Consider the following 543,531-nt stretch of genomic DNA (forward strand, 5'->3'; position numbering starts at 1 on the left):
CTTTCCACTTCCCATTATGCCACCAAATATTGGAAGGACTGGGAGGTGGACCATATTTTGTTTGGTCGCAGAGCATAGAAAGGAGATTATCAGTACAAGTTTCAGAGAGGCAAACTCTAATCTCAGAGCCTGAAAATGACTTCTTATCATTGGAGCCTACTCAAAATAAAACGGGGTGATCTCGCTAGGTAGTGAGTTCCCCCATCACTGGAGGTGACCAAACGCAGGCTGGACAACCAAGTGTCAAAGAAGCTATTTCTCCTGGTCCCAGGGACTTTGGTTGGGAGACGGGAGGGTTTGGAATAGAAATAACTGTTTTCAACTGCTACTCCTGAGATAATGTCAGAATCACCTGGAAAGCTTTTTAAAACAAGGATTCCTGGGTCTCCCTGCAGAGATTCTGATCCATTACATCTGGAAAGGACACAGGGTGTACGTTTTGGAAGAATCTTTGGAGACCTGGGATGTGTGCCAGGGTTAAGAGCCGCTGGACTGGATGATGGTTCATCCCACCTGTGGGGACAGAGCCCCAGAGAGCAGTTTCCAGGCTCTCGGCCTCACATGGAGGGGTGCTGTCTCGGGTAGTAGATGGCTGTCAGCTGTGGCTAGTTGGCTGTCAGCTGTAACCATTGAGCCATTGGCCACTAATATAACTGCCGTGGCTGCGTTGGGGAGCGGAGTCGAGGAAACTTGAGAGTGGGAGTTGAGGAGAGTCAGTCGGTTGGCAGAAAAGCGGGCAGCAGGTTGCACGTCATGTGACTCCAGCCTCCAGTGAGACTATAGTGGTATGACCTCCCTGCCTATGGCTCCGTGGGTGTTCCTTTTTGGCCTCACCGTGTCCTGTGTTCTTACGTGGGGAGTGGTTGCTGAGACCCCGCAGGCCGCCCTGCATGACACCACCAGATCTCTTTGATTTAATTACAGCTCCTTTATTGAAGGGACAAGGTGTGCACTGAAATGGGCTCTACCAATATATTCTACCAATTGTGAGAGCTCCTGGAAATTGCTGCTGCCTTACCATCAGCACTTTGGATGAGGTGCATTGCTGGTAGGAGCCACTTGAGGGGTTTCCTTGAATTTGGTGCCTCTGCAACTGCTCAGCGACCATGTCTCAATGTGCTTTCAATCAGCCATCCCTAAATTGCTATCCTGTTGCTTTAATCCAACGATGGAGAAGCCAGTAATGAGTCCAGCCTGATGAGAGACTCAGATAGGAACATTCTTTTCTTTCCCTGGTGAGACTTCATTCCCAAGCAAGACCCAGCTGGAGCTCTGAATTATCACGATCTTGTTTGCAGCTATGGCTTACCAGTGGCTGGGCAGTTGCAGCATGTGGCAAAGGGTGCTTGTGGGACAGACCCCTCGTGCAGGCTTGCTGACCTGTTCTCTTTTTTTGGCCAATTTTCTGGATTCTCTGTACACCTCTTTGTCATATTTTTTCTGGACATTTAAGACTCAGATATGTGATCTGCTAGCTCCTCTGTTATTTGTAACTCTCAAATCCTGGCATAACGTCATGAGCAAAAAATCCTGGTTAGGAATATTGCAAAAAAACACACAAAAAAACCACAAACAAAAAACCACACCTCTCTGATGTGACCAATCCCACAGTAGCAACTATGGCTTAGACAGCATTTGAAGTCTCTTCTAGAGTCTCCTGGGGCCTCTTTTGTTGTATCAAAAGGGCAAAAGGATAAGTCAGCTCCTCCAGGATTCTTAACTTATTTCAGGAGCCTCAATAACTTACATCTGAGCTTGAGGCCGTTTCCATGTAATTGTGTCCTGGCCAGGACCTCACTCTCTCCAGGTCTAGGTCTGGGTTCAACAGAGGTCCTTTAATTGAGACAAAAGGAAAGGCAGGTTCAAGTCTAAGACCAACTTGGTTTGAAGCAATCATGGCCTTGAAGAATGCAAAATTCTGTGTGGAAGAGATGCTCAGGTGAATTATACCTTGTGACTCGAGAGCCAATGCATTTTCCACTTGAACCATTTCTTACACAGATCGTTCTGAAGTATGCTTCATACACTGTTATGTGGGAAACTCAACCTATTTTCAATGGCTAACCCGCCATTATGATATCCATTATTATAATGACAAGTTGAACAAGTGTTGAAGGGTTGACCCTTACACAAAATAGCCCCAGATCTTCAATTTTTAAAAACTAAGCTGTGTTGTTTTTTCTCATTCTAAAATGATACAGTCTTAACATTTTTTTGGAAGTTAGTCACTTTTTGAGAGTTTTTACTATCTCCTTCCAGACTATTCAGCTATTTGTTACTTTTTGCCCCATTTGATTCACTTCTAGCAGTTTCACTTTGGTTTGTTATCTTTGATCTAGATTTAGGCTGGGAAACCACACAATCAAACTCATTATAATTGTGTGTGAACACTTTATAAGCGTTTCAGGATAAACACTTAGCTGATCAATATCACTATTAAGACAGAACTTTCTTGTGGATGATGGAAGAAGCTTCGCTTGTGGAATCAGATAGGCCCAAGTATAAATTGCCTCTCTGATTCTTGCTGATATTGGGAGCTTCAACAAATGGCCTTATCGTCCTCAGCTTCAGTTTCTCAAGGTAAAATCAAAATACTAACACCCAACTGGCATGGCTGTTTGAGGTTTAGGAGAAATAAGAAGAGAGACACCCATGGGAGTGTTTGGCTCACCACGGTGCCTCAGTGCACACGAGTTCCTCCTCTCCTGCATCACTTCCGTGCATCATGCTATTATGGAAGGAGAATGCCCTCTACAACAGTGGTTCTCAAATTTGAACTTGCATCAGAATCTCTTAGAGGGCTTACTCAAATAGATTGCTGGGCCCTGCCCCCAGAATTTCTGATTCAGTAGGAATAGGCCAGGACCCAAGAATTTGCATTTGGAAGAAATGTCCAGAGATGTTGGTGATGCTGACCCTGCCGGGCTGGGGACCATACATTGAAAACCTAGACATGGTCTAGGAGATAGACTTTGGTTCATATGCTGCTTGGCCACTCAGCTATTGTGTTAATTTGGGTTTCTTATCTGAGCCATGATTTCCTAGCACTTAATAGGTCTAAGTGACTTAGAACTTAATAGGTCTTCATAAACCTCGTTTTCCCCCTTACGAGGCAGGGTCCCTTCCTATTCAGCTTAAGGACTTTTAGTGTCCCAAGGAACTATAGCAACTAGATGATTTTGCCCCTAAAATTATGTACATTTCATCTAAGATGCTTTACAAAGAGGACATCTGTCATTTACTCAGCAGAAGCAACAATAGACTCTGTAATAGGTAGTTAAACATTGGTCCTATAGAGGTAGTTCAGCAGATCAATTTCATTAACTTCCCATCTGTTTATCTTTTAGGGAAATGCTGGATTGATTAAAAAATATTTCCCCCTGCAGACCAGACAGCGTTTTATAGGTGAGCCCATATAAGTCAATGAGTATTTTCTCCATTGGGTGTATGTGGGCGGTGGGTTGGGGGCAGCTATCTAAAGTCACATATAAACGTATGTGTACTCATAAATTGCAAAGCAGATCCAACTTTATTTGGATATATTCTGTTCAAATGATACACTGTCCAGTAAAAAAATCATGTTTTTCTGCTGTGAAATTGGTTTGCTGGTATTCTGCCAAATGGAAGCCTTATCATAGTAAATACCTCAACGTTAATTATTCATTTCTATTTGCTTGAAGAAATAGTCGTATGTGACATATGTATGTTCATACATTTCCTTGTTGCAGCAACATGAGCTAAATCAGTCACTTTCACACATAAATGCAACTCCAAGAGTTATAGCTAACTTGTGTTCACTATACCATTCACACATTTTCCATTCAGTGGGAGAAAGTGTAGTGTTTGTGTAATGGGGAAGGATTTTTGGAGCAAAAAATGAGGATCTTTCCAGTGTTCTTTCGAGTAAAAGGGGAAAAAAAGCACAGGCTACCATCTGCTATTACTGATATATTGAAACATCTCTAGCTACAGAGAGTCATCAAAGTATAACTGGTTTGCCAAATTCGTCTACTGAATCTATGTAATCAAAATGAGGCTTCAAGTCTTTTCAGCTCATCTTCCATTCACTGTGGCATACATTAGGGTCCACTCCGCCATCTGGTGTTCATGGAGGGAAACGTCCACTGTGACAAACGTTAACTAGCCAGTGTTTATCTCATACATTATTCTACTTTACTGGTGGCTGTGAAATCGTTACAATCTCATTGAAAGGCAATTCCAGAATCTCTGCCAAATTCCCAAAGAAGGCAATTTGAGAATATAAAAGTTTAAAACACACGCAAGTCTAGTGATTCCCCTTTTATGAATTCATCTTATGGATATGTTTATACACATGCACAACGTAATGGTACCTGAGAATATTCCAGTAAATAGTGAATAAGTGAAAACAAGATAAATATCCATCGCTAGGGTACCAGTCAACTACATTATAATACGCCCATACAATGCTACGTGTATACTAGGAAGCTATTTAAAAAACAAGGCAAGTCCATGCCTGCAGATATGGGATAATTACCGAGATGTATTGCTTAGTGAAATAAACATGACATAGAACACTGTGTATGCTGTGCTGATATTGGGGTAAATAGAATAACAGAATAAATAAATTGCGTAGACTCTCTCTAGAAGGATACCAAGAAAGTGGTAACAGCGATTGACTTTGAGGAATACCAAGGTGGTCCAGGATGAGACAAGAACTTCTCACTATTCACATTTTGTACTGTAGGAATAATTTTTATGATATGGATGTAGCTTTTAATAACTACCCAACAGTCGTTTAGCCTTCACTGGGAAAAGATGAACAGCCGAACTTCTCATACAGTTTCCTACCATGTGAAAAATCTACATGTACAATGGAGGACAGAGATGATGCTTGTTCAAGTCCCTTTTCCTTCTTTTTCACCTTTTCCCGTTTTCTGCCCACCTCCAACCTGGAGAAGGAATGGGGACAGTTTGGAGCGACACAGGGCTGGACCAGAGAGGCCAGACTGCACCAGGAGCTGACTGTGCTAACGTGAATTAAGACTTTGGAGGACTTGGAGGTCCTTTCATTGCAGTGTCCTCAGGCTTGGGGACTTTGTCTTCTAGGAGGGTCTATGTGACAGTGGAAGCCAAGGCATCTTGTTTGAAAACAGCAGCCCCAGATGGTTTCTATGAAAGTAATCTACTCTGTCCTGTCCCTGGTGTCACACTGGCAGGAAGGACGCATTGGAGTGACAGGGTCCAGGACACGCTACCCCAAAATACAGTCTCTTGACATATTGACTATTTTAAGCTGAAGGAATCTGACAAACAGCTTGTGCTGAAGGACTTTCTGACCTTCCCCCAAAACAGGTCATGAGACGCTCATGTGAGAAATGCCTTCCATATACCCTAAGGAGAACAGTCTCCTTACCTCTAAGACAGGACGGCCACCAGAGGAATCTGAAGGAACAGCGTCTGCTAAGCTTTCCCCAGTTTATGACACTTACCTCGTGTCCTTTTAGTCCTATCACATTTTCCCATGACTTTCCACTCTTCATCAAACCCAGCGTAAAAAAATGATCTGGTTTAACCACTTCTGTGGGTCTTCATTTCCTTATGAAGGTCTTCCTGTCACGTGCAGCCTAAATAGATTTGTCTGTTTGCCTCTAGTTAATCTCTCTTTTGTTGTAGGAACTCCAGCTGAGAGGAGTAGAAGGAAAAGATATTTTTCTCTAACCTGCAGTAGCAAGCCAGCCAGTGCAAATCCCACATTGAGACTTTGCAACTAAAATGTATGTATATTCCAAGATAAAATATTGTTCCTCCTATTGCCGTTGCTCTAATCTAGTTTTGGTCATAGTCTCTTGCTCAAATAACATGAAATGAGGGCATGAGATTTTTATGTTTATTAAAAAATGAGTTTGTTAAGTACATCTCAGGGACCAAGATGTATGGAAGAAAAGGGTTAAGAGGTATGTGATTTCTTCCTCTATTTATAGCCATGTGAAGCCCCATCTCACTGCTAGAAGAAAATATGCATTAATAATGAAGTGCACTGGTTTGTTTGACAAATGAGTTTGAAAGAAGTTAAGACACACTGTTCAATGGCAATCCTGATCTTTTAGCTCTGGCTTAGCACACAGCTTCAAGAGAAGTGACAAGAAGATAAAATTTGCCTTGGTGACCATTTATTCATGGTTCCCATTTCTGCCCTCTCTCTGCTTGGGACGGTCACACTTGCTTGTACTCCACACTCCGTTTTCTACTAGCTGCCACTCAGGCCTACTTACTTCCTTTCAAGATTCTTCCATGTTTCAACCAAAATGCTTATTTCTTGAATTCTACTCTACACACACACACACACACACACACTCTGATTAAATTAATTTTGTTACAATATGGATGAGGCTTAACTTTTTCAGGAAACATTTGCATTTTCCAAAGAGGCTTATTTCCAGAAGCAAATCTCAAGTTGGCGAGTGTTGCCAGGGAAATGGCTTTGAGCAATGTTACTTCTCTTCTTCTCTCATCAGTCAGCCCACAGCTATTTATAGAGCATTGACTGTGTGTCAGGCACTGTTCTAGGTGCTGAGGATGCAATAGGTAAAGACAGAGTCAACCCTCGAGAGGTTTGCACTCCAAGTGGGAAAGCAGACAATGAATACTAAGCGAATGAAGAAAGGTAACTTCAGGTGCTGATAAGGGTGAGGGAGGGGGTACAGTAGGGCAGTGCTGTGTGGAGTGAAGTCGGACAGGGTGATGTTTTAGCCAAGTTTGTAGAAGGCAGAAGCCCCAAGTGGTCAGAGGGAGGGCAAAGCAAATATCTGGGAGAAGAGGTTTCCAGGCAGAGAGAACAACGGCAAGGACTTTGGCGTGTGTCAGGGAGAGAAAGAAAACCGTGGATTTAAATACCATCTATAATCTCCCAGATTCATTTCTCCAGCCTGGACTTATCTCTTTGATCCCAGATTCTTATGTTCAATTTGGATCCAGTTAGGTATCCCAAATTTATCAGGTTAAAAACTGAACTTTCAGTTCTATGAACCAACCTCAAATTCAACCCCTGCCTGGTCTCCCCATCTTAGTAAATGGCATCTCGAGTGCTTCAATTGCTGAAGCCTAAAATTCAAGTCTTCTCTATTTTCAGGAATCTCACATCACATTCATCAGCCAATCACAATGACTCTTCCTAATGAAACTGAATCTCATCACTGTTGACCACTTCCATTACTACCAACATGGACTGTTACAACTGCCTCAGCAGTAGTTAGGGTGTTGGCTAAGGTGCTGTAGCAAAAACATTATCCTAGCTAAGATGATGAACTGAAAAATTATGGTAGTCCAAATAAGATAGAGGTAGAAGGCCCTATGATGTCAGGTGGTTCAGGAAGCCAGATTCTATCTTGTGCCTACAGCATTCCCTAAGGTATTATTCTTTCCTTCATTTTTGAAGCAGGCTCCTTCTATCCTATCCCACTGCAAAGGCCGGGAAAACGAGTGAGAGACAGAGTGTGTGTAGGTAAAGGGCAGCTTCCTATTTTAGGATACATGCTGGAACATATCAGTTCCACTCACATCCCATTGGTCAGGACGTGATCACATGGCCATGTCTAGCTGCAAGGGAATCTAGGAAATGTACCATCCACCTGGGCAGCTGTGGGCTCTGATAAAACTTGGGGATGTTCTTACACTAAAATAAATACGGGAGAAACTAGCAGTCTCTGCATCTACTTCTGTGGTGGTCAGAGATGCACCACTAAATTCCTCCTTCAGGGAATCACTTGCTGCCCATGTTGTGAGGAGCGTGGGCAGCACACAGCTCCTGCTGTCCGTTCCTTTGGGGTCTGCATCAGTTGCAGGGAGCTGCCTTGTCTGTGGTCACGCCCTACCTTGGCAGCCTGTATCCAGTGACTGAGCAAGAAGAAGACAGAAAGGCCTAGCCACTTCAGGACACTCTGACAGGCAATACTTGCTCCAGAGATCTCCACTGAGTTGCCCAAAGCTTGCCAGGTTTGCATGTCAGCACAACTTCTTTCTCTGCCAAATTGCTTCCTCCCCTGCCTTCACAAGTGTTGGTTTCTAACAAACCCCTTACACTCCAAATTCTGACTCAGCGACTGCTTCTAGAAAGTCCAACCTATTGATCTCCCTGATTCGGCCTGTGTTTACCTACAGACTATTCCCCACAAAGCCACCAAAAGAGTCCTTTTGAAATATTCGAATTATGTCACTTTCCTCTGAACCTTTTGGGATTTCCTATATCATATTGTTCAGTGAAATTCACATCTTGGCTATGGCCAACATGGCTCCAAATATCTGCTCCCCTCACCTAACTATCCCTTCTCTGCGTCATCTCTGACCTCACTCATTCCTTGCTCATTTCCCTCCAGCCTCACCGGCCTCTTCCTTGGACCCGCCCATCACCTTCCAAACCTGGAGCTTTGTCCTTGTTGCTTTCTCAGGGATCCACAGGGCTCACTCCTTCTCTTCCTTCAGGTCTCTGGTCTAACTTCACTTCTTCAGAGAAGCCGGCCCTGATTGCCCTACTTAAAATAGTGCTTCCTTCCACTACTTCTATTCCCTTGACCATGTTTATTTTTCCTCATAACACATACCACTTGACACCTCATCTATTTGTTCATTATCATTATTTTCTGGTTTTTCGTTTCCCACTAGAATATCATCAACTTCAGGACAAAGATTTTTGTCTGCTTTGTTTGTTCACAGCTCTTCTGGTACACAATCATCCTTACAGAATAGTCATGGAATCAATAACTAAAAGGACAAAAAGCTGGAAAGGAGAGAATGCCAAGGATACAGGTCGGCAGGAGTCAGATCATGGAAAGCCAGGGTGAGGAACATGGTGAGGAGTTTGCATTTTGTTCTAATTTTAATGGGCAGCCACGGAGTGTCTAAGCGGGAGAGTGGCCTTATCTATTCTTTGGGGTGTTCAGTTGAACTCCAAAGGCCCAGAACCTCAATGTTACCAATGTTAGGAGGTTCACCACTTCTTGAAGAAACCCATTTCATTGCTGAAACTCTTTATGAAACATTTCCTTCGTACATCGAATCCTTCTTCCCTGTAAGTGCTACTCGTTAATCCAAGTTCTGCCTATAGAAACAACTCAGAATAAGTTTAAAATTTCTTCCACATGATGGTTCTTGAAATATTTGGAGACAGTTTTCTTCCTCCCCTCCCCCCCTTTTTTGTGCCTTTTTTTCCTTGTTTTATTTTTTAAAAAAATTTCGGAGGCAGTGTTCTATGTCTTCTCCTCTCTAAGGTAAACATCTATGATTCTTTGAATTCTTATCCTATTACACAACTTTCAGACTTTCCATTGTCTTTCTGAGAGTTCTGGCTTTTCAAGGTGCTCCTTCAGAACTGCCAAACTTTGGTCTGGCCGGCACAATATGAACCAGCAATTGTATCCAAGGCTGGATTGTCTATGACCTTGAACACAATCTAATTCCATTACACTTCAGCCATGTCACTACTGGCTCAGGCTCCACTTGTGGTCAACAGAAACATCTGGAACTTCTTCAAGCTAAAACTGCTCCATCCCCTACTTAATCAACCTATATGTTTACATTGACCTTGTGAAATTTATCGTGTGGTTACTGGCTGACGTATTGAACTTTTCGTGATCAACTCTGCATTCTCTCAGCTGGGCAACATCTGAAAATTGGTAGAAGATTTTTTTTTATTCTTCATCCAATTAGGTGAAAGTATTGAATAGAGTAGGACTGGGGACAGAATTCTATAGTTTTCTTCTTGAAAGATTTTCTAAATTATCAGCTTTTCAAATAATGGATTGAGTGGATAGAGGAATGCATTGTTATACATATGTAGTACCGTGTTTCCCCGAAAATAAGACCTAATGGAAAGTAAGCCCTAGCATGATTTTTCAGGATGACATCCCCTGACCATAAGCCCTAGTGCATCTTTTGGAGCAAAAATTAATATTCGTGTTGTGGGGAACACAACATGAATATCTTGCTAGATAAATACCAAGATTTTGGAGCAGGGAAATGAAGGGAGAGATGCTATATTCAAGAAAATTAATGTGAGAACATGTAGAAACAAAGGGAAAGTCATAAATAGCTTTGACAGTGTAAATAATCAGTTGGGTCTGTTTTTCCCTAGGAGACAAGGGAAATCGTCTGTAAAGGTCCTTGATGTATTTACGTACTCATACAATGAAATGCTTTAAGACTGTTTTTTAAAATCCATGATCTTCTTGAAGCATCCATATAACTCAACATTCTTGAGTGTCTGTACTGATTTAAATTCAAAGATTTAAATTTAAAACAAAAAAGCAATAGATCCTATTTATCAGAGACATGTTTATCCAGAGACTTAAAAGTAGAGAATCATTCTCCAAGCCCTCCTTTCCTTTCATATAATCTAGACCTATTAGAGCTGATGAAACCCTGTGGGGATTGGTCGTTTCACATGATAACTGCTGAGCAGAACTTCTCATGTACAGTTTGTACAAGCAGCTGTGAAGTCAACTCATAGTCCTGCAGTCCAATCCACATGTCCAATCTCACTCCCAAGGACACCATCAAAAGATAAGTCATCAAATGCTTGGCTAAAATGGAAACACATGTTACAGTGAAAGCATTTCTCCTTATCTACTCACCTAATAACTATATCAAAGGCAGAATTGGGCATAATTTGTTGTAACCTGTTCGAAGAGATCCCATGTTGTCTTTTAGAGATCAACTCACATTCGTCCAAGTGCACATAAGCCATCTTTTTAACAAGTGACACCACTAGGCTGTCGGTTTCTGTTACACTTAACTGATGCTTGGTTTTTATAATCTGCTTTTCTCCTGTGTTCAGGCATATCTCTTGTGTACCACTTTAAAAATTCATTTTTCTCCCACTGTAAAGTGACACAAACACATTACAAACAATTTGGAAATAGAGGAAACAAGAAAAAAGAATTTCAAACTGAAACACTCTTAATATGTTGATGCATTAATTTCTGGCATTTTTCTGTTTACATTCTTCATAATGTCACAGTGTTATACATGTGGTTTTTTTTTTAAATGTTCATGTTATTAGATTGTCTTCCTTACCATCCTATATTGGAAAGATTGATGACAGTGATGTTAAAATCACAATTGCAAGTTCTTGCAATGTGGGATGTATTTTCCTGGGTTGATAGCCTCCCAGATGCATTTTGGACAGCTAGTTGCTTATGTTATTTTATAGGGGAGGTTCAATTCCCTCTTCATGACATCCATTTTACCTTTTTCAATGTGAGATAAACCGTAAGAAATGCTAGATAAACCGTAAGAAATGCTAGATAAACCGTAAGAAAACTAGAATTTAAATGATTAGGCTCTGTCTTTGTCCGTTGTTAACATTATGTTTAGAACATTGAAACATTGTATAGTGGGAGCATAAATTGGGCTGACTTTTCTGAATGGTGGCTAAACAATATGTGTCAAGATCCTTAAAAATGTTTTGCCCTTTGTCCAAGTAATTCCACATCTAGAAATAAGCTCATAAGGAAATAATTTATTTGAAGTATTTGTAAAAGGACCTTAACTGTGGCGTTATTCATAATGGTGATAGATACCACCTAAATGTCCAAAAGTAGGGAGACGCTTAAAATCTAGATGACTAAAGATTATATAGTCACTTTAAAAAAGCATGCATTTAAAAAAATAAACAATGATCTGGAAAAGTGCTTATGATATAAAAATAAAGGAGGAAATTATATGCTGAATATCATCCTGATTTTGATTTTGATATATAAAAATGCCAAAAAAATAACTCTACGTGGTGAAAGTATAGGGTTTTTTTTATTTGTTTCATGGATTTGTTTTCCAGCTTGATTAGAAGGATATGTACTTCTATAATGAGTAAAATAAACATATAATTCCCATGTGTATGAACCATCTTCCTAAGGATGTAGAACACCTCCTCTTCCTTTTATTACTCTGACCCCCCACTCTTTGTTGTCTTTACATCTTTAAAACTCTATCTTACCCTGGAATTAGTTTAGTTAGCTGAGTTCCTGACATTTTGCATACATGGTTTATACTGCATTTGAATTCATTCCATGTAACATTCCCCTTCCTCCATCCTTTTTTTTTTCTCCTCCCTAACATCGTCTTTTTACATCTGAGCTCATCAGAGACTTCTTGGGGAGTCGCATTAGTTTCTCTGGCTGCCTCTTCATTTCCTTCTACATCAGATCATTAGTGAGCATATTTTCAGCATTTTATTCTCAGGCCCTCATCCGTGAAGCCTGATTCCCTTTTAGCATCTCTTCATGAGATCATATCAATCTTTTCTTTGGATTTCTTACCATGTTTTTCTAAATAGTATGCGACACGTGTATTATTTCCCAGTGTTCTGTTCTTCGTGCTCCAAAGTGGCAAGGCCTTTTTGTCCCAAACTTGACCTAACTGGGAACTTCATGTGAAGCAGGCAAAGTGAGGGAGTTGGGACCTGACAGCAGACCCACACGTCAGGACTGAACGGAGGGCTGAGGAGATGGAGCCGGCTGAGGGGCTGACTCTGGAAGCACTGGGTGGGGTTTCTGGTGACCAGTAGGTGTTACTTGGGTGACACAACAACTCTTAGGGGAAACATCTGTAGTATAATCTACACGAAGATGAGATCCTGGAGCAGGAGAGTCCTGGGATTGTGCTGCCAGTGGGGAACTGAGGCCAGGGAAGCAGCTCCAGAGAAGGCTCGTTTAATTACATACCTACTTTTGTGTTTGTAGATTTCCATACAGGAAATCATATTCCCCCCCCCCACCAAATGCGGAAATAGATGTCCTGTCTTGTCTACTGGAAAGATTTTTTTTTAATGAGCAAAAGCAAAATAAAAATCTGACGTTAAAAAAAAAAGGAAGAAAGTAAAATACCCATATTCTACCACCTAGAGGTAAGTACCACTAACAGTCTGTGGAAGTATAGGGGCTGGAGCTCTTTTTTCTTGTCTTTTGTTCTCTTGTGTTTTCTAGTCATGAGCGCCAATTCACCGAATCACATTGAAATCTATTAGATTGTCTGGTTTTGGGTAGGAATTTCTAGTACTTTGGTGTGAGACAGCTGAGTCATTGATGTGAATTCTAAGAATGTCAGTGAGAGCTAAATTTTATCAAGGACTCAGGATAAGACGGGCACTCTGCATATATTCTAATTTAATCCTGACAACAAGCGTTTGAAGCTGGCTTTATTTTCACCCCATTTTAGAGATGAAAACTCGACTGGAGAATGTTACTTGCTCACGATGTCACAGCTAGTAAGAGGCAGAGTCAAGATTCAAAGTCAAGTGTGCTATGACTAAAACCTGTGGTGTCAACCAGGACACCTCACTGTTCCACTCTCTCCGTGGTGGTGGGACTGTCCTCCTTCTCCGGTGGAGTCATCCTCTGAAGAACCAGATACTATGCTCCTGTTTTCTATTTGGTTCACATTTTTCTCCATAGATTCTACACCACAACTACGGCACTTTTCTCCTTATCCAGCTTAAAACCTGCCTATCTGAGTTGGTCAGTCTGCCCAGCAAAATCCCCTCCAGTTCCTGAGTTATATCACTAGCCCTTTGTACGATTCCATTCTTCTGACATCTCAGGCCATGACTTGGGAAATAAAATCCTTTTCCCCCAAGACATGGTCCAGGAGAAAAGTGCACGTTCCACGCATCATGGCCAGGTAGACACATGGCCAATTCCCTACTGCTCATTTCATAACAACATATCCCTCTCACTAACACCACAGAATGCAAGGTGAGGAAGGTGAGAATGGAAGATGAGCGCACAGTGTGGGATCTACTGAAGTTTTTCTTGTTTTCAATCCATTTCTCTCCCCGCAATACCTTCTCACCCCCAATCTGTGTTCTACGCTGCTGTCAATACTCCTTCCAAAAAACAAACCTGATTTTGTTCCTCCCTTTCACTGCCTTCAGGATGAGTTCAAACTCCTAAGCACGGCAAATAAGCACTTTGGTCGTCTAGGTCCTCCCTCTTCTCTGGGCTTCTTTCCCACTATTCCTCACCTGAAGTATTGTCTCAGCCACATGCAACTGTTTTGAGCCATTGGGAACACATCGCGCTGTTTTACGTCTCCTTTGCTTACACAACGACCCGGAATAGCCTCATCTGACCGTAGCACCCGCACCCAACCTCCCTCCCTCTGAACCACTAAACTCAAGGTTCTCTAAGACATAATCCAAATGAGATAACCTCTGTGAAGTTTCCACAAATGTTTCTGAGGAGAATAAACACCTCACACTTGCTTCTTTAACTTCATTTGTCACATTATATTTCAGTCTTAGTAAACTGTGAACTCCTCACAGGTAATAGTCAAGGCTTGTTTACTTCTGAAATTCTAATCTCAGCTACAAAGTACAGCTCGCTAAGAGCTTAGTCAATGTAAAAGAATGAATGAGTTCATGGAACCCAGGAGGGAACTCATAAGAGATCAAGGAGTCATGCAATACAGAAAGTACGGAAAGTAGTCTCACTTTGGCAAGATAGAAAATATATGTGGTGGAACTCTATCAGTTGAACTTGACCTAGGTAAACATTGACATGCTGCATCAGTGAGTTTTAACCCTCACTACAATCATAATTACCTGGGCACTTCAAAAATTTCCAATGCCTTGGCCTTACCCCCAGAAATTCTGCTTCAATTTTTCTATTTTGGATAAAACAATCTGGGAGAGTATAATGTGCAGCCAAGGTTAATAATAACTGCTCTAGATAAATAGAAATTGCAGTACATAGAGATATTAGTTTTTTTCTAGGTAAAAGCTATTTACATGTAGGGGATCCTAGAATTTACGCAAAGGTGTTTCAGTGTTGGCTTAGGTTGACTATACATTTCTAGATTCATTTAAACATGCCCATTAAGCCCTGTGACTTGTTCCCTCATTGCCTCTGTAAATGTGTGCATAGTTCCTGATGGATTTTGCTATCAGAGGAGGAAAAGCACTTGCGTTTTTCCACTGGGAGCTTGTTGGTGGATTTTGGCTAGAATCCCAACCCAGAAAGAGACAACATTGAAAGTATTTTAAAAAAAAATCTGAGCTGTTGCTAAATGTTTAATGTTATGGTCAAAGTCTCTGCTGGTAAAGTAAATAAGAAAGTTTTTGAACATGTGATGCAATATGATTTCAGGAATACAAAACCTTGGACTCTGAGTCTAGGTTTCTATAGTTTAATTTAGAAATTAAAGTGGGAAAAGATATAAATTCATTAAAAGTTTTAAGTACAAGGTCCTATGTTTCATGTAAAACAAATGTTGTTATGTATTCAACTTAAGTCTCTATGAGCCTATGTGTTGCTGTTCATGGTTAATGAAACATAATATACTAAGTGTAACATTAAAACCAAGAGTTGGCTAATCTTTAGTGGTGAGTATAAACCCTATCAATACAAAACAGCTATTTGATTTGCCAAAATTCCTTGGATTTTTTCCTTAATGGTTTTTCCATTTGCTCGGCCAAATTAAACGTCAATGGTAAGTTTAAATGTGTCTTTAAAATGTCATTTAATGTCAATTATCAGTTGGCTCCTTAGTTATTATCATAAGTTAGTTATTGGAAAATGAGTTGAACTATACAGATAGGGCCAACCGCAGATCAATCACATGGTATTAAAGTGACACGAAACAATAAATCACAGACTGGAAGGTGAACAGCTGCATCTCATCTTAAGCCTCATCATAAAGGTTTTTCATTAGACCCATGTGTGTTTTTAGAAGAGTTCTATGGTCGGAACTTCTTATAATTCTCAGACACATTCAAGAGGCAAAGTGCTCAGGACTAATAATACTTGTCATTTATTAATTGTGCACTTTACCATCTATTATCTTAGTATTTCATGATGCACAAGGGAAAATTTTGCTAGCCCAAAAAAAACAACCCCCAGGCCCCAAACACTCATGATTCTCCCTAAGAGCTGTCAAACTAAGTCTGATTTAGTTGTTTCTTTGTTTTCCTGTTACTTTGTCTTTGCATCATTTTCCAAGAGTTCAGTATTCAGTAGCTGGTAAATAGGAGCTGGGTGTCAATAATTCAATATACAGAGGGTACCAAAAAAGTGTGTATCCATTTTAAGAAAGGAAAACTATATTAAAATTGTAATACTCAATATATACCAATAACAAAAGATGAATGCAAGTCACATATGACTTCTGCAATGACAAGAGGTGCTCAAAGTGGTTCCCATCAGCGTCCAGACACTTCTGATTACGGCAAACTACTGCTTGAGCAACGTTGACCAAAGTGTCCACTTGTATACATTTTTTTTGGCATATATATATATATATATATATATATATATATATATACACACACACACACACACACACACACACACACACACATATATATATATATATATATATATATATATATATATATATATATATAAACTTAAAATTGGTAAAACTTTATCCATTACATTGACTTGTAGGGGTGATGCAAATAAAAGTTCAGACCTCATCTGGTCCAGTTTAAGAACAATATCTCAGTAAGAGTACTCTCAAGGAAGCCACAGAAAAGGTGCACATTCTTGTTTTGTTGTTGTTATATTTTCAAAGAATTTCAAATTTCAAACATACCTAAAATGTCCAAGAACAGAATAAAAACCTTCTACATACTTTTTACCCAGAGACCCCATTCCAGTTTCCCCAAATATCCTCTCTGGCTCTTACAGCAAAAGGATCACTTGGTCCATCCACTTACCGCGCTGCCTACGCTCCCTTGGGCTTCCTTTGCCTTTCTGAAGATTGCAGGGTAGTCATTTTGCACAGTGTCCTTCAACTTGGGTGTGTGCAATACTTCCTCATGACACAACCCAGATTATTATGTTTTGGGCAGGAATATCTCAGAGGGGATGCTATGTTCTTCTCATTGCATCCCGTTGAGGGGGGGGACACATGTCAATTTGTCCCATTAATGGTGGTATTAATTTTGATTATTTGATTAAGATGGTGTCTGCCAAGTTCTTCCACTAGAAATTTCCTTTTTTCCCCTTTGTAATAAATAATTGTTTTATGTGGAAACACTTTAAAGGCCATATGATCATCTCATTTCTTATCCCACTTATCTCACATCTCCTAGTTTTAGCATCCATTCCAGTATTTCTTGCCAGAATGTTTCTATGATGATTTCCAAATTGCAATTTTCTGATTCCAATATTCCTCCTGTATTAATTAATTGGCAATTCTACTTAAAGGAATAACTTTCTTATCTTCCTATATATTTGTTTTTTTAAACGTGATTTTATTTATTTTTTAATTAAATTTATTGGGGTGACAATGGTTAGTAAAATTATATTAGGTTTCAAGTATACAATTCTGTAATATGTCATCTATATATCATATTGTGTGATCACCACCCAGAGTCAGTGCTCCTTCCATCACCATATATTTGACCCCTTTTAACCTCTTCTACCACCCTCCCCCCACCCTCTGGTAACCACTACATATTGTCTGTGTCTATGAGTTTTTGTTTCTTTGTCTTATTCCTTTGTTGTTTCAGTTTTATATCCCACATGTCAGTGAAGTCATATGGTTCTTGACTTTTTCTGTCTGACTTATTTCGCTTTGTATAATAATCTCAAGATCCATCCATGTAGTCGCAAAGGGCAATATTGCATCTTTTCTCATGGCAGAGTTGTATTCCACTGTGTATATGCGTATAGACCACATCTTTATCCAATAGTCTATTGAAGGACATTTTGTTTTTTTCCATCATGTCTTGGCCACCATAAATAAAGCTGCAATTAACATCGGAGTTCATATGACTTTATGGGTAAATGTTTTCAGATTTTTGGAGTATATACCCAGGAGAGGGATTACTTGGTCATATGGTAATTCTATTCTTAATTTTTTGAGGAACCTCCACACTGCCTTCCATAATGACTGCACCAGTCTGCACTCCCACCAACAGTGTATGAGGGTTCCTTTTTCTCCACAGCCTCTCCGACACATGTTATTATTTGTCTTGTTGATGATAGCCATTCTGACTGGGGTGAGGTGATATCTCATGGTGGTTTTTATTTGTATTTCTCTGATGATTAGTGATATAAATATTTGTTAATGTGTTTATTGCTCTGAATGTGAACTCACTGATTCCTGTATTAGTCAATGGATTATAACACGTTACTGTCATTACTTACTTTGGCACTCACATTCTCCCATGTTTGACTAGTGAGAGCCCCTTCAAATGACTTCTGGGTCCTTTTAACATGTTCTCCATCATTCTCTGAGCATTATCTGAGTTGTGCTTCACAACATGTTGTTCCAGGCTTACCTTGCACTTCCCTGCCCCTGGAATCAGCCAATTTTCCGAGGAGCCTTGGTGTCTTTCAGTGGAGAGTTGTATTTAGAAACCAAGATCTACTAGGTGTATTGCCACTCCTAGGCTATCTTAGGAATTATATGTACATACAGGCACACGTGCATACATAGGCACACTTTTGTATCTATAATTTTTTCTGTACCTATCTCTATCTGTAAAAAATGTATAGTGATACCTCCAGTTCCAATCAACACCACGATGTTCATTCTAGCTTTCCTTCTTCCCATTGCTACTTCTCTTCATCAGTAAGAATCCTGACTTTCATGATCATAAATGTATTTTCTTATTTTTGCTGAATCCCTTGTATGTAGTCAATCCTGTGACAGCACCGGGCTGCTATTCTCATAAGGGTCACCATGACTGCCCCACTCAGGTCTACTCCATGACTTTTGGACAGAATTAGAAAGGAAGGAAGGAAGAAAGGAAGGAAGGAAGGAAGGAATTGATTTTAAATTGAGGTATAATTAGCATATAATAAAATGCGCAGATCTTAAATGTTTGGTTGGATAAGTTTGGACAATTGCATGTCCCCAAGGAACAACCACCTAAAATAAAATATAGACTATTTTCTCCCCACCCCCAGAATATTCCTTCAGGTGAGGCAGTACATCCATCAGCAAGCATCATGAAAAAACCCTTCTCCCTATCGTACTCCTGTCAATGTCTATCACTCATTTTGCAGCTGCTGTCAAAATGTTCTCAATCTCAGACTTCTCAAAGTTTCTTTTCCTGATGCCCAGCCTGCTTGGTTTCACTCTGTCTTGCTCCATCCACCCAGAGCTTTATTATATAGGACACCTCAGCCTTTCTTCACTAGTGTCTCTCTTCTCCACAGTAAAGCCAAGCCTGGGAGCAATCTAGCAAACAAGAATCCTTCCCCTTCTCTCTCTCTCTCTCTCTCTCTCTCTCTCTCTCTCATTGTGATTTAATCACAAAAGGGGAAGGGCCACCATTATTTTATATTAATGGCAGTACATTTTCTTCTTATCATGCAACACAATGTTCATTAGAAGCACAGTTTAAGAACCAGTGCCTGATAAGAACATTTCTTAAACTGATGTTGTCTCAAGGAACTTTAGACCTGTGGCTACAAACCAAGACCACCCCAATGAGAACAAGCAAAGCCTGTTTATTTAGATATTTCTATAGCAAGGGAGGCAGCCATCATCATTTGTGTTTGGTAGAGAGTGAAAGTCAGTTAGAGGAGTGGGAAAACTTATCAGTGGACAAAAGGGGAAAGTTTCACGTATGCCCTGGTTGGAGCTTGTTGGTATTGGGAAGTGGGAGGTGGACAAACTAGAAGTCTGGCATCCTATGTGATTGGTTAGAAGAACATATTTGGCTTTTTCTGGTTGGTCCTAAGTTGGGCCGATTGCTACAGAGATTGTGATGTGTCTTCTGGGACTGGTTGCTGCAGCGATATGGATCAGAGTTCTATTTTTATATATTCTCTGGTCATTGTCCATTTGTATACTCAGTTCCTTAGAGCAAAAGAAGTTTAGGATAACTATAAATCATGAAGGGTCCCCTCTGAACCTTCTCAAGCAACATCCTCGCATTGGCCATTCTCTCCTCCTACTCAACTCCTTTTGTTCTTTGAGTCCCCATCAACTTTCCAGTTCCTAAAACAGGACTAGAAATCTGGCTAGACAGATCTAAGAAGTATTAAGAATGGATGAGAAGGATTTTGTGTTGATTTGATATGCGCAGATTGAGGATTCAAGGATAACTCTAAGGTCGTAACTGGAGCTACCGGGAGGATCTTGTTACTAACTGCAGGTAAAAGAGGAGTTGGAAGAACAATCACCATGTGAGACGAAAGGATAAGCTCAGTTTTTCAGCATTTTAGTTTAGATGCCTCTGTGAAGAGTCATACATCTGGGAGCTGGAATATCATTCTAGAGTTATAGAGACTGAAACCCAGAAAGTAAGAGATGCTCCTAAGTTTATATGCCAGGGTGGTGGGTGAAGCAGGCACGTCCGTCTTTTGGGGATCCAACCACTAGGTACATCAAACAAAGGATGGAGAAAGAGAGGTCTAAACTGGAGACCCGGCAATCTGGGAATCATCAGGATTCCATCAGAGACAATAATGAACTGTTTTGTGCCTTTAACATAAATGTTATGAAGACAGAAACTGTCTCCCAAAGATTTCGCAAGAGATTCGCAGAAGTGAAAGTAAATGGTTAAAGAATGTAGGCCTCAGCGTTCCTTTCAAATCATGATACTTCATCTTCTGTTTACAGAGATAAAAGTACACAAAAAATGGTTAATGTTTAAGCACTTTTAGAGTTGCATCTCTCTCTTTGGTAGAGGAAAGCCACTTTGGCAGTGCCAGTCAGAATCATCCACAATGATTTCTCCAGGGCTCATCTTCTTCTTGAGTTTTCTCTGCCATGTCGCTATTGCTGGACGGAGTGAGTATTCTTCACTTTTGCAAAAATAATTGATATATCTGACCCCCTGCTACATGCCAGGAACCACTAATGATAACTTAAATTCTCTTTAGGGTGGATGCTGGAGAGGCTAGATTGATACCTGTTCTTTAATATTGCAATGCTTAAAGCTCCTCCCTAAGATAGTCAGCCAGGTTAAGCCTCAGTGTGCTGACCTCTAAAATGGAGATAACAATAGTACCCTTCAATGGGTTGTTGAGGCGATTAGGTGACATATGGCATGTCTGAAGTATCTGGCACAGGACTTGGTAGAATTATTATTGGCAGCAATGAGTAGTTTTTATTTCCATATTAGCTGAGCTTAAAAATGAAAATATAGATTTCTTAACCAACTGCTTTGTGCTCTATTTCAGCCTGTCCGAAGCCAAATGATTTACCGTTTGCCACAGTTGTTCCCTTAAAATCATCCTACGAACCAGGGGAGCAGATAGTGTACTCCTGCCTTCCAGGCTATGTGTCCCGGGGAGGGATGAGACGGTTTACCTGCCCTCTCTCAGGATTTTGGCCCATCAACACGCTGAAATGTATACGTAAGTCAGTACCTTCTCGCATATTCTCTCCCCCTCATTTGGATTCTGGACCTGCTCTGGGGGCAGAAGGCCTGCAGAGCTACAGAGTGGAGGGCTATGAAGAAATAAGAGGGTCTGGAGCTCCATGAGAGAAAAGACTAAGGGCAGTAGATGCTATTTAGAGAAGAGGAGATGAGCTTAGCCTGGGAGTAGGGGAGAAGTAAAAAAGAGACCTGGGATGACAAAAGCAAACGGAAATACTGTGGAAGTGAAAAGAGAAGTGCAGATACTCTGAAATTGAAACAGATGCCAAAGAGACATTTGAAAAAATAAAACATGCGGAATCACCATATCTTTGGACTTTGCCTCAAAATGAGAGCAGATTTAATAGGTATTAAAATCACAATAAATTTCATCTAAATTGTGTATGTATTACATGTTATATTTTTAATAAAATATAGATATATTATATTAATAATATAATATAAATTACATACATATATCTCATTATTGATTTATGGTAGATGACTATTATACTTTTGTTCATTCCTCAGAGCGTGGCTCTATGATATCATGCTGGCATTATTTTTTACAATATTGAGTAATCAACCAGACAGAATTTCTAGCAACTTTATGTAGAAGTTAAGCACTGAAAATAACTATATGAACCTATCTGGAATCTGGTTGTTTTGGTCATATGGACATGACTTTTGTGAAAATTACATACTTTCACACAAGTGATTTTAATATACTTTTTGATTCAAAAAGATCAACCATAATTTTTAATGAAAAACCACTATCACATCATTAGGGAATTTTTTTCTTTAAATCAGCCATAACTCTGGAACACTAACAATTTAATTTTTCAAGTTATTTTCAATATTTTTGTGTTGTAGCAGAGAGCAGATACCGTAGTGTATTTTTCTATTTTCATCAGCCTATCAAAAACAGTGACTATGTGTCTACCGTCTTCATAATCATTATTTTATTGGCTGCATTATAGCTCAGCTGTTGATTTACCATCATTCATTAAAATAACTCCCTGATAGTGAACATTTAGACTGTTCGATTCTTGTTATTAGAGGTAGCAGTGTAATGAATACCGTAGTGCATACATCATTTGACTTAGTATAGTTATTTGCTCAGAATAGTTACCTGGAGAGTTAATCAGATCGAAGGATCGAAATGAGTTTATATATTTTTATTTTAATAGGAAATTCTATATTCTATAAATAGATATTTACCTTTCTATCTTTAAATCACAGCCAGAGTATGTCCTTTTGCTGGAATCTTAGAAAACGGAGCTGTCCGCTATACAACCTTTGAATATCCAAACACAATCAGCTTTTCGTGTAAAACCGGGTAAGGACTTCCAGATGGCTGAGTGGATGCAGCACATTTCTATGCCCTTAAACTAAACATCAAGACTGGCCCATATTTTCTTTCTAGCCTTTAGGCTGGACTTGCTGAATACAAATCACTGAATACAAATACACAGTGGTGTTGAGGTGGGGTGAGGAGTGGAGAATATGACAACTGGTGAAATATATCTAATTTTTCTGCTCCTGATTAGTTACTTATCTGAGGAGGGACATTGAAATTATGGAAACTGGATGAATACTTCCTTATAACCCCTGGGCCAAATCTTGGTATGAGGCTTAAAATGTTTTAGGACTTGGATTTGGGCTTTAGTTATGAGGCTAATTTGATGGATTGACCTGGTAGTCTCTAGAAGACAATTCTATGGAGAAGGTTAGGAGTGTGATGATGTAATTCTCACCTAATGCAGTACAACATCCCCAGGAAGAAAGCACTTATGGTTGGTAATATAGCTCGTCTGTTTTATGAGCAAAGACACCACCGGTGACATTGGTGATAGCATGTTGGCTGTCCATTAGAGCAAAATTTTACTGACGATCCTTGTTTGGGATTGGAGATTAAAAGATACTCTGTGTGAAAAAGAAATGCAGCTCTTTCATCTGAAACACTTATTTACTGGTGGGTCTGATGACGAATGATATTGAAAACCTTGGTTTTAAGGACAGAATGTTACGTTTTTCCATGGAAATAGACTGCATTGTTTTTTGTTTGTTTGTTTCCCAAATTTGTTTAAATTTTTCATTACAGTGGCTATACAATGTTATATTAGTTTTAGGTGTGCAGCATAGTGATTAGACATTTATATAACTTACGAAGTGATCCCCCCAACGATAGACTACATTGTTTTTACACACTCATGTCAGTATGGTCTCAGGAAATAGATAGTAGAGATTACTCAGTTTGATTTACTTTTGTGGTCCTGAAAAAGAAATGGTTCTTTGCTTTACGTAAGAAGCAGTCAATTTAGCCAGCTGGTTAGAGATGCGGGATTTGGGGTTTGGCTTCTACACCTACCACTTATAGAACCCTCTCATTCTTTAGCAAATCACCTGCAACATTAGGCTGGGAGACTTCATGAGCCCTAACTGAGTGTTAGGCGGCTCAGGAAAACAGCATTATAAAATGGGAAAGAAGTCAATAATTTAATCTAAAGCAATGTACAGGGGAGAAGACATTTGAGACGCTCTTGATGGATTATTTTCCTGGTGGATGGATTAAGTTTTCCTTTTGCAGGTTTTATCTGGATGGAACTGATTCTGCTAAATGCACTGAGGAAGGCAAATGGAGCCCGGATCTTCCTGTCTGTGCTCGTGAGTCTGTGGGTCGCAGTTATGGGGAAGGTGACCAGTTGGTTAGCCTGGGACTTTCCTGGTTTTAACACTAGTTCCATACCCCGGAAGCCCTTCAGTCTCAGTTCCATGAGAAGGTTGGTCTCCCTTATGGAGAATTTTCATCCTGATAATATCTTACTCTTGGAGGATGAAACAACCACTGTGGAGTGACAGAAAGGAAGCATTCTACTCATGAACGCATTTTGTATCCTCTACCTGATGGAGCCAGTGATTTCTGGGTTTATTAATTCCAACCCTCTCACAGTGTTTTGGCAGGGGCTTGGATATGTGTGACGTTGGTCTACCAGGGACTGCCACCATTTGACTAGAAGAACTTCTGGGAACAGTGGGACCTTCTTCCCACTGTGGAACCTCATTCATTTATTCACTCATTCATGTATTCGGTAAATAGGTAGTGAGGGCCTAATATGCGCCATATCCTGTTCTCAGCACTGAGTCTACAAAGCTCAGGGAGACGAGCTCTGCCCTCAGCAAGTAAGTCTAATGATGAAGGAGACAAAAGATGTCACCTTCACGGTAAACTGTGAGCCCATCGAAGGGCCCTGCGTCCTAAAAGCTGATGGAGTTTCCTCCAAAGGCACTGGTGATTTATTCAGGGGACGTGCAATTAAACAGTCAGGGTAAGTTCTGGGCTTTGCTTATATAGGGAGGGACACTTTTACATTCCGTAGCTTGTGATTTATGTAAGTCTAGTCTTTGATCAGGACGCCCAGGCATTACAATAACAGTTACGGATTTTTAACATTTCAGTGAGATCTGTCCTGGCAAAGCAAATAGAAACATAAAGCAATTTCAAATAAACACTAGGTGAAGAAAACCTGAACTACCAAAAAAATTTTTGAGGGATACATTGAGTTTTTTACTTAGCAGTGGGAATCACCATGGTTCCTATAAATCGTTTCCCTTTTCAGGCAGATTTATATCTATTGTATAGTCACTTTTTTCTTTTTAGTTACAAGCAGATAGACGACTTTAGCTTCAATCTGATCCATAATAAATGAATACTTCCCATACTTTAATGTACATATGAATCACCTGGACAGCTTGTTAAAATGTGGATTCTGATTTGTGGACCTGGTGTGGGGCTGAGCTTCTGCGTTTCTAACAGGCTCCAAGGCAATGCTCTCATTTCTGGTCCAGGGATCACACTTTGAGTAGCAAGACCCTCAATAATTCAAGTTAAATCACATTTTCGTTTGCACTAACTTCCATTATGTTAGTGTAACTTTTCCTGGACTTGTTGAAACTCCCTATTAGTCAGGTCAGGAAGACAACCTATACCATTTCTCTGTTTAAAGCTCCTTGGATAAGCTCCATACATACAGAGTGCAAATGTAGGAGGTATTTAATAGGAACAAACAAACCTGAACTAGATGTCAGAAACTCAGATGTGGAACTCAGATGTCACAAATGACTTTATACCAAGTTGGCGTCATCAGCAATAATTACCAGATGATCCCTTAGCAATATCGTCCACCAATTCTGACTTCTAGAAACATCTTCCAAGGTAGCATTTGGATCAACATTTTAATGGAAATCTAATCATTGTGTTATTGTAAAAGGCAAAATAGCAGTGGTAAGATTTAACTTTACTTCATTTTTCAGTTTTTTTACTGGCTCAGACATTTGATTTTTAAACCATATTTTCTTATTTGGCTTCTACAATTGACTGTTTTTAACCCAGACAGTCAATCGCATTTTGCATTTTCTCAAGTTAATTTTCAGGTATTTTTTTTCCTTTCTGGAAAGAGGATACGTATTTAAAAGACTCAATTATTTTCATAAAACTGACAGTTCTTTCTTTTTCCAGCTGTAACCTGCCCTCCACCATCCATACCTAAGTTTGCAGAACTCAGAGTTTATAAGCCACAGGCTGGGAACAACTCCCTCTATGGAGAAAATGTAGTCCTTAAATGCTTGCCACAATATGCCATGTTTGGAAATGATACCATTACATGCACAGAGCATGGAAATTGGACTGAATTACCAGAATGCAGGGGTAAGTATAATAATAAGGAAAAATAATTATGATAGTGCAATTCTCATTTTGAAAACGATTGAAAATTCCGATATTACAGATATCTATTGAATGATTTAAAACAAGCGTTTCGGTTTTTTTTGTTTTGTTTTGTTTTGTTTTGTTTTTCATATGGGGAAACTATCAGTAATAATACCTAGCACTTTTGGGGGTATTTAACTCTGGGCCAGGCACTAGTCTCCTGCTATATATGTGTCACCTCATTTAATTCTCCCAAGCCCTAAGCAGTAGGTACTTTTGCTTAACACTTCACCTAGATGTATCGACTATCAACATGTTGTGACATTTGCATTCTCCCCACACCCTCTCTCCAGATACTTTTTCCCTAAACCATCTGAAAATAAGGTGTACGCATCGTGACACTTACCCATTGTACTTCAGCACAAATGTCCTATGAACAAAGGACATTCTCCTATATTATCACTGTACTGAAGACGTTTAGCATGTTTTGAATTACTAACAATAATAATTTAAACAATTATAATACAAGCAATTAAAAACATGTATTTAATATGCAAATTTTTCCAATTAACCCAGGAGTATCCTTTATACATGTGTTTTATGTGAGATCTAATCAACAATCACACATTCTGTTTAGTTGTCATGGCTCTTTAGTCTCCTTTAATTAAGAATGATCCCCTGTCTTTTTAGTTGTCTTTCAGTGACATTTTTGAAGAGTACAGGCTAGTTGTCTTGTGGAATGTTCCATAATCTGAATTTGGTTACTTCTTTACTCATGATTAGATTCAAGCTATATAATTTTGTTGAGAATACATGCCATCACCTGAGGAGGCACATGATACCAGTCCACTACTGGTCATGCTTAGTTTGATCCCTTGGTCAGGTGGGGTGTGACAGATCCTTTCTTAGTAAAGGACCTCTTTCTCTTTGGAATTAGTGAGCAACCTGTGGGTGATACCTGGCGATTGTGTGAATATCCAGTCTCTAGCAGTCATTTTACCATCTGCTGGCAATCCTTGACTCAGCCAATTACAACACTGGTGGCTGCAAAATGATGACTGTCTAATTCTATCTTTTCTTCTATATTTATTAGCTGACATTCTTCTACAGAGAAGAGCTTTTCTTCCATGGACAGTTTCTTTTCATATTAATATAGACTCATAGATTTCATTGAATATGTGGAGGAGTCAAAATTGAGTCAAGTAATCCAACTCTGGAACTTGTCCTCTTTATAAAATTATTTAAAAATATTTTTTTTACTGTTCAATTACAGTTGATATTGAATATTATATTAGTTACAGGTATACAGGATAGTGGTTAGACATTTATATAACTTACGAAGTGATCCCCCCAATAAGTCTAGTACCCACCTGACACCCTACATAATTGTTACAATATTATTGACTATATTCCCTATGCTGTACGTCACATCCTTGTGACTGTTTTTAATAACTGCCAATGTGTGCATCTTAATCACCTCACCATTTTCACTCCCAAACACCCTTCTCATCTGAAAACCATCAATTTGTTCTTAGTATCTATGAGTTCGTTTCTGGTTCGTTTGTTCATTTAGTTTGTTTTTTAGATCCCACATATTAAGTGTAATCATATAGTATTTGTCTGACATTTCACTAAGCATAATTGAAGTCTGTCCTCAAACTACCTCATTAAACTACTTCCTAAGAGCTCTGTGCTCCTGGCTCCAGCTCTGCATCTTGTACCAGAGTAAATAAGGATATGGGTTTGGGACCTTACTGTTGAGGATCTTAAATTAAGAAGGCCAGGAAGCAGCATCATGTTTCTCCTTCATAGTTCATGGTGGCTTCTTGTATAATCTGAAAACAATCATAAGAATTAGACTTAACATTAAACAGCCAAATAATGGTGTGCTAATGTGCATGGAAGAAGTCTTTGTGTTTTAATTTCATGGTTTGTTGATTAAAAGAGACAGACTTTTATTTTTCTTCTTTCAAACCCACCATCTTAGATTTCATGGAGATGAAATTTGCCATAAGTATTACCTTATGATTATGTGAAAGCCCAAAGGACTTGGGAACTTGTTAATTTACTTTCAGAGTGGTATTGTTTCTTTTTTAATATCCAGAGGTCCCATGAGTATAAGAGAAGGGGCACAGAATTAAGCACCTACAAAGGTACCAAAAAATTGCATTCCAATTGCAGAAACACCAAGTGATTCAGTGGTGTAAGGGAGACTAGAATGTAACTATTTCATAACTACTGGACAACACCACTATTTATACTATGTCTTATTGAATAATTTTTTTAGAAGTAAAATGCCCTTTCCCATCAAGACCAGAAAATGGATTTGTGAACTATCCTGCAAAAGAAGTACTTTATTACAAGGATAAAGCTACATACGGCTGCCATGATACATTTGTCTTGGATGGCCCAGAAGAAGTAGAATGTAATAAATTTGGACTTTGGTCTGCACAGCCAAGTTGTAAAGGTATGAACTATGGGTGAGGTCTTAAAATGACTCTGAATTTATCCAGTGGATCACCTTTACTTGCCATTTTCTTGTTCCCATCATTTCCCACTTGTTGCTCAGCCTTGCTTCACTGCTATTGGCATGTGAAAGACTTTAGGACTCATGTGTGCATGGGGAAGCTTCATGCTTAGCAAGCTTGTTTGAAATTAAACTGTATGAAATAAACAGGTCCTTTGTAAGCATTGATAATATGGCTGACGATTCTGTGGGCTTCCTAGAATTGCTTTTTAAATCTTTGCCTGTGAGCATCTGTTTCTGCTTCATTCTAGTCAAGACTCTTCTCACTGTTGTAAAAACCAAACACATATTCAAGCTATAAAGAGTTCAAAGAGATGGGGCTTACATGAAAGGGCAGTCTCTGGTAGAAGTTCTTTTACACTGAAGCCTAAAATCGGATGCTTCCGCTCTGACCTTCTTATGTGGCTACTGTAGGGGAAGAAAAGGCTGTCTTGGAATCCATGACTAATGGTTCTCTTGATAAAGAACTGCTATTAGCAATGATACTGATGGTACTCACTATATACAGTCTTGGAATCTTCGTGTCTTGAGCAATTTGTTTCAAGTGCCCTCATCCACTGGTTCAAATGCTACAGTCTCTGTAAGAAAGACTAGCCATTCTCCTAAGTCTTGACTACAAATATTATCTCTTTCAGCATCTTGCAAAGTTCCTGTTAAAAAAGCTACGGTGCTATATGAAGGAGAGAGAGTAAAATTCCAAGACAAATTTAAGAATGGAATGCTGCATGGTCAAAAAGTTTCTTTCTTCTGCAAAAATAAAGAAAAGAAGTGTAGCTATACAGAGGATGCTCAGTGCTTAGATGGCACCTTTGAAGTCCCCAAATGCTTCAAGGGTAAGTTAAACACTGCAACTTTTAGCTAGGACTTCCATTTGCCCTTCACCTTGATCAGTACTTTACTTATATAATGACTATGAGAAGCCATGTCAGTTTGGCCACTGGACTCTTAAAAAGAGGAGGCAGGAGGAATCACGAGATGAAGCAGTAAGCTGCAGTTTCTCCACTTGCATAAACATTTTCTTTCTCAATTTTTTCCCTTAAAACTCAGGGTTGTGGTTTTATTGATGAGTGTGGAGGTGAAGTATGCCATCTTGTATAATTCCAAATTAAGCTTGAATAATAATAATAATAATAATAATAATAATAATAATAATAAATGGAATGTTGAATAGTGATCATATTTACCACCTCTTGGTCCCAAATTATAAAGAATTCACCCCAAATTACAAAGTAGCTCATGGCAATAATAATTGGTTTATAGATCATCTAACATTTTTTTTTCTTCCTTTAAGCAATTACCAGAATTTGAAAAGTATCCTCTAGAGCAAAATATTCATTAGAGCAAAATATTTTAAGGAAGATGATCACGTTTGTGTGAGATAAAGAAGTTTACAATGGCCAGTGTTTACAGCTGCCAGCCTTTCAAGGTTTCATGTGTAGGGTGTAAATATCTTTGTTGATATGAAGGAAGTGCCGGCAGAAACTGAAACTGTTGTTGGCTCTAGGTTTGGAAATGCTCCAAGAATGTTGACAGCCTTATGCCAGCTGATGAGGACAGAGTTGGGAGCAGATGTAGAGAGGGGTCTGAGAAGTGGCCAGCCAGTGAGAGAGAGGGGATGATAACTTGTAAATAATAGCTATCTCATCGGTTTGATTATTAGAAATATTACATATGACATGGAGTAAGTGCTCAACCAATGACAGTTGCTACCATTATAATTACAAAAAGTTTAAAATGCACTGCATAAATTGTTATTGTTATCTCACCAGCACAGCCCTGGTGACATGTTAAATACCAATATTGACAAAGCACCATAAGCCTAGTACAAATCAGTAGAAAAAGTATTAGAAGAGGATAATTAAAAGAAAACCAAATGGAGCTTTGTTGACATATTTCTTCAGGCTAGTCTCCCTCGCAGTCTTCAGACAGATGTCATGCTGTTAGTGCAATGGGGAATAAATAAAGTGCTGATACAGTTATTTATTTTTTTAAATCTTGCTTGTCAGAGCTATATAGAACCTTCTATTTTCTCTCTTGGAAATGAGTGCCTTATTATATCCCTGATGCTTTTGTGTGTCATGTAAACCTCACACTAAATGGTTTCATTCATATAATTTGTATTTGTAGATTTAAATATATTTGATTCATCTTAGCTATTTCACAAATTTAAGAAATCATTGTTTCTCTTAGAATGTTTATCTTTTTCTCCCCAAACAGAACACAGTTCTTTGGCTTTCTGGAAAACTGATGCATCAGATGTAAAGCCATGTGAGGCTGATGTTCAGATTCAAAAGTAAATGTCATACTTGTATCTGTGTTTGTCCAAAGAACCTAATGGAAATGGAAAAATAAAGTGACTGAATTTATGCCTCAGCCATTGCAGTGTTACCCTTCATTGTGGCTTACTCTTAGTTATATTATATGATGTTTCAAATACCCCAGTATTTGAAACATCATCGTTTCATGGTTGTGAAGTGGAAAGTGTAAGCAATTACCTGGGTAACTCAGTTCTCCTCTCCTTAATTCTGCTCTCAAATGCTTTCACCTAAAATGACTGCAATGCAGTGTTTTTCATATTATAGTCCACAGACCCCCAAATCAGTAACACCTGGTACTTACTACAAAGAAAAAAATGCTAATTTCAAAGGATGGCCCAAAAATCTGCGTTTATGACAAAGTCCCCAGATAATTCTTTATATTCTCAAATTCAGAATCATGGCCATGAAGGAATAAGCATGAACTTCCAGGTCAATAGAACTGAATACGAACCCTTGATGTTTTGTTTACAAAATGCCTAAAAATATCTTCACTTACCCACTAAAATTCCTTGCTATGTCATGACATCGGTCCTTTGTTTATATTTAATCCCCTTGCCCTTTTCTCCTTTTGTGGTACATGCTCACAAAACCCACCCCAGGCTCTGGTGGCCTTCCCTACGCTTGTTCATAGCAGCGGAATATTGCTGGAAAAAAGAGAAAAGCTCACAATCATGATAATAGGTCCCACTTTCAATTCATGGACACAAACCCTATATAAGCCCTCAGTTCTGCCTGGAAATCGTACCGTATTTCTCTTGTGTGTTCACTCTCCTACTCGGCAAGATAGCTGTTTCTTTGCTCAACCCTCCTCAAGCCACCTTCCGTCTCTTCACTCTCAACTGAGACCCTGCTCCTTATTTCACTGGGAAAATAGAAAACACCTTTTTTTTTTTTTTTTATCTTCCCATTACCAAATGCATCACTTATCAGCATCTCTGTACCGGGTACTCTGCCCTCCAACTTGTTATGATGGACGAACTCGGAGGTCCCATCTCTTTCTCCCCCCACCCTCTCTCTGTGTATTGGGGGTTGGGTTTGAAGAAGGTGTGATGTCTCCTCTCTCTAAACCCAAGGCCCTATTTCAGGATTTTGCTGAACAAAAGAGCCATCTACTCTGGATTTCCGCCCTTAGCACCAAGTTTTAGAACCACTGTTTTCTTTAACTTGTCACATATTCATTTTACAATTATCCTCCCGCTCATCCCACCTAAGAGCTCTAGGAATGGAAAGAGAGCAGTAAAGGTTTATAGCATCTCTCTCTGCCCCATACATAGTTGCTGGGTTTGCTCCAGAAAAGGAGATAATGTATTTTTCTATTATCCTTCTTTTGTTGCAAAGCCCTTCATAATTAATTTTATGGTATCAAAATTTAAATATATATATATTTTACATATATATATAAATATACATGTATGGGCAAATATATCTATATATATATATATATATATGGGCAAATTTTTAAATTGCTCACTTTGTCTCAGCTCCCTTGGGAGGGAATCGACAGGGCTGGTCACAGGTAGAGCGGTGAGGGTACCTAATGAAGATTTCCTTTAGCTTCTGATGGGTGTTTATTGGCAGCCTCTCAGTCCAGAGCTTCAAGGGCTTTTGCTCAACCTCTGAGGCACTGCCTATTGAAGCTCACACAAGGCTTCCCCCTTCTTTCACAATTGTTATTAGCTACTTGGAGCAACTAAGATATATCAACCCAGGATTTCTGAACTCCTAGAACCCAGCTCACATCCAATGAAGGAACATACGTTATGCTTTTTTTTTTTAAATTTATCTATTTATTACCTGTGACCTATTTTAGGCGTATAACCAGTAGGGCATGGGATCAGTCAGAATGGATTGCCATCCTGGACTGCAGTTAGGGAGTGGGGGTCAGGGCTGAAATTGCCTGATATACAGGCATCACCCTTTTGTTGCTAGACTGTGGGAAAGCGGGGGAGGGGCCCTTATGGGAAGACCTGGTGGCCTCTGGTGGTTGGAACTCAGAGCACTTGGGCAACAGCTATTTACCAACTGGTATAAAAGCTTTTCAATCTTTTAACGTACTGTCTGCCTTGTCATGACTGCTTTCAAGAATTTGGGACAACTTAATGTTGAAAGGATATAAACAACATAAAAATAAATCATGCACACCAAAACAAAACAAAACACACAGATTTTGTATTTTTTTGTTATAACATTTTAAGGCAAATTTTTAGAACAGTTTTAGATTTACAACAAAATTAAGAGGAAGGTGCAGAGATTTCATGTGTGAGTATACCCCCTGCCCACACACATGCATAGCCTGCCCCATTATCAATGTCGCTTATCAGGGTGGCATATTTTTTTACCAAAGATGAACCTACATGGACACATCATAATCACCCAAAATCCATAGTTTACCTTATGGTTCATTCTTGGTGTTTTACATTCTATGGATTTGGACAAATGTATAATGATATATGAGTACTGTGTTTCCCTGAAAAGTCAGACCTAACCGGGAAATAAGCCCTAGCATGATTTTTCAGGATGACATCCCCTGAGTGTTAGCCCTAATGCATCTTTTGGAGCAAAACTTGATATAAAACTCGGTCTTATTTTTGGGGAAACATGGTATATCCATTATATTATATAGAATATTTTCATTGCCTTAAAAGTCCTCTGTGCTCTGCCTGTCCTTACACCCCTGCCTCCACGACTACTGATCTTTTTATTGTCTCCATAGATTTGCCTTTTCCAGAATGTTATATAGTCATATAGAAATGTCATATAGAAATCCAGAATGTCATATAGAAATCGTACAGCATGCAACATTCTCAGATTAGCGTCCTTCCTCGGTAATAAACCTTCAAGTTTCCTCCATGTTTTCTCACGGTTTGATAGTTCATCTCTTAGTGAAGAATAATGTTCCATTGTCTGGATGTACCAGTGTATTCCTTACCCTTTTATCTACTGAAGGACACCTTGGTTGCTTCAAACTTTGGCAGTTATGAAGAAAGCTGCTATCAACATCCATGTGCAGAGTTTCGTGTGAACGTAAGTTTTCATCTCATTTGAATATTACCAAGAAGTGCAATTGCTGGATTGCATGGGAAGAGTAGGTTTTTTTGTTTGTTTTTATTGAGATATAATTGACATATAGCATTGCATTAGTTTCAGGTGTACAACATAATGATTCGAGATATGCATATATTGCAAAACGATCACCACAATAAGTCTAGTTAACATCCATCACCACACATAGTTGCACAATTTTTTTCTTGTGATGAGAACTTTTAAGATTTACTCTTTTAGCAACGTTCCAATATACAATACAGTATTATGAATTATAGTCACCATGCCAGGACTTATTTATTTTATAACTGGAAGTTTGTATCTTTTGACCATTTTCACCCATTTCACCCAGAGTAGGTTTAGTTTTGTAAGAAACCACCAAATTCTTCCAAAGTGGCTGTACCATTTTGAATTCCCACCGGCAATGAATGAGAAATATTTTGCTCCATATCCTTGCCAGATTTGTTGTCAGCGTTCTGGTTTGTGGCCATTCTAATGGGTGTATAGTAGTATCTTATTGTTTTAATTTGAATTTCCCTGATGACATGTGATATGGAACATCTTTTCATGTGCTTATTTGCCATCTAGGTATCTTTTTTGATGAGGTGTCTGTTCAGATCTTTGGCCTATTTTAAAAATCAGGTTGCTTACACCTGAAATCTATGTAATTTTACTAACAATTTTCACCCCAATAAATTTAATAATAAAAAAAATCAGGTTGCTTACTTACTTCCTTATTGTTAAGTTTTAGGAGTTCTTTGTATATTTTGAATAGCAGTCCTTTATCAGGTATGTCTTTTGCAAATATATTCTCCCAGTCTGTGGCTTGTCTTCTCATTCTTTTTGATACTGTCTTTTGCAGAGAAGAAGTTTTTAATTTGAATGAGGTCTAGCTTATCAATGATTTCTTTCATGGATCTTGTGTTTGGTGTTGTATCTAAAAAGGCTTTGCCATATTCAAGATCATCTAGATTTCCTCCTATGTTATCTTCTAGGAGTTTTATAGTTTCGTGTTTTACATTTAGGTCTATGATCCATTTTAAGTTAACATTTTGTGAAGAGTGTAAGGTCTGTGTCTAGATTCTTTTTGTTTGTTTGTTTTTGCATGTGGGATGTTCAGTTGTCCCACCACCATTTATTGAAAAAGACAATCTGTTTCATTACATTACTTTTGCTCCTTTATCAAAGATCAGTTGACTATATTTACAGGAGTCTATTTCTGGGTTTTCTATTCTGCTCCATTGGTCTATTTGTTGTTTTGCCAACACCACACCATCTTGATTACTGTAGCTTTATGTCTGTTGTTTGGAAATATTAGATGTTCACAATGCTAGAAGCTCCCAAGCCAACACTCCTATTTTAAACTTACAGTCCCTCTCTGCCATCCCCCTGCTTCACCCTACCTATTCCGCAAAGAAGCTTCTGGAATATGGAAAATTTGTTGAAGATGTCTTTTTGTACCATTTTGTTCATTGGAAGACATATCTCACTGCTGGATAGGCTTGGATCTATGAAAAACTAATCAGAGTAGACTTTAGAGCTTAGGCCATAGTACTGATTCCTCTAATTTACTAATTTTCACAGAAAGACAAATCTGCTATTTTTGCAATCTGAAGAGGCCGTTTGGATTAGAGGAGCCCATCAGTAGAAACTACCCAGTGGCAACCCCACTGTTTAATGATTATGTGGTCCATTTAGTCCCATAAGTAGACTCTCTTTTCCAAATGTTTTCTTCTTAAATGCTTAGATCACCAGGTTGCCTGTCATCAAAATTCAGCTAAACCCTCCCTAGCCACAGCGTGCGGCCATCTCCCCTGCGAGCTGATAGTCCAGAAAGCCCTACCTTCCTTTTCTCACAGGCAGCTCACTGAAGAAAGACTGAAAACTGTAACCACAGGTTGCTGATTATCGTCCTATATTTTAGCACGGCTGAATTTCATCTTCCCAGCTTATGTTATGTTACTTAACTAGCACCCCAGTGAGCCCTATAAGCTGCATATGTCCAGTGAGACCTTTTTCCAAGACAAGCAGGATCCCGAATGTGCTTTCTTCTCTTGGATTATGGCAGGATGGGTTTCTAAACACAAAGGTGTCCATGTTTTAACTTGTCGCTCATGCTATAACATACTTCTGCAAGAAGTTCATCGTACAGAAAGCGACTTCTGTCATTTGTAAGACATTGACCTATCTTCTAATATATGGGGTTCTCATTTCTGAACCCCCAACTCAATAATAAATATTCATCAGTGAAATTCCCACCGACCAGCCTGAAGATTATTTCCCACCTTCATCCCTAAATAAAATATTAAAAAGATAAAATAAAGAAAAAAAAGGAAAGAAAACAGCTTGGGATATATGCATATGTGTATATGTCTATGTGTGTGTGTGTGTGTGGTTGGTGTGCATATGTGTGTGTTTATCCCTCGTGTGTTTATGTGAGTGCACATGTTGTTTGTGTGTATGAGCTCTTTATGTGCGTGAATGTATGGTGTGCGTGTGTGTGTGTGTGTGTGTGTGTGTGTGTGTGTGTGGCGTAACTAGTTCTTTGTGTGCTAATGCTGCCTCCTAGTGGCATCTATTACTCATAAAACAATTGGAAATGAAAAGAAGACGATATTGAAGTTTCCATCATGTCAAGAACCAGGTAAAATTTTCCATATACACGTAGGAGCTCACCTTCGTTAATTCTATCTTCCCAATCATGCCATAAGAAAGGTAAACAAACCAAAGCTCAGGGAAATTATGTAACTTGGTTTACCTGGGTCACAAAGCTAATCAGTGACAGGACCAGATGTCTAAACTTCAGAACTATGTCTTTTCTGTCATTCTTAGACTGTTAAGCTATGAATTTTCCCAGTGGCTTCCTGAAAATAACTGAACTCTAATGTTGGAATTTTACAGCCTAGGGAGGGGTGCTGAAACAGGCTGGTGGAGAGATTTTTGTATAACTGAGCTTATGAAGTGCCCTCGTAGATGGTTGTCAATTTATATGGACATTGGCTAGGGCGATTATGTATATTATTGAAGCAGAGGGAGAGTTTATCTCTGTTAATAGCCTTGAGCATGGATTACCCAAGAAGGCAGGATAGAGTAAGCCACAGAGTAGGGGTGGAACAGCGAATGCAGCTTAGTTCTGGCTTAGGGGAGGAATCCAGAACCTTGTGCTAAGGGCAGTAACTCTCTTTTTTTTTTTCGGTAGTAAAGAAAAGAAAATGTGTCTCATAATTCTCAGTTTCTACTTTCTTTATACTACATCTATTTGTTGCAGAGTTCATACTTTGTGACCTGTAACTAGGAAGTTCAGAATCATTTCCTATCCAATTTAAGGGATTTACTGGCTGCAGGATTATTCTGATATTTATCTCTAATGTGTTTACATAATAATAATCATTCTTGGTATTTATAAATTGTTTTCCATTTAGATTGCGAAGAGTCATTCATGTATTTCATTCTAATGGTACAGAGTATGTTAATGCAAAATGGTGACTCACTAAAATTTGATTATTTAGAACATCAGCTTATGCATTAGTACTGTGTACAGAGCCATTGCTAGTTTTAAAACAATACATAAAAATATGCAAGATATATACACATAGTCAAATTCCAGAAAAATAGATGGAAGGCTAAAGAGAGAGTTTGCAGAAGAATAAAAGGATAGGACTAATAGAAATATTTAGATATTTCAACTTTTCTAACAGTGGAAAATGCAAATTAAAAAAAGATACTATTTTTATACATACAATCAGCACAGATTAGAAAAATTGTTGATGTGTGACAGCCACTCTTAGGGACTGTTGAGTGGAATTGCAAATTTGCAAAACACTTCTAGAAAGCAATTGAACAGTACTGATTAAAAGCCTTATTATTATTATTTTACCCTTAGAAATATCTTTATGGAGATAGCTGAAAATCCAACCATGATATATATAAAAATATATTTATTTTAATATTATTTATAAGAGCCCAAAATTACCAATAACTTACATATCCAATTACAAGAGAATAATTAAGTAACTTATGTTGTATTCAAATGCTAGCATAAGTAGACATTAAAATGATTTACATATAATCTTATATGGAAATATGTATTTATATGTCATCTTATAAGTGAATATATATATTTTACATATTTTACTATATATAAGTATATGTGATTTGAGAAAATATATACAATTGTTAATAGTAGTTATTCCTTAATGGTAAGATTACACATAATTTTTATTTTATTCTTTAAAACTTTCATTGTTTTCCAATTTCTCTATAATAGTATTAAAACTTTCATAATCTGGAAGAAAAGACAATTCAAAAATCTGTCCAGAAAGAAAAATTTCGTTTCTCTTTATAGTTAACTTTTGATTATTTTTGAATAATTATAATGAGTGAAAATAATTGCCTGATAACCTACCACAGTGATCCAAAGTCACCAACATTTGTTCTTGTGTCTTGTACTTACATTTTTGTGTATTATTCACAATCATTCAAATTACTAAACAAAATCACATTGTTCAAACCTTAACTCTACAAATGTTTTAGAGGAGAAAAGTATAGAGAATTTCATAATTTTGTAAGTCAGTGTTTTCCAAAATAATGCTATTTTTGGAGCGATTTGAGGATATTTAAGAAGTAAAATTGACAGGACTTAACCCATTTTTAATTCTTTCACCTAAACAATCAGTGTTCATATTTGATTCATAGTCGTACAAGTTTTTTCCTTTCTGTGTGTGTATGGCAAATATGTAAAATGGTATAATGATTTATAAACTGTTTTGTAACTCACTTTGTGTATTAGTATAGACATACATTTTATACATGGTATTGATCTTCATGGCAATTAAGGTGTCTAAAGAATGCCTGTAGAAAATATGTAAGTTTTATATGTATATAATTTAAAATTAAGAGAAGTAAGTTACTGTGTCAGATTTACATTTGACTTTATAAAACAGAAAACTCAAATAACAGTGGCTTAAAACAAAATGGAGGTAACCTCGAGTTCTCCAGCTATAGTTACTGTACTTTTACAGAGCAGGAGTTTAAATTATAGAGATCATCTGATTTAATACTTATAACAAAGTACAGGCCTAGTTCAAATTATGTATGAATAATATGTATTTTTATAATTAGTAAAAGGTCATATTTTCCATGTTTTATACAGGGAATAATTGAATTCACATTGTTCACTATTATCTTGACTAATTCTTAATTTTAAGTTTATATCTTGAAAATAAGCAGATTCCTTTCAACATGAGAAGTATAGCATAATTAGTTTCCCATACAGGAAAGAAAACAATTTACTTTTTAGAATCATGTTTATATTATCATTATCAATTATGTTACCATTTGATTTTTAAAAATTGAGGCAAAATGTTATTTGTTTTTTAAACACACCTTCTACTTTCACTTAAGTCATTCGTAGCTGATAGGAAATAATTTCAAAGGAAATAAGGTTTCAATTTCAATACCTTTTAAAATTAAAAGATAAAACAACATTCAGTATACATTACCAATATATATTTTCGTGACTGACTTTATAATCAAATTAGACCAGTCAGATTCACTTTCCTAAAAAGAAATTTGGATACAGAAAAGTTCATCTTTAACTTCTTGAATGGAAGCTTTGCAAACTAGGGAGCTATGGGGTGGCCATATTCCGCCCAGGTGCTCAGAAAAGCACAATAGAACCATCTGCATTCATTCTTTAATTCAATAAACATTTATGGATTGTCTCTATGTGCTAGCTATTCTGCAAGGTGCTGGGTCTGCAATGGTGAACCTAACAAATATGGTCCCTGTCCTATGGAGCCCACGGATATTAAAAAAAGAGATTGCTATTAGTTAACTTTTGAGTACACATTTTGATAAATACAACGAAGAAAAAGAACAGAGGGCTTTGAAAGAGAATAAGGGGTGGTTTGTGACTTAGTGAAGGCCTCTGTGAGGAAGTGACATTTAAGCTGAGGTGAAGAGCAGGATGTCAGAGCACCCTAATAGAGGAAACATTCCCTTAAGATATCTACACATACTAGGTGTTCAATAAATATATATTCATCTGACAAATTATTATCCTTTATAAAATAACTAGACATAGAAGTCATATTACTTGGTTATCATAAATGTTTGGCCATAAAACTTTTATGTGAAACTGTTTTTCAGGCCACACAGGCTCGGGGCTATACTACAACAGATGCGAAAAAGTATGTATCTGGCTTTTACCCTTGAGGTGCCTGATTGGACTCAGATTACAGTAATTTCTTCCCAAGCATATCTGGAGGTCCCCAGAGTGGGTCTCATGTGTGCTCTGTACTTATTAAACTATTATATGGTGTGCATCATTTATTTTTCCCCAAGTGTTTGTAGCTGTGAGGATGTTATTATTTTTATTCTCATTTCTTGCCTCTGATGCTTGATTAAGGCATTCCAGCTGCTGTTATTTTTTACTCTAGTGTTTCCCCGAAAATAAGACCTAACTGGAAAATAAGCCCTAGCATGATTTTTCAGGAGGACATCCCCTGAACATAAGCCCTAATGCGTCTTTTGGAGCAAAACTTAATATAAGACCCGGTCTTATTTTCGGGGAAACATGGTAATGCCTGCCCCTGATGTTGCTGGAGCCCAGTGTTGAGGGCAATGATGTCTGAAATTATGTATACAAATGCTGTTTATATGGCTTCTGTTCTCAATGTTTATATGGACAGAAAATCCACAGAGCAGTTCTTAACCTAGGCTCCATGGATGGACTTTAGACACTATATATATATATATATTTAATGAAAAAGTGACAATCTGCTAGTTCTTGAAAGTGGAAAGGGAGATTTTTCTCACGTTTTCACTTTCACCTGATTAGAGAAAATATTTTAAGAAATGTACTTAATTTTTTTTTTAACTTTTTAACTTTGTTATATTTTCTCTGCTGCAATTATTTCCTCTCCGATGAACTTGACTTTGTTGCATTCTTTTCTTTTGATCCCTATTTTTCGTCTTCCACTTTTCTGCTCACGTTAATTGAGACATCATTTGTCAAACATTTCATGTTCTTCCAGCAATGTGGTTATATACATTTTGAACCTTTTCATTGAGTGGTCAAATTCCTGCAATTGCATGTGTGGGTTTTCCCTGATTCTCAGTGCAAATGATCTGTACCATTCTTTAACTATAAACACGTTCAAATATGCTTTCTTAAAAGCATTCTTAGAAGCATTTCACACCTTTTCTTTCCCTTAGCCCTCACGATTTGTCACTGAAACAATGAAGAACTGTTGGTTTATACTTCCAGTGGGATGGGTTTGAAAAAATACCTTGGAAAGATTATGACTTCCCTCTGGAAGCTTGAAAGGAGCTAGTTACAAGTGAGTGAATCTTCTATTTTCTTTATGGAAAATTGAAAAGATGCTTCAAGCTGTGCTTGTGTTAGATTTGGCATCACACTTAGTGTATTGCAAAGACACTGCAGAAAGAATCCTGCTGTGAAATTAGATGAAAAACAGTGGTAAACTGAATTTCATTTAAGTGTTTTTACAATTTAAATGTTTCTGCCTGTGTATTTAAAAAAACATAGTTCTGAGTTCTTCCAGAAACGTGATAGAAGACCAAAGAAGACTGCAATATAGCCATGCAGATGTGGAGACTCTTCTGAGATGGTTGAGACTTCCTGGGCGCAGCAAAATTACATTTTCCACTAGATCTTGCTATTCTACACAAAACTGGTAAACACGAAGACTTTTTATTTAAATTGCAGCATGTTCAGAATTTGGGGTCAGTTTTTTCAGACCTCAGTTCTGATGTAAAAAAAAAAAAAAAAAAGTAATGCTCATTTTCTCTGCTTAACCCCTCATTCGCCCCCTCGGTTGTGAGAAAGACACCAGACAGTTAAATTCTCATTTTAGACTCATTCAACTCCGAAATCTGTCTAAATGATGGCCACACCCTTCTGTGAACATCCTCCAGTAATCCCATTGTCTTTGCTCTTTGCTTGTTCTTCCTCCACAGCCCCTAAAGTGTTCACAAGCTACTCTCCACGCGGAATGCTCGAGAGCAGCAATCTTGATACATATCATAGGTCTGATTTTCCTGCAATCCTTGGTTGGCCTGACACAGGCCTAGGAGAAGCCAGGCTGGAAGGCGAGCCTGGAGCCCGCGGCGCGGACCCTACCGTCGCCATGGCAACGGTGTCACGCACGCGCCGGAGCTAGACCGGCGGGGAAACGCGATCACGGAAGTCCCCGCCTCTGACTTGAGGGCTGCAACAGCTGTAGCTCCAACCGTTGTCATGACAACGGCGCGGCGCGCTGGACGCGGCCTGAGGGGTGGGGAAGGGGGCGGGGAATGCGGGCGCGGAAATCCCCGCCCCCAGGCTCCTAGGCGGCGGCGGCGACGGCGGCGGCAGGCGAGGATTTGAAACCGTTTGGCGGCGGCGGCGGCAGCGGCGGCGCAAGGTTCTTGTTTTTCGGAATTTACTTCTCCGCCCCTATCCCCGGGTTCTCGGGTGGAATTTTGTGTGGGGTGGAGGTCGCCCCGCCCGTGCCGGCTCATTCCGGGAGGGGCGTCGCCCCGCAGGCCCCGGGCCAGTTCTCAAGGCCTGAGGGGCGCGCGCCGCGCTTGGGGGTCTCGGGGCAGACCGCTGTGAGTTCACTTGCGGAGTGGAATCCAGCTCTGGCTCGGATCGGGCAAGTTCTGAGTCAAGTGTGGTAAACGGTCCACTTGAGGAGGTCCAGGCGTCGGACCGGAGGCTTTGCCGCCTGTGAGAGGAAATCTGAGGAAATCTGTGTGCCGGACAATGTGGGGAAGCGGCCTCGGCCTGGCGGGCCTCGCAGGCCGCCGCCCCGCGCCGGCTGCGACCTCTCCCCGCTCTGGCCGGGACGTGCCTTCTGGACGCCGCACGCCCGAGTTGTCAGTTTCCTCCGCAAACAGGATCAGCCCCTCGGGATTTAGGGCAGAAGCGGGGTGCCGGTTCCTTTGTGGGAACAGACCTCATCACCGTCCGCTGGGGGAGCCCCCGTCCTCGCATCGCGGGGTGCTGGGAGCCACGGGGTGTCTGAGTTTGTCTTTTAACGTGTTCAAGAGAGCGACTTAATACGAAGCGCTCTTCCTCTGATCATCGTGCGGCCACTTTTATTACTTGTCCTTCATATTTAAAGATGAGTGAAAATAACACAGAAAAAGCAAATGGAATGACACGTGCCTGTTCATAGTGGTGCGGCGGAGTGGGGCGGACGGTAACCTGTGCACAGTGTTCTGGCCCGGCTGTCACTCTCCGTGGGGCCACAGGTCAGTTACTTACCCCCCCCCCCCCCGCCGCCCCGCCAAGCCTCAGTTTCCTCCTCTGTGAAATGGCCACGAAACAGGGTCTGTCTCCTGCAGCGATGACGGGGATCCGTTTGTAAAGCACACAGCGTGCCCCGGGCACCGTCAGGGACTAGGCTCGGTCAGCGCCCTGGGAACTGTCCGCACGTGCCGATGTGTAAGCCAGGTAAACGTGCACCTGGAGAACCTTGTGAGGTACCGAAGTACATATTCCAAGTTTTCTTTGACGAACCACCATGTATTTACAATATGGTTTCATTGCACAAAATTGGTTTCCCACGGCTTTCAGGCATATGTTTACTGTTTTGCAGGGGCGTTATCTATGTGAGGAGTATTTTTTTTTTTTAATAGGACTTTATTGGGGAACAGTGTGTACTTCCAGGATTTTCTCCAAGTCAAGTTGTCCTTTCAATCTTAGTTGTGGAGGGTGCTGTTCAGCTTCAAGTTGTTGTCTTCGTTGTGGAGGGCACAGCCCACCATCTCTTGGTGGGAGTCGAACCTGCACCTTGTGGTTCAGACCCCAGGGTCTAACCAACTGAGCCACCTGTCCGCCCTGTAAGGTGTTTTCTTTGTTCAGCAGTGTGGCTGCCTTTTCCCCAAGGTTTTTCAGTATTTGTGACTTGCTTATGCTGTGTCAAGTCCTATGGCAGCTGAGCACCATAAGTAGGTCTTAGCCCATTTTGTGGATGTCTGCATAGAAACACGTTTAAAAAAGGACAGTGCCAGTGAGTTAAATATAAGACATGATCCAAATGTAGATTTTAGCTTTATATAAGCAAGAGTCACCCCATTTACTTTTTTGTTTTTGCTTTTGAAGTTAATTTATGTGACTAGTAGGCACACTGTAAGTACTTTCAGCCTAAGTCAAATATATACCTTTACTTATTTTTCAATTTAATAATTTAAATCTGCAATTCTAATAAATAGTAATAAAACTTTGATTAGCTGGAACTAAGTAGATATAATTTATTTATAAGATGTAATTTGTGTAGCAAGAATTCCTTGAAGGTTTGAAATGGTAACTTATTCATAATTGTTTTTTGGCTTTTTGCATTTCATTATTTTGTGGAAGAATAAACAAGGGATAAGGAGAAGCAGATTTTTAGCCTTTACCAAATATCACATTGATTATTGTGTGTTTTTTTAAAATGTATACTCCAGTATTGCATGTTTCTATAGCAATTCAGATTGCCTTTCTACTTTTCAAAATACTTTGTTATTAGTTGGAGATATTGCTGATTTATAGGCAAATGGACAAGTGATCAGATATAATGTATCTGAGAGCTAGGGATTTCAGAAATTAATCTGAGCTTTGTGCTTAATGTCATGACTTTGGGTGAGTCTTTTAACTGAATTTTAGCTTCCTTTAGCATTAAACACTATCATCTCCTACCTGTGTCAAAGGAATTATTGAGTCATTATTAGTGATTAGTAGGAATCTTTTTTGCTTTAGCCCTAGCTATGGGTGCTCTCAGGTAAATGTTTGAGTTCATGGGCAGGGTACTGTACACTTCTGTGTCAGAGCTGTGCTTAAAATTCTGTGTTTATGAGTTTCCATTTGTTTGCTCACCCATTTGAATAGTTGCTTTTCAGCTTTATGATCTAGCATGCAGAGTGGTATCATAGTCTTCTGTTATCAAATACACGCTGATGAAGTTATGGAGGAATGCAATTAGTTATTGCAGGAATGCCAAACAAAATCAAACAAACAAAGCCAAGCCAACTAACCAATCAGAAAAAGCATTTAAGTAAAATTTATCTTAACCAGGTCTTGAATTTGCAGATGTGTTTCTTCTGTAACGCAGAAGGGTGATCAGTTTAGGTACATAGATCAAAGGGGATATAATATTTCTTTTCTAGAAGACCTATTTGGTGTTCAGAACAGGATTTTAAACAACAAACAGACAAATGACTAGTCATGTAAAAGTGGGACATTAATCCCGTCATTAGCATTTATTTACATATCAGTTCTTGAGCTTCTCATATATACCACGCATGTGTTGGGTACCTAATAAGATGTGTAAGTCATGGTTCCCTCCTTCCAGGAGCACTCGTAGACGGTAGAAGACATGTGAATAATCACAGATGTGTAAAAAAAAATAGTGTGAAAAATGGTGCTACACAGATGTGAGCAGTGTACACTGAAAATGGAGCAACAATGAGTCTAGGAGAAGCGGGGCGAGCTTTACTCAGAAGGGACGTTTGAGCTGCATTTGCCTGACTCCAGACAGAGGCAATAGCCTGTGAAAAGGCTGTGGAATCATATGAGGACTTGGAGTGTTTGAAGAATGACGAGGAGTCATTGGTGGTGAAGTGGTCATAGTTGGGTTGGTGTAGTTTGGCAGAGTGTGTGCCTAGGGAGGGGTGAGAGATGGGCTCAAAAGGCAACGGCACTTGTGGGCCTTGCTTTGGGTTCAGATAGCATCCTGTTGCAGCAGGCAGTCAGGAGAGGGTTTTAAGTAGGGAGTGATAGGCTTAGCTTTGTACTCAAGGCACTTACTCCAGTGCCAGTGAGGACTAAAGAAGGCTGTTACCGTAGTGTATGGAAGTAGTCTGAGGGGCTTTCTCTGAGACAGTGGCAGCGAGAATAGAGATACAGGCTTGAGATATTTCGGAGTATTTGTTGATATATTGGTTTATGGGGGTTTAGAAAATGGGAACAGTGGAGGGGAAGGGGTCAGTGGGATGGAAAGTTTGACATAGTGAGGACGTAGTTGATAGATGATGGAGATACTGGCATTAGGAGGAGAGTTCATGCTTCTGATACTGAAACAAGGGAGGTAAGGGTGTGTTCTCTAAGAGCAAAGTTGAGAAGCGGAGGGAAGAGCATTTTGGAACGTTGCTGTCTGACTATTGGTTTTTCCATGAAGCAGGAGAGGAGATTGTTAAAATGGAGAGTGAAGGGAGGCAGGAGCACTTTCAGGGGCGTTCAGATGTCCAGGAAAAGTTTAAAGGCTGCTTTGCGGAGTAGGAAATAGTAAGATTCCTGAGGATTCAGGTAAGTTTGGAAGCCATCTGACTACAAGGCACTGCCATTTTTCTCCAGCAAACGCTTAACTGGGGAATGATGGAGGGTGTCAAGGGATCGCAGTGTTGCGAGTGTAAAGTGAAGGTTGAGTGGAGAAAGAAGGAGAGAGTGTAAGAGGGTAAGAGGCTGTGATCAGACAGAAGGGGTTTGGGGGGTGGCGGTGACGAGCACAGAGAGTGAGAGGCATTTATTGTCAGACAGTGGGAGCCTCAGAAGGGGAGCCTTTGAGGTTGAAGAGCAGTGATTGGAAAGCCATATGGATCTCAGCAACCATTTTCCTTCCTGGGCAAGGTTCTGGGGAGAGACTGAACGACTCCAGAGAGCACATGCGGTACCTGGGAGAGGCCTAGAAACCTTGGTTCACTTCTAGACTGTGAGGGCAGTCCGGTCAGCCAGGGAAGGTTAGGGTTTACAGAGACAGCAGACAACCTTCTGTGCAAAGGCCGTTGACAATGAAATGGAAGATACGCTGGTAAATATTAAAAGCTCCTTTAGCAGAGGAAGGGCAGTCTAGGGAGCAAGATGGCCTATGAGGCAGAACAGAGCTTTTTTCCAAATATGCAATTTGTATATTGAATAAATGACAAATTGAGGGCCTTACACAATGGGGAGGTTTTCCACGTCGCTACCAAGACACGTATTTCATAACTTAAAGGAACTGTTGAGTGTGGGTATATTTGTAACGGAAGGAATTTTGTCAAAACCTATGTTTCTGATGTTTGGGATTCACCCCCTTTATATTGTGTTTTTCTTGTTAGTTAGGGAGAAATACAAGGACCAATATTTTAAGTTTTTTGTGGGAAATTAAAAAGTTTAACTTTGCATGGAGTTAAAATCACTATCTTGCTACAGTTCTGGGAGTTTTTACACATGCATAGAATAGGGTCTTATAACCTCCTCCACAGACAATATGCAGAACAGTTCTAACACCCCAAATAATTTCCTTGTGCACCTCCTAGTATTCACATCTACCCCCACTGCTAACCGCTGTGAGCCAGTAATCTGTTTCCTATGCTCATATTTTTCTGTCTTTTCTAGAATGTCATACAGATGGATTCATACAGTATGTAGCCTTTTGAGAATGACTTCTTTTTTACCAAGCATAATAAGTTTGAAGTTTGTTCATGTTGTTATGTGTGTTGGTGGTTCATTCTTTTCTGTTGCTGAGTACTGTTTCATTGTGTGTTTATACTACAGTTTGTTTATCCATTCTCGGGTGAGGGACATTTGGGTTGTTTCCAGCATTTAGTAATTACAGAAGAAAAAAGCTGCTATAAATATTACATTCAGATCTTTGTGTAAATGTAGATTTTGTTTCACTTGGATGAATACCCAAGAGTGGGATTTCTGGGTTACGTGGTAAGAGTATGTTTAACTGTGTAAGAAACTGCTAACCTATTTTCCAGAGTGGTTGCACCATTTTACATTCCTGCCTGCAGTGCATGGGAGTTGCTGTTGTTCTGTGTTCTCACCTGCACTTGATATTGTTTGCATTTTTTATTTTAGATATCCTTCTAAGTGTGTAGTGATATCTCCTTGTGGTTTTAATTTGCATTTCCCCAATGACTAATAATGTTGAGCATCTTCTCATGTGCTTATCTGTCACCTGTAAATCTTTGGTAAAGGCATTAATTTTTTTGCTGATTATTTTTATTGGGTTGTTTTCTTACAGTTTTGAGAGTTCTCTCTATGTTTTTGATATAAGTCTTTTGTGAAATATATGATGCACATATATTTTCTTAGAGTCTGTAGCTTTTATTTTCAGTCCCTTAACAGAGTCCTTTGCTAAGCAAAAGTTTTTTATTTTGGTAAAGTGTAATGTATCAATTTTTTCTTATATGGGTAGTACTTTTTGTATTGTATCTAATAAATCTTTGTCTTTTCCAAGGTCGTCAAAATTGTTTTCTGTTTTCTTCTAAGAGTTTTATAGTTTTACATTTTACACTTAGTTCTGTGATTTATTTTGAGTTAATTTTTGTATACAGTATGAAGTTTAGGTGGAGGTTTGTTTAATTTTTTTTTTTTCATCTGGATGTCCAGTTATTACAGTATACTTTGCTGTAAAAACTGTCATTTTCCATGAATTGCACCTTTGTCGAAAATCAGTTGTCCATATTTGTGTTGGCCAATTTCTGGACTCTCTAGTCTTTCCATTGGTCTATGTGTTTTATCCTTTCACCAATACTGCATTATCTTGACTACTAGAGCTTTTTGGTGATCTTAAAATTGGGTAATGAGTCTTCTAACTTTGTTCTTCTTTTTCAGAATTGTTTTTGCTATTCTAGTTCCTTTAACTTTCTAAAATATAAATTTTCTGTATTTGTATATAAATATATACATTTATAAATATATAAATATACATTTTGTATATATAAAATATACAAAAACTTTGTATACAAATATATACACGAAGAGTACTGGTGGGGTTTTGATTGGAATTGCATGAAATCTATAGATCAATTTGGGGACAATTGATATTTAATGCTAATGAGTTTTCTATGATTTCTTTCATTAGAGTTTTTTAGTTTTCAGCATACAGATCCTTAATATTTTAATTTTAAATCTTTTACAGACTGCATTATGGAAATGGGAAGTGAAGAAGAAAAATGGGAGAAACTGGATGCGGAATTTGATCACTTTGTGGTAGATATGAAGCCCTTTGTTTTAAAATTACCCCATAGGTCAGGTAAGATTATGTTTGAAAATAGATTCTTAAGATTAATTTTTTTCTTTATATTATTTCATCAAACGAATGAACTATCAAAATGGAAATAAAGCTGAATTCCTTTAATACCAATTTTTCATCTTAACCTGATGTAGGCTTGTTCACTTTGAGCTTTTCGAGGGTAAATAGAAATTTAGTGATAATGTCCTACTAAACTGTGGAAGGATCTTATTGTGATACCACTTCTCATACGTCATGAGCTTAAAGCACATCGCTCTCTAACGTTAGCTACGATTCTTTCTGCCCGCATCTTTTCCCCACTACCATGGAAATATTTCCTCTTTCAGGAGCCTACTGTCCACCTGCTCTGATCCTTTTGTTTATCAAAGTGGAACAGAATCTATTGGTCTTGTATGCTTATTGGTTGGCTGAATAAAATCAAGTGAGGATGAATTTTTGTTGCTATCTTGTCTCCAATTCCTGGCCTATTACCTCTGATTATGGAAAAAGAGTCTTTGTCTCAAGTCAAATAATTTTCAAATAAGTTAAGGCATAGGGAGCAATTGGAACGAGTTTAGTGCCACCAAAGATTCTCTGAGTCATACTAGACATAAGACTGGCTGTAAAGGTAAATCTGATTTGGTAGCTTTTGAGTGAAACGTTTGGAGTGGAGCCAACACACTGACTTTTACCCTGTCCAAGTTTCCTATTTCCTTGAGGTGTCTGAGTGAACTCTCTATTCAAAATGAGGAACCAACTCAATATCAGATATTTATTCCAGTGAGCTGCGTTGGGAGAAGGGAGTGTAGTGTATGTCCCAGGCCTGCTACCTTTCCCAGCCCAGAGTGGCTTGGCACGGTCTTCCCACCACTCCTCTTCCTGTGATGTCCTCTTGCCTCATCAGACTGTAACGTTTCTTCCTCTGCTATTCTTCAAAATGATTATTTCAGATCCTGTAGCTCATTCATGATTTTTTGATTTAGTATTTAATGATATTTCTATATTGTATCAGTCATGTTTTGATATTAACTTCCTTTTTTTCTTTTTGTTTTAGATCTGCTGATTAGGAAAAATATTTATTAAAATCTCACATTATAAATGCATTTCGAATCAAACTATCCTCATATTTCATCTTCTTTTAAAATGGATTTTAGGCACATAGAATTTGATTAGTTATAAGCTTTGTTTCATGACTCATTGTCCTTGTACATCCCTGACCCCCTTTTATTAATTTTCAGTGACTGCTTGGGAGCTCACACCCCAATCAAGAACCTGAGCATTCATAACAACTTATTATACATCTTCTTATAGCTAGATACTACTTTTGAGAATAGTTTTTTTCCCCCCATCATTTTAAGTAGAGCAATGAATTCTTTTTATTACACAAGTTGTACTGAATTCTGGCCATTCCAAAATTATATAGATTTCAGTTTGCTGCCCAGCATATAGAAAGTACGTAGTTTGAAAACTGTTTGCTTAGGTTTATTAGTTTCATGTTTGTATTTTCTTTTTGCTCAAAGTATACCCAATGTTTCATGATGTTTGCTCTTTGATTATGTCATTTTCAAAGTTAAAATACAAACATTTTTTCGAGGCTAGTTCACATACCTATAGTGATAAATCTGGGGTGAGCAAAGTGGTAAATTGGCCCCAGCGATTTTTGTAGGTAAAACAATAAATGAATATGACCATTAGGAACTAAGAGATTAAAGCAGGCTTATGATTTGTGTTAGATATATAATCCTCAAATTGAGTTAGACTGATAAAAGATTAGTGTCAAAATAGTTTTCATGAGGCCAAAAACAATTCTGTGTCATGGCAAGATAAGATAGTCAATAAGTTATTATATGTGGATTAAACTGTGCTGTATTTTTTAGGTTGTTTTTAAAGGGATAATTATTTTATGAAATTACATATAAATTTTTCCTCAATCATTTTTAGAGAGATTAAAAGAAAACCCTAAATAAATCAACTACAAATCCCTGAAAATTATCAGCTTTAATAAATAAAACATTTGAGATTTAATTTTAGATTAAGTTTAAAATGCTTAACTAAGACTGCATTTTATCCCTCTTAGTTGGAATAATGAGAATTACAGAAAGATGTTTTCAACACGACTGAAATTATTTTAGAGATGTTTTTATAGCAAGCTTTATCTCAGAAATTTGACATTTATCCAGAGATTTTATTTCTAAGAAAATACTTCTTTGCATTTATCTTGCCTGATCACTAATTAACTGATAAACTCTAGACAGAAGTTGGCAAGCTGTACCCTCTGGGCCAAATCCAGCTTGCACCTTTTTGGTAGTTTTATGAGAAAACAGCCATGCCCATTTGTTTACATTTGGTGTGTGGTGACTTGGTGTAACGGTGGCAGAGTTGAGTTGTTGTGCCAGAGATCATATGACCTGCAGAGCCTAAAATGTTTACTGTGTGGCCCTTTTTGTCTAGATCCCTACTCTAGACAAAAGCAGATTTTCATAGGTCTTTAATGTTTACTTGCTGAGAAATCAAGTCTCTAACAGTTCTTATATGTTTTTAGAACGGCAGAGGTGTGCACTTTGGATTAAAAAACTGTGTGAGCCTTCAGGAACAGGTGCAGGATTAATGGGCAGGAAGAATCGGAACCTGTATGCAAAACTGTTACTGCACATGCTTAAGCGAGGAGTGATTGAAGGCCCCTTTATACACCGACCCGAACCAGGGACACTAAGAACTCTACCATCCTACATGGTAGGTGTTATTGACCAAAGGATGGGTTAGTTCAGTTTCTTTAAAAGTGTCAATTCATCATCCCTTTTAGGAATGGTCATATTAGTAAGTTACAAGTTCTAGACAATATATTTGTTTAATGTGGTTTTTTTTCTCTCTGATTCAAATTTTTCTACCTTGAATGGAAATCAGAATAAGATATTGACCTGTGTGATTTAGTCATCACACAGTATTCTACGATATTTCTAAACAACTTAAAGTGAATTTTTAAAGATTGAGTCTTAATTATTCACTAATTTTCACTGTTTATAATAATAATATTTTATATATGTCAATAAATTCATAAAAGAGTTATTAAACCCTTTCATATTTAAACATTTATGAGAGGTTGGTTTGAGTGTCTTCTAACGTTCCTTTCTACTGTAATAAAATGACAACAGTAAGTGGAAGTTTAGGAGTGATTGCCCATACTTCATTTAATTCCGTTTTCAAAATCAGGTTTGTTACAAAAGCAGTTATAATTATGCTTGGTTGATGAATTGTCACTGCCTTGGTCCTTGTCACCATGAAATATGTCTTGGTTTATGTGGTGTTTGAGTACTTGAGAAATCTGACTGGAATCCTAGGTATTGATACTTGCTATCAGAATGTCTGTGTATTTTTCAAAAATGAACTGCAAAAAATCTTCTTATGTATTTTAAGATTTTTCTGTATTTTAGCCGTTAACTTAAACTAAAATTCATTCAGGAGACATGCTGCACAACTAGACTATAACTTCTATTACCCATGTCAGAATGCCACAAGTTTTAATACTGTTACCAACTGTATGTTAAAGAAGAGCCATACATTTTGCTTAAAATTGATAGTAGTTACTTGACTTGATACTTGATTAAACATTGGAGTGACTTTGTCATTTAAAAAGGAATTGCTTTACATGTCTGATCTGGGATAGACGGCCATGTGTCACCCCGTGCTGGAGAACAATCCCTTGAAGATTTGTGTGTAGGATTTGGGAGAATTGTTGCAGGAGTATCCAATTAATGCAGAATTTTCTTCAGAAATGTGTCGTGAAGCCTGACTCCCTTGCAGAGAAATAAAAGGGCCAATGTCAGTCTTTTTAATGACTAAAGATGGAACATTTTCTGAAACACATTTAGATGTTAAGATATGAGTATATTGTATTATGTTTTCCCATTCACACTCAATTTTATAGAATCACAGGAAAGGGCTTTGTTTTACAAATAATAATAATGAGAAGGCCTAAAGACCTGCCTTGGATTTTTCAGCCAGTTTGTGGTGTGGCCTGAACTAAAGCCTAGGTCTGTTGTTTCCACCTTATCAGAGGATTCCTAATTTTTATTTCAGATTTTCATTGATTGTGGTTTCTCTGTCCACTGATTGTTTTTTTTTATTATGACGGAGTGGTTAATCTTAAAATACAGAGTAGTTAATGATCACAGAAAGGAATAAGAGAGCACATGATTTAAAAAGAACTTTCCATTTATCTTTTCATAAAGCTAATGTTCCTTTTTAATACAAATAATTACCAGATTTATCTTTTATGTAACTTTGTTTATCAGATTTCTTATACAGCAGAGCACAACTAAAATGTAATATGTTGTTCCTTTTATGTGTTTTAATATTTCATAATTCATTGTACATTTAATACACTTTAAAAAATATTTCTACGTAATTGAATTTAAGTTGAATATTTGAAAGGTTGTTACTAAACTTGACACTTGATAGAGAGCTTAACTAATTATTTCATTATAGTACATTTTGAAAGAATAATTTTTCTAATTTTTAAAAATCAGTCCATCTATTTTGACGAACCAAATCCAGCACGAGCAAAAGTTTCAAGCCCAGAAGGATTACCAGACTGGGTAATGGGTGAGCTCGGGACAAGTGAACACAAATTAAATGAATCATGGAAACTTTCTTCTGGAGACAATGACTCTTTGGTCCAGTCACCAACTGATGCGCACAGGTATGCTATCAAAATAGGATTTCAAATGTGTTTCATCGGAGCTTGTCTTTGAAACTGATTTATACATTTCATTTTCCCTTGTTGTTTTTTATTTATGATAAGTAGATGGTTTACTTTATATTTGTTGTTAAAGTTTAGGGCTGTGAAACGATGTTAGGTGGCTAAAACGAGTTTTAGTTTTTCATTTACTGTATATAATATATAACATATATTATATATATATAACATATAATATATATATGTAAAAACAGATATCCAAAAAGTGGCTAAAAATGTAACATAATTATACATATACGTATATACTATTGCTTGGAAAGTGGAGCCTAAGAATCTAAAGAACACAGTTCTCTGTTTTTCTTTATGACAAACATGAATTAAGAACATTATCAATGGCTTAACAAAATATAATATCCTTTATCCATCTTGAAACTTATGCTTGAATATCTGTCTTTTATCCCTCATTGAACAATATTTGTTTTGATTTAATAAAGTAAACATTAACCTCATTAAGCTGTGTTTTCTTAGTAGAGTACTACGCTTAAGTAGTATTTTTAGTGTAAATAAAAATAAACTTCTGAGTTTTTGAAATACACAAAAAGATGATTATTGTTGTAGTATAGCTTTTGGTCTTTAGTAGGGATAGATTTGAATTGGATGTTTGTCAAATTTTGAGTTTTACCTTTGGCATTGTTACCTGAAATGTTAAAATGTTGGGCAGCGTCATTTGACATGTATTATGTTTCGGATTTCACGCCTCACCATTCTCTGGGTAATTTTCATATTTCGAATTTGATTTGGTTACCAGTATACTCTTTCTTTTCTACTATATGTTTTTGGTTTATTCCTTAACCCGATATAGAAATGTTATTAGTAATTTGAAATGTCTTCATAGTTGATGTAGTTTGGTTATATGTTTTTCAGACTTCAGGTATTATGGTGGAAAAGAACAGATGAACACAAAGCAAGAGATCCAGTCCATATGAAATTGTTTTTATTAGAAAGGGGAAACAAATTAAAATGGAGAGGCAAAACGGGAAGAGGTGATATAATTCAAGACATTCAGAATAGTAAAAAGAAATGAATTGATGAGTCAGTAGGAGGTGGTGTAAAATAACTTATTTTCTCTTTCATAGGTGATTTAAAAGTAGAAGAGACATAATTGTGGAATTTTTGTTAGCTTTATAAGCAGATAAATGGAAGTGTAAAGAGATTGTGGTCTGCATGCAAAGAAAAATACAGTCCTTGGTTTAACTGCAAAATCTATCAGGTGTTTTGCCAAAACATTTGTTGGGTGTCCAGCTAAATGCTGGGCTCCTTTCTGAGGGTGATGAATCTGGAGTTTACAGTGCAAAGGTGAACTAAAGTAGTTTCCTGTGTCTTGGAACTTAGACCAGAGGTTGAAAATTGCTGATCTTCCTGGACTGGATGGATCATGTGTATAGATTTTTGTTTAGCTTACATAATGTCTTTAAAGATTTTTGAATGAGTTGTCAAAATTAACAACTAGAGAATTTCATATGAAAACTTAATTTCTGGCTTATTTTCAAAAGTGGAGACCTAGCAATCTTTCCAGAAGACAGCCATAGGTTGGAGCTAAGTTAGTTACCCGCTTAATGCGCCATGCCTTCCCTATTCCCTGCTCATCCTGACAGTGAGTTTGTGGTCAATTGCATCTATTATTGAGTGTTTTTTGTTGTTGTTTTTTTAAATAGGGTTAAGAGGAGATGAAGTATTTGTTCTTCCATTTTTATATTCTGTCAAAAGTAGAAAGAAGAAAGAAATGAAGGGGGATCCTATGGTTCAGGAGAGGAGAGGAGAGACTATATCTTTGTAGACGTGAGGAATATCCCTGTATCTGGCAGCATAATCACTCATTTGTTACTTGGTTAAGTCTTGTAGACATTTGACGTGTAACCATTGTTTTAAGTGAATAGGGAAGAGAGATAAGACAAGTACGGATAATTTCCATAAAGCAGTTATGTGTAGTTGTGGAAGTATTCACAAAGATTGAGGTGTGTGTAAGAGTGGGATTCAGGATACGAAATAGGCGAGATCTTCAGGGAGTCCATGTGAATGGGCATTTTCTTCCTCATAACAGAGGATAAACTTTGAGAAAACACAGAATATTCTTCAAGTATTAGTGATTTTTCTGGAAAATGGAACCATAGTAAAATCTCCACAAGTTTAACCAGTAACTTATTTCTCTTTGTTGCTCAGCTATAATAAGATGATATTTTTAATGCAAATTACTTGAGTATGAGGCATTATTTATCAGTTATATAATAAGTAATTAACAGGAAAAGCAGGCAGTCCTTTGGTCCTCGTCATTCTTCAGATCTCTCAACTTCATACAAGCCTTTCCTGACAGCCCAGGTCTGTTTGGGTGACCCTGTTATTTATACCAACGTTACTCTTGGTTACACTGGTCACATGTGCAAAGGTTCTGTTTCTGTCCTCTTTGCTAGATTGTAAACTTCATGAACAGGAGCTGTTTCTCCTCTTTGCATTGTATTTCCAGTGCCTAGCACTGCGCAGGAAGCTTAGGAACTCCATAAGCATTTCTATTTGGTGAGTGCATGCGTGATTGAAGGCCTGGGTTGTGTTAGGTACTGCCACACATTTAATTTAACCACATGCAAAACCATTTGCGATAGGTATATTGTGGCAGAGGGAGTGGCCCACAAGGATTGCTTGAAAACTTTTAGAAAAAGTGGAGGGAAGGATAAATTATAGAATAAGTTAGGAGAAGCATGGATATAGGATATAGAGATGCCCTTCACACACCGTGAGGAATATAAAGATGATGAAGGAGCTGGAAAAGACATAAATATCTTTCTGGTGAAGTGTAGGAATATCAGTAAGGCTTACGATTAGGGCTTACGATTACGAAACAGTACAGTGTACCTTTCCTTACAGGTTTCTCAATTTGATTTAAAATTTTAATCTGCATGTACATTAATCAACAGATATGTGAAATTTTATATACATGGAGGCATTTAGAAACTGAAACTAACATTTACTTTAGCTAAAGGCAATAACACTGATTTTAATGCCAAATACATGATTTGTGAGTTCAGAACAGAAGTGATGAAGTCTAATGATGGTCTGTCTTCCTATTTCCAACATTGCTCCTTTCCTCGGACTGGTCATACTGTGCTAATGAAAAAGTTAGTATCTGCTAGTGTTGACCTAATACAGTTCTGCAAGAAATTGTTTTAAAAAGTTTAAGAGGCTTATAATACTTGACACATGTATATTTTTATAGTGAATAATTTATTGTTACTTAGAACTGAAGTTTAATGCTGCCTCATAAATTTTACAACCACTTCAACTTGTCCTTTGAAAAACCCCTTTAATCTTAAAAGATTTTCCCCCTTAGTGTTTCTTTTTTGATCACTTTATAAAATCCTGCTTTACTTAGACCTTTTTGTATGTGAAGTATTTCTAATGGCATTTTAGATTATGCCGTTTGTGTCCTAGCCTTTTTATATTATTAAAGATGCAGAGTCCTTTTGAAGCCTCTGTGTGAGGACTCCCTATTCAGTAGAGATGGCACCTTTCCTTTGCCTTTATTCTTCCTGTGGGGAGGGTATGGTATGTAGCCTGGTTCTAAATACCTTAGAAGTATTATGAGGCTACATCCTGTTAGGGTTATTATCATGCTTTCCTTTTCCCACCAAATACACCTTCTACTCTAGTAAACTGAGCGTTTCACGTCAGCTTCAACGTGTAGCTGGTTCTGTTCTAGTTCTATTCTTTGCTTTCCTTTTTCGTATTTCTTGGTTTAAGTTTATGTTATTAGCATGTTTTCTTTTAGAAAAACCACTTTCCAAATTCATTGCTATTTCAGAGATCTATTGTTCCTTTTTTACGTGAAAGATCTGCTTATTTTCTAAACAATGAAATATTTGAGTTATATTTGAGATTGGAGCATCGTTTTACAAAATGTGAAATGTTTCTAATGAGATCATAGACTTAGCTCTCATCCTGTACAGTTTGGTTAATTTCATTTAGCTCTATAACCATTTAACTCTATAACCACATCTGTTTATATCACTTCTTGGTCATCTTTCAGAAGCATACCATTGAGATCTGGTAAAGACCTTAGTTGTCTCTGTGGGAGGTAGACTTTCAGTGGCCCCGTAATCCTCCTCTGGGTGTTCATCTTGTATAATCCCTTCCTCTGGAGTATGTAGGACCTGTGACTTGCTTCTGGCTGGTAGGATATGGCGGTGGTGCTGGGATATCACTTCCATGATTACATTACGGCGTACAAGACTGTCCTGCGAGCTGACTGGTTCTAGTGTCTTGCCGTTATTTCCTTGCTGGCTTCAAAGAAGTGAGCTGCCATGAATGCTAAGCCATAAGGAACTGAAGGCTGCTGACAACCATGTGAGCAGGGAAAGCGGATCCTTCCCTAGTTCACCCTCCAGATGAAAACCCAGCTCTGGTCAAACCATGACTGCACCTTGTGTGGCCCTAAGCAGAGGACCCAGCTCTGCTGTGCCTGTACTTCCGACCCGCAGAAACGCTGAGAAGATACATGTGTGTTGTTTAAAGCTGTTCAGTTTGTGGTAATTTTCTGTGTAGCAATACATGACTAATACAGTTTTTATTCTCGTTTTAGAAAAGTGTGCAATCTATGTGTAATACATGCTTGTCATAAAACCTCAGTGTAGAACTATGTAGAGTGAAAACTAAGTCCTCCTCTGCATGTTCTCCTTATTCCACTTTCCTCACGAGAGGGAATAGTCGTCAATAATTTGGTATGTATTGTTCTACAACAGACACCCCCCACACCTCCGCATATGTAATTAAAAATTTGTAAATTGGCTTATACTATATGTACTGTTCTGAGACTTGCTCTGTTGTCGCTTAACTGTGTCTTAAACCTGTGTCATGTAGTCTGTGTCATCTTTTTAATTGCAGGTAATAACCCATAGTGTGGATTTACTGTAATTCAACCTGTCTGTTGCTTTCAGTTCTTTATTGTTATAAAGAATCTTAGTTAACATTTTAGTACATATAGCATTATGCACCTGCATATGTTTTGGGTCATTATTGATTCCCAGAAAAGGAATTGCTGTTTCAGTAGCTAGACACATTGACGAATTTAGTACATGAACTATTGGGATTATTAGTAGGTTCAACATCTTGTGCAGTGGTAACAGAAGTCTATATGGGCTAGTATGGAGGGATCGCTAAGATACTGTATATAAAGTTCGGAAGAACATAAAAGTACAGTCAGCTTCCATTTGTGTGTGAGCGTGTGTATTTTAAAGAGGCCATGTGGATACACGATGTGGACATGTACATATTTCTGGGTTCCACATACAAACCTGTTTTACCTTTAGGGATTGGGACTAACCTGGTGTGGAAAGTTAAAAACTTTTTTATACATGTATCTATGTTATTTGTAATAATCACACACTTATTTTTTGATAGATACGGTCAATTTGCCCTTCAGAACACCATCCTGTTAAAATGTGTAGGCCTATACATCGTTAAAATTAGTGATTTATGTACATTAATAAATTTAACCATATGTAACACATATACATAAACATAAGAATGAAAATATCCCAATACTCTATTTGTGTATTCCACTGTGTTTCTAATTTACTAAAACAGAAACCAATCACTGCAAGTTGTACCATTTATGGAGCACCTACTATATGCTAGATGCTATTCTAGAAATCTTTTATAAGTTATCTGATAACATTGTTGCAATTCTGTGAGGTTGACATGATTGCTCTTTGTATTTATAGATGAGGTAACAGGTTCCGTAAGGTCAAGCAGCTGTCCTGGTGATGGGCCCAGGTCTTTATGGTTTCAGACCCCATGTTCTTTCCAGTGTACCACGTAGGCAAGAGTGCTTTATGTAGCAAATATGGAAATTTTCCTTTCATCCGTTTTCCCCTACTTGAGCTGCATCAGCAATCCAGGGTGACTCTGCCTTTGTTCTTGGTTATTTCTAGGTTGAACTGAAATGAGGCGTTTGCCTTTGTTCAGATTTCACTTCTGACACTGGGCAATCATGTGTCCTCAGGCAAGTCACGTAATTTCCCTAAACCCCAGTTTCATCTTTTGTAAAATGGAGATACAGTCTTGTGAGAGTGTTAGCTGTTGTTCCACCATCAGCAGTGGTATGGTGATTGTTATTTAATAGTGCACGCAGGGGTTTGCCTGGTAGAATGTTTGACCATTCTTTTGCTTCTCTAATTATATAATCCTCCCAAGGGGCATTATCTTAAAATCCATTGGCTGTTAATTATTTTGAGTTCTAGAAATCATTTTGTGTTGCTGAGAAAAATAAATTAATGTCTATGCAGAAAGTTCTGATTATAAGTCTGAATCCTGAACACTCTCAGAATAACGAGTGGTTATAGTATGATTTAAAAGAGGCTCTGAAGGAATCTTTATTTAGATAACTTAGCAAGTCCCTTTTTCCAGGACAGAAGGAAGACACTGTGGCTGGCCCTTTTTTTTGCGTTTTGCCACATCATGTATTAGAAGCTGCCTAAGTAATATTTAGACTTCAGTTCATGTCATCTCTATATATTCTTTTTGTGCATTTTCCCAAGGACAGAGCACAAAAATACTGGGTTGTATTCTTGTCTTACAATTCTGTGAAAAATGTTTTGAAGCTTCTTTTTAATGGCTTGTAATTATTTTTATGACGTTTCAGTGAAGTATGGTGTGGTTTGGTAGCTTATCACCAAAGTGCAGTTAAGTTTTGGGATATGGAAAGATGAAAAGAATGATTTTGTAGCACTTATTATTTTTTACTGGAAAATTTGGTTGAGTGGGTGAAGAGGAGTAAAGTTGAATCAACCCTGACCTTTAAACACTACTTTGCAGTGGATGATACACGTTAATTCTGCTTATATTAGAGGACTTTACTGATGAGGAAGGCATTAGTTTGGATTTCTTTAGATGCCATTTTATAGAATTCATCCAGATTACTTAAAAACTCTAGGAGTGTGCAAACAGAATTATTATTTATTTTATATTACTCTTACTATATTAGATTTAGGTTAACTTTATATAAATTAAAGCTTTATCTTTTAATTTATGTTGTGTCCTCTAAACAATAAATGTGTTCACACCTATACAAAAGGACTTGGAGAATAATGATCCTGTTTTAAATGATTACAGAGGACTATAATTTTCCCATCTTACTTTAATGAGATCTTTCCATGAGTTATTTGATGCTAAGATTTTAGTTTGGAATGAAGCACCTAATTATAGCCCTGCCCTTATGGAAAATATGATTTGCTTTACAGTGATCCTCTTTATGATGTGGTTTTCCAGGAATGCCTTGCAGCAAAAAGCTGGGACTGCGTGTGTCCTTTAAAAATGTCTCCCAGTACATGCAGCTTTTCATTTGCTTGTCCAGTTTACTACCTTGGCCAGCAGATGGTGCCCAAGTATAATGAAAATGTACTTGTGATTGAGTATGTGGATCTGTGTGAAAAACATTTTTCACTTTAAGAATATTGATTAAAATTTTTAGTCTAGATATTCAAAAACTACAATAGAAACTTTTTACCTTGTTAAACTCCATTTGTATATGTAAGTGACACTAACACTATAAATAGCTCCTGTTCGCTCCTAAGTTGTTGGGTAACTTTATGGGGAAGCCTATCAATACCTCTTCTTCCTAGGGATTCTTTGTGTCCTTTGGCATCAATGACTATGGTCAGGATTACACATGGTAAAATAACCTTAATATTATTTGCAAAAAGTACATTCACTTTATTAAGAATAGCCCTATTGTTTGGGCAAAGATATATTCTACAGCAGCGTTATCCAATAGAACTTTCTGCAATGGTGGAAATGTTCTATAGCTGTGCTGTCCACTATGGTAGCTAGTACTGACATATGAGTATTGAGCACTTAAAATGTGGCTAGGGTGACTGAGGAACTGAATTTTAAATTTGAATTAATTTAAATTGCTGTATGCGAGTAGCGGTTCCCTTATTGGGCTTTTTCAAGACCTGGGTCGTCTGTTGGGCCATTGGGAAACCTGACCTAGGAGACGAAGAGCTGCTGGCCAGCTGGGGAAGTGGCCTGGGGATAGGGACTATGAGTTGGGTATTGTGCTCATAAACTGTCTCTGCTCCAGGGGAGACCTTTATTCTGTGCTCTCACTGGGTGATCGTGATCGTCCATGGTCAACTTCTAGTTGCTTTTCTACTGGTCAGGCTCAGGTTTCAGAAGCGTGCTCTCTAGCAAATCTTTACAAAAGAAAAAATAATCATTTTCATGATTGTGTTTGGGTAGAACACTTAATATGGTATAAATCTGATTAATTTGCTATTTTTGATTCAGTGGACACTTGTTAGGTAGATACTTAACCTTGAGCTCTAGAAATAAGACTAACCAAGGAATGAAAACTATTTCTTGAGGTATCAATAAAACATAACCTTTCACACACTCATAAAACACTTAGCTACTAGTTAATTTTCAACATTAAATGCTAATTAAATATCGTTCTTAGGTATTTACCCAGGAAAGGCCAAGTGGCAACAAATTGTAACTGAGACGGAATAGCTTTGAAAACAATGGCCTGGCATTTCTTTTAAGCTTTTTTTCCCCCGGTGACTCATATTTTTGACAAATTTAGTCACTTTTTCTTTCTTAAAGGTTTTTTAATGTGTGTGGCTTTGTAATAGCATCCTTTTATGTCACAAGCAAGTTGTTTTTGGTGAAATTTCTATTGTTCTTTTAATAAACAAAAAGGGATGACAGTAAGCTTATAAGTATATTGCAAAATTTAATTTTAAGGGAATCAAAGTACTCTCTAAGTGTTGTACTATTAAACCAGAGATATATTAATAAACGTTGATTTAAATGTGTGACTTCTAAAGATAGTTTTTATTATTATTTTTTTAATCTTTAAAATCAAATGTGTTAAAGTAGGAAATGGGAAAAATATGCAGTCCTAAGATGTTTATGAATCTCTGGTCATAGTTTAGTTTTGTCAAACTTCTCATTTTTTGAAATTTAGGTTTTTTTTATTCTTAATAAAGATCCCTTTGAAAAATTAAAATCAATATGTTGTGGATCATTGGAAGTTATTTTCATTTTCTTTTTAGTTTTATTTGATACTTTACAGCATTATTCTTTGTTGCTATTTATTTTTATGTTTCATTGATATTTAGCAATACCTTAAGGAGACTATCCTGCACTTGGTATAACAGTATTACATGCTGCTCAGAGGAATGCAAAGACGTGAAATATAAAGTTCTCATTTTAGTTGTCTAATAATTTCTAATGCAGTAGTTATATTTCTCTTACAGTGTTTTACACCTGTAAAACATAGCACACGTAAAAAAGTGTATGAAAATGCACAGGTACAGTTTAAGGAACAATTACATACATCCCTGTACTCTTAACCCAGGCAAGACTTAGCATATTACAACACTCCAGGAGAGCTTTGATGTTCTGTTGGCTTCACTTCCCTTTTCCTGAGAGGATGCTTGTTCTGTATTCTGTGTTAATCATTTCTTTGCTGCTTCTTTTTTTTTTTTTAACTTTATATAAGTGGAATCATATCATATACATTATTTTGATACTTGCTTCTTTCATATTTTTCAGATTCATCCATGTTGATAAATGTAGCTATAGTTCATTGTTTTGTGGTAAAAATTTAAAATCAGTGTATAATGTACATACATCAAGAAATGCAAATCTTAAGTGTGAAGCTTGAAAATATAGGGGAAAAGGTTCAAGGGAATAGATTTGGCAATAATTCACTGGATATGACAACAACAGCACAGACAACAAAAGAAAAAATAGATAAATTGGACTACATCAAAATTAAAAACCTTTTTCATCGAAGGGCACAAAAAGGCAACCCATGGAATGGGATAAAATATTTGCAAATCATATCTGAGTAAGAGTTATTAATATCCAGAATATACCACGTTTTCCCAAAAATAAGACCTAGTGGACCATCAGCTCTAATGCATCTTTTGGAGCAAAAATTAATATAAGACTGGGTATTATATTACATTATATTATATTACATTATATTATATAAGACTTGGTCTTATATTAAAAGAAGGCCAGATATTATATTATATTATATTATATTATATTATATTATATTACATTACATTACATTACATTACATTACATTACATTACATTACATTACATTACATTACATTACATTACATTATATTATAAAGACCCAGTCTTATAGTAAAATAAGACTGGGTCTTATATTAATTTTTGCTCCAAAGACGCATTAGAGCTGATGATCCGGCTAGGTCTTATTTTTGGGGAAACACGGTATAAAGAATCCTCCAATTCAACAACAAAAACAAATAACCCAATCAAAAAATAGACAAAGAACTTGAATAGATGTTTCTTCAAAGAAGATATACAAGTAGCCAATAAGCACATGAAAAGATGCTAAACATCACTAATCATTCTGGAAATGCAGCTCAGAACCATAATGAGATACTACCTTACACCTATTAGGATGGTCACTGTTAAAAAAAACAAAGCAAGTGGTGGCAAGGATGTGGAAAAATTGGAACTCTTGTGCACCATTGGTGGGAATGTAAATGGTATCGCTGCTAAGGAAAATAGTATTACAGTACCTCAAAAAAATAAAATAAATAAAATAGAATTACCAAATAACCTAGCAATTCCACTTCTGGGTATCCAAAAGAATTGAGACTCAAACAGATATTTGTACTCCCATGTACATAACATCATTATTCTCAATAGCCAAAAGATGAAAGCATCCAAAATGTCCATCAATAGATGAATGACCTAACACAATGTGGTATATACATATAATGGAATATTATTGAATCTTAAAAAGGAAGGAAATTCTGACACATACAACCTTGAAGATACTATGCTAAGGGAAATAAGCCAGCCACAAAAAGACAAATACTGTATTACTGCACTTATACGACATACCTAGAGTAGTCAGATTCATAGAAAGAAGAATGGTGGTTCCCAGTGTCTGGGAGGAGAGAGGAATGGGGAATTAATTGTTTAAGGGGTACAGAGTTTTAGTTTCGGAAGATGGAAAAGTTCTAGAGATAGATGGTGGTGATGGTTGCACAACACTGTGAATGTACTTACAACCACTGACCTGTACATTAAAAATGGTTAAGATGGTAAATTTTATGTGTATTTTGCCAAAACTAAAAATAAAAAAAAAAAAATAGGAGAAGGAAAACACAAATCAGCAATATCAGGAATGAATGAAAGAGGAGGCTCCACACAAATCCTACAGACATTAAGAATATAACGAGAATATTATAAATGACTTTATACCAATGAAAACTTTGAAGAAATAGACACATTTTTTGAAAGACACAAAAAACAATACTGATTCAAGGAAAAATGGGAAATCTAAGTGACCCTATACCTACCAAAGAAATTTAATTTGTAATTAACCACCTTCTCACAAATAAATCTCCAAGCCCAGATGGCTTTCTTGGTGAATTCTATTATGCTTTTATGGAAGAAAAATTATATCCTACATGAATTTTTTCCATGAAATAGAAAAATCAGGGAATGCGTCCCAACTCATTTTGTTAAGTCAGTATTTCATTGTTTCCAAAAGAAGACAAAACATTACAAGAACATAAAACTATGTACCAACATTCCCTCATGAACATAGGTTTAAAAATTCATAATTAGCATACTGTATTCAGAAAATATAAAAAGGATATTATGAATAAATGGGCTTATTCTGGGAATAAGAGGTTTGCTGGCACTTGAAATCTATGTATTTCATTATATAAATAGTTTAAGAACAAAGAAATCATGTGATCATCTCAATATATGCAGAAAAAGCTTTTAACAAACTGCAACATCCACCCATGATAAAAACTGTCAGCAAATTAGGAGTAGAAGGAAACGTCCTCAGCCCTATTTAAGTTATTCATGAAGAAACTAAAGCAATTACAAAAAAAAAAGAAAGAAAGAGGAATTAGCATTCCTGAGTTTTAGAATGAAAGCTGTAGTAATAAAGATAGCACTGTTAGTGAAAGGATAGATAGATAGACCTATGAAATAGAATAGAAATTCGAGAAATAGGTCTCCACATATATGGTCAATTGATTTTCCACAAAGATGGCAATGGAATTAAATGAGGAAAGGAAGGTCTTTTCATCAAATTTTGTTGGGAAAACTGGATATCCACACGTGGGAAAAAATGAAATGGGTTGTAGGCCTAAATGGAAATGCTAAGAACTATAGAACTTCCAGAAGAAGACAGAAAAATCTTTGTGACCTTGGAGGAGGCAAAGATTTCTAACATAGGATATAAAAAAACACAAACGATCAAGGGAAAAAACCTATAAACTGGACTCTCAAAATGAAAACTTTTATCTTTGAAAGACACCATTTGAAAAATTACTTGGCAAGGCAGAGAATGGGAGAACATATTCTAAATACATGTATCTGACAAAGGACTTGTGTCTAGAATATGTGAAGAACTCTTACAGCTCAAGAAAATGTAGGCAACAACCCAATTAATATGCAAGAGATTTTATGGACATTTTACAAAAGAAAATACATAAGTGGCTATTATACACATTGAAAAGATGGTCAACATCATTCTTTATTAGGGAAATGCAAATTATAAAGCATAATGCGATACCACTACACACCCATTAAAATAGCTAAAATGATAAAGACGGAGAAGACCAACAGGGTGACAATATGATGAAACCGGAAGTCTACAGTGTTGATGGGAATATAAAATGGCACAACCACTTTGAAAAACAGTTTGCCAATTTCTTACAAAGTTTAAGACAACTTACCATATAATCCCATGATTCTGATTATTTGTAGGTGTTTAGTTGAGAAATGAAAATGTATGTCCACATAAATATTGGAATTTGAATGTTCATAGGAGATTTAGTCATAATAGCCCAAATGGGGAGATCATCTAAATGTCCAGCATATGACTAAAAAAGCAAATCATGGTTCATCCATATAAGGAATCCTACTAGCAATAAAAAGGAATGAACTTGGGATGTGTGCAACATGGCTAAATCTCAGAAACATTTCCCTCAGTTAAAGAAGCCAGACATAAAAATGCACAAACTGTTTGATTCCATATATTTGAGATTCTACGAAATCAGGTTGCTTGGATTTGCAGGAGGGAGTAGATTCATTCCAGGAGAACTCAAGAGAACTTTTGGGTGGGATGGAAAGAATCTATATCTTTAATGTGATGGTTACACAGGTATATGCATTTGTCAAAACTCGTGAAACTGCATTTTAAAGGGGTGGCAGTTTTATTGTAAATAAATTATATCTCAGTAAACTTAATAAAAGTCATATCCAGGTGTAGCTGAGGCCTCCTTGGTATGGCTTCTCCCAATTTAAACCTGTAAATTAAAGGAGTAAGTTATCTGACCCCTCCCCCCACACACACACACGCACACGCACACACACAGAGCCAACACACACTGGTGAAAGAGGGATTGGAGAACTTCCATTCAAAATCAGGGAAAATGGGAGACACATAGCAATGACAATTTGATAGCAATTCTGAAATCTAGCCAGGTATCTAATCCGTTGCCTGTTTCTTGGTCAGGGCTTAGTGCTGCTTCCTGGAAGTGTTCAGGGCTCTGGGCCTTTCCCTTTGGGTTATCTTTTAGCAAAGAAATGATTTGTTTTAAGCTGAGTAGTTTTCTCAGCCTGCTTCCTGTTTGTAGGAATCTGGGGACTCAAATACCTCTTTTCATTTTGAACCCTCTGTCCCTTTCACTGGAAGCGAGTCTGATTCCTTGCTTTTGAGGCTATGTTTGTGTCCTTTGCCTTTTCCCTCTGTGTACAGTTTCTTATAAGCCACAGCTTTCAGAAATGATCACCAGATTCCTCTCAAGAGCAAGGAACTCCGTCCCTGCCTCTGGTTTCTTGGTGAGTTTGACTCAGTGCCTTTACTTTGGGGAACTTTGATTCCCTCCTACTTCTCCACAGTCACACTTCCTGCCATCTCCCAGAGCCTGGCAGACCTTCAGTTTTCGTCCTTTTCATGACATTGCATGTTTGTTCTAGCTAAAAGTGGGGCCATCAGTTATTCTTCTAGGCGCTTCTCTGATGCAGTCTTAACTACCATTGTCACTACTGTATCTTTAATTGTTATTTCCCAAGTTCCTGTTTTGTTTACTCCTGGAATTCATATTTCGGTGTTAGAGATTTTGAATCTATCTTCCTTATCTCTTGCATTTTCATTTATCATATTCACCCCTTTATTTTTTCCTTTGTGTTCTTAGAATACTTCTTGCACTAGTTTTCTAATTCGCTGATTTGATTTTACACTGTTCTCTTCCATTATGGATTTAAAATTTGGTAATCATGGTTTTCATTTATAAGCACATTTTTATGATCAGATTGTTCATTTCCTCTTTACATCTGAAATGTTCACTGGAATCACATTAAAAACACAAATTAAAAATACATTTTGGAAGTTTCCTTCCTTTTTTTAAGTTTCTTTTGCAGGAAGACGTTTGATTGGTCTTTAGGCTTTTAAATCTTATCATATGTGTCATTGCTTATCTCTTTATCTTTACAGGGACAAGTCTATGTTTCTCTAGTATTTGGAATCAACAGAGATGCTGAGAGAACGGTTCTGGATTCCTGTTGAAATATTTTAGCATTAGAAATATTTTAGCATTAGGAAAAAGTAAAAGGGAAAAAAATCTGTATTTCCTATAGTTTTACTCCTTCAGAGGGGTAAAAAGGCATTTGCATGTCAGGGAATTTTATAATGTGCTGAAGCTTTTCTTTCTGTGTTAGTTTTGGCGCCGTGAAATTAATGGAGCCACAGTCCTTCTCTTCTGATTGGCCCAAGTACCATGATCCTGAGCCCACTGGAATCACATCCCCTGTGTAATTGTAGGCTGTCTACACGCCCCACGACTTGCCCTTCTGTGCAGCAGGCAGCCTGTTACTCTTCATAAGAACGCTCACGATGTTGAGCTTTGCCTTCTACCCTCTGTCTCACTGTTCACCCTGACCTCCAGCCCCATCACTGTGACTTTGAGCTGTCTTGGAACCTACGTAGACTTCCAGTTAATTGTATTTTCAGCTGGAGATGGTTTCAGTGGCAAGAAATGAAACTTCTGCGCCTAATGTCCTGTGTTTCTTGGGCAGGCCAGATTTTAGCAACGATACCGACCTTCTTTAGTTGGCTCAACTGCCTTCACGGGAAGCTGGCTTCAGCAATGCCTGAGCTTTACATAGCCTACATTGGAGCATGTTCTAGGGGCAACCTAATGAATTCAGTTTGGGACATGTTGAGTTGGAGGTAGGGCTATGCAACTTGTATTTGAGGCCAAAAGAGCAATTTGCGCTGGAGATGTGGGTTTGGTAATCGAAGCTTTTCTTTATTATTTGAAAAACTAATCGTATATTGAATTGTCTAGGGAAAGCATGTGATAAAGAAATAACTACGGTCAGACACAGAACCCTGGGATTATAGAATGTATGGGCTGGGCAGAGAAAGAAGAACGAGTGAAGGTTACTGTGAAGGAGATTTCTGAAGGATCAAATGAGAACCAAGGAAGATGGTTCTACAGAACTAATGAATGTGGCATCTTTAAAAACTGTCCCTAATGTAGCGAGATCAACTAGGGAGAGGACAGATGACAGCTCATTTGCTTGAGCAACTAGAAGAATATTGATGACTTTACTTACAGCACTTTCAAGAAGTCAGATTGTAGTTGACTGAAAAATATATGGCAGGTTGGGACATGGATCCAGTAACTTATTTTGAAATTTTATTGTGATGGGAAAGAGGTAGATTGGTACAGAGGACAGCTGCAAGTGTTGTTTTATGTATGCACCCTGTGTGATAAATCAATAAATGTTTCAGTCCTCTTTTTTATTAATATTTTCTATGAGAAGAATTACTTTTAATATTTAAGCATTTTTAAATTTTTAAGTATAGCTCCTTTTATGATTGTTTAATCTATTCTTAAAGAACAGGCCACTGCTTAGTATGACATATCAGGTTGCCTCTTCCCACATTCTGAGTTTTAAATGCTTATATCAGCTCTAGCATATTGACAGATGAGTTTATTCCCAAAATATTACTTTGTCTATTTTTCTCATTTGTTTTTAAGTATTTGGCTATCTGGGATATTGAGTAGCGGTATAAAAAAATCAATTGCTCTCTTTAAAACAGCTTTTCCAGAGCTTCTAAATTATTTAGTAGCGAGTCTATCAGTGTTACTACCAAAAACATTCATTTTAATCTTATCTTTTTGAATTACTATTTTGTCTTTTGGGAATACTTAGTACGGCTCACAATTTGTGAAGGAAATCCTAACATGGCTTGTGGTTGAAAGTTAGTGACTTTAATTCATTACATAATGGTAAGTTTCCATTTCATGTATCTTGAAGCAGCTGTTCAGAAAATAGATGTTTGTACTCTTGGAACATTCATTGAAGTAACGAATCAAAATACATGAGATACTCCAGGTTAAGGTAGAATATTGAGAATGGTATTTTTATACTGTGTTATATTGGAGAAAAATCTTTTTGTTCAAATTCATTTGGAAGCTTAAACTATTTTCACACTTATGTTGTACTTATCACATTTTAACCTGAATTAATATGGCACATTGTAAAATTTAATACTGATTTATCTGTGGTTTCTTACAAGGTTTTAAATTCATTTAAACTTTCAGCTACATGAAAGTTTTGTTTTTTTATATATTTTAAGGCTTCATCTTGATGTGGAACATGAATCCAACAAAATGTGCTAACATGTTAAAACAATTATCTTCTCTGAGATTATATGCTTCATTTTTTTTTCTTCTCTTCCTACATGTGGCAAAAGGGGAAAGGAGGAGAAAAGATTTAAATACATGTAGTTTATTGTAGTTCCACTTACAAAAAGCATTTGTTTGTAAGCAAGTATGTGGCATGTAGGTGACATTTTATCTATAATTTAAATGAAGTAAAATGTGAAAAATACAAGTTGTTATTATTTAGATGTTTTCTTTACTATTGAAGCATCATTGTTACTATAAATAATGATCTCATTTCCAAAAGAAAAAAATTGATAATCCTAGATTTGAACACCCTTGTGTCCTCCAAATTCCCCAAATTCTGATTGTTACTATTTTGGTCTGTTAGCAGGGAACAATACACTGCGAAGCTCCAAATGAGATCACATTCAATGAGTCCAACCTACAGAGAAGATGGACAAAATATTACCCCAAAGAGTTGTGTAAGACCAGATTCTACTTTTGTTTGTTTGTTGTTTTAAAATAATTTCACAAATTTTTAGTTTCATATTGTCAAAGTTTCAATGATTATTTAAAAGCACTGAATAAAGTCTGGAACTGTTGGTAAACATTCCGATGTCAAGGGAATGGTGTATTTGGTATATTCCACAGTGTTCTTTCTGCTTTCTCAATAAGTTGGAGGCATCCTGTTAATCAGCCTATTATTTTTGCTGTGCATCGGAGAATAACTTTGGAAAGCTCTGTTTTTTAGTTATTTTTTCCTTTTTTCTTTAGCTCAGTATATGCATAAAAATGATGAGACACCCAGTTGCCATAAATGTAACAAATTGGGATTAACTTGTAATGAAATCGGGAGCACTGCCCTTCTGATGAAAGTGAACTATATCTTGAAATATGAAGACCTCTCACAGCTAATTGCTTTACCATAGACTTGGGTCGAACAAGGTGCCAGTGAGCATTCCAGCTAGTTTTGTAAAGGAAAAGACTGCCTGCCTCCTAAGAAGGTCTTTGTAGCGTAACTCTGGCTTGTCTTGGGTGACAAGACTTTAGTTACAGGGGGTCATGTGATGCGTGACTGTTTAGCCCATATTGTTCTAGCCATAACTCCTTGCATTTTCCCCAGTTAGTTCGGAACTTTGAAAATATTTTAATATAAAGGATAGAACATTTTGAATATTTGTGGATTTGTTATCAACCATTACATTTACTCAAAATAAACAGGGCAAGTACATTTTCTTAAGATGTTCTTATTCACACACACACAGAAAAAAACCCCACAAAAAAACAGAGGACCAACATAGAAGCAATAGTGAATTTTAATATAGTATATGTAATAAACATTTTGTTCAATATAAATTTGGAGACTCAATAAAATATGAAGAATATTTTAGTGTGGTTTTCATCACTTCAGATAATTTAAATGGCCATAGGTAAATGGATTCATTTGTTAGTAATGAGGTTTTCTAAATGTGTGAAAATCCTGTACCAACAAACTCAATTTCAAAATAAAATATTTTTGGCTCTACTCTAGAATATACATTATTATTTTACACAGACTTACTGTCCTAAGTTTTTAGAGCTTTCAGATCATTGTTCATTTCTGAGCACAGATCTTAGTTTGTCCTCAGTTAATTATAATTTTAATCTGGTTTGATAAATGTGTAATATAATAAATTATCTGGGAGGGGAAAGCGTGGAATTTTAAATTTTTTTTAAAGTAAAGAATCACCATAATTGTGTTTTCATGATGTGAATTCAAAGCTTCTTTCTCTTTATATTCAGTGTATGAATGAGAATTAATTTAAGAACAAAGAGCTTCTCGGACATCAACACAAACTTTCCTGTTAACTAATTTTAATGGGAGTAAATAATTCATCTTTTAAAGTGTTCTCCCACCCCCCTTTTAAAACTACTGTGGTATACCACAATTAAAACTTTTTGTAAAAGAACTTAAAGAGAAGAGTCTGGATTAATTTTTAAAATATTCTTTTGATGTGTTTTTTTTTGAGGTCTTGTTACTGTGTGAATATATTGTGAAGGCATCTCATAGCCCTAAGCAGTTATAATAAACAGTCATTACTTAGAATTGAGAACTAGCTCAGTTGTAACATAATCCTTTCCTCTGAGGGCGATATAGCATTACCAAAAAAGCACACAAAACTGTCATTACTCTGAATGACATATATTGTGTCCATCTTTTCCTTTCCTTTCTTCCTTTCTTTTTTCTCTTTTCCTCCCTCTTCTCTCCTCTCTCCCCTTCCCTACCTCCCCTTCTTCCTTCTCTCTTTTTTCCCTCCTTCCTTTTGTCTTTTTTTCTCTTCCCTTCTTTCTTCCCTCCATCCCTTCTTCCTTTTCTCTTTTGTATTTCAGGAAGTTCATTTGAAAAAATCTACTGATTCTTTGGATGACAGCGACATCGAAGCCCGCCTTAATAGTTGGAATCTTGGGGTAAAAACAGTATTTGTTTTATGTATGTATATTGATGTGTCAGAATCGTATTGTATTTGGAAAACATCTGAACTAATTTAATTCTATTCGGTGAATATTATTGGATGTTAGACATTTAGTATTGTAGTAGCACTGAGAAGACTTTGAGTATAGGAAAGAGAAATAACATCCCAAAGAAGCATAACACAGCCCCTGCCCTCGGCAAGCTGCCTTGGTTTTGGTGAAATAAGAGATATACACATAGTTAAATAATAATTTAAGATGGTATTTGATGAAATACCAAAATGAGTTAGATAGAAAGAATACTGAGGTGGAGGGGAGGAGAAAGGAGGGAGGAGTTGGAGAACAACCCAAGTTGTTCATTTGGGTTAAACAAAATCTCAGGGAGACTTCGGAGGAGCCGCCATCATGGACAACAGCTTTCAGGTACAAGGGCTGGTGGGCGTGAGTTACTTGGACAGGTGACGAGGAGGGGAGCTAGGAATTCACGGCAGAAACAGGCGTGAAGAAAGGTGTGATCCAAGTCAGCTGTCATGACTGGATCTTTGGGGTGTATGTAGGGGATTAGAGGGCAGTTGTCAGGCTGAATCGTATGGGAGCCTTGAATGCTAAACTGAGAAGTTTAGCTTTTAGTTTTTAGGCAACAGTGAGGCCTGGAGCTTTATTTTTTCCCTCTACGTTATACTTGATATACCTGCTGTTTAAATGCTTTGAAGACATGAAAAGGGGTTTAACACAACTTTTATCACACTTTGTTATTATAAAAATAATTTGTAATTTGAATATTTGAAAAATAAAGAAAATCTGAGGAATAAACTGTTTTAAAATTGTAATACTGAGAGTTGTGTTAACATTTTGTTATACGCATTTTTCCCTCCTTTGTTTTCTGTGTGTCCTTATAAAATTAAAAGTCAAACAAAATTGGGGTCCTATTTAAATACTAATTTATTATGTGCTATTTTAAATTTGGTTTAAGTTTATAATAGTTGTATAAACATGAATCTTAATGGTAGCAATTTTTCTTTTGGAGGCATGTTCCCGTAATTTATTTAAGCATTCTGCTATTTTTGAACATTTAGGTTGCTCCCAGTTTGTTGCTAATATAAGTAGTACTGCAATAAAATTTCTTAGAAGAGTCTCTTGATACATATTTAGTTGCTTTCTTAGGTCTAGAAGGTGTGCATACCAATTTACGTTCCAACCAGCAGTATGAGGGATTGTCTCACTTCTTCACTGACATTGGGGATTGTTATTTTAACAAACCCTTCCTACTAGTAATGGTCTCTAGTGAATGCAGTGCTTTAGGAAAATTGACTTGGTGGCATTATGAAAGTTATATTGGGTGGGAGTGAAACTAGAGCAAGGGAACCAATCATCTTTTAGGTGTTTGTAGTGGCCTCCACATCGGTATGATTTCTGTGAATATGCAAATGGTAGGAAGGAAACACATTGCAGAGTGAAGAATGCTTAGTGACAGATGGGGAGGCCGAACAGAAGGGCACCTAAAGGTTTGCTTCTGGGAAATGAGAATGTTGGCTCTCTGTCAGTTAACTGATTGCCCGATGGGGGAATCCATTTTAGGGGGTAAAAGTTTTACTTTAGCCTGGTGGAGTTTGAAGAGATGGTAAGAGTAATTGGGGAGTTGAAGGATTGGAGCTTCATGAGACTCAAGGGCTGGAGTCCTACTGCATAGTCTGGTAGTTACATCCAGAGCCTGGACCAGCTCGAGACTTTCAGAGAGTTCAGAGCGAGGAGGGCTGGGTGGACATCACAAACTGAGGACACCTGGGCTCGTGCAATGGCCATGATTTGAAGGTAGGGCAATGGTAAGAATTTAAAGCAATGTGAACCTCTTGGTCATTTTGGGAGTGTGTCAGTGAAAGAGAAGAGAGAAATGGAATTGATCATGAGAGGGGAATAGTAAGTCGAAAGGAAAACATTTTCTTATTTGAAGGTGTTGGGGAAGTTGCCTAAGTTACCAGCGTGGGAGAAAAACACAGGAAATCCTTCAAAAAGACAAATTCTTTTTGCCAGAAAGCAGTATCAAAGTGAAAAACAAAATTCTGGGCTATCCTTTTAAACTTCTCTTAGCCATTTGAAACTTCTGATGTCCATTTCTTAGCACATAGAGTACTTTTCATGACTATTTCACTGTTCAGAGGATTAAATTTTTCATTCATATAATAAAATAAAACACCTAAAATAGTTGGAGGTAATGCCTTAAAACGAGGCCTGCCTACAGTTTTGTTTCACATTTTTATTGTTCATAGAATGTACTAACAGCGTAAAATATATGTCTTGCATTTTTACATATTTATAACATATATGCATTAATTATGCTGAACTATATCTCTTGAGCACAGTAGAGTAATTGAAGTATCCAGTGTATTAAAAAGCTTAGATTTTGCTTTGATTTTAGTTTGTATGCAGATGTACCATGGACCTATTTTACTTTCTTCCTCTGAATGACCAGTCAATAGCTGGTTAATTTTTGTGCTCTGTACTAATTTTTATATGGCTGGCATGTCTGCCCACACCTTCATTCGGATGCATTAGATATTCTGGAACTTGAATTTTCCAACTTTTGTTAAAAAATACATTTCCTGCCCCCCCCAAATATTTCCTTTCTTTTTTCCAGAGTGTGTTCACAGTTTTTTCTAAAAATACTTAATTCAAGTAGAGATTTACTTACCAAACCTATCAATCAAATTTTCCTCCTGTATTATTTTTTCTTTTCCCTTTAACCTTTTTAACCTTTAGTTTTGGGGGTGCTTTCTTGCTTTGTTAATAAATTTTATGTGCATTTTGTGCATAACTCTCTTTATATAAATCTTTTTTCCTTTTTTCTGAGGATGGGGGTGAGGGGTCAGGGGAAAGCCTTTCTTGGGCCTTCCAGCCCGGTCACCTGTCAGTTCCCACCCTGGTCCCACGTGCTGACTGCAGAGCCTCACCCCCACCAGGAGCAAATAACAGTGAGGACTCTGAGTAGATCCCTTAGGTTCCTGGAAGCAGAGTCCGAAAGAACAGCATCCGGGTGTGGGAGAGCTCTCAGGACAGGACTTGGGGCGAAGGAGCGGGTGCAGTCAGCCTGAGTGAGTCTTCTCCTGATCCCTTGGGGAGCTTCAGAGGGTGAACAGCACCCCAGAGTCAGTGGGCCCCACCTGGACATCAGGACCCATCAGGGAGGTCAGGACCCAGGTAACCTCCCCACTGAAGGCAAGAGGGCACCTGCAAGCCATTAAGCAGCTGGGGATGCTCTGCTCTCCTGTGAGGACTGTGGGAAGCCTGGCTGTTCTACTCACTGTGGTCTGTCTGCTCACTGTGGCCTCCTGAGAAAGGTTCTCACCCATCACCCAGGGGCAGCTATCACTCGAGTGGAGCAGGCGTATGAGGAAGTTCAGGTGAGACAAGCTGTTGCAGCAGATGAGCTGCCCAAGCTGCGGACCCGTAGAAATGCGAGCTAAATCAAATGGTTGTAGTTTGAAGCCGTGAAGGTTTGGGGTGGTTTGTGATGCAGCAAAACGCTAATTGATTCAGTAGATACTGCCAAACAATTTTCTAAAGTGATTGTGCCAATTTGTGTCCTCATCAGCAGTGTGTGCCAGTTCCTGTTCCTCTACTTTCTCTTCAGTATTTGGTATTGTCAGTTAATTGTTTTTAATTTAAAAATGTAGCCATTAAAATGTACCTAAGCCACACACACACAAAAAAAAAAAAAAAAAAAAATGTAGCCATTCCTGAGAGTGGTTAGTGACGTTGCTTTGTGCGGTTATAGCATGTGTTTTCCTGATGACTAATAAAGTTACCTGCTTTTTGATATGCTTATTGACAGTTGGGGTAGCCTCTCAGAATGAAGAGCTATTAGGTTGGAGCAAAAGTAATTGCGGTTTTTGCAATTATTTTTAACCTTTTAAACCACATTTACCTTTGCACCAACCTAATACTTAAGGTTTTGCCAATTTTTCTGTTGGGTTGTCAGCGTTTTTCTGACTGAAATGTAAGAGCTTTGTAGCTATTTTGGTCAAGTCCTCTTGGAATATAGTGCTATAAATATTTTCTTCTACTTTGTTGCTTTCCTTTATTCTCTTGTTGGTGACTTTGATGAATAGAAATTTAAAATTTTAATGCATTCACTTTCTCATTTTTTTCACTTTATATTTAGTGCTATTTTTGTGTCCTGTTTAAGAACTTTGACTAAGGTCCTAAAGATGTGCTCCTATGTTTTCTTCTAGCAGTTCTATTATTTCACTTTTTCTACTTAGACCCACATACCATCTGGAGGTGGTGTGGTATATGTTGTAAGATATGGGGTTAAGATTTGTTTTTGTCCCATGTACTCGTATATCCAGGTAACATTCCCATTTGTTGAAAATACTATTCTTTTCCTACTGCAATACATTTTTATTTGTCTCAAATCAATTGACAGTACATGTTTGTTTCCATTCTGTTCCTCTGGCTTATTTGTTGAAATGTTGTGAGTAAACCAATGAATGAGCCTCCATTTGTAGTATTATTTCTGTGGAAAAACATTTTTCAAATTCTAAAATATTGACTTTAAAACATTATTTTAGAGCATAATTGATTTAACCTTGAGGACTGAACTTATTTTATGCTATAGAGAAAGTTTTGGCAGTTTCTCTGATGCTATGACTTAAAAATATTTAGTTGTGTTGCTAGTAATATATTGCATAATCATGTCCTTTCCTCAAAGACAGCTAAAATATCAGATAAAATGTCTTTCTATTTTTCTGGAACCAGAGACCATCTCTATTTGATCAACATTAGTCTATAAGAGGATATTTGGTGAGTTTGAACAAATCCTGAGTAATTTGAAGAAACAAACTGACAGAACCCTTTGTAACCAAACAAACAAATCTGCTAAAGCACTAAACAAAATAAAATGTCAAAAGCCAGTTTTTAATCGAGAGCATTCAGATGTCTGTATTTATGTCTAGTTTAAATTATTATATATTTTATTACTATGATTGTACTTGCTTCTTAAACACTAAATTGTTCAGTTATGTGATTTATTCATGTTATTGGAGCTTAATTATTTTTGGCTTTGTTTTCTGTATATTTTGTTAGACTTTAATGTTTTACATAAGACCTTTTTATTTTCCATTTTGGACATTCTTTATTGTGGTATTCTTTTTTGAGGTATTACGAGAGAACAAGAAGTTTGCTAAAAGAGGCATGAAAAAAGTAAATGTTAAGACTGTTTACAGATTGTTTCAAGTCCATGTTACTTGTGGGTTACAAAGTGGGAACATTTAACTTCAAAGCACATCTGGCTGTTGTTATGAAATCAGAAAATAGATTGCTTATTTCCCCCAAGTAGACTCAAGAACATGCTTTACTATGAATAATTTTCCTTACATATTAAGAGTGGTTACAAGACGAAGGCAATATATGAATAACTCAATAAATGAGTAACAACAGAAGATTTATGCTTGTTTATAGTGTTCACTGTTGCTTTTAAATATTAGAATAGACTTTTTGTTTTTTTTGTCTACTTGAGGAAGGACATTTATGATAACAGAATGACTCCTTAACTTCTGTGTTTAATGGCTTTTAAAGATAAAGAGGGTGAAAGAGGAGTTACTTTTGTATCATCAAAAGGCTACATTGTAATGAACTAAACCGATATTTTGTACCCTGTTTATAAATGTAGAGCTGGGTAAAAATAAGACGCAAATGGTTTTCTTGGCTTTTGGTTTTAAATTTTAAGCTTAATTAGAGCTCGAGCATCTTTGAGAATTCTCTGTTTCCTTCTCCCTTTATTTTCCCCCTTATATTTAATTTTGTTTCGTAAATTAGGGTTTTATGTATTTTCAGATTTGCATGTATGTTTGAAGAACTTACTTTCTATGCTCGTTTTCTCCATTCAAAAATAGAGAATGGTTATTTACTTTTCTTATATATGCCTTCAGACAATAAATATTTATTGAGTGCAGTTTGCTGCCTGCTGGAAATTTGCTGCCTCTATTTTTCAAAAAGCTGTGTATATATAGTACAGTGTTATTTGCTAAAGAACATGCCTCTTACTCTGGTGTGATATTAAGTGGATTTTGTTATTATTAATATTTTCCGTAGTAAATGTACTAATTCATACACCCACCAATATTGCTCCACATCTGGAACACTTTTATTGTCAAATTTTTATTGTATGCCAATCTTGTGGCTGTAAAATGCTATCTCACTGTGGTATTACTTCACATTTTTTTATTTCTAAACAGATCAAGCAGATTTTCATATGTTTATTAGAAATTCAAATTTCTTCATCAGTGAGATGTGTCTCACGTTTTTCCCATATTTTTCAAATGGGTTGTTGTTGTTTTTGATATTTAAAGGCCTTCTTTACACATTTTAGAGACTAATCATTTATGCAAACATCTCCCAATTTATGGTTTGTCTTTTTAGTTTATTTGTGGTATCTTTTTTTGGAGAGAAGTTCTTAAAGTGCTCAAATTTATTAATTTCTTTTTGTTTATGCTTTTTAAATGTTTCTTGTTTAAGAAATCATCTCTACTCCAAGGCCATAAAGTCATTCTTCTAAATTGTCTTCTGGAAGTTTTTATAATTCTGCTTTTAATGATAAGTATTGAATCCATTGGGAATTTATTATATATATGGTGCAAGGAAGGGATCTGATATTATTTTCTTCCACAGATTGAACACATTCTTATTTCTCAATAATTTGCAATGCTAGCTCTTTCATGAATCATATATATTTGAGTTTCTGGTACTTTCTAGTTTGTTCTATTGACTTATCTTCATTACTGTAGTTTTATTATGTCTCTGTAAGTCACCCCACCTTGAGTTTTTTCTTCAGAAATTGTGTATTTATTTATAATGAACTTGGTTTTCCAAAAACCCTATTGAGATTTTGATTTGGATAAATTTAGTTGGAGAATTGACATTTTTACAATATTGAGACTATCCAAAAACATGGTTTCACTTTCTATTTCAGTCTTAATGTGTTTCAAAAAAGCTTAACTATTTTCTGCATAGAGGGCTTATGTATATTTTCTTAGGTTTATTTTTAGGAATTATATATATATATATGTGTGTGTGTGTGTGTGTGTGTGTGTGTGTGTGTATATATATATATATATATATATATATATATATATATAATTATATATTATATGTTTAGAAACTATATATACCAGGGGTGCCAAAAAAATGTATACAAGTGGGCACTTTTGTCAACGTTGCTCAAACAGTAGTTCTCCGTGATCAGAAGTGTCTGGATGCTGATGGTAACCACTTTGAGCACCTCTTGTAATTGCAGAAGTCAAAAGTGACTCTATTCATCTTTTGTTGTCGGTATATATTGAGCATTACAATTTTAATACAGTTTTCCTTTCTTAAAATGAGTATACATTTTTTTGGCACTTGTGTGTGTGTGTGTATATATATATATATATATATATATATATATATATATATATACATATGTGTGTGTATATATATATACACACACGCATATATATATCTTCATAAAATCATCGTTTTTTTCTGAATGATTTTTGCTAATTTACAGAAATAGTTTACTTTTACACATTGATTGGGCATCTGGGAACATTGCCAAGATCTTATTTGGGCAGCTCCTGTTTAACATCTTTCTACTTTTTTGACTTTATTTGTACCGCTCTTTATATATATATTTAAAAGTTATATTTGAATACATAATGTCCTAGCAGTGGTAGAATATAAATACCATCCAATACTGACCTGCAGAGAGTGGCCTGCACTGAGCGGGTGCGGACAATCCTGATGAATCAGACTGCTAGAGGGCGCGGAGTCAGAAGTCAAAACCTGTATTACTGTACAGGTTTTGATTTTTGTTTTCTATTTTTATAGTAAATTTTTATGGATTATTTTTTCTTTGTTCATGATTAATTGTGTTGGATTTTTCTGAACAAGCAATAGCCAGTGCCTGTATGGGAGAGGTGGTTTGGGTAGCTTCCTTTGTTTCTTACCATGTTTCCCTGAAAATAAGACCTAGCCGGACAATCAGCTCTAATGCGTCTTTTGGAGCAAAAATTAATATAAGACCTGGTCTGATTTTAATATAAGAGCAGGTCTTATATTATATAATGTAGTATAATACCCAGTCTTATTTTACTATAAGACCAGGTATAATATAATATAATATAATTAATATAATATAATATAATATAATATATAATACCGGGTCTTATATTAATTTTCAGATTGTTTAACAAATGGCACCTTTTGTGGTTGTCATTTTGGCCTCTCATTTTCAGAGTCTTTGATTCTGTCTTGTTTCTGTAGGACCCTATTCTCCAGTTCCTTTTTTCTTTCCCTTCATCATGGACAGCCTTCCTTCCAAGGCGCCTCTCTCTGCCACAGAAGTGGTTCCTTCCTAAGACTTTTTCTGGTTCTTCACACTTAACCATGCCCTTCTTTTGGCTTCCCTGTTCTAGCACTTTGATCCATTAGGTTTTATCGTACTACCACTTAAGGTAAGCCACTCTCCTTCTACAGGTCACTCTTTGATGACACTTCTGTTCTCCCACCACTAGGACCCTGAAGTACTAGGATCCTTTTTTTCCATTCTGTGACTGGTTTGTTTTAGGAGGTAGTTCTACAGATGTGATTTTTCTTTGGCCACTTACGTGTTGCTAGAGGGTTTCAGTGATCTCTTTCTGTTATGAAGTCGGCATGGGTGATGGATATGTTTCTTTGCTCTCTTTGTTGATTTGTATGGGTTTTGAAGGATGGGGAGAGAAATTTAAACCCAGGCAACTGCCTGGGTTTATGGGGACTAGTCCCCAGGTGAAAGAAAATTATCTTGTAAATTTCTCCTAATCTAGGTGCTAAAACACTCTTCAGAATCTATCTGTTGCTATAGAGGGTTTTAATTTTTTAAACTTGAATGAGTTCTATTTTTAATTGTATTTCCTCTATGTTATTTGATTAATTGACTCTTTATTCATCTTTAACTTTATTTTCAAATTGGGTATGGATTGTTTATCTTCCGTAATTATTAACTATAATAAATCTTTTGAGTTTTTTGAAAACACAATGGGGTTTTGGAGGAATGGAGCCCAATAACGTGTATTTGAAAAAGATAGTCAGTTGTTTGTATGGTGTACGTCAGGGTCTGAGCCACTGTCCTCTGCTGGAGTTATGGGTAGTCTTATATTTATATTCTTGTATATTTTGAGATTATCCATGTAGTAAATTGTAAGTTTAGTATGTCGAGATATTAGAATGCCATGATAATTCTTTTTTATTATCAGATCATCTGTGAATGAAATAGTTGGGATAACAATCAGTGTTTCTCGTTTATTATACAGTATATTAATTTAATAAATATTTTGTTGAAAGTCTACTATGGGTTAGGTATTGTGCCAGGTACCAGGAATACAAACTTGGGAAGTCCCTGTGTTTGCACTCATTGCTGCTTAAAGACAGATGTGGAGACTTACTGATAAACACTTAAAGTATAAGAGCTATGAGAGACACAGGATACTTTAGGAGCTGATAAGAGGGTGGGATCAGGTCCAGTTTTTCCCGCCCTCCTCCCTCCCTCGCTCCCTCCATTTCTTCTTTCCTCCTCCCTCCCTCCCTCTCTCCCTTCCTTCACCCTTTCACTTTTCCTCCCCCTCCCTTCCTAATGGATATTTGTTGGGCACCCACTACCTGCCAGGCCCTGTGGTGGATGCTAGGAGATAGATGGGTTACAACAGAGTCGTAGTTTGTGTTTAGAGTCCTTACTCTTTTCCAGAAGGTACATGTTAGATCATAAAAGGGAACGGATCCCCACGGTACTACCGGATAGTAGGAACTTAACTAAATTTCCTGGGGAAGATGATTCTTGAACTGAGAGTCTTGAATAAGTTAACCACAAGAAGATGTTAGGAGAATGATTTCACAGGTTGCAAAGACTCAGATATAGGAGAGTGTCATGCTTTCAAGGTGAAACAAGTTGTTTGGTGTCCTTGAAATATGGGGCATGTTGGCGAATAGTTGAGCCTGAGAGGTAAATACAGGAGGAGTTCCAAAGGAATTTTGTATTCCAGTTGCTATTGTAAGGTATCTTGAAGGATTCATACATCAAATCTGCCTAGGAGTACAGTGATGAAAGTGAGACTTGGAAGATGAATAGTTGTGTGCTCATGGGGGATGACGGGCTGGACACAGTCATGCACAGAGGTAGAGAGGCGTAAGAAGACCTGTCCTGTCCTGGTGATGGAGGTCATCCTGGGAGTATGAACCTGAGGGGAGGCGTAATGGGGATGAGCCTGGGCAAGAGAGGCTGGGAGCGGATCACGAAGGCACATTTGTGTATGCAAAGGCGTTTAGGATTTATATTTCACTTGTTAGTAGGCCACTGAAATGTATTACACAATGCGTAGTTTCTAAAAAAAAAAAGCAACTACTAAGCCGTATAGAAAACATATTTATATAGCAGCTTAATTCTATATTCATCAAATAATAATTAAAAGTCAAAAATTATTAAGACCTCATTTTACTTTTAAATTTTCAGATAGAAAATCCTCGGTACCTGAGACAGAAGCCTATTCCCGTTTCTCTGGTAGGTAAGAATTCCATTGGACTTTTCCTGTGGACAGATATTTTTAAATAAAATAATCTTATAAGTGATTTGCAGAAAGTAATGCAGGTCCACATTATGAAGCTTAATAGTCTTATTAATCCTATCACTTGGATGTGAAAAAATCATTTTTTTTCTCTCCAATGTTGGTATTATTTTGGCATGAACTTCGGGCAATTTAGAAGTTTACTTTTCAGTTAAGTGTAAACTGGGCCTGAAAAAGTGTTGGATAACTCTTACTCATTCAACAGATGACTCCGAAATTCAGCCTGAGAAAATCCAGCAGTTTCCATGAGGATCACTTACTCTCTCGAATGCATGAGAAAGAGGTAGGATTGAGATATTTCTGTTGTATCTAATTATTAACACTATTTTGATATTTTGTGTAATCTGAGTTTTCAGGTCCTACTTAGAATAATGATGCATGGTAGGAAGAGGGTGTCTTTGCTACAAATATAAAGTGATGGTACAGGGTAGGCAGGGTTTGTCTTTCTATGTTTTTAATGCCCGACTTGTATGTTGTGCGTCCCAGCTCTCTGCCTACTGCGCAGGGTGTGCTGAGAGACTATTTCCTGACTTGCTGACTTCCTATCAATTCGTGATTCTCAGGGGCTAGGGGAAATGGCAGTTTTTAGAAGCAGTATCTTTGACCTCAGTGAAATCTGTCCTCCCTTTATTGCAACTTACTTGCTATGTATCCTTCTAGTTTCATTATTCTTACTATTTTTATTATTTGACCTGCTAAATTAAGCTATACTATAGCTGATATATGAATTAATATGCTAACTCTCTTTGGTCTTTTGAAAGTAGAATTATTAAAAAGGCACTATTGTTTATTGGGTAAGCATGGGCTTTGGAGTCAAGAATACATGGATTTAAATTCTGTTCCTTAGCTGTGTGAAAATAGGCAGGTACTTATCCTCTCTGAGCCTATTTCCTCATCCAATGAGGGAGACATCTGCTTTACAGCACTAATATGAAACTTATGTAGCCTGTATGTACCTATATGCTTCACGTATAGTAGTCATTGAACAAAGCCTAATTTGCTATATTATTTTTTTTCTTAAAAATTTAATTCTGGGAAACTTAAAAGTCATTATTATTATTTTTATTTTTGCTTGTGATGCCAATGAAACACTTTGACCATCTGTGTGGTATGACAGAACGTTATTAGATGAGGAACCTGAAAAACTGTGTCCTTAACCTGCTGTTACCATTCTCTAGTCATATGACCCAGGGAAGTTAAGAATACCAGTTTAGTTTTTATTTAAAGAGAGGATAATTATTGACCTCACAGGGTTGTTACCCAAATCAAATAAGAATAATGAAATAGATGTAACTTGTAAATTGTAATACACTCTTTAAATGTACAAATGTGAACAATGTTATTGGATGAATGCTTCTAATACATTTATTTAAATAATTTTATCTTTCATGCTTCTAAGAATTTCTAAAATTTAATTTCACTGTGGTTATTTTCAACGTAATGGTTTTCTTACCATCATATTTATAAAATATTGCAAAAGACATTGATATTTTTCCTTAGCTATTCCAAACAATATCTTGAGTATGTAAATTTATTTTTGTTGATAATGGAGGAGGTGGGCTATTTTGTCTTTGAAATTTCCATCTGGTAGAATTATTGCTGCTGGTCTCAGTAGTATTCTGCCTCTCGTTTCGTAGCTCCAATTTAAGGCATGCAGTATTTTTTTTCCTTAGTGCAATAGTACAATCCTAGTATTAAAAAAATAAACAAACAAACAAAAAACTGTTGAAATAAAAAGAAATTAGATTTTTAAAAACTCTTGAGGATAATACTGTTTTGAGGATAGTACTTGTTATATTCAGATGTACTGTCTTTTGAGCTTTTGTTATGAATATCTTTCTTTTTAAAAATTGTCATTAATTATTTTTACAAGTCATACCAAGTTTTATCCAGCTATTTTTTTCTTTTACTTTTGCTTTGTACTATTTCTTACTGTTGAGGCTGCTTACCATAGAGTAATTGAAATAATTGAAAGGAAGTGGTGGCTTTTGGAAATTTTTTTGGTCTTTCATGAAATAATATCTTTATGACGACAACTTAGGTGAGGGGTGAACAAACCAGTGCTACCCACATATGTGTTGAAAGATAAATGTTTACAGTTATCATGTATTGCATCAGAGATTCATTTTTAAATGTGTGTGGCTTTATTTTTCCACACTCTTATGTTTTTGTTTTTCTTTTTGGCATGCTGTAAAAATATTTTGGCATCATTCAGAAGTTTGCATGTAAACATCAACTTACTCCATATCTTAAAATATATTCAGTATATATTTTGGCTAAAATAACCCTTTATGCCATTACATAGTCATATCTGACTTATTTGAAACAAAATTTTCTTTTTTTTTAAATTAAATTTTATGAGGCTGACAATTGATAGCAAAGTTACATACATTTAAGGTGTATACTTCTGTAATACATCATCTATATATCATATTAAGGAAAAAAATTTTTTTTATCGTAAAATATTTGAAAGTATATGCTGAGTTGCCCCAATGTGAGAACTATCTTTGTTTCATCTTTCTTTTAAAGCAGTATTTGTAATTGTAAAATAATTTATTTAGATTTCTATTGAAGAAATTTTGGAAATTCTAGATGTATGTAAAGAAGGAAATAAAATCACCTATAAAATAAAAACCTAGAAATAAAAACAATGATAAATGTCATTGTATTATCTTTTAGTCTTTTCATTGTGTCCTATAAACATATTTTCCTTAGAAAAGTAAGATGATATTGTACATATTGTTTTGTATATCTTGAGTATTTTTCATACTTTTAAGTATTGTTCCTGAGCATCTATTTTTAATGGCTATATTATATTTCATATTATGGAGATATCCCCAGTTAATTTTTTTAATTAAAGTTTATTTGGGTGGCAATTGTTAGTAAAGTTACTTAGGTCTCAGGTGTGATTCTGTAATACGTCACCTATATGTCACATTGTGTGTTCACCACGCAGAGTCAGTTCTCCTTCTATCACCATAGATTTTGATCCCTTTTACCCTCATCTCCCACCCTTCTGCCCCTTTACCCTCTGGTAACCACTAAACTATTAATCCCTATTGTTGGGTATTGAGATTGCTTATAATTTTCACTAGTGTAAATAATTCTGGGAAGAATATCCTTATATCTCTATCTTTATATGCCTCTCTAAGTATTTCTTTAGGGTAATGAATTTTATCTTACCTGATAAAATTGAAAGGATGAATTTTATAAGTTTTGTATCATAAACAATTTAACTTCTAGAATAAAAACTAATACTTGGAAGCCTATTGAAAATTGTATGTTACTAGGAGGTACAAGTCAAGAATTTATTATGTGCAAAAATAAGAATGAAAATAAAAAAGCAAAGGTCATCAAGAGACATTTAAAGGCAGAGGCAAGTTGCAGTTTAGGTTGCCTTCAAAAATACAGAAATACTGTTTATATTTTTAATACAGAACAAATATTTTTCTTAAAAATTTCTTAAGTTTTAGAACAAAATTTAAAAATATTTCATTTTTAAATATTAAATACTAATTATATTGCTTTATTATTTTTGTCTCTTTTCCAGAGATATTTTTCTAACTTGGATTTTTTCCCCTAAATTTAAATGCATAATTATGTTGTGATCGGCATCGTTATTCTTTAGAAGGATAATCTTATGTCTACTTGCCTATGTAACTTTTATTGAACATTTACTTTTGGACATGAGCATAAATGCTTTTCTGTTTTGAAATTTAGTAGACTCTTGTCTACATAAAATAACCCTGATGTGTATTGTACGTGTTGTCATTTAAAAACATTTTGTTGTTGCTGGGTGGTGTTTTAAAAATAATAAATAGCATTATTTCAAGTGAGTTAATGATATTTAAATTGAAATGTTGAATATTAAATTAAATATTTAACTTCCATTTTCTCAACCTGAAAATTTAATGTGTACTCTCTTTAAAAATTTTTAGGAATATTGCATTTTTTAAATAAAATGAGATCATAGATCATACACTATCTACTGTTTGATTTTTTAATTTAAATGTATATTCTGATGATTTTTCTATATCAGAAATATGGCTTCATTCTTTTAAATAGTTGCTTTGTATTTCATTTTATTGATATACACATTTTATTAATACAGTGTCTTATTGAAGGATACAGGTTGTGTAGAGTACTTTGCTATAACAAAGTGTTTCAACAACATCCCCGTGTATATCTTTGTGAATTATAGGTTGATTATTATATGATACATTCTTTGACGTGTAATTGTTCAGTCACAAGTTTGCACATTTAAATTTTTGATTGACATTGACAGGTTGCCCTTAAAATAAGGGCCTGTATGTCTAGGAATGCAAGCATGGGAGAGAACGGGAAGTGATAGGTAATGGGTATGAAAGTTCCTGTTTCGAGTGATAAAAATGTTCTACAATTAGATTGTGTGATAGTTGCATAATTCTCTGATTAACTAAAAACCATTGAATTGTATACTTTAAATGGGTGAATATTATGGTATGTGAATTATCTATATCTCATTAAAGCTATTAAAAAAGGTTATGTCTATTTGTACTTACACCAATATAGTACGAGAAAGCCTGTTTTCCCGTTTCAGTAACACTGAATTATAAACATGTTTGATTATCTGAGAGAAGAAAAATAGCATCTTGTTTTGATATATATATTTCCTTTATTATAAGTTAGAATGAACATCTTTTTGTCTGTTTATTTTTACTTTCACTTTGTGAGCTGTCTTACAGTTTTTCATATTTCCATATTTCCATTGTCTTCATTGTGATTCCTAAGAGCAATTTATATGTGGGGGAATTCCCATCTTTGTAATATATCTTGTAAGTATTTTTCTTTATATGTCATTTGATTTATTTCTGTCTTTTTTTTAATGTACAGAAATATTCTTTTAAATAGTTGGATTTATTAATCTTTTTTCTGCGGCTTCTGGTTTTTGTATCATACTTAGAAAAGCGTTTCCTATCCCAAGATTATGAAAAAAATGAACTCAAATTTTTGTCTCTTTGAAAATCTTACTTTTATATTTAAATTTTAGATTCATTTCAGAGGTTTTTGCTGTGAGTAGTGATAGTAATCTAGGTTACTCAATTCTTAATGTTATAAAATAAAAATTAAGAATTTTGGAGGTTGCAATGCTTAAGTTAAAGAATACAGTAAGTATGGAGAGAACTGAGTGATAAGAAATTTTATACAGATTACAGAGTTCATCTGTCATTAAAGAGTGAAGGATTTAATTCTGTTGAAATTTTAGAGTCCTAAAATATTTAATTGACTTTTAGAAATCAAACTTTATCAAACACAACTACCATTTTAAATTCATAATTGTGTGGAAAATATGTAGATGTTAAATGGATAATATTGGCAGTATTATTTTATAAGAGTTAAAGAATTGTAGTAGTTTTATTTTGGTAGCAAAAACTACATCTATAAAATATTTTAAGATGTTCTTTAGACTTTCAGTTTATTTTGGGCTTTGTGGGAAAACATATGTTCCGTGACAGTGATCCTTTATTTTAACTTCAGCCTATGATTCCCAAACAGACTTGGACTTGTTTGTCTTTGTAATTGCTAGCACATTTCCTGTGATATCCGCATCACAGTGTTGTGTGACAGTGAGCACCATCAAGCAGTGGGTGTTTGTTGTTGTTGTTTTTCTTAATATCCTTAAAAAGATTTTTGGCATAGATTAAGACATTTGGAAAACTGTTGTCACTGAAAATGAAGGAAGAGACAACACAGTGAAGGGAGCTTAATTTTCAGAGCAACCGTCCGTTTTCAGAGAGCAGATGGTAGAAAATGCTCTTTCGTGAAATAAAATGGAAAATTTCCGGTGAACCTCACCTCCACCCCATTGAATGCTTCCACTATTGCCTAAAAAGGGATGTTGCTTCTTTCTTACAGTTAATACCAATTAGGCTTTTTTTTTTTTTCCATAGTGAATCTGCTAGTTAAAGGTAGAATTTAAATAAATCCAAGATCATGAAATCCAGTCATCGATATATGGCAAGAATGAAAGAACTGATATTTTAAAACATTTCTTATGAAGATAGCATTCGGGTACACACAGTCCCAGAAAATAGCATAAATAATTATTTCAAGGAATACCATTGTAAACAACACCCAGACAAGCATTAGTTCGTTGCCAACATCCCAGAAGCTGCTACCTGGCCCTTCCCAGTCAAAGCCTCTTCAATCTTCCTAGAAAGAACTACTATCCTGATTTTTCTGAGGATCATTTCCCTCCTTTGTTTTTAAAATTGATTTACCACCAATGTTTGCATCCTTAAAAATGAAAATATTTTTATTTTAGTAGATTTTGAACTTCATATAAATAGAACTGAACTTTATATATTCTTTTGTGTCTTGCTTCTAATAGTTTGTTGGTGGCATTCATCCTTGATATGCCATATAGTTATAGTAGGTTCATCTGCATTACTTTCTATTAAATGAATCTGCCATAATTTTGTACCATTTTGTGGATGAATCTATTCTAATTTTCAGCTTTTACAAACAATAATCCTATGAAAAATGTTATACATGTATCCCGACACACATGTGCAAGAGTGCTCTAGGGTAGTAGTTCCCAAAGTGTGGCCCGTGAACCCCACGATCCCCAAGACTCTTTCATGAGGTCTATGAGGTCAAAATTATTTTTGTAATAATATTTAAATGTTATTATTTTTTACTGTATTGACATTTACATTGATGTTGCAGACACAATGCTGAGAAAACTATATCTTGGCCCAAATCAAGGCAGTGGCACTAAATTGTACTGGCAGTCATTATGTTCTTTACTGCCACACGCTCGCTGGGGAAAAACTACCAGTTTTACTTTAGAACGTCCTTGGTGAAGTAAGCAGTAGAATTACTAATTTTATTAAATCTTTCACCTCAAATATGCATCATTTTGATATCTGAGTGATGAGCTGGAACTCGGCACAAAGAACTTATGCTGACTATCGAAGTATGATGGCTGCCTAGAGTAAAAACACTTGTGTGATTCGTTCAGTTATGAACTGCAATTGCTGCTGTTTTTGTGGAGTCCCGTTTTTATTTGAAAGAATGACCGACTGATAAATTACAGTTATTCAGACTTGGATATTTGGCAGACATTTTGTGAACAATGAACAAAATGCAAAACAACCGATAATGTTTGTTGCTAAAGATAAAATTTGACCTCTTAATTAAAATTAGAATTTTGGAAAACTTGTATCAGTCACTGTGAGCTTGAGAGCTTTCTAATACTAAGACTTTTCTGATGAGATCAGTGGTGATATTAACCAATGTGAAGTTTTGATATTGTGCAATGAAATTTCCAGTGTTTGAAAAGCCACATAATTCATTGAACTGATATTTTCCAAATGAGTAATGCATGATGTCATAAAATCATGCCTGGGTAAAAGATCCGTTCCAAGTTCAAGACAGACCAACAGAACTTAATGGTGACAGAGTACGAAATGTTTCAGATTCCACAATGAAAGCAATTTAAAAACTCTAGCACTTGTGAGTGCTGTTTTACTTAAGAAGAATATCTATAATTATTCTTAAAAAGTACTAAAATACTCTTTCCCTTTACAACTACATATTTGTATAAGGAAACATTTAAGGAAGAACTAATTCCAATATTACAGATTCTTTGAGATAGTAAAGGAAAAGATAACGCTTTTCAACTCATTTTATGGGAGAGATCCTGACACCAAAACCAAAAGAACATTGCAAGAAAAAAAAGTTAAATCCCAGTAAAAATAGAAATTTTATAACAAAGTTTATTATCAATATATTGAGAGAAGACTTTATTTAATACGTGATGCTTGTGTAACCTTTCATTTATCTGGAAGAAAATAAAATTAGGTCTTCATCCTCTAAAAACAAAACAAACAAAAACAAATTCTGGGTGTACTGAAAACTTAACCTACAAATACTCAATCAAAAAGTTTCAAAACAACACAAAAATCTTGCAAAAAAAATAATCTAGGAATTGGATGATCTTTCTAACCCTCAAACCCAGAAACTAGAAATGGTAGAAATATTTAACTTAAGTGCAATAAAAGATTTTGTATGGTAAAATATATAACAAACAAGGTCAATAGAAAAATAATAGATTTAGGGGAAATATTTGGACAGACTGTGTGTTAATATGTGTAGCATACCAGGAGTTATTACTGATTGACAGACAAAACACAAATCAAATTGTGAAAGGGTATTTCACAGAAAAACTATTCATATGGCCCAAAAACTTGTGAAAAGGGTCTAAGATACAATAGTTTTCAAGGAAATGCAAATTAAAGTAGTAATGAGATATCTGCTTTTCTGGTGGAAATGTGAATCTACCTTTAATAGAGGGCAAAAATCTATTAAGATATATCCACCATTGACTCTCCTGCATGTCTTCTGATAATCTATCCATAGAAATCAAAGCTCTAGTGTGTAGGGTACATGTATGAGAATGTTTTGGGAGGTCTATTTGTAGTGGGAAAGCACTGAAAATAAAGTGAATGTTCGTTAAGAGGAATATTGAATACGTTTTTTCCTCATTACACTTATAATAAAAAAAAAATCACGTATTGCCAAGGGTATAGTGGTTTGAAGAAGAGAATTTATTTAGCTCTTATATAACAACGCAGGGTGTGTAGAGAATGCTCTGCTCAGTGATATCATTGGGGACCCAGGCTAGTGGGGAAGCCCAACCATCAGCATCTGGCTTCAGTTCCTGGGTCTGAGGTGTCAGTTGCTCTCCAGTACCTTACCTTTAAATGCCATCCTTCAGGAAGAAAGAGAGCATGGAGAGATAGCCGCTTCATTTTTAAAGATGTCCGATCAAAGTTGCCGAAATCATTTCTGTCCTATTATCCCTCTTGACCATAACTAGTCACATGATCACATACAGACTCATATGATACAGCCACGTGGCCTGCCCATATTTAGTGGTGGTCATGGGGCCCCAAAGAAAGAGGAGGGAAATAAATATGTGGGGACACTAGCAGTGTGCCACAAAACTCCATACTGATGTAGGCATTCTTGCTCATATTTGTATATGATTCTGTGAGCATGGCAGAAGATATGAAAACATACTCATTTGTTATTATGGAATACCCCTGTAGGTCTTGATGTGGGAAGAAATGGGGAAGAGAGGGAAAGATTTAAATAAAAAAGGAAATGAATAGCAACAAGTGCAGAGAAACTAAACAAAATACATAAAAACTCAGTAATAATCTAATTATGTTTATAGTTCATATAAATTATGTTTGCATATGATATATAATAAAATTTAACAATGAGAAAAAATACCAGCATGCACTATGTATGTTTAAATATCACTTCTTCTCTTAATGTGATGAGTTCTGAGGAGACTAGAAATTATTGTTTAGGAAAATTTCGTACTTCTCTAAGCCCCAGGGATAAGATAATAAGAGAGATGCCTTGGTTTTTTTTTGCTGCTATGTTTATAAATAAGCACAATGAATAGCAGTTGGCATTATGAAATATTACAAATTAACTTTTTGAGAATAGGATACACTGGAGACATTAATCAGGAAGAATCTTAATTACTAACATATGATTTTTCTCTGACTGGTAACTAACAGAATTCTCTGAAAAGATGTTTATAACAGTTAGGTATCTGAGTAAGTTGAGTGATGATTATTTTATGAATCACTTCTTCTGCAATTTGCCGTGATGGTTGTTGAGATGTAGAAAAAGTCGTTAAGAAAATACATCGTTCAGTTGTATTGCTGATAATGCTTTGGAAATTGCTAGACAGTACAGATGGTTGACATCAGTAATGTTTTTGACCTTTTATGCCGTACAGTTTAATTGCTACATGGTTACAGTAAATAAAGGCAAACAAAAAAGTTTCAGTAAAATTACAATGCCTACATTTAATACTTTATCAAAAACTTAAAATTTGTAGTTATTTGATGTAGTTAACCTACATCAAAATATTGCTTTTTTTGTAGAATTTGTTCCTTTGGACATGATAGAGGTAGTTAATCAATATTAAAGTTTTGAAATACCATTAGAAGGAGTTCCTTGATATTTTAAAATGTGTAGATGATACCTAAGTAACTTTAACAGATTTTTTTTCTTACAAACACATTAATGGTTTTTATGCTATTGTTTTCTGGTATTCTGCTAATTTCAGTATCAAATGTTAAACAATTTACACATGCAAAACTGGTAATAGTAAGAAGTAGCATTTTGAATAAGAAATCTGCTCTTCTGTAGCAGTGACTGTTGAATACCTGAATGAATAGATTGGTAAGTGTTCCTTTAAAAACAAACAAACAACCCTTAATTTAAAGTTTATGCATATTCAGTTGAGTAAATGCCATTGGTAAGCGTCCTAAAATTTAACTAGTTATCCTGCAAGTAGGGTATTTTTAAACCCAAGGAAATTCTTTTATACTAACTGAGCACATTCATCAGATTTATTCATTTGGTCGGAATGTCCAACCTCAGAATTATTCTTTGAAGGGAATACTTCAGAGAAGATGGGGCCCAGTGGACTTTGTAAATAAAATTTCTGAAGGTCTTTCTAAGTAGAAATTTCAGAAATTCTCTTTAAAATAGCTTGCGGGAATGCCCCCTAGAAAGTGAAGCTATCCAATTTCAGTTCTTTGCTTTAGCAGTAGGTTATCCTTAGAATGGCTTGTCATACATGCCTTTTATTCCTGTGGAGTCGGCTCACTCTCTTGATGGCTGTCTACTTCTTTTTCTAGAAGTGGGTGGTTTAGCCCTGGGGTGGTTTAAGTAATTGTCTGAGTATATCTTCTGGTCATATTGCCTAGGGACTTGGTCAAATGAGGTAAGACTTTCCTCTTTCCATTGATCCCAACTGATTCTCACCATAAAATGTTTTTGATGGGGGCAAATGGCCTAGAGGGGTATTTCAGTTAGAAAACTAAACCTCTTTAACGTTAAAAGATTGATAGAGAAGAACAAGTTGAACAATGGTGATTTTAGAAATGGAATTAGAGAGTATTCGCTTTCCTTATGCACTGCTCTAAGAAGGCTTCTCTGCTCATAGCCTTAGTGGCTCCCTCTGCCTTAGCCGGACATGGAAGGTTCCATAATTTAGACTCAGTTATTCATTTGTCTGGATTCTAAAATTTAATTTTAACATACATGTACATGTGTACATATGTATAGTACTAAGGGAATACAAATGTGATTCCAAATTTAATTATTTTATTCAGTAAACATTATGAGAAAGTCCCTTAAAACTTATATTTCAGTTCCAGGAAAGAAGGAAAGAAAGTAGAGTGCAAACCAATTCTAGGGCGATATTGAATAAGTGTTATGAGGTCTATTGAAAAAGGAAAAACTGCATTTGTCTGGGAAGCTTGAGGGAGATGTCATGGAAGTGACATTTGAACCCAAGATTGAATCATATGTGAGATTTGAATAGGCAGAGAAGACATGGAAGGGGTCGGAAACCAGAGTATGTGTTTAGCTGGAGCTCGTAGGCCACTTGGCTGGTGTCTAAGAAAAGAAATGTGAGAGAGTGTGGTAAATTCAGAAATGTAGGTGGCTGCCAAGCCAAGGCCCAGGAAGCGACTGAAGTTTGACCAGAGGGTGACATTTTCACAGCTGTGCTCTAGAAACGCAAATGGACAGTAGTGTCTCATGTGGATTAGTAGGGAGGACGACGAGAGGGGAGTCATTAGGGAAGAGGCTGTGGAACAGCTACGGGAAGGTGAGTGAGGACCTCTGCTAGGCTGGTTCTGGTGGGCCTGAGACAAGGCACTGCACACTGGGTGGAATTGGTGGCTCACTGGGTGTTGAGGGTAAGGAGTCACACATAAGGGACTTCCTGGTATATTGTAGGCACTGTTATTTTACTGATTGTTGAATTGAATGTACAAGAGGAACATCCAGCTGGAGCTGTGTAGCAGGCGGTTGGAACGTAGGAAGGACATGAGGTCTGCGTTGGAGAATTCAGATTTGTCTCCATGGGAGATTAGAGTTAAATCCAGATAAAACCACCAAAGGCAGATGTTTGCACATAGTGGAGGTGACGGGGAGAATGCCACCTTTAGAGAGTAGAAGAAGAACTGGACAATGCAAAGGAGAGAGAGAAACATTCCTGAGAGGGAGAGGAGGACCCGAGGAGCACATGGTCACGGAAGCCAGGGAGAGAGAGAGACAATGATCACAGTGCAAAATGCTGAAGACGAGAGGATGAGGTTTGCAAATCTGTGGAAAGCCAAACTCTTCCAAATCGTGGGGTCACATCTACAAACTCAGTCTCCTCGGAGGACCTTGCTTTTAAGCTTTGGTGGGCAGGTTTAGGGTAGGCCTACCGTGTGGCCTTTACGGTAGTTTATCTGGATGCCAGGTATTCACAAGTTGTTAGAAGGTGCCTCCACTCTTGCTGCTGAGCCTTCAGTATCTCCCAGCGCTGTTTAATCTGTCGTGTCGGTTAGATTTTCTACCTTGTAGCAGCCATGCTTTGTTATTCACCCAGTGCACCAAATGCACACACATCCCAGCCCATGGTCAAGGATGGGAGGGGATCCTGCTGCGCAGTGCCCACCTCCCTAATGCCCTATACTTAAGATGCCAGCTTCTTCAACTGCCCTGAACTCTTACCTTCACCTTCTCAGTCCAGTAGGGCTGCAGGGATGTATCTGGACTCGGTTGTTCCCGTGCAGAGCTGGAACAATAGTGGGGCTCAGCTCATGGGGATGACAGTACTGATTGCCTGTTTCCTAATACATGAGAACAGTTACCTCCTATGTTTTATCCTCTTTCATGGTTGTGAACAGTGGGAGGTGAGTTCCAGACTGGTTACTCCATTATAACCTGAAGTGGATCTCCATGCTTTTTAAGTTTGAAATCAATAGTGCATGTTCTGAGCTCAGTTCAAGAAAACTTTATGTTGTGTGGAGTCAGTTAGTTGGAGGTCAAACAAATTAGAAGTGTTATAGTCTTAATTTCAGCCTTTTGTATTAAAACTAAGTTAAGCCAGGCTGTTTACTGTCTTTTGCATATAAATATATGTATGTGTATTAGATGCATAGATATGTATACATATATTTATATCTATATCCTTTATCCTGCATTGTCTTTATATGCTATACTACTAAGGTTCTTTCTACATTCTAATCGTGATGATGTATCGTGAGTACAGGGCAGAAATGGAGGGCTATTCTGTGGTGTCAGGTAAGCATTTACAGAGAAGAAATACTACTGTTTTTTTAAAAGGATGGCAGTAGAGAAACTTTCTTTTTAATTCTACACTTATAACTTGGTGTTCACTATCATCACCAAGTTATCAAACCTTATATTAACAATATTGGGACAAACCAACCTCCTCCTAATGAGATGGAATGAAAAAGGACACAACATGACTTTCGTGTCATTCTTGCCCAAATCTAATAAGTCTAATCATGAGGAAACATCAGACAAATCCCAACTGAGGGATATTTGATAACTGGCCGTACTCTTCAAAAATGTCAAGGTCAAGAAACACAAAGAAAGGCTGTTCCAGATTAAAGGGGATCTAGTTGATACGACAACTGAAGGCAGTGCGTGATCCTGAGTTGGAGCCTGGACTGGGGGAAAAAATAGCTGTAAATGCCATTGTTGCAATAATTGATAAAACTTGACTATAGACAGTGCATTAGATAATATTACTGTGTTAATATTACATTTCCTGGTTTTGATAACTTCTCTGGTTATGAAAGACGGTGTCTTTGTTTTAAGGAAATATACACTAAAGTGTTTAGGGATAAAGGGGCATGCTGTCTCTAACTTCCTCAAAAATAGTTTGTAAAATAGTTTATACATATAGACATGTATTTACAGCTGTAAAATGATAAAGCACAGGACGTAGGTAAAATGTGAACAAATGGTGAATCTGGGTAAAGGACATATGGGAGCTTCTTGTGCTATTATTGCAACTTTTCTTTCAGTTTAATATTATACCAAAGTAAAATGTTATACCAGCACAATAGAATTTAGATAAATCTCTTTCGTTGCAAGAACAGAGATCCATCAAGCTAACTAAAATCAAAAGGAATGAAGAAATCCTTTTGAATTCAAGTACGCCTAGTGTCTTGGAGACTTGGAGCCTGAGTTTGCTTATTTCATATTTCAGGTGCCATGTGGTTTCTAGACTTTGCTCTGTTTGTGAATGTGCTTTGCTTTTGTCAGTAGACTGGATTCATATGCTTTCTCTTGGTTGCTGCCCTTCTAGAGCTTGGGTTTGTTCCCCAAGGTAGCTAAGTTGCTACCTTCATTCAGATTCTCTTTCTCAAGAATAATCTGAATGATTATTCTGTAGCTAATGGATTACTTAAGCATGTGTCTGGTGTTCATTCCCAACCTAGTCAACCAAGATTGAGGTGGAGAAGGTGGGAGGTGGTGGCTTGGGTTGTAGCAACAGTTATGTGGTTTAGGGCTGACCCTCAGAAGCTGAGGGTGTAACAAGCTCTTTAGAAGGTATTATGGACCGGTAAGGTAATAAATTATGTATCCCATATTTTCGCAGTTTTGTCATGTTAATTTTTAAGTTTGATTCCTATCAATAGATACCCAAAATGCTTCTGTTAAGGATCTTCACATGGCCTTAGGTCACCCAGCCCCTTTCAGCTAAAATGAGGAAGAAGTATCACCCGATTTAGAGGCAAGGGAATAGAAATATTCAGAATTTTTTCCTTTTGCCTAATAAATGGATGGCTGCCTCTCTGTCCACCACTCATAATATTTAAAAATCATGAATTTGTGTTGTGTTAACTTTTGTTTGTAAAGTTTTTACATTTCATTTTGATATGTTGATTTGATCATGCATGTTTATCTGAAGTTCAAATTCATTGTTTATTTGAAACTGTAATTGAAAAAATATAAAGTATATTTTAAAAATTTTCAAGAAAATGTCTTGACAGTATATTTTTAATATTTTAAAAGAAAATTTTCCTGAAGGTTGTAGGCTAATATTTTTGTATACCTACTTTGTGCCAAACATTGTACTGAAAATAGTTACTTAAATGATACCATTGACTGTAAGTTTCACAGTTCATTGAGGTAAGGATAATTATCTTTAATTGGCAGAAGAAGAAATAGAATCTCAAGATGTTAACTTGCCCAAAATCACAACAGTTAATACATAGGGATTAGAATTAGAGTTAGAAATGAGGCTTGTAGATCCCAACGTAAGGCATAGCTGGAGTCAGGTAGGCAAGGACTTTTACATTTGAGATAACCAATTTTATGTTGTTCTTAAAACCTGGCACTATTATTCTTTTAATTCTAAGATGCACTTATTGCTATCAACAAATTTTGGCTACATTTTTGCTGGCTTTGCTCAGAACACTGGTACATTAGATATTGGTGTGAGGATAGAAGTTATTTCAATGCTCAAAAGGAGACAGTCACTACCTTGAGGGAGTTGGGGGTCTATGACTCCAGGACAGAGAACTGGAAAATCTGTTAAGAGAGATGGCATTTATCAGTAATATGCCATATTTATAGATATTCATTCTCAAACTATCACATAGGTTAAAAGAGTATTTTTAAAGAACCATATAGATGTGCGAAAAGAAAAAAGTAAGAAGATTGAATAGAGACTTACTCAAATAGAAAATATAAACAAATGCTAAAATACTGAGTAGATTTAGCAAAATAGCACTTTACAATGACTTTTTTGCGGGGGCTGGGATAATTGATAAATTTGCATTTAGTACTATCAGTTTTACCTATCAAGTGAAATTTATTTGGAAGATTTTTATCTTGGAAGTAATCAAAGAACATAACCAACATATTGGTATATATATGTGATTTCTAGGCCTTTGGCTATAGAGTAAAAGGGGAAAATGATAGTCTGTTTTGTATAGTGAATCATTTTAATTTAATTATGTATTTTTGTCAAAGGGAAAAGTAAATTATTAACACCTTTAAAATATTTTCCTTCCAGTTGGACATGAAAACAAAAGTGATAGAAGCTAAATGTCACGAAGAGAAGCTTAAACTTCAACAGAAACACGATGCTGATGTGCAGAAGGTAGGATATATACCATTTATTCTTTTATTAATGTTGCGTACTTGAAAAAGTCTAGGTCTTGTTATACATGTTATTTGTGAAATTATTATAGTCTATGTTATAATAGTGATTCCCTAAGTTAATACCCCAGCGAAAGTTGATCTTTAAACTTTATTTGCTAAACATACATGTTTATGTAAATCCTTACAGTTTACATTACCTTTTAGTTCTTCATCTATTCTTTGAAGGATGACCTGATAGTCTTTTATCTGTTATCTTTCATAAAAGCTGAAATAAGATGGCAACTATAAATACTAGAGTTTGTTTTGGCCTTATATTTTTTCCATTTTCTGACGATTAAAATTTTTCTTTTTTTTTTTTTTAAAAGAACTCTTGGACTTAGTTCTGTTTGGTGTAGACTGCATGCTACCACTGACAACGTAGGCTTTTTAAATTATCTCATTGATATTTATGCTTTCCAATGTTTCAGCCGGTATTTTTCAATAAAATTAAGTTTTCTTCTTAATGGGCACAACAGAAATCATCATTTGTGGTTATTCTACATGGAATTAATACTATATTTTAGTAATGATTTAAGAAAATTAGGTAATTTTCTTAAATCATTACTACATGATTTAGGAAAAATATATATATTATACTTATATAAAATAAATATATTATATATTTCTTAATGATTTAGGAAATATATATATATATTATATACATCCGTAAACTTAACATTTATTGTTTCAAAATTAAGCTGATAATTCTGCTTCACAAGACTAAGTGACACGAATGGAGGCAGGGAGTTGAGGCCACAGCATCACGTATCTGAGCTTTCTTAAATATTAAAATATATTAATATTTAGTCAGGTGCATATTTGGCTCATCTTCTTTCAAAGCAACGAGAAGGATACCACTGATTGAAAATTAGAATGAGAAAAAATATTTAATCCTTTTCTTTCTCTTTTCCTCTTTCCCATTCAAATTTTAAAGGCACATATTACTTTCTGCTCTTATTGGAATTTTACCTTAGTTTAAATTGGTTAGATAAAAACAGTTCTCTATCATAAATATGTTAGAGATTCAGTAATAAAATTTCAATATAACATATGTCCAAATGAAATAGAATCTATTGATGTATAAGATAAATGAATATAAAAGTATATTTGGAAAAATCATGGTAATAGGTTTTGAAATAGGCTTCTTGATTTGTCTGTTACAAAGATCTATTCTAGGAAAAACATTTAATAATGAAATCCTTTCCAGGAATTTTTCTTCTTAAATAAATTCTGCATGAAAAAATGAGGCAATGCAACTAGTTTGAAATGCCAGGTAAAATATAAATAAAATATTTGACCTTATGTCATATTTGGAAAGTATACAGTGGTACCTCGGTTTTTGAACATAATCCGTTCTGGAAGACTGTTTGAGTTCTGAAACGTTCGAAAACCGAGGCATAGTTTCCCCATAGCAAGTAATGCAAGATGGATTAATCCGTTCCAGACCTTTAAAATCAACCCCTAAAACTGCAAATGTAGCATGAATTTTACTATCTTACGATACCATAGATCCATAAAATTTACGGTGTTCATAAACTGAAATGTTCGTCAATGGAGACGTTCGAAAACCGAGGTACCACTGTGTTCATCATTTTGTTGTTTGTGTGGCATTTTCTATGTGTCAGGAATTGGGGAGGACAAAATTCAGCGTTTTATCAATTTGTCTGTATTAGTTTCCTTTTTTTTCTTTCTTATGGGTGTTAGGATCAAACTAACTCCCTTTCCTATTTACCAATCGTTCTTACAGGTGGGACTAAAACAATGAAAAATAAAGTAAAATGCTGATAATAAAAGCACTAAGAAATAGTTTAACTAGACACTGGTGAATAATTTTTTTAGCTGACTTTGGGTGTATAAGAAATACACCTCAACCGTAAGAAAAGTGGCTATTCCTACTCTTATCTCAATTTGGTTTTCTTTTTTTCTACTTGGTTAGCACATTTTTTTCGGTTTGCTAACTTTCCTACATTTTGGTTATTTCTCTAGTTTTTTGTTTGTTTGTTTTTGAGTGTAGATGTATTTAGAGTATATAATGATCATAGTTAAATTTTATTAAATGATTAATTTGAAAACTTCTGACACAATATAAATATTTTTTTAAAAAGACACATTTATTCAGTGTCATGATCAGATAATATTTAGCAATCAACAGTAGGGGTGCAAAAAAAAAACACACCAAAAAACCTACATTAAGACCCTTTGTTGGAATGCTTTACACTTTCCACAGAACAGAAACTAAAATAACCTGTTATACAATTACAGTCACAAATACAGTCCTCGAGTTTTTTGCCCATACATCTGTGTATTGTCTAAAACATGTCTTCTTTGTAGCAGCTAGGCCCTGCCACCACTGTGCTTGGCTGAACTCACAAATCTGTTGCAACCTGTAGCTTCCCTGTCACTTCTCTGGCTCTCCTCTCGTGCTAAGCTTTGTTTCCTGGCAGTAATTAATACCTTCTGCAGCTGCCAGAGCTACTGCTGCTGCTGGAATCGCCATAGCCACCTTGGTTTTGTGGTTTGGCAAAGTATTGGCCTCTACCGCCATAGGGACCAGAGCTTCTGCCTCCTAAGTTTCCTTCTTTCGGGGTCCAAAATTTGAAGATTGATTGTTGTAATTGCCAAAATTGTTGTAACTTCCACCACCTCCAAAATTGCTCCATCATTACCAAATCCATTATCGCCGTCTGTACTGTCACCATACCCTCCCCCATCACGCCTGCCACCAAAGCCACCTTGACCACTAAAGTTTCCTCCATGACCAAAGTTGTCGTTCCCACCAAAACCACCTCCTTGACCCCCACCGAAGTTTCCAGAACCACTTCGACCTCTTTGGCTGGATGAAGCACTAGCCATCTCTTGCATAGACAGGGCTTTCCTTACGTCACAGTCATGGCCATTCACACGATGGTATTTCTGAATGACAATCTTGTCTACAGGATCATGGTCATCAAAGCAAAGCCTTCCTTCTTGCTACCACCTCGGTCAGTCATGATTTCAATCACTTCAGTTTTCCCACACTGTTCAGAATAATCTCTTAGGTGATGTTCTTCAGTGTCATCTTTAATACCATCAACCAAAATCTTTTTCACAGTTAAGTGGGCAGCAGGCTTTGAGAATCTTCTCTCGAGACAGCCCTCTTTGGTCCCACAGCTCTTCTACCCATCTTCTGTGGCCTTGCCTTCATGGCTGCACCCACCCACTTCACAGTAGCACTCGTGACAAACCCAAAGCCTCTGGAGTGTGGTGTTTGGATCTCTCCTTACCACAGTCTTTGAGGTTCCCCGTTGCTCAGAATGGCTCCTCAGATTCTCATCGGTTGTTTCAAAGCTCTGACCTCCAATGCGGAGCTTCTGCTGCTGTTTGGGCTCTTTCGCAGACTCTGACTTAGACATAACCACTGCAGGAGGGGAGACTGTAACAGTGCTCACTCGGCAGCATCCACTGACAGGAAGAAAGCTGACACAGTATAAATTCATGATGTAAAATATTCATGCAACTTTGACATATTGTGAAATGATTTTTCTGATTCACAGTAGCAGAGCTAGATATAAAAGAAGCTTATTACATCTCATCTTCCCATGTATCTGGGAATTCTTGTTATTGTGCATGAAAATAATGGAAGGACACTAGTGGGAGGATTCAGAGATATGCTCATCTGAAGATGTTCTATTCCAGTGGGGAGGTGAATTGTACTGTCCCAACATGTCAAATTTTGATGACTTCTCTCTGCTACTTTATGACAGTTTAATCTCTGAGTTATATTTTAGAGAATCACCTAATTGATTATTTATAGTCTCCTTAGAGATTGATACATGAAAATCCAAAGCAGATAATGTATCTCTTTCAGTAATCAATTATTCTAGCATATTTACTATTTTCTCAATGCACTAAAATATAATTTTTACATCTTTTATGGGATTAGCTGAGCTGGACTTGCAAAAAATACTGTGGTTATTTAAAAATTATGAGTTCTATATGTAAAACAACATAGTATACTAAACGATTTTAAATTCATTTGCAGATTTTAGAAAGAAAGAATAATGAAATAGAAGAATTGAAAACTTTATACAAAAAGAAACAAAACGAAACGGAGGAGACTATTAGAAAACTTGAAATGAAAGGTGATGTTATATTGTTACATAAATCTTTTAATAATTTTTCCATTTTATTTTAGTGGTTATATAAAGTAAAATTTTCTTTCTGACCTTTTGTAGTGTGAGATGGGAATGTTTATGTGGGTTTCCATCAGTGGATGTGTTTCTGTGCGCTTTTATATGAATGGGGAAAAACTGTGTGTGTGTGTGTGTGTGTGTGTGTGTGTGTGTGTGTGTGTGGTGGCGGCGGTGGCAGCAGTGGTGTTTGGTTTGGTTAAGGAGTTAGAAGAGTCTGTCACTGTTATTCTCTCTTCTTAACTCCGCCTCCTTATTGGGCTGCCATGGGTCAGTCATAGAGTTAGAATTTACTGGCTTTCACAAAGAAGTCTAGGGAAATTACTTCTTGTGATCTAATAAAATTCATTATATTATCTACTTTATGCCGGATAGTATATGCTAGTATTGTGGTTGACAGAAATACAGTGTATTTAAATGTACTTTTTAAATACATTTAAAAAGTATTCCCCACTTACACTTTTATTAAAAAGGAAAAGAAAACATATGATCAAGTGTTAAATTGACTATGATTGTAGGCCAAAATATCTAAATGCAACAGGCAGCCATTAGAGGGTATTGAAAATGTTTTTGGAGAAAAGAACTTTTAAAAGTTTTTAGATACTACAATAGGAATACTCGTATTGGTAAGTTTGGGGAAGGATGCTGCAAAACCATTTAGCTAGAGTAGATATCCTTTACATTAAAAGATATTAAAAAAGATAAGTGACTGAGTATGACTTAAGCATGACTGTGAAATTCAGATTTAGATGTTTCAAGTTTATCCCGTAGATGCTGGAAAGTCAGATTTTTGAGAGGTGAGTTTTAGGGCCTCAAGTTTCAAGAGTAGCCTTGTAACTAATGGTGGGTGTGCCATCATGGTGAGGCCAATTCCCGGTCTGTTGTAACAGTCAGAGGTAGAATAGCGTGGGAGAGAACATCCCCCTCACTAGGAAACACAGGCTCAAATCCCAGCCCTGCTAGTCAGTGTCTGCCATATGATGTCAGGAAGTCTCTGTGCCTTGGGTTACTCATGATAAAATGGTGAGGATGGAATAAATAATACATAAAGTCCCTTCCAACTCAAAGAGTTCATGTTTCCATGCTTCTGTAATTTTACATGTAAGATGATAAGGACCCAGGATATCTGAATGATGGCAGTGGGAGTGGTGAGAATGGAACTGAAGAAGACATTTTGAAGGATTTGGTGAATGATAAGATCTCGGCGACGAGTGAGAGGAAAGGGGAGAGAAGGTTTTCATTTAGGGGTTTCCCCATAGACCTTACAGGCTCGCTCACAAGTCACCCGGCCTTGGTGTATCTGAGGAAATGGTAATGCTCTTGAAACTCAGGATGCCAGTTACATATATAAATTAACTAATGAAATCGCTATTTTTAGGTTTATTTCCAGTCTTAAATGTTGGTTAGAAATTTGATCCGATTCTTTCTCCAAATATCAGTGGCTACAAAAATATTTTAAATTTATTTCTAGGTTTTTGTTTCTTATCCTGATTTAAGCCAGGCAATTTAAATATGCTAAAGGTTTTAAAATAGTATTTCTTAAGGTTTTTTGAGTTGCAAACAGATCTTAGTTTAATTTTGGAATTGTTGAAGTAAAATGTTACAAAGACTCATATTAGGTTAACTTGGATTCTTCTCCTTTTCCCCTCTTTTGTTTCATAGTTGAGATATAAGAGTGAAAGAAATGTCTATGTAAATGTTTATGAAAAATATGCTATCTTTTTTGAGGTATAATTGACAGCCATGTTAGTTTCGGATGTACAACACAGTGATTCAATACTTGTATATATTGTGAAATGATCACCACAATAAGGCCAGTTAACATCTATCACCATACATAGCTATAGAATTAAATTTTGCTACCTTGTAGTAAGTGAATAAGAACATATTCAGTAAGCTAAAAAAATTATTACATTCGAGCAAACATACAACTAGATTTATTTTACCATCTGGATGACATGAATATATTAAACAAATTTTCACTTAAATCAGTGACAGTTTAAGCATTTAAAAAAAGGTGGAAATGTAAAAAAGTGATTTATGAGGGAAATATTTCATATAATTTAAAGCATGTTTTGTTTTAGTAACATAAACCTTGGCAATGATTTTAAAGTACGTAGGATCAATGATATGTTGAAATGATAGGTTCCTTTATCTATTTGTTCAGTATATATCTTTTTGAGCACTTTCCTGTGTGGCACTGTTATGCTCTGTAGATACAAAGTTGAAATATCTTTCTCCTCAGGAAATAGGCAAGTAAGCCATTATAACACATAACGTAATAAGTGCCTTAATGGAGAAATATATGAGGATCCTTAGGAATACAGAAGAGTTTCTTTCTGCCCCTATAAGAGGAGGAATCTGATTGGTGAATGGCTCATAAAGCAGGTGACACTTGAATTGAGACTAAGAATGAGTAGGGATTTTCAACAGGGGAGGGAAGGGCACTCAGGTAGATTAATGATCATATGTATGCTGTAACATAAGAAAGAATACGGCCTCAGGAATCTGCAGGTAGGTTGGTGTGCTTACAAGTTACAAATATGACACTGGCAAAGATAAGGCCAGAAAGCAGCTGGATCACGAGGATCTATTTTCTATGTTAGAAGTTTTAAAATTGTCTAGGGCGTGAGTAATGGTGGATTCAACCACGGCTGTGGTGGTAGAAATGGAGAAAAAGAGGAAAGAATAAGGTATTTTAGAAGAGAGAATTGAGAAGACTTGGTGAAGAATGGAATGATCTCCTCACTGGTACTCTATGTATTTTTTATCTTCAGACTCTTATGTGGTAGCTAGAATTGGTTTAACTGTGTTTTTCATAATTTTTGACAGTTCAGACCCTTATACGTGACTGTCAAGTTATCAGAGAGACTAAAGAAAACCAGATTGCAGAGCTGAAAAAGATATGCGAACAAAGTGCAGAATCTCTGAATAATGATTGGGAAAAAAAGGTAGGCTACATAAAATAAAACAGTAATAAAAAATATAAAGGTTTATGCTTCTAAGTAACATGGTAATTATAAAAATAATGAATGTTTACAGAATATACAGAAAAGTATGAACAAAGAAAATAAAGTAACTTGTAATTCCAGACCAACTACCTAGAAATAGCTATTATTCATGTTTTGGTATATTTTCTTCTATAAGCATAATTTAGGTTTATAAAATAGCTTGCATTTAGGAAATTTACTTTTGACTAATATTTAAATTCAATTAGTGTTCTGAATTTTTTTTTTTTTTGTCACAGCCAATAGATTTTTTTTTTTTCACATACAAGTCCTAAGCCAATAGATTTTTAAGCAAAGTATGTGGGGAAATAACAGTAGGATAATTTTTAGAAATTGAACTTTTAAAATTTTGGAGTTAGGCCATTAGATCATTTCTTTCCTGAAATTTCAGAAAATACAGTATTTATAGTATAACCTTGTTTTTGACATAAACAAAATAAGTAGTGGATGGGTTATCCTTGGAGGAGCATTTAATTTAATTAAGAAAGATATTTTCTTATAATTTAATAGCGCCAAGAGTCATGTAATAAAAATACTCATTACGCAGGAGTCTCACATAGTCACATAGTACTTTCACTTAGGAGCCCTTAGCCATTAGTTCAAATTACAATATGTATTTCAAAGAAATATGTTATTTCTTTTGAAGTAATGTATCATAAAGATCTTCACTTAACTCATACTGATATTCTTTCAATTAGTCTGGGTTTGAAATATTTTACTGAAAGTTACAAATGCCTTCCCAAGCAGACACTGTTGGTCCGAAATGTGTTGGTGATGACAGCTTCAGGACCAGTCTGGGAAGGTCCCTGCAGACATATTAAGATGGGTAAAGTTAGCTCTTTTCTAGTTTTATTTTGTTATTTGATGTGGTTTTTCTCTTTCTCACATTTGATTTTATATTTTCTAGAAATTTGGCTGTTTTGGGTGCTTGCTGCAGGTATATTGTGTACACAGCAGGCCCCCTTCCTGTCTTTGAATTCCCTAGTTCTTCATTTCCCAGTTTAAGTTGTCAAGTATCTGAAGAGAAAGGTCTTCTGCCTTCTGCCATGTACAGGGGTACATTTTATTCTTTTAGCTGCACTAGTAAATCTTTCTTAGAGTTTTCTTACAGTTACACAATAATTAGTGGGTGTGAAAACACTGCAAGCATGATTGAAGTTCGTTTTTGTGAAATACAATTGCATGGAAATTTTGGCAGAAATGTAAACCAGGTGTAAATAGGATAGGTATCAAAAATTAATAAGCAGATGATAGATTTACTTCGTGATGTATGCAGTCATTCCTTCAAAAATTATTAGATATGTATACGGACAGTTTGACATGGTGTGGTGTGTGTGTGTGTGTGTGTGTGTGTGTGTGTGTGTGTGTGTGTACTCCCTAGTAGAAATTTCCATCCTACATAGCTCACTTTAAGTCCCAGTTATTCAACTACCTATTTAAGATCTCTCCTTGATCTAAATTTCATCATTCTTCCTAAACTCCATCTTTTCTCTTTGTTGCTGAAACAGTCACGTCCTAAGGTTATTCCCTTTTTCCTGTCTTCCCTGTGGTATTGCCATCTACCCAGCTGCTCACTCTTCTCTTGTGCTCACATCCTACATTTAATCACTTGCCAAGTTCTGTTTGTTCTATTTGTCTTTAATTCATTTGAATTTCCAGAGACTCTCGCCTCTTGCCTAGTTGTGCTGGATCTGGACTCTGCCCCTCTTGGGTCCATGCCCCACACTGACGATCTGTCCAAAGCACACATCTGGTTTACCTCACCACTGTGTTTAAATCGCCGCAGTGGTTCCCGATTGCCCTGAGGGTTTACAAGCCTCCTCATGATTAAGACTGGTAATCTTGCAAGCCTCACCTTTTGTCCCAATGCTACTCCCTTTCTTAATACTTTTGTACTAGCTGTCCAAAACTTTTCCCAGCTATCTGATGACTATACCATGCTGTTGCTAATCTGAGGGAGTTTTTAAAAAATTAAGTTATGATTCATACACCATAAAATCCACCCTCTTAAAGTGTACGATTCAGTGGTTTTCAGTATATCCGCAAAGTTGTAGAGCCATCACCACTATATAATTTCTGGGACATTTCTGTCACCCCAGAAAGAAACCTTGTATCCATTAGCAATCACTTAGCATTTCCCCTTCCTCCAGCCTCTTGTAACCGCTGATCCACTTTCTGTCTCTCTAGTTTTGCCTATAGAATCATGCAGTATATGGCATTTTGTGACTGACTTCTTTCACTAACTATGAAGTTGTTAAGTTTCATCCGTGTTTTAGCCTGAATCAGTAGTTCAATCAGTATTATGGCCGAATGATATTTCATTGTATGAATACATTTTGTTTATCCATTCCTCAGTTGATGGACATTTGAGTTGATTCCACTTTTTGGATATCATGAATAATGTAGTGATGAAAATTTCTGTACAAGGCTTTGTGTGGACATATTTTTTTATTTCTCTAGGCTATTTTATAGGAGAAAACACTGTGTGTTTTCCTTTACTCACACACTCATTAGTATTTCTGACATCAGATGTGTGGGTTTTGCACACATCAAGCAATTCTCTTTGACACAAGCTGGATGTCCTATAATTCAATTAAATTTTAACATTATGTATTTACCTAGACTTAGTGTCAGATCCCACAGATTAAGGGCTCCATCTCATGAGACTGCCCCCACATCAGAGGCCAATTGAAAGTCCCTGTACTTCTGTCCAAGTGGCTATAAATAGTAATTCCCATGAACCCCTCCTTGGGTTCTATGGTTTGCTGGAATTGCTCACAGAATTTAGGGCAACACTTACTGATGTTCACCACTTTATTATAAAGGATGTAATAAAAGACACAGATGAAAAGGTACACAGATCAAGCGATGTAGGAAGGGGCACAGAGCTTCCATGCCGTCTCCTGGCACACCACTCTCCCAGCACCTCCATATGTTCACCAGCCCAGAAGCTCTCCAAGCCCCGTATTTTTGTGATTTCAATAAGGTTCCATTACATAGGCATGATCTATCATAAACTTAATCTTCAGCCCCTCACCTCTCCCAGAGAATGAGCGATGGGGCTGAAAGTTTCAAGCTTCTAATCCTGGCTGGTCTTTCTGGCGACCAGCCCTCATCCAGGAACTCACCAACAGTTGCTTCATTAGAACAAAAGACACTCCTGTCACCCAGGAAATTCCAAGGGATTTGGGAGTCCTGTGTCAGAAACCAGGGTCAAAGACCAAATATTAGAACAAAATATGCTCGTAGTGCTCCTATCACCTAGGAAATTATGAGGGTTTTAGTAGCTCTGTGCCAGGAATTGGGCAGAGAACCACACATACATGGTTTATTATTTCACAGGTGTATGCCTAGGAGTGGGGTTTCTGAGTTAAATGGTAATTCTGTGTTTATCATTTCAAGGAACTGCCCAACTGTTTTCCAAAGTGGCTGCACCATTAATTCTTACAATACTTTTATAATAATTTTCCTTCTGTTTGGACCGATTCCTAGTTCCTCTTGGGCTCCTCTGGCATGAGGCAACTACATGGTTCCAAGTCGAAGCTAAAGACCAATATGGAGGATACTGGGAAGGCCTTTTGCATTCCCTGTATCCGTCACCAAACCCTGGCTAAAAAAATCTCTGTGGGACTTTATAGAGCCCCTCATTATCAGGGCCATGATAGCCTTCATATAACTTAATAAACCCTAGCAACATTTGTGCTTTATAGCAATCTTAAGAATATTTGCTGCAAGAACAGTTTATCCCTCTGAAATGCTTGCTCTTTAAAGCCTCCCCAGACCGAGACCATTAATGTCTACCATGCACCTGGGACATGCTAGGTATTAATACAATTTGTTGGATGAATATATAAATATTGTCATCTCCAGTCAGATTATTAGACTAGACACACCTGTATAATCCTCAAATGAATCAGCCAAGTTATAGTATACTTGGTTTGGCCAGTGTCACTTTTACCCTTGTAGTCTCAACTGTAAATTCCCAGGATGAGTTTTAAATGACTCAGACTTCCTTAGAGACACCCCTCCAACATCAGCAGTCACTTTATAAAGCAATTGTGGGGTACACCTGAGAAACCACTAAGTATTCATGGACTACTAAATACAGTAGGTCTTTGCCATTCAGTAGGCATAGGTCAAAGGACCTTTGGGAGAACACAAACATGAAGAAACCACTGCAATACAAATATAACCACAAAATTCTACCTGACATATTTAGATCCCTTTAGCAGAGTTACTATGCATGTCGGTTGACAGCTATGAAGCAGCACTGAAAAGTAGGTGCTCTGGGCTTGGCTACATTTATGTACCAGCTAAGTGACTGACTTTTGAATACTAGACATAACACTGGTTTACAATGTGTACTTTGGCAAAAATACAAACACAACATAGCAGGGATTTGGGGGGGACCACATACAAGTACTCAAAACCGCATATGTTACATTTGTGAAACCCAAGGGTCTTCTGTGTAGCTATTACTGAGCCATCCTCACTCTTCCTGTTCTGCTCCACACTAGACGAAAAGTTCTTAGGCCGCTTACAATAATTAGCATAACGATTGCCTGCATTCTGCCTCTAGTTTCCACCACCTCTCAGGGTTTTTCCCTGCACCTTCAGTACCTTCCTAGTCAAATAAGAGTCTATGCATGTCATACGCTTGTTCTCTCTCTCCTGTTCATGAGTGGGAAATCAAATACATCTTCTAGACTGTTTTGGACTCCTGTCCTCCCCATCTATCGAGTGAACCTGGGTTGGATGTACAGATAGGATTTAGACTCAGAATCCCACTCCCCGGCAGATAAGGGAAGGCGTGCTCACAAGGTCAGGAGCACAGATTTGCAACTCCCTTTGGAAGCTGTCCATTGAACCTTGTTTTGTTTTTACCTTAGTTACACAGATAGAGCATAATCTTTAAAAAGAAAGACCTGCATATATGAGGACAAATAGTATACAGTTCTTCTTAGAGAATTCTTTCTGTGTTTGATTTATAAATGACATCTTTTTTTTTTATTATTAAATTTATTGGGGTGACAATTGTTAGTAAAATTACATAGATTTCAGGTGTACAATTCTGTAAAATGACATCTTTTATGTCTACTTTTGTGTAGATTATGAGAATGGGTAAAAATACTTGTTGGGGGGTAGGATGAAGGAGAAAGAATTTTTAACATCACTCTTGTTCAAAATTTCATGCAAATAATACGACAATACAGATAGTGAGATAATATTTCTAACCAACAACTATATTATAAAGCTTTTTATTTTCTGATTTCAGGCTAATACTAGTGTTGTTTAGCTGAGACATTGTATTATCTGTCTGATTTATTTACTATTTCTACCCGAGGTGGATAATTTCCTTTAATATTTGTTTACCCATTAACAGTTTTCAATACAGGAAAGTAAAGAAAAAAAATAGTTTCTTAATCATGTTCTTTATACGATATCTTTACTTTGAATGTTTATTTATGAATTTTATATCTTTTATTGTTCAAGTCAGCGTCTAAATAAATATAGGAAAACACTTTTTCTGAATTGCAAAATAGCCTATTTTATAATAGTAATGAAAGAATCAATTCTTGATTTCATTGTGTAGCTCCACAATGCTGTAGCAGAAATGGAAAAGGAAAAGTTTGATCTTCAAAAGCGGCACACTGAAAATATTCAGGAATTGCTGGAGGATACAAATGTACGTCTGAATAAAATGGAAGGTGAATACATGGCACAGACACAGTCCACAGTAAGTCTTTTTCTTTCTTTTCTTGCCATTTTTAGAAGCTACCCTCTCAATCTCCATGTCCCCGTGCTTCTCTGATGTGTGCAGTGCATAAATGTGATGTAGAATTGAAAGAAATCGCTTTACTTCCCACCTGATACAGATTTATATGTGACAATGGACAGTCTCTTGAAGTAGCTGTGGGATTTCACTCTGGACTGTTTGATGCCAATTTTTTTTTTTAACTCCCAGAAGCCTTTACAAATCTTTCTTCTTGTTTTTTCACTGACTTTCAGTCTAGAGATAATTTATTTTCTTTCTTCCTGTTTGTTTGTTTCATTCTTTTTAATTGAAGACTTGATTGTTTTTCTGAAAATATTTAACACTAGCATGAAGGAAATCAAATGGGAGAAAGGAGTAGTGTGACCACCCTAACTCACGTGTTCTTAGTAGATTCATGTTGACTGAAGGACCAGACACAGGTATCACAGGGGTAAACCCTGGAAGTTCCCTTCCTGTGAGGACACAGGAGGAGACAGCACAGCACACTGCGGAGAGACCAGGAACTTGCCCGAAGATGGAGGATCCCCTAAGGCACCTCCTCAGAGAGCTCCTAGTTGCAGAGGACAGGCCTGAGGGAGTGAATGTCTTCAGCTTTTTAGAAGCTCAGCTGACTTCTGAAAATACATAAGCCTGGAACCAGGAGGCAGTGGGCCTGTGGACCAGCGCTGTTCACATCTGAAGCAGGCGCAGCTCGTCAGACACGATGACCTCATAGAATGGTAGGGCCTTGCATCCGAGGCATGGAGTCAGTCGTCATTTACCACTCAGCCCACCCAGCCCAGTCTGGCCTGGTCCAAGAACCTCCTTGAATTTAAAGCTGTGGAATTTGAACAAGAATCATCCATCCAGGCATATCTGAGAGACACCTAGATCAGTGTCATGCAGGGTGTCATGCGCGGTCTCTGGTCCCGCTCCCCGCAAAAGAACACAGGATATGGTGAGGCCAAAAAGGAACACCCACGGAGCCATAGATAGAGCAGTCATACCACTGTATTCTCGCTGGTGGCATCCGCCTCTCTGCAATCCGCAACCCAAATCCGCCCTTGCTAGCCCCCATTTTCTGCTAGTGTAGCCACAGCAGTTATATTAGTGGCCAATGGCTCACTGGTTACAGCTGACGGCCAACTAGCCACAGCTGATGGCCATCCAATCACAGTTGATGGCCATTTACTACCTGAGTGAGCACCTTTCCACGTGAGGCCGAGAGCCTGGAAACTGCACTCCTGGCTCTGTCCCCACAACCAGATTTCTGGTCTATCTCACAGGGTTAAAAAAAATGGGAAGCAAGATCCACAGTGATTTGTATCTGTTTGGTTCTATGTGGAGGACAAACTGTAGGGGGGAGGAGTGGGAGCAGGGAGACCAATCAGAAGGCTGCTGTAGTAGGTCAGGCAGGAGAGCTGGGCGGCCTGGATGTGGGTATCAGTCCAGAGGTGAGAACTGGCAATTCAGTGAGACAGAGAAGGCTGAAGGTAGTATCAGGTTTACAGGGGAAATATATCAATAATTTATTTTCTAGATAATAGCATAATGATACTCAAAGTCATGAACAAAACCGAAATTTATATGGGAAATAATTTTTTGTCATCTCAACATCTGATATTTTCGCAAATGTGAATTGAATATATTAAGTAATTTTAAAGTTGAAATTTGTGAAACATTGATTGCCTAAAATGTTTAATGCATTGTTATGTATTATTAATTAAATGTTATGAAGAGAGCAATGTCTTTCACAGTGGAATCTTTAATTTTTATAAATTTGGGATGTAAAGAAAAGTGATACTTTGGAGCCAAGAGGTCACTGTCAGAAAAACTTCATTCTATTTTTAATGAAAGTTGAATTTCAAAATTAGCATTCAGACCTTGTCATTAGATAACAGTAAATATAAAGAAAAATGGACAGAGTCTGTCACCAAGATTGAATTTAAGAATCATCAAAACTAGACAGATCTTGCTGAGCAGCTCCTGACTTAATAATTAAACAAGGTAGAGTTCAAGGCAAGGCTTAAGATGAAAGACGAGACTGTCACTGAGAATTACTTTGCCTGTTGTGTTGTTCTTTCAGGCTTTTCCCTTCTTTTGTTGAATCTTGTTTCAGTGCCATTTGTTGTAAGCAGATACTGGTACAGATGATTAGATTGGTATCTTTTGGTAATGGCAGGGATTTTCTTGTGTGAAACTCATAGTTAAAACATGTAAACACTGGATTTTAAAAACAATGTTAGAACTTATAAATATGAAAATTATAGAAAATTATTAGATGCTTGGGGGAAGTAAAGGCTGTAAAATATAGGGCTCTATCCATATCAGGGTCTAGATACACTAAAGTCTGTGGATGGCTTTATTGAAATTTTAGGCTTTATTAGTGGGGTTCTTTGTGGTTTTCTGTACCATGGATCCTGCTGGCAATTTTGTGAAGTCTATGCAGTCCTCAGATAATGTTTTTAAATTTAATATAATATCTAAAATTACAAAGAAAAGAAATTTTATTGGTTAAACTTGTCAAAACATTAATAAATCAAAGTCCTGATAAAGGAATATATATGTTTCTAAATGAATGCAATAAATATCAAAATTTAGCAGTGGGCCTAATAACTAATGTAATTTATGAATAATGATGAGAGTAAACAATATTTAGTGATTATGGAACACCATAAATGGGCTATAAAAATAGCTGTGATTTCTGTTAGTCATGGTTTTTGCTAATCCTACCTTGGTTTGTTGTTCATAATTGAAAGGAAATGCTGGAAGTCAGGGGAGTAAAAATAAAGAGAGCTCTTGTTTTCCATTCAAACTCCCTGACACTCTGAATTCTATTCATGGACCTGTATTGAGGTGAAGAGCCCCAATTTTAATGAGTATCGAAAAGCCTTAGGTGCCTGAAATACTTTGTTAGCTGTTATTAACTATAACTGTAAGTAGTGGCGTGCAATAATCCATAAAGCAGCTTAGTTACTCGCTGAGATAGCTAGGATTTGTCATGTTATAGTTGCCACTAGCGTTTCTTCTGCCAAACTCACGATTATAAAGAAGCAACTCCCAAATAGCACCAGTTCATCATTTTGAATGAGATGACCATTTGAAAAAAGAGACTTTATTCTTTAAAATAGTTTTAGATTTGCAGAAAGTTTGAAAAGATAGTACAGAGAATTCCCATATACTTCACACCCAATTTCCCCTCTCAGAAACGTCTTGCATTATTTCTGTATACTTGTTACAATAGATGCATGAAGATTGAGACATGATTATTAATTGAAGTCCATAGTTTATTCAGCTTCCTTTAGTTTTTACCGAGTGTCTTTTCTCCTTTTTTCTCCAGGATCTCGTCCGGGATACAACATTACATTTAGTTGTCGTGTGTCCTTAGGCTCGTCTTGGATGTCACAGTTTCTCAGATTTCCCTTGTTTTTCATGACCTTGACAGTTTTGAAGGATTCTGGCCAGGCCTGTTGTAGAAGTCTCCTCTATTAGATTTTGTCTCATGTTTTTCTCACGATTAGACTGGGGTTAAGGCAGTCAGATCACAAAAGGAAAGTGCTATTCTCATCACATCACATCAACAGTACAAACTACTAATGACTCAACACTGTTGATATTAACCTTGATCACCTGACTGAAGTAGTATGTGTGTTAGCTTTTCCACAGTAAAGTTACTCCCCACTTTCCCCTGTCCCCTCTGGAAGAAAGTTACAGCTCATGCTTAAGAAGTGGGGAGTTACACTTTCCATGAGTGAGGGTGGAGTTCCTACTTATATTGTTTGGAGGTTTTCTACATGGGAGATTTGCCTCTTCTCCCTCGTTTAGTAATTTATTCAATCATTTATTTATATCAGTATGGACACATGGATATTTTTTATTTTATACTCTGGGTTATAATCCAATACTACTTTATTTTGCTGCTCAGATTGTTTTCGCTTTGGCTATTGGGAGCTTTTTCAGTGGGCTCCTGTACGCCTTTGACATACCCCCCCAGCAATGTGGATTATATGGAGAACGATATTAGAAACCAAGGTCTGTGTGCTAGGTGTGTATGCTCATTACTGCTGGTGTGTCACTTCTTTTATGCCTTCTCACCTGACAAAGCAGGGGCGTACATTTGTATTATAACGTGTGTATATATGCATAGCTATAAACATTTCTATATGTAACCATCTGTGTCTATATTAAGCTAAACATAATTTCTTACTGAACTCTAATCCATTGCTGCATGGATTATTCTAGCCGCTTTCCCTTGCGTATCTGTAAATTCTCAATCCAACAGTGGAAACTTGGCTTCCATCATCTTCCATCCACTTACTTAATTGTTCAATACCAGTATCCATGTATACCTGTATCGTAGTTGTTAACGCACACCTCCATGGGAACCAACTTTGTCAACTAGAGGACAGTGTTTAGGTGCAGTTCCTTTTGCCTTTCGTCTTAGAGATTCCACTCATTTCAAAATTGCATAGGTCATCACATTCCTCCCCACCCCCACTCCACCACCCCATCCCCTCAATAAGATTTTATCATGTATTTGTAATATAAATAGATTTTCTTGTCACAGTCTGCATTTCTTGCTGGGATTCCCCCCAACTTCTAAATGATTTTTTTTAATTTGCATAAAATTAGGTTCATTCTTCGTGTTTTAAAATTCCATGGGTTTTGACAAATGCATCTTGTCCTGTAATCCATCCTTATAGTATCACACCTAGTGTTTTCAATGTCCTAAAAATCACCCGAGTTTCACCCTGTTTATCCCCTGCCCCTCTCCCTAAAATTCCTGGCGACCACTGATCTTTTGTACTAACTGTACAGTTTTAGCTTTTCCAAAATATATATTTGGAATCATACAGTATGTAGCCTTTTCAGACTGGCTTCTTTCATTAAGCAATTATACATTTAAGGTTTCCCCATGTCTCCTGTGGCTTGCTGACTCATTTGTTTTTTATTGCTGAATAATATTCAACTATATAGATGTGCCATAGTTTGTTTATCCATTTACCTTCTGAAGAAGTACGTCTTGATTGTGTCCAGTTTTTGCAGTTATGAATAAAGCTGTTATAAACATTCACTTGTAGGTTTTTGCAGGGACATAGTTTCAAATCAGTTATGATTTAGCAATTTCACTGCAGGAAGTACAACCAAAAGAAATAAGTGCATACATGTACTATAAAACATGTATTAAAATGTTCGTAGCGACATTATTTTTAACATCTAAACATGGAAAACAACCCGTCAGTAAAATGGACAAATTATTTTAGGTATAGTGAATTTCACAGACATATAATATACATGACAAAGCTGGATCCCAAAGAGTAAATCTCTATGATTTCATTTATAGAAATTCAAAGGCAAAGGCAAATTTATAGAAAATTAACAAAAGGCAAAGTTAATTTTTTGTGATAGAAGTGCCAGTAGTGGCTACTTTGTGTAGAGGATGACTTCAGAGGAGCTGGTAATGTTTACAGATTGTAGTGACTTGTGGGTGTTTTCAATTTGTAAAAAATTATCAGAATATATACTCTGTTTCCCCAAAAATAAGACCTAGCTGGACAATCCACTCTAATGTATCTTTTCAAGCAAAAATTGATACAAGACCCAGTATTATATTATACTATATTGTATTATATGATTATATAAGACCGGGTCTTATATGATAGTAAAATAAGACTGGGTCTTATATTTTGCTCCAAAAGGTGCATTAGAGCTTATGGTCCGGCTAGGTCTTAGTTTTGGGGAAACACGGTACCTAAGATTTGTGCATCTTTTTGTATATATATTTCAAAAAGTTTATGAAATAAAATATATTGTTCCTTTTGCCATAGGGGTTAAACTTTGGATTCCAAATTGTTGCCGAATACTCACTCTTCCTAATTTTTGACTCCTAGAGAATTTCAAACAAAGTTTGTATGTAAAACTCCTACATTTCTCATTCGGTGTGTTGGTTGTATAATTGAAGGCCCATTGCATAGTTTACAGTTTCCCAATACTTTGCTTGTTGAAAAGCAGGTCTATATTTCCTACCAAAATAAAATCCTTTACTAAACTTTCTCTTAATTCCCAGTGTGCCAGTTCTCTTGGCATATTAGATTTAGCACCTGGAAGATTTATGACTTTTGCTCCTTCTCATCTCCTTCATTTAGTATTTTCCTTAATCATACACTTCTCTGAAAATTTTCTTGGACCTACTCTCTTCCCTTCTGTTTCCACAGCTACCACTTGAGTTCAGGCCATTGTTGCCTCATTCTGGGCTCTTCCAGTAACCTGCCAGTTGCTCTCTCTGTCTCCTCTTGTTCCGTATCTCACAAATATAATTGGTCCCATTTTCCCCTGATCAAAACTTGAATTATTAATCCAATGCCTATTATAACTACTGCTTACACCCCATGTCCCCTCAAGAACTCCGGTCTCGTCTTCCGAGCGCTGCCTCTAAGTTCCCGATGTGGGAAGACAGTGTGTGCCCCCGAGGTAATCTGTTTGTGATAAACTGTACAGTTACTTGTTCCTTCCTTGGTGCTGTTGCTACATACCCCTGAACTCCCTCCCCTTCTACACTGTCTGTTACAGCCTGAAAATGTGATTCTCTATCTTTTTTTCCTGAAAAACTTTTTACCTCATTTTGAGACCTCCACTATTTTGTTTCCCCTCAGTTCTTTGTATTCCATTAAAAAAATATTATTCTGGCCAAATATTGTTGTTGTCCTTTAGGTATTTTGTGTACGCCTATGTCTTTAGGTTTTCCTTTGATGTTAGAAATTTTAAATTTCTTTTTTTTTTTTTTTGGCGTTTTTTAAATTAAAGTTTATTGGGGTGACAATTGTTAGTGAAGTTACATAAGTTTCAGGTGTACAATTCTGTATTACATCATCTATATATCACACTGTGTGTTTACCACCCAGAGTCAGTTCTCCTTCCATCACCATGTTTGATCCCTTTTACCCTCATCTACCCCTCCCCTCCCCCCTTACCCTCTGGCAACCACTAAACTATTGTCCATGAGTTTTTGTTTCTTCATTTGTTTGTCTTGTTCCTTTGTTGTTTTCAGTTTTATGCACTTCTTTTGTACACCTTATGCCTACTTTATTTTGTGTAAGACACAATGAGGATTAAGAAAATACTTTAAAAATGAATAATAAAAATAAAATAATAATAAGATAAGTAAATAATAAAATGAATAATGTCATCATATTTGCTTCTTGAATCAGAAAGTTGTATCAGATATATAAAAGTGTCCGTTTGATAAATATAGATCTTAATGCAGAGGCCCGTTGATGTGATGATATACATTAATCGATTTTCAAATGTTGAACCAGCTTTGTATACTGGGGGAGTGGGGCTGTTCTTTTTATTTCTGTTATTGATGAAGTAATTGGGAGTCTACTCTTCATACTTGTATGATACTAGAGTAAGAATTGTTATTAAAAGGTGAAATAATCTTGTTGAATTAGAAAAATCATCCCCTGATAACATTCAGGATGGACAGTTTAATTTGTTTAAATGAGAGAAAGACTATGTATTAATATTGTTGCATGAGATGATTTAATCGTTAGTCACCATCATAGTGCTGATTTTATAAAAAAACAAAACAAGGAAAAGATTAAAGTTATTCAATGCAGTTTGAAATGCAAGAGCTAGAAGGTAATCATATACTATCCCAGTCACATTGCTACTACCTATTAGAGAGAGAGAGAGAGAGAGAGAGAGAGAGAGAGAGAGAGAGAGAGAGATTTTGAGATTTTGTTTTTAGAGCATTCAAGTTTTACATTTTAAAACTGATGTCTTAAGTTTGTCATATTTTAAAATGATAACTTTTGATTTAATTTAAGCTAATTATGGTATATATTTAAGAAATAATTGGGTAATGAGCCGTCTTTATTTTAATAGGATATTTAGGAGACATTTTGTGGTAATAGGTTATTTCTACAGCTCTGTTTCCCTAGCAGATTATATATTATGTTCACAAGTCTCATTTCTCTTGTAATGAATGTTCTTAGTAAAGGGCCTGAGAAATGAATAGACTTTCAATATCCTGCCCTTTATTATCATAAATTATCCTAGCAAAACATTACAACCTGACAATTACAGAATTTAAAAAAAATCTTACTTTGGGTAGAGTTACCAACAACAATAATAATTTGGGAGGCAAAGAAAGAGACCTCAAGTATTCCAGTGTTACATTTTAGCTTTCTTATATAAACCTTGTTTCAAAATGATATGTCTGCCTGAGGTATTTGAGCAGATTCATTCTATGTTAATCCCATGAGCAGAAGATCATAGCCTTGGAGGCAATATAATGAAGTGGAGCAGGCTTGGGGTCAGTGACATCTTAGATCGAATTCTGTGGTGGCTGTTATCTTCTTCATTGAAAAATGTTGGTTGTCCATGAAGTTTTGGGTGTTTAAGTACAGAAGAATTTTACATATGTTCTCATTTAATTTGGTAAATTATTATAGCCATTGTTTTTGACATTCAAGATATTTTCTGTTATAGATTCTTTTGTGGTTTTGATTTATTGAATCTCTTAAAATTTTGATGTTTATTCCTTCATTTATATAACTAATAAAAATTTTTAGGGAGTAGGGCTGTCTTAATCTCCATACTGAACCTCTAGCTAGCTCACGCTTGAATTAATACCTGTGTTGTACTTTTGTTGACTTGGTTACTATTTCCCTAATCATAGGATCTTCCAGTTTAGATTTCTCTATCTGGTCCACTGAGGTATCAAGGGAAACTGTATAAAATAAATGCCTTTTACAAATTTTAGAAATTCATATATGTTCATTTTATCCTCTCATCTCCATTACTTACTAATTTATTTACCCTTTCAAAATAAATTGGGTTAATCTGTCAAAACCTTTTGTTAATGATGATTCTAATTGATCATGTTTGCTAATAATCCTTTTAACAATTCATTTGAGAACTATGGTAATTATTATCATCAAACTGGCTAGTCTTTGTCCAGTGAAATCTGCCTTCTTTCTCTTTTTGTAAATTAAAATTTTGTGTATTTTGAGACATTGGAATATTTCCAGTGATCAGTGACTGGTTCCTAAATGACTGGTTCAGTGATTTTATTGGCAAGTATTTTCAGTATAATTTATAGGATAATTGACTTGTGTGTGGTTAGGTATGGTCTTTTCAAATGCCAGGACCTCTCTATTTCTCTGCTTCCATCACCTCACTACAAGATCCTTCTGACTTATAGGCACCGGGTTTTCCTCATCCCCATGTGAATATGATGGTCCTCTTTTACAGTAGAAAGCATTCTTTTTTTTTTTTAAAGGATAATTTAGAGATTGGTTTAATTTTTATTACTATGGTTTATGATGTATTTGTTTTTTATATTCTCATCTCTAATACAGTATATATATATGTATATTTTTCAGGCTACTTAGTGATACTGAGTGTTACAAAGTCAGTCAGAGGCTATTTTAACCATGACCTATTCTTTTAGAACAAGATGGTCAAAGAACTGGAGTCCCGTGTCCAACAGCTGACTGGAGAAGCAGAGAACAGTAATTTACAGAAGCAGAAATTAATGCAAGAAAAATTGGAACTTGAGAGATGTTACCAGATAACGTGTAGTGAATTACAAGAAGTAAAGGCAAGGTATTGTCTGAAGTCAGATATCACTCAGGTGTGGCTATAGAATACTGATATTAACTCTGTAAAATATCTGCCAACATTAATCACACCTTGTGCATTAATTAACCTTGGGAGGCTTCCAACATAAATACTGCCATTTGTTTATTTTTTAAATCCCATTTAAAAGAAGTACAATATTTTTTAAAAAGTTGATAAAAATGTAGATGCTTATTTGATATATTGAAAGATAATGCATTTGGATTTAGTTGACAAAAAAATTCCATTCTAAGGATTGATTCTAAATATACTGGACATATAGTTTATTCTCTTACTATGCTTTTAGGCGCAACACACTACAGAAAGAGAAAGATCGTCTTATAAATGATTATGAGCAAAACATGAAACTGCTACAAACCAAATATGATGCTGATATGAACCTTCTGAAACAGGAACATGCTCTTTCAGCTTCTAAGGTATATGCTGGTAGATATGTCCATACAAAGCAGTTATTTACTTTACTCAGCTTATAGCCATGGAGACCCATGTAGAAGCTATTTAGCATCGGCAATTAGTGTTTCCTTTGCTTTATCCTTCAAATAACTGAAATCATTTTATTGGCATTTAAAATACTTAAAGTGATAAATGTCTAATATAAAGCATAACATAAATATTTAATTAACTGAATTCTGCAATAATAAGTTAACCCTTTTAAGTACCACAGTTTTTAAAGGAGGAAACATAAAAATCTGAAATGTTCACTTGTGTTAATAATACATTTTTAGTGTAACTATACACACTATTATTATTATTATTATTATTTTGAAATCTTGGTTATGTTTTAGTTTTCCTATAGCTGTATACACATATGTGAGCCTGTAGACACTCCACTGGTACCCACACACTTTGTGTCTGAGGATTGACATTTTCTGCAAAGAGAATTCTATAGCTACTATTCTAAGGTGGTCAATTACGTGATATTTCATGAATTAAACATTCCAGTGGATTTGGTTTTAAAATTAAAATTTAAAAATCTTTTTGTAAACTTACTATTTTTACATTAGTATTATATTTACATAACTTTAAATATTGTACAGAATTTCATTTATATTTTTACTTTGAAAGATTGTTTTACTTAAAAAAAATTTTTTTTCCCATTCAGATTACAGATCTTTTTAATTTTGATTGAACCTTAAGGGGGAAAAAAGGTAAACTTATTCAACCAGAAGTTGTAGGATGGTACAAAAATCAATATTCTGTTTTTTTATTATTATTCTTAATATCCTTCTAGGCATCTGGTATGATGAAAGAATTAGAACAGAATATCTCTGAATTAAAACAACAATTACAGGAATCAGAACTGCAAAGAAAGCAACAACTAAATGTGAGTCTTGTATTTTTACACAGAACAATGGCTAAAACTCACCTTTCCTTTTCTTGATTTATATGTACAAATAAGAGTTAAAAAAAACCCTTAGAAATGTAAGTAGCCATTTCTGATTCTTTTATTGCATTGTATCATTTTTCATCATATTTACTTTGCTTCTTTTAATGAAAGTAGATTCTAATGAGATACAGAAAATAAATACTAATTTAAATTTTAATAATTTCTTTTTTGAGATTAATTTTAAAAATAAACCTTATTTAAATATATTATTTTATTTTTAATTAATTTTAGACATATAATTGACATACTATCCTATTCAGATGTACATCATAGTGATTTGATATATATATATACACACACACACACACACACACACACACACACATTAGGAAATGATCCCTACAGTAAGTCTAGTTACCATCTGTTGCCAACCATACAAAGTTATTACAATATTATTGAACATATTCCCTATGCTGTACATTATATCATCCCCATTACTTATTTATTTTATAACTAGAAGTTTGTAGTACCTCCTAATCTCCTTCATCTATTTCACCCACCCTCAACTTCTTCCCCCTCTGGTAACCGCCAATTTATTTTCCGTATCTGAGTCTTTCTGTTTTGTTTTCTTTGTTTATTTGTTTTGTTTTTTAGATTCTGCATATCAGTGAAATCAGATGGTATTTGTCTTTCTCTGACCAACTTCACTTAGCATAGTACCCTGTAGGTGCTAAGAATAATTTCTCCCTTTAAATTATCTGCCAGTCTTCATAATTTCTCTCTCTCTCTCTCTCTCTCTCTCTCTCTCACATCTTTCAGCTCTCTCCTTTTCCCTCATGGTCAAAAAGTACCACAGACGGGTATTTGATACAACTTCAAGTTCATTATTTCCATATTGATTCAGTTGGTCATTTTTAAGTAATCTCCTAATCCTAAGGGTCAGAAAGTTTCTCTTCACTGTAAAGTACCTACTTTTGAGAGTAGTAACATCTTCATATAACTAAGGTTTTATGGCTTCTAAAATAAAGCTAATTATGTTTCTATTTGTAGAGGTTGGGTGCTCTTACTAGTATGCAAAACTTAAAGTTTGTCGTCAAGTAGATTGATTTATTTCATTTGATTACTAATGTATTGACTCTAGTAGCAATTTTACGTGTAACAAAAATAAATATTTATCATTCACAGGATCAAGAAAGTAAGTTTCAAATGGAGAAAAGTCATTTAAAACGCACCTATGAAAAAAAGGTAATATATTTTGTGGGACTCTATAATACATTTTAAATAGCAAATGAGGCAGTTAAGAATGAGTATTGATTCTTATAAAACCATGCATTCTAGCCATTAAAGAATAATTTATTTTTAAGTTTATTTCAGCTAACCACTAATCAAATTTTGCTTTTTTATTTTTATATTTATAAACAGCTTCTTCAGTTCTATTTTTAATTATATCAACATTAAAACACCACTCGTATGTTATGTTTAATGAGCAAAGAGTATATATGTTAACCTCTTATAATAACACTATCAAATTCTTTCTACCAGTTTAAAAACATGATACAATTGATGGAAGTTATTTTGTATTCTGTTGTATCATGTGTGTAATAAGAACTCTAAATATTTAACCAAGAAGATAAAACAATGAAAGAGTTGTCTACTAAAAAATTGATTAATAATTGTTTCTTGTCACTTAGAATAGTGAATATTTCTACTGACATAAGCTGGTATTCCTGTTCTCAGTAATAACTGGGGGTTCATGGACACACTGTTAACACCACCTCCTCTGGCTGTACTTTTTAGATCATTGTTCATTCTTTGGGCAGATATCTGTGATCAAGTGCAGCATTCTATACGTTTGTAACGTGTAAACTTCAGTTTTGAATTTCTTGTTTGCTATATAACATAGAAAGTAAAAGAGTAGTTGAAATAACAGATTTTTGTTGCTTCTTTTGTAATTACTTCCTATTCTAACATTTGCCAAATTAATCCATTTGTAAAATATACACATAACAAAAAATGCAAAAAAGGTTAACACTTCAACTAATTACAAATACATGCAAACTGAAATGAAACAGGTTTTATAGCACAAAATTCTTAAAAAACTATAATCACATCTTATCTATCCATTGAGTCCCTCAGCAGATATTCGTTAAATGCTTTCATGGGGCAAAGTACCATACTAGGTACTGGGATTGGGGAGAGGGGAGAGGATGAATTAGACATGGTAGATTCTGCTCTCCAGGATTTAGTATCTAGGAAGTAGAATGTTTCTGTCATTTGGAAAAGTGAGTATTTCTACTGACATGTGTTGATCTGAATATGTACTCTTTAAAATTACAATAAATTTTCTTGTTGCTAAAGCTTATTTTTTGTTTTTGCTGCAATTTGAATACAGCTCAATGCAAGATTTTAAATATATGTTGTCTACAAAATGATATCTGAACAAGAGAGGGAAATGTTGCTCTTACTAAGCTAAAGAATTTTTCTCAGTTTCTACTGTTGAGCCAAGTAGCTTCATAAATATTTTATTTACCAAAAGAAGACCAGGCATTATGAGAAGCCTCGCTGCCCACCGTATAAGGGAGCCACATCCTCTGGGTGTACTTTTTAGTCCATTGTTCATTCTTTGGGCAGATAGCTGGCTTCCCGTCCATTAAGGAACACCTTCCTGGCCTCCCGCTCCCGGCCTTACGCGCTGAGGTCAGCCGTCTTCCTGAGCGATGATATCTGCGTACCTGTGAGACAGAGAGGGCTGGTAGCAGGGGAAAGGCATGCACTAGCTATTTTCAAAAGAATGTATTCCTAGTCCAAACTTCTTTAAGTCTTGCTGAGGACTGTTAGAGACAGTGATAGAGCTGGAAAGACAGTCTTTCTCCTTTTCTTGTTGTCTGTCTTACTCACTAGGTGAACTAAGGTTTGTGCATCAGCCCTTCTGCCTGAGGACACACACAAGACAAAGTGCTAGAGCTCAGTTCATCCTTATCCAGTAACCTTCCAGCCGTTCCTATTTTGTTTCACTTCAGGGAACTGACCTACCTCCTTTCTGTTAGGCGTCCTGACTACAGCTTTTCCCTTTCCATGAGGTATCAATTGGCCTAGCTTTTAATAATTTAACTAGTTAAAGTGTGTTAATTGTTTTCAGTGTAAATAAGACACGTTTAAAACAATAGCAACCTTTAAAAGAAAAATAAGCATATTTGTTCATATTGCATATGTTCTAGCATTATTTATATTGGAAGAAAGTGTTGCTCAGCATGTCTCTTTTGTTTTACAATTAATTCCATAATCTCCCCCTTTTAAATTGACATCTGTTCTTCTTTCTTTATTAAACCTGCTGTGATCTCAGTCCTTGAAGATTTGATGCCTTGTACCCCCCTCAGGGAATACCCTTTTTGACTGCTCAAAGAGCTGACATAAGTCTTCCATAGCCCTGGACTGTGTAACTGGATAGTGAAATGGGATGTGTAGGGCTTTTGTTTGTCAGGCAGCATTACAGGTGTGCACATTCAATAACTTTGGGTATAAAACTTAGTTCTGAATATCTGTTCAGGAGGAGGAAATACCATCTGAATGACATTATTTCCTCATGCCAATAAGCAAGCAGCATGAGAGAGTCTAACTTGTCTTTGAGGTAAGAGAAACAGCATCAGATGCTGTCCTAATTTAAGCACACACATTATCTAATGGTCTTTATTGATCTCTAGTGGCTATTGCCCGCTCTTAAGATCTTTGAACATCAAACAAATAATAGGTAGTAAAACTAAATGTCATTGTTTGATGAAGTGTCCTAATCTGTTAAATCAGGAAATGGTTAGGCTAAATGATTTTACTAGCAAGGAAACACCTGCCTCCTACAAATATAACCTATTGCTTGTTTTCCAAACAGGCACCAGAGAGTAAAAGATGGAGGTGTTTACCCAAAGAAGTCCATGAGACAGATGTTAAACATGTATATTCAAAGACGTGCTAGAATTGAAATATCTACTTATAATAATTCTCATGTAACTGACAAATGAGATAATAAAGTGTGATGGAGGTCAAAACCACTGAAAATAGTTATTCCAGTGCTTAGCATTCATATATAATTCTTTTAATTAGGTTGACAACAATTGAAAATTTCCACAGCTTATGTATATTGTATTGTGTTTTCCAACTACCACTGGTGTGATTTTCTTTAGGAGGGCACATGCCTTGAGTGAAGTTTTAAAAACTGAATGTGTGCAGTGAAATGATTTGTGCAAGTCCTGCATTCAGGTCCCCCATTTTTTCCTACTCAAAAGTTGAGGTTAGAGCACTAAGACACAGAGTAGAGTTACCCAGCCAGTTGTGGGGCGTCAGCTCTTTGCTATGCCATATCTGCCACAGTTATCTGTTTCCTTAAATATCGCAGAATCCCTTCCTTATTTATGCAGGTACTCTTTTCTCGATTACTTAAATTCTTAGGATGAAAGGGAGTAAAATATACATTTAGTAATGTTCAATGATGGTGCATATAACTACTTGAATCTTACATTTAAAACTTATCTTTGACTCTGTTTTTTCCCCATTATTCATATTTGTTACTTAAATTATTAAAATTTAGTTTTGGTATTAACAATATATAGTGGGGAAAGAAAATTAGTTCAAGCCTCATTCCCCACTGCCATTAGAACATTAAAAAGGAAAGGTTGACAATAGCATTGTTTCTATTACCCACAACAATCTGAAATATAGGCAAAAACTAGAAATACAATCCAAAGGCGCTTATGTATACAATACAAATATGTTCAATTAAGAACAAACACACAAACAAATCCATAACAGTATTTACTGACTATTCTAGTGTGGTCAGGTACTGTGTTGGATGCTGAGGGTATAAAAATAAATGAGAAACTGCTTCGAGCTTTAAGGACCCCCAGCTCCAAAGTCTGTGCATTGACACATGCATAACTCAGAGGGAGGTCTCATTCTCCGCTCAGACAGTCCCATTACTGCATTAGAAATGGCCCTAATAGTTTTAGAAGCATAAATTATTAGCTTGAAGTGCTTGAGTAAGCACACTGACCAAGCATCAGCAAGTGGCAGCTGAAAACTTGACAGAGGTTAAGAGTGAATCGTGAGTGATACACAGCACTTAACAAAACTCGACATTCTTAGCAATTTTCAGAAAGGGCAAACAGTCCATCTAAGGGAATTACTGTATTATGGCATACTGTGATTTTGGATGTTCATAATGACCTTGAGTTTTCAAGAAAATGTTTGTGAATAGAGTATTTACTGTAAGAAGGTAATTTTGTTAATTTTTAAACAGTTGTTGAGCGTTTATTATGTCACCAATACTGTTCTAAGAGCTTTCCATGGAGTAAGTTATTAACTCAGCCCCAGGTTTTTGATGTGCTCACTCTTCACGCCATTTTTTGGAGGAGACAGCTGAGGCACTAAGTGTTAATGCAGTCTGACTCCGGAACTTACACTCATAAACGCCATGTAATTTTTGATAGGTTTTTCTCAAAAAATGGCTAATTTTTTGAAGTTTTTACTTAAAGGGGTAAATCTCAATTATGCTTTCATGCAGAGAGTTCTGAGTCCCAGAAAAAAAAAGAAATTGAGCAGGAAATACAGGGGAAACCCCTGGTCGCACAGCACTTTGGAGGCAGGGTCCCAGTATGTAAAATACTGTGGACTCGTGAGTCACTCTGATAGTGACTCCTTGTTCGTTTTCCATGTATGTAATGTATTGACGACCGGAGAAGTCGGCCGTGGGTGTGGAGAAAAACGCCTCCTCAGTAGAAATCCCCAAACCCTCCTGGGGATTTCCTGGGAATTGAATTTTAGCAGCAGCTCTGGGGAGGAGACCACACTGGAAGACATGTAATAGAAGCAAGGTTATGCCCCCTGGATCTTTTGCCAAGCACCAAATCCAAACAGATAATACGCTGTCCAAGAATGAGCAGGAGAAAATAAGCACATGGGTCTGTGGAAAAATGATGAAGTGCAAAGGAATGAGAGCACTATAGAGAAGACTCAGAGAAAGGAGTTTCTTCTAAAAAGGTATTATTCCCAAAGAAAACATCAAGAAACTTATCATTAACGTACCAGAAAATATTATGTCTATGAAAGAGGAACCGATATCATAAGGAAAGAAGGATGAAGTGAAAATGGAGGTAATTGGCCTAGGAGGATTGTAAGGAACCTGAAATGCACTAGCAGATTTAAAATCCACGTAGAAGCTGGTTAGGAGTCGAACAGATGTTGTAAAGAATTAAATCAGGTGAAGAATTAAATCAGTGATATGAAGGACAAACGGTTACCTTTTGGACTGCAAAAGACAAGGGCAAAGAATAAAAACAATTGAGAAGGAGATAGATATTAAGGCAGGAAATAGAAACCCAGTGTGCAACAATTGAAATTCCTGAAGGGGGGACCCAGAGTAAATTAATGCAAAAATAATTAAACGATATGAGAAAACTTTTCTATAGGTCTGTGTGTGCAAATTTTAGAAGATCCACCCTGTATCAGATAAAAATCCATAAAAAGAGATTTAGCAACATTTGGTTTGCAATACAAAGAAAATGGTCTTATCCACTCCAGGGTGAGAGGAAAGCAAAGTCAGAGGTGACTTTAGACTTCATAGTTCAGATCTGAACGTCATAGAACAATACAGTCACATATGATCTATTTTTAGTCCACATGTTATGACTCAAGAATCATACACACATTTTTCTTTGTGTGTGAAGGCAGCAGAATGACATTCTTGGATCTGCAAGTCTTCAGGGATATATCACTCAGACTGTCTTTTTGAAAGCAAAGTTACTGGATGTACTTGACTAAACCTAAGGATAAGCAAAAAACCAAATCAAAACAAAACAACAAAAATACCCAAGAATAATGAAGGAGTTGTGGTGAATGCCCAAGTTAACCAAACCAGTGATGACTGTAAATGTTTATGGTGCACATGATATAAAACAATGCACATGTCAGAAAAAAATTCTTAGAGAGAGAGAGGCGATGTAAAGTTAAAACTGTTCAAAACAACTATGTGGACCAACTACATGTAAAGTAAAGTAAATGTAGTGGCAAAAATTTGCAAGACAAGTTAGTTGCTCTTTCTCTTCCTAATAAGGTGGGTATTTCTGAGGCATTTTATTTTACTATTTAAATATGGGAGAGGGGTTCCTGTCTCCTAATTCTTCTGATAGTCCACCCTCCCCAGCATCCTGTATGTTTCTCTTTGTTTCTCATTTTTTTTCTTCCACTTTGGTGCTCGCCATCATATCAGCCAGAAACCTTTTAACATTCTCATGGAAAATTTCCTCTCTACTCTCACTCCTTTCAATTTACATGCGGACATTTCATCTATCTATCTATCTATCTATCTGTCTATCTGTCTATCTGTCTATCTGTCTATCTGTCTATCTGTCTATCTGTCTATCTGTCTATCTGTCTATCTATCTATCGTATTGTATTTTTATTTTTTTGAAACACCAGGGGAAAAATACAAAAGAATTATAAAAGAAAAAGGTCAAAGAACATAGGTGTTTTTAATTAACAAAGTCTCCATCCAAACTAACGTAAATAGCTAACTACAAGTATTTTTGGCTAGCACCCATGCAGTGTTTGAAAAGGTTTGTGTTGCATGCATGTGCGTGTGTGTGTGTGTGTGTGTGTTTTGTTGGTTTTGTTCTTGTCATCCCTCTCCCATCCCCCGTACCCAACAGTTGCACTTTCAGCCTCACCTGGGTTGCCAGCAGGTGTGTAGCTGGTATCCCCACCCCACGGAGTAACTTCAGTCTTCGTACCTACCAGTTGGTGCTGCACCCTCAGTTGCCGTGTATGGGGAACCATGACTGCTTGTTTTGATCCTCCTTTACCCTCCAGTTGGACCAGTTTCCTTTTCCTATTTTTGGATCCATATAAAGTCCACATTGGGTGTGCTTACCTGTATTTGCATATGAATAGTTTTCTGTGAAGCAAAATTTTTATTTGTTGTTATTATTCATGCTGCGGTCCTGCCTACTCAAAGGATGCCATGTTTAGTTCAGGAAGCAGATACTCATGGTGGCAGTGGAGGGTCCTCCCAAACTTAGTAAATGTTTATAGGAATCATTCCCAACAGTGGAAGAGAGAAGACTATTTCATCATAACCTGTATGTGTTCGGGAATATAGACACATTATTTATTGTATTTTTCCAAATCTCATGAGATTCCTTTTTGGCTAAAATGTAATTTTTTTCAAAAATTTAAAAGTGATTGATCCCTTTTTGAATTTTTTACTTATCAGTTTACTTTACAGGGGATCCACAGGCAAGGAGATTTAAACAGTTCTTAACTTTGACCAGAAAATTGGTATTGCAAGTATAGTACTGAAATAAGTATATGGTAAATGATGATGGTTAACTAAGTCTCTGTCTTGAAATATATATATATCTGTATATATATATATATATATATATATATAATTTTATATTAAAATGACTTGAAATTGCTGTTTCATTGTTTGTGTTTCTCTTTTGAGTTTTAAACGTTACTTATCTTCTAGTAAATATTACATGTTTTGTCATGGCAGGTTCATGAATTGCAGAGTGAACTTGATAAAGAAAAAGAAGATGCTCAAAAGAAAATCCACAAATTTGAGGAAGCTTTAAAGTGAGTACAATTGTAATACACTTAATTTAAAAAACACTTTTGTTCTTAATTGTGAGCCAAATTAAGTAGCTAGAACCTAAGCATCATATTTTAATTATAGCTTTGCTGTGGTTTAGTTTGAGTCAGTTTTCCATCATGAATCTCTATTTTCAGCATTTTATTACCAGCCAGTACATTTTTTTAAAAAAGGAAAAATTGGTTCAGCTGTTTTTAAGTGATAGGAATGTAAGAAAATAGGACTTCAAAGTTTCAGATGCTGTCTTCTTCTTAAATGAAAACATTTTTTTTAAATGGTAAGATTTAGGTCTTAGAACATTTAGAAATTCCTCTGTAGATTTTTTTTGAGAAATGTGGGTAATGACATGTTCCAGTTATATTTGAAAATGGACTACTATACAGGCATTGTTTAAGCGAGGTGTTGTCTCATGGTGTCATACTTAAACATACACGTTAAAGTGTTAGATTTTATTTGTCTTCTTCATTCATTTACTAAGTTGATTAGGCCCTACTTATTACTCAGTTTTATCTTACAATTTTTAGGTAGAAAACATTGGTTTAGTCAATAAGTACTGAGTTCCCACCAGGTGTCAGGCAATGTGTATGTAGTCCCTTTCCAGAGGACCTTATCGTTTGGATGGAAAAATATTCAAGCACTTTGGCAATTACACTACAGAGTGATAAGAACTTTAATGGCAGAAAGGTCAACAGGGTACCTGACCCAAGAACGTTATTTAAGAAGGGAACCTTAGAGAGCTCAGTGTATCTAGCCAACTCCCAGAGATTCAGCTAATTCCATTTTCCTTGCTTCCCAAAACCTACAAACAAGAATACGTTACAGGAAGGCCTAAGAAGAACACACAGGATCAAACAAACTTAGTATCAGATCCTATCTGGGAAGATTTCATAATCATTCCCTGTCCCTCACTTCTTCTTAGTAAAATGTGTTGGCTGAATTGCTGAATAGAACATCGTGAAATAATGTATGTCCTATGGCATCACGGTCTCTCAAGTTTTTATCTACGCAAGGACTTACTGCTTATTTGTTCACATTATCACATGTGAATTAGATGGAATCAGAAGACAGCTATAATATTCGTTAGACACTATGTCAAATAACTCCAACTTGAATAATGACAAGTTGCATTCTTGCTTTATGTATGCGATGCCCTCCCTTTATTCCTTATTAATTTGCTTTTCCTTTCTAAAATGTTAATTAACAACTTTCTTTATCTAATCAATTTACTGAACTTTTGTTTCTCTTTTGTTCTACTTTGTCTCTGTTCTTTTGTAATTTCTTTATACTTTTTTCATTGGTTTGTTGATTTGCACTTTATATCACTAAAGGAAGAGTAATCCTTTAAATAACAGTGAATCAACAAATATTTGTTGAGTACCTACTATATATATATATTTCTACTATATATATATATATATATATATATTATAGTGTCATACTAAAAGAAATAGAAGGCTTAGAAGATATAGCTGAAGACATAATGCTGTTCTTAAAGATTTTATAGTTCAGATTAGACATTTGAAGTATTTCAAGTAGTAGATATTAAGTACTGGGAATCAGAAAGATTTTTTTCAGTGCGATATTGGAGTTTATTCTTCTAATGGTCACTGATAGATGATGAAAGAACCTTGAAACCACTGTAGTTTTCTACATACAACATAAGCACTAACTGAGCCAAGTAACACTCTCTAAGGGTTTAAAAGTCTTTACCAAAATATCAAGTTTTACTTGGAGTTATAAAAGCTATTTTAGATTTTAATAAAGTTCCCCTATAGGTCTGTTTCTCCCATTCCCTGTGTAGATGATGTCTTCATTTTGACTAAATGTCTGTATGATCCTAATAATATATAGCACCTGGTAGCGCAAGAGTCATCTGGTCTGAAAGCAGAGTAAGTTATTGTGCGGTCTGAACGTCCAAGTGAACAGCACAAGCTGGCTATTTTCCCAAAGGAAAATATTCTTGGGTATGTATTTGGGGGCGGGGGATGCTACTGCTTTTGAATCTAAGAATAGAGTTAGACTAAGTTGGTCCAAAGATAATCCCATTCTTCTAAAAGACAGCTATATGATATAGAAATTTGCCTTGATTTACATTTTTTTTTCTTGAATATGTATATACACAAAGGTGAAAAATCTCACTTTTAGACTATGGTGGTATTCATTTATTTAATCATTCTTTCATTCACTCCATAAGAGCTTATTTCTTCTCTGTGTGTTGAATCTGTAGTACAGGATACCAGACCATATAGCATTTGTCTTTCTCTGTCTGAATTACTTCACCTAGCATAATGCTCTCAAGGTCCGTTGATGTCGTCACAAATGGCAGCTTTCCTCATTTTTTATGGCTGAATAATATTCCATTATATATATGCATGCCACAACATTCATCCATTAATGGACTCTTAGGTTACTTCCATGTCTTTGCTGTTGTAAATAATGCTGCTGTGAGCATAGGTGTGTGGATATCATTTTGAGTTAGTGTTTTTGTTTCTTTGGATTATGTTCCCAGAAGTAGAATTGCTAGATCACCATATCATATCATGTCATGTCATATCATATCATATAATATCATGTCATCTATTTTTAATTTTTTGAGGATCCTTCATACTGTTTTCCATAGTTCAGACATTGTTTCATTAAATAAGCTTCCTACTCCCTTCTCCCTGTCTTTTCCTTCTGAAATGGCAATAATTCATTGTATGCCTTTTCTTGATCCTGCAACATATCAGGCCAAATGCTAGCAGACTCTTTCTTGTTTTAACAAAAGTGGTGCTAAAGCTCAAGTTTGTGGTCTCTCCCCAGCCCTCAGATTTGGGCTGCTTTCTGCACGTTCTCACTAGCCATCTGCTAATAGTCACTCTCACAGCTGCCATTGGGAGCGCACACAGGGAGCCGACTACAGGGAGGGGGGTATGTGGGTAAGGTGCACAGAGTGCTGGGGTGGCTGTGGGCCTGGGGGGGTCTGTGGGTAGGGCATTCCCAGCGGCTCCTGGGCAGGCCTCTTGATGGAGTCCACAATGCAGTTGGTAGGATCTGTGTCCCCTTAAAGCCCTCTTGAGACTCCTGTGTGCCATCCCTGTAGCCTCTTCCCACCCCCTCATCATGCAGCTCAAGTTTCAGTGGTCTGGATAGGGCAAGAGAGAAATGAGCTTCTTTTGCTCGACATTTAGGTTTGTGAGATATATTGTTACATATCATTATAGTTTATTCTCATTATAGTTTATTCATTCTCATTTGTTGAATAGTATTTCAAAGTGAACATATCACAGTGTGTTTATCCATCCTACTGTCAGTATCCATTTGGGCATTTTCTAGTTTTGCATTATTATTAATAGTGCTGTGATGAACATTCTTATTATGTTTCTTTTGGCAAACACATACACATTTCTGTTAGCTATGTACCTCCATTCAATTTTTAATTTGTACTAAGTGAGACACATGTGGGAAAGATAAGCCTTTAGACTGCTCAGTGGCATTATCAGAGAACCAGTTGAGGTGAGTGGGGATTCAAGTTGGTTAGGGACCAAAGAGAAGAAATATTACAGGCCTTTCCTCACTTTTACTCCACCCTGGTATGATTTTGAACCTCTAGTTCTGAGAACACAGTCATTATATCAACTTCATTTGTTTAGGAGGAGTTAAGACGTAAGTGATATGATTCATGGACCTTCTAGTTGGTGAATGGGTGATTATAAACAAATTGAGCAGGTATTCCAAATAAGGAAAAAGTGTCAAAATTTCTTAAGGGCTTATTTTTACCATATTCTTGAAATTTTTATTTTGCTCCACCAATAACGATTTCTGTTATTAGTAACTATTTTCTTATGTGTAATCATATTTTCATATACCATGGACTTTACAAATACAATTTCACTTGCCTATAGAATTATCAGAAAAAAATTCTTGATGTTTTCTAAGTAATTCAGAATGTCCTTGAATTATATTTTTATTTAACCTGTTTTGAAAATAACTCTTATGCTAGTGACATTCAGCAAATGTTCACCATCTGGTTTATTGAAAGTCATTCTATAAAATTATTTATTTATACAACAATTAGCAGCACCTTGTCTTTGCCCACTTTATAGTTTTGTTTAAAGTGAGGGAATTTATAAAATAGTTAGGGGTGTTATTTTTCCAACAAAGTGACATACAGCTTTTAAAACAGGTTTGTTTTTTTTTGTCCTCGATATACGTAATATTTGTAATCTCCCATTACAGTGGAAAACAGATTATTTACCCCTGAAGTTATATTTTTAAATAGTTATATTTTTAAACACGAGTGGAAAAGCTTTCCTATAAGGTTCTTTTAAATCTCCTTCATTTATCTTTGGTGGCTTGTTTGCTGTTATAAATCAACATTTATAATATTAGTGGGAAAGGATTCATCTTCAAATAAGAATGCCTTAGAGTAAAGATAATAAAACTGCAAAGTTACAGTGACAGTGTTTTGTACTTTCATTTGCTAGAAACTAATCTTAAAAGAAGACTTAAATGGAATACTGAAAAATCTTGTGATTATTCAAAGGCATGGATTACATTCTGATTAGGTTTGTTTTTTAATGGAACATTGCTTACTGCAAAAATTTGGATGAAGTTGCATTAAAAGCAGATGACCTTTCAGTGTACCCAGGAGCTTGAATTTTGAATTTTGGTAGAAAGGGTGAGCCAGGTTAAATCAGTCTTCTGTAGGAATTTTAAAGTGTTGCTAAATACTATAATTCTAAATTTAGTTTTATATAGTGAGGAACTGTGGCCTGGCCATTTTGTTTGTAAGATTGGTGAAAATATCTCCAGGAATTAATGGTGATGTATACTTTAAAATGGGGGGAAAAGTGCACTAAAGGCTATCTAGAAAGATGCTAAAAGGAAGCCTGGAAACTTGAATAGTTAATCTCAATATTTTTGTTCCTGATAAGTGAGTGAAAACATTTTTACAGAAATTTTATTTTGTTTAGAAAACAGATTTGTACTTTTAAAAAGTTTTCTTGGAAAATTAATTACAAAAGCTATTCTACTACACTATAAAAGTAGCCTATAATTTATAATACTTATTTAAAAATATGTGGTGTTGGCTTTAACTAAGAATGTAATGAGTTTAAAGATTAATTGAGTTTGTAAATTTTCAGTATATTTTTTCTGTTTCTATTGTTACAAAAGTTAAGAGCAGATACAATTTATAATGTAGTATTCCATCAAAGATGGCAGATAGTCATATCTGCTTATAATGTTCCCTCTAACAACCGAGATGCTGTGCAGAGTTGGGGAGCAAGAAGAAATTATTTGACATATATGGAATCAGTTTAGAGTTTATGTAACTAGGATTAGATTAATTATATCAAAGTAGGATTAAATATAAGCAGAAATTGATAGATTATATTATAGTTGAGTTATTAAGAAAATGTATTATTTGTCACTGCCATTTAAGTTCTAGGCTAATCTAACAGAGGAATGCTTTTTCTCTGCTATTTAGTAGAGGGTTTATGTTAAAATGAACCTATCCAGGGGTCTTTGGAGGGTGAATTCTGGATACTGACATTGTTCAGTGCGAAAACTTTTCAAAGTATGTATTCTTTAGCTTTATTTTTGTTATAAAACTAGTACATATTTGCCGTAGAAAATTGGAAAATCACAGAACACAAAATTACAATAGCTTTTGGTCACATTTAAATAGAGCTATTTACTGTTATGTCATTTTAGTTACTCTGAATACATACTAAGTCTTGAGCTGTTGTAGAGTGAGGGCATCCCCTCTCACACTCTTCTTTTTTTCCCTCACACTCTATTTTTTCTCACCTTACGTTTTTTAAATGTATTTTTATAGTTTCAGGTGTACAAAATACTCTAATAGTTAGACATTTATACCCCTCACAAAGTGATAATGCCCCCCCCCCTCAATCTACTACCCCTCTGAAAATACTACAAGCAACTATACACCAACAAATTAGACAATCTGGAAGAAATGGATAAATTTCTAGAAGCATACAATCTTCCAAGGCTGAATCAAGAAGAAACAGAAAATCTGAACAGACTGATTACTACCAATGAAATTGAATAAGTAATCAACAGCTCGCAACAAACAAAAGCTCTGGACCAGATGGCTTCACAGGTGAATTTTACCAAACATTCAAAAAAGAATTATCACCTATTCTCCTCAAACTATTCAAAAAAAATCCAGAAAGAGGGAAGGCTCTCAAGTTCACTTTACGAGGCCACTATCTCCCTGATCCCCAAATCAAAGACATTACAAACAAACAAACAAACAAACAAAAACTATAGGCTGATATCCCTGAAGAACATAGATGCAAAAGTCCTCAACAAAATATTAGCAAACCGCATTCAGCAATATGTTAAAAAGATCATACACCACGACCAAGTGGGATTCATTTTTCGTATGCAAGGTTGGTTCAATATCTGCAAATCAATTAATGTCATACAACACATTAACAAAATGAAGAATAAAAATCATACGGTCATATCAATAGATGCAGAAAAAGCATTTGACAAAATCCAGCATCCATTTATTATAAAAACTTTGAGCAACGTGGGAATAGAGGGATCATATTTCAACATAATAAAGGCCATATATGATAAACCCACAGTTACCATCATACTCAATGGGGAAAAAGTAAAAGCATTCCCCCTAAGATCAGGAACAAGACAAGGTTGCCCCCTTCCACCACTTTTATTCAACATAGTACTGGAAGTTTTAGCCACAGCAATCAGACAAGAAAAAGAAATAAAAGGCATCCAAATTGGAAAGGAAGAAGTAAAATTGTCATTATATGCAGATGACATGATACTATATAGAGAGAATCCCAAAGACCACCAAAAAGCTATTAGAACTGATAAATAAATTTAGTAAAGTAGCAGGATACAAAATTAATATTCAGAAATCAGTTGCATTTGTATACACCAATAACAAACTAGCAGAAGTAGAAATTAGGAAGACAGTTCCATTTACTATTGCTTCAAAAACAATAAAATACATAGGAATACATTTAACCAAGGAAGTAAAAGACCTGTAGTCAGAAAACTATATGACATTGAAGAGAGAAATTAAAGAAGATACAAATAAATGGAAACATATACCATGCTCATGGATAAGAAGAATTACTATATAGTTAAGATGTCCATACTGCCTAAGGCAATATATAGATTCAACACAATCCCTATCAAATTACCAATGACATTTTTCACAGAACTAGAACATATAATCCTAAAATTTATATGGAACCATAAAAGACCCCGAATAGCCACGGCAATCTTGAGAAATAAGAACAAAGTGGGAGGTATCATGCTACCTGACATCAAATCATACTACAAAACTATAGTAATTAAAACAGCATGGTATTGGCATAAAAACAGACACATAGATCAATGGAACAGAATAGAGAGCCCAGAAATAAATTCATGCCTATCTGGTCATTTAATCTATGACAATGGAGGCAAGAATTTACATTGGAATAAAGACAGTCTATTTAATAAATGGTGCTGGGAAAACTGGACAGATACATGCAAAAAAGTGAAGCTGATCCACCTTTTTACACCATATACACGAGTAAGTTCAAAATGGATTAAAGACTTAAATGTAAGACCTGAAACCTCACACTCTGTTCTTTATTTCCAAATTTTTCTTAGCTATTCTTAGCCATTTGTTCTTTTTCAAATTTAGAATGAGGTTTTACTAAAGCTTCGTTGGGATTTTTTTTTTGTTATATTTGCATTATTTGTATAGATTAAGTAGAATTAAAAATTTTTACTGTATCAGTTTCTCTCTTCCATAAATAATTCTCCATTAATTTGTCTATTTAATGTCTTGTAATAAATGTTTACAATTGCATTTTCAAACTGATGGATCCAGCTGAACAGAAATACTTTGTTTTTCTAGCAACTGTGCTGTATTTCTTTTCAAAGTTTGCCTGTAAATTATCTTGGATCTGCTGTGTGGATATTAACAATTAAATAATCAGTAAATAATTTATTTGTTTCCTTTTCAATTTTTGTTTTCTCCATCACCAACCTCACCTTTCTGCACTGGCTAGGATTTCCGGTAAAATATTGAATATCATGGTGAGTGTGGGGATGGATCCTTATGCAAAAGGAATACTTTAACCACAATGTGTAATTTTTGGTTGAAGGTTTTTGATAGGCACCTTATGCCCATTGGCTTCTACCCAGACCCAAGTGATGTGTAGGAGTTAATCAGCTAGTTTCTGGATTGTTTTTAGAGTTGATTACTGCAAGTACACATTCAGTGTGTCTGTGGGTGGAGGGGCCTCCTGTGAGTCTCCACCTTGGTCTACCCCCTCTAATTTGGAGTTCTTTTTCCTGAAACTCTTTCGTTTCTATGCTTCCATGGTACCAGGACCTTCCGACAGTTTTCTGCCTAACCGGATGCTCCTTTTCAATCTCCTTTGACCTGAGTCGTCCTTTTCTATCAGGGTTCCATGTTTCAGAGTTCCCCAGGCTCGATCCTTCACCATTTTTTTTCTTCTGTATTTACACTTGTTAAGTGATCGCATCAAGCTCTTTAGCTTCAAGTACCATATATTTAGTAACTTACATATCTTTACCTCTGCCCTAATATCTGCCTGTTACACTCCAGAATCATTTATTCAACTTTGTTACTGAATTATTTGTTTTACATTGTTTAGTGTTCTCTTTCCATATCCTTTCTTGTCTCTTTTAGCATTTGTTCATATTTCTAATTTTCTTTCTTTTCATCTGTGTTTTTTTATCCTCTGAGTATATGTTTAAGATGGCTTATACCATCACTGATTTTCTGCACTTGCATTTCTGCTCTTTTCCACATCCATTATGAATTTTTATTCTGCTCTAAGTTTTGTTTTTATCCTTTCTTAAGCTTAATCACTCCTCATTTTAATCTTATTGTATTCTTTTTATCTTAGGTAATTCTTAAGACTTTACCCCCTATTTCTTAGAGACTGTATTCCATCATTTAGATACCTCACAGTTTTCCCGGTGTTTTCCTCTGGTTATTATATTAGATCATTTTAATAGTAGGTTTTTCTTCTGTGTATCTTGAATGTTTCTTTTTCCTGGTTTCTATTCCCAGGTTTTGCAATAACTTTTAGACTTCAGTTGCTACTTTTCTACCTTGTTACTCAATCTTGAACAAAATAAAATTTTGTACAGTTTTGATGTTGTATTTATTTAACAAACACTTATTGAACTTCTACTGTGTGTGCACTCTTGTAGATACCATCTGACATTAGTGAACTATGTATTTTGGGTATGGATTGTCCTGTCTCTGCTCCATGTGGACTTGTAGAATGTTTATATTCTTTTGAAGACCTGCAGCTGGATAGAAACATTATATGTCACCTGCCAGTGAAGTTCCAAGTTTCTAGGAAAACATCACCTATAGAAACTCTGCTTTACTGATGAGATACTTTTTCATAACCTATATGGTGAATCTCTGTTTTTCTAAATGAATGTGAATCCTATATTGCTCAGTATATTTTAAGCTTAAGTGTCTTCCTATATTTTTTATCCATCTATATTACTTCAGCTGTGGCAGTGCGGCTCCCTCTATATAGTACCCTACTGTTAGCACTTTACTCTCCTTTACTCTCAATCCAGATGTTCTCTGGGACTTACAGGCTCTGAATGGATCTGTATAAAACATCAACAGATTTTATTCTGTGTTTCCTGGTATGTGGAAGAATCCCAGCTATCAAAATTTTTTTATTGTTTTAGACACAGAATCTTTGACCTGAGGGAAGAAGGAGGTGTTTTTCTACCTCCTTTTTCTCAGGTTCTATTTCCTGAGAACAAATTGCACCTGATGTCAGGTGGACCTGTGTGTGTGTGTGTGTGTGTGTGTGTGTGTGTGTGTGTGTGTATTCAGTTCACTTCTATTTGCTTTGTATTTTTGGAGGTTCCTCCCAGGTTTTTTCCATTGTGTTGTATTGTTTGTTTATCTCAGTTCTTGTTATTATTGGGATTTCCCCCCATCACATCATTTATTTCTTCATTCTCTTTCTAGGCATTTTTAGTGAGCACTTGAGAGAGCCTATTCAGAAGATACTAGCCAGGTGTCATTTTTTATATGAAGATAGAACTGTTCTTAACTTATTTTTTTGATAGAATTCTTTTTGAAATGTAATATGTACACTCCCATCCTTTCTATCACTGCATAATGAAAATAATTTATGATAAGTCAGTGTCATTTTTGGAATCAATCATCATGATTTGCTGTAGATTCGATTATAAATTAGTATATGTGACTAAAATCTAAATACATGGTAACCTTCCCATGACATTGAAACTTGATTTGAAAAATGTCCTTGATCTCAGCTTGCTTTGTGGTCTTTTGCCTCTTTTTCAGGAGAATAGTGAGTCTTGTGGAGCTGTGTGACCTCCTGAGCCGTGTAACACTGATAAGTTTCTGCAAAATTAATAAGTGAATCAAAGACTGACTCAGATCTCCCCAATTTTTTTAACTCCAGAAAATCATCATATTCTCTGTTGCCATGAGTGTTCTTTGATTTTTCACACCATTGATATATGCTTTATTAATATAGTAGACCATAGCCAACTCCTTATGAGCTTTTATCTCTATTTTTTTTTTAATTCCTGACACTATTTGTTCATGGACGATCTAGGGAAGCCCTGGTCATCACTTTGTCCTCACCTCCTCCTCCTCTCCAGTCACCTGTCACTAATCATATGTAACGTTGTTGCTATTTCTATTCTTTCCACTCCAAAGCAAAATACTGTTTCTAATTTTATTAATGTCATTGTTTTAAATCCTTACTTTGTTGTATTCTGTTAACTTACAAGGTGTGTCCCTCATACCAACCTTTCCACCAATTCTTCACTTCCAATTATTGCATGTTTCTCCGTTGTGCAGTCTGATTCAAGACCCCTTGTTGTCCTCAACTGCACTGGTCCTTTTAACATTTAGACAAAAGTAGGTATCCATCTTAAAAAAACCTTTCTCAACCTCAACCCTTCCCCCCAACCTTCATCCGGGATCTTTCTCCCTCTGTGCTTTTATGCTCAGATTTCTTTAGTTATTTTACTTACTGCCTTCATTTCCTCATCTACCATTTCCATTTTCAGCCCAATCCAGTCTGGGTTTTTTCCTTATATTATCAAAACTTCTTCCAAGGTCACAGTGACCTCCAGTCTGTGTTTTGTTCAATCTCTCTTCCATACAACAGTCTCTTCTTCAGTTTTTGTGACACACATTCTCCTGATTTCCTTCATTCCACTCAATCTTCTTTGTATGTTCATTCTATTCTCGACTCATTTTTGAGTCTCTCCTTAGACAATCGAATCCAAGACCATAGCTTTAGAAACAGTTCTTCAATACCATCCTTATAAATGTGATTTACAAATGTATATCTTTGTCTCAAATCATTTATTTCCTTAATTTTCTTTATAGCACTTATTACTATATTTTAGTATTTTTATTTCTTTTCCACTTTTTAAATTCAGTTTCTCTTGATTCCTAGGATGTCGTGTAAGCCATTTCTTTCTCTTTCTCTTTTCTCCTACATGCTGCTCTTATCTTTGCTGCCTTTGTGCTTTTTCTCTTGCCCGTTTGATGTTCTCCTTTTTAAGTTCCTGTTTTCCACTAGCTGTTACAAATTCCTGGGCTGGAGGTTGAGTCATTCTGCACATGTGTTCAATTTGGCCTTCAAAATATTTTGAAAATTTTGAATTATTTATTAACATTCTAAAATCAGGAGATTTCACATGAAATTTAGATATCTAGTTTTTTCTTGAAACATGCCATATCTGGCAACACCAAGCCATCTTTTCTCGTGGCAGCAAGTAGCTGGAGCTGACGGGACAGTGCTTGGATTAAGTCATACAGGAAGTCACAGCACTTCTCAAAGATTCATTGTCATCAAGACCACATTTTGTGTTCTCAGTGCAATTAAATTAGTAATAAATAACAAGCAGTCACTTTGTTTTGAAGCCCTCATGTTGGGAAACTTAAAATTGTACTTTTAAACAACTTAGGGTTAAAAAGTTAATCATAATAAAAATTTCCAAATATTTAAAACTGAATGATAATAAAAGTATTACTCATCAAATGTTATGAAGTATCTCTAATCTAGTATCTAGACTGAAGTGAGCTAAGCCTTTATCTCAAGAAGCTAGATAAAGACAACAAAGTAAATATGAATAAAATATACGAAATAAAGCTAAGAGCAGAAATCGGTGAAATTGGAAACACAACGCAGAACATCACCAACACCAGCTTTGAAGAAAAGTTAATAAATTATACAGGTCTCAGACTGGCCAAAAAAAGAAGAGAAAAGACTAAAAGGAAAAAAAAATTAAACAACATTAAAAAATAAATAAAATAAAAACCAAACCAGGAACATACCTACATGCAGAGCATGTTGTTTTTGGCTCACTCTTCTCGTTTTTGTTACCTGGTCCCTGTAGGCCTTTTAAGTTGGATGCTGCTCCACAGTTTCAGTTGCTGTCTTTTTTTTTTTTTTTAATTGAGATGAAATTCACAAAACATAAAGTTAACCATTTTAAAGTGAACAACTCAGTGGCATTTAGTCCATTCATAGTGTTGTGCAATTGCCACCTCTGTCTAATTCTACAGCATTCTCATCACCCCCGAATAAAACTCTGTACTCATTAAACAAGTTTGTTCCCCACCCACTCCCAGAACCTCTGCTTTCTGTCTCTGTGGATTTACCTATTCTGGATGTTTCACATAAATGGACTCATACAATATGTGACATTTTATGCCTGCCTCCTTTCACTTAGCATCATGTTTTCCACATTCACACACATTGTAGCGTGTATCACTATTTCATTCCTTTTTATGGCTGAATAATATTTCATTGTGTGTCTGTATCATATCATATCTTTTTTTTTTTTTTTTGGTCCATTCAACTGTCAATGGGAATTTGGGTTTCAAGCTTTAAGCTTTTGTAAATAGTGCTGCTATGAACATTCACATACAAGTATTCAAGTACGTGTTTTCAGTTCTTTGGGTGGTATATACCTAGAGGTGGGGTTGCTGGGAAAGCTATTGGGTCTTGTATTTGGCCTCTGTTATTGGTCTTCAAAATGATACTCTGGGAGGTGGCATACATCTTTCCCTTTTACATTAGTTGCAGCTGCTGCTATGTAGCCCACGAAAGGAGAATAGTCATTGAGAATTATGTGAAGGACTTCTAGGCATTTGGTAAGACTATTCTTTTCTATTGTAGTACTCTATCCCAGAATTCAAACTATTGATTAATGTATTGTTTGATAACTGTAAAATTATTACTAATAGAGTTGGGTGTTATGTGGTATTGCTGTCAAGCAGTTAAATTGGGTAAGTTGTCCTTCCCTACTTTGGGGATGTTTTGCCTGTATCTCCTTTGCTAGGCCTCATAAATGCATTTTCCTCTGCTCATCCATGCTGAAAGTACACTGACAGATTTTTACTGTCTATATCCATCAGTGTATAATCATCGTCATAAAAAGAATGAATTGAAAAAACCACCACCTTATGCCTAGAGAGTTGGCAATAGAATTGTTAGGTTATTACACCTGCTGGCCATTGGGCAGTCTGTGAGTGTGGTCCCCTGTTGCTGTAGCAGCTCATTTCTGCTGTAATTTTAATATATTACTATATTTTTTGCAAATCAGAAAAATAGTGCCAATGCTAGTGATAAGAAATCAGCTCTTACAAACAAAACATAATTGCGAGAAGGTAGAAATCATTGGCCATGTTAAAAGCAGTGCTTCTTTAATCTCAAATTAATTTCACATTGGACTTATGCCTGTGTGTTAAAGTATAAAGGAAAAACAGCAAAATTAAATAACACATCTGAAATACTAGAAAAGCATCCTTAATGATGGTAACTCTCACAGTTATAGCTAATAGTTGGCTGTTAGCTATCAGATCCTTTGGTTTCTTCACAGGACTCAGAAAATAAGTTTCATCAGTAATAAATTTGTATAGTCTAACTCTCAATCTGGTATTAATTTTAGAAGTAAATCTCTTACTGATGGTGTCCCCAAGGTATATTCTGAACACAATGACTTATAAACCTAACATATTTATTCTTAGATATAGTAAAAGTCACCTAGGAAGTTGGAAGAGGTGAACATTAGATGTAGAGGTGGAGAGTGTAGAGTGTACGTGGAGAAACCTGAGAACGTGAGCCCAGCTGGGGCAGAAAGGACAGGAGACTGGTGGTCCCGATTGAGGAGGACCCCTAATCTCCCAGAGGTGGACAGAAGGATGCACTTCTCACAGGGAACGGGAGGGAATGGCTGAAGAATTGGTAGCAGAGTGGCATGTGATGAAAGTGACATTGGAGGAAGCCTTACTTTCCTGAATATTTCTCTGCGATAAACTAGGTTTTGAAGGAATGACAGAAAATGAGCTGGTGGAGAAGAGAGAATTTCCCTGCCACAAGGAATAAAATGTTTCAGGGACATGAACTTGGTAACATGTTGATGTCCAAGCATGAGGTTAGCAGTAAAGCAAACAGACCTGATTTTCTGGAAGAAAGGTTTTGTCAGAGTATAATAACTAATAGATAAGCAAATGTCAAACATTTCCGTCCTTAAGAAAACATGCTTTTATTTCCTTACTGAGTTTCCTTTATTTTCCACTAAATTGTAGTCCCTGGATGGAGTTCGATGTGAAATTTAACAGGGGAATTTCACAGTTGGTGACTGTTAAAATTCGAATCCTCTAATTTTTTATTATTGATGTAAAATTTATTCATTTTAGGTGTGGAATACAGAAATGTCGAGGAACTTGGAAGAAACTGTCAGTAATTTGAACCATATATCTCTATTCTTAGTGAAAAAATGAAAACACCCCAAAGGAGGTTTTATGTGGAGTAAACTAGGTCTGGAAATGGTCTATATTGAAAGACCTAATGGCCTTTTGATGTCTGATTCTTTGATTTGGCTTTTACTTTTTAAAGGGGTGCTATGTGATTATAATTAGAAACATTTCAGGTTCTTTACTTGGCAAGTTGATTGTTCCTTAGCTTGCTCCATTGTAACTAATCATGTAGTTTTGAATGGCAGTAGTTTGAAATTATTACCAAGGAGATTCACCTTGTTTAGTAGAGAAAGTTCCAGATCATCATGAAAGCTTTATCACACCCCTAATGTGTAGTCCTTCATTTTGCAGGTTGTGGCTATGATGTGAATATACTGTCATTACATATTCAAGTTGCTTCAATTTAATAATTTTCTAAGTAATTAAAAGGAATATAATAGTTTGCTTTTCTTGCAACTGGTACCATTATATTTGAAGTTGGAAATTATGGATAAATTACTAGAAGGCACTGCTAAATTTTACATTGCTTTGTTTAAGATTTTTTAAAGTTTTGTTTAAAAAAACTATTTAGTTTTGTATTGATAGGAATAGTTGTGTGATTGAGAAAAGTTATCCCTATACTTTGGAAAGTGCCTAAAACCTCTGAATATAATTTTCTTCTGAAAAAGAGCTTTCTTAAGTATCAATGGTGGTGGTGGGGACCCATCTGTTCTCTTTTCTGCAGTCTGCTTGAGCATCTGAAACCATTTTAGATGGAGAGCAGTCAAAGTTTCCAGTTTATTGTAAGCATTCCTTAGCCCCAGTGAGCATACTGACATAACCTTCCAGGAAGCACAATCGAAAGCTTGAAGAGAGGACCGAAATATGTGGTGACCTTGTTTCAAATTGAAAAGGAAATTTCTATTCTATTATTTATTTGTGGCCATGTCTTCATAGAACTCTGCATTTCTTCTCACGAGAACACACTGCTTTAAATGACTGACAGTATAATATGATGGTCAAGAGACGTCTTATTGACCAAAGCATTTGTGACACCAGTCACACAATAGGTTTAATTTGTAACATGAGAATTTTAGGCTTATTAGGTGCTTTCTTCAGGAATTCAGTTTGAAAAACCCATTTTTTTTTAGCAGTTTATGTATTTAGGTTCTTGAGGTTTACTACAATCAAAATTTACTTTAGCAATGAATGTGGTGAAATAAGTGTAATTTTGGTGGGGAATTGATAAAGTAATAAAATATAGCAATTCTTTATTTAATGTTTTATAGTTAACAAAATGATTTTAATATATTCTCTTAATTTATCTTCAAAAGAATCTTATGTGGTTTGTTATATGTATTTTAAAAGGGGAAACATAAATGTCCCCTCTGTCAAAATTATCACCAATTCTTACTAACAAAGTCTGAATTAGTATGAGAATGGCATACTTCTATAGATCCCTTAGAAATTTTAAGGACAATCATTCATGAAAATAAAATTAATGATACTGCTTTATTAAGAATACCTAAGATTTATTCAATAAGAGCAAATTCTTCATGTACACTTATGTAAACGCAGAAAAAAATTAACATTTTTCATTTCAGAGAGATTACAGACCAATAAATATCCCCCTCTTTCCCTCTCAAATTCAGAACTAATTTGAAAAAATAGAAGACTCAGGTAGACGGAATTGTGGTGTAGGTGTGTGGCCAACACAAGGCTTGGGAAGCCTGCGTTGGGTTAAATGTACTCACCTGGTCACAGTCAGAACTGCCAACAGGAGCCTGTACAAAGCAGAGGACAGCATCCTGGAGAGAGCAAGGGGGCTGAAGGGGGCATTCACCATGGTGTCTCCCAAAGCCAGCCATTGTGCGCGGGTGTGGTAGAGAGCAGGACACAAACTGGCAGAAGTTGTCCTGTTGAAAGAGTTGAAGTGTAAGCTTACTTCATGGCCAAGTTGGGTGGGAGGAGAGCAAAGCCTGTTCAGCCTGCAAGTGCACGTTTAACAAAGGGTCGCATTTTGTAATGTTTACTTCAGGTCCTTTTTTGTTTGAAGGAAAAAAAAAGGTATAGATCTGGGTTTTCTCTCTCCATCTCCGGAGATAATCACATCTTTCTGGTCCGCATTTTAGGCTTTTACCATGTCTTTTCAAGGCTGTGTTCCTCCCTTGAAAAGGTACTACCTGGTTTTCTTTAGGATGAGTTCTCTTTGAGAATTGTCTGTCCCCTACGCAAATAGACTTGGGATACTCAAAACTGAGCAGTTTATCACACAGACGAGGACACACATGAATCCCACATCTAAAATGACAGATTAGTCCCAAATTAGGACTCTCACTGTATGTACTTTCAGTAAAACCGCCTAATTCCAAAAAGATTTCAGTTGCTTTCGTTATTCTAACTTACGTAGCCTACAAATTTTTATACTGTGTTTCCCCAAAAATAAGACCTAGTTGGACCATCAGCTCTAATGCGTCTTTTGGAGCACAAATAATTAACATAAGACCTGGTCTTATTTTAATATAAGGCTGGGTCTAATATATAATATAATCTAATATAATATAACGTAACGTAACGTAACGTAACGTAACGTAACATAACATAACATAACATAACATAACATAACATAACATAACATAACATAACGTAACGTAACATAACATAACATAACATAACACCGGGTCTTATATATTAATATTTGCTCTAAAAGACGCATTAGAGCTGATGGTCCGTGTAGGTCCTGTTTTTGGGGAAACACGGTATGTAGTGTTTTCTTTGTGGTCCAGTAACAAGTGTACCAGTTCATGATTTTCAGGATGATTTCTTATTAGACACTTAGAAATTACCTAAAGGTGTGTTTCCTTTCCAGAATATTTGCTTTTAGTCCCTCTCATCTAGCAGCAATAGGAAACAGGTGAATGTGTACATGTGTACATGCATATACGTGTGTGCATATATACGTATATGTACTTGTGTTCTTGTACGCTTACACACATCTATCTCTGTTCTATATCTGGCTAAATATATAAATATCATGAATTCATACTAATTCCAGTTCCACTCAAATGCCACAGGGGTTCCCACCCCCACCCCCCGTTTATTCCCTCTTTCCTTATTTGTTATTCTCTTCTCTGACAGTGAGGAACTTGGCTTCCATTATATGTTTAGTTATTTGCTCAAAGCAGGAAATGGTTTTTGAATCGATAAACCATAACTCTGTGAAAAAGTAACATAATACTAGAGATTAATACTTCTTTGAGTTCTTTTTGTCTTTAACCTGAGAGCATATGATCCGAATATTGTGTTCAAAAATTAATTTGGTTATTTCTCACTCCCCTTCAGTGTGATTATGTTATTAACCATTTGCAGTGCTGTTAGATTTTTTTTCTGTTGGATTTTGTTTTAGAATTTCCTGACCCCCATCCCTGTTTGTTTTATTCTTTAGTTTTTGAATAAATGGAACATGAACATAGTTTCAAAAATTAGACTTGTACTAAAAGGTATATTCAGAGAAGTCTTGCCTCACTGCCATTCCTGTGGTCCTTTCTTGTGCATTCCTCGTCTCGCCCGTAGACATGTGCTCCCATCAGTCTCTGGCTCATCCTTTTTTGTTTGTTTTTGCACAAATGAACAGATGGATGTGTATGTCTCATTAGTTTCTTTCTTACACTTTGCTTTTTTCATTTATTATAAACTGGAAGTCATCATTCTATTTGCATCACCATAGCCTGCTAGCATGTGGATGAATCACAGTTTATGTCCTACCTATGGGCTTCTGGGTTGTTGAATTAGCATTTGCAATTACAAATGATACAGTAATGAATAACCTCGTAGATATGTATTTGTGTATTTTTTGAAATATATATTCAGGGTAACTTTGTAGGCGTGGGAATGCTGGGTCAAAAGATAAACATACATGCATTTTGGTTATATATTATCAAATTCCCCTCCGTGAAGGTTGTACTGATTGAATTTCTACTGGCTACATATTAGAATGACTTTTGACCCCCCGGCCTCCCAAGTAGAATGTGTTTAAAAATGTTTTGTAAACCTGATAGGTAATAAATAGTAGCTCAGTATAGTTTTCATTTGTAGTTGTCTTACAATAAGTAAGAGTAAACATGTTTTCATATACGGAGGGTCATTTTAAGAGCTTAATTGAATTATAATCGAAATACAGTTAATTTCACATAGTTAAAGTGTACCCTTTCACGTTCTGACATATGTATACACTTGTGAAACTACAAACAAAAAAAGATGTCTATGTGAATATACATTTATTCCCAAAAGTTTCCCCATGACCCTGCATAACATCTCTTAACCCTTCTGCCTTCTCCATGTTCAGTCAACCACTAATCTCCTTTCTGTCCCTATATTTTAATTTCTAGAATTTTATATAAATGGAAGCATATACTATGTATACTTTTTGGTTTCACTTTTTTTCCTTGGTGTAATGTTTTTGAGATTCCATGTTGTCCCATTTATCAGTAGTTCGTTCCTTTTTATTTTTGAGTAATATTCCGTTGTATCGACATACCCTAATTTGTTGATCCATATATCTGTAGATGGACATTTGGACTGTTTTCAGTTTTGAGGTCTTGTAGGTAAAGCTTCTGTGAACACCAGTGCCCAAGTCTTTGGGTGGACATTTGCTTTTTGTTCTCTTGGATAAAAACCTAAAACTCAAGTGTCTAGATCGTATGGTAGGTGTATGTTTAACTCTTTAACAAACTGCCAAACAATTCTCCAAAGTGGTTGTGCTATTTACATTCCCACCACCAGTATATATGAGTTCTAGTTCCTCCACTTCCTTGCCAAAAATTGATGTGGTCAGTGTTTTCATTTTCACAATTGTAGCAGGTATGTACAAGTATCTTACTCTGGTTTTAATTTGCATTTCCTTAGTGACTAATGTTGAAAAACCTTTCGTTTTCGTTTTTTGCCATAAATATACCTATTTTGGCGAATGTTCAGATCTTTAGCCTACTTTTAACTGGATTGATTGTTATTATTATTACTTTTTAAGATTTTATTGTGGAAGGGGAACAGGACTTTATTGGGGAACAGTGTGTACTTCCAGGACTTTTTTCCAAGTCAAGTTGTTGTCCTTTCAGTCTTAGTTGTGGAGGGTGCTGTCAGCTTCAAGTTGTTGTCCTTTCAGTCTTAGTTGTGGAGGGCGCAGCTCAGCTCCAGGTCCAGTTGCCCGTTGCTAGTTGCAGGGGGTGCAGCCCACCATCCCTTGCAGGAGTCAAACCGGCAACCTTGTGAGAGCCCACTGGCCCATGTGGGAATCGAACCGGCAGCCTTCGGAGTTAGGAGCATGGAGCTCTAACCGCCTGAGCCACAGGGCCGGCCTGGTTGTTATTATTAAGTTTTGAGAATTCTTTGTATATATTGGATGTAAGTCCTTTAACAAAAGATAGATGATTTGCAAGTATTTTCTCCCAGGGTGTGGTTTTCCTTTTCATTCTTTTAATGGTTTCTTTCAAAGAGCAGGTGTTTTTAATTTTAATGGAAGTTCAACTTATTTATTTGTTCTTTTATGAATTGTGCTTCTGGTGTTTTATCTAAGAAATCTTTCCCTAACCCCGGGTCACAAAGGTTTTCTTCTGGAAGTTTTATAGTTTTAGGTTTTAGGTTTAGAACTATGATCCATTTTTAAGTTATTTTTGTATATCCTAGGAAGTATGGGTTGAAATTCTTATTTCTCTTCTTTTCATAACATTGTTTTCTTGTCCTTTTAATACATATAGAATTTGTAGTGACGTAACCTCTGTCATTTGCAATATTGTTAATTTTGTTGTCTGTCTTTCCCTATCGGTTGTCTACAGGTTTATCAATTTTATCGATCTCAAAGAACCAGCTTTTGGTGTCATTGATTTTTGTGTAGTGTTTTCTGCTCCTACTGTATTGTTTAATTTTCTGATTTTTATTATTTCCATTCTTCTACTTATTTTGTAATTTGTTTCTTCTACTTACGTAATTTGCTCTTTTTCTAGTTTATTAAGGTGAAAGCTGATGCCATTGATTCGAAATCTGTGTATTATTTTGTAACTAGGTGTTTAATTCTATCAGTTTCACCTAAGTACAGCTTTAACAGCATCTCTATAATTTTGGTGTTTCATATTCATTTTAATTAAGTTCAAAATACTTTCTAACTTCTCATTTTATTTTGCATTTGACACATGGGTCAGATAGGATAATATTGTTTAGTTTCCAGTTATTTGCGGGGTTCCCAGATATCTGAATTTTATAGATTTTTAATTTAATTCCATTGTGATCAGAAACTATACGTTACATAATTTGGATCCTTTTAAATATAGAGAATTTAAATATGAGAATTGTTTTATGTTTCAGTATATAGTGTTTTGCTAAGTGTTTTGTGCACTCTTAAAATTTACATGTATTCTACGTGGCTGAGTGGAATGTTAGAAGTGTCGCTTAGGCCGTGGTGGTTGATAGTGTTATTCAAATCCTGTTTATCCTTGTCTGTCTGCTTGCCCTGTCAGTTATTGATAGAAAGTGATATTGAGAGCTCAGATTGTGATTGTACATGTGTTTAGCTTTACTTCTTGTATTTAGAATATCTGTGTCCTATTGATAAATTGAGTACTTAATTATTAAGTAATGACCTTTATTGTTGGCAATATTCTTTGCTCTGAAATCTTCTTGGGCTGACTATTGATACAGCCATTCCAGCTTCCTTTTGATTAGTATTCGTATGGTATATCTTTTAAAATACTTTTAGTTTTACTTTATTGGCCACTTTAAGTTGTCTTTCTTACTGGCAGCATGGAGTTAGCTCTTGCTTTTTCAATCAGTTCGACAATCACTACCTTTTATGTGGATATTTAGACCATTTACATTTAATGTGACTAATGATATGGTTAATTTTAAATCCAGCATCTTACTATTTGTTTCTATTTGTCCTGTCTGTCCATTGTTTGCCTTATTATTTTTTCTGCCTTTGTTTTCCTTGATCAAATATTTTTTATGAATTCTTTGATCACTTGTATTGCCCTTTTATCTATAACTAATGGCTTTGTTATTTTAGTGACTGCTTTAGAGTTTAGAGTATGCACTTTAAAACTCTGACAATATAACCCTCAAATGATATTACGCTAGTTCATGTACAAGGTTGGACAATTAAGTTTGCAACCGCATCCTAGAAAAAGTGCTACAGACCTCACTGCTGAATATCACTATGGTCACCTTTGAAGGACTCCCCTTGGGAAGCTATGCACCAACACCAGTGCCTAGTCCACCCTTCAAAGCAATTTTGGAACTCTTTTTCTGGAATGGCCAGTCAGAGCTGTTGTAGTATTACACTTGAGGTCCTGAATATCATCAACATGTCTTCCTTTCAATATTTCCTTTATCTTTGGGTAAAGAAAGAAGTCATTGGGGGCTGATCAGGTGAGTAGGGAGGGTGTTCCAATACAGTTATTTGTTTACTGGCTAAAAACTCCATCACAGACAGTGCCGTGTAAGCTGGTGCATTGTCGTGATGCAAGAGCCATGAATTGCTGGCGAAAAGTTCAGATCGTCTAACTTTTTCACACGGCCTTTTCGGCACTTCCAAATAGTAAACTTAATTAACTGTTTGCCTAGTTGGTAAAAATACATAATGAATTATCCCTATGATATCAAAAAGGGTTAGCAACGTTGTTGCAACAAGTTCGTGAAGTTGTTAGACTTCATTTCTTTACAGATGTAAAGAAATAGCATGATATAATGAAACAACTTTGTATTTTGGTGTCAGATGGGCTGGTTTAATTTCTCCTTCTACCATTTATTAGAGTGGTGCAAAAATAATTGCGGTGTAAAACTGCAAAAATAAAAAATAAAAATTGCAAAAACCGCAATTACTTTTGCACCAACCTATACTATGTAAACTTGGGCAAATCACTTAACTCTTCTAAACTTCATTGTTTTATTTGTGAAAAAAATATAAATAACTTTTTATAGTTATAAAAAATGAAATAATATATGAACAGCTTACACTCTAATAAGCATTGTAAGCAGTCAATAAATATTCACTCTACTTCATTTGCAAAGACATTTAAAAATGATGGTTACACTATAAATGTTAGAGTTTGTAACAACATCATTCACTAAAAGTACTGGAAAACATCTATCATGACTTTAAAATATATTTTACATAATTTAGGAATCATTTATCATAAGCAGAAAAACTCTCAATGATAAGTATTGCATTTATACTTGGTAAATAAAATTTGATCTACTCTGCATAGTGATGAATGTGAGAATATTTTCCAGCTACTTTGAAATATTGAACTGCCCAGGGACAAGGCATGGATGATCTTTTGAAGGAAATAAATATTTCAGCTTCACATTTCAGCCTTTTTTCTTTTTTCCTTTGATCTGGCTTTGGTTTGCTTATCATTCTGCTTGAATGACTTCACACTGCCTCTTTCCTTTCCCTGCTAACAAGACGTGGTCCTGCACCTATTTCAAAATATTTAGGCTTTGTCCTTTTATTGAATGAATATGTATTTTCTTATTTTTTTACTGATATCTCCTGCCTCTAAAACAAGATATATTGGTGGGTATGTATGTAGCTTTGCATAAATGATGTACAATTTATATATGGAGCTTTTAATCAGAACTTTGTTAAACATAGAAAATGTAAAAGGTAACATTAGATTTTGGATTTATATTGAAATTTAAAGATTTTAAAGGAATTTTTCTTCACTATGCACTATAGCTGTTTTATCTTTGAGGATCATTTTCTCAAGGTTTTCTTATTTTACCGTAAAAATTTCAATTGCTTTTCTATTTGCTGAGGTAGAGTTCTTTTCATTTATTTATGAACCCATCTTATAGGTAGAAGTTAGTTTAGCACCAAATTATTATGTAAAACTTAAAACTGTTTAAATATTTCATTACATTTACCTATATTGCTTTATTTTATACTTTACACACTAATCTTCTGGTCTTCTGAGCGTGGTCTTATACAGACTCTCACTGCCTCTTTCTATTTATATTTTCCTATAGCACTTGGAATTTGTCACAAAATATATATATATAATGTTACGCTACTATTTGATTTTTTCCTTGCTTTCTTCTCTTTCGCCTTAACCAGATTGTGGTTTCTTCCAGATAAGAACTGTTTCTTTTAAGTTTTCTGCAATCTTTGACCAAGTGGATCTCAGACTTTCCTGCCAGGATCCTTGTCTCAGCTTCTAGAAAATGACTAAGTAACTAAAAGGTTGATGCCAGTATCAGTTCTTTTGAACCATAGTACAAATCCAGTTGACTTCAAAGGATTTATGGTCCTCCTAGCCGAAATCCATATCTTCTTAAGAGATTTTTTAATAGTTGAGGAGAATTCCTCATTCTTACTCATAACTAACATGCTTCAGGCAGTCATGGTCCTTTAAGACTGGATTTTGATCGTGGGGCACGGCTCTCTGGGCAAGCCTAAATCTTTGACAATGAAAGGTCCTTGTCTGAAGAGTTCCATAGGACTTTTTTCTGCTAGTAGCTGGTTTAGCATTGGATCACCATCGTTTCATTGAGCTTTATTGCGTGTTTGCCTGTGGTTGTGTCAGTGCTTTCCTGTTTGAGCTGGGTGTATGTTCCTCTGGTTCTGACACTGAGAACTGTTGGCTTTCTTTGTTCTGCCTTTACTGTTGTTGTATGTGAGTCCACTCACCCCTGAGGGCCTTCTGAGAAAGTCGTTGTGATTCACCACAGTGGGTAGAGATTCCTGAGATAGAGCTCTGCTTCCTGCAGGCCTGTCTCTTTATTAAATGGAGTAGAATGAAATCTCTCTGAACCTTCTCCTTCTGTTTGTTAAGACTCTATGTTCAAACTTTGTTCTCATATTTAGTATTCATCTTTACGTTTTTCCTTTACTTGATGGGGGTCCTCTTAGAAGGACAATTTACTTATATAGCTTTGTTCCTTAGTATAAGTTAGTGGCTAAAATATACTGCGTCTTAACCAGTGTTTGAGGAACGAGTCAATGAAAGGTTGAATGACTGTTGTAAGCTCAAAGCATTGTTCTGTTAGTAAGAAGAATGGAGAAAATCTTTCAGGTTTCCTATGCTATTTTAAAAATAGTTTAGTTATTTGTCGTTAGAAACAGTCTTTTTTATCATCCAGTATATTACAAAAAATGTATTTATATTTGGCGTTTTAGGCGTCAGTGGTTATATGATTATCTTATATGCTGCCCACGCCGTGACCCAGGATGGCACTTTGTCCTGATACACTGTTTTGAATTGGACCAGCACCAAGAACATGCACATGCTGTTTCAAAATGCTGATACACGTCTTTGATAGAGCTGTGCAGACATGTTTGGCAGTATCATTTCCTTATAAGTTCTTGAAACTTTCCCCTCAAAAGCCATTTTCCTCCAGCGTCATTACATCTCTAGGCTCCGTAAAGTGTTTAACAGCACCTCCTTCCTCATGATCCATCACACAGTCCTTTTCTGTGTTGTTGGCTTCTACTCTTGTGAACTTACCTTAGAAAAACAAAAGGTTTCTTTGGTCACATCTTTCTTTCGTAAGACTTAACTGTCGTTGATCTCCAGAAATTTTGGTTCATAACTGTACTGAGTCTTTGCACTGAAACAAACTTAGAGTTAGCTCTTGGGGCGGATGCATCTTAGCTAAGGGTGAGGTCTGGAAGTAAGTAACCAGTCTTTGGGTGGCTTCACCCAGGGCCCTTCCTCATTCAAATTTGCCACTGTTAAATGCAGATGTTCCCTTTGGGGAGAAATAATTTGGTTTTTCAGGTTGTCTTTTAAACCTGTTGACATTCCTTACAGGGAGTCAAGTAACTGAGCAAACACAAAAACTTTAAATGCTTAAAGACCATGACAAAATTTAACCTATCAATTTTTTCTTTGCCTGGTTTAACTTAAAAGTTTGTCCGTTCCCAACTTTAAAAAAAAATCCATGTAGCATTGTTAAGACAGGTATAAATATTATATATCAAGTATCTTAGACAACCCTTTATATGTTCTAAGTTTTGAATATATACTAGTATTTTTAGTTGTAATAGTTTTCTACCACTGCTATAAAAAATTACCACAAACATAGTGTCTTAAAACAATTCAAATTTGTTATCATACAGTTTTGGAGATAAGTCCAAAATGAGACTTAGGGCCTAAAATCAATGTGCTGTCAGAACTGGTTCCTTTGGGAAGCTCCAGGGAGCAATCTGTTCCTTGCTTTGTCCGTCTTCCAGAAGCTGTTTCATTCCAAGGCTTGTAGCCCTGCATCATATTGTCTGTCCTCCGCCGCTTCCTGTCGGGTTGCCTTATCTCTGCTTGGACCTGCTTGCTTCCCTTTTATAAAGACCCGTGATCACATTTGAGGCCTACTCAGGTAATGCAGGATGATGTCTCTCTCAGATCTTCCCCTTAATGACACCCACAAAGTCCCTTTTGCTAAATAAGGTGGCGAATCTATAGGTTCTAGGGATTAGGATATGAATATCTTTGGAGAACCGTTATTCACCTACCACGTTAGTACTGTTTCAGACTTAATCAGCTGATAATCCTCTGTAGGATACTAGAGTTGGTATCACTGATAGAAGAAATGACTTTGATCTTCCTCTGACAATGTATCTACCATTGTTTCCCACCCTTACCCCTTACAGCTAATAATGAAGTAAGACAAGGAGGCTAATTTCCCCAGACATGATAAGATGCGGATGCATCTTAGGGAGTAATGGAGTCACGTTTCCTCTTAAGTGGGTCCCCCCCCCCCCGCCAATGTTATTGTGGTATAATTGACATATAACATTGTGAAGTTTAAGTTGTGTAATGTAATGAATTGATATATATATATATATATACACAACATATATATATATATATATATGTATTGCAAAATGATTAACACCATAAGGTTGGTTAACATCCATCACCTCACATTTTTCCTTTTTAGAAGCATTCTTCTGCCAGCTGGGCATAAAACCTGTGCATCACCTTTTAAAAATTGTTTTATTATGTTGTGTCTGATACATACAAAGAAAATACGTCAAATAATATTTAAGCACTAAGGCGTACAAACAACAGGAGCTTCATGACTTAACTGACCACCCAAGTTAAGAATTAGAACATTATTGAAATTGTTGCCTCTACCTGTATGTTCCTTCCTTTCCTATACTACTGGCATCCCTGTCCCAAAGGCAACCATGCCCTTAATTGTGTGTTGACACTTACCTAACACTATTTCACTATAGCTTTATCATATATACTTGTAATTATAATTTTTGTATGTGATGAAAATTTTAAAGATTTTTAGCAACTTTCAAATACACAGTATAGTATTGTTAACTATACTGTGCGTTAATTACATCCTCAGAATTTACTCATCTTATAACTGGAAGTTTGTACCCTTTGAACACCTTCACCCATTTCCTCTACCCCCTTCCCACACCCCCACCCTCAGCAACAACCAATCTGTTTTCTGAGTTTGAGTTTTTTAGATTCCACCAATAAGTGAGATCATACAGTATTTGCCTTTCTCTCTCTGATTTATTTTACTTAGCTTAAGTAAAATAAGGTCCATCTATATTGTTGCAAATGACAAGATTTCCTTCTTTATTGCTGAATAATATTCCATTGTATATATATAATTATATACACCACATTTTCTTTATCCATTTGTTTGTTGATGGACACTTAGGTTGTTTTCATGTTTTAGCTATTGTAACTAATGCTGCAGTAAACATGGGGGGAGGTGCAGGTATCTCTTCAACATAGTTATTTCATTACCTTTGGACATATATCCAGCAGTAGAATTACTAGAAAATATGGTAGTTCCATTTTGAATTTTTTGAGGAACCTTCATACTGTTTTCCATAGTGGCTGCACCAATTTACATTTCCATCAACAGTGTGCAGTTCTCTTTTCTCCACATCCTTGACAGCACTTGTTATCTTGTCTTTTTTATTATAGCCATTCTAATAAGTTTGAGGTGATACCTCATTATAGTTTTGGTATACATTTCCCTGATAAAAACAAAACAAAGCAAACAACACTGGTTATTATCTCTCTTTTGATGATAGCCTGACTAGGTTGTGTAATGGTATCTCATTGTGGTCTTGATTTGCATTTTCTTGACCACTAATGAGACTGAGTGGCCTTTCATGTGCTTATTGGTCTATTTTCTTCTTGGAGAAATGTCTATTCAGATTCTTCACCTATTTTTAAATTGTGTTCTTTATCTTTTTATTATTGGTTTGTAAGAGTTCTTTATATATTCTTGATACAAGTCTCTTTTCAGATATATGGTTTGCTAATATTTTCTCCCATTCTCTGGGTTTTCTTTTCACTTTTTGATAATATCCCCAGCAGCACAATTTGATGAAGTCCGTTTATCTATACTTCATTTTCTCATTTCTGCTTTTGGTGTTATATATAAGAAGGCTTTGCTTAGTTCTGGGTCACAAAGATTTACTGTTACGTTTTCTGCTAAGAGTTTTATATTTTTAGCTTTAAATTTAGGTCTGTAGCCCATCTTGAGTTGATTTTTGTGTATTGTAAGGAAGGAATCCAACTTTATTCTTTTGCATATGGATATCCAGTCATCCCAGCACCATTTGTTGTAAAAACTATTCCTTCCCCATTGAATTGTCTTGGCACCCTTGCTGAAAAATCCACTGATTATCGATGTAAGGGTTTATTTCTGGAATCTTAATCCTATTTCGTTGATTTCTATGTCCGTCCTTATGCCAATAGCACACTGTTTTTATTACCTAACTTTGTAATAAGTTTTGAAGTAAGGAAATATGAATCCTCCAACTTTGTTCTTCTTTTTCAAGGTGGTTTTGCCAAGTCTGGGTCCCTTGCGTTTACATATGAATTTTAGGGTCAGCTTGTCAATTTGTTCAAAACGCCACCTGAGATTTTGACAGAGAATGTGTTGAGTCTGTGGATCCATTTGAGGAGTGTTATCATTTTTCCAGTATTAAGACCAATACTAATTTGCATCTTACTGTGTGGATAGTAGATGTCCATAGTGTTTACCATTGTTTAACAAGAATTTATTAGAGGTCACCAGTCTTGACAGCCACGTGAAGAAGAGGCGAAATAATTTATTCACTTACCGTGCTTAGTGAAAAGTTTTATCTTTAGTCCCTTTTAGGTCATAGCTGTAGCTGACAGTTTTTGACCAAGTCACTCTGATCAGTTGAAGTGCCAGTCAGCAGCCATGAACATAGATGATACAGCTGCTTAAAAGTCTGTTTTCCAGCTCAGCTGGGAAGGGAATGGAGACTCTTCTAGCTGTTTTTCAGACTTGTTTGAAGTTTTTGTTTTGTTTTGTTTTTCTTGGAGTTTCCAGTGGAGATGCCAAGCTGGCAGCAAATGAAATATACTGTAATGTGAAGCCTTATAAATATATGTTGGATCTCTGCCATCATTATCAAAAGTGCTGGTACAAAAATGTGCAAAGGGAAGATTTTCAAATTAAGGTTGGCCTGTACATATAAATGTTAGCTTGTAAAGCTCAAGAAATACTAAATTGTGCTCCATTAGTCCCCTACATTTTATTGCCTTTTTGAAATGATCGTGTACTTCAGAACATCCTTTAATCTGAGCTGGCTTGTGGTTGTATAAGAAGGCAGCTTCTTTTTCCTTTGTGCTTTATGTACTCAGATGAGGAAAATTTACTGCATTTTATAAATAAATCAGAGCTGAAAAGCAAATCTTCTTCCCACCTTTTTATCTTCATGGAGGCCCAGCTTTAAGGCATTTGAGTGATGCATTTATACTCGGCCCCACAACTAGTTCCACTGAAAAAAATAACCTTCAAAGTCACGTTTCTTACAGGGCACACTATTCAAAATCATAAAAAGGAATACTGTGCTTATGATAGCAAGGAGCAGATTTTTCTCTTTTTCGAACTCTGAAAGGCTTTACTTGTGTTTCAGTACTTTGATAGAAATGAAAATAGATCCCTCATTAAAATGAATATCACCTCTATTTAAATTAAAATGGATATTTTAATTATAGTAAGACAGAAGATCCCTAAACATTAGGGGACCTCCATGTTTGTGTCATGGTTTAACTGGACAAGAACGTCAGTTTCCGTTAAGTAAGGCCTTCTTTAACATGGAGCTTTACTACTGAATTAGCTCAGCAGGTGTAGTGGGACTAAAAACTGGTGGGAGACTTCACCCATTGTCCTGTGCTTGCTATTGTATAAGACAATATTTTCTATTTGTAAATCAGGATAGAAATTATCAATGAAAAGCCATGCGCCTCATTGCACAAGGTTTTATTTTAACAGTAGTTTTCATATGGTCTGTAATATACACCTGATTATGGCTAAAGCTTATGACTTTGATTTATGTGGTCATAAGGTAGGCATAAAGTAAATGACCTAAGTAAACGAAGGGAAGAGTGAGATGACAGAGAAAATATTTATCCTATTACATTGAAAGAGTTCAAATAGCTCATGTGAATTATTGAGATAAAAAATGTAAAATAACCCACTTTTAATATTCATAGAACAAAGTTGATATTTCAGCCACAAGTCATGTATGTTTATAAAATGTGTTAGCAAAATTTTGTTTTGGCTAATTGATGGTACATAATTTAAAATTATGTGATATATAAAATTTGAAAGTTTAAAAATATTGTTCAGTGTACTTTTTTTCCTATTTGGAGACAGACCAAGCAAGCAAAAGTAAACTTTTAAAAAATTGAAATCCCATTGGTGAAATAGTTTTCCCAAGTGCTTTTAGGAGGGCTTCAACAATGAAAGAATAACACAGGATGAACTAGTCTCTGCAGTAGGCAGAGAAGTAGCTCTTGCACTGTCTGAACCCAACCCCGGCAATGGGAACATTATTTATTCATCAAACACAGTAGCCTTTCCCTCTGTCCTGGTCTCAGAATCCTTTTACTAGAGAATTCTAGGCTGTCCCGGCTAGTCATTTGGGTTCATCACACCAGAGCAAATGTCCATCACACACTTGTGACAGCTGTCCATCACGTTTGCCAACCTAGGTGTAGGCCATGGTACCCAATATAATTTATATGAATTTATGTTGTTGTTATATGCTATTTTAATATTCAAATATCTGAGTATTCAAACAAAATAATCAATGTTTGTCTCAGGGAAACCTGACATACAACTCAAGGCTTCTTGCTTCTTGAGCAGAATAATGTAAGAAGGGTAAAAATGCACCAGACCAAATGAACATTCTCTGTTGCCATCAGAGTGCTCAGTCTTTTATGTAATGATGTCCCTTGAATCAGTCTACAGTATGACATGCACTTATTAATCACCATTGTCTGTCTGTGAACTACTATTAACATCAAGTGGCAAAAAAGCATCACTAAAGACATGAAAGACATTTTATTTTAACAACATGTAAGAGAAATGGAAGACAGCAAGATATTCAGTTTCCTGTTAAATAGTGAACTAAAGTGAACAACTTAAAGAAAATCTTTAAAAAAGTTTCAGAAGCCTATGCCACCTTGTCATAAAATGCAGCAACTGGGAGCTCTACCTGGCATGCAGGGTGACCTGAGATGGCTTTGTTCTCAGGGGCCTTGCACACCTTGGGGCACAGTATTTAACCCTGTAGGCCATTAAAATGGTGGCCACAACTGTGAAACAGGTACGTAGAAGAAAAGGGATTTCAGTGGAAAAACTGCTTAGTGTATCACAGAGATGTATTGATTATTGTCATCTATAGGTAGAAGGATGTGTGGGTGGATATGAAGAGATAAATAGACACGTGATACTTACAATGAAAAATGAAGGAAAGATGGACACAGAGTATGTTCTTCCAAACCACACACAGAGAGCTGTTTGTTTGCAAATACTCCATGTCCAAACACAGGGGGTGGGGACTCTAATCTATATACGCGTTGTTACATTTTGTTACAAAGGGGCAGGACAGTCCTGCTGACATGGAAACTAAGTGACACTTGTTATCTTTTTGCCATGCAAGCTTTGAGAAAAGTTTCCAGTTGGGGGGGGAGGGGAGTTTGGCATTTTGATATTTTGTATTACATCTATTGGAAAGCCTAGAAATTACTAAGTGTCTCAAGGGATTTTAAACTAAAGTCTGAGTAACTCCTAAGAGATCAAAATGCTTTTGTCCACATCTTAAAAGGCAGTGGCATCAGTTGTTTGGGAAATGTCTTTCCCCCTCATTATGATGTTTCTCTGAAATTTGATTTGTGTGAGTTAAATTATGCTATTCCTTAGCATTCTTCAGTATTATAGTTAATAAGATAATATTTTATATATGTATAAACTTTCCCATTTGGGAAGGTGAGCCAAGTCAATCTTACTTACGATGTCCCCATCTATTTGGGCTGCTATACCAAAATACCACAGTTCAGGTAGCTTATAAATAACAGAAATTTATTTCTCACAGTCCTGGAGTCTGGGAAGTTCAAGATCGAGACACGGGCATGTCACGTGCTGATCAGGCCCATTTCCTGGTTCATAGCTAGCACCTTCTTGCTGTGCCCTCACATACTAAAAGGGGCAAAGGATGTCTCTGGAGCCTCTTTTATAAGGGTAGTAATCTCATTCTGGGGGACACATTCACACCATAGATTATGGCACCTAGAAAATCAGGAAATCAGCGTAGCAGAGTAGCCAACACATGAGCTCTCCAAGCAGGCAGCCAGGACTGGAATCCTGGCTTGACCTGTTCCTAGAGGTGTCGCCTGGGACATATGCTCTAAGCCCTAGTTTCCTGTTCTGCAGAAGTAGGGACATAATCATACTCTTATACAAGTTTATGTGAGGATAAATGAGAGAGGACATATAAAATGTTTTGCACAGTGCCCATACCTAGCCAGAACTAAGTATTAGCCATTAACTTTCTTGGATTTGTAACCTAAAACCTTTATTTTGTTTCTCCTATCAACATGCGAAGGTATCGCTTGTTCTGTTGGACCCTTTTGACTATTATTATTTTAGTTCAAGGTATGACGAACTGAGATGGTCATCATTTCTTTTAGGCAAGTCTACTAGAGGGCCGTAGAATGATTCCAGGCCATCGTGTTGCCTGCCCTGTTGCACCTACCACCCTGCTACACATGCATATTATAGAGATTTCTGTGGATACATTGTTTTTTTTAATTGAGATATAATTCACATACTACAAACTTTATCCTTTTAAAGTATACAATTTAGTAGATTTTAGTATATTCACAGTTATGTGCAACTATCTAATTCCAGAACATTTTCATCACCAAAAAACCCACAAAAGCAACCCCCCAGAAAAATCATATGCATTAGCAATCATTCTCTATTCCCCCTCCCCTCAGGCCCTGGCAACCACTAACCTACTTTCTGTCTCTATGGATTTATCTATTCTGGAGATTTCTCATAAACAGAATCATACAATATGTGACCTCTTGCGACTGGCTTCTTTCACTTAGCACAACGTTTCTGTTTCATGCATGTTGTAGCATGCATCAGAGCTGCATTCCTTTTTAAGGCTGAATAATATTCCACTGTGTAGAAATACCACGTTTTACTTATCCATTCATCAGTTGATGGAGATGCATACTTTTTTTTTTAATTAAAGTTTATTGGGGTGACAATTGTTAGTAAAGTTACATAGGTTTCAGGTGTACAATTCTGTAATACATCATCTATATATATCACATTGTGTGTTCACCACCCAGAGTCAGTTCTTTCCATCATCATATGTTTGATCCCCTTTACCCTCATCTACCATCCCCATCCCCCCTTACCCTCTGGTAACCACTAAACTATTGTCTGTGTCTATGAGTTTTTGTTTCTTCATTTGTGTGTCTTGTTCTTTTGTTGTTTTCAGTTTTATTTACCACACATCAGTGAAATCATATGGTTCTTGACTTTTTCTGTCTGACTTATTTTGCTGAGCATAATAATTTCAAGATCCATCCACGTTGTCACAAATGGCACTATTTCATCTTTTCTTATGGCAGAATAGTATTCCATTGTGTATATATGCCACGTCTTCTTTATCCATTCATCTACTGAAGGACACTTTGATTGTTTCCATGTCTTGAACAGTTTTGTTTTTAGGGAAATCTTTGAAAGTAGTTGTGCATCCGAACACATATTGTATGTCTGTAGCCTCTTTCTCCTGGGACAAATTATGTTATTATCAACATTTTAAAGAGAAGTTTTACAGAATTTGGATCAAAAAATTGAAATCTGAATTTTATTTTGGAGAAGATTAAATATTGTTCTTTCATTCAAGCCTAGTGCTTTGATATTTTAACTCTGAAGCTTTTCTGAACTTCTCTAGGGAGAAAGAGGAACAGCTAAGTCGTGTGACTGAAGTTCAGAGGTTGCAGGCCCAGCAGGCGGATGCTGCCCTGGAAGAGTTTAAGCGGCAGGTGGAGCTGAACTCAGAGAAAGTCTACGCCGAAATGAAAGAGCAGGTGAGGAGGCCACCATACCATCCTTTCTGAAAGTCACTCTCAGCAGTAAGGTACAGTCTGATCTTAAATATGACAGAAAAGTATTTACTTAAAAAAAAAAAAGTCTTACCAAATTAGCCATACACTTGGGTCAGGAATTCAGAACGAGAAAAGGCTGTTATCCCTGGCAGAGGAGGGCACTCAGCTCCATCAGAGTCTCAACGGAAGAGATGGCCCCTCGTGGCCAAGAACAAGGGCCCTGGTGGCCAGGGGTCAGCTGGCAGGCTCCCACTGCCCCCCCCCCCCCCCCCATAGAGCAGGGCGTGTGAAGGGAAAGGCCAGGAGCCGTGGTCCCTGCAGAGCTGGCTCCGTGCTCGTCCTGCTCGCTGGCCGGGCACCGATCAGCAGCGCCTGGTGGCAGCGAGTGGAGGGAGGCGGGTGGACAGCCACCTGCAGCGATGCAGACAAGATGGGTCCTCTTTCCTCCTTCAGGATTCCTTGATTCAGCCTTAAATTAATGCCGGAATCATCACTGTAAAGTTGCATCTACAAATATAGTAATCAGCCTGAGCATGGATCAGCCTACAGGTAAAATCCCACAACCACTCCCGGTCGGGAGAGCAAGGATTCACATTCACCATGTCTGTGTTTGTTCGTGTTCCATAAATAGTGTTTTATTGATCAGTCACAGCAAATTATTTGCAACCGGCAGGTCAGGAAGACAGAGGCTGTCTCCCGTTCTTGTACAAGTTAAGTGGTATGGCTTTTAGTTTCAAGGGAAAATAGAAAATTTGTAAAAGAATAAAGGGAACAAGCACCAAGGTACCCATCATGAAGAATCAACAATTGTTAGCACTGTTTACTTAAACTAAAACATTACAGATGACATTTTAATTTGCTTTGTTATTCATGTCTAATCACATTACTCTCTCCTCTCCACTTCTGAGAAAAACCACTATAACTAATTTAATGTGTATTATTTCAGTCTGTTTTTTTTATTTTCTATACATATATCATGTTGATGTATGTTATATGCATTTTTATGCTTCCATTTTTTTTTAAAGTTAAATAAGTACTACAGATTTTATGTATTAGTCTTGTTTTTTCTTTTATATTTAATTTGATGTATCTGTGTCCTATCTGTGTTGATTTAGTATAATCCTTTTAATACTGAATGTATTTTTATCATATGAATGTACCATTTTTTTAATCAGCTCTTCTATTCAAGGGTATTTAGTTTATTTTCAAGTTTTCTTAATTATAAAGAATGGTTCAGTACTTGTTTGTGATTTCATATTTAGCTGGAGTCCCAAGCACACACTGGGTCGCAGAAACCTTCCTCTGAAAGTTTTAAGGCTGAGCCCTGTGGTTTACTAGCTTGGAACTGTGTCATGATTCAGATTTCCATTCATACTGAATCGTGTGAATTTGTGTCCTGAGATCAGAGTCTGAGATACCATTCTCTTTTTTCGCCATTCACTGCGTAGGGCAAAAGCTAGATTACTGCTGGGAGTTTGTGCTGGAAGGTGACTTTCAATCCCTGCTACATGGATGTGTGTGTGTCTCTTCCCAGCTCCTTCCTATAATATGATCAGAGCCCAGGCCCTAGAATGGGATGTGCAATGGAGCTGCACAGGGAACTGGCTGATCGGCTTAACATTTAAAGGGACTCAGAAAATATTGATGGAGGGGACCCTGGCAAGAAGTTTGAAGTATACAGTTAAAAAGGCTAAAAAATGAGGCGTTTGAAAGTGCTAAGGCTCAGGCACCCATGGCTCAGTAAATGCACCTCTTGGCGCGGATGATGCGATATTAACAGATCACAGAATTCATGGGTAAGGAAGGAGAAAAAACAACAATGTGACTTGTGAAAACATTCAGTAGGACAAGAAAAAGACATTTGTATCCAGCAGTCACAGAGGAAAGCGTACTTCTGACAGTGACCTACTCTATAATTCAGAAAAAAAAAAAAAAAAAAATCAGAAAAATAGTACCTTTATAAGAAGACATGATCTATAGGAAAGGGCCATATATTAAGTAAAATAAATGGATATATTCTGGAAAAAGAACTGAACCTCAACTAGAGGTAAGAATAAAATGAAAATCCTACAAGTTTCTTGGCAGGATGCAACTGGCAAAAAAAAAAAAATTAGAAAAGTACTGGAGTAAGCCTTCAGAATATTGAAGGATAAAGGGTATGACCCAACTTCATACATAACCGAGGAGTTTTTCACTTGCAAAATCAACAGAAACCCGTCTTCTTAGTAAGCGCTCACATAATGTTTACCACTTATTTATTTTCTGGAATAAAATTATATGAGCATATCAGTCAATCCAGAGATGAAGCAAAAGACATCCCATCCAAGGGGAAACCATCATATTAAAGGATGTTGAGAACAATGGAATCCAACAAAGAAGAAGCAAATTGAACTGTTACAAATCTGTTATAAGACAGATGCTGATGTTTATTGACTCTTGCAAAAGAGGGTATATAAAGTAGAAAACATGAATTTAATAACAACTTAAATTTTAATCCGTAGAATATATTAACAAAGATCAAGAAGTAAGTGGATAGTGAGAGAGTGCGAAGAGCACAGTGTGCTAAAACTCTGCCAGGAAAGAATTGAGACTCAAAAGATTCTCAAAATTAGGGAAATCTAGTTTAAAATAACTTTGAAATATATAAACATAGGCATTAATAAAATTAACAAGATGTTACATTCTTACAAAACTCTTGAGAAGATAACAGCAAAACTTGAGAGGAGATATTGCCAAAGGAACAAAAGCAGAAACAACAAAATGTCCAAAATAAGACAGAGTATATAATGGTCATAATAAATATTAATAGGTCAATTTTTTCTGGTAAGAAAGGTATAGATTAGCTGACATAAATCCATGTATATGCTATTTTAAAAAGGCACAACTAAAAGTTACTCAAAAATTGTATTAAAAACATGATGAAAATATATCGCTTGTATTCAGATGAAAATCATGTAATACTATCACACAAATTAACATCAATACAGGTCAATAAACTGGACAAAAGATATATTTTTACTTGCTAAAGGCAAGAGTACTTAATCAAATATGAAAACATATTAGGACTACATGAAGAAATTGATATAAATAGCCCTGGTGTGCTTTAGTATATTTTCTCCATTGTTGACAGATCAGACGGGCAAAAAAACAAACAAATAGGAGTTCTAAATAACAGTTTATAAAATGGCTATATTTCTACTTTCTACCCTTTAAATACAACACATTAAATTTCTACTCCCATAGAACAGTTATAAATCTCAGGAGACACTAAGGAAACAAACACCCAGTATATTTCTAAAATTTGACAGAGAGCACATATTTTTTACCACAATGCAGTAAAACCAGAAATTAAAAATCAATTAAAGTTGATACATTAGATTTCACCAAAATTAAAAACTTTTGCTCTTTCAAAAACACCATTGAAAAACAACAAAAGGACGTAGGGCAAGCAAGCCAAAAAAAAAAAAAAAAAAGAGAGAGAGAGAGAGAAAAGATTCACAAATATTTCTGAGAATTTGTGTCTAAAATATAAAAGAAATCTTACAACTCAGTAATAAGAAGACAAATAGCCCAGTTAAAAATGGGCGGCATATCTGGACACTTCACAGAAGATACACGAATGACTAATAAGCACAAAAAAAGATGCTCAATATCATTATTCATCAGGGATGGGCGAATTAAAACCAAAATTAAATGCTACTACATACTACATGCTCATTCGAATGGTTAAAATTGTAAAGATTGGTTGACAATGCCAAGTGTTAATGAAGATGTGGTCAAATGGAGCTCTTATAACCCGCTGGTGGGAGAGCTGCCAGTTTCTTAAAAAGTTAAACATACAATGACCATATGTCAGCCATTCCATTCCTGTGTGTTTAACCAAAATAAATGAAGACATATCCAGACAAAGTCTTGTACACATATGTTGACAGCAACTTTATTCACAAAGCCCAAAACTTGAATCATCCAAATAGTCCTCAAAAATTGAAAGGGCAATCAAAATGTAGTACAGTTGACCCTCGAACCACGTGGGGATTAGGGGCGCCCACCCTTCCCACAGTCAAAAATCTACATAAAACTTTTGACTCCTCCAAAACTTAAATTGTCCCTCGGTATCTGTAGGGGATTGGTTTCAGGACTCCCTGCAGATACCAAAATCTGCAGATGCTCAAGTGCCCCTTGATTAAACGGCATAGATGATGCATACAGCCGGCCCTCCACACCCATGGGCTCCCAACCACAGATCAAAAACAATACAGGTATTTACTGACAAAAAATCCACATATAAGTGGACCTGCACAGTTCAAACTCATGTTGTCCAGGTCAACTGTATGTACAATGGAATACTACTTAGCAATAAAAACTAAAGAACTACTGATACCCCCAAAACATGGAAGAGTCTCAAAATCCCGCTGAAAGAAGCTGAAAACAAGAGTGCAGTATGTTCTGTACTCTCTTGAGTAATGTTAGAATCCCCTACATAATGTTGAGTTTTTTGTTTTAGCAGATGGTCAACCCAGTTCATTTCAGAGCATAAGTCCTATCTCATCTTCTGTGGTTGGGTTCCAGTTCCAGTTAAGTTCCAAAGCCTTTGCTCTGCTGTTTTGGGTGTTTGTATTGTGCCACTCAGGAGTGAGTCTGAGACTTGGGTGGTGATTTAAATCACTCCACCCAGTGATTGCAGGCATTCATATAACAGTCTCCAGGACAGACCATATCCTGGACCACAAAACAATTTTCAGTACATTTTAAAGGGATTAAAATCATACAATGGTAATAAATTAGAAATGTACAACAATAAGAAATCTGGGAAATCCCCACATATTTTGAAATTAAATAACACACAGATAACTCTTGGATCAAAGAAGATATTATATGGAAAATTTGAAAATATTTTGAATTGAATTAAAACAAAAATATGACATGTCAATATTTATGGAATGCAGCTAAAGCAGTACTTAGAGAAACGTTTATAACTTTAAACATCTATATCCAGAAAGAAAGTTCTCAAATCAGTATCCTAAACTTCATCTTAAGAAACCAGGAAAAGAAAAGCCAGCAGAAGAAAGGAAATAATATTGTTATGTTTGCAGAAAGCAAATAAGTAGAAAACACAAAAATAGAGACAATCGCTGAAGGCAAAAGTTGGTTCTTTGAAAAGATATACAAAATTAACAAATTTTTAGCTTGACTGATTAAAAAAAAGTGAGAAGAGAAAAATTATCAAAGTTAGAAATGAAAGAGAAGAGGACATCATTGATCCTACAGAAAATGAAAGAATTATAAGATGATTTTTAAGAACTTTATCCCAACAAATTATACAACTTAGGTGTAATGGACAAATTCCTAGAAAGATGCAAATTACTAAAACTGTCTCAAGAAGAGATTTAAAAAAAAATCTGAATTGCCCTATAATAAAGATATTTAATTAGCAAATAAAATTTTCTCACAAAGAAAAGCCTAGAACCAGATGGCTTCACTGGGAAAGTCCCTCAAATATTAAAGAAAAATTAAGTTTAGTTTTTAGAAAACTCAGAAGATTAAAGGTGAAGAAACACTTTCCAGTTCATTCTATAAGGCCAGTATTTCTCTAACAGCAAAGCCAAAGACACTGCAAGAATACTACAGAGTGACATCTGTCATCTAGACACAAAAACTCCTAATGAAATTTTGGTAAACTGAATCCAGTAACATATAAAAATGATTATACACCATGACCAAGTGGGGTTTATCCCCAGGAATCCAAGGTTGTTGCAACATTTGAAAATCAATTAATATCCTACAACGTATTAATAAAGGACAAACCCACATGATCATCTTACTACAGACATAAAAAGCATTTGAAAAAGTTCAACATCATTCATGGTTAAAAAAATCTTGGTAAATTAGGACTAGAAGTGAACTTACTCAACATTAGCTAAAAGGACATCTATGAAAACTTTACAGCTAATATACTTAATGTTGAAACACTTAATGCTTTTCCTCCTACGAACAAGGAAAAGATGATGTGTGTTCAAGGATGTTTATTGTGGTGTTATTAATAGTGAAAAATTAGAAAATATATGTCAAAAAAGTTGGAGCGAACATACAAGTTAATAAAACAATTTTTTAAGATAAAAAAAAAGTCTCAGAGTTGTGTGGCAGAACTGAAAGCCCTGGAGATAATGTTATCTCAAAAACCATTAAATTAAGAACTCTACCCAGCCACAAAATTAGACTGCTATAAAATAAGGAAAGCCAGGGATGAAAGATAGTATCTGTGGCATTGATTCTGGAACCATCCTTTAATTGATCCACCCTCATATCTTTGTTCAGTTATGTGCCTGGTTCATAGTCTGTCTGCTATCTTCATTTACCAATCCTGCCAGACCCTTTGGACTCTCCGCTTCTTGACTTGGAGACTTCATGTATTTTTGGTATTCTAGGATCCTACTAGGTATCATATCTCGATGGACTGGTTAAATGATCCAGTGAAAAATCCTACTTGGTGCATGCCTCTGGGGTTCCCCTTTCTCCCCCCACAAGCCCTACCCTTGGGTCCTGTCTCTGTGAGCAGTCCTCACCAGACCTGATTGAGGCTGGATTCAGGCTCCTTGAAAAGCAATAGTGATGGCAACCGATGAGCAGGAAATTCTTTCGATTGTCTCCTGTTGAAGAAGTGCACTTCAGTGGTTTCCATCGTAAATAGCTTTACCAAGTGCAGTTGAGTTTCCGAAATAGAGAAAGAACCTTTGCTGTGAGTGTAATAATAAGGAGCCCCATTTATAATGCACTTCTTATAGTTAGACTCATTCACAAATCCAGTAATTTTTACCGGGCAAGTTTTAACTAACAATGAATAAAATATATATGTCAAAACATGATAAATTAGAAGTTTCTATTCCGGATTAAAAAGTGTGAAGATATAACTTAAATTCTAAAAGAAAATCGATCAGCAGATTCATTATTTAAAGAATCACGATGTTTTCAAGTTTTTCCATAGTCTATATTATTAACAGTCTTCCTTTTCTGTTGTTTTGAACTGCTCTTTTCTCTTTTTACTAAAATCTTTTGTGTAAAAGCCAGCAGAGCTCAGGGCATCTTTTTCCATTTGGAAACTGCTGCAGACATCAGACAATGGGATTTGAATTAAAAAATAAAAGCTTTGAGTTTGTTTTTGAAAGTGAATTGCTGTTTCAGAAATGAGGCCTATGAGAGAAAATGGAGCAGACTTAAACTCTTAAAATATTGCTTCACAGTTTCTTTCACTTTGAAGAACTTTTTTTTACCTCCTTTAAGATTGCTTAAATAATCTCATTTTTACTCCAATGGTGAAATCCACTATACGTGTTAACTGTCAGCAATCAGTTGTGTAAAATATACATATTTTAATTGTGAAAATTTAATACTCTGTTAGAATTATTTCTGTATATATGTATATATTCATATTTTAAAAAGGAATAGTGTTTTATGCTTACCTATTCACTGTGAAACAAACATGACTGAAAAAGACAGCTGTTTTTTGAAGTATTGGCAGCAATTCTAAAGTGAAACTTTTTAATCTTGTAAACTGACTACGTGAATTTCAGCTAACTAACTAGTTTCTCCTGGGGCTCCCACGAGCCTCTTGACTTTTGTAGTTAATTTTTCTCCTCTTGAAAATACATCCTCATTAAATGGTATTTGCTCCCAAATACCTGGCTTAAAATTCTGTTCCTTTTCCTTTACAGTCATCGGCTACATGTCATTAACGTACTTGGAAAACCCACTGGTTTGCCATGAAAACATTCTAAAGCACTGCTGTTGATTAGTTAGGTTTCTTGTGGCTCCTAGTAATACAATTGAAACTGGTTAGCAGTTTCTTTCATTCTTAGAGATGATACGTTTAGTTCATCATCCCCTTGTTGCTAATGAATTAATGAAAAAAATTAACAAGTTACAAGGAAAGAAGAATGCCATCTGGATATATTTGTGCTATTAAGTGTAGATGGATAACAAACAGACTTAAAGAAGGAAAGATTCATCATATAAGCCATTTGTTGTGACTTATATACCTCTGACCTCTTGTCTTTTAAGGGTTATGCTGGCTCATGTAATTTTAAGTAAGTGTTTTAGACCAGTTTGTAGAAAATGAAAGATTCAATATAAATAGAAGCGTTTTCTCTTAGTTATTTTTTGATGATACTGGAGAAATCTCTCTACCCTTTTAACATTTGGAATTTTATCTCTAAATGAGATTAGGTAGCAGAGGTGAAATTCCAGAATTATATTTACCGTGTTTCCCCGAAAATAAGACCCAGCTGGAAAATCAGCTCTAATGCCTCTTTTGGAGCAAAAGTTAATATAAGACCAGGTCTATAATATAATAATATAAGGTAAGATATGGTATGATCTGGTATGATCTGATATGATACTGGGTCTTATATTAATTTTTGCTCCAAAAGACACATTAGAACTGATTGTCTGGCTAGGTCTTATTTTTGGGGAAACATGGTAAATGTTTCAATAGAGGCTATTGTGATAATTAAGCAATTCCAAATGACAGCATGCGAAGAATATGTGTGTTTGGCTTTGAAAAACAAAATTAAACAAACCAAGAAATGAATAATTAAAAAATCTTACAGTGTGAGGGATATAAATGATAAACGTCTAAGTTTTGCTTTGTCTTGTGCACCTGAAACTAATAAAATAAAATAAAAAAATAAAAAAAATAAAGACTAAAAAAAAATCTTAACTTTTATCCTTAAATGCTTAATAGAATAGCAAGTGAAACTTTTTTCCTAATAATATTCATCAGTAACAAATCTCTTCTGCAGAAGAAAAATAAGCCAAAAATATCTATGAGAACATTGAACCAGAAAATATGTCATTCTTTCTGTATTTTGCTGATTTGAATGGTTATCAATTGTGAAAATAGCAACATTATTACTTTTTAATACCTCAGTTGTTTTCATGACCTACTGGACAAGGATTCTACAGACTTGATTTCTTCTTCCATTTATTTATAAAATATTTATGAATAGTTGCTCTATACCAGCCATTGTAGATTCTGGGGATTTAGATCTTAAGACGTATTTGTGGTTTGTGTGATAGACAAATTGAAGTATATGATTATAATAGGTGGTATAACTAGTGGAATAAATACGCATTAAGAGATGACAGAGGAGGGACAGCTAAGGTATCCCAGTGAGTTATGCATTTATTTGCAATTATGGCTTCTTTGTATAAGTATGAATTTCTCAAATGTTGACTTGTTGAAATGTTATTGGTAATGAATTTAGCAAGGTCAGTAAACATTAGATTAGATATACCATTCATTTTTATTTCGATATATCAGTAACCAACGAATAGAAAATAAACTTTGAAAAAGATGTCACCGTACCAGAAAGCGTCACTTACCTAAGAATAAATCTAACAAGAGATGTGTAAGCCCTCTGTTTTGGAAACTAAAAAATAGTTTTGAGAGAAACCAAGGAAGACCTAAATAAATTGAAGCATGTATCATGTGTATGGATTCGAAGACTCAATATTATAAAAATGTCACTCCCCAAATTAATCTATAGAATTAACACAATTCTAAAAATCAGAATGTTAGCAGTGCTTTGGGGAGAAAGGGCGGGAAACTGACAAGCTGATTCTAAAATGTATATGAAAATACAGAGGGCTGAGAATAGCTATGGCAATCTGGGAGAAGAACATGACTGGAGAACTTACACTACCAGATACTGAAACTAATATTAAGCCATAGTAATTAATGCAGTGTGGGTCTAGCATAGGATGACCAATGTTACAGAGAAAAGAGACCAAAAATAGACTCACATATTTGATCAACCTCATTCCTGTCAAAGGAAGTATTGCAATGCACCCGGGAAAGGATGACCATTTTAATAAATGCTGCTGTGTCAATGGGATAGCCATATGGAAAAAAAAAAAAAGAATCTTGCACCTTATCTTACCCCATTCACAAAATAAATTCTAGGATTGTAGATATACAATAAAAGGTAAAACAATAAAACTTTTACAAGAAAATGTAAAAAATTTTGATAGTTGGAAATACTAGACAAAAATTTTCTAAATAGCAAACAATAGGCATAAAAAATATTGTTAAATTTAACTTCATTAAAATGAAAAAAACACACACAACCTTCTGTTTAATCAAAAGGCAACCTCAGAGTGAGATAACACATTTGCAATTCAGATATTGATCAAAAAATTCACATCCAGAATAGTTAAAGAACTGCTATAAATCAATAAGAAAAGGACTGACATCTTGTCTGTCATATCAATGAATGATAATCTCTCACAAAAGAACTATAGAGAATATTTAGCCAAGCATAGACATAATTATCTGCCTACTTCTGTTTATCTCCCTGTCCTATCTTATCTATCTCTATATATTTGAAAATATTTGAAAGACAATTTCTTATAGTTTATCTAAATATGTATTAAATGCAACAAAGTATATTTTGAATTGTATGTTTCTCAACAATTGTATGCTTATATAATACGAATTGTACATGTCAAATTACTCAGAATATAATATTAATAACACAAGAGTACTTTACTAGAACAAGAGCAATAACTTACTATGACCATATTTGACAGAAACTGCCAGATGTTGGTCAAATGTTCATTTCTACTTTCTTACTAATAGAGCCCTATTTTATTTAGGGCAACATTAGGCCCCGGTTTAAAGCTGCAGTCTCTTACCTTGCAGATGGAGCTTGCTTTTTAATGTAGTTCCAGTGAATGAGATCCAAACAGCATAATTCATTTGCTATTGACAAGAACTTGCAGGAAAGCTCCTTAAAAGGGTATTTGAGTCAGCTAATATGGACCCCTGACCCTTATCCCTTTACCCTTCACCCTTTGCCCTTCCCTTCCCTTCCCAGATGTTTAGAGCTGCAGAAGCCATTTTGCAACCATTATGGGAAGGTTAAATTGCAGAGACCTTAACCCTGACATCTTTGAACTGCCAATATAGCAGCCTATTTCTGGACTTTTTGTTACATGAGGAAAACATAAAGGGTCTATGTTGTTTAAGCTGGGGATACTTGTGTTTTCTCTTACATGTAGCTAAAGTAATGCCCGAGGCACCATATAAGGAAAATTCAGCACCTTTTTAAAAATTTTTTTTAACCTCTCTTTCATATTGCTTTAAATACTAACTATTCACAGAAATGCATACAAGTCCTCTTCTGCTCCTAATTTGACCACCAAGTTTCACTGTTACATTTTTTTTTTTTTTTTTGGAAGCGAGAGCTACACAATTAAGGAGTGTTTACAAAAAAACAAAAAACTTGAAGTTGAATGGAATATGGAATTATGTATGATGAAGCAGAATCTTCTGTATCTATGGCAACTGGGAACTAATTCCGTGTTTCTGTACAAACTATTTTACAAGACATTTTTATTTTCTATTTTTTTTTTGTTAAATTGTGGAAGGAGAATGGAGTGGAGTCTTGCATTTTCTGTCAGTATAATAATGTATTTCATTATCTTAAAATACCAGTTATTATTTACGTATTTCATTATCTTAAAATACCAGTTATTGTTTACTTTAAATTTTTCTTGATGTTTTGATGTAAAACGTCTTTTCGTGTGCTTTAAATTGTGTTCTCTTTTGATTATCGGTGATTATCGAAGATAATTCTATTTTTTGATAGAAGATATTCTATTTTTATAAACTTTGAGTATAAAGCTCTTAATTTTTATTTTAAATATTCTAGTATTGAAATATTTAAGTAATTATTATTTATTTTGAATATTCAATCTGTGCTGAAGTAAAATAAGAACCAAAAATCAATTTCACATGAAGATCTCGCTTAAAAGTACTAAATAAAGCAGTTCTTTCCTTCTTGGCTTATCTTCTCTCTTTTTTTCCCCCTTTTGCTTTTGCCTGCCCTTCCATTCATCCTTAAGAATTAATTGCATATTTATTCTGCATATCAAGGCAATTAGTAATTCAGAAACAAAAGAAAGAATTATGTCCTAGCTCCTTTTATTTGGGAGCTCATGATCTAGATGAATAGACAAAACTCAAATATTTAAAGCACTTCCATACTATAGAGAAAAGCACAATGTGCTAGAAAAATAGAGATGTTAATTCTAGAGCATAGAGAGAAGGGGGACATTTCTGTCAGTTGCGTTTAAAGAACACCTCAGCAAGGAGAGGAGACTCAAGTCAACCTTGAAGACTGACTGGATGGGGAAAAACATGAAGGGGCTTTCCTGATAGTGTGACAAGCCAAAAGCTGAAGAATCCAGGATAACCATGGCTTGCTTGGGAAAGGCCAATGATATTGGGGTGTAGGGAGTGTAGATAGTGGGGAACCAATTAAGGAGCCTCCTGCTTGAGGTTTCATGGGAAGAGCGTTGAAGGAGAGAGAGCCTTGAGACCCACATCTTGAGTTAGAGACAAAAGAAAGCAAGTGGCACAGTGTGAGGGATATAAACGATAAACGTCTAAGTTTTGCTTTGTCTTGTGCACCTGAAACTAATAAAAGAAAGAAAGAAAGAAAGAAAGAAAGAAAGAAAGAAAGAAAGAAAGAAAGAAAGAAAGAAAGAAAGAAAGAAAGAAAGAAAGAAAGAAAGAAAGAAAACAAGTGGGCTTGGCTGTGCTTCCTTTAATGATTTTTTAGTACATTTATTCTTGACCACAATACTGATTACCTTTGGACCAATAATCTTCGAACTCTGATCACTAGATTTGGAAGCTGATGACAGTATTAACAGGGTGGCGATCATTGGTATTTACAAAGAAATACTTGGGTGCTAAATATAATGCCATAATCCGGATACTCCAAACGTGCATGTAAGAACCACCAACTGAAAGGTGGTGTGCGATAGCGGTATTGGGGGGTAATGTGCATCTTGTTCTCATCCAGTGGAACTGGCTGCTTTTCACTGAACATCTTCACTCCTAGAACCTTAAAGTTTAATCACGCCGAATAAACACATTTGAAGGGTTGTTTTGTTTTGTTTTGCTTTGTTTTTTAGTATAACGTGAGAAATTGTGAAGGAGCACTTTCATGGTTCATTTCCCCTAATGTTCATCTTTTATCTGATCTTAGCACTTACCAAAAGGTAACCTGAAAGAGGGTATTGTGTACAAGTTGAAAAAAAGAAATATCTCAACATATCAGTGACAGAATAATAAACACTAGAAAGTAGCCAGTGATAGTATGGTTATCACATTAACTGACAATTGCCTCAGAAAAAATATTTCCCAAAATTCAGCCAGGGGTAGAAATACCAATGAAATACAGTACAACTTGGAATAAAAGGTGCCATTTTCATGTTACTGATATGGAGAGATTTTTCATTACTATAAGTAAGAATATCTCTTCTTGTCACTTAAAAAGAGCTTCCGATAAGAACAGGGGCAATAACATGCTATCTAATTTTCTTTTCTTTTTATTGAAGTATAAAGCAGTATTTATTAATACAAATAAAAATCTATAGAAGAAATCACTTACTTCCACCATCCTAATACATTTTTTTCATAGTTTATTGTTTTACCTTAGATTCATACTATTTTATTTATTTTGTATGTGTTACAAAGAATCTGGCACAATTAAATATTGAAAGTTATTCATTCAGCAAATTGCAAATCAGGTTCGGTATATGGTATCTTTTGAAAAATTTTTCATTTGACTAGTATTTATTGAGTCTTTGAATGTGCCAGGCAGTGTGCTAAATGGTTGCGTCAACATGGAGTTACATTCCAATGGGGGTGACAGACATTAAAAATGCCCCTAATGAATAAGTTACTTGTATAGCATGCCTGAAGGTGATATGTCCTATGGTAAAAAGGAACCATAAAGCAAGGAAAGAGAGACTGGGAGGACTGGGGTTGGGCTGCAATTTAAAAAAGGAGGTTCAGGGAGGTCTTGGTACCAAGGTAACACTTAAACAAAACTTAAGACTTTGAGAAAGAAGCCATGTGACTATCTGGGGTGGGAGGAGCTTTTGGACCTACAGATGACTGACATCTCCTTGAATAAATATTTGGATGTTCAAAATTATATTTCCATTACAACGTTTTTATAACATTAGAATTTAGTCGGTTATATACTAATTTTTAATTTCTCTGACTAAAACTGTTAAAATATACCAAAATAAACTGGTACATCTTTTATTATCTTACCATCCTTAAATTCATCATTATGATTGGTGAGGTGTTTAAAATTAGTCATTTTAGTGAATGGACAAACAACAAACACATGGAATATAATTTTTGTCTAAAAATTTAATATTTGATTTTGTAATTTTATAGATGGAAAAAGTGGAAGCAGATCTCACAAGATCCAAGTCTCTTCGTGAGAAGCAATCAAAGGAGTATTTATGGCAGCTGGAGGATGTCAAACAACGATACGAACAGCAGGTTGGTCTTTCATTTTGGTGATGCCGTTTAATGTTCTAATGCATGTATAATCTCCCTTCTAAATATCTCTTTGTATCACAAAATCTCTGCACAAGGAAAATATTACTCCGAACGTTATTACCAATATATTTGAAATATTTAAAATAATAGTTGTTGCAATAAAATCCAGAAACAGAATTTTAATTCTCCACTGAAGTGTATTCTGATAGTTAATCTGAATGTGTAATTGAAACATTTATTAGGATTCTTGAGTTCCATTCCTGTCAGAGCACCTGTGTGACTTATTTATTTAAGAAATAGTTTGGGGTACTGGCTACGTACCAGGTACTATTACCAACACTGGGCAGAGCCATAAGCACGACCAGCAAGACTCCTTTTCTCAGGGCGTTACATTTTGGTGGGCACCCAGCCCTTAAATTAAAAATGAAATAACTGCAAAGAGTGATTTGCAAAGAAGAAAAGAGGGTAAGTACATAGCCCTTGCTGGGTGGAGGGTGGGAAGGGGATTACAGCAGGGAGGGGTGGTCAAGGGAGCCCTCGCGCTGAGAATCCTGAAAACCAGAAGGGCCAGCCATGAGGTAGGTCTCTGGAGAAGTAATATTCCAGATTGGGGGAAAGAGCAAATTCGGAGATGCTGAGATGAGAGCAAGCTGGGAGTGTTTGAGAACAAAAAACGACAACAAAGGTCTGTTGAGCAGGAGTGTAGAGAAGAAGGTTCCAGCTGTAGGAGACGAGGAGGGAGAGTGGGGCTAGGACTAGGACGTATGGGGCAGCAAAGGAGTTTGAATTTTGTTCTCAGTACCCTGCCACTATTTATTAATAAAAAGCTTTTACTTTTGTCTTCGAAAAATGTCTTCCTGCTGATTCTTAGCATGTTTAAGGTGGCTACTGATTTTCACTTGAATGTCTAATCTGCTTGCCTTGTTTCCTTAACATCTGGAGAAATGTATCTTAGTAACTCAGTTAAGAAAATTTTTTCTAAAGACAGTATTTGAACCTTTTCATTCTAGAAACCTGAAAAATTTTTTTCATTATTATATTTTTTCATCCCTTATTAAGTGGATCCTACATCAAAAACTAATTAATCTGTTGTAATTACTGAATTTTATTCCCTCTCCTAAGTGATAGCAATTAGTGGCTCACTTGAGTTCCATTAAAAGAAGTCTGATCTGACATGTGACCTTAAGGTTGTGTTGTTGATGTTGTTGTTTTAATTTTAAATGTGGGCATAAATACCTGAGTTATTGTACAGGGATAGCGTAAAGGCAGAGTAGTTAGGAAGACAAAAGGTGATGACCCTTCTTTAATATTTTCATTATCTGGATTGTCCTTCAAAAGAGGGAAACATGTAAGTAATGAGTTGAGTAAACAACCACGTAGAAATATCTTCAGCCTTGGTGTTTATGAAGGCCCGGCACCATTTTTACGTGTTTTATATGAGTTCAGCCACTTCCCATCTTACACCCGTCTTGTGAAACAGGTACCATTATTTATTACCCCTAGGTTTTAGTCGTAGACACTGAAGCACATCTGGTTAAATAACTGGCCCGAGGCCCACACAGTTAGTAGGTGATAGAATCAGAACCTTAACCTGAGCCATGAACTTAATCTCCACTCTAAAAGGACTCCCCTTGGAGTTCCAAGGTGCAGGCACGGGACCTGCGAGTAGATGGTACTGTGAGGAGTATTTTGAGTGGTTTCAAAGTAGTTCCTCCCTAAAGAAGTATTCAAATGTGCAGTGGTCTGAATCGTGAGAAAGGAAGTTCCCACTTGAGTGTGTCCAGGACGCTGTGCTCCCGCTAAGGTCCCTTTCAAACCCAGTGTTCTGTGGCTTTCCGTTCCTTTGCCTGATCAGCCCCCACAACCCCTCTGTGTGTCTCGTAACAGATGTGGACCGCTCTGTTCCACCACTGACTCGTTTACTTACCTACCTGTCTAGCTGGATTTCCTGACTTCAGGGCGCCCTCCTACCTTCTCAGTTGCCTTCTGCACTTGCATTCAAGTGCGAGTGTGACAACTTTTCTATTATCTTGTCTTACTTTTCTCTAAAAATATAAAATCTCTGACTTTAAAATCGTAAAGGGTTAGAGCATTTCACACTGGAAGGCTATTTAGATGCTAATCACCCAGGCTTCTCAAACTGGCAGTGGGTGACCCGTCGGGAGGTGAGCCAGTGCCTGGGTACTTGTGAAGCTGCCTGCATGTTTCCCGGAGTGTGGGGTTCACATGCTTATTTGTGGGAAAGCAAAGTAGTTTTACTACTGAGGCAACACTCATTTTAAAACAAACATAGACTTTCCTGTTGTGTAAAATGCAAAGTTGTCATGAATTTTTAAGATAAAATAGGACATTTCAAAGAAACTTCCAGCTTGCAGAGGCTGCTTCAGGCTATGCCCTCAGATCCCCCGGGGGGTACTATTCATTTTCACTGCTGCTGGGGATACTTTGGTGGAAAAGTTTTAGAGGCACTTATCTGGTCTAATCCTCACATTTTGTAGTGAGGAAATTGACATCCAGAGGAAATGAATGACTTGTGCCTTCTGGGCCTCAGTTTCCTTATTCCGTTTTAATTTTTGAGCCCCACCCACATGGAAAGCATCATGCCAGGAACTGTAACGAAATGAAAAAAGCAAAGTGGTACTTTAAAGTATTTTAGCCCAAATGCAGGCATAAAGTTTACAGATATGGGGAGAAAAACATAAAACATCAAACACATGGGATAAACACTCACAGAAATATCCTGTAAAGCCCAAGCTTTCATCAAGATTTCCTGTTTCTTTCCTGTATAACCCATTGGAACAAAAAGACAATTCTAATTGTCTTTTCACAAACCTCATTCAAGTTGGAAACAAACAACAAACCAGGCATGCTAGGATTTCCTGAACATGGAGAGTTTTCTTGGCAATTCCATCATGTCATTCTTTAATCTTATATTTTATATTTTTTCTTTTCACTACAAAGCCTTTAAAGGGAAATGTAGTTCAACAGATAAACAAGTGTCAAATTCTTCAGAATGAATAAATACTTATTGTTGATTATAAAAAACACTGAAGGGCCAATCCCTTACATGTTACCATTATTTTAAAAGTAAGATATTTTGGTAGCAAAGACAGTAGTAAAGATAAGACAGGAATTATACAAAATAAGCAAGTGGGAAATTTTAAGATCAGTTGAAATATTTTAAAAAACAGAATGTAATTCTCAACTTTTCCTCTGTAAATAGTTTTTAGTTATCTAGCTTTTTTTTTTTTTGTAAAATAGCCTAAAAACATAGATCTCTTTTAAATTAGACTATTTAGTCTACACTGGAAAAGGAAATAGTAGAAAGCAAGAGACAGAGGAAACAGAAGGAAAATATTCACTAGTCCAGCTTCCCAGGACGGTGGAGGTGTGTGGGCAGACCCCAAGCACAGGTAGAGGTGTTCGCTTTGGAGGGGAGGGGCAGGCCTGGTGAGAAGAGGAGGGGTGGACAGATGCACAGAAGTTTGTGGATCTGTAGCAGTAAAATGAGGACATACTGGAGGATTTTCTTTGTGAGATAGGAGGCAAGATCATTGCTGAGCCTGGAGGAATTACATGGACAGGAGAGCTGATGGAAATGGGAATTTTTGCAGTCATTTTCGTGTTGGCATCCCGGATCTGACTAGAAAAAGTTGGTAAAATTTCTTTTTGGTTTTGAGGTCTAAGATGAGGTTAATGGCCATGAATTTGTGGATCCCCCTAAAGGGGTGGGGGTATCTTCATGTGGTTTATTGATTTCTACATCTAGTACGTTCCTGTTGTTCTCTTGTCTTCTGCTTGCTCTCCTTATTATACTCCTTTTCGTCTTTGGCTTGGCGTTCCTTTTCTCGTTTGTAATAAATAATTTGGGGGCCTCAACTACACATCAGCCTCTCTGCTCCTCAGTGGTGATCAAGAGAAATGCACTTTCTGATCTAATGATGCTACAAGTCTTTCAAATTCTTTCTTTCTATAACGAGCTAATGCATGGAATGCAGCCGTGCTCTAAGGCACAGCTTGGTCCTACAGGCAACAGGTACAGTGACAGATCCCTGGCCCGTTAGACCACCAGAATGAGAGACCCAGGCTATGCAGCTGTGGTGCTTGGGGTCCAGACCAAGTGTTGGGAGCCTGGGTTCATAGAAGGAGCATTGATAATTAGTGAAAGGTTGTTGTTGTTGTTTTCTTTTTTGGCTTGGCACTTTCCTCATTTGTGTTAAAACAAATGGCACCATTATCCAGAGTGGGAATTAAGAGAGCAAAGATGAATGCAGTTCTTTTCAGTAGCTATAGTTTAAGTGTATATTACATGTTTTGTTTTAGGGATGCTTCATTTTGAGAATGTTTCCTAGATAGTGATAAGGCTAACTGATGATTCCCATTCTCTAGATACCTTAAAATTTTTAAATCAAAGCAATGTCTTTCCAGCCATTCATTATTTAACATGTTTATTGAGCAACTCCTTTGTGCTAAATGCTGTTCCAGATGCTTAGGATATGGCAATGAACAAAATAGTCTCTGCACTTATGGCGGAGGAGACAACACCCCCACGTACACATGCTCACTCTCAAAATAAAATGTAAGGTGCTGACAATTGCTATGAAGTAAAGCAAGATAAGGTGTTTGTGAGTGAAGCAGCTATTTTATATATGGTTGTTATGAGTAAAAGATACTATTTTAGATAAGGTTGTCAGTGAAGGACTCTAAAGAAGTGATATTTGAATTAAAACCTGAATCAAGTGAAGGAGGAAACCATACAAAAACCTGAGGTGAGAAAAGAATATTTCAGATAGAGGGAGTGGGTTGGGAAGTGGCTGGAATGGAGCGAACTAGGTAGGAGCCGAGCTTAAGCCGCAGGCCAATCATGTCAGCTTCTATAGACTCTGCTGCGGAGTTTTGATTTTATTCTGAGTGTGATGAGCAGTGAGTGGAGCATTTGAGTAAGAACTGGTTTATGCTTTACAAAGATCTGTCTAGCTGCTGAGTGAACTCTGATTGTCGTGGAGGCAGAAGAAGCAGGGAGGCGGGTTAGGCTTCGACTGCAGTAGTCTGGCCAGAGAGACTGTGGCTTGGACTCGGGTGGGTAGGGGTGATGGCAAGGGGTCAGCTTTGGGATGTATTTTGCAGGCAGGCCTCGTTAATGGAGGTGAAGTGGAGTGTGAGGGAAAGAGGGAACTTACAGGTTTTCCAGCTGAGCAACCAGGTGAATGGTGATGACAGACACTAACGGGTGAGTAGAGCAAACAAAAGGGAGTCCCCGTACTGAGCCCAGGGGCACACCGACCATTAGAGAAGGGGAAGAGGTTGAGGAAGCAGCAAAACAAACTGAGAAGGAGCAGTCCGTGAGGTAGGAGGAGAAACTACGGAGGTGTTATTTCCCATGAGCCATGGGCAGCAGGTGTCTCAGGAAAGAGGAAATACGCAATTGTTGTTTCAGGTGTTTCCAAGACGGGAGTTCGGTGGAGGCTTAAGAGCTGCGATTGGATTTGGCAAAAAGGTCTTTAGCTGCCTGCTCAAGACCAGTTTCAGTAAAAAGTGGGAACCAAAGCCTGAATGGCATGGGTGGAGAGAGAATGGGACATGAACAACAATTCTGAGGAATTTTGAAGGGAAGGGGAGCAGAGAAATGGGGTGGTAGCTAGAGGGATATGTATCAAGGGACTTTTAAAGAATGAAATATAGTAAAAACATGTTTGTTGATGAGAATGATCTAATGGAGAAGAAAATGTTGATGATGCAGAGAGTGATGGGATAATTGAGACCATCATGCTTCACTTGGCAAGAGGGCACAGAATCCAGCGCACAGGGGAACGATGTACCTTAGATAGCAGCAAGGCCAGCCATCTGTTTAAGCCGCAGGAAAGAAAGAGACTGTGCAGGGAGGGAAGCCAACCTGGTGATACGATGAAGTAGTTCTCTTCTGACTGCTTCAGGTTCTATTTAGTGATTGCCCCTGAATGCCCCGTGTTCCATTCACAATAAAGAGTAATTGTCAAGCAGTGCAGCAGGTGAGGTGGGAAAAGTAGAAAGTAAAGCCATAGCCCAGTATTGGAATTTATAAACGAGTCGATTTGTTTCTCCTCCTCCATTTCACACTAGCTGGGTAACTTGGATGATTTTTATATTTCATAGTCATTCAAAAGCAGTGATGTGCCAGATTAACACAAACTGAATGTGTTTTCGAGGAAACAGACATAAGGTAAAATAAATTAAAATATACAGTTAAGACATGTTTTCCTCCAAAATGTTGAACTCTGTCTAAGAGGGTGTATTCTTAGTTAATGAATTTTCTCAATTTGAGTGCTGTGAGTTGACCATCATTAAACCGTGAGGAAAAATCTTCTTGAAGCATTTGACTGTGTGAACCCTTCCTGGGTTTTAATTGAGATCTGGCAGATAAAAACACAGAAAATGTAGCAAATTTTCCAAAAAGTTTTCAAAGCTCATGGTAATTATTGTCACTCATCACCAACAGGTGCAGGGTAAGTATTTTGAAGTGTTAAATGGGAAAGAAACCCACAGAGAATGGCACTTGCTTTCAGCACATCATCGTTTGTCAGCTTTCCTTTGTAATCACTGTTGGGCTTACTCAGCCTTCCACCCTCACTCAGTTTGTCCTGAGCTTCAGGCGCTTGAGCAGGCCTTTGTCCCGGATGTTGGTGGTTGACCAGAGAGGAAACGGAATGAAGAGCAGAATATGCTGGCAGACCCTTGTTCTATCTCTACTGGCAGTTAGTACAGTAATATTAAGCTTTTAAATAAAGAGAACTTGTGTGACTAAATTGAATGGTTGATTGACAGGTTTCATGGCTGGCTCTTTTTGTTGCCACAAATATCTAATCCTGGAGCCACATGGCCACCCACAAATGACAAATTCTATTTCTGCTCTTGACACACTGCCAACTTTTTACCTTTATTTTGTGTGCCTCTTTCTATTAAGATAGTCAGAAATTCAGACCACATTATGGTATTTTCTGTGCTAAAATGTATTTCTCTTCTGATTCCAAAGGCTCAGAGCAGATTGTCTATATATGTCCTTAAGTGTATCTTTAAAGGAGATTTTATCGCTCATGTAATGCAATGTCCAGAAGCACATTTTATGTCATAGAGCTGCCATTAAAAGAAAAAGATTCCAACATTGTTTTAGTAAGGACACAACACCAAATCTAGTGAAATGGTGCTAACTTTGCGATAGACTCTGTCCCACAGGAACTAAATTCTGGAACTGTAGAGACTTTGGTAACTTACTTTGACATTTCAAATATGCTGTTTTGAAAATGCGTATGGGAAACTGCTCAGAGACCTAACCTAAGGATGCTAAGTCTCTGCCTCTTAAATGGAGAAAACCAGGGCATGAGGCACTTGTTTTTTAGTGTGGCTCTTAATGCCACGAGTCTTATCAACTATATAAAAGTTGCAGCAAATTTCACAACCAAGAAGCAAATGTTTTCACAGGGAGGAATGGCTAGCACTTTAGCCAAGTGCCCTTGAACTATTTATTATTAGTCTGATGTATATAACTTTAAAAATGTAGCATGTTTACAGTAGTTTGTGATTTTACTAGGAAGTGGTCTTCTCTCCTATTCCAGTTATCTCAATCCAAGATGGACATGCCAGAACTGCCTCGGTGTAGTACTAAGGAAGAAGTCAAAAGTCTCAGGAAAATGAGACTATTAGAATGATTTTGTTACTTTAGACCAGATAACCTATCCCATGGGAGGGCCTAGAAGATACCACCTTCACGAAGGTGCTGAGGAATGCACTGAGGGTAGAGACACCAAGCATGGAGCAGCTCTTTGGTGGCTTCCTTTGTATGCCTGTGTTGACAGTAGGAAGTGCTGCTGTGGAACTGGGCCGTCTCCTATCAACAGGATGGGAGGGTTCCAAAATGGCAGACAATAGATGGGGCACCAAAATGCCAGATGAAAGGTAGACGTACTTACTGTAATGGGCGGCAAGGTTAGCAGGGTGTCTTGCTCCTAAGGGATCTGTGGTGATAGTGAATACAACATGGTGGTCTGACAGATAAGTGAGACAGAGACCAATGCGAGTATTACTTGTACAACATCAAGAAAATAGTTAAGAGCTGGGAAGTGAACTTTTGATAATTCGCCACTTCAGTGGAACACCATGGTCTTTCATCAGGTTTCCAGATCTAAGTTCACATTTAATAGACCCAGAACCCATGTGTTTGAAGGGAGACCATGACCCTTGATAAAGTCTCTTGCAACGCTATGACAAGTAAATATTCCCCCAAAGCGAGCTTTTGCTATTCGACATAGTAACTGCACACAATGAAGAAAGCAAAAATTCTGCTAAAATCTTATCCGTTAGGAATGACTATTGTTAATCTTATATGAGCATCATTCCAGAAATTTCTATGAGTGATAGATAAATAAAAGGGTAAGTAGATGTATAGACAAAAGCCATTGTTTGGAAGCAGGATCATGCTATATGTGCCACTTTTATTAGCTTATTTCATTTTATGTGAAATTCATTGAAATAAAGAACGAAGGGAAACTGAAGGAATTCCTGAAGTTTAGAAAATGTTTCTTTTCCATATGAGAGATGATTTCTTAGAACAGTAAGAAATAAAGATTAAAAATACATTGAGGTTAGAGTCATTTTTAAATTTTATGGTTCCATTTTGAGAGCATTAATTTACTCTTTACTATAAAAAAAATTAAATTAACATGTTTACACTTCCTTCTACCCATCCCTACCACTCTATTTTGCCAATTATATTATTATTTATACTTTGGAGGTTTGTAGCATTCATATTTTGTTCCATAACCATATTATAGAAGTTAGTTTTTTTTATCTAACTCAGTTATATGTTCACCACCAGGAGTTAGAGCACAACTCCATATCTGAGCCCTTTACTTTGATTCATCTGTTGACTACTGATATCATCATTAAATAGCTTTTTAAAGGGTACATAGTTGTACTCACTGCATTTTTACATGCTTGAGAATCACTATATGTGTATGTACCCTTATTTTTGAAGGATAGTTTAGCTGGGCATAATATACTCTGGTCACCCTTTCTTTCCCTAAAGATTTGGGTACATTGTTGCACTGTCTTTTGGCAACTAAATGTTGCTCTTAGTACAGCTTCTTTAGTCATCTCTCTTGGTTGCCTGAATTTCATCCTCAAGGATTTTTGTTTTCAGGAGTAGTTTGAGTTCTATAGTCTTTGAGTTTTTCCATGTTTTAGTTTAGTTATAGTATGCTTGAGGCAGTCTTTTCTCAATCTGAATCAGTTTTTCTTGGTATACAGTGCACTATTTTTGATATATAAATTCATCTCTTCATTTATTTCAGGGACAGTTTCTGATGCCATATCTGTGTATACATGGATTTTCTTTTTGTGTTTTCTCTCTACATAATCTTCTCTTTGCCTCCTTCATGGGTCTTTACTATGATTATCTCAGGTCTTGTCTATGTGAGTGATTCAATTTTCAGCCATGTTTATTCAGCTCATTGTTGTTTCTACTTTAAAATTAATTTTGTGGTGGAGTTATTTTGAGCTTTAGTTTTGTTATTTTATCTTCATGTCTTTGAGTTCTCTTTCATTGCACTCATGTTCTTAAATTCTCCTATCACTCTTATTGTGTCTGATTTTTAAGTTATGTTTTCCTCCCCTTCAGAATGATGGTCTTTCTTCCTTTCTTTCTTCCTTTCTTTCTTCTTTCCTTCCCCCTTTTTTGCTCAGATCATTTTTATTTCCCTGATATAAATTTACAGTTGTCCAGACACTTTTTTCTTTAATCTTGCTTGAGTTTAATGTGAACAGCTCTATCCAAATCTACTACTTGATCTGGTATAATATGTGTGAATTCTTTTTTGCTCCTTTTCTTTCTTTATTTTCAGCCTGTTTTCCTCTGAGTTTGAGTTTGAGGGGATGGGTATTTTGTTGCATTTACTTTGCTATTGCTTAAGATTATGATAAGGATGGAGGAGGAGAACTTAGTTGGAGCTCTGAGCAACTTTTGTTAGAGAAACTGATGTCTGCTCTTTTAACATTTTATTAATGTTCTACATCAGGGTTTGCTCTCTTTTTGAGAGTTTTTTTTCCCTCCTTTTTTTTATGGGAGCTTTGAAGCCCATGATTCTATCAGGAAGAATCAGCCCCAGTTTTTCACTTTTATTCATCTCTTTCCAACTGCCATTTCTATCCCATATATTTACCCTCTTATTCCCTACCTGGGCAGAACAGGGGAAAACAAATGCTTGATCTTCAGTCTATTTCTCTCCAAAGCAGGGAATACTCCCCAGCATAATTTCAACTCAGCAGTTACACCTCTGGGAGGTGGGGACATGATAGTATATCTCATCAAGCCATGTAGGAATCTTCTCTTTCTTTCTTTGACTACACCTTTTGAAATTTAAGGCCAAGATGGTATTTCTTTCTCCTTGTTTGCTGCCCATGAATGTTCTCTTGTTTTGTTTTTAACATTTGTTTTTGTTCTTTTCACAATTTTCAGCTTCCTCTGCTATTTTTACCCAGGAATTCCATTGCCAGGTGTGTTTAGTATGAGGCATAGGTTGCCTTGGAATACAGTTATTCCCTTATTGTTAAAACCAGTCCAGCAGCAGCTGAATGACTGTCAGGGTGTTATAGGGAAGATTCCTGGATTAAGATTAATGTTATACAATGCAGCCTCTACATCACTCCAAACTGTTCAACTTTCTTATTTGTATTCACTGGGGCTTTTTATCCATTATACCAAGACTTGTAGATTAGAGATTTTATAATTTGATTACATTTGGAGTTGTTTTAGTATTTGCACCATAATTCCTCCTTTCTAATGTGTTGGGTGCATTCTAGCACTTCTATAAATTATGTTTCTGGTTTTGGAATTACTGACATTGAGTGTATTATTGGGATATGTCGGTCTTCTCTCTGTTGTATACTGAGAAGTAATGATTTATTCCATCCCCTTTGTCTTTTTCTTTATAAGATTATTAAAAGGTGTTCAGGCCATATTTGCTAGCACTAATCTCACTGTAAAACTGTTACCAGGATTTAAAATGTATATATTCCAAGACCCCCAGAGACTTGGATACCTAGCAGTTCCCCCTTGGTCTTTCTCAGGGCCTGGAATGAGCTCTTGCCCTTGAGTACTTCCATGAAGTATCAGTTAGAATAAAAACATCATCATCATCTGACTGAAATGATTTAGTCTGTGATAGAGGGCTGTGCTTTCAGAGATTTCAGAACTTCGAAACTTGACTGTTGGACTTCATGTTCAGAGTATGTTGATGGGTAGTGTAGTAGATGCAGCAGGACACTTGTCTATCTCTTGTTTTGACCTACAAAAATAACAGTTGCATGTGAATCAACCTAGTAGTTTTTAGGGACTAAAGCTGTTTTCTCACCTAAACCCCAACCACCAACCGAGCCATCAAGCTCAGTATCTCAAGGGACTGCCAAATGCTACCAGATTCTCTTGCCAAATGCAAGAGAAGGTTAATCACTTTCTTTGTCCCTGGAAGACATGCCAATCTGCTTCAGTACCTGTGAGTGGACACTATAAGTATAGTTACCTGGCCCACAGCTCACTGCTTTGGATTAGGGAACTTGAAGCTTTCGCTCCTATATTACAGGGCTCTCTTTAGCCAGCCTTCATGAAGCAGGTTCCTTGGTGGTGGTACATCCTATTTCCCCTGCAGCGTATGTTATAGGTTCTGGATCACCTTGACTTAGCGACCCCACTGACCACTCAACGTTCCTCCCAGTGAATGCACTCTACTTTTACATCCTTCACATTCTCCACGATTTACCGCCTCTGGTCACCATGAACTCCATTAGAATTTATTGTTGGTTAACCAAAATGTCTAGTAGTCTAAGGTAAGGAGGATATGCTACCTTTGAGATGTTCCCACAAGTGAAGGACCAAACTGGAAAATCCAAAGAACTCTTTTAACATTTACTTACATGAAAGGGGCTAGAAACCAATAAAACCTTGAATTTAAACATAGATCCACCTTGATGATGGCCTTTGTGGTTATAAATATAATCTTCAAGATATTTCCAGGACATTATGGTTTTTCTTCTGGACTCTACCATTTATCAGGAGAAGGCATACCTGCCAGAAGATGCTGATAGTGAGGAAACCTAGGCAAAGACCAGAAATGGCTCATAACATCTTGAAGTCAGCCAAGGAGTGTTGGTCTGAGCAAACAAGCCTGAGCTATTTCACCTTGAAAGGCTTCAGCGTCCTTGAGATATGTTCATTAATTATCATCACTGTGCAACAGGCCCTGACAGAAAACTAATAATTTATGAATATCAATGTTTAGGCTTGAAATTCTATTATCTATTTGATTTGTTCCTGATTTTCAAAAAATGGATAAACTGAAATTTGTGCATGGGCAGGACCATTGATCAGTCTTTCAGAACTCTCCAGATGAGTCAGAGCACGTTGCTGTGGAAGTGCGTTATTCATAGAGCCAAGAGCGAGGTGGCACCATCAATAACCATCTCATGGCGACATCTGTTCACGCATCTTTTCTTGGGGAAAATCTGTAATGCTCCCTCAGTTTTAGGCCAGCTGGTTACTTTTTCCTCGACTTTTATAAAATAGTTTGCTTTTTATCAATTTTCAATCACATCCATTCTCCCAGTTTTTCAGAGGCTTTTGAGAAGATTTCAGTAAAACTTTCCATCTCTTTCTCTTTCCTTTCAGTGTATAAAATACTTAAATGGTTTTAAGTAAAATTTATGATTTTGTTATAATGATGCTTGCTATCATAACACGCTGAGTAGAAATAATAATGTGTCCTAGAACTGAAAGTATTCTAACTCAATAATTCATACACTGGCTGCCTGAAAAAAAAAATGCAGTAATAGCAATAAAATTTAAAAGTTTCTCCTTTGTTGGGATTAACATTGTAGTTGTGTGAACCACAGAATAATAAAACATGCACATTTATTTTAAATAATTAAAGAAAAATTTTCTTCCCTTTTATACACTTACACACTTGGTATAGCATATAAGGAGAACATTTTTATGTTATTTTTTTTCTGTATATTGCCAATAGTGGAATAATGTGGAAAAAAGATTCCTAAAATTTAAATAAACATAAATTCACTAGAATGTCTCTTTATCCTCAGATGCAAAATAAATTTTTCCATATTATTTTATACATTATTTTGTTCTGATATATGTATATATTCGAGAGTTAGTATACTTTTCTCTAAATAGTGTAATGAATTTATGAGTGGTCAGAAATTCATTGTTGATTTCCCAATTCTCTAAGAAAAATCACAATAAGAAAAGATTTTGAAACCTGTGTTTAAAAGCAAATCTAATTTGTGTTTTGATTCTTAATTTGCAAGTTGAGGATGAGAATTTTAAATCTCAAAAGACAATGACTTCTGAAATTTAATGCAGCATGTGTGCCTGGAGAAATGAATGCTATAGCTTTAAGATAAGGTAGACTGGTGATTCATTACACGAAACAAGATCGATGTGGAGGAGGCTCCTACTGTTAGCTTTTTTGAAGATGGATTCTCACGCCGAAAATAACACAACATATTCTAGATAACAGCAGTTTTTTCCCCTGAAATCCACCAAAACTGAAGAAAAATCCAAGTGACTGTTCTTAGCAGCTGTGTGGCCTGGAGTTCACTGGGGAAGCTGGCTTCCTGCAGTCCCCTATTCATCACCTGCTTCAAAGACAGCCTGGCTGGCTATAGTTTGCAGGCCAGGTAGGGTGCCATTGTGCACAGTCTGGGAGGATTAGTATCAAAGCTGCGGCAACCAGGCCCTTGGTCTCCGGCTGCCATTCAGTCTTGCAGGGAGAGGCTAAGACTGGCCAAGGTCACAGTCTCCAGTGTGGAGTGGACTGGGAAAGGATCCTAAGAATAGAATGCTTTTTATGAAATCATGGCGCAAGCTTGCAGCACAGCAGGTGCCCTTCTGGAACACATAACATCTGTTTATGTTGGTATACCGTAGCTGACAATGAGATAATAGAGCTTTGAAATTTATCATTTTATTTTTAAAAAGACAACTACATATACAATAATCCAGATGCGTATTTAGCTCCGATCTGTTATTTGAAAATCATAAAGAAAACTGACCGATGTAATTGCTGCTTTTACGTGTATATATTTAAGCAAAAGCAAAGCGTACTGATTATTAACCATTTGTAACCATTGCTGATCAGTAATACCCGACTTCTTGGGGAGGAAATACCTGGCATTCAACATAATTTTTTTTCAATGTTCAGGCATTTGTGTCAACAGATTTTAGGATTTACTGAATATGCCCAACTGTCTTGACTATTAGATTTGGATCCCCCACCCCACCCCCCAAGTGAGAGTATTCAAGGGTGAGGTAATAATGACGCAAAAATAAAAATTTTAACTTGGACAAATTAGAGAAAAATTAAGCTGTCCATGAGTTGTCATGACGACAAGGATGTTCTGTTGATGAACTGTCCTCCTCATTGTCCAATCAGATAGTAGAGCTGAAGCTGGAGCATGAACAGGAGAAGACGCACCTATTACAGCAGCATAACGCAGAGAAGGATAGCCTAGTCCGAGACCATGAACGGGAAATGGAAAACCTGGAAAAACAGCTTCGCGCTGCCAATATGGAGCACGAAAATCAAATTCAAGAGTTCAAGAAACGAGATTCACAGGTAATTATCAATAATATTTGATAAAACGGGTATCTATTTTTAAAAAGTCATCAGCGTTTAATGTTTTCTTATTATTCTTGTTGATGCACGCTGTTTGATCATTTGCAAAACTGACATATAAATGTGATTTTTTTGTATTCTTCCTTCTATCCCCCCCCCCCCCCCCCGTTTTAGGGATGAATCAGGCTTTAACTACAGAAACCACAGGTAGCCAGATTAAAAATCCCATGGCGCGCTATAACTTGGCCCCTTTTTTTATAATCTTGTCTCAGTTCCTTTCATGATGGATTTTTTTAAGGTATCTGCCCCTTACCCCTCCCCTAAGCCTTAGCAAATCCCTATGAAATATATCAGCCTCACTCCTTGCTTTTTGTTTTAATCTCTGCAGGTAATCAAGCAGCTGTTTTAATATTTGCTTTTCCTTCCTAGTGTTGCTTTTTTTCATTAGATTCTATATTTGATTAGATCACTCAGATGGTAATTGATAAAAATGACTCCAGCGAAAGGCTATTTCCCATCAGGTCTGTTGCTTTTTCCTACATGCACATACACATGCCTCCTAGACTCCATCTCTGTAGTCCCTGTTGGAAGCCATTTGGCAGAATAACCCCCAGCTGTGGTAGCATTTGACTCTTCAAACTTATGGATGAAATGTGCACTGTCAGCATGGAAAATTATCTTTATAAATTTCAGATGAAAAAAATCTTAGTGAGCCTGTATCTTTGTAGTACAATACATTCTTTAGGGTATATATAATCAAAGGCCTTTAGTGTATCCTCTTGAAGAGATTGCTGTGAAATGTTATTAAAGAAAAATTGAAGAGCAATTGATAACAATAAAAAGATAATTTTCTTTGCTGATGAAACCATATCATATACCAGGTCTAAATACCTCTTTTCCCATTGAAATCTAACCATTTTATCCACACCTCACATAAGCTTCTTCCTATTTATCCTTCCTCCCCAGATAAGATAATTTTTAAACAATGAAATAAACCTCCTACTTGTTATAATATGTGTTTGAACAATTTTGTAATTATCTCTACATAAAAATACTGCTGATTAAATAGATGTTAATTTCTTGCGTGGAGGGTGGGAGGCGGTAAAGCAAAGAATAGATGTTATTGGTTATTTTTCATTTGACCTTGAGTCTTTGACTTTTGAATAATGACTGGGCAATATAAATATACTCAGCACAGGTTGTTGTTTTTTGTCGATAACCTAAGTTTGTATAGGAAAATCATTTGTAATCTGTTTCATGGGGGATTGCTAACTAAAAAGGTAGTCATTGTAGTATAGACATAGTACTGGAATAGTGAAGTGCTTCCTGTTCAGTCAACGTGTGTTATATTTTTGCCCCCAGCCTCATTAGAGCCTTTGTAAAATATACGGTGATCTTTCGATTGTTAGCCATACAATTTCTTAAGAATATTTTAAAACTCACATTCTCCTTCAAAGATGATGCTAAGCCTTACCATTGTCTTCTATGATAAGATATGTGGTTCTGAGTCAGTGTAGGGTCTGTTTGCCTAGTAGAACTGAATAATTGATACAATAAAATACATTAATTTATAAAGCTTATTACTATTTTGGTACTGTTGTGGAGAGCAGACACAAGTGGAGTCCAAATTTAGAGGAAATCTTTGTGATTTCTGTATATGTCGTATCTGCCATATATAGGGTGCGGTTCATCCAATGATAACAAAAGGGAAATTTTTGAATTATTACGTACAATTAAGCCACAGGGAGAGTATAGTAAGGCTATTAATTGAATGTCTTCTAATTGAAATATTAAGTATGAGGACCATATGACTTTTTCAAAGGACAGCAACATAGGATTATATTTCTTATATTTTGTGCCTTTCTTGAAACAATTGGAATTGCTGTCATGGGAATACTAATAAGCAATGGAAACAGGCTAAAGGCATTCTTGATCAAAATGAAAATGACTTTCTGTATGAGCTCTACTAAGTTAATTTTAGAGAATCTGTATTTTAAAACTTTATCAGTAAGTTATATTTTTAAAAATCTTATCATATATACAAAAATGCTAATAATTTGTGTTTATTTGTGGTTATTGATTGAGAATATTATTTCAAAGTTTCCTTCAGGTAAGTCCTAAATTTTCCAAATTATCTTTTCATGAATGTGTTCTAAATAATCTAATACATAATGCCTTTTAAGTCCTGAGTTCCATTCACAGATTTAAAAAAATATAAAGTAAGCATATATACTTTTAAAAATAGAAGTTTCTTTCAAATCACTGTTTTGTGGTATGATGCAGAACACAAGTATCTTAAATATTGGATTGCATAGTTTTTTTTATTTTGGTTTCAGAGAGGTTTGATTTTCAATTCATGTTTGGTTGCTCTGGTTTAGCAATGGTGGCCATTTTGTAAAAAGGACTATTTGAAATATTTAACCAAAGAGGATCAGTGAAATATTTTGGATACTATGTCTTTGTTTGCTGCTTTTCCTCCATCATATTCTTGAATGCAGACAGTATACTAAAAATCTACTTTTGGCCGCTTCCAAATATGTAATATATTGCTTATTGATATTATAAAGTATAGCTCCCTACCATAAAGTGAATCATATATTAACTAGGAAGTCCTTGTTAGTGAATATGCTATATAATTATTACAGGTTAGTTAGTATTCAGGTAATTTCAGTTTTACAAAGAAATGATAAGCTACAATAATGCAGGTAAGGACAATTGACCATTTCTTTCATTTTAGTTGGTGCATTTTGCTATTCTATGCATTTATAATATTTCTGTCTTAATACCTTGACTTTCAGTGGTAGGATATTTTATGCTGTGATTTGCTAAAATGCACATGCCATTTACCACCCTCATACAAGATGTTTAATCTGGTATCTACTTCAGGTCATAATGTTTAGGGAAAAGCATCCAGATCAGCAGCTATCAAGACATATAGAATTCACAACCTCATTGTCAAATATTGCTCATTTTTCAGATTCCTCTTATTGAAATTATTTTAGAGGAGGATTTGATTGATTTAATCATGTTTTTTAATACAAAGAAAATTTATATTTTCATTATGATTATTCTAGGAAAGCTTCTTCTAACATGGTAGTTCTACATGTAATTCTTGGTTTGCCTTTGAACTGCAGTGTAGTAAAAGAATTTCTACAATTTATCCCTTTGAATTAGAAATAAAATAGAACATAGGTTCCTTGATCCCTTAGTTGTTCTTTTAGGACCCTGAACCACTTAGAGATTGCTTGACCATGTATGTTTGTTGCCAAAGTGAGTGGTGTGTGTGAATACTGTAGGACTATTTACAGAGAATCTTTGTGATCTGCCCCAGACGGGGTGTCTCCATGTTAGGACAGCTGTCTACGTGACCTGTTGAGGTACAAGCAAATTGAGGAGTCAGGGTACCTAGGAGTACAGCAGCTACTGTGAACCACCATCAGTATAATGCAAATTAGATACAACAGACTTGAAGGTTATCAGTGATGCCTGAAAATACATGAAACTTCATTTGTAGTAAAACAGGTGTTTCCTAATATTGGCATCTCAGTGCCTTTATTGATTCCCTAAACTGAGAATCATGAATGATTTTTGTATAATAAATGGGCAGATCATCTTGATTTTAACTTATTAATTCACAGTAAGAGGCTGCACCTTTTTTTCCTCTTGTCTATTTTAAAAAAAAAGTATTCCAAACAGATATTTGTGATAAAATAATTTTTATTTAATTTTTTAATATTAAATTATATCTCAACATTATTTTCCATGAATTTGGGGATCTGGCCACAAGATAAAAATCTCTATTTATATGAACTGAGTGGTGTGTGTGTGTGTGTATGTGTGTGTATATGTGCAGTGGATTAAGCACTGACTATCATTCTTCAAAGATTGTTTAAGGACAAATTTAACAATATGTATGTTCTGAACGCTACTGTTAAACCTATACATGGTATTTCAGCTTTTTTGGGGGGTAGCATTTTTCTATTGAAAACACTTGATATTAATTTCTTCATATTCCAACTACTTTCAAAAAGGATTTGAGGCAGAATTTTACAATAAACACATGGTTCAACAGATAAGATATAATTGAAAATAACAACTAAGCAATAAATGATATTAACCACATCAGAAAATCGATATTTAAAAAAAAATCCTTGAGTTAAGTACAAATTTTGGCTCTGAGCTTGCCTAGAAGCCATGGCAAAGAGGGAAACAGGATGAAATGTGTAATTCTAATTATCTAATGAAAAAAACTATACCAGTTCATATATTTTTTTTCTAATTTTGAGAGAAATTTATGACATGGGACTTAATATAAAGGACACTGACCAATATAACTGATGATGTTATCTATATGTTAAAACATTTGGAAATAAAATCTGATGGGAAAACCTTAGATTCTTTAACTACTTTCACAAAATGTAGTTAGCAGATTTCATTTTAATTTATTGAGAATTCCATTCTCAAAATCAACAAACACAGCTGCTTTGAGAGATCCAATTTTGTATACATTATGAATCAAAAGAAAGCTTAAGTCATGAGCTTAGCAAATTCTAGTACTATCATTGTATGTCTGTCCCAGAAACCCTTACAAAATGTCTTTAGGAAATAAAAATTAGGCACGTGGCTAAGATTGTAAATAGTTAATGCCTTGATGTTAATTTCCAAGTGTGTTATTACTCTCTCTTTCTCATATGTGATTCAGTTGTCCTCAGAATTTACACTATGGAAAATTATAAGAAATAATAAAATCAACTGGTAATTTGGTCCAGGAATATAGGATATTTGTGCCTGTACTAAAATGTTTCACATCCTACCTACGTAACCTAAATAGTATTTCACCATCATTATTTTTTCACTAGTATCATTAGCTTGGTTTTGAGGTAGTACATAATTTTATTTCTTTGGGTCAAACTGGACTGACTGGTTAGATAAAGCAAACTCTGTAAATTAGAGTTCCCCCCAGAGTAATGAGGCGGTTGCTGTTAATGTAACCGCTTCATGTTCCCTCTTTTCCCCAGTGACACACCCAGTCACATCAGAGTGGTTGCCTGGTCTTCCAGCTGTGTACACACAGCACTTTGATACTCATCCCCTGATACACCGCATTATTTGTATTAGAGGAAAGGGCAGTGGAATTAAGTGGGGTTTATAAGTATTAAGAAGGTTTTGTTGCAAGGTGCATAATGCTTAATGTCAGATATTAGAAGAGTTCGTGGGAAAATATTTTTAACAATTAACTTTTTTATTTCACAAAAAGAAAATAAGACGTTTTCAGTGGAGTGGTGGTAAAACCTTGATTACAATTTTTAATTTAGTTTTTAGATGAAGTTTCATAATATTATCTAAGCACTGTATTTAAGATAGCCCAAGAACTTGCTGTGTACATTAAAATATAAATAGAGGTTTTCTTTACTAAGCCCCTTTTAAAAGCCTGTGAGGAAAATATTGTTTCTCTGACATCAAAAGCATAGGTTATACAGAATTTTCCAAATAGGACCAAAGTCCTCCTCATATTGATGGCAAGATCTCATTTTATTAGTATCCAATAGTGGTGTGCCTAAAATTATTATGTATGAATTTAATAGTATATATTGTTATATATATTACTATGTATAAGAATACTATTTCTTAGGCACTTAATTAGGAGAACATATAGGAAGATGCCCTTTCAAATAAAGTACTTTTTTTGTAGGTCACTAGTTTTCTTTTTCCATTATAATTCTAAAATTCTGTAATTATTTTCATCTTATAAGCACAAGAGTAGCATATATACCCATAATTAAACTACTATAAATAATTCAACTTGGTCTTCATTGTGGAGAAAATAATATTAAGTTTAAAAAACAAAAACCAGGCTGAGACGAGGAAATTGATTTCTCTAAGAATGATCCATTTGTAGAAGTATTACACAGTGTATCTTCAGCACTGTGCATATTTTTTAAATGTGGCAGTTGCCATGGAAACCACATTCTATGGCATGTAGTCCACTTTTAGATAAAGAATATTCGTTTTAAAGACAAACCTTCCAAATAATAACATATAAAGTATTCCTTTTGAATTAGCAACTTCACATCAATTAATAATGATTATTTTAAAAAATCTGTCTCTTATTCTCATTTAATAGATGGTTCTTGATGAAGTAAAATTCTGTACTAGAAATATTTAAAATAGAGAGTATAATGTGGTACCTCTGCAGTGGGGAAAATTTAGGGAGATTGCAAGGGGACACAGATCTGTGTGTACAGTGTGTCCTGCCAGACAAGAAGCTTTTAGTCCTACCAAGTGTCTAAGTGTCCAGGAATAATAGAGTCAGATTAAGTAATCTGAAGAGATGACCACATCCAATTATTTTCAGTTTGCAGATAAAGAACCTGTGGTTCAAGGACATTATAGTGCCCAAGGTCATAGAACTGGCAAACCAGGGCTTCGTAATCTTAATTCAGTGCTCTTTCTTTATCTCACGGCCTCTTCCGAGAAAGATTTCAGATTTTTGGAAAGACCTGGACGTGCAAAAAAGGAACAGGGTTATATGTGAGTCTTTGCCTAGCATGGGACAGACACACTGGTACTCTTTGTTCCCCAGGAGATTCTCATCGCAGTTTGCATTTCTTTCAGTGATTTGCCATACTTAACGTTGCTGCAGTCATACTTCAATCATGCTGCTTGGATTTCAGTTTTAGTAAGCAGTGCCTCCTAGAACAACACTGAATTTTTATGCTTGCGAGTGTTTAACAGCAGCAACAACTATTTATTATATGCTTCCCATATGCCAAGCTGTCTGCTGGGTCCTTTATGTTGCATTAGCTCATTCAGCACCTCTAGTACCCTTAGTACCCTGTAAGGATTAAATTTCCCATTTGGAAACTCTGTTTTGACCTTATGTGGGTCAGAAAATGACCATGTGTATTTCCAATTTATTGATGAGAAAAGATTCAGAAAGCTTAAGTAAATTGCCCAAGGTTACCTAACTAGTTGTGAGTGTAGCAGAGATTCCTGCCCCACACACCTGCTTATATCTGAGCTCGTTGTCTCTGAATTTCATTTATTCGGCATAAATTCCATTATATTTTCAATTTTGGGTTGTTAATACATTGCTAGATTTAAAATACTGATACCCATAACTCAGACTATGTACATCCAAATCAGGGTTCAGCCCGTAGTTTCAATCTGTCTCCGAAGCCACCAGCCATGGTTATGTCTCTATTCTGAGACAAATTCAACTCTGAAGAGACATGCATTTCTTAGTATTTTATTTGGGATAGAATTCCTTCCCACAAATTTCAGAATTTGTAAAATGAAAAAACGAATATGTTTTTTAGTTGGGCTCCCTTTAGGTTCTCACATTATTACTGAAATAAGGAGATATGCCCAGAGTAACAATCGGTCAGAGGGGCACACCAATCTCTGTAAAAATTGCTTAGGAATTTGCATTTAGTGTTGGTGAAAATAGTGTGTTGTGAGTGGTTTATTATAGGTGAATGTTACGTTCAGATGCTAATTGGGACTATTACGTGTAAGCTGTTCATTTTATGGAATGAATCTGTAAATCTTAAAGCCTTCAATCTTAGTATTTTTTCTCTGAAGGAACCCTTGTCAGGATCCTATTACATGACAGATAGTCAAAACCTTTTAGAAGTGAGGTCAAGTTCAAACCTGGAGACTCTCTCAACAGAAATACAAGGAATAATTAGACAACATGTTTCTTTTAGAATCCTCAAAAGCAATTTATGTTGATACAGTTTGGGCTTAATTCTAAAGTTATTTTGGTCAAAATGAAAAGTTTTCAGAAGAATTCATTTTCTATGTAAAATATCCCAGAAATAAACACACCATTATTCCACATGCTGAATATCATTTCCATTGATATAAGGTAAAATACCTTCAGTTATTTTCAGCATATTGCTCTTTTCCTCTTCACCTCGGCCTCAATGTAATTACTAAGAATGTTGGCAGAAATTATCTTTGAGGAACTATTGGGTGAATAACTCTTCCTTGATGTCTTAGAAAAGTCATTTTTGGATTTCTGACTCAGTCAGTTCTCTAAGAGGCATCCTGATGTCTTGATTTGTATATTTGAGGTCATTTTTGTGATAGAGAGTTGAAGCCAAAGTGCAAGAAATGATTGGCTAAATGATGATGTCATCTCATGTTCAAAGAGCAGGCAAATTGAACCTTATTACACTGTCATTTTGTCTTCCGTTCAGGACTAATTGGAATCATGCCTAGTTGCATGATACGAAAGATATTTAACACCTGAGCAGTTTTTCATGACAAAAATGACAGCAATTGATGTCAGGGAGACCTCAAACTCCTGTTTGAGGAAGAGAGCAAGGCATTACATGAAAATAATAGTCCGTTTGCAAACTTCTTTAATATTTGTGTAAAAAAAATATTTTTAAAATACTGTCATTAGGGGGAAACGTTTCAATAATAAGAATTGGCCTGAGACCTAAAGCACTGAAATTGGTGGATTTCTGTGAAACTTGAGATAATGTTTTTCAATTGAAACAAATATTAAGATTCAGTGAAAATTATTTTTCTACCCTTGGTTTAACAATTGTTTTAAATTGTTACCTGAACTCTCAAGTACTTTTGTATATTTGCATACTGGGCGGTTGGTGAAAGATCACAAGAAATCAGAAAGAAACAATACACAATTATGTTTGAAAATGTGTTATTTTTTTCAGTTCATTTTGATTTGTTTTGTTTAGATATGAAGTCAAGGCCTGGACTTACTAGTAATATTTGAAAATGAGTCGATGAGTTCATTCCTCAGAGAATGTAGTTTCCTGAAGTGTGTGTCCCGGATCTGGAGGTCTCTTCCTTTGTTAGGGGGCGGTTGCAATGCAGCATTTGACTTGAGGTGTGTGTGTATGTCCCCCACTGTCACTGCCATCACTCTGTGCTCTAGAGGAGCTTTCAGTGAACATGGCACCGACGGTCCAGCCAGGCCTAGTCCTATCTCAAAACAAGGGAATTTCCCAGTGGGAGGACTTGAAAGTTGCAGGTCTTTAAAAAGGTTAAAAGTAAACTGGTGATTCATTCAAGTTTGCTCTTTCAGTCAGTATTTATTAAAGAAACGAACCCCAGATCCCTAGGGTCAAGTGGGACCTTATTTATTTTGTTATTTGCAAAGATGTCATTTAATGTACAAAATGCATGTGTTCACCAAATGTTTCCTGAAAAGCTAATTTTTTGTAATGTAAACGTTATCCTCGCCTGTTGGGCAACTTTTATAATAGCTCTGGATAAAGTGATGTTGGCATCTGCAGCCAGAGAAGTGGAGTGTGAGGGCTGCAAACTTTTTGTTCTTCGCTTATTCAAATACTACTGCCAAAGCTGTCATTAGACAAAAGCCATGAGTTCAAGGGTACGATGTGTTCCTGCTCCCCCATCAAGGTCAGTCCTGATGTGCAGATGCTAATTCAGGCTTTGGGAATCCTGGGAAAATGCACTCTTGTGCTTCTGCCTCTCTAGCCATTTCTAGGATACGCAGGAAACTTCACAAGCTATTGCCATAAAGTTGGTTGTTTCTTAAAAAAAAAAAAAAATCATTCAATTCAGAAATAAGGATAGCAGAATAAATCGCATGAAAATCATAATTATTGTTATCTATTCTGATTTGCTCTTTGAAATCTCATGGATCCCTACTGATATTGACAAAACGGAATTCTGTGACTTTTGTATTTTTATGATTGTGATTCTTCGAAAAATATATTACATAAATCAAATTTGTTTCCACATAAGTTTTCCTATCTGTACAAATTAGGCAGAGTTATGTATATGGACTTTTCTTATGACATAGACTTTATTCAACTTGATTTGTTTATTCGGTAGAGACTTTCTGAGTGCCAGACCCTGTGGCGGGGGTGCACATCTTTAGGGGGTGCTTTTCACACCCTGATGTGTGTGCATGTGGCCCCAGAGTTGTATAGGGCATGGCGTTTATGGCCCTAAGTGGGTTCCTGCTCTGGGTACAGCAAAGAACAAGCTAGATCCGTGCTCTGCTCTAAAGGGACTTCCACTTGAGTTAGAGGAAGGCAGGCGATCTCACACACACACACACACACACACACACACACACACACACACATGCTCACACAGGGCAGGCGATCTCATACGCACACACACCCACACACACTCACAAGGAATGTATCACATTGTAATAACTGGTAGGTGGAAAATTAAAACGGAGAGAGATGATACAGTGACCGAGAGATTATGCTAGCCAGCCATCAGAGAAGGCCTCTCCACGGAAGAGCTATCTAAGCTAAGATCTGATTGATGAGAAGCCAGACTGAGGGAACAACTGCTGCAGAGGCCCTGTGTGTGCAACAACTGGGAAAAGAGGCCTGTGTGGCACGAGCCTGGCAGGTACCGGGCACGGCAGGGCCTTTAAGGAATTTGGGTTTAATTGTAAATGTGCTCGGAAGACAGAGGCTTTTAAGCAGTAAGGTGACATCATCTGATTCATGGGTTTAAAAGGTCACTGTGGCTGTTGTGGACAGTGCTGGGTGTCTGTATGACATAGGTCTTTGAGGCAGTAAGACTTGCTCCTGGGTTAGGTATGGGGAGTGCGGGGGAAAAGAATCCTTTAGAGTTTGGGTTTGAGCAACTAGATAGATGGTGCATTAAATATGAGGTGGTTAGGAGAGAATAAAAGCAAAACCAGAAGTTGCCAAGCTAAGTTTTAAGCTACATCTTAAGCATCCAGATGGAGATGTGCCAGACAGGGAGTGGGAGATGCAGGTTGAGATTCCAGAAATATGAATTTGGACGTCCTTGGCATACACATAGTAAGGAAAGTCTGGGTGCAGTTACCCGGATGCAATTACCAATTTCTTAACGAATGTGAAGACAGAGATGCTGGTTCATGGTCAGTCTCTACCGCTTCCTGGCTCTATAACCTGAGTAACCCACTTCATGCCTCCGATCTTCATTTTCCACATCTGTAAACTCAGTCATCCATTTAGTATCATCTGTTGAGCTCCCGCTATGCGCCAGACACTACACTAGACCTTGGAATATTAAAAAAGGAACAGTCCCTGACCTGCAGCTTGTGTGGTGAAACAGGCATGGTGCATCTGTCATAAAAGGTGGGTAATAAGATTCCTACAGATAGGAGCAGATAGGAGCACAGAATGCCTTCCTTTAACATAGACAAAGGTGACATCTTACCACACATCAAAGGCTGCACAGAAAGGAAACATAGTAACAGTTAGCCCTGGTCAGAAGGACAAGCTGCCCTGATTCTCAGGTCACCTTTTGCTGATTATACCACCTGATTTGTGTGACTATTCAATCAGGCCCTTTAAGATACTTTCTTTACCATTCTTTGGTGTGGAGGGAGTTTAATGGCCTCCCATCCCCTCTCTACTCTCTGGAAACTTTGTCTACATGCCTGCCTTTCCCGCCATATGTGTAAGGAACTGGTAATAATACCAGCATGGAAACGGACAGTTACATTCTGTGGCTTCCTCTAGCAGGCCCAGTCTTTAGGCCTTCCAGAATTCCAGACACACACGCACACACACACACACACACACAATAAAGTGATAAAGGTGCTTTGATTCCAGGTAAAGAAGATGTGGCAGCCATGTATGTGGTGTGGGCACATAGGGTCTGGGCAGGTGATCAGAAAAGCGGCATTAATAGAGATATCATATGCATTGAGTTTTAAAAATGAGTAGAACTTTGCTCTGCAAATTAGAATAGTAAGCATTCTGAACAGAAGGAGTAGCACGATCGATACCGGGAGAACACCATATCACGTTGAGAAGTCTGGACTGGATCTCCTTGAACCTGGTCTCCCCTCTGGGGTTTCTACTGCCTACACGTGCTGCCATTTCTGTCTCGTCCACTTCTCCACATCAGTGTCTTACTTGTGACACTTCCTACTCCTTCTGGTTGTTATTTAGAACAGTGTTCTGCCAAGTATGCTCATTAGGATATAGGAACCACAACAACAAAACACAGAACTTCTATGTATGGGTATTTGTATTTAATTTTTCAAAAATACCTATTTTGTATTAATATAGTAGTATTGTTACAGATTTATACATGCACACACTGGGCTGCTTGCCCCACATTTTTATGATAGGAGTGTCTATAAAAAAGTTTGGAGATCATAACTGTAAGCAGTCAGGAGTCACTGAGGAATTTTAAGCAGAGGATTAAGAATTGGAAGACAGATCGGAGGCTGGTGATTGGTTAGGAGCCGTTCCAGTGAGAGATGATCAAGGGCTTAGTTAAGGCACCAACAATGAGGAAAGGTGGTGTGACAGCGAGGGAGACAGAGGAGACCCAGAGTCGAGTGTGGATGTGCCACAGGACATTTAGGTGTCAGTGTCACTTAGGCAAGTGGAAATATAGGACTAGAGTTCAAAAGAGAGCTCTTCTTTGGCAATAAAGATTTGAGAGTCACCTGCCTGGAGGGTAACGGATCCTAAGGAGGGGGAATAGAAAGGGAACAGATGACACTCCTTGCCTAAAGGAAGATGGAGGAAATGGAGCTGGACAATAAGACTGAGAAAGTGGGTCAAGAGTGGTAGGAAGGGAACCAAGAGAAAGTGGTATTTCGGGAGGGGAGGGAGGACAGCAATAATACCTAACTCCTGGATTGTTGTGAGAAATTGACATGTTAGTTTGTTTATGTCAATACATGAACTGTGGCCAGGCAACATAAACAGACACGCGCACCAAAGAACAACAGTCTGCAGCAGGACGTAGACTTTGCGGTCAGGGAGCCCATTTCCGAGATGGAAAATGCGAGGCCCAGATGAATGAAGCAACTCAGGCACTTAGTGGCAGAGTCAGGCGTGATTTGCAGGCAACACTGAACCAGGCTTCCATGGTGATGTGGGGAGGACCAACTACAAGCCTCGCCCAGCGCCGTCAGTCCCACTGCCACTCCTGGGAGCAGTGAGGGTTCAGGTCCCCAGAGAGCCGGGGTACAGAAAGGTTTAATAGCTCCCCTAGAGAAGCAGTGGTCCACTGTCAGGGTCACCCAAGGAGGCAAAAGGACCAGGTTTTGCCTGGGCCTACGTAAGAGCCAAGCGTTTGAGGATGTGAGATCAGAGGGAGAGCATACGTAGCCTGCCTGCCCTCAGTCAACTGGGGATAAGGGGATCAGCTGCTCTGAAACTCCCCTCAAGTGCTCGGATTCTCGGACTGAGTCACTTGGCTGTGAGGAAGCTCCCGCCCCAGAATAGTCTACCACCACGGCGGGGTGACCAGTTACCTGGCTTGAAATATCTCTAAGGAGAGTTTGGGCTGGCTAGCCTCCTCTCTCTTGCTGGCCCTTTTCTTTATCTAATGCGTCTGCCTTGACTAGGTTGCTCATTCTTCCACTTCAAAATTCAAAAGAAATATATACAGTACAGTAGAATGAATTGTTGAATGGGTAATTCATGAAACTTGTAAAATTTAAATGAAGAAAAATATAAGGTAAAAGGCACAAATGATTTCTCTTAAGGTAGAACTACTCATCCATCCCCAAGGATTCCTTCATTTATCTCTGTTCGTTCTTCCTTTATTGAATACCTTCCTAACAGTCCCGGTGCTCAGAAGAGGTCTGCAGAAACTCCTAAGACAGAGCCTGCCCCTGGGAGAGTTCCCAGTCTCCCCAGGCCATTCAGCAAGTCCACAAAGATTCACACATGACACCATTGCTGTTACCTGGTCCTGTGCCCTGCATCCCCAGTCAGAAGGCTGCCTATGCCTGAAGGACCAGGCAAGTCTTCACATAAGGGAAGGGCTGAGCAGCACTGAGGGAGAGAGGAAAATAACTGCCATAGCCACCACACTGTAAAATTGTTTCTGATTAAATTGCTCTCATCACGCTGACATCCATTACCCTGAAGAAATGGGAGTTTTGATGGGTGGAAAGAGTATTAAAGGAGAAGGAAGAGGAATATTGCAGGAAGAGAACTTCCTGGGGGGGGTGCCATACGGGAGTTGCAGTCAGGAGACTCCGACATCGGGAGTAGAGGGAGGGGGTGAGCAAACGTGTTAGGAAGTGCAGACAGGAGGCAGGGTGCTCACGGCAGCCTTCACCTGCTTCAGCGTTGTGCCTGGGGTTAGTAAGGACCAAACTGTCTTCACCTGGAGACACTAGAGGAAACATTCCTCCCTTAGGGAAATGGACCCCAAGATGCCCGTCCTCATAGAAAACCTGGGGGGCAGGTCAGCTTCTTTAGGGTGAGGCTGGAGGCCACTCTCTCTGGGTCGGGGGCACTGCTTACACCTACCCTCTACTTCCCCAATGTTACTTCCTGTCCTGCACCCCACTCCCTGCCCTAGGACCCCATCCGCTGAGCTGCCTTTGTGTGTGTCCTGGCGGAGTGGCACACAGATGTGTGCATAAGGGTTTGACCAGTCGTGGCCATGCAAGATTGCAGCCTAAGGAAGGGGGCGGTACTTACAAGCTATTGGACTGGAATCTGTATCATTACACCTATTGGGCTGGAACTGTGGGAAATGTCAACATCATTTTCATTCAAGTGGGATTTTGTTGTCTATAGAAATATAAACATTTTCAACCAGAAATGACCTAGTTTCATTTTTGTATTTGTTTTGAGAGAGGGAACTGAGCACACTGTTATCTGATAGACACTTTTTCATGTGCTTTCTGGGAGGAAGTAGGTGTTATCTCAGCTTTTACAGAAGGGAAGACAAACCCAGGCTGTACAGCTCTTAAGTGAGACAGCTAGGATTTGAACCCCAGTCTGTCCGACTTCAAAGCCTGTGAACTCTCTCTCCCCTGCTCCTCCTCGTGATATATATTACAGGCAGACCCATGGTGGGAAAGCCTTTTTTTTTTTTTTTTTTTTTTTTGCTACTACTCACTAGTGACTTGTGGTTAACATTCATGAGTAGTAAGAGGGTAGTTTCACAGAACAAATCAAATTGACATGTCAGAACTATTTAGAAGGGCAAATAGTTTGGGGACTCTCTCAGTCCCTCCCCCAAATCCTAACAAAGTGTCCCCCAGCATTTTACACATGACATTACAGCTCTTTTCTTTTTGAGTCGGCATTAATGTCAAACTGTAGTTATGGCTGCAGCTTTTTTTCCCCTAAGCAACCCCTTCTCTTCTGAAACCCTGTGGCAACCCATGGTTGTTTAGATTGAGCTCCAGAATGTTTTTAAACATTAATTTGGTTTGACATGGTTTGGTGCTCAAATTAATTATTCAGGCACATATTGTTCCCTGTACATGAAAAGAATGAAACTGTAGTGAATCCCATTCTAACTACCACATGTGAATCACAATGTTACTAGCAATCAGACTATTAAAGAACAAAAGCTGGCAACATATAGTAACTCTGAATTTGGCCAGTCCCACATAATTAGCATAAATATGTGAAGCAATCAGAACAGTTCGGGACTTCCTAGGAAAGTGTCCCTATTCTTATCTAGTTCTGAAAGAATGTGGAATAAACTCTTCATTTAGCCAAGTACAAAAATATGTCTGCTATGCAGTTATAATCATGTGTCATTAATCAGAAAATACTGCAGAAACTCTGACAAATTAAAAACACAAGGATGTGTCTGCAAGGGTTTTTTGAGCCATTAAAAAGCTGCTTCACCTCTCAGGCAAGCTCTTTCATGGCAACTTCTTGCTCAGTGTACAGACATCTTCAAAGGCTCTGACATCTGTCGGCCTTTGAACTACCATTAAAAAATATTATCCCATTTCCATTCTTTTATGCCCATTTTTTTAATTATAGCCCTTCTTTCAAGTTGGGAACATGGTTGGTTTAAATGATGCTGTCCTTTCGTTTTCAGCCACCCAGCTGCGGTTTGAATAAATTGATGTAGAATCAAAGGCGGGACTTTAAAGGAAAAAGGTTTGATGGACTTGGACTCCGAACCAGATGAGGTTTTATGATGAAAAGGGTTTAATCCCAGCACAGGCATTGCTTCTATCAGTTGAGCAGTACAAAGCAATTCATATATATAGGTTCACGCGAAATGATCTATTTTTTTTTTAACAGCACAGATCTCTTCAGGACTTGCAAATGTGGCATTAGCTAATATTCAGAGAGCTGATTTCCTTTCATCCACCAGAAGCTTATGATTATAGTACAGTTCTCGAATTGGAAATGAGAGCTGCAACACAGATTTAAAGCTGTGCTGTCTGATTTGTATTCAATATACACGTCACTGCGAGACAGGCTAGTCTGGGCCAAGCTGGTTCAATACAAGCAAAAAACAGTTTCATCATCTGAGGTTCTTAGTCAGAATATCACCAGCTAATTAAGACAGCAGTCTCATGACTATTAGCGAGGTGTTTGGTTGATTGGTATCTCTTAAAACTTGACAAGAAGGATTTGAGAATGCATCCTCTCCTTTATGACACATGCTTCTTGCAGCGTTAACGTATTCGAGTGCATGGCAGGGTAATGTGGTGTAATCAGATCACTCCAACCACTTTTGCAGAAAGGGAAAACAACCATTTTTAAACAATTACTTATTTTGCATGAAAATATTTCCCCTCATCCGATTATTGATCTGGAAAGAATCATGTATGAAAGCAGAGTTCCATCTTGTCTCTCTGCTCAATGTACTATTGAATGATAAATACTTAGCCTGAGCTAAGTAGTTAAGTAACTAGATAAGTAGTCGGATAAGTAGTTGAGGGTATTTACAAACCTAGAACATCGATCCGAGTCCACTCCAAAGTGAAACACGGTTCCTTTTTATTTTTCTAATACTAATTCAGGATAAACAGTACTTTCAGTCCATTAGAAAAGTTTCTTAGGATAACGTGCACTTGCTGTACGTTAGAAATTTGCTATTGCTCAGAATAAAACAAATCGTTCTTCCGTTTACTTGGAAGTTTTGGTGCCATCTAATTGTACAGACTTGATCATTCTGCTCCACTTTTTTTCATCCTCTTCAAATAGAATTTCTATTTTAAGCTATCAGTTAATATCCAGAATTCAGAAGAAATTCTGAATATGTATAGTTTTAAGTTAGCAAAATGGATGTAAGAGGAGCAATATTTTGATATTTCCTTTACTACACTTTACGGTCTACCTTATGTTCTAGAATGTTGTTGTTTTTTCTTTCTCTTTTCTCCTTAGAAGAAAACACGGAATAAAACACTTTCATAAAGGATTTACCAGGAAATGTATTTCGCCTAGTCCTTATATATGCTTTTTGTAGATTCGTAAGAGTTTACTGAGTTACTTGAAAACAGTTGGATTTCTCTCATTGTTTCTCACCCTGGAATCCTATTTTAGCTTCTCCCTTTTGTATTATACTCTGATCAGCCCATCTTTCACTGCTTTTAACCGTGTAGTTAGGTTTGTATCACTGAATGCATCTTTCGCTCTATCCGACTGACTTCTGTCTGCATCTTCCCTGTGAATCCCAGTTTTCCTCCTGCTTCTCCCACTCGCCCTAGTTTCTTTTTTCTCCACTAGCTCCTCTACCTTTATGCTGAATATTGGAGTCTGCCCCGCCCTTTTCTTTATTCTCTTTATTCTTCTGTTACGTCATCATCTACATGTCAGTGGCCTTAAATAACAACTATATGCTAAGAACCTCAAGCTCCCCATCTCTCATCTGAGAGCTGAACTCAAATATCCAGCTATCCCTTGGCATTTTCTCTTAGCTTCACATGTCCACAATGAGATCTCCATGCGCCATCGTCTCTGTGTCTATAAAGAGCGTTATCATGCGTTCCATGCTCAAGCCAGAACTTGGAAGTCATTCTTGAATGGCGTCCCTTTCTCTTCATCCATCCGTAAACACTATTCAGTACCCCAAATAGGTCTCGAATCCATTCACTTCCATGCACTGCCCTAGTCCCGGCCTCCACCATCTCTCCCCGAGACCTGCAGAGTAGTCTCCTAACTGATAGTCTCGCTTCCTCTCTTATTCTTCTCAGCAGCCATATTGATCTGTTTCAAAATGTATATTGAATTAAAAAACTCCCCTGCTTAAAGTACACCAGCTTGTACTTAGAGTAAAATCTAAACTTGTTAGCACGGCCTGGAATACCCAGCATGGTCTGGCCCTGTTGTTATCTTCCCAACGTCTTCTCCAGCGGTTCTCCTCTCGCTGCCTATACTTGACTCACACCGGTCTCTCTTTAGTTGCTAGAATATACCATACTCTTGATGCCTTCAAACGTTGGCCCTTGTTGTTCATTGGAACTGGAAGGCTTTCACTCTTTGTGTGACTGGCTTCTTCCCATTCTTTAAGTCTTAGCCTAGCTGTTAACTCCGCAAATAGGACTTCCCTAGTACCTCTCTCTGAAAAGGGCTTCCCCTGCAGTTCTCTGTGAAGAGGCAAAAATGAGTAAGACGTACTTATTCATAAAGGTAAAAGACAAAGGAACATAAATAGAAGATAATGTGCTAAGTAAGTGCAGTGTTAGAGACATAACGAGGCATTCCACATCATTAAGAAGGAGACCTAAGCCGTCCTGGGAGAGGGCACCGGGCAGGGCAGTTCCCTCTTTCAGCAGAGCGTGCTCCTTGGGCACTGCTCTTGTGGCATTTTCTCCCAACTGAAGAGCATATTACTGTTTCTTTAATATGTTTTCAGTAAATAAAAAATATTTTATCTCCACATAGTTTCTCCCTGCAGAGGCTACCATGTCCATAAGAAGCAGCAAGATAATCAACAAAAGTCCCTCTTTTAGTTCTTTGTTGAAAGCTGCCATAATCAGCCAAGGAGTGAATTATGCTACTGATTCTGTGGTGTTGAAACAACATTCCTACAGAGTTTAATGTTCCTCTCCATAATTTATGTTAAAATCTTCAAAGAGGGGGTCAGTGTAGAGAATGTCTTTAATTGTGTTGTCTTCTGTTGGCAATCATTGAGATTGGTATGGTTTTATCTGAGAGACTTTCTAGGTGCTTTGGTACATAAACTGAATTCTGTGTAGAAATCCTACTTGCATACCACTGAAGTGTTGCCACCACAGGGACAAATGTGGTAACTGTGTCGTGATGGACTGCGGTACCACAGAGCCATCGCCTGTTCTTTTTATCCATGTCCAATGAGTATGATGTTATAATTAAGGATAGTTAGCTGGCAAAGGGTACATAGTCTGAGATCATCTTCAAGAACTTCTTTAGCTTTTTTCCAGGCAGTAAATTCACTTTTAAGGAGTAAAATAATAAAATGGTTGTTTGAAGCTATGTCTGATGGCCAACAGGTAAACACACACATGCACATGTGCACATGTGTACACACACACACACACACTTTTTTCTGCTTTGCCTCTGAAGTTAATGCGTGAACTTGGCTGCGTCTGTTCTCGTAAAATAGCACAAAGGGAAAAACTTCGTCAGTTATAATAAAGAAGCATTTCTCTGTGCTACAGAGAGCCTTTGACTTCCTATTCCTATTTTTTTCCCCATAATCATAAACGTTCTCAAATGAGATCAAGAGTGTGGAATTAATAAATACTGTTTCTTTATTAGGCAAAGACTCTGAGGGGGAACAATCAGGTGACTTTGTCTCTTGAATAAGGAAAGTTAAGCTCTTTAACCAGAAGTGAGCATTGTCCACATGTCTTGTGCGCGTTGCGGTGAGAGGTAGGAAAGTCCCACCCTCAGCCCTCCATACCTCAGAATTACAAGGTGGTTAACTGCCTCTATCAAGCTTGTTCTAATTATAAATCGAAGACCTCAGAAAGCCTTCGTGATTCTTACTTTTTTCTCAAATTTTCATTTTGTCTTTTCACTTGGTGCTTTTGCAAATTTCCTTCCCTTTATGCTCACGAATCATATTTTTAATCTCTTAGAGATCTTTTTGTACTTTTTCTATTTATTTTTCTGAGCATCTTGTTTTCATTTTATAGATGTAATAAATTTTCCTCTCTGCAAGTTTATGAATTAGAAAGTTTTTTAGTAACATTCTCTGAATTATCTCTTTCCATCAGGGTTGGTTTTTCTGTCTATATTTGTGTTTGTGTTTTATATTTATTTCTCTTAGTTTTCTCATGTTTGATGATTCTTGCTTTCCATTCATATTTACAATAGATGAATGGTGTATTCGTTTCATGGCTCTTGTAACAAGTGAGCACGAACTTTGTGGCTTAACGGAACAGAAATTTACTATCTTACAGTTCTGAAGGTGAAATATCCAAAATCACTCATACAATACTACAATCAAATTGTCAACAGGGATGGCTCCTTCTGGAGGCTCCAGGGAAGAATGTGTTTCCTTGTCTTTTTCAGTTTCTAGAGGCTGCCTACATTCTTCCTGCGCATGGCCCTGCCACCACATCGCCTTTTCTCTTCCATTGTCACAGTGCCTTCACTTTAGCTCTGACCCCCCACCCTCCCTCTTACAAAGGACCCTTGTGATTATGCTGGGCCACATGGACACCCCAGGACCATCGTGGATCTCAGGATCTTTAATCACAGATGCAAAGTCCCTTCTACCAGGTAAAGTAACACAGTCACAGGTTCGAAGGATTACTATGTGGACATCTTTGGGTATCATTCCACCTACCACAGACAGGATTGCAAGGTAGCTGATGTGTTGTATAGATAGAGTTCTTTCCCACCCACCTCCATATGTCTCTCCCTAAATGGGAAATCAGAGTGAGTTGTGGGATGAGGTGTGACATTTAGTGGAAAGAGGTATTAGAATCTAGGCCTTTTAAATTCTGAAATTCCTCATTTATTCTGGGGTTGCAGACTCCATACTAGAAGCCATAGGTTTCTCTATATTGTTCATTCAATTTTTGTTTTTTAGGGAACAGCCTTCTGGTTTTCACCTAGATTGCCTACAGTCTGCAGGTTGGGGTGGAGCCCACGTCTCCTGTACACAGGCCTTCAGGAGCTTGTTTTCATGTTCACCTCCCACTGGTGTCTTTTCCATGTTTGTAGTACATGAGCCCAGAGCCTCTCGTGAGGGTTATGATAGATAGATGGAACCCTGCCTCTGCTGATGCCTCCCCGTTAGCTGTGACTGGCATGGCCTGTTTCCTCCCTCAGGACCTCAGCACAGTCCTGTTTACTTTCTGTCCTCCAGAAAGTTACTGCAAGCTCTTCTCAGTTAATGGATGCCCCCCAAATATGCCTGTTCTCCTTCTCCTTGTTTCTAGGACTGGCTTCATTTTGTACAGCAATAGTTTTATTTTACTCAAGGTCACTTATTAACAGTTCACCAAATTGGTTAAAGGTCATTAAAAGCAGAATTCTTAATACATCATGATAGTCACTTAAACATGTAAAAATATTTGCGCGTATAATGACTAAAATACTGCATTCAAGGAATGAATATTGGTTAAAACTCTTGGCTAATTTATATTTTGTATCACATCAAATAATTCGATGCATATTAATTTTTAAACTAATGGTCATTGACATTGACTGGAATGAAGGGTAACTAGACATGTTAACAGAAATCCCGCCTGCCACTTCCATTGCGATTTTACGTTACAAAGCCCATGGGGAGGCGTGTCATTGTGCATGATATTGTCGTGCTTTGGGTCATTTTGAAAACAGAGCCTGATACAAGAATTAGCAGACAGGTAATTTATTGGGGAGGGGATTCCAGAAATCGGAAGGGAAGAGATGGGGATAGTGGAAAAGCACGTGAAGGGTGCTTTATTCATCACGTTGCTACTGAGAGCACAGGAGACTCCATTCCACTGAGGACCCTGGGTGATCTGTGAGAACACACCACGGACTTGTCCCACTGAAGAATGGGAGTGTGGAGCATTTATCCATGGAATTCTGGATCCTTTTGATTGGCAGTGCCCCTACAGGGCACCTGCTCCTGCACTTCCTGGCCTCACCTGCGCCTCCTGCCTGCTCCTGCTCTTGCTGGCTGTACCTGCACGTGGGCTCTGTGGCCTTCCCTGACTTTGGAGTAAGCGCAAGGTGGAAAACTAAGTCACACCGTAGCCCACCTGAGGTAGAATCCGGTATGAGTTGCCGGCCTCAGCGGGGCTGCAGTCTGGCGGGTCAAAGAGATGTAGCCCAGGATACCTGAAGCATCGAACATTGAATGGAACAGGGAAAGGGGAACAGAAATATAAATGCATCTTTCTTTACACAGTACAGTCTTCCCTACTCTGCACTAACAGCATTGAAACAACTTTCACAGATTTGAATCATGTTTATTTGAAACACACCCATAGAAGCCCAAAATAAGTGGAATAATCAGACCACCTGAGTTTACTTCCTGTCCCTCACCAGACCCTTAAGATAATAACCAAGGTCATAAAACTCCCACAACAAAGAGAACACAAAGGTGGCCGCCAGCAGACAGGAGACTTAGACACATCTCTGGAAGCAGTGCTGAGATAGCCAGCATCTGGCTGCACGTGATGAATAGTACAGCCTGTGAAAGAGCCTGTCTCCCCGATAAAACCCAAGAGAGGCCCGGAGCTCAGAGGTGCCAGGAAGGAAGGGTAGCAGCAGGGAGATGTGAAGTTAAAGCAGGATTCATTGAAAGCCAATATACAGAATCAGGCAATTCATCTCTACCATGAGCCCAGAAGCTAGGCGTTTTTCCCAGACTGAGGGAAGTTAGTGAACTGTCTGGGAAGAGTGCAAGGAAGCTAGCATGGGAAATGACGCCTTGGAGCAAAGCCTTCTGCTTTGTAGCGTTTAGGGATCTGTAGCATAACATCTTCATCTCCTTTACTCACCCTCAAGCACAGTGACCCCCTTAACTCACAAACACCAGCCCCACACACATACAGAGCTTCCATTCTGCATGTAACTCCTGGATCTTGAATATACGAACAGACAACCTTGGATCATCCGACATTCGAGTTAGACCTCAGAGGCATGAAAGAGAAAGACTAAACAAACAGATGATTCCAGAGGAACTTCAGGGAACAAAAAGTAAATTTAAGGAAAGCAAACTGAAATACCAAATATGGTCTTATTTTACTAAAAGAACGGGCTGCTATGGAATAATTTAACAATCAAAGGAATAAGAAAGAGCTCTGAAAACTAAAAATTATTTCAAATGTTTGTCAAAACTAATGTCAAGAAAATCTACACTAGAGAACAAAAAGCAGAGACAAAAATATGAATATAAAATATACTTTTAAAAGGTGAGACCTAGATGATTAAGCCAGGATGCTCAATCTTTAACTGATGTTCAAGAAACAGAACATAGAGTGGAGGAATTATCATCGGTGTAATAATAGTAGTGAAGTTCACAGAGCGGAAGGATGTGTCTTCAGATTGAGAAGGCTAATAGGTACCAGCATAATGAATGAAAAAGACCTATAGCTGCACATATCACTGTTAAATCTCAGAACAGAGGAATAACAGAGAGATCCTAAAACCTTCCAGAGAAAAATCAGTTCCCCTACCAAGAACAAGATTGGCATCATATTTCCAGTAATAAATGGTAAAATGTAATAATGCTTTCATTAGAACTATGAAAGGGAAAAAAATTTTTTTCAAACCAGGTTTCTATACATAAGTCAATGTTCAATCAATCATGAGGTTGGCGAAAGACACTGCAAACATGCAAGGATTCGGAAAATTTATTTCCTGCATTTCTCCGGAAGTTGCTTGTAGATGTTCTCCCATAAACTAAAGGACTAAATATAAAAGAGAAACACAAAGGACTCAAGGAACAATGGATCCAGACAGGAGAGGAGAAGAGGGGAGTCCCAGAGAGTGTATGCACAATGAGTCTAGAAAACATCCAGTCCATATCAGAACAGATGTGGAGTGAGGGGAAGAAGAATCTAGATACTGTCCATGAGAATTCTTAATAATGTTAGGAGGGAGTAACAGCAGAAAAATACAAGGGAGAAAAAAAAGTTAATTAGAAGCCTTGGGAAGGTGGGGAGGAAAAACTGCCAGAAGCAAAATGTAGTTATATACATATTATCTGGTTGTGTTTTGAACAATAATTAGACTCTAGTATTAAATTTCACCTTTTGAAATCAACTTATATATAAAGCATAGAAAATGTATTCATAGTTACAGATACAACATAAATGTTACCAACCTTAACAAAAGTACAGATAGCAAGTGAAAACTCAGAGACTTGAGGTTGTGAGAATGATTAGGCTAGGTGAACATTAGGGGATACTAGTCGTCATCAAATTAAGTGGGGAATTAAAAGAGACCGTCCATAATTGCTGGAAGAAAACAGTTTATTTTATTGAAAGCTGTATTTTTAATTTTGGGGGAACCGCCATACTGTCTTCTATAGTGGCTGTCTCAATATACATGCCCACCAAAAGGGCAAGAGGACTTCCTTTCCTCCACATAAAAAAATAAATAAAAATAAAACTACCATATGATCCATCAATTCCATTCCTGGCTATATAGTTGAAGGAAATGAAATCACCATCCTGAAGAGATATCTGTACCTCGAAATTCATTGCAGTATTATTTACAATAGCCAGGACGTGGAAACTACCTAAGTGTCCATCAATGGAAGAGTGGATTAAGAAAATGTGTTATATATACAAAATGGAATACTACTCAGCCTTAAAAAAGAAGGAAATCCTGCCATTTACAACGTGGATGGACTTTGAGGGCATTATGCTAAGTGAAATAAGTCAGACAGAGAAATACAAGCACCATATGATCTCACTTATATGTAGAATCTTAAAAGCCAAACTCATAAAAGCAGAGAACAGATTGGTGTTTGCCACAGACGGGGGACTGGGGCTGGGGGAATTGGGTGAAGATGGTCAAAAGATATAAATTTCCACTTATAATAAGTTCTGGTGATGTGATATATATAGTATGATGACCATAGTTATCAATATTGTATTGTATATTTGAAAGTTGGTTGCTAAGAAAGTAAATCTTATAAGTTTTCATCATGAGAATGTTGTAACTGTGTGGTGATAGGTCTTAACTTATTATGGTGATCATTTTGCAATATATACACATATTAAATTACGTTATACACCTTAAACTTATACGATGTCATATATTAATTCTCAATAAAACTGGAAAAAAGTTATAAAGGTGACCAATAAAGGAACTAAAAATGGTGAAGGGAGTATAGAAGAAGTGATGTGGATGGTTTAAGGAAGGTAAATCTTTACCTGTCATAGCAGGAAATAAATGAGTAGTGAATAAATTAATAACTTATTGAATATATAATGGCAGGAAAGTCATTATCAGCAGAGCTGAAAACACAACAGAAAGAGTTAAATGTGTCTACCTCTGGGGAATGGATTCAATATGGGAAGTCAAACAGTAAAATTTTCATTAAGAGCATTTTTATACCATTTGATTGTTTGATTATGTGTACTTTAAAATTTTAAATGCTTGAGAAAATTTTATAAAGAAAATTTTTGTCAATGCAATGGCCTAATTTATTTTTTCTATTTTCATCTACTCTAGTCTTTGTTTTCTGAGGTGTTCCACAGAAGTAGATTCAGGAATAGGTTGGACAAATTCCTGACTAGTAAATTCATAATGCCTTTTTTTCAGAGAAATTTGGAGATATTCAGAAGACATTTTCAACTTGTATCTGTTATTTTGGAATTCAATTGTCTGGCATCCTGTAAAACATCTTATGGTACTCTCATTTACTGTGTCCTTATGAGAATGGTCAATAAGCTATTTCTGTCATTGGTGCAACAAAGCGGTATACAGAGGGTGCCAAATAAATGTATATACATTTTAAGAAAGTAAAAAAACTGTCTTAAAATTGTAATACTCAATATATACCGATAACAAAAGATGAATACAAGTCATGTGTATATATTTGTTTGGCACCCCTGGTGTATGCCATTAGAATTAGGAATACAAGGGTAAGGATCAATTGAAGTACCTATTGGGATGAATAACTTCAGATCATATAGGGACCCTTATATATGCTCCACAGTGGTGGTCATAGTTGCTTTAAATAAGAGTGACACGTTTCTCTGTTGCCAAAGTGAGTAACAGAACACAAGCATAGTGTCGTCAATATGGAGAGTACATTAGACAGCCCCCGAGGTCCAGTGGCCAATGTCATATTGAGTTGAAGATATAAAACCTAAATGGAAGGAGAACTTAGAAGAAGAATGCTCTGAGAAATAGAAACCACACGAAAAATATTGGTGGAAACAGAAGCCTGACTGAGGCAAGACTTCCCTAGTGCATCTTGAACATCTTATTGAAGTGTAATTTCACGATGCAATCAAATTAAGCGTGAGAAGCAAAGTATCAGACTTTAATAAAATGATATTATTTCCGATAGGTAATTTACCGATACATGGGAAATCACTCCGCGTGGAAGAATCTAACACGTGCTTTTTTTCTACTCATGTTATTGTAGATTTCTTTAGCATTGACACGTTAATTGAATAGTTTTTATTGAGCTGGCAACTCTTTGTAAAATAAAAGGAATAATGATTGTGAAAGATCTTAGTTAAACTTTTAAGAAAGTGCTTCAGTCACTTGGGACTAAACATCCTGCGCAAAATTTTTGTGAATTCTCTCTAGGACAAGGGGCTTTAGTTAAAGCCCTGTACTGTCTCAGAGAGCAGATGAGGGCGTCAGAGGGCCTTGGAGCCAATCCCAAGGGCTGCTTGCAAGACTTGTGAATTCAAAAAATACCTTCCTGCAATCTTTCAGAGACCCGTGTTATTATTTGTTATGAAAATACCTTCATTTTTATGATGAGGATTGCAAATAAGTCTGTGAAGCTGCTTGTAAAATTTTGAAGTATATGGAACACGTGCACATACACAATGGTTTTCTAAATTGTAGAATTGAAATTTAGGGGATTACTAAAGTGATGTGGTTTGTATTATGCATAACATTTTCGTTAGAAGCACCCACTTTATTATATACATTCAACTGTAATCATACAGAACTGGTGAAAAAACCTCTTTCCTTATGACCTTTGAAATGGTTATAGGGAATATACCCACATTCAAGGCATCTCTTACTGAAAAAAAAAAAAACACAGTAAACACAAACAAAAAACGCTTTATATAATTTTCTGCTAATAAAAGTAATATGTATGTTCTGATGTTTTTGATCCCAGTCTTAGTTAAGTGTCTGCCTCCTTATTGGCTATTTTGCTTTGGAACTGCATAGACTAAAACTGAAGTCATAAATAGAGTTCTGTATCCATAGCAACATGTCTTTTTGTTTCAACACTTTGCAGGTATTTATTTCCATTCAAATACTTTCTTAGGGTTTGCTGGTTTCTTTGGGGGCAGGTGTACAAGGCTCACTAAATAGTCTGAGAATCAATCTAGTAATCTCAGTACTCTAGGCCATGGTAGAAGGAGAGATCAGAATGCTAGATAGCTAGCCATTCAAGTGGACTGTTACATTATTAGGAGGGTGAGAAGTTCAAGTAGGTCAGTTTTAGGATAATGAAGTCAGATCAAGAGGCCAGAAAAAAGGATTTCGTGAGTCCAGGTAGTTGAATCAAGAGATAAAAAGGATGTAATTACATAAAGTCAAGAATCTAATCACAACACCAGATTTCAGGTACAGGTAGTAACCTTAATTTTTGGAACACGCATAGTAGGATCAGGAATGCAAACCCCAGATTATGAAGCAAATAAGTATCAGAGATTGAAGGTAACCAAAAGGTTCAGTCGGGCCGGTGACCAGAGTTCATGGCTATGAGCCTATCTTGGAGGCAAGATCTATTTGGGTGGGAGCCGTCGTGCATGTGCCCTTCCTTAGCAGGGAATGAATGACCCGGTGAGTGAGTGGGCAAGTGCAAGCTTGCATTTGAGGTTACAGGGGAGAGAGAGGGTGAAAGGAGTTTCTGAACCTTTTAGGTTAACAAAAAGGAAAATAATTTTGTATATCCTCTCATATACTGTTAGGTGACTCTGTTCAGTACACTTAGTTAAGTACAGCAGGCAGCTAGTCGGCTACCAGTTAACCAGGCATTGGCAACTTGGTAAATACTGACTAGCGGAAGTAAGTCATCGGTAGTTACATGGACAGAGCTTTTTAATCTCAGAGTAGTTTCAAAGAGCCCTCTCTGCATTAGGTTGTGTGGACCTTTTTTGTTAACAAAACTGTCCATCTTAAAATGTAGTTGATGTTTTTTAGTATTTAGTGAACAAAATGTTTTTTGGTTCATCACTAAATTTACTTATAGCATCTTTCTATGGGTTTTGAAAAATGTGTTGATATTCATGATCTTGATGTAGGTAGCTTTTGTTCCTTAGTTTGTTTTTAAAGTATTATAATTAGGATCAGTGTGCCTGTAACTGTTTGAATATCTAAGGTGCATAACTTTGCTTAGATTTCATAACTGTCTAGTTTCACCAGATGCAAGAATATAACGTTGAACAGAGTTTAACGTTACATTTTGTAAGCTGAATCCTTAAAAATGGTAGTCTAACTCTTCCTATAAATTAATTTAAAACCTTTTTTATATTATATCATTGTGATTAATCATGTTTCTAATATCTGTACACCAGTTATAGAATGATTTATATCTTTTGAATAAAGACTTGAAGATAGTTAATAGTATCTTTTTTACACTCTTATAGAGTCTTAGCTAAAATACCCCCACAGAATGTTAATATAATTGAAAGTAATTTTAAAGTGAAAGGGCTAAATTATTTTTAAAATTACCAATTATATGTTTATAAGAAGAGGTAAATAATATCACCATGGATTTAGTTAGTGCGTTTTTTCTATTTGCATTGGCTTTATCCACAAAATATCTTTTGATATTAGGTGAAATCATTTTATGAATAGAGAAATAAAATCAGCAAGTAGCAGATCATGTACAAAAATACAAGCTATTACAGTAAAGTAAGTTATTGTTGCACAGTCTCATGAGATTGCGGTGTTGATGTCAGAATCCTCCCGATGCATCACAGGATCCTTCCTTCTCTCTCTGTACCCTACACGTAATACAAGGTGTTCTGACACCTAAGATACGTTGGGGGCGCCCACCTGGACAGTAAAGCTGACCTTTGAGGCCAAGTTGACTGGGAAGGATACTGTGCTACCATGCTGAAGATATTCACCACCAATGCCTTAATCACTGTAGAATGAATTTCCTTTATTAGTCTGGATACTTGAGCTTCTTTCAGAATTCTTACTAGATCCCTCAAGAATCACACTATGCAATTAGTGAAAGGAATATTAAACTAGATCTCCTCACTTATAATCTGGTACTTGGGAAAAAAGATGGAAATAATAACTTTTAAGGTTTATTCCTTTAGATAAGATTATTGACTTATGTGTTTTTATTACACACTTAAATTACAAATGTGATCCTGGTATTTACATGATACTGACTTAAAACAACATACCATGAGATCCTTCTGTATTAGCTTTGGCCTATGTTTAAAGAATTAGTTGCATGAATGCACATAAGGCACAAAAAAAGTACACATAATAGGAAGGAAATGCTGTTAGAAGTACTAATAAGGGAGGATGTGCCATGTCCATTCTGATGGAAGCCGTCATTGAGTCACCTTCAACTTTCAGAGGGGGCAGGGCTTTCCTCCCTTTCATCAGCTCATTGTTAAAAAGTCAGCTATGTGTGCCTCAGAGTGTTCCAGATTTTCTTACATTTAATTAACCAGCCCAATCTTCTGAATACCCTGCTTTAGTAAAGTCATATGATTGTTAGCACAATAATTAGTGTTTTCTGAATGGCACCAGTGTAACATTGGGCTATTGTGACCTTAGCGTGTACAGAATGTTTGGATAGAGTGGCTAATACAGAACTGGCAGAAAACCTAGGTCAAAACTGAGCTTTTTTGGAAAAGAGAAGTATAGTAAGTGAAGAGAGTGTTGAAAATCTGCTTTCCAATTACCTGAGTCATTCTTTGTAGAAGAAGGTTTCTAGTGAAGATGAATTCAGCCTGAATTTTATTCTTCTTCCAAGGCCAACTGGGTTACCTGTCACTCCTGGAAACACTGTCAAGAAAATAGCTTTCAGTGTTTCTAGACACTGCAAATAACATTTTCGAACATGCAGTCCTGTTCGTCAGCCCTGCTGTTGCACCAGTGAGCTGTGGACAATATGTCTGTGTTGGCTTTTTAATACTTACATTTTGCATTCTCAAGATAAAACTATTAAAAGTGCTATTTGAAGCTAGAGTCTTTTAGTGTCATTATTCTCAAGTGGAGTATTTCCACTTTCATGATTCCATGTGAATCTAGAAAATATATACGTAGTTATATTTTATGCCTCCGTTAATTATTTGTATAGTTTAATCTATAAAATACATGCTCATGCGTAGTCATTTTAAGTGTGGTAGACATTCATTTGCAAATTTCCAAAATTGGTCAGTGTGTTATGAATCTTCATTTTTCCCTTTTAATTGTAACAATCTAAAAGCAAATTGCTTTGTGTTTTTAGTCTTTTTCCTCAAGAACTACTTTCAATTAGATGACTTGGGTGGTTCTTCTAGAATAAAACTAGAAATTTCAACATCACTGATGAATTTTTAGCAGTATTGTCATTGCAGACAAAAAAAACCAAATGCAGCCATAATGTTTGCCAGTTCATGTGCCTCATTACATGTTCTACTTTTTTTTCCTCCAGATAGGCATGTAAATTAATGAGTGCTTTTCTTTTGTACTTTCTCCCTATTTTTCTTAATTCTCTGCCTAAGTACTCTCTTCTTTTGCAAGTAAAAATATTTTTTTCTTTCTAGATCTCAGTCCTTCGTAGTGCATTCCAAAACTGAATATTAATTGTTCTAACATTTTTAACCAAACTAAAGTTTTTCTTGCCTTTCCTACATGTTAAACTCTGTCCTCTCTTTCATCATACAATTTAATTGTATCATTGCGATCACATTTAATTTTGTGTATTGAATTCCTTCCAGAGTTAAGCTATTCTTTTGGAATTTGGGGGAATTTAAGTCCTTTTCTCATCTTTACAAGTTGTGGAGGAAGTATTTTCACTGAAACACAAGGCGGGCTCCTGATTTTGTTTTTAATTACTAGGTCTAATAACTGTAGAACAAGAATTGGAAAACACGAATGTATAATACTTTAAATATACTCATACCAAACATGCAGATAAGATCTCAGAGAAAAGTTTGACTTGCTATTATAAGGTAAATCCACTGGCTCTTAGTTCTAAATATCTCTCAGTCAGTTAAGGGGTTTTAAAAAATATTTTCCATTGGGTAGAACACAGGCATTATGAGTCAAGAAAGTTCTATCTGCAGCTTAGATGCAGCGGGTTAAAAATAGAAACTGTGCTGCCCTCAGAATCTTAAGAACTGGTTTCTTCTCCTGACTTTTATGTGACTTTACCTGCATCAGTTAATAAGTCTCTTTTTTACTTTTACAACTACCTGTCTTTCCTGTGGCATATGGGGACACACTTTAAAAGCTTTAGCCCTATAAAAATACTATAAAAGTATAAATTTTTATTCAAAAACGCAGCAAAATATTACCTTACATTTAAAATAATTCTATAACACTTGGCTTAACTTGAAATCATTAATTTACAAAATATGTTAAAAGGTATATATTATATGTTGTAGGATATAATTATATAGTAACTAGGCTTTTTTAACTATTTAGATAAATTTCATAGATCTTATGTAAGAGAGTTTTATGCATGATATAAGTTTAATCTCTATAAAGTAAATTGATACGTTAAACCTTTTCAAAACATTATTTCTTATTTACCCAACAGTATTTTTGTAATATATGCTACAATTGGCTCTTTAATATACAGAGGGTGCCAAAAAAATGTATACACTTTTTAAGAAGGGAAAGAAATATTAAAATTGTAATAATATATACCAATAACAAAAAATGAATACAAGTCACATTTGACTTCTGCAATTACAAGAGGTGCTCAAAGTGGTTACCATCAGCGTCTAGACACTTCTGATTAAGGCGAACTACTGCTTGAGCAACGTTGACCAAAGTGTCCACTTGTATACATTTTTTTGATACCCCCGGTATATGCTGTTCTTCTTTGACATCTGAATATCCACTTACACATCAATCCTATGTATTTAATAAAATATCAAATATTCACATTTCATTCAATGTCTTCCTTTCACTAAAAAATAAAATAAAATGAGACATTGTATTTTGGTAGAGTGAAAGTTCCAGAAGAATAAGAAGTTTTGAAGTTTGCTTCAAAAATGACATTGACGTAAGAAGTGCTCAACAACCAAATACAACAGAAAGAATATTGTTTATCTATTTAAAAATGTATGACATATAGCTAATGCTAAAAATATGTAATAATATAAACTAATAGCAAACATCACATACTTGGGTTATATATTATAACTTACAAAAGTCTGTAACTTCACACCTAGTTATCAGGGATTTTTTCCCCTCAAAATTATTTTAAAAACCAGCCATAAGTTAAGTTTTTCTCTTTTCTTTCATGAGCTGGCAGCTACCAACACTGAAATTTATCTCCCAATATTTTTGCTTTACAAAGATCTCAGTAAAGTTTTAGAGAAATATTTAGGGAAATTGAAGACAAATTTTGGATGTTCAGATGAAACATTTAAAATAGAAATATATAGTAATAAATAAAGCTGCATTATTATATAATAAACTCTTACTTACTTAGAATCTAGAGCAACAGAAAGAGGTAAGGAGAATTTAAATGTATATGCTCCATAAAAGTAAATAACAGACAGCAAGGATATTTATTTCCCAAAATTACTTGTAGGGTATCCATCTGGTCACTATAGATTAGCCCCAACCCCTTAAACCTTATACATTTCTATTATTATACAATGATACTTGATGTTTACAATAATGACCTTGAATTATTTTATGGTGCTGAAATATTTTCAAAATCTTCAAAGAAAGATTAAAGTATTGTAAGTATATATGCGGCAACTTGCCCTTCTCAGTACAGTACATTCATTTCTTGCTGTATGTGATACTTACAATGAATTAATTGCACTTATATGCAAGCCATGCAGACCAACTGCCCTAGTCCTTCCTTGTAGGACATAAAATGCAAGCACCAAGTGAATAAAAGATGAAGAAAATACCTAGGAAGGCTCCTTAACTGCATGGGTATGTAGGGGTACTTGGACCTTTTCTACATGATGTAACCAGCCAAGAAATTAGATGATCATTTCTTCAAATCTTTATCCACGTGTGAAGTTTTCATTCCTGTGGCATTTAAGTGTAACATCCTTAAAATTATAAAGATGCACAGAGTGTTTTACTGCCCTTCCCTTACCCAACAGAGATTAGCAGGCATACCTCCACCCTTCTACTCTACGCTGACCCATAATTCATTTTATAAAAAAGGAGGTATGTTTGAATTCAGTGACATCTTGCTCTTGAAGTCTATATGAAGAAGCAGGTACAATATCTGACCACAGGTTATCCACTTCCATGCTTTTGTCCTTCATAATTCTAACCTATATGACCAACCAAAGAATGTCTAAGGAAGGCGGGAGAATGGTATCAGCGCCTCTGTTCTTAGGTTCCTTGCCCGTTCTCTGTGGGAGGACATTTCCAGTGAGGAGGGGGTCAGGAGCTTGGACTGCTGCTCCTGAAATGCCATTCCAAACAATTTCCTATGAGGATTCTTCCTCCTCGGTAGACTTCTTGGATAAATGAGAACACGACTCTTCAGAAATGGACGCTATAGATTTGTTAATATAGACCATCCAGCTCCTTACAATATGATTCGGTGAAATAGTGGGTGTTTAGATGGATGGATATACTGATGGACAGACACATCAACGACTGACATAGCTGACCAGAGAGTTGTGAACTACCAAGGATCAAAAGTCTTGAAAGACCTGAGACCTATGGCAAAGCAAGAGTTCACCAGGAGGTACCGCGCTGTGAACACTGCCTAAGACAGGTCCAAATTCCAGCCTGCTGATGCCGCCTTTCTACCACTTTGTTTCTTTTTAATCCTGTATCCATAATGTCTGTCCCTTCTACTGCCTGAGCCATGGTATTCAATACACACCAGTTGTCTTGCTTCAGAACAGAACTGATTGATGTTTAGTTATTGTATTTAATTTGTTAGTAACACACTAATCATGTCATTATTTCTGGTACATTTTTCTTTGGGAGACAAAAGCAATGTTTTGTTACAAGGTTAAACTCTCTTTTATGCTTGAGATCCTATGGGAGTTTTTTACAACCAAAGAGAAAATTCTATTGCATGTGATATTTATAAATAATGTTAGAAGAGTAAAAGACCATAAAGTTTAAATGATGCGTTTTCTTTGCATCTGTAAGCTTAAATCCAACTATGTATTTATCATGTCCAGCATAATGAAAATAGAGAAATTGCTTTAATCAGTTTTATATGACTTAAAAGAATAAGGTTGGTGGCCTAATATTAACCATAAGTCATTAAAATGTGTTCTAGAACTGTTAATGCTGTTCTAAAGAAAATATATCATTTTAAATTAACTTTTTTACATGATACTCAAAAGTATAGAATAGTGAAGCAATGTAGTTTTCAAAGACATAATTGAAATTGAAGGTCCTTTATGAAATATCCATAATAAAAGGAAAATTTGTCATAGGATGTTTGCATTTCCATAATAAATAGAAAGACTTTATTAAAAATGATTACTGTATTCAAATTTAATAAATTTTTCCTTTCTGGAAGCATTCTTCTGCCAGCTGGGCATAAAACCTGTGCATCACCTTTTAAAAATTGTTTTATTATGTGTGTCTGATACATACAAAGAAAATACGTCAAATAATATTTAAGCACTAAGGCGTACAAACAGAAGGCGCTTCACGACTTAACTGACCACCCAAGTTAAGAATTAGAGCGTTATTGAAATCGTTGCCTCTACCTGTATGTTCCTTCCTTTCCTATACTACTGGCATCCCTGTCCCAAAGGCAACCATGCCCTTAATTGTGTGTTGACACTTACCTAACACTTTTTCAGTATAGCTTTATCACATATATGTCTCTAAATAGCATAGTGTTTACTTTTGCTTGATTTTGAACTTTATAGAAATGGTTACATACTGTAGGTAATCTGCATTTGCATTTTTCACTCAATATTTTATTTCTGATTCATCCATTGTCCTGTGTGCAGCTCTGGTGTGTTCACTTGGCTGGATACAATATCCTGTTGCATGACGAGAAGTCAATTGTTATGAATATTTGGGCCATCTCTAGTTATGCAGTTTTTAAAATGCTGCTATGCACATTCTTGGATGTTTGCCTGGTGCACATGAGTAAGTTTCTCTATAAAATGTTGGGACATAGCTTATGAAAATGTTCAACTTTTCCAGGTAGTGTCAGATTAATTTACAATGGGGTTTTACCATTGTGCATTCATATCAGCAGTGTGTAAGAGTGCCAGTGATACACACCCTTGCCAGCATTTGTTACTGTCAGACTTCTTATGTTTTGCAAACATAGTGATTGCATTTTCTGATGATTAATGAGGTTGGGCACCTTTTCGTATGTTTACCATTAAAATTTTGCCTTTTATGAAATGCTTGGTCATGCCTTTTCCTCATTTTTCTTTTGGGTTGTTTGTCTTTATCAGTATACTTTAGAAATTCTGGAGACTATTCTTTTGTTAATTACATATGCTGCAAATCTCCCTTCCAGGTTTTCTTTTTTATTATCTTTATTGTGTCTTTTGATGAACGAACGTTCTTAATCATATTGTAGTCTAATTAATCAGTCTTTTCAAGTTAGTGCCCTTTGAGTGATGTTGATGAAATATTTTCTTACCTGGAAGTCAAAAGGCCATCCCCATATTTTTAAAAATGTTGTCTTTCACATTTGGTCTCTAATCCACCAAGCATTGATTTAAAAAAAAAAAAATTAGCTTTTTGAGATGTACTATCCATATCACACAACTCACCCATGTAAAATTCAGTGGGTTTTAGTATATTCATAGAGCTATGCAGCTTATCGCTCCAATCGATTTTAGAACGTTTTATCACCACCTGTCAAAAAACTCATACCTATTAACTGTTACTCCCCATTCTCCCTCACCTCCCAGTGGTATAGTCCTAGGCAACCACTAATCCAAATTCTATCTCTCTAGATTTGCCTATTCTGGTTATTTCTTATGAATGAATCATACAATATGTGGTCTTTTGTGACCGGCTTCCTTCATTCAGTGTGTTTTCAAGGTTCATTCAGGTTATAGCATGTATTAGTTCTCCATTCCTTTTTATTACTGAATAATATTCCATTGTTTGTGTATACTATCTTTTATTTGTCCATTCATCAGTTGATGGACATTTTGATTGTTTCTGCTTTTGGGCTATTATGAATAATGCTGCTGTGAACATTCATATGTAAGTTTTTGTGCAGAGGTATGCTTTATTTCTTGGAGAGAATTGATTCTTGTTATTGTATAATGTAGGGATCCGATTTCATTGTTTCCCATATGAATGAATAGTTTTTACATTGGTTCATCATTTACCCACTAAACTATGATGCCAGCTAGGTCCAATGTGAGTCTGTTTCTAGGCTCTCCGTTATGTTCCATTAGTCAAGTTTTTCTATTCTCTATGATATTACACCGTGTTAATTTCAGTGACATTATTTTAGGTCCTGATGTTGGTATGGAATGTCACACCACCTGTCTCTCCTTTGACTGTCATGGTGCTGTGTTCATCTCTGTACATTTTAAATTCAGCTTGTCAAGTTTCTTGAAAGCTTTTGTTGAAATTTTAATTGAGCTTGCATTGATTGATGCTGTAGATCAATTTGGGGAGAACTAATGGAGAGACTTTCCATCACCATGATGTATCGCTGTTATTTAGATCTTTAATGTCTTTCAGAAAGGCTTATAATTAGTTTTGCACATCTTTTGGTAGACATTTCGGAGAATCTTGTGTTTGTCATAGTTGTAAATGGTGTTGTGAATAGCTTTTTGCTGGTGTATAAAAATTACAAATGATTTTTTAACATTAATCTTTTATTCAGACACCTTTCTAAACTCTCTTATTATTTCTAATAATTTGTACATTCATTTCACATTTTCTGTATAGACAATCATAACATCCATGATTAAAGACAGTTTGTTTTTATTTTTTAGTTTTGGTCAGAACAGTTATGAATACAAGTTCTGGTAGTAGGCATTTTTTTCTTCTTCCTGATTTTAAAAGGGCTATTTTAAAACTTCATGCTCCAGAATGAATAAAATTTGCTTAGTTTTTTGTTAAATATCTTTTATCTGGTTAAGAATGGTCTCTTCTATTTCTATTTTGCTAAGAGTTTCTGTCATGGAATTTTATAGACTGTTTTTCTGTGTATTGAGATAATCATAAGTTCTTTTTATTTTACTACTATAATGGAGTAAACAATATTATAAGTTATTTTATAACATTACACCAACATTATTTCTTTGCCAATTGAATCCAATCACTGGATTCAACTTGCCAATAATTATTGAGACTGACCTGAAATTTTTCTTTTTTGAAATATTTTTTAATTGATGTGCTAGCCTCATACATTGAGTTGCTAAATAATCCTTCTTTTTCTATCCTCTGAAAGAATTAGTATCAGAGTGAGTTATTTGTTTCTTAAATATTTGAGGGAACTGGCCAGTAAAGCCATCTGGGCTTCATATTTCATTTCTGGAAATATTTTTGACTGCTATTTAAATTTCTCTAATGGTTATAGGATGACTCATATTTTCCCTTTTTTTCTAGTCAGTTTTGGTAAATTTTTATAGCTTAGAGATTTTTCCTTTTCATTTAAATTTGATATTTATTGGCATTTATAGATTTTTATAAATGTTAGACTGCCCTTGTATTCTTTGCAAGTTAGTGATTACGTATTTTATTTTTATACTTTACTGGACTTGGTTTGCTAATAATTTACTTGGGATTTTTATGTCTGTGTTCATGAGTGAGTTGGTCTATAATTTTTATTTCTCTTCCTATTCCTGTCATCCTTTAGTATCACTATCATAACTTCTGAAAGAGTTTGAGTGTGTTTATCTTTGTCTATTCTTCTGAAAAGTTTGTAAAATACTGGAATGATCTATTTCTTGAGAAGTTTGTTTTAGAAATCACCTGTAAAATTATCTGAGCTTAGTGTTTACTTTGTGGAAATATTTTTAACTATTCTTTCAATTACTTCAATTAGTTTGTTTAATTGTTCTATTTCTTAATTTTGCATTTTATGTTTTCCTAGGAATCTGTTTCACCTAGGGTCTTCAATTATTGGCATAATATTTTTATGGTATTATCTTTGTAACCTGTGATGGATCTGTAGCACGTCCTTTTAAAAATATTTTATTTTAATTTATTTTAGTTATTCTCTAGTTTTTCTAGATAATATTGCCACAACTTTATTTTCATGCTATATATTATTTATTTGTGCTTTCTTGTTTCCTTCATCAATCTTACTAGAAATTGTTCTATGTTAACAATTTCTTAAGTTGGTTGCCTACTTCATTAATAATTAGCCTTTTAAAAATACATAAATAGCATGTTAAAGCTACACATTTGCTTTGGCTTCATCCTTCAGGATTTGATGAGTAATATTTTCATTATCAATCATTTCCAAGAATTTTTATTTAAATGTAATGAATTTATTTTTGATTAGAAAATATGTTAACATCAATCAGAATTTAAAAGTCACTGAAGTATATACAGGAAAATGTCTTCCACTGTGGTGAGACAAACAAAAGTCATTTTTCTGAGTTGCTGCTTACGCATTTCATAGTATGATAACTCTACTCACACACAGAGTCTGAGTTATGCCTGTGTTTAGATAAGGGCTTGAGTTTAGGATTCCCTCCATAAGGACCTGCTTGGCTTTTCCTAAGTCTTCTTTTAACCATTTAGAGTTAAGCCCGTGAAAAGTTAGTGACATTAGTTTATACCTAATATCCTTTTTCTGTTCCAAGATCCCATCCAGAATATCATACCACATTTAGTTGTTATATGTCCTTAGTGCCCTCTTCGTTGTGATTGTTTGTCAGATTTTCCTTATTTTTGATGACCTTGACAGTTTTGAGCAATACCCCTTAGGAATTTGTAAAATGCCCTTCTATTGTAATTGGGAATTCTTCAACAAGGAAGATTTGTTCTCTTCTCCCCCATTTATTAATTTATTCAATAATTGATATCAGTTTGTACTCACGGATATTTTTTTTATTCTTTGGTATATAGTCCAATACTTATTTCTAAAATTGTTCCAGCTTCAGCCATCAGGAGCTCTTTCAGTTGGCCCCTTGTCCTTTTGATATACCTTCTCTCTCAACGGGCACTTCTTTACTTCTAGCACAGCAAGATGGTCCAGGCTCATCTTAGGTATTTCCCAGAATCAGTCACTTGTCCAAGAACCACTTGTTCCTTTTATTGGAGAATATACTAGAAACCAAAATCTGGGCACTTGGTGTCCTTGCTGCTGCTGGGATGTCATTTCCTGAATATATCTTTTTTCCCCCACTTTGTCAACTTTTAAGTTTTTCTCTTTGTCTTTTGTGTTCTGCCATTTCATTACCTAGTATTTAGATGTGGATTTCTTTTCTTTCTTTCTTTTACTTTCCTTCTGTCTCCCTTTCCTTTACTTTTTTGTTTTTTATTTTATTTTTTCATCCTGCTTGATAACTGTTGTGCTCACTATTTCTGTAGATTCTTTCTTTTCCTCAGTTCTGGAAAATTCTTGGTCATTGTCTTTTCTTATCTTCCATATCTTCCCTTTTCTCTCCTCTCCTCGGCAACTATAGACATACATTAAATCTTATTTTACCTTCCATGGCTTTAAATATCTCACTTACAGTTTTTATCCTCTGATATTATTGTGCTGCATCATGGGTAATTTATTAATGTCTCTCTTCTGTTTCACCACTTTTTGCTTCTGTTTAAGCTGCCTTAACTCATTTATCTTTTATACAAAAATTTTATTGTTGGAAATTATTCTTTCTCAAATCTGGAATTTTTTCTTAATCTTTACTGATTTATTCATTTCATAATTCATCCTTTGTTTCTTTAAATATTTAATACATGTTTATTTTATATCTGATAATTCCCATATTTGAAGTGCTTGCGAGTGGGAGTCTGTGTGGAAGCTTACCAATGGTGGGTTTTTCTGAACTGTGTAATTCTTTAATATGAGCTCATTTTTAATTTATTTTAATTTATGGAAAAGTTGGAAACATTGAACTGAAGCTTTTCTCCAGAGGGAATTTATTTCAGCTTCAGATGGGAGTTGATAACACTACTGACCTGGAACAACTGTAGTCCTATTCCGGGCTCTCTGACTTACTCCATGGTGTCATGTTCAGCTCCGGGATTCCTTTCACCTGAAGTTGCAATGCTGATAAAGACATTTTCCCCAAAGATACTTTGTCTTTTGAGGGTGCTTACTGCTCATTATATTGTTTTCAGCACATGCAGGTTTAGATATGTGATTTGTTTTGTTTTTCCCAGTGGAATGTTGTCTTACTTCCTATGAGCAAAGAAAGAGAAAAAATTGTATGTTATACAGGATCTAGTTATTTCATTGCATGAGAGTCTCCAGATTAATCTTTCTTAGTATAAACCCAGTGGTATTTGTTAGCCCACTATCCCCACATACCTCTCTCCAGCAGCCAATTTTGGTATCTTCACTGGTTCTCTCGTGATTTGAAATCCAAACTCTGTAGTTTAACATTCAGAATTCCTCAATATCTGTACCACGTCTCTCTTTTCTGAGTTTCCCTTATTCCTCTTTAATGCTATTTTTCTTCTTCCATGTGGCTCATTGTTTCTACCTGAAATGTCCTATATATTTTTCCCTGTCCCCAGATGGTACCCGTTTATCTCTTAAGGTCCATCTCAGATACATTCTGTTTTATTCAGATTTCCAGAATCCTTCCTAGCTTAAAGTAACTGCACCCTTTTCTGAACTCTTATGGCATTTTGTCTTCTCTTATTGCGTGTGTGTGTGTGTGTGTGTGTGTGTGTGTGTGTGTACATGTATATGTAGCATATGTTTTATAGTCTAAACGCTCTTAAGAAAATGTTTTTCTGAGAGTCACTCATCATGGTAGCTTCCACATCACAGATTCTAATAAATAGTGAATTACATGTAGTTATAAATTAAAGAGCTGGAGGGGAGAGTCTGGAAGCGTGAATGCCCAAATTCTGATAAATCTGCCTTTGCTTTTTTCAACTCCTCATCCCAGAAAGGTGTTTGCTTACCTTGGCAGGACCCAACTCATAGCAACACCATGTTGGGTTCTTGGTCCTAACATGGCAGAGGGACAGATAAGATTGTCCCCTGGCAACCAAAGAAAGAGGCAAGTGCAAAAAGTAAAGCATTCTTGCAACCCCTCTCACAGCAGTTTCCTGGGTTTCTCCCCAGGCTGCAACCTCTTCCCTTCAACACACGTGTAGTCTCCAGTTCAAGCCAACCTTTATTCTTCCTCCCCAGGAGTGTCTCTGGGTTTGTTTCTGTTATCGTTTTTATTGCTGTCATTATTAATATCTCCGATTCATGCCTGGTTTCTCCAGGGTTGATTTTGAGAAAAAAGTCAGCAGCCCATCCTAGTCTACCATCTTGATATCACTGAGTGTTTTTTATAGGCTCACACAAGCAATATATAGATGATGTATTGTAGAAATTTATACATGAATCCTATATAATTTTACTAACCAATGTCACCCCAATAAATTTAATAAAAATTTTAAAATAAATAAATAAAATAGAAGAATGTTTTGACCTCTAGAAACCTAACTGCTGTCACTGCCTAAGTCTATCTACCCTTAGAAAATTTCTCATCTATTTCAGAACATGATTAAATTGACCATTTCTTCCCTTATGCCAAGTATTGAGTTCAAAGGGGAAGAATCATAAAACAAGGAGTAGAATGCAAGTGACTTGGTTTTCAGAGTAATTGGTCTATAGCTGTATATCAGTATACAGATACCAATATATCTGTTAATATTTTTCACTATAGATTTGTGAGAATCAGCCTTTTATATAAAGCCTTCTTGCACCCTCCCCTGCGACTATTTTAAATCAGCTTTTACAAAAAGGGAGGATAAAGATGGAGCACCCTATCACCTCCAGTCTTCAGGGCTTGTAGTTGTGATTATCAAGCTTTTTCTTCTCCTCCAACATAAATGTGTTTGACCAGCCATCGGTAATTCATGTCTCTTCCAATCTAGTGGCGAGAGGGAGCAGGCTCAATATTTGAACTAGGGTGTACCGACCACAATCCAAAATAAGGGTACACCTTGTATACTAATAATAGCTATCATATTGAGTTGTTGCAAAGATTATATAAAGTAATCTACATAAGATGCCTTGTGCAAAGTAAGTACTCAAAATGCTAACAATTATTATTTATCGTGTAAAAATTGTTAATATTTCAAATAGAATGAGTACAGGATTTTTATTGAAAATGAGGTGATCTCCTGTTGTAGGTGTTTTGATTATTAAAGCAACTTCTCATCATTAAGTTTTGCATTTTTGTTGTAACTTTGCCATTACTGTCGCTTTTGGATTTTCCGGTTTCCAGTTCGGGAAATATTGGTTTATGCAGTGCTTGTTGAAAGTACATCATGCAAAGACAGTTATCATGTTTCAGAAAATGTTGTATTCATAACTAATGCATTGACAATAACCATAATCGTAGGTTCCCTTAGCTTGAACTAACTATTCATCTGGTAGCATGACAGACTAGATTCCTGATCAACTTTCCCTCAGAAAATAGCTAAAAAGGCTACATAAATCTTTTTTTTAAAGAGCAGTGTTAGCACTAAAAGAAAATATAGTGTATCACTTCTAAATCAGAAAGGAGAAGAAAGTTGAAGAAGGAAAAAAAATTCTTTAGAATAAAAGATAAAAATGAGAGAAAAACAAAATATACAAAAGATAGGGCAGATAGCACAAAATAAGGAAAAAATAAAGTCAAATATGTTAGCATATATACAAGTATTGACTAAATTGGACTAAATGCTACATTTAAAAGATAATAGTTGGTTAGATTTTAAAAAGAAAATTCAAAATATATATGTTATTTATAAAATAGATATCTAAAACTTGAGGATGCAGGAAGATCCATGTCCTAAACTAATTGGTGTCCCCCCCAAATTTCATATCCACTCAGAACCTGTGAATGTGACCTTATTTGGAAGAAGGGTCTTTGTAGATGTAATCAAGTTAAAATAAGGTCATGCTGATTAGGGTGGGCCCTGAATATAAGATGAGCAGTGTCCTTATAAGAAGAGGGAAATTTGGACACAAACACACAAAGAAAGCCACTTGAAGATGGAAGCAGAGGTTAGAGTGATGTATCAGCACCCCAAGGAATGCCAGGGATTGCCAGCAAATGCCAGACACTAAGAGAAAGGCATGGACCAGATTCTCCCTCAGAGCCTCCAGAGCGGCCCTCCCTGCCAACACCTTCATTTTTAACTGTAGCCTTGGAGCTGTGAGACAATGAATGTCTGTTATCTTAAGTCACCCAATTGTGGTACTTTGTTACGGTAGCCCTAGAAAACTAATATATCCCTATATGTTTGGGAATAAAAAGGCATGCTTCTAAATGATTCATAAGTCAAAGATAAAATAATAATGGAAGTTTGAAAACTGTTTTTTACTAAATGATAATGAAAATACCATATATCTAAACCTAAGAGGTTAAACTTAAGCAATAGTTAGTTAAAGGGGTATTTATGGTCTTCAGTTTATAAATCAGAAAGGAAGCATGGATAAAAATAAATGAGCTAAATATCCAAAATAAGAAATTAGCAGAAGGGATTTGAAATTAGAGGAAGGGAAGAACGTAGAATGAAAGACAAAAAATATCAGAGCAGAAATCAATGAAATAAAAACAAAAAGTGCACTACTAAGTACTAGACGAATCCCAGGAACATAATATTGAATACTTGAAGAAGCAGGTTGCACAATAATACATGCAATATTCCTTTTACATAGATATTTGAAACAAGTAAAACTAAATACGTTGTATACGGTAAAATACTACGCCTGAGCTAGAATGCAAATGGCATGGGACTGGAGAATGAGAGAAAGAAGGAAAAGAGGAAGGAAGGAAGAAAGGAAGTGGACATTTTTACATGTTTGCTAGTCTTTTACAACTTGCCTATTCATAGTCTGCCCATTTTTCCATTTTTCAAAACAAGGTGATTGCTGATATGGAGGCCCAGGTTCACAAGCTGAGAGAGGAGCTGATTAATGTGAACTCGCAGAGGAAGCAGCAGCTGGTGGAGCTCGGTCTTCTGCGTGAAGAGGAGAAGCAAAGGGCTGCGAGGGACCACGAGACGGCCGTCAGCAAACTGAGGGCTGAATCAGAGAAGATGAAAATAGAGCTGAAAAAGACTCATGCTGCCGAGACAGAGATGACGTTGGAAAAGGTAAGCAATCCAGCTGGATATTTTTGTAGACAATTGAAACCCACGTTTGAAATCCATTGCCACCATTATATTTAATCTCTAAAAGGTAGTGGATATAGAATTATGCTTCATAGTTATAAACTATTCAAACAAGCAACTTCAGTATCTTGCTGTATGTGTAGGCACCATTAACATAATATCGTTGCCTAACTTTTCCCTTGACTTTTCGTGGAAGAGATTTATAGAATATCCCATTCTATAGTAATTAAATACACATTGTGGTAAAACAGTTTTGTAATATTGTCAAATATTATACTGATTAGGCATACTTGGGCTGCAGCCCTGAATTTCCTTAAGTTAAAACTACACTTCAGATCATTTCTCAATGTCTAGTAATCATTTCTAGATTTTACAGTTTTTTTATAGCACTGTAATGTAAATGATGACATATTTTACCAGATTGATTCTTCAGATAAAGAAAATTTTCTGTAGAATTTTACATTTTTGAAATAAATGTCAATATGATGTTTGCACATCTTGGGTGGACCTATATTCCAGGAACAATCTCAAATATTCTTTTTTTGATGTTCTGGAAACCTATAAATATTTCAGTTAGGTAGTGAACGTGAACTGCTGTTAATCGTAATAAATGTAAATTGTCCCTTGAGTTTCTTGAGACCAGTCTGTACCTTTGGATCAAGAAACTTGAAAAGCGTAATTTAAGAATCTTCTAGTTCTGTTTAACTTTTCCCCCTCTTCTTCTTCTTCTTTACATCATGTTAAACCTTTATAGAGCAACCATGCACCACCATTCTAGACACTAGTCCATTCATTTTCCATGGGTCAGATCCTCAGGTGCTCACTTTAGGTTAATGGTACCTAACTTTATCTGAGAGTCAGATTTCAGCCCCTTGGCAGCATAGCTGTGAACCCAGAAATAAATTGGAAAAGGGGCTCTAAAACGGGAGGGAGCCTGGCTTCTTGGAGGAACAACAAGGAGGCCAGCTGGAAATGATGATCAAGAAGGAGGAGAAAGAGGTGATGAGGTCAGGGAAGAAGTCTCAGAGGTGGACCATGTCCCCCTTTCACTCTTCGTGAGTGGAGGGGGCTTGCCACGTTTTGAACAGAGGCATGACCTGATCTGACTCACGTTTGAATAGGACCGCTCTGTTAGTCCTGAGAATAGACTGAACTAAGGGCAAAGGAGGAAGGAGGGAGACTAGTTTAAACATTATTGCAAGAATGTAGACAAGAGATGATAGAGGCTTGGGCCCTGGGCTGTAACAATGAAGGTATAAAAACTGATCAGATTCGGGTGACGTTCTAAAGGTAAAGCTGACAGGATTTCCTGTTGGTTCAGATATGGGGAGAGGGAGAGAGGAAGAGGAAAGGAGGGGGAGAGGCAGAGGGAGAAAGAGAGAGAGAGAGACTGCGTGAGCAGTCAAGAGTGATTCCAAGGTAACCTGCTGGAGCCAGTGGACAAATGGTGTTACCCTTTGCTGAAAGGAAGAAGATGGCAGGGCCATTCAGGACATGTTCCAGTTGAGATTCCCTTCATACGTGCAAATGACGATGTTTGTGATAATGCCATCAACACAGTCCAAAATGATAATGTTTTATGCTACCACATAGTTTCGGGAATTAGGGAAATTTCCCAATATGGAGTCATTTGAGCCCTCTCACAACAGCAAATAAAAGAGAGACTGACGGAGAGGGCAAGTGGTGTTCCACTGACCTTTTCTGGTAACTCTTACACCATGGCTTCCTTCATCTCTGCCACCAGTTCAAAGTATTTCTATGTAAATGTTCTCAAATGGCACAACAGTGCAGCTCAATTTAAGAATTGGACATACCAAAGCTAAACTTATAAAGCATACACTTTCAGCCTTGATTTTCTTGCATTATATATTCACATTTTAAATGTTCCTTTTTAAAAGATGAAATTTTTCAGGTATATGTTTCTACGTGTTACTAATTAACAGTTTATAGATAGCAAAACAATAGTATTAGAAATCGTGGGTAATCCATTTGGCAAACATTTCTAGGAGAGTTTCGATATCCCACAAAGGCGTTACCCCAGGCACTGTAGGGATACACCGAAAAAAGGGGAAAAAGAGGTACTGCCCTTAGGGAGATTCTGAAAAATAGCAACTTCAAGACACACACACACACACACACACACACACACACACACGTAATGCAAGGTAGAGTATGAACTGGGGGGAAATTATTTTCTGTCAAGGCAATCAGGGAAGATTAACTATGGAGATGTCACTTGAACTAGACATAAGTAGTATGTAGGATACGCAAGGTGGCATTCTAAGTCACAGGAATAACAACAGCAAGAGCAAACAAAGCCAGGTTAATCCAGGAGCGTGCTCAGTGATCAGGCTGAAAGGCAACTAGGGATCCCTGAAGGTCTCCAACGCTGTGATGAGTGTTTTAATTTCATTGGGTGAATAGGGAGAAGCTCCTGAAGACTTTTAAGCAATGGAGTGTCAAGAGTCACGTGATTATTAGGAAAATCTTTGTCAGTGTTGGCAAGATGCCATAGCAGTAGAAGTAGTTGGTGGGGACTGGATTAATCCAGGCGAGAGGTCCCTGGGGGCACATTAGAGGTGCATGCAGGTAGTGAGAATATAGCAGTGACAGTGGGCCAGCAGAGACATGCTCGAGAATCATTTCAGAGATGTCATTGATTGGATGTGTTAAGTATAACTCAACCTTTAATAGATTGGGAATGAAAGAGAAGTTTTTAGCTTGGGGAGGAAAAAGATGAATTCAGTTCAGTTATGAACATGTTGAGTTTGAAGGGCCATCGCTACACCCAGCTGCAACTTTCACTTGCTACCGAAGGAACATTTGTAGATAATCGTAAGGGAAGGCAGGACTAGAGAAAACAGCTGTAGGAATCACCTACAGAGAGGGCCTGTCCAAGAGGGGAATGCAGAAAGGAAACAAATAGCCGTGAAGGAAGAACTTCTGTTAGAAGGTGGAGGTTGAGGTCGGGGAGGAAACAGTCAAAGAAGGGTCATCAAGGTAAGAGGAATGCATTTTCATGGAAATAAAGGAAGAGAATATTTAGAAAGGATTGTCAAGAATGTGACAGAAAATCAGGAGGAATGAGGGTGGAAGAAAGAGGGTGGAGAAGGTCACGGGATTGGAAACTGAGAAGTCAGTGATGATCTTGGACAGAGCACTGGAAATGACAGCATGGACAGAAACATGGCGGCAAAAGATCTGTGAGAGAGTAGTGAGGAAGTGGGGATTAGTGAATACTCTATGGTCTTGGAAAATCTGATACTAAAAGGAAAATGTATTATAGTTCGCAAGAGCAGCTGGAGTTAAGGAGAATATAATTTTAGGCTGAAAATGTCTTGAAATACATGAGAAGGGACTGGTGGAGAGGAAGAGCTTAATGATACAAAGAACTATCGATAACTGATGGCTTGTGATCTAAGAGATGAGGGTGTGAATGTAATTACCAGCACGGGCCCACCCTCTCCCCTTGGCTACAAGGACCCAGCCTCATAAGACAGGTCTGTTCCTGGGACGTGCTTTGTTCTCTCCTGCCTCCAGGTCTTTGCACCTGCCACCCCGCTGCCTGGAATGTTCTTCCCGGTGCTTTTCTTACCCCCATCCTCCTCCTCACCACTCTGCACGCCTCAGAATCCTTTCCTCACCTCTCTATCTGAAGTCTTGCCTACCTCCACCATCCTACCTTTTCCCATTGTCTTCGTAGCTCATCTCACTATCTGAAATCATCTTTTCATTTTGCCCCCTGTTTACTTCTGTTTACCCCCATTAGAATGTAAGCTCCATTAGCAGGACCTTGTCTATCGTGTTCGTTTCTGTGCTGCTAGTGTCTAGAAAACTCGGCCCATGGTAGGTGCTCACTGAGTTTTTACGAAGCAAATGAATGACAGGCGCCATGACTCTTGAGGATTGAAGAAAAGAGAGCTGGTAATGGTACAAAGGAGTTCTGTGACAAGAAAAGCTTGTATCTGATATCATCTGTATTCTTAGTAAAGAATCCCAGTAGTCTGCTCAGAGTGGGGAGTTTCCAGAGTGGAACAGCCAGGCTTCAGCCTGAGCAGATGGCTGGACTGCAGCTGAAAGGAAGAGGAATTTGCTCAGGTAGAACTGGAGTTCTGCAGGTAGAGGAGGGAGCATGTGTGTGAGCCTGGGAGAATGGGGTGCTCCGGAACAGAACTGAGCACGAGTGATACAAGAAGGTAGGAATGGGGTTTTAGCATAATGACTGTAACTGACATAGAGAGAGGTGCCCGAGACGCTAATCAGAATGCAGGGACTCGCTGGCAGAGGCAGAGTCTGGGCAGTGGGGCAAGAGCGCTGCCTGGACTGGTTGTTTACAGCCAGGAGTTTGGTTTTTGTTGAGTTGGGGCAATGAACCAACCTCCAAGTCCATATGATAAAATTACAAGTGCTGGGCTCTTGAGATGAGAGTAATTTATATATCTGATTGATAAATGTTTTTATTTAACCAGTAGAAGGAGTTCAGCAGTTTCCAAATGCAGTGAAGACCAGGACCGGGGGTTCCCTGAAAGCAGTCCAGGATCACATGTGGTGCCTGGTACAAAGGAAGTGTTAAAAAATGTTCAGTGAGTGAACAAAAGAGTGATGAGGAACTGGGAAATTCAGGATAGCCTCTATGAATGGTAACAGCAATAAATGAAAAATTGTTATTGATTTATCTAAAATTGATTTCAACCCATTATCAATACTATTGGTAGGATAAGATATTTTTATATTCAAATACTCATTTGTTTTTTGATGTTGTAATTTCCTCCACATTACTTAATACGTATTAAATACATAGCATAAATCTTTTTTTCAGACATGGTTTTAATTTTTGGTACACAAATTAGTAGACATTTGAGTTCTTACTGTAAGTTTGAATTAATACTAAAATAACCTGGTAGGTAATTCCATTGCTAGACTATTCTGTCTTGTGCATGTTACTTTGAATTCTTCTTATTGTATCTTATAAAAGGTTTAATGTTGCATCATGTTTAAATGAATCTGAAAGTGAAAATATTCGTTAGTAGTTTAAAATCTAGTCAGAATTGAGGGGTTTAGAAATTAATTTTCTATTAGTAGTATCAAATTGAGGTTCAGGGATCAAATATATGGTGATGGAAGGAGAACTGACTTTGGGTGGTGAACACACAATGGGATTTATAGATGATGTAATACAGAATTGCACACCTGAAATCTATGTAATTTTACTAACAATTGTCACCCCAATAAATTTTTAAAAATTGAGGTTCAAAGAGGAGAGGAAAATAACACCAGAAAAATGCATAATCTAAATGTAACATTCGCTGTGGGTTTGTGCTGTCTCAGTAGTACTTACAATGTCATGGTTACAAAATAATTCCTAAGTTCAGATCCTCTACCTAGCTCCTGTCAGCGGCGATTTACACCTAGATGTTATTTTCCATGGCTTTGGGTTAAGAGAAACATGCAATACCTCCACAAGGTCAAAATTCTTGAAATAGAGAATCCAAGAGAATAAATGATGGACATTTGCAAAGTGAAAACTGCTTTTCTAGTCTTTTAAAATCTTTTCAAACCAAATTGAAAGTCCATAAAATATGGAACTTTGAAAAATTGAAGAACACTACTAAGTGATGGTAGTGAGTAATTTTCAGAAGACTCATGAAAACTTTGGTATTTAAAATTTGCCATTGTTTAAGAAATCTATTCAGCTATTATTTAAAATAACTTATCTTGAAACAGAAGATATTTTAGAAAATATGGAAAATAGAGAAGAGTATAAAATTCCGTTACTTTCCGAGATAACCAATAGTAATTTAACGTGTATGTAAAACAACCATGTTACCTGACTGAGATCATACTAAATGAAGAGTTGTGTCTTCTGCTTTTAAAAAACTTATGCTAAGAATATTCCAGTGTGATTTGAAATTCTTTGAATAATATTATAGTTTCCATTGTTTCATGATTCCATTTTATGGATGGAACATAATTTATTGTGGTTTTCTTTTATTTTTAAGCATTTTTAAGAGTGAAGTTGAACATTTATAATAGATTTGTTATTCACATTTCATTTTCTGAGAATTGCCTGTTCATATTCTTTGTCAGTTTCTCTTCTCTTAGTACCCCAAAGTTCTTCTCATCGCCTTATATAAATTCATTTTATATGTAGAATGATAAAACGCTTATCTTTGTGGCAAATAGTTTGGCATTTGCCTTTTCATTTTATCATAGTATTTTATGATACACACACAAAAATTTGTTTGTATTTAGTGTAATCTGTCCATTGTTTCCTTTGTGAATTCTTTATTATAAGTAGTAATTTTAAGCTTCATGATTTGATATTTAAAAACATACGAACACATCAAACATTTTCTACACTGTACTTGACTGAGTAAAAAGCTCTTATGAAATTGACATAGCATTTACCAGCTTGGGTTTCTGGTCTCTAATTTTAATGGTATCTGAAGGATTATACTGGAATTCTGCCAGCCTGAAGTCATTAAAAGGCTTTGAGCAACAATTCAGCATCTTTTTTAAATTTAAGAAAAGCTCCATATGGCATAATTATTCAAAGCTAAGGTCATAGAAACTACTTAAACCTTTGAAATTTATAATTAAAGGATTAATATTAACTTATGAAGACATCGTCATTTTGGCTTAAAATGGATTTTTAAACTCTATTCTGTTCTTTTTACTTTGATCTTTTCCCTGACTTTTTCCTTTGCTAAAAATATGAAATTTTGTATCCTTAAATTTTAAAATTCAATGTTATGCTCAAACAGTTTAGATCTATACAAATTGACTGACAGACAACATTCAGTATGGTTTTTACCACATTCCTCCTATGTCATGAACTTCAAATTTTTATTTTCCTCTGGGTGTATAAGCCACAGTTTGATGAAATGGCCTATAATCATATCTCCAAACATAACAATAAATTAATTTACAACAGGAAAAACGTGCACAAATGACAACTTAGAAAACTTTGGGTGTGCACATAATTTGAAGGGGATGAACTAGCGTTCACTTTATTAAGGTTTAGAATTTTTCAAGTATCTCCAAATGACCTCAGTTGTAAAACTGTTTGAATGGTGAAAGAAGGTATGTCTTATCTTATATGAAAGCTAAGACTTCTTTTGGTCACTTTGACAATATATGCAAGTCAATCCAAACCAAATATTTTCATTAAATTAGTCTGTGTATCTCCTATGTAACAGGAGGAATTGTGTGTTCCTTAGAGACTCAGTTTCACATTAATCCCAGCTCCTCCTTTTCCTGATCGTGACGTGAGACACCTATTTCGCAGTGATTTCATTATGTAAATACTGAAATAATGTCTGGGGTGTTTGTTGATTAAGCAAAGAGAGCAGAGTGTCTATCATCATTCATGCTTGAATATTTACATTGTCAAGGTTTTACCTGAGTGGGGCTCAGTGCCAAGGTGGAGTCCGAGAGAGACAGTGGATGGAAATGCTCTGCCCCCTGCGGAGTGGCTTTCACTGGTTCCAGAGACTGTTTCTCACTGTTTCTCCTAGTGTCTCTGCTGCATGCTAACAGTCTGGGAGGGCGAATCAATAGCTTAACTTCAAAGTCTAGCGTTCCTAGACTAGAGAACTATTGTACTTGGAGAAAATTAAAAGGCAGTATATTTTATGTTTAGATTATTCCAAAATAAAATTTAGAATCATAAATGAATCATTGCTTATTTTTAAAGGAAACGTATAAAGTTTACAAGATCAATCCTCCCTTGTCATCCTCTAGCCTAACTTTCTAATGTTCTAATCACACCATTGTAAACACAAGTCCTGCCATTCACCAGAAGTTGTTGGTTTTATCCTTTTGGTCTTTCTTAAGTGGAAACATTTCTATCTAGAATAAAGGAAAAAAATTCTCTCAGGTCAGTGCAACAAAAGATAGTAATTTGGCTTCAAAAGTTATTGAAAATGGAACAGTTTGTTTGCCATCTTCAGAAATTGGTATTCAAATGGAGAGAATTGGGAGCAAGTAAAATAAGCAGGTATTTGTTCCAAAAGCATTTGTGTGTGCGTGTGAGTGTGTGTGTGTGTGTGTGTCCTTTGAATCCTTCAGCTTTGTAGCCAAATTTGTAAGAGTCTTACTGGACAGTGTATCTTTTTTTCGTAAGACTGAAAAAAATAAGATGAAAAAGAATATATGTATTTTAGTGTATTTTCATCCGTGCTGAAATGATTACAAGTGAGAACAGAAATAATAATTCGCACTATCTTGCTAGATTGCTATAACTAGGGTGCCTGTACACCCTGATCTGCCCAGGAATGTCCCAGTATCCTGTATGGTTTAGTGTTTCCTCCACCCTCTTTCACTCTTAAACATGTGCCAGCACAATACAGTGAATAAATAATATCGGGAAGTTTATTTCTCTCTCACATAGTGGCCCAGAGGTTTTAGTGTGGCCCAGGCATGGGAGCAAATGGCTCTGTTCCACGAGGGCATTTAGGAACCCAGGCTGGCTGGTAGGATGCCTCTGTCGTCTTCAACATGGAGCCTCTGTCTCGGCATGAAAGGCTGCTGTCCCAGTTGTAAGCTGAACAGTGATATGCAAAGGTCACCATCTAGTTAGAGTGTATCCCACCCTAAGCCCTACGGGTCTTCAACCTGCTGCCCTTTTTTTGCCCCTGAGAGACCAGAGTCGCAAAGTAAAGGACATGCGGGCCCTTGAGCCCTGGCATTACACTTGCTGACATCAGAAACTGAGCAGTGTGATTGTGATGTCACCAGCCCCTGCTCACCCCTGCCTGGGAGGTTGGAGGGTTCTCATACCCTCTCCCCTGGCCCAAGTCATCTTTCTGTCGGGGCAGGGAAGCCGCGCCCTCAGTAGCATCAGAGAGAAGCTTTGTCTTGCTGCAGCCTGCTCTCAGGCTCACGTCTTTGCTTCGGGGGGCTTCATGGGGCCAGAGGACACGTGGGCCTCTCTGACTCTAGACCGCTCGTCTCCCAAGGAAAGCCTAGCCCCAGCTCTGATAGGAATGAAAGGAAAAAATGGTACTGACCCCGAGATAGAGCTGCCTGGTAGTCTGAGGCCCCTGAGAGACACGGGACCCTCTAGCCTCACGGAGAAGAAGGTAAGGGAAAGACACCCTCTGTGTTCCTCTGACGGGGATCTTTCTAAGAAACAAATCTCATTGCTGGGCTGGATTAGGCACTGACAATATAAAAACAGCCTCTTCCCTCAAAGAGATTTATTTTAATGGGTCGGGGATCATGGAACAAACAAACCTATGATTACATTGAAATGAAATTAGAGCCATGCCCTGGGAAACACCCAGGAAGGTGTCTGGAAGTCTGTGGGGCAGGAGTAGAATCAGGCAGAACCTTCTGGACAAGATAGGTGGTAAGCTAATAGCATTTCCCTCCCCTGCTTAAAAACTTTAGAGGCACCATTGCCTAAAACAAAGTGAAGTTGCCGCAGCTCTTTAGCTCTGTGGCCAAGGATTTGCACAATCCCATTTTTCCTCTTCTACCTTTCCTTTTGGTTTTTTTTTTCTTATTTATTTTAATAATTTTGTAGTGTACAGTTCATTGGCATTAAGTACATTTAAATTGTTGTGCAACCATCACCACCATCCATCTCCAGAACTACTTTTATCTTGCAAAACCTAAACTGTATCCATTCCACACTAACTCCCTATTTCCCTCTCCTCCCAGCCCCTGGCAACCACCATTCCATGTTCTATCTCTATGTACTTGACTGCTCTGTGTATTTGACGTGAATCATCTGAGGGAAATCAAGTAATATTTGTCTTTTTGTGACTGGTCTATTTCACTTAGCATAATGTCTTCAAGGTTTATCTGTGTTGTAGCAGGTGTCAGAAGTTACTTTTTTTTTTTTTAAAGCTGGATAATATTTCATTGTATGTGTACATTTTGTTTATTCATCCCATCAGTGAACAGTTGGGTTGCTTCCACCTTTGGACTATTTTAAATAATGCTGCTTTGAATATGAGTGTACACTATCTGTTTGAGTTCCTGCTTTCAATTCTTTTGGGTATATACCCAGAAGTGGAATTGCTGGGTCACATGGTAGATTCTATTTTCACTTTTGTGAGGAACACGCTCTATTGTTTTCCATGCTGCGGCACCATCTACATTTACCAACAATGCACAAGGGTTCCGATTTCCCCACATCCTCACCATCACTTGTTTTCAGTGTGTTTGTTTTGTTTTTCTGATAGCCATCATAATGAGTAGGAAATGGTATCTTCTTCTACCTTTCTTAAGTGTCTCCCCCCGCCACAAATACAGTCTGTGTTGTGCTCATTCCTGGTGACCCCCTTTTCCACGTCTAGGCTGTAGACATTTTCCCTTCGTGGCTCCACACTTGGTTTTCTCTCTGCTTGGAAGACCTGGAGAACTCATCCTCCTCACTCAAAACTATTACCTGGCTCTTTCTTTCTTCTTCCTACGCCAACTCCGGAGAAAGCATGCTCTTTCCTGTACTCTTATAACTCTTCATTCATTCTTCTCTTTTTAAAACATTTTTTTATCCAGATATAAGTTACATACAGATTACATATAATTCTGTAAATTTTGACAAACTAGCATCACAGTCAAGATAAAGAAGTGTTCCACTACCTCAACTATCCCTCCAGACCCTTTGTTGTAAACCCCGTTTCCTTCCCCTTGCTCCAACTCCTGGTAACCACACAGCTATTTTCTGTGACTAGATTTTCCTTTTCTGGAATATATACTAAATGAATCATTCAGTATATTGCCGTTGAGCATAATGCATTTGAGATTCATCCATGTTGGTGTGTGTATCCGTAGTCTGTGCTTTCTTACAGCTAATACTATTTCATTGCACGAATGTACCAAAGTTTATCCATTCTGCAGTTGGAAATTTGGGGGCTGTTAAACATTCATATAAAGGTTTTGTATCAACACACATTTTTTATTTCACTTGGGTAAATAACAAGGAGTAGGATTGCTGAATTGTATGTTAAATATATTTTTTGACTTTATTAGAAATTGCCAAACTGTTTTTCCAAAGTGGCTGTATCGTTTAACATTCCCATCAGAAATGTGTGAGTTTCAGTTGCTCTGCATCCTCATCAGCACTTGATATTGTCAAGTTTACAATATATTTTTGCCATCCTAATAGGTGTATCTTGTTGCATGTGCATTTCTCTAATAGCTAATAATGTGGAGCATCTTTTCATATGTGTATTTGTCATCTGAATATCTTCCTTGGCAAAGTGTCTATTGAAATGTTTTTCTAATTTCATACTCCACTGTTTATTTTCTTGTTATTGAATTTTGAGAGTTCTTTACATATTCTGGGTATAAGTCCTTTATAAGATACATGATTTACAAACACTTTACAGTCAGTGGCTCAACTTTTCATTCTTTTAGCAGTATCTTTCAAAGAGCAGAGGTTCTTAATTTTTATGAAGTCACATTTATCAATTTGTTCTTTTATAGATCATGCTTTTGGTGTCACATCTAAGAAATCTTTGCCCAATTTAAGGTCACAAAGATTTTCTTCTGTTTTCCTTTAGAAGTTTTATAGTTTTACATTTTATAATTAGGTCTGTGGTCCTTTTTGAGTCAATTTTTTGTGAATGGTGCAAGGTATAGATTAAGATTCAGTTGTTTTAGCACAATTTGTTGAAAAGACTATTCTTTCTCAAAAGAATTGCCTTGCAGCTTTGTTGACAATCGTATGTGTGTGCTTTGGAACTGAACTCTTTATCATGTTGTTCCACTGTTATATATGGCTGCCCTTTTCCAATACCACACAGGTAGTATGAGTTGTCCAACTTTGTTCTTCCTTTTCAAAATTGTTTTGCCTGTTGTAGTTCCTTTGCCTTTCTTAGAATCAGCATAACGTAGTCTACACAAAATTCTGCTAAGATATGTATTTTTTTAAATGTGTTTAATCTATTTCCCAGTTTGGAGAGAATTGAAATCTTGATGATATTGAGTCTTTCAACCCATGAACATAGAATATGTTGCCATTTATTTAGGTTTTCTTTAAATTCTTTCATCAGTGTTTATAGTTCTCAGCACATAAATGTTGCATTTATTTTTGTTAGAGTCACACCTAAACAGCTCATGTTTTTAACTTCAGTTCCCAATTGTTTGTTGCTAATATATAGAAGCACAATAGATTTTTTTGATATTGGTCTTGTATCCTGTGACCTTTCTAAACTCACTTATTAGTTCTTGTCACTTTTTTTGTAGATTCTTTGGGATTTATACATGATCATATAAGCACCTGTTACCATGTTTTCCCGAAAATAAAACTTAGCCGGACAATCAGCTCTAATGCGTCTTTTGGAGCAAAAATTAATGTAAGTAAAATTATAGTAAAATAAGACTGGGTCTTATGTAATGTAATATAATATATAATATAATTAATATAATACCGGGTATAATATAACGTAGTATAATATAATGTAATTTATAATATGATACTGGTTCTTATATTAATTTTTGCTCCAAAAGACGCATTTGAGCCGATTGTCCAGCTGGGTCTTATTTTCAGGGAAACACGGTATTTAATAGTTTTCCCTATGAGGGATGAATTTTATTTTAATAAAGCAGCATATATCAACATACATTATTTCTTACAGTAGTGTATTTTATTACCAGACTGGTGAATTTTGGAAAATGACTTCTCAAAATAAACCTAACATATGAAGAGTCAAATGATATCATAGCAACCAGAGAAAATGCATACAGGATATGGAAGCAGGAACATTTGTAATTCTCAGTTTATTTAGGTGTGTCTTATGACATATATATGATTTTTAAAAATAATAAAGTACACAAACATATGATAGACAAAGTGGTAGATAGTTTTAAATACCTCTTTTTAAGATACAAGTTATTCTTATCCTTGACTCTCCATAGTAATCATTCTTTTTAAAAATCAAAATGATTTTTAAATGTTTTAAAATAATATAGTTTATGCATATTTTCTAAATATTGCATTGAATCAAGAGCCTCTACTACTTCAATATTTCAAAATTTTTGCAAGTACAATAATGAGATCAGACCCAAAATACATTTCTCCTGCACACATGTTAAAAATTTGGTGAGAAAAAGAACCATTGTTGTCATTCGCAGTGAATGAATGACCTTTTTTAAAAAAAAACAATATACTTTGATAGTTGAGAAGTTTGTTTAAAGTATCGGAATCCCCAAATTGTGTAGAAAAATCTCTTTAACTCCCATGTTTTAAATTGTATTCCTCTCTTAAAATTTTTATTTCTTATAATTCATTACATTTTTAGAGTATATTTTGAACTTTATATTCTGATTCATAACTCTCTCTCTCTCGCTCTCCCCCACCCCATATATATAAACACATAATGCCTGAAATATATGCCCCAAAATGTTATTAATATGCAATATATCCACAATTTAGAGTACACTAATAAATTTTAATAATAGTGCAGGCTCTATCATTGTACTTATGGTTAAAACACCAGTTAAGCAGCCAGGTATAGAGTATTGTATAATATTTTTTGTATTTTTTAGAATGTATTATAAATTATTATTGAAAAAAAGAAAAGCTTCATTTTTAAGTGTCTGCAGATGTGAATTTTGGCGAACAAAACTGTTTTTAATATTCATCTATGGTATTTTCTTGGCAAAGAAAATGGACATTTGTTCCCACTGCGTGAATTTAGCAGATCAGTAGACTCTAAGGAGGCAACCCTGGGTCATGGAAAATATCTCATAAAACATCACTGTCTTTGACTCTTATTTGTGACAGTTGCTTATGTTATTATACATTTCATATTATTATTGAACAAGGAATTTTAACACATTTTACATGAACATTTAAAGAGTTCTAATTGAGGCCTATATTTCTATTAATTATTGCATTTTTAATATGGCATATGGTGTTTATTTAACCCAGACTATTAAATTAAAGGAAGCATCATACATTTTAGGGACTTCTTGAGAATAAGAAATTATTAGAGTCACCCTACCTAGATCATAACTAATCATTTATTTAGTTCTGTATTTGGTGTCTAATACCACAAAGAATAAATGAGTGATGTGAACGTCCAAATCTCCAGCTTCCTTAATAATCTGTGGGTGAAGGAGGCAACATATATGTAAGAAGCATTTACTGTAAACTTAACTCAGTGCTCATCACAACATGGAATGTAACTTTGTCCCTGCTTTCTGGAAGCTTTTGTTATTGCAGTGATAATGAGAAATACCAGCATAAAAGAACTTCTAAAACTATATAACTACGAATAATAAAATTCTAGATTAGGGTACAATGCTGGGGAAATCTGAGACGGTCTGTAGTAATCACAGGCTGTTTCATGGAGGAGGTGGTCCTTGAAGTACAATATTTGAATTGGCACTAGATATGAAGAGTTTTCTGAGGTGGTTTGAGAGAATAAAATGGGAAACTAAGAGCTTAGGACAAAATGGAAGAATATCAAACAGTAAAAATGAAAATCCTAATTACAAAAAGTGTAGAAGGTGACTTTTTAAAACTTTCTATTTTTAAACGTTTTGTTTACACTCACAGAAAAAATTTCAAAATAATTCAGAGAATTTCCATACATCTTTCACCCAGCTTCCCCCATGTCAGCGTCTTAGCTATCCATAGGACAGTCGTTGAAACCATGAAATTAATGTTGGTAAAATGTTTTACATTTACATTGGTAAATAACTACAGACCTTATTTAAATTTCACCAGTTTTTCCACTCATCTTTTGCTGTTGTTCCAGGATCCAATCCAGGATCTCGCATTGCATTTAATTGTCAAGTCTTTTTAGTCTCCTTCAATATGTGCCAGTTTCTCAGTCTGTCCTATCTTTCATGACCTTGACACTTTTGAATAGTACTAGTTATTTTGTTAAATGTTTCTCACGTTGGGTTTGTCTAACATTTTTTCATGGTTCAATTAAAGTTATACATTTTCTGGCAAGGATGCTATAGAAATGATACTGTGCCTTTCTCAAGTGCGTTATATCCAGGGATGTGTGATAACGAAATATCTCATTACTGGTGACATTAACATTGATCACTTGCAGAAGGTGGTATCTGCCAGGTTCCTCTGCTGTAATGGTTTTCTCTCCTTGCAGTGTGTAAAATATCTCGACGAAATGTTTTGAGACTATGCAAATATCCTGTTTCTCCCCAGGCTTTCATCCATTGATTTTACCACCCATTGATGAATCTTGCCTATAAAATTATTACTATTATTATTAGTATTATTTTACTTACAATTCCTTTGAAGTTTTGGCATTTTCTGTCTTTAAGTTATGCCGAGGGTGTTAATTTTTCATTTTTATTTTTTCATATCTGTAGGGGACAACGTATTGGAAGTCAAAGGTGACTCTTTAAACACAAGTTTTTTTTACAATAAAGAATCAAACTTAGGGGAGAAGTAAGAGAAAAAAATAAGATGAAGCTAGAGTAAAGTTTGTAGGGGGAAAAAAAGAAAGCATGCTAGGAGGGTTTGTCTACCTCCCAGAGAAGGGACTTCAGTTTAACTCTGTATTTTCCAGGAGCAAATGTAAAGAGCGTATCACAGTTACTCGTAGATCACGATTCAGTGCAATAAAACTTTTAAAGTCATTACTTCAAATTCCTGGAGTTGAAATCTTCAGAGAAAATTTACTAGGCGTTCTCACGAAGAAGACAGAATGTAATATGGTTAACATCTTCAATAACATTGTCATGGAGCATAACATTTTTATAAGGTATTTTCTTGTAATGGAGGCATAGGTTTTTTGTTGTTGTTTTTTTACTTGAACTTCGTAAAAATCAAATGACTATTAAAGTGAGATGTAATGTAGTAGAAGTCGACCTTCACTCCAGAAGTCCTTAAGAACTCACAAACTATTATAAGCTTTGTAGAATTATTTGGGGATTGAAAAAAATTAATGACCAGACACTATTTACTTTAACAAAAAGTGAATCTCTGCTATTTGAATGTTACTGTGCTAAATAATCAAAACCTTATTATGATAGTATTTTCTCTGGAGTAGAAATCATTTGGTATCAAACCATCTGAAGAAGAGTAAATAGAGAGGTCCCAAAATAACTTTGCTATAAGATAGTCTCCAAATATTAACTTTGAGGAGAAAGTTAACAAAATTGAGGTTTGCCAAGATTCGCCTTGTTTGTTGTAATTCTTGTGAGAGTTCCTACTTCAGTTTTGCTTCTGATGATAATTTTATCCACTGGAACTGAATACTAAGCATGGTAGAAGAATAGTAAGGAATTTAAAATGCATTCACATCCTGCTTAGGTTATATCTTGTTAATTTTCTGTTTCTGAAGAGCTAAAAGTATTTAAGATTCTGACATCTTAAAATATGTGACTTGATCTGCAATGAAGGCTTTGCTATTGTTAACATAAAGCTTTCAAAATCTTTTCACAATATTTAAATGAGTGGCTGTCTAGGTGAGGTATGCAAAGTAAGTGCATTTGCACATTTAGAACCACTTTTAGTGAAAGCAAACTAAATGTGTAATACTTCTTTCACTGGACAGCACATTAGTCTCTGAATCTCTGGATTACTGTGCGAACTGGTACGTCACTAGTTTAATGCAGTTGAACTTCGTATTCAAGTTACGCATTTATTGAGAACCTACAGTGTGAGCTAGGGAATATGTTAAGTATGGAAGATACAAAGAAGAAAAGTTATTACTATTGACAGAACATAAAGGATCAAAATATATTTTAACATGGATTTTTAACAATTACAAATTAGTTTATATCCCATAAAATGTAGCTGAGAATAACATAGTCCCGATATAGTATCATCTGAAATTAGAAAAGAACTCACCCATGGTAGGTGGCTACATTTGGCAGGGTCTGTACAATTTGCAATTACCTGTATTTACTAGGTGATAAGCTGAAAATAAAATATTATGAAAGTTTCCAGTCAGTGTGATATTTTGGCATGACTCTTAACTGCCCTGTACCATCTTTTTAAAATGTGCCTTATATGGCCAATGAATTGGTCAGTATTTGAATCAAAAATACAGATGTGAAGATTTATGTTTGTTTTGTGAATGCTTTGTGATACCTCAGCATAGAACCAAGTCAAAAATGTCCAGTGTTATAAACTCAATCTTTACAATTCAGAAACTAGAAATAGCAGTTTTTGATAGACAATTCTCAGGGAAATCTTAGATTTTTAACAATCACATGAGCAGGGACTTACATCAGCATGAAAGTCTGATTTTTGCTCAGATCTTTAAAGAAGGAAAGAAGGAAGTTATTTAGGAAATCATTTTGTAATCCTTTTGGTTAAATAGCAATTGGTTATTTCAGCCTTACATATCTTCACATCAAGTATTTCAGCCACTGTTTCATCATATTTTTTTTAAGAGATTACATTTTTTTTTTTTAAATTCGGGAATATTGGGGAACAGTATGTTTCTCCAGGATCCATCAGCTCCAAGTCATTGTCCTAAATCTAGTTGTGGAGAGCGCAGCTCACTGGCCCATGTGGGAATTGAACTGGCAACCCTGTTGTTCAGAGTTCGCACTCTAACCAACTGAGCCATCTGGCTGCCTCTCCCCTTCCCCTGCTTTTGTCGTATTTTCAGTTAGGTAACATTTTGGTTTTGTTCTTATAATTTAGGTGGTTTTATTAACCACCTAATTAAATGAAGAGCATTTGTTAATGTTCTGAATATTCATATTTATATTTATTATTAATTAATATGTAAAATTCCCTTTAAAATATTTGTTTGTAAAATAGCCTTTACATTATATCCAAAATTATTTTATATGTATTTACATATATATAAAATTACCACTTATATTTTCTGTTAACACACAAAATATTTTAAATTAGGTAAGACAAAAAACATAGGCCAGGTAACATTTTATTTTTTGCTTTCACAAAGACTTCTTTGGCAATCTCTGTATGCAAGTAACTATGCTAGCATTCTCTGGAAGAAAGAATTGTAAACAACTGCTTCCACAATTTCTTTATGGAATTATCCTAGGAATATTTAATGAATGGATAAACAAGTACATTTTAAACCAGATGACTACACTGGTGAATTCTATCAAACATTTAGGGGAGAAATAATATCAATTCAATACATATTCTAAGTATTTAGAAGAGGAAAAATGCTTTCCTCTTCTGGACAAAGATATATAAAAAAAGAAACTAGACTACAGACACAAAAAAAAATCCTTAACCAAATATTAACTAATCAAATTCGACAATGCATGAAAAGGATAACACGTCATGATCAAGTAGGCTTTATCCCAGCAATGCAAAGTTTGTTCAGCATTCAAAATTCAATCAATGTAATTCATATTAAAAGACTGAAAAAGAAGCATCATGATGTCATTACAGTAGATGCAGAAAAAGCTTTGGACAAAGTGTAACACCCATCCATGATAGTAAAGAGCAAATACCAGAAAAGGGGGAATCTCTTTAATAAGAATGAACATGAGACACACACACAGGGAGAGACGCGAGTTCTAGCCCGGCCTCCTCTGGCCAGAACCAGCTAAGCAGCCCTGCACCAGTGACCTCTCTGAATGTAGTTCCGTCCTTTCACTTCCATGGCTACTGTCTTGTCAAGCGTCAACTTTTCATCCTTTCTCTTTTCTGTTATGAGAAATGGGCACCTTTGGTGTGGATAAAGATATTTATTATCTGAGTTTCCCTTCTCATTTGCACCCCAACAATTTGATTAGGAAATAGAAGATTTTTTAATAGAACTATTCTTGTTAAAAGTTGACATTGTTAATGGCATGAAGTATAGTAACTGTCTTCTCTGTATTTTTATGTCAGGAACCACAGATCCTCTATGTTGCATTTCCTTGGGTTCAAATAAATTCTTGAAAATAAGTGATACAAGTTAAAACAACTGACAAACATATATAGTATGGACCTATGGAACAGATACTGATCGTGTGTCTACCATGTGCCGGGCATTTTCACATACCTATTCTTCCCTTAGAGTAGCTGCAGATACTGAGGCTCAGGGGAATTAAACAGCTTGCTCAGAGGTACACAGCTACAAGTTGTAGAACCAAGATTCTGATTCCAGTGTATCTTTCTCCAACTGTCTGCTGGGAATTGTTTGCTTCCCATGCCATTAACCGGCTCATCCAGCATCTGTTGGCTCAATAGATCACCATGAGCAAAAGATAAAAGATGCCCCTGCGTCACAAGGTAATTGGTTTTATGAACCAATTCATGCCGATTGCCCACATTCCTCCTTCCCAACTAGACTCTGACCTGGGTTCCTAACTCCTCATTTCCCACACCTTTTGTTCACAAGTCTCCTTTACCTGTGTTTCTTATTTCTGCCTCGATTGGTCTCCTTGAATGTTTGGTATTTCAGCTCTTATTTGATCACTTTGGACTTGATCTGAGAGCCACCCAAGTTCATGGAATCCTCGTAATATACCTTTTCTAGCAGGATTATTGGTCAGTACCCTGGACAAACACTAGACCATTTCCTGGTATTTCTGTGTAGGGTAACCAGAAGAGAAAGCCTTCTGGAGTGTCCTGGGTTCTGTAGCATCAGAGGAAGTGTTCTCCCGTGCATTATCTTATTATTTGAAATTTATGTTCTGGATTTTGGCTTTGTGCTTTGATTGGCACTATAGATTTTTACTTTTATATGATTTTTTTTGTTCAATAGTAGCTTTAGAAGAGCAATGTCTGTTTTTGCTTTCAATCTTAAATTTTTTAAAATAAGCTTTTATCCTATAGAAATTCTAAACCTTTATACATGTATTTGTTAAATTGACATGTATTTGTTGTACTGACATCTGTAGAAATTTCTGTCTGTTTAAAGAGCAGTGCTTGAAAGTCACTTTGACTTTTGAAAGCCACCAGATTGCCTTATCATTGTCTTTGAGAGATTAGGGATGCTTGTTTAGAAGGTTGCCTTTTTCCTAAATAAAACTGGGGTTTTGTTGTTCTACTGTAATATTTCATTTTAATCTAATTGGTCTCTTGTGGAGATAATACATAACAGGGACCAAAAATTGTTCAATAAAAAACCTTCAGTTATAAATGGGTTGGCCATTGTTTGATAGGTTTAGATGTCCTTGCCAGCTGCATTAGACTGTTGCTTCTGAAAGATGTGGAAGAATTTTCTTTGGGGTCTTAGTGTCTGTGTTGGAACAAGAGTATTACGCAATTCTATTCCTTCCTTAACTATGAATCATCTACCAGGTAAAAAAACCATTTTTCCCTTTAAATATCCTGGAAAACAAGAAAATGATATCAAGGGGAGAGTAAGATGTTTTTCAGGAAGAAAAAAAGGTGCTTTTTAATACATGTGATTATGATTGGGGGAAAAAAGCAATGAAAAATTATATATTAATGGAAAGAAAACAAGAATAATTTTACATATATTTTGTTAGTGAAGTGCCACTTGGTAGAAATGCCACATGAGGTATTTTGTTATTGCAAAAATGCATGGCTCTTCGTTTAGGTTTTGGACATTGATAAAGTTGAAAAAAAATTAACTTTAATTAAATAAAACTTTTCTCATGAAACTTAGGTATTGCTGGAAACACTATCTCCATCGTGTGACTTGACGTTCATGGCTGCACTTTGTATGTGTTTGAACTGGTACAGCAGGAGCAGAGCATGTCCTAACCCAGATCACAACTGTGCATAGCAAAGATGGCATCCAGTGGGTTGACCCACTGATGAGAATCATTACAACCCATTAGCCTCTTGGTTATTTGAGCTCGTCACTCTCCTCAGCCACCTGCTCATAGTTCTTGCTAATCCAATAACTATACCACCTTCAAAATCTTGGTCTCAGGCTTTCCATTCTCTCTTCCTCTTTCCAGCCCCCATCTTTCTAACTCACTTAGCTTAGCCTCCTTACTCAAAGAACTTTTCCCCCGTGGGGACTTCCAGTCCGTTAACCTCACCATATTTCACTTTCCAACATCCTCCTTATGTCTTCATTGCCCAGCCTAGATTTCCTGGTCTATCAGTGTAGTCACCTCTTAGAACTATGCCTCCACTCCCTTGCCCCTTTCCTCCGCCTTGCTCGCGGGCACAGCCCCAACCCTGGTTAAACCAGATACTCATGCACCTTACTCTGATATCTAAACAGCTGAACGTGGTTCAGGAGGAGAGATCCTTATGCTAATTGGTCTCACTTAAACTTACGCCAAAAAGCTTAAGTGGGCCCTCACTACTGCAGTAGTTCATTCGTTTTTCCACTAAGAACATTTCATTACCTCTTTTTCTTCTGAAACCTCCAACACTGCCGTTTCATTCCTGACTCTCAGATGATGATCTCTATTTCACTGGAAAAGTAGAAGCCCCAGAAGAGGACCACGTTCTCAGCCTCTCCATATCCACCCTCCACCTGCGTTGGTTTGCACGTACTCCGCCTTCCCTCCTGTAAGAGTGGACGGATGCCTCACTTAAGGAAATGAGTGCCTCTGGCTAAGGCCTTCCTCACCCCTACTAAAGGACCTTTCTCCTTTAATTATCCATCCTTTCTCTTATATCAACACTGTTCCCTCTACTGTACTATTTCCAAAATCATAAAAACATGCTATAATGTTTTAAAGAATTCTTTGATCACTCATGCCAAATTATGTGGAGTTATACTGTGGTAACAAATTGACCTCAAAATCTCAGTGGCTTAACAAAGGTTTACCGTTAAGTTAAACCATATGTAAGTGTTATTTTTTAAGGTCTAAACTGGTTATTTATCAATAATTTCATGTGAGTAACTAATTCTTTCCCGGAGTATAAATCCAGTATTGTTCGACAGGAAGACTCCACGATCCCCATCTCCATTGACCTCTCAGCAGTTCTGACACCATTGATCGCTCCCTCTTTGATGGACTTTACTCACATTATCAGTTGGGAGGAACATCACACTCTCCAAACGTTTCTCCTAATTGCCTAGCTCCTCCTGCTCTGCCTCCTTCCCTGTCCCCACCTTATCTTCACACCTCTTAATGTTTCTTTACTCCGTCCCTAACTGATCTTGTCCAGCCCCACAGCTTTAAATGCCATTTCTACACTGACAACTTCCAGCCTGGATCTCTTATCCTAGTTTCTCCCCCAAACTCAGACTTGTGTATCCAACCCCTCCCCTAGCATCTGCTCTGACACCCTAACAGAAAGCTCACACTTACCATTTCTGAGACAGAATTCTTGATTCTCCCCCAGTCTTCTGCAAGTCAGTCAGCCAGACTCAGAGTCATCCTGGACTCATTTCCTTCTGTCAACCCCGTCTTCCTATTAGAAAGTCCTACTGAGTGTTTCAGACTAGATCCCACATCAGACCACTTCTCATTAGGCCTGCCATCACCACACTAGTCTAAAGCGCCAGCAGCTCTTGACTGGCATGTCACAGGAGCTCCCACCTGGACTCCCTGTTTTCACGCTTGCTCTAAGTCTTTCCTCCACAATATTCCCCTGCTCAGATGCCTCCAGTGGCTTCTCATTACTATTAGAACAAATGGAAACTCAACTCTGCTATGTGATCTCGCCCCCACTCACCTCTCCAACTTATCACCTACACCTTTTCCCCACGACTACACAGATCTGGCATGTGGCTTTGTTGCCATTTATAAATATGCCAAGCTTTTTCCTACCTAAGGCCTTTATTATTTTTTTTATTAATTTCAGGTATAAAAAACAATGTAATAGTTAGACATTTACACCCCTCACAAAGTGATAAACTCCCTCCCCTAATCTACTATCCCTCTGACATCATATATAGCTGCTACAATTCCATTGACTCTATTCCCTAAGTTGTACTCCACATCCTGTGACTATATAATATATATGTGTGTATATTATATATACATATATACTTTTTACATATACATATACATATATATTTTAAAATGTATATATATTTTACCCACAATATTGCCTCGGGAATATGAAAGACAATTTAGGGAATATAATCAATAATGTTCTAAAGATTTTGTGGGGTGTCAAATGCACACTTGTCTTATTAGGGAGACCACTTCATGGACATTGTGTATGTCTGACCACCGTGCTGTACACCTGAAGCTGAAGCTGAATAATATTGTATGTCAACTATAATTAAATATATAGTCAGTACCTAAGGCCTTCTAACTTACTTTTCCCCTTTGTCTGGATGTTTCCCTCAGATCTCAGATCTCACGACCAGCTGGTCCCTGCTTAAATGTTAGAGTTCCTTATCACTTTCTATCATTGGTACCCTACCTTTTTTCTCCACCCTACTTCTCACTTATGATGTATTGTTATTAATTTACTTATTTATTATTCATTATTGTTTCTCCTATGCCTAGAACAGTGTGCCTGGCATGTAGTAGGCATCTAATAAAAATATGAGGCATTGATAGATGAATGGATGGATCTTTATTGTTTTTTCAACTATAATGCCTCAATTAGACTGAAAAGTTTTCAAAAGAATAATTCTTGGGCCTTTATTTCACCAACCAGTAAAATCGACATAGACACTGAAAACAGAATGGAACAAAACCAACATTTTTTTCTGCTTTTGTATCAAATATGATTTGAATGTATCCGTAATGCAGCTTAAATTATGAAAATAATATAAATTATGAAAATAACATAGAACTGGAAAACGTATGAAGCAAGACAACTGAAGTGATAAATGGAATGAAGCAGCTTCCATGTGAAGATTTTTAAAGGTTTTCATTTTACACAGAAGATTGAGAGATTCTATGATCAGATTCTCTAGTACCAAGATTGGGTTAATTCTGATTATTTTTTCAATAAGGTACTTGTTTAGAAGAATTTCAAAGAGATAATTTCAAGACAAACACAATGAAGTACAAGAATGCCTCATTTATGAGATATTGTCCAGGAATATAATGTTCCACGTGTCAGTTTCCAAATAACTATGTATGTAATGCCCATGTATGTGTCAAAACTTCGACTTTGAAAGTTGTTTCTCTAACATATTCCCGTCCTTTTTTAAACTAAAAAATTCTGAAGACGTCAACAACCCTTCCTGACAACTCAAGAGTTGTCACTGAACGTTTGGTGCCACTCACAAAAGATTCCCTATAATAAATGTGCCCTATACTATCATTCTGCTTCTCTCTCCTTCTTATAGTTCTTCTGACTCCTCCCTCTTCTGTCACTTATCACCTTATTCTGATGGCAACTGCCTTCAATTGATTTTTTACACCCAATAGCATGATCAAGGGCCTCAAGGCAGCTCCTTAGTATTACACACGACTGTTGCTAGTAACACACACGACCTCTGGGCAAGGGAGGTGTTATGGTAGCAGTGCAAATAGCAAAGTAACAGCAAATACATTAAAATGATGGTGTTGATGAGGACGGTCATGACCCCTGCTGCTCCATAGAGATTATTTGTATGGTATATGTCCTTGGCTAGATGCACTGTAGACCTGACCTGGGATGGTAGTATTTAATATTTTTCTGTTAATACGTATTGAATGTAGAATTCATATTTAGGATGACCATAGCTACAAGTGCCACTGCGTGTTTCTGCAGTATAATTCTTACCACCCCATCTACTCTCAAAAGTTACCCAATTTTGACACATTATACGTTTATCCTTATATACAGTGCATTTAAAATAATTCACAATGTACTGTGGGGTTTTTTTTCTTTCTTTTTTTTTTTTTGTTTTTGTTTTTGTCTTTGTTTTTTTATTCAACCCAGAAGGTAGCTGCCTGAAATTGGGAAATAAAACTCAGATACAGGATTATTTATGATGACATCAAAAATTTACTTAATGAAAAATGATGCTGAATTTATTAGGCAAAAAGAAATGAAATGTGAATTAAGGAATTTTTTCTGATGTTTAGCTGTAAACTATATATCTTTTGTACAGGAAATTTTGGCACTTTATATAGTACTCCCAACATATGTGTTGAGTGAATAGTCATATTTACTCTCTTACATTTGAAGTGAAAAATGTCTAAAATTTCTCTTTTAAAAAAACTTATTGATTTAGAATACAGAGCAATGTCATGAGCATAGGTTGTACATCTAATTTTAATAATACGGAGAAAATTTCTTTTACTATTTGTGAGTCAAAATACAAAGCTTTTCTTGTGTTTACTTAAATTAACATTTCTTTTGGCTTAGGTAAACCAGGGGAAAAAAAAACATTTTTAGAAATTATAAGTAATTAATCCCAACTCTCCTAAAACATGCTGAGAAGTTTTTGAAAGGTAGAAAATTCTTTTGGATGAGGTTTCGTTTAATGTTTTAACATTTCTTTTATCTGTGTTAAGTAAGCATCTGTTCTAAAGAAGTATAATCTCAAAATATTAACAGCCAGCAGCCATTAGCTTGAGGTTAAACATGTGTTAAAAACAGAATTTCTGTCATTGTGGATTTGTCTGCATCTAGGATATATATTTAATATATGGTGGCTTTTCAGATGCAGGAGTGGGGGTAGGAGAAATGGGTGGGTGAACTGTTTTGTTTTTCAGTTTAAATAAATTGAAAAAAACTTGAACCAAAAAAACCATAAATATAAACTATTTTTAAATTTATTAAGTATCGCTAAATGTTAGAATGGTTCTCTTTGACTACGGCCACATTTATCTGCTCTGCTCTTCTGGTTCATTCTCTATAGTCTCAGGGGAGTCACCTTCCTAGTGATATCTCTACTCACTCCAGTCCCCGCTCCCAGACCTCTAATGCATCCCACTGCACCCAGAATAAAATCCACATTCTTTGGCCTGAGATTCCTTAGTTTGGCCCAAACCCTAATTTTTAGCTCTGAACTCTGAGTCGAGTGGGAGACAAGCAATAAAGTAGTTATAACCAATAATGAGGTGTGTCTGGGTGAAGCGGATAAATTAGTGTATTGGAAGCTGTATTGGGAGTATTACAACCTTTTCTTCTAAGCTCTCAAGAACAAAGTGTTTCCTATTGGTGGATATTCCTAAGGATTTCAGTTGGCAGCCACAGATTTTATTTCAAGTGTGGGGAAATAAAACAAACTACATTTTAAGGAAATGGTGCATAGAAAACATTTTCTCTTTATTTCACCTCAAAACACAAGAGAAGAAACAGTATAGAATTAAATACTACATTCTTATGTTTAAACTTTGTAAACCTAGTAGAGAAGAACAACTCTTTTTAGTCTGTTTTGAGTTTAAAAATGTGTATTATACCTCTGACCAATCAAGGAAATTTTAAAATTTAGTGTCTTCCTGTTTGGCTAGTAAATTATTTAGTTCACATTGTTTTGGGATTTTTTGTTTTTGTTTTTGTCTTTTGTACTTAAATATTTTGAAGGCTGTTGACATTTAAAAAGATTAAGAGCCCACTAAAGCATCCTAGAACAAAGTCTGGTTCATGATACATTTGCATATATTTTTATTTGGCCTTTGTTTGGGGGTGAATTGAAAACCATCATCATGTTGTTCATCACAAAAGCACTTCAAGGATTTTAGCAGCTTTAGATTCTAAAGTGATTAACTATATAACCTTTCTGAACAAGAGACAGTAAAAATTCTCGGAAGTTTTTTCCAGTTTCTGTTCTGAGATAACAGTACTAGAGATGAGTGCTTGTGACAAATGACAGGTATTAAGCATGAAAAGAGGCTGGTTTAGAATGTGAGCAAGGTTATGTGCAAACCTAAATGTAAGTTAATAATCGATAGTACATAGAGTAACAGAGAATGCCCTTTAAAACCTAGGACTACCATGGATTTGGTCTGTGTGGGTCCGGGGCACCAGCAATATTCAGTTTCTGAACTTGCAAAGAGGGGCTCAGATTGTGATCCATGGAGGATTCAACAAGTTCAGTGCATCGAATGGATGGCATCACAAGAAGTTCTTGAATACTCTCGGAAGTCAGCTGGCCAGCCAAGCCTTTCCCAGCAACACACTAACCCAGATAAGAATTTCATTCAAATGTCTATAGGAAGATATTGAGTTTTAAATTTTTAATAGAAGTTATGCATTTATAGTTTGTCTTTTATACCAAATATCCTGGAGAGGTGATTTTCAATTGTTGGGGGTCATAGGCTGACAACTACCTAAAGATCCAAGGGGTAAGGGTCTGGGGGTATTTTGTTGAGAACCACAGTGCTGGCAAATTGGTGAGAATTCAGAGGGAGCCTGGAGCTCTGCAACCCCAGCAGACCACATTGCTGAGGCTCCCCGCTCACACACCAGCCAGTCATCTCCACAGGTGCCAGACAAGTGAGCTGTAAGCATCTCCCACTTTGGCCAGGATGGTGACTGAGACAGCGACATTAAGTACCTATATCGTTTTACACGTTTCTGCTTTAATTGGCATTTTCATCTATATAAGATTTGGGGTTTTTTTAATATAATTGACATATAATATTATATGAGTTTCAGATGTCCAAAATGCAGTTATTCAATATCTATATACCTTACAAAGTGATCACAATAAGTCTAGTAACCATCTGTCTTGGGGAGTTTTTAAGTACAGTTTAGTATATGATTTCTGTGTTGAAGAAATTGAAATATTAATGTTCCTAAAGTATTGTTGGCTGGTTTTTAACAGAATAATAAATGTGCGCAAAATAAGAAGACCTTAGAATTGGTATATTATCCTTCTTCCAAGAGTTCCCGGGACATTCTCTCAGTGCAGTTCAGCAGGCAGCAGTGGCCGCTTTTGCACAAAGCACTGTGCTAATGTCTATAAAGGGGATTTCAACACAAGTCCTGTTCTGAGGACTCATAGTCTGGCAAAGGAAGACAGACACATACACGTACCTCTGCTGCAAGGCAAACTTGTACAGTTGCCATCCTGGAGGCACATGGTGCTTTTGTAACCCAGGGGAGAAGCAGAATTAACGATTCTCAGGGTAGGGATCTGGGAAAGCTTTTTGGAAGAGATGTGATTTTAATGGGTTCTTCTAGAGTGTGTGGGGAAATTGGCAAAGGCTTTCTAACTGGTGGGAGCAGCTTGAAAAAAGGACTGTTTTGAGGTGCAGGACATGTGTAGAGGGTGGATACAGTGTGGCAAACTCCAAAGGGAATGGGTAAGGGCTAATGACCAAGGTGTGAAGAGCATTGAATGCCTCACCCAGTTAGTTGTTTGGACCCTTATTACTTGTGCGTTATGAGCCATTGAAGGTTTTTGTGTAGAATAAAATGATAGCTTTTTAAGGAGAAAATTCTGATACAGCACTTATGGGGAACCAGAGGTGGTCTGGGCTTTTGGAATCCAAATCTCTGCCGCACAGCCTGCTAATTTTGAACAAGGTGCTTACTCTCTGCGCCTCAGGTTGTATTTGTAAAATAGCACCCTAATACCTCTCTTGCAGTTTTAAGTGAGGTCATTCTGTAAAGCGCTGGGCACATAGTAAGAATTCATTAAACAGTAACTATTCCTTTGAGACCGAGGAACCAACTCTTAGGGATCTGAGCAGTGTAGAGAGACATCAGTGGTGTCCTTACAGGCCACAGAGTGACACTGGTCTAGCTGCAGACCCAGCTCCCGTTCTTAGCTCTGTGATGGGGACAGCTTACCAAGTGACAGTGTCTTCATGTAGAGAACAAGGATGGAAATCTCTGCATCCTAGCTTATATGTTGATTGAATGGGAGAACGTGTATAAAGGGTGTTACATGCCCAGTGCTTAGGAAGGGTGGAATTTTTGCTGAAAACCTTACTCTTGTAATACTTGTAATACATCAGTGAACAAAACAGATGAAAGTCCCTATGTAGATCTCACATTGAAATCGTTTCTATTGTTATTGTTGAAAAGGAACACTGACTAAAGATGACTACAGTTGTCTTGGGAAGTGACACGGAAGTTGGGAGCTGGGGCAGTGGAAGTCAAGTGGGGATGGAGGTATAAGCCACAAGTAGGATACCTGACTGGGTGTTGGTAGAAAGGGGCGCCTCAAAGAGGATATCCAAGGTCATCGTACCATCACGGAAAAGCATATTTGACCATTCGTTTTGTCCCATCAAGAGTGGTGCTTTCGCATAACCATTGTACCAAGCTTTGGTAAATAAGGATATAGGCCAAACTGAAGGAATAAGAGAAACATAATGAAGTTAAAAGGATTATTGACCAAAAGTCAAAGATTAGGTTTCCCAACAGAACATTTCCAGGAATATACAAATGGCATTTTTCCATAGAACAATTGTTAGAACTTAAGAATATATTAACAAACCTAGCGGATAGAGATTTGTTTCAATTTTACATCCAGTTTCCATGCATGATGAACTAAGTCAGAAGGAAGAAATGGAAGTAAATGTGTCTGGGTTTCCAAATATTTAGCAAATCACATTTAGATGAGCTTGCCAACTGTTGCTCAATGACAAAAATAAAAAAGGAGAAAATGAATATATGAGGTGGAGTATAAGTTTTTGCAAGAGTTGAGAAACATTTTTTAAAACCACATAGGGTGGAAAATTGATATGATAAAGCTAAAAATTGTATTTTTTCTCACTGTTTGGTTACAAAACACATAAAATAGATCATCAATATCAGTTGCTGTCAGCAACACCAAACCATCCTGCAGGATTTAAAAGTATAGGACAAACTGGCAACAGGAGTTAAAGGATTTTCAGAGGATTTTCTAAGTTCTGAGTGAGCATCAGACTCACTTGGGGAGACTGTTGAAAAGGGAAATGTAAGGTACCCACCACAGACCTGCTGACTAGGAATCTCTGGAGGTGGAGGAATTCTGATGCGCTGATTTGGAAGGTTTGGAAGCCACTGATCTGAAGTTGGGTTTCAAGAAACACATTTATATTAATTTGCAATCGTATCGTCTACTTGAAGTTTAGAAATCAGCTTTTCAAGGAGTGACAATGGATATAATTTGTGCCCTATACAAGGCAGTTGGGTGATCTAAGTGCTGACCTTTCCATCCACAAGGCCTGGATATACAGGTGGGGTGTGGGTGGAGGCCGTCTCTGCCGAAAACCCATTCAGTTTTCATTCTTGCTCGTAATAGAACACGCAGGTCAGTGTTGTTTTTATCTGTGTGCTCTCTAGAATTAGATTGAATTTAAGCACTTTCTTCTATTGGCTTTGTGTATTTTACATCAACCAGACATTAACTCACGCTTACATTAAGAAAACTACTAAATTCCTGAGGCAGTCTCAAGGATCTTGGACATTTTAGGGTGAAAGAGATCTAAATGCCATCTAGTCTGACATTTCCTGCCCTGGATGCAGGTTCATGTTTGGGGAGAGGAAATTTCAGAGAAATTCAGCGCTAGCAACTCTAAAGTGAGTTCTTGATTTCACCTGATTTTGATAATTTTATATATATATCATATAATTATCAAAACATATATATAATATATATATATAAATAAAAGGCATAATTAGCTAATCTAGCTTTTTCTATAGCATAACCAAATATAAATGTACCTTTTTAGAGTCTCCTAGATTTCCATGTTTTGTTTCTTCACTTATATCAAATTAAATGGAGAAATTTAGTCCTTTGAGAAAGGAACATTACCATGTGACTAGTCCCACACTGTTTTAATGAGAACAAAAGCAAAATGTTCCATAATTACTTGCTTGTAGCTACCAAGCACATTTAAGGAATAAAAATAAAAAATACATGAGAAAAAAAAGAATTGTTTTGAAGTTCTTATGATCAGCTTATATAGGTTTCATTGTAAAGTGATACTAAAGAGCCCCCATTATGATCTGTATATTTTAGTGCCAGAAGGTATTTTTCTTACGCTCAATTATTAACTTCTGTCAGCTGCTGGGCTGTCATATAGAGATATAGTAAATCACATTATATTTTGTCATGGATTACACGGAGCAATAAATTTGGGAATAAAGATCAAAGTAGTTCCACAATCACATCTGAGTGTAGGAGGGATGTTTAACTTGTAGAAAACTAATTTAGGTGAAGCTGCTGCAGTTCTTGTGTGAATTTGAAGTGAATTTGGATATTTGGTTGAAAATGATTGAGGATCAAATCCTAAAATGACTTTCCATTTTTGTATTTAATTCAGAGAAGTTAATTCTAACACCTAGCTGCATGACTTGAATTAGATAAATAATTACTTTCTGAAAGTAATGGACTCAGTGAAAATTCTATTTATGTATTTTAATTACTTTCATGATTAAACAGTATATTCCATTTTATATTTATTCGGTGTTTGGGGGGACCTCATAATTAGGTAAAAATTCTTGTAGTAATACTTACTGACCCCTTGGAGCTGTTTGCTTTTTACTACGTTTAAACCCATTAAAAGTAAGCCAGCTTAAGATCACTAAGCAACCTTGATTATTTAGATCTTGGTGGTTATTATCTTTGCTCTGTGTTACCATAGAAACCCTTTTGGGGGTTTTCAAAGTTGATGATATTCATTTATTTAAAACAGCCAATCTCAACTTGGGCACTTTTCACAGAAAAATCACAGTAGAAATGAGATAATATAGCAGAAGTGTAAGCAGAAATTATGTGTTTTAGAAATTATTGTTCTAATACTTTTATGTAGGAAAGTGCCCTTAGTCATGTCCTCAGTTAGCTAGAGCAGTGGTTGTTCCCAAGTTGGGCTGATTATCAAAGAAACAGAGAGCTTTTAATACAGATTTATGGGAACAAGATCCTGGCAGTTCTGACTCAGTAAGTTTAGAATCTCAAAGAACATTTTTGTCCTTTCTCTCTGGTGTCATTTCTCCTACTTTCTTATTTTGTCATAATCCTGTTCGGGGAAATAGTTTTCAATGTCATAGCTTCTTAACAGACATTTAGGCTTTGTAAAATTATTTCTCAAGATTTTGGTTCCCTGTTTTATTTTTAGTCTCCTATTGTCATCCTTTTATTGATTTTTTTTTTCCCTCTAGTGAAATCTAGAAGATTTCCACTAATGCTATAGCAAACTGATCTGACATCAGACAGAAACAAAGCACCCCCCAAAAAGTCATATGACGTTGAAGACCTACCCATTCCAAATGGGATCAGAGCAACATGCAATGGGGTATAGGTATGAGGGCCTATGGTGCCAATTTTGGTCTGAAAGGAAATTAAAGGCCAGTTGGTGAGTGCCACGCACGAGGTATATTCCCCAGGAAAGTGTTAGACTAAGATGGGACATTTAGTAGTGATGCTGCAAAGGTCTCGGTAGAAGAAACTGAGTCAGCCGAAAACTCAGCGTCTGTAATGGGAGCAGAGGGGACAAACACCCTTCAACCGAAGATCATGGAGATTGCATTTGTAGGCCCCCAGCTGTTCTCACAGGCTTTTTCTTGTGTCCTCTGATAATGCTGCAAGGCCTCCTAAATCCAGGTCACCCAGATGGGAGCCACTAGTTTAGAGCCTCACCATGAAAAAAACAAAAGCAAGTAGAGCTTTCAGGGAATGACCTGAGCCCTGTGTTTACTGTAGTTCACAGGAGCAGCGCACTGGAGAGGGTAAGACTGCAGAGAGAAAGGTTCAGGATTCTGTCCCTGCTGCTCCAGCCTTCTCGGGCACTTCCACTGAGCCTAGTCACTGAAGCAAAGTGATGTGTCATATTTACATTTTACATAGAACACAGGTGAAAGGTGGTGGGTGGGTATACCGGGTGTGCCCAAAAAATGTATACACATGACTTGTATTCGTCTTTTGTTATCCGTATATATTGAGTATTACAATTTTAATACAGTTTTTTCCTTTCTTAAAATGTGTGTACATTTTTTTGGCATCGTCTGTATATCTCACAGCAAAAATTTAAATTAAATTAAATTAAATTAATAGAATAAGACAACCGATTAGAAGGCTATTGTAAAAATTCAAGAGAGTCGGGGCCGGCCCCCATGGCTCAGGCAGTTGGAGCTCCATGCTCCTAACTCCGAAGGCTGCCGGTTCAATTCCCATATGGGCCAGTGGGCTCTCAACCACAAGGTTGCCGGTTCAACTCCTCGAGTCCCACAAGGGATGGTGGGCTGCGCCCCCTGCAACTAAGATTGAACATGGCACCTTGAGCTGAGCTGCGCCCTACACAACTAAGACTGAAAGGACAACAACTTGACTTGGAAAAAAGGCCTGGAAGTACACAGTGTTCCCCAATAAAAGTCCTGTTCCCCTTCCCCCGCCCCCCCAAAAAAAAACTCTTATATACTGTGGTGATAACATAAAATGTTTGCTGCACTGTCCTGTAAAGTTGAACGTTTGATTTATGAACCATCAATTCAGCTCCTTAGCATATGCCTAGAAACTCACGAATATGCACCAGAAGACATGTACAGGAATGTTCACAGCAGCATGGCCCATGGAAGAAAACACTTAAAAAGTTGAAATACCCATTAACAGAAGAATGAATAATTTTGATCTGTTCTCACAATTGAATATTATGAAGCAATGAAACTGAAGGAACTACATCTTAAAATGAAAATATCATGAGCAACTCTTAGAACAATGTTGTGTGAGAAACAACACATTTCAGGAAACAACATAGAGCGTGATTACGTTTGTACAAGGCTAAAAAATAGTAAACCTAAATAATCTGTTAAAGGTCCTTACACATATGGTCATTTTTTAAGCAGGGAAATAAAATTCAAGATAGTGATTAATTTGCATTAGTGATGGGGATGGAGTGGGGTGGGGGGAAGCGCTGGCATTTACAATGCTAGATGATATTAAGTTGTATGGTCGTTTTAGGAGGGTTCTTTATCGTGTTTTATAAACACACAGAATGTGTCCTTCTGTATGTGTCAGTTATATAATTTAGACATTTACAAATAAAAATTATTAGCAAAGGCAAAAGCAGCAGAGCACCCCTGTCTTGGAGACATGTCAGGAAGAAAATTGCTCCCCCAGGGAAGAATCTGAGGCAAATAGTTATTTTCAAAGTGGAAGAATGAAAAAGAACGAATAACTCGAGTTGACTGCAAAAGATGGATTTTGATAGGTAGCTTTTCTAGTAGCCAGCTGTAGTAAAGTAACGTCTGTCTTGTTTCCACTTATCCATCAAAAAGTAGAGCCATGCCAGACACCAACATTGCTCAGCCAGTTCACCTCCAAGATCTCAGTCTATCAAGTTCTCTCTTTTTCTTTTTTCATCACTCTTGCCTTACCTTTTATTTTCCCTGTTCCCTCCCTCCTGAAGAACCTGGTCCTCATTCCAGTGCTTACTCACCACTCTCTGATCTCTTGCCATCTTGAACTTCCACCATTCCTACATTGCTAAACCTCAGTGCTGTTTAATCTTGATTGTCCACTTTCTCTGCACATTACAAAGTCATGCCCAGGAGAGTGAAAAAATTTGCCCGTGGTCACACCACACAGGTTTAACTTCCAAGCTCATGCTCTTGGCCACCATACTTTACTGCTTACCATTTGGCTGTCGTCGTTGCAATAGCCAATCAAAGCAATTTGAGTTCATGCAAAAGATGTTTGGAGTTGGTTTGAGGGTCTGGGCAATGGGACATTCACCAGCACAGCAACAAAATCATTATAACTGAAGACCTTATGTGTGCAGACTGAATGTGGGCTAGAGCATGTTTATACTCATATAGGCTTCACACTGTCTGTCAAACATTTCGAATATTAGTGTTCAATGAATTGGCATGGTAATTGTATCTCAATATGGATGATCCTGAAAAACTAGATTATCTCTAGGCCATTTTTAATTAGGAAGACCTAATGACTACATCTTAAAAATGTCCTCTCAGTACCTATTCTAAACTTCCGAATTATCCACTAGGGGAAATAAAACTTTTGTCAAGTATTGAGATTAATGCTTTATATTGAACCACCTACAAATCTAACATAGCAACTTTTATAATACATTATTTCATTACGTTTTTTCTTATACAAATGAGCCAAAAAATAGAAAATTTTCAAAAATAAATGAAATATTAATGTGATTCATGAGGATGCCAAATGAGGACATCTAACTCCTAAATTCAAAGCTTATTTGAAATAATTTATTACTTGACCAATAATTCTATTAGCTGCATTTGATCATTGGACAATGACAACATTTTTTGATGTCTGAAGTCACGTATTTGGAATGGATCTTCTGGCTGCTTCCTAGAAGCACTATACCAACAAATGTGCTACTCATATGTAAATATATTAAGTATATTTGAAATGTATATTATGTATGTTAAAATTTGTTAAATGCAGTAGTCATTTTCCTTTAACATTTGTCAAATCGTGCAACATTAGATTTTGGTGAAAAGCATAATAGTAGCAAAGACATAAAATATTATAGAAGGTAAAGATTCTTAAAAAAAATTAATTGACCCCATTTACATTTGGTCTTTGATGATAAATTCTTTTGCACATCAGAGAATAGTTGCTTCTTCCCTGAAGCAAACTGAAGTTTTTTTTCCTCCCTCATTCTCTTAGTTTGTATTTCTGCCCAAGTAATAAATGAGTTTCAGTTTCTGTGGCCTTTGCTTCAGAGAGCTTCTCTGAGGGTGAGCTTTTGAAATATGATTAGATCTTAATTCTTTAACTAGTTCCATAAGCTTGTTTCACAGTTTGCTTTCTAATTCAGTGAGTGGGGTGGAAATTCTTGTAAATCTTATGTGATCATTTATGGGTGTTGGCCATGTAAATATATATGTCGCAATGGTGAGAAAATTAGCCCTTGTGAATTACAGTAAGAGCAGAAAATCAACTGTCCTGTCTTGTTTTTTAGGTTATCTGCCATTATGCATTAGTTTAGTCTACAGTATTGGCCATAGCTATTAACTCTGTGTGGACAGAAAATATATCCAATATTGATTCAGCATATTCAAAAATAGGGCCAAATTCAGGAATATGGGCGCTTTTCCTAAGAATGGATCCACCAATATTTACTGAGTAGATACTCAATAAATGGTGACATTGATAATGATCCTACAGCCCTTTTCCTAAACTGTCCAGTTTTTTCCTTCTTTAATAAAGGATGTGGTTCTCCATAGGATTTTTACAAAATAAATAGTGACAAAAAAACAAAACATTTGGAAGTTCCTAATTATTAGATTCTTGTCTGGGTAAAGCCACTATATAAAATGATTCAATCGATTTTCCAGAAATGAATTAAAACTGAAGAGTCACTAAATTTGGAGCACTGACATTTACAGATGTTTTGTTGTTTACACTAGTTTGCCATTTTCTCAAGTTGGGATTTTTTTTTCTTTTCGCTTTCAAGATTTTGTTTATTTGAGTTCAAGTTGGGATTTATATATAATGATGGAAAAGAAGGAGTCTTTAATTTAAGTACCCTTCCTTGTAATGATTGTATGAAATTGAAAACTTATCCTTGACACAGAGTAAGGTTCAAAAGTCTTAGGATGCAACACAAGGAACTTCTTATTCATATCTGTATCCTCACCGGGCGCATAAAGCTAGGATCTGAGCCAAGTACCACCAATGTCTCACCCTCACCCTTAATAGCGACATACCAGCAAAGATCATAAATTCAGATGTGCTTATTTCACTCTAATCTCAATTTCTGTTTTGAGTCACCATTTGGCTGCATGACAGAAATTTGATACTTGTTCCCAGTCCCTCAGACCTTGGTATCTCTCCCATTTACTCCCAGGACACCGTAAGCCCGAGGGCTTTATCATGTGGAGATGAGGCACGGGATCCTGTGTCCTGGCCATCACCTATCCACCCAGCATGCACTGAGGCATCTGTTGTCCACACCGATCTTTGGCAGTCCCCTGCTCCCACCTGTGGGTACAGGCTGCTCTGCTCGTAGACTAGCCCGGCTTGTACCTGTATGGGGTTTCTGTGCTTTCCCCAGCCCTCAGGTGTGTCCCAGAACAGGGCAAGAAACAGGGCGTTTTCTCAGAGTCAGACTTGCAGGTAAACATTTTCCTCTTCACTTCAGACTATGTCTCATTCTCCCAACCTGAAAAATTGTTTCTAATCTAGAGCTGGGGAGAAAGTGGGGGAAGCAGGCAGAATAAAACCCACTTAGACATTAATTTTTATGCCCTGAATCCCATCAGCCCAGATTATAGTCAAAAGCCAAAAATGACCTCCTTTGTTTTCTCTATCCTTTTGCTGTGTCATCCTTCCTGTGAGGGACTGAGGGTAGAATGCCAAACAGGGAAGGGTTGATGAGAGGACGAAAATACCAGTTTTAAGACTTCAGAAATACTCTGATACATGCAAATATATTACTGCACATAAAAATCACTAAAACGTCGACATTGTTACTCTGGGTGATAGATTACAGGAAATATTTTATCTGTATATATCTCTTTTTCTACACTAAGCATGTATATAATTTTTAAAAACAGTTTTATTGAGGTATAATTTACATACCATAAAATTCTTCTAAGAGTGAGGTTTAATGAGTTTTTAATAAATTTACAGACTTGTACAACCATCACCACACCCTGTATTTACTTTTACAATAAAAAATATTGAATGTTATAAAAATGGCCTGTTATTACAGCAATAGGGTCACTGATGAGTTGAATGGAGGGAACAGGTCAAATTCAGGTCATAAGTAAAGAATGGGTAGTCACCAAGCTGCTCAGTAAATATTTCTGGAACTAATGCATAAATGAAAATGGAGGCAGAAGGTAAAGATTACCTTTCCAAGAAATGTGGTTGTGAAGAAAGGAAAGCATGGTGCCTCGAATATACCATGTTCCTTCAAGATTTGTACACGTTACTTCTTTCACCTGGAATTTTCTTCTTTCTTTTTCAGTTAGTTGATCCCTATTCATTCCTACCTGATAAGCTTGAGTAAGTCTTTTAACCTTTCTGACTCTCAGTTTCACCATTTATGAACGAGGATAATAACCATGCCTATCTCACGGAGTTTTTTAAGAGGGTTAGATATGTGTAAAGCACATAAAGAATATGTGTCAGGAGAGTCAGAGCAAAATAAATATTAGTTATTTTGTTGCTATCATCATGATCATCGTCGTCATTATCCTTTAATATTCATCTCCGTACAAAAGCCTCTGAGGTGAGGTATCTCGTAGGTTTTCCCTAATAACACCCTGTGCGTGGCTTTCCTGACACTTAGGCTGTATCTTATGTAGTCACTTATCTGTCTCCTCCCCAACTGCATTAAATCTTTACCTCTGTAAACAGACAGTGCCCAGCATGGAGGAGGCACGGCTGTGTGTGTGTGTGTGTGTGTGTGTGTAAAAACTAGCCTTTTTGTAATTACATGGGAAGGAGTCAGTGGAGGAGAAAATATTGGCAATGTGAAAGGGAGACTGGGGAGAAATAATGGTGTAAGACTTTCGATGGTGTTAAGAGATAGAATCCATGTTTTGGTGGAGGAACTTCTCTCCTTTAACCGGTTATCGTGAGGTATTTTCTGGAAGACTTTCTGTGGAGTTGATATTATTTCTTCCTTACATATTTGATAGAATTCACTAGTGAAATCACTTGGGCTTGAATATAGAGGGGTGTGTGTGTGTGTGTGTGTGTGTGTGTGTGTGTGTATTTAATACATACAAGGATATAAAACTCTGAGCTTTCTATTTCTTCTTGAGTTAGGCTTGGTAATTTGTATCATTTAAAAGATGTATGCATTTTGTCTAAATTATCAAAAAATATTTGGCAATTCATTGTTCATAATATTTCCTTATTGTCCTATTAATGTTTGTAGGATCTGATAGTGAGGTGCCCTCGCTCTCATTCCTGGTATTGGTCATTTACATCTTCTCTCTGTTGTTTCTTACCAGAGCTTTATCAATCTTATTGATCTCTTCTCAAAGAACCAGTTTTTGGTTTCATTGATTTTCTCTCTTTTCCTGTTTCCTATTCCATTGATTTCCACTGTTACATATATTATTTTCTCCTGCTTACTGTTTTAAACATTTGCTGTTCTTTTTCAAGCTTCTTCAGGGGAAGCTTATATCACTTATTTTAGATCTTCCTTCTTTGCTAATAAAATAATTCAAAGCTAAAATTTTTCCACTAAGCACTGAGTTAACTGCATTCCACCAACACAATGCTTCAATTTTCATTAATTTTAAAATACTTTCTAATAGCCCTTGTGAATTCTTCTCTGGTTCATGGAAATTAGGTGCATATTTTTTTATTTTCTGAATATTTGGGGATTATCAGACACATTTCTATTATGGATTTCTAATTTAATTTTAGTGTGGTCAGAGAATATACTCTGTATGATTTCAATTCTTTTTTTAAAATTTAGTGATATTGTTGTATGGTCCAGAATATTCTCTCTTGATTAATGGTCAAGTTGGTTGACAGCATTTTTCAGATCATCTGTATTCTTATTACTTTTATATCTATTCTTTCTATCAATTCCTGAGAGAGAAAGGGTTGAAATCTCCTTTATTATAACTTGCAGATTTGCCTCTTTTTCCTTTCAGTTCTATCACTCTTTGCCTCATGTGTTTTAAAACTCATTAAATTAGATAATACACGTTAGGATAGTTATATCATTTTTATGAATTAAATTATTTATCATTATGCTATATCCTTCTTTTTTCTGCTAAGCTACTTTGTTCTCAAATCTACTTTGATGTTAACATAGTGTTGTTGTCACTGATCTTTTCCTCTGTAGCGCTTAACCCCATCCAGTGAAATTTTTCTTTCAGATAATATATTATTATGTTCTACACTATTTAGTTGTGTTTTTTTAATATCTTTCATTTCTGTCCTCACTATGTTCATGTTTTTGTTTAAATATTTGGGTTCACCATCTCTGTCATTTCTGGTTCTAACACTTTTGACTGATTTTTGTCCTGCTTATCGTTCACATATTCCTGCTTTTTCTCATGTCTAGTTATCTTTAATTAGATGTTGGACATTATAAAATTTGCGTTGTTGAATGCTGTATTTTCTCCACTTATTTTTAAAAACATTGGACTTGCTTTAGGAAGCAGTTAAGTTACTTGTAGATGACCAATTTTATCCATTTGAAGCTTGTTTTCAAACTTTGTTAGAGTAGATTTAAAATTGTCTTTACTCTTAAGGCGAGTCTAACTCCATAACTAAAGTGTGACCTTCCTGGATGTTCTATGAGGATTTCATTTTGACTATTCAGAATTCAAATATCTCTCAGCCTTGTGTAAGCTTTGGGAATTGTTTGTCTGAAAACTCATCAGTCAATTTTCACTTGGTCTTGTAGAACTTAACCCTATACGTGCATAAGTAAGTATCAGCAACAGACCCAAGGGAACCCATGTTGATATCTGGACTTCCATATACTCCCTCCCGTCTAGTGCTCTTCCCCCCACAAATTCCAGAGGCCTCAGCCTTCCCAGACTCCAGTCTTCATCTCCTCAATTCACAGTATTGCCATGGTTGCTTGAATTCCCTTTCGCTATGTTCAGGCCCAAAATGTGTCTCCAGGAAGAAGGAGTGGTTGTAGGACTTACCTTATTTTCCCCTTCTTTCCATAGATTGACAATCCTGTTCTTCTTGTTTCCCAGCATCCTAAAACAGTGTTTCTTATATCTTGTCCAGTTTTCCAACTGTTTACTATAGCAGATTAAGGATGGTCTCTGTTGCTCCATCATGGCCCAAGTGGAAATCGTGAATTTTATTCATGCTCCACAAATTCGTACCTTTATTATGAGGTAAACTATCAATATTTTCAAGTTTGAAAGTTCAGTAACTATTTTAAATTAAATATAAATATTTCTCAAGAATTTTCAGAATATTTTTGTTGTAGGGTAGTACACAGCTATGTATTAACATCTGGCACCAGCTGACCATCCCTGTATTCACAGTGTTTGAGGAAGCTTCAAGTGGATTCCTACAAAGCTTTTGGGAAGAAAAGACTGCATAATAATTTGAGGTTTATGCTATGTTGCAAGAATCTTGGAAGTATCCTTTCTTTATCCTAAAAACAAATATTTTATTCAGGAACTTATGCTATTATATTTTAAAGAAATTTATCCGTATAAGATCTGGGCTTGCCCTAAATGTAAGTGTTCTAGAGGAGTCTCCTGCTTTTCTTCCCTCCAAATCACTTTCCTGGAAAAAATGAATGAATTTTCACTATTAGTGATAGGAAATGGAAAATAAAGGAAGGAATGAAGGACTTTTTTGAATTAAGATATAATGCAAAGTACCCTGGGTGGCGTATTGAGATGATTAACAACCATTGACACCTTTGTAAACATTTGTTGGTTTGTTCCTTTCCAATAGGGTTTTAAACCCAAGGTTTTGATAGGAATTACATGGAGAACGTGGACCAACACAACACAGTGGGCTCTTTAACAGGGAAGAGTGACCTGAGGAAGAGGCTCTAGAAAAGCAGAGGGGAACTGAGTGCTTGGTGAGGGTGGAGGGCATGGCCAAGCATAAGTGGGAACAGTGAGAAAGAGCCAGAGATTAAAACAACAGCAACAGCAAAAAAGAACAACTTGCTCACTTCAAAAATTGTGATTTTTTTTTTTCTCATCTGTTATTCTACATCTGTTTAGGCCATGCTGCAAATGATTGTTTAAAAATTGTATTTCTCTACAGTAATGACAGCTATGAAAATAAGACGTGGATTCAAATAACTCACCCTAACTTAATTTTATGTTTGGAAATGAAATGTACAGTCAGTACCATCCTGAGAATAAAATTATTCAAAAAATGTTTTGGGGACAGTTTGCATAATAAATTAGCTATAAATTTTCAACCATGCTAAACCAGAGCCTTATAGATTTATCTGAGAAATTCAGAAATGCAGGCAGCTGTGACTTAGGTTCAAATACATAGTAAAAACCTTGAAGGTTGTTATTAACTGTATTTCTTCCATGACTCTCATTATTCTCCAGAGTATTGATTCTGCTCCTTTTAGCTATTACAAGTTCTAGAGGCTTTCATATATCACCAACTGGTCTCTCGTTAAATTCAATATTGGTAATTTCAAGTGGACTCGACTGCCTCCTGGAGACGTGGGACTCATACTGCGTTTTCCAGCCCACTTTCCTAGATGACTATTCCTATCCTTTCCTCACACCTCAAACCTCCCACAATCTTTCCTACCACCCTCACTCTTGCTTCTCCGATGAATCATTCCTGCTACTTCCGGAGCAGATGGGATTAATCAGAAGTTTCCACCACTGTTGCTGAGGGTGATTTACCTGCATCTTCCAGCAAAGGCCATCTCCTCCCCTTATGCTCTAGATCCCACCCGCTGTCCTTCACTAAGGGACACAGCTCCAGGAAATCTCTGGCATCTTCTCTTCTTCCCTCTGTGCTGCCAGATCTTTCCCATCAGCCTACACACATGCTCTTAGTTCTCTCATCTTACAAAAAACACAACAAACAAATCGGCTCTTTCTTTACCCACTTCCATGCAGCTTCCAGCCCATTTCTGTCCTTCCCTTTGTAACAAAGCTCTGAACAATCTGTTTGTATCTGCTCCAATTCCTCTCCTCACTCTCGAGCTCCCTCTAATCTAGCTTTCATCCTTGCCACTCCACCAAAATTGCTTTTATCCGAATCAGCAATGTCCTCCACATGTTTAAGCCATGTGGTCATTTCTCAGTCCTCACTTTACATGACCTTTCTGTAGCATTTGACACAGTTGTAGGAGTTGAATAGTCTTTGAAACACTTTCTTTACTTGGCTTCAAGGTTCCATATTATCCTGATTTCTTATCTCTCTGGGCATCGTTTGCTTTCCTCCTCATCTTCAGCCGCCTGACATTTGCAGGCCCAGGGCTCAGTATGCTTAGACTTCTTCTCTTTTTATAGACACTTGATGCCTTGAGTTCTCATCCAGTAGCATAATTCTATATGCCATTTAGATACTGGTCTGAATTTATGCTTCTAACCTAGACCAGTCCCCTGATTCAAATATCTAAATATGCATTTCAACACCAGATGTCCAGCAGACATCTCCAAGCTGAGGGTGTCCAAAACTCAAAACTGAGCTTGATTTTGATCTTCCCCCCCTCCCGCCCCCACCTCCATAGTTCTTCTGATGTGAGGTAATGATGACAACTCCATCCTTCTAGTTGGTTGGGGCAAAAATCTTGAAGTCATACTTGACTCCTTTCTTTTTATCACACAGTGTATCCAACTGGTTCTACTTTCAAATCTTAACTACTTCTCACCACCTCCTCTGTTACCATCCTGGATTATTTGTGATAGACTCTCAACTGGCTTCTCTGCTTATTCTTGCCCCTAAACAAGAGCTAGACTGATCGTATGAATGCTTACATTAAATCATGTCACTCCTGTATTGAAAACTCTTCAGGACCCTTCATCACTCATATTAAAAACCACATTCCTCACAATTGTGACAATACCATGCAGGATCTGGCCGCTCGTTCTGCCTCAGACCTCACCTCGTCCAAGGGGGACGTTGTTCACTGGTCTCTAAAGTTCACCATGGCTCCCTCATCCCCTACAGGCCTTTGTTCACATAGTATCCTCAGTGAGGCCTTCCCTAACTTCCACATTTTAAAAATTGTAAATCACCCCCTGCGTTTCATCACTTCTCATCTCTCTTTCCTGCTTTATGCTCTTGTACCACCTAACACATGATACGTAATTTGGTTTACTCTCTGGGATGGAAGTCCCATAAAGGTAGGGGGAGACTTGCATCTGTTTTGTTCACTGCTCTAGTGCCGATGGCCTGCAGTGGATGAATGAATTGGATAGTTAGCTGTAAAGGAACTTATCTGAGTGGGGGGTTCTGGGCTGGCTGGCCACAGGCTCATGAGCGTGCCTGCAGCTGACGCACAGGCTGTCCTGCACTAACCGGCATCTCGGACTCCAGCTTTTCTAGGGAAAATTAACTTTCTGACATGATCATTTTTACATTTCCTAGTGAGTAAATATTTTTAAAACACAACAGTGCATGGCACATGGTAAGAGCTCTGTAAGTGTTTATTAGATGGGCAACAAATACTTTATCAAGCATTTTGTGATCTAAAAAAAATATTGGCAGAATGTGAATCAAAACAGATAAACCTCAAGAGGTTCAAAGTGGCCTCAATTCTATACTGGACAGTGACTTTATTAATTGTAGAGCTAGAACATGGTCTGATGGCTTACTAGAAAACATAACAGTAGTCACGTGCCCTTTGTATTCTCGAAGAAACAAAACTACCCAGTGTACTCAATGGGATTATAGATGCAGAGAGATTCATGGTGTAAACTCTAAAGAACTGCTTTCTGAACTTAAGTCCATAAAAAACATGACTGTTGTCGTAAACAGCTCGGGTTTTATAACGAAGCACCGTAAACTGGGTGTCTTACCAAGAACAGAAATTTCTTTCTGAGTGTTCTGGGGGCTGGAAGTCTGAGATTAGGGTGCCAGTATGGTCGGGTTCTGCCGTGTGGGGAGAGCCGCTTCCACATGGCAGACTGCAGGCCCCCCATTGTATCCTCGTGTGGCAGAAAGATCGCTAGGGCTCTGGCCTCTTCTCCTAAGGGTACTAATCCCATTCATGAGGGCTTCACCCCCCTGACCGAGTTACCGCCCAAAGACCTCACCTCCAAGGACCACACATTGGGATTAGGGTTTCAACATATGAATTTATTCCCTATCCACCCCTGCCCCCAACCCTGATTTGCTCTGTGGAGAGATGGAATTAGGGGGATCCAGGTACAGCTGAGTGCAGCGGGTCTGTGCAAGAGTCAACATCCTGAGCACCTGTTTGCCCTTCTGCAAACACTGGCAGCCACATCTGTGCTGCCAGTCAGTAGGTTACGTGGAGGGTGCAACTCTGGGCAAAATGGTCCAAGAAGAATGTTTAGTCAGACACTGGCATGGGAAAGTCCAGGTCCCTTTGTGACGCCCATTGATGAGATCTACCTATCCCTGAGCCTGCCCATTTTAGAGGGCCTGACTTTAAATAAGAAAGAACACCAAAGATCACCAGACAATTGAGGAAAGCATCTCAAGTGAAAAGCAGAGACCAAACCAGGCTGACAAAGCAAATAAATAAAAGGAACTCAGAAAAAACAGACACTCTAGAGATCAGACACAAAATGTAAGTGTGTGTGTGTGTGTGTGTGCACACTAGAGACCTATACATGTATATAGGTATATGTGAACTTAATAACCTCAGGAGAAATAGGGACTATATGAACAGTCATTATGCAATATGCTTTCTCTGGTAAAGCACCCATGCTCTACTGTTCAGGATTGAGTCCTAGCTCCATCACTTCCTAACTGTGTAATGCTGGGCAAGTTACTTAACCTCTCTGTGCCTCAATTTCCTCATCTGTAAAAAGGAGGGTAGTGATACTATTCAGAGAACAACAACAACAACAAAAAAACTCTTGGAAATTACAAATAGTATGGCAGAATTTTTTTTACATCCAATAGAAAGTTTAAAATTGAAAGTTGAGACAACTCTACAAAAAATAAAAAAGGCAAAGAAATGGAAATTAGAAGCAATAAGAAAGAGAGATGATAAACCTGAGAGGTCCAAGAATTAGAACTGCAGAGTGACGGCAGAGAGACAGACACCCAGGGAAAAGAGAGGAAATGACGAAAGTAATGACTAAAGCCTCCTCTAGAGAGGAAGAACACAGCTGGGATTGAAAGGCCTCCTTAGTGCCTGGACAATGGCGGGGAAAGGCCCAGTCTAGGGCATGTCACTGTGACACTTCCAAACGCTACAGACAAAGGGACTATCCCAAAGGCTTCCAGAGAATGGGAAAGCAGGTCACATACAAAGGATCGGAACTTGAGTGGCGAAGGATAAGTTTAAGGAATGTGGGCTTATTCTGGCAAGGCCACCCTACTTCCAGGACATAAAAATCGTTTGATTTAGATATATTTGTCACTTCCAAAAATAGTTCTGGTGTGTTAGGCAGAGTGGGGGCTCAGCTCTCCTCAGTGAATCCAAAATCCCCTATGTGCCTCTCTCCAGGAGAATCTATTTCTTTTCTCCTTAAATTAAGGGAAAGAGTATTACATTTTCCTCCTCCTCCAATTTCTCTCCACCTCTTCCTTTTCCTTTTTCTTCTTTCTTTCCTCTCCCTTTCCCCATTTTTACTTTCTGAGCCTTCACACTTTTGCTGTGTCTATTTCTGTTATCTCCTCTCCTTCTCCCTTTCTCTTTCCACAGAAGTCTGTGTTTGTCTAATAATTGGCAGGAGAGATCTTTTTTTTCCTTTTTCTTTTTGCTTTTTAAGTGATGAATAGTTGGCGTTAGATCAAAGACAAGCCCTGTGGTTTTCTGGCTGCTCCAGAAGGGCGGTGCAGCTGGCAGCCGTCCCAGCTGCCTGGTGATAGGCATGTGGAAGAGATACCAAGCTCACAGGTCACTGTGTGTGTGTGTTCATGTACGTGTGTTTTTCAGGCCAACAGCAGGCTGAAGCAGATTGAGAAGGAATATACCCAGAAGCTTGCCAAATCTTCTCAGGTAAGAACGTGAAAAGAAGTGAAACCAAAACAAACAAAAAAGAAACCTACATAAAAGCATTTGTACTTTAGATTTAAACTTATTCTCTTCAGTTTCTCGTGGATTAGTATCACATTTTGATAGGTATATGGATAAATAATATATGCTTTTAATATTTATTTATTTAAAAATTTTTAATTAAGCATATTGAACCATTTGAGAACACACACACACACACGCACGCACAATCAGATGTCGTAAAACTAGCCTGTGCAACTTGAACAAGCTGAAACACATTTCACAAGGGCAGGAGACACACACACCTCCATTTGTGATGTAAGCAGTCTGATACCATCTGTGCTTCTTTGCAATATTCCATTTTGCTGCACTTTCTAAAGACTGCTTAACAACAAAATTTAAAATAACAAATATTCTGCGTTAAATTAGCCATTCAACTGTGGACTTCTTTGGGGAAAAAGAAGAATTACAAGTGCCTACGCCCATATCTCGCTGTATGTTGTTACTATAATAGTTTTAGGATAAAAAAGACCAATAATTGAATGCTTGTTTCTCCCTGACATGAAGCTTAGTGTGCTTTTTCTGCACACGTTGTTATAATGACACCCCATGGTATCATTTAGGGAATCCCAAGCATTCCTTAGTTGTATGAGTAATTCTAAATAAACAAATACTAATTTTCATTTTACAGAGGGATAGCTTAAGCCATTTAATTTAATGGACATCATAACTAATGACTGTTAAAATCAGCTTTTCTTAATGTTTTTACATGTACATGTGCTATGTGGTACAAAACAGAAATTTACGTACCATTTTATGAGTTACCACACGGTGGAAGTAACAGCAACACAACAAAACAATAATAAAGTCAAGAATTTTATGGGGCACTAACCATATTGACTCATTCAGTCTTCATTCTCAACAACTCTGGAGTTAGGAACTATGATTGGCCCCATTTTTCCAATTGAGAAAATGAAGACTCAGAAAAGTGAGGTCACACAAATTAGCAAATAACTAAGCTGGGACCCAACCTGGATCTGACTTGGGAATAGAAGCTCTTAACCTTGCTATCCCAAGCCTGGCCCAGTTCCTCACATTTTCAATATGGCAGAACTTTGGTCGGAATAATCACGAAATGTCTCTGATTCTACAGTTATTTCTAAAACGTGCGTATGTTATATAATCCACATCCCATTAGGAAAGCAAAAAGTCTTTGAGTGAAGAGTCATGTGTTTATTTAAAAGATGATTGTCTTGACTGCCATTATTGCAGGACTTCCTTAAGGAAACAACATGGGAAATATCCTTTTTAATCCACTGAGAAAGATTCTTATAATCAAAAGAAATCTTATTACTCCAAAAGTTAAAGTTTAAACTAAGACATGGAAAATCCTCAGCTGGCATACTCTTTCATTTTGCTTATTTTGCTTTATGTTAAGTGGGGGAGGCAGACCGAAAGTGAGATATAAGATAACTAACAAAAAAATGCTTAAATAATGAGAGTGTAAACAGGAGTATTTAAGTTTATCTAAAGGAATGTATGAAGAAGCCTGATTAGTTCATATTAGAGCAAATTAAATCTAAGTTAGTGTGGAAGAAAGCCTAAGCTTTGGAGTCCAGCCGACATGAATTTGAATACCAGCCCTACCACTTACATGACCTTGAGCAAGTTACCTGCCTGCTCTGGAATTCAATTTCCTCATTTGTAAAATGGGGGAGTAAGACTTACTTCATAGGATAGTTTTAAGTATTAAGTAGCACAATGCCAAAAAAGTGCTTAGTACAGAGCAAAGCACCTAGCAAAGCATTTAATGATTGTTAGCTCTTTTAATAGTAGTATTAAAACTGCAACAGAGAAAGGAAAGGAGGGAGTGAGGAATAAAAAAGGCATGGAAAGAGCAAGAAATTATTTATTTTTAACTTTTTATTGTTGGGTATTTAAGAATTGATAAAAATCTCCCTCCAAAATTTGGAGAGGCAAAGGGTTGCTAAATATTTTCACAAGTAAAAACATGAAGAAGGAGGAGGAAGAGGAGAAGGAGGAAAAACCAATTAGTAACAACTAGTATCATGTACTATAACCATCATTTCATAAGTGAAAGGACAGTGCAACACCAAAAAAGAAACAAAAATCTTAGAAAGGGTATAATGACATCATAAAACATAATCCATCCTTCTCGTAAATGGCAGGATGACAGCCTCACATTGATAATGTTTTGTTTGCTCATCTTTAAATACGAGAAACAGTGGTTGACAATCAAGTCAGTTCAGAGAAATACAGTATTTAAAAATGAACATTATAAAACAGAACGGTGAATTGACGTTTTCTGTTGTCCAGTGATAGTTTCCTGGCACCTCTAACTCATAGCTAAGCTGAAGAGAATGCCAGAAGCAAAGTTGCTTAACTGTTTGTTAGGTTTTTAAAAATCTCTCTCTAAAAAAAAGTAATAAGGTAAATGCATTACTAATGAATGCATTGGTACCCAGATCATCCGGTTAAATTTGGAAAATATTTTAAATATTTTTTTCCCTTAAAGGGAGTTACTTAATCTTTAAGATTTAATCAAGCTTTTAGGACCTAATAATAGACCATGTACACAGTCCGTTGTCATACCCAGGACTGTGCCCCTCGTGGGATTCTCACGTTCCTCACGATGGCATGTTTGCATCATCTCTGGGCACACTCCCAAATAGCATCCTATCAGAATCACATATTTATTCTTCTTATCTTAATATTACATATTAACCTTGCCTTTCAGTTTTAATGCGGTTTTCTCCCACTCACCTGACTCACTTGGTGGCCATTTGTCTAAGTACAGGTAGTTGTGGAGAATACTGAAGCTGGAATGCCAGCAGTGCCCACCCACTGCCAGGGCCGCCTCCCCACGCCCTCTCCCGCAGACCTGACACCTGCCCCCCAGCCTTCATGTCACGCTCCAGAGTGGCCACCCAGAATGCAAACGGTGCCGAGGAGCCACTCTTCCACTGATTTTATGAGGCAGTGTTCACACACCTTCCCAAGTATGCCCTGTCTATTGTATTTTAAAGAAGAGCTTTATAAAAATCTCAAACTGTACTATGACCTGAAAAACAATAGAATGAGTTAAAGATGAAATCTTAACTTGTATTTAGAATCCTGTTACGTTTAAGATTTACTGAGATCACTAACATTTATGCAAAGTCTTAATTACTTCACAATAATTAGTATCGATTATAGTTTTCATGAGTTAGGTTGCTTACAGCATCAGCTCCAAATTGCTCTCCTTTTCCTTCCCAAAATATTAATTTTTAATATTCATATGGAAATGTTCTAATGCAGTTCTTTCTCTGAAGCTAATACAGGGTAAACATTTTGTTGAATGGTGGTATTTTGTCTTATGGTTTTTAATTATGATTCAATGAAAACTTGTGGGGTTTGATTATCATTGTGTAGGCTAGTTTTCATTTCTCTCAGAAACTTTTTACATTATTATTCTATGAAAAGGCTGGATTATCTCCATATAATATTTCAGGTATTTTTTTTTAGTGTATTATGATTATAGTTCCACTACTTAAATATTTATTGAGTCCTAGTTATGTGTGCTGAGCTAAGATGAAATTATTGTTTTATACTCCATATCTGCAGCCTAGTTTTGTTCCTTACCTAAAGCACATCAATCTAGTTAGTATGATTAGTTTTCAACCTTAAAGTAAATCTCAAATCTGTTTTTAAAAATTATCCGTATTTTAGCCATTTCTCTCTCCATCAGAGAGAGACCCTGTCTATCTACCAGTTTATCTATTTATCTATTCAAGGTGTCTCACCTTAGTGTTTTGACACCCTCCCTATATCGTCTTTATAAGTTTTCAAAATAACTTCTCATAGAGATGCTCATTATTTCCCCCAAAGAATCTCATTATCCCCCCGAAGAACGTAATGTGTCATTTTCCACCCAAAAGCAAGGATGCTGTCCTCAGAACATCCTGGACTTTGCTGTAGTTTCTTCAAAAACCCGCATTGGTTTCTTTTTGATGTACTATTGTCATAAATCTTCTGAAAATGAGAGATCCCTGTTTCATGTCCTCGTGGTCATTTGAAGAACCTCAAAATATTTTTATCTCCAGTCAGTTATAAAGCTAATCTAAATCTTACTATTATTTATTTATTTATTTATTTATTTATTTATTTATTTTTATACAAAGTGATTTTTTTTTTTACTTTTATTTCTTTTTAAGTGTGTTTTTCCAGGACCCATCAGCTCCAAGTCAAGTAGTTGTTTCAATCTAGTTGTGGAGGGCACGGCTCACACTGGCCCATGTGGGGATCGAACCTGCAACCCTGGTGTTAAGAGCATCGTGCTCTAACCAACTGAGCTAACCCGGCTGCCCCATAAATCTTACTATCTTTTAAAGAAACAAAATCACTTTGTACTTTAAAAATGTATTGCATGGTTGTGGTGGTGGATATATAAATCTATACATGTGATAAAATTGCAGAGAACTAACACACACACACACACACACACACACACACAGAGAACACATTATAGAATTAAACTTACCACTTCTACAAAACTGTAATTTAATCAACTTGAACACTGCAATAGTCATTAAAAGAGTAAGTTATTTTTACTATTTGGCTCCGTGTTCTTATAAAATACCAATCTTAAGTTTCATGTTGAGCCAAGGAAATCTGGCTCTTTCTTATCTCTGGCTCCTCTTGCTCTGTGACTGTGAGTGAGTTGATTATTCTGTGCCTCGGATTTTGACACTTACTATAAGAATTTAACCTTCCCTATTTCCTATAAGTGCTGTGAGGATTAATGGAATTGATGCTAGATTGGAAACATTTAATCAAAATTCAAAAAACAGATGACAACGTCTTCATTCTCAGTAAATGAATTCCTCTACCCATAGAAGAAAGTTCAAGTTTGCATTTAAAAATATTAACTTACTGCTATTAAGTATTTTTGTCTTTATTTCTCAGTTGTATTAATATTTGATTATTTACAAATCTAAATGTGAAACTTTGTTACAGCATGTTTGCTCACTTCTAAAAGCATAAATACTCCATATTTTATTGTAAATATGTTATTATTTATGTCACTAGCAACAACTAATATTTTTCCAGGACTTAGCTTTTGGGAGACTCCAGGAAGTTTCTATTTATTTCCTTATAGTGCTGTAATTTAGTTTTGCTCACCTCTAAATACAGTGGTTGTCATCAAATAATAGTTGGAAAAACTAAGCTCGGAAACGATAACTTGTCCAATGTTTCTCACCAACCACCATCATCCCGTAGAACAAAAAGAATTAGATTCCAACCAAAGACTCAGGTTCTTTCTTTTATTAGAAGAAACAACCATTTCCTGCTGTTAAAAAGTCACCACTATTGAATTTGAAAGGAAGTGGATACATCCAAACCAGAGCAAAAGCAAGGCTGTTAGTAAGCCCAGTAAATTCAAAGGTCCTTCATCAGATGATTGGGGAACTGGGTGGGAACCAAGTTATGGAGAGAACTGATTCTGAAATATAGAGACGATGACAGGAACCTCTGAAATTACACTTTTTGGACCCAAATAACTTTCATGGATAGATATCACTTAGGAAGAAAGCAACCTATTTGGAACTATGTCAGAATAAACTCTTCATTGTCAAACCTTGTTTAAATGAAAAACAAAGTAGACTAGTTAGAGACACCGATTAGTGCAGCAATTCATCTGGCTGTGGATTCAAATCCTACCTGTCTCCTTGGTGGGATGTCATCTTCAACAGCGTAAAATGTGGGACCTCTTTCTATGCCTCTGTTTCTCCATTCATAAAAGAGAGGTGACAATAATGTTTGTCTCCCAGTAGTAAATGACATAGGAACTTAAAGTGCTTAGCCCAATGCACAAAAATTAGTGAATACTCAAGAATCACTGTGTAGAATTAGGTAACTATGAAGAATGAACTCTGTTATTTTCTTTGCTTATTACAGTGCAAAGTATTATGAAAGGCAAAAGAGCTTTTTTCATTCTAATAAGTCTATTTCTCAGTAAAATAAAATCTGACGTGTTTCATATTTTTGAGATCACAGATGTTCTTCTGATGAGTAAATATTGTGGAATGTTATAGTGGAAATGTCTTCCAAATATATTTGGTTCAGCAATTCTTCACCACTCACAGTTTTATTACAGTCTTTTATTGTGTGGAATTTCATGCATTAGAGTGTGTGATATGTTAATTGAAAATGTTTAGTTTGTTGAATAGAGTTTTGCCAAATCCATTCTTTTGTTAAGCATAAATACATATAAAATAGATGCCTCTCACTGAAGAATGTGAAGTTATAGCATGCTGTTTTCATTTTAGATCATAGCAGAACTTCAGACAACCATTTCCTCTCTGAAAGAGGAAAACAGCCAGCAGCGGCGTGCTGCAGAAAGGCGGCTGCAGGATGTTATACAGAAGTTTGAAGATGAGAAACAGCAGCTGATTAGAGATAATGACCGAGCAATCAAGGTAATCTGAAGACTTCAGTAACCAGTGGTACCAGCTGCTTTAATGTAATTAAAAGGAGGGCCAAAATCCCAGCAGTGGGCAGATGAATGCAGGTATTTGGCTTGTTCACACAGCCTGCAGTAATTCCATTCACCGGACTCTACCTTTGATGTATCCAGTGACTCAGGCTGATTTCCCTCTCAGAGATCACATGCCAGCATAAAAAGTCATTTTTGGCAAGCCTAGTCCATTCACGTTGAACAAATATTTGAAAAATACCCTGTCCTCTCTCTTGAGAACCACTTTGGAACTGTCTCTTGAAATTAGAATGACTGCTCTAGCCCAGGACTGCTGGTTAATAACTTCAGAAGTCAGCTTCCAATTTACATTCTCGTCTTTGCCCACATCCTTTCATTATGTATTCGCATAATGAGAAATAACCTGTTTGAGGTTAGGAATGCCAGCCATTTGATGTGCTTTGACATAATACAGGGTAGATGAGTTGCTGCTGAGAACCTCGGTTGTTTCCAAATGGCTTCAGAGAATCACACCTTTAACAGCAACAGAAAATTCCCTGGACTCTGATTCTTTAGGTGATAGGCAGTTAGATCTCAAAGTGGTTTTTTTCTTGGCTTCCTAGCAGCGAATATTATTGTAAGTGTCTACACCATGCTGTGTTTAATCTGTGAGGATAAGCATCTGGAAACCTTTATAAATAAGATTTAAAAGAGAACAAAAAAAAGTTTTAAAGAATTCCCAGCAAAAGATTATTTTTCAGTGATTTTACTGTGTTATAACAATGCTTAAAGCATTTAGAGTAATCATACAAAGCAAAGAAAAATAAAAGAAACATTTGTGTTTTATCACTGACCTTTTCTGCCAAACCCCTCCATCATTCTCTTCTATAGCCCATTATAGGCCATCCCAGTAATTTCGGGGAAAGTTAGTATTAACGTAAGTGACTTTTACATGTACCCTTGAAGCCTGGATAACACTGAATAGAATAAAAAACCTTAAGATATGGACAACACCTAGGGAGGCCGTTATAGGCAGCCTCCTCACTTTAGAGGAGAGGACTTACTTTGTTATTAATGAGATTTTTGCTATATATTTCCATCCGTGAGCTTCCTCCCCCCCCCATATTCAATGTGAGACAAAAAAAGATGCTTCCTTTTCATATTTTGGTAATTTAGAGAAATCTTTGAAGCTCTTTTCATGTATAAATGCACAGGAAGTACTCATCGATCTATATAACTGTTTTGCTTTGCATGAACTGAGTTGAATACTTTAAATTCTTTTCGTTCTATAAAACTTTCATTTTAAGTGAATTTCTTTTCCAGTGATGTCCAAATACCAAGTGGTAGGTAATTTCCAAATTTTAAATAAATAATTGAATCCCAATAGAAGCAAAAAGGAAAAACGTAAATTCATAACCACATAGTTTCTTGTATTGTTTCTTAAAGAGTAAAAAAATCTTGAAAGAAGTATAATGAATGTAACTGCCTATTTTTAATTATTTATTTTTGCGGTTTTAATCCATTTACCTGTTGAAAGGGAAAACCATTCTGATCCTAATTTCCAACAAAGTAATTTCCACCAAATAATAGAAGCTGAATTTAAAAGATGGCAGTATGTGTGTGTTTGTGTATAAACATACATATAAAATATATTCCAACATATAATATATATATTTATGACCTCCAAAACATAGGTACCACAGGGACCTGAAAATAATTAAAATTATAATGTAGACAAGCTATAGTTCAGTTTGCTTAACTCACTTAGATTATGTATGAAGTGAATGGTATTTTTTGATTTTTACTAACTGATAATTAATTCATTAGCACTCATTGCCTTCTTTTTTTTCAGGTTATGTCACACACACACACAAAAAATAGATATAATAGCTGATATTTATTCACCATGTATTATGTACCAGGCTCTCTGCCAAAGTCTCATCCATCTCGTGTTCCATTACGGCATTCAAGCCTTACAGTGATCTGTCTGAGGACCTATCATCCCCATCTTACAAATGGGAAAACTGAGGCTCTGAGGTTAAAAGACTAGCCCAAGGTCACGCTGCGAAACGACCGGCAGAGCCATGTCCCAGTCACAGGCTTTTTGCCTTGAAAGCCTCAGCTATTAACTCTTACACCTGATACCTCAGTCTCTACGTTCCGTGTATGAAAGTGAGTCAGTGACCAAGTGCAAAAGTGAGCCTGGATGTCCTCTCTCATGTTCTGTCGGCCTGATCATAATAGCACTTTTGCAACAGTTGTTTGAAATGGAGGTTCTAATTATATTGGAGCATTTTAAACATACAGATACATAGATAGACATACACAGAGAGAGACACACAGTCACTGTGAGACTTGTATGTGGTTTTCTGAAGCCAAATACGTTTGTCTGCATATATATTAAAATAAGCTCGGATGTACCTAATATTTTGAAACATTAAATATTACTGTATTTAAATACTAGTTGTAAATAGTTCTATAAAAAGAGTGTGCATTCCTAACTGTGAAAGGTACTTGACGCCACTTTCTGAGTTGATGAGGACCTGAGCTCTCAAGCTGGGGATGGAGAATGGGGATGAAAGCAAACCTAGTATTCACTCTGCCAGAGCTTGCAGTGTTTCCGTGGATACATAGGGCTTTCCTTAAAGTAATTCTTTTTTTTTTTTAATTAAATTTATTGAGGTGACAATTGTTAGTAAAATTACATAGATTTCAGGTGTACAATTCTGTATTACATCATCTATAAATCCCATTGTGTGTTCATCACCCAGAGTCAGTTCTCCTTCCATCACCATATATTCGATCCCCCTTACCCTCATCTCCCACCACCCACCCCCCACCCCCCTTACCCTCTGGCAACCACCAAACCAGGTTGATGTGGGAAGTAATCTACTAATCCACTCACTCACAGGGCCACCAGTCTGGCGTAGTATAACTTGATAAAACATTTCTGGAGGATAATTTGGCTATATCCATTGCTACTAAATGGCCTGAAAGCCGTGCCTAGCCCTTGACTCATTTCCAGAACTTGCCCTGAGGCAGCAATGAAAGAGTTGCACTGAGCTTTAGCCAAACAGATGTTCATTCCAGCACTCATTCATTTATCCAATACGTATTTCTTGAGCTCTTATCGTGCTTGGCTGCCACAATACCAGCATTTTCTATCTCCTTTCTATACTTTATTTTTAGCACATAAACTAAAAACTATGCAATATTGAAAATGATTTTGGAGAAGGAGATAGTTAAGGATATTGAAAATGTTCACAAGATAGTTTTCAATGAAAATGCAGTTCACAGAACATTTTGTACATATGAGGTCATTTTTGCAAATAAAAGTACCTATAAAGAGAAAAATGACTGGAACCGTATCAAAATTTTACTGGTGGATACCTCTGAGTGGTGGAATTTGTGGTAACTTTATTCTTTTATCTTAGCTCTATATTTTAAATTATAACATCACTTTTACAATAAGAAACAATAAACGTTGTTTGGTAAAAAGGGAGGAGCCACCAGCCAAAGGAATCCAGTGGACATTAAGAGAAAGGCAGTTAGTTGCAAGGCCAATAAGCAGGCAGGATCCTTGCTAAGAAATGAGGAAGTGCGATCTTTCACAGAACAGAGTTCCTGGAGTGTGAGAGAGTTATCAAAACAAATGCATTCTTCTGAGTGGATCTTTTATGCTGTCATATATAGCCTATCTTAAAGAGTTGAGAGGGGGGGAAAAATCCTCTTTATCACTTACTTACTGCTTTAGTTTATTCCTTACCTTCCAAGTCAAGCTTCTAAAAAGAGCTGTCTTTGCTGCATAACAAACCACTCCAAAACGTGGTGGTTTAAAGCAATAACCATGTTATGTGCCCATACTTCTTTGTATCAGAAATGCAGGCAGGGATGGGCTGGGTGGTTCTGCTCAATGTGTAGCGTTGGCTGGAGCCGCTCATGGGGTGATATTCAGCAGGAAGCGTGGCTGGGGCTGCAACATCCAAGATGGTCCCGGGCCCTCTGCATGTGACCTCGCTCTCTGGGTGGTCAGACTTTTTCCATGGAAGCTGGCGCCTAAGAGGGAGTGTTCCAAGAGGTGAAGGCAGACCTGCACGGCACTTAAGGCTACCATAGGCGGATTCACAGTGGCACTTCCAGCACATTCTATTGGTCAAGACAAGTCCCAGGGCCAGCCCAGAACCACAGGGAGGGAAACAGCCATCACCTCTCAGTGGCAGAGGTTATGAGGCCATCTTCAATCCACCACAGTTGGTTATGCTAAATGTCCCGTTTTCATCTCCCATTCATTCCTTACCTGTACAAAATAGTACAAAGAAGAAAATACATCTATATTCCTACCACTCAGGATCAACATCGTTAATTAACATTGTGGCATATTTACAGACATCTTTTTTTTTAAAGAAAATCTTCTCTGTTGTTTTTGTAAAAATGGATTATAGCATATGCTCATCAATAATTTAAAATGCGGGGGGGGGGTAAAAATACTTAAAGTCACCCCAAATCCCATCACCCAGAAATCCCTATCACAGCATTAGGGTGAACAGCATTTCAGATATAAGGGAAAAAGAGAAGGAAAGCCAGATAGACTTACAAAAAGGGATAAAACTTTAGAGTCTGTATTTTTATTTAGTGTAGAAAAAAATCATTTAAGTTAATTTTGCTTAAATTCAACAGATGAAAGAAACTAGAGTGAAACAGAAAGAACTGTTGAACTTTTGGACAGAATTTGATTTTTGGCTGAACAATGAGTACATTAATATGCTCGTACTTGAGCCCATCACCCCTCCTTACCACCTTCTGCCTGGGGTATTATTATTATTTTTACACTGTCCAGGTTTATGATATTTATAATTTGTCTTTCACCATAACCTTTACTTTTCACTCATGCTGTCTCTAGTGGATGTTGCGCGTACTGTATCAACTTCATTCCCAAACTTTTTACTCTGATTCGGTTCTTCATTGGCTGGGTTTCATGGGAAAGCAGTTTCTTCAAGATTCATGGTACTGTCATCCCTGAGTTTTTTCTTGTCTAACAATTTCTGCCAATTAACCTTTATGTTTGAATGACATATTAGAGGGGAACAGTGTTCTTCTTCACATGTGTTTCCGTGAGAACTGTACACATTGCTCATCTAGCATTTAATGTTGGGGGGGTTGGGGGAGCAAGACTAACTTGTCCCCTGTGTAGATGCTTTGCTTCTTCTGAGGGATTCCTGAAGAAAGTTTTTGTCATGTAAGTTTAATAGATGAACCGAGATAAGTTCAGTTATTAACCAGGATACCTCTAAATGTTAGACATAAATAGCAAATGTTTCTGAAACTTAGTGATTCTCTCCTCTCTTTAAGCAAAATTGATGTGTGGTGTGTCCGCATTTTCTCTAACCTGAGGGAAGGGGAGGAAGAGCTGGAGTAGAGACGTGTGCAGCCTGGTTGGGCCGGCTGTTCTCCCTTCATTCCAGGGTTCTCACTATGTAAACGCAAGAGGTCATTCATATCCATCCCTCTGGGCTTTGAACTATCCCGATTTGGTGTGTATTTCTGACGTGCTGGCACCCTCACATCCCTCAGAGACAGATAGCCCTGCTATTTACCTGTTTCTCCACCACATCCATTTCTACTTCTCTCAATCGGAAGAGGAAAAAGATGAGGCTACTCACAGTTTTCTTCTCTCCAAATTGCGTGATATTAATGAAGATTCTCAGGATTTTGATAACAAAATGATGATTCGGGGACATTGGCAGATTTTGAAGTTGAGTCACTGTGCAACTCTCTAGTGCGCTCCAGAATCATGTTTCTTTCCTTGAGCACAGGACTTTGAGGGTTTATTTGGCTTTTTTTTTTTTTTTTTGTATTATGTCTACCATTACATATACCATTAGTGCACTTTTGCTAGTTTCTATTGTCATTTACTCACTTCGTTTGGTGCCAGAAGAAGGAAATTCAGTCTACCATCTAACTTTAGAAGTCTGTTTGACTCCTTATAACATTTAGCAAGGAACCTATGTTAGTCAACTATTGCCACAATAATGCTACATAAGAAACGATCCCCAAACTCAGTGACTTATAGTAACAAACATTTATTTTTCTCGCAACATGTCTATAGATCACCGGCGTAGCTCAGATGCAGGCTGTAGATTGGCTGGGTTTGACTCCAGGTTGTAGATTGGGTTCAGGCCTGACTCCACATGTCTGCACAGTCTCCTTGGACTAATAGCTGTCTGGGGTGCCCTCCTCGTGGTGGATTACAGGATTGCAAACGGATTGGTAGGAAAACAATCTCTGCGGCCTCAGCCTCATCCCCATTCACCTCAGTGGGCAGGGAAATGATAGACCCACTCTACGGAGAGACCATGCACATCTAGGAGCAATGACTTAATCCGCCGTATCGTCCCTAAACACTCCCCACCCCCCTGCAGCACTTACCCGGTTCATCCACCATTCTGAACCCTCTTCATCATCCCCATGCCCTGTCTCCTCTTCCCAACACCGGCATTACTCAAGACCCCTTCTGTTTTCTCTATTTGCGCTGTCCCTAGACGATCCCCCCCTTCATGAAAGTATCCACGCAAATGAAGTTTGAATGTCCACCTCCACCCAGACATTTCTTCTGAGCTCTCAACCCACGTTTCTAATTACTATTACACATTTTCACTTGGACAGCCCATAAGCTGCTCAAACAAGACATACCGTCAGCTGAATTTATCGTCCTCCCACCCTTGTTTTACTCCCAACCTCTTCTTCTTGTATTGATTATCTGAATTCAAGCACCATCGTCACCCACCCAGTCACTCCAGTTGGATTCTGGAAGTCCCCTTGAACGAATTCTTCCCCTCCCTCGTCTCTCTTAGGTCAATCCCTAGAAATAATGCCGGAATATCTCCAAACTCACACCCCATTCTCCAGTCACTAGTTCCTACCTTCTTAGTCAGACTTCCATCATCTTCGACCTCGCCCATTACGATCCTCCCTGGGTAGAATCACTGCCCTAGCTCAATACTCTTAAATCTGTCCCTCGCACCGTTGATAAAGTGACCTTTCTAAAATACAGAGCATGTGGTTTGCTACTTAAAATCCACCAGTCGCTTTCCATTGGCTGCAGGCTAAAGTCACCCTTCCCAGCATGGCATATGAAACACTTCATGATCTAAACCAGCGGTTATCAAGGTGGTGTCCTCAGACTGGTGTGGGTCTCTGAGACCTTTCAGGTGTCAAACCTATTTTCATAATCACATGAAGATGTCACTTGCCTTTTTCACGGTGTTCACATTTGCACTGATGAAAAGCAGCGGTGGGTAAAACTGCTGGTGTCTTTGCGTACAACAAGCCATTGACACTGAACTCTGCCAGTCGTCATTGTTTTCTTCACCACCACAATACTCGTAGTCATGCTTCTAGAAAAGGAAGCAATCTCAACCCTGGAGAACACATCTTTTTAATATAATAAGAAGTCCACATAAAGCACTTCTGCATGCTGAAGTAGGATGGTTGTCTCAAGGAAAAGCGGTTCAGCGTTTGTTTGAGTCTGATCTGATCTCAAGTCACTTGGAAAGAATGATTGACAGGCAAGCTATACTTATTCAGATTTGAGATTCTAGCAAAAGTTTTCTTAAAAATGAAGGAAGTGAGCCTGACATGTCAAGGACAACTAACTATAACGATAAAATCGGAGCTTTTAAGCAAAAATTAGAAATTTGGAAAACTTGTACCCTCATTGTAAACTTGACAGCGTCTCAAAACTTAGATTTTTCTGATAAGATCAGTGGTATGACTAAGGATGTGAATGAGAGGAAAGGGGGAAGGAGATAATGAAATGTATCAACATTTGGAAGATTAAATAACTCACTGAACCACTGTTTTCCAAATGTCGGATACCTGATGTTACAAAACCATGCATGGGTAAGTGTCCATTCAAAGTACAAGAGACCAATAGATTTTACTGTAACCGCATACAGAGTTCACTGATAGAGTTTCAGATTCTACGTTGCAACTAGCTTTTAAGAAGCTATAGTTTGTCAAGTTTTAATGTAGTCACAAGGAATATTGACAACTATCTGAAAAGGGTACAAATATCCCTCTCTCTTCCAGTAACTTATTATATCTGTGTGAGACTAGTCTTCCTACACTTCGGCCCAACCAACATGTTGCAAGACATTGAATGCACAAGCAGATAGGAGAATTCACCCACCTTCTGTTAAGCCAGGCATTAGAAAGATGTGCAAGAATATAAAACAGCCACTCCTCTCACTAATTTTTTTTGCTTTGAAAAATAATTATTTTGTATTAAAAAATAGGATATCTATGTTCACACATAATGGTTTGACTACTGTTATTTTTAAATGAATTCATAAACACATGTTTTAATATTCCTGAGTTTTAATTTCTAATATGGTAGATATCAATAGATACATAATCCAGATAACCAAAACCTCTTTGGGGTTCTTTATTTTTTAAGAGTGTAAAGGGGTCCAGACACTAAAGCCTTTGAGAACCGCTGGCCTACACCTTGCCATTCTCTCTCCCTCATCGACGGTCAGTCCTCGACCGCCGTGCCGTGCTCTCTGTGACCCCAGGAACTCTGAGGAAAGTCTTTCCCTCAAGGTGTAAATGTCATCTCTTCTGTGAAGTGTCAGAACAAGAGGCTTGTACCCGCTGTGTTCATTCCTGTGGTGAAGTTTTCACTGCACTTTACTGCTGGTCCGCAACCCCTTACCCAAAACCTTGGGGGTGGGGTGTGTGCTGCACCTCAGAATCTGCAGATTCTAGGAAGGTGATATGGTACCTACACCTCATCCCCCAGGACGTGTGGGACAACACCCTGTACCCACACATACAAACACACGGGGAAACGCATGAATATCCCCAATAAGGGGAACAGGTGGAGACTACACACCCTTGCATCATCAGTCAGGTTTTGTTGTCTCGCAAGTTAACCACAACCTCTCAGAAATAATTCGCAGTTTTCAGAGGATCTTTGGACATCAGGATTGCAGATAGGAGATTGTGAACTGTGTTTTGATTAACCAACAAGTTCTCTTTCTCGCCAACTAGATTCTAAGCTTCTTAAAAGCAAGCATTTACCACAATGTTTGGTTCAATGGAAGGGCTAGAAATATGCTGAATAAATAAATAAATGATGTTCCCTCATAAATCAAGGCTCTGAAAACTAATAATGTCACTTTATTATTTTACTGATGGCAGCAAGCTTGTAAATATTTTGTGATGCTATAAGCAGATATGCGAAAATAACTTAGGTCTTGTGGTAACAGTGATATATTTTGCCTGATTAGGCAGCTTCTAATAAAATACCCTACACCTTGTATAAATTATCTGAGGCCATAATTTGTATGCTCCAGGGAAAGGCCCCTGAAAGGCTGTACACTGAAGCCAAGTTATCTAAACGTTAGTTAGCACTCTCTTCTCAACTCACAGAAGTTCACTGGGGGAAACTGTTAGAAATACTTCTATAGAAAGACTGTGGAACATTCTCCTGCCATCACTGCACCACCAGGGCTAAGCCCTTTCTTTGAAGCTAGTGTATTGAAAGTTCCTCGCTGTGAAGCCAGATGTCCAAGCAGAGATTTCATATCAAGGAGAAACGCTGTAAAATTTTTGCTTGCAGGCATAGAAAAGAGGTTTGAAAGCATTGATGCTTCTCTCCCTTGGCCACTGACTGGAGTTCACGAGAAAAGGTCGGCTGCCAGTAGGACATCTAGAAATCTGGTCTGTGTTACCAGAAGGGCTTGAGGGGGGAAAAAAGAATATTTCATAAGATTGGGCAATTCTCACTGCTAAAAGCTTACAGGAATCCATTTTCCAAAGAATAAAATTACAAACCTCATTGTGGGGTTTTAGTAGCATTGAGAAACAGAAGGAAATCTCAGTGCCAAGCATCAAATGGCTTTGTTTGGGACCTGTTCATTATTTAATTCTTGTCTCCCCTGCATGCACATCCTAAGGGCGCAGAGGGAAGTGGCATTTTCTTTGTGCCCTCCTGAATTAGAATTAATAATGCTAAGAATAGAAATGTATTTTCCATCCCACCCAAGAAGGCTTCCCTGTTCACTCAGAAAGGAAGACAGCCATTCAGTCACAGTCACATAAAGCATAAGTGCCATTTTTCAGGAAGAATGCTCTGGAAGATAAGCGTGGGTACTCTGTGGCAGTGAATTATGACCTTGCTTCCTAGAGCAAGGAGAAGCAAAAACAATAAGTGAGCAGAGAAGAAATGAACAGAGTATTTTACCCCTTACCTTTCCTCCAATTCTGCTCTCTAGAAAATTTTTCTTTTATTTAAAGACTAGTTGAAGGTTATTTGTTCAGTGGACAAAATCCCTCAAGCACTAAGAAAACTATTTTTAGCTCCCGACACCCTGCCTTGTATATACCAGGGAATCACTAGGGTTTGATGAGTGGATGTATGAATGACTAAAAGCGTCATTGAAAGAGTATAGGTGAAAACAGATTCTCTTTCACCAATGGCTAGCTAAATCTTACTCTTTGGAAGTCACAAATGACTATATGTGGTTAATTTTATTATTGCATGGTTCAAAATATGAATTGCTTTGGTTAATCAAATATTGGAACAAACAGACACCATTTAGTTTTCTTGGTATTTAGAAAAATTAACAAATAACTATTTGGAAGTATTTTAATCTTTAATAATTCCGAACTAATTATAATAATTAAAATGATCAGAAACTACTTCAAAGTCAGTGTGATGAACACAATGAGCACTGAAATATACAATTGTTTTTAGGCCTCAACAGCCAAAATGACTGAATGCGTACTGTGTCTGAATGATTCACTTGTGCACGTACACGTAATTATATATATATTTACATACACGTGCATATTCAGAAGCACTTGATTATATAGAATCCTAATTTTTAGAAGACTTGATAATGATTTAATACATTCATTATATTAAATAATCTTGTGATGTCTTGATTTAATTGGCTGTTTGCCCATTCTCGAGCAGAAGCTGGGTTTCTGTTCTGTTTCTGCTGACTCTTAACCCACCTCTCCTTCTCTCTCTCACCATTTATCAACGTTGAGGTTCATGCCGCTTCTACTTAACTATCATGATATGATCTCTTGCCTCTCATGATTTGGTCCTAAAGAATGGAACGTCCTGCTCTTCTCTCCCTGTACTCCACCCCCCAGTTTTAGCATCGGTGGCTGCAACACCCAGTTGTTGTGTTGGTGCCAGCTTGTAATGGCTTGAGTGAGCCGACTGCTGCATTGTCAGCCATTCTGCCAGCTGGAACACACGCACCATGGAAATTACTGCACATTGCTACAAGTATCTTTTGAGAGGCAGTTATTAAACATTTACCAGCAGCATACCACTGCTATGACAGTTTCCTTGATGAGACTGACCTCCCGCTCTAATGCCTGTGGTCATGGTGATGCTCAGCCCTGGCCACATGGAGGGTGTGAACGGGCAGTTGGGGCGAGGGCATTCCACTGTCCCCCTTGCTGCTCTTTCTGGCTACCAACCAATGGCTTGCTCTGCTTTTTCTGGTGTGTATATGATTCAGCTTTTCCAAATATGCCCTTAAAGGCCCTTTCCTAATTTCAATATAATACAGAAAGTTTACAAAGTAAACATTTCTCTAAATAACAGTGTTGTTTCCCCACTTCTAATCATTCCCTAACTCCATGAAACATTTGACTATATTGACCAACAATTTTCCTTCTAGAATGAGCTTTTTCTATCAAGGGCTGGCTAGTAAATGTGTTAGGCTTTGCGGGGCACAGGGTCCATGTCCCAGTCGCTCATGGCATGAATGGCCTTAGACAATATATCAACAAGTGGGCATGTCTGTGTTCCAATAAAACTTTATTTACAAAAACAAGCTGGCTTCCAAATTTGGCCTGCTGGCCATAGTTTGCTAACCCCCGCTCTAGAAACTCACTCTTCTCTTGGTTTATATGATACGTCTTTTACTTGTCTCCTTTGCTGGTAGCTCTTCCTCCTCATGGGTGAACCTCAGGTCGGTGTCCTGGGCCTTCCTCCTCCTTTCCCTTCCACGCTGAGCTCATCTCCGCTGTGACTTCAGCTGTCACTTCTCTAGAGAGGACTCCCAGAAGCCTCAGCCTAATTCCTGGTGGGTCCTCCGTCTCACACGGCCTGTAAATCGTCTTCTCTTGTAGGATGCACTATTTCAAACTCAGTAACTATGGCATTGAATTATCGTCTTCCCTTCCAAATTGGCTCTTCTTTCTAGTCTGTCAGGGTTACCCCAGCCATTCTGTTTCCTGTTAGAAACTTTGGGCTCATCTCTGTCCTTTCTTTCCTTTATCCCAGTTTATCTCAAGTCCACCAGAGCCCTAGAATGCATTTCTTATTCCTCTGATATGACCCTATTCAGAGCCCTTTTCAACTTGCAATTGATTTAAAACAGCCTCCTCTCAGCTGATGGCCCTGCCAAAAGTCTCTGAGCTCCAGTGCAGTATGAAGAACTCTGCCAGAAAGATCTGAAATCACTGACTGATTCCCCTGCCTTAGAAAGAATGCTTAGAAATCAGTAGGAAAAGACTAACAAGCCAGTGGGAAAAAAGAGCAAAGGATATGAACACAGAATTCACAGACAAAAAGTAATACCCAGCAAACATGTAAAAAATATGCTTATTTCTCATTGCCAAATAAAGAAATGTAGATCAAAACTATGAAATTTTGAAGGGCCTGGCTGCCACCTGATGGGCATAAATCTTGAAGTTGAAAAACTACCGAATGATAGTTTTTGCCGGGGTCATAAATCAGTGCAGCCGCTTTGGAGGGCGTGGGGCAAGGGGGGGGCGTGAGGGGGGGTATCTACTGCCATTTTAAGTGCACATCACTTTTGGTCCAGCATTTCCACTAATAGGAATTGACGCCATGGATATACTTGCAAGGATATACAATATCTTTGTCGCGTTATTTGAGCAAAACGCTAGGGAAGAAAATAAATCATGGTACATTCAGACAATGGAATGTTAGAAGGGCATTTTAGAAGAACGAAGTAGATCTCTATGAAAATGAGACAAGATTGCCAATATGTAGTAAGTGAAAAGAAGGCAAAATGGCATACATTTCAAAATGCCTGTAAAACAAATACATCATGGGGATGTAATGTACAGCACAGGGAATGTTAGTCAATAATATTGTGATAACGTGGTACAGTGTCAGATGGTTGCTGGACTTAGGGTGATCACTTCTTTAGGTATGGAAGTATTGGATAACTATTTTATATGCCTGGAACTAATATTGTACATTTGCTGTATTTTAATAAAAATATTTTTAAAAATTTATGTAGGAGGAAAAACACAAAATTTAAAAATACATGGTTATAAATAGCAAAAAAAATATAGTCATGGGGATATAAAGTATAGCTTAAAGTATATTCAATAATATTATAACTACGGATGGTGCCAAAGAAATGTATTCACATCTCCCCCAACCCCCCCGCCAGTAACAAATGTACAAATGTGTTTCTTTCTGCATTCTTTTTTTTTTTTTTTAAGATTTTTTTTCGGGGGGGGGGAGGGGAACAGGACTTTATTGGGGAACAGTGTGTACTTCCAGGACTTTTTTTCCAAATCAAGTTGTCCTTTCAATCTTAGTTGTGGAGGGTGCCGTTCAGCTTCAAGTTGTTGTCCTTTCAGTCTTAGTTGTGGAGGGCGCATCTCAGCTCCAGGTCCAGTTGCCATTGCTAGTTGCAGGGGGCACAGCCCACCATCCCCTGTGGGACTTGAACTGGCAACCTTGTAGTTGAGAGCCCACTGGCCCATGAGGGAATCGAACCGGCAGCCTTCGGAGTTAGGAGCACAGAGCTCCAACCACCTGAGCCACCGGGCCAGCCCACATTCTTTTTTTTAATTTATTTTTATTAGGGAATATTGGGGAGCAGTGTGTTTCTCCAGGGCCCATCAGCTCCAAGCCGTTGTCCTTCAATCTAGTTGTGGAGGGCACAGCTCAGCTCCAAATCCAGTGGCTGTTTTCAATCTTTAGTTGCAGTGGGCACAGCCCACCATCCCATGCGGGAATCGCACCGGCAACCCTGTTGTTCAGAGCTTGTGCTCTAACCAACTGAGCCATCCAGCTGCCCCTTGTATACACATTTTAAGAAAGGAAAAACCTGTATTAAAATTATGCTGATGGTAACCACTTTGAGCACCTCTTGTAATTGCAGAAGTCAAACGTGACATGTATTCATCTTTTGTTTTCAGTATAGATTATTACAATTTTAACACAGTTTTTTCCTTTCTTAAAATGTGTATGCATTTTTTGGCACCCTCTATATGTATGGTGTCAGGTGGTTACTAGATTTATCGGGACAATCACTTCGTAAGTTATATAAATAGCTAATCCCTGTTTTATACACTTGAAACTAATATATCATGTGTCAACTATAATTGAAAAATTAAAATTATTTAAAAAATAAATAATTAAAAATAAAAATTGCCTGAATGGCTGAATGGGTCTCAAAATGGATAGCTGGTTATTTGGGGGGAGTAGGCCTTTTTTGTTTTTTCATTTTATACCTTGTGATCATGTTTTCATTCTCACAATATCACATTGCCAAATTGAATTTAGAGCGTTGCTTGTCTCGTCACGATCAAACCCTTGTGCCTGGCTGTCAGAACCCATCCAGGTTTTGCCGTGTTCCTCACACCGCGCGCGCACCGTGTTCTACTCAGGCCGGTCTGCCCACGTCCCCCGCGGGTACTGCGGGCGCCTCCATCCTGCCCTCCCTCACGCTGTGTTCCTTCCTCCTCGCCACAGCCTCTTCACCCCTTCGCTTGTCAGGTATTAGCAAGACCAGTTCGAGGTCCTGCCTCCCTCCTCTGTGAGGATCTGTGACTGCCGCAGTCCCTGGGGACCTCATTCTGTCATGAAGTTTTATGATGAATGCTTCGTGGTTGTCTTTGGTTGTCTTCTTGTTTCGCAGCTCATACTGCTGGTTTCTGCATAGCGCCCACGGTGTTAGGCACCCAAAATTAAATACTTCGGTGATGGTAAAAAATATAATCTCTATTCCTTAAACGCAAGGTTTTATGCCTGTGCCTGTTTTTTGCTGTTGGTGTTAAGGCAGCTTTAAGCACATCAACACCAACCTTGCAGTTGAAAGAAGTAGGGACCCCCACACATCCACACACATCCCCCAAATATCTGTAGTGGAACATCTAAGCCTTTGGGTTAGCAAACTCCTCTTTTAAGATGTGGACATCTTGATGTGTTAAGTTAGTATTATACTACTTGACGTAATTCACACTCTAATGTGAAATTGTCATTCAGAGACTTTCTTCCTAAGCAGTCCATGAGCTCATCTCACTGGCAGGGCTAGGAAGTGGTGTCTGGACACGGAAGGAGGAGAGGAGAGCGAGAGGGTAATTTAGGAACCTGAGGAATGCAGCTCAAAGATAGGGGTGCGGGGGGTGCACCTTGAGGGCAGCGAGAGAGGCCACAGTGGAAAAGAGGAAGGACCCAGACGGGGTGGGAGGAAGGACCCCTGGGGCAGGGCGGCCTGTTGGTGGACGGTTTCGGGTGCTCTTTGCTACTACAGAATCTAACACCCGACATCGTAAGTATTCTGACTATATTTGATACGATCCTGTGTTTACATGTACAGGTTGAGATGTGGGCATATTTTTTGAAAGGAAATGGAATGTATGAATGTGTGCGTGTGTATGTACTTTTCAAAAGAAGATAGACTGCATATACATATGTATATACATAATGTATATTTTCCAAAACTTATTATACATTCTTAGTGAGTGAAAAAGTGAAGCTACGAATAAGCAGTTGTATTATCATAACTGATTCTGCATAAATGTGCCTTATAAATCATGGAAAAGTTTTAAGATGGGCCTAGCTCATTGTGCGTTTACATAGTGTTATTTTTAGGGGATTTGTTGCATAAGGAAATATAATGAGAGAGTCAATTTATACAGTTTTGCCCAATTTCTAAGGAACTAAATCAAAATCAATAAATTAATAAACACAAACTTGGTTTCATAGATGAATTGTGTTTTCCAAATGTATATAATTGGAAAAAAATAACGTGATGCTGTCATGCCATCAGAAAAGACCCAAATGTTATTTCCAGGGTTGTCAGCGGGAGGCTATTGCTATCATAGCAGCAGTAGCAGCAGCTGAAACTAAAGATTTGAAGCAAAAGAGATCTGGGGTGGTTGGTGGGTTACAGGAATGCTTTAATGTTGGAAAGACAGAGGAAAAAGTGGAATTAAAAACAAAGAAACAGCCCCTATTTCTTTCAAGAGAGGCAGAACCATTTGCTTTTATGTCTCTGTCACTTGCTCCAGGATTCTTCATAAAGCCCTCTAACCACCTAAATAAATATTCATGTGGCTGCTCAACATCTCATTAATAAAACAAGATTTGGTGGTAAAATATTTCAGAGTAACATATGATTTGCATCTCACCCTTGTTTAACTTTAAATCTCAAGCAATTAATAAATTAGACTCAAGAGCTTTTTAAGAAGTAACATCTTACATGCACCACAAATTGCATTATTTTTATGTGTAAATAATGATGAAAGGAGAGATTGTTCCTTTGATGTCTATAAACTACACTGTAAAATATGCAGAAAACATTCTTGAGTTCAGTTGGAGCCAAAACAAATAGACTAGTTCATAAAACAAAGCAGCAGCATTCTTAGAAACAAGCGTGATTTTTTTCTTTTCTTCCCGATTGCTCTTTTTCATCTTCTATTCTTGCCCTTCCTAGTGGCAGATTCATCCCAAATTCAAAAGCGGTGCTAGCCTGCGTTTCCTCATCCAGAGAACTAGGTTCTTCTCAGGTGCCTGCCAATGAACTTGTCTTCCTGTACAGACCAGACCTCAATTGGACTGCCAGTCTTTGTCCAGTGATTCATTTTGGTCAGTCGTATTTCACTGTTGCTTAAAAACTATTTCAAATGTTAGCAAATATTGGCATTCACCAGAAAGATATATTTCCTCTCTATTTTCCAAGCTGGCTTATCTAATTTCATTTTGTTTTTAAATATAATAGTAGTGGCAGGTCCTTCTTTACAAAGTCTCTGAGTTTGGCCTCGTTTGTTCTTTGGTATAGGTAATAAACAGTACCACGTTGTAAGTTCATGTCCACCATGGAAAGGATGTAGAAACAATTTGGGCTCCTGTTAGAATATAGAACAAGTGCGTTATTAACATCACAAGGTGGTTTGTGTTCAACATCTGACTGCGCATGCATTCTTCTTGAAACACACTGTGTAGAATTACAGTACATACTAGGTGGATATGCTTATCAGGGGAGTCCAAAGATGGATGCTTGATCTAAAATCCCTCTCAACCTGGACAGTGGACATGCTTCCACGTGATCAACTTTGCTGTGGCCCCTATTTCAGCCTTGCCAACAGGTCTACCACCTTACTCATACTTTCTGGCGGATGCGTTTTCATTAAAACTGGTCCTGAGCTCTGATCACTTCAAATAACAGCGGGACGTATCAGATCCTGTGTCACATTTCTTCCACCTGGGTTTTGATTCTGATTTCTCTTCTTGATGGGCAGTTTGCCACTCGAGCTCACCATCTTTCTGTTCTCAAACATCATGTTCTCGTCCATCCGTCCTTTATTCTTACCAAAGTTTAATGAGAAGAGTGTAAAATAGAGTGGATTCATGTGACTCTCAGTTTACACCAGCTGAAATCATAGTGCCATGTTATTTCATTAATTAATAGAATCTAAGAGCTGAGAAGAGTCTTAGAGAATTGGGCCCACTGGCCTCCCATTCTCCCCATCGTTTACCCCCATTTCACAGATTCAAATCTCGAGCCCACCAGAGGTGAACTGCCCGGTCCTTTCCATGTAGCTAGCAATTGGCAGCACCACGCCTGGAACCCAAGACGTCCAAGCCTGGCCTTTCCCTCACACTCCATGTATTCAAATACACATGAAAATGGAAACACTATGTTTACTTCAAAATAGATGTGAGCTACCACAATCTTCTATGGTTCCTTGTCACTCAAGCAGAACTTCCCTTGGCTTTAGAGAGGACCTCAGCAAAGCCATTTCTCATGTGGACTTTTAAGCAATGTTCCCTTCGGTAGTTGGCTTTGTTGCTTGCTGTGATTTATTATTATTATCATCACTAGTTGTCCTTGGAAACAAAATGTTCAAGGCCAAGTTAGAAAAGAGGTCGTGATTTGAAAAGCAACTTTCTGAACACTTTGCCTAATTTAAAGAGCAGTCCAGAGGAAGGAAATGTTATTGGTCAATAGTGATTTCTTGCAGCCTCATCGATATGGGGCTTCAGCAGATACTTACACCAAGATTGATTTGTGAGAAGGCTGAAGGATTTGTTTTCCAAGAGGAAACTAATTATTTTGAGAATGCATTTAGTTCAGATGGCTCTATTTCTATGATGTCAGATGATCAATGCAAAACTCGAGGGGGTCAATACAGCAGTGTTCTTTATTTTTGGAAAGACACTAGCACAGTGGAATGAATAGATGGAAGGCTGTATTGTTTTGAGTAATTTTTCAACCTTTGTCAAATGATGCAGTGTTATAAGAAACCCAATTTTTTTAATGTTGCCACTGTTCCATTTTTCTAAGGCTCAAAGTGTCCTCTTATGTTATCTTCCGTGTACTGTGTGAAAGTGAGGTATGCACTTAATAACGTGGATTCTAGAGTCAGAGGGCCCGGATTCAAGTCCTGGCACTGCCATTTAGAAACCCTGGGACCTCAAACAAGTTATTTAACCCCTCTGTGCCTCAGTGTCCTCATTTCAAAAAAGGAAAGTAGTAACAAAACTTACAGGTATTGCTGTGAGACTTAATGAATTAGTGCTTGAAACATATTTGGAGTATCTTCTGCTTCAGCCCTTCATATACATAATTGTTCAATTATTTTTAAAAGACCTTATCCAACAAGAGTTGAGATACGTACAAACATAAACCATATTAAATAAACCTCTCGATCTCATTCTCCTTCTAAGTACGGTCCATATTCCATTCCTACTCATTTCTTATTACTTTACAGTCTGACTGCCTTTCCTGTCAGAAACGCCACAGAAACCGCCCTTTGGGTTGCCAGTGGCATCGTGGTTGCTAAATCCGCCGGACACTCCATCTTTATCTGCTTGACTCCCCTGCAGCGTCTGACTCAGTGGAAGGCAGCTCCGTCCTAGTCATGTTTCTGGACCCCTCTGTGTGTTTCTTGCCCTCAAACCCTGTTGCTCCTCAGAGGGGCTGTGCCAGGCTTCCTTTTCTCATCAGCCTTGATGAGCTCACATAGGCAATCTCATCCACTACCACCTAGATTTTGACAACTGGCAACTTTCTATCTGTACCCCAGATCTCCCAGATCTTACTGCATTTTACATTTTTCTGGAAGCTTCCCAGATATCTACACAGATTTCAACATGCCCTCCAGAAGCCTGAACCTCACCATGTCCTAAACTGAAATTAGTGTCTTACCATCTTACACCTGCTTCTGCTCCTGGATTCCCAAATGCAGTCAATGGCCCTCTTCACCCACCCATAACCCTGGGCCTCATCCTTGCTTTCCTTCTCTGTGTTGTCTGCCCAGAGAGCCAGTTGCATAGTTCTGATCTTCACTTGGCTCACCCTCTTCTTACATCCTTAAGGCCCTTCCCCTAGTGTGGGACACACCAGCTCTCTCTTGATTCTGAACAGGCTCCCGCCCCCAGGCTTGCCCCACTCTAATCCCTTCTCTGCACCACACCCAGAGTGACCTTTACCTCATGGGGTTCCCAGGGGCCTGAGGATGCAGGCCAGATGCTCTAACAGGGCTCACACATCTCCGTGACCGCCCAGCCAGTCTCAGCCATCGCCCGTCACTCCCCTCCTTGCAGCCCACACTCCCACCATTACTCGACTTTTAACTCCTCGCCTTTGACAAGCTTACTCTCATCTTCAGCTTTTGCCCCATTCCCCTGTTCAGCTCCTACTGCCTACAGGTCTCAACTTAGGTGTGTCTGTCCCTAGAAAGACCTTCTTGGTCATTCCAGTCTCCCAAGACTGGCTTACATTCCATCCTTTATGCCCTTCTGTGCCCTCTGACTCTCCACTGCAGTCCCCACACATGTAACAAAGGGATTGCTGTTAACTTCCCTGCTCCTCCTACTGGTCCCCAAGTTCTGTGAGAACAAACCACTCACTGCAGGTCCCAGAACCCAGCCCACTGCCTGAGACATTGTGACCACTCAGCGTTCATCGGCTCGCAGGTGTGCACTGCCAAAGAAACCCAGGACTAGTGGCCACCTTTGTGCAGACTGTATAAAACAATAAAAATAGTTCCTTTTAGAAAGCACTTTCTTTTTTAAAATGATGTGGCAACACATACAGACAAAACAAGCAATTTAACTCCCTTAGCCTCCAAAATTCCTTATACTCTCCATGACGTGTTTTGGGGTGAGTCCTCAGACTTAAGTCCCCCCTCCCCTTTTCTTTCCTTTTCTCTCTACATCTCTCTGTGGCAAATAATTAATAGCATTTCTCTGAATTTTTCATGTGGAAAGACGAGAACATTTTTAGGGCTAAGAGAACAATCATACTTACAGGCTTTGTCCCAAAATAAGAACATTTTCTGGTCTGTCCTCTCTCAGTTGTCAATCCCTAAACGATCTAGAACTCTGAAAAGTTGGACTTCACCCTTCCTTTCTCCTTATGAAGTTTATCCAAGTGTTTGTTTCATCATATTCGGGTTAGATTATTCATGACACAAAAAATTCTTTTATTTTATCAATAAACACAAATGAATATGTCCCAAAAACGTAAACTAAATCCTCCCCCCAAAACATTCAATAACATTTACTCTAAGTACATGTTTAACTACTAGTGAAATGGACATTAAAATAAGGGCTTCGTGAAAAGAGGCTGTCTTCCTAATGAGATGAGTTGAAGGAGACAACATTGCAAAAATTTAATCACTGATTATAGTCTATGGAAAAATAGTAAATATTTGATTGAAATTAGAGAAGTAAATGAAACTTCCTGTTAAGATATAGCAAAAATCACCTTTATATCCAGTGCATTGGTTAGTCAAGTATGGAGTTTAAGAGATGAGTCAAATCTTACATGAATAGAAAAAAGTTGTCATAAAAATAATATTTACAAGCCAAAAAAAAAATTTTTTATTTTATTTTATTTTTTGGCACCCTTTGGTTTTTAGAGTGAGATTGCTGCAAATGCCTGCAATGTCTGCCAACCTAAGAGCCTGTCAGTGGATAAGACAGAGCAAATGGTTTTCATGCTTTTATTTCTCTTACTCTTCCTGGCCAAGAAGTCAGGGACCCTTTGAAACATTTTCTCCTTCAGCCACCCATGCCTTCACTGGGACAAATTCTCTAGCTGCTTGTTTTCCAAGAAATAATGTGCAGGAAAATTAAAACTTGAAAGCTGGGAGAGTCTGTAAAAAAGAATTTGTGAAAAAAAATTTTTTTTCAAAGCAGTGCTTTGTATTGATTATATAGCATCTATAAATTATACTTCTTATGCTGGGGGACACTGAATGAGGATATGTACTTTCAAATACCTGCCTTTATGTTAAGCCCTGGAGCCAGGAGGAAGAGCCGAGTTTCAAAAGCCAGAGAGGAAAAACTGCTAATCAAAAAAAAAGATAAAAATTAAAAATGGTGGTCAAAATACAGCATTTCTGAAAACCATCAAATAAGTTTCAAAACCTTATTTTTGTTCTATTTCTGGTGTCTTTCTGGAGTTCTTTCTCTTCTGGGACTAGCCTGTTTTCCTATCTGTGAGGTCATTATAGTTTAAAGAGTATAAGAATGAGCTGTATGTATGCTGCCCATCCAGCCACTTGCCGGAGGCACATTACATCCTTTCAAAGACTGTTTCCAGGGACAAGGTGAGCTTCTAAATTCATAGCAAGAACTTTTAAGTGTGATGCAGTAAGAAGTCCTAAGATATACATATTTATTTTGCTGAGGAAATTATATTTCCCAATGAGAGCCAAGTCAGAAAGGTTAGTAGCATTTTTCTGGGAATTAAATAAAATGGACCATGTGAATATAAATGTTATTGTAGCTGAGAATGTCTTCAGGCTTGAATTATTTGCACCATTGTTTAGAGACTCCTGGCTTCAGTAGGTATAAAATACAGTTTTTATTTAAAAGTTATAGCAATAAGAAATAATTTCTAGAACCTAGGCCTGCAGTCATAGCATGACTCCGTCTCCATGTCCTGTAACTTAACCCATCACGTTCCCAGCAAGACAGTCAGAATCCAACCGTCCCTAAACTGTCCCTTTATAGCATTTTGTCCTTTCATTGTTTTCCTCCTCCTAGCTTCATAACCCCCTCTCTCATTTCCACAATTACCACCTATTTTGAACTGATTATACTACAAGACTATTTTGTCAGAAAAGATGTGTTCCTTGCATCCCAAATGGAAACTCGGAGCACATTTTCGAACAGAAACATTGTCATAAATGGTGGATGGATCTCACAGTACAATTAGCACAATTATTTCACACACGTAACGGTTAAATAATCTTTTTCAGGTTCAGTTCTTCTCCCAGAAACAAACTTTGACTTGACTGACTAGTCTCCCCCACTCTGACTACTTTCTCCCTCAACCACTTACAACCACCAAATTCTTACATGAGTGGGATTATGCCTGTTCCCTCGGCTTTCTCACCATGCATTCATTCCTTGTTCTTTGCTTTATACCCAGTGCCCAGTTCAGCATTTGGCAAATAGTAAGCACTCAGTAATTTTTGTTGAATGAAAAAATGAATTTGGCATTACATCTACGAACATTCTCAGAAATGACCAACTTCTTCCTACTTATTTTTAGTATTAGCAACAGTAGCAGTAGTAATATTGGTAGTAATTGTTGTTACTGTGGTGGCAATTATGTTGATGTGATGGTAAGGGTGATACCGGTCATGAATCTCCCCCAATTCCCCTGAACGGCGTTCAGGTCTGTTCACCATCTCCCTGAAGTCCTCCCCTTGCTTGACTCCCCAGACTCCACACTCTACTTATAATGCCTTCTGTGGTCACTGGCTCTTCTTTTCTCTTCAGGGGCCCTAATTATAAATCCTGCATCAACGCTGTATGACTTTTTGTCTCTATTCTTTCTCCCTCAGCAAACTCTTCACTCCTATGATTTCAACTCTGATTATTCTACAGAAGAATCACAACTTTGAACCCCCAACCTTAGTTTCCCCCCAAGTTCCAGACTGAATAGACACCACTATGGATGATCTCTTGGCATCTAGAACTCAACATATTTCCTCCCCATTCTTACTACTTGTGACTTAAATTATACTGAGATCCTCAGCTGCCTTTTTCCCTTTCTTGCTTCCTTGTTTCTTCCTGCAGAGAGTCAGTTTTTTCTGTAACTTATATTAACCCTTTTTTTTCTGTTATCGTTACTTTAATCCAATTTATGCTGATTACCTCTCTCGTAGACTCTTCCTGAGTCTCCTTTCTCCCTCTCCTCCAACTCCTTTATGTATCTCCAGAGCGGATAAATCAGCTGTGTATCTAAACAGACCTAACCATGTCATCGCTCCCCTACTTAAAAGCTTGCAATTATTCCCCTCTGCCCAGTGAAACATAAAACAAATAGCTCAACTAACCTATCTACTACCCTTCATCTTCTACTGCTCCCTACAACATGCACCCTAAGCATTAATTAACCAGAGTGGATTATTTTAATTGCCTAAATATACCCACTGTTTCCTCGTATATAAATCTTTGATGATGTCATTCACTTTGCCAAGTCAGAATATGGGGTTGCTTGAGTTAAGATTTCAGACGTGCACCAATTCTAAATAATAAGAGAATACATATGACACAGCAGTGGAATGGGTTGCCAAAATGGAGGTAAAGTGAAGGCGTTCAGAGAAGAGGAAATGAAGGAACCAAGAGGACAACTAGGGACGCAGGTGGCTGATCAACGAAGACACTGAGGGCAAATAATTGTGGAAGGTGGGAAAGGTAGAAGGCTTGGACGGGATCATATTCTGAATCCACAGAGAAAGGGACAAGAGGAAGCTGACAGATGTATATGCCATTAGATAATGTCTATCTTCATGGAAATGGCTAATAATTATCAAGTCAGTGGTAAAAATGTTGACATTATATAAACCAAAAAGAAAGAATATAAAATATCTGGTTTGTCGACTTTTTTACATTTTGATCGGTTGGGTTATCACAACCCAAAGTAAATTAGATATAGTAATCAGAATTACCAAACAAACAAACAAACAAAAGACCTACATTGTGCGCAGGAATACATGTATATGTATATACCGTACATTTATTTAGAGAGAGAGGAGGAGAGATTATGTTTGGAGCTCAAAGGGACATATATTCTCTTGGGAAACATCACATCCTTTTTGAAGAGGAGAAGGTAGAGGATGCTTGCATAATTTAGGCAAGGAACATAGTCCGGGTTTAGAGAACTGACATTCAAAGATTCCTTTAGAAGGGCAGCCAAGAAGCTGGCATACACAAATGAAGAGTGGACAAAATTAGAGAGACGGGGTAGTTTAAGTGTTCTTCAGCTCCTTGGAGAAGAACTTATGGAAGAAAGAAAGTAGATTGACTAGACATGGGAAGAAAGGTTAGTTATTAAAGAATTTGAGGGATAGAAATTGACTATTTTCATAAATTTTTCCACTTCCCGAATGTGTTTTGTAGAAACCAATGTGTATCACAATTTGGGATAGCTCTTAAAATAACTTCTAAATTGTTCTTTAGATGGTATAGTTTTTCCTCAAATGGTTATAGTTAGATTTTCTTATATGTTTGTTTCTAAGTTAATATAATTCATATTCTTTGCGGATTTGGACTTGTCATGCCCCAAAATAAAAACAGCAATTTCAGCAAGGCTATGTAATAATTTTAATTATATCAATAGGTTCTAATTGTATGCATACCTGGTAACACCCTAGATCACTAGCTAGAAAGCCATACCCTGCTCACATCTTACATTATGCATTTCCGTAAAGCAACCAGAATACTCAGTTGCCATGTACCATCTGCCTACCTTACTATGAAGCTCAGAAACCAGAAAAACACACAGGAAAAAGAATGATTGATGTACAGCAACCATAGTGTGGCGTAGGTTGTCAGTGTACTATTCTTAGAATACTTTGGAAGTGTTTCCCATTTATTTTGTGCCTTGAGTCTGCTTTTCATAGTCTAAATGCCCAGTGTTCAGCATTAGCTAAATCAGCTCGGCACAGGTGACTTCTGACATGAACACGAGCTTCATTATAGCTCTGTGCTGCCAATAGCACAGCTCCGAGCCCCCACCAGTCCTTGCCTTCGAATGTCACCCACTGCACCCACCTACACAAAGGACAGACTTGCTCACATCTTCTCACCAAAAGGGCAAATTAGAGCAGGGCCCAGACAGCTCTAACCCAGCTTACTTTCTAGTACTATTTTGGTCACTATTTACATTTGTTGGTGAGAAAGCAGGCTTTTTTTGTTGCTAAAAACCCTTTTGAAGGGTTTCATGGCACAGCAGAAATTACATGTTTGTCTGGGCTTTGCCAGTTGGATGGAAGAGGGCGGTAACGACCCAGTGGGGATGGTGAGGCGGGTAACCCTGTCCTGTTCTGTTTTATTTATGCATTTTTACTGCACCATGTTTCAGAAGGCTTTGGAGCTACTCCTGCCTGAGATGTAACCAATATTAGACATAATTTTCTCCAGGCTACTGTCCACCTGACATACAAATACAGAATACCTCCGTCTCCTCTGAGACTTAAAAGAAGTGGGTCAAGAAGTATTTCTTTTTTATCCTAATATTCATCGTTCATGCCCTGACTTCTCTCACAGCATCTCAGGAATTGTTCCATTGAGCATAGTGGGCTGTTGATACCGTCAAATGAGCACAGGGTGGGAGGATAGGGCAAGAAAGTAGGAGCACTGATAACGTGTCCGGTTTTGTTGCCTAAGCCTGAGACACGTGTTACTGGTGTCTAGGAAGTGACTGTGGGTCCCTTCCTGAGCTCGGGCATTGCACACACATTCTTCTCCCCTTCACTAAAGTAACTATAAACTCAGGCTCCATCTAAGGCCACAGTGCTCTGACCCCACCTTCCCTCTCAGGGCTGCCTTCCTGTCACGTATGCTAGGAGCTTCTCCTATAGACCGCATGTGCTTTACTAAGTACACCCCCATGTTTCTCTTATTTACCTTTGCAAATGCTAGTTTTTGGCAGACAGTTCCTTCCCCTTCCCCACCTTCTGCCTGTCAAAATTGTAGCAACTGTGCAGGATTTTTCCCAAATGCCACTACCTTCCTGAAGACTTTCCTGAACAACTAGTGTTTTTCCCCCAGTGTTTCCCCTGCTCTCCCCCACCCCCAATTTCATTTTATTGTCTATGGGCTTTTTTCAGTTTATTATGAAAACTTTCAGACATAGCAAAGCAGAGAGTTTATAGTACTCTGAACTCCTATGTACTCTTCACCCAGCTTCGGCTGTTGTCCAGATTCCGACACATGCATGTCATCTTGTTTCCCTTTTTCCTGTGCTGAAGTATTTACCCCGTGTATTCCAGAATGCCTCTCAGAAAAAGTGCACATTATGTCACAGAGTCACAGTGCTAATGTCATACCTAAGAAAATTCAGTTCTCTCTTAGTATCATCTACTATCTGTTTCACAAAATACCATTTTACTGTGGATTTGTCTGAATCAGGATCCAAGCAAGATCCAAGAATTACATTTGGTTGTTATATACATTATGTCTTTTTCAATCTTAAGCAGACCCTGCCTCTTTATTCCGTCCTGTAGACTTCTTGCAAAAACCCAGTCATTTGTCCTGTGGAATGTCCCACATTCTCTGTTTATCTGCTTGCCTCCTCCTGGTGTCATTGAACTTCTTCCTCTGTCCTTCCCTTTTTCTTTTGTTCTCTCAATTGGACACTTAAGAAAAAAAGCTCTCCTGCTTTTTGTCCTTATCAGTACTTTCTGTGATAGTGTAAGCTCCTGAAAAGGTCAGCGCATCTTACCCAACTTTTTGTTTCCCATACGATGTCTATCACATTGTATGGACTTAAAAAATATTATCCAATTGAATTATCTATAAAGAGTTTTGATTCCTCTTGTGAAAATGTGAACTGGAGGTATTCTCAATGTGAAGAAATTTATATTAGGAATTAAGTTGCCAGAGAAATCTCAAATTGGTCATTATTTGCTAGTTTGCACTGAAAGAATTACAGCTTGGCTTAAAGTGGCATATTCTTATATCTGAAGATTCAAGCATTACAAAACACTTAAATTTCTAAATCCCCTACATTGTCTCTACGTCCATAGAGAAGTGACTTCAGAAATCAACTGTGTTGTGCATTCAGCATGAAATCTAGGTCACTAATCATTGTTCTGATGAGAATTTCATTTTGCTTAGTAGTTCGGAAATCAAACCGAAAGTCTGACTGCAAACGCAGTATCACGTGTCCGCTGTATTGTTGATAACTAACTGCAATCCAAGCTTTAATAACTAAAAGGGAGTGGAAGAAACTTCAAAAGGTTGCATGATAAATGTTTTTGACAATGTGTCAGCTGAACATTAAACAGAATCTTGGTAAATCCTCTCATTCTAAGTGGTTTAAACGGAAAGTTTTAAACTTCTTCCTTCATAAGTATTGGCTCCAGATATCACAGTCTCCTAAGGTTAAAAAGAAAAGAAAAAACACTTTATGTGGCAGATATAATTTCCATCCCCTATGTGAACACGGAGGTGCCGGAAAAAGACTCACCCACCGCCCTCGACCTCCACACCTCGGACATTTTCTCTTTCATCATGTAGGAATGTGCCAACTCCCCTCCTGCCATTTTCCAGATTGTCTCATAATGAGAATACTCTTGGTACTGGGTGGCTTAAAACAACAGAGAGCTATTGTCTCATCGTTCTGGAGGCCAGAAATCTGAAATCAAGGTGTCAGCAGGGCTGTGCTTCCTCTGAAGACTCGCGAGAAAACTCTTTCCTTGCCTCTGTTAGCTTCTGTGTTTTCCAGCAAGTTTTGGTGCTCCCTGGCCTTGAAATGTATCACTCTCTGCCTTTGTCATCACATGGGCAACCTCTTCCTGGGTGTCCCTTCTCTTCTTATAATGTTCCCTTCTGTCACATTGGATTAAAGGTCCGCTCTACTCCAGGATGGCCTCATCTTAACTGATGACATCTGCAGTGACCCTATTTCTGAATAAGGTCACGTTCTGAGGTACTAGGGGTTAGGGCTTCAACATGTCTTTTTGGAGACTGTACTTCAACCCACAACACTGTGTGACTCCCTTCTTTTTGAACCATATTCTAATGGACAGGCCATTGGCGTCATTGTTACTATGAAATCTGTGACACAAAGAAACTTATTTTTCCTCTTGCTTTTCATACATTATAATGCATGAAATTAAAGACTACATATCTTTTTTTAATTAAAGTTTATTGGGGTGACAATGGTTAGTAAAGTTACATAGGTTCCGTAAAGACCACTTATCTTAAAACCAAACCAAAGTCATTTGGGGTCCCCGGAGGCTTTTGTAGGAAGGCAGCATTCACATAGGCAGAGGGATGCGTTCAGATAAGATGAAGAAAAGAACAAAGGCCACGAGCAGTGCAGAGATGAGCCTCATGGAGGTGGAGAGGCACAAAAGGCAGGTGTTCAGGCAGCACCTCTCCCTCCAGGGCCAAGCTGACCTGGGACCATTTCCTGCCTTCGGGACTTTCCAGCTGGGCAGCCTTGGGCAACCTCTCGGAGCCTTAGCTGCTTCCTGTAAGGCAGGAGTTCTATCTCAAAGGGTTATTGTGAAAGGAAGTCGAGTATTTAAAGCCCCTATCACGGTGCTTGACACGTAAGAAGTAATATCTTAACTCTGAGTGAGTTTGTGGAGCACAGTGAGAAAGATTATGAAGCGATTCAGAACCAGGTGAAGGAATTTTAACCTTAATGAGGTAAGAGATGGTCAAGCACTTGTGTTTTCAGAGATGGAGAATGGCATAAAAAGATAAGTCTTTGAGAAAAAAATTGTCTTCAGTGGTATGCAGGATGACACAATGGGAAAAGTATGGAATCCCGGTGTGCAAAAATGAAGACCTCGGTAAGAGTCATTTCAAATAGAAATTGAAGAAGGGATTCGGGCAACTAAGAGTGAGAACTGAAGGAGACAGGACTCACAGAGGCCTGAGATTTAAACCTAGGTGACTAAAAGAATGGCTGTGTCACCAATCAGCAGGACAGTTGGGAGGGAAGCTGGTCGAAGGGGGAAATCATGAGTTTGGTCTTGAGCTTGATAAGTTTGCGATGACCGTGAGGCAGCTATGGACGCACATAAGAGAAACAGTTGGAGACGACAGGTTAGAGGACTTGAGAGGTGATGGGTGTGAAGATGAGCTTTAGGAAATCAGCAGCAGGAAACTTCTAGTTGGAACTAGTGTTTCAAGCCCATGGGGCAGGGAAAGCTGAGGGTCATGATAATGCTTCAAACTCAATGGCTCTAAAACCAAACTCGTGATCTTCCTGCCCCCAAACTGTTTGTTCTTCCTCTCTCTCTCTTTTGGCGCCATAGTCGAATGGTGAAGCCATTGGGATTATAGTACCGCTGAATCTGTCACACAGACACTCATTTTTCTTCTCTTCCTTTCCATATATTTTGATTCTGTTGTGTTCCCTGCCTCAGTTAATGGCAGCACCCAGCCACCTACGCTGGGAGCCACATCGTCATTCTGTAGACCTGCTCTCTGTCACCTGGCACACTAATTCTGTCACCAAGCCCCGCAGTCCTGCCTTCTGGCGCTGCTGCCATCCCCGCATGGGCACCCCAGGCCCATCACTCCCCGCCGCCGCTAATCCAAGCCAGGCTCATGTCCCCCGGGATATTGCGGTGGCCTCCTAATGGTCTGCCTGCTATGACAGAGTGAATTCCTAAGGCAGATTGTCCTGCATGATTTATGTTACACGGACTCTAAAACTGTGGGGGATTTTAATTATTATTTTTAGTTTTTAGAATGTCCAAACCATGTCTCACTTACTGGAAATTTAATGTGTTTTGCCTCATTCTGGATTCCCAACCTGTGGCAAAATGCTTGTGCCTGCCTTTGCACAAATGATTCTGAGGCACACGGCACAATTTCCAGGGCCTGGTTTTCTGGCATGCGTGGGGAGAGCAGACTGTGACTAGATCCAACACCCCCCCATTCTGTCCCAGAGATGCGCCCCAGAGATGCACTGCGTGTCTTGCCAAGACTCTTTGATCGCCTTCAGCGGGCCTTACGGCCACCCCTGTCTACATGGCCACCTGACTATTCTCCCACAGTATCCGTCCGGTCAGCTTAGGCCTTCTGTGCTTCTCCACTCTCCTCCTGGCCCACAAGGCCCTTCCAAACAGCCGCAGGCGGCCTTGCGTGGCGCAGTGCGCATCGTCTGCGTGCCGCCCTCCTGTGCAGCCAACGACCCTACTGGTTCGTGTGCTCATGCCTTTCCCTCCAGATAGAGTCTGCGGGGACCCGTCTTCTCTCCCCGGCAAACATTCTCCAGTCACACATTTCCTCCTTAATCAAGTCTTCTCGCTCCAGCCCTTCCCCAGCACATGTTGCTTTCTTCCTGTGTTCAGGCCCAATGCTTGTGAAGACTTCTCTTCAGCACTGTTTCCGTGGCGTTATAATTATCCCTTTGTAAGTTTGGCACACACATTAGATTGGATGCTTTCTGAGGGTGCTTTTTGGCACAGTGCCTAGTACATGATGTATGGTAAGATTACAGAAATACTTTTATTAATTTATGGAATTGATTTAAGTAATTATCCAAAGGAGACAATGCTTAGAGAGACAGGTAGAGAGATAAGAACCTAGTGTGGGAAATATCCACAATTAAAAGGAAGAGGATGAGTAAGAAGCCTGTGGGAAAAGGAGGACAACCAGGATTCTGTGGTGTCCAAGGAAGATGTCTCTGGAAGGAGCGGGTGCAGTGCTCAGTGAGAGGTCAAGGAGAACAAAGACGTGGGAAAGGCCATTGGCTTGTCAATGGAAGGATGATTGCTTACTTCACAGGGCACTTTAATAAGGTGTTGGGAGCCACAATCAGGTTACAGATGAGGAAGGAATTGGGATGGGGGAGAAATATGGGTAATGTAGTGAAACACTTGGGAAATGTGGTCGTTATCATCGAATGAAGGAAAGTCAGGGCTTAAGGGACCATAACGGTGTCTTCCCAATTCAACATATACTTTCCCATACGACATATGTAAAGCAAGGGGACCAGTCTCTAGAAAAGACAAGCGCCTCTGCTGAGAGGAGCTCAGCAGAAAGGGAGAGATCAACAGCTGTGACCAGCTCCTTAGAATCTGAACAGAGATGGAAATGAGGACATTGAGAGAGGGAGTAGTTTGAGGGAGGGAAAAAAGAAAATCTGGAGACATTTTAGTAGGAATACCCCAACTGTTTTAAATAAAATCCAACTTGATCTTTATATAATTGGTTAATGTCACCAGTAAATATTACTTTCATAGTGTCAACACTTTACTAAGCATTTCAGAGATCACTTTAAAAATATGGGGTTGGGGGTGTTACCCTTGTGAAGCTCATAGTCTAAAATGAGAAAATAGTCAGATAAATTCATAATACAAAGAGGTATGTAAATCCGTTATCATATGGGGACATTATGACTTGCTGAGAATTTTGAGTTTTCTGCAATCTCGATTTGAAATGTTTCATGGAAGAAATGAATCTTGACTTCAGTTTTAATGGAGGAGAAATTCACAGTTTGTTGGAGGGCAATTGGAATGATGCTGCAGGCCGAAGCCATCACATGTGTGAATAATTAGCTGTGTAAGAAAATCAAAATTTAAAGGAATGACTTATGGGTGCTCCTCCTCCTTCCCTGGGCTTGCGCAGAAGCGGGGTGGTTGGTGAGGCTTTAACAGTTTACACTCTGTTCCAGAGACTGAGCTCCAGGGTGAGTGGTTATCACACTGGCCAAATGAGGAAATTCCTCTGTGATCCCGAAAAATCCTAGCTGTGGTTCTTGAACTTGATCCTAGATTTCTACCACCCGAGATAAGAACATGTTCACAAGTGAAGCTGTCTGGATGACGGAGGGGGAAATGTGCTTTGCATTTCCTGAGTAGAAATTATAACGGCTACTTTAAGAAGAGATGTGGGTAATGTCCGGATGGTCTTTTGTGTGACGAGAGAAACATTAATGAGGTGCATTAGGAGATTCCAGCTTCCTCAGATCATCCAAGTCTTGGGATAACACGATTTCTTTTCCTGGAACCTCTGTTAAGACCAGGAAACATTAACTTTTTTAAAAGTGCATTTTTAGGACTTTTAACGGAAGTTATTTAGGAATTTTAAAGGATTGAAAGTAAGTGAGAGAAAAGAGAGAAAAAGTGAAAACTTTCTCATTGTTTCACAAAACCACGACTCTTTTTATATTGGGTACAGTGTTTCTGTCTTTTATGTTGAATCAGTAGCCGAATAAGGACTGGAGCAATAGGTCATAGTATCAGAGTGCAGTTTCTCAGACATGTGGTTTGTTGCAACAGCTAGAAAGTTTCCACCTGAAAGGAATTTTGCTTTATGTGAAGAGTAACATATGTATTGGGTTAAAACCCCCAAAGAGCTCCTTTTATTCATACCAGCATCACAAGACACTGAATTATGAGGGTTAGAAAAAAAAAAAGGGTGCTTGCTTGGAATGTGAAAAAAAATTAAAAACCTGAATGTAAGTCATAAAGAAAAGAAATTATACTATTGGGTTTTAAATACATTAGTGGCTTCTGCAGTAACTGTGGTTCTGATTTTCTTTAGATCTATAGTATGAACCATTCTCCGTTACTGTACAATCACAAATAAAACTTTTTTATGGTTTGTTATTCATCCTGGGGAGGTCTGAATGAAGCAATCACTTTACAAGAAATCTTGACTGGCATTTCAGTTGAAGAAGACTTGTTCCTTTTGTTAGTAGATTTAGCTACTTACAAAACTAAAAATAAAACAGGAGCTAGAGTGGCCTCTGTAAATAGCTAGTGAGACCACCCAGTAAAAATGTCACTCTCCACCATTGTGTCATCTTCCTTAGCCCCAGATTTATATCTCCTCATCTGATGCTTGGTCTTGTCGCTGTATCCCAGAACCCCAGTTGTTTAAGATGTGATTTTTTTTTTTTTAAAGTTCTCATAAAAATAGTGAGATTTTACTGCTTTTATTTAATTTTCCCTTAACTTTCAGTTAAAAGTAGTAGAAGAAAATATTTGCTGTTTCTGTGTCAATTTACATGTCAAAGAAAACCTACTCGTCATGAAATATTGTCAGTACTATTTGTAAACTGAATTGAAGGAATGCTACTTACACAAATGTGAGCATGCTTAAAAAGGCAATTAAGGTTTAAATGAGAGGCATCCTTGTTTCCCATTTATATCGCATTTCCCCGAAAATAAGACCTGACAGGAAAATAAGCCCTAACATGATTTTTCTGGGTGACATTCCCTGAATGTAAGTAAGCCCTAATGTATCTTTTGGAGCAAAAATTAATATAAGACCTGGTCTTATTTTGGGGGAAACATGGTACATATTGTCTCTTCACCATAGTCCCAGATCAGGCGTCATTTCTGTTTCATGGGCAAACCAATCAGTGGAAGATGGTTCATATCAAGATTTTATAATCTTAACAGATATTTATTTACACACAACCTTTTCAATCATGTTACGTGTTTTAAATGAAAAACAGACCATAACCGTTAAAAAATAAACCTGGTATTTTACTGTATGTAAATTATATAAATTTACAATATTAATAAAAATATAAATAAGCCTCCCCTTTCCAGTTATCTTCTCCTTAGGTCCTAACATGAACATTCCACTCGTGGCCTCCTTCACTTTATGTCCAAAATATACATGGGGAAATCCTTCCACATCCCTCCTACCCACTGAGTGATGAATGAATCATCTGTTTTCTCTGAAGTAAGATAGTAAATTCAAGCCTCTTGAAAGGAAGGATATGGTGACTTCATGTTTTTGAAGTCGGAAAAGCTTTAAAAACATTTTTTTTTTTTTTACGTTTTATTATGGAAAGTTTCAAACACACAAAAGTAAGGAGATGAGTACGCAGAACTCCCATCAACCCATCACCCAGCTTCCCCAATTTTCAGCAGTTTGTTACGGTGACTTCTTTTGGGGAGCATCTTTCGTACAAATATTCTGCTTTTTTTTTTTTTTGGTCTTGTTAAACTCCTTAGCTCCACAGAGCTTGCTGCTACCAAGGCCCCTTGTGCATTTCATCCAGCAGAGGCTCATCTCTTGTTCCATAATCACAGGGTGACTTTGAGAATCGCAGTTTTAGATTTGTATAGGGCAAAACTTTTAATGCACAATCTTTGTGCTTACATACGCCTTAATGTAGTCCCTTCAAATACATGAACAGTATAATATTCAAGTTCTCACTTCCCAGAGAACGCCATGCGACCAAACAAGGAATGGTCCATTTGTCCTTTGCCCTCGATGTATGGTAGGCCCAGAAAAATGGGCCCATAGGCATCAAAAAGTGATGGTTTGTGAAAAGTCTAGACTTGGCAACACAGAACGAGGCAGACTGTCTGTGAAAAACGCATTAAATTTCATGTCAGTGAGAACTGGTTTGAAAACTCTTCAAAAGTGGGAGGGCCCGATTCTCCAGTCGGAGTAACATAAAATATGTAAGACAATGGGCCTCTGCAGTTCGCTCTGCTGACATGTTTCCAGAGCAAGTGATTCAGGACAAGGGTGCCTGGTACACTGCTGATTCTGTGTTGACGTGCAAGTGGATTTTCCCAAATTTCTCACAGCTGAGGTTTTGGTAAAGGTGGAAGAGTAGGGGCAGTTGGTTGGCTCAGTGGTTAGAGCGCAGTGCTTATAACACCAAGGTCGCCGGTTCGATACCCACATTGGCCCATGAGCTGTGCTCTCCACAACTAGATTGAAAACAACGACTTGACTTGGGGCTGATGGGTCCTGTTGCGGAAAATGTACCATTCCCCAATATTCCGCAATAAAAATTTTAAAAAAAGAAAGGTGGGAGAGTAGGCAGTTTGAGATTATGTCTCTGGTAAGAACCTGGAGTACAGCTATTCTGGGTTCTGAGCTGAAAACAAATTTTTGTGCTCAGACGGCCTATTGGGAAGGGGCAGTGAGGTCATAGCTCCCACTTGCCAGAATGGACACCCACCCCCCACCTCCTATACATGGAGCTGGCCGAGATGTTGGCCAAAGGCGAGGTCAGAAATTTCTAGGAAGACTTCTGGTCATACTAAAACCCTAAGTCCAAAAGCCTCTCTGTCATCTGCTTTGTACACTGGGAACATTTTGATTACGTCTTTTTATCATTATGGCACGGTACTTCCCCCTTCCAATGATGTTTTCCTTTATTAAATAACTTTTTAACCATTTTATAATTGAAATGAACCTTTGTTTCATTTATTCATTATTAGAAGTCATGTATCTGCCATCATTTCATGTTTGTTTAATTGATTCACAAGTACATGAGAAACTGGTTTTTAATAAGACTTCACATAATTCCTAGTGCATGGTTTTACAGGTTGAGTAGCTTGTTTGAATCATGTTTATAAATTTTATGAGCATAGCATTGACTGTAGTACACATTTTTTCCTCAGATCAACAGAAAAGCTCTCGTATTGTCACAGGTGCCATTCAGTGAGTGCATTAGTTTACCAGGGCTTCTCCTCACCCTGAAAAATCCATTGACATATAAAATCTTTTACACTTTAATTTGTTCCAAGCATTTTCATATTTCAAACAAACCAATCAAATTATCCTATAACCTGCTCCTTTTAAAGAGGGTAGGATAGCCTCATTGTTTTCGTAAAGCTTGTTATGTCATTGACATTTTGCTTCCGGAAAGTGTCAGCCTTTGTTCCCTGCCCACACGGTGCACCCCGAAAGTGGGCGCATTGTAGCTTCCTGCAGCAAGCTGACTTACGTGGCTTTTAAAGGCAGGTTTAATTGGAAGAAAAGAACCGCCTCTTCAGTAGTGATGCAAGTTAACACAGCAGAGCTAAGAGGCAAGGAATAATTTTGCGGAATAAACAGTTTAACTGTTCCAGTTGGGTTTGGGGTTGTTGTTTTTTTGGAGTTTTTGACCCAGTGTTGGACATTTTGTTCTTAATTATCTTGGGCTTTTCTCAGGAATAAACTGAACATTGTGATTTGTGTGCATGTCAGACTTGAAGGTTTTTGAATAAAGAAGCCACGACTTAAAAGAAAGTCCCTGCTTGTACTTATTAATTGTGGTCATTTTCACATAGTCCTTATGTCAAGTTCTGAGGTTGGAGCTCTAATGGTCTAATAAATTTTTAGAATATGAGACCAGGAACAGCTGCCAATATAAACTGTCATTTTCTTTTCATCTAGTACATATTAACTTTTTTGAAAGTGGAATATTATTTGGTTTCTCTTCAATTTTTTAAGCTGATTTTTAATAGGTAATAAAAGTAGTTTCTAGACATACTGCTTTCTCTGATTAACCTTAGAAAGATCATGTTTGTTAAACTATGAGCAAATTTGAAAAGTGGTACTTTTTTGAAAAGCAAATGTACTTTCACTTCTATTTTGATAATACTGATAAAACATGGTAGGCGTAATAGTTTCCTCACCATGTGAAGTACAGAGAAAGGATCAGCTCTCATTTTGTCACCTGTCCTCTTAGAGACTCTGTTAACTAGAGTCCTGTAACACTAACTTCTCCTCAGACACCTCCTGCCCCTCTGAGTTCTCACCAGCCTACTTGGCCATGTCCCCTCTGCCCGCTCTGAAGTGTGGGTGTCCCCTAAAGGGCAGGTTGCAGAACCTCGTCTTTGTATTTACTTCCCCAAAGAAGTGTAGCTGCCTGTACCTCTGGGGGAGACCCCTCTCCACCTGTTCAGCCCCACCTTCCCAGCATGACTGGTCCTCTTGGAAAGCCCACTAGCACCTTCAATTTGTCAAAAACCAAACTTCCCCCACTGCTCTGACTTGCGCCTAGTCACTCCATCAATTCATGGTGTCACTGTTGTCAGGTCATTCCGTGTCAGAGCTTTGTGCTGTCTTTCAGTCCCTCTTCTGGCTCTGGTCATGCTGAGCCATGGGAAGCCTCACTGTCTGGCTGGTATCCTCATCGCTATTCTCAATAACAACGGGAGCGGTCGACTGAGTGGATTTTATTTTTACCCCCCACTGCAATCCTGTGCAGCAGGTGTTATTTCATCTGTGGTAGAGAGGACATATTATAATTGTGGCTCTGGGGTGAAACAGCTTGCTCAGGTGCACGTGGCCAGTGGTAGGGCACTGGACTGGAATTTTAACACACTACCTACAAATTCCGCACGTCTGTGCGACTTCACGCCACCTCTCTCCCTCTGTACCTATTTTCTCTTCTCTTTGCCTGGAAGCTGCCCCGCTTGCTCTGCTCAATGGCGTAAGCTCCCTGACCTATCCTGAGAGCTAACGATGGACTCCTCTGGGCTTTACATCTGGTGTTTAAGAGAATTTATTTCCATGTCTGTATGAGACAGAGAGCAGCTGAAGCTCTGGGCTCTCTCCCCTTCGTGTCTGCAAGGCCAGTGCCAGGCCAACTCAGTGCCTGGCACACACTTGACACTGAATTCATGTTTGTAGAAGGAACTCATAAATATTTGAAGTATATTCCCTGAGGAAATGTACTTCAATCGTCAGGGCTTCCAACTGTCTTTAATACAGCACATTAAACTAAAGGTTATTATGTTTCTCGAAATATAGAAAATACAAATATATCTTCCAAATATCTCTATCTATACACCCATATTACATATGTACATATATGATATTATAATAATATATTATCTGGTTTCTGCCACAATAAATAAAAAACCACTCCCTTGATTTTTTTTTTTTTAGTATTTATTTTTATTTCAGAGAAGAAAAAAAAGGAGACATGCATCTCCTTTGTTTTAACCAAAAATTGTTCCATATCTCCTGCCTCGTTTTCCTCCTGCCTTCCACCAGCAGTCTCTTTTTCACAGCAACCAAAGCAGCATCTGCCAACAACCCTCCGGTAGCTTCCCACCTCCCTCTAAATAAAACCCACAGTTCTTAACTGTCCTCTGAGGCTTCAACGTGACCCACTGTGACTTCACCTGTTAGGTCCTCTGAGCTCACTCTCCACACTGGTCTTTGTGGCTGCCTCCTACATGCCACCTTCTTGGGCCATTTATTTAAAACTGCAACCTGTCTCCCCACACCCCCCCCCCCCACCAAATATCCTCCTTCCCTGCTTTATTTTTCTTCTGCACTTACCATTGACATATGTTATGCTGATTGTTTGCTTATTGTCTGCCCCCCATATATAATATAAGCTTCATGAAAGCAGGGACTATTTTTGTCTGTTTTCTTTCACTGCTCTTTCGAACCATAATAGGTTCTTGACATATAGCAGAAACTCAGTAGTCTTGATTGAGTGAATTTCATTTTGAGAATTTGTCTGCCATCTTTGCAGTTATCATCTCCTGTGTTCTGCTCACTGTAACTTTCCATGTATTATCAGTATATTGGATTGCTTATGGATCCTGTTTCTTTTCTCGTTCACCTCTTTATTTAAAATAGTAATTGATACAATGGTAATTATTGATCTTTGTGGTTTGTAAGTTCCCCATATTAATCTGAATTCTATTTCCAACAGCTGCTTGGCAACTGAGAGTTCATCCCTGTACACTTCCTACAAGTTCCTCAAATTCTGCACTAGCCTCAATGACTTAGTAGAGAAATTCCTTCAAGGTTACTATAAGTTATTCAAATTGCCATAGTATAATTTTGAAAAATGTCGTATTGGTCCAATATTACAATTCCTACCTGTCACAACATTTTTCAGAGTGTAAGTGTATCTTGCAGGTATACTGACAGAGCTATTTTAATTAGAAACAGCTTTGTGCTTTATTGCATCCTTGCGGTTCTATGCTGGGAATATAAGAGACATTTTTATAAAATAAATTGACACCTGCTAATGTGTCTGTTTTATAAGTTTGGAATTTTATTATACTAGTTAATCCCAAAGTATAAAACAGCTGGGCCTGACATTTAAAATCTGGTTTTGTTTTTCTGAACTCTTCAGAACAATAGTAGCAGGCTTAAAGATCTTAGGCCTTTTTAATGCCAGTTCAGGTGATAAAACTTTTTTCCAAGGGTGCTAATTTTTAATGTTTATGTATTTATCTTACTCTGTTTCAGGCTTTACAAGATGAACTGGAAAACCGCTCTAATCAAGTGCGATGTGCAGAGAAAAAACTACAGCACAAGGAATTGGAGTCACAAGAACAGGTACTCCCCTCTCCCGCTTGGCTGGTTTGTTTACTTTCTCCAAGTCAAGGACCTTATGTATTTCCTGTTTCCACTGGGACGCTTTGGCTGCAAGTAACAGAAAACTCCAGTCCTAGTTGGCATAAACAACAAAGGGGTTTATTACCTCACAAAACCAGAAGTCTGTAGGTAGGGCAGACTCTGGGCAGAGAGCCTGGGGGCCCTGGCTTGCTTCTCTGACATTCTTGTGGCTCTTCCTCCTCTGTTGACTTCATCCTGAAAGCAATTCCAAGATGGCTACAGCAGTTCCAGGCACCTCATGCAGACCTAGCAATATCCAGAGGCAGAAAGGGACTGTCTGCTTCTGGGGTCCCCTTCTAAAGAGTAAGGAGACCTTTCCCAACCACACACACACACACACACACACACACACACACACACCCCTCCCTTCACATCTCATTGGCCAGAACAGGTCACATGCTCAGCCTGGCATGTCCAATTCTTGGCAAGAGAACTGAGGACACCAAATCCAGCCTAGACCAATAAGGATCTACATGCTGGCAATGGAATCAGGAGGGGAAGGCTAACCTGCCCAAGGAAGACAGGAAATGGATGTGGGTACGCAGCCAACAGTGTCTGTGATGTCATCATATTAAAATAAATGGGCAGTATTGTACTTAGAGATATAAATCATATTCTCTTTTGAATTTTAATTTCCCTTCTTTCTTTCCATTATGTTAATAAATCTAATATAACCAGAATAATCTGGCTATGACCATAGCTAATGATCTATTTCATTTTCAAATGAAAGGGTTATTTTCATTCAGTTATTCTAGTTGCAGTGAATTATTCTTTGTGGTAATTTTGACGATTTAAACTAGAAAGTCAACAATGCATCAATAAAGATCACAAGTCTCAACGAAACCTTTTATAAATGCATTTTCCCCAGCTATTGGGTACAGTGTCGCTAACATTCTTCTGAGTGCCACCAATCTTTATGCACAGAACCTGCCATGGGTATTGAAGACGTTTATACTTTGGTTGTCTCATAGTAAATTCAGTACAGGAATGATAGGTTAGGTCATTTTGACCTTGTGGGAAGAGTAAACACTGAGGTAAGGTTATTAGGGAAACTTTTTTTCATTTCTAGAGATGTTTACAAATAGCATCATGAGGTAGGGGACTGCACAAAACGGCAGATGTAACATGTAATCGATGCTGAGTATTAATATTTGCTGAATCGATTTGACCTCTTATAATTCCTTCCTACTCTCTTATACCCTGCATAATATACATGTCATGTATATATGTATATATGTGTATATATGTATATGTCATATATACACATATATGTGATACGCATAAATATGTATGTATGTATGTATATTGTACAGGGTCTGTGTTGTACAGTCAATAACAGGATCACAAAATAAGATAATACTAGCATGAAAAAATTAGTAATAAAAAATAACTACATTTCATCAAAGGCCTACAAAGTGACAGACACTGTACAAGAAAGAGACACATGTTCGTTCATTTGTCCTGGTAATAAGCATAGAAGGCCAGCATTGTCATCCCCATTTCACAGATGAAACCCAGAAAGGTTGAGTACCTCATCCAAGGTCATAGAACTAGTAAATAGTACAGGTGGATTCAAACCCAGGCTTATCTGAATTCCAAACCTGTGCTCCTTTTATGACAGTTTTTAAGTTACAATATTCCTAGTTCATAAAAAATAAGCTGCAAAAAGAAAAAAAAATTAAAAATAAGTAAATAAAATAAGCTGCATAGCAGGGACAGGGAAACTCGGTTTATTAAGGATGGCAGGCAAACAAACACACTGTTCCAGACACCTGGTACAGTAGCATTCACTTCCATGGGCAGAGAACAACAAAGAACAAAGGAAACAAAAGCATAACAGATGTGACCACAGAGGAAGACCCGTCCTTAGATGGCAGCGTGGTGTTCAGTGGGTTCAGCATAGGTTTAGTTGTCACTGCAGGTCAGCTGGATAGATCCACCTTCTGTCCAGGACGCTTGGAACTAAAAGAAGACAAGCTTCCTAAGAGCGGAAAATGGTGCTCCTTGGAGGATTGGAGCTTCTCCACTTTGTGATAAAATATGACTTAAGGTAAACCTTTGTTGACATCACTCTGATTCATGGCAAAACTTCACACAGACAATTCCATAATCTATTGAGAGTAGGGAAATTAAGAAATCCCCGATGAGCAATAGGAAGGCTTCAGGAAGCACGTTCAGTCTTTTTTTTATTGACTTCTTTTTGATCATCCAAGTTGCTTTACATCTTTGTAGTGACAATAGCTTTTTAGACGATTTCTTACACTAATTCCTGATATCTTCTATTAGGCTACAAGTTTTCCAAAGAAATGTCAGGGAATACCCCTGAGTAAAGCTGAATATTTCATAATCTTTACAACTATGAAATGTTGGGTTCTTTCCACGAGATCCACGAGGGTGTAGCTAGAAAAAAATGCCAATTGTTTCAACAAAACTGAAGAGCAAATAATGGGCACTTAATAAATACTATTCATCTATATTTAATTTCATTTAACTTTTGTTTTTCTCTAAATTTGACCTATGGCCCCCTTTCAATTTGTGGCACTAATAGAAGTAGTCAAAAGTAATTAGAAGTATTGTCAGGTCCTGTCACAAGTATTGTCACATACAGGGTCCGCTTATATGTGAGTTTACTTAGAATATTTAAAATCTTGAAATTGTTGTGTATGATTTTCTTTTTTGCATCTGTCAAAGCAACTGCAGTAACAGTAGCCAGCCTGACATCAGCCAATCACACAACTGACATGGGTGCAAAACAGCTTATCGAAACTTCCTTCTTTTTCTTTTCAACCAAATAGTATTATCCCAGTACTAGTTGCATAAAAGATTAAAATTGAAACTGGCAGAATTACAAAGGACAATTTCCTGGGCTTCTTTTTTTAACTTGCTTGCTTAAAAAAAGCAAAAGCTTAAACTGTTTCTGTTTTTCATTTCAGAAAAATTCCTGTGTTTTGATTCTATAAAAACAAAAAAATGAATGAGGCATTTTAAAAGTTGTGTTTTCAATTAAAAACAAAAAGCTGCTTCTCATCAGGTCTTGATGGGTGGCATCCTTGCTGCCCACCCCTTGCCTCAGTGCCACCAACTCTCCCCTCTCACTCCTCATGCCCAGGGGAGGCTCGTTCCTCAGAGTTACAAAGAGTTCACGTACTCCGGGTGCAGATTCAAGGTAACCCAAATAACATTAGAAAATACTAATTTTCTATCTAAGTCAGGCTTACAGGAAGAAACATGATCTTTCCTATAAGCTATAAATAGTAATTAAAAATCACCCTTCTTTTTATCCTTCCCAGGAGTTAATAATTTCTAATTCCAGATAACATCTGAGCAAGAATCCCATACTGGCAGCAAAGGAGAGGCGATCAGAGGTCTGTTCACACTTTCTCCTTGTGGAGGAAACTGAATCATCAGGAAAGGCGGGAGTGGCCGACCCAGGGTAGGATGGCCCTCCCTGAGTCATCAGGCTAGATCATAGTGGCAAAACCAGGGTAGGACAGCCCTACCTGCGTGGTACGTGGGTGGCTCCCTCCCAGGGTATCATTTGCCATTAGAGTGAAGACTATGTAAAATGGATATATGTTGTGTATTGATCAGGTTCAGGGATGTGTCGAACTAAATCTTATTTTCAGGGGCAAGCAATTTCACTATTCACAATGAGATAAGTAATATGCTGGCCCTTGCTTAGATAATTCAATCTGATAAATTATAGAAAAGAGAGGGAAGGAAAGAAATAGTTTAAAATTTTACTTGGTCTTCTTAACACTGTACAAAGCATACATTTGTCACAAAGGCACCAAACAATGACAGTTTTTAACTTAATATAATGTAGATAATGGTATACATGTAACAGACCCCCTTGGTTGGAACTGGGTATCTTAAGTTTTGAAAGTATTAATAGCTTTGATGACATTGGTCACCCAATTTCCCAGAAGGTTATTTTAAGTAAATTACTGAGAAAACGCAACACTTCAGAGATCTCCTAATAAATAACACACAGTGCTGTGCATTTCTCAGCAGGGTTATACTTTTGTTACTCAACCTTCCTTTCTTTTGACAGGCATATTGTGCTAGACGCTGATAGGTGCTAGAAGAAACAGATGAGTAAGTTGTAGAGGAGCTTACAGCCTAGTAGAGCAGAGATATGTATAAAATGACTCCAAGCATGGAATTTAATCTTTTTTTTTTATTAAAGTTTATTGGGATGACAATGGTTAGTAAAGTTACATAGGTTTCCGGTGTGTAATGCATCATCAGGCATGGAATTTAAATGAGGGTCTTTTTCGTCTAAGTAGCTTAGCGGCTCAGAATCACAAGATGTGGAAAGAACACATGTCCACATCCACTGCTTATCTTGATACCAACAAACCTATAGAACCACCCCATGGGGAAGACAGGGGAGGACCTTTCGCTGGTAAACGTTCAGGGCCCACCACCCCAGCCAGGGCTGGAGCTCGCTGACACAGTTGTTTCCAGAGCCTGCAGCCCTCCAGGGTACCAGGTCCTGGGGGGGGTCAGAAGAGGGGGCAGTGCCTCTCTGCCAGCACCTGGGCTCCCACCTCATCTCGTTGCCTGGGGCTGTCCCTGGCGGCCTCTCTGATGTGGGGGCCAGTGTTTTTGAGTAGACAGCGGCTTTAGTTTTGAGTCTTATCTGGTGTGTCCTGGCATTAAAGGTCCGGACTGTACAGGCACAAATACCCCACAAATTGTCTTAAAATACATAGCAAAATACCCGTCCTACTTAAAACATTTCAATCACAGCTTTGCAGCAACTGACTTTATACTTAAGTCCTAGACACATCAATGAATTTAGGAGTCTAGTGGGCGAAGACAGTCTCAGTGGTGATTGTGTGTACTTGAGGAGGGAGCAGAAGCTGTCCCAGAGACCCTACCAAGACACAAGGGAGGGGACACAGGAGGCATCAAGGACAGTATGATCTAGTGGGGACACACTGCTGCTTCTAGGGCCACCTGCGTCACCACTAGACACGTGGTCTTGGGTAAGGCATTTAACCTCTCCGGATGCCAAGCTCCTGAGACGTCAGTGATAAAACCTTCCCACAGGGTTGATGCGAACATCAAAACAAGACCGTGTGTGTGAGCTGCTTCAAACACTGTAAAACACAATACAGATGCGATGTGTGTGGGTCTGCTTCTTCACGGAGAAGGGACCCTGTGAGCTCGGTGCCAATAGGAAGGAAGGACATTGGAACAGAATGAGGGCAGACATGAGGCTAAGACCAGAGAGCTAGCTTCATCCATTTCATCCAGTAAAAAGAGAAACGAACAAGCCGTTGCTACTCTACTCCTTACCAAGCACTGTGCTTGGCCACTGCGGCCAACCCTGGATGCAGTGCTGAGGAATTCAGTCGTTGGTCAGAAAACCAGTCAGCATCGAGGATTTGTTTTCTTTGACTGGGTTTTACATGGTTGCGTTACATGTAAGAAAGATTAATTTGGCAGCAGAAGGTAAGATGAACAAGAGATGAAAAGAGACAAATTCAGAGGTTATAGCACTAAAATGCACATCAGTAGTCAGGAGAAGTCAGGAGGGCTTGAGCTGGGTGCAGGCACCCCTCCTTTATGGCGCTTTGCTTTATTGCACTTCACAGGTGTTGCATTTTTCACCAAGTGAAGGCAAGACCCTCCACCAGTGAAAAGATTACGTCTCGCTTTATTGTGACACTCGCTTTATTGCGGTGGTCTGGAACCGAGCCCCCCATCTCTCGGAGGTCTGCCTGTATCATCAGAGGGAGTAGAAAGAAAGGAATAGATGTGATGACTCACTTCAAATTCACAGAACACAAAGACGTGGAGGGCAAAAGAAAGGATGTGTCAAAAATAACACCACAGTTTTGAATTGATAAGCTGGTGAACAGTTGGCAATGATAGTATTATTTTTTAGATGTTGAATCTGAGATGCTAGCCCCAGGACATTCATTTGGAGACATGTAGTTGAAGATCTGAATCTAGAACTAAAGAAAGAACCCTAGAAATGTAAACATGTCTGAATCATCTTGATGGGGGAATATCCAAAATCCACAGGTGTGGATGACATTGACGAGGACGAGCAGAGAGAGAAAGAGGGCTATGGGTGGGACCATGTTCAAGGGCAGAGAAAGTAGGGAGGACACTACGAAGAGGACTGAAAAGGAATGAAGGGTCAGAGAGATACAGCAGAGCCACAAGAATTTAATGCCATGATACCCAAAGAGAGTTCCCTGCTAGATTGGGAGCTCCTTGAGGACGAGGACCGTATCTGTCATCTTTGTGGCATCCACCGGCACTTGCTGTGGAATGGAACTGCTCTGTAAAGACTCTGCTGCCCTGTGTCTTCACAGGACCTTTCCCATGTCCCATCCTTTACATGTCCCTCTTTCACCTGTGCTCCCGGAGCACGTCTGTGACCCCATGAGAAGCTTTCCATCAGACTCCCGCAGGCGATGGATGCTCTCTGAGGATGGGCTCCTGAGCTGCGACTGTCACATTTGTCCTCCTAGCTCAGCATTTAGCCTAGTGTGTGACCCATGAGTTACTCTGTGAATTCATGGAAGGAAGAAAGGAAGGAGAGAGGGAAGGCGACAAAGAGAGGAGGAACAGGGGAGGGAGGGCTGACTGCGTCTCCTGCTGCAGGGAGTTCAGGGAGGAAGAGTTCCAAGGGCCACCAAACTCGGGGGGACCCCAGATCCTTCATGTCGCTGCTCCTAAATGTAGTCTACGTAGCCTTCTTCTAAATGTATTCTTGATTAGACTTTTGTTAAATATTGTAGATGTTCTTTTATAATGTTCATCTGGGGTGAGTAGGATCACTAGGCCTTCTCATGGCTTCTCTGTGGCCCTCAGCTATTCCTCAGACATCACAGCACCAAAAGCCTTCATACCCCAGGGAGACCAAGGGAAGCCTCAGAGCCAGCACCTTCTCCATGCAGCCCACCTTTCCTCTTATTCTCCCCCTCAGTAGTTTTTTTCAGCTTTATGGAGTATAATTGACAAATAAAATTGTGTGCGTTGAACACGTACAACATGATGATTTGCTATACATTGTGAGATGATTGCCGCAATTAAGTTAATTAACACAAGCATCACCTCACATAATTACTTTTCTTGTGTGTGGTGAGAATACTTACAATCTACTCTCCTAGCAAGTTTCAAGTAGACAATACAGTGTTATTAACTACAGTCACCGTGCTGTACGTTCACTCCCTGGAACTATCTATCATATAACCGAAACTTCGTTCGTACACTTTGACCAACATCTCCACGCTCCAGCCCTTGGCAACCACCACTCTCTGTTTCTGTGACTTCCACTTTTTTCTTTCTTTTTCTTAATTCCACAGATGAGTGAGATGCTCTTTCTCTGTCTGGCTCATTTCTCTTCACATCATGTCCTCCAGGTTCATCCATGTTGTCACAAATGCCATCCGGCCCCCCCTTTTGCTGGTCTCGAAAACGGGGCAGATTTTCCTCCCAGATCTCTTCCACAAGATGCCCTCAGAAGGCCAAAGCAGGCAGGGTACCAGCAAAGTCCTTTCCATTCCCTACAGATAAACTTAGCATTCTGCTGCTTCTTTCCCAGCTTCCTTCATTTAAGAATAGAATGTGGTCCCTTTGGTGTCAGTAGCTTTTGGGTAATGTTAGACATCTCTGGAAATACCTTAGTTCCTTCTGCCTCTTATACCACTATGACTGTTATCAGTTTATTGCCTCCCACAAATGCCTCGTGACATATCTGGGAGGAACACAGATTTGAGGAGAACCAACATCAACATAGTTCAAGCTTTCGTTGGATTGCACTGCTTATCTTTAAACCACCTCACTCATCATCAAGAGTAACCAACAAATCTATGCTCACAGGCAGTCTTACAGAGGAAGATGCCATGTAGACAGAAAATCAATTAAGCAATAATCGTGACAGTTGTTGAAAGGAAGAATTGGTCTTTTACAGATTTCCAAGCCTTTAATTTCCATTTTCCATAATGGATTTTAAAACTTCACAGCCTTAGCAGTGAAATCTATTTAAAAGTACTAACAGCTCAAAACTATGTTTTATCCCCAAGCACATTATGAAAACAGGAACAATAATTGCAACAGAAATATAATTCAAAGACTTTTATTGACTTTTCATGTTTAATGGTTATTATTCTGGCTTGTTTCAAGTAATTTTAATGACCACAGTTTATTTACAAAATTCAGACTAATTCTTTTGTTCCCGTGCCAACAAAATACATTTGTTCCCAGACAGCTGGTATGATGCATCATTCTAAAATCTGAGTTGTTAGAAGGGATCCAACCACATTTAATTTTGGCCACATCTTATTGTCAATGATAGTTGGAATACTCGCCTGTTTTCTGAAAAACACTTGACGCACAGTGTCAGGGACATGAGTATTTTCATTAAAATATACATCTCATCAAAATGTTCCATGTAAATCAGTTATTCTAGTAGATTTTAGTGGCAAAGCAAGTTAAACATTTGTACCCAAAACCACCACTAAAAACTGTACACATGATCGCAAGGCCATTTTGAAGGCTAACGGAAAGCAGCTCTTCGGGGGTGAGTGTGCCCTGTGTCTCACCGTTGCAGGTCGCATGGAGGCTTTCTTGCGATTCTCTTTGTTTTTAACTTCAGGGGCTTGTTGTGTTGGGGGAGGAGGCGAGAGGCACATCCCCAAAGCGCCTGCCGCATGTTTTTAATCCTGCACTTTGCTGACATATCAAATCCAAGTGTCAGCAAAGCACCCACTGCGTCACTGCAGCTGTTTTTCCATAAAACATTTTCTGCATTGTTGAAGTGGCTCTTCGTCCCGGCAGTGAACATTGGGGGACGATGAAGATGGGGCGAGGGCCACTGGAGGGCTCTGAGGGGCTGCGGGGTTCAGAGCCTGGCAGCGCCAGCCTCGGGCCTGAGCTCATCGCTCACTCCTAGGATGAAGTAATGTGATGATACATTCGCACTTCTTTGGGTTTGATTTATTTTTTTTTGATAGTGTTGGCTTTAGTTTTCGTCTTTTTAAAAATTATTTTTTAATCCAAATATGATTTAATCCAAATGATTTATTCCAGATCAGTAAACTATGGAGGCATTTAAAAAAAAAAAGGCAGGAACAAAAGCTTAAAACCAAGTTGTGTTTTATACCACATTGTATAGTAAGTGGACCAGAAGAATTACCAAGTACTAACCTGACTAACCAAATGTACTCTCCCAGGAAGATAAAAAGGCTTGCTTTTCTGGCAGCTACTAAGCACACTGAAATCATGGAATTCAGTCAACAGCTGGAAAGAGGAAGGAAAAGAAGAGATAAACAGAGACGGTCAAAGAGGGTGGGGGTGAGTCAGCATGGTGACCAGGGAGAAATGTTTGATGACTCCTTATTGTGCGTGTCACGTTCAGAAAAGAGTATCAAATATTCTGAGATGCCTCGTACTTGCAATTCCTTTCTACTGTAGTCCAGCCAGAAAAGATCTCCTTTTCCCATCGAAAAGGGGCTATTTTGAGATAGAAGCAATTGAAATTGTTTATTGTCAAACAATGACAGAGCAGAGGTATTTTAGAAGCACCAGATGTCTTATCAGTTTAAATTAGAAATGAGAAAAGAAAGGTGATTTTCTTTTAATACAAAGGAAAATTCAGAAGTTTAAAAGACCATTTGAATGTACTTTCCATATAGATAACTTTTTGGATTTCTCTACAGAATTAGAGGACACAGTCCCAGTTGGAAAAAATATTATTATAAAATGCTCAAGTGCAAAGAATGAGTTTTTGAATCACATGGGAAAATTAGAACTAGTGAAATCTATAGCATTGGCATTATTAAAATTGTGCGAAATATGAGGCCTGTTTTGTGTCAGACAAACTAATTCCTACTCAGCTCGCTGCATGTGGACATGACATGGAAGCTTTCACTCTGGGAACGTCTATTATTATAACAGAGGAAAACAGATCATTTCACGATCCATGTTCGGTTTTGTATGTGAAATTTACACCCAGGTTTATTCAAAAGGAGTGAGGAGAAGCAGGAGTAGAGAGCACTCTGCCCGGAGATTTTCTCATTTTTGATTATTAAGGAGTAAGGGAGGACTTTGCAGCATGTTGGGTTGGCCTTGACAAACTTATGTGGAGGGCTCTCCCTGCTCAATCAAGTAGGAAGCAAGGCATGGTGGGAAGGAAAGGGCAGCAGATGTCAGCAGCAGAAAGATGTCAGTGGGGCCGGCCCGGTGGCTCAGGCAGTTAGAGCTCCATGCTCCTAACTCCAAATGCTGCCGGTTCGATTCCCACATGGGCCAGTGGGCTCTCAACCACAAGGTTGCCAGTTCAATTCCTCAAGTCCCGCAAGGAATGGTGGGCAGCGCCCCCTGCAACTATGATTGAACACGGCACCTTGAGCTGAGCTGCTGCTGAGCTCCCAGATGGCTCAGTTGGTTGGAGCGCGTCCTCTCCAACCACAAGGTTGCCGGTTCGACTCCCGCAAGGGATGGTGGGCTGTGCCCCCTGCAACTAGAAAACGGCAACTGGACCTGGAGCTGAGCTGCGCCCTCCACAACTAAGATTGAAAGGACAACAACTTGACTTGGAAAAAAGGCCTAGAAGTACACACTGTTCCCCAGTAAAGTCCTGTTCCCCTTCCCCAATAAAATCTTTAAAAAAAAAGAAAAGAAAGAAAGAGAGATGTCAGTGACCTGACAGGTGGCGCGGCAGGCCTGGCACCCCCTGTAGCACCAGAGCAGCAATTCATTTTGTTTTTCTACCCTTCATCTTTAACGTATTCGAATCAATGCCTTTGCAGAAAGAGTGGGGGGAAGTTGGGAAACTGGACTGAATGATCCTAAATGCTTCATTTAGCCCATAAGATTGGGAGGTTTGGCTTGATGTGATAGACAGAGGAAGGTAAATAAGATGGTAAATCTGAGCATGCCATGGTAACTAAATGACAGCTCAGAGTGACCGCTTCCTAAACTCGTAAGTGACACTTTCAACATATCAATTCCATTCACCAAACATTTACGGAGCACCTACTATATATCAGGTCCTTTATTGGCTCTGATCTACATCAGTGAACAAACCAAAAGTAAAAAAATCCTTACCCTTGTGAAGGTTACATTTTATTGATAGGTAATTCATAGCCTCTTGCATTTCTATATACATTTTATACTTCACTTGTCTATTTCTAATAATTCAGCCCATGAACATAGTATATCCTTCTGTTTGTTTAAACATTCTTTAATTTTTCTGTTATATTTTTGTCATTTTATGTGAAGATGTCTTGCACATCTTATGTTAGATTTATTTTTTTAATGGCACTTTTTTATTATTATTCGGGAATATTGGGGAACAGTGTGTTTCTCCAGGGCCTGTCAGCTCCAAGTCAAGTCACTGTCCTTCAATCTAGTTGTGGAGGGCACAGCTCAGCTCCAAGTCCAGTTGCCGTTTTCAATCTTTAGTTGCAGGGGACACAGCCCACCATCCCATGTGGGAATTGAACCGGCAACATTGTTGTTGAGAACTCGCACTCTAACCAACTGAGCCATCCGACGGCCCAGAGTTATTCTTATGTATTGACATATTACGATGCTATTTTAATGGTATTATTTTAAATTTTTCATTTTCTCAGCTTGTTGCTAACGTGTAGAAATACAGTTGACTTTTGTACAGATTCCCTTTATCACATTAATTAAGGAAGTTTCTTTCTATTCTCACCAAGAGTCTTTTTTTCTTTTTTAAATCATAAATGGATGTTCAATTTTCTTAAATGCCATTTTTCCATCTTTTGAGAGAATCATATGAATTCTGTCCTTTATTCTGCTAATGAAGTGAACTTCATTGATTGATTTTGTAACATTAAATCAACATTGTATTTCTGGAATAAACCGCTTTTGATCATGATGGTTTATCCCTTTTTACCTTTTGCTGGATTTTGGTTTACTAATACTTTGTGTAGGATTTTTACATCTGTGTTTATGAGTGAGATTGGCCTATAATTTTCTTTTATTGTAAATGTTATCACTAAATTTTGTTATCAAAGTTTGTAGGCCTCATAGAAAAAAACTAGAATTTTCCTCTTTATATGTTTTCTGGAGCAGTTTGTGTAATGTTGATATTATTTCATTCTCAAATATTTGGTAGAAGAGGCCATCTGGGTCTGGAGGTTTTTTTTGTTGGAAGATTTTCAATTAAAAGATATACTTTCTTTAGTGGTTATGGTGTTCAGATTTTCTATTTTCTCTCTCTCTCCTCTTTTTGGGGCTATAATGATATGTATATTAGGCCTCCTAACTCTGTTCCCTATCTTCTGTATTTATTTATTTTTTAACCAACTTCTAGTTCACTATTCTCTCCCTAGCTGTGTCTAATCTGCTATTTAACCCATTCTTAGTTTTGCTTATTTTTGTTTCCAGAGCTGGATTTTCTACTTAACTCATTTTTAGTTTCCTATTCTGTGCCAAGGTTCATAATCTTGTTTTGTTGTTGAACATATTTATCTTGGTTTTTTTTCAAAATCTAGTTCTGATAACTATTATCTAGAGTTCACATGGATCTTGTTTCCTTGTCTTTTGTTTCTCTTAGCTTTGGTTTTATTAATTTGCTTTCTTGTGAACCTGGCTATTTTTGATTAAGTACCAGATATTTTCTATGGAACTTTATAGAAATAATTTGAGACCTAGGATGACATTCATTTTTTTCCAGGGAGGATTTACATTTGCTTCTAGGTGGGCAGGCAGTGGCACTTCCATCTTGAATGACCTTGATCCATTTTCAGGGACTGAGATGATTTGAAGTTAGACTTTGGTTCTAGAGCCGGCTAGTCTGTTTCCAATTCACTTCTCCTTGTAGGGTCTAGCCCTTTGGGATCCACCCAAAGCATGGGATTTTACCAGACACTCCCCTTTCACGAGCCCTAGACTGCAATTTGTGTATCCATGGCTTTTTGTGTGTGTGTGTGTGAGGCTGTTAAAAGATCTGTTCAGTTTCTCAGCCTCTCACCAACTACTCTAGAATTGGCAGAAACCACAGTGTAAAAATGTCCCCAAGTGCCAGACTTACAAGCTCTCTTGATTTCTATCATCTCCAGCATCTTAGCCCCATAGTTCTTCTCTGACTTGTTCCCTACTTTGAAGCAGACTTGCGAGAGAATTATCTAAACTTCTCTTACTAGAAGTGGAAATCCAGTATTTGCATTCCTGTGAATTGTTTGATCACATTCATCGCTAATTTTTTCTATTGATTTTTTTCTAATTTGATCTGTAGAAATGTATTTTCTTACCTATTCTGTTCATTATTGGTTTGTTAGTCAAATAAGTTGCAAATACTTTCTCCCCGTTGCATATCTTTTAACTTCTAGATTCAATATTTTAAACTTTTGAGCGTTATCTTCCACTGTTTTTCCTTTATGGTTTCTCAGCTTGCTGAGGAATGTCCTCCCTACCCAGGATTATAAAATATATTCTCTTTTATTTCTTTCTAGTACTTTTAAGAGTTGTGTTGTACATATTCACCCTTTAATCCATCTCACATTTATTATTTTATACTGTGTAGGACAAAGATTGCAGTAGACAGACTGTCCCCCCCCCACCACCACCAAGGATGCCCATTCTCTAATTCCTGGAATCTACATTACGTGGCAAAGGAGACTTTGCACGTGTAATTAAAGTTACTAATCAATGACCTTAAAATAGGGACGTTGTCTCAGATTAGCGGAATAGTGAGCCCAATCTAAACACATGGCCACTTAAGGGCAGAGAACTTTCTCTGGCTGGAGGTAGAATAGATGTGGCAGAAGGGAAGGGGTCAGAAAGAATCTCAGTCTGAGCATTAGTCAGTGCACCGTCGCTGGTTTAAAGTTGGAGGGGACAATATGAGGAGGATTGCAGGAGGCCTTCGGGGGCTGAGAGTCACCCCGCTCCAGGCAGGAGATCAATGGGCACATCAGTCCTACAGCTGCAAGGAACTGAATTCTGCCCACAGCCTGAAGAAGCGCAGAATCAAATGCTCCCCCAGAACCTCCAGATAAGAGTCTCGGCAGCCAACGCCTTGATTTTGGCCTTGTGATACCAGAGCAGAGGAACCCACTGAGCTCCCTCAGGCTTCTGACCTATAGAACCATGAGATAATAAACAGTGGTGTTTCAAGCTGCTAAATTTATGGTAATTTGTTACCACCACAACAGAAAACTACATTATTAATTCTACTTCCAAAGAGATTGCCAGTTATTGATACCATTTGCCTGAGGTAGTCTTCCCCCGTTTATTTGAAATGCTACCTTCATTAAAAGTCACAATTTTCATGTGTACATAAATCTGTGCGGGACTTTGTGTTCTTTCCTATTCATCCATTTCTTGTGCCAACATGGGTCATATGTTATGTTATTTAAGAGCATGAACTCTAGAGGTATGGTGCCTGGGTTCACATCCCAGCTCTGCTACTTCCACGTACTTGCTATGGGACTTTGAGCAAGTTACTTTACTTTTTGCCTCAGTTTCCCTATCTTGAAAATGGGTCAATAATATTATACACCTCATAAAACTATGGTGAGGATTGACAGTTATTATAAGTCAATACCTTCAGAAGAGTTTGTAGTATTAATACTTGGTAAATATTATCTGTAGGCTCCCCTCTTCATCTCTTTTTTTAAGAATTGTCTTAGTTATTCTTAAGCATTTTTACTTTCATATGAATCTTAGAATAATCTTACCAACTTCCATTTTTACAAATCTCATTGATTGGTTGGAATTGTACTTAATTTATGAATTGGTCTGGGAAGAATTAACATCCTTTTAATACTGAGTCTTCCCATTCAGGAACTTTGAATCTCTTTGCATTTTGTTAGGTCTTCTTTTGTGTCTTTCAGAACAGTTGAAATTTATCTTTTTGTAGGTATTGTACATTTCTTATTAAATTTGTTTTCAGGTATATTGTGGCATTTTTTTCCTTTTATGGATTTTCTCTGTATATTCTCTAAACAGTTCTTGCTGACATTTAGGAAAGTATTCATTTTTTTTTGTTTATATATATCCAACCAACCAGAACTATTATCAATATTAATTCTAATGATTTTTCAGTTGATTTCTTAAATTTTTCTAAGTAGGCAATTATATCATTCCTAGAGGTAATTTATGTGTCTTCCATCCCTGTTGGTTTGTGTTATTGCACAGCCTAGGCCTTTAGCTCAATATTGAGGAGTAACAATGGTAAAATGTGTCTTTGTCTTTTACTCATCTTTAATGGGAATGCTTCTCGTGTTTCACTCAAGCGTTTTGGTTTCTGATAGCTATTATTTGTTGGGTTTAGATCCATCACCTTCATTATAATCACTTTTGTACATGTTTTATCATTCCCACTAGACTAGGGCTCTTTTGAGGGCAGAAGATATGTTACAGTAGGAACACACACACGTAAACACACACACACGTTGTGTGTATAATATATATATCTGCCCCATAGTCAACTTACCCCACAAAGAGATAGAGTCTGTCTGAATTGGTACAGGGAATTTATAACAGTTAGAGACACAAAAGAAAGCGTTAGAGTCCTCTTACCCGTGCAAGATAGAAGCATCGCTCCCTTCCAACTTGGCCTCTCATCAGCCACAAATTAACTTCCTGGCCCACTTATGTTATACCATCGTGGGGTCACTTAGACTCTGCGCAGGAGCCTCATCTCAAAGGAGTGGAATCCCCCCTATTTAGGGGAGTCAGAGGGTACTCCTCCCCTTCCCACATATGCCTACTCCCCCCAACACCCCCTCTGGAGCTCTTCGACTGTGGTCAGGGGATCTCTTTTCTGTGACATCATCCTGTGGTCTGACCTTCAGATTCCTGGCCCACTGACTTCTGTTTTCTCTTTTGCCACCTGTTTATAGTATTTCCTCTTTGACCAGCTGCATGTGTTTGTTTTACCTGCCCCCTACACAGCCACACGACCTCAGCAGATATCTGAGAAATGCGTTTCCCTTTAGAAATAGTAGTAGACATTTCTTTATATATTTATGTACCAATATATTTTATCTATTATGTTCATATTTTTATCTATTTCTTGCAATAGTAAGTTATTTCTTTGAGGACAGCGATAGGGGTTGACTCCCTATCATTGACATTGACCTTAATCTTGGTCCCTCCCTGACCCTGGCATCCACACAGTGCTTTGCACAGATGGACATTTACCGGCTTGATCGGTGGACATAGGAACAGTCCAGTCCATAAGTGTTGGGACTCTGAGTTGGCTGATGATCAGATTTCTAATTCTAAAATAGTGTCCAGTTAGTTTTCATTAACCTTTAAAACTGCTAAATTTTTACTCATGCATATACTAACCGTTTTAGTGAAGTTGGCCAAAAATGTATTGCAGCACATATGAAAATGCCGTTGCGTAATTGTTGCCGGTTCCACTTCTGTGGCATTCAGGAGCATGTCAGTCTAGAGGAAGGTGAGGTGAACGTGAAGAACGCATGATGGGTTTTCAAGTTGGCACATTTGTTATTTTGTTTTTAAGCTGATGTCGAATAGTTATAAAAGTGTTTGCGTTTGTATACACAAAGAGGTTGCCAGCAAATAGAGAGCTTCCTGAGAATTTAATTTAAGAGGGTTTTTTAAGTTCTGAGTTGTAACAATATACAGAAATTAACAGGATCCGAACAGTGAGCTGAAATCCTGCCTTTTAGGAAATCCTGGCCACGATATCTATGCAACAATATTAGAGTATAATTGGAGCATAGTTTGAAAATGACAGAACACCAAAGTTTTAGACCCTCTTAAGCATCGACAAACCTCAAAGAAGATATGCCTCACTGTGGGAGAAACAAGTTATTTTTAACAGGAGAAGGCTCTTATTCACTCAGCAGACATTTACGGTACACCTACTGTGTGCCGGGCACCATTAGCCCTGGAGAATCAGATGGGTGACGTAACCTTTCTCTGGAGGGGCTCCTAGCCTAGTGGGTCATGTGACCCTGTTGTTCTTCTCCTTTTTAGATCCCACCTTTACAGTCTCTTTTATTGATCGACATCTGGTCTTTGGCATTTCCCCCTATCCTAAGTAACCTCTGTCTTCTGGTCTCGCTTTCCTACTTCTTCCAGCTGTACATTCTCTCTTCTTCGGTGATATCTACTCATTGGCTTCCGCTCTCATTTGTTGCTGTGATTCCCACATTTCTATTCTGAGGTCATGACCCTTTCTCAGACTCAAGTTCTGTGTTAGTGTCTGTGTGGTGACAGATGGATATCAGTCTGGCACGTCCTTGCTGCTAAATCTAGATTTTATAGTTGATTGAGCAGCTGGGTTTCCATATCAGAACAGCTTTGAAAGGGAAGAGAAATGAATCATTAATAACAGGCAATAGTAATAGAGTTCATCTTACTATCAGGCAGAATCAAACTGGCATGTGATTTCAGTGAAGAGAGAAGGCTCAGCGGCCCCTCTCCTAATATGTTCCCCCTACCTCATTGCTGAAAACTGAAATTATGGGGCCAGAGCAGGGGGGCGGGGCGGTAGATTTCAGGTATCAGGGACCAAAACTTTATTTTTCAATTAGAGACTATTTCGTGCAAGTGACCCTTCATACTGTTCACCCATCAGAGTGTTTACCAAAAGGGGGGAGTTCCGCTAGGTGAAAGTGCTGAGAAATGTGAAAATACTGGGCTCCAGAACAGAGTGAGGAGGAGGGCAAGATTCTGGGGGCTGGGGTCGGGGCAGGGGGTGTGGAGAGGACGGAGAAAGAAGAGACCAGGAGAGAAGCATCATGGGGCAGTTTGCCCAGTGCCGGCCCGCTAGTCAAACAGCCTTCCCAACCGGTCCTTGGCTAGAGGGTGGTACCCACTCCCACCCCGAGTCAGTAGTGCTGAACTGAGAGAACAGAGACCATTCAGCATTAACAAAACACGAGAGGAAGGAAACCCTTCTTCCATCCCAGGGAAGGAGGAGGAGGCCCAGCTTTGTGTTGTTGTCAGAGCGGCTTTGATTCCTTTTCAGCTTGTGTAATCCCAGGAATGTTGCTCACCAAAGCCACATATAGTCAGGTGGTTTTCAAGTTTTCTCTGCCCTTGTGGTTATGAATTATACAGACTTTTAGTCTTAACTACAAACAGAGGATTTTCCAGGTGGGGGAGCGGAGCTGTGAAAAGAAAAATGCTGAAATACAAGTCACTGGGGTAATAAGCGCTCTTGGATGTGGGTAGAAAGTTCCTGACTTAGAGCCCAGGGCTCACCGTGTATATTGAACAGCTCAGCAAACCTGGCAGGCCCTGGGGGTTCATCCAAGAACGAGGCGTAGATGTTTTTGATATGTGAATTGTTTACAAGCTACAAACAAAAAATAAAAGCTGTCACCAACTTCTAGTTTTTTGGAATGGAGTGACCCCCCGATCAGATTTAAATCCTAATGGTAGGGCCCTGGCCTCGGCCCCACTGAGGGGCCAGAGGAGCTGCTTCCCTGGGGATGAGAGACGCTGGCGACTGTCACAGCCAGGCCAGGGTGGGTCCTCTGATGGCTGCACAGCTGGGGATTGTGTTCCATGGTCCTTCAAGTGACGTTTGTCCTCAGTGTACAAATATTACTAACCGATCTCAATGCTGGTTCCATTTTTGTCTAACTAAATGTGTGAAATTTAAAATATACTTATATCTAAAATCAATTACCACCTTTAACTACTGCTGCTAATGTTTAGTCTCTGTGAGACTCCCCTAAACACTTTTTTTTTTTTTTTTTTTGCATGAGAGGAGGAATGTTTTTAAGATGCTTATCCTTAATGTAATAAATTACGGAGGTACAAAAGAAAGGATTATAGTATTTTGGAGTTTCGGGAAATTTTTTTATTGTTTTTCTCTGCTTTATTGAGTTGGTTTGGGGGGGTTGTCTGTTTTTTGTTTTCAGGGTTTGTTTTGTTTTGTTTCATTTTGCTTTCTAGTACATCAGAGTGGGACCACAGTTTCAGTCAATCCTATAACATATATCGACTCAAAAAATATCCCTTTCTTCCCCTACCCCATTACCCTGAAGTTGTGATGACTCTCTATAATTCACTGGGCTTCTACATTTGGTTCCCTGGACATTTTCCCAAGCTTGTTCAACCATTAGCCTTCTGGACTTCTGGGTTTAAGTACTGTCAGATCAGATTTAAATCATGTGTTAAGGCTTGGTGGGTCCATCATTGTCCTCAATTTAAGAAGCATTATAGAGGTCACGACATTGCTACAAAGAAGGTGGCACTAATCCCTCACTTTATAAAAGGGAACGCTGTGGTATGCATTACACCAAGGCACCAGCCCCACCAGCCCCACCAGCCCCACCAGCCCCACCAGCCCAGAGCTCTGAGCGCCAGCCATGTCCTCATTTCCTCCGCTCGCACTGTGGACTTCCAGGGACGAGTAGTACAAAACCAGATGTAAACTATTTTTCAAATACTCCTCTGACTTAGCATTAAATTTCCCTTAGACCAGATGCCAGTGTTTAAATAATATCCTGAAGGATCCAAAGAGAAGGAATTACTCATCGTGTTTCATTCATATAAAATCTGAAATAAAGGGGGGAAAAGTACAAAGAAACCCAACTACCTTAAATATGCCTGGCCAGACTAAAATAATTGAAGAGAATATTGCCTCACTTGGTGAAAGTCAGAAGAGAAGGGTGCTTTTTCTTTAATTACCAATTGAACATCCCATTATTTATCAGTGCTTTTCAGTAAAAACAAAGGCAAACCATTCCAATTTCTCTGGCAAAGCAGTTTGGTTATATTTTCAGATTGGGCAACACTTGCTTTCAAGTGTCTCCGTCCTTTAATCACTTCCATTTACTTGTTTTATTGATTTATACCTTGCTCTCTGCAATTAGTGCTTTGATGGCCTGCGTCAATTAAGATGTACAGCAAATAACTAAACCCTTCGTCTTTGAATCGAGTTATTTTCTGTGGTGCTCCCTAGGTATTACCAACAGTGTCACCGAGCACACACGCCACTGGGTCCTCACCCCAGGGCCACTCATTGGCAGATCATCAGCAACACTGGCTGCTAGGTGTGTAGGTCTCTCGTACGATAGAGGTTGTGTGGAAAGGGCCCCCACACAATGTAAAACAGAGGCCAGTAAAAGGTTTCCTAGCAGTGGAGAAGGTCCACTGAGGTTAAATAGCATAAATTTGTAGTTGACCCTGTCTGAGTTGTGTGTGTGTGTGTGTGTGTGTGTGTGTGTGTGTGTTGTTTACTTTCTGCAGCAGCAGAGGATAGCAGGTGCTGGGGAGAACCTAGGGCTGGGGTCTGGCCCAGAGGACCCAGCACTATAAGATGTTAGTGTATCAAGTCTAGGTTGAGTCAGCAAGAGAGCTCATGAGGGCACTAACCCATTCATTTGAAAGTAGGGAGGCTTCGAGTGACCAGATTTGTAGTGCAGATCACAGAGAGGAGGGCGCAAGGTCGGGGGAGACGGGGGAGTTGGTTTGGAGGCTGGGGCACATGTCAGTGCTGAGCGATCCAGTCCTGTCACTGGGCTGTGGCAGCTTAACTAGTGGCCGTCATTACATCGCTGGCTGATTGGATGCATCCAGCACGCCGGGTGCAGAGTCACCGCCCTCGGCAGAGACTCTCAGCCCCCGTCAAATAATCCATTAGAAATAACTGGTTGAAACTCACACTGGTTTAAGCAATAAGTATTTTTTGGTTCATGTAACTGAGCAGTAGTGTGTGCTTCAAGGGATGCTTAATCCAGTTACTCAGATTATGTGACCAGAAGTCAGTCGTTCTCCTCCCGGGTAGTAGCTCTGTTTCCTTGTTGTTGGCTCCATCCCCTACAAGTTGTCCTCCTCGTGGATGCAAGAGGCTGCTAGCAGGTCCGGGGCCTGTGCTTCCACGCTCAGTCAGCAGAAAAGAGAACGTTTCTGTCCATAACAGCTCCTGCAGAAGTCCTGGGCTCCTATTTCCTTAGCCCTGAACTCTAATTCTAGCAGGAACCTTGAGCAGTAGGCAGGGGAGAAGGCAGTTCATGCATAGAAACTGGGTTAGTGAGGCAAACCGTCCCCTGGGCCCTGAGGCCACTAGATACTGGCTCTGCAATAGCAAGAGAAACCCAACCATCTCCAGCTGCAGGGCCTCGGATGCTAAAATTCCTCCGGTCCTTAACTCTATTGTCTCATCAGCTTGTTAGGGCTGGGCTTGCAAATATACAGAAGACAGTGTGACACAAGCAGAGTGGGGATGAAAAAAGTCTACAGTGTGGAATGGCCGTCATTAAAATTGAGGTGGTACTATGAGCTAAATGTTTGTGTGCCCTCAGAGTTCCTATGTTGAAGCCCTAAGCCCCAGTGTGATGATACCTGGAAATGGGGACTTTCAGGGGTTAATTAGGTCATGGGGTAGCCCCTCATGATGGGATTTGTGCTTTTATAAGAAGAGATCTTGCACTGTCTTCACCACGTGAGGACACAGTAAGAAGGTGGCTGGCTGCAGGTCAGGAAGAAGGCTCTCCCCAGAACCTGACCTGCTGTCACCCTGATCTTGGACTTCCAGCCTCCAGAACTGTGAGAAATAAATGTCTGTTGTGTAAGCCCCCCAGTCTATGAATTCTGCTAGAGCAGCCCGAACTAAGACAGGTGGGAGCCAAGAAGCCAAAGGTATCAAGATACGAATCCGTGAGGACATCGAGTCCTGACCGTGTTAGCAGGATAAGAGGACGACTCTGCTAGAAACCTTGACCTTATCTTGGACTCTGCCCTCTCCATCAGTCACACTTACAACCATCCATCACCAAGTCATGTTACTTCTACCTCCAGAATGTCATTTCAGTTCTATTCATCTCCATCCTCCCCACTCTCATCTTTGTTTGACTTCTAAGCATCTTGTCTTCAGAAGAAATGGCCTCTTTCTTGCTGGTCTACCTGCCTCTCCTCCCTGAGTAACCTTCCTTCGGTGCCACTGTCATCATGTTTACTCTGCTTAAAGAAACGACTAGATCCCACTCACTGCCACACTTCTGCAGTTCTCTATAGTCTGGGTTAATTGACTGTCCAGTATCATTTCTAAGCATTCCTCCGCATCTCCAGTCAGGCTCTCAGCTGCGTGGGCTCTCAGCGTCCATACCAGCCACCCTCATTTTTGCTTTGGCTCATGCTTTTTTCCTCCCCTTGGCATGTCCAAGCACCAGATTTCTGTCCAGCCAGTGGCTGCTCACCTTTGGGAGCATAGCTCAACACCTACCTTCTCCCTCAGACCTTCCCAAACCCATGCCAAAAAGATCTTTTTCTTCCCAAAAATTTCTGTTATACTCAGTTTCCCCATAGCTGGATATATATGGTGTTTGTGGGCTAATTTTGTTTCCCAACAGAATTGTAAACTCCTTGACAACAGGGTTTAATTCTTCCTTTGTGTTCCCCACGGCACATAGAGTAGTGCTGGTAAGCTGTTAGGGGTTCAGCATTGATGAGGAGAGGTGAAGGGGGAAATGCTGGTGCAAAATGCACGTGGCCCGTTCTGGGCATGCTGGGGACTGAGGCTACTTCACTAATCCTAGCAGTTTCCTACCTAACCCCCCTACCTAGCTCCACCATCCCAGTGGCTTGGAATAGTTTAAATCAAGAAGTAAAGGTTGCTCCAGAAACCCTGAGATGGTAGTTGAGAAGTCCTGAATGCCTAAGACTAACCCCCCTGCGATACCGTGCACTTAATCCTTAGGCAGTCACACTGGCCACCCTACTTGCTCATGTTTACCACATGTGGTCCAGAAACACAGTTGTGCTACACCATGGGTAGATTAAATTTTAAATCTCAGATGAATTTTCTCAGAGTTCCCATTCCATCAAACATTTGTTTTGCCTTCAGGGACATTTAAAGTATATATTAACCTAATTTCACAATACCACAACACTTATATTTCCAAGATCACTGGACATGACAAAGGTCACATAAGCCACTTTTAGTACAGGGACGTGGACTCTCCTGAGTATTTAAAATCTCCCTAAGGCCAGGAGGAAGCAAGATGAATTTTCTCAAAACTGGAAAAAAATATTAGCATAATGCAAGATAAAATAACATCCTTATCCCAGAAATCTTAGACTCTCTGCTGCCAACGTCAGTTTCAAATACATAAGCAAGCTAAAGAGAGGGAATGAAATTGCTATGGAGTTCCTATGTTCCCACTCGGGCACTGTATCTACACAGAAAGATCCTTCTGTGAGCAGCCTCCAATGGTTCTTAGAAATCAAGCAAAAACAAACCCTCTAGAATTCTATCTGAATAAGAAAAGACACCCTGTCTGTTTGTTTTCACTTGTAAATGAGGTGGTTGAAATTTTCACCATAATGTTTTACCTTGAGGGCCAGTAAATATGAGAAATGACATTAGTTGCACTAACAGCACACAATGTTCTGACTTTAAGTTGTGAATTTTCTCTGTCACTGAAGTAAAGAAAACAGCTGTCCTGAAGAGGATCCCGCAGCCCTCAGCCACCCTTTTTTCTTGGTCCTTTTACTCTCTACCAGGAATTCTTTGCGGACATCATCAGAATATGTTTCTAGATTTCAGTACATTTTTAATATTAAAGAAATGTCTCCAACTGAAAGAACAAAATATTTCTGCTCTTTACTTGACCTTTGTTGGTTTGATGTGTTTCAAGAAAGATCTGGGCAACAGTTTTATAAAAAACACACTGAGACATTCCTGGAAGAGCACACTAGTGAAAATAGTAATGAAAAAAGATTGGAAGAGGAAGCCTTTTGCTCAATCAAACATAACCATTGCCCTCCCCACACACTTTCTTAGGGTGGTGTTGATTTTGCCTAAGTTACGAACAAAGATACTTTAACCTTTTCTCACAGAAATTTTACTTTCACATATGTCTAAGTGGAGCAACCCAAGTTAGTATTTGTATGACCCATTTATCTGATTTGTGAAAGTAGAAACCCATCCTCTCTTAAAAGACGGGAAGTAAGCCGCTCCCTGTCCCCATTTCTCCATCTGACCCAGACCAGGTATAGCCCTGGTTAAGTGAGCCCGGAGTTACTCGGTCGGTATGGCCTGCTTCACGCAAACTCCAGCCTACTTAAGAAGGCGGCGGAAATGCCTGTATGTTGGCAAAAACAATGCATGTAGTGTTTTCAAACTTCAAATACATAATGAGGTAGTCCTACTTTTAAAAAGTATTGATCTCTAGTACAACACAGAACCTACCCTCAGGGAACCCACAGTCCAATAGGAGAAAGCAGTGTGTAAATCAATAATTATAATATTGTGCAATAATGAAGTAAAAGCAGAGGCTTTGAGGTAAGGAAGACCTAGACGTGGGTCTTAGCTCAGCTACTAATTATCTGTGTGACTGTGGAGAAGATGGGAACCTCAGCAGGCCTGTTCCTTCATATGTAAATAGCCATAAAAGTACCACACGGATTGGTGGGGAGATTAAAGGAAATATAATACATGCAGAAGGGGGCAATATGGTGCCTAATACATAGGAAACATTCAGTCCACGATGACTCTTATCCTAGCAATCATAACTGTTAGAAGCGCAAGACCCTGAGGCATCTTAGAGGAGAGAATGGTTGCCTTGATGAAGGCTGCAGAAAGCGTTCCTGGTCAGGGTCCTACATGAGAACAGTGAGTGGTGTTCCGGTTGGTCGGGAGGAGGGAAGGGCATCGAAGGGGCACAGAACACCATGTGCAAAGGCAGGAGACACAAACGCCATGGGATTGGGGGCGTGGAATGAGTCATTACTGGAGCACCAGGTGTCCTGGAAGGTTAAGATAAGATCAGATAAGAAGGTTCTTAGATAATCTGTGCCTAAGAGGTTGTCTTTAATCTATAGGCAAGGGGGGGGAAATCATTGAAGTGTTTTTACGATGGGGGTGTGGGAGGCAAGATGATCAGATCTGTATTTTAGAGAAATGGGCAACAGTGGAGAGAATCAGGTGAAGAACACACTCGAAGCAGGACAGCAACGGTAGGTTTGTTTTCCTGTTTTAGAAGTTAGGATGTATTAGTGTCAGAAACCTTGAGTTTTCCCCTTTGTCTTCAGAGTAAAGCATGACCTTCAACATCCTAACCTCATGGTTTCCACCTGTCTCACTTGTCCCCTGCCCACCACACGACCTCCATTCACACCTGACCACTGGATAGTCCCTAAGCTTCCCACACACGTTCACCTATATGCTTCCTGCTCTCCCTTCGGCCAGCAATTTCTTCTCCCTCTTATCCATCTAGAAAGTTCCTACTCATTCTGCAACAACCAAACCGAATCTCATCGCTTCTATAAAGATTTCCATTTTTCCACTTAGATGTTATCAGTCTCTCCTATTCCCATCCTTGGCCTATTGTACTTCAGTTATGTATTTGTGTAGCTCTTTTTCACATGTCTCATGCACAAAGTGTAAGCTCTCAAGGACAAAAGCCGTTTCACACTCACTTTGCTAGTCCCCCCAGCCCTAGGCAGAGTAATCGCCCCTGAACCTTGGCTGCATACGGATTCTGAACATTGTCATTCAGAAAGCCTAATGAAGTCTTTTGATAACTTCACGTTCCCCAACTTTTAAGCGGATAAAAATTCCTTTTATCTCTGCTGTGTAAAGGTGCACAACTCATGAATTTAGTCAGTGACCGTTTACAATGGTGTTTTGCAATCTTCTGCTCTGAGGTTGTGGGGTCCCTGCTCCCATTAGTTGGGAGGTAAGGGGATTCATGCACAAAATCCTCATTAGTGTTAATTGAGCTGCCTGAGTAAATCCCGGGTGCCCCAGTAAGACAATGGCTGCCTTTGTGCTCCTATTTTGTGTTGTGTATAGGATGCCATATCTGGCAAGAAATGCCTGCTCACACATAAGGAGATAATTGGCACTTTGAGGGAAAGATTTAACTTATTTATAATTGTTGAGTTTAAATATGCAGAAAAGAAAGAGCAGTCGTAGCTTGCCTCTCTTGAAAAATGCTCTCAAACCAGGTCAAAAATCTCTGACTAAATCAGGTGTTTTAAACGATATTCAACTGAAGGTTAGACATGGCCCCTTCTATTGTAATTTTTGCTTCAAAATAGGAAATAGCATATTTACCAACAAACTAATTCCGCCTCAAACTCTCCTGATTCATAGCATCGCTGCTCACAAAACTCACATGACTCATGTGCCACGTAGATGGCTCAATCTCACGCGTGGTGATGCCAAGGAGACAAACGAAGGCGGTGCTATCACCTTCCCTGGCTTCTCTGTAGCCTCTGACACCTACCTGCTCTCCTTCCCTGTGAAACCCAAGGCCCTGCGCCCACGATCCTGACTTCCACCCCACCGCCCTGGCCATTCCTGATCTTGCCCTGGCTCTGCTCCCTCTCTCATGTCCTAAATGTTGGGGCCCTTTGTGGATCTTTGCTCCTGGGAAATTCCTATTCTCTCCTTCCCCCGTCAGAGAGCTCTTCCAGTCCCAGGGCGTCAGCTTCCTCTTCTGGCACATGATTCTCAGGTCTCCAGTCCTGGCTTTTCTCTGAAACTCCATGCCTGTATTTCCTCAAGAATGTCTCCTTGGCACCTCAAAGCAAGTCGCTGCAAACCCAAATCGCATCTTTTCTCACAGCCACACACGGGCCAACTCCCTCTGCCCATTGCCTTCTCTCTACAGTAAAGTCACGTTTCCTCAACACACGACTGAAGGTATAAATTCGCCTTTAACCTGTCTCTCACTTTTATGTGTTACAAGCCAGTTGTCAGCTTCTGCTCTATGACCGTCCCATAGCTGTCACCTTAGAACAAGAGCTCCTCACTCTCCTCAGTCACTCCAGCCACTCCCACTGTCCCCCACATCCCAAGCTAACTCCTCTCCTCAGATTTCTTTATAATATTTCCAAGTTAATCCTTGCCCCTCCTCCATCTCCCAGAGCGTATGGTCACAGTACAGGTTTAGATGTCAGGTTTCAGTCCTGGTTCTAGCAGTGACTTATGTGAGCCTGTTTCCTCATGTATCTATCTCCCAAATTCTACCTAGGGATTAAACAGCGTCTTCACAGCATGTGGAAGGTCATATATCAATTCCGTAATACCGTGCCTGCCATAGATCAGGTGTTCATAAGTGTTGGTTTCTCTGTACTTTCTCTATTTTCCTACTACATTAAATCAAAACTTGTCAGCAGGTCTTTTACTGCCCTCCATAATTTCAAGGTCCCACCCACCTATTCAACCATAGATTTATTTAGTCATTAACTCATTAAGACAATATTTACTGGACATTTACTGTGTGCCAAGTGTTCCAGCCGTACTTCATTGTACAAAGAGGAAATATCCAATGGACTCCAAAACCCCCCACCAGCCTTACTGAATACCACCACTGCTACGTAAGTCTTCTTGCGTCTTTATTAACAAAGTCAGTTAAAAGCCTCAAGAGTCTTTTTCCCCCTTGGTTGGGGTTTTGGTCCTCCGTTGGCTGACACTACCTTTTCAGGAAGTCGAAAACAAGGGCTGATCCACTCTCTTTCTGAAAGGAACGTCAGGCACTGCAAACCAAGGTGGAAATCACCCGGTGCCGCCCCCACGTGTCTTCTCCAAACTCTTTCCGAGATTCAAGTGGACAAGTTTCCCTCTGCCTCAGATAAAGTTATTTGGCCCTCCAAATGTCCAATTTTTCAGCCTGTCCCTCCCAGACGTCCCCAGTCAGCCTTTCTCATTCTCTGCCCCTAGAATTGCTGCATGGGTTATAACCCTGTAAGACTCACACCAGGCTTTCTTTGAAGGAAGGGGGAGTGTTCATCGTATAATATCAATGTAAGTGAAAAAAATATTAGGAATCGTATTAGTAGGAAGAAAAACATTAGAAATAGCAACCAAAAGTTTATATTCTAGTGAGAAATGAGCTGGCATTTAATTTCAGGGAAAACAGAGAAGCATGAGTCATTTAATATCACAACCCTATAAATAAAGTCAGATAGTGAGTTAAGGCAAAGCAGCATAGAGCAGGGAACAGAGCATGGATGAAACAGACTCCCCTCCCTCAGGGTAAATCTCGGAGATCACTTTTGATCTCAGCAGCCTTGTAGGCCCTGGTGTTTGCCTCCGACTTTCTCAGCTTTGAAGCTGGCCTCCTTATTAATAGCCACCGTGATGACAGAATCTGCTCTTTGTGTGTCGGGAAAGGTTCTGTGATTAGTTTACTCTAGATATTCTGAAGATCCTGTCATCTTAAGACAAAGACCGACTTAACACCACACTCCTGTGCTCTGAGGTTTTGATTCATTCATTCACTCAGCAAATATTTATTGAGTTGTGACCATATGCCAGACCCTGTGCGAAAGTCTGGGGCTGCAGCAGTCGGCAGAGCAAACACACTCACTACCTCGTGGACCTCCATCCAGTGCAGGGCTCAGCCAGCTTTCTGTAAAGGGCTGGATAGCCAATGTTTTAGGCCACGAGGGCCATAGGCTCTCTGTCAAGACCACTCAGCTCTGCTGTTGTCATGCTGAAGCAGCCACAGATGATGTGTAAACAAATGAGCATGGCTGTGTTCCAATAAAACTTTATTTACAGAAGGAGGCAATGGGCCAGATTTGATCAGCAGGCCAAAATTTTCTGATCACTGTTCTAACAGATGCAACTCATCAACACAAGTTAATATGTTGTGTATTCTATGTTTTTCAGTTAGGACTCTCTTAGTTATGACAGAAAATCCAACCCAAACTGAAACATCTAAGGAACAGGGCTAACCTCAGGTGCGGTTTTTCTTCTCTCTAGTTTTCAGGTCTTTTTCTTCAGGAGTGACTTCACTCTCAGTCCAGCTCTCACTCCATGTTAGCAAGATGGCTATCACAACCCCAGAATGACACACACCCCCAAAGTGAAGTCCAGGGGATGAGAGTCTGTGTCCCATGACTCTCGGTGACTCCGGTTACCTAGATTTGGATCACATACATAGGCCCCAAACAGTCACGGCATGGGTGAATATGATTGGCTGGACCTCGTCACGTGCTCCAGCCCTGGGCCTGTGGGTGGGACAGAATGGAGGAAGGGTGGATTTGAGTTACTAGAAGACTCTCGAATGAATGCTGGAGGGAAACTTCACAATTATCCACTACATATATCTTGTGAATTTTAAATGAGTACCTATGAAGGCCACATTTGTTTATAGGAGCTCTATAACATGGTTTCAGCTTTTTCATCTCCAGCAGGAGGCAAAGCATACAGCTTATATGCCAAATGCTGTCCAAAATTTTAGTATTTATTCACACATGTTTATTTCACGTCACAACCTCAACCTTCTTTAAATCGTTAATTCATGAACAGATTTGCGCGGTGTGGGGACAGAGCCATGAGTGCAGTTTCCAGGCTCTCGGCCTCACGTGGAAAGGTGCTGGCTCAGGTAGTAAATGGCCATCAACTGTGATTGCATGGCCATCAGCTGTGGCTAGTTGGCCGTCAGCTATAACCAGTGAGCCATTGGCCACTAATATAACTGCTGTGGCTATGCTAGCAGCAAATGGGGGCTGGCAAGAGCGGATTGCAGAGAGGTGGATGCCGCCAGCGAGACCATAGTGGTATGACTCCCCTACCTATGTCTCCGTGGGTGTTCCTTTTTGGCCTCACCATATCCTGCGTTCTTATGTGGGGAGTAGGACCAGAGACCCCGCCTGCCGCCCCACACGACAAATGGCGCAGCGAGCAGGGTGCCCCGCATGACACGCAATTTATTTGTAATGTTCTGGCCTTTGACTGTCTTACCCAATTCCCACATTTTCTGTGTGTGTTAGTCCTTATGAGTAGACTTACCAGACCCACCTCTGCTATTTGGTGTCAGGATTCTTTTGAACTATCTGAAGCTGCACCTAGAGCATCTAAACCTATTAAAGTGCTAGGTTCAAATCATTCTCTTTATCGTCAGGCCACCATTTTCTCCACAGTACCGCAAAACTGTTCCTCCTTCCTGAAATCCTAACCCTTTCCAGATACTAGTTCATGTTTCCCTTCCATGATAGAGGTCAACCAGTGCTTCATTAGTGAGCCACCCCCTTTCCTGGGAGGCCCAGGCCCACCGAGCAGCAGGCTTTCAATTCCTCGGAGTGGGAACTGGTCCTATGAGCTGCAACCTGAGTTTGAGGAGACACCAGTTGAAATATAGAACCATAAAACAAAACCATCTTGGAGAAAGTGGGGGCAATGTCCATTTTAAAGGTTAAGAGAATTGTGGTTACTTTTACATTTTCACTTTATAATTTAGAGCCAAGTACACAAGCAATGCTACAGAGCACCTTTCTTAAAACGGATCTCTTGCCAGTTGCTGTGGCAACACAATACCTTAACCCTACTAAAAAATGAAATTTCTTAGAAGGCAGTGCGTTTTTTCTCAGCTGCACTCGAGTATTTTTTTGCACCATCTTTTTCTGTGTCTTATTCTTCAAAGCACACTGGAATCCAAAATCAAACCTATAAGCTCTCTATATATAGACTCACTCCCCTCAAAAGCCCATGAAAAACCTCTTTGTTGCACAAAGGACCCGTCACTCAGAAACATCCTCCACGTTTCTGTTTGTGTTACATCAGATCACGCCCAGCATCTTCCCTCCCTCCCTGTGTCCCGGCCCTGCCCACCTGCTTTCAGAAGCCGGGTGTCTTTTTTATGCTCTCACTCACCACAAACCCCCTCCTGCAGTGCCTCCCCACGCTCACCCTCCTCCAGAGTATATACTGTGCTCCAAAGCTACTTGTCTCTCCCTCTTCTCCTACCCCTATAGTCACCAACCAATCAAGCTCAGTTTGCTTTATGACCTTCAGCTTGGCCAGGTGTCAGAAGGCCAGGGTTCTGAGTAAACTAATCCACAGTGAGTGAAAGCATCTGATAATCTCCTTTCACCCTCCCATGTATTTCTAACTGGTAGGAATCCAGGCTGGATGGAGAGGGAGTTTTAAGCTGAGTTGCTTCCCTTAAAATCCTTCAGCATGGAGCAGTGATTCCCCGCCTGTGAGCCAGAGCTGTTGGCAAGGGTCTGAGCAAATCCTTACCCACACCAACCATTGTCAGTTGCTGGATATATAATACGGCTCAAAAACAGGTACTACTGTTTTTCAATGTATGTAGATTGTTTTAATTATAAAATATAAATTCATTTAAAATCGACTCTGAATTCATAGAAGCTCTGTGTCATTATGTCCTTAATCAGTGGATACTAAAAAATACAAAAAGAGGTGTAAATGGAGCCCTCAAATTAATTATAAATATATGTAAATAATTTGCTATAAGGATTCATAGTATTTGCAAATAATTAGAAAGCAAAAAGTCTAATAATAGAGGATTGGCTAAATTAAATATGTAATTCATTATATATAATATGTAATGAAATATATACATGTAATCTCCATTATATGATGTAATGATAACTAGCATTTACTAAGAGCCACTTGTACAAATTCTGCATGTATTAAATCATCTAATACAACCTAGAGAAGTTATGATTCCCATTTTCCTGAGGCACAGAGAAGTTAACCTTCCTAGGGCCCACAGTTTAGGGGCACAACCCAGATTTAGCTCCAGATATTCCTGCTCCAGTGTCTGGGCTCTTAACCCCCCACTTTACTATAGTAAGTTAAAAAGCAGGTTACAATACAGTCTGTGCTTTTGTACAAGATGGCTCTATGAGGTCATGTTATGAGGCACCCTTCTGCTCAAAACACTCAACAGTGATTGGTAAAATATAAGAGGGAAAAAGTAAAAGGAAGTATTTGGTATCAAAAGCAAGATGAACATCTGTGTGGCCCAGAAACAGAACGGAACCCCAGAGTGGTGAGTGAGGCTGAAACTCCAAGTATGGGGTCTGAGTCCAACAGCAGGCAGAGGCAGCTGGGAGGAAAGACCCAGGGGTAACAGGGACTGAAAGTACACACAGGGCTCCTTGACAGGTGAGTGACAAGAAACTGGGTCACAGATTGAAAGCAAAGGCTGGTGTGAGGCCCCATTCCTGAGGGGAAACTGAGGAAAGCTATTGCCTACGACTTCCAGGGCTGTGGCCTATCTAACTGGGGAAGGCAGTTGCTCCAGACACAGCCTCCTCACCAGGGCCGACAATCACCCCAGAGGAGGGCCTTCCAGGATCCAAAGGTCCAGGTGGAGACAGTGGGAAAACCCCACGGGACAAGAAAGAATCAAAGAAAAGTGAAAAAGGCCCTATGTGAGAAAAGGCATCCAGGCATTTGGTGAATGAACTGAAAGAAAGCTAACGTGTCTGGTGTCTCGGATGTGAGGGCAGCTCTCAGGGATGACAGGAGAGTGAGAGGCAGAGAGTGGCCACACTCTGCAGGACCGTGTCGGCCACATAAAGGATTTTGATTTTAAAGGTTAAGCAAATTCCATTCAAAAACAAAACCAACAAGCCAATATGGCACGAGTCCAGGTGCAAGATGCAGATATGGGACTGGGACGGTCCCAGTGGCTAAGCAGAAAAGTGGAGCAATATTTAGGAGATAACATCAATAGAATTCTTTTTTTTTTTTTTTTATGTCCCAATTACAGTTGACATTCGGTATTATTTTATATTAGTTTCAGGTATACAGCATAGTGGTCAGACATTTATATAATGTATGAAGTACCCCCAATTAGTCTAGTACCCACCTGGCACCAATATCAACAGAATTCTTACTTAGTTCCTTTTTCATCTTTTTAACTGACCCCCGAAATGCTTGGTTGGACTTTGTAAGGTAATATTAGGCAATACTATCGCTTTCCTCAACTGCTTCACTCTTACCTTAAAATGCAATAATAAATGACTATTCATGTCATTTTAAAAAACATGTGAAAAAAACAACCACAGTATTTATCAGTGACAACTCGGTATGTGGCCTCCCCTTTTCTCACCTCTTCAAAAGTGAATTCAGTGTTGGGTGCATTGAAGCTTACAATAAAATAACTTGTGCTTGATGTACCGGCCCTAAGTTGTTTATACAAAGCTGTTCATCTTACTTACTGTTTTATTATACAACAGGAGGTTGACATAGTTTTGACATATTGACATGACTAATTGATAGAGTATTTTTCAAATAAAAATACCACTAAATATGTTTGAGTTCTCCCTTCATATTTTTTATGAAATTACAGATTTCCAAGGTTCACTTTTTTCTATGTCATTTTTTTATCTCCTGAGTCCCTCTTGGTTCAAGTCAACTACATATTCTATATACTTTGTAGATGCTCACTTATGCAAATGAATATTTATCTGATTACCCGGGATATAAGTTTTACTTAATTGTCATGCTGAACTCCAGTTATGGGTGTTCTCGGTCTTCATACCCCATTTTAAAAATTAAAGGAAATATTGTCAGTGCTCTGCCTCGGAGGGAAAGGTGGGCAGTCCGTTGCCATGGTGCATAGCACAGCTATCTTTGGTCACATAGGTACCATGTTATACATATACCATTTCCACTCAGCTTACAGGGGTCTTATTATATTACAGAAATGTCATTGTTTGTCATGGTGTCCTGGTTTTCCTCATTTTTCTTGCTAACGGTAAGAAGATGAAGGAAAATAGAGAGAGAGAAGTAACCATTGTGGAGAGAGGGAGGTTTATGTCTATTTGGTGCGATGTGGTTCAGGAATGTGGGAGAGCAGACAATTATACACAGTGCTCTCTGAGGGCAGTGGGAGTGCTGAGGTAGGATGGAAATGAGCCGCGACAGTCCTGGAAATTCCTCTCCAGAAGTACTCAAATGAGGACAGCCTTTGAATTCTTCTGCATTTGATAAACATCACTCACTAGTATAATCAGACACTGTAATGAAAATTAGTATTCAAATCTAATAATAAAATTGATTTACATGTAAAAATTTTGATCTCCCTTAGTAAAAGGAATTGAATGTCCATCAAACTCTTTGCTCAAATCAATTCATATGTGGGAAAGCAGGAAGAAAAGAGAGTGGCATATTTAGCAGTTAATAGTTTGTGATTAGTCTATAGATAAATGTTGTCACTCCCTCATTATTTCTCCTCAAATACATCCTGGGTCAGAGTTGCGGATAGAAAAATGGTAGCAGAGTCAAAAGTGATATAAAGGAATATAAGGTAACTCTTCCTCTTTCTCATTTTCCATGTGACAAACTTAGATATATTCTTCACTGGCTGGACTTTAAAATATATGCTTATGTGGAACTTTTATTTTAGGTCAGTATGTGCATTGCCCTTGTATAGATTCTTTTAAATAGTCTTATCAAATCTTTTATAAATTAAAATTTTAAACCAGTGGGAAAATATGGGGAACCAATTGTTGTTGTCCTTGTTATTATTATCGTTATAAAAAAAAATAAAACAAATACTAGATATCTGGAAGGAAGTAATAGTGCATCCTATCTCCCTTCCCCAGCCCCTGTTATAGTTGGGAAAGCACCGGTGTAGTGGATGAAACTGCGCTAACTGGTTGTGTCTGAATTCCTTTTCCTTTTGGGGTGGAAGAAACATTTCAGCATCTGGAAAGATTATTTGAGAAACTGCAGAGTATAGTGGCTAAGACTATGTGCTTGAGAGTCAGACAACGTGAGTTCAGATCATGACTTACCTCTCTGTGTTCACCTCACGGGGGTGTCAGAGGACTAAACACTTATTACAGCACTTAGAATTGTATCTGGTACATAGAAAGTATTCAATAAATGTTTGCTCTTACAAATTAGTAGTAACCTCTTACAAATTAGAGTAAACCAGATTGGTTCAAGTTTTCTATGACTTTATTAAAGTAACAGGATTCTGCTGTTTAACAATTTTTAAATTCAGGATGTGGGTTAAGGATTCAGAGTGGTAATATTTTCCCAACTGATAGTCTCACTCATAGGTGAGGTAATTTCAGATTTTCCAAGGGTTCACTCATTTCAAGTTCACTCAGATTCACCAAAATCACAAAAACAAGGAAGAAAGGAGGAGACAGGAAGTAGAAATGCCTGGATCCTCAATAAAAGCTGGAAAATATAGCATTCTGAATTTAAAAAGTGATGGAAGGAATAGTGGTGATCAAAAAGCAACCTTGCACACACATAATTTTCTGCTCTCTGTGGCCCAGCCTCCAATAGAGGAAGACCATCAAATGTGAAAAGTGAAGTGGGGGCAAGAGTCAAGAAAAATTATGAGCATTAACCAAAGGGCTTAAATTCTTGGTCTTGACCTGTAAAAGTACTGAAAAACTGAGGGGAGATAAGCCCCAACAGCAAACGAAATAATAGATTTGGTCAAAGGGTGTTGAAGACAACAAAACCAAATCATAGCTGTGGTCTGCCACCCAGCTTACTCTCCCTACCTCAACATTCAGCAAAATAGTTGGTTCCATTCAAAAATGAGGTTTAATTTTCTTAAAGAGAAAGGAACTCACATAAGATTCTTGCTAGACTGAGAAAGAAGGAATGTGAGCCAAAAGCAAATAAAGAATGTAGAGCAAATGGGAAATTACCCAAGAAACAGAGGGAAGGTTCAGACAAATTATAGTTTTTTATATTATAACAAATAGTTCTTCACAATGTCAAAGCATTTACAAAAATATTCATGTATCTCTCTGTCAAGAAAAAAGCTGGGGGAGACAGAAGAAGAAAAAAGAAGAGATATGTGTTTAAAGATTATGTAAGTCAACAGACAGAGGTGAACAGTGATCTCTCAGATCTTAGGAAAAAATTGTAAACAAAAATCAAAAGATTACAGAGATTGAAACCATATTAGAAGAAACAAAAATAGAAAAAAATCACAACTGAAACTATCCAAGGAAATATGGTAATCAGGAAATCTCATAAAATGAAAGTATAAAATAATAAGTAAAACAATAGAGAAAATTATAATTATGGACAACTATCAAAGAAGAGCCTACACATGCCAAATCTATGTTCCTGAAGTAAAAAACAAAGAGAAATAAATTCATATATAATATGAACACATATACCAATAGACTACAAATAATCCTTCTAACAGAAGAAACTTTTCTTCAAAGAATTGAATTTAAAGATAGAAAGGGCACATACAATTTCTCAGAAAAATTCATATCAAAACATCCCAGTGAAACTACTGAATCAAGGAAAAAGAAAATCAGATGCACATCCAAGCAGAGAAAGAAAGTCACACTCAACATGGAAAAAAATTTAACCTAGCTTCAGACTTCACCATAGCTATATGAAATACCAGAAGACATTGAAACAAATGCCTCAAGTATTGATAGAAAGACAGTGGGACTGAAGCATTTTTATACCCAGCCAAGTTGTCTTTCAAATGTGCAGGCCAAGTGGGCAAACATTCTAAACAAACAAGGTTACACGAAATAGAGAAAACATGAGAACTTTTTTAAAAGAGATGTAGCTCAAAATTTCAGAGCCAGTGTTGAGTGATAGAAAAATATAGTAGTCAATATAGTAGCCTGTGAACCCTCAATAAATACTGCCCTTAAGGGCTGATTTACAAACCATGTGTTTTGCTTTTCACTTGCCTTCCATTGAGTCAGCTGACAGATATAATTATGGGACTTAAGTCTAAGAAGAAAAATTGGGAAAAATCAAATAGTGCATCAGTGGGAGAGATTATTTTTCATTTTTTCTGTTTTTAGGTATAAATCACAAGATTCTAATGTACCTAAAAAAAAGAAAAGAAAAACTTTGCCATAAAATGAAAAATTAAATTGTAGAACATTTGCCCTGGGATTTTAGTAGGTAATAAAATGAACTATTTGAACACATTTCTTCCTTAATTCAGCTTAATATAAGAAAGGTTGGGAATTAAAGGCTAGTAATTTTAAATTATCCTCAGTAAATCCATAGACTTGTCTGACTGAACTCAGTTGCACATATTTTCATAGTATATTATCTTATTTCTAGATGTGTTCACTCTAACATGAGAGTTTGTATATTCCCATTTCTAATACACTTAGAAATTTAAAACATACTTTTTTCCTACAACAATCATGTTCCCTCCGTATTTCTAAAAACCCTTTTATGGCTGAGATTGATTAAAAGCAATAGATCGGACCCAGAATAGCAAAAACCATTTTGAAAAATAAGAATAAATTTGGAGGATTCACACACTTCCCAATTTCAAAACTTACTACAAAGCTATAATAATCAAGGCAGTGTGACATGGGCAAAAAAAAAAAAAAAAAAAAAATAGACATATAGATCAATGGAATAGAATTGAAAGTCCAGAAAAAGAACACAAAAACCTTACATTTTTTAGTCAACTGATTTCCAAGACAATTCAATGAGAGAAAGGTAAAATGTTGCTGTGATAAGTGGATGATAATCCACCAGCAAATGACTGAAGTTGGTGTCCTTCCTCACATGTTATACACAAGTTAACTCAAAATGGATCATAGACCTAAATATAAAAGCTGAAACTATAAAACTCTTAGAAGAAAGCTCTAAGAAGAAATCCTCTTAGAAGAAGGAGTAAATCTTTGGGCCTGGGCTAGGTAAGAGTTTTTTTTAGCTGTGACACCAAAAACACAAGCAGCAGAAGAAATAAACAGGTGAATTGCATTTCATCAGAATTTAAGACTTTGTACTTCAAAAGGCACCATTCAGAAACTGAAAAGGGAGACCACTGGAATAGGAGAAAATATTTGCAAATCATTTGTCTAAGAAACGATAAAAAAAAAACCCATATTTTTTCTGGAAAAGCTCGATTAGGGAAGGATATCTTTGTGCCATGAACAGTGCTTATCACATAATAGGTGCTCAGTAAGTTTATTCACGACTAAAACAAATGATGTTGTCTGATGATACTCACATTAGCTATGCATAATGTGTAAGATGAAACAGGGAGCTAATTTTAGCCGTTCCTTTCATATTTCCCTCCGTAAAAAGCCTCTTATCTGACAATGAAATGTTCAATGGATCGATCCTTATTCTACTGTAGGCTATTGCTTCTGCAGGCTAAGAAGTTGTGCTGGGCTCGGTCCTACCCAAAAATAAGTGCGGCAGGAGAGCTGTAACTTGGAAAGGGTTAAGTGATCTTTATTTACATGAAAAGCTCTCTTCGAGGTGTGGTTTACCCATTAACTTTGTAGGCCAGCTTCCATAGGGTCATCAGCTATGGAGGACCTGGCACCTTCAGAAGAATTTTTTTTTTTTTAAGAAAGAAAGAAAGGAAGGAAGAAATCTGATATCCACCTGCAGGTTTTCTGTTATCATTCATATCATTTCACTGTAATAAAAGCCACTTCAGCCTCCTCGAACTGGATGTTGACCCAGAAAGAGAGTGCTGCCAGCTGCGTTAGGGCCTCAGAATTGGCAGCTGCACGGAGGAGTCACAGGCCATATAGTGAGCAAATTTAGTTTGAAAGCACAGGTGCCTGTGTTTTTTGAAAATTGTTGGAATTCCAGTTGCAAAGCACGGTGGGGGAAGGGAAGTTGAATCAGTGTAATCCTTACATCTGTCAAAATTATCAATTGTCCCTTTGAGCAATTGGATAAGACTAAGACCACCATGGTGATATTACAAATAAGCAAAACCGTGGGGACCACTTGGATACGTACCCATTTAGAAAGACTCTGCTTTCCTCCCTTGCAAGCACATTTTCTATTCTGCCAGCTGTACTCTCTTGCATAACTATGTTTCAGAATCAACCGTTGCCATGGTTTCAGTTCAGACCAAAGAGGCAAGAGTAAACAATTCTGAAATGATCAAATACCACTGACTCTTGATTATATCAAGCGATGGTATATGTTATCCCAAAACCATTTCTATTTGGTTGTATAAGGTGCTTTTGAATTTATACCTGATATAGATATATTTAATAGTAATAGAAATTTATGCTTCAAAATAATCAAACCACGTTGCAAAGGTCTGCTTTAAGAGAATATGCTAAGCCACCTAGTTTCCTCCACCTCACAGCCTCAAGAGTGGGGGTCATGGGGTGGTACCTGCTATGAGCTCTGCACTAGGCAATTTCTATTAGTCATTTCATGTCATCCTCATAACCTTGGGAAGTAACTGCCATTAACCCCATTTCGCAGATGAGGCAACAAGAGCTTAAGTAACTTGTCTAGAGCCACAAAGGCCAAGCCAGGAATTGAACCCAGCTTGGCCTAACTCCAGACAAACTCAGGCTTTTTCCACTACAAAATATTGTCTCTCCAACCTCAGGGAATCCCCAGGAAGAACTGAGGTTTGCAGAGGCAATAATTTTCTTTCCATTCACTCATTGATTCATTAAGCAGCTAGTGGAGACCAGCTCAATGCCCAGCCCTGTAAAAGAAATTGGGGATTCAGAGATGAGTGAACATCATCCTGCCCCCAAGGAGCTCTCAGGTTTGGGGGAGAGATATGAAAACAATCACAAGGCCATGTGAGAAGTGCTGAGGATGCAGTCAGTGCAGGAGTACAGAGGAGGGCGCTGTGACTGCCTAGGCTGGGAGCTGTGAGCAGCTGGGGAGGAGTCCAAGAACTCAATAGATGAGGTGACATTTGAACCGAATAGTGGACGATAAATAGGAGATTGCCAACCATTCCAAAAAGAGAAACGACCTGTGCCAAAAGGCAAAAGAGTATGAAACACAAGGTGGTGATGCTGCAAAGGTGTGAGGAAAGGTGAACCCGCAAAGCGAGGCTGGGGCCAGATCACAATGGCTCAGCAGTAAGGAGTTTGCGCTTGATTCTGTGCTCCCTGATGGGTTTTCAATAGGGATGCTGTGTGACCGCATGTAAAAATCAGCATCGACATTCAACAAATCCTCTGAGTTTTATCTAGGGAACCGTCTGAATTTAAATAAAGTCCTACCATACTATTTGCACATTATTACCACCGAAGCCACTGTCACCTCTTCTCATACACAGTGTCTTTTCTAGGTTAATTTTCTGCAAAAGAGAGCGTCCATCCTTCAAGAAGAGCTGACCACTTACCAAGGCAGAAGGTACTGCCCTGGATCAGTATGTCTTCTGCTTAGTTTGTGTTGTTTTACACCTGTGAGGCTCCTGGCTGACGTAAAGTCTTTATTAAAATTCTTAAATACAATATCAGTTTTTTGTAGAGGCTTATTTTTAGTAAATAGCCTGTCTTTGAGAAGTCACCCGCCCCTCTTTTAATCACAGTGCTTAGTCAGTATGATCAGAATGAGATGAGAGAATCCACAGGCGCCTGGCAAGTCCAGGCCTCACCTGCACAGTCACGACAAGATATTGTCTTGAAGCCCAATTGCAGGATTAAGGAGACAGTGTCTTCCTTTTAAGATAGTGAAATGATGCAATTCTTAATATGGTAGCCCACATCTTCAAAGTCCTGAATCCCTTGGAGGTTTGGAACTGTTACAGATGTTCTACAGACCCAAATAGATAAATGGCTCAGGGATGTCACAACACTTGCTGTGACTTCAATGCCCCGTGTGTACTTCTCAGGGGTGCACGGGATCGGTTTTGTCAAAGGTTCCCAGAGACACTGCAGACGTAGATTATGTTTGCCTGCTCTAATTCACTCCAGCTTCCTTTCAGTGCAGTGAAAGACCGGACCACTTATTTGGCATTAAATTAAAAGTAAAGACCCTGTGAATCATGCACTTTTCAAAAGAGTCTGTTGTTTCATTAGATAAGATTTGATCCCTTGTAGGCATAAATGGTGAAATTTTGATATCAAATATTCTTTTCTAACCTCTATCCAACTCCTCTTGAATTAAAACATATTTTATAATTGACATTCCCATTAAACCTAGAGAAAGTCAAAGTCATAACTGAGATTTTTTATTTTCAGGTAACTGCATGAGGACTTTCCCAAGTAACACAGGACAGGGTGATGGAGTCAGCTATCGGAGCACGGTGGACTTCTTCCAGCAGGTTTGAAGATTTAGATAAAGTAAACTGTGAGATCAATGGCATTTTTTGATACTTAAATGTAATTAAGGTCATAAAAACATTCATCACTCATACACTAATGGGGTGGTTTTATTTGTGTCTGCCTAAGTTATTTTTTTAACATTCCTTTATTTCAGATTTCCATAATTTGGAAATAGTTTTTATTTGCATCTGAGTGTGTACTAAGAATTCCTTATATTAGGAAATGATTTCTTGCAATATTCCTGGGTAATGCTTTTGTATAGAATTTTACCAGTTGCTCAAAATTTTACCACATGATCAAAATCACATTTGTAGTATCATATCAGATTTTTTAACATGTTTACATTGTTTTCGTGTTCATATTCATATTTTATTAAAGTGTTATTTTGTACTTGTCAATTTTCTACTTTTGTTGCAAGTCATTTGCTAACGTAAATATGACATATGCATGGTATTTTTCCCTAAAAAGGGCGGACAATCTCAAGTTATACTACGGGGAAAATTACCTATGTCATGTCAAAGATCAAATTCATAACTAGTGCATTTATTTAGAGTAAAAATCACTGGGTCATCTGATATCAGTCCACGTACTTGTCTTGTTGGTATCTAATCTGATCCTGGGACTCCAGAGGCAGAATAGTATAAGAATTATATGTAGCAGCTATGGTTTTATTGTTACTTTCTTGATCTCTCTTTTTATGATTGCTTGTTTTAATTATAATATCATGAAGGTTTCAGTCACTGTCCGGATGCCAATGAACAGTTAAATGCTGATTGGTTAACCCTGATTTGTCAACGAAATTTTGAATTGCAGTCAATGGATGCTCAGTGTTCCTTTGCCTACACTGTGGTGCGTGCCGGGGGCCCTTTTAGACACTCTTTAAAAATCTGGACCGTGGGCGGGGCTGTCATCTTCTGGTTTACTGTAAAAGGACGGGGCCAAACATTTATTTACACTTCTTCAAAATTCTTTTCTCTTTCCCACGCCCAACTCTGCTATTTGCTGCCCAAGGATTAATTCCCCGTTTCTGTACTGTAACTGAGACAAGGAGATGATAAGGAAGTAACAGGTTTTACAGCCACTTCCACGGCCGCGGCCAGGGTGAGCCTACGCACTGCCCTGCCTTGCGTCTGGCCGTCAGTCAGAGGCCTTGCGCCCCACACTCAGTCATCTCTGCCCAGTCACCACCCTGCCGGGAAGGCTCACCCTAACCCCTCCTCCAGGAATATAAGTCCCTGTCCTTTGAAAGATCAGGTTTGTCTTGCATGTACAATAAATTATAGCCCCGGCTTAAAGACTATTCAGGAAAAAGCAAGATTGTAGCAGATGCTGTTAAAACCACCTAACAGATGAGGACAGTTGGGACTCAGACGATGATTTAGTGCTCGGAAGGGAAAGATTAAGGCTACATGATTAATTTTAAGTACTTCTCTACAGACCGTGAAAAACAGGTTGAAGCTCAACAGATTTCATTAGAGTGAGGTTATTAGCTGCTTGAAGTGAAAATACTTTGTGAATTGTATTGTGTGCTGGAATTGGAACGCCCACTCAAGAATATTTGTTTTCCATGAGTAAATATCAGTAGGTGTTTTGGAAAGTTGCCTGCTATTCTTTCTTTTCCTTATTTCAAGGGTTATGAAATTACAAACACTGGTGAACCTTTGACATTACCCAGGTCCTGTTTCCCTTCAGAAGCGTGTCATATACGTCTGGGAGTAAATGGACTGAAACTTTAGGTCAATTTGATTGTATGTGATAGGACTACGTGGCTGACACTAATGTTTTTGTGAATGTTCTCTCTGATAAAGGAAGAGAAAGAAAAATTGCTCTTGGTATGTTTTAAATTCCTTACTGAATTGCGCACTGAGTATATAAATGGCTACTGAGAGAAAAGGCAAGTGCTCAGGAGATAAATTATAAACATTGTGCCTTATTATAAAATCATCTAAGATTTCATCTTTCTTTTATCTGGAGGAAGATCAATTGTTCATCACAAGTGCCTAATTTAGTTACATTTCAAGTCATTACTAGTGGCTGCAGCACCTGAGTCATCCACCTGTGCTTTTACATTTCAGCACGTAGTTGTCAACAGGTAATGGTTGAGAAAGCATTAGGAGCAAGCTGAGCAGAAGGAAAGCTGTGGGATCACATTGTTCTTGGTGTGCGTTACTACCCAGCCATGGGGTCGGGAAGGAGAAGGGTTCACGTGAAAGTTAGCTGTCAGGCATCTGCATATGTCATGGCTTGGTCTGAGTCCACCATTTCTGCGTCACCAAACAGTGAGCCATTTCAGGGGTCTGACCCCTGATTTTGCAACCTCCCCACTCAACAATCAACTCCTCAGAGGGCAGCCATCCAGGGTACAGTGGAGACACAAGAAGGACTAAGAGAGACGGAACCGGGAATGGATGGACTTGCTTCATAGTTTGTACAAAAGAATTGACCGTGTGTGGGGGCAGAGCCCCAGAAAGTAGTTTCCAGGCTCTCGGCCTCACATAGACAGGTGCTGGCTCAGGTAGTAAATGGCCATCAACTGTGATGGGATGGCCATCAGCTGTGGCTCGTTGGCCATCAGCTGTAACCAGTGAGCCATTGGCCACTAATATAACTGCTGTGGCTGCGCTAGAAGAGAGAGAGGAGAAGGAGAGGAGAGTGGAGGAGAGTGAAAGAGAGTCGTCGGTGGGTTGCAGACAAAAGGGACAGCAGGTCGCACGTCCAGTGAACCCAGCCTCCAGTGAGACCGTAGTGGTATGACTCCCCTACCTATGGCTCCGTGGGTGTTCCTTTTTGGCCTCACCATATCCTGCGTTCTTGTATGGGGAGCGGGAGCAGAGACCCCGCAGGCCTCCCTGCACGACAGATGGCGCAGCGAGCAGGGTCTCCCGCACGACACCGTGACTCAAAGGAAATAGCTCAGATTCAAGCATATTCTGTAATGTCACGTATTAACACTGATTTCCTCAGAAACTGGACTATGCACAGAGTAGGGGTGGGCAACCTCATTAAAGGAATCGCAGCGAAAGTGCAGGACGAAGAGACTGGGAGTTTGAATTAACAATTAACATCCCCTATTGAAGTACATCACCATCCACAGAAGGCAATGGTGTTTTAGCTTTCTTTCTAAGAGAAAAGGGAAAGGAAAGGTAAAACATCAAAAAAGGTGGGAGAAAACTTTCAGAACACAAGGTCATTTTAATTCCTGGTTTCCTTAAAAGAACTCTCTTTTCTCAGCTTTCATATTTTGTTCAGAAAGGTCGTTTCTTTTAAGCCTTGTCATTAAAGACAGTTTGTTCTTTAAAGTGAATTATCAAAGGGTATAGAAATTGCAAGTTACTGAAACTAAAATGCATGATCAATTTTAAGTCTGCTAACTGAAGCTTACTTAAAATTGGATGTGCTTTTGTCCTGGCAGCCCCTTTGATAAAACCAGAAAAAGATACATGGTTGGTCAATTCAAAGCAGGAAAAGAAGATAATTAGATAAAACTTTTTTTTTTTCAACTATTGAAGTGTCCTTGGGTATGGAGACTTGATTAGGACGCTGTGGCATAGGCTATGATGGATTTGAAAAGCACACATTTATATCCCAATTCTTGACCTGTATTGACATTCGTCACTGTATTGATTGTCTTAAGAACTGAATCAAACTTCAGGTCATCTTATTTACCTCTCACATGGCAGAAGAGAAGTGGCATTTGTAACATAAGACTGAAGGAATTTTAAAATCTGAATCATTCACCGATGAGTTCGCTTGAAAATTCATTCTTTCAGGCACTTCGGCTTTAAGCAAAGATTTCCATCAAGCAAATGTTTTAAAACCAAAGGCCCAAGATGTTGCTGAAGGTGCTCCTGTTTCTAAAACTGAGCTAGTCTAGACGTCAGGCTAACAAATACTCTTCTATTCTCTTTGGTAGTCTACCAATTAAGAGAGGCCTCATGTAAAACAGCTAGTTGAACACATGGAGCAGAGAGAGGGCTACATAGTGAGAAGCCTGATATATTTCATTAGCTAAAAACGTGGTGACAGGAATGAAACCGTTTCGTCCATCTTCCTTGACTTCAGCTGGGAAGGAAAATTGGTTCCTAAGTGGAATCTAGCAATCAGCTTCGCTGCCTTAGACAATTCTCTTCACCTCCCTTTTTCTCTTCTCATTTTTCTATGTATATAACATAATCTATAACATAAAGGGGTACAATTAATCTATAATATAAAGGGGTACAACTACACCAATATTTCCCTAACTCTGCCACTTCAATCCTCTGACTCAGTGGTTCTCAAACTAGTATTCCATCAGTCCTGTTCTGTATGACTCATCTTGAAGTATTCAGATGTCCCATTTAGGAAATGTGGCGTGCCATATCCCCGTCTTGAAGATGTACACTTGTACCACTCCCTCACTCATTCAGTCATGTAAGAAATAGTTACTGATTGCCTACTATGTACTAGACAGCACATTAACCATCTGCATATTTAGTGGCTTAAAAACAATAATTTATCATCTTTCAGTGCTGAGGGTGGACCAGGCTCAGCGAGGCTGTTCTCAGTTGGGTTCCAAGCAGCGGCAGTCAGATGTTGGCTGGGGCGACAGTCACAGGCCACTTGACGGCTCAAACCCAGGGTGGGCTCACTCAGAGCACCGCCAAGGAGCCCTCAAAGGCAAGGCCAGCAAGGGACCAGACATGAAAGTCACCAGTACGTCAGGCCTGGGCTCAGCAATGGCACAGTGTCACTTCTGCTGGACTCTGTCAGAGACAGAGTCCCCCAGAACCGCAACGTCACAATCTGTGGCCATCTCTAATCTGCCACACCATGCAGTAAAGAAATCTACCTAACTTTCTTTAGCCTGGAATCTCTCCTTAAACAATTTAATCCATGGAATAGTTTTTCTGTGGTCCCCATATTTTATCGCACAGAGTTCTGTGAAATAACTGATTCGAAAAGCCCCAATCTAGGTGATTGCTAGAACGTTTCTTCCGTCTGCAAAATCCTGCTAATCTATGTTGTATTTCTACAATCACAGTTAAATGACAGATTTCGAAACACTGCTTGGGAAGCCCCGAGTTAGAAATTTCAATAAGGCCATGCCTTCCTCTGTGATTCCTTCGAAAGATGGTAGCAACCACAGTTGCATGTTTCTTTCAGCTCTTCTCTGTGTGGGGCTTGGTATGCATTGTTTATCGTAATTATCTTAGCAAGTGTATTATTATAAAGGTCCACCAAAACCCATACCCTGTGCTTAGCATGATTTTTTTCTTCTTTTGTGGAAATATCGGGCACATGGAAGGATGTGAACTTGATGAGCCTGTGAGGGAAAATTTCCTGAACCACAGAACACTTAAAAACTACTCAACTAAGTAGAGCGTAATCACCCAGATAAACAAACGAATCAGCCTCCTAATTGCCCCGTTAGCTTTCTCACGGCTGCTGAGGTATCTCTGTTTATGCCACTTAGCTCAGCTCCTGTACCTCACTGTTCTCAACTTGAACCTGGGTGGGGGGTGTCAATGTGTAGAGGAAGCCTTGGCCGCCATTCCACCCATTAACTCTCTCATTCTCACTGAATGCTGCACATCGCTGGACGGTGGCCCCAACCTGGTGATCAGTGTGTGTTTTATAAACATCAAAACAGTTGGTTTGGCAGGAGTTCAGCTCTGTTCAGCAAGAAGCGCCTGACAGTGGAAGGGTGAAAGAAAAGTAGCAAAGACACCATTTCCTTAGGAAGAAGAAATCATTTCCTTACGGGGGCGGTAGAGTCCTGAGACTACTACACGTTTTGCAGACAGAGCTTGACATAGACTGAGATTTCTCCAAAGTGCGTTTGCATTTCCCGGTCTTGCTTCACACGAGCTCACTGAAGCCGTCGTTTACCTGACATCCACCCCCACGTTTCTCTTCAAGTTTAGTGTCAACTCGGTTCCTGTCCGCTCTCCCTTGAACACTTTTGTTTTTCTCCCAGCTCCTGCAGTGTCACAATCCTGTGTGAAATCCTCTTCCGAACTGATGATTTGGCCCATGACATAGCACTGTGTTTGTAATAAAAATATTTATCCAAGCCGGGTGCAGAAGCTCCTGGAGAAGCCTGGGCGCGTTGCCTCCGCGCGTCTCCACCTGCGCGTCTCCACCTGCGCCTTCGCAGAGTTAAGGATCTGCCGGCAGTTTTCTGCCTTGAGTGATAATTCTGACCGTGTCGGGGAACCTCTCACTGACTGTGTTCCCACTTGTGTTAGCTGATTTTCTTCAGTAGTTTTATGGAAGCATTTGGGCATGTGAATTTGGAAGCTGCTGGAATACAAATTGGGTGGGTTAAGAGAATTTTTTTTTTCTTTTAAAATCCTTTCCACAGTCTTTTTTGGAGTGTGTGTGTCGAATTTTTTTTTAATAGGCTAATTAAGATAGCCAACCTGAAGATCCACCGTTGGCCACCACTGTTAGGTACTTTGCACAAAACCTTGTAATGCTCACTCTCCGCCTTTTTATTGGTAGAGGAGAAAGATTAATTGGCCCCATGCCCATCTCACATTGTAATTATTGTTCTCTCTCTGTGACATCACTTCTAACATATGAGGAGCATTTTCACTCCAAGCACACGGTAAATTGAACTCAGCTCTTCAAAATTTGAATAAATTTGCTCCAAAATTAAATATCCTGCAGACCTTTGCTGGGTGCCTCATCTGAGCCTGTGACTGAGAGACCTGCTCCTTGCCTGTGATGAGCTTGTCATCCATGAGGGAAAATACGGCATACCTAGAAAAGAAAAGAAAAATACTGATACAAGACAGACCATGATCTTTGTATCGCAAAAATGCCAACTATTATGGGTATTCCAAGGAAGCTGTAACATTTTGAAAATCAGTTCTCACAGCAGGAGGTGACATTTAAACTGGACGTTGGAATAAGAGTAGGTAGAAACGTGGGAAGGACATTCCAGATGGCATCCTAGCCAGTAAAGTCGTCAGGTTATCTAGATCACCACATGCTGGGAGAAGTGTGACATGAGAGAAGATTTAAAAGGTGTGTTGGAGTCAGATTATAGAAGTCAAAGGGAGCTATGTTTACTGACCGCCTGCAGCAGTGGGCAAGGCCTCCACACGTGGTGAAGGCTTTGGCGTCCAAGGGATCGGAATTGGGCCAGTTGCTTACCTTCTCTGAGTCTCTGTTTCCTCATCTTAGAAAATGGAAGAGTAGCACCAGATTAGAAAGATTAAATGAGATAATGCATCAAACAAGTCTAACATGCAATAAACATTCACCACATGGAGGGTATTCTTATTTTCTGACAATCCTGAATAATTTCATGAAATGAGCGTTCTTTGTATTTGAGGAAACTGAAACAAAGAGAAGTTTGGAAATTTGCCCAAGGCCACAATGCTAATATATGGTGAAAGCAGAAATTGGAACTCATGTCTCTCTAACTCACTCCTTTTTGCACCTTTTACTATATTGCGTCGCCTCCATGGATGAGGAGAGGTTTGGACTTTATTTTATAAGCAATAGGGAGCAAGTAAAGAGTTCTGAGCATGGCAGTGGCACCATCAGAAATTGCTCTGGGCATTTGCCTACCAACACCATGAGGCAGGCTAGTTTGGAGGAGACGAGGCTGGAGGCAGAGAAACAGATGGGAAATGTGTGCGGGAGTCCTATAGATTGAACCAAATCCCCAGTGAGAGAAGCATCTCTCTGTGAATGGAAAGTAGGCCAAAGATTCAGTAGCTACCGCAGCACCTGAATGAATGAGACGACTGTGGAAGAGAAAGAAACAAATGTGGGGCCAAGGTTTCTAGCCTAAAAAGATGCAGGGTGCAGATTTGCGTAGGGGAGAGTGGAAGGATGATGAGTTTGGCTTTAGACATACACCGAGCTTCATCAGGTAACTGGAAACCTGGGTCAGGGCCCAGAAATTTGACAGTCAGGCACATCGGGTGAGAATTGTTGCTGAGACAGCTGAGGGTTTCACCAAAAAGGGCAAAGGTTTGGGGGAAACAGAAAAGGAAAGGAAGAAGGATACGAGGGAACCGTGAGGGAATGCACCGTCTGGAAAGCTGAAGAACAGCTTACAAAAGAGAAGTCGGTGTAAGGAGAGGGCGGGTTACAGGGTGAGACACAGTGCTTCTAGGATGACTAAGAACATCCATTGAACTTGCCCTTGAGGAAGAAGTCAGCGGGTGCAGTGGATTAGCACAGAGGATCTAAATTCTTTGAGGGTCCAAACTGAAGGGCATGGCGGCTCACAGACATCTATGGTCCTGAGATAAGTGGTGAAGAGCAGGTTTCCTCCTCCAATTCTAGATATCAGTTTGCAATTGGCAGTGGTTCCAGATTTCTCAGAGTAACATTTACCATTATCTGAAAGGACTCTTTGGGCCAAAGGAGTTTTATTTCAGGCAAGTTTCACTCTAATACTATCTAAATAATTCCGTTTTCGTACTACAGATTTTATGCTATCATTTCTACTTGGTCATCATGGTTTTGTCCGTGATTATGTCCCTAAGGGTGGTTGAATTTTACATAATGCCTTCTGACCAAAGAGAAAAGAAAGTATAATTTGACTGTGTCTTCAGGCACCTCATTAAATATTTTGTTGTGTAAGTATAGTTCACCATACTTTAAGGCTTGTATTGATAAATTCAATTTCTCACACTGGCTAACTTGGCCCTTAGGTTAGCCACTTAGACTCGGTATGCCTTAAGTTCATCATCCAGATCAATGCACAAGAAATAATGACTATAGGATCGTCAAATGAGTGACATGTTTAAGCTACGAGTATAGACGTTGCAATGTAGAAATCTCTTCGGCCATCTTGAAAGGAGGAAATGCCACCTGCAGCTGCTATAGACAACCCTTCACAGTTAACAGCTTGTCTTGGTACCCAGCCCTGCTTTATGGTCTTCTCTCAACCTGGTTAAGGCCAATACTAACCACCAAAACACATATTTACTATGGCCTAACCTAGTTGGGTATACCATCTACCCATGCAAAAGCGAGGTTGTTAGTGATTCATCTGACTCCATGTGCAGCTTAGGAAAAAATAGATCGTTTTTGCAACATTTCATTTTTTAAAAATCATCAAGTGTCAAAATAGTTTCATGCTTCACTATATCTAAGAAAAGTAAATGTGATGTGTAGATTCTTGAATCAACAAAAGGATCAAGGAAGGCCCTAGTTTTAGAAATGAAGCATTTAATCAAAAGGAAGATAACTTATTTGATTGTGAGCACTATTTCAAAGGACACAAAAATATTTGAAGCACGTATGGAACCAAGGCCTCAGTTATAAGCAAATGTGAGGCTCCTTTATAAAATCCAAAAAAAATTGATGGCCTAGTAGAAGCCTCATCAGGTACAATGAGTCCTCATATCTCCGTTTGGGCAAAAGAACCACTTCTCTCCTAAGCACCTCAGCACAGGAAGACATTTTCAGCAGCACCAAAGCAGTGTTTCATCACTTCTGGAAAGGAACTTGTGGGTTTGATGGCAAAGTACATGAGAAAGCTTTACGAACCTATTCAGAAGCATCAAAGAATCCTACAGAAACGTTAATGAAAGGGAGCAATGGGATCTCCTCTCCTCCAGCAGTTACCACTCAGTGGATTTCTAGAGCATTCATACACATTGTATCCACAGTAACTATTTTCTAGAGATGACCCTAAGTTTGACTACAGCTCCAAGGCCCTTGGAGCAGTGAACAATGTTGATGCAAAGATGCCAATGCCATTTTCTATTTATGCCACTGGACTCGTGTTAAGAAAACTCAAGTCTAGAACCCAAATTTTTGGTTTCAAAGTCCATATTGTGCTCCCTGTTGCTTATCCTCCCCCACCTCCCCACTATGTATTAGACACGTGAATTCAACTTTGTGATTATATGAGCCAAGATTTTTTGTTACGATGGTCATGCTTGGGCCCATGTCTATTTACTAGTTTCTTTAGTATTTTATGTGTCTCATGAGCTAAAAAGTCTAAAACATCTAGCCTCAGTGGCCCTGGGAACATTCCTGTTTGGAAATGTTCAGTAAGGTATCAAAGCTTAATTTCATAAACCATCTGATAGAGGAGAACAGCACTTGCCAGAGGTCCCAAAGTGTGGCATGTGCAAGAGTCTGCTCTTGGCGAGGGTGTGAGACGTGGAGTGGAATTGCAAGAGAGGAGTCCTGGCATCACTTCCAGATGCTCTCTGGGCCCTAATTTCCTTTCGCTTCTCTAGAGAGATGCTCTTCTGGGCAGTGGGAAAACAGTCTGTAAGGAAGCTCTGCCTTCCATTGTCAGCGATTGCTAGACTTCATAAGGAAAGCCTTTACCTTTGGGATTCCATTTTTTCCCTTTGTGATCCATTTCTTTCCTATTGTTTGCAACATTAGAGTGACCCTCCAAGGCAGGCTTTCCCTTCCCCTTGGAGCTCGTGGCTCCTCCTTCCTGCAGGTCTTCGAGCAGCAGCGTCACGGAAGCAGTAGGGAGAATAAAAGATTGCATTGTGCAAGCCCTTGATTGATATCTCACAGCTCCTTTGTAACTCCAAGATCCTATGACAAAATCCTAGGATGCAGATAAGTAACTAGACTTGGGCAATAGGAGGGAAAAGTGTGAAGCAATCAGACAAATCCTTGATACCCAGCCAGATAACCTCACAATGGGACATTATTAAAACTGGAGGCCTTCAAAACAACTCAAACACATAAGGATTTGGCTTTGCGATTGCTGATGTCTCTGATTTTCCATTTGGAGGTGATAGAAACACAGCTGAGGGACGTGAATGAAATATTGCTGGTTCTGAGATGTCACTCAAAAAGGAAAGAAGTAGAGTCTCCTGTTTTCCAAGTTTCAGTCTCCCTGTCATTGAAGACAGATTCAAAATGTTACATCTCATGTTGTGCTTGAAATAAAATGCTCCAAGATAGCATAATGTGCAAATCATACCTCAGGGGCCAGCAGCTTCTGGACTGTTCACAAGCCATCAGGAGGCAGGGTTACTTCAGAATAAGCCTGGAGCCCCGTCTCTTCTGTAGTTTGCACATGGGTTGAAAATAGGGGGTCCAAACATTTCCTTGAACCCCACCTTAGTCACTGGCTATGTTTACTCTGGAACATAAAACATGCCAGCTTTGAACTAAAAACGTTCACATGCGGATCAGTTCTAATTGGAAATAATCTATTTTCTGAGGGCAAGCCACTTTCACGGATGTTTCTCCCTCAATCCTCACAACCAGGCTGTGAGTTAGATAAACATGTCATCAGCCCTTCTTTACAGATGAAGAAATGAGGCTGAGACGTTATTTCTCAAGGAGAAGAGCAGTCTTGTGATGGAACAGGGAGTCGAACCCAGGTCTGTCTGATGAAAACCTGTCCACTAACCCGGTGAGAGTGGACAGCGGTCCTCACCCTGCACATTAGAATTACCTGAGAAGATTTTAAGACACACCCAGGCTTGTTGTCCACCCCAGACCAATTAAATAAAAAGCTCAGGGCTGGGGTTGGGACTGGGGCCTGCAAACGTTTTAAGAACTCCTAAATTATTCTAATGTGCAGCCGGCAGTAGGGCGAGAACCACTGCGAAAGGACCTCTCGGTCCCAGACTTGAGATTTACAAGAATCCCCTGTGAAGAATGGAGAAGGCACTCTGAAGGCAGGAGGGATCCCACCCTAAATGTGCCCAAACTGGCCGCTAGATGAAGGCTGGTTTGGTGCTTTGAAGCATTTTCTGTTGGATGGACATGGACCCACCACACCATGGAATGAGGTTTCCTGTGAGTTGTGGAAGAGCCTGCTTCTGCCCTACTTGTATTGGCCATTTGGCTGCCCGCAGGTGAGGAATGAGTGGGGGGAGCCTTCAGGAGGCCTCCAAAATGTTTGGCCTAAGCAACCCAAAGCAGGTAGTTGCCCTAAAAGGAGATGGGAAAACTGTAGGTGGTGCAGGTTGAAGGGACAATCAGGAGCTCAGTTCTGATCATGAACATTCTGCAATGTGTGTTCAGCTTTTACTCACACCCATCATGTTTGTGAAGGGCCCAAGTACAGCACAAGAGGAACTCAGTAAGTGCTGCTGTTCTTACTCATTATTACCACTGCTGCTGCTACTCCACAGTGATTAGAACTTTAGAAAAGGTCAGACAGATTCCAATGATTCCCCTCATCATTCTTGCCATGGTGATTGGCTATTTCTCCTCATGAATATGCATCAAAGAGAGGGCAGTGGGCTCCCTTCCCAGAGGATCTCGAGCTAAGGGTAAGCAGCCACTGACCACCTGGAAGTTTCCTTATGTCAGAACCTTGTATGAGAGGGAAGCAGACTCCGGCCAAGGTCATCCTGCAGCTTCAGTCCAGGGCCCCAAACAGAAATGTCAGCAAGGACCCCTTTGCTCTCTGAACCAAAACACATGCCTGTCCTTCACAGAGCGGGAGCTTATGACCACAGACAGGGATCTGGGTCATATGGCTGGGCCTTCATGCATTTGAAGATGAGGAAACTGGGACCAAATTACAGGAAGGGATTTACTCAGTATCACATAGCCAGTTAGTGGTGGACCTAAGATTAGATGTCAAGTTTTTAATGCCGTCTATCCTACCACACAGCTGTTTTCAAATGGGGCTGAATCATTTGCCACAGGTTTCTGTGTTTCTTAGTGAAATGTTTTTTGTTGTTGTTGCTTTAAGAGCATGTTAGCAGCTCTTTGAGAGCAGGAATTCAGTTCAGGTCAACATTTTGCTGACTTCTGATATTGTGGAAGGTGCTTTCTTAGCCCTGGTGCCTCAGAAATATAGACGATGTGGTCACTGTCGTGAAGGACCTCCAGTGTTCACCTGCGTAGCCTGCCACTACGGGAGCTTAGGAAAATGTCAAACAGGAGTAGAGCCAGCCATCTCCTTAGATGCCATTTTCCTGGCCACCACTACCTCCCAGTACACACACACACACACACACACACACACACACACACACACAGAGATACATACCCCAGATGTTCCAGGGTATAGAATAACCTTCACACTGCATGTTTTCTTATTCTTTTGGACAAAGGAGAAAGTTGTATCAAAGATTAGGGGATAAAAACCACAAAGATTGCGTCACATTCTTATTCCAGTAATAGCAGGGCAGCTTGTATTGAACTAACTCTCTGGAAGATAACAATGATAAACTCTTGACAAAATCATTTAAAAAAAAAAAAAACTATTTGGAGGCACTGGAGAGTGGCCAAAAGTAGGCATACACTGGAGGGTATTCAACCTTTGATAGAAGGGAACTGTGTACTGAGAGCCACATTTATGTAGTTTTTACCCCTGAGGGCAATCTCCAGTCTGCATGACATGGGGAGACTAGAACTCAAGCAAAAGCCACAGACTTATTGCTTTGAGGTATCAGAAGACATAATAGAGGCTGCCAACGAGGATAAAAACTGAGGGTGAAATCTAGGAAAAGACGTAGCTATAGATGGGGAGCCTCAAAATCTGCATGTGAACTTACCTCAAATTCTTGGCTGACTCCTGAATTGTCAATGTGTAGGGAGACCCTAGGGAGCTGCAGGAAGCAATAGCGGGAAGGATGAAAGAGCACAGCAAATGTGTCAGCACCACTACCACAGGAGAAAGCGAGGTTAGAGTTTGGGTCCCATCAAGTTCGCTGTCTACTTGAAAAGAAAAAATTCACTACAGTCTTCAAAGGAAGATAAAAATCCAGTCACTGTAGATTTAAATCACAATGACTAGTATATAATAAAAATTACTGAACATGAAACAGAAAATCTCAATCAAAAGAAAAAGCAATCAAAAGAAACTGACCCCAATATGACTCAGACATGAAAATTAGCGGACAAGGAACTTTAAGGTAACTTTTATAAATATGTCCAAGGATTTAAAGGAAAAGATGATCATAATAAATTTTAAAATGGAGAATTGAGATGAGAAATAGAATTTTGTTTTATTTTTTATTTTTTTACTTTTTTAAAGTTAGAAATTTTATTTTAGAAGAGAATCACCAGCAGAGGAGTTGCCTGGGGCAGCGTCTAGAGTAGAGAGCTGCGAGAAATAGAATTTTAGAAACAATCGCATTCTAGAACTGGAAAGTATATGTGAAATGAAAATTTTACTAGATAGACTTGACAGCAGATTGGAGATAATGAAGAAAGGTCAGTAAACTTAAAAATAGATCAGTAGAAAGCATCTAATTGGAAGAAAAAAGAACCTATATTGCAAAAAATAAACAAAGCCTTTGTGATTTCTGGAGTAATAACATGTGGTCTAACGTGTGTAATTAAAATCTCAGAAGCACAGGAGAGAGAATAAGGAAGAAAAAATATTTGAAGAAGTAATGGCTGAAAATTTACTAAATTTTGTGAAAACCATCAACTCACAGATCAAAGAAGCTCAGCAAATCCTACGCAGAATAAATACTATAAAGAAAACTGTACTTAGGTACATCCTAGCCTGTTGAAAGCCAGATGTACAGAGAAAATCTTGAAAGCTCAAGAGAAAAAAAGACAGTATGACCAGAGAACTATGTTAAAAATGAATGCTTCTCATCAGAAACACAGGGGTCAGAAGACAATGGATCATCTATAAACTGCTGAAAAGATGTCAGCGTCCTTTCAGATTGTTTCAGAAACAATCTTTTAACCCCTTACTTCCCTCTCTGCCTAATTGCTTCTGTGGCCTGGCTTGGAGAACACTGAGTGTGTGTGTGTGTGTGTGTGTGTGTGTGTGTGTGTGCAGTTCTATGCAATTTTATCACATGTCTATTTTTCATTTGGGGTTTTTTCCTAATATTTATTAGCATCAGACATGGTTTTGTGCTAAAGAATTTATAGTTGTTAAGAAGAGCAAGAAAACATGTAAAAAAGGTGAAAATATACACTTAGGAAATGTTTTATTTTATTTATCTTTTTTATTGAGTATAATTTACATGCAGTAGGAGCACAAATTTTAAGAGTACAGCATGACTAAGATTACATATGTGAACACTTATGTAATCATCACCCAGCTTCAGATGCTAAATATTTCCATCACCCCAGAAGGTTCTCTCGGGCCCCTCCCCAGTCAGTGCCCACAACCAGAGGTAACCACTAGCCTGACTTCTGTTACCAGAGTTAATTTTGCTTGTTGTCATACTTCATATAAATGGAATCATGTAGTATGTTCTCTGGTGCCTGGTTTCTTTTATGCAACAAAACATCTGTGAGTTTTAGCTGCATTATTGATTGTATTTGTGGTTAGTTTCTCTTTGTTGCTGTGTTGTATTCCAATGTATAACTATCCTGCAATTTATTTATCCATTAACTTATTGATGGATATTTGAGTTGTTTCCAGTTTGGGGTTATTAGGAACAAAACTGCTGTGAATATTATTGCACATGTCTTTTGGTGAACATATGCAACGTTTCCTCTAGATCTGTATCAGGAGTAGACTTATTGGGACATAGGACAGACATATATTTGGCTTTCGTAGATATTGCTAAACAATCTGACAAAATAGTTGAACCAATTTACACTCCTATCGACATGTATGAGAGTTCCCATTGCTTGACATGCTTGCCAACACGTGATATGGTCAGTCCTTTTAATTTAAGTCATTCTGGTGCATATGTAGCATTAGCTCATTGTGGTTTTACTTTCCATTTCCCTGATGAGTAATGATGTCGTGCGCGTTGTATCATCCCCACACCCAGCACAGACTGGGACATATAGTCGGTACTCAGTGTTCGTTGCATTAAATTGAGTCAGCTCACTTCCCTGCAGCTCATGAACCTCCAACCTACCTCAGCATTGCAGAGAAACAACGGAACAGACTTTTTCAGAAATTCTGAATGGGAAATTGGAGAGAACTACAACTGTCCCCTACCTTATGGCTCTGCCTTCGAATAAGGACAGTAGCTCTACATCTTTTTCCAAGGAACCTGTCCTAGCATGCTTCACAACTTCCCTGTACAGTGAGATCACTCTGGACTATCCCTCTGAATTGGCTGCGAGAAGGAAAGCGGCTGTCCAACTTTATCACATCAAGATGGTGGCACAACTAAGGTGAGAACTCAGGTTCTGAATCTAAACCTCCATGGCTGATCTCCTAAGATACAGAGCCCAAGACAAGGAGCACGTGATGCCTCCAAGAAACCATCCGCTCTGGTGCTGTTGTGTTCAGGCCCGTGGCCTGTTGCCAGGGGGCAGATCCGTGGAAGGCAGCTGCCTCTGCCGTGGGCCCTGGATTGGAACAAGTGCTTTTCATCCCCACCTAGATATTAATCACTTTGCAAACTGCCAGCCTGCTGCCAGCTGCATTCCTTGATGGCCCATGTTTTAACAAGGCCTGAGCACTCTGGCATGCTGGAATAGAAAGAGCGGATTCACCAGACAGGATTACAGAAGGGGCTTTTCTTTGCTGCAGTAGGCCTGGGAGTTTGTGTGCATTTCTGCTTCAACACAGCATCTCCAAGGAGGCTTTCACTTTCTAAGAAGGATGCTACCCACTGAGCTATTCAGAGTAAGTAAATGAGAAAATGGGTTAATAAAATACATGCTAGAGAAAAAGAAAATAAGATTAGGAGGCTGATGTTTGGGCTGAGAGTGCGTTTCTGGGCTCCGGGAAAAATAGAACAAGATGAATTTTTTTTTTTTTCGGCCCAAAGGACGTCATGCCCAGAACACTACCACTAATCCAATTTTCCTGTTCTAACAAGTATTTTATCAGCACCTTTTTAAAAGTGCAATTCTCATACTGACTAGCCACTGGTTCCACTTTATATAGATATATTTCCAATTTATTTGGCAGAACTTGACTCTATACAATGCTTATTTGCCCTGACACAAAGTAGTGGGGTATGTTTCATACCATTTTTCTCCCATAACCCCAGTTGGGGGCGGTTCTCACTTTTAATGGCCTAAGAACCTATGAGTTCATTAAGAGTCATTTAGGTAGTTTGGACATTAAAACCCGGCAGCCAGTGCTGAGTGCCTGGCCCTTCCCAGTCTGATTAGAGTTAACCTTGTTTGGTGACCAGGCAAGAATAACTTTTCTCCTTAACCAGAGAAGGGGGAAGGGAGGATCCCGGGAAGCTAAGAACTGACAGGTTTCATCGGTTAAGACTCTTTCTCAAACTTTCAAGCTGAAAGGTGTTTGAAGAGTTTCAAGCATGTTTTTGCAAGACATTAAAAAAGAAGAAGAAAGGTTAAATATAAAAATTGAAGTCTGGCAGGTAGTATTCCCTGTACTCAATGCATTGCTTGTGGTATTTTGAAAAAAGAAAAGAATTTTACTTTGAAAATGTCATACTCCAAAGAAGTTTTTGTAAGTTATTTCTAGGGGAGTTGACTCCTATTTAGTTGAATGGGTGATTTGACTATTCCTTTAAAGATATTTCAAACCATTCCAAACAATGTCTTTGTTTTTTTTTGTTTTGTTTTTTAACAACAGAAGATGTACCATACACAACACCCCAGTAAAACAGGGTAGGAGGGAAGACATTTCCATTTCAATGGAGAAATAATAATTACAAAAATGTTAAGATGCTATGGCTCATGCCTTATAATTGTCTCAAAAGATATGGAGACATATGCCATTCAGCTGGCCCCAGAAAAGACCCCAGATGTGAGCATGCAATCGGGTGACTATTGAGACTTCAGGAAAGAGTTGCCACTGTGCCATCAACACAACTGTTCTAGAAAAAGAACTCTGCCTCTCTTTATTCTTCCACCTCAGATGTCCCAGTGTCCTCCTTCCCTTCCGAAGGAGCTCGGAGAAGAGTGGATGGACTGTCATGGCTCTGCCTTGTTTCCCTTTGCATCAGGGGAACAGCCATGGCCTCAAGGACTCATGTTGCGGCAGTTCTAATAAGGAGCCTGCCAGGATGGATGGCACCAGCAATGGCGAGGCACTCTGATGGGAGCGAGCAGGTTTTTGATAGGAAAGAACACCATGTGTGTGTGAAAGGAGATGACGTGGCAGGACATGATTATGACAGACAGGGAGAAAATTTATTACCACTCGTTAGCAACACTGCGTTTATACAGAGTGATGGCGGTGACCTTCTTTTTCATGTGGATCGTGATACTTAGAGTATTTTTGCTGAAAGAGACTATGGAGGTGATCTAGTCCAACTCCCTCACTTTCCTGAAGAAGAAACGAAGAGACAGAGAATCTAATGGCTTGGCGACGGCCACATGGCTAGCCAGGGGCAAGAAGGACTAAACCCCTCCCATGGCCCTGACACAAGGTGGGTACTAGAATGGATGTGTCACCTGGAGTACCCCCTTCCCTCTGCTCTAAGGAGGCATCAGTCTTAGCACTGTGCCCAGCACACAGTAGGTGCTCAATGGATGTGAGTGGAAACAAGTGGACCTCCCCTCCCCTATCCACTCCTCCCAAAAACACAGGCCACGGCAAGTGCGTGAAACGAATGGGTTCCAGCAAATATCAGTAAGAAGGGAATCCTGTTTTCCCATTGACTTCTATGGCAAGACCACAGTCACTGCCTCCAGGGGACCCTCTCCGATTCGTGTGGTCTACTAGCGCACACATCGAGGCCATGGGTTTCATCCCCTCTTGGCCCATCCGTTTTCCTTGGGCCGCATTAGCAAGTATGCCCCAGTCATTTCTCGTGTTCGTGACGGGTCATGGAGCCCAGACACGGCAGCTAGGGCAGATGGAGGCAGGTTCATCAGAACTGCTGGTGAGCAGAGCCAGGCTGTAGGGTCAGATTCCTCTAGGAAGGAAGGTTCCGTGGAATGTGCTTCGTCCCCGGGTGTGGCCTATGGCCAGCCATTTGAACTTGGTAGCATTTTCACTCTTCCTAAGAATGTTTCTTTTACCTTCATCTTCTCTTCTGTTGCTTCTAGGGCCAAGGACCACCCCCCCTCCCCCCCAACTCGGAACTTCCTCCCCTTCCCAGTCCTTTGAGCAAATTGCTGGCAGTGTCTAATAGAATCGGGTTGCATTTCCATGCTTTACCAGTAGGTGCCCCTGTTTAACTCATGATGGACTTCAACTTGTACCTGCCGGCTGTCACTTCCGCTCACTAGAACACGAATATTCACAATCCTGTAAGGTGATGCTTTTGTAAAACAAAAGTTACTGTAGTTCTCCTCGCACCTTCAACAGCAAGACAGCAACCACGACCACGTGCTACTGCCCACCACAGCCGGCAGCGTGCGCGGACCTAAAGTCGCAAAGGGAGACGCAGATCCTAGGCTCAAGGAGCTCTGGCCTTGGGGCTCAATGGAATCCATTCATTCTTACTGTTTTTGTGCACACAGCACAGTTATTGGGAAAATAATGAGTCCTGAACTCCTGCTATAAGGGGCCCAAGATACTGTAGCCTCTAGGAATCACACTTCTTGGTGACAAAGATTTTTCCTGCATCTTACTGGCTAGGAAACTGGCATAGAGAGGTTGGGTAACTCATCCTGGAAATCTTGTCCTCAGCCAGTATGCAGCACCGCAAGGCGTAGACTCAGGCTAAATAATAAATGTGACTCTGCAAAGCCAGGTTACCAGGGTGGTGGGTCTGACTCACCGTGGGGTCTGTGGGTCGTAAGTTCATTCTTGACTTCCACAAAAGTGAAAAGCATTCTGGGATGTCCCCTCCTCCCCTGCCCTCGTGCCCACATGCCCCTGCTCACGCACACACGCACCCCACCTCCCCTCCCGTGGGTGATGGGGCTGAGGAAGGGAAACCACCCATCTTTGGAGTGCTGACCTGGGCCTGCTTCTGCTTTGAGGCCAGAGCCTGGTGGAAGCTTATTAAAAAGAATGTCCCTGGCTTTGGGCCTTCTCATGCCTCCAGCAAAGCCACCTTTAATAGAACCTGTTCCTGACACCTCCTCTCATCACACATGAAGTCTTTCTCTCTGAAAGTGACATGAAAGGAAGGCCCTTTACTCGGCTCCTGAAGGAGGACTCTCTCTGGCCTGCAGCCTCTTTTGGAGAACGCTCGTGGTGAACTCAGGTTCAGCTTCACTTGGTAATGAACACCCATTTTTTCATGCTTCAGAAATGTCTGTCACATTTTTTTTTTTAAAGACAAGGTGTAAAGGGAAAATACTGGCATACCCCAAAGGGAAATATGGAGAAGAGGTGATAAGGAATCAAGCCAACCCCTGACTCCACGTCCCCCAAGCATCCAGGGCCCCATGCTAGACTCCCAGGCCGTCTCGTGCCAGGCCAGACCCTCTCCCCACACGCCACACTGCCCAGCCCCATCCAGCAGAATTACCAGTCAGAAGCCAGGATGAGACTTTCTCAAAACTAATGATTACAAATATACTTCATATCATGTCTTCATTTTATGAGGCGAGAACCCTAAAAGCAACATTTTCAAAAGTATTTTAGAATAACCTCTTTAAAAAAATAAAAATAAAAAACTTCAGGTCCTCCATAAGTCCCCCCCCCCCATTATAAGCATCCCGAGCACCTTTCTTGCCAATGTGCAAAGACGAGAAAACCACTCTAAAAGGCAAATCCTAGAGTGAGCAGGAGAGATTACGATTATTTCTAATCTGGGCCAACTGAGGCTTACAGTGCTTTTCAAATCTTTTATTTCTTGACAGTCAAACTGTTTAAGCAGTTGTAGTTCTGGCAAAAATGTAAATGAAACTCTCCAATTCAAGTAGAAGTTCCTCCAGGGTCTGTACAAATCACATTATAAAGCAGCTTTTATGTATCTAGAATAATTGCACTTGATTTGAAGAAGTTTGTTTTTTGTTAAGCTAACTTTAGCGTGATTCTAATGGGGACCAGATGCACTGTAGACTGCACAGCATCTCTTGCCCACATATAACTATCTGTGTTTACATGTATGTAGTGTGTCAGAGGTCATCACAGCCTAGGACCTCCACCACCCTTTACAGTTGCTCAAGAGACCCCCAATTTTGGTGACTATTGGCTGCTTTGGCGTCACGCGCCCCTCTCAACTGGGAAGTCCCTGCTCAGGCCCCCATTCTGCACCCTCACCCCCCCCCACCCCAACACAGAATGGCCCAAGCCCTGTGGCTCAATTTGAGTGACGTGCCCACATTTGTGACCCCTCTGGTTCCTTTAAATCCAAGAAATGGCAGAGTGACCTAGAAGAAATGAGGGCTGAGGCTTTAAAGGATTACTCTCTCAGAGAAAAAGTTCAGTCTCTGGGAGAGAAGAGCCCTAGGCCGTTAGAGAAAGTATGAGAAACATTTTGATCTTTTCACAGAAACCACTCTACTTTTCAAAACCTGCTGCTTTTTTTTTTCTTTTCTTTTTTTTTTTTTTTTTGAGTGCTCGCTAGAGTGTGTGTCTAAATAAGACAGAAGAAATAAAAACCCAGGATGAGGCGTTTTGGAATAAAAACCCAAGACAGGCTCATTTCAAATCAAATCATACGCATCAATGTTGAGATCTCAAAGCAGTGGGCCCTTCTTCCCAGCTCTGGACTCAAGTGATCCCCAGAAACACCAGAACGCACAGCCATTGCTTGTGGGGGGCCACAAGCTGCCTCCCTTAAACTCGGAGCACCTGGCCGCAGAAGCCTGGGTTCAGAGAGCCCGGCGTGGGCATCTCACAGGCAGGCTAAGAGCAGGCGTGTGTGCCTGGGCTCCTCGGGGCCGGTCCCCACCCCTCTGCTCCACGACACATGGCAGGAGGAGAGGTTGGCTGTGCAGTTGAAAACACTGTCAGGGCCTAGCAGATGGAGCAGGGAGTTTTCCAGATGTTGTACACAATAAAGCACGTTTTTATTTTATTTCTTTTTTTAATGAGGAGAGGGAGAGTTGTAACAAGGGCAAAAAAGTGAGCTTTCGAATCCTCAGCTGGCGGTGTGTGCATGTGTGTGTCAGGCAGGAGGAGAGGTGTAGGCTGCTCGGTGGAGGGGCAGACGCTGGAAATGTCACATTGAAAACGGGGGTAGGGCTGCTTCTTGTTAGAGAGACGGCTCCTTGCTACAGCACGATTTGGGAAACTGCAAAACAGGCTCTTCCCTCTGTGTTTTCATCTTTTCTGTGTAGACAAGCGTTCCAAATGGGATTAAATGAAAAGGAGAAATGAAACACACATTTCCAACATTAGTTAGCATTCTCTCTCTCTCTCTCTCTCTCTCTCCCCCCTTCTCCCCCCCCCCCTCAAAGACAGGCAGCAGAATGATCCTGAAAGAGCTGCTGCCCCTGGGAGCCCAGAAAGACTTGGGGGGGGGGGGGGGGAGGAAGAAAAAGAAACTAGAAGAAGAGAGTTGTGATGTTTTTTTCCTCCGGAAGGTGAGGGTCCCTGACTCCGAGTTTGCGCTGTGATGGGAGAAGTGGGATGAAACGTCCCCCCTCTCCATCCAGCAGCCTCTTTGGGGACAGATCTCTTTAACAAGCTGTTTTCTGGCGCACGGATGGTCGGGTCCTTCCCCCTTGAGCAGTATCAGCCACCATGTCAGACACCCAAGCCCTAATTAAAACCATTCTTTAATTGTGTCTTTTTGCTTTATTACTTTCTCTCCCCTTTGAGGGGGGCTCCACCGCTCTGATCGCCCCCTTTCTCTTTATTTTCCAGAGGATCCGAAATCGCTCACTGGGATGTTGTTATTGGGGTTCCCCCTCTTCCTTTTCTTATTTCCTCTTCAAGTTGGGGACACGGTGCGTTCCCTGTCACATCCCCCAACCTCCCCAGCCTGCCAACAGTTAAAGGACATTCACACCTTTTCCCCCTCGCAGTTCCTCTATTCTTATGAAGTTTCCATTGATTATTGTCCTGAAATTCCTTGGTCCAGTCATAGATAAAAGGATAATGACTTCAAAGGGAAGAGTTAAGAGTTTAACCCCAAGCTAAGAGAGTGGACAACGAGATAATTGAGGGTAATAACCCATCACAGACTTGCTTTCAAAGGATCGCCAGGCTGAACTCTCAGGTGGCTTTAATTTTATTAACATTTGTAGCCGCTGACTTGAGAAGACAGTCTGGAGTCATTAGGAGCTTCAAAGCCCCAGGTAACACTGCGCTGGCCAGCAACCTGACATCAATTTGGGCCTGAGCACTCCCCGCACAGGATGGCAGCCATGGCAGCTAATCCGAACTTCTCTGCCAAACCACAGACCCCAGAAACGGTGGGGGGAGCCAGGAGATCAAAGGTCCCGCTTGGCCCCCACCTCTTCACGATGGCAATCAAGAATTCAAATCAAATGAAGACACATGAAAAGCGTAAGGTCTTCAGAGGGAAGGAAAGCCTTCCTGTTCCGCTGTTCTGGGCAGGCTTCACAGAGGCCCAGGGCCTGGTCTAGGGGGTGGGCAGTGGGTCTGAGGTGGGCTTGAACCCTCCAGGGCCTCTGGAGGTGGCGTGGGGCCCCCTCTGAGCCTCCCAACCTCCCCTTCCAGCCTCGGCCTCTCTCAGCCTTCCTTGCATCCTCTGAGGTGCTCCCAGCATTTCATGGTAAGAATGAGACCTGGCAACCAGGCGGACATCTATCTTATGAATGAGAAAATAACGTTTCAAAAAGGTGAGGTGACTTGCCCCAAAATCACCTCACCGGCGACATGGTGGTAGCAGAACCAAGACGAGGGGCCGAGCTCTACCCCCCACAGCTAATGATGGAGGAGCAGACGAGACCTGGGGAAGATAAACTGGGAAATCACCCGAGGGCAACTCGCACTGAGCACGGACACTTGCAGCATCCCAGGCTAGCCTCTTCCTGCTCTGCACGTCTGCATGTGGCATCAGCAACTTCCCAAGGCCAGAGCGGTCCTCTTCTTGGTCACTATGGCCCCTTCGGACCCATCCTGATTTATTGCGCTAATTGCCCAGCTCCTGTTTCCATTCTCCGGGGTTGGAGGGGAGCTTGATAGCCTTCCAGGTCACTGAAATTGTGAGGCATTCCCCATGCGTGGCTTCAGGCTGTCCTTTTGGCCGTTAGAAGTTTAACAAAAGGCCTTTGAAATGGATCGACACTTGAACAGCTGCCAGGACAGCTATAGCCTCTCTCTGCAGACTTCGGGGCTGGGCTCTCCAACAGCATTCCTGGGAGGCTGGGGCTGGGGGCGGGTACCTTCACCACTGCCAGCAGGCCTCGGCCCTGTCCACCCAGCTCCTCCCAGTTCTACACAGAGCCACCTGAGTCCCCCAAGGACCAAAGTAATGCACCCCACGTCACCAGGGCCAGCAGACGTAGTGCTCACCACAGAGTGACTCTGAAGTGTTCACTGGTCACCTGTGGACCTGAGAAGATGGCCGGCCTATCCATCTGCAGCCCTCACTCCAGTCCTTGTAAAAACCTTCTCAACAAGTACAGTGACTGCACCCCTAGCGAAAGGGTTTGCAGCACCTCAAGCTGCAACCCCAAGTCCTGGAGTGGTTTTCAGAGTTAGGCCTCAGGCGGAAGAATCAGGCCTCAGGCGGAAGAATCAGGGAAGGGCAGAGAGCTGGGGAGACCTCCTGGCACCTCTGAGTTACACCTCTTGTGCTGGTCCTTCTTGACTGGTGAAGGGAGCTGGCTGTGGCTGGGAGTGGCTGGGAGCCAGACCGAGTGGTTTTAGCACCTTTTGAGGCCTGTCATCTAATCAGCTGGTCCACGATAGACTCTCTTTGATAGCATATAGGTGATGCACCCTCTGAATTATCCCAATGACGGCTGCTGCATCGGTTCTTAGCATTTGGTTTTTTCTTGGGAAATGATGATGCCTTGTGTCGCCCAATAGGGGAAAATGATATAGATGATTTAGTCCAGAATCCAGTCCAAAGTCTTTAAAAGTCATCTGCTAATTCGGATATGGTACACTGCGGCCCTCATCCTCCTGTGGAGAACTTGGAGGTAACTGGAAACATCCTTAGCAAGTCCTCTCTTCCCCACCGCGGGAGCTGCCAAGACACCGGCTGCATTCTTACCCAGAACCCCTTGTCAGCAAAGCTGTGCCTGAGGTCAGGGTCACAAATCCCAGGCTCTGGGACAGAACAAGTCCATATGTGAAACTGGATGCTGGGAATGTGAGTATTGCCAACCTTTGATTTTTATGATGTTGTAACCCAGATGTCTTAGTTTAGACACATGTGTGGTGTATTGGAATAAGCCCAAACTTTGAAGTCAGACAGACATGTGTTCAAGTCCAGACTCTGCCATGTACTGACCAGCTTAGCTTGGGCAAGTCCCATCGCCTCTCAAATCCTCAGTCTGTGTGTGTGATGAGATACTCTCACTTGTTAGTCAGGCGTCAAGGCCACCCACCTACCTGGCCTGGGCACCTGCCTTGTGTGCATTTCTGGGAATGGAAAGCTGAGGGACCCTCGTCCTTGCACTTACGGAGTTTAGGGTCCAGGGCTATGGGTGGAGGCTCCCTGGCCATCCAGTAGAATGGGAGCGTGATTGTAAGCACGAGCGTCCCAGGACAGCCTGGCCACCCTGGAGCAGGCCATCGATTGCACGCGCTAACACCCTCATGCCCACCTCTGGGGTACCAGGGTTCCCACAGTGAGATGGGGCACAAACCCTGATGGAGAAGCTTCGCGAGGTTATACAGGTGTTCCTGACCCCTCAGATAGTACATAGTTTCGATTTTTTACTGTTTTCTTGCAACCTTGAGGGTCCGAGATAAGTAGGCTTTGCATTTGGGCCTGGGGCCGAGAAGCTGATGTTTCCGAGGGAGTCGATCTGTTCTGCTTGTGAGTCTACCAGGGAGAGGATGCTGAGGGGCTGCCGAGGGGGGAGGGGAGGAAGATGCTGATTTGCCAAGAGAAAAGCAATGGCTTCCTGCTCCATTCCAAAGGGGAAGAGGTTAACTTTGGGGCTAAATGGCTCTGGAGCACCATGAAAGCCCGGTCTGGCCCTGGAGGGTTGGGGGACAGGACACGGGTTGACATGTGGCTGGCTGAGAGTGTCTGGCTGGCTCTGGGCCTGGTTAAAGGCTTATCAAAGTCTCATTGACTGGCCGACTTTGATCTCTATCCTGAAGCCTGAAGAGGTAACTCAGATGCTCACTGATTAATTGCACTTGGGTGGAGATCACACGCCTTCGTGGTATCTGTGGCTTGTAGGGACGGACCAAGGTCTCGCTCAGTGACCCTCTTGAAGGTCAAAGTACTACCCTATGCGCCCCTCGTCATTTGCGTGAAGCCCACAAGGGCAGCCACGGGCCTACAGGGCACATTCAGTAAATGTCACTTTCCTCCCTGCCTGCCCATGTTGACATCACTCACCATTTCGGAAGTGGAGTTACTTGAACCTTCTTGGAGAACATTCCCAGGCTGGAATCACATTTGTATCCCTATCACAGTCTTAGCGATGTGTAGGGCAGGTAGCAACATCCTGGTTTCAGGAATCAGGGTTAAAGGGCACTGAGTCACTGCTGGATGGGATGTCTGGATAACCAGTGGCCGCCCGTGCTCAGGGTCCCAGGCTCTGGAAGCCCCACGCCAGTTCTTGCTCTGAAGCCCTGTTGTAACCATCAGCGTGGTTCATGGTTAGCGATGAGGTCAGTGTGGGGCCGGCATTCCTTCCTCTGCCATGTGCCTGCCCCTTCGCAGCTGGGAGGGATGTTTTAGAGCCACAAGGTCCCCAGAATCTTAGAAATGGAGCTGATGCCACGGTCCTGTTTTGGACTTTCCTTGACCTTCTAGATTTAAACCTTATCAGTTCTTCACGAGCACTAATACCTGGCCAGGCATGGCTGACACCAGTGCTCCTGGACCAATGCACGGGGAGCTCCTGGAGGGCCTTGTGACCATAGCACATGCCCTCAGTGCTCTGCTCGCGATCCCCTCAGCTCCTCGGGCACTGGCTTCTTTCTACTTTCACTCCCAGCTCCCCTCCTACTCTTTGATGGAAACTGCTAGAATCCACTTTGCCTGTAAGTTCGGACAGCAGTAAGTGCCTATGTCCTCTCATCTCCCCCCAGCCCTTAACCAGTGACTATCAGATGCTGACGCATAAATACTCCAGCTCCCTTGTCCCCAAGCCAGATGACAGTAAGGGGTGGCCTATACCGTCTCCATGGATCTGCCTCTGGGCTGAACCAAAGTCACTTTCTGTGGGACACTGCTGGGCATTACGCCCCTACCGGCCTCCTTCCCTGCCCTGGGCCACTTCCCTACTCCCCCAGAGTTTTCCTGAGATGATTTGCTAAGAACTCACATGAATTCCCATATCAGAGTCTGCTTCTCGGGAACCCAGACTAAGACAGTTGCTGAAATAAAATGTAAATATCCAATCAAACCTGATCTCTTAGATTATAATGACCCCCACTGGGGTCCCTGCTTCCTGAATCCCACCCTTCATTACATCCAGCCCAACACTCCCACAAGAAGATGCTTCCTAAAACGCAGCTCGGTTACATAGCTCCGCCGCTACCTGGTTTAAAATGGTTTCTCTGTCAAGTCAAGGCCACACTCCCTGCATTAGGTGTGTCTTGATCTGGCCGCACTGTCTCCACTCAGACACCCACCTGCCTCGCTTGTCGTGAGCTAGTACAGTCCTGCTGGGAGCTGTCCCCGCTGCCAAGGCTGTGTCCAGCTCCTCAGCTCTGTCCATGCTGTGCCATCCTCCAGGGTTGGCCTTCTCTGCTTCCTTGGACTGGTTCTGCCCCTTGGTCATCTCATCCAGGGTGGGCTCAGTGCCCCCTCGCATCCCCTGGCACCCCGTGGGCCTCTCTTCTTGGCCCCTTCACGTTACCTGTTACATTGTCTGTTCTGTGTTCATCTCTCACGTAATGCGGGCCCTTAGAGGACAAAGCCTATGCCTGACCATCACTGACACTGACCCTGAGCCTAGGACAGTGCATGGTACATGGCAGGCACCTGCGGACATGATCAGGCCAAACTGGTGATGCTCCTTGAAACATGGGGCCACGCACTAAATTGTGTTCCCCTCAAGTTCATATGTTGAACACCGAACCCCTAAGATGATGGCATTTGGAGACGAGGTCTTTAGGAGGTAATTCAGGTTAGATGAGGTCATGAGGGTGGGACCCCCAGGATGGGATTCGTGTCCTTCCAAGAAGAGGAGGAGAACAGAGATCTCTCTCTCTCTCTACCATGGGAGGACACTGAGGGTGGATGTCCGTGAGCCAGGAAGACAGCTCTCCCCTGGAACCAAATCGACTGCCACTTTGATCTTGGACTTTCAGCCTCCAGAACTGTGAGAAATACATTTCTATCGTTTAAGCCATCCAGTCTGTGGCATTTTGCCATGGAATCTAGAGCAAAGTAATACACACGGGCACAGTAAACCCAAATATGTGTTTCTGAGTAAATATCAAAGCACCTATCCTGGAATCCAGCGTTGACACCTGCGGGAAGTTTTTGTTTGTTTGTTTGAATTATGGGAGAAGAAAGTAAGGCATTTCTGTCCATTAATTTTATCTGCATGTAATGACAACGCTACCATCTTGGTTTCTTAAGATGTGTTGGTCCAGGCTAGTCTGAAAATTAGTGGACTAGGTCCCTGGCCCCTAAACCTGGCCCCCTGAGTCCCAGACTGGAGCTCTGGACCTCCCGAGGATTGTGATGCAGGTGACAGGTGCAAACCTCAGTGCAGAGTGGCTGGCACCATGGGCCCGTGAATGAAAGCCAAGTCTGAAATGGGATTGACGTGCTCTCACTCCGTGCTCCCGCTTTGTCTGTTTTATCCCTCTTTTTCTGTTTTATTTTAAAAGTTTGTATACTCTTTGCATGCGATGTACAGGGTCAACAGTGAAGCTGGTATCCCCAACGCTGAATAGTGTCGCTCATCCGAGACGAAAGCAGGGAGGCTGGCCTGGAGGACCCCTTCTGACCACTCTCCAGTCACGTGGATGTTAGCTCTGCTTCCTAGGCCCCAATTCACCACTTTTCCCGGTTCTCTTGGGTCTGCCAGAGGGTGGTGTGCAATTTCTTTATTCTGCCTCTAGTGGGGAGACTGGGTGAGAAGGGATCTCCAAGGCCCTGGCCGGTTCCGTCTGCACCCCTGGCCACGGAGCAGCGCTCAGAGCCTCCTGGGGCCTGTGGGACTCCTGGGTGGCGCCGCTTGCCCTTTCAATGCCAGCACATTGGCCCTGGCTTTGCTGCCTCTGCCAGCAGCCAGTGCTGCCTTTGCCAGGAACTCTTAACTGTGGTCCCACAGCCAAGGCTTTGTAGCTCCTCACAGAGCAAGAGGCTGTGCAGCTTCCTCTCCGGCTGATCCAGGGCCGGTGGGGCTTCCGTCCTTCCAAGGCCATCAGCCCTTAACAAGCAAAGCAAGTCCTTTTCTGGTGCTATGGCCCTCACTGGCAGGGGCATTCTCCAGCGCCCCTGAGTGCAGAGACCCAGCCGTGCAGGAGACTTCTTCTGCCTTCCATGCAGGAAGCCTTGGGATTGGGGCAGGAGAAGAGTTAAGTTCTGGGCCGAGGCTTCAGTGTTCAATTTCTTTATTTCCTGTTGATGACATTATTGCCTTCCTACAACCATTGACACATGTTGCTTTCATCTGTTTCATTTCAAGACATGAGTACACTCGCTGGAAACTATGCTTAATAGCTAAACTCAAAACATTTGGATTTCCTTTCCTCCTTGACTCTTTGCTGGTATGCTGCATTCTCTGCTGGGTTGGGCTTTTTTGGGTGGTGGTGGTGGTGGTGTGTATTGTTGTGTTGTTGTTGTTTCAGCCACCATTTTTAACCGAGCAGAGAGAAGCCGGTGGCTTCCTGGCCAATTGCCTCGGGTCCATCTGCTACATATGGGATATTTCACTTCTTTTTTCCACGGGAGATGGGGGGAGGGGGCGTGTCAATGGCTCATGCAATCCCCTTGTTCTGGTGGTTGAGCAGCATCTCCTAGCCTCCTCCTTTGCCCAGCGACTTCCATCTGCCTGTCACGCAGAGGCCTGGCGGGGTGGGCAGATGGGTTCTCCTGGAGGCTGCTGCATCCTTGAGTTCTGGGACTCATGGCTTGGACCTTCTGAATGGAGCCTCCAGAACAGAGAGGTGAACTCGTCAGTCTGGACCCAAGGACTGGGGGGAACAAACAGGCCAGGCGGCCTGGGGATAGGATGTGGACAAGTCTCCTCCTGGCCAGGACTCAGATAGAAAGCGGCCGTTGGAAGCAGGCCAGGCTCATCTGGTTGGAATTGGGTTTGACTCATGTTTCCAAACCTGGTTGCAGCCATTCACCCTTCCCTGGGCCAGGGTAACATTGTCTGTTGACACAGTCTGCAAAGCGAGCAATCAGTCTGCTCATGGAAGAGTCTGAAACATGGCTGTCTGCCTGGCCTGGGGTGACTGCCCCGAGTTCGGCACGCCTAGCCTCCACCAGGCTCCCCAGAGGACCTTGGACATTTTCCTGTGGGGAGGCCAGGGGGAGGGAGGGGAAGGGTTCCCTAAGATGAAGGGAGGTGAGCTCTTATAGGGCACTTACTGTACCTTTATATCCATTTTCTCGTTTCACCCTCCCTGTAACAGAATGGATTATTCCCATTTCACAGTTGAGAAAACTAAGGCTCAGGAAGCACAAAAAATTTTGCCCAAGCCTCACAGATTCTAAGTGGTGAAACTGGGATATCAGCCCAGGCTTGAGGTCTCCCAAGCAGTTTTCTTCTGGCTGGGGGGCTTGAGGGGAAGGAGATGTGATGCCACACCACCTGCCTGGCTGCTTTGAGAAAAGTTCATGCGCCTACCTGTCCTCCCTTCCCCCACTCACCTACTTTTCTACCCAGCAAGCCACATTTCACCCAGGTGGGAAGGAAGTTCACAAAAGCTAAGAGATAGATGAGTGTGATTGTGTGCATTTTACCCCAGAAGAGAGCACATTTCAGGCCAGTCTGCCACCCCTTTCAAGTCTGCAGATCTGGCCAAGAGTCTGAGATAGCAGGAAGTGTGGAGAACAAAAACTTCAAGAGGAGAAGCCTGTGAGGGGGAATGGAAATGCTAAAGGGATTATAGGGCCAGAAATTTATCACTCTTATCTGTTCAAACTCACTAACAAAAGCCCCCTCGCTGAGGAAATGGACTTCAAATTCTATAAAACTATTTATATATTTCTTCCATTTTCTTGTCTGATGGTTCCAGGCCGTCCGTCTTCTGGCTTGTGTGGTGTTTGGGCGTAAGTCTGTGAAAGGCAGGACACAGGCACAAACACAAATGCAGATACCCTGGCTGTTGTCTAAAAATGTGGTCAGCATGGAATAAGCAGTGCCACACTGCTTTCAAAGATGACATTTCGGGGAGGGACAAGGCTCTGTTGGTCTGTCAGGTGGCCACCAACAGACCCTGGCTGGGAGTGTCTGATGCCAAAGACCCACGTGATTGTACGATATCCAAATGGCCTTGAATGGCAGGCAGCTCTTCTGTAACCCTGGTGAGATGATGTGAGACCAAGTGTCTTTCAAATATCTGACCTGTTAGAGGAAGGCATTCCAAATCGGTGGAGTCACCCAAAGATGGGGTGGAACCCCTACTTTTGGTGGTGGTTTTATAAAAAGTAATATAAACTAGTCACAGAAATTTTGGAAAATACAGGATAATATTGTTCAGTTACAAGGACCAGAGACCCACTCGATTGACCCCAAGGGAAAATGAGGGTGTGTTGCAAGAACATGAGTGGCTTGGGGGGGGGCAGGGGGGACTTCTCTAGCCCTCAGGACATGGCTCCTCCTCCTGGACCTTGTTCCCTCATAACTTCAACAGGCTCTGCTCCCTGATGGCCTTTCCCCCAGCCTAGCTCTGGCCCCCTTCCTTCCACAGCTTTGGCTCCCATGGAGTGCAATTTTTTCTTTGTTTCTCCCATCAAATTTCTGGGCTCAAGAGAGAAGCTGAACAGCCCAGCTCATGTTTCTAGGCCTGACTACCCAAGTCATGTGACACAGGGCAACTTATGATGGGTTGCCCATGAGTGACATGGCCAAACCTAGCCTGATTCGCTGAGTCCAGAAAGGGGGTGGGCGAAAGGTCACCATCTAGGCCTGCCCCTCAGGAACGGGCTGGGGGTGGCCCGCAACCCAAGCAGGCTAACACAAGTTTAAAAAGCATGAGAAACGTTACCCATAATCCCTCATCTGTTAGTCAAGTCTTTTTGTCTATACATTTCACGTGGTGAATACATGTTCTATACAATTTTGCATCTTGCTTCTTGGAGTTAACTTCATATCATAAGCATTTCCGATAATATCATTACAACTCCGTTACCTTTTCAATGGCTATATAATATTCCTATGTACTGCCTGTGTCGTGTATGTCGTTTCCTTAATCCTGTAGAGACATGAATGTTATTTCCAAATTCCTATGATTATGCATAACCCAGAATGCTTAGAATAGTATCAGGAATACGCAAGATGGAGTCCTAGACTCGTTGATTCCAGGAGTGTTTGGGGAATCTGGCCCTTTCTCCTGAGGCAGAGGAATGATGGCTCTTTGGAAGCATCCACAGGGACAGAGGGTAGAAATGAGTCCCAAGCGCTCCGCATCTGCCCAAATCTGTGCTATTGTTCTTGAATGCTGGACTATGGAGGAGACCAAGGACCAGAGAGCAGCCACCCACCCCCTCCAGGGAGGCCCAGCAGTACCAGCCTGCTACCTGCTGCAATCTCCCCTCTTCTTATCTGATAAGTCCGCCTCCTGTGAATGAGACGTGCAGTGAGAAGGGAAAAACGGAGTCCAGGAGTCAGAGGCTCTGGTGCTCGAGCCCCTGCTTGTGCAGATGAGAACCCTGGGCAGCCCAGAGTGGCCTGGGTCTCAGAGCGAGTTGGAGCCAGAGCCAGGATGGGGCACTCACCACGAACCCTCCCCAATTATGCATTCTATTGGTAAGAACACGTTAGCCAATTGGAAAATTAATAACAGGCCCCTTTAGTTAGATGGCTCCCATCCTTAAAACTAGCAGCTTAGACTGGATGCCTTCAGATATTTAGGTCTGTCATTCAGAGAATAGGAAGCAAACACTGGACCAGGGTTTTTAGGAAAACTCCCATCTGCTAGAAGGCAAAAGACAGGTAGGCCTGAGCCCTGGGCCCTGACGCAGGTGAGTTCCTGCTGGCAGAGCCCGCATATCTGTTCTAGAGGGATGTTTACCAGGCAGGTCCTTCCAGCCGGGGTGTCTAAGCACATCAAGGTTGAGGACGGCCCATCTTGAATTCACTGCCTTATCGGGGAGAATCCACCTCTCGGGGAACTGGGTGACCTTGAACTCTTTACTCACCCTCTCTGAGCCTTTGCTTGTGGCCGGTGCAGCACTGTGCCCACCGTGGAAGGACGGGGAAATCGAGAGACGAACCCCAAGGCTTGTTCTTTCCCGCCCCACTGTGTTCACACCCGCCCCCATCAATGCACACTCACTATGTGTGACCTTCACCAAGCGTCTCGAGCCCTGTAGAAGGGCTGGCTTCATGGGCATTGGATCTGTGCCGTCACACAGGCCCCCATGCGCAGACAGCCCCTGCTGGGTTTGATGCTGTGGAATTGCCATCTTGAAATTCCTCATAACTGTAGCATGAGGCGGCCTGCATTTGAGTTTTTCACTGTGCCCGGAAAATTATGTAGCAGGTCCTTCCCCCAGGCCTGCGTGTCCTATAAAATCGGTTGGTAATAGTAGTACTCAAGGAGTGGCTGGGCAGGGGAGTAAATGAAGTGACCTTTGGAACCCCTTGCGGACGGCCTGGCCCATAGAAAGGGGCATCTTCTCCTCAAGCATCTCAAGCTGGATGCACCCTTGAGTTGTCCCCTCACAGGTTTCTCCTCCTCAAGCATCTTCTCTCTGTGGACTCTGAACCAAGGATTCAAATATCTAGGGCACAAGGACCAAGGTTGGGGAATCACAGGCGTCCCCTCGGAACCCTTGAAGCCCTTATCAGGAAGGAAACTGCTAACGACTCTGTCTCTGGTTTATGGCAGCTTCCCTGTCTTTATGGCCCGTTTACAGCACTCTGGGCCCCAGGGGTTCAGACAGTGCCGTGCTTTGTGAGGGAAGATGGCGCCAAGGCTGGAGCCATCACGGGCAGTTGTGGCCCGAGAGACCCACCTTCCCCTGGGGCAGGGTCATTCCTGACTTGGCTCAGAGCCACCCTTACAGGCCTGAGATCTCTGGGATCAGCTTCCCGGAGCTGATGTGCCCTGAGGAGGGAACTAAGACTGACAGCAGTGGCAGTCGTTCTGCTTTCTCCGCACCAGAGACTGTAGTAGCCATTTGTAGATATTTTGTCAATCCCCACAGCGTCCTGGGCCTGTGAAGTACCCAGGACTGGTACGTGGGAAGCATGTAAAAAGGAGAGCTTAGCAAGTATTCATCAGCAATCCCTTAGAAATGGTTATTTCTTCTTAGCTGCATTTTATAGATGGGGACATGGAGGCTTAAAAAAGATATATATGTATGTATATACCGGGGGTGCCAAAAAAACGTGTACACATGACTTGTATTCATCTTTTGTTATCGGGATAGATTGAGCATTACGATTTTAACCAACTGAGCCAACTGGCCACCCTGAGCATTACAATTTTAATATAGTTTTTTCCTTTCTGAAAATGTGTATGTATATATATTGGCACCATATATATATATGGCATATTCAAGGTCACAGCTCATCGGGGGTGGGGTCAGAATCTGAAATCGGATTCCTCTCTGATTCCAAAGTCCAGAATGTGGTGTTTGTTGCTTCTCATTCATTAATTCCTCTACTCTCTCCTCCATTACATTGTGCTGGATACAAGAGAAGTGGACGGCTGGGTCCTGGCAATCGCAATAGCTCTGTGTCAGTCAGGTTTCCAGATAAGCATCCATGGGCCAATCTAGCACCTTATATATATACAAGATGCATGGGCCAGGCTGTGTGCAGAAGGGTGCGGAAAATGCTTGTGGGAGGGAAGTGACTGTGGCTTCCTGCCTCTGTGTCCCCCTTTGTCCCTTTCTCCTCCCAGCCTTGGGTGCCCCTGGGTTAGACCCACCTCAAAGAGTTCATTTATAGAGGAAACAACTCCTAAGCTGGGTGTTGAATTATGTGTGTGTGGGGGGGCTCCTAAATAGCATCTTTTTCCCTGCCCAAGTCAGAGCTGAATTGAGAGCAGACACGGGTCAGGCAGATGGAGATGCACGTCCAGTTTCTTGCAGACCGAGTAAGCACAGAGCTGTAATCAGCAGTGCTTGGCTTCCTACAGTTGTATCCCAGGTGAGGCAGGCTTACTGCTTGACACTGGTTTAGAGGGACGACGCTGCTTCTTCTGGGGGCCTACCCTAGGAAAGGTAGGGCTTCGAGAGGCAGAGGGAAAGGTGGACACTTCGCAGGCCAACCCCAAAGAAGGAGGGCAGAACTATGCACACCCTGGTTAGTCTTCTCTTCTGGGGCTGAGGGGCCCTCCCCCACATGGAAGCTAAAGGAGTGGAGGACAGCATGCTTCCAAGGGGTCAGGACACAGGCCCCCGGATGACCAGCAAAGGATGGAGCAGGCTTATGTCCCAGAAGGGTGAGGGGAAGATGGGGTCAGTGGCGAGACCTGTCCAGGGCCTCTGTGCCCAAAGCTCCAGGCAGCTCTGTTCATGTTCTGAAGTGGAGGATCCAGCTGGAAAACCCAGCAATGTTCCCCTTGCTCCTCCTGCCCCCGCACATTCATCTGCAGTCAGGAAAACAGGGCCCAGAATCCCTATGCTGGGTCTACTGTCCCTAGGAAGGCCGTCCAGCCTCCCTCACCAGAGAAGGAACTAAAATCTGAAAACTGATAGTTGCCGGTCCCTGCGATACAGCCAAACACACTGCCCAGTACTTTCAGAGTGAACTCACTTGTCCCTCTCTGCCGCCCTCCCCGCTGCCTTTCAGCACTGGATGCCTGCCATGCAGGGCACTGCACTGGCTTCCCAGACAGTGGGAGAGGCAGGTGGGCTTGCTACCCCTTCAGTGACTTTTGCTGAGGCTCTGCCCAGAGGGCCCTGGGAAACCAGGACAGGTACACACAGCAGGAGGCGCGCAGGGCACAGCACGGGGTGTTGGAGGAGCGTGGAGTCCATAGTTCAGCAGGTACAGTGCTGGAGGGCTGGACGGCTGGAGAGCAGCTGGGAGAGCTGAATCCTGGACTCTGCGGTCAGCCTCTAAACCTCCCATCCACAAGTCACCAGACACCACCAACAGCCACACCAAGATATCACAGCTAGCTGTATCTCAAAGACACACACACTGGCCAGCTGGTGGGTGAGACCCGCCCGCATCTCACACACGCTGGCCACTTCTTCAGGAACCCCTGGCCAGCAGCAGAAAATGCACTCTGGCAGGAAGACCTCACGTGTGTGTGGTCATTGTAACACTCGCCCTGAGGATTCTCTTCAAACAAGACTTTTTTCGACACAGAATATGAATAAGGGATGGAATCTATACCAAAAAGAATCGATGAAACACAGCGTCTTGCAGGATTTACAAAGAGGGAAAGAAAGGCGCAGGAGGAAGGCAGCATACGTGTGGTAGTCGCACCTCAATCATTAAAAATGTGTTAAAACAAAAAGGGAATCAGCGTGCTGTGTTGTGTATCAGTTGCCAATTACACAAATGTCTGTGGACGGTTCTAAGAAAGACGGCACTGCTGGGAGTTTTGAGGATAAGAGGGGTCAGGAATGAGCACCCTGGCTCTGCTGACCTCACCTCACAGCAGAGGAGCAACAGAACTACAAAACGCAGCAATGCTGTCCATATCGGAGCCCAGGGAAAGGCCTGGACAGTGGGAGGTGGGGGTGATGAGAGCCAGCCCAGCTGGGGGGTTACGGATGCTGTACAAAGGTTCAGGGCCTAAGACAAAGACCGCTGAGCTGTTCACAAGTACAGTTTGCTCTCGGTATCCACGGGCTCTGCGTCTGTGGACTCAATCAAGGGTGAATTGAAAATATTCGAGAAACAGTTTGTATTGTTGCGGACGTGCACTACATAGTTAGGCGTACAATGGTTGCGTCTGTAATGAACAGGTACAGACTTTTTTCTTGTCTTCATTCCCTAAACAATATAGTATAACAACTACTTAGCATTTATATCGCATTAGGTATCAGTGCAGTAGTCTCCCCATCCGCGGAGAATATGTTCCAAGACCCCCCACCCTATGAACGCCTGAAACCACAGCTAGTACTGGACCGTGTATATACTATGATTTTTACTATGCATACATACCTATGATAAAGTTTAATGCCTTTTCCATCTCAACTAAGGACTTGTCAAACTGTGGCCCTAGCTTTTGCAGTTTGAGGTGCGACAGCAAAAGTAGGACAAATTTCTTAATCACAATTTCACAGACACAATATCTTTGTTCTTATCGGAGATCTTAGCAACCTCGGTATACGATTTTTTTTCTTGCCTTATTAAGTTGGAACTTTTACCTTCTCACGTAAAGGAAGCACTTTACGGCTCCTCCTTGGCATATCTGAATTACCAGCATCACTACTCTTGTACTTTGGGACCATTGTCAGGGAAAATAGGGTTATTTGAGATGGTCCATGTGAGATCTGATCACTGAAATGGTTACTGAGTGAACAACGGGAGGGGATCTTGACAGCGTGGAAATACTGGTCAAAGGGATGATTCACTTCCCGGGTGGGACAGAGCAAGATGGCTTGAGAGTTCATGACAGTCCTCAGAACCGTGTGCAATTTAAAACTTATGACTTGTTTATTTCTGGAATTTTCCACGTAATATTTTCAGGCCATGGTTGACCCCAGGTAACTGAAACCCTGGAGAGAGAAATGGTGCATATGGGGGGGACGACAGTAATGTAGAGATGTTTTAAAGTATACGGGAGGATGTGGGTTGGTTATATGCAAATACTACACCATTTTAAACAACGGACTGTAGCACCCACGGGTTTTGGTATCCGCAAGGGTCCTGGAACCAATCCCCTGTGGATACCTGGAAGTCCCACTCCGAAGGCTTGGGGGTGGGGGTGCCTCCTGAGGGAGACTCACTATAAAGCCAGCTGGTAGCAGCCCCTACCCCTAGTTGAAGACTAGCAGTGAGCAGCAGACAGGTGAGATCCAGGGCAGAACTCCGCTGGCCCCGGAAAACCCTTTGTGCCAGAAAGCTGAGCACTGACATCTCTCGGAAACTAAACGTACTGGCTACAACATTTCCCCTCAAACTCCACTTTAACGATGGCATTATTTTATTCCCATTTTATAGTTAAGGGAAGAGGGTCTCGGACCACCCAAAAGACTTGCCAGACATCCTTAGTGGGGGTCTGGGCCCCAAATCAGGTTGTTCTTAGTGTTTCCCCAAGACGGCTACTCTTCACCGAGTGCTCCCAGTTGTCATATGGGGTTCTAGCCACTTTATCACCTCGTTTAATCCTCACAACTTCCATTCCTGGCACCAAGAAGCGACAGACTCTCCCAGGTTTAACCAGTACACCACACTCCCCTGGCTCCTCAGCCTTTCTCCCTGGCTCTCAGTTTCTATGGGTTTCTGGAGAAGGGATAGCTTCCTCCTGCCTAGGGCCTGTGCAGGTCCTGTCCCCAGCTGCCCAGGCCCCAGCACCCTTTCGCCTCCTTGTGCCCTCCTAGTCCCTCTGACCTCTCCTGCCCAGTGCCTTACACAAAACAACTGTCAAAATAGCCAATGGTTATTGGTGTCTTCTCCCCACCCCCAACCTTCCCCCAGAGGCAGGTCCACTTTGGGGCCCAGTGCCCACTGTGTTGGACACGTGCCTCCCTCTTCCCTTCCCAGCTCAGGGGGAAAGGCCCCACTTCCTGGGCAGAGCTGCAACCCTGGGACACACCCGAGCCTCCATTGTCTTGTAGAGTTTAAGGCTGATACCTTTTCACGGGTTAATTCAGACGCCTGACCCCCTGGGGGTGGCTGGAGTGGGGGGAGGAAGGCACCTTTGTGGGGGTGGGAAAGGTCAGAGCTCAGAGTAGGGGGTGGTGAGCGTCATGTCAGTAACGGAAGAGCCAAGTTCGGGTGAAGCAGCTGCTGGACCTACACGAAGTGGGTGGCCGCCTGAGAAAGCCGAAGTAGATGCCAGGCCTGAGCCCATCCGACGCCCATCACCCGCTGTCTGGGTGGCAGAGTGACGGTTGGCCTCTGGGAGCTGCCCTGCAGCTGGGGGCTTCTCCAAGGCACCCTCCGAGCAGACACCTCCGCCCTCCGCACTCCACTCAGCAGGCAGCTGTCTCACACCTGGCCCTTCGCACCTCTGGGTCGCCTTTCTCTGGGTCTTCTCTGACCTTGGAATAGAGAAAGGGGAGGGAAGGAAGCCTCTTACCTTTTGTGACTGTATTTTGTGACCCCTCCCCCCAAGTCAGGCCCCGAGGTCTTTATCATTCTGTGATACATGGATTAATGGATTCATGTGGAAAGTTTGACGATAGACAGATTTAATGCATTGAACAAATTGATCTTTTTGAAAAAAATAAAATTCAATTCTGCCAAAATAAAATACTGAGTTCAGGGGGAGGGAAAATTGTATTAAAAGACTGGCCTTCTTGTCTCATCACCTGTTGAAGTTGGTGGCATCTTGCTTCACTCTTCCTTGTCTGAAGAGCTGGGTTAGCGCAAGCCTGGTTTACTACACTTAATTTTTTTCTAACATCCCCTAAGTGTTGGGGTGATTCATTGAGATGATCAGATTTCACAGTCTCAGTAATTGCTACATCTTTTTCTATTGGGGAAAGTATTTATCAAGAGAACATTAGTAACAGGAAGTGAGGCTGGAGCCATACATCTTCATTTGTGTGTGAGATACCAATGGTTTTGCTAAGAAAACCACTAGATATGTGCAGCCAAATCTGATGTGCAGACAGTTTCTCTTTGTTTGTTCTGGGGATATACTCTCACATCATTAAAATGGTCATCAAAGAACAAAAAAAGACTTCTCCAAAGTCATTCTGGACCATTCCATTCAGGAATTCCACTCTATCCCCACCCTATCTACGTTCATGTTGATAGGAATTCTCAGCATGGCTTTACAAAGATCATTGTCAATCAAAGAATTAGCCCCGCCCCTGCCACTTTGGGCACAACATTTTAATCCCAAAGATACTTTCATTAGCCCAGGTGCTGTGGGAGGTGCCTCCCCCAGACCTGGGGACACAGGGTGGGAGTGGAAAAGAATGAAGGCCTAGAGGAATGGAAGATGGGGCCATCATGTGGGACTGCCCTTGGCAGGGGTGGGGGGTGGCAAAAAAGAGATCGGGCTGGAAATTGGCCTGGGCCAACCACTTCACACACCGTTCTGAAGGCCATGGTGGCCAGGAAAGGACTGGAAGCCAGAAACAACACAGTCAATTTCAGATTGCAGAATGCTTTCTATGGTAGCAACACATAAGGAAGGGGTCCCAGGGGCAGGTGGCCATTAAGTGCAGGCGGAGAGAATAGTTAGAGCATTTTGCTGTTCCTGGCAAGAGCCAGAACCGTCATAGTGGTTGTGAGTATGGGGAGAAGGTGGTGGTTTTAGAAGATTTTTAGGCGGGAGAATCAACAGGGCTGAGTGACTGAATGGGGATGAAGGAGTCAAGACATGGCCCCGGTTTCTAGCGGAGGCAGCTGGGGATGGTGAGCTCACTGCCGCACGGGAGGATGGCTGGTTTCAATGAGGGACAAAGTAGGTTCCATTTTAAGAGTGTTAAATTCCAGGTGGCTGCGGCTAGCCTTTCTCAGGAGGAGATGATGATCGAAGAGAGGGAAAGAGGGCACTATGGGTGGGGACAGGAGAAAGCATTTTAGGGGGAAAGAACCCAGAGAAAGAGCAACGTATTCGGTGGGGAGGAGGAAGAGATGTCCTGAGGAGCAGCCAGAGAGGAAGGTAGTCATGTCACAAAATCCTATCAGATCCATGAGAGGGACTTGGAAAGGAAAGAGAGCTGCAGATAAGCCCAGCTGTGTACAAATCAAAGTGGGCCTGTGTAACTTAACAATTAGGACGCCTTTCACCTGGCTGAAAATGGTTTTCCAGGAGGAGAGACTATCTTGGGTTGAGGAGACCATGAGAGGGGAGGAAGTGTAGACAGCAAGTGTAGACCATCTTATACTACCCGAGGGCGCTGAAGCCAACGGGCATGAGATGAGGACATCGCTACAGCATCGGCAGGTTATGGAATAAAGCAGCACCTTGTGAACTTGACCTAGGGAAGGTTCTTCAACAGGGAGCAAACTCCAGAACGTGACCAGGTGTTCTGGGGCAGCCTGGGAGTCTGCCGAGCATCTAGACCCACCCAGGCAAATCCTTTAGCCCAGGAAAGGACTCAGTCAGCAGAAATGCTCAAAGCAAATCAAGAAACACTGACACGAAAGAACAAAGGAACTGATTTTCCAGCTTGGCAACATTTCACTTTCCAGAAGTTGTTTAAAATGATAAAGATGATACGTCAGGAGCAGGGAAAAAAATGTCTATGGAGAGAGCTTAGAATTTATTAGCAAAATTTCACATGCTGCCTGTTGGAGTGCTGACTGCAGAGTTTCTTTTTCCTATCTATTGTTCACTTCCTTCTCTGAAAACAACATTTGTGTGTGTGTGTCTGCTTGACACCACAGAGGCGATAAATTCAAACGTCAGAACCTCTTTTTGGATTCATTTTAATATTGATGGTCTCTTCTGGTTACAAGCTTAGGCCAACTCCTAAAAGCAAACTCCAAGACGATGAATGGCGAGATGCCAAAAAGCCCAGTCGTTTGTAGCTCCATTTATAATAAGTGTAAAAAGCACTTGAAAGTAAATCAGATTAGGACGTTTTCAATGATTGTTTAACTTAACTGTGCTTTACATTTAACATACTACAGATGATCATTTTATGAACAAATAAGTTTCCCCCAGGACTTCTATGGATAGGATTTCTTAGGGGAATTTCACTTTTTCGCTTGTGGCTTCAAAATCTCCACCTTCACATTCCTGGTCCCTCGTCTGCCAAGGGGGAAGGATAGAAGCAGGTGGCAGGGCCGAAAGTGGAGTCTCACTTCTCTTCCTCTCTCCCTCCTCTCAGGCTCAGTTAAAATCCATTCTCCCTAAGGAGGACCAGCCTCACTGAGATGCCCAAGGAAACATCGGCCACCGTGAAAGCCTTGGCAGAACCTCCCAGGATCTGACTGAGGGTAGCCCAGTCCCGGGGGCTCAGGGCCACACACATATTTAGGGGCTGAATGAAGTGTGTTTCAGCTGAATTTCAGGCTGAAGCCCCGTGGCGATTCTTTTAGGAAGGCATCCCAAAGCACAGTTATTCGCCTTGCAGTGGAAGTCAAGGACTGAAGGTGCTCAGGGCCCCTCTTAGCCAGCTCTGCCCTGGGTCTCCTCACCATGGTGTGGAGGAAAAGAATATAGACCAGGAGTCAGGGCCCCAAGGAGGTTCTAGCTCAGCTCCAACATGGGTGAAGGGATCTTGGGAAAATCGCTTCAGCTCCTCTCTGCTTAATTCCCCCATCTTAGAAAATTCTGGTATATTTCTTTTTTGGTACTAGATAGAATAGCCTTTGAGAGGTGACCAAAAGGCACAGCCCCCTTTGCCTCCCTGCCCCTCATTTTCTCTGCAGGGAAGATGGCGGTGGTGGAGTGCTCACCTCTGCAGGACCTCACCTCCTGGTCAGCTTGTAGGCCCCTACCCCCAGGAGTGTGGCTCCTAATTGGAGGACATCTTCGCTTTGGAGCTGGGGAGTTGCTTCCCAGGACGAGTAACAGATTACTGAGTGAACAGGGTGACTATGCAGAAATAACCCCCATGTTTTGAGCACCTACCGTGTCTCAAGCACTGTGCTGGGCATTTAGCTTATTGCTTATCTTCACAACAGCCTTTTGAGGGCTGTTTCCTCCACTCTACAGGTGAACACGCAGGGACTCAGAGTGCTTAGGTGACCTGCAGTCTTAGGAAAGGTTACCTGTGTCTCTCTTTACCTCCCTTTCCAAACAAAGGTACATTGTCTAAGGTGGCAGTTTTCCAAAGAAATAAAAGACAAAGTCACTGAGTCTCAGTGAGCAACGTCCTGGGTCTGGACTCCTCTGAAGTCGCAGCTGGTGTGACTTCCCCTCCAGAGGGGTATTTGTGGGACTGACTAAAGGTTGGAGATCTGGCCAGATGCCTCTGAGGAGCGCTGAGTCCTTGTTTACTGGGATTTTAGGATTTCAGCCTGGTACCTAATTCCAGATAAGAATTACTCTCTGCTTTATTAAACTTGTCTGCACTTAGGCAAAGTGGGCTGTTTATCCTCTGTAAGGTTTTTCTTTAAAGGAGGGAGGAGAGTGAGCATGTGCAGAAATCCATCACCTTGCTTTCCAGTTTCCAGGCAACCGTGCAGGATTACAAGGAGTCACATGATATTGCTGCTGCCAGGGAGAAGGGGAAAGTGGAAAACCGTGCTATCTTGAGAAAGGGGCTGGGTATAAGCAAGAACTTTGGATTCTCCTCCAGGAATATTATCAACAAGTAGTCAAAGACCTCTGGCATTTGGCCTGGCCTCCTGCCGGTTGGGCAGTGTACCTCCAGCTATGGAGTTGAGCCGTGGGGGGAAAGGAGTGAGATGAAGGGGGAGTCATTGGCCCACGGTGACAAAACACCTGTTCTGAAAGGTCATTAGTGAGAAGACCTACTCAGAATTAGTCCTTACTCTTGCATCTTCCATTCCAATCCTTCCTTCTTGCTGCTGCAGCCCTGGGATAATGAGGGAGCAGAGCCTGTGATGATGAGGGCTGGCTGGGGGGCAGTGAAGGGTCAGTTGGGAGGGGAAAAACCACCCGTGAAGACCAAGTTCCCACTTCCTTTTTTAAAGCCTCCTCTTTCTGATCATTGTTTATTTTGATTTTGGATGTTTGGATTTTTTGATCCCCCCCTCCCCCAATGTGTGTGTGTGTGTGTGTGTGTGTGTGTTGTGTGTATGCACACACACACAAGCTGCTATTGTTTATATTGTAGACACTTCTATAGCAATTCATCCCCCTCTGTATACACTTTTGTTCCTGTAATAACACCCTCTGTGGCCTAAAAACTCTGGAACCACAAGGACAGCTTTGCTTCTGGCTCTCCTGGGGTGGCTCAAGGGGGTGGGTGTGCCCTTGGCCGTGGGTCCCACATATCAGCTAACCTAAAGTGGACTGGCTTCCAGTTTCCTCACACCCAGCAGTTGTCCCAAGGCAAAGATGAGTCATCTAGGCCACACTCTCACTGGTCTCCCTGGTTTGCCCTGAGGTGGCTGTATTTCATAGCCTGGACTGCTGGCTTTCTGCCAGCCTGGCCTCCTGGGGAGGTGAGCCCAGAGGGGCAGACGGTGGACACAGAGAAGCAGGTGTTGGGGAGGGAGATGCCACCCGCCCTGGGACCCAGGAGCTGAACAAGGACTCTAGTCCGTTATCACAGCCCTATAGGCTGGAGGCCCTAGAGCACAGTTCTGCTACTGGCCCTCTTCCAGCAGATCATGGGTGGTGTGTCGTCCTTCTCTTTTCCACATTTCTTGCATGTTTCCAAGTTCTGAACCCCCTAATAACAGGTTAGAGGTACCTCTGCATTGAAAAGGGTTTGTCATCCTTTAAGTTCAACAAGAAAGTAAATAGAGAAAAAGTGAGTCGAGTTGGAGAGCCAAAGCCTCGTATAGCTCGGATGCTGCTGGGCTCTTCCTTTCATTTCCTGAACAAATTTCGTTTACATCTTTATGTTTTTTAAAGGGAGGAAAAGTCAACTATTCGCTTGTCATATGAGGGGTCATTCTAAACAATAGATGAGTAAAGAAGCAATGTTCTAGGTTTGTGCCATATTTTCTTGTTACATTAAGTGAGAAGAGAAGGTTGTGCCTTATAAACATTGGGGGAATGTGAGCAGGAATTCAAAGGTGACACTGGGGTGAGGAGTTTTCAATACATTAAAACTGTGGGTGGAGGGAAAAAAAGACATTCCATGTCTGTTTAATATGTAACATATGGGAGGATGAGGGATGCTTGCAAGAGAGTGTTGGGTATGCGGTCGTTACAGAAAGATCGTCGGTAGATGTGTGCGCGCAAGGAGGGTGCTGATGGCCAGATTGGGAAGCTGGGGTTAAACCTTCAGGGAATTGAGGCATGCTTTCTAACGAGGTGTCAGATCCCATCTTCAGCACTCAGGCCAGTGCTGGCAGATTCACACCCCATTCACACACTCACAAACGCACGCTCCGTGGTCCTAACTCACACTGTTACACCCGGGGCGCACAAGCACGCACATGCCTTCTGTGTCCAGGCCCGCATTCGCCCTATGACACTTTGCCAGTCGATCTCAGGACTAGAACTCCCTTTACAAGATCCTCCAAGTCCAGATTCCCAGGGAAACTTGAGTAGAGGTGGAAAAGTGTTTGATGATAGAAAAAAATTTTTCTGCTTGCTTGCAGTTCTTGCGACGGCCAGAACGCTACAATAAACTGTTGCTTTCCAGAGTTGGAGAGGACGAGGGCAAGCAGGGGGAGGAAGCGGAGAGCAAAGAGGCCAGAGAACTTGAAAGACGGAATCAGAACTCAGGCTGAGAGAGCCCCTGGGGCGGCGGGGGCCTGGCAGGGGGCGGAGGAGGGCCAGGACCGGTTAACGCCGGAGCGGAGCGTGCGGCTGGGGAGGGCTGGGCCCGGCCCGGACGGGCGACGGGCGCTGTCCCTTTAAGGCGGGCGGCGCGGGCCGGCTAAACGCGGCTGTGATTGGCGCGGCGGGATCACTGGCTCCCCAAGCCCGGCCCGGGGGAGTCGGCTGGAGCCCGCTGCGCTTTGATAAGGTCCTGGCAACTCAGTAATAACCCGAGAGCCGGGAAATAAAAATAACCCCTCATAGCCGTGGATTTCGGGACCGCCCAGAGTACGAGGCGCCCGTCTCCCCCGCCGAAAGCCTTGCTGTAAAAGGTGGGGGTGGAGGCGCGGCCCCAGCAGAGCCGGTTCAAAGAAAGCCCCTTTGGGACCGGGGGCGAGGTCGTGCCAAGCCGCGTTGCGGGCGCCGGGGACAGAAGGGGGTCCGGCCCGGCCGAGACAGGGCCGGGAGGGGCGGTGCAAGCCGGACGACCCCCAGAAGGGGCGGTGGGGCCACTGGGGGCGGCCCGGGGCGCGGCCGGCGCGTACCTCCCTTTCAGGACCGTGCGCTCGGCTCGCGCCTTTGAAGTGCACAGTTAAATCCACAGCGCAGTTTTTGTTGGAAGCGCCCGGAGGACATTTGGTGCGCGGAGTGACTGCTGGAAACAAGACCTGTGTTGAAAGCCGGGCCGGGCGGGGGCCGGAGGGGCCGGGGGCGGCCTCGGCGGGGGCGGAGGCCCACTCGGATCTTTTGCATAAAAGGGGCGGCGGGGCGCGCCGCTCCCCCTCCCTTGCGGGTGGATCTCGCTCTAATCCCGGATTGTTTCCCTTCACCCCCCTCCCGTGCCGCGCGACTCCCCATGTTCCCCGACGCCGGGACCGGCCCGGGGGGGCCCGGGGCTGCCGCTGCGAGCCGAGCCGGGGGCCGGGGCCGGGGCCCTGCCCGGGGCGCCTGCGAAGTCTCGCCGCGGAACGCTCGTGCGGATCAATGGTGAGTGCCGAGGCCGCGGTGGCGGGGCGGCCCGCGCGCTTTGATGTGCCGGGCGGCCCTTTGAAGTTGGCAGGCCGGCTATTTCGGGGCGCGCTCCGGGCCGGCGCGGAGGAGAGCGGCGGGCCGGGCGCCCAACGCTCCGGGGGGCTTGGCCCGGCTACCCCGAGTGCCCTGCGCGCGAGCCCCCTCCCCAGTGAGGTGGCGGGGGACCCGAGGTAGAGACTTCTGCAAGTGGCGGCTGCGGCGGGGGCGGAGAGGGGGCTGATCCCCCCCGAGGGGCGCATCGTTGTTGTTACGGATGTGAGTCGGTTGTGAATGTGCAGGGCTTTGGAGGGTGGGATGAAAGGGTGGCGGCGCCCCCGCTTGCCCTCCCTCCGCCCCTCTCCCCGCTCTCCCCCGCCCCATCTTCTCCTCCCGCCTCTCTTCCCCCTCCCCTCCTCCCCTCCCAGCCACTGGTCCGCGCTTAGGGGCCCAGAGTGCTGGCGGAGGCTCAGTCTGCGATCTGGAGCGGCCCGAGCCTGGGGCGCCCGCGTCCTCCGCGTCCCTTTTCCCCGCCGGGGCCCCGCGCCCCCGGCCCCTTTTGCGGAGAGCAGAAACTCCGCGCGTCGCCATTTCTGGACTAGGCTGCTGCTTTCCGTGCCTGTTCTGCGGGCGTCTCTGCGAGCCGCGGCGCGGTGAACCCACCCGCGCCCGGGGTGCTGCGAGCGCCTCCCGGAGCTCCGGCCCCGCGCTCTGCGGCTCTGGATGCGTTCAGTTGGATTTGGACCGGGGGGGCGGGCCGGGGGGGCTCGGCGGAGATGAGAGCCCGGCCTGGGGCCGCCTTCGTCTTCCAGGTAACGGGGCCGCCCCACCTCCTCTCTGCCGGGGTAGCGCTGCGCTACCGGCGGCCCGGTCACTCTGCCGGCCGAGTTGCCCAGCCCGGCGGCCTTAGGCCCGGGGCGGGGGCCGCGCGCACCCACCATGGACCCGGAGTCCTAGCCCTTCGTTAGGTGTCGCGCCCCATCCCCCCGGCCCACCCCTCCTTAGTTTGATCCTTCCCGTGCTGGGGTAAGAAGCTTGTTTATTGGTTAGATAAGACATTTCTTTTGGAAAAAAGAGACAGGCTTGAATCAGTAGAGTTTGGGATTCTTGTCACAGGCAGTGGTAGCGTGAGACGTTTTCTGATCTGGTTTTGTAGGATTCACGGCTCCGGGAGGTGGGTTGGGGGGCGGGGAGGACGGGGGTGGCCCATCCTGGGGATTCTCTGCTCACAAAGTTTGAAGATCAAAGTCTGGTCTGAGTGAGTTGATTTCTGGTTTGGGGGAGCCAGGAAGACTGAGGTATAGACGGAGTCTGTCGTATTCTTGGTGGGAGGCGGGGGCGCAGGAACATTTACAGCTGGTGGGGGGGGGGGGTCAGCGTTTTTCAACTGGGAGTCCGGGAGCCCATTCCGCCCCGTGTTGGGCGGGCTTCTTTCTCGGTCGAAGATCTTCTGAATTTTTAAGGAGTGGGAAGGGGGAGCGGAGAGGGAAGGGGTGGGTGGGGGAATGGGAACCAGATGCCGGGGAAGGGCACGTTTGGAGCTCGAGTTATCTGTGCCGAGAGCCGAGTGGGGAAATTTACCGAAATTGGTTTCACCTGCACACAGCCCTGCGGCTCGGACTGCGCGTCTTTGGAGTTGATGCTATCGCGGGAGGGGGGGGAGGGAGAGGAACGGGTAGGCGCAGGCCCGGCTGCCCTGGGTGCACCCGGCGGGTGGCTTTTTGGAAGGTTACGTCTCACACCTTGAATACCCCTCCGCCCCCACCTCCCACCCTCCCGTTCCCATCTTACCTTCCCCGCCCCTTCCCCATCTACCCCACCACCACCCCCCAAGTGTGCGGGGAGCTCAGATTTCGCCTTTGAAAAAGCAGCGTCTGATACCTTAGATGAGCACCTCGCAGATAGCTGGGTTGCTTGATTTGAATTTGAGGAGTTGAAAAGCCTGTTTACTTTCTTGCTTTGATGTTGGGTAGATCTGGTTTTGATTAGATCAATACCCTTTTCTCTCCCTACCTCCCCCCTTCCTTTTCTTTCTAGAAAGGAGGCTCAGATGAGCCCCTGCTGACTTGAGAGAGAAAGAGAGACCACGCTGGTTGCTGAGAGGAACTGGAAGAAGAAAAAAAATCTCCAAACTCAGTGAGAAGAGCTCTCTCACCATGAGTAGCGCTGTGTTGGTGCCTCGCCTTCCAGACCCCAGCAGCAGCTTCCGCGAAGATGCCCCCCGACCCCCGGTTCCGGGGGAAGAAGGGGAGACCCCACCGTGCCAGCCTGGGATGGGAAAGGGCCAGGTTACCAAACCCATGCCTGTCTCCTCCAACGCCAGGCGGAATGAGGATGGGTTGGGGGAGCCAGAGGGGCGTGCATCTCCGGATTCCCCTCTGACCAGGTGGACCAAGTCATTGCACTCCTTGCTGGGAGATCAAGATGGTGCTTATCTCTTCCGGACTTTCTTGGAAAGGGAGAAATGCGTGGATACTTTAGACTTCTGGTTTGCCTGCAATGGATTCAGGCAGATGAACCTGAAGGATACCAAAACTTTGCGAGTAGCCAAAGCGATCTACAAAAGGTACATCGAAAATAACAGCATTGTCTCCAAGCAGCTGAAACCTGCCACCAAGACCTACATACGAGATGGCATCAAGAAGCAACAGATTGATTCCATCATGTTTGACCAGGCGCAGACTGAGATCCAGTCGGTGATGGAGGAAAATGCCTACCAGATGTTTTTGACTTCTGATATATACCTCGAATATGTGAGGAGTGGGGGAGAAAACACAGCTTACATGAGTAACGGGGGACTGGGGAGCCTAAAGGTCGTGTGTGGCTATCTCCCCACCTTGAATGAAGAAGAGGAGTGGACTTGTGCGGACTTCAAGTGCAAACTTTCACCCACTGTGGTTGGCTTGTCCAGCAAAACTCTGAGGGCGACAGCAAATGTGAGGTCCACGGAAACTGTTGAAAATGGATACAGGTGAGACTGGCAGAGGGTGGTGGGCTCGGTGGTGCATGATATGGACTTTGCAGATGTTTTGAGTTAAGTAGGGTGGACGGTTGGGTGGATGTGCTGCCGAGGCTGACAAAGGTCTGTCGAGAGCCAGGACTGCTGGCCATGAACCCTTTGATCTTGCTTTTTGTTGTTCATAGTGGGGAAAAGTGATGTACACACAGCTAGATGCCGGCAGTCTTCCAGTGCTAAATCCAAACACTGGCAAGCAGTATTCATTAATGAGGGTTACTTAGTATCCTGGGCCAGTCTTAGGGTTGAGAGAGAGAGAGAGGACAGCAGCTTTTGGTCGCTGAGTCACCAGATACACTCAGCACCGGGGCCCTTTGAAGTTGGCAGGCCGGCTATTTCGGGGCGCGCTCCGGGCCGGCGCGGAGGAGAGCGGCGGGCCGGGCGCCCAACGCTCCGGGGGGCTTGGCCCGGCTACCCCGAGTGCCCTGCGCGCGAGCCCCCTCCCCAGTGAGGTGGCGGGGGACCCGAGGTAGAGACTTCTGCAAGTGGCGGCTGCGGCGGGGGCGGAGAGGGGGCTGATCCCCCCCGAGGGGCGCATCGTTGTTGTTACGGATGTGAGTCGGTTGTGAATGTGCAGGGCTTTGGAGGGTGGGATGAAAGGGTGGCGGCGCCCCCCGCTTGCCCTCCCCTCCGCCCCCTCTCCCCCCCGCTCTCCCCCCGCCCCATCTTCTCCTCCCGCCTCTCTTCCCCCTCCCCTCCTCCCCTCCCAGCCACTGGTCCGCGCTTAGGGGCCCAGAGTGCTGGCGGAGGCTCAGTCTGCGATCTGGAGCGGCCCGAGCCTGGGGCGCCCGCGTCCTCCGCGTCCCTTTTCCCCGCCGGGGCCCCGCGCCCCCGGCCCCTTTTGCGGAGAGCAGAAACTCCGCGCGTCGCCATTTCTGGACTAGGCTGCTGCTTTCCGTGCCTGTTCTGCGGGCGTCTCTGCGAGCCGCGGCGCGGTGAACCCACCCGCGCCCGGGGTGCTGCGAGCGCCTCCCGGAGCTCCGGCCCCGCGCTCTGCGGCTCTGGATGCGTTCAGTTGGATTTGGACCGGGGGGGCGGGCCGGGGGGGCTCGGCGGAGATGAGAGCCCGGCCTGGGGCCGCCTTCGTCTTCCAGGTAACGGGGCCGCCCCACCTCCTCTCTGCCGGGGTAGCGCTGCGCTACCGGCGGCCCGGTCACTCTGCCGGCCGAGTTGCCCAGCCCGGCGGCCTTAGGCCCGGGGCACCATGGACCCGGAGTCCTAGCCCTTCGTTAGGGGTCGCGCCCCATCCCCCCGGCCCACCCCTCCTTAGTTTGATCCTTCCCGTGCTGGGGTAAGAAGCTTGTTTATTGGTTAGATAAGACATTTCTTTTGGAAAAAAGAGACAGGCTTGAATCAGTAGAGTTTGGGATTCTTGTCACAGGCAGTGGTAGCGTGAGACGTTTTCTGATCTGGTTTTGTAGGATTCACGGCTCCGGGAGGTGGGTTGGGGGGCGGGGAGGATGGGGGTGGCCCATCCTGGGGATTCTCTGCTCACAAAGTTTGAAGATCAAAGTCTGGTCTGAGTGAGTTGATTTCTGGTTTGGGGGAGCCAGGAAGACTGAGGTATAGACGGAGTCTGTCGTATTCTTGGTGGGAGGCGGGGGCGCAGGAACATTTACAGCTGGCGTTTGTCAACTGGGAGTCCGGGAGCCCATTCCGCCCCGTGTTGGGCGGGCTTCTTTCTCGGTCGAAGATCTTCTGAATTTTTAAGGAGTGGGAAGGGGGAGCGGAGAGGGAAGGGGTGGGTGGGGGAATGGGAACCAGATGCCGGGGAAGGGCACGTTTGGAGCTCGAGTTATCTGTGCCGAGAGCCGAGTGGGGAAATTTACCGAAATTGGTTTCACCTGCACACAGCCCTGCGGCTCGGACTGCGCGTCTTTGGAGTTGATGCTATCGCGGGAGGGGGGGAGGGGAGAGGAACGGAGCGGGTAGGCGCGGGCCCGGCTGCCCTGGGTGCACCCCGGCGGGTGGGTTTTTGGAAGGTTACGTCTCACACCTTGAATACCCCTCCGCCCCCACCTCCCACCCTCCCGTTCCCATCTTACCTTCCCCGCCCCTTCCCCATCTACCCCACCACCACCCCCCAAGTGTGCGGGGAGCTCAGATTTCGCCTTTGAAAAAGCAGCGTCTGATACCTTAGATGAGCACCTCGCAGATAGCTGGGTTGCTTGATTTGAATTTGAGGAGTTGAAAAGCCTGTTTACTTTCTTGCTTTGATGTTGGGTAGATCTGGTTTTGATTAGATCAATACCCTTTTCTCTCCCTACCTCCCCCCTTCCTTTTCTTTCTAGAAAGGAGGCTCAGATGAGCCCCTGCTGACTTGAGAGAGAAAGAGAGACCACGCTGGTTGCTGAGAGGAACTGGAAGAAGAAAAAAAATCTCCAAACTCAGTGAGAAGAGCTCTCTCACCATGAGTAGCGCTGTGTTGGTGCCTCGCCTTCCAGACCCCAGCAGCAGCTTCCGCGAAGATGCCCCCCGACCCCCGGTTCCGGGGGAAGAAGGGGAGACCCCACCGTGCCAGCCTGGGATGGGAAAGGGCCAGGTTACCAAACCCATGCCTGTCTCCTCCAACGCCAGGCGGAATGAGGATGGGTTGGGGGAGCCAGAGGGGCGTGCATCTCCGGATTCCCCTCTGACCAGGTGGACCAAGTCATTGCACTCCTTGCTGGGAGATCAAGATGGTGCTTATCTCTTCCGGACTTTCTTGGAAAGGGAGAAATGCGTGGATACTTTAGACTTCTGGTTTGCCTGCAATGGATTCAGGCAGATGAACCTGAAGGATACCAAAACTTTGCGAGTAGCCAAAGCGATCTACAAAAGGTACATCGAAAATAACAGCATTGTCTCCAAGCAGCTGAAACCTGCCACCAAGACCTACATACGAGATGGCATCAAGAAGCAACAGATTGATTCCATCATGTTTGACCAGGCGCAGACTGAGATCCAGTCGGTGATGGAGGAAAATGCCTACCAGATGTTTTTGACTTCTGATATATACCTCGAATATGTGAGGAGTGGGGGAGAAAACACAGCTTACATGAGTAACGGGGGACTGGGGAGCCTAAAGGTCGTGTGTGGCTATCTCCCCACCGTGCAAACTTCCACCCACTGTGGTTGGCTCGTCCACCAAAACTCTCAGGGCGCCAGCAAATGTGAGGTCCACGGAAACTGTTGAAAATGGATACAGGTGAGACTGGCAGAGGGTGGTGGGCTCGGTGGTGCATGATATGGACTTTGCAGATGTTTTGAGTTAAGTAGGGTGGACGGTTGGGTGGATGTGCTGCCGAGGCTGACAAAGGTCTGTCGAGAGCCAGGACTGCTGGCCATGAACCCTTTGATCTTGCTTTTTGTTGTTCATAGTGGGGAAAAGTGATGTACACACAGCTAGATGCCGGCAGTCTTCCAGTGCTAAATCCAAACACTGGCAAGCAGTATTCATTAATGAGGGTTACTTAGTATCCTGGGCCAGTCTTAGGGTTGAGAGAGAGAGAGGACAGCAGCTTTTGGTCGCTGAGTCACCAGATACACTCAGCACCGGTTTTGGAAGAGGTCATTCACCACTAATCAGCAGAGAGTGGAATTAATGTGGCTAGGGAGGCAGCTGGGTTGTGGTGGAGATACAGGAAATAATGTGTGTACCCATTGGATGTGGGGGTAAGTGGGGTCTTTTGAACTGTTACATAAAGATAAGAGCAAGCAATTGGCTTAACAGCTGAGCTGGTGGGTCTCTTGTAGAATCAGGCATTTACCCAGGAAGAAACCCCCCCCTTACTAGGGAAGGCCCTGTGACTTTCCCTAATGAAGGACCCTTAGCTTTAGAGGCTGCTAGTGTATTAATCTAGGTTTTTCAATTCTTGTAGCCCAAGGGGCAGACCTCAGTTGATTATGTCGTTGCTTTTGCTGATGGAGCAGAGGTCTTGGCCAGAGAGGACTGGGGCCCTGGAGTACTTTCTCTTTTTTGAAGCTTCAAAGACAAACAGTCCTTTACAGAATGGCCAAGTCTTAAGATTCTTGACCTTTGGAGGCAACTTCAGACCTCCTGTGGGAATGAGTTTTTCTCTTTCTCTTTCTCCCCTTCTGAATGTTCAAAAAGAGAGGAGCCTCTTAATTCTAGGTTGTAACTGATGGCGTGTAAGAAAAAGGGGGGGGGGGTGGACGCTTGATTGCTATCTGAATGGCTTATCTTGCTAGCCATTGTGTATTTCTCCGTGTGTTAGGGACCCGGGCTGTCTCTGGAGATTGCCCCTCTGAAGGGGAAGGCCTCTGGGGTCTGGCGGCAGCAGCAGGAGGAGGGGCAGAGTAGTCAGGTCCGACAGAGCCCTAGGAGCGGAGATTGGGGATGGCCGAGACAGCTGATTCTTGTTCTCCAACCACAAGGGGGCGCTCTTGCGTTCTGGTCCCTATTCATTATAAAGTTTTAGAGTATCCACCCTTCCCATGTCTCAACTTTCTCTACTTGTTGAACTTATGTCTGTCTTTCCAGGTAGTTCTTGGGATGTACGGATCCTATCTAAGCCTTTAAGTGTCCTCCTTCCAATACAATCATCAAGCAAGGTACCTAGCGTAGGGGACAGGCTTAGTAAGTTAGTAAAATGAATGACACAGAAAACACGAGTCCTGCCGAGGGTCTCCCTTCATCAGCTGTCGAGGAGTAGTCTTGGCAGCTGGATGCCCCGAGCGTTGGCTAGTCTTCCAAGCCCTGTATTTACCCTGGGCCCTCAAAGGAGCCTCATTTTTAATGACTTGTTTGTGTCCTTACTGATTTGGTGTCAGGTTTAATATAAATAGTTGGAACGGAAGAGCAGGAATTATCCTCAGAGGGAAGGACTCTGGTTTGCGAGTGGTTGAGTGGGAGGCCTGGGCTTTTGATGGTCTCTATAAATAACTAAGAGCAAGAGTGACCTGTTGGTAGAAGCACATGTAAAAACCCCAGCACACAAACACACACACAGAGTGGCTAGGTGTGTGCGAAGGGGGCGGTGGGGTTAGGAGCACAGCCCAGCGTTTATTTTGGGAAGGAGAAGAGTGTTGGGCACATAGAGCTCTCCCTGTGTCCTTCCCTTTCTGCACTGGCCCTTCCTTGGGTGTCCCTGCCCAAGGCCGGTCTCATCTGTCTTTCGTTGGACCCTCTGCTCTTGCCTCACTTAAAATCGGCCGTGCCCAGCAGATGGCCCTCTGCTGGCTCCAAGCGCCTCCCGTTCTCTGAAAGAACTCGCTGATGAGGCCCATTTTTGTGCAAAGCCATTGGAATCAAGCTTGGCTTCAATTATCAAAGAAAATGATGCCATAGGAAAGATATGCTGGAAGCAGTAGGCCACAATTAGAGGATGGAAGCTCTGATGAAGGCAGTTTGCTAAGACACACTTGTAACAGTTCTCCTGTTTCCTCAAGGCCCAGTGCCCCCATCATACCTTAGAAAACGCTTGTTGAAGAGAGTGTGGCCTTGGGGAGTACATTGTCAGAGGGCTTTCAGAAAGTCCTAGCCACACAGCCTAAAAGCAAATGCTTTTTAAGTGGCATTGTTTTGAGAGGGGACCCAGAAGGAGGCCCCAGAGGTCAGTTCTGTGTGCCCTCTGTAAGGCAGTTTTGCCCTGGTGCATGGGGAGGGGGCAGGGGCCACAGCATCCCATCAAGATAAGAGAGAAGAATAGGTCGGGAGGGGTGGAGGAGCAGCAAACGTTTCCCTTCCCTAAGCTCCCAGGAGCCTCTGCTGCCTGACAGCTGAAAGTCCTTTGCATATTGAAGTTGCAAACTTAGTGTGCTCAGTATAAAATCTGTACCATGGGCCTCCACGCTCCCTCGGAATTTAAAATCTTTCCAGCAACTGGGAGCACAAGTCCTGAAGAAATAATCAAAGCATCTGGGTACAATTACTGTAGCATGGCCGAGTTTCTTTCCTTTTTTTTTTTAAGTAATCACAAGAAAACAGCTCTAATCTAGTTTTTAAAAATTATGTAGTGATTTTAACAAAGTTTGGGGTTCTTAAAAATTGAGTTTCTGTCTCTCCCCACAACCCTTCCTCCTTCCTCTTCCTCATCCTGTTATGATTGTAGGAAAATCCAAATAGTCTATTGCAGTCAACTGAGCTAAGAGCAGTATATTCCTTCTTTAATGACTGGTCACACAGTAGCCCTCTATTTTGGAAGCGAAGGGAGACGAGTTTATTTTGGGATCCATGTGTTCTAGGAGTGCAGAGCTGTGAGCACACATGGGATTTGAGTTAGGTGCCTTTTTTGTTGGGGCGGGAGGAATGTCTCTTGAGTCATTTTCTCCCCGTAGAGGTTGAATTCTAACCCTTATATTTGGGACATTGTTGATGTGTTAATACCACAAAGATAGCAACACTGAAGGGATGGAAAGAGTGTTTGAATGCTATTTAAGGCTGTTTTGATCTTGTACTCTGCCTCTTAGAAAATCGTCAGCAACCCGTTTGATGGTCCCAGGTCTTTTAAGGAGGTTCAAAAAAGTTTTGCTGCATTCTTCACATGTGTCTCCCCAATGCTGCATGTGGTTGGTGGCCCCAGGCCACGTGCGGCATTGGGGAGACACATGTGAAGAGGACAGAGCTGGCCCTTGCCCTCATGGAACTTACAGTCCAGTTGCCCAGATAGTCATTCAGCTTGTAAACACACCAACGCTGTGTAATTGTAAGTCATGATAAATACCACGGAAGGAAGGAGAGCTACGGGAGCTCTCTGTTGGCGGGTGGCTTTTTGGAATATTAAATGGTGATTCCCCAAATTACAGTGCCCTTTCAGAGGATGCGAGAACTTACAGATGGCCATGTTTGAACTGCGTGTGCTTTAGGTGGATATCGACTCCCCTCACCCCCACCCCTGCCCTCACCACGTTCATACAGACTATGGCTCGCCTGTGCTCACCCAGCTGGCTGGGAGCTAAACCAGTGCCAGCTCTCGACCTCTTGCTTTCTGTTCCCTATCAGGGGCTTCCAGAACTTACTTATTACTGTGTTCCTGAGGATAGGAAAGGACCCTGAGGAAGTTATCCTGTCCGTCTTGCTTTGAGCAGGAGCCCCATCCAAACACAACATAGCTGGGAACTTGGGGCTATTTTAAAGACTTGGGCGATTCCATAACCTGCCCCCCTCCCTCCATGGTTCCACTTGGACCATTAAGAAATGTGTTCCTCTTTCTGACTTAGAAAGGCCATTTCCTCTTGTTCTGCCTTTAGTGCTGATGACAAACAGAACCATCCTTCTCTTTTTGAGTTCTCTTATCAACTAGGGGAGTGTTTTTACTGAATCATCCCCTCATCCCTCTCTTCTCCAGAAAAACCAACTGCCCTTCCTTTGCTGTCACTCCTCTCTGTAGCCCTGAGAGAATCCTCTGAGAATCCCAGATTGAGGATGTGGGGATGGAAGAACTTACCATCCTCATTTAATCATCATAAACAAATCCTGGGAGGTGGTGAGACTTCTCACCCTTTACAGATAGGAGAACAGGGCCGGAGCGGTCAAGGGACAGTTCAAGTTCACTCAGTCCAAGGTATTTGATCGGCTCAAATAGGCTGTTCCTTGTTTGCATTTCCCAGTCAGTTCTACACCTGCGGAACACTTCAAAGAGCTGGCTTGATGTCCGAGTCTAGCTCAGTAGAGCAGAGTCAAGGTCCCTGCCAACCAAGCTCCTCCAGGAGTCCAGATGTGGGTTCCGTGTGGCCGAGTCTCCAGCCTGGAGGTCTCCCACAAGGCTCTTGGCCCCCAGCTGGGGCTCCATACCTCCTTGGATGGTTGTGATGATGCAGGAGGATTGGGCAGCAGACATTCATTGAGCACCTACTGTGTGCTCTATACAGTAGCGATAAAAACAAGACCCCGCCCATACTAAGTGCTCGGTCAGTGGTAGCTCTTGGTTTTTATTAACATTTCTAAACCGAGTAGATTGGCTCAGATCATTTCTAAGATTCATTCTGACTAAAATGGTATGACTCTGAATATAAGTTTTCTTGTTTGTTTTGTCACCCCAGCTACAAGAGTGCAAGCTCCTTAAAGACAGAGACCAGCTCTTGCACCTTTTCCGCCCCATTCAGTTCCATCCCGCAAAGCTCCCCACCCCCTCCCCCGTTGCAGCTCTCACACCCAGATGGGGCATGGACTCCCTGTCCGCCCCCACCCCTCCATCCAGTCCAAGCCGGTGGCACACCCTCTGCTGCTGGGAAAACCTCAGGCCCCCTCCTGTCCCTGCCCCTTCCTGACGCAGCTAGCTTGGCCCTAGACTGGGAAAGACATTTAACTGCTTTTCCCTTTCCCGGTCCTGGGTGGCATCTCCTTGAGTTCCCGCTCACCCATCAGGTTCACCTTGCTCCCACCTGTCCCCGGGAGCCATCCCGGCCACCCAGCTACAAACCTCCTCTCCGTCATTAGCGGGCCCAGAACTCCCTCCACTCGTCCTGCCTCTTAACTCTAGGATTTAACAGATGTGGAGGCCAGTCATTGCATGAGGAGACAGAAGGAGGGGCTGAGATAGAGCCAGACAGATCAGTCCCAGCACTGTGATCCAGGCTAGGCTGCTGTGCTCGTGGGACCTCGAAGGACACACCTGTAAAATGGGCGCAGGGCTCGTCCTCCCTCAGGTGGCTGCGAGGACTAAATGAGATGAGGCGTATAAAGGTGTGCCCCCCCGTCGTCGGCCTGTGATAACACTGTGTCTGCCTCCCTCATGGAGTCCCCTCGTCCCACGTCATGGTGACACGCGTCTCCCTACCAGGCCGTGGGTGCCAGGGGACCAGAGACCAGGCCTGGGTACCCAGAGTCCAGTCTGCTGCTGAGCACCCAGTAGGGGGATAGGAGCTCGGTGAGCACATGCAGAAGACTGCTTGGACCTTTCATGAGTCCCTTGCATCTGCCAACCTCAAGGTCATCTTTAGAGGTTGCCTGCAGTGGCCTGATAGAGCAGGCTCTCTTTTCTGAGCCAATCCCTCCTCCTCCAAATGATTTCTTTGCTATTGGTGTGACTTGTTGGGCTCAGTGGAGTCTGCTGGGTCTTTGTAAATAGGCCTTCAGGCTTTACAGGCCCTTTCCTGCAGCCTGAAGACTCTAGTGGCGCCTTCTTCCACCACCCCCCCCCCCCCCACTTAAGTCCCTCGCTGGTGACACAAGAGGAATGCGCCCCAGCAGGGGACAGGCACACTGGTTGTTCTGGGAGGAGATCAAGAGGGCAAAATGGGGAGGCAGAGGCCACTGAAACAAAAGGGTGGGAGACACTGGAGGAGGGGCCTGGACCTTCCTTTAAAACAGCTGTGCTGCTCGTTTTAATCCTGCTGGCCATAGCCAGCCCTGGGGGAGGAAGGCCTGGGTGGGGGAAAGGCACACACAGGCCCCGCGCAGGATGGGATGGGATGGGATCGTTGTTTGTCGTAAGGTTTTCTGTCCCATTTGTCTAGCTCACTGGGCCCAGGGTTGACATGACGAGGCTGAGCCAGACCTCCAGTTGTTTGCATCTCAGAACTATGCTAACAGCTATCGTGAAAGCTTAAGCTATCTTGGGGCCCTGAAATTGTAATCTTCGGGTGCAGGCGTGGATAGCAGACAGGGAAGGGGAGACACTCCATCTGCACTGGCTTCCTCCCCTCTTTCATTCCATAGCCTCCCCTCCTAGAGCAGAGTCCTGGTCCTTCCTCCATTGTCTCCCCTGGGGTCCTCTGCCCCCTGGCAGATCCACCTGTGGGGGCAGAGGTCCCCAGCCTGCTTTCTCCCCAGGCCGAGTCAGGGCTCAGCAGGCCCCTTGTGTGGCCCCTGCTTTCCACCCAGATGAGCACGTGGCTCCGGGTGGCAGGTTAGCATTGAACAACAGATTGTAGGATCATGCACTTGGCTACCTGGGTTTCTGGTGAGAAGCCATGATGCACTGCTGCTGTCCTCTTCCCGCAGATCCTTCAAGAGGAGCGACCCTGTTCACCCATACCATGTAGGTTCTGGCTACGTCTTTGCACCAGCCACCAGTGCCAATGACAGTGAGATATCCAGCGACGCACTGACCGATGACTCCATGTCCATGACGGACAGTAGCGTGTAAGTATCCGGTGTCCCCTTCATGTACATGGTGGCAGAGTGACCCAGCTGGCCAGAGTCCCGCCGTCCTCACCTGGCTTCCCAAATCCCATCTGTCTGTCTGTCTCTCTGTCTCTCTGTCTCTCTGTCTCTCTGTCTCTCTCTACCTCTCTACGTTTGGTGGGAGGTGAGTGTGCCAGAGCTGTTCTGTTGTTTGAGGAAGGTGACGTGGTAGGCTGGGCAGTGTTAAGCTTAGACCCTTGAAAGGGAAGTTGGATGGTGCCTAACAGAAGAAAACTAAAGCAAGGTAGAAGGTTAAGATGAATATCTACAAATTCCTTGAGCATCACAGCCCATCTTCTGGTTGTCATTTTGCCTGCTGTCCCTATGGGCCGAAGTGCTTGGCCGCCCTTGAAAACCAGGTGTCCCATTGCAGAACCAACAGGTGGGGATGGGATGACACCAGAATGGTTGTGTTTAGGTGTTCGTTGTTTTTGAAAGAAAAGGCATTGAAGGTAGGAGTCAGAACCAGAACTCTCTAGAGGGCCATTGTGGGTAATGTCCTTTCATGGATGTGGGACGACATTCAGTTCAGTAAGCGTTGGTGGAATGCCTGCTCTGGGTCAGGTGAGGGTTCTACCCCTAAGTCGGGGTTCCCTCCAAAGCCATGTCTCATGTTGGATCTTGTGCAGATGGATGGCTTTGATTTCTGAAAGCAATCAAGTCATCAGCGTGTTCTGACGAGGTCAGCAGGCCATCAGGCAGGATCCTGCTGTGAGTTTTATGACATCTGAGGTCATGCAATGGTGATCTCGGCAGATGGGGAACTAGTCACATTCTGCGTGAGTTTCATAGGTGTGTGTGGGCAGGGTGTGCCCATCTCCCGCCATCCTTTGAGGTTCTGATTTAGGAGACCTGAGGAGGAGGCAGCACTTGGGTAAAACTCTCCAAGAGCTTCTCACGCAATACCCAGTTGAGAACCACCATTCTAGAAATGTTCTTTGAAGGCTTTTCCACAAATCGTTTTGAGTAGGAATTTTCTTCCGCTAAGGGAACCATTTTGAAAGGCACGCCATTGAACCGTTTGAGTTCTGGCACACTTATTTAGAGTTTGTTCCTTTTACCTTCCTAAAAACTGGACCATCTATTCTTCCAGTTCGTTTGAAATTATCTGGTTTCTCTTGGCCAGATGTCCTGTTGCTTGGCCTGTGGCATGGAACCAGTTGGAAGGAAAGTTGATGAGGTTGGTTTGGGACTCTATTATTGATTAAAATTCTGTGGCTTTTGTATTATCTCTGATTCCCTTGTTAGTAAAGGGAAAGAGATATCCTTAAGGTGAAACATTCCACTTTAATAAAAGAATAGCATTTGGCATGGGTAAAAACAGAGTAAGGGTATATATGTCTGTCATCCAACATGGAGAAATGAGAGGTTCCCCAGAAGTAAGTTTCCCATATAGGCTTTTAATATCCATACTCAAATACAAAATACATATATATACTTTGATGGATATAGTTCTTAATATGTTTTTGCTCTGACTTTATTGAAGAATATTAGACAGGCATAATTTATTTCCTGGTCACAATAATTAACGTCAAGATCTGTTTTCATACTGTGTTGCAGTACTGTCTTAGCTTGTATAAGGCTGCCTGCCCTTACATATATCGGCACCCCCCTCCTTTGCCAAAAGCAGGTTTTGTATTTTCTCGTCTTTCTGCCTGCTGTCATTTTTCCACTGTTGTCTGTGTGCTTGCTGTTAGCAGCAGTACTCCTTCAGCTTTTATTATTCTGTGGATTGTGTGGGAGCCTTACTTAGCATTATGTGTAAAATAAGGGGAAGCTGGACTTGAATGAGGGCACGGAATGAATCTCCTCCGTCAAAGGTAGCTTACTTAAGTGACAACCAGAAGGCTTCTGTTTAGTTTTCTTAGAGACTATTTTTGGCTTGCTTCCTGGTCCTTGCCTGCATTTCGCTCCCCATCATTGACGTGGTATTCTGGGTTCATGATGAGGTAGGTAACTTGGATGCGGTCCCCATACATGTTTGAGCCTCAATCAGAAAGGTAGGCAGTCCCGTGTGACTTCCAGATGAGGAAGTATGGCCCATGCTTCCTGGCTTGTCCTGTTAGAGCTAGAACTCAGATCCAGGCCAGATATAGGCCCCTGCCCTCTGCCTACCCCCCAAGCACCAACATTTCCAACATGAGACATGTTTTTAGGACCTATTGATAATGAGACGTTTGAGCCACTTTGCGTTTCTTTTATTTTTATTAGTGATTTCTCACACTGCTTCTTTTTTAATGGGTTGGGGGAGGGGTGGGAGGGAGCAAGTTCTAACTTCTCCCCTGCACCCTCCCACTTCACCCCTCTTCTTTTATCCCCTTCCCAGAAGAAAAGCTTCCTCAATTTTATAGAGGTGACCTTAAAACTCCCACCCTTCTCCCCTTTATCTAAAGAACTTGTGACTTGAGGCACAGGAAAGCCACTTTCAGGGACCAGAGACGTTACCTTTGCGAGTCAGCTGTTCTGGGAGTGAGGTCCCCTTTGGTACAGAGCCGAGAGGGCAGACCCCTCATTTATTTAGCACCTTTCTCTTTGGGGCACAGGACGTCCCCCTGGGTCCCAAGTGGTAGAATCTCAGGGCGTCCTCCCGGGTTGAAGCGGCCTTACCTTGGTGATGAGTAAAGCAGGATGCCAACGCCAAGAGAAGGCACCTGGGAGGCTGGGAGACCTGGGGGCTCGTGGTATTGGATCTCACCCTCCTGACGTCCACGTTGCGTGGTGCTGAGCCTTCTCCCAACCAAGATGGGGCCGTGGCCGCTGGACTCACTTGGGTGTGTTTCTACCAACTGGGAGGGCATTTCTCACCAGTGCAGGACCATCCTCTCCCGAGAATGGTTTGTCCAGGGCTGTTTGCCTCATGCTGCCTATAATGGGGGTGATGGGGTCTTCAGAATAAGAGCCCCTCGGATGGGATGTGTGTTTGGGCTTAGAGGTTCCTGTGGGTCTCAAGCTGCCAGGCACTGGAGGTGGGGGTGGGGAGCGCCAAGGCCCCACCCCACGCCCGCTCTCCTGCCCAGCAGACTTGGCATGCCCTGAAAGCTGGGCTGTGCATGGCCGTTTCTGGCCCGCTGACCCTGGGTGTGTATGATCTGCCCAGTGTCAGGCAGGTCACCCAGGATTCCCAGGGCTGGGATTAGACCCCTCTTCAGAGCTCTGCCAATTGTGGGCCTGGCAGATGAGAGCACCGAGCGAGAAATAAAGTGTGTGTGTGTTGGGGGGGGGATGAAAAGCCGAACTGAATCTCTTTCAGCCCATTGTTCATCCGGGGAAGCTTAGAGAGGATAAGAGGGTAGCAGGCCCCTTTGAAATTTCCTTGAACAAGTGAATAGGGGTGCCCCATAAAGCATGAAAAGGTCCTGGCTGTTTCTCCTGGTCACAATGGCCAGCTCGGCTGCGAGGGGGGGCTGTGAGGGCCTGGGGAGTGGGGCTGGCTGCCCTGCTGGGAGGTGGGGAGGGAATGCTGTTGGGGAGGGGGAGAGGGAGTCACAGGCAGCCTTCAATAGACTCCAGAAGGTTGGAGTTCATTAGACATAAGCTGGGGGAAGCAATCGTCTCATTTGCGACAGAACCAATTAAGTCCCAGGGGCCTGTGCAAGAGGCCTGGGTAGAAGTTGGGTAGGGCTGGCCCCGCGTGTTTATTCCAGGGACCTGTGCACCGGGGCCTGGAGGAACAGAGCGGCCAGGGGCTTTAAAGGAATCATTGCCTTCGCCCAAAGCCACTGCTGACTTCTGTTTTCCCACTAAGTAAAAAGCCCCGTTAAAGATGGCTGGGATTTGGCTCTTCTTAGTGGGCCTCTGAGAAGGCTGTTTTACAAGCCCATTACTCTGAAACCTGCATTCTCAGAAGGAATGGCATTTTCATTTTTTTTGAAAGTTAGCTGCCAGACTCCCAACAAAGTCCTAAACCCCAGTCTGGAAGTGCTGGGGACAGAAGGGTTTTGGGGAGGGGGGAGCAGGCATTCCTGGGCATCAGGCCTGGGAGCATGAAGCGAGGGGGCTGAAAACCTCAGAAGCAGCAGGTCGTTTGCTCTGTTCTCAGCAGCCAGGCGCTGTGAAAGCTAGGAATAGACGGCGTGGAAACGTCTCTCTGTCTTTTCATTTTGCGCAGAGCTGCTCTTAGAAAAAGCCGGGTCCGCCTGACTTACAGGCTGCATCTGCTCTGGCGTGGGGGGGCGGGAGGGTCACAAAATCAGTGCGAGATGCTTTCCGCACGTTTCCCGCAGAGAGCGGCACAGGTTATTTTATTTATTTATTTGTATTTCCTTATATCTTATTTATGGGTTTACTTTGGACACCAGGGAAAGCATCCGAGTGAGCTTCAAATATTACCTTATCTTACAAACCAGGCGTTTGATGTTGGCTGTGATCAGAGGCGGCCCTCTGAGAGGCTGCCAAATGAAAATGTGAGTGGGCGCCGGTGCACATGAGCCTGCTATTTCAAAGCCACCGGAAAATGACATTCAGGTTAGGCTGGGCACTGCAGAGTCAAAAGGCTAAGCTAATTGGCTCGGCTTAAATGGCAGCTAAGTGGAGTCCACACTTCAAAACCGGTGCTCCCCCAGAAACAGCTGGGCCTGGCAGCGGGCTCGTTAGCTAAAATGTTTATAATGAAAGGAGACTGTATAGGGACCGAAACTCGGGCACTCTTCAACTACCAGTTCTGAGCAGCCGGGAAGCTGATCCTACACTGTGAGAGCCTGCACAAAAAGAAGAGAGGCCCCCTTCTGGAATGAGGGGCTGTTTTGGAAGAAGATTCTTGGCTGGGGGAGAATTAAAGCCACATTTCCTTGAAGGCGCCTATCATGCCTCTTTGAGCCTCTAAAGTTAAAATCTCCCTTTTCCTGCAGTGGGTCCTTCAGCTACCCTGGGCAGCGTGGGGGGTGTGTGTATTGGTTGGGGGGATGCTTTAAAAAAATCATTTGTTCCTCTGGCCGTTCATCGGCCAGTGACCTGCTCCACCCCCGCCCCATATCTACATCCCTCGATTCTTTTCTTTCTACATTATATGGAAAAGAAAAAGAGGTGTGAAAGCCTTGTCCCTGACTTCTGTCTGGGAGGAAAGGCGCAAAGCGGGAAGGCTACTGGAGGACACTCAAGGACAGTCTTGGAGGGTGTGGTGCGTCCTCCTCTAGGACTCTTGAAGCCCTGCATGTGTCTCGGTGGGGTCCATAGGGTGCTTGACTACTGCCCCCCAAGATTGTCAGGAAGAGGCCTGGAGCAGCACCGTCCACTCTTCTTAAGTCTCAGATGAGTTGCTGCTCAGGAGAAGGGTGTGGACACTGTCTTGCAGCCTGAGGGCAGCAGAAGTTGGTTAAACTAGCATGAGACCCAATCTGGGGGACCCCCCACCCTCATCCCAACAGGGATTCTCGGTGAGAAATGGGGATATTCACTGGGCTTCGGGAACCACCGGGCATGCCCCATAGCCAGTGAGTACTAAGTGGGGTGGGGAGGGCTTTCCAGAATGTCCCTCAAATCTCCCATTTATCTCCTCACAATGTTAGGTGACTCCATGGGGCATAGGAAATGATGCCCCCTGACTTTCAGACAAGTCAGGAAGCTTGGCTTCTCCAGTGGAGAAGGTTGGGGGTGTAGGTTGTTAAGGATGCCCGTTCTGGAGTCCAACAGCAGCTTGGATTTGGATCCTAGCTCTAACTGGTAGAGCCTATGACCCTGGCCATCTGTACAATGTGATGAATTAAGGGTTTTGTGAGAATGAAGTTGGGTTATCGGTCAGAGGTGTCTGACCCACAGTGGGAACTCGGTACGTGGGGGCCAGCAGCCTTGGATTGAGTCAGTCATATGGTGTGGTGTGGAATATGGTTACTGGTCAAGCCAGGTATGCTGGTGACAGCCCGTTTTCTACCATGTCTTGTAAACAATCCCACGGTGAAAACATTGAGTTTTGGTAAATACGCTCCAGGTGATTCAGTAAGTTTCTGGACTTCGAACTTTTATCCTTGGCTTTCAAGGGCCCGGTCAAGTCCCAGGCCTTAGTAGGAGGCTGCCTGGGTGACTCGACCTGCACTGGCTGACTGGCCAAGGCCTGTCACTGTGCTCACCAGCTCTGCCCCTCTCAGCCTCTCTCTGGATAGGACTCACCCCTGCGTGGAAGTCCCTGCTTTAGATACTGACCTCTCTCTCCCCCCTGTACCCTCAGTGTGATTAGCCATAAGGTGTGGCTAACACATTGAGCTCAGCTGCCATCATCTGCGTCATCCCCACAGTGGCCCTCTGCTCTGGCCTAGGTCAGCAGACTTATTCCAGGGCATTTTGGATGAGGAGCTGGAGGTCGACCCCTGGCTGCTCCTGGTATTTTTAGGCACTGCTGGTTTTCGCCCACTGCTGCTGAGCCAGGGATGTTTTTCTTCCTTCCACTCCATGATGAACAAAACACCAGGGGAAGGGAAATAGGCAAAGACCTAGTTTCAATATTTACAGCCTCCAAGTATGATTTCAGTAAGGAACTGTTTGAATCCTGAGGCTTTTGTAAATAAGTGGCCTCCTGAAGGGACAGTGATGGGAAAAGGATCCCACCTTGACCATTCTACGGCTTTCAAGAACAAAATTCCTTCTTAAAAGAAAAAATTGTAGCAACTCCAGCTTATGTTTCTAGTGAAGACTATTTGCAGTGCAGTTAGTCTTACCTCTTCCACTTACTTTTGTATATGTGTGTGCGTATGTATGATTGTATGTATATATACATACATGTACATATACATGTACGTATACATGATGAGGATGTTGGCAAGGACATTGACACTACACCCCACCCCGCTGAACCACCTGGCATGGCCTGTAGCCAGTGAGTACCAGATGGTAGGAGGACCTTGAACTTGTAACCGCCTCCCCCCACCCCACATCCTCTCCCCATTTCCTGCAGTGTATTTCGTCATGGTCCTTACCCCTTCTAACATACTATAGATTTTGCTTTTTTAGTTTGGCTTATTGCCTGGGCCATCCCATTAGAATGCATAAGCTTCATAAGGGCAGTCCTCTGCGTTTTTACCCCCTTTCTTCACGGCTCTCTTGCTCAGTGCCTAGAACAAGGTTTGGCTCGTAGTAGGTACTTAAATATTTGAATGAATTGCACCAAATTCCACATAGTAGGGGCTTTCTCTTTATGCCCACATTGGTCACGTGTCTTTGAGATTTTGTCGGTTGGAGGTGGTAGGGTTTGGAGCTGAGGGAAGGAAGGGATCCAAAGATACCCTTGTGGTGATTTAGAAAAGGAAGAAATTTAGAGGTTGACTGTTGGAGAATTACACATGCCTTCGCTAATGCCTGGCTTAGCCCTCTGTCAGTCTGGGCCCTATTCCTGCAGTACCCTCCTCCGCAAGCCATGCCTGGTTTCCTGATTTGGGGTAATGGACTGTTGGGAGGACCAGCGGGGTCCTAGAGTCTCCTGCTGGGGGCACCTGTAAAGTAGGCGAGCCTTCACTCTGACCAGGCTAGCTGGAGTGTAACCCAGTTCTGAGAGAACAGCCTGAGAGTTGAGCTTACCAAGCTCTTTTCAAGTCAGTGATCCAAAATCCAAGAGGGAGCCATTTCCAAAGCTGATGGATAGGCAGGAGGTTTAGCAGTTGGACTGCAGATTGATCTTTCCCTGTGGGAACAACCATGGCGCCTGGGACAGGTGACACACTCCCGTGGGGGTGTGTTACCCTGTCCAGTGGCAGGATATCTGCGTGGCTTTTGAGCATCCTGAGTGCTGAAAGCACCTTTGTGAGCTGTGGGTTCTGTCTTTTCCCTTCCCTTAGAGATGGAATCCCTCCTTATCGTGTGGGGAGTAAGAAACAGCTCCAGAGAGAAATGCATCGCAGCGTGAAGGCCAATGGCCAAGTGTCTCTACCTCATTTCCCGGTGAGTATACTCCGCCGGGGAAGGCGGCTGATTTGGGCCACGCTGCGTCCTGAAGAAGAGGGATGGGAGGCGGAAGAGGGGAAACAGGGAAAGTAGGAGGGGCAGTGCCGGGATCTGCCAGGGGGAAGGGGGAAGGGAAGGCCAGGCAAGGCTTGGAACATGGTTCATTGGGATGTGACGCTGAGCTGAGGGGGGCTCAAGATGACCTCCTTGAACCTTTGCATTTTCTCAGTTCAAAAAAGAAAATCCTTTATGCGAAAGAAACAGAAGCAGTTCCTTCCCAGAAACCAGGACATGATAGCAGATAATCTGCTACACATTGGGTTCCTGCTAGAATGGAAGCCCCCTGAGGGCACGGAGTTTTGTCTATCCTATTAACTTCCGTATCCACAGAGACTAGAAAGTTGCCTGGCACATAATGAATGCTTAATAGACACTGATTGATTGATTGATTGAATGAATGAATGAATGAATGAATGAATGAAGAAGCTAAGGATTCTCTGCCTCCCAGGGGAGGAAAATCGCATCCCTGGGACATTCTCCTTGTGTTGACTGCATGGCTTGGTCATTTCAGCCGTCCATTTATTTATTTACGCGGCCATTTTCCTATTGGCTTCTGAAGCCCTGGAACAGTTATTCTATCTCGTCTGTTTCCAACCCCAGAACTTGCTTGGTACCCGCTGTTACATCTACACGTAGTGTGAAGTGTTAGGAAGTGAAGCTCCCATGACCAGCTTCTTCCAGCGGTTGAGATGAGAGGCCCATGTGGCATAAAGGACTTTTCTGGGACCTCTCCTTCTATTCCCATGTCCTAGAGGCCAGCCAGCACGTGGCCCCATGTCTTCAAGAGAGCCTCCCATCTGCATTTCAGGAACTGTGCTTCTGGTAACACGCTGAGACCCAGGTTACAAGAAACCTGCTGCTTAGAGAGGGGAGCAGAGTGCCCAGTGTAGAGTGGCATGTCTGTTTGTGAATCCTTCCTGCTGGCTTCCGAGAATCCAATTGGTTCATGGGTTATGTTGCATTTAGAAAATTAACACTCTGAATTGCTAATCCCGTGTTGCATTAGTGCACAGATTGTTGCATTAGTGCACCTCCTCTGAAAGCTGCTCACACAGTCTGGGGCACACCTAACCCTGTCCTAAAATTAGCATATTAAGATTGCTGTTCTGGAAACCCTCCAGCATTCCCCCTAACAATTCCTCTCAAATACAACAGAATTGATGACATAAAATTTTGTTGATGGGTCAGAGGTGTACGTGTGTTCATAAAGTTCTGTTGCCCAAGTGTGGAAGTTAGATGATTTTGTCCTGGGGTATGCAAATCAACTTTCTCCCCGAGCCAGCCCGTTGATGGGGGGCGCCACACAGAGCCAGCCTGTGTGAGAAGGGCCGTCTCACCAGGCTGTGCCGCTAAGTGGTGGACGCGGCAAGGCCTGCGCATCTGCTGGGGGAAACGCTGACCTTCGCAAGTTGGCTTTTTGCTGCCCCCACCCCAAAGAAAAGGGCAACGCAAGAATGAAATGAGGAAAGAGGCAGAACCACCAAGGAGGAGGGGTGGCAGAGATGACAGGAGAAGGACAGAAAGCGGGGCGGTGGGGGTTCTCTCTGTTTGCTGCTGTTGGCAGGCGATCTCGGTGCCTTTTTATATTCTGCACTTGATTTGGAGATGTTCCCTTTTCCCTTGATAGATCAGCTTCAGGCAGCCAAACTCAGCAGTGTTCTGCTAGCCCGCAGCAGCTTTCTTCATTTTCTGTACAAAGAGACGGGAGGCGGGGTGGAGAAAAGCAGGCAGATCTAGGACAGTGTTGAGACAACACCGCACTCAAAGGTGCGCTGTGTGCGGCCAGGAAATAAATTACCACTTCTTCTGATCCGGCCGCGTGACTCCCTTTTTTTCCCTCCCTTTTCCTCTCCCCCCCACCTCCCTTCCAATCTTTTTTTTTTTTTAATTTCCAACTCCTCTTCTGTTTAGACTCTACTTTTTATTCCTTGAGTTGGTCTTTCTCCCCTCCCCGCCTCAGAGGCTGCCTTTTTTTTTTTTTTTTTTTTTTTTTTTTGATGTTTGACAACAGCCTTTGAAGATTTTCTACTTCAGAGTAGCTACTGATGGGCTGGTTGTACTACAGAGAGAACAAGCCAGGCCTCTCGGAGTGCGACCAACTGCTCCTGCCCAAGGCAAATGCTGGTGGGGACCATGGCGCTCCATGAGGCCGCGGTGCCGGCGCATAAAGCTCCCCCACAGCCTGGGCTGCTGTGCCCACCGAGCTCTGCCCCAACCTGGAGCCACCGAGCACGTCCCTGGCCCCAGGACACTCCAGCGCTGCTACAGCGCGCTTGGCTGGCTAACCACGCCCCCGTCCCTTTCCTCCCCGCGCCCTGTAGAGAACCCACCGCCTGCCCAAGGAGATGACCCCCGTGGACCCCGCCGCCTTCGCGGCCGAGCTGATCTCTAGGCTGGAGAAACTGCAGCTGGAGCTAGAAAGCCGCCACACCCTGGAGGAGCGGCTGCAGCAGATCCGAGAGGTAGTGCTGGCCCCGCCCTGCCCGGCCCTGCCCCCCAGCCCTTGCCAACGGTCCCTCCTGCTAATGGGGTGCCCCCCTCTGCTGTCTTCTCTTCCAGGATGAAGAGAAGGAAGGCTCCGAGCAAGCGCTGGGCTCACGGGACGGGGTGCCCACCCAGCACCCCCTTTCCCTCCTGCCCTCCGGCAGCTATGAGGAGGACCCACAGACGATTCTGGACGACCATCTGTCCAGGGTCCTCAAGACCCCCGGCTGCCAGTCCCCCGGTGTGGGCCGTTATAGCCCCCGCTCCCGCTCCCCGGACCACCACCACCACCCGCAGTACCACCCCCTACTCCCACCTGGGGGCAAGCTGCCCCCGGCCTCAGCTTCTCCAGCCAGCTGCCCCCTCCTTGGGGCCAAGGGCTTCGTGACCAAGCAGATGACGAAGCATGTACACCACCACTACATTCACCACCACGCCGTCCCCAAAACGAAGGAGGAGATTGAGGCGGAGGCCGCCCAGAGGGTGCGCTGCTTCTGCCCCGGGGGTCCTGAGTATTACTGCTACCCGAAATGCAAAAGCCACCCCAAGGCTCCAGAGCTTGGGCCAGCAGAGCAGTTTGGGTAAGTGCCGGGCAGACTCGACTGTCCCAGTTGGGGCTTCTCTCCAACCAGGTGTGAGGTGGGGTCAGAGGTCAGAGGCATTTACTTCCAGGAGGGAGGCGTAGCCGTGGGGGGTGAGGGGGGCAGCGCAGGTGCATGTCACCGTATCCCCGGCCCATCTGCCGACGGGGGCAGTCTCAGAGAAGTAACGGCTCTCTGGGCCCGTGTGGTTCTTGGCTCCCCACAGCGGCAGCAGAGGGAGTACCCTCCCCAAGCGCAGTGGCAGAGGCACGGAGCCGGGCCTGGCCCCGCTGGCCAGGGAAGGAGCCGGAGCACTGCAGCTTCCCGGGGAGGAAGGAGACAGGTCTCAGGACGTCTGGCAGTGGATGCTGGAGACTGAGCGGCAGAGCAAGCCCAAGCCCCATAGGTAAACACTGTTGCCGCCACCAGGGTCGGGCAGCCACCACCAAGGTTATTGTGGGGATGGCTATTTTTGCAGTTGGCCGGAAACAAATGTGACTGTTTGCTCTTGCCGTCTTAATATTAAACGTTGGACTGAGCAGACCACAAAAATGCCATGTTTTTGGCAACGCCCCCTGTTCGTGTTATGGTAGAGTTATTTTTTTCTCCTCTCTGAAGGCAAAACAGAGAAGTTTCTCTCGAAGTCACATTTTCCAGTTTTTCTAACCTAATTCCTCTCTTTCTCTTTTCTCTCTCCTCACTCCTTGTTCAGTGCCCAAAGCACAAAAAAGGCCTACCCCTTGGAGTCTGCCCGTGCATCCCCAGCCGAGCGAGCTGGCCGGCACCACCTGTGGGGGGGCAGCAGCGGGCACCTCCGCACGGCCCCCCGTGCCCACCCGTTTACCCAGGACCCTGCAATGCCTCCCCTGACCCCACCCAACACCCTGGCACAGTTGGAGGAGGCCTGCCGCAGGCTGGCTGAGGTGTCGAGACCCCCAAAGCAACGGTGAGTGCAAGAGGCATCAGGTGAAAGGCAGGGGTTGGGTGTAGAGGTAGAGACCTGGCCTGTTGCTAAGGGAAGGGCCATCTTTTCTGCTGGGTCTCGATCTTTCGTCAGGAAGGAGGAATTGCTTCTGGCTGCATAAGATTCTCCTTTCCAATCTCTACAAACTGTTCGCTTTAGTTCCATTCATCCTGAAGAGCTAACCAGAATCTCTTTGTTAAGCAAGTCATGCCTAGAAGGAGGAGAATGAATTTCAGTGATTCCTTACAAATGTCTAGATCGTTTAAAGCTGGTTAGATGAGTGTATAAGAAGCCATGACTAAGGAGGAATCTAGGGCCTACAGCCCTTGGCCTGGACTGACAGTTTCCAGTCCTGGGCTCCCAGGGGGCTTAGGGAGGCTGTTCCCAAGATGTCGTCTCCCAGGTTCCAGGCCTCCGAGCGCCATTGTTAATACAAGGCCTTGGTTGGATCTCGCCATGGACGGAAGTCGGGTCTGTGTGTCTGTTAAGGAGGCCACAGAGAATAGTTTTCTGTCTGCCCCCCATTTGCCCTGGGGACAGCAGGCTTACCTCTAAATCCTTTGCTCTGGCTGTGTCCTCAGGTGCTGCGTGGCCAGTCAGCAGAGGGACAGGAATCACTCAGCCACTGGTCAGACAGGAACCACACCCTTCTCCAGCCCAAGCCTGGCTTCAGAAGAGTGAGTGTCTTTGCCTGGCATTGCTGAGACCCACCCAGTGGTTTGCATTTCAGGGTATTCACCATCTGCAGTTATGAGTTTTGAAAATTTTTTTTAGTATCTAAAATCACCTTGATTTTAGTGTTAGTGACAAGGAACAGTAAACACAGATGTTGCCATAAATTAGGCTCTTGAAAACCCTGCCGGCACTGAGCAGTGCATCAAGACTTGTACTCAAGTGTTGCTTCCTAAAGTGATGGATGGCTCAGAGTTTCTGGGCACACACATATGAAAAGCTGAGACATGAAGCCATTAGCAGATAGATAAAAGGGACCCCAAACCCGGATGGGAAAGTTGTCCCCATTCAGCTGGCAAGTTAGCAAGTTGGAAACCTCTGTGTCCCACTGGGACACAGGCTCCCAGGAACATGACTCCCCCATCATTGCAGAGATGGAGAGAGGATGGTCTTTGCTGTTTCGCTTGGGGAAAACAGAGTATCTCCCCTAATTGTGTCGTGATTCCTTTTGTAAATTTACACTCTTGCCAAGTGGCCAGAGAAGCCTGGCTTCATTTAATTACAGGATGGTGTATTTAAAAAGAAATCTGCTGCAGAGATCTAAAATGGTCTAAATAATTAAAGTTTTTTCCCTTAGCTTCTTTATCTTGAGCAATGTGCAATGTTTGAAGTCCTGAATAAGCCACCACCCTGGACCCTTTGGTTTTAATTGGTTGACCTTCAGTCTACCAGCTGTACGGGCCTGCAACTTTTTTTAAAAAAAAGTTTTAAGCCACTCTACAAAAACTCAGAATAAATGGGGAAGTCAAAATGAATGGGTTCCAGCATTCTGAGTTCATGCCATCCCAGAGGTGCTCGGAGTTGGTCTCTGCAGGACACCCTGGTCGGGGTGACTGTCCCTATGGCTCTGTGGTCATTTCTCCTCTCTTCATGGCAAGCACCCCACTTGTGCCCACCTGAAACACTGCCCTGTCCCCCCATTTGGTGGTGGTGAGAAAAACAACAGCAATTTATACAACCAAGGAGAGTGTCGCTTCTTGTGTGCCCCACACAGGTGATCTGGGCTTGGACTGTGTCCCTATCAGAGGTGGCTGCCTCTGTGATATGGGGGCCCCAGACCCAAGCCCCCTTTGAGCTTATAGCTACAGCCTCACTTTACCTCTGGATACAGTGTTTGGAGAAAGAGAGAGAGAGTTTGCTTGCTGCCTTCAAATGCTGAACTGGTTGTGTTCCATCTTATCTGCAGTCACAAAGAGCCAAAGAAACCAGCAGGGGTCCACGTGCTCCAGGCCAGCGAGTTGGTCGTCACTTACTTTTTCTGTGGAGAAGAAATTCCGTACAGGAGGATGCTGAAGGCTCAGAGCTTGACCCTGGGCCACTTTAAAGAGCAGCTCAGCAAAAAGGGAAATTATAGGTAAGAGTCCTGTGGCTTCTTTCTGCTCCAGAGTTTGTTTGCTCAGAACCAAGAGCCACAGTCACTTCACTGGCCTGGCCAGACCTGGGAGGGGCCAGGCGGGAGGGGGCTTAGGAAGCGCTCTGGGAGGCCATGGAGGTGGGCTCTCTGACGCTTTGGTTCCTTCTCATTTCCTCTCTCCCCTCACCACTACCAGAAATAACACAGCAGCAGCAGCAGCTGGGAGGGCTCTGTGGGGACCTGGACGGGCTTTTTCTACCAGGTGAACAAGACACTGAGGAGAAAGGGGGCAGTTGCCTTTGCGAGAAGAAGAGCTGGGCTTGGGCCATCTTGTGCCTAAAAGGGAGCGGAGTGGGGGATGGGGAGAGGGGAGAAAAAGATACACACACACACACACACACACACACACGCAGACCAATTAGGAGACCGAAAGATGGCTCTCCTAGCTTGGGTGTAGGAGAGACTGTCCACATGCAGGCGTAGGGAAGGGCAGAGATCATTGCCTTGAAATATAGGCAGCATTCTCCTCACTCGGCTTTTCTGCCTCAGTCAGTCTTATGCGTCATGGGAAGGAATGATCTTTTGTCCATAACAGAGAGACGGCAGGACCTGTGGCTGGGCACCAGGTGGACAGGGCTGGCCGCTCTTCCTGCCAGGACCTTGGGAAGGGAACTTGTCCCCCTCCAGTCCACATAATGGAGATGCCCGCCCTGGTCTTTCATGGCCCTGGAGAGGATTAAAGAGCTGAGCACCAGCCCTAGGCCATTTCTTTTTCACTTGCCCCTCGCTACTCAATCGATGGCTTTCACCCCAAGGGACTCTGTGGGTTCTTCCCAGCCATATCCTGGGTGTAGTATGCAGGGCTGGGTCAAGGGAGAGGCAGGTAAGGTACCCGGGCACACATTTTAAGGAAGAGCACAGTATGTGCCCGGAAGGCACCAACCCTTTGCTGCCTCAAGATGGGGATAGGAGTGGAGAACTCAAATGGCCCTTAGCCATTTGGTGGGCACCAGCTCCAGCACCCAGGCAAGGCCACCTCTGGGGCCCAATACCCATTCCTTCCTGAGCAGCCACCTCCACCTGGGAGCTGATTCCGGTGTCAGGGGAAGGGCTGGGGCCGGGGCCCTGTAGGTGAATGGCAAGCAGGCCGTGGAGCTGGGCGTAGAGCTTCCCGGTTTACACCTGGGCAGAGACAATTCTGAAAATGTATGAAAAGAACTGGGGAACAGGGCTGCCTTTTTTTAGAATCATGAACAGACACAAGGTGAAACTAATTACACAAGTGTGCCCCTCCGGGGATTCATTTTGACCTCAGCTTTGACTTGGCTGGACTTTGAGTGGAACTGCAGGTGACCTTCAGGGGCGAAGGGCCACGGAGCACTGAGCAGAGGGGCTACAGGGGCGTCTCTGTATTCAGCCACTCCGGCCACATCTGGCTCTGAGTTTTTTTCTACGGCACAGTTAATAAGCCCAGCTTTGAAGCCCCGGCCTCCCCTTTAATGCATAAAGACTTACACAAATGGTCCACGCTCAAATTCTTTACTGATTGGATCAGGCTGCAGCCAAGCCCTTCCCAGCCCCTTATCTCTCTCTACTAGCTCTGGGGCCAGGGCCCACTCACTGCCCTCCTGGGTGGTAGGGGCACAGGGTGCCATGCCTGGCCCACCCCCAGCAGGAGTGGTGCTCCAACATTCAGTTCATACCCCCTCACTCCCCCCCCCCACGGTAAAAAAACACCCCGGCAAAGATGGGGCTGTGGATGGGGGACCTGGGCTGCATTGAGTAATCTCACCATGGCAGGGGTTCAGAAGGAGAACAGCCCCTCCAGACGTGCCAGACGCTATTGGTGCCAGATGTCAGAAGAAAGCAAAGTTTGCCACATAAAGCACGTTGCAGTGGAAAAGCCCGTCTCTCGGAGAAAATGAGGGCAGTGAGCACTTTTGAAGTCTTGGGGGTGGGACCAAGGGAATGTTGCCTCTCTCCTCTCTGGAAGAGGTTGCAATTATGTAAACGATCACTGTGTTTGCCATGAAAGCCCAACTTGGTGACCCCGACGGAGGGGCATGACTGAGGGGGCATCGGAATTGGCAGAAGTAACTTGTGCCTGCTGTCCGGGGTCTCCTGTGCCCAGCGCCCCTCCCCACTTTCTCACCATCTCCTCTCAGGCTCCCTCAGATAGTCTGACCCCCCATATGAAGCGTTTTCACCACTGACCTTTTAGAGCCACACTATTCACCCCAAATCTTTAGCTCGACCGGGAATGCTAAAAACAAAGAACCTTGACTAAACCCAGCTGTTTCACTTTATTTAGCCTTATCTCTTATGAAAGTATTTGGCTTGCCTTCATTAAAGAAAAAAATTTAACTCTAACCAAGGGGAATTTTTTTTTTTAAAGAAAAAAAAGGAAAAAATAACCATAACCCTGAGACACAATTAAATTTTTTAAAGAGGCTGTCCCTCTCCCCCTAGGGGACTGTAAGTGTCCTTTATTGGTTGAAGATGACAGCTTGCAGGGGCAAGTTTAATCTGACCGAGGGTCTCCTTGCTGGGGACAGGGACGGAAGAGGACTTCGCTTCATTTCCTTGGGAGGGGCCCGAGAGGACAGCCATTGTTTCCCAATGGGACTCTCCGGAGAGAGGCCTGTCAGAGAAACTGGTCATTTGAGTCCATACAATTAAACAGCCTTAGAAGAAAGAAGGCTGGGGTGGGATAAAAGGACCCTTTAATCAACAGGCATAATGGAAGGGCCCTTAGTGTTTGACCCTGGGGGGGTGGATGAGCGAGGAGGCGGGGTCTGGGGAGAAGAGGGGCTGGTGCTGTCTGCCACCCTGGGAAGCAGGATTGGGCCGGCCTGCCTCCTGCGGTGGCTGGTCCATGGCTGTGCCAGAGACCCGCTGAAAGATCTGGCACTTGGGCACTGGAGGGTGAGAAGGACAAGAGGTGTCAGCCTCCATCCAGACTGATGAACTAACTGAAGTCTGCCTTCCGTAGGCTTCTCCAGGTTCAGGCTGGCTGAGTCCGGGGTCTCTCTGAGGGACCCTCTTCTCGGCGGCTGCTACAAATGAACTCCAGGCTAGCTTTGCCCTTCCCACCCATCCCCCAAAGAAAAGGGGGGAGAGAAGCGGCTCTGGACTGCAAAGTGTGCTTTTCACGTGTGTGTCGGTGTCTGCAGTTCTGGGCTGACGACCGCAGCCTCAGAGCTGTTTGCAGGGGGAGCCTGCCCAGGCTGCAGCTCACAGGGTGCTCAGCTCTCCTCCGGAGTGACACACGACCCGCCCGCTTGTGCCCTTCGGCCCGCCCCGGTAGCCATCTGAATCCGATCAGGGCGGAAGTTGACTGCACACCTGCTGTAGTAGAATTGTCAAGATACCTCAGTCCTGAGTGTTGACTTCAGTTTCTTTTAAAGTAGAAAATGCATGTTTACCAAGGTGCTTTTTGTGTTTTCCTTTTAAGGTATTACTTCAAAAAAGCAAGCGACGAGTTCGCCTGTGGAGCGGTTTTTGAGGAGATCTGGGACGATGAGACGGTGCTCCCCATGTATGAAGGCAGGATTCTGGGGAAAGTGGAGAGGATCGACTGAGCCTTGCGGGTCTGGCTTTGGCGAACTGTGGGGCTGAAGCCCGCATGAAAGGTCTCAGACGAGAGCAACCGCGATGAAACATTTTTGAAGGAAAAAAACAACAACAGTGAAGACGAAGTCGAGGGAAGAATTGGCCACTGGGCCTTGGGGAGGGTGGGGGGAGGTTGGTTTTCATTAATCACAAGCTGGGTACTGAGATAAGAAAAGCCTGAACTATTTATTGAAAACATGACCACTCTTGGCTATTGAAGAAGCTGACTGTATTTGAGAGACTGCCATACATAATATATGACTTCCTAGGGATCTGAAATCCATAAACTAAGAGAAACTGTGTATAGCTTACCTGAGCAGGAATCCTTACTGATATTTATTGAACAGTTGATTATCCCTGTCCCCGGTTTATGGATATGCTGCTTTAAACACAGAAGGGGGGAGCGGAAGTTTTCATTGTTCTGTCTAAACTTAGGAGTTGAGCTTAGGAGCGCATTAATGCTTTCTCCATTAAAAGAGGAATTATGCTCTGCCCTGCATTTCTCCAAGTGAAGATAGACTTTTTCAAATGGTGCCCTACCATTGACACATGCAAAAATTGGTGCATTTTTTTTTTTCCTATGCTGCTCTATTTTGTCACAAAGGTCTTGAGGTTCGACTTACGTTGCAACATCACCGCCATTTTGGGGTCATGTTGGATGGGGCGACCCACTGCAGAGGAGAGGAGGGTTCCCTGGGGCCCCAGATCCGTCCTGTCGCTCCTTGTAGCTCTCCACCAAGGCAGGGGCTTCCTAGAACCTTGTGGTTCAAAGTGTGATTGATGGAAATAATTCCTTGGAGTTGTTTTTTTCTTTCTTTTTTTTTTTTTTTAAATTAGTCTTTGGACCCGAACCATTCTGGAAACCACCCCCCTGCCCTGCAAAGAAGCGAACAGTGGTGGGAAGACCTAGCAGCACCCTTTCCTCCAGACACCTTCATCTTGACGTTCGGGTTTTTGTGTTAAGTTAATCTGTACATTCTGTTTGCCGTTGTTACTTGTACTATACGTCTGTATATATCGTACGACAAAAGAGTATTAATCCACTATCTCTAGTGCTTGACTTTGAATCAGTACAGTACCTGTACCTGCACGGTGTCCCACTCCGTGTATCGCCCTATATTGAGGGCTCAAGCTTTCCCTTGTTTTTTGAAAGGGGTTTATGTACAAATCTATTTTATGCCTTTTTATTACAAGTCTTGTACTCAATGACTTTTGCCATGGCATTTTGTTCTACTTATACTGTAAATTATGCATTATAAAGAGTTCATTTAAGGAAAATTACTTGGTACAATAATTATTGTAATTAAGAGATGTAGCCTTTATTAAAATTTTATATTTTTCAAAACCTTGGCCTCGTATTCGAATCTCCGGGGTGGGAGCAGGGCAGAGGCAGCCTTTCGTATGTGAACACCTGTGTCTGCTTTCTCACCTGCTCGAGCCCACCTCTGATGGGCCTTGACCTCTTCTTACCCAGTATGGGCCGGCCCTGGGGTTTTGAATAAACGATTTCACCTGGATGCTGGCTGAGGCTTTTCTTGTAGTGGAGCATTCCCTCTGATGTCCTCTTTCTACCATCTACAGTCAGCCTCTTCCTCCCAGGCAGGAGTCTCCCATCCGGCCAGGTAAGGACAGGTGTTAAGGGGCTGATATGGGGTCCTCCCAGGAGTATTTGCGTTTCAGTCGACGTCTCAGAGGCGAAAAGCCTCTCAGAAAATGGTGGATCTGGACTGTCCAGTGGGGCCAATGAACCCGAGCTCAGTGCTAACCAGCCACCGTCCCAGTGGCTGGCTGGTCCTCATTGGACGACTTCAGTGAGGGCCTGGGCTAGAAAGGTGGCAGGAACAGACAGGTGGTTCAGGAAGGGGGGACAAAAGGGGTTTCTGCGCCAAGCTGTGGACAGTTTGATACCTGTGGCTGCGGAAGTTGGTAGGTAGTTCTCAACAAAAATGCACCCTCCCCGTGTGCTGGAGCACTCGGTGCCAGGCTGTATTTCAGATCTGGGAGAGCAGGCCTATTTTTGAAGGAGTCCTATGATGAACCGGTTTTAGAACTGAAGGGTCTGTGATGGCACTTGGACTTGACTTGTTTTGTGCTGAGTTTTCCTGAGGTGGGGCCTGAAGTGGATCTGGTTGGCTTTTTGTTCCTGCTGCAAACTGGCGTGAGGCTGACAGGTTGAAAAGTAAGGCCAAGTCCTGGCTGTGTGGGGCTAGGGGCTGGCTTGAACTTGACAGTCTCAGTGTGGCAGTGTCATGAGGCCTCTGGGGAGGCGGCTGGGGGCGTAGGTAAAGGTATGTGGGAGTCAGACCCAAGGCTGCAAAATGCCTTGATGTTGGTGCTAATGAGGCAGCTTGCTGCACCCTTCCTCTCCCAGCTGGAATGTGGGGGCTCACAGCTGGAGTTATCCCAAACCCGTTTCCAGAATGCAAAACTATTCCAACCCAAAAGGATGCAACCTGCTCTGTGTGTGTGTGTGTGTGTGTGTGGTGGGGATGGAAGGTTAATGGCTTTTAAAGTTCAAACCTTTTGATTGATCCAGTGAGAATAATGAGGTGAAACACGGACTTGGGGCACAGACAAACCTGGGCCACAGACAAACCTGGGCTCAATCCCTGCGCCACTACTTTCAGGGGTGGGGTGTGTGCCGTGGGCATCTGTGAGAGAAAACTGGACTGGTGATCACTCGTGTTGGTGCCTCTTCTAAGACGGCCTGTTTCTCTGCCGCTCTCATTTGAGCAATCAGGTGCTCTTCACCTGGCGCGTGGGTGGGCTGCTGGGATGTGGTCCCCACATTGTGGACTCACTTGTGCCTTCCTCGGAGCAGAGGTACTGTAGTTTTATTAGAGTCTTAAAGGGATCTATGATTCAAAAGAAAAAGCTAAAACATGGCTTGCATTGTGAGTGCTGTCTTCCCTGTACCCAAATCATTTAAGACCCAGCTCTTCCAGAAACCCTCCCCTCCCTCCAGTCCCTTGGGTCTCAACTGGAAGCTGGTGAGATGTAGCCACCCACCCCAGACTGGCCAGGACCTGTGCATTTCCAGCCTCTCCAGGTGACACCTGTGCACATCGGCGTGTCTCACTGCCCGCGTCCTTGTCAAGCCTCCCCCTTGTAAGCCCCAGCATCAAATTGGATTCACCTGCTTAGCCCTCATCTCCTAGGCGCTTCATGTGCTCTGGCCTTACTTCTCTGTTAACCAGCTAATCAGAGGTGAAGCACAGACTGGGTTCACTTCAGAATTCACTTCAGGCTGTGTCTCGTTGGGGAGCCACAGTTTCCTCATCTATTGAGGATAAAAAAGGTGCTTACTTTCGAGGATTGCCGTGAGGGTGAAGTGAGGTGGCTTAGCATCTGAGCCAGGGTCTCCGGACTGCTTACAGCTCCATCCTCACTACCTGTATTATTAGCTCGGCCTGTGGAAATTCCGCACACCCCCCGCCCCTCCTTTCCTGCTGCAACACCTGGGCTCTGGCATCCTGCTTCTCTTGCTCCTGGTATAGAACCAAGAAGGTGGTGGGCAAACAACCTGGCAGGCTGCTTGATTTGGAAACAGATTTTTAGCTAGAGCTGATCTTTGGCCCCGGAGTGGCTTACAATTTTCTTTATTAAGTCCTTGCAGGACACTTGAAAATTCTATGTGGACTCTCACCTCAGGTGACAATTCGGGTACAAGGGCTTGAAATGTGGGGTTTTGGAGAAAGGGTCTTGTTTTACTCTCCCTGCGCCCCAGAACATGTTGGGACTATAACCATACTGTCAAAATAAAGGAAATTGGCAATAACCCCAAAGAAAATGTTCCAGTCTATTCGCATTATTAGGTAAGATTATGTTTTTTTCCCCTTGTTGTTTTGGTAAAGAAAAATGTCCCTCTTTTCTTACCATTAGCAAAGTATTTGGTTGTACAGAAACTCCCCAAATTACATAGATGGGTCAAAGGAGTGATTTACACTTTCCTTAACTATTATTTCACTTTATCAACCACACTTTCTAAAAATCTGATACGAGAGTGAGCCTTACTGTACTCTATGACTTGTCCTAGGAAGTGGGTGGCAGTGACTTGGTTTACACACACACACACACACACACACACACCCCAAAATGCCTTCAAAAACTTCAAAAACACAAAAGTTTTTGAAGGCATTTTGGTGAATGCTTGCAGTTAACCAGAGACGTGTGTGTGTGTGTGTGTGTGTGTGTGTGTGTGTGTGTTGGGAGAGCCGTGCTTTAGAAAGGATCTGCCACAGAAAGAACAGTTCCCTGAGCACGAAGCCCTTCACGTCCATAGCGCCCAGTTATGAAAATGCAAATAACCTGTGGTCCATCCACACTGACCTGTTGGTTCCCCTAAAGTGATCTCTGCTGCTCAGAGCCTTTGCACATGCTGTTCCCTGTACTGGGCACACCCCCTCCACAGCCCTTCCTAAGGCTGTCTCCTTTTCAGCCTTCAGGTTGTGACTTAAATGTCAGAGTTCTTCCTTGACCGCTAGATGCACAGGTGTCCTCACCTAAATCTCTCCACCTCCATCACAGAACTTTCTCCATTCTTTTACAGCGCGTTCTAATTTGTAGCCATACAATAATTATTTAATTGCACACTTATTCTTCCATGAGGCAGGGAGTAAATATGCTTTTATTCACCATTGCGTATAATGGTTGGCGCCTGGCACAGTGGTTGGCACCTGGTAGTCACTCAATATTTATGGACTTGAAGCAAAATAAAATAAAAATTATCCATGGCAGCATTACCTAAAATTAAGATAACCACTATTAACGCTTTGCAGCACCCTTCTAGGTTAAAATACACACACGCACACACACACACACACACAGGACCATATGGTATACACAATTTTGCAATCTGCATTTTTTCATTCAATAACATGTCTGTTATTGAATCTTTATCACAGATGTCACAGGTTTCAACATCAATAAATATTTTCTATATCCTTCTACACCATGACTTAAATGTATGGCTAAACTATTATTTATTTAACTGATTAGTTATGGTCGGACATTTCTATAGTTTCCAAATTCTGCAATTAAAGTCACATGGTAATGAAACCTTTAAAGCTAAACACCTCCTCAGTATTCAAAGCTAAAGAGTCTTTAATTATTAGGAGGAAGGTGTTTCATGTAGACTTGCTGGGTCAAGGTCCTTTTGAGGGCTTTGGCCACATCCTGCCAGACTGTCTGAGGCAGTGGCTTATTGCACGTGGTTGACACCCAGGCCATGGCTGTGCCATCAATTTAAATCTCAATCCTGGATATTCAAGGCTCTTCCCCCATCTGAGCCACGCCTGCCTTTCTGGTATTATTTCCACTTACAAGCTGGGTAGCCTTGAGCAATGAATTTCCCTCGACCTGGGTTTGCGTCTTTGTAAGATGAGGATAGTCATAAATGTCCTTCACGGGGCTCATGAAAGTCGCTTAAGTGTGCACAGTTCTTAGAATAGAGCCTGGCCCCCGACAAGAGCCTTGTACTTGTCAGCTGCTATTATCGCCACCGATCCCGCAGGGTAGTCTTCATGCCTGACTTTGCTCAGCCTGTCTCCCTCCTTTCTCTCACCTGTGTCATGCAAAGCCACGCTTTACCCCATGCTTCTCCCTCCCTTTCCCCAGGCTTCCTGCTCAGAACCCCAGTGGACTCTGGCTTTCTCGGTGCTCAGCCTATGCTCACTTACACTAGTTTTTTCTTTTTGTTCCCCTGAAGAGTAAGCCACATTGAGAACAAGGCCTGTGGCTCAGGCCTTGATGTATATGAACTTTACAGAGAGTCACCCTGAGTGATACAGAGCGTGCCAGGTAAAATTCATCCAGACAGCCCGTGACCACACCACCCTCCCTGACTTCACTCCATGTTCCCAAACTGGACTTTGGCCCAAATTATGTTGTTAGGAACCCCTGTCGCTGAGCCTCTCCTGCTGTTTGTGTCAGACATTGTACCTGGAGAGGATGAGGGGTGACTCGATGGCCATGGGGGTTGACAGTTGGCTTTCTCTCCTACCGTCTCCCACTAAGGTTGCCAGATTTAGCAAATTAAAATACAGGATGCCCAGTTAAATTGAAATTTCAGATAAACAATGAATAATATTTTTATTATAAGTATGTCCCATGCAATCGTTGGGCCATGCTTATACTAGAAAAACGTCTGTGTATTTGAAATTCAAACTTCACTGGGCATCTGACATTTAATCTGGCCACTCTAGTTATGGTGTATGCTGTGAATTGCCCGTTCAACCTCCCTTTTTTTCCCTTCTAACTTGTGCTTCCTTGTACTGCAGAGACTGGCCATCTAAACACTGCTTTCTCCAGGCTGCTTTATGTCTAGATGCAAAGCGGGTCCCACCATGTAGGTTTGCTCACTGAGAGGCAGAGGTGTCTTCCTTTGGATCTTGTCTATGGACCAGAAAAGTCATGGAGATAACAGGGCTTATGACAGCCACATGGGCATCTGTCCCCAGCACCTGGGTGCCAAGGGGTGTGGAGCTGGGAGAGATGGCCAGACACCCCACTGCAGTGTCCAGCCTCTGCTCGTGGATATGCAGTGACAGTGGCTGCTTCCTGAAACCAGGGTCTTGCCTAAGGCAGCATTACCCACAAACACTCCCTGGGCAGGTGAGCTCTGCAGGCTTTTGGAAGTCATGTCCAAAGGCTCAATCTATTCCATTTGTTAACTCCTTAAACAAATTTCTAATCTCATAGCCTGTACTAATTCAATTTCTGTGTTAGTTTGAGAGAAGCTATAATGAAGCACCACAAATGGGAGAGTTTAGAAGAGCAGAAATGTATTGTCTCACAATTCTGGAGGCTGGAAGTCCAAACCCAAGGTATCGGCAGGGCGTGATCCCTCTGAAACTTGTAGGGGGAAGAGACTTCCTTGCCTCTTCCAGCATCTGGTGGCCCCAGATTCCTAGGCTTGTGACGGCATGATTCCAACCTTCACAAGGTATCTTTTCACACAGTCTTTCCTTTGTACATGTCTGTGACTGTGCCCACGTTTCCCATTTTTATAAGGACATCAGTCATATTGGATTAGGGATTATCGTAATGACCTCATCTTAACCTTGTTACATCTGCCAAGACCCTATTTCCAAATAAGGTACTAGGTGTTAGGACACTACCTTAATGTTTTGGGGGACACAATTCCACCTATAACAGATGGCTTGAGTGGCGTCTCTCTACTGACTGTGAAGTTGTGGCACCTATCGTTTTGTCTGTCCTAACACAAAAAGAAAAGCACAGATGTTTCCAAGAGAAAATCTTCAAGCGCCACCTCAAGGAGAAACTTGCCATGTCCACGTATGAGACCTCGACACTCCCCTGCCCACCAGTGATGACATCCTCCCTGCCTGCGTCCCTCGGTAGCCCTGAGGGACTAAGCCAGCTTTTCATGGGCACACCCTGTCCTCTCTACTACACACACCTCTGCTTTTCCTTTCCACTCAGTCTGGGGCAAACTGGAAAATCCAAGTTGGCCAAGTCTTTGCCCACCTGAAGAGGAAGTGGGATCTGAGCCTTTTTCTCTAGGCTCCAGGTAAAACAGGTGGAAAGCAGGACATGCAGTCGTCTCTTCAAAAGCTATCTTGGCTACCAGGACATAAAACCCTGAAATACGTCATTGGGCGAAATTGTGGAATTGCTGTCTCCAAAGATTTCCAGGTGGAAAATGTAAAGCCAGTGTACCTCTGGTAGTTTTGAGATGTCTTCTGGCCCAGTGGCTATATCCTTGACCAGATGAGTTGTCCAAATCTCTTCCTCTCCAAGATTCTGAGTTTGGCACATGCCAGGGAGGATAATTCGCCATGTTTTCCCAAGGGAAAGAATCAGCTACCTGGTCACTGGGGGTAGTGCTGTCTTACTGACTTTCAGGGAAGGATTTCTGTCCTTGCAGGGACCTTCATTGGTAAAGTGAATCTCAGCTCCCACCCCTAACCAGGCAGTGGAGTGGGTGCCTGGATATTGATTTCCACGAGGGTAAAGTCTTTTGTGATAATCAATTGTATAAATGATTTGTGAATCGTTGTCAAGCCCTTGGCAGACTGAAGACAGCAAGAAGCAATTAGTCTTCTGATCAACATGGTTTGTCCACATAAAAGGTTTGGACTAAAGTGTCCTCCAGATGACACCCACGTCTTGGCATGCCTGAGATGGCCACAGGCCTTTGTTGTTTATTCATCCTGCCCAAAAAAGCTCAGGGGGTGAGAGGAGGGGGAGGGGCACAAGCTGGGGGAGGGGCACAGCTGCTATCCATCTGGGCCCTATTCCCTCAGCAGTGCCAGGCTCAGGGGGAACCATGGCCTCAGCGTCCAGACCAGCCCCCCACCGCCATGAGAGGCAGAGACCCCTCCCAGCCTCGCTTTAAGGGGCAGGACGGCTTCAACCACCTGCTTCCCAGTTGGCCAGAGGCCAATTATCCAGACTGAGGGATAGCCAGGTCTCCAGAATAAGGGACAGAGAGATGGTGAGAAAATGAATTCAATGAAAGAGTGGATTATGATAGTAAAAGGTTGTCTTGTAAAGTGTTTGACATGAGCGCATAGAAGTTTATTTTATCTTTAATTGGTGTTTTTTTCCTGACCACAAAAAAGTCATGAAAAAAAAAATTTGAAAACTACACAGAATTACACAAAAAGCAAAGAAACCAACCTGTCCTCCTATCCCCAGAGATACCAATGGATAATATTTTGGTGTATTTCCTTCCAGTATATAGCATATGCTCTTGCTCATACTCTGAGCATCTCATCATTTTGAGGATAAATCCCTACAGTGTGAAGACTTTCACTGTCTCAAGCAGACTTTGTGGCCATTTTGGCCAACCGCCCTGGTCACTGTGCAGATCTGCCTCCATTGCTCTACCTGTAGCTCTTTTTCCCACAGGAGGCATAGCACAGCCTCTCCTCCTTGGAGACAGGCTAGACCCAGGATAGGCTCCTGCCTCCCCCAGGAACTGTACAATACACTTCCGGACTGAGAAGAAACGGCTTGGAATGCTTGCCCTGCTCTGCCCTGTCCCCTGCCTATTGGGAGGTACTACCTCTTGATTCGTCTGCTGCTGGTCTGGTTCCATTTTTTCTCACCACCCACCTTTGTACATCTAATGAGGTCTCATGATTTGTCCTGGTTTATCGCCACCCTTTGTCCCCACAACACAGTATCTTCCTGAAAACCTCCATTAATGACACCAGTTAGGTTTGTTTCTGCAGTGGTCATCTGGCCCAGCATCCATGATGATAGTATCTGATAGTAGCATCTTGGTTTTCCTTTGGAGAACACCCGTCAGCTATAAAAATGGCACATGATCTGGCCAATTACTATATTCTACCACTTTGGCTACCATGATTGGTTCAGGGATGAGCATGTGACTTAAGTTGGTCCAATGAAAGTTAGCCCTGGGACTTTGTTAGGAATTCTGAGAATGAGGTGCTCTCTTTCTACTGCGGCTTCTAAAATGGTAGACTAAATCCTGGAGCTTCTGAAGGCCACCACATGAACAGCACTCACCTGGGGTTGAAGACAACAAAGAAAAATTCAGAGCCACAAGATAGAGGGGCAGGGGCAGAGAGAAAGATTGACCAAGTTCTGATGACATCATTTGGATCCTTAGATTCAACTGCCCAAAAGCCCAGCCTTTTGAGTCAATAAATCCTGTCATCTCTTTTTACCTTAAGTCAAATTGACTTGGGTTTTTGTTACACCCAACCAAAAGAATTCTGACTAGTAATACAGCTCCTGTCCCTGGGTAGGGTGGGAGCGAGCTGTTCTCGAGGCCAGTTTGGATGTCAGAGAGCTTACGTTCCTGGATGTTCGGGTACACACATCACATGGTCCGAAATGGGGAGAGAGTTAAGGAGGGAAACTGGCTGTGGAGTGATGAAGAGTTGCTTCAAGTTCAAGTTATGGAGGATGCCATGTTTAGATTCTCACAACCAAAGGCTTAGGGTATATAATGGCCTTTATTCAAAGTGACTCTTGGGACCTAAGTCCACTTTCATTCTTCTCTGCTGAATGTCCTCATCACCAATGTTACCAGTACCTACTGAGAGCTACTATGTGCCTGTATGGGGGGGTTGGGGGGGACACAGATGGTGAAGACATGGCCCCCACCCAAGAGAAGCACTGGTTGCGACATTATAATTCAGTGTGGGAAGCTGCCTGAATAAAGCTTGTCTGCAGACCAGAGGACGGCCACCTCTGCTTGGGCTCCCTAGAGGAAAGTCACTCTGGGCTGAGATGGAAAGGGTCCCAGGAATTCATCAGGAGAATAGTGGAAGGGCCATCCTGGGGGAGGGAACCGCTTTGGCCAAGGCAAGAAGGTGGGAAAGAAGAGGTGAGCGTAGAGGCTATAAAGTAGGGCAGGTGGCGAAGGGGACCTTAGCCTCTTCCAGGTGGGGCTGTACCCCAACTGAGGGTGGGAGTCGACTGTTCTGGGAGAAGCTAATCCTGTAAGCAGTCCTCAGGTCTCTCCTGCCCCCCTTTTTCTCCTCTCCCCATCCTCCTCTCCTTCCATTCCCCCTTGCCTCAATCTCTTCCTCTTCTTTCTCATCCCTCTTTCTTCCCTCTTTCTCCTTCCTCCTACCTCTTTTCCTCCCCTTTCTGTCCGCCCCCATCCTCTCCACCCACTTGTCCTCTTCTCTCCCTACCAGCAGAATTAGGGCCATCATCACGCTGGGATTGAGACAGCCCTGGTCCTTGCCCTCCAGCCGCTATAACCTCTCACAGGCTTATTTTGGCCAAGATGCCCCTCCCACAACCCCAGCATCCCCCACCTCCCTGCCTCTGCCCCCAAAGGGGCCCTAATGGCTGGGATGCCCCCATCCCCCCTGGAAGGGAGTTCCTGAGATAGAAGAGCAGGGGGCCCAGAGAAGCTGCCAGAGCATCAGGGAAGTGAGGACAGAGCTGACTCTCTTGTTATTATTTTTCTCCCCTGGGGGCCACGAGCAAAGACTTCTGGGCTCAGAGCCTTTATAGATCCTCTCTCCCTTGGCAACCCAGCACTCCTGTCCAACCTGGAGTGTTTAATTACCAAGGAAAAGAATGATTTTTTTTTTTTTCCTGAGAATCCATTTAATTATTTGATTGCACAGTAACCAAAGAGTGTGAGAGGCCTGTAGCCAGAAGGGACTTCAAAGCAATACCTTGATGTTGCTGAGTGGGGCATTAATGGGTTCTGAAGGCAGGAGATTGCTAAAGAGAGGGAAAGTATTCAAAGCGCCTCGTGATCCTGCCAGCAATCTCAAAAAATGCATAAACACTGGACTGCTCTGGCGGAGAGGGAAGGCGAGTTCAAAGGGACTGGGAGAGTTTTCATGTAAAGTTTAGGGTTTAAGGCGTGACTGTTGGCTATGGAGCCTGAGCGTTTGAACTCTTGTTTATTAAAAACAGTTTCCCAGCCATTCAGCGGGTTCCCAAAGACAACAGAGAAACGCAGACTTTTTTCAGTGTGGAAGATGGAAAGGCTTCATTGATTTCTACCTACGGTTTCACACCCCCCACCTTGCGCTTTTGTGCTTTCTTTCTTTTCTTTTCTTTCTTTTTTGATCAAGTGTTTTAAATCCCACTATCAGAGGGAGATGGCAGCAGAGAGAGAGGTCTTCTCCCTTAGTTCTGCCCAGGAGAGCAGGTTGCCCACCGCCACCACCCCCAGCCCTGTTTTGCTGGGAGGCTGAGCTGATGACACCCCCTGCCCGTGGGAGCCCCAGGAGCTGAGAGTTCAAGGGAGGTGGCCTAGATTCTGAGCCCAAGTCTGGCCCTGGCTGCTGAAAGCGGGGCTCTCACCTCCCTCTCTTCCTCCTCCTTTCATTGGAGGAGGGCCTGTCACCGGCATCCACCCTCAGAAGGGATCAGCAGGGGCCGTCAGCTATCCCGGTCTGATTTCCAATCCCAGGAACATGGGCCAGTATCGTGTAGTGACCGCACACTGTTCCTTAATGAGAAAAAAAAATTAAAGGTGATTTAAATAAATTCTAGGCGAGCTCTCCGGCCATAGCTCTCTCTATGGCCCCTACCTCCAAGACCTCAGTTTCCCTGATATTGATGGAACCATACTTGGGATCCATACCAGGTCAGTCTCATTGTTTGTTCCCCATGCCAGGAGGAAATGAACTTTGCCTCAGGGGCCACGCTGGCACCCAGAAAGCGAGAGACATCTCACCAGAAACTCTGGTCTTTGGGGAATCCTTTCCTTCCTGCTGTCCTGGCCTCAGTCGCTTAGAAAAGCAGCCAAGGTGCCAGACGCCCTACAGGGTGCTTCAGTTCTGCCTGGAGCTCACTTTGGGGACGCTCCCCCCATCCAGCCCTCATCCCCCACCTAGTACATCTGTTTCTTGGGCTCCCAAACTATCAGAAAGCACGTGGCACAGAGGCTGTGGCTGGGCTCTCCCTAAATTAGAGTTTCTCGACTCTGAGGACACAGCTGAAATCTCACCCCACTCTATGCTCCCGTGCATCTTTATTCCAATACAAGGTACAGGTTTTTAAAGCAAACATTTTGTTTTGCTTAAGCAGAAGTCCCAATGCCACCAATTATGACTTTCTTTAGACCATCGTATGGAATGTATCCGGGCTCTGCCTTTCCCCCCTGGTTTTATGAGAAGAGGGATATTCAGGTCAGTTGCAACTATCTTTATGACATAAGAGGAAAAATCATAAATTCCAAACCACAACATCCATGTTCACACCCATACGCATTCTCTTTTCAGTATGAATTTCCTTTCTTTCTGAGTCAGAGGCAGCGATGTGCTGGCAAATGTTTATCAACCAGCTCTCCAGGGAACAGGCCCTGATCTGTAGCATTTGCCAATTTCCAGGGTGTAAATGCTCCCACTATGGTTGATTTCAAACTGAAACCTGAAGTCAGCTTTCACAAGCTGGGGTGAGCTAACTCCAGGACACCACTGAAAGGGCTCCAAAATGATAGTTTCTGAGATGACCCCCATAGAAGATGCCTTCCCTTCCCGATTCCAAAAGACTGCACCCTAGGTAAGAGGTTAAAGAGCCCTTTGGCTTTATGAGAACGTTAGTGGATGTGGGCTTGGGTCAAAGATTATTAACACTTATATATTTTCTTTGTGTCAGGCACCATGCAAATTGCAGACAGGCAAATGGCTGTGTGTCTGTGTCCATATACACACATATGTATGCATGTAGTAATGTAATATTATACTACTACTGACTGACCAGGGGACTTCTTTGTTCTTGTTCTCCATCTGGTTCCACCCGCTTCAAATACTATTAGGTTGGTGCAAAAGTGATTGAGGTTTAAAAGGTTAAAGATTGCAAAAACCCCAATTACTTTTGCACCAACCTATAATTAGAAAACATGGATTCAATTTTGTAGGATGGGAGGGGTTTCCCAATTGTTGTATCTCAGGTCTCATATCTTCAGTACTAAGAGATTTGTTCAGGATAGTTTACAGTTAGAACCATGCATTTTCAGTTACCTGATGAATGGGAATGAAAAAAAAATACTTCAAGGTAGCATTCAGAGTCATTTTTTAAAAAGAAATCCATTTTATTGAGGTATAATTTGCATAAAATAAAATGCTTCCTTTTACCACAATCAAGATATAAAACATTTTTTTCACTCCTGTGCTCCTTTGAAATCAGCTCTCACTTTTCCAACCCCCAGCCAGTAGCAATCACTGGTCTGCTTTCTGTCACTATAGTTTCGCCCAGGTTTCTCATCCTGGACGCTATGGACATTTGGGGTCAGATACATCTTTTCTGTGGGGGCTGATTTGTGCATTGTAGAACACTGAGCAGCATCTCAGCCTGTATTCACTAGATGCCAGTGGCATAAGCCAACTTGGGACAAACCTAAAATGTTTACAGCTATTTCCAAGTGTCCCCTGGGGGCAAAATCACCCACATTCGCGAACTCCAGAATATCACACAAATGAATCACACAGTATATACTCTTTTGTGTTTGGCTTCTTTTGTTCAATATAGTTTGGGGGAATCCATCTCTGTGGCTGTGTGTCTAAATAGTTTGTTGCTTTCTATTGCTGAGTTGTAATCCATTGGATGGATGCAGGGTGACTTGTTTATCCATTCACCTGTTGATGGGCATGTGGGTTGTTTTCACTTTTGGAACATTGTGAATAAGTCTGTTATGACCATCCATTTACAAGTCTGTATGGACATATGTTTTCACTTCTCTTAAGGAGTGAAATCATTGGGTTGTATGTACGTATATTTTTAACTTTGTAAGAAACTGCCAAACTGTTTTCCAAAGTGGTTTTATCATTTTATATTTCCACTAACAATGTATGAAAATGTATGCGAGCTCCAGTCATTCTACATCACCTCTAAATTTGGTCTGATTAGTCTTTTTAATTCTAAACTTTCCACTGCCCGTGTAGTAGGGCTCACTGCATGTCTTTCACAACTAATGACATTGATCACCTTTTGGGGTGCTCACAAAAAGGTGGGTCATTACTATCTCTTGTTTTGGGAAACATTTGATCACATCTTTTACCTCTTTTCAAAACTGGGTCATTTGTTTTCTTATTATTGAGTTACAAGTGTTCTTTGTATGTTCCGGATACAAGTCCTTTGTCAGATGTTTGCATTTCAAATGTTTTCTACCAGTCTGTGGCTTTCTTCTTCAGTTCTTTAATGATGACTTTGAACAGCAGATATTTTTTATTTTCATGAAGTCCAATTTATTCATTTCTTTTTTTGATAGTGTGTTGTGTCTTTTCTAAAAAATCTTTGCTTACATCAAGGTCAAAAAGATTTTTTTCTACTTTTCCTCCAATTTTTTTTTATGGTTTTAGCTTTTATAAAGTTTAGCTCTATGATTGATGTCGCATTAATTTTTGTCTATGGTGTGAGGTAAGATTTAAGGTTCATTTTTTTCTCTTATAAATATCCAGTTTTTCCAGCACCATTTTTAAAAATGCTATTCTTTCCCTGTTGAATTATTGCTGTACCATCATTTAAAAATCAACAGATCATGTATGCGTGGGTCTATTTCTGGACTTTTAGTCTATTCCATTGATAAATTTATCTATCTTCATGCCAATATCACACCATCTTGATTACTGTAGCTTTATAATAAACCTTGAAATCAGATAGTGTAATTCCCATCTATCACCTCAATAAGTTTCCTACCCATCTGACACCATACATAGTTATAACAGTATTATGCTCTACCCTACATCCCCATAACTACTTTGTAACAACCAAGTTGTACCTCTTAATCCCTTCCCCATCTTTCACCTACACCCACAACTCCCCTCCCATGTGGCAACCATCAAAATGTTTTCTGTATCTATGAGTTTGTTTCTGTTTTGTTTGTTAATTTTGTTCTTAGATTCCACAGACAAGTGAAATCAGATTGCATCTGTCTCTCTCTATCTGATATTCTCCACTCAGCACAACACCCTCCAGGTCCATTCATGTTGCCACAGATGACAAGAACCCATTCCCTCCCATGGCCGAGCAATATTCCATTTTTATATGTACCACCTCCTCCTTATCCATTTCTTCCATCAACAGACACCCAAGCTGCCTCCACACCTTGGCCATTGTAAACAATGCTGCTGTGAACATATAGATGCACACATCCCCTTGAAGTAGCGTTTTTGGTTTCTTCAGATAAATACCCTGAGGTGGGATTACTGGGTCCTTCATTGTCTCTTCTTATAGCCTTTGTTTTAAAGTCTATTTTTTTCTGGTATAAATATTGCTCCCCCAGCTTTTTTTTTTTTTCATTTCCATTTTCATGAAATATCTTTTTCTATCCCTTTACTTTCTGTCTGTGTGTTTCTTTCAATCTGAAGTGGGTCTCTTGTAGGCAGCATATGTAAGACTTTTGTTTTCTTATCCATTCAGCCCTCCTACATCTTTTGAGTAGAGCATTTAATTCATTTATATTGAAAGTAATTGTTGATAGATATGTAGCTATTGCTATTTTATTGATAATTTTGATTTATTTTTTTTTGCATTTTAAAGAAGTCCCTCTAACATTCCTGGTAATACTGGGTTGGTGGTGATGAACTCCTTTAGCTTTTTCTTGTCTGGGAAGCTCTTTCTCTATCCTTCAATTTTAAATGGTAGCCTTGCTGGGTAGAGTAGTCTTGGTTGTAGGCCCTTTCTTTTTATTACATTGAAGATTTCCTGCCAACCCCTTCTGGCCTGAAAAGTTTTTGTTGATAAATCATCTGACAGTCTTACGGGAGCTCCCTTATAAGTTACTATTAGTGCCTTTCTCTTGCTACTTTTAGGATTCTCTCTTTGTCTGTAACCTGTGCCATTTTAATTATAACATGTCTAGGTGTGGGCCTGTTTGGGTTTATCCTGTTTGGGACTTCCTGTGCTTCCTGGACTTGTATGTGTATTTCCTTTGCCAGGTTAGGAAAGATTTCAGTCTCTATTTCTTCAAATAGGTTCTCAATCTCTTGCTTTCTCTCTTCTCCTTCTGGTACCCCTATGATGCAAATTTTGTTAGGCTTGGTGTTGTCTCAGAGGTCCACCCCTCCTACCAGTCTCGATGTGGCTTCTTCTTTACATTTTTGGTTATAGGACTTCTGTTCAGCTAGACTTCAGATGGTTCTCCAGTTTGATTGTTCTATAATTTAGTCGTAATTTTGATGTGCTCATGGAAGGACGCAGGCACAGTGTTTACTTCACCATCTTGGATCTCCCTTCTCTCTCTTGTTTGATTAGTCTGTCTAGAGGGTTACAATTTAGTCGATATTTTCTAAGATTTAGTTTTTGGTTTCATTGACTTTTTCATTACTTTTTTCTGTAAGTCTATTTTCTGTTTCTTTGAGTTCTGCTCTTATTTTCACTATTTCTTTCCTTCTGCTTAATTTGCTCTTCTTTTGCTAGTTTCTTAAGTTAGGGGCTTAAAAAGGTGATTTTAGATCTTCTCTTCTATCATAAGCATTTAAAGCTATACATTTGCATCTAAGCACTGCTTTTGATACATCCTCCCGATTTTGATATGTTGCGTTTTTATTCAGCTCAAAATGTTTTCTAATTTCTCTTTTGACTTCTTTTTTGATTCATATACTATTTAGAAATATGTTGTCTAGTTTCCTAATATTTCAAGATTTTTCTAGATATTTTTCTCTAATTTGGTTTTGTATTTTATTCTGTTATTGTCAGCAAATATCTATAGTTTTAACCCTTTTACATGAACTGGTAGCTATCTTATGGTATAGCAAATGATCTGCCTTAATGATGAATGTTCTATGTGCATTTGAAAATAATGTGTATTCTACTAATGGTAAATGAAGTGTTCTATTAATGTCAAGTCAGTTTGGTTGACAGTATTGTTTAAGTTTTCTGTATCTTTACTGATTTTCTGTTTGCTCTATCAATTCTGAGAAAAGAGGTTTTAAATCTCTAATTACGGATTTCTTTTATTTGTTCTTTAATTCTGTCAGTTTATGCTTTATGTATTTTGAAGCTCTGTTTTTTAACTTATGTAATTAAATACAACATTTTTTCACCTATAGAGATTATTTTCTTTCACAGAGAAATTTAACATTAGAAATATATTCAAATCTGTCACAAATGTGTCTGCTTAGAAATGTTTCCCCACCTGAGCTCATCATAACTATTTACTAATATTTTTTCTGCTTCTCTTACCAAATTTCCCCAAATGATAAATTTAGGTATTCTCTTTCCTTTGCCTGCCTTTTTTAGGGGGTCCATTTTCTCAATGGGTGTCTAACCTCCAGGGCTGTATGTCCTTAAAACTGAAAAACTGGCCTACTAGCTCCCTTGCAAATGAAATGAAAATCTTCAAAGGATGAAGAAAAGGAAAGATTGCCTTCTTATTAAAGTAGTCACTGGGAAAACCGGGGCGTAATAAGTCACTTCTATCTCAAGACCTACCCATCCCGACTTCTGGTTGTGCTGCTTCTATGGAAAGATAAAGAAGGGACACTCTCCATCTTTCTCCACTCAGGGATGGTGGTCTTCCAAGAAGGCAGTCCTCGAAGGTCAGGGATGGCCACTTCCATCAGGCCTCAATGCAGTGACTAGAAGTTGATTTGTCCTCCCTGGCACTTCCCTCCATCTAGCCCTTTCCAGATACTGCTGAACCACACAGCGCCAGGCTCCCAGGTACACTCAACACCATAAACTCTAGAGAGGGGGTAGCAGGAGTGGGAGAAAGAAGCAACATGCTTTGAGCACTGTGCACCAGATGTACACATATAAGCAACATCATTGTTAACCCTACAACCACAACTACACTGTGTGTGGATGCACTGTCCAAGGCAAGATGAGGAGAAATGTCCATGCAATTTGGGTCTGGGAAGTCATCAGACAGAACCACGCCAGTGGAAGGACTAGGGCATGAGCAGGAGGTAAGGACTCTGAAAGAGCAAGGGAGGCAGGAGAAGAGGTAGGGTCCGGGGGAGGACGGGTGGCCCTGAAAGACAAGAACATGCCCAGTGGCTAGCACAGAGAACCCAGTTAAGAGAGAGCCATTAAAACTGCAGGAATGAGAAGGAATGACCGACAGTGTCCCAAACTAAGGCTCACAGGAGTTAGCTTTTTCTTGACTGCCACTCAACACTTCCTGCCACTGAAGGCTGGACAGAGTGAAAAAGGTGGAGCAAAATGCCTCCTTCACCCCTCACTTCATTCCCATGACCCTAGTCCATTTCAAGTACTCACTTCCTATCTTCCCAAACCCCCATCACAAGCGGATTCAGGACCACTTCAGACATGCCGATTTCTGCCTGCTTGAAAGAGCATCCCCAGGGAACAAAGTTAAGGACTAGGAGGCTTGGGAGATCTTGACATTAACAAACAGAAGGATTCCCACTGACCAAATGTAAGCTGGTTTCCCCGCAGTGGAGGGAGGGATGGGGATGGAGGGCTGTGGTTCACTGTGAGATCCTAACAGTGCAGGAGCTCTGTGGGGTGAGCTGCTGGCTTTTCCTCCCTGCAGCATCTCGCTTTGCAGAGCCCTCTCTCAGGGGCCTGGGTGTGGGCAGGAGGTAGCAGACATGTGGCCTTTGGTTTCCCCCAGCCCAGCAGCCCTACTCTGAGGCTCGTTCTACATGGGGCAGCCCAGACTCTCACTCTAGATCTCAGTCGCCCAGGGGACAGAGAACTGAGCAACCTCTTATTAAACCTCAAAGAGTTCTTTGTTCTATAGCTGAGGACCCAGAATTCAGGGCAGCGTCTCTTGGCTGGTTGCTTGGAGGTTGCTGGGAGAATCCCTCACTGAGAGAAAAAGAGGTTTGGACCAAGATCACAAGGAGAAGCCAGCTCTTTCCTGCTTTCTGTTCCTTGCCTGGAGAGAGGCTCTGTCCACTTCCTTCTTCTTTTCTTTTTTTCAAACGAAGAAACAGAGTTTCAAGCTGACATTTGGTGCTCACCACACAGCAGCTCTGGAAGCTTTAAAATTTACTGAGGCCTGGCTGCCACCCCCAGAGATTTGGACTTGATTGGGCTGAGGTGGGACTCCCCAGGGGATTCTCCTGTGCCACCAAGGCTGAGGGCCACTGGCTTACAACTGTGGTATATTTCACATGTTTATCTTTAATGCTGATCACGGAAGGGTGGGTACCTCTTTCCACCCTGGCAAAGACGGGTTATGTAACCTCACTGGGAGATCAAAAGTCCAGATTTGAGCCTCTTGATAAAGGAGTCCCTTGGCATTCTCTGATCCAGAGCAATTTTTTTCTGTAATCAGTACCAGCTAGTCCAGGGCCTGAGGATGGAGGAATTGTATGTACATCAAGCATCTCCCTGCCTCTGAGCTCTGGATAGTTTTCTCTGTCCACCTAGTCACAAACCCTGGTTAGAACTTTCAAGGCCTGGTTCCTCCAGCAAAGCTTTCCCTGACCATCCTAAGCCTCCTCCTCCCTTTCCTACTTTCCTTCTCCCAGGGTTTCCTCTGCCTTTTGAATTCAGAAAGCCCATTTTGGAACTTGTATTCAGCAGCCCATCCAGAAACATCAATGTCTTCAGGATAGGATGGACCTTTAGTCTCCTTTGAAACCCATAGTGATAGGTACTCAGAAAGCATTCTTTATTGAGCGGGTTCTGTAAGGCTAATTCTCTTTGAGTGGATTCTTCTGGAGGCCACTGAGCCTCCGTTTCCTCATCTGTACAATGGGGATAATAATATTCATTTTGGAGAGTTGATGTGACAGTTAAATAAAACAAATAGAACACTTTTTCTGTACCAGGTCATGTCCTAAGTGCTTTATTTATATTAACCCATTGTGTCTTCAAAGAACCCTATGAGACAGGTCCTATCATTATCCCCATGTTACAGCGGGGAAGCCCTTTCTTCCTTCCTCCTTCTGTCCCCTGAAGGACCACTGACACCAGTTACTGAAGGTCGGGGTTACGGGGTTGGGTGGACTCTATAAATTCAAGGTCGGATATCCCCGCTCTAGAAACAGATCCTCCCTCTCTTCTTTCTCCTGGCTCCTCCTCACACCTGCCCATTTTCTAGGTCTCCGCCTTATTCCTGCCTTCCTGGCTTAAACCCGAGGGGTCTTGCTTTTCTCTTCCAAGAAGGCCCATCAAGGCAGCTCCAGGGTTTTCTTAAACATCTTACCTCCGCAATGAATCATGCCCTCTACCTGGAGGCAGAGGTGGTTGCAGTCAGTTTGAAAACCATTGTTTTCTTTCTAGTAAGCATGGAAGGTCCTGGATACAAAAATAACACCCAATAAATGCTACTTTCCTTCCTTAGGACCTGGACCTCCCCTGGGGGAGGTCCCAGTGCTGCTTTCTCCTGCCCACCCTCTCTCCCTGCTCTTTTCCTTTTAGAAATGTGGTTGGAGGAACTGATTTGTAGGATGATAGCCATGCAGGTGGGACAGGTCCTGGAGGCCTCACACCTGGGTCCCATAAGCTGACCACACCTAGCGGGGTCAGTGGAGAACAGAAGCACTTGCAAACCGTAAGTGGTACGAATCAGAAATCCAGGAAAGACTTCAGAGAGGTGATCAGAATTATAGAAAAATCAGCAGACAGAAGAACAGGCATCCAGGCTAAACAAGGAGCCTGGGCAAACCCTGGAGGGGTGGGAGAACTGGAGACCTTCACGAAACGCAGGAGTTTGCTGGCGCGCGGGACCTTGGGAGAATAGAGAAGAGGGTGCGGGAGACGCAGCCAAGACCTCGTTTGGAGGACCTGGTGCCTCCACTCTGAGGGCTCGGTTTTCACAGTGAGGCTCGAAATCCATCACTAAGTGGTGACACTAATGTAGAAGGCTGTAACCATCATTTAAAAGAAAAGAGTCGAAAATGCGAATGCGTTGCGCGTAATAGCGGTAAGTGTTGTTTTGTGAGATTTGTGTTTTGTATGTATGGATGCACGCAGGTGTCGGCTGGGTCTGCAAGGTAAGCGCACGCTGCCTGCCATGAGTCATCCGTGGGTCACAGCCCCGTGGAGGAGGATCCAGGGAGTGTCCTAGCAGCTTCTTGGTCCCTCCTGTGACTCTTGTGACTCTTGTGCCTGGGTGCTGGGGAGGGGGAGGGGCCTGCCGCGTCCGCACCTGTGGGCTGCTGGCATTTCCTGAGGCTGCTGGTCCTTTGAAGGCTTAACTGCAACGTGCGGCGCAGCAGCTCTTGCTGTGTGCAAAGCATTTTTGAAGGAGTAGGGGTGGGTGTGTGGACTCGCTGCTTAATTAAAACAGGGAGAGGTTGACACGAGGGACCTTTAGTAGTTTTTGATCTCTCTCTCTCTCTCTCTCTCTCTCTCTCTCTCTCTCTCTGCCTGCTTTCTAACTTGGGGGGGGGGGGGAAGAAAGCTTTTCCCTATTCTTTCTTCTTCGACCTCTTCTGTCTTTCATAGACCTGGCAGATGTCACTGGGCGTTCCGTGCTCCCCAAGCCCCCTCCTCCTCTATCGCCAAAGGTTTGAATTCTGGGTGAAGTTTATAGAAAGTGTTTGTTGGGGGGATTAACCATTCGCCCTGTACAATGACTTCAGTCTTGACCTTCTAAAGGGTTTTAAAACTATATCTGGCTTCTCTACAAAACAGCATGAAAATATGTCATTGCAAATTTGGAAAATCTGTGTTACTTGGCAAAAGAGAAAGTAACATAGGTGTTGGGGCAAGCAGGCCCAAGGTCTGGCCCTGTCCTTTATTAACTGTGGCCTTGGGAAAGTTAAGGTCTTTCTTCGACTATAAAATAGGTGGTTATAGGGATATATGAGCTGAAACATGCCAAGGGTGGAGTGCAGTGCTTGCTGGGATAAGGCACTTGTGCTCAGACTGGGGTCATAGTTTGTGCCTCTCAAAATCTCCCGTCTGTCAGTAGCCGTGGAAAGTCGGAGCCACAAACTAGGTCACCCATCCAACCCTTTTATTTTGCATGGGGGGAAACTGAGGTCTGGAGACATGAAGCAATTTGCCAGGACCATGTGGTGCCTAGCTAAAATAGGTTACACCTGTGCTTGCTGAGGTCTCCCTGTTAAGTTTATAACCAGTCTCTCCGGAGGGTGGCTTTTAAAATATCAGAAGGGTGTACTCTGCCCCTGCCCTTAATCCTCAGGAACATACTCGTAAAAACATCAGTTGTGTGGGAGCAGCAGACCGTCTGATGATGATGGTCTGGTTTGGAGCAGAGCCTGACTGTTCACAAAATCCTTTCATTTTGACACTTTTTATCTCATTCTAGGGAAACTGAGGCTCAGGGGATTAAGTGTCCAGTGCAAGTTCATATAGCTAGTAAGTGGTACTTGTGTGGGCTCCAGTCCAGGGCCTCTAACTAATAAGCACTGAAGGGGCAGGTACCTTATCACAAAATAGGCAGCAGCCATCAGTTAGACCCTTGAGGACAACAATAGTTCAAACTAGGAACCTTCTTGCCGGTGATGGGATCACAGTACAAGAAATCTTCACATCCTGTCACCAATCGGTGACCAATTTTACCATAGGCTAGTTGGTATAAACAAGAGTTAAATTCCTATGGCATCACATCAATGCTATAATGAAATGATGTTGAATGAAATGACATTATTCGAGGACCTGCTGTATCCAATGAAAAGCAGCTGTTGGTGATACAGACCTTCCACGGGTCCCAGCACAAGTCAGCTTAGCAAGCGTCCTTGGGAAACACCATCATGGATGGAGTGAGACCAGCAAATTCACCTGACATTTTGTCGCATCCCTTTAGGTGACAATGAAGATGCATTAAGTGGAGCTCCCTGTATAAGGGAGACAGGGCTAGGTCCTCAGTGATTCCATCACTCAGTGAGTGTGTGTTCAGGGCTCACTTCTCCATGGAGCTGGTGTTTGCTCCATTCCTCAGGGCCTGAGGACAATAGAACCGTTTCTCAGAGCCTGTGACTATAAGGTACATTAAGAACCCTAGGAGGTAGATCCTAGTGTGCTGTGGGCACACAGGGCCTGCCCTTTCTCAGGCCTTAAGGTGGTTATTTACAATTTTCCATAAGCTGAACTTGGTTTCCCAAAGTCTTCTATTGGCAAATGCCTAAGATTTAGTGAGAATTTTTATTTATTGAGCATTCCTTAATCCCGTACTTTAGTATGAGCAATCTGAATTGTCTCATAGAATTCTCATAACAACCCCATCACTCCAGTTTGCACATGAGAACGTGAGAGTCAGAGAGGTTATGCAACTTGACAAGGTGTACACAGCGTGACAGGTAATAGAGCTGAGACTGGGGGAGGAGGGGCTCTGGCAACCTCAGGGCTGGAGAAACAAAGGTATCCTCCTAATTCTGATTGGCAGCTAGGAACATGTGATGGGGAAGGGCGTGAGGGTTTGTGGGGAGGGCCTATGAGCCACACTGGGTGCCATTGTTCAGGGCAAGCATTTGAAGCGGCAGGCTCCGTATGCATCCACAGTCATAGAATTCTAGATCAAGCGGTAAAGTCTGGTGAAGATTGAGGCTTGCTTTCAAGTCAGGTCTTAGGATGGGAAGGAGTTGTGAATGTGGGGAGAGAGTGGGGAATGGGGCAAAGAAGCAGTGAGGCTTATGCCTATGTGGGAAGCCCCGGTCATTGCAAAGTCTATGCACTTGATAGTAGGAAAAGTCTGAGTTTCAATCCCAGCTTGGTTTCTGACTGGCTGTGTATGCTTGGGAAAACTTCTAGAACTTTCTGAGTCCCTGAGCTTCTGTGATATGGGGAAAATACAACGGAAGAAGGTATGGAAGGCACCCGGCACTCAGTACACACTTGGTAAATGTTATTCCTTCTGCCTCCACCTTCTCCTAACCTGACCCCACATTTGGTGTGCTGGATAGATAGAAGCTATGTCTGGGGGGGAAGACTGCCCATATACCTGAACACCCCACAACGTCCAGGAATCACTGAGCTGTGTTGCTGTCCCCCGATCTTTCTCTCCAAGACCCAGTGCTGTTCCTAACTGGGCATATGCTTGTTTCACAAACCCCTTCTCAGGACAAAGGATAAATATTGATTAGGTTGAGCCAAACCCAACAATTCTACTTCCTTTGCCAATGATGGATTCAGACACAAACATGTCTAAAGTTTGTTGAGGGCTACTGGGAAGGCTTTTTTCCCCTCTTAATAAAAGTGATAGGGCTGGCCCAGTGGTTCAGGTGGTTAGAGCTCCATGCTCCTAACTCCAAAGGCTGCCGGTTCGATTCCCACATGGGCCAGTGGGCTTTCAACTATAAAGTTGCCAGTTCAATTCCTCGAGTCCCACAAGGGATGGTGGGTAGCGCCTCCTGCAACTAAGGTTGAACACGGCACCTTGAGCTGAGCTGCCACTGAGCTCCCAGATGGCTTAGTTGGTTGGAGCGCGTCCTCTCAACCACAAGGTTGCCGGTTCAACTCCCACAAGGGATGGTGGGTTGTGCCCCCTGCAACTAGAAAATGGCAACTGGACCTGGAGCTGAGCTGCGCCCTCCACAACTAACATTGAAAGGACAACAACTTGACATGCAAAAAAGGCCTGGAAGTATACACTGTTCCCCAATAAAGTCCTGTTCCCCTTCCCCAATAAAAAATAAATAAATAAGTAAATAAATAAATAAAATCCTAAAAAAAAAAAAAAGTGATAGGTTAGGGACCTTGGGGTGTGGTTATGTGAGGATGTGTGACCCTTGGAGCTACAGCAACTATTTTGTGACTATGAGGGAATCACTAGGAAAAATGCTGACTGAGAAGACCTGGTATACTAGTAAACCACATTCCTAACTATATTTTTCTCATTGCTGTTATAACAAATTACCACAAATTCAGTGGCTTAAAATGACACATTGTATTCTCTTATGGTTTAAAAGTTCCAAATTCTGAAATTGATTGGGCTAAAGTCACAATATTAGCAGCGCTCGTTCCTTCTTGTTCCTCTGAGGGAAGAATCCATTTCCTTGCCTATTTTGGTTCACAGACCCCTCCCCAGACACACACACACACACTCCTCGGCTTGTGGACCCTTCTTTCATCATCCAAGTGCATCACTGCCGCCTGCTTCTGTCATCACCGTGCTTTCTCTTCTGATTCTGATGCCGTCTACGTCCCTCATAAACATCTTTGTGACTACCTCAGTCCCACCAGGTAATCCAGGATAATTTCTTCATCTTAAAATTCTTGATTTAACCATATCTGCAAAGTTCTTTTTGCCATATAGTGTAACATTCACAGGTTTTAGAGATTAGGATGTGAATGTATTTGGAAGACCATTATTCAGTTTATCACAAAAACTAGTCCTGGGACATCCTGCCTTAGGACCTCTTTTTAGATACTGATAACCACCCTTAATGTCCAAGATAATTCTGGTCAGATAGTCTCAATGCCTTGCTGGCAAATAGTTCATAACTGGCTTTCTGAATTAAGAAAACAAACAAACCTGATTTGTAGCATTTGCCAATTTCTGTGGTGTAAATACTCCCACTCTGGCTGATTTTTAAGCTACAGCATGACTCACCAAACAGAAAGTTGAAAAGACATGCTACCATCTGCTTCAGCACACCACGGGACCACTCTTTTTCAAAAGTACCCTAACAATACAACCTGCTGGTATTGTTTTGTTTTGCTTTAAATTTGTAACATTCCTCTAGCTTTGTTGCCAAGGCAAATACCCCACAGAGCTGAGACACTGGCTGAGTTTCTGGGGACTTCCCTTGCCAGTTGCCTCTGCTGTCTGCCAAAGATTTGACCAATGTACGAGGTCTTAACTGAAGCACAACTGTTACCTCTCCTGCAGATATTTGGGGGTGTTTGTTTAAGTTTATATTTTGAAATAATTACAGGCCCAGAGGAAATTGAAAACAAAACAACTTACCATCGGTGCTGTGTACCCTTCCCCAGTTTTCCCCAATCAACATCTTGCATAATTATAGGACAATATCAAAATCAATAAATTGACATCGGGGCAATCCGTAAAGCTTACGCAGATTTCACCAGCTTTGCAGGCAGTCATTTGTGTATGTGCACAGCTCGACGCAGTTTTATCACCCGTCCATGGGTATGACCACCGCGACCAAGGTTCAGCACTGTTCCATCTTGCTTCCCTCCACCCCCACCCCCACTCCTGGCAACTAGTAATCTGTTCTCCATCTCTATAATTTTGTTATATCAAGAGTGATATATAAATGGAACCAGACAGTATATAACCTTTTGAGATTGGGGTTTTCGCTCTGGATTTATTTCCTTGAAATCCATCCAAGTTGTTGTGCATATCAGTAGGTCATTGCTTTTTATCACTGTAGTATTCCACGCTACGGATCTACTGCAGTTAACCATTCACCCACTGAAGGACATTTGGGTTGTTTCCAATTTGGAACTGTTGCAAGTAAGTCGACTACGAACATTCAGGTATAGGTTTTTGGATGAACTTAAGTTTCATTTCTCTGGGATGAATGCCCCAGAGTACAACGGCTGGGGTGGATGTTTGTATATTAACAGTGATGAATGCCTTTGAAACCTTGGGGAGTGAATTTCTAAAGCAAGGAGGTCAGACACGGCAGGGTAGGAAAGATATTTCTGAGCAGTAGATTCTGCTGTAACTTCTCAGATTACATCTAGACTTCGGGAAGATGGTGGGAGATACCTAGAATGTTCTAGAACCAGGTCTTGGGAATCGCTCTCCTAGATCTTAAAGCCTGGGCCTTCTACACAGGGGACTTCACAAATAATAGGCCCTGGGCAGCTTCTGGAGAAGGGTGTAAGGTCCATTTCGTCTCATCCCCTCTCCATCCTAATCCTCCCTGTTGTCAGCATGATTCCTGCCTTTATCTGAGAAGGCCCCTTGCTGTCACAAGGCACCTGGCTGGGGCTCACTCCATTCCTATTGTCTGCCTCGCCCTGTCCAAATCCTAACTGTCCCTCCTGGAAGCCTGCCCTGTCTTTCCCAGCCATTCCCAATTTCTCCTTGCCTTGATCTTGTACTGGAAATAGTACGCAGCTTTCAAACATTCTTTTAGTCACAGATCCCTTTGTTCAAAGGAAATTGTACCCAGAAAAATACACAAATAAAACCGATAAAGGCAGAGCTCTCAGATCAAAGTCAGAGTGCGGGTGGAATGAACCTGGAGCCCTCCCCACTGGGGCCTCCTCTGTCAGACACACTCCTGTCTCCTCTCCCTGCCCCCACTTGCCCCTGGAAAGCCCCTGACCCGGGTGGCCAAACCTAACATTTAACAAGATACGAATGTCTCATTCTTGCTCTGAACTTCTGGAGTTCTCTAGAATTCCCTCTTCTCCTCAGACAACAATGGTTCTTCTCCCACTGAGCTTTGGTCTCACTCACAGTAAGCCTTGTCCCTCCATCCTCCTTGTCCCTCCATTCTTGGGTTGCTGGGTGCCAAGGAAGGAACAGGGAATCTCTCCTGGTTGAGGACTGCAAATGCTGGTTGAGAGACTGGAGCCAGGCCCCAGGGGGCTCTTATGCCAGGGCTGGCTCTGCTGATCAACAGTTGTGTGGCCCTGGGAGAGGCCCCTCACCTACAGGGGCCTCAGAATGAAGCACTTTGCTGGGGTGACTTTTATGAACTGCCCACGTGAATCTCATTTCACATTGACAAACATGTGTTGGGGTCTGCTGAGTACAAAGCACTGTGTGAGTTTTGGATCAGGAGGGGGAATCCGTGAGTCAAATGTTGGTTCTTGCTCCAGAGGAGCGAGAAAGAGACAAGGGGTGAAATGAGGTGGAGGTGGCAGGAATATGCACTGTCAGATGAAGAAAGCCGCCGACTGACTCAAAGACCAAATCAGGATGTGGGGATAGCATGATCCCATGGCAGGGCACTCCCCACGTCCATGCGGCCCTACCTCATCTGCCCTACCAGATTGCAAGTCGCTAATGGTAGAGACTCTAGTTCTCACTTTCCCTTTCCTTCATAGCCGCTAACATAAAACCGTGCTGCAAAAAAGCAGCGGCCAATATTTATTAAGTGCCCATTCTGTGCTGAGCGGCTGACATTCATTCCTGATCTTCACAACAGTCCCATGAGGAAGGCATGATCGATCATTAACCCATTTTCACATGAGAGCACTGAGGCCTGGCATTGTTAAACAGCTTAACTAAGTTCATGCAGTACTGAGTGGCAGCTGGGATTGAAGTCCCCTCAGTTTTTGACCTAGAACTCACACATAAGCCCTCCTCATTATTCAGACTCATTTAATTGGTAGCTAGCTTAATGGGCTAAGAGAAATGGACCCTTTTGTAAACCATCACTTACTCCCAGTGTAGCTTGGGCCTCTCAGCCTCCTCTGCCCCTCAGTGGAGGGTGAACACCCCCAATGGGGCATTTTCAGCAGCTACTATATGACTAAGAACATGTGTTCTTGCTCATGGGAGAGACCAGTGTTTACATCTTTCCCACAATAAATCAACAGGCCGTTGTTTGTCATGTGGCAGGGAGTTCCCACACGACCATCTCCATCCTCATTAGTCTGATGATTATTTATTATTTCTTACAATTGTGGGGGACCCAGCCCGGCTCACAGACAGCCAGAGGAAAGGAGACCCAAAGGAGGTGATTCAAGAGGGAAAACATAGGAAGAGGTGTTTCAGCTTTCACACAGGAGCCCTGAAGCCAGGGGACGAAGGCAGTGTTTGCTCTAGGTTGGTCCTGTCCTCTTGGTGGCTCTGCAGATGTCCTGGCTTCAGGTAACAGGGAGCCTTGGGCCTTTCCAAGGGGAAGAGACAGGCCATAAACAATAGACCAAATAAATAATTGCATAGTATGTGAGAAAGTGCGAAGTGCTCTGGAAAACAGAACAAATGGAGCAGAATGGGGGAGCGGGTATATGGTGGTGGTGGTGGGCGGGGGGCTTCATATGGGTGACCATGTTGAAAAAAATGGTCGGTAAAAACGTTATAATAAAGGGAAGCCTCATGGAGAAGGTATCATCCAAATAAAACGACAGCAGTGAGTTCACTGGGGGAAGAACATTCTAGAAAGAGAAAATAGCCAGGGCAAAGTCCACAGGGACTGCTTCTTCTTGACAGAATATAAGCCGCCTGAGAGCAGGGACTTTGTTTTCTTCACTGAGTGACGCTCCAGCCTGGTTATGATGTCTGCCTGGCCCAGGGTGGGCACTGGAGTGTTTGCTGAGGGAACAAACTTTTAGTCAGACTCCTGGTGGCACAGCCAGGAGTAGCCAGAGGTGAGGGGGCGTGTTTAAAAACTCCGTCCTCCGTGTGGCTAGCTGCTCCTGAGCTCCAGGAGCTGTTTGTTCCATAGCTCAGACCCACGTTTTATCTCCCTCCAACCCCCTTTTGCCTTCCCGCCAGTGGGGTCCCTCCCTGCCACCCGCTCTCACAATTCTCCAGCCTCCATGTTGCCACCTTCTAACTTGGAGCCCTTATCACATTGCCCTCTTTGTGTAGGAGCCAAGCTAAACGTATTTGGTGACTGTCGTGCTTTTTTCACATTTCCTTATGAGTCAGTCTCTCCAGCTTTTTAATCATTTCTCCCCCGTGAATGGTTGGCAAAGAACAGGGAACTGGTTCTCAGCTGAGAGACACAATTACCTTTAGCTTGCAGGCACAGGCTGGGCCAGATGGCCTCCCATTCATGTCTCCCAGAGGGTGGGGCTCCCTGGGGAGTCAGGCTGGGGGCCACCTGCTGGATTAAAGAGCCCCCGACCCCAACCCCACAGGCATTGTACCTGGACTCTCCTGCCCAGCCTTGTACAGCTTTTTTCAAGGGGTCACCTTTTGACTTAAGAAGGTAAGACCAGTCTCAGACTGAGTTTAAAGAGCGGTGCTCACCTGGGGGCTGGGGAGAGAGCAAGAGAAACCCAGTCACTCAAACATTTGTTGAGTACCTAATATGTACCAAGATTTGTCTAAGTGCTGGGGAGTCAAAGACATGGAAGACACTTATTTGTTCTGGGTGAACAAATAATTGTGATGAAAAAGGTGATTTGAAAAAAGTTCTTGGCCCGGGGGCCTAAGAGGGGGACAGTCCCATCTGCCTTAGTAACAAGGGATGGGAAAGGCTTATAAGGCATTTTAGGATGGAGTTAAGAGCAAAGAATTTAGAGACAGATAGATCTGGGTTCAAATTTTGGCTCTGCTATGTACTAGTGGTACTACCTTAGGCAGTCTACTTACACTGGCTGAGACTCAGTTTTTTAACCTGTAAAATGGGGCTAATCATGCCAACCATATAAGGTTGCTAGAGGGGTTAAATAAGATTACATAACACTGGTAGCTATCATGATGATGGAAGGAGTCATCATTATGCACCTACTCCCTGCCACTCAAAGTGTGGTCCAAGGACCAGCAGAATCTGCCTCACCTGGGAGTTGGGAGAGATGCAGACTCTTAGTACCACCACAGATTCATTGTGACAGAACCAGCATTTTAAGAAGATCCCCAGGTGATTTAAAGTTTGATGATTACGTTTCCCTACCTGACCCCCTGAGTTACTGGGAAAGCAAATGACAGTGGATGTGGAGCTCTCTGAAGAGCGGAGGCAGGGCTGTCCAAGAGGGCACTGAGGACAAGGAGGAGACACCAGAACCGTGTTTTAAAGGCCAGTGTTTTAATTGTCTCCTATTCATCCCGTTAGTGAGGGAGGGACATTTTCCCTAGGCTTATGGCGGTGGCAGCATACATGACACCTGACAGATGAGATCAACAGCAGTTTATTATCACATATACTCACATTCCTGAGGCGGAGACTACACGCTATGCAGGGCCACGTGGGGGTTGCACTTGGGCACAGAGTGAATAACCAGGTCTGTGAGAGGCAGGCCAGCTTTGTAGTATCAAGAGGGTGGGGTGCCCCCTGGTTCCCATGGGAGGATATGGCTGGTGTATCTGAATAATTCCAGGGGTTGGCAGGGAACTGAAACCCACTACTCAGGAATAAGCAAGAACTGTACCTGGTCCCCTCAAGGAGGAGGGCTGTTTCACTAGGGGACCTTATTCGTGGGAGCAGTGTGAGGAAGGGAACTTCCAGTTAAGCCTTTCAACACCTTCCCAGTTTCCCTAGATGTCAAAGCAGCACATAATGTTGGGCCTTAATTTTAGTCTTTACTCCACAGCCTGGTGAGAAATGCATACCAAGGACTGTATGTTCTTCCCTCTTTGCTGCCAACACTTCTTTGTCCCTGGAAATGACACTGTATCGTCTTATTGAACATATATTATGTCCCTGTTGAAATTCCTTGACTGCACTGGAAGGCAGTATATTGGCTCTTGCCAGGGCTTGGAAGTCTTTACATGACACAGAAGTTTTGTTGTGCTGGGGTCTGTGGTGACCATATGTGATTGGTACATCTCAACGGGCTTAAGCTTCTTAATGGGCTGCAACATTTTCTGGTCCCTTCTCAACTCTGTCCTGATGATGGATTGCTAGTGTGGCTGAAAACCCAGTTCAACCTTAGGGCACCTAGGAGTCTGAAGTGTCCTGGCAGTGGTTTAGACTTTAACCTCTTAAGGGTGCGGGCAGCCAAGCCATCCAGACTTTAGATCTTTGTTTTGTCTTCTGATGGGTGGCTAGAGAGTGGCACCTGCAGTTTTGTACAGTGACTACTGGAGGGAGTCGCCTGTGCTAAGAAGGCTTATTGTTCTCAACCGAAGCAGTCTTTCGTTTCTGTGTCTACTGTGTGGCTGATGGTCACGTCTGGTGTGGAGTGTCCATTATGTGCAAAGTCCCTCAACTAGTTCCTAAGGGGGTGAAAAAGCTTGAGATTCATGCTGCACAAATACACACATTCATGTGGAAAAGACTCAGGACTCTTAGGTGAATGCATATGGAGGGGTGCAGACCAGAAAGACAGCCTTAATTAATATTCCTTCAACACTCCTGTCTAAAATGGGAAAAGAGGACTTCAATCGTTTTCATTCTTGAGTTTCAAGTCAAATAAACCCATATGAACAAGCTTAAGCCAGGATGAGGGCTTTGCTCTCAGGATATAGGGGTATCTTTTGTAAATCGAAGACAGACCGTCATTGTTCTAGTGATCTATTGCTGTATAACAAATCACCACAAAACTTAGTGGCTTCAAACAACAATCATTTATTGCTCTTGAATCTGCAATTTAGATTGGGCTCAGTGGGGAAGTCTGATTTCTGGTTCATGTGGTGTCACCTGGCTTGGTTTTATCAGGGACTGGAGGATCTGCTTTCAAGATGGCGCACTCATATGGTTGGCAGATTGAAGCTGGCTATCACCTGGTTGCTCAGCCAGAGCTGAGGACTCAGGCCTTGGTTCTTCTCCACATGGGCCTTTTCATGTGGTCTGTGTTTCACAGCGTGGTGTCTGGGTTCCGTCAATAAGTGTCCCCCGAGATAGAGCCATGTGAAAGCTGTATTGCCTTTTCTGACCTAGCCTCAAATCACACAGGTCACTTCTGCCATATTCTAGTAGTAGAGGCAGTCACAAAAGCTCACACAGACACTCTCTCTTGATGGAGTGCCAAGGTTCTGAAAGCATGGATGGGGTGGGAAACACTGTAAACATTCTGGAAAATACAACCTGCCACATTCATCATGCCTCAGAACGGGTCTGGAAATGGGAAGGGGAAGGCTCATTCTCTCTCTGGTCTCTGGTTCCATTTTTCTTGGACATTTATTTCATTCCCTTTTCTCTGTACAGACCAGCCGTGTCTGTTCTTTAGTCTCCATGGCAGGTCCTGACGGCCTCCTAACTTATGAGTATTTGTGTTCCAGTTCCAGTTTTTGCTGAGATAAACTCTCTTATTTATAGTTCCCAGTAGAGGGAGCCTAATTGGCCCAGTCAGGTCAGATGTCTATTCCTAGATCAACTAGCACGGCCAGGGTCATTGTCATGAACCAGAAATAAGGCATGTTATGAGTATCTCTGTGGAAATGGGCAGACATTTTGATGACTGTCTACCACAGGGTCTTGTCACAATGACTTGTGAGCAGGACATGGCAGCAGGCTCTTTGGATAGTGGGGCTGACCTTCCTAGGATAACCAGTGAAGGAGTGGTTTGCTGGGCTTGGAGCAGGAATGGAGGTTTTTATGTGCAGAGCTTATGTGGTTGTTCCCTGTGCTTGGGAGATCAAACAGGAAGAAATGGGATGAATTAAAATAAAACAATCTCTGACTAGAATTTGATGGATCTGGGTGAGACCATCTGGTCTAATCTTTCTAACTTCAGTCAGGTAAAATCATTAAATTCCCAGATGTGAAGACTGAAGAACTATCATTAGCCAGTGACTGAGAAGGGGAACAGAAAACAAGCTGTCTTGCTTCTTGATTTATTTTTCTCTATATGGACAACTCTCTCGATATCTTGAACAGGCTAACAATGTAATGCAAGAAATAATAATAGCTAAGAAATACTGTGTGCTTACTGCAATCAGGCTTTCTGATAACCCACCTAGGGAGGCAGGTATTATTATTATCGTGTTTCTCCGAAAATAAGACCTAGCCAGATCATCAGCTCTAATGTATCGTTTGGAGCAAAAATTAATATAAGACCCAGTATTATTATATTACATTATATTATATTATATTATATTATATTATATTATATTATATTATATTTATTATATTATATTATATTATATTAGACCCGGTCTTATATTACAGTAAAATATGACCAGGTCTTCTATTAATTTTTGCTCCAAAAGACGCATTAGAGCTGATGGTCCGGCTAGGACTTATTTTCGGAGAAACACGATACCTCCAACTGATGAGAGTTGAAATATCTTGTCTAAGGTAACAGCTAATGAACAGGAAAACAAAAATTTGAACCCAGTCTGGCCTCACAGTCTGTATGTTTAACTTTGAAACCATTGATTCTTTTCTATTATAACACTAGGCATTTAGAATGACTACCCTGTTCAGTCTGCTGAGAGATCAGAATTGTCAGTTGTTCTGATAGCGTGTGAACCCTTCCAGTTAGCTGATTGGACCAGAGGGAAGCACCTGATCCGGACCTTTCCCAAGGGGATAATGATGATTACATTATGTCCCTCAGATTCTCTTGCTTTTGAATTTGAACTGGAGAGATAGAAATTGAGACAAGTAGTTAGTAATGGGGGTAGAGTCGCATTAAAAGTCCTGCAGAAAATAAGAACTTACTTGGTTGCTTAACTTATCTTGGGTCCTGGTCCTCTTATTTTTATTACATTCAGTCTCTTGAAAGCTTGCACTTGGGGCTGTTTTAAGATTCTTGTGGGAATTCTCTTTCTCACTGACTCAAGTTCCTTAAAGTAAGTCCCTCTTATTTGAAGCCCCCAGAAGTGAGCCTGGGATCCTTGCCAGAGGACATATAGAAGGCAGTTAGGCTTTTGCTGTACAAATAGAAACAACTTAATTGTCAGATGAGAATGAGATATTTGATTTGCTTTGTTAAAAGCGAGAGTCTAAACTAGTTGGTTCTGCTAGATCTGGTATTCTGTGATCCACTGATGTGGGCTTGTCTGGAAACAGGATGATTCTATAGGTATATAAATAATCTCATCTGAATGAACTTCAGCACCTATGAATACTTGATGAATTATAACTACTGTGTTTCCCCGAAAAGAAGACCTAGCGGGACCGTCAGCTGTAATGCGTCTTTTGGAGCAAAAATTAACATAAGACCCGGTATTATATTGTATATGTTATATTATGTTATATTATATAATACCTGGTCTTATATTAAAATAAGACCGGGTCTTATATTAACTTTTGCTCCAAAAGATGCATCAGAGCTGATGGTCTGGCTAGGTCTTATTTTCGGGGAAACACGGTAGTCCTGTTGTATTGGTCAAGACTGTTTAGGTTCTCTATGACAGAAACTCAACTGAAACAAACGTAAGCAAAATCAATCAATCTATTGGAGTCTGGTTCAGGCACGGCCATACCTAGATCAGTGTTGTCTAACAGAACTTTCTATGATAAGCGAGCAGTTTTATATCTGTGCTATATAGTACAGTAGCTCCTGGTCATGTATGGATGCCGAGTACTTGAAATGTGGTGGCCAGTGTGATAGAGCAACTGAATTTTAAATTTTATTTAGTTTTAATTAATTTAAATTTCAATAGCTACATGTGGCTAGTGGCTAATGTATTGGACAGCTATCTCACTGTCTTGGGGGTGCTCTGACTGGCTCTTCTGGGTTCCAGACCTGCGCCAACCATCTTCATGGAGATTGGGAACTCTGTCTGGGTCTGGGTTACATGTCTGACTCTGAGCAAGGTTTACCCCATCTGAACCCCATAAGATGGGTCCCTAGTGGAAAGAAGATGTCTGTATCAGAAGAGGGAAGAGAGAGCAACTTGAGGTGGCAAACCTCTATCCCCCACAGCCCACCCCAATGTGCCACATACCTTACTGAAGGAAAGATGGGGTGGGGATGGCAAGAATGAGCATTCACCCCATAAACATTCATGGAGACCCTTGGTGCCAGGCACCATGTTAGTTGCTGGGACACAAATACAGAAGTCATGACAATAGCAAGAAAGAAAAACCCTGTTCCTTCCCAATCTGACAGAGGAAGCCAACTCCTGAACATACAGTCAGAAAACAGGGTGAAAAGTCCCAAAATAGAGATGGATGAACACACTGTTATCAGGACAACTCATTTCGTTTTAATTTAGCAAGAGAGCAAGCTCTAATTTTCCATAGTTTGCAAGCTGCTGATATGCCAAGAAGTGACTTCTGTGTATCTCCTCCTCCTGAACGGAGCATTAAGAAATTGCTTCAGTTCTTTTTTTTAAAAGATGGTTTAAAAAAAAAAAATCAGAAAACAAAGTCCAGCCTTGGAGAGGGTCCAAAGTCTGGCTAATGGCTAGGCCTGAGTTGTCTAAAAATAGAGTGAGGATGATTAATGAATGTCTAAAACAGAGATCAAGCTCGGAGGATGTAACAAGACAGCCGACAGGCTCTTTTTTGGGACTTGGCGCTCCTTTTGGAGAATTGCTCAAAACCAGGTTACCCAAGAGCTTGGCCTGCGTGTCTGCCAGTCCACTGAGCTGCAGAGGGGGCATTTCTCAGTACTGCCTGGCTGATGGTGGCAGGGGATTTGGAGGGCTAGTCTCCAGTCCCCTCAGGCTTCTCTGACCAGCCCAGTCTGGTCAATGACCAGCAGAAGAGTCTGTCCTCATCCCACCAAGCCTTCTGTGGAGTCAGGGTGGGGGATGCTCTGCAGCCAGCTCCTGCCATCTCCCGGAAATCTGTCCTGTGCTTCGTTAGCCTAGATCTGTGTGGCATGGGCACCACTAGGCAGTGGGATGTAAGAATACACAATAATGGTTCTGCTTACTGAGCAATGTTTATTGACTATGATCCCATTTAATCCTCCCATCAAGCCTATGAGGTGGGTCCTTATTAGCTTCAGTTCACAGGTGGGAGAACTGAGGCCCTCAGATGTTGATAGCTTACACAAGACCACAGCGTTCATAAATGGAGAGCCAGGATTTAAACCCAGGATTTGAATTCACACATTCAACCACTACATACACTGCTCTTGTGTGTCTCTACAGATATCCTGCAGATTGATAGTATCTGTATCCCCATTTTACAGGTGGGTACAGGAGGTGTCTAGCTGGTTGAAAGAAATAATTGGCAAGTTGGTTAGGGATCTACAGCCTGGAGCCTGGTCTGGGCTCTGCATCCAATGTGCTCTGTGACCTTGAGATTGTCACGCCCTCTGTGAGCTTTAGTTTCTTCATCTGTGAAAAGCAGTATCATCCTTACCCAAATTACAGCCATTGCTTTTGAACTTCTATCCCAGTGCTGGGCCTTGCATTGGTCACTCTACTGTGACCAACACCACTCTGAAGTGAAGGACACCAGGAACTCGTCCCAGGTCATCCAGAGGGTTCCATGAAGTGACAGAGACAGAATTTAACCCCAAGTTTGTTTGGTTCCAAAGCCCCTCAGTTTCTATTTACAATGTGAGGGGAAAACAAGCAATGTCTCCTTGTCCTGTCCCCAAACAAATGCTAAGAGAAGGTCCTTATAGGTGGTGGACAGAGAGGAGAAGGGTGAGAACAGGAGACCATGGACAGACCAGCCGTGGCCACCAAAGCTGAGGGGGAAGGGAGGGCTGAGGTGCCCGTGGGGCTCTGCCTTCCCCGTTCTCACCTCTTGTTTGGGATTAGGGGGACCCTCTGCTCTGTGTCTGGCACCAGGCCTCTTGGTCCCCTCAAGCCACCATGAGGTTTATGGTCCCCCCTTCCCTTCTGGGTGATAGATGTTGCTTTCTGGCCGGCGCCTACCCCCTACCCTCTGATTTTCTATTTTGAAGCCCCTTCAATTGCAGAGAGAATTCACTTTGTCTCTTGAGGACAGTATAACCTGGAACAAACAGTTTCTGATAATAAACGCCATTTTAAAAGTTTTTGGTGGGGATCAAAAGCTCCCCAAGCACTTTCAAAGCGAGCCAGGGCGCTTCGGCGATCCTGCACTGCCCGGAATGCTGAACGGCTCAGGAGAAAGAGAGCTGGGAGCTTTTAGTTCAGGGTGGTTCCTAGGCCCTTCCTGGAGGGAGCAAGAGCCCTGCCGGGCAGAGGGCAACTGGCAACGAAGTGGAAAGAGGCCGAATCCCAGGCTCCTAGGAAGGCAGCTGGGCCCAGCCTGGGGGTGGCTCTGCCTGGAAAAGGTGGCAGCCTGGGATGCTGGAGGGCACATCTGGATGAGAAGAGCTGGCCTCCTGGGTGGTTCCCAGGACGGGAGGAATCTCTGAAGGCTGGGACTTACCGTGGCCACTGGTCTAAGTTGGGGGCTCCCAAAAATGATGATGACCCCTTTCCTCCCCACAGGTCCTCAGCAAATAAGGAATGAGGTGGTCAGCTAGCTGCTGCCAGCCTGTGGCCAGCCCTCAGGCCTCCCCCTGAGTCAGGCATCCAGCTCAGTATCTTTATGTGCCATTGTTCCCCAACCAGCTGGACTCCACGTGGAGGGGCTGGTGTGAGGGGCAGTACACCTGTACCCAGAGCACCTTTCCTTTGTCCACCCTGGAAATCATTCCTTGGCTGTGATGTGATGGGTATGGGCATTGACTGTGGAACCAGGCAGCCCTGGCTTTAAATCTTGTGACCTTCAGACAAATTGCTGTGTGTGACTCTGGAGCCATGCAAGGTTACGCCTCGAACATCAGTCACCAGATCAGCTGAGTGGGGATATACCGGTAGTTCAACCGACATCTGTGGTTGCGAGGATTCAGTGAGAAGCTTCCCTAGCCCGCTCCTGGGACTTAAACAGCATTGAATAGAAGTTAACTAATAATAGTAACAACAAACGTCATTGAAAGAGCAACTGGGTTTCGCTGAGTATCCAGCGTTTGGTCAGAAAGCAAGGGGGAAACGCTGGCAGCCTCAGCCTTGCACCCTCCTGTTTCTCTCTCAGCTTCCCCAGAATCTCGAAAACAAAGTGTCCCTTTCTTTGGTTAGAGAGCCAGTAGTTCTGGGCCTCACAGGGGCAGCCAGCCCCCAGGCCCCTCAGCAGGAATCCCCCTGGTAGACAAGGCCCCACCGTGACCTTTCACCTTTTGGCCTCTGGGTGAAGGACCATTAACCAAACTGCCTTCCCCAGTCTTTTGTGGAGGGGCGGCCTTTGTCCAGCTGTCCTCTAAAAAGAAAACATGTGGAGTGATGGCTTCTCTCCTCAGACTGCATCTGAGTATTGTGCCGCCATCTTTGTTTGCCCATCTTTATAATGTATAAAATTCTTTCATGTGTGTGATCTCATTGGGTCTTCAGAGAGGTCATGTGTCTTGGCCCAAGGTCACCCGGCTAGTTAGTAAGTGGCCGAGGCAGGGCTGGCTCCTCATCTTCTGATTGTCTGACTCATCGTCATTGATTCTACCAGGCTGCCAGGCAAGAGACAGAAAGGGCTTGATGGTGATTTGGAAGGATACTTTAAATGTGCCCCATATCTGTCCCCACATTCCTTGCTAGGCAGGATTTCTAGATAAAGCTAATCAGAAGAGAGTTACTATTTATATTTGTTGAGCGCCTTCATTTTCCAGACACTTTACGTAACTTATCACATTGGTTCCAAGTTATTCCTCTTGGGAAACTCTTGAGATGGGTGTTTTTACTGTTTAAAGTGGAAGAAATGAATATCAGGAGGCCAAGGAATGTATCCAAGGTCACTGAGCTGCCCAGAGGGGGAGCAGGGATTTGTACCTCTACCTCCCCAACCATCGTGTGCCCTGGATTGTCATGGGCTCTTGCATACACAGCAACAAAGAATAACTTGAGTGTAGGCCTGGGGTGGCACAATTTTTCCACCAGCAAGGTGGACACAGGGATCTGGGCAGTTGAATAGGCGTGTGCGGAGGGCTTAGGCTTTAGGACCTGGCAGACTTAAATCCTGGCCCTGTGGCTCCTCCAATAGCTGTGAGCCTTGAACACACCATCAAATGGTATCTGCCAAATGAGAGAAGTGTCCCTACCTTGCAGGATTGCAAATCATGCATATAAACTGTATTCAAGAATAGTAGCCCTGTTATTCCTGGGAGATTGGAAGAGAAAGCAAAATGAGCAGGGGCTCAGGAAACCACTTTGCTTTTTCTCTACTTTCTTCCCTTCATACTTCTCACCCACCATCAGTGTGCTACAAATGGAACAAACTACCCCATGGATATTTAGTAACGTGCTCTGCTGTGCTCAGATGGTAACAAGGTGTGTTTTTTCTGGGTCACAGATTCGCCCCTACCTACACAGGGACATGGGGTCTAAGGAAGGGGTTCCAGCCCCTCTGCGGTCCACTAGTGGAACACGCAACCCTGGAGGCTAGGAAGAATCTAGCAGTGAAAGCTTGTGAATATGAAGGAATGCCTTAGGACTCTCAGCATCAGCACAGACGTATTTCAGTCCAATATGTAACAGTCACTTATTCGGAGCCAGGGAAGAGACCCAACTGTATCAGTTGGGATTGGGTTCAGTGGCAGTAAAGAGACCTCAAATAGTAGCAGCTTAAACAAGTGCCCTTTACTTCCTCTCTCTTCTAAAACTCCAGAGGCAGATGGTCCAGGGCTGGTCTGGGAGCTGTGCTTTAGGAAGCCCTGAGGGACCTAGGCGCTTCCATCCTATTGATCCAGATGCATCCTCTCCATTCCCAATGTCACCTGATGGTCTGAGTGGCCAGCTCCAGCCCTCATGTCCATCAGCAGCAGGAAGGTGGATGACATGAAGACGAAAAGCAAAGGGTATACACCAGGGGTCCCTTAATGATAATTCCTGGAAGCTGTCAACATGATACTTGTGCCTAGATGCCATTTTCCAAACTTGGTCACATGACCGCACTTACGTGGCAGCAAGGGGAGGTTGGGTGGCCATATGCCCAGCTAAAAATTGGAGTCTCTATTACTATGGAAAAAGGTGGCCATCAGCATTATGCTGCAGTGATGTGCTTAAGCTTTTATTACAGGTTAGGAACAATATTTTGCCTCCTTTGTCTCAACAACTCTGCCATTTGACTCATTTCATACCTTTTATATAAATGAGAGAAATGGTCATTAGAGAGATTAAGGAACAAGTTCTAGGTCACCTAGGAAGGACATTGTAAAGCTGGGCTTTAAGGAAAGGCCTTTCTGACCCTCACACCTGTGCAGCTGCCTTTTCCATAAGGCCTGTGCTAGAGGTGTGGGTTACCCCAGATGACAGGATACCTTCTCTCCCCAACATTATTTAAGAAATGATACCATTACTAGTGTGTGGCTTTTCAGAATGGCGGGAGTTGACTGATATAGATCTCTGATGTTATTATGGGCTAAATATGTCCCCCCAAATTTATATGTAGAAGTCTTAACTCCCCAGTACTTTAGAATGTGACCTTATTTGGAAATAGGGTCCTTGCAGGTATAACTAGTTAAGTTGGGATGAGGTCATAGTAGAGTAGAATGGGCCCCCCTAGTCCTACGAGTATATGACTGGTATCCTTCAAAGAAATGGCCATGCGAAGACATGGAGATATAGGGAGAACACCATGTCAAGGTGAAGGCAGAGATCAGGGTGATACAGCAGAAGCCAAGGAATGCCAAAGATTGCCAGTACATCACCAGAAGAGAGCGATATGGAATAGATTTCTCCATCACAGCTCTCAGAAGGAATCAATCATGCCAACACCTTGATCTTGGATTTCTGGTCTCCAGAACAGTGAGATAATACATTTCTAGTGTGTAAGCCACCCAGTCCTTCATCCTTTGTTATGGCAGCTCTAGCAAACTAAAACAGATGCAATGTTTTGCCCACTGCGTCATCATAAAAATTATTTCAGGTATCTGTGAAGATTTATCAGATTCTCAGCAAGGGGGTACCTTGATTTCCCTTATAAAGGAAAGACAGAAGCCCTTTACTCTGGGCTGTTCTTAGATTCCATCCAGGGCCATCAATTGCAACATGACTTTTATCGAATCCCTTCTAATGTTCTAGGCACTGAGCTAGATGCATGACGCAAAGACATCAGGCTACACTTAGAAGAAATCAGGGGACTATACTTAACACAAAGGAAAGCCTTGGTCATGGTACTTGGCTGCTTCTCTATTTTAAGCGCAGGCATTCCTGGCCTCTGGCTCCCTCAGTGCCTTGGCACTGGGTAGGGTGAGGAGGGCAGGCCTCAATTAGTTCAACCTCTCTGCCAGACAAGATCAATGAGCCCAGTACAGAGGCTGGTGTACAAAGACCAAGCCGTTTTCTGGTAGGGGTTGCTGAGCCAAGTTGTCTTGGTATTTGAGTTGCTTCATCTGTTGCCACTTGTCTCACTGGGTTAGAGTGTTGTGCACTCATGAAGCCATTGTCCCAATGTGCTCAGGGCTGTTTGGAGTACCCTGCCTATGAGTGCAGGCCGCACTCCTGTCTGTGCCTTGCTATGGCACTTTTTTGCTTTGTGTTTCAGATCTGTCCCATCACCCCAGCTCCTTTGCATGGTCTGGAATGTGTATGTGTGCTGGGAGGACACAGATTCGATTTCCTCTTCTTAAGAATAGCTAGTACTCCTGCAACCCAACAACAAAAAAACAAACAACCCGATTAAAAAATAGGCAAAGGACTCAAATAGATATTTCTCCAAAGAAGATATACAAATGGCCAGAAAGAATGTGAAGAGATACTCAACTGACCATTATGGAAACACAAATCAAAACCACAATGAGATACCACTTCATACCCATTAGGGTGGCTATTATAGAAAAAAAAAAAAAAAAAAAAACCCAGAAAATGACAAATGTTGATGAGGTCATGGAGAATTTAGAACTCCTGTGCATTGCTTTTGGGAATGTAAAATGGTATAGCCACTATGGAAAAACATTATGGCGGGTCCTCAAAAAATTAAACATTGAATTACCATATGATCCAGTGATTCTATTTCTAGATATATACCCCAAAGAATTGAAAGCAGAGACTCAAACAGGTATTTATACCTGTGTTTATAGCAGCATAAGTCACAATAGTCCAAAGGTGGAAACACCCCAAATGGATAAATGTGGTCTTTGCGTACAATGGAGTATTATTCAGCCTTAAAAGGAATAAAACTGACACGTGCTACAACATGGATGGACCTTGGAGACATTAGGCCAAGTGACATAAGGCAGATACAAAGGGATGAATATTATATGATTCCACTTATAGGAGGTCCCTAGAGTAGTCAGATTCAGAGAGGACAGGAAGTAAAGCAGTGATTGTCAAAGGCTGAGGGGAGGGAAATGGGAGTTAGTAAGTTTAATGGGCACAGAGTTTCAGTTTGCGATGATGAAAGAGTTCTGGAAATGGATGGTGGTGATGGTTGTACCACAATGTGAATGTACTTAATGCCACAGACCTGCCCACTTAAAAATAGCTAAAATGATAAATGTGTATTTTACCATGATAAAAAAAAGAACGGCTAGTAACAGTATCTGCTGTTCATTGAATCCTTATTATATGATAGTCCCTGGGCAGAACCCCTTACCTGTATTAGCTCCCGGAGGAAATCATTGCTGCTGGCCCCATCGTAAGGATGTGGGAGCTGAGGCTTAGAGAGGTTCAGCCATTGCCCAGGACCACATGGCTAATACAGTAAGTAGTGGATTTGAACCCAGGGCCTTAGATCCTATCTGTCTCACCATACGGCCTCCCAGCTTCATTGTTGTGTCTCAGGCACTGCCTTGAACACAGTAGACACTTGTTTGCCTTCAACCACTCTGGAGTGAGGTAAGGACCCCCAACAAATAACCAGAGCTCCCCAGAGTGTGGCTGAACTAACATTGTCTGCATAGGAGGTGTTCGTAGGTGTCAGAGTTTAACTTGCAAAAAATTAAAACAATGGCTCAGATTAGTATAGTGAGCATGGATGGAGGGCCAGGACGAGGGTGAGGCAAAGATGGCTCCCTGGGAGCTTCTCCTGCCATCCCTTGCTCCCAGCCCTGCATGGGTCAAACATATATTTATTTCATGAGCCAGGGAACCAGCGGGATGGTAAAGCTGAGTCACAGGAGTGAACTCCGAGAGATTAAAGGATATGTCGTCATTGAAAGAAAGAATGCTGGAAATGACTTGGCTAAGTTAAATTCAAAACTGGTTACTGTCCTACAGGGCAATAAGACGGTAACCTTTTGTGACTATATTTTCTACCAGACATCTCTACCAGACAACCTCCTTGGCAACTTATCAGTTTCCTGTAAGTTAACATCTAAAGTCTGGTTAATATTAAATACATCAAAATGACTTCATATGGAACCACCCTCTGGTCTTGCCCAGATTATCTTCTTCAGGGCCCATTTCTGTCTCTCAGCCACTGTGCTACCAGCTCTGTCCCTCACTGGGAATTCCTGAGATGGAAGGAGCTGTCCCCTCCAAGGTTACACACCCTCTCTTTCCCACCCTGGGCAGTCTTGCCCAGGTGTTATAAAACCTGGTCCCTTTGCCTCTATTTGGGACAACACTGAAGGGCCACGCCATGTCCCGAGCTTTCCGTGGGATGGCTGAGGCCTCAGTGGGGACCACACTGCAGATCAGCCTTGCCCTTGCGCAATTCTTCCTTCCTCACCACCTAACAGGTGTGTGTCCTGGGAGCACGCCCAGCAAACCTGTGCACTCACCTCCCTGTCTCGGAGTCCATGTCCAGGTGTAACCTAGGACAGGACGGCTTCTTAAACAATGCTCCAGTATGACTTTGAAAGGGCACGAAGTAATCTCTTTGCCTTATTTCCAAGTTTTGGGCACTGCTTCTTCACAGAAGTTAGTAAAAATCTATGGAATGAACAGACAAGAGTGGGTGGGAAAGGCTCCGTGGAAACCCTCCCCCACACCTGGAAAAACAACTCCGCCTCCCAGAATCAGCCTCCAGGCCCAGAGAGGTGTTGGGAATTCAAAAGCGCTGTTCCCAGGCAAAGGTGAGAAATCTGACCGGTCAGCAGTTGGTGCCTGAGGTCAAATGAGATTCTCCACCTCTAGGGAAGAGCGAGAGAAAGCGTGCTTAAATCCTCAGGGGTTTGTTTTTAGTGGAATAAAACGGCCTAATTGAAAAAACGGTGGGGCCTCAGTGCCGAGCCAGCATCCCCTCTGCTCAGAGCCCACCGCCTTCACCCAGAGCCAAGTTAAGCTCACGGCAAATCGGACGACTTCAGCTCCTGCCTCTGCCTTTTCCTTTCTGAGACAAAAATAAGGTTCTGGAAGGTGCAACTTAAAATAGACCTTTCATAAAAGATTCATTCCTGAACAAGAATGTCACGAAAGCATGAAATGTGCAATGGGCTCCAATCTGAATTCCACTTGAAGTATTTGGCGGTAATTATTTTTAAAATTCTCCCACACAAGGCACCTTTCAACTAGAGGAGAGCAAGAAAGATCAGTAGGGATCAGGGCCAGGTAATTTCTTCATGGGGGGGGGGGGGTGCGAAACTAGTTTCAAGTTTTAGTCACTGATCTGAGGCATTTTGGAGAATAAGGATGAGTATTAAATAGATTTAGTTAAACAAAAAAAGAGAGAGAGAGAGAGAAAGCCCAGAGCGACTGGAGAAAAATGCCTGAAAAGCAGAGGCTCAAACAAGATGCAAATTACCTCCAGGAAGAGCCTACTGAGCCATTTTTAAACAGCCAGCCTCTCTTAAGGAGGTGAGCGAGCACCGATGGTGTTAGAAATATTATCCTGTGGAATTATTGCAAGACCGGGGATGGGGTGCTGGGTAGTCCTGTCTGTAGACGTGTCTGCATTTGGGAACTGGCTTCTATGGGGATCCCCTCTATGGAACAGACAGACTTGCTTTCTATCAACATTGTGTTCACCTGGAAACAAATTCAAGTTGACAAAAGCAGCCATTTCTGGGCAGCCTCTCCACCTCCGTCTAGTTTTCTTCCCCGTCAGTTTTCTTCTTGGATCATTTTACTAGGCTGACTGGCAGGGGGTGTTGGGAAGGGGCGTGGTTTCTCTTTCCCTTTTTTTTTTGTTTTTTTGTTTTTTTGCGGTGGGTGGGGGCAGAGGTAGGACTTGGCATGGTATCAGTACCATGAGGTAAAATTCTAGGCTTATTACAGTCTTCTGTAGAGAGGTCCCTCAGTCTCTTTCCTCACCTCTGCCTCCCTGGGGATTGCTTGGGGTCCATCCTACGTGGTGTCCTTGCCCAGGTTTGTCCTCCATGGCTAATTTCAGGGCTATGTGATTTCCAAGTTCCACACCCCCTCTGGACCAGAGAAAAGCAATCAAACCCTCAAAGGTCTGAAGTGGTTATGGCTCTGATGATTCTCCATTGCCATTGGGTTTTCTTTCTGATCCTTCATGGATGATAATGTGAATTGCTGCTCTCATCCACAGCTGTGCTCTCTGAAAGGTTTGGAAGAAGGTGAAAGAACACTGATAAGTCCCTGAGGTTTGGTTCCAGCACTTTTCAAGAAGAGAGAGCGAGCATAGGGGACCTTGGCACCCATGGGGGCAGAAGGGCCTGTGCTGCGGCTGCGGCTGGGGCAGCAGCCCTTCCAGGGAAGGCTCTGGCCTCAGCTAGGCGAGAGTGCCACTGCCAGACCCCATGGCACAAGGAAGGGACAGAGCAGAGCAGGACAGGAGCAGGGCATGGTTCCCACTTCGCTGCAGAAGCTGGGGGGACCCAGGGCTTGCTCTCAGTGGAGTTGGGGAATGGTAGGGCGGGGGTCTCTCTGTCTCCCACTTCATGTCTCCCTCTGGGAACAGGGTTTCAGACAATGAAGAATCACTTTAGTTGTCGAGGCTGTACTCCTGACAGAAGTCTAAGGAGAATTCCATCCTCTCAGCTAGGGCGACCAAGTCGTCCTGATTGGCCCAGGACTTTCTGGATTTTAGCCTCCCAGAATCCCCTGGGAAAACCTGGACATTTGCTCCCCCTACTATCAGGCACCCCACACACACATTCCCCACCCTCATGAAGGTGGGGGGGCAGATCTGCTGCAGAGGAGGCTTCAAGGCACCCAAGGTCACCTTTGCAACATCTAGAGTAAGATGAGCTAGGCACTTTAGAGTAGGACCCGGCTCTTCCTTTCTCTCACTACCTGCATTTAGAGAGGGCGGGAGAGGGGAGGGGAGGGGAGGGGAAGGGAGAGGGGAGGGGAGGGAGAGCGGAGAGGGGAGAGGGAGGGGAGGGAGGAGGAGGGAGGGGAGGAGAGGAGAGAGGAGAGGAGAGGAAGGAGAGGAGAGGAGAGAGAGGAGAGGAGACAGGAGGGGAGGGGAGGGGAGGGGAGGGGAGGGGAGGGGAGGGGAGGGGAGGGGAGGAGAGGAGAGAAAAATTCCTGACTGGTTTTTGGAGGCAAGTGCCTAGTTTCCAGACACACACACACACACACACTCACCCAGTCCATGCAGTGTGTATGTTTGTTTGTTTTTTTTAACACCTGCCAGGCACTTTAGGAGGTAATAATAATTCCTGTTAGCTAGTCCTGGAGCATTTACTGTTTGGTAGCCTCTGTTGCAGGTGCCTTTCCTACATGACCACATTTGATTTTCAAAACAACCCATGAGATGAATACAACGATTATCCTCAGCTTTCAGCTAGGGACACTGAAACACAGGGAGGTGAAGACATTTGCCCTGGTAGCAAGTGGCAGAGCCATAAATGGAGGTGTGAACGAGATGCTGAGGTGGGGGGCTGCACAGGCACGGGGGCACGTGGTGTAATTGCAGTGCAGCGTGGCTGACACTGTCCCCATGCGGGCAGTGTCTGAGCAGGGCCACAGCGATTTCATTTGTTTAGCAAATACTCATGCTCTAGGTTCAGTGACAATTATAAACTCATCTAAGCCTCACAATCACCCTTTAATGTAGATACGTGTTGATGCCATAAACCTGGGTTTCTCAATTGGAGGTAATTTTGCTCCCCAAGGGACACTGTGGGGTTTTCACAACTGCGAAGGGAGGGGTGCTAGTGGCATCTAGTGGGTAGAGCTCAGGGATGCTGTTAAACGTCCCATAGTGCATAGGACAAGTCACCCCAACAAAGAATCATCCAGTCCCCACTGTCATTGGTACCAGCGTTGAGAAACTCTGCCATCACTGATGGGAATGGTGGGTCCCTGGGAGGTATAACCCGAAAAGGATGGTCTCCATTGCTCCGCCACCCCCGACCCCCTCACCCCCGCTCCAAAATCAGGCTAGAGCAGTTTGCCCTTTGGTTGGCTTCTTGCTGTCTTTTCACCCCCGAGTTTCGGATCCACTTCTTATTCACTGTTTGAGCAGCTGCACTCTTCTGGCTACACCAGCGGGCTTTGTTCTGGTTTGTTATGACAGCGAACTGGATTTTACAGTTCTAGCTCTTGAAAGCCCGGTCAATGGCATTCGCAGCCATTAGTGGGACTGGGGGTTGCCAGATCAGTAGATTTAACTTTGCAGCATGACTAACACTCAAATACCCTCTAGGGTTCATCCAGCTGTTCAGTTGCCCAAGCCTCTGCCAGGCTGTAGAAATGTTGGCCCAGGACAAAACCAGAGTTCAAAAAGGAGTGAGGTCATTCCCGGGGAACACCTCCGTCCGAGCCTGTGCTGGCTGGCTCCTCGCTGCAGGCCAGCACCTGCTCTGAGCCGGGCAGAGTGGGGTAGTTTGGCAGCTCAGGAACCCCAGGCTCCATCCTTTACCTCATTAAGCGCTGCTATTTTTAAGTCCAGGGGATCCGAACCAGCTGGGGGTGAAACTGGAACTTTGTCCTAATGGGCCCAGAAGCTTAGCTGCCTTCTCTTCGAAGGGGTTTTGGAGGTCACACCATTTCTCTCTGCTGCACAGAAGGATTTTCCCAAGACCAGTTGCATATTTTCTAGGGCCCAGTGCAAAATGAAAATGTGGCGCCCCTTGTTCAAAAGCTATTAAGAATTTCAAGACGGTGACAACGAGAGCCTGAAACCATGCACAGGGCTCTCTGAGGGTCACACAGTTTACACGCGCGTGAAGCCCTGCTCCCGAATTATTTTGCGGTACACGACCTGATGACCCTATGTGCTGGTTTACCTAGAACAGTCCTGCTTTACTACTTTATCTCATTGTAATTAAGAGGTTCCCTTTCACATTCAACACTGTCCTGATTTAGACAATAAATTATAGTCACCATCCTGGTGTGGACAATAAATTATGTAGTCACCTTATAATTATATGACCACCATCTAGATACTTGTTCTCTCATCCTATTTATGTTATATTACCGTACAAAGTCTAGCCAATGGGTAATGTTATTTTGGGGACAAAGTGATAATAACCCTCTGTGTTGACTGTCATGGTTTACTCAGCAGATGTTCATGTGCTGACCTCACTTCATCCTCATAATGACGTCTGTAGAACGGCAACTATATATGTTTGAAGTGGAACTAAGTGAGGCTTAGAGAGGGTAAATGGCCTTCTCACAGGTGCCCAAGTGGTCCATAGCAGCAGATCCAAAATCCAAGCCAGGAAAGTCTGGTTTCCAGTTAGGGTGACCAATTGTCCCTGAGGGTGTTCTTGGGGCACGGGGCTTTCAGATTTAAAACTGGGACGGTCCTGGGCGAACCATGACAAATCGGTCTCCCTATTCCCAGTCCACCATACCATGTAGCCTTCATGAATACCTTTTAAATGAATAATGCTATATTACATATCTTAGGACAATCCTTCTGGGGTTGGACTTCCCTTTAATACAAAAAAGTTTTGGTTGGGTATGAAGGTAAAATGTTCAAATCAAGGATTCCTAGATCACGTTCTGTTGTATAGCCTCCTAGACTTTTGTTGATGTACATGTGTACGTGTAATATGTTTTTGGAATTCTACTGTTGATATTTTTTCATTTATTGCAGAGATCAGTGCAAACTTTTTCTGTAAAGGGCCGGATAGTAAGTATATTTTGCTTTGCACATTATATGGTTTCTGTTGCAACTACTCAACTCTGCCATTGCCTTGTCTGTGTTCCAAAAAACTTTATTTACAAAAACAGGCAACAGGCCAGATTTGGCTTACAATCCATAGCTTGCCAATCCTTGATCTGTAGCATAAATATCTTTCCATGCCAACTGTTAAAGGATAATTTTCAAAAGGGTGAAATCGTGACAGTCAAGCAAATAGAAAATGGACATGTCAAAGATTTTATTCAGCTCATTAATTAATGAGAGACCTCTAGTAAGATGTTATAACCTGTTCAAAGGAGACTCTAAAGAACAGAAACATATGTAGGTGATCAAAAATGCCGAAAAGAAGTTGTTAATAGATGCAACTGGTTAATACCTTTATGGTAATAAAGTGTTATATCCTCCAAGCCTTAGCCCCAGGATTTTCCAAGGAACTTTCCAAGTGCTGGCCTTGAGTCAGACAAATCTGGGCTTCTGTCCTCGTTCTGCCCTCTGCCGGCTGTGCCACCTTGGACAGGTTACTTGACCTTAATGTGTCCTCATCATCTCCAAAATGGAGATGACAGTCCTGATAACTATGTCATAAGCTGTTGTTTGGACTGCTGAGCTGGGTAGCTCATGTAAAGCCTTTAGCACAATGTCAGACCCAAGAGCTCAATAAATGTTAGCTCTTGTTGTTATCACCAACAGGGTGCTTGCTGCTGCCAGTGGTCCCTTTCAGTGGTTTCCATCCTTCATACCCCCCACCCCACTCCCCTTATAGAATATACTCCTGAAAGCTCGGAGGTTGGACCATTGGCTAATCATTTCCACCCTCTCTCCATCCCTCATAGTGGATGTGTTGACGCCAGGATCTCCATGTCACCCCTGACTCTCCACTCTCTGGTACCTCCTCCTGCAGCCCAGCCCTGGCACATCTTCTGCCCGAATCCGTTTTCAACCTGAGTATCCCTCCTCATCTCCAGTGGTACTGCTTTAGCTCCAGGGACCACCATTCTCACCGGGATGACTCCTACAGTTTCCTAACAGCTCTCTCTACCTGCAAACAGCCCGTCGGCTACACTGCAGCCAGAGGGTTCAGTGGCCAATCTCCTTTGCACCCATTTCAGCCTTTTCAGAATCGTCAGCCTCACCTCCCCAACTCCCTTACTGTCCACTTCCAGTTCACTGGAACGTTCTTTTCCATTCCCAACCCTGATACCTGACAGACCCCACATTCTCTCTCTTGGGCCTCCTTCCTGAAGCCTTCCCAGGTGTCCTCCTCCGAGCTCCCAGAACTGGCTGTGCATTTCTCGATAGTTATTCTCTCCCGCCTTCACATGTGGCTTGAGTAGTACAGAACACAAGACAGCAACATGGGCCTCAAATGGCTCCTGACTCTTCTGTCCTGGGCCAACCTCTCGTTGGGCCTCTGGCTTCCTTTGTATCCAGCATGAATGACAAAGTTTTTGACATCTGGTAGGTTCATGTGGCTTGGGATGGGGGTGAGGAAGCAGATTGGGAGTTTGGGTATAATCACCTATTAGCTGTGTGACGCTATGCGAGTCAAACAACCTCTCTGCACTTTTCTCCTGTGTCCATAAAATGCCAAATAGGAATAGCTCCTAGGGATATTGGGAGTCTCAAGTACAGAAAGGAATGTAAAAGTGTGTTAACTGTCAAGACATTGGTTAAAATTTGGGGTGTGGGATGGGGACAGGGCAGGTCTCTCCCCAAGAGACTTAACTAAAGAACCCAAATGTTTCATGAGAAATTTCAGATTAATTTCTCCATGCAGGCCAGTGTTCCCCTAAACCTTACTGGAGTGTGGGTTCGTCGGTTATAACAACAAGGTCGTGGATTCTGTTTGTGTGTCCCACAGCCTAGGACATTGTATGGGCAAAGTAGGTGTCAATCAGTGGTTCTTATGTGGATGATACACGGCATTGATATTTAGGGACCAGGTAATAATGCTCTTATTTCCTCCTGTTTGACAGGAGGGGACAAAATGGCAAAGGGGAGTCATACTCAAGGGACAGAACTGGGATGGGACATAGTGGACACCCATTGGTTTTGATTTCCAGCATCCATTTGCCTTCTCCTAATGATGGGATCCCACTTTTTCAGGGGAAACACTTGTCTCAGTTCTTAATCTCGTCTCGGGGGTGGAGTTGACTGTACTACCTTTTTCTTTTTGCCCTCACACCCCTGGTTTGTAAGCCCTTGTTTCTCAGTCTAGTTGTAGGGTGCAGCTCCGTGGCCCATGATGGTTATATGAGCCTTGCGCTCCACCCAGCTGAGGCAGTCGGTCGCAGGTCCTTGGTAATTGGTCGGCCGCTCACGGCAGCTCACGGCAGTATGGGAATCGAACCGGTGGACTTCATCATTAGGAGAAGGGCGCTCCAACCTCCTGAGCCGCCGGGCCGCCCTAGTCTATGCATATTCATGTGACTCAGGCCTGGCCAATGAGAATATCGTATTCCTCTTGCCACTGGGATGGATATATGACCTGATTAAAGACAGTGGGTCCTGATGTGTCTTTTCCTGGGACTTATTGGACTCAAAGCTGGGAGGATATAGGCTTAAAATTTGCCATTGTGTCTCCACATGAAGCTTGATAGTAAAGCAAATATGGAGTGGAACAGAGAGACAGTCCTGGTGACATCTTTTGAACTCCTGGATCAAACCATACCTGAAGCTAGCCACCTTTTAACTTTTCAGTTATCTGAGTCAACACATTCCTTCTTCTGCTAAAGTCAGTGTAAACTGGGTTCTCTGTTATCTGAACTGAGAGACTGGGAGTGTCCTGATCCCTGGGGCAATGAGCCTCATGAGACCACGGCCAGGGGAATTGTATCTTCAATCCCTCTTATACCTTGCAAACCTCCCTGATCTCTATGGAGGAGCTGCCTATGACAGGGTCTGCGCAGATCCTGGCACTGGTTACCCCAAGATAATTGAAAGTGAAGGGTGAGCCTAGGAGACTGTCAGGGAACTCTTTTGACCCTGAGGGCCCAGAAGTCTACAAAACAGCTCAAAGATGGTAATATCATACCTCCAATAATGCTGCAAAAATCTCATCTGGATATGGGTCAGCTGCCAGCAAAACCTTAAACACTGACTGCACTTTAGTGTCAAATTGTAGTTCTCCACTTTCATCTTCCCCTGCTGTTCCTTCTGTTTTTCATTTCTCCTGATTTCTTTCTTTGGGCTTTTGATCTGTTTTCTATTGTTATCGTTCAGGCATTTCATGCCCGAACTTTCCAAGTCCGTGTAATCCAACCATAACAACATCTGGGATCTGTGGTCGTGTATTAATGTCAGTTCCTCTTGATGCAGCAGGACTGGGTGCTTTGCCGGATTATTCTACACCTTTGTTCCACAAAGCTGATTTTCCTCCAAGCCTTAGCCCTAGGATTTTCCAAGGAACTTTCCAAGGTGGGCAGGATGTAAGCAAAGCTCTGGGGGAAATTTGCTTTGTTATCTTGTCTTCTCTGCCACCACTGGTGGTCTTCCCACCTCTGTGTCTCTAATGGCTGGCTCCTTGGGATCTTGCTTCCAGATCTTGTAATGTCCCTTCAAAGCAGCCAGGCCTTGGATTGGGTGTATCGGACCTGGCTTGAGTGATGGCTCTGTTCCTTATGGGCCGCTTAGTCACGAACAAGCCTCTCTGAATCCCAGTTTCTCTGGAGCAAAACAGGGATGATGATTTTAAAGTGGAGGATGGTTGTAAGGATCACATTGAATACAATCATTTATATAAAACACTGGCACAATATAGGAATCGCTACCGTTTGCTGGGTCAGGACACTTCATCAGATAGGTTGCTTGTGTTGTGCCATTTAGCCTCAGGATAACCCAACCAAGGAGACATTATTTCCCATCTTACAGATGAGAAAACAGAGGCTCGGGAAAGTCAATACCAAAGTTTGCCTCTCTTCTCTCCCCCATGATGCTTGACACAAAGCAGAGAGACATATAACTGTCACTTCCAGGAGAGAAGTAGATGTGATGGCTATGTCTCTCCTTTCTCCCCACCAAAGCTGCTGTGGCTTTTTAAACAGTGCTGTCACCACCTGGTACTAGGAAATAGCAGCTGCTCACTGAGTCCCAAGAGTACATTTCACACCTGCGGTAATTGAAACTCCTCAGGGGCCAGGAACCAAATACAAACTAGACATAAACATGTGCCTTAGGTAACGGAAAGATCCAGGGGTAGACCTGGTGTCTGCCCAGCCAGCTCCGAGTCTCAGATGTTGCATCTCCTGGCCCCCTGGGTCTCTGTCCTGACTCCATCCTCATTAGGTGGTGGCAAGATGCCTGTGGCCCTGCCCAGGCTGTCCCATTGTTCCATCAGAGCCACTCTTGGATCATGTGCCCATCTGCAGGACAGTCAGTGTGGCCAGGCCTGGGTCATAAGTCCACCTTAGCATAGGGGAATCAAGTCATGTCCACCCAACCACATTGACTCAGGCAGGGTGGGGACATGTGTGAGAGCGTCAAGGACCTACCTTGTCAGCTTCATAATTACATTTCCCGAACTTGGTTCTAAACTATGGAGCTTCTGTCCACTTTGTTCTCATCCCAAGCCACACTACCTGCTGCATTGCAGGTTTGGGGTATCTGTACCTATATCTGTCTATCATCTATTAATCATCTATTATGTATATATTTTTTATAATACGAGGTGTGACAAGTTCACGAACTCATCTTAGAAAAAGTGCTACACACCTCATTGCTGAATATCACTAGAGTCACCTTCAAAGTACTCCCCTTGGGAAGCTATGTACTGACACCAGCGCCTAGTCCACCCTTCAAAGCAATTTTGGAACTCTTTTTCTGGAATGGCCATCAGAGCTGTCGTCATAGTACCCTTGATGTCCTGAATATCATCAAAATGTCTTCCTTTCAATATTTCCTTTATCTTCAGGTAAAGAAAGAAGTCACTGGGGGCCAGGTCAGGTGAGTAGGGAGGGTGTTCCAATACAGTTATTTGCTTATTGGCTAAAAGCTCCCTCCCAGACAGTGCCGTGTAAGCTGGTGCATTGTCGTGATGCAAGAGCCATGAATTGCTGGTGAAAAGTTCAGGTCATCTAACTTTTTCACGCAGACTTTTCAGCACTTCCAAATAGTAAACTTGGTTAACTGTTTGTCTAGTTGGTACAAATTTGTAATGAATAACCCCTCTGACATCAAAACTCGGTAGCAACATCATTGCAACAAGTTCGCGAATTTGTCAGACCTCGTAGACATGAAAATAAATATATAACTGTGAAAAAATTATTTATTCATATATTACCTAAAATAATCTCTCTTTTCACCCGTAGTCACACAATCCTTTGGGAAACACTGATCTAATTTCATCCTTTTATAGCTGGGGAAACTGGGACCAGCAAAGCTAAGCAAACTGTATAAGGGCAAATCAAAAGTGACAGAAATGGGACAAGAAGCCTGATTCTAGCTTTTCACTTGTTTTGTTTTGTTTTTTAAATTCCCCAAAGCAGCATGGTATTGTGACTCTGCCCCCTACCAGCTGTGTGTACTTGAGCAAGTTACCTAACTTATCTGTGCCTCTCATATTCCCACCTGTAAAATGGGGGACAGCGATAATATTTACTTCATAGAATTGTTATGAATATTAAATGAATTTTTATTTATAAACCACTAGGGCCATGCTTGGGACATAGTAAATAAATAGGACATGACTTGTAGTCATGGTAAATAGAAGCTTGTAGCCTATATTTCAAATTCCCTGGGGGAGGATTCAGATTGTTCACCATCACTTGTTTAGGAAACTCGTTTTTACCGGGAAGTGTAGCTGAAAAAGCCACGGGTAAAACAATTTGGGTGGATATCACTTTACACAAAATTGACATACATAAGAATTCCAGAAATGCTTTCTTCATTTCCGATTAATCTTCTAAGCCTCTCCACAGCCCAGGCAGTCTGTCAAGTTAATAACACCAAACACAAATGGAAATGTTCTGAGGGGCTTCATTTCAAGGAACCATGAGATGAATCTTTCCTCTTAAAAGAAAAATTGTCCTTACTTTGTCTGTTGTGAGAGTGTGTGAGCACCCCTGTTCACACCAGTGACATGCTAAAAGCAGGGACATTTTGGATGTGCTGCGTGACCACCAATCGCATGCCTTTTCGAGTGCATTCTCCTTTCCCAATGTTATAGCACTGGAAACTTTAAGTTCCAACATAAAGCCCAGCAATATCCATTCCTAACGATGTTTCTCTATGAGGAAGTGAACATCTGTGCAGGAGTTTACTATGAATTAGCCAACATCCCCCTCCTCCTCTATCTCTCCTTCTTCCTAAATCAGTGGTTTTCAAATGTTAGGGTGATGGTTTGGGCACCCCAGGGGACATTTGGCAATGTCTGGAGACATTTTTGGTTGTGACAGTTGAAGGGATGCTACTGGCATCTATTGCGTGGAGGCCAGGGATGCTGCTAAACATCCTACAATGTACAGGACAGTCCCCCACAGCAAAGAATGAGCCACCCCAAATGTCAGCAGTGCCCAGGTTGTGACTCCCTGCCCTAAATCAGCAACAACAAGAACACCAAAACGCTGGCAACTATAAGAAGAGTGCAAATGGCATATTTAAAATTGCTTTTGAGTTTCTGAAGGCCCTCAGGAATTTAGGTGGACCTACTGATGTACGATGTGATGATAATATTTCGGTCTTTCTTAAAGCGAGTTCTTACCAGTCTATCCTGGATTGACCTGATTTGATTTACCTTGGGCTTGAAAGTAAGGAGAGCATTTCTTAAGACAATGTTGTTTATAACACCATCTTCTTACTAATTAAATGTGGCCTCCTCTCTGTGAGTTTCTCTGTAGGTGGGATTTGCCCATCTTCTCGTGGACACAGAGGACATCTGCCAAGAGAGGAAAGGCTAAGAGCCATCATTGTGATGCTGGGCTGCTCAGTTTCAAACTCCTTTGGGTCCTGTGCCAGCCTTGGCAAAAACCTATGTCCCCTGAACAAATGCTGTTTAAAAATCTAAAGGCAGCTGCTTGGGGGAGACGTCCTAGATGGTAGAGAGGGACCGTGCAGCTCTGGCTGGCTTCCCGTCCATTGTGTTCTGATCTGCCAAAGCCCTGGTTCTCTGTCCCTTCCGTGTGCAGTGAGAAGAAAGCAGCATTGGGCACTCTGTGTGTGATGACGTGGATGGCACTGTGGAGAGTCTCGTCCAGCCTCCAGCCAACGGAATGGCTCACTAGGGACAAGAGTGAGGGAGCCAACACAGCATCTGTAAGGACTCAACCTAGTGAGTCAACCGTCAGTCAGCATTGGGTCCCACTGAGGGATGTGCCCGGGGGTGTCATGGACAAGCCTGGTGCCAAGAAGGGGAGAAAAGAGGAGAGAGGTATAAAAGAAAGAAGAAAGGGGGCCATGCCATGCAGGGTGGCAGAACGGGCTCAGCTGAGGGGTTGACTGGCTGGACACGTAAGGTTAGAATCACTACTTGACCCACTACAGACAGGCAGTGGGCAGTGAGGCCAAGCTCAATGGCTTCTAGGGTTTGCATCCCATCATTGGGGGCTTTGCTACATCTCTCTATTCCTCCACCTGCCTCACCAGGACCCTGACCTGAGTTCTTCTCCTTGGCTGGAGCCTTGCCTTGCTCTTTGGACCTTGGACAAGCTCTATTTTTGACCTAATGCCTAACCTGGCTGCACTCAGTGACCAGAGCACAGGGCTGCCTGCCTAAGGGGGACAGGAGTTGGCTCTGTCTCCGGGATGGGGAGGCCTCTGAGCACTCTCTGCAAGCTGTCCCTGACATGGGACAGCCGTGGCCCTGTCTGAGGAGCTGGCCCACTTCCCTTCTGCGGTACAGAAAGCAGCAGGAAACCCTCCCCCCACAGGTCTGGGGCTAGAGTCCCTCACGCACAGTCAGAGACACTCCCTTCATTACGCAGCTTCAAAGGGGCTTGCAAACATGTTCATCCAACTCTAAAGCATCAAAGAAGCCATATCTCTAATCCTACTAATCAATCGTATACATTATTTACATTTCTCCAATGCCCCTTCGTTTTTCATCTGTAAAAATATGTATGTCTTATGTAGTTGTAATTAGGGAGCATATATGTTTCATTCAGCATTATTTCTTATATATTTTTCCAAGGTCCTACCCAGTGCTTACACTTATTATTTTTGCAACTGCCTAATATACCATTGAGTTAATTACACTGAAAGTTACAGCCCAGTTCCACTGCAATTTGACATTTCTTTTGCTTTTAGATTCTTGATATTACAAAGAGGTAATAAACATCTGCATACAACTAGTGCCCCCCCTCCCCTTTTTTTTCTTCTTATTTTGAATTATTTCCCTCGGGTAAATTCCCGGAATGGGATTACTGGGTTAAAGGAGATGAACATTTTTATGGCTCTTGATATATGTGACCAAATTATTTTCCAAAATGGTTGTATCAATTTTCATAGTCGTAAGAGATGTATGAGTATGTTTTAATGGGGGTAAGGGTAAGACTTAAAATTTCCAAAATCGAGTTTATTAGTTCTTTTTTCTTCCTCCTGCCTGTAATAGAGGATTTTAAGCCTGTGGCAATCCTCTGGCTATGCTTCAAGTGTTTTTCATTTACAAATGCTATTTTAACATCTCTAATGCACTGGTAGGAGATTTCTTTTACATTCCTTTAGTCTGTTATTAGGAGATCCAAACATAGGCGTTGGGGGTGGAGAGGAGGGGACACATCTGAGAGAGAATGGAATTGGAGTTGATTGGGTTTGGTGATGGGTTAGGTGTGCGCGGGACCAAATGCTGAGAAGACAGGACTTTCAGATCTCCGGGTAGGGTGCCTGGATGGTGGTTCTGTGCACGAGACTGGGATTGGAGGAGGAACCACTGGGGTGGAAGCTGGCTGTAATGGGAGCTGCAGCTATAGTCGTAGTCAAGAGGAAACAGCCTGGAATGTTGTGGGTTCAATCCCAACTCTACCGCTTAGAAGTTGTATGAACTCTGCAAATGACCTCCCATTTCTGATTCTTAGTTTCTTTATCTGAAAAATGGGATGAAAGTGCATACCTCGTGGGGTTGTTGTGAGGATTAGATGAAACAACATGTACAATACTCAGCTCAGTGTCTATCATTTAATTTAGCAGGCACACAATGCATGGTAACCACATAATACTATCATTATTAATACACCGCACTAAATAACAATATGTTTTGCTATTAATGCTTTTCTAATATTTGAAGAACACTGGGAGAGTGTGCTTGTTTTGTTTAAAATTTGGACTAATATATGCTGCTGCGTTAGAAATAATGCCTTCCGCATTGATTCATTTGACTGCAGGTAGACCAACCTAAGTATGAGGGGCAAGATGACTTTTTTTTTTAAGTGAAGTTTCACTTTCAAGGTCTGAATGAGGTCACACAGAGTAGAATCATCTGCCAACTCTGCCCCCCACCCCAACTGATGGATCACTAGTATCTCTATTATTAGAAACTAGATTACCTCTTGTCAACCTATAACTAAAAGGCCTTTCAAAGTGAGAGACAACAAGCATTTATCTGAGATCAAAGAATAGCTATTCAGAACGCACTGATTCAGGCAGCCACCCAAATAGTGTTCCAATTAGGAGGCAAAGGCAATGGGTATTTATGAGAAAGGAAGGGGAACGATTACATCAGTATAAGGAAGGCATTTCTATTGGTGCAGGTAACATTGCTGAAAGGCAAGGTGGGCTGTTGACTGGAGTAAGGCCGGGGTTGGGCAGTCACACAGACTGGAGTTCTGATCTCAGCTCTACCCCTCACTGGCCAAGTGATTATGTACAATTACTTAGCCTCTCCGAGGCTTGGTCTCCTCATTGGCAAAATGGCGGTAATAAAGTACTGTCTTCACCGGGTTGTTATAAGACTTATTGGCGAATTGTATCTATAGCACAAAGTACACATTTCTTAGTAGCCAAGCAAATTCAAGCTATTAACAATATTATTGCTCTCTCCCTTAAAGAGGAGAAACAGAGATAAGTTATGCTTTAAGTTATGTTTTCAGTCTTTTGGAAATTAATTCACCTTCCTGGTTACATTTGAATTAAGCTAATGCTAATAACATCATTGGGTGTTTGTGGAATCCACTTCGATTGTCAACAGTTGCATCTAGAGTGTTTCTTTTCACTTGCAATGACTAGTTTAGGATGAAAATGGTCGGTGAGGCTTTTCAACTTCCAGCTCTTTCGATTGGGATGGACTCAGGAGTAAAGGATTAAGGCAGCACCCTGGAATGTTCATGTCTCTACTCTTTAATACACAGAATTAGTTCTTAATATCCGCACTAGATTTGTGTAGCCCTTGATTGTTTTTATTTCCAAGGACCACTCAGGTGTGTTTTTCCTAAAAGTTTCCACCTGCCTTGTCATACCTGCCCAACAGCTTTGTCACTGGATAGTCAGGTGTCGGGCAAAGAGCCCCTGCCTGGACTGGTGGGTGGAGGGAGGAGGGAAATCCACTGAAATATCCATTTAAGAGGAAAATAGGTAAGAGATTTGGTCAAAGCTGATATGAAATGTGTTGTTTCTTAACCTGCCACTGTATTTCCCACTCTATTTGATTCTCCCAAGCTCTCACCCCAGATCCCAGTAAGAACAGATCTGATGACCCTAGGCCAGGTGAATTTCCAGAGCAGGAGAACTGTTCTTTGGAACTAGGACCGAGTCACCACCATCCATTGCTCCTTTGAATGGGTCTCATACTGGAGACCTGAAGGTTTTGCTGAGGGAAAGACATCAGCCGAGTGTGTGTACAGCTGCTGTGATGTTATTAAACACACTCCTAATTAATCCCTCGGAATCTCAGGCATTTTTCCTTCTGTCCTTGGCGCAAATGAAGGTGGGTTAACAACACTTTGCCTCTGAGTTCCTAAATGAGCCCCACCCCCTCTGCCAGCGTGGCTATAATTTTATCGAAATGGGACCCGTTCCCTTTGATCTCTTCTGGTTCTTAAATCCAGCAGTTGTGTATTCGAACATCAATAGAAATGGGGTTTCAAGCTTCCTCTTTCATTATCTTTCTCAAAGATAAAAAAAAAGAGCAAAAGGGAAAAAAATATCCTGAGCTTTGTAGATGAGGCAATATTTTTATAGCCATTTCTTTATCTGATTTTATCGGATCAACAAAGTTGTTTAAAAATATATGTCCACTCGCAGCTCCTCATTTTAAAGGTGGCTTTTCTTAAAAAATAAAAATAGCTTACACCTAACACCACCCTCACCTCTCTCTACAGCAAACACTAGAGACCTCCTGCTTTGTCCATTATTGTGAGTGAGGGAAGGTGTCTGTGTGTTCTCAAGCTTTGGAGGTCTTGAGGTGAGTGCAGTGCTTTGTGGATCAAGGATGAGATTCAACCCTTCCGATGAACTACCCTATTTTTCAAAAAGAACTTTCTGTTCTTGGCAGTGTGGGGAGAATAGACTTCTAGATTAGAATAATTAAATATCTGACCCACGACTCCCCAAATGCCTGTGGCTTCTTGGGCTTTGATGTGGACAGCTTACTGTAGAATGGAAAAGTACGGCTTCTTCTCAAGGCCCTCCGCATCTGGGAGTGAGGAAGGCAGACAGTGAGGAACTCCAGGGTCTCTGGCTGGAAAACAAACAGACAGGACTTCAGCCAGAGTATTTGGGCAATGGGAATGTGAGCAAATATGAATCTTGCAGACATAATTCCTTCACTTGACTGATACATAGCACTCACAGTCCAGCCTCTGCCAGCTTTCAGCGCCTTATCTTAACCTCACTGCCTCTCACTCTGTCCAGCCTCATCAGCCTTTTCCAATTCCTCCTTGTCCTTTTCCTACGCACCACAAAGCCTTTGCATAGGCCTGTTTGCTCTGCCTAGAGTTCTTTCACCTCCTTTCTCTTTATGTATTTAACCCCTATTCATTCTTCAGCTCTCTGCCCAGCTGCATATCAGTTAGGGCAGGATGAGTTAAGCTGCAGTAACAAATAGCCCTGGAAAACTCAGTGGCATAACACAATAAAAGTCTGTTTCTTACTGCCATTAAAGTCAGATGTGTTTCCATCAGCTCTCCCTGGTCATTCCTCGAAGCAGTCACTAAGGGATCCGGGATCTTCCCATTGTCTGGCTCTGCCATCAGTTGGGGAAGTGAGAGTGTAGAAGATTGCATGGGGGATGTTTGATGGCCAGGCCTAGAAACAGCTTACCTCATTTCTGCCTTTATTTTATTGGCCAAAACCTAGTCACATGGGTCCACCTAGATGCAAGAGAATTTGGGAAATGTAGTCTTAGGTATCCAGGAGGAAAATGAAAGTCTGATGACAACGTAGCATTGTTTCCATCTCAAGTGTCATTTCCTCAAGTAAGCCTTTTGCTATCTCTCTGATGGGGTCAAATTTCCCAAGTCAAGGCACCTGTTTACTCTGTGTTCCTCCCCTTTGTAGCATTTGCTACAGCTGCAGGTTTACATTAGTTTGTTTGATTGTTTGATTAAATGGGACAGGACAGGAGAGCCTTGGAAAAAGGTCTTTCTCCAAGTCTTTTTTTCTTTTCTTCTTTTTTTTTAAGGAGGGCACAGCTCGCAGTGGCCCATGCAGGGATTGAATTGGACACCTTGGTGTTATTAGCACCACACTCTAACCGACTGAGCTAACTGGCCAGCCCTGGAAAAACGTCTTTCTCATTGCTATGAAGCTTACAATATAAGGGGAAGCATGCGTTTTGGATGTCAGCTATCATATTAGTCAATATTCATAGTTGCAAACAACAAAACTCACTCTGGAACATTTAAACAGAAAATAAATTTACTAGAGGATATTCAGAGGCTCTGGAACCTGACACAATGCCCAAATGACCTTGGGCACTGCTCCAGTGGACACCCTGCCCACTCCTCAGGACAATGCCAGCAGAGCCTGCAACCCTACTGCAGATACAGCCTCTGCCACTGGAAGCCAGGTGTTTACACAAACATGCTTTATTAAGTGGATTCAGTGCTGTGCCTGATTCTTGGAGTGACTCCTGAATCCATGTCCCATAGAGGTGTTTCTCATTGGCTGAACCTAAGCACATGACCATACCTTTGCTGCTAGGAGGGATGGGAAAGTGAGTTTCTATCTTCTAACTTAGGAAGATGCAGAGCTTTAAAGGGGAAATAACCCAAATATAGGGCATGTACTCAAAGCCAGGCTAAAAAGAAAAAAGAAAAAAAAGACTACTGTTCATACAGGAAACTTCAGGTCTGTTAGGAGCCTGGGGTGGGGTTTGGGATGATGGTAGGAAAGTGTGGAGGGGCTAAACAAGACTCTCAGAGTGACCCCAAGGGCACTAAGGGCATGTCATGGTTTGTTTCTGTTGTTGTTCTCTTTTTCAAAGTTTGATGAAAAACAAAGGACCATGGAGCTAAAGATAGTGAAAATATACTTTTTAAAAATTACTCTAAATATAAATTATTTCAACCCGTGACATTATTTTTCACCAATTTGCTTTGTTTTTCCTGTTGAACTCATTTAAAAAAATTAGACATCAATCAAAGCCCTGAGAAGCAGATGGTAGGATGGGGGGAAGGGAGGGCTAGGATAGCTCCAGCCCACCCCCTGCCATCCTGGCTTAGATCTCAGCAGCTTCTGCCAGAACTCAGGCCCTCTGTTTGCAGCGGGCAAGACAATGGTCTGAACGAAGCCCCTTGGTTGTTGGTGTGGTGCCGGGAGCTGGGAACCCAGCAGCATAAAGCAGCCCCTTCTTCCCACCTGGCAGGGCATACTTTCCAGGAATGCCATGAATGCTGGCTGCTGTCAGGCCCGGGCATCTTCCAAAGGATGCTCAGTGAGTAATGGAGGGGGAATATTGATTGCATTGCACGGACAAAGCTCTGGCATCAACACCAACCTGCAGAAGACAGCATTTTGCTGAGTGGACCTAGAGCTGATTATGAGTGAGGGGAGGGAGTCTTCGAAGCTGAGTCTTTTCTTTTTCTTTTTTAAGATTTTATTGGGGCAGGGGAACAGGACTTTATTGGGGAACAGTGTGTACTTCCAGGATTTTTTCCAAGTTGTTGTCCTTTCAGTCTTAGTTGTGGAGGGCACAGTTCAGCTCCAGGTCCAGCTGCCATTGCCAGTTGCCGGGGGTGCAGCCCACCATCCCTTGCGGGAGTCAAACCGGCAACCCTGTGGTTGAGAGCCCACTGGCCCATGTGGGAATCGAACCGGAAGCCTTCAGAGTCAGGAGCATTGAGCTCCAACCGCCTGAGTTACCAGGCCGGCCCTGAAGCTGAGTCTTGAATCTGGCTACGGACTGTTGTATCAAAGTTATATTTCAGACAAGATACATGTGAGAGGGAACAGATCTGACTGAAATGGGTTAAAGTCAGGTAGTGGGGGTGGGGAATGACAAGTCCACACAACCCAAAAGCCCTTAGATCAGCCTCAAAAAACCTGGAAGAAATGCAGAAGAATCTTACTATAAGAAAGTCACAAATTTCACAGAGGCCAGAGAATGTTAAAAATATGTACTTATTTTTTTCTAATCAGTCTCCTTTTGGCCTATGCATAATGCTTCTTGGAGAGATGCCTGGGTGTTCCTTCTCCATCTTTTCTCCTGTATCAGTCAGGAAAGGCTAGCTTATGCTGCAGTAACAAACACCCCCTTAAGTCTCAGGGGCTTAAAATAGCAAATGTTTCTGTCTTATTCCACACATCCGTCACAGGATGGCAGGTGTTCCGCTCTCCACGAGGATACAGAAGCCACCATCATGAATATACCAGACACTGTGGCTGAGGAGAAAGAGAGCTCTGAAGGATCTCTCATTGGCTCCAGCAAGGAAGGAACACCCATCACTTCTTCTTGGATTAATTAGCAAGAACTAGCGACCTGGTCCCACCCAACAACAAGGGGGTCAGAAAATGCAATGTTAGATGTGCAATAATAAGGTAAAGCCTGTAAGACTATTTACCACCCCTTCTTTTTCTCCTCCTTCCAGGATTCCCTGCTCTATTTTGGTCCCTCTATTTTCTTCCTGGTGGCCCATTCCACGAAGGAGGCTCAAGGTCAGATCCTTTAGGTTTTAGACGCATCTCTTACCTCCAATCTTTAGCATTAATGGAAGAGGACACCTTTAGTCTTTCAGAGTGAAGCATCTTCAACTTAGATGTGTCTTTCTTTTGCTATTATTGACGGCATACCTTTTGTAGGTCCTTTTGCTGCTAAAGTCTGTGTTCTCTTACACTGTTTTACTAAAAACCTCCAGAGGGGAGTAGACTAGGGAGAGAAAAGAGGGTGGTGGGGTGGGGGGCTGGTAAAGAAAATCTTACCTTGATGCATATGCAACATTTTATCTTAGAATTAAAGATGTGGTGCTTATAAATAATTATCTGGGTTGAGGACTATCTTTGCTCTCTTCCACAAGCTGTTTGATGAGATAGAAGGTCACACAGATATGCGTTCAAAAACTATATGCCAATAGTTCTCCAAGTGTGGTCCCTGCATCAGCATCATCCGTACAGTCTGGGAACTTATTAGAGCTGCAAATTCTTAGGTCCCATCCCAGACTTACAGAATCAAAATCTCCATGGGTGGTGTCCAGCAATGATACTAGAGTTTGAGTACCACAGGCATATGGCGTCACTCTCTATGTCTTAGACAAGCACCTGAACCTTTCTGAGCCTCAGTTTCCTCCCCTGCAAAATCAGAACAGGGACCTCCAAGGGTAGGGTCAGTGGGGCTCTTGGTAGAGAGTATCTGATACAGAATAGGGTCTCTTTAAGTATTCTTCCTGTCTACCCTACTTTTCTTCCCTGTGGCAAATTGTTCTTTTCCAAAATGGTCACAATATTATCTCCCATCCCACATGCTCTTTCTTCTTATTCTGTGACAATTCTCCCATTGTGCAGTGGGGTCCATGTCTTCTCCCTTAAACCTGGGAATACCTCTGTGATTGCCTCAAGGAATAGAGCGTGACAGAAGTGATGCTATGTGACTTCTGAGGTTAGTACATAAAAATGCATGTATGTCCACCTTGCTCTCTTCGAACACTCACTCTTTGGACTCTTGAAACCCACCCTCCATTCTGTGAGGAAGCTCAAACTAGCCCGTGTGGAAAGACCACACAGAGAGGCCATGTGTAGGCCAACAGCCCAGCTGGGGTCCAGCCGACAGCAGGTACCCACCATCAGATGTGTGAGTGATGATTCCTTCAGAAGATTCCAGCCCCTGGTAGTCAAGCTATGTCTGGCCTTCAAGTATTCCCACCTGAGGCATGAGACCTTGTGGAATAGAGACAAGCTCAGCACACCAAGCCATGTCCACACTGCTGCCCAAAAAACCTGTCAGGATAATATTGTGGTGGTTTTATGCCAGTATGTTTTGGGGTGGTTTGTTATGCCACAGTAGGAAATTGATAGGTTCCCCACATACTGACCTGGAAGTTCAACCATGCTGGCCTACAGCATCCAAGAGTGAAGGGGCAAAACGTAGTGCCAGTGGGATGGAAATGTGAATAAAAAGCAAAGACCCCTGGACAGGAAATTGAAGGCAATAGAACTGTGAAGAGTAAACAGTAAGGGTCTGAGGTAGAAAGGAATGTTTCGCTGTTGTTCACCTAGAGATGGTCCTTCTTAGAGTCTTCCCACCAGGCTTGCTCCTAACATTCACAGGACTTGGGACAGGAGTACAAATGGAGGCCCACGTACTACGTGTCTAACTCTTTCACTGCATTAATTGATTTCCAGTTTTTTTTCCAAAATGTGTCAAAAATCCACAAAAAATAAAAAGCTGATATTTTTACCATTGTATGCATTTTAATAACATTTTGAGCTGCTTTGTACATAAATGACATTATTTTTATTTTAAACCTTTATTATATGGTAATAAATGTACCATTATATTGAATTTTAGCAAAAAATACTCAAAATATACTAGGTCATCAATTAGATTTAAGCATAGATAAATTAAAATCTAATGGCATTGATGACGTAAAATACTTATTACAAAATGTTACACAATATGGCATAGAAAACATCTCTGTTGTCGATAGTACAGGCCACAGGAAAACATATCCAAACATCACAGCAAAGTAGCTAAATAATTAGATGTTAAAAGTAATAAATTAAGCCAACAAACTATTAGGTATGTTCCATCCCCCTATCAAGACATATATATAAGTTCAGAACAACCTAGAAGGCCTATAAGTTCAGATTCTTGGGCTCCTGGGGATTCCTTGCTAGAAGGTAATGACATATGACAATCAGACCCCTGGCTCATGACCTGTCCCCCCTTCATGTTTCACCTTCAGCTCGATTCCACATAGTCTCAGGGTCCTCATTTGCAAAATGAGGCTCTGGATGCTGTCACCTTCTCAGCATGTGATGGGGATTAAAAGTGATAACCATGTGCTGGCATGTAGTAATTGCTCAATAAATGGGAGCAATAATAATAATAGTATTTTGACGTTAAATATTTCAAGTGCTATCATGTGGAAGACTTTGATCTATTTTGTATAGCTTCAGGGTATATAATTAAGACCAGTGGTTAGAAGTTACAGGAAAACAGATTTTGGTTCAACCTAGAAAGATCGTTTTTATAATAATAAGGCTCTGAAAATGAGTTGAAATCTTTTGGGAAGTAGAAATGTGTCAGATGGAAGCTGGATTAGGCAGCCTTAAAAGTTCACTTATAATTCTGACTCTGGGTGAAATTATCTTTTTACTTTGGGTTTGTACTTGGGTTTTATCCAATTATCTGTCTTTGGGACGCACGTATCATTCTGATCTCTATTCTGGATCGTTAGCCTTCAGTGTTCAAGAATTGTGTGTTCACAATGTGTATGTCACACCATACATTTAAGTAGAAGAAGCCTGGTAAAGCCTTTTGAAAAAAAATCAGCTTAGCATCCTCTGTAGATATTATGGTTTAGACCATTGTAATTTAAGTTTCTAAAACCCAATTAGCTTAGCAAAACAGGAGACTTTGCTAAAAGAATACTAGGGAATAACGTGGAATCCAAATAAAAGTTAAGCTCCAACTGGCAAGAGGGGAAGGAAAGCAGATGAGTCTCAAGGGCCACCTGGAACCAGAATGAAAATGTTGTTGAGATATCTCTTACCTGCATCTTTCTGTCTTGGTCCCATTAGTCCTTCTCTGCCCTCATTGGTTTCCGCCAGATGGTGGACTACATGCAACGCAGCCACCCCAGCTCCATAGGCTGATATACAATTTCACCCACCAGAAAGCCTGGCTGTCTTTCTCAGCCATAGTGTCACATTTCTCAGGAATGGATTGTGATTAGCCCAGCCTGGACCAGGCCCCTGCTTTTGACCAATCAAATGTGACCAGGAAGGCATCAAGGTTATGCTACATAAAATGGTTGCTTCTAAGATAGTCGTATGAGAGGAAGGGGATGGCAGGAATGGGGATAGAGGTGACAGGATGAGGAAGCAGGACTGGGTAGATACGTGTACTGTCCAACCCACAGACCTTGGACCTCTCTTGCTTGGCCTTTGCTTCTGCTGGTTGGGACTGGTGGTATGTGTTCCTTGGATGTGGGTGGACTCTACGCTGGGGAACTCTTTGTTAGGAGTGAAATCTTCTTTTAAATAGGCTTTCCAAGATGAAAGCTGCTTCTGGGGCATTCTGAACCACTTCAACTACTGCCTTGACAGGTCTGTCTTCTGACAAATGAGCTGGTGTCGGAGAGTCAGGCTGACCCAGTGGATTAACTCTATCATCCCACTCAAAGGCCAAAAGACTGTGTTGTAATGCGAACATGTGGGTTGAAGGGGTTGTGGCCATGGCTTCAGGAAGGGGCCCGATGGCAAGAAGTTATCTGAGATGCTGCTAGCTTTCATGAGTCAGGGTTGGAGCTAGGATTTTCCTGACATAGGAGGGCTTTATTCTCCTAGAAAAGTTGAAATCCCACTCCTTCACTTTGAAGACAAAGTTTTCTGGAAAGGCTTTGGAAGGAGGTCTTGGTGAGGTCAAGTCTCAGTTGAGCTTGTCAGGATGTGGAGCTGTGTTCACATACTTGCACCCTGAAATCTAGAACGTGTTTTACAAAATATTTATGTTTGTATATGTATGTATATGTGTGTGTGTACATGTATGTGTATATCTATATCATGTAATATATATATATTTATATATATTTTAATCGTAATGATATTTTTAAAATCATGATGCTCTCTTCACACTTCCCTAGCCCTTCTCTAAAGGTCTGCGATCCTTATATTTCAACAGCATGCTGCTTTCCTAATAGGGGATCACAGCAAATTTGGGGCCCGAACAAGAGCCTTGGGTGGGGGATGGAGAGGGGAGTGTGGGGGTGGGGGTATCATTCTTCTGTTTCCAGGCTAGGGGATGTTTTCACAGTGGGGCATGTCCTTGTGTCTCAGAGCCCTGTTTAGTGAATCAGGTCTTGCCTTTTGTCTCTGGCTGGCCCTGGCAGACTCACTGACCATCCCCCTTTGCATTGCAGGGCTTGTGGCAGGCGGGAAAAGTTGAACCAGGCCGTCTGCCTACCTATCCTCCAGGGAAGACCAGAGGAACAAAGGAAGTGGAGGCGAAGAAACGCAGAGGAAATAGACACAGGTCAGCAATGCGTTGTTTCATTTCCCTCTTTACCTGTTTAATTCCCATTCATCCGTAATGTTTCCGGGTCAGGTAGGTAGGTAGCATCTTCCCCAAGAAGCTTCTTTTGGAATAGCCACCCCTCATCAATACCGATAAAACACCCCTATGTTTACCCCAGCAGGGGGTTCTCCCCGGGGGTTTTTTGGTGCCTGATATTTATACAAATTTGGGGAGATCTTCTTTAAGAAAAAGAATCCAAGTTATGACTATAAAATTAGGTATAAAACTGAATGTTTACTTAGAAGAACTAAATAAATTTTAAAAATTATAAATTTTTGAAAGCTGCCAAATACTACAGATTTTTAAATTAACTAATTCCCCAACCCACCTCTATAATGTTTGGGGTTTTTTTAATTTCTACACTCCACCCTTTCCCCTTTGGCAATTATCAGCTTGTTCTCTATATCTATGGGTCTGTTTCTGTTTCGTTTATTCATTTTCTAAAAGATTCCACATATGAATGAGATCATATGGTATTTGTCTTTCTCTGTCTGACTTATTTCACTTAGCTTAATACCGTCTAGGTCCATCCATGTTGTCGTAAATGGCAAGATTTCATTCTTTTTTTTATTGCTGAATAACATTCCATTGTATATATGTATCACATCTTCTTTACCCATTCGTCTATTGATACACATCTAGTTTGCTTCCATATCTTGGCTAGTACTAGTAATGCTGCATTGAACATAGGGGGTGCTTATATCTTTTCAAATTAGTGTATGTGTTTTTTTTTTCTTCTTCAGTAAATACCCAGAAGTGGAATTGCTAGATCATATGGCAGCTCTATTTTTAACGTTTTTGAGGAACCTCCATACTGTTTTCCATAATGGCTGCCCTAATTTACAACCCCGCCAACAGAGTACGAGGGTTCCCTTTTCTCTACATCCTTGTCATCACTTGCTATTTGTTGATTTATTGATGATTATAATGTTTTATTCCTCTACATTTTGACTCTGTACTCTGTGAAACAAAATTAATTTTAGACTGTAATAAAGTATTAAAAGCATTTATTTGAGCAAAAGGAGCTGTAGCCTGGGGACACATATTCAGGTAGCAACCTAAATTGAGTTCCACTGAGACAAAGGGGAAGTCACCATTTGTAGTCAAAGTTCCCACCCAGGTTCCCAATTAGGTCCATTTTATGTAAATGAGGTCTGTAAATTGTGCAGTTCTGATTGGAGAGGGCAGGTCTCATACTACTGGTTGGGAGACGAAACCAGGTTTTCTTTGCAGTGGTTGACTCAGAGGGCGTAAACGAGGGGAGGCATAGTTCAGGAAGCCAAGAGGTCAGTCTGAGGTCCTTCCCAGAATACAGAGTACTTTGAGGAGCCCCTTTCAGCAAATGGCTCTTATTATTCATAAAATTTGGACCCTTGACTGACCATGGGGTGTCCTGCTCAGCAGATAAACTCCTTCTCAGGGTTCACATCAAATGACTCTTCTCGGGGTCCACAACTCTTTGATTGCCTCTTCATATAACAATGATTTTGTAATGTCATTTTCAACAGAGGAATTAGAAAGATAATGAGATTTTTCCTGTTAGGTTGATTGAAATGAGATTATTATTTAATGTTGGAACAAATCAAACATGCAATTGCACATACTTCCTGTTTGTGGTAATGCCACAGGATTGTGCCCTACACACACAGGATCTGATACATTCTAGTGCATACAATTCCCATCAAAAAACAACACAAAAGCATGTGCATTTGTAATTGTATAAGCTACATCACTGGACTGACACTGAAGTCAAAACAGGGCTTCTGTTTGAGGAGAATCAGAGTCTCCACTTAAATTTTACACATTTGATGATTGGAAGAATTTTCCATAGACTTGTTTCTGGCTCCATATATTTCAAACCTTACTTCTCCACTATCCACAACTTCTGCTCCTCACCTGGGTGGATTGGCACAGTAGGTGGTAGGCCTTTTCTTGGAGACCATCGCTCCACTCTAATAACTAATGTTGACTTCATTATATGTGGAGGTGATTTCAAACTACATAAATACATCCCACAGGACCCAAACTAAATGTATCCCCAGTTCAAATTCTTGGCTGGACCCCCAGAATGCCAAGGTCGCTCCAATGCTCACGGACATGAAGGGTAGTAAAATAGAGGACAAGTCAGGATGGAAAGAGGCAGTCGTCTTATAATTACTCTTGAAACGTGTTACTTTGTCAATTCTACAAAAGGTTTGACCATGTGAACACAGTACTAGGGCCCCTATCATGTAAGTGATGGGCCCAGAAGTTTAACTTCACACTTTGTCTCAGTGGAACTCAGTTTAATTTGCTACCTGAATCTGTGTCCCCCAGGCTGCAGCTCCTTTTGCTCAAATAAATGCTTCTAATACTTTATTACTATCTAAAATTAATTGTGGTTTACAGAGTATAGAGTCAAAAAATGTTGGGGAAAAACACATTATAATCATCAGTAAATCAACAAATAACAAGTCAAGGATGTGGAGAAAAGGAAACCCTCGTACACGGTTGGTGGGGTTGTAAATTAGTACATCCTCTGACTCTGTCCAAGCCCTTCACCCTGAAAGTACCAGTCTGCCTGGCAGCTCCCTCAGGATGGGGATTGTGCCTTGCCCATCCATGGGTCTACCAGTGGTGTGCTCGTAAATGTTTAACAATATGATCTCCAGGGGGAAAAGCACATATAATAATAAACTATGCTGATGTGCAGCACACAATTTACAAATAAAACATAGATTATTTTTACTGTGCTTTCTATATAGCCAACTGATTCTCGTAGAATGCTCTCATTGATTTCTTTCAAGCTCGGATCTGTAGCCAACCTATCGTAGCAGTTGAAGAAAGTGTAGTTCTGACGTGAAAGTGGACTGATATTTTCACTTAGTAACTACTAACGTGAAAGTGAAATAATGAAGATGTATGTACCATGTGTTTCCCCCAAAATAAGACCAGGCCTTATATTAAATTTTGCTTCAAAAAACGCATTAAAATTTATGTTCAGGGGATGTCATCCTGAAAAATCATGCTAGGGCTTATTTTCCAGATAGGTCTTGTTTTCTGGGAAACAGGGTAGGAATTTCACTCGTTTGTCCATGATGCGAGTGAATTGGATAATGGGTTTTTGAATGCTGGAAGAGTATTTCCTCAATGTATTGCATGTGTGCTAGTCACAATGCAGTGGTTACAGAGATGGCACACTATGAACTTTAACCTGCATTATGAACACTTCCTTCACCACTTCCTTAAGTCTGGATAGTTAAGAAAAGAATCAATCAAACCTTGGGCGGTAGCAGTTGTCAATTGCCGTGGTGTAAATACTCCCACCACGGCCGATTTCAAGGGACCAATGAGAACATCACTGAGCATGGAGTTGAGGGTAAAGCACAGCACCACACACCATTACGGACCATTTCCACCCTATAGATACTACAGGTGTAAATAACCTCAAGAACACAGATAATAGAAAAACGTAGTAAAATGATTAGGAGTGATGTGTTTTGAATTTTTCTTACCTTCGCTTTCAAATTAATTTATTTAATTATACGTTTATATAATTTAATTTTAAATAATGACTTTGTTTCACAACTGATTTGCAAAATTCCTGAAAATTGAACAATAGGCGCCAGCGAGCCAGCACTGGCCAGCTTTAGCTGGGGTGTCCCTCAGCTTAGCACGAGGCCTGACAGAGGAGGAACCAAACACATGTTGGGGCTAATGAACGAATGCTTTCAGAATGACCTGTCTCTAACTCTCCAAGGACCTGGGCCAGTCACTTACCTTCCTCTCTCTCCATCTAAGGCGAGAGGCTATTAATGCCTACTTCACAGAGGTGCTGGGAGAGTTAATTAAGGTTCACTAAGTGCTTTGAAATCCGTGGATGAAAGGCCCAGTGGGGAGACCTTTATTATTATTCCAGGCATCATCTTAAGAAGTGTATGGTGATGATACTCACCTGGTACTTTTCATCTTCAAAGTGTTCTCCAGACATCGGCCAATTAAACGTCACAGTTCCCAGCCCAGTGAGTGTCTGTCCTCTAGAGAGGGAACCCCTTGGCCACCCGGGAGTGGGGGGTCAGAGCTAGCAACCCAGCTCTTCCAGCTGCTACCTTCCGCTTGAGCTGTGCATTTGCATTCCCAGCCCTGGTCCTCTCTTCTGCAGTCTGGTGGTCAGGCCTGCACAGGACCATGTCTTTGACACCATTCTGCTTCTTTCATAGTGTGCGTGATGCTACCCATGAATGTTATCAGTTCTAAGAGGCTTTTTTTTTTTCCAAATTTGAACATCCCTGAAATCTGCATACATCTTACAACTGATGAAAGGTCAGAGTTCAATTGGAAGTGTTTCCTTCTCACTGGTACATAAAATAGTGTGTCATGCAGTTGTTGTCATATGTCAACCATTGTTGAAACACGGTATTGCCACTCATTCTACTAGAACTTTATGGCTTTGTGGTTTATTTTCTGCTAATTTTTTGAAGGAACTTTTATCCTCCACTCCCATCACAACAGTAGTATATGGTCACTCTATTGTGTGGAAAACGCAGATAATTAAAATGCAACAATAATCCTAACTCTCAATTTTGTGTGTGTGTGCTACTCACAAGGTAACCATTATAGAAATAACAAACTCTTAAGTTTAACCTGCTTTATGAACATTTTTTTCCATCACTACCTTAAATCTAGACAGTCCAGAGAGCAATAAATCCAGCCATGCTCGGTAGCATTTGCCAGTTTCCGAGCTCAATGCCAATAGCATGATTCTGTATTTCCTTCCAGGCTTTTCTTCTTTCATTATTGAGAACATTTCCCTCCTCTGATTATAAAAGAAACCTCTGCCTACTGCAGAAAAATCAGAAAATACAAAACCCAGTGTAATATGAAATAAAGTCACTGATAATCCCACTGCCCAGAATGACCACTATTAAAATTGTAATAACTATTATATTTCTATGTTACGTAAGTAAGCTCTGTTAATTATTAAAAACTGAACAAGAAGAAAAACCTGTTAACTTTCTGATCAATTTGCTTCGATCGTATATTTATATTTGCCTTTATTTCTATCTGGAAATGTCTATATATTTATAACCACATATACACAAAATGGAAAACATAAAGTGTGTTTAATTTCTCCTAAATTTTATATTTAACTTGTGTGTATTTAGCAGAGCTCATCATTCAGATATGTGTGTGTGTGTATATATATATATATATATATATATATTTATTTATTTATTTATTTATTTATTTATTTTTTCCCTATGACCTAGCAATTCAATTCTGAGATACATGCCGATCTTAGTTTGCAAAGACTGCTATAACAAAGTACAGTCTGAGTGGCTTAAACAACAGAAATTTATTTTTTCAGAGTTCTGAAAGCTAGAAGTCTGAGGTCAAGGTTGGCTGGCTTGGTTCCTTCTAAGGGCCATGAAAGAAGGATCTGTTCCAGGCCTCTCTTCTTGGTTTATAGATGGCTATCTTCTCCCTGTATCTCCACGTTGTCTACCCTCTGTTCATGTCTGTATTCAAATTTCCTCTTGTTATAAGGGCGTCAGTCATATTGGATTAGGATCGACCCTAATGACTTCTTTTTAACTTAATTACCTCTATAAATACCCTGTCTCCAAATACGGTCACATCCTGAGGGTCTAGGGGTTGGAACTTCAACATGTGAATTTTTGAGGGGGAGCACAACTCAGCCCATACCAATACCAAAATTGCTCTGTCCACCAAAAGACATGTATAAGAACAGTCATAGCAGCTTTACTCATAATAACCCCAAACTGGAAGTAACCCAAATGTCCATCAATAGTAGAAAGAGTTAAACAATGTGCTACATTCCTACAATGGGACACTACACCACAATAAGCAAGACAAACAAAACAACTACAGCTACACACCAAAATATGGATGAATCCAATAGAGAGGAAAAAGCCAAACACAGACTCCATACTGTTCAATTCCATTGATATGGAGTTCGAGAATAGGTAAAATAAATGCATGGCGAAAAAGGTCAGACTAATGGCTACCTCTTGGGTGGGTGTAGAGTGGGAAAGGCCAGAAGAAATAACTCTTCGAATGACCTTCACTATATTTCCCATGCATTCTGGTGGATTCTTAGAGCTTTCGCAATTTGTTTCCAAGTGAAGAATGACCCTTTGGAAGCAGGAGAGAATGTGAGGTCCAAGGCACATATGGGTCTTTCAGGGTGTCTTATGTTCTAGTTGTTCACATTTTTGCCTATCCTTTGAGGCGAGACGGTCTTAATTCTTCGTTGGTGGGACCCGAGAAACTTTTCCTTTGTTCCCAAGAACTTTTATTTACATAAAGATTTGATAAAAGGACGTGTAGCAACAGCTACATCAGGGTTTCAATCGCGTACAACAAATGCCAGACACATAATCCACTTAATTTAAGAGACTATGCACATTAACCTGTATTCCACAGTGTACCAAACAATTTTGCTGGGTTTTGTTCAATAATTTATTTAACATATATCCATTGGATGAACACTTACTGATCAGGTACTGACTTTTGGGTAGATGATGAACAGCTTGTGGGCCAAGCTTTTTATTCTGCTTTCCTAGCTAACTGGCTCCTTAGAACAGTGCTAGGGCCCAAGTGAGAAGAGGAATTTCTTGACATTTGAGTGGGAAATACCAAAATCCCCAAATATGTGACTTCAGCCATAGCAGATAATTCCCCAAAGACATGCATTACAAGAATAGCTGCACTGCTACTTTGCCACCAGTTGCTTCAAATAAATAACAATTCTTTCCTTTTTCCAAGCTTCAAATAAAGAGAAAGAATGAGAGAGGGAGGAAGTCAGATAGCTGGAGATAATTCACAATAAAACTGGACTAAAAGGAATGGTTTCGGCACATGGCCACACAGATCTTCCTAATAGTTCAAACTTCAGTTGGACATTCCTACCTCTCTTGACTCTGGCAAAGCTTTGGGCCCGTCCTGCCATGGCAAAGAGCCCTGCACATGGCAGACAAGGGTTGTGAATGCGCTGCCACTGCCACTCTGTGGCCATGGTGAGACCAGGAGGCTGAGCTGAGCATGCCCAGTTCCCCCTGTCAGCCTCACTGATCAGCCCAGCCAGCCCTGCTCACGGGGAGGAGATGCGATGAGGAGAGAGGCTGGGGCACGATGCTGATGGAAGCCTGGAACTAGGGGGATGGAGGCTCCTCTGACAGAGGCCCTTAGATATTCCTGAGATCACATTTCCTGCATGAGTCAGGATTCCTGGCTGTCTCATGCGGGTTAGCAGGCTTTCCATCTATATCAGCGCCGTCTCATTCATTGGATGTGCAATTTTGTGCTGCCTGGGTTGATCTTTGACATTGCTTCACAAATCATATTTTCTTGTTTCCAAAGAGCGGTGTATGTGCACGCATGTGCGTGTGTGTGTGTCCTCTCCACTGCTGTCAACAACATTCTCCCATTTATCTAAAATTCCTATTTACTTGTGAGAACCTTCGCATTCTTAGGCCTCTTCATTACACGTAATTCTTCTTTCAGGACTATTTCCCACAAACAAAGATGAGTGGATGGAGGTGCTCATGGTGGTGGTGGTGGGGCTGCTGCTGGTGATGGTGCTGGTGGTATTGTCTTCCTTTTCCATCGTCTAATGGGAATAGCTCACACAAGAGGAGATAAGCTTCAGCTGCTGGGCTCACTCACTATCTCCCCAAGGACCTGCACCCCCAGACCTGCTACACTGCAAGTAGGATTCAGATGTGTTACTTAATGATTACTTAATGATATCTCAAACCATTGAGATAGCTTATGAGTGGTTGATACAAGAAATATGACATCTATAAATGTCAAGGGTCTAGAGCAGGAATCGGCAAACTTTTTCAGTAAAAATCAGATCGTAAATCTTTTCAGATGTGTGGGCCATGTGGTCTCCGTCCCAAATGCTCAGTTCTACGATTATAGTGGAAAGCAGCTGGACAATATGTAAACAAATGCGTGAGGCTGTCTTCCAATAAAACTTTATTTATACAAAGAGACAGGCAGCCAGACTTGCCCTGTCGGCTGTAGTTTGCCATCGTTGGCTTGGGCACTGTGTGGATCTTTCCTGAGTGCAATCAGTTGGAAAATGTAACAGACCACAGTGGCAAGACGGGGTGCCCGTCCCAGCTGTACCACTGACCAGCTGCGTTACTTTGGGCAAGTCACTGACCATCTCTGGAACAGTTGAATTTCCCCTTCTGTAAAATTCTGAGGTGGGTCCACATCAGAGGTTGCAAACCAGCACTCCAGGGTTGCATCTGGCTCACAGATGTGTATTATTTGGCCCATGCAGTATGCAAAACATTTTGAATATTTTTCCAATATTTCAGATGGGAAGATTTCATATAAAAATCCAGATTTCTGGCTACTCTTAAAATATCAGAAAATCTGGCACCCCTGGGCCTGCATTCTCTCATGGCAGCCCTTGCCCAGGCTGAGAATAAGGTCTGGTTGCTCTGGCTGGGCATGCACCCTGGGAACACAGCGGCCTCTTGCTGGCCCACTACTACCACTGACGTTACTGCCTAACACCCAAGCATTTTGCTTTGTGACCCCTGTTGGAGACCTCTGGTGCCTTTGAGCTTAACAGTCAAGTGTTTTCTAATTAATCCAGAGCACTATGTCATTATTGTGCCTTCCTCAAAGTCCTTGGCCTGTGTTTGAAAACCACACAGCGGAGGGGGCTAAGCAAATCTGCACATCCTGTCCCCTGGGCCCACAGCTGGTTCAGGGCTGGGTACGTGAGCTCCATTAGTGCATCAGAGTGACTCTCGGGTGTAGCAGGAGTTCTGGGACAGAGGTGTACCCTTCCTCTGGGGGCAGGAGGTGGTGAATGCAAAGCCTTTGACTGCTCTGGAATTTTTCTTACCATGAAGGAATCCTACCCCCCACCAGTGATTCCCATCTTGTCAGTTTGGGCTGCTATCACAAATTACCATAGACTGGTAACATAAACAACAGAAATGTGTTTCTCACTGTTCTGGTGGCTGGCAGTCCGAGATCAGGGCACTCGCATGATCAGGTTCAGGGGAGGTCGTCTTTCGGGATGGGGACTGCCAGCGTCTGCTCTTGTCTTCACATAATGGAAAGAGGGCTGGAGAGCTCTCCGGGGTCCCTTTTATAAGAGCACTAATCCCATTCTTGAGGTCTCCATTCTCATGACCTAATTACACCCCGGGGTTGGGACTTCAACATATGAATTTGGGAGGCGGGACACAGAAGTTTGGTCCATTGCAGCTGCTGACAGGACTAGGTGAATACAGACCCTCCTGCCTGCCCCTGAGGCAGGATGGTTTGAAGATGCACGCTCTATACTGCCTCCCACAGTTCTCCAGTGGGAGTAAGCTCCAGGTGCCCTTAGCGATCACTTGCCTGATAACACCCTGTAGTAGCTGCCTTCCCTTTTCTCTCTTACTTCCCCACCCTTCCACTAGGGTTTCCTGGAATCACCTCCCAAATAAACCTCCCGTTCGCACTAGAATTCTGGTCTTGGGGTCTTCTTCTCAGGGCACCCAAACTAAGACAGAAACACATTAGAAAGGGAAGAGAAAACACATTTGAGACAAAAGCAATGGAGTCCTTATAGAGTTTTGAATGTCTGGATCAAACCACTCCTGAAGCCCACACTGCCTTTGCACTTTTCATTTGTTTTCAAGAACAAATAAATTTGCTTGGTGTTTAGGCTGGCTTGATATGAGTTTTCTGCCACTTATATCCAAAAACATTATTCCTGTTAAACGGGAATTTATCTACCTATTTATCTAAGTGAATGAATTTTATTATTTTTTTTTTGCATTAAATTCTAAAATCAACTAATGCTTGCAAGCTTCAGAACCAGCAACATCTCTTTCATATGAAATTTTCTGAGGTCAGCAAACTAAAATGACCTTGGCTTGTTCAGCTGAGATGTTGTGTATCTAGAAACTTCCACAGGGGCATTTTGGTGGGCATTAGCAACCTTCACTCATATAATTTCTGTGAGAAAGATACATATTTTAATTCGTTTTCTGATGAATGAAGTACAGGGCACTTATCAAGAACTACCGTGTAATTTGCTGGTTTGGAGGTAGTGCTGTAGAAATTGCATGTGAGGACCTTAGAGAAGCCAGCCCACCCACCCCCTTTAAAAGATGATGATCGTCTAGAGAAGTGAAAGGATTCACCCAGACTCACCCCAATTGTCTGTAGTAAGTCTGTAGCTAAAGCCTGGTAGCTGCATGGTCTTGTCCTTCCCCTGGATCACATTCTTATAGGGAGAACATCTACCTCTCTCAAGAGACCCCCAAGTGGTGTCAAACCCAGGTGTTATGAGGTGTGGGGATTCTCAGGGAGTTCCTCTTTAAGAGATACAAATCATTTAAAAAAACACAATTTTATCAGAAATGCTTACAGAGAGATGCTTCCCAATTGCAACCTGGCTTCTTCGTCCCACTAGAATATTCTAGAACCCCTACTACCTGCCAGCACTCTGAGGGGCCCACATGATTGAGAGACGAAAAGCTTACGTGTTATTAGTATTCATACGTCCTCTTGTTGTCACAAGAGGGAACTAGAAGGTTCTGTAGGTTCTTCCGCGTATTCTGGCTCCACTTGGGAAACACACAGCGGGGCTCCAGCCAGAATGATTCAGAAGGGGAGGCCAGCATCCCAGAGTCCCTCTCACAGGTTGCCTTGGTTACCTGGAGACTTTGATCTCATCTTTGAGAGCAGGGCTCTTTACCATGAGGCTTTCAGTTGAGGCACAAAAGATGTCTCTGTGAGCTCAGTGACGAGAATGCTGGGGACAGGGAATGACGCAGGGCCAACGGCATGGAAAACACAATTCTTGTCAGATCCTAGGTGTGGCGTCCTTCTGAAGACGAGGAGTAATCTAAGCAATCTCCATCAGAGCGTTTGCAGCAGCCATAGTCAACCCAGAATATAACTTCCCGAGGGCAGGGAGCTCGATCTGGTTTTGTTAACACCAAAATCCCCAATGCCCAGAGCAGTGCCCAGAGCAGGGGCCAGGGAAGGGAATGGGTTCTTGGCAACTGCGGGACATGGATGGACCTGGAGGGTGTTGTGCGGAGTGGAGTATGTCAGACAGAGACAGACAGATGCAATGTGATTTTGCTTATATGTGGAATCTAAAGAACAAAAGAAAACAAATAAACTCATAGATACAGAGAACATTTTGATGGTTGCCAGAAGGGAGGGAGGTTGGGGTGGGTGAAAAGGGGGAAGGGATTAAGAAGTACAAATCAATTGTTACAAAGCAGTCATGGGGATGTAGGGTACAGCATAAAGAATAAAGTCAATAATATTGTAGTATCTATGTCTGGTGTCAGATGGGTCCTAGATTTATCAGGGTGATTGATGGGAGGGGGTTGGGGGCAGGGTGAAAAAAGTAAAGGGATTCAGGAGTACATGGTAGTTACAAAATAGTCATGGGGATGTAAAGTAAAGCATAGGGAATAGAGTCAATACTATGGTAATAACTATGTATAATGCCAGGTGGGTACTAGACTAGTCAGGGGGATCACTTCTTAAATTACATAAATGTCTAACCACTATGCTGTGCATCTGAAATTAACATAAAATAATATTGAATGTCAATTGTAATTGAATAATTAAAAAGGGAGGAAAAAGGTGAGGGGAATAAGAGGTTTAAATTTCCAGGTATAACACAAATACGTCATGGGGATGTAATGTACAGCATGAGGAATATAGTCAATAATACTGTGATAGTGTGATACGGTGTCAGGTGGTTGCTGGACTTACCATGGTGATCACTCCTTTAGGTATATAAATGTTGAATAACTATGGTGTACACTTAAAACTAATATAATATTGTATGTTAGCTATATTTTAATGAAAATCTTAAAAAAAGAAAGTGTTTGAAAGTAAATGACATATAAATCAACCATATAAAACATTATGGTTCTTACTCTGTAATTAGCAAATGTTATTAATTAGACTATAAAAGACATTAATACCATTTCATTAAAATGGCACTTTTGTTTATTTGATACATTGAGGTTTCATGCAAAGATCTAACTAGAAAAAAATTTCTACTGCTAAAAATGGGTGACAACTGCTATTTAACCAGCACTGTCCAACAGAACTTCTGCAACAGCAGAAATGTTGTCTGCTGGACACATGTGGCTTGTGGCTACTGTATGGGACAGTGCAAGCTTAGATTTTCTACTTTCACTTCCACTTAACAATTTGATAGTTACGCGTGGTTGTCTGGGTTTGAATCTGAGTTGCATCATTAAGCAGCTCTGTGACCTTGGCCAACTTACTTGACCTTTCTGTGCCTTACTGTCTTTATCTGTAAAATGGAATGATAGTACCTACCTTATAGTATGTTTGAGAGGATGAAACAAGGAAAGTTCATGTGCCTCATACCATGCCTGGTCCATACTAAGGACTCAATGAACTTGCCGATATAATTCTCAATAACTTCATCCTCAGAGCAATCCTATAAGGTTACCAGAAGAGGAAATCAAACCTCCCACAGTTAATACATGGCCGAACTGGACCAAACTCCTGGTCTATCCAAGTTCTTGTGAGTCGCTTTGATTCCCCAAAGAAATCTGACATGGCAATATAGCATAAAGAATGATCAACTGCCATTATGACCCTTTGAGGGGGAGAGTATTATAGTCATGTAAAAGAGGGAAGGTTCTGAACTCTATTAGGTATTCCTCTGTGCTTGTGTGAAAAGAAATCCCTCCATGAATACTCACTGAGTAAAGGAAATTAAAAATAATTGTACTGTGGCTTGAACCCTGGCGAACGTGCCTGTTATCCAGGCAACTTCCCTATTGGTTAAAAGTTAAGTGGTAAGAAAAAAAAAACCTAAAAGCTTGACTCCAGTTACAAGCAAGCCTTTAAAAATTGACTTTGACAAGTTTGTTTTCCCTTGAACTTTTCCCAGGGCTGGCTTTCACAGATAGGAATGACACTTGTCCTGAATGTCATCCCAGCATCTCCACACGACATGTGTATGAACTCCCTGGTAATGGGTGGGGGTTAAGATCGAGGGATAAAGGTCTTGGGGGTTTGAGATTGATGTTTATGGCTCTGTCGGTCCTTAGTGCCTTTGATGTTACCCTGAATGGATGGTGCAGCCTGCATTGTTTGTGGGAGTGATTGGGTTTTTGTTTTATCAGATTCCTACACACAGAATGTAAGGGTGGAGAGACTACAGGGCGGGTGTGGAATTCAGATGGGTGGGGTTGCCTGTGTTGTGGGAATTTGTCAAGTTTGAGTTTTGCTGGTGGGGTCCGGATTCTGGGCCTGGGAGGGGGCAGGTGTGGACCATCGTGGGAGCCAGAGAGACTCAACTCTGTGACTCCAGCCCATTGACATGGCTCTCACGTAGCTCTGGCTCCTCGCCATGTGGTGTGCTCTGGCCGGGCATAGTTAGACCTCTGTTGGGGGCCGGAGGACTAGGGAAGAGATGAAAAAGGCAGAATATCTCTCAAGAAAGCATGAAATGCCCTCCGCCCCCCAGCTGCTTCGACAATGAGCTGGAGCAGTCTCGATGGGCAACTGTTGGCTGATTCAGCCCCGAGCTGGCCTTGGCATATGGCACCGCCCCAGCCATGGCGCTGACTGACCCTCCTCACCCTGGCCACCAGTGTCTGGCTTGCCTGGATCCCCATTGCACAGCCTGTCATGGCAACAGCTGGGGGCCGGGGGGAGACACAGCCCCAGCCCTGCTGACTGGCTGAGATGGATGGGTTGCAGGCAATATGCCAGAGGGTCCCTTCCCTTCTCCCTGCGGTCTGCAGAGGAGCTGGGGTCAAGGCCTGGGAAAAGCAGGCATTCCTCGCTGGTGAGGCTGAGCGCTGGGAAACTGGGATATTATGGGCTGGGGGGGACCCAGTCAAAACTGAGTATCTCTAGCCAGAAACTCCCCCACTCACACCACCCCCCACTCCCTCATGGAGCCAACTAAACTGACAAACTACCCATGGGATGTTGAATTTTGTTGGAAATGCCTGAAGGGCAGAATTATCCAAGTGACTTACTTGGGGGAGCCAGGCCTAATGCCCTTTGCCTACTTGACTCCTCCTCCCCTGGGGCAAAGAGGCACAGACTGCTTGTCAGGTGGCCCGTCTGGCACCTGCATGGTCCTGGGCTGGGAGGAAGTGAATGGGCATATTTGACTTGCAAACACTGAGAGTGTTCCTGTCCCAGATGGGTGTGAGGTGGAGTCAGGGCTGGATGGGGGAGTGGTCAGTGTGGGGGCGATGGGTCAGAGTGTAGTGAGTGCTGTGTCACCTAAGTCAACAGAATGGCTCCCAGGACAGGCCTGAGTCTGCCCATGCAGCATCTGTCCGTGTATCACCAGGCTGTTCAGTCTGGAGCAGAGAAAAGATTGGATTCCTGTCCTCGGTCATCTGCCGACTCAGGAATACCAAGAGCCATTTTTTGGCGCCTAGACCAGAACCTCAAAAGGCTTTACTACTTACTAATAAGTAGAGGAAGGGCTATTTCTGGGTGTTGCTGCCAAGTTCACACTCTGGTGCAAAGTCATGAATTGAACCACCCTCGACTTAGATCAGGCTTTCCCTCTTGGAGGCACCAGGTATTTTTACGGACAGGGAAACGTGCCTTTGCGTGGCTGTGGATCTGGATATAACGACTGGGTGCTTTTCCTGACTTCCGTTTTTTATTCTTGTGTTCACACACGTACATTTGAAATCAAGGCCTGCGTAAAAGGAGGCCAACTTCAGATAAGCTGATCACCTCAGCATAAGCCTCACCTAAAAAATGAGGACATCAAAACAGCCTTGTGACCAGCGAAAGGAGTCACGGTGGAAAGAGATGCAGAGATGCAGCCACAGGCCTAAGACACTGTTGGGATCTCTTTGATAGAGCCCCTTAAATGGGAATTATCAAATGGCTGTTTGAAACATGCACCCTTTTGTTTGATTAGCTTACTGCAGATAACCTTTATTAAGCCTGACCTGAAATTACAGCCATGGCCAGTGCTTCTTTGATGCTGTGGCTTTTTCATTTCCTGTTTATACTATGATACACGTTGCACTAGGAGATAAAGCACTTCTGAAGGATATTAAGACATAAAAGTCCCTTGGCTATTTGCTGGCACTGTTTTGATGTTTTCTTGCTCCCTAGAAATTAGCATATCCTTTTCAAAGTCTGCCTCTGATGAGAGTAATCCTTTGCCATAATGTATTTGCTAAAAGTCATCAATGATAGTATATTGTGTAAAGAAATGACACATAAAAGGCATGATGCTAGATTATTGATAATGAGGCAACTTGTGTAACAGTTGCTTTTGGCTTTTTTAAAACATACTTTGACACCATAAATACACTGGGCTTTTATTAATGAGGATTTAATGCTTCTGAGATTTTTGAGGAAACTTGCACAGAACAGTTTTGCAAGGAAAGCACTAGTAGGGGGTAAGTTTAACATTTTTACTAAATTTTGTTCTCTCAAGATGTTTTCTTGCCTTGGAAATAAGAAATGATCGTAAGCTTTTTGTCTTCCTAGCTTGGAGTTATGAATAAGTACTGCATGGAGCCAATTTGGGGAAAGAGTTTTGCCCACATACCTAGAATTTTTTTTTTTTAAAGAAAATTAAGCAAGAAAAGAGAAAGAAAGACGGAAACTTAGGAAGGAAGAGAAAGAAATAATAGAAACAAAGAGAGAAGGACAAAGGAAAATGAGAAAGATTTAAAAGGGAAGACAGGGAGGAGAACAACAGAGAGAGAAAAAAGGAAAGGAGAAAGCAAAGAGAGGAAGGAAGGAGGGAATGTAGGAAGGAAGAGAGGAAATAAAGAAAAGGAAAAAAAAGAAAGAAAAGATAGAAGAGAAGGAAAGAGAAAAGGAAGAAGGGAGGAAAGGAAAGTTCTACCGTTGGTAAATGATTCAAGGGAAAGGCTCTGGCAAAATTTAACTCAAATTTGAAGGACATTTAAGAAAAGCATTTTTAATTACTCCTATCTGAGTCAGTCAATGGACATCTTTAATTTAAAGTTAGCTATTCTGGGAGTTTAAAATTTGAAGGAAACTATGCTACTATCTTCTGGGTCATCCCCATTTCTAAGCAGAACTGTATCCAAACTTATGCCAGTAAGACAATTGGCGAATTTTGATTCTTTCCATTATGCTTCAATACTAAGAGACACGTCACCGTTCTTTCATGATTACTGAAAAGTATTAAAGAACAAAGCAGCATGGAGCGCTCTGGCCAAAGAAATATTCCTCCTACCATTTTTCTCACATTGACATGACTGTCAATTAACATTAAGCAAATATTTAAGACACCCACAGCAGGGACATTTTCTTAGAAATCTGCATACTTTTAAAAATGAAATGTTTCAAGTGTTCAGCTTTCTTTTGTCTGTTTCTCCATGCATTTAACATGTGTTGGATTTTCAGTTTAAGGATCAAAAATCTTTTCTTAATTACGGACATATTGTTCTTGAATTGTGGTTTAGCATATTTTTCTCTTGGATGTTTGATTCCAACTTGGCTTATTAGAAGAGCCAGAGGCAAGCGAAGGGGCTGAGGAGGGAGTGTGGAGAATGACACTAGGTACCATATCTCCAGCCACTCACAATTTCTGGACACCTTTTTATGGGCCCAAAATTGACTGTATTGTCATTTTTCCAACCACCTGCAGCATTAGAGGAGTAAAAATAGCTTGATAGCTCTTCCTCTCTGAGTCTCCTTCAAATCTAGTGAAAGTGGCTTCTGAGAGGTTGATGGGCCATTGAATGGTCGTAGTACTTCTTCAAAAAGGGCTTCTACGGGGACATAGAATGAAGCCGGAAGCTTGCTGGGCCTGGCAGCTGTGTTTCATGGGTCTTTATGTAAGACACATCCTGGAAGAGATAGATGCCCTGAATATAATTGACATCAGACTCTGAGAGAGGAGCTGCTCACAGGCGTGGGAGAAGAGGGTTCCAGTTGGACATTCTAATTTGAGGAAGCTGTTCCCTGTTTCCATATGCCTTCTCCTCTCTCTTCCACATACACAAACTTCAGGGGCTGATGGAAGAATGTCAAGGAGTTCAGGATCCATAAAGGACTTAGGGACGCTTGGATGTGACTACAAAGTGCACTTACATACATTATAGGCTTATTGAATGCATGTGCCAATTAATGAACAGGCATGCTTTGAAAATGGAAAACACTATATTATCATAATTGGCAAGCTCCTCCATGTTTCAGCTTCCCCATCTGCAGAATGGGGATAATGATACATGTGTCACTGGGCTGTTGGGACGATGAATGTTAACTCTGACCTGCTTTGTGCTTTTATATTCAGAAGCAATGTTTACAGAGCAGGGCAACTGCAAATCAAAACGAATCCCGCGGTTGACTTTTCATTTATGTCTCCCCTCCTTGTGGTGCTTAAAGGGAAGATGATATTTTGGCTTTAAAACTGACAAAGGAGAAAGAGGAATGCCTTCCTGAAAATTGTTGCCTTTAAAAAACAAAAATCGCTCAAGGGCACGGTCGCTAGCTCAGTTGGTTAGATGGTGGTGCTCTTAACAACAAGGTTGCCAGTTCGATCCCCACATGGGCCACAGTGAGCTGTGCCCTCCACAACTAGATTGAAACTGCTTGACTTGGAGCTGATGGGTCCTGGAAAAACACACTTAAATAAAAGTAAATAAAAGTTTTTTAAAAAAGAAAAAAAATCGCTCAAATTGCATGAGAAATCGTGTTATTTTTAGCCTCTAGGGAGAAGAAAATCAGAGGACTAGGACCACAGTCCCAGAGTACATCCCACTAACCCTCCAAGGAGAGTGTGTTATTTGGGATTAGGTTTCTCCACAAGGGGCGAAAGACCCCAAATAGCATCTTCAACCATGGAGAAGCTTAATTTTATTTTTCTCACGTGAAAAGTCTGCAGGTTGACTGTCGATGTCGGATAGAGTGTTTACTCGCTCCACAAATTCTTCCAAGGCTTCAACACCTTGTAATTCACTGCTCTGCTATTCATTAGGGATCTTGGGGTCCCCTAGATCCTTTCAGGAGACCTGTGAGATCAAAAATGTTTTTTATATAACAGTAAGATGCTAGTTGCCTTTTCATTCTCCCTCTGACGGGTGAGTACACAGTAGTATTCAAGGTTACATGATGTGTGATGATGTTGCTACTCTGAAGCCTAGGGGAATATGTGTTTGTGTGCACTTGTATTTTAAGTATTTCTGTTTTAATTTCTAATACTGTAAATATCAATAGGTATAACCTATACAAGTAAAAGCTTTTTGATGAGCTTCAAGAATGTTTAAGAGTGTAAAAGGGCTCCTGAAACCAAAAAGTTTGAGGACCACTGCTCTGTGGTGTGGCCCTTGTCCTCATGGACCAAAAGTGTTGCTCAAGTTCTGGCCATCGTGTACTGCATTCCGGCCAGCACAAAGGAGAAAAAGGGGGAAATAAGTGGATACTCCCTTCCTTTGAGAATGTCCCCAGCATTAGTGCAGACCACTTTCTGTACCTCATTGACTAATGCTTAGCCAACTGCAAGGAAGGATGGTCAATGTAGTCTTCAGGCCACATGACCAGCTTAAAATAGGATGGGTGTAGGGCGAGGGTCCTGTTCCTGAGGATGAAGGGGACAAAGGCTATTAGCAACTTCTGCCACAGGTGAAAGGTGCACACACAATATTCTTTTTCTTGAGATGTGGACACAGCATCTGCAGAGCACAGATGACTTTCTTTCCACACCAAGCAGGTGGCCCGGAGGACTCTTGTATATCTCAGAGCGCAAACCCCTCACATTTGGCTGCGCACGTTGCTCTAATTTTCACTTGCCCCCAAAACTTGGCTGGACCTGTGGGGTGAGGTGGTCTTGACACTGAGCTCCAGGGACCTGTATGACTTAGTACAGATCTCTGAGTCTGTCCAACTAAGTCAGGGCTGAGAAGGAGTGGTCATTTTCCAAAAGGGGATCTCAACAGAGCTTGGTGCAAAAGAACTGGAAGAGGAAGTCCTTTTGTGTGGTAAGAAACCTTGAAGAAGAAAGAAAAAGCAGTGAGTTAACTGCTCCTGGGCTGGAGAACAGTGTTAGTGAGGCCAAAATTCAGGGGTTCCCTTGACCCAGACGGACCAAATAGTTTTGCTCAGACTGAATCTCTAAACTTGATCTCTCGTCTTGCAAATAGCTGCTGTTTATCATGAGACACACTGAATAGAGAAGTATGGGTGGTTCAATTCAACCCATTGCCATTTTGGAAAATCACCTCCTCTCTGTGCTCTATCGATGGCGGGTCCAAGAATGATCTTTATCTTGACTATTCCAGGTAACTGGAACGTCTCTTCCAGAAGTCACGCGGGATGCTCGTGTCAGCTGTCACAAAATTTTGTGCTTAGAATTCTCTTTCTCTAACTGATTCCCATTAAAAGCCCTTAGTCCTTTGGCCTGGAGAGAGAACCCAGAGTGCCTATCCCAGTTTTGCTAAGATTATTTCTTGAGGGTCTTATGAAAAGTGACTAAAACGGATATGGTTCTTCGCATTATTTAGCACGCTTCCTGGCTTTGCAGGCACTCAGAGAGTATTTGTGAATGTGAGTTAATGTTTCTTATTTAGCAATCCCACCATTTTCCTCGACTTTCTTTTTACCAAAGATGACGTCCCTTTCCTGAAGTGCTGGACTGATCGCTACTGGGAGACAGTTCTGCCAGGAATGGTCCCCAGGGGCCCCCAGAGTACAACCCTCTTTGCCACACATTCAGATAACAGCTTTCTTTCCATCAACCTGTCCTAGCCTTGACAGGCCCTCTGTGGTGATTTCCAGCCAGTTCTTTGCAAGACTGGAGCCTTAGCATCAATAAAATTTGAGTGTGGGTTGTGTTGAGCTTGACATTACAAGAAGCAAAACGATAAATGCTTTTAGAAAAATCCAAGCTCAAAGTCAGACTTGCAGAATAGCGGGTACATGCGGCAAGGAACAAACAAGGAAGACAAAAGCAAATGGTTTCCTTTCAGCTTTTGGAAGGAATGATAATTATACAACTTCCCCCTCCCTCGCAACCACATCTAAACAACACTGGGCATCTTGCTCTGGTAGCAGACATTTCACACTACAAACCAACCCCCGACTGGAGTCTTCTAACCTGTTTCAAAAGTTTTCTTTCAACCTGGACCATTCAGTTCTGTCTTTATTCCTCGGCTTTTATCCATGTAACTATGGCAGTGCTCTCTGGAGAAGAGAGAAAAATCAATGCCTGACCTGCCTACAAGCCACACTCGGTTAACCTGGCTTGAAAGGGAAGAGCACATTTCTTTCAGCCACCCCTTGGCTGCCACTAACACTTTACTTCTCTCCAAAAGAAAACATGCCAGGACCTTGCAGTATGGAGGGGACTTTGCATTCCCCAGGGTCTTGGTTTCTTTAGGACACATACTCTCAGGTACAATGTGGAAAAATGAAGCCATGTCAGTTTTCTGGATGGCTGAAACCTTCATAGTCTGATTGGCAAACGAATCCTAGAATTGTTGGCTGGGCCTGACTGAAGTAACTCAGTGTTTGCAGTGTCTTTAAAGCAAGTGGCAACTCTTAGAAATGAGGTGATGAGGATGTGTGTTGTAAATTCAGGTCACAAATCTTTCTATCACCCCTTTTCTTTCTATACCCTCCATTGTAAGTTTGAAAAAGGGCGGGGGCAGGTAGACTTTTCTAAAGAGAAATCCTTACAAGCCCTTCTAAAGCCTTCTTGTCAGATTGGTGCAAAGCTCTTGATCATCAATTGAGCCACATGAAACTGACTGCTCACAGACCTTTCCATGCAGCCCCCCTGCTCTCCACTCCCTTCACCTCAGTTTATCCTGCAGTCAGTACCCTCTCTCCCCATACTCCACGTCTATTTCCATGGCCTCCATTAAGTCATGCCATTGTTCTAGGACTACAGAACTCCCTTCTATAAAGAGCTTCTGAATGCCCATTCCTCCAGGGAGTCTGCCTGGATTGATCCCTGCTTTCCTTTATCTACAGTTGGGACGTCCTTTGCCACCTGTGTGCTTTCACACTGTCTCAGGTCTTTGTTTATATTTTACTCCCTAGATTTGTTGTCTCTGTGTCTCAGATTGTGAACTCCTAGAAGGCAGGACCTTGGCTCTGTAATTTTCTGAGTAAACCTTTGATGATGGTGATAAGATGGCATGGCCTAAAGGGAAGCTTTGATTTTGATGAGTGAAAATGAAAAGCCCTCAGAGGATCAGCAGAGGTCTCCACACCCATGCTCACTTCCGGTACTTCTGTCCTAAGCTGCCCCCACTTCTGCTCTTTCTACTTTACTCTCTCGGTCCTTCCAAATCACACACCTTGAAACCATGGCTCCCTGAATTCACCTGGCGCTCTCATTGGTTTATGTGTACATATTTCCTAGAGCAAGCACCTGTTCTCAGATCCATCTTCATTACCATTAACCACCAGGTTCACTGTCCAGGCTACATAAAGAACCACCCTATTCCCACATTTGGGGCTCTGAAGTTTAGCCCTCTCTGTCATCCACCCACCTAAGCCTAGAGGTTGATTGTCTGGCTAGAGAAGGTGGTTTAAATGGGCACCAGCCAAGTAGGGGACCTCACACCAATTGTGGTTTGACACTACCCTTGCCCCTTGGCTTAGGACGGAGATGGTGTGGTAGCTTCAATGCTGGTCACAACGCTTCACCTTGGTCTTAGAGTGGGAATAGCGTACTTTCTGCCCCTTGAGATTGGGCTTCACCACATCACTCGCTTAGGCCAGTGAAATGTTAGTGGATGTGACACAAGCGCAGACTAACAAAGTGCTTGTGTGGCGGGTCTTGCCCTTTTGTGGCTCTGCTCCTGACATGAGAAGAGTCCTCTGGGCCACTAGCTACTGACCCTTCAGCACGGGCCCCAAATGAACACACACTGAGCAGACCTGAGCCAACCCACAGCAAGAAGCCAGGCCCAGCTGGACCACAGTTTGAAACAGAGCACTCCTAGCCTGATTCACTCCAGATCAGCCAAACCCCAGCTGCCTCTTAGAGGGTGAATAAGAATAAATGATTCTTGTTTTAAGCCATTGAGTTTCGGGGTGACTTGTTATGCAGCATTATTGTGGCAATAGCTAACTGAGGCAAATGGCAGATAGGTTTCCTCTTGTATGTCAACTTTATTCAATTGATAGAGATTGAGGAGAGTACTCCACTGGGGGGACGAAGGATTCTGAGATCAATTTGGGCTCAGTGTGAAAGAATTCCAGGATTGATTAGTGATGTCTGCCATGGGAAGTGTAGTGGCACACATGCCACATAGCTACTGTCTTGGGTCTAAAGCCTCTCCTGAAAACTTACCTTGGGGCCCCCCAAAGACAGGACAGAATACAGGAATGTGGCCTATTGAAAAGTACTAATGTACACAGGTAGGCGTAGACAACACATATGCTAGTCTGTCTATTATCTCAGGCTATTATCAGTGGTAAGGTCATCACTAGCACACACAGCTTCTTAGGAAAACAAACCTCTTCTGGGCAGATGCAGCCCCAGGGATGCCAACTTGGTGAGCAGTTAGTCCCTCTGTGGAGAAAAAAAAAAAAAAGGTGTCTCTTCCTCCGGGTAACTATACCCCATGCTAGGGTACATGGCTTAACAAGCATGGCATAGGCTGAATTTCAGCCCCAACTCTCCCCCTTAGCCGAGCACTTTTGTGCACTACGCAAAATGTACCACTGTACATGGCAGGCTTACTGGCACAAGTTGGGATGGAAATAAAAGTAAAAGAGGAAATAAGATGAAAAGAGAGAAAAGTCTGCCCTTCTCTGATGTCAGTCCCGCCCAATTTCTTTGCTTTGGAGTTTTGAATGAGTCATCTTAGCAGGATTTGACCTTGTGTTTCAGGCCCAAAGTGCTTGTATATTCTGGGTAGTTGGAAGAGTGATTTAATTGAAGTGGGTAAGCCTACTATTGGACAGATATGTTCCATTCCAAAAGTGGGAACTTCTGTTCCACTGACTCTCTACCTGGAAACATTGGAAAGTGCTAAGCTGAGAACCAACTCCCTAAAATCTTTTGCCCACTCTTGCTTGTCAAGTACCTCAGAAAAGCACACACTGTAGTGTAAAAGGATCCTCTTCTGGAAGGTAACTGAAAACCCAACTAAAGACTGACCCTGGGAATTAGATTGCTTGAGTTTGAAGAGCCAAATAAAAAGGAGTCACATCTGGTTCCATTTTTCTTGTGAAATTATCTTGCAATGACCAAGTAGGTCCCTTTCCTGAGTATATAAATACAGAACACACACACATGGTTGTTATCAAACAGTATTGTGCAAAATTAAATTGGCTACTTTATGGTGAAATGGAGAGAATGGCAGGCATTTCAAACACATGAGTTTCTTTTTGTCGGGTCTGGAAGCAATCACTCATGAAGACAGCTACTTTATCTCCTAGAGGATGGACCATTTCTGGAAGGGACATCAGGTTAGGTTAAAACTAGTGACATGGTCAAACCTGTAACGAACCTGAGGTTCGCAGAGCCCTGACTGCCTGATTTTTTGAGCAAAGGTAGTCTGAGTTAATGGCAGAAATCACCTCCACTCTGTGTCCCAAGCTTGTCTTTTGGACAAGGTTTCCAATATGCTGACCATATGTGAATTTAGGGCCAAAGGGAATGGACTTACTGGGATTTTTCAATTATCTTTTCGTCTCAGAGTCTTGTTGCATTGTTGCTACCTAGCTCCCATCCCCAGACTGTTCTGGGGAACATACAGTAGATGAGAAGCATAAATCAAGGGAGGACCCCCAAGCTCTAGCTGTGGTGAGCCTCAAAATTGCTCCATATTGAGCCAGAGGAGGGAACGTTGAAGGGTGCTGGGATAGGGGGTAGGGGACTGATATTTCGTTGAGACTATCATTGTCCGGTGGCCATACCAGAAGAACATGAATCCTTCCCCAGATGAAGTTTCCCACAGGACCTGTGTGAGCAAAAGGATGGTAGTGGGAGGTGGAGGAACGAGTGAGACAATGAACTGTGAAGCAATAAAAGGTTACGAGGTTGGGAAAGGGAGAGGGCCCATGAAATCGTTTCCCCCACCACCCTTGGAATTCCCAGATGTTCCTGTTTTTATAGGCTGGGACGAAGGGTAAGAAGCTTGCGTTTAATTGGGATCCATGCACAGTGTGTAAGTAGACCAAAAAGGAAGAGCACGGTGAATTATCCCAAAGCCGAGAGCTGAGTCCTTGTCCAGAATTTCCTTCTCTCTAACTTTCCTGTTTCTAAACTTACTGTCCTGGTGAGATCTTGTTATATATCCCAAACTGCCCAACCCAATTCTCACACAGTCAAAGCTTGCTAATTGTCTCCGGAAGCAGTGTTCAGTAAAGACTACAGTTGAGGATGCCAGCAGTTTCTTAGAGTATGTGGAATCGAGGTTTGACTTCAGTTCTTGGAAAGGTGTTTCTGGCATATGTATTCTTTGTAGCAGTCAAAGAAGTCTGTATCTAACAGGGGAAAGAATTGGAGGGGAAGGTCTTTACTTCTGTCTCTTCCCAGAGGATTCAGATGGCCAAAGAAGGTCCACTCTTGAAACAGAAGGCAGAAAAATAGAAATGTGTCACAGAGGTTCTGGGGAAATTGTAATGTTGTCTGCTCCCCTGCAGTTGGAAGATGGGAGACATGGGAAAATTTGATTCATTGCAGTTCAGACTTTGCTGAAAAAGTCCTGGTGGGACATTTGAAAGAAGAAACCTATTTTATGGGTTGGAATTTTCCATTTCCAATGGCAAGTGGTAGGTGTGGTGATGGGAACAGCATGGGTTTCTTCAGGTAAAGTGATGTGAACTTGAAATCTAGTAGTGCCACTCTCCTAGCAGTCTGGCTCAGGGTGGTTTGAAAGTCAGTGGCCAAAGAACATGTAGAGAATTATGCAATCAGCTAATGTGAATCTATGGCTTTTGGTCCCCCGTGGACCACAGACAAGCATCACACATCCTAAAGTCCTAGACTTCACATATCACTCAACAAGTGTCCCTTCTGAAGGGCCAAGAGCATGAATCTAGGATAGACCCTACTTGTGATCATTAAGTGAACTCTACTTTCGTATCTTATTTTAGGGTAGTCTTGAGATTCCTTGCATTTACTTTTCCCATCTGCAAAAATGGAAATGACAGGGAAGCTCATGATTTTCTGAGTGTGAATTAACACTTAAATATTTGCTATTTGTCAAGAGCTGGAAGCCTCCTCAGCCCTGAATGTACTATGCAGACCTGTGGCTTAGAACCCAGA

The 543,531-nt window shown here is 40.6% G+C and overlaps 4 protein-coding genes across 8 annotated transcripts; all 4 read left to right on the forward strand.

Annotated features, from left to right (window-relative positions):
• The first annotated feature begins 20,556 nt into the window (after positions 1-20,556).
• On the forward strand, positions 20,557-30,903 carry APOH (apolipoprotein H). Its single transcript, XM_019733043.2, has 8 exons — positions 20,557-20,724; positions 21,117-21,293; positions 22,538-22,634; positions 23,886-23,962; positions 25,815-26,003; positions 28,291-28,470; positions 29,166-29,363; positions 30,748-30,903. The coding sequence occupies exons 1-8, from the start codon at positions 20,661-20,663 to the stop codon at positions 30,825-30,827; spliced, it is 1,062 nt and encodes a 353-aa protein (XP_019588602.2). The 5' UTR covers positions 20,557-20,660; the 3' UTR covers positions 30,828-30,903.
• A 10,845-nt stretch (positions 30,904-41,748) lies between these two features.
• CEP112 (centrosomal protein 112) lies at positions 41,749-387,828 on the forward strand. Its single transcript, XM_074319364.1, has 29 exons — positions 41,749-42,319; positions 43,022-43,151; positions 43,245-43,353; positions 48,788-48,901; positions 51,423-51,613; positions 53,407-53,579; positions 70,715-70,808; positions 72,697-72,774; positions 83,297-83,344; positions 83,614-83,691; positions 99,319-99,405; positions 103,468-103,567; positions 106,448-106,566; positions 112,217-112,360; positions 121,836-121,990; positions 122,310-122,439; positions 123,255-123,347; positions 124,536-124,595; positions 131,893-131,972; positions 166,029-166,164; positions 180,440-180,547; positions 195,019-195,201; positions 239,160-239,390; positions 285,495-285,557; positions 291,884-292,033; positions 331,235-331,417; positions 371,089-371,153; positions 371,984-372,066; positions 387,785-387,828. Exons 3-28 carry the CDS (start codon positions 43,341-43,343, stop codon positions 371,985-371,987), a joined length of 2,880 nt encoding a protein of 959 aa, XP_074175465.1. The 5' UTR covers positions 41,749-42,319; positions 43,022-43,151; positions 43,245-43,340; the 3' UTR covers positions 371,988-372,066; positions 387,785-387,828.
• AXIN2 (axin 2) lies at positions 371,998-450,450 on the forward strand. Of its 5 annotated transcripts, none has more exons than XM_074320628.1 (11): positions 371,998-372,066; positions 420,405-421,338; positions 431,270-431,410; positions 439,213-439,315; positions 441,700-441,840; positions 441,938-442,443; positions 442,670-442,849; positions 443,156-443,389; positions 443,989-444,084; positions 445,326-445,493; positions 448,948-450,450. In XM_074320628.1, the coding sequence occupies exons 2-11, from the start codon at positions 420,524-420,526 to the stop codon at positions 449,072-449,074; spliced, it is 2,511 nt and encodes an 836-aa protein (XP_074176729.1). In that variant the 5' UTR covers positions 371,998-372,066; positions 420,405-420,523; the 3' UTR covers positions 449,075-450,450. The 5 variants fall into 5 exon arrangements, with proteins under 5 accessions (XP_074176729.1, XP_074176731.1, XP_074176726.1 ...); XM_074320625.1 differs by lacking the exon at positions 371,998-372,066 and adding an exon at positions 417,450-418,346; XM_074320626.1 differs by lacking the exon at positions 371,998-372,066 and adding an exon at positions 418,815-419,179.
• On the forward strand, positions 422,096-424,558 carry LOC141568951 (axin-2-like). Its single transcript, XM_074320355.1, has 2 exons — positions 422,096-422,477; positions 423,675-424,558. Exon 2 carries the CDS (start codon positions 423,794-423,796, stop codon positions 424,556-424,558), a length of 765 nt encoding a protein of 254 aa, XP_074176456.1. The 5' UTR covers positions 422,096-422,477; positions 423,675-423,793.
• Positions 450,451-543,531: the final 93,081 nt, after the last annotated feature.

The sequence above is a fragment of the Rhinolophus sinicus genome, linkage group LG15, assembly GCF_036562045.2.
Source record: "Rhinolophus sinicus isolate RSC01 linkage group LG15, ASM3656204v1, whole genome shotgun sequence".
Taxonomy (NCBI): Eukaryota; Metazoa; Chordata; class Mammalia; order Chiroptera; family Rhinolophidae; genus Rhinolophus; species Rhinolophus sinicus.

Coding starts and splice junctions, on each gene's coding strand:
- APOH (XM_019733043.2), top strand. CDS start 20,661: ATGATTTCTCCAGGGCTCATCTTCTTCTTGAGTTTTCTCTGCCATGTC. Junction 20,725..21,116: donor TGTCGCTATTGCTGGACGGA/GTGAGTATTCTT, acceptor GCTCTATTTCAG/CCTGTCCGAAGCCAAATGAT. Junction 22,635..23,885: donor AGCTTTTCGTGTAAAACCGG/GTAAGGACTTCC, acceptor TTCCTTTTGCAG/GTTTTATCTGGATGGAACTG.
- CEP112 (XM_074319364.1), top strand. Junction 124,596..131,892: donor AACGCACCTATGAAAAAAAG/GTAATATATTTT, acceptor TTGTCATGGCAG/GTTCATGAATTGCAGAGTGA. Junction 180,548..195,018: donor AACAACGATACGAACAGCAG/GTTGGTCTTTCA, acceptor TTGTCCAATCAG/ATAGTAGAGCTGAAGCTGGA.
- AXIN2 (XM_074320628.1), top strand. CDS start 420,524: ATGAGTAGCGCTGTGTTGGTGCCTCGCCTTCCAGACCCCAGCAGCAGC. Junction 421,339..431,269: donor ACTGTTGAAAATGGATACAG/GTGAGACTGGCA, acceptor CTCTTCCCGCAG/ATCCTTCAAGAGGAGCGACC. Junction 441,841..441,937: donor GGCTGCAGCAGATCCGAGAG/GTAGTGCTGGCC, acceptor CTTCTCTTCCAG/GATGAAGAGAAGGAAGGCTC.
- LOC141568951 (XM_074320355.1), top strand. CDS start 423,794: ATGAGTAGCGCTGTGTTGGTGCCTCGCCTTCCAGACCCCAGCAGCAGC.